General features: G+C 43.1%; 4 protein-coding genes across 5 annotated transcripts; 2 read left to right on the top strand and 2 right to left on the bottom strand.

Moving 5' to 3' along the window:
* Positions 1–26,296: 26,296 nt before the first annotated feature.
* TRANK1 (tetratricopeptide repeat and ankyrin repeat containing 1) lies at positions 26,297–177,583 on the bottom strand. The gene is made up of 20 exons (XM_063452044.1): positions 177,527–177,583; positions 168,029–168,109; positions 164,942–165,080; positions 152,942–153,079; positions 152,025–152,204; positions 149,176–149,340; positions 144,315–144,572; positions 142,878–143,054; positions 138,012–140,810; positions 120,559–120,758; positions 117,709–117,846; positions 112,380–112,523; positions 110,636–110,792; positions 106,980–107,068; positions 103,859–103,956; positions 103,638–103,767; positions 100,094–100,239; positions 94,319–97,269; positions 50,709–50,810; positions 26,297–26,482 (listed from the first exon to the last, which is right to left on the bottom strand). Exons 1-20 carry the CDS (start codon positions 177,533–177,535, stop codon positions 26,373–26,375), a joined length of 8,211 nt encoding a protein of 2,736 aa, XP_063308114.1. The 5' UTR covers positions 177,536–177,583; the 3' UTR covers positions 26,297–26,372.
* Positions 177,584–185,903: 8,320 nt separating this feature from the next.
* LOC134609424 (uncharacterized) lies at positions 185,904–281,075 on the bottom strand. Its single transcript, XM_063453101.1, has 6 exons — positions 280,867–281,075; positions 250,103–250,174; positions 238,145–238,276; positions 235,585–235,711; positions 188,704–188,854; positions 185,904–185,956 (listed from the first exon to the last, which is right to left on the bottom strand). The coding sequence occupies exons 2-6, from the start codon at positions 250,114–250,116 to the stop codon at positions 185,904–185,906; spliced, it is 477 nt and encodes a 158-aa protein (XP_063309171.1). The 5' UTR covers positions 250,117–250,174; positions 280,867–281,075.
* A 138,502-nt stretch (positions 281,076–419,577) lies between these two features.
* LOC134609425 (uncharacterized) lies at positions 419,578–423,306 on the top strand. Its single transcript, XM_063453102.1, has 10 exons — positions 419,578–419,596; positions 419,807–419,932; positions 420,857–420,966; positions 421,050–421,091; positions 421,174–421,245; positions 421,811–421,876; positions 422,070–422,158; positions 422,254–422,365; positions 422,444–422,552; positions 423,238–423,306. Exons 1-10 carry the CDS (start codon positions 419,578–419,580, stop codon positions 423,264–423,266), a joined length of 774 nt encoding a protein of 257 aa, XP_063309172.1. The 3' UTR covers positions 423,267–423,306.
* Positions 423,307–435,850: 12,544 nt separating this feature from the next.
* Positions 435,851–521,686, top strand: MLH1 (mutL homolog 1). Of its 2 annotated transcripts, none has more exons than XM_063450628.1 (19): positions 435,851–436,028; positions 440,285–440,375; positions 442,178–442,276; positions 446,467–446,540; positions 451,480–451,552; positions 452,109–452,200; positions 454,591–454,633; positions 463,157–463,245; positions 466,129–466,241; positions 466,491–466,584; positions 467,114–467,267; positions 486,720–487,063; positions 488,216–488,367; positions 497,848–497,956; positions 498,172–498,235; positions 511,593–511,757; positions 518,899–518,991; positions 520,460–520,564; positions 520,919–521,686. In XM_063450628.1, exons 1-19 carry the CDS (start codon positions 435,913–435,915, stop codon positions 521,078–521,080), a joined length of 2,232 nt encoding a protein of 743 aa, XP_063306698.1. In that variant the 5' UTR covers positions 435,851–435,912; the 3' UTR covers positions 521,081–521,686. The 2 variants fall into 2 exon arrangements, with proteins under 2 accessions (XP_063306698.1, XP_063306699.1); XM_063450629.1 differs by having other exon boundaries at positions 435,910–435,981.
* Positions 521,687–525,266: the final 3,580 nt, after the last annotated feature.

Consider the following 525,266-nt stretch of genomic DNA (forward strand, 5'->3'; position numbering starts at 1 on the left):
TAGGAAAATACATTTAGCTTTATGGTTTACATATCTGCACTTTAAATATTAATGATTGTTATTATAATCTTAAAGTCACAGCGAACTTTATAATTTGCTTTAGGAAAAGTCCCTAAACTCAAAGTCCAGATTGCGGCTGAGTTAGATATTTTTTTCTAAATCAGCTATTTTTGCTTAAACTGTGTGATTTAAAGTAGTTATGCTCAATATCTTGTGTTTTTAATCACATTTCCAGTAGGCACATAGATAAGCAGCAAATTTCAGTTCTTGCAGGGACAATCAGGATGCCAGTGCATACAATAAACAAACTTTAAATAGTGCAAGAGAACAGGAGAAGGCAGGATAATGTGAAAGTGAGGATAAGAAGTGAGGAAAATGATAATTGATGTACAGGGAAAGTGCAGCTTTGGTGTCATACTGCAAGGGGCAGGTAAACAGATAATGAAATTAATTCAAGAATTACCTACTTGTTATAGGGTTCATCTAGACCAAGTCTTACCTAATTAAGTATGTTTAACAATTATATTCACCACTAACATTGGGCAGCAAGTATATGTAATCAGTTATCCAATGCACAGAATTTACAGAGAAGTGTTTGCAGCACAGATATACAGCCATGGGAAAAAGAAAGTACACTTTTTTTTTTTTAATGACATGGTTTTACATATTAGTACATAATAACAATCATCTGTTTTTTAGCAGGTCTTAAAATTAGGAAAATACAACCTCAGATAAACAGCAACACATGGCATATTACACAGTGTCATGATTTAATAAACAAAAATAAAGCCAAAATAAAGAAGTACACCCTCATATTGCTGTTGCTCTAATCTTCGGGATATACGTGCCCAAGAATTGCTGCATATTTGGTTATAGGACATCAGTATCTCTGATAGCTGTGGACTGTGTTTCTGGTCGGTAATCTTTGCCTCTTGGGTCCCTCAACCGACTCCTGATGAAACAGCCTTCGCGTATAGACCGGGTTAAGCCCCACCGGTCCAAGGGCCATTGATACAAGTTTCGGAGGTCCGCTTAACTGCTGAGATAGTGAGCAACCGCCTTCCCTCCCAATTGCCAGCTAAGCCTCAACCTCCAAAAGCCACAATTATGCAGATATCAGGGCTATCTCAGGCTGCAAAACAGGTCACATGGCACCAGCTTTTGTGCTGTAGTCAGGGCTCACACTGCTGGTTAGTATTACTACGATTAATTGCTAAATGACAGATCGGTAGACTAAAACTCAGAGGAAGAATATCACTATGCGTCCATCCGAGATGGTGGTCAGGCACCCTCTACATTTTTTTTTATCAAGAAAACAAAACTAAGTATGATCATCTATAAAACTGGATATATACTACTCATCTAAACTGGGGTTTGTGGTTCTGTTTACTCAACCAATGAATGGAGAAAACAAACTGACCTACATAGAGCTCTATCATCAAACAATGCGGTACTCTCGTCTCAGGGCTGATTGTTAGCCTCATACACAACTTTAGAGGGTAAGGGTCGTGGAAAACTAAATTGTATCTGCAAACTGTTTACTGAACCAGACAGAGTCTTCTATATTTGAAGGATTTTCTTTTCTTTACTTTAGCAATGTTGTAACCATTGGTGTCCGAATAAAACACAAGTTGTCATGGCAACGTCACTGTCCACTGAGAAACTGCATAGGATAGGTCTTAGTACTGGGGTATACAACTGTGTTACAAGTCTCATATTTTCTAAATTACGAATCATCCATATGTTTTATTGGTTCGTTTTTTGTTTTGTTTTATAATTTTGAATATGCTGTATATCTCTATTAATCTATGCATTATTAGAATGCTAATATGTCAATAAATGCTGGTTACACTATCAAGAACATATTTTATTTCACAAAATTTAAAAAAAGCTTCTTTGCTAGGTGAATTTAATTTTTAAAATAAATTATTTATACTATTCATCTTAACTAATAAACACACACAAACCAACAACTGTGACAGCAACAGTAGAAAAAGTAAGGAACCCATCATACATTTTCACTCGCCAAAAGCTCCCGGAGTGTGGAAATTTTAAGCACTGTAAAAATAGATATCAAGCAAAGTAGCTGGTGATAATTGTTGGTTTCCTGGGCACTCGACTACCTGATCTGAGATTTACCTGTGGAGTCTTATTTAATAAATAATGAAAGTAAAAAGGAGGGTTGCACTCAATCACAAATATCAATACAGGGTGCACTGAGCATGGGTCAGCATACCCCATACAATCTACATAAAAGAAAAAGGCACTCACTGTGATATGTTCAAGGCAGTTTTATTGGATCCGCAACCTTTCCTCCTAACAGAATGAGTATAGTTTGTTCATTCGTGTTAGGAGTACATTTGGTACTTTCTGTTCGGATCGGAATTTCATGAGAATGAATGAAATTCTGATCCTATTCATGCATCTTGCAGCCACTTAGTAGATAGCTACCTAATTCCACGGTATTAGGGAGCTATCTACTAAAAGGTTGAAAGACCAATACTTTATATAAGTAAAGATTATTTCGTATTAGTGAATAAGGGTGTTTAAAATCTCCCTTCTGCCCCTACTTGCTGTATCAGGAGTAGGGGTATGTATACTAAACAGTGAGCAACCAGTGCCCCCCCCCCCACACTCCTATTCAAATAATTAATGGGGGGCATAGTGAACCCTGAACCTCCGTGAACAGTGGGGGCTATTAAACTAAATTGGGAACAATTGTCTCCTCTCCCGGCCCCCAACCCATGAGCAATAGATGGGGGCCCTCAGTGACAAAAGGGGAGGACCTATTGTCCCCCCTTACCCCCACCAATGAGCAGCGGGTGGGGGCCCTCTGATGAATGAATAGACAAAATTTTCTGTCCAAAGTCGGACAATAGTGCCCAAGTGGTCAACTGGCCATGTAAGGAAATTTCACAGCACTGTTTAGTGTGGGCATATGACGTGTCCCACATGGCATTCATCTGCTTACATAAAGATGGCGGTGCCCAGGACCTAGGTCAAGTTATTGGAACAATAAAATGTATTGCAGTCGGGAGGGGTATATAAAAAAATGGATGTGGCCATGACAGTGACGCTTAAAGGCCTGGCTAAAACATATGCCTTCACATTTGCAGCCCATAGTAATTTTACAAGAACATAATTCCAATTTGAAGTGGGTGCAACATAAACAAATGAAATTTTGCACTGAGCTAGTGGTCTCCCCCACAATGAAGCAGGCCAGCAATACTCCCTAAGGTATCAATCAGCCTTAGGGACAATTCACTAAATAGTGCATTGTTAAGGTGAGTGTTGGGGTTAGTGTTAGGACTAAAATTAGTTTTTTTTAGGTTAAGCATTTTTTGGGTTAGGAAAAAAAAGTTTAGAGTTAGACAGGATTATGGCTAGATAGGGTTAGATAAGGTTAAATAGTGTCAAAATGTGATATGGGGGGAGGGGGGTGGAGCTAAGCGGAGCTCCGAGGCAGACGCATCTCCAGGCAGCTCCGAGATAAAGCTCAGCAAAAATCGACTTTACTCCCCACCGATATTTTACTATGGCCATTGCGGCAAAAGTTTGTAAAAGCAATACATTTCGCACAGAAAATAAAGAATAAAAATTTTTTTTAAAAAAAACGGCTTTACTGCCGCAGAAACCGCTAAAACCGGGGTATAATCACCTACGATAAGAGAGGGAAGCACCCGCAAGCAAATGGATGCCCTTTACTTTCCCCCACACGCCAAAACCAGGCGCCAACGTTTTCTGGCCTACCGCGTGAAAGCCTGTGGCCGACCAACGACCCTTACTGGATCAGAACGAGCCCAGAGGGAAACACACACCCAGAATACTATAGACAAACCCCTCCAGACGGCGACATGGTGCGCAAAACGCAGAAACAGACCCAGCCTGCACCCCAGGGAGGGCCAAGATATCGGCCAACTGCTCACTCTGAAGCCCAGAGGGGCGATACAGCCCGGCCCTGCAAATACAACAGACTTACCTGCAGAGACTCCCTCCACGCCAGAGGCCACGGCGATACCAGATGGAAATGCACCGTCCACCAAACAGGACATACACAACCTGCTGGTGCACATACAGCAAATGTTTTCAGCAGAGCTCAAAACTGTGCGAGCAGAAGTACAGGCGGTCACAAACAGGGTCCAAACGACAGAAGAGGCCCTCACCGACCTGAAACAGGACATGGCCGCCATCAACGAAAGCGTGCAACACCTCCAAACAGCACAAGCTTACCAAGGTGTCAAAATGGCCTACCTGGAGGACAGAGAACGGAACAGGAACATCAAGATCCGCGGAGTGGCGGAGGCCCTTTCACCTGAGGAGCTTCCCCACTTCGTCAGGCACCTAGTCTCCACCGTTATGTCTGCAAAACATGCAAAGCAAATCAACTTTGACGGCATGTACCGCATTGCTAAGTCATCACAAGCCCCAGCTACGGCCACCCGGGACATTATTTTGCGCTGCCAAACTCAAGCCGACAAACAACAGCTCCTCAATGCAGTGAAGGGCAAGACCCCCCTACAATTCGAGTCACACACACTCACGTTCTTCCAGGATCTGAGCAGAGCCACATTACTGTGGCGCAAATCTATGCAGCTGATCACGAAGACACTGCAAGGCGCCGGCTTCTCCTATAGGTGGTCGTTCCCTAGAGCTCTGGTGGTCACCTAGATGGAAAGACTTTCAGGGCCCTAGACCCCACAGAAGGAACTGCTTTCCTCCAGGCGCTTGGATTACAGGGCCAAGCTACAACGACAGACACAAGCCGAACCTGGGACGTATACAGAGTCACCCCTTTTACGCCCAGTGGTTCCAGTGACTCAGTGACCTGACTTTGTACGGGACATTAGCCTATATTATGTTTTTTCTTTTTATGTTATGTTTTAATTTCTTGTTATTCGCCCACGACATTTCTATGCAACTCGTTTGCCGCCATTACCCCTAAAAGGAATACTAAGATTTGCCTAATAGCGCTAAAGTCTAACACAAATGTTGCTCCCCCGTGTAACGCAATCGCCACTTTTTAACAGCCTCGCAACATGTAAACTCCCCTAACCCCGCCCCACAGGTTAGGGGGCAATAGTACCAAGAACAGTAGCTATAATCCACAAATATAGTCACTCACAGGTTAGACCGCAACCTACACATAGACTTATCTGGTGATCAGCACCTTCTAAACCCTAAGATCCCCCACTCCTGGGAACCGCTAGCCAAATCCTAGATGTATATAAAAAAAAAGGGCCATCTCACAAAAGACGATACTACTCATATATAATTGCAATGTTTTTATCACGACTGTCTTTTATCTTGTTTAACTGCCTTGAATCACCCGAATAAAATAAAGAATTAAAAAAAAAAAAGTGATATTGGTTAGTATGGTGACACAGATAGTGTAAGTTATTCAAATAGCTTCTCTGGGAAGCCATCAAAGATACATTCAAAATATGGGAATGTTTCTAATTTGACCCTCTACATGTGGGCCAGGCCGCTCTCAGCTGCTGCACCTGGGCCTGCATGCTTCAGGGGTACTGCATAACATGAGCCTGGTCAGGCGCCGGGGCACTGTAAGAACGCCTGCTGTGACAACAGCAGAGCCGGGAGGAAGTGACAGCTGGTCACTACCTCCCAGAAAGAGAGTAGCATGTGTGAGGAGGAGGCAGAGCACAGGCAGCATGGGGAAGGCCCACACACATCAACTTAGCCAGCAGCACCCCAAGAAAGCCACCCTCCTGCAGAGATTTGCATGTATGTCAGTTTGTATGTATGCGTATCTGTATGTGTATCAGTGTGTGTTTATATGCATATCATTGTGTGTTGCACTGTATACAATACACACAAATGCACTAATACACAAAATAGGATAAGCACTAAGAAATCAACTATGATTATAAAAGAAGAAGCTACAAACACTGAGTGTAAGGTATACTTTCTAAGAGACTAAGAGACACACATGCACTACATTCAAACGCCAACAGTCATACACACATATACTCTACAAAAACACTCCTTAAATTCCAACTCACAAACACTGCCAGTGCTAAATGCAACCCTGCAAGGATAGGCAGATCCCCATCTGGCAAATCATTGTGGGACCTGTACAACAAATGCGGATCTGCATTGTGGCCACCTCCAGTGCAAGAGGGGGGGCTCTAAAAAAAAAACATGCATCAAGCTCTCTCTATGTTAGTTCCACCACTGCCCTGTGGGCCCTCAGCAGCCAGTATAGTAAAGAGCACATGCAATCTTCCGCTTTCTTTAGCACATGCAATCTTCAGCTTTCAAAGGCTCTCTCCAACTCTGCCGAGACCCCGGTCATCAGATTGTTGCCGCGGGTTACCATGTCAACATTCAGCACGACACACAGAGCAGACTCGCAAGAGTGGGAGAGAGAAGCTGCTTAAAGCTGAAGATTACAATGCCAATGAACAACCAAATAGTGTAATGTCCCCTCTCTGGCCATAGGTTAAAGGTATGGAGAAGGGAATAAAATTAATGAAATAATTATAAAAAAAGTGTAACATGAAAAAAATAAGATTGCCGCTCCTATCCTGCCCCGCATATATACTCACACTCTGCATCCACTACACACATCATCCACTACAAACACACACACCGCATCCACTACACGTACTGCATCCACATACTGCATCCTCTACACAAACACACACAGTGCATCCACTACACGTACTGCATCCACATACTGCATCCTCTACACAAACACACACAGTGCATCCACTAAACAAACACACTACACCAAGCATGTCAAACTCGCGGCCTGCGGGCCGTATGCGGCCCACAAGGACCATCTTTGAGGCCCCGCTAGCCGCGAGTGCATGCTCAGTGTTATAGCAGAGTAGGCACCTGCTTTCCCCATATTGCAGGTGCCTAATCTGCTATCATTTACCCGGCCGGGGAGGAAGCAGGACGCTGGCAGCCATCGAGGGAGCTCAGTGTTCCTTCTCCTCACTGCTCCCTTGCGCGCGCCGCCTGAAGTGAAGCCGGGCGCCGGAATATGACGTCATATTCCGGCACCCGGCTTCACTAAACCACGCAAGGGAGCAGTAAGGAGCAGATAGATCCCCAGGGAGTTTCCCCACATCGGCTCCAAAAGGTAGGGAGCAATAAAGTAAAGTGTGTGAGTGTGTGTGTCTGTCAGCAAGTATGTGTGTGTCTGTCTGTCAGTGTGTCTGACTGCCTGTCAGTGAGTGTGTCTGTGTCTGTCAGTATGTGTGTGTGCCTGTCTCTCAGTGAGTATGTGTGTGTCTGTCAGCGAGTGTGTGTGTCTGTCAGCAAGTATGTGTGAGTCTGTCAGTGAGTATGTGTGTGTCTGTCTGTCAGTGAGTGTGTGTCTGTCTGTCAGTGAGTATGTGTGTCTGTCAGCAAGTCTGTCAGTGAGTATGTGTGTGTGTCTGTCAGTGAGTGTGTGTGTCTGTATGTGTGTGTCTGTCAGTGAGTATGTGTGTGTGTCTGTCAGTGAGTGTGTGTGTCTGTATGTGTGTGTCTGTCTGTGAGTATGTGTGTGTATATCTGTCAGTGAGTATGTGTGTGTGTGTCTGTCAGTGAGTATGTGTGTGTCTGTCAGTGAGTATGTGTGTGTGTGTGTCAGTGAGTTTGTGTGTGTCAGTGAGTATGTGTGTGTGTGTGTTAGTGAGTATATGTGTGTGCGTGTCAGTGAGTATATGTGTGTGTGTGCGGCCCACATAAACATAAACCTTGTTTATGTGGCCCGTGCCACACTTTGAGTTTGACATGCTTGCACTACACCCATACTTCATCCTTGTGGGAGAACTCAGGGGTGGACACTGTGGGCAGACCAGGGGGTGGGCACTGTGAGTGGACTAGGTAGCGGGACCAGGGGCGGACTGAGCACTCGGGCACATCGGTCATGGACCACGGGCCCGAGCCTCTGGGGGGCCCGCCCCTGCTGCAGGAAATTAAGGCTCGGCTGGGGAGTTTAACAATCTTCCAAGCCAGCCTGCAGTCAGTCAGGGGTCCCTGTTAAAAAAATGTATTTTCCCCCCTTGTTCGGCCGGGCACAGTGAGGGATAGCTCCCAAAGACCCACTAGGCTGTCTATCACTGTGCCTGACTCATGGTCAGAGCAGGAGAGCGGTCTGTAGTCCTGATTAGGCAGCTCCGTGCAGCTTGTTGTAGAGGAAATTATATCATGCGTCAAAAGTTCAACAAGCTCTGCGGAGCTGCCTGATAGTTTTACATGCAGCATGAAGTATCTGATACAGCATGCCACAGGTAAGGCTCAGGAAGGAGATTTTTTTTTAATTAAAAAAGTCTATATAATCTGCCCCCTATAGTCCCTTTATCTCTCTACCCCCTAGAGCCCTTAAAATCCCTGCATACCCTACGGCCCTTAAAATCCCTACAGTCCCTTTACCTCTTACAGCCCTCTACCCCCTACAGCTCCACTGCCTCTTGCAGCCATTTAACCCCTACAGCCCCTATAACCCCTCTACCCCTACAGCTTCCCTGCCCCCTCTACTCTGTGCAGCCACTCTTCCCCCTACAGACCATACAATCCCTGCACCCCCTACAGTACCTTAATCTCCTACAGCCCTCTACCCCCAACAGCTCTTAAAATCCCTGCATCCCCTACAGACACTATACCCCCTGCAGCCATTCTAACCTCTCTACCCCTACAGCTCCACTGCCCCCTGCAGCCATTATAACCCCTGCAGCCCCTATGACCCCTCTACCTCCTATAGCCATTCTAACTCCTGCAGCCCCTCTACCCTCTGCAGCTCCTCTACACCCTGCAGCTACTCTGCCACTTGCAGCTCCTCTGCTACTTGCAGCCCCTTTACCCCCTGCAGACATTCTAACCCCTGCAGCCCCTCTACCCTCTGCAGCTCCTCTACACCCTGCAGCTACTCTGCCACTTGCAGCTCCTCTGCTACTTGCAGCCCCTTTACCCCCTGCAGACATTCTAACCCCTGCAGCCCCTATAACTCCTCCAACCCCTACAACTCCACTGCCCCCTTCAGCCCCACTATCCCCATGCAGTCCCTATAATCTCTCTACTCCCTACAGCCCTTCTAAGCACTATTTTGAAAGTTTGCAAACTCCATCTGACACTGATTGCAAGTTACACATATTCACTAAATATCCATTTTAGGCAAAAGAAAACACTTTAACGCACCTTTTATATATTTTATTTGTTGTATTAGGAGAATACGTCCAGGCATCTTGCAATACAGGCCCTGCCCCCCATTAACATTTTTTGCACTGTGGCAGGGTGTATTATCCTGATGAGGTCACTGCCATAAGGGAACACCATTGCCATCCACCTAATCTAAAAGAAAACATGATTCATCAGACCAGGCAACCTTCTTCCATCGCTCCATGCTCAAGTTCACATGCTCAAGTCCACCCACTTTTAGCGGTGGACTACTGTGTTCTGACACTTTTCTAATAAGACCTAGCCTTTGCTCCACACATGCATTAAAGGACCACTATAGGCACCCAGACCACTTCAGCTCAATGAAATGGTTTGGGTGCCAGGTCCCCCTAGTTTTAATCCTGCCGCTGTAAACATACGTCGAAGCTGATGTCGGCTGGGGAGGAGAGGTCACCAGCGCGAGGGAGTCCGGCGCTGGATTAAGGTAAGTGGCTGAAGGGGGGGGGGGACATAATAACCCTATAGTGCCAGGACAACTAGTTTGTTTTCCTGGCACTATAGTGCTCCTTTAATGAGTCTTGGTGCCCATAACACTGGTTGTTCTTCCTGGCACCACTTTTGGTAGGTGATTTGCTGTTTTGGATATACTCTGACCCAGTCATCTTGCCATCACTAGTTGGCCCTTGTCAAAGTCACTCAGATCTTTATGCTTGCTCATTTGTCCTGCTTCCAATACATAAAATTCAAGAACTGACTGTACACTTGCTGCTAATATATCCCACCCCTTGACAAGTGCCATTGTAACAAAATAATTAATGTTATTCACTTCACCTGTGAGCAGGGCCGCCACCAGAAATTTTGGGGCCCCTAACTCAGCTCAGGGTCGGGGCCCCCCCCGGGGCCCACCTCCAAATACCGCCCACTGGGTCCACACACAGACATAAATGCACACACTGATACAAAAGGACACAGATACATACTAACAGACACACATACTGAAACAGACATACACGCATACAGGCATACATACTGACACACACATACTGAGACATACACACAGGCATACATAGTGTGACCTATATGGGCAAAGCAACACAGTCCTCTAGAGTAACAGGCATAGAACAACAGTCTCTGGTGCAAAAATGATGTGGTTTATTTATAGCGTGCACAAAATCCATACAGCAATCAGTTTGTTCAAAAACTGCAGCACAACAGAAAGGAAAATCTACAAAATAAATCCTAGCTCAAATTTGAGCACTAACTAAACATAAATAAATGTCCCTTACTCTCCAGGGTAATAAACTACATAAATCAAAAATAAGCATTGGTTTCACCAACCTTTAGCACATTGTTTAGATGCTGCTCTGCACAGACCTGCTCTCTCTCTGCAGGTCAGATTGTATCTGACTCTTTCTGCTCTGAGACCTGCTAATTAAAGCCTCAGCAGTTGCTAATTGGGCAGGTGAATGAGCATAGACTATGGAGGATTCTGGGTCCTAGATACCTTCCATTACCCTCCCATAGACTCTGTCACAATAGTGACAGACAGACACATACATACATACATACAGACACACATGCAAGAGGACATAAAGACACATACATACATACAGACACCGACATACATACATACACACATTCATACATACAGACACTGACATCCATACACACATACATTCATAATGGCATACAGACATACACAGACATACATTCATAATGGCATACAGAAATACATACATACATACAGACTGACATACATGCATATATACAGACATACTGACAGACATACATGCATACAGACATCCATACGCACATACACACAGACCTACGTCCATAATGATATGCAGACATACATTTATACATATATAATGACATACAGACATACATATATACATACATACATACATGTATGCATACAGACATACACAAACATACATAGACAGACATACATACGTAGACATACATGAATGCAGTCAGGCACAGACATACACACAGACATGCATCCAGACATACATACACAGACACACATGCATGCATAGACAGACATAGACATACACAGACATACACGCATGCATAGACAGACATAGACATACACAGACATACATGCATACAGACAGACATAGACATACACAGACATACATGCATGCATACAGACAGACATAGGCATACAAAGACATACATGCATGCATACAGACAGACATAGGCATACACAGACATACATGCATGCATACAGACAGACATAGGCATACACAGACATACATGCATGCATACAGACAGACAGACATACACAGACATACATGCATGCAGACAGACATAGGCATACACAGACATACATGCATGCATACAGACAGACATAGACATACACAGACATACATGCATGCATACAGACAGACAGACATACACAGACATACATGCATGCATACAGACAGACATAGACATACATACAGACATACATACATACACATACATGCATCCAGACACACAGACATACATGCATACAGACAGACATACACGCATCCAGACAGACAGACAGCCATGCATGCATTCAGACAGACATACATACATAGACATACATACAGAAATACACATACAGACAGACAGACATACATGCATACATACATGCATACAGACACACACAGACAGACATACATACACATACATGCATACAGACACACATACATACATACATGCACACACACAGCTCATTTTCCAGCCACCCTCCTGTCTCTTACCTTTTCTTTGCAGGAGGGTGGCTGGGGATGATGGGAGTCGGCGCTGCTCCCTCTTCACTGCCTGGCTCTCCCTCTTCACGGCTGGGCGCGCGTGCTCCTCCCGCGCGGAGTGAGCTGGGAGGAAGTGGCCACTTCCTCCCAGCAGCACTTGCAGCTGCTTTTTTTTTTTTTTTAAAGGGGCCCGGTCGCGCTATACAACGGCCACAGCGCTGATCGGGCCCCTGAAGGAGGGGGCTCATCGGGTGGCCCTAAGTGTGTGGGCCACCCGATGGGCCCCACACGTGGGGCCCGGGCGGCCGGGCTCCCAAGGGCCGCCGGGCCCGTGACAACTGTTATGGTTGTCACCCCCTGATGGCGGCCCTGCCTGTGAGTGGAGTTAATGTAATGGCTGAACAGAGTACTTTTATGTAGTGATTTTGGATTATGTGGCTGCCATTAACATTACAATCTCAGCAAACCAAATATTGTACATTTTTACCTTTAAAACCATAATTCTCTCCTTGCAATATTTACTCTTTAACATCCACAAAATAATTAAAATTCTGGACATATGAGAACATTTAGGACTAATAGGTGGATAAAGTATGAGTTATATGTTTTTAGTTACACTAGTTGTGTATTTATTATTAAAACGTGTTTCACATATTTTAAAACTGTATTCATACATAATACATAGTGCTATGCATACATATAGAATATCAGAAGAAAGGTGTCTCTGTCCTTTAAAGAATAATATATAATATGTATGTGGGCACTTTTAATGGGACAAATACTTATCTATGGTGCTAAAAAGGCCTTAGCCTTTACTAAAGGAGTGACTTTCATGGTTGAATATATTTACTCAATGGAAGAGCTAATATAAATCTCGAAGTTAAACCAGCAACACATTGCATGCTGTGCCAAACAACAGCTCCTTTATCTCCTCTGGTAATATTGCTTAGACCCTCCTGGAGGCCAGTTGCCCCTTCTCCAAAATAGCATATAAACTCAAATCTAATGCACGCCTTAGATTAAATTCTATGGTGCATTAGATTTGAGTACTAATGGCACATTAGATTCGAGTACGATTTCAGTACTAACAAAAAAGGAAAGCACAGTGCATGTGTACGACTCTCTTGCTTACCTTGTTGCTCCTCACTTTACGACCTACGGTCGCAGATACTGGCATCTCATTGCAGGGTACTGGGGACACTCCTACTAACTTTCAGCTTGTCCCTAGCGATTCTCTCGCCAGCCGCAATAAACCCACCTCCTTTTATGATGGGGGCGTGGTTACCTACCTAAGTGAGAGGTTAAGGAAGTTTTTAGTGTTTTTGCCAATGATATACGTCAGGTTGCTTCCACACTGTCATTCTCTGAAGTTCTGCCTGTGCATAACACTCAGAATGACAGGCGGATGCGTATTAGGGACTTTAACTTGTGGCTTGGTGAATGGTGTCGGGAGCAAGGATTTGGCTTTATTGCTCATGGTAGCTCTGTTTGGAATGGAAATAAACTGTACAAAAAAGATGGTTTGCATCTTTCTCAAAAGGGAACAAATGTTCTCAGTGAGCAGTTCAGAGGTTTTGCTAAGATGTATTTAAACTAGGAGGGGGGGGGGCAAAATGGTGATAAAACATCAATCCAATTGTCCCTCAAAACAAGGACAGAAGGTGCCTGTAGCAAGTTTGTTAAAAATGATAAGCTTAGAGTCATGTCTACAAATGCTCGCAGTTTAGGGAATAAGATCCATGAACTTGTGGCAATAATGGCAACTGATAGTGTAGATTTAGTCGCTGTTACTGAGACATGGTATAATGAAAAAAATGACTGGGACATAGTAATACCAGGGTACTCTTTATATAGAAAAGACAGGGAAGGCAAGAAAGGGGGAGGGGTGGCCCTGTATGTGAAGGATAGCATAAAATCTAGCATAATAAAGGTTAGTGAGACGAACATAGAGTCCATTTGGGTTACGTTAGAATTTGGTAATCACACAGTAGTTCGTGTAGGTGTGATTTATAGGCCCCCAGGACAAATTGAAGAGTTAGATAATCTACTAGTTGAAGAAATAGCTAAAATGACAATGAAAGGGGAAGTTATCACCATGGGTGACTTTAATCTTCCTGATGTGAATTGGAAAACAAAAATAGCTACTTGTGCCAGAAGCACACATATTCTAAACTCCCTACTGGGATTGTCTCTAAAACAAGTCGTTGAGGAGCCAACTCGTAAAGAGGTCATACTAGATTTAGTGTTAACAAATGGAGATTTGGTATCAGATTTTACTGTAGGTGAAAGTTTAGGATCCAGTGATCATCAGTCAGTGTGGTTTAATATAACAGTGACTGAGTCACACCACACAAAAACAAAAGTTTTAGACTTTAGAAAAACAGACTTTTCTAAAATTAGAATATGTGTAAAGGAGTCATTATCAGACTGGAGCAACTTAAATGGAGTCCAAAATAAATGGGATTATTTAAAAGCTGCACTACTGAAGGCAACAGAAAATTGCATTAGGCTTGTCAGTAAAAGCAAAAAATTCAAGAAACCACTGTGGTACTCCGCAGATGTGGCCAAAATAGTAAAAAACAAAAAGTTAGCATTTAGTAATTATAAAAAAACCCAGAGTGAGGAAGACAGAATGACCTATAAGATTAGGCAGAAAGAGGCTAAGCAAGTTATAAGAGCTTCCAAATCACACACAGAAGAGAAAATAGCACAGTCAGTAAAAAAGGGGGACACAACTTTTTTTAGATACATAAATGAGAAAAGAAAAGTAAAACAAGGATTAGTTAGATTAAAAACAAAAGAAGGAAGGTATGTAGATGAGGATAAAGGTCTAGCTGACTGCCTCAATGAATATTTTTGTTCGGTATTTACAGCTGAAAATGAAGGAAAGGGACCTCTGTTAAAAAAAAAAGGATAAATGAGTCATTTATTACACGTGAGTTTACAGAGGAAGAGGTTCTATTTCAACTGTCAAAAGTAAAGACAAATAAGTCAATGGGACCTGATGGAATACACCCAAAGCTATTAAAAGAGCTTAGTGGTGTACTAGCAAAACCATTAACAGATTTATTTAACCAATCATTGTTAACAGGAGTAGTCCCAGAAGATTGGAAGTTAGCGAATGTTGTGCCCATTCACAAGAAAGGTAATAGGGAGGAGTCGGGCAACTATAGGCCAGTAAGCCTTACTTCAGTAGTGGGGAAAGTGATGGAAACCATGTTAAAGGATAGGATTGTTGAACATCTAAAAACACATGGATTTCAAGATCAGAGACAACATGGGTTTACTTCAGGGAGATCATGCCAAACTAATCTTATTGATTTTTTTGATTGGGTAACTAAAATTATAGATAAGGGTGGTGCAGTAGACATTGCTTACCTAGATTTCAGTAAGGCTTTTGACACTGTTGCACATAGAAGGCTTATCAATAAACTGCAATGTTTGAGTTTGGATTCCAATATTGTTGAATGGGTAAGGCAGTGGCTGAGTGACAGGCAACAGAGGGTTGTAGTCAATGGAGTATATTCGAAGCTTGGGCTTGTCACCAGTGGGGTACCTCAGGGATCTGTACTTGGACCCATTCTCTTTAATATTTTTATTAGTGATATTGCAGAAGGTCTTGATGGTAAGGTGTGTCTTTTTGCGGATGATACTAAGATATGTAACAGGGTTGATGTTCCAGGAGGGATAAGCCAAATGGCAAATGATTTAGGTAAACTAGAAAAATGGTCAGACTTGTGGCAACTGACATTTAATGTGGATAAGTGCAAGATAATGCATCTTGGACGTAAAAACCCAAGGGCAGAGTACAGAATATTTGATAGAGTCCTAACCTCAACATCTGAGGAAAGGGATTTAGGGGTGATTATTTCTGAGGACTTAAAGGTAGGCAGACAATGTAATAGAGCAGCAGGAAATGCTAGCAGAATGCTTGGTTGTATAGGGAGAGGTATTAGCAGTAGAAAGAGGGAAGTGCTCATGCCATTGTACAGAACACTGGTGAGACCTCACTTGGAGTACTGTACACAGTACTGGAGACCATATCTTCAGAAGGATATTGATACCTTAGAGAGAGTTCAAAGAAGGAACAAAAAAGAGAAATCTGTCCTATAAGATATAGATCGCAGCGTATGCAATAGGTAATGAACAGTTAAAATACCCTTTAATAAAATGGGGTAAATATGGTGAGAACCAATTTAACGAAAAAGGTAAAGAGGAGAGTGCAAAGACACACACGAAAAGGAAAGATTGGTGTGTCAAATAACAACTAAATAATACATGTAACTACTACTGGTGCCCTAATGTCATAAAGCTTGGCAAGTACTGTTAGTGCCGCAATTGATCTATATGCTGGTAATTAGTACCACAACGGTAACTTTGATCAGTGTAGTGACAAGTGATAGTAACCCAACAGTAGATGTGGCAGATGACAGTAAGGGATACCAAATATCTCGTGGTAACGGTAGTAGTATACGTATGGTTATTTAGATAAAACAGTACCGATATCCTACATAGAGTCAGTATGTCCCCAAAGAAATCTCAATTGGAGAGTAGGAAGGCCATGTATTGGCATAGAGAGTGCCACCGACCAATCTTTAACTCAAACCACTGGTCACTAAAATAGAACTTATTTACTAGGATATACAATCCTAATGGGCAGTGTGAGTGAGAAAAGAGTAGCCGGGTATCGGTTTAGTGGAGGGAGTGAGCCGTATACCGACTAGAGGAATGTCGGATCACAGTGTGCCTCCCTCCGGGTTAAGCATACATACCCATAAAAATTATGGTCAATAAAGGTAAAGGTCGAGGTTGTTACCTATGGTTGCCGATGTTAGGCAAACTGTACGGGTAATTAAATTATAGTATCACAGGTTAGTCCTGTTTCTTAGACTAACTTGTTGTGACCTATGGTTGCCGGTGTCGGACAAACCAAGGTGGTAACAAGATTGTAAAATCGAGACAAGAAGTATCCTTACTCGACTACCTTACTATAGTTGGCTATGGTTGCCGGTGTTTGATAATCAGTAGAAGATACCAAGTAGCCCCCTATTAAGTGTATATATATCTGTATGATAAGCAGAAAGTTTTAGTACAGGGAGGGTAGAATGGTGCCTTCGTGGGTACCAGGTATAGTAAAGTGGTAGGAGACAAGGAAGAAGGAAGGGTATGTAATAAATGTTTGCCCTAATAGTTCCTTTTCAAAGGTAAAATTAATATTGTTATTATTAAGTAGTACCCTGGTGGATACTTAAGGTTACTGTTCGTCCGGAGCCCAATTAGGCATCCCGTATGTGTGAGGTAGTAAGCCGGGATGCTGGATAATAATAAAAGTATCGCTAGAGTGCAAGGTTCGTGTGTGTCTTTCGTGTGTGTCCTCTTTACCTTTTTCGTTAAATTGGTTCTCACCATATTTACCCCATTTTATTAAAGGGTATTTTAACTGTTCATTACCTATTGCATACGCTGCGATCTATATCTTATAGGACAGATTTCTCTTTTTTGTTCCAATTCACTATTAGGGTTACCCCCTGCTCTGTCCTTATCATCGATTGGCCACTCCTATTTCTTTTGAGTTCAAAGAAGGGCTACTAAACTTGTTCATGGATTACAGGATAAAACTTACCAGGAAAGGTTAAAGGATCTTAACATGTATAGCTTGGAGGAAAGACGAGACAGTGGGGATATGATAGAAACATTTAAATACATAAAGGGAATCAACACAGTAAAGGAGGAGACTATATTTAAAAGAAGAAAAACTACCACAACCAGAGGACATAATCTAAAATTAGAAGGACAAAGGTTTAAAAATAATATCAGGAAGTATTACTTTACTGAGAGGGTAGTGGATGCATGGAATAGCCTTCCAGCTGAAGTGGTAGAGGTTAACACAGTAAAGGAGTTTAAGCATGCGTGGGATAGGCATAAGGCTATCCTAACTATAAGATAATGCCAGGGACTAATGAAAGTATTTAGAAAACTGGGCAGACTAGATGGGCCGAATGGTTCTTATCTGCCGTCACATTCTATGTTTCTATGTTTCTATGAACACGGTATTTAAAGAGAAACTAGGGAGAGACTCATTGCCCTGTTGTGGTTCTTGTTTGACCCTTGTTTGTCTGACTTTGGCTTTGTTTGACTATTCCTCCTTCTCTGTTCCTTTGACCCCGGCTATTGCATTATCGTTGATCCTGATTTCTGGTACCCCTGACCTTGGCTCGCTATTTGACTATTCTTTGTGTGTGTAGTGTTAGTCGGGCCATTCTAAGGTCCGGTATACATTACTAGTATTTGCATTCTGCGTGTAGGACCCCCAAATGTTCCTGATAGCAGTCTGCTAAATTATCCAAAAACAGAACACTGGCCCATCAAAACCATCTATGAAAATTGACACGTCTCTTTTACAGCACTGTAACTTCACAAAATAGTATCTATGTCATACATTGTGCATATTATTTTACTCAGAAGAGATAACTGACCATAATTTGGGGGAATTTATAACAGTGGCACATATCAAATGTACGAAATACCAAGCAAAAATGCAACATGAATGTAAAAAATCTATTTTTTTTTCCTCACCACAAAATTTGACATAAATTAGTGATAAAATGGCGGCAAGTTAAGGTACAATACACGCCATATAAGATACCCTGGAGTGTCTTCTTTTTCTTAAATGGAAGGCCTTTGTGGGGTTATTTGAACAGTGAAACTGGCCCAAAATGAGACGTAGGCCCATCACATCCATCTATAAAAATTCTTATAGAAACTGAAATCGCTTAGTCTCTTAGATGGCATTGTAGCTTCACAGAGTATTGGCAAAGGCATACAATGGGGGTGTCATTGTACTCAGCAGATATAGCTGAACACAATATAGGGTTTTGTACAGGAATAGCACACGCTTTACGAAATACACATTTAAAAAACCTTGTTAAACGTGTATGTGTCAAAAAAACACAATTTGACTACAATATTCAACAGAGATTGTCAAAATAACCTTAGGTAAAAAGCCTATCATGTCTATTTTATATAAATATATACTTTTGTTTTCTGTGATGGCTATTAAACTTACAAGACAAACATACCAACTTCTAGAAATGTTTTACATTAACTTTTTTAATTTAGTCCTTGAATTTTGTGACCTGTGACTTTCAAAATAAACCGAAATCCTATACATATTAGGTACTCTATAAATCAAGACACATAAATGAATTTATCTTCAATTACTTTTTCTAAGCATGTTATGCACACGTTATTAGTGCCAAAACTGTAAAAAAACATGGTGTTTTATGAGTTGATACAATAAATGAGAGAGATGCAAATTGCAGTTAACTGGCAAAAAATGCAAAAAAAAAAAAAAAAGCATTTAAAAATAAATTAATTAATAAACTGAGTGCATTAATTATGTATTCCACTTACTATGTCACATTTAAAGTCAACACGAAACAAAACAGCCATTACCACCATTGGGCTTTGTTTGTGCATGATACAACTATAAAACGTTGCATTCTTTATGGTTTGCTATTTTAGAACTATTTAGACTTGAGATGGCACTAATGCCATGATGTCATATTTTGCAACTGTACATATTCACATATTAGGAGGTATTGTGCAAACATTAGGCACACTGTAATTGTGCATCATACATGTTAACCATCTGAATATGCAGTGTGTGAGGTCTTTGGATTCCTCATACATATTCCCACAATGGACTCTGATGTGATTCAAGTTGGAGCACAAACGTGGTCACATGTTTACAAAAATTACCTGGTTGCAATGTTTGATGCTGAAATAATTTAGTTTCAGTCATACCGGTTTATTTTATGAATGTAGCAAAAAAAAAAAAAAAGACAGCAGTCTTAAAAAGTTTATGTACAATACCGTCATTAATCAAGATGTAAAGACTAATTTCCCAACACAGACATTACCCTAGAGATATGACTCACATTAATGATAACCAACTGTTCAGGGGAACATTAAATTAAAAAAAAAAAAAATACAGCAATACGGACATGCTTCACGATCTTGACAACTAAAATTACCAAGGACATTTGCTGCTCAGAAAGTTTGTATAATAAAAGTTTGAGTTCCCTTAATTTTCTTGGAAAAAAATTTCTACATTAAACTATTTGTCACCTCTTCACAGACCGTTTTCTATACATAATGAAAGTATATATCAAAAAATGTTAAAGGACCACTGTAGGCAACCAGACCACTTCAGCTCATTGAAGTGGTCTGGGTGTACTGTCCCTTTTGCACCTAGTGCTGCAATGTTAAACAGTGCAGTTCCAGAGAACTGCAATGTTTACATTGCAGCACTAAGTCTGCCCTCAGTGGCTGTCTACTAGACAGCCACTAGAGGGCTTCCAGAATGAGGACCTCCAGCATCAGAGTTTTACCCATAGGAAAGCATGGATTCAATTATTTCCTATGGCAAGGTCTAATGCGCGCGCAGCATTTGCCACCCATGCACATGCTCGTTGCGGGACGGAGGAGGGGGCAGAGCTTTGACCCAGCACTGAGGGACATCGGTGCTGGGATAAGGTTAAGTAAATCAAGGGTTCGGTAGTTCCAGGAATACAGCTTTGTATTCCTTGCACTACAGTATCCCTTTATAGGGAAATGAATGTTAGGAATTCAAATATGCAAGGTGGATTTGATTAAAATCAAAGCAATTTAAATCACTAGTCAGTAACACTTTAACAAAGGAGGAGTGTAGTTAGTCAGTAGACCTACTTGGTTTGTGATAAGCCTCCTCTTGAATTTAAAAAAAGTTAGAATTTTACAGACCTTTTTACCTCGGTTTTGTGGTTTCGAAGACGATGCCTCTTTTTATCACCAGAGTTCATCATTACTATTAATCCATTGCTTTCCCATATGGAATTATGAGGGCACTGTTTAACTTGTTATTTTGAGTTGCACTTATTGAAATGCTTGCTTGCACTAATATTTTTTGGTCGCTATTTTTATTACAATGATGACATGTTTAGTGTTCTATATTTCCTACGGCCCTTGGCTGTCGCAAGATATACATGCAATGTATTTAAATAACAGTTTTTGGGGACAAGTGTGGACATCGCTAATACATAATAAAGTTTAAAAATCTCCACTGTGTCATAAAATGCATGCCCTGCTACCCAATACATTAGATGTAATAAAAATTATATATGTTGTAAAACATGTACCGTATATACTCGAGTATAAGCCGACCCGAATATAAGCCGAGGCCCCTAATTTTACCCCAAAAATCTGGGAAAACTTATTGACTCGAGTATAAGACTAGGGTGGGAAATGCAGCAGCTGCTGGTAAATTTCTAAATAAAATTAGATCCTTAAAAAATTATATTAATTGAATATTTATTTACAGTGTGTGTATATAATGAATGCAGTGTGTGTATGAGAATACAGTATGTGTATGAGAATGCAGTGTGTATGAGAATGCAGTGTGTGTATGAGAATGCAGTGTGTGTATGAGAATGCAGTGTGTGTATGAGTGCAGTGTGTATGAGTGCAGTGTGTATATGAAATCAGTGTGTGTATATGAATGCCGTGTGTGTGTGTATGAGAATGCTGTGTATGAGTGCAGTGTGTGTATGAGTGCAGTGTGTGTATGAGTGCAGTGTGTGTATGAATGCAGTGTGTGTGTGTATGAGTGCAGTGTGTGTGTATGAATGCTGTGTGTATGAGTGCAGTGTGTGTGTATGAGAATGCTGTGTGTATATGAGTGCAGTGTGTGTGTATGAATGCAGTGTGTGTGTATGAGTGCAGTGTGTGTGTATGAATGCAGTGCGTGTGTGTATGAATGCAGTGCGTGTGTGTATGAATGCAGTGTGTGTGTGTATGAATGCAGTGTGTGTGTGTATGAGTGCTGTGTGTGTGTATGAATGCAGTGTGTGTATGAATGCAGTGTGTGTGTATGAATGCAGTGTGTGTGTATGAATGCAGTGTGTGTGTGTGCATGAATGCAGTGTGTGTGTGTGCATGAATGCAGTGTGTGTGTGTATGAATGCAGTGTGTGTATGAATGCAGTGTGTGTGTATGAATGCAGTGTGTGTGTGTATGAATGCAGTGTGTGTGTGCATGAATGCAGTGTGTGTGTGCATGAATGCAGTGTGTGTGTGTATGAGTGCAGTGTGTGTGTATGAATGCAGTGTGTGTATGTGCATGAATGCAGTGTGTGTGCGCATGAATGCAGTGTGTGTGTGTATGAATGCAGTGTGTGTGTGCATGAATGCAGTGTGTGTGTGTATGAGTGCAGTGTGTGTGTATATGTGTGTGTGTAATGCAGAGTGTGATGCAGAGCCTTGGTGGGGGGTGGGCATTTTTATTTTTTAATTATTATTTTAATATTTTTTTTGTTTCATTACATTTTTTTATTATTATTATTTTATTTTTTATTTTATTATTATTTTTATTTTATTATTTTTATTATTATTAATATATATAAATTTTTTCGGCCCCCCTCCCTGCTTGCTAGCTGGCCAGGGAGGGGGGCTCTCCTTCCCTGGTGGTCCAGTGGATGGGCACTGTGTAGGAGGGGGCTGTGGGGGCTGCAGAGAGATGTTACTTACCTTTCCTGCAGCTCCTGTCAGCTCTCTCCTCCTCTGCCGGTCCGTTCAGCACCTCGGTCAGCTCCCAGTGTAAATCTCTCGCGAGATTTACACTGTGAGCTGACAGAAGAGCTGAACGGACCGGCGGAGGAGGAGAGAGCTGACAGGAGCTGCAGGAAAGGTAAGTAACATCTCTCTGCAGCCCCCACAGCCCCCAGTCTGTATTATGGCAATGCAAATTGCCATAATACAGACAATTGACTCGAGTATAAGCCGAGTTGGGGTTTTTCAGCCCAAAAAATGTGCTGAAAAACTCGGCTTATACTCGAGTATATACGGTATTTAAATTTATACAAGCTGATAGTGTAGAATGTAAAAAGGCGAGTGAGGACACGGATTGGTATAAAAACTTTTACTAAACAAAAAACACAATAAAGCCTGACAAAGATTCAAAAAGGAAACAAATAAAAACAAATACAAATAATGCTAAACTATTGCTGAACACAATGCACAACAAACTGATACTCAACTTGGGTGATGAAAATGCATATGGAGAAGCGTGCCAAAGTCATAACACTTCTATGTAGGTACACCACATGTAGAGGGGTAGAGGGCAAGAGAGGCAGAACAAAAGAGACAGCCACTTAGGTTAAATCTTTAGAAGGTTGGACTACAGTCTTGTTTACACTCACCAGGGTGTGCCATAGTAACTCTTGAATGGAATGTGAACTTCCTGGGGGTTGCTGGCTTATTATATCACATTCTGACCAGTGTCAGATGTTGATATTTTGTCTCTTGCAAGACAAAGGGAAGATATTTTGCTCATTAGTGACACATTTTGGTTGACATAACCACAACATGGTTATATTTAATCTCAACTGCACATCACTTCACAGAAATATGAGCATACACCTTAGTTTCAATAGAGTTATTTTATAATATGGCTTAATGAAATTATTTAGAATATATTTTTTAGTTTCTTTTGGTGTGGAGGGCAATGTGGGTAGATGTGACGTTAGGGGGGAAACAAGAAAAATAAAACGAGTGGTGTGGTGGTGGAGAATCTGGCACAGGGTTCAATAAATAATAAAGACAGCCATGTAAATGATTATAAATGTATGATTTGTAAACATACAAATCGTGATACAAAAATCAGATGGTATCACAAATCATTGACTGAAAATGTAAGCAAAAAGAATATTGAAATGCTAAAAAAAAAAAAAATGATTACCAAATCATCAGAGAAACTAGAAAGATATTATATGGGTGTGCATGTAGTCAGTTAGTGATGAGCATCATCAGTATGGAAGTAATATATGTGAACTTGGGATTTTTTTCTTTTTTAATTTCTTTTTTAATGTTAATAACTTACTTTCCAAACACAAGTAGGAGCTACACTTGGGAGCAGTTTAAAAAAAGAGAATACTTTGTAAACTAGAAGAAAAAAAAAGTACTATTCCTGTCTAACCCCTTTGTGAATTTATACATCAGAGTCAATCTTGCCAATTTGTATGCTTATGAAAGTGTAGACTTAAAATCCAGCATCATATTATGGCCTCAATTTAATATTTTTGAATAAACCTTTAAAATATATATTTTTTAAATGTTACAAAATATCTAATATTTTAAAAATTATTAAATCATTTTAAAAGTTTATATAAAAATATGAAATCTATGACAAAAATCTTTATCACACATGGAAAATGTAATTATACAAGAGATGAGCATATGCATTCGAAAAGGTTTAAAATACTATGCAAAAATGTTTGCAATCAAGGCCTCCTTTTATAAAAATGTAGAAAAGCTGCTGTAGGAATCGAATCATCTAAGCTAGATCATATGGGGTTCTAATCAGACACTGGATAAATGCATTGTTTTCCCCTTAAATGTTTATCAATATAATCTTTAACACTCACAAACACTGGTTACACTGATAACAATATGCACATCACATATGTAAATGGTAAAAAAAAGGCTGAAGAATCAAATACATTAGTGATACAAAATAAATTACTGTAATTGAACTTAATTGCTAAAAAGAAGAAATAGAAATGATCAAATTTAACAAAGTGCAAAAAACATTTTTAACATAAACTAAGATAGTGCTAACAGGTCAAATAGACAGAGAAGCCTTTCATGGAACTATAGAATCATCATGTATGCAAAAAAAATATATGTGCAAAGTTTCCTTTACAGGAAACACAACCACAAATATTATAGGGTTAAATCATCTCAAGTGTTTCAGCATAGGTTGCCTGACTTTTTAATTTTCCTTATTGGGTTTCCTTGGTTCAGTAAAAAAAGTCTCAAACTTGAAATGGACGGCATGCACACTATATTTACCTATATACTCCTTCAAAAAACAAAAAGTACTGAGAATTGAACCCTTCCAATTATAAACTGACCCTAAAAGTGAAACTATCAGTGATGTTGAGCATGTGTTGGTGGTGCTTGTGGGATTGCATGCGTAGAGTCAGTTGATTGTGGTGTTTTAGTTTCCATTGCGTTTTGTTTGTGGTATTATATGTCTGGCTAGGAGCTGTAGAGTGCTTGTGTATACTGTTCTTTGTGTGTGAATAGGTGTTGCTGCGAGTGTGTGCACAGACGCTGTATGTAGATGGTGCAGTGGGTGTCTAAGGGCAATCTAGTGTGTGTAAGAGATCCAGAGTGTGTATGTAGTGCAGTGTGTGTATAATGGATGTAGTGTGCGAGGGTTTTGCGTTTGTTTGTGTGTGTGTATAAGGGGTGAACAGGGTCTATGTTTTGTGTGGGTGGGTTAAAATGTGAGAAAATGTATTTTAAAAAAATATATACAAATGATTCAAAAAAAGTTTGGTGGTCCAGTGATGGCAGGGAACTTTAGTCTGTAGCTCCTCTGGCTCTTTCTCGAGAGCTCAGCTCTGTCGGTGCATTGAAAAAGTAACACACGGCAACGCTCCAGACTGCCTCCCAGGTTCCTACCACTCCTCAAAAGTAAGTGCCAGTGGACCGGTAAGGAAGATCTTTGATCTCCCCACCGATTCCAGAGGGCCCACAGCAAGGCTGGCTCTGCATGGGAGATGAAAGGATCTTTCTTGTCGGCCTTGGCCTTTGGCCACTGAGGCCCACTGGGCATTTGCCTGATGGCTGTTCCAGGCCGGATTAGGACTCAAGTTCTAACTCTAAGGAACAAGAATGTGCAAAATGTTTAACTATGTACATTTACCCAGTACAGTGCTGTAGAGATCAGTTTTTGTTCCAAGGACCTGGGACCATCCTGAGCGGAAATTTTGAAGTTTCAATAAACACCTGTATAAGCAAATGCTGTTGTGCACCATAACAGAAAGATGACATCTATAGTTTATCCAAGTATAATAAAAATAAAAAAAAACTTGTGGTTTTGCAATACCAATATATAGAGGTAAATTAAAAAAAATATATAAGGAAATTAAATAATGGTCAAGCAACCAGCTTTACAATTATTGGTCCACTTGAGATAGAATGACCCCCCATTTTTTTTTTTTTTTTTAGGATAAGACCTTTTTTCTGGCATAATTCAACTAAAATAAAATTAATGCAGTTATTTCCACAGTACTTATGGCTTGGAGAAAGCGCAAAACTATTTGAAGTTGAAATGAGAAGTAAAGCTTTATACTCAGAAGTAAATATATACTGTATTCTGTTTTGGAAATGTACTGTATCCTGTTTAAGAAATATACTTATATTAAGGTTCAGTCTAATGAAGGGAACTGTGACATGTACAGTTTAGAAAAAAACTATGTAAACCAACTAGAAATATTTTATTTAACTAATGATTAAACGATCAGAATTTGTTTTAAAATAAATGTAAACTATTGTTTAAGACATAACAGCCTTTTAAAAGGTTTCTTTAAAAAAACTATAATTTTCAATATTCCGGCATGTACACAAATTGAAGAAAAGCTTTTCTGGTTCTTGTTAATAAATTTAGTATTTTCTAGATTAGAACACAATCACATTATTTATGTCTCTTATTTTTTCTTTTACTCCTCTTTGACTTTCTGTTTTCAAGTTCTTCAAATCCTTCGTAGTCAATCTCGCATTGAAAGACATCTTCCTTTTGTAAGTCTGAAATAATAATAATAATGAAAAGGAACAAATAAATTAAGTAATGAGTAATTTAGCATGTTATTAAATCATATTAGGTGTATGCACAATTACAAGAATTTATATAGTGGCAACATATTCCACAGTAAACAAGACAAGACAAACTCCCCATAGGTGTATCAGGCACACTTCACGAAGCGCAAAACGATTGTCTGGGGTTAAAAACACAAGTTATAGAGAGCGCAAATAAATATCGATCTTGCAGTGGAATTACTAAGCAAGTGCTCCAATTACAGTTATCCACAAGAAGAGTTAATATATAGAGCTGCTAGATACAATAAAAACCTTCCCAAGTTTTAAAATATCACATAAGACACAAAATAAAAATAAAATTAAAAACAGTATCAGCGCTTATTTAATACACCCCTATAAATCACATAGGGGTCAACAAAAAAGATATACAAAGTAAAGAGTTCCAATCTCAGTCTTGAATGTGGGTACTTTCAAGTGTCCGTAGGGATTGGTAACTGCAACAAAAATTGATACAGGAAATCTGTGTCTTTATACGTATCCCACCTTCAATAAAAAAGATACTGAACTAGCGTAATATTGTTACAGTATTTATTTCCCATACAAAAAAAAACCCCGTAAGAAGAACTCTTACAATAAAGCGTTGTGAAACTTATTTCTAAGGTTCACAAAAAAAGCGTGATAATACAGGGCACAAACTGGGAGGTAGGAGGCTACCGCTCTGTAGATGTAGATTCGGAGACCGGTCCTGTGCACTTAGATCGGTCCTCGTAGAAACGCCAGCCAGCCGGTACCACTGCAGTCACTTCGAATTCAAAAGTCCCGCCAAAAACACGATTTACGCGTTTCGCTCGTTCAAACTAGCTCTCTCAAGATACAGTGTTCTGGGGGATTATGGCTGTATATAAACACCTTCCAATTAACAAAATCGGATAAAATCAAATCTTCCATAAATCTCCATGCTATGCAGCTATAATTACATATTTTCATCCTTATAACAGCATATGAAGAAATAATAACTTTCATGTTTGTGGATATACATATTCAAAACACAAATCATAAATTAAAATAGCATGAATAAATTGTCCAACTTAATGAACAATTAACTCCAACAAATAATCCAGTTCAGACACTCTTCTGTATCTGACGGAACAGCTTAGTTCCGATTTTTTATACAATAAAAAAGTTATTTTTTATCTTTTCATCTATTTCCAATCAAATCATACATGAGAATATCCCATACTCCCAAATGATCTTTAAACGATAAAAGACAATAAAAATAATACATTTGTATTATAATAATCATAAAGAAACTCGTCTTATCCTCAGACATCTCCAATATTAGATATTTGCAGACCAACTAATGTTTGATACATTGCTGTACATCGTACTTAAAGACTTAAAGACCTCACTCATCCATGATATTAAATTGCATCAACTCATAAGCCTTAAAATTCCAACCAAGGGGGGCGGGGCCGGGCCGCCGGGCTGACAGGCAGCCACGAGATTCAGCTCAAGACCCGAGCACTTTAAAGTGGCCAAAAAAGCAGGTGCAGAGCGCCCCAAAGCCGACATATTCACAATCATGGTGGAGAGCATTACCCCAGTTTCTGTAGGATACCCGCGGGCCACCAAAGGCAATCCGGGAAGGGGGATGCCGACATCCCCAGCCTACATGCGGCTGGGAGCCTTGATGCAAGCAGCATGAGAGAGGGACCGATGAAGTGGGGTTACCCTATCGTGGATGCCCACAGCGAGAGACTGAGACTGCACGAACAGTGCTTACTGGCGGTGCGGCCCTGCTCTCCCCCCTTTGGCCAGCGGGGGGTTATCCCGGCTGCATGGCGACGGCCCTCCAGACGACGGGAGCCCCGTGCTGGAACATACCCGTTCGCCTATACTGGCACAGGCTGTCTGGAGAACAGCCCACCAGAAGACCTAAGCAGATGGAGATGGAGTCAGAAGCGGAGGAGCTTACTATGGAGCAGGGGGATATCCACCGCTTACAATACTGGCCCAGCATTCACCACGGGCCTACCTCCCCGCTGACACCAGCAAGCATGATCAAGGAGGCAGCAGATTTTCAGTCTTACCCTCGCCTCTTCTTTTAGGATCGGCTAAAATGCACCTTTGAACGGCTGGAGATGGAGTAACAATGAGAAATACTCACCATGAGGAGCGGATCAGGACGGCTCGTGCGGACTTCGGCAATGCTGAATGCCAGATGGATCCTCCGCGCTGATTACCCGCCCGCTGGAGAAGTGAGTGCCCCGGCTTCTGGGTCAGGGGTCCCCGGAAAGCCTTGTCCCTGATGCTGAGAGCCCTGTGGGGCGGGTCTGCGCAGTCCAAGTATGTGGCCGGCACCGGGAGAGACATTGGGGCACGCGTTTCACTGGGTCTTGAGTGGTGATGGGGAGGTGCAGGGAGTGGACGGCCCGCGGACTCAAGGTGTGGGGGTCAAGTGGACAGTTTCTGCTCCTGAGTGCCCACAGCGCCACGGGGGGCTCGGACAGTGGGCGGGAGTCGGTCTGGGGAAGACAGCTGGAGGCTTGGCGACCTAAGAGACGTACTGCAGCTGTGCCGGGAGAAGCCCTCATCAGACTTCTGCTTCTGCATTACTCCCTTATTGTCATCGATTTTATATTGGCATACCCACCCACACTGCCGGGCACCCGAGTGATCGTTCCCATCCTTCCGGGTTGACGCATATCAAGGCATTGTGTAATACCCATAGAGCGGCTGGAAGCGATTGCTTCCAGCGCTCAAATTTACAGAGGACGTATGAGTTTTGTCCGCGGTCCTTAAGGACTGTTTTTTGGCAGACGTACCTCATACCTCCGCGGTCCTTAAGGGGTTAAGGTAAATGGGACAGGATTTGGTGACTGATTTGAATGAAAAAAATATCAGTGTCAATGTGCCTGCAGGGTAAAGGTTATGAAGGCTCTTTGACCTAAAAAGGTACACTTAACTACCTAAATAAATCACTGTTTAGTAGATATACCACAAATGAAAACATGCATGCACTTAAAGGGACACTAGAGTCTCTAGAACAACTATAGCTTAACCCCTTAAGGATGGCAGGTGTACTATGCTGTCGTTTAGGAGGTGGCTTTAAATGCCACAGGGCTGCATAGTACGCCCAGCCAGCCACTGCACTTACCTAGACTGGCGATCTGCGATGATCTCAACTGGGACAGCCTGACAAACAAATTGAAATGGGTATGCCGAATATTGACACTAACTTTCCAAAACACCATAAAACCTGTACACAAGGTATTGCTGAACACAAATAGAAGTGTTTTAGAGCAATAAAATGTATAATGCTTATATCATCATTGGTGAAAATGAAGTTTTTTGTGTGAAAAAGGCAAAAAACAAACACGAACACTAACTCTGGCCAGAGTTTGTGACTAAGTGGCTGCTAAAAAGGACTGGACATATCCTATTTTGAATACCCTGGGTTGTCTACTTTTCCCAAGGATTTGCCAGCATGGGGTTCATTTTCATTCCTGAGCTGCTATACGGTCTCAAAAGCAACATAGGGGCAACAAACCAATCTGGCAAATTTCAAAGTGGAAAAAATGGAACAGGGGAAAGCCCTATATTTGACCCTGTAAGTTCCCAAAACCCCATAAAACCTGTAAATAAGGGGTACTGTTGTACTTGTGAGCCATTGGTGAATACAAATGTGTATTTTCCTGGCTAATCATGGCAGCATCACTTATGGGTTAGCTCCACCCTCAGCCGGATCAGGACAGAAAATAATTAAACAATTAACGAGGCTGTGGGCATAAAGGGTTCCTCCTCCCTCCATACCTCAGTCTTTTTTCTGTCCTCAGTCGGACAACAGGAAATATTCTGCAGTCAGATTTTATTTTTTGTCCACCTCCCACGTTTACCGTGGTCTTACCAGATGAAGTTCAGCCTCTCTTCATCTGAAGAACTCAGTAATCAGGCTGCACGGGCATAACTGCACTGGTGTGTGCAGTTTAGAGACTGTCATACATGAAGATTCTGGACTATGTATCTGGATTTCAGGAAGGCACAATTCAGGGGTTTGTATATCTATAATTCCCTAAACTGAATTTGGTGCTGTATATATACAAATGAGTATATCTGTTTTAAAGGGGTCGGTTACCTTAAAAATGTTAAGTTTCTGCGTTTTTACATATGGGGGAAGCATTACCAATTCAGGGGATTTCCCTTTGGGCTCAGGCTAGCTCCAAGGACGTTCTCGAAAGTTCTCATTACACTGATTGCCTTTCTAAGGTTGCAGAGGATAGAGAGATTCCATTATCTCAACGATATTCTTATCGTGGGTTCCTCGGCCCAGGAAGTGTTACTTCACACTCAAACTACTATTCACTGTCTACAGGCTCACAGATGGATGCTGAATTTAGGGAAGAGCTCTCTGATACCATCCCAAAAGATTATTTTCCTAGGGGCAAAAATAGATACTGCTGTAGCAACACTCTCTCTTTCGCCAGAAAGAATGACAAAGATTTGCGAGAAGATTACAGATATTCAAGACCGTCAGTTCCTTTCTGCCAGAAGCTATATGAGCCTCTTGGGGTCCCTGACATCCACGATAGGGCTGGTAAGATGGGCCCATTGGGAAATTCGACCTATCCAGATGGGGTTTCTACGGCAGTTCAACAAGCACAATCCGAACTGGGATCAAAAAATTGTTCTTATGAAGTATGCAAAGAATCAGCTGAAGTGGTGGAAGAACAAGAAGAATCTGAGTCAGGGGTTTCCATTGGAGGAACCGAACTGGTTAATAGTTACTACGGACGCAAGCTTACAAGGATTTGTTGGAAACAGGCAAGGTGGTCCAACACGGAGAGAAAAATGCATTAAAACTTAAAAGAGTTGAGAGCTATTCTCAAGGCCCTTCAAGGGTTCCTTCCCTTAATACAAGATGCTTGGATTATGATACAGATAGACAACAGGGCAGTGGCGTCATACGTAAACCATCAAGGTGGTACTCGGAGCAAGCTTCTGTTGAGGGAACTAACTCCTCTTATGTCTCTGGCACAGAATCATCTTCAGGGATTAAAGGCAGTATATCTACCAGGTCCTCAAAATATTTTTCCAGATTACCTGAGCAGATCAAGTATTCTGCCAGGAGAATGGAAGCTACATACAGAAGTATTCAAAGCAATTACTCTTCGGTCTGGCATATCACAGATCGACTTAATGGCTACGAACAGGAACACTCAGGTACCGAAGTACTTCTCTCTTCTTCCAGACCATCGGGCAATGGGTCAGGATGCCTTGTCTCAAATATGGGATTTCGATCTGGGATATGTGTTTCCTCCCTTACTGATAATTCATCGCTTACTAAAGAAAATTTGGATGGAGAATCAAGTGATAATAGCCATCATCCCGTTCTGGCCAAGGAGGCCCTGGTTCCCTCTCCTGTGCAAAATGTCCTTGGAGGAACACTGGCGGCTCCCAATCAGGAACGATCTGCTAAGCCAGGGTCCTCTCTACCATCCCAACTCCATATATATGAGATTGGGGGCCTGGCTTTTGAAAGGGAACGGCTCCTGCAAACAGGATTGTCTGAGGCAGTAATGAATACGCTTCTTCTGTCTAGGAAGAAATCTACATCCAAGTGTTATCACCGTATATGGGAGTCATTTAAGTCCTGGAATCTTGACAAAGGTCTAGACTACTTGAAACCTGATCAGAACCAGATTTTGGAGTTCTTACAAGCTGGATTGGATAAGGGTTTAAGCCTGAGTACCTTGAAGGTGCAGTGTTCAGCACTATCGGCCCTCTGTAACTACTCTTGGGCTTCAAATCCCCTGATTGCCAGGTTCTTTAAGGCTACTATTCGCATTACACCTCCTTTGCGCAACTATGCTCCTCCTTGGGATCTTCCTCTGGTCTTGGGTGCCTGGTCCGAAATTCCTTTTCTCCTCTCTTCTCTCACGTACAAAACTCTGTTTTTGTTGGCTGTTACGTCAGCCAGAAGAATCTTGGAGGTGAGAGCTCTCTCCTGTGCAGAGGACTATATTCAGGTTTTCCACAACAGAGTGGTTTTACGTCCGAAGTTGGAATTCCTTCCTAAAGTTGTCTCAAAATTTCACTTACACCAGGAGATAGTTCTACCTTCCTTTTTTCCTGAACCTTCCTCGGAGCTGGAGGTGAAGCTTCATAATCTGGATATTAGGGAATACTTGATCAGGTATTTGTCTGTTTCTGGTACATTTCGTAAGACGGATCATTTGTTCATTATTCCTGAAGGCTCCAGGAAAGGTGAAGCTGCTTCCACTTCTACACTACGTAGATGGATTTCCAACATCATCACTAAAGCTTACTCTCTGAAAGGTGTTTCTCCTCTGAAACGGATTAAGTCTCATTCGACTAGGTCTTTGGCTACTTCATGGGCTAATTGGGCAGAGGTGTCCCCTGATGACATATGCAAGGCAGCAACGTGGTCTTCTCCTATGACCTTCATAAAACATTATAGGCTGGATGTAGCCTCTTCTTCTACTAAGTTTGGCAGAAGCGTGTTGGCTTCTGTTAGCTCGGCAAATTAAAATTAAATGTTATTGCAGTTAAAATGTGTGGATTATTTTTCCCTACACTTCTTGCTAGTTTGCTTGGGTATTACCCATAAGTGATGCTGCCATGATTAGCCAGGAATACCGAAATTTTGTTTCATACTTACCAGTAAATTTCTTTTCCTGGCTATTTCTCATGGCAGCATCAGGTTCCCGCCCTGGGTTTTGTCTGAGCTTTTCAGTTGGACTGAGGTATGGAGGGAGGAGGAACCCTTTATGCCTACAGCCTCGTTAATTGTTTAATTGTTTTCTGTCCTGATCCGGCTGATGGTGGAGCTAACCCATAAGTGATGCTGCCATGAGAAATAGCCAGGAAAAGAAATTTACTGGTAAGTATGAAACAAAATTTCGGTATTATTGCAGTAAAAGTTAACAATGTTATGACATTCATAGTTACAATGTCATGCAGAACTTGAAAAATAGCAAAATTTCTTAATTTCTCACACTTTATTTTTTTATTTTATATTTCATATATAACTATTTGATGTAAAATGAAAGCCATGTTTCTCCTGAACAAAATGATATATAATAAGTGTGGGTGCACTTAATATGAAAAAGGTGGATTTTTTTCATAAAATTCAAGGTTTTATTTTGATCAGAACTTGTACAATTGCCTCAATCCTTAAAGCGATCCTTAAAGCGTTAATGCAGCTGTTCCCAAACTGTGTGCACACAGAGGCGCCATGAGATATTTCACCGGTGCTATGATCATTCGATCATAGCACCGGGAACCTTGCCTCCCTCTCCCCTGCCGGCTCAGAGATATCCCTCAACGGCCCACTAGCAGTGTAACGCTGCAGCCGGCAAGGGAGGGAGAGAGGATCTGTCTCCTCTCGTGAGCTTGGAGCGTTGCCGCGGTTACCACAGCAACACTCCGAATCTCGTGAGAGTGAACTCTAGCGTGAGCTGCTAGAGTTCACTCTCACCACATGGGGTTCTCCACCGGACCACCAGGGATTGCCCCTCTCCCAGGCAAAGGTAACCAGGGAGGGAGGATATGAAAATAATTTAGTTTTTTTAATTAAAAAAAAGTGTATATTTATTAATTCCCCCCCCCCCATACACACACACATCCCCATACATACAAACTGTACCCCTCACACACACACACTGATCCCACACTCACACACACTGTATCCATCACACACTGTATCCATCACACACTGAACCCTTCAAACACACACACACACACAATGCACCCCCTCCCACACACACACACTACATCCTTCACAAACACAATGCACCCCAGTGCACACACTACACCCCTCACACAAACACACACTGCACTCCACACACACATTACACCCCTCACACACACACACTACTGCACCTATCCGCTACTACAGCCCCTATCACGGCAGACCCAAGGTAAGTTTGTTTAAAAATTGTTCTGGGACCATAATTACTACCTAGTGCTGTAGTGGTTTTTGTGCCTGGATTGTTTCTTTAAATTATCTTCCCATAATGCAAGTCACCGGTATTGGGCTTTTTAAGGCACAAACTGCACATGCGCGGGCGCCTTTCGAGTGCATTTGCCGTTTAGAGACCGGGGAGAAAGCACAGTTTATACTATGATGCCTGTAAACTGTGATGTCTTTAAACTGTGGGGCATTATGTTGCTGGGCCTTAGGCTGTGATGCCTTTAAAGACATCACAGTTTAAAGGCATCAAAGTATAAAGGCATCACAGCCTAAGGCACAGCTGCATAATGCCCCACAGTTTAAAGACATCACAGTTTAAAGGCATCATAGTATAAACTGTGCTTTCTCCCCGGTCTCTAAACGGCAAATGCACTCGAAAGGCGCCCGCGCATGTGCAGTTTGTGCCTTAAAAAGCCCAATACCGGTGACTTGCATTATGGGAATACAAGTTGCGGTAGCCATCTTGGATTAGGGCAACTGCCAGAAAGTACCTAAAATGGAGGGGAAATTACAGTAAACATCCCAAACGTATTTGTAAAGTATTTGCTGGGTCTTGCTGGGTTAAGTGGTGTTTTCAGCCAGTTTTAAATCGGCTTGTTTTTTTTCGTAATAGAATTTGACAGTGCCCTTTTTACTTTATCTATAGCAGCCAGTGGCGTACATACCAGGGTCGCAGGGGTCAGGGCTGCGACCGGGCCCGGCCCACCAGGGGGCCCGGCCGCCCCTGCGACCCGGTATGTACGCTCTGGGCCAGCCTCTTCTCCTGGGGGGCCCAGGAGCCGGCCACCACCGGACCCCCCGAGGCTGGCCCTGCTTACACCCGGCGGGCAGTCAGGCTGGCCGGTGCGCGAGGGAGCACTCTCCCCTGAGTGCTTCCTCTTCTGCTCCCTCGCGCACCGCACTGATACCGGAGCCGGAAGATGACGTCATCTTCCGGCGCCGGCATCCCTACGCGGCGCGCGAGGGAGCTGAAGAGGAAGCACTCAGGGGAGAGTGCTCCCTCGCGCACCGGTCAGCCTGACTGCCCGCCGGGTGTAAGCAGCACCACTAGATCCCAGGGAATCCCCTCAGCACTCCAAAAGGTAGGGAGGCTGGGGGGATTAATTAAAAAAAAAAAAAAACATGTGTGTGAGTGAGTGTGTGTGTGTGTTAGTGTGAGTGAGTGTGTGAGTGTTAGTGTGTGTGTGAGTGTGTGTGTGAGTGTGAGTGTTAGTGTGTGAGTGTTAGTGTGTGAGTGAGTGTTAGTGTGTGTGTGTTAGTGTGTGTGAGTGAGTGTTAGTGTGAGTGTGTGTGTTAGTGTGTGTGTTAGTGTGTGTGAGTGTTAGTGTGTGTGTTAGTGTGTGTGAGTGTGTGTGTTAGTGTGAGTGTGTTAGTGTGAGTGTGTGTGTGTTAGTGTGAGTGTGTGTGTCTGCTAGTGAGTGTCAGTGAGTGTGTTACTGTGTGTGTCTGTTACCGAGTGTGTTTGTGTGTGTGTTAGTGAGTCTGTTTGATGTCTGTTAGTGAGTGTGTGTTTGTTAGTGAGAGTGTATGTTTTGTAAGTGAGTGTGTATGTATGTCTGCCGCTGAGTGTGTCTCTGTCAGTAAATGTGTGTGTCTGTTAGCTAGTGTGTATGCATTTGTTCGTGAGAGTGTGTGTGTGTGTCTTCAGCACTTACCTTTCCCCAGCGCCTGACTCCCATGGCGCTGGGGATCCCTCCGCCTCTCAGCTCCGAATGCGCATGCACGGCAAGAGCTGTGCACACATTCAAACCGCCCATAGGAAAGCATTACTCAATGCTTTCCTATGGACGTTCAGTGTCTTAAAATGGCGGAAGCGCCTTTAGCGGCTGTCAGTGAGACAGCCACTAGAGGCTGGATTAACTCTCAGTGAAACATAACAGTTTCTCTGAAACTGCTATGCTTTCAGCTGCAGGGTTAAAACTAGAGGGACCTGACACCCAGACCACTTCATTGAGCTGATGTGATCTGGGTGTCTGTAGTGGTCCTTTAAGTGTGTGTGCATCTGCATGCACTGGCGTACATACCGCGGTCGCAGCCCTGCAACCCCTGCGACCAGGTGCCCGCCGCCATGTGTTGCTGCCCCGGCCCGCGCACGGATCAATTTTCGCACCGGGGCCCCATGGGTCATGTGTACGCCACTGATAGCAGCTAGGAAAGCATTATGGTTATGTTTCTGGGATGATAACTCATCCTCCAAGTCTGCCATCTACACCATTCTATTTGAAGGGGAGTTGCTGTTTGGGAAAGCTTTGGATAAATCCATTAAAAAGGTGGTTATGGGCTGCAAGGTATAGCACTGGAGGAATATGTAAGAAGCCTTTGGGACGAAGAGGTGATTTCTTAGGTCCAATAACAAGAGCGGTTCAAGGGACAATATTTGCCTCTCTTCTGGTGCTAAAAGAAAAGGCACATGGAAGCCTATACTGCACCAAAAGGCTGAATGTCAGAGTCTTCGGGATGGAGTCAATCAGATCCATAACTCAAGCAATTTGGAAGGATAATTTCCTTATCTCTATATCTCAAAAAAGGCTTACTATCACATCCCAGTAGCCCTAGATCTTCAGCATTATCTCAGAAGAGAACTTCCAATTTAGTGCCCTACCAGTTGCCCCAAGAACCTTATATGTGCTCATAGTGATATTAAGAGTCCAGAAAACCACACGGTTCCATTATTTGGATGTTCTACTTCTGGTAGCCTCAGATCCACAGAAAGCAGGCCCACAGAGGCATATAGTTTTTTCAGATCTCCTGAAGTTTGTCTCCTTGATGAATATCAAGAAAAGCAATTTCACACAAGTTCAGAGGTTGATATTTCTGGGTGGAAAATTATATGCTCTGCGTTTCCCCTATATCAGGAAAAGTTCCACAGATTGTGGAGTTTTTGTCTTCCAGTTTCTTTATTTTTGCTTGGTAACAGCAAAAAGTATATGCAACTACTAGGAATCCTGGCTTCCAGCACCAAACTTGTCAGATGGGCCCAATGGCATCTCAGGATTCCACAAATGTCGTTCCTATCTTTGTTCAACAAGAAAAAGATGAATTGGAGCTAGCCACTGACGAGATCACCATCAGTGGGGTTGCACCTTACCTGGTAGCTGAAAAGAAAGAATATATCTCTGGGTTTGCAGTGCACAGAAACTCATTGGTCAATTATAAGCTTGGATTGCAGTTTTCAAAGATTGGTTGTACAGTGTTTGGACCATGTTACACAAGGTCTGTGGATAAGGGAAGGCACGATATTACCATTCAATTGTATGGAATTACAAGTCATTTTAAGAGCTCTTCTTCACTTCAGAGGGTTGCTGAAGAACAAGTGGGTCTAAATTTGCTCAAATATCAATGCAACTGTATCATATATCAATCGTCAAGGTGGGTCTCACAGCAACTTATTGATGAAGGAATTACAGCCCATGATGATCAAGGCACAGAAGAACAACCAGGGACTCCAAATACAATGGCTGATTACCTGAACCAAATAACTGTGAACAAGGTGGAATGGCAACTATGTCCCGACGTATCCTCAGGGTTGACTCAGATTTGACTGATACCCTACGTAGATCTGATGGCCATTTCTCTGAACTACCAGGTCTAGAAGTATTTTACTAGATTTTAGGACCAGAATGCTCAAGGTCAGGATACGCTGACTCAAATTTGGAATTTTAGTCTGATGTACATATTTTTCCTGTTTTAAATTCTCCTAACAGTAATTCAAAAGGAGACAGTGGAAGGCCATGTTGACAAAATTTCTATGATGAGTAAGATGAATCGGGAACCTCCAAGGGAAATTTCAGTACATCCAGACCTATTGCAAGGTCCCTTGACACACCAAGATCCTCAAGTTCTGGTGTTGATGTGGGAGTCTCTATAAGTATAAGTATCCCTGAGACGGTCATTGAGATCCTCTTACAGTCCTTTAAATACTTTACAAAACTTGGCATGTATTTGTCTGTTGGTCTCAAGAATAGAGGATGGAATTACTCCTCCATCAGGCCTAGAAAGGGCCTGAGTTATAACAATTCAGAGGAGAACATATAGAAACATAGAATGTGACAGCAGATAAGAACCATTCGGCCCATCTAGAATGCACTTTCCACATTGATGGGTGCCCATTGAACATTGGAATCCCTGGTGCTTTGCTTAATGTATGCAGCGATTAAACTAAGCCTCCACTGAGGGTGTTGAAGCAAATATGTGACGTACCACTGTTCTCACGGGCTCTGACTAAACCATCATTCGAGTTTCCATGGTGGTTCTTAATTACCTTGCCATTGCAACCATATGTGTTATCATTTGCACAACAAAAACAAAGACTAAAAAAAAAGTTTGAAAGAGGTGTTTGGGGTTATATCAGAAGATTGAGGTGAGGGAGATGAAGTATGATTATTTGGAGAGGGAAAGGGTAAAGCAGTTGGAACGCAACATACATTTCTTGTGCAATAAGTCAGCCATACTCTTGGCATTGCAGAAAAAAGGGGGTGTAGGTTAGCGCTAATAATATATTGGACAGGCAGCGACCTTATAGAGGGTAACCCTCTAACCCTCTATATAAGGAATACACAATACACAATTGAAAATAAATAAATCAATAGAAGATAAATGATAATAATAAAAAATAATAAAAATAATAATAGATAAGTTCCAATGAGTATCAGGAGATCAGATGATTCTAGTCCCCAATTCCACTGTGGGGGTGAATTCTCTTGTTGTAGTAGTTCACACCGTCTCGTGATATGGAAAACACAAGAAGAGAGGACCAATCGTGCGGAGTGTTTACAGTTAATATAGCAGTATTAAAACATAAGTATTACACTCACATTTAGATGAGCTATAGCCAGCTCAGGGTTTGTAGGCACATAGCGGAATAATCCCCGCTTACAGGATGTGTTGGTGCTTGTCCTCCAGGGGTTTTGTCCAACTCTCAGAAGAAGGAGATAAAAACAGCAGATAGTGCTCTCTGATGATATTATTGAGGTGGTGAATAAAATAAAATAAAATATACTCACAAGAAAAGTGCAGGTCACACTGCACTTTAAAGGTAGCGTTAGTGGTATAATCCCCACTTCAGGATATATAGAATAAAAATGCCAGGAAAATAGTTGAAATAATAAAAAGTATAATAGTGTGTAAAAAATGATAATGGTACAAATATCTAAACAAAAAATCATTTATTTTATAAATAACACAATATAAATAACCATAACGCGTTTCACCGCTGGGGCTTTATCAAAATGGTATAAATGATTTTTTGGTTAGATATTTGTACCATTATCATTTTTTACACACTATTATAATTTTTATTATTTCAACTATTTTCCTGGCATTTTTATTCTATATATCCTGAAGTGGGGATTATACCACTAACGCTACCTTTAAAGTGCAGTGTGACCTGCACTTTTCTTGTGAGTATATTTTATTTTATTTTATTCACCACCTCAATAATATCATCAGAGAGCACTATCTGCTGTTTTTATCTCCTTCTTCTGAGAGTTGGACAAAACCCCTGGAGGACAAGCCCCAACACATCCTGTAAGCGGGGATTATTCCGCTATGTGCCTACAAACCCTGAGCTGGCTATAGCTCATCTAAATGTGAGTGTAATACTTATGTTTTAATACTGCTATATTAACTGTAAACACTCCGCACGATTGGTCCTCTCTTCTTGTGTTTTCCATATCACAAGACGGTGTGAACTACTACAAAAGAGAATTCACCCCCACAGTGGAATTAGAGACTAGAATCATCTGATCTCCTGATACTCATTGGAACTTATCTATTATTATTTTTTATTATTATTATCGTTTATCTTCTATTGATTTATTTATTTTCAATTTTGGCGCAACCTTTCTTTGTTTTTACTGTATACTCTTGTCATTGCTTGCAAGGTCATCTAATATTGACATACCTGCATTAAAATCTAGTTAATTCCAAACCTCCAGACTCTTTTGTGTCAAAATATGAGAGCACTTACCAATATTGACGTACCAGAACATTTCATGTGAAAACTGGCTTCAAATTTGTACCAACCAAATCCATCTATGTGTCGTTGTTACCATATCTCACTTGTATCATTCTGGCGCGTCATCTATCGTCAAATGACACAAGCCTCAAATATAGTTAAAGGGACACTCAAGGCACCCAGACCACTTCTGCCCATTGGAGTGGTCTGGGTGCCAACTCCCACTACTCCTAACCCTGCAAGTGTAATTATTGCAGTTTTTTTATAAACTGCAATAATTACCTTGCAGGGTTAACTCCACCTCTAGTGGCTGTCTACTAGACAGCCACTAGAGGGCACTTCCTGGTTCCTAACACAGGAAACCTGTGCTAGAGCGTCGCTGGACGTCCTCACGCTGTGTGAGGACCTCCAGCGTCGCTCATTTCCCCATAGGAAAGCATTTAAATTATTTTTCAATGCTTTCCTATGGGGAACGCTAATGCGCATGCGCGGCGTTGCCGCGCATGCGCATTAGGTCTCCTCGGCCGGTGGGCGGGATCAGTCTCGCCCATCGGCCGACGCAATGGAGAGGAGGAGCGGCGCGGAGGAGGAGACAGCGGCGAGGGACATCGCCGCTGCCTCAGGTAAGTGACTGAAGGGGTTTTCACCCCTTCAGTACCCGGAGATTGGGGGGTGGGAGGGAGAGGGACCCTCCAGTGCCAGGAAAACGGATCGTTTTCCTGGCACTGGAGTTTCCCTTTAACATCCTGTTTGATGCATTGCGCACAGTGACAAATATTGCACATGCGCATTGTGTAAAATAGAATATTATGTAGCTTTAAATTGTCTTACATTGTATGGAAGAAAAAAAAAGTTTCATTCATTCATTCTCTAACGGATTATCGCTGTGCAGGCCCCTTCCCAATAAATTACAATTGCCTGGATTAGGCAACTGCACGTCTAAAAATTAGGAGGCCCGTGAAATCTTTTTCAGCAGATTTCTTTTATGCTCATTCATTATACACACACAGAAAAAAAACAGGAAAGTCCAAGAAAAATGGCAGACAGCCAGGAGCGGACTGACAACTCACAGGGCCATCTGGCAATGGGGGACCAAGGGTCTCTTTCATGGTGCAAGCTTGTTTTGGCCACTTCTACTCTGCCCAGCACTCAGAATGGCTGTGTGAGATCCACACAATCATAACTCCCACAACCACAGGGCTCCCCAAACAAGATCAGATTTCACTTTTAAGGTGTTAATCCAACCAAACACAGTATTTTATTAAAACTGTTGGCAGGTTCCCCCCCCTTCCCCTCCAATATAAATAAATAAAGCAAATGTAATTAATTACGCTTGCACTGTATTTGCTGATGACATCACAAGCAGTGCCCTCCACACGTGCAACCACACAGGTAGCCTTCAAACATGTGTTTGGAGGCTACTTGTGGGGTTGTATGTGTGAAATGCTGCTAATGATGTTGTGTTGCTGTATGTCAACATGTTGTGTTAGTATTAATGGTTTGTCTTGTTTTACCTATTCTACAGCATCGCAGCATATATTGGTGCTATATAAAAGTAATAATGGCCTGTATGTGTAAGGAGGTTTTATGCGGTATTGCAATGGTGAAGATGCTGCTTGTGATATGTATGTGTAGGGAGGCTGCATGTGATTTTGCATGTGTGGGGATGCTGCTTGTGGGATTCTGTTTATACAACATAGCAGTATGTGAGTGGAGAGAGCTGCTTGTGTTGTGTGTGGGGGATATAGAGGCTGTAGTATGTGTGTTATTAAGATAAGGGCTGTAATAGGTGCAGGGGGCATAGGGCTTTACTAGGTACAATGGGGCTGTAGTTGCAGTCGAGTGGATGTTGTAGTCAAACTGTTAATGCTCTTCTTCGACCTTTTACTCCTCCTCTTTCTACCCCCTTGTCCGCCACAAGCTTTGCATCTCACTTCACTGAGAAGATCTCTACAATCAGAGAAGAAATCTCTAATTTCTCTCCTTCCCCTACCAAGATATCAACCAACCCCACTCCATCCAGCATTCTACACTCATTCGCACCTGCTACAGCAGAAGAGGTTTCTGCTCTGCTACGGTCCTCCCGCCCCACCACCTGTTCCGTCGATCCTATTCCCTCATATCTCATCCACATTTTGTCTCCCTCTCTTGCTCTTCCTCTCACTAAAATTTGTAATCTCTCCCTTTCATATGACACATTTCCCTCACCCTTCAAACATGCAACTGTAACCCCAATTTTGAAACTTCCCATCACACTACCGCTCTATCTCGCTACTGTCATTTGCCTCCAAGATCTTCGAGAGGGTTGTGTACACCAGACTGACTTTCTCGAATCCAACTCTCTGCGTGACCCCCTTCAGTCTGGATTCCGCGATGGTCCTTCTGTCGAAATGGCTGTGACCAAAGTATCCAACTATTTAATTGCTGCTAAATCTCGTGGCCATTACTCTATCCTAATTCTCATAGTTAGATAGCTGAAAAGAGACTTGCGTCCATCAAGTTCAGCCTTCCTCACATATGTTTTTGCTGTTGATCCAAAAGAAGGCAAAAAACCTAGTCTGCAACAAACAAGGAAAAAATTCCTTCTTGACCCCATAATAGCAGTCAGATGTCTCCTTGGATCAAGCAGCTATTACCCCACTAATTAGAAATTATATCCCTGTATGTGATGTTTTTGCAAGTATTTATCAAATTGCAGTTTAAACATCTGTATAGACTGACAAAACCACCTCTTCAGGCAGAGAATTCCAGAACCTTATTGCTCTTACTGTAAACAAACCTTTTCTTTGCCTTAGATGAAATCTCCATTCTTCTAGTCTAAATGTGTGACCTCGTGTCCTATGTTTAGCCCTGTTTAGGAATAGATGTCCAGATAAAGGTTTGTACTGGCCCGAATACATTGGTATAATGTTATCATATCCCCTCACAGGCACAGTTTTCCAAACTAAACAGATTTAAATTTTTTAACCTTTCTTCGTAACTAAAGTGCTCCATTCCTTTTAGCAATTTTGTAGCTCGCCTGTGAACTTTTTCTAGTGCCATGATATATTTATTTAGAACAGGTGTCCAAAATTGCACAGCATATTCAAGGTGTGGTCTTACCAGCGATTTATAAAGAGGCAAAATTATATTTTCATCCCCTATTTATACATGACAAAACCTTGCTGGCCTTAGCAACTGCAGATTGACATTGCATATTGCTGCCTAATTTGTTGTCTATAACAATTCCCAAATCCTTCTCGTGTGTGGTTATCCCTAATTCACTACCATTTATGATGTAAATTGCGTGTGCATTCTTAACCCCGAAGTGCATAACTTTGCATTTCTCTACGTTAAAGTTCATCTGCCATTTTGGTGCCCAGTCCCCCAATCTATCCAAATCCCTCTGCAGCAAAGCAATATCCTGCTCACATTTTATTACTTTACAAAGTTTTGTGTCATCTGCAAACACTGATACATGGCTTTCAATGCCTATTTCAAGATCATTTATAAATATGTTAAATAAAAGCGGTCCCAAAACAGAAACCTGAGGGACACCACTTACCACTTTTGTCCAGCCTGAAAATTTACCATTAATGATAACTTGTTGTACTCTATCCTTAAGCCAATGTTCTACCCAACAACAAGAATATTCATCTAGACAAATTTCGTTTGAAGACTAACCTATTGTGAGGAACCGTCTCAAATGCATTGGAAAAATCCAAGTAGATCACATCCACTGCAACACCATGATCTATACTTCTACTTACTTGTTCGTAGAATGCAATTAGGTTAGTTTGACATGACCTATGTTTCATAAAACCATGCTGATTATTGCTAATAACAAAGTTCTTCCCAATGAATTCCTGAATATTATCCCTTAATAGCCCTTCAAATATTTTCCCAGTCACAGAAGTTAAGCTCACAGTCTATAATTTCCAGGCAAGGATTTTGAACCCTATTTAAATATAGGAACATTTGCCCTCCTCCAATCCTCCGGTACAATACCTGAAACAAAAGAATCTTGAAAAATTAAATACAGAGGTTCACTTATTTCCCCACTTAGCTCCTTAAGTACTCGTGGGTGAATACCATCAGGCCCCAGAGCTTCATTTACATTAATTTTATTTAATAGCTGTAGCACCTTGTCTCTAGCTATCCAATCACAAGATATCTGCAAGTTTTTTGCAGCAATCATTTGCATATCGCTTGTCATAGGATCCTCATTAATATTTACTGAAGAAAAATAGTTATTTAAAATGTCTGCTTTTTCCTGGTCTTCATTAGCTAACAAACCCATCTCTGTTTCCAGTGTACCCACACTTTCATTTTTTGTTTTTTTAGAATTGATGTACTTGAAAAATTTTGGGGGGTTGGTTTTGCTTTCAATTTCTCATTTTCTAGTTTAGCTACTTTAATTGCCTTTTTGCAAGCATTATTGGCTTCCTTATCTTATATAGGATGCCTCTGATTTTTCCGATTTAAATGCTTTAAATGCCCTTTTCTTATTTTTAATCTCTGTTTTACTTCTCTACTAAGCCACATTGGTTTTAATTTGTTTCTTTTATATTTATTACCCAATGGTACATACTGTGAAATGTACATTTCTAATATTTGTTTGAATAGTTTCCATTTATCCTCAGTGTTTTTATCACTAAGGAGTTTATGCCAGTCGATATGTTGTAGAGCTGCCCTAATCTTATTGAAATTGGCTTTTTAAAAATTATACTTTTAGTATACCCCACGTGCTTTTGATTTTTTGAGTTTATTTAAAAAAATTACAATATTGTGATCACTATTTCCTAAATGCTCCCCTACTTGAATGTTGGTTAAAAGATCAACATGGTTTGTTATAATGAGATCCACACAAGCATCCTTTCTAGTTGGTGCTTGTACCAGTTGTGACATAAAGCTTGGTTGCTTCATCTAAGTGCTGCTTCTAAGTGTGTGGTTGGAGATATTCTGGAAAGTGCTGCTTCTAAGTGTGTGGTTGGAGATATTCTGGAGAGTGCTGCTTCTAAGTGTGTGGTTGGAGATATTCTGGAGAGTGCTGCTTCTATGTGTGTGGTTGGAGATATTCTGGAGAGTGCTGCTTCTATGTGTGTGGTTGGAGATATTCTGGAGAGTGCTGCTTCTAAGTGTGTGGTTGGAGATATTCTGGAGAGTGCTGCTTCTATGTGTGTGGTTGGAGATATTCTGGAGAGTGCTGCTTCTAAGTGTGTGGTTGGAGATATTTTGGAGATAAACTGGAGGAAATCTGAGGTATTCAAGAGGACAAAAAATTTAAGATTTGTTTGATTTAAATTATTCACCTCATTGAAATGGCAGACTTAGTTCAGTGTAATAGTTGTTATGCATTTGTTTCATGTTCCACTTTTTGGAGATTTGGATGCCGTCTAATCTGTAGAGAGTTCTCTATTTTGCGGCAGGAGATTGTATTTTTGAAGTTTGAGATTTGTAAAGTATCTGGTAAAAAAAAACTCAGGCTGGAACTGCTGCTGTCACGATTCCGGGAACCAAACACGCTAACACACACACAGAACAGGTGCAGTACCGGACCTTAGAGTGGCCGGGCTAAGCACACAAAGAATAGTCAGGAGAACCAGAAGACAGAATAACGAGAAACAAGCCGAGGTCAAAGGGTAGGAGAGAGTCACAAAGTCATATAAACAAGCCAGAGAGTACGTAACCAGAAACACAAGTTCAGTAGCAATACTAGCAAGCAAAGACCACAACAGGGCAGAGAGGAACAGGAAAGGTAAGTATTTAAATCATTAGGTTAATTCTGATTGGATAATTTCCAATCAGAATTAACATTCACACGTGGGAGATATCTAGAGCTCCCACTGTGTTTGAGGCACTGTGCCTTTAACGCCGGGTCAGGTGGCTGACCCCGGCATTTATTAAATTGGGCGGTCTCCCAGCGTGCAGCGTCATGCATGCTGCTGCTGCTGGGGGACGTAGAGGAAGACGCGGGCGGCATCCGTGGCTGGGAGGATGTCGCCAGCCGAGCGCACGCCAGGAAGGGGACCGCGGACGGCTGGAGGGTGAGTGCCGCGAGCGGACTGCAGCCTCCCCTCGCAGCCGCCCGCGGGATCCTGACAGCTGCAAAGTCACTGCCGCTGAATTGTACTAGGAATGGCAGGTGGATTACTGTAGGATCTGGTAGACTTAAAGTTGTGGATAAAAGGCCTATTGCACAGTCTGTTTCTCTACATAATTAATTTTCTGCACTTTCAGAGTGTAATGGTGTTGTGGAGACATGCTCAGGCACTGAGGGTAGTGGTGTTGTGGAGACAGGCTCAGGCACTGAGGGTAATGGTGTTGTGGAGACAGGCTCAGGCACTGAGGGTAATGGTGTTGTGGAGACAGGCTCAGGCACTGAGGGTAATGGTGTTGTGGAGACAGGCTCAGGCACTGAGGGTTGTGGAGACAGGCTTGGAGACTAAGGTGAGGCCTAATAGAAAGCAGTTGTTGTTGGGGGATTCTATCATAAGAGGTGTGGAGATGGACAATGGTGGTCTTGTGAGATGTCGTCCCGGAGCTACTGCTCACAGAGACAAGAGACGTATTTGTAATATTGTTAAGCGAGCAAAGCAGGAAGGGGAATTGGATGTACTTGTCCATCTAGGGACAAATGACTTGGCTTGCAATGAGGTTTCAGAGGTTAAGGAGGTTTTTAGTGTTTTTGCCAATGATATACGGCAGGTTGCTTACACACAGTCATTCTCTGAAGTTCTGCCTGTGCATAAAACTCAGAACGACAGGCTGTTGCGTATTAGGGACTTTAACTTGTGGCTTGGTGTATGGTGTCGGGAGCAAGGATTTGGCTTTATTTCCCATGGTAGCTCTGTTTGGAATGAAACTAAACTGTACAAAAAAGATGGTTTGCATCTTTTTCAAAAGGGAACAAATGATCTCAGTGAGCAGTTCAGAGGTTTTGCTAGGATGTATTTAAACTAGGGGGTAAGGGGGGGGGGGCAAAAGGGTGAGAAAACATCAATCCAATTGTCCCCCAAAACAAGGGCTGAAGGTGCCTTTAGCAAGTGTGTTAAAAAATGACAAGCTTAGAGTCATGTCTACAAATGCTCGCAGTTTAGGGAATAAGATCCATAAAATTGTGGCAATAATGGCAACTGATAATGTAGATTTAGTTGCTGTTACTGAGACATGCTATAATGAGAAAATGACTGGGACATAGCAATACCAGGGTACTCTTTATATAGAAAAGACAGGGAAGGCAAGAAAGAGGGAGGGGTGGCCCTGTATGTGAAGGATAGCATAAAATCTAGCCTAATAAAAGTTAATGTGAGTCTGTTTGGGTTACGTTAGAATTTGGTAATCTTCCTGATGTGAATTGGAAAACAAAATTAGCTGCTTGTGCCAGGAGCACACATATTCTAAACTCCCTACTGGGATTGTCTCTAAAACAAGTCATTGAGGAGCCAACTCGTAAAGAGGCCATTCTAGATTTAGTGTTAACAAATGGAGATTTGGTATCAGATATTACTGTAGGTGAAAGTTTAGGATCCAGTGATCATCAGTCAGTGTGGTTTAATAAAATAACAGTCACACATAAAAGTCACACCACACAAAAACAAAAGTTTTAGACTTTCGAAAAACAGACTTTTCTAAAATTAGAATATGTGTAAAGGAGTCATTATATGATTGGAGCAATTTAAATGGAGTCCAAGAGAAATGGGATTATTTAAAAGTTGCGCTGCTGAAGGAAACAGAAAATTGCATTAGGCTTGTCAGTAAAAGCAAAAAGAAACCAAAAAGAAACCGCTGTGGTACTCCGCAGATGTGGCCAAAATAGTAAAAAACTAAAAGTTAGCATTTAGTAATTATAAAAAAAACCAGAGTGAGGAAGACAGAATGCTCTATAAGATTAGGCAGAAAGAGGCTAAGCAAGTTATAAGAGCGCCCAAATCTCACACAGAAGAGAAAATAGCACAGTCAGAAAAAAAAAAAGGAAAGGGACCTCAGTTAAGAAAAAGGACAAATAAGTCATTTATTACATGTGCGTTTACAAAGGAGGAGGTTCTATTTCAACTGTCAAAAGTAAAGACAAATAAGTCAATGGGACCTGATGGAATACACTCAAAGTTATTAAAAGAGCTTGGTGATGTACTAGCAAAACCATTAACATTTATTTAACCAATCATTGTTAACAGGAGTAGTCCCAGAACATTGGAAGTTAGCGAATGTTGTGCCCATTCAAAAGAAAGGTAGTAGGGAGGAGTCGGGAAACTATAGGCCAGTAAGCCTTACTTCAGTAGTGGGGAAAGTGATGGAAACCATGTTAAAGGATAGGATTGTTGAACATCTAAAACACATGGATTTCAAGATCAGAGACAGCATGGGTTTACTTCAGGGAGATCATGCCAAACTAATCTTATTGATTTTTTTGATTGGGTAACTAAAATAATAGATCACGGTGGTGCAGTAGACATTGCTTACCTAGATTTCAGTAAGGCTTTTGCCACTGTTGCACATAGAAGGCTTATCAATAAATTGCAATCTTTAAGTTTGGATTCCAATATTGTTGAATGGGTAAGGCAGTGGTTGAGTGACAGGCAACAGAGGGTTGTAGTCAATGGAGTATATTCGAAGTTTGGGCTTGTCACCAATGGAGTACCTCAGGAATCTGTACTTGGACCCATTCTCTTTAATATTTGTATTAGTTAAATTGCAGAAGGTCTTGATGGTGAGGTATGTCTTTTTGCTGATGATACTAAGATATGTAACAAGGTTGATGTTCCAGGAAGGATAAGCCAAATGGCAAATGATTTAGGTAAACTAGAAAAATGGTCAGAGTTGTGGCAACTGACATTTAATGTGGATAAGTGCAAGATAATGCATCTTGGACGTAAAAACCCAAGGGCAGAGTACAGAATATTTGACCTATATTTAACCTCAACATCTGAGGAAAGGGACTTAGGGGTGATTATTTCTGATTACTTTACAATGTAATAGAGCAGCAGGAAATGCTAGCAGAATGCTTGGTTGTATAGGGAGAGGTATGAGCAGTAGAAAGAGGGAAGAGCTCATACCATTGTACAGAACACTGGTGAGACCTCACTTGGAGTATTGTATGCAGTACTGGAGACCGTATCTTCAGAAGGATATTCTTTGGAAAGAGTTCTAAGAAGGGCTACTAAACCGGTTCATGGATTGCAGGATAAAACTTACCAGGAAAGGTTAAAGGATCTTAACATGTATAGCTTGGAGCAAACACGAGACGGTGGGGGGGGGGGGGGGGGGGGGGTATGATAAAAACATTTAAATACATAAAAGGAATCAACAAAGAAAAGAATGCGATATTTAAAAGAATAAAAACGACCACAAGAAGAGGACAGTCTTAAATTTAGGGGAAAAGGGGTAAAAATAATTTTAGGAAGTATTACTTTACAGGGTAGTGGACGCATGGAATGGCCTTCCAGCTGAAGTAGGAGAGGTTAACACAGTGAGGGAGTTTGAGCATGCGTGGAATAGACATAAGGCTATCCTAGGCTTAGGATAAGACCATGGATTAATTATAGTATTTAGAAAATTGGTCAGACTAGAAGGGCCAAATGGTTCTTATCTGCCATCACATTATGCTGTGGCTAATACAAACAATTGTGACGTCCCGCTGACTGGGGGTGTCATTGAGTGTACCAATTCTGCCTACACTGCAGCTATTAATGCAACACTATGCAACTCTATGGGTAAACCGATTCGGACAGTTTTAATCTCAGCTATTTCTTGACTCTATATTACAACCACATATTGACCATACTGAGAGCTGTTGTGGTAATCTACCAGTATCCTGCTGCTTTAACCTTGAGCACACTGTATTTAGTGTACTAATTACTGTCTCTTCATTGATATCTTATGATTTCAGTTACGTTCTAGTTCGGATTAATTTCACTAGAAAGTTAAAGCTAGAAAGTTAGTTAAATTATAAGATGTAAAGCCAGCTCACAGCACACAGTACTCACACAGTGTCAAAACAGCAAGATATTTAAAGACTCCTTATTGCATCTGAGGTAAAAGAATCAAGAGTAGCAAGCACGTGTTGTAGCAGAAGAAGCATTTATTATGGAGCTGAAGCCGTCAAACTCAACTTATGCATACATGAGATCAGAGAAAGAGAGACCCAGAGGACTCAAGAGCTAGAGTAAGAGAGCTGAATGATTATACAAGGAAAACAAAAGTTTAAATTATATTTTTTCCATTAACATAGGTATGCATCTAAATGTAATGAAATCACGCAGATAAAGAAAGAAAGGTGAAAATACCTTCAGGTTTTGTCATCTGTGTTTTACTTATTTCCATTAAGTTCTCGGTAGCCAAGATTCCAGTTTTTAAATCTTTCACAGGGCCTTCCAGTAATCCTTCAGCTGTAATAACATAAAAAAAAAAAAAAAATATATATATATATATATATATATATATTTTGGACAATGATTTAGAAAAGTTACATATTGATTAACCTCTTAAGGACTGAGCCAAATGTACAAGTTGTGATCCCAAAAACAATGCAAACAAACCACAGAATTTTACTATGTCTGTTCAACAATAATTTACCTCTTTCATACTACATGCAGCCACACTTATTATATATCCTTTTGTTCAGAGCTTTCATTTCATATCGAACATTCATATTTGGAACTCCATTTTATATGAATAAAATCTAAAAAAACTTTAAAAAACTTACGAAATGTTATTTTTCAATTTCTGAATGACAATTTAACTGTTAATATCAGAATACTGTTAGGTTTTCCTGCAATAAAACATACATATTTGTATTCAGAAATGTCTCATGAGTAAAACAGTACCCACCATGTATAGGTTTTATGTGGTTTTGGAAAGTTACAGGGTCAAATATACGGCTTTTCCATTATTTTTTTTCGACATTTGACAGATTGGTTTGCGTGGCCTAGGTTGCCTTTGAGACCGTATGGCGGCCCAGAAATCAAAATTACCCCCATCATGGCACACTATGTGAAATAGACATCCCAAGGTATTCAAAATGGGGTATGCCCAGTCTTTTGTAGTAGCCTCTTGGGCACAAACCCTAGCCAAAGTTAGCATTCGTTTTAGTTTTTTTTTTGCTTTTTTCCACACAGAATCAGGGCATCCTGGTGGGTTAAGATGGCTATCCTTCCCCTGGTAAATGCGAAACACCCATGTGTAACCAGTACAGGATTTGCATAATTTATAAAATTTAACGCCATATCGGGACCGCTTAGATGGAATATATTGCTTAAATAGCAGTCGACCTTTGAATTTCATAAGGGGGGGGGCGGGGCCTAACCATCATGGCGACAAGACGTGTCTCTCAGGAGCTCCCGCTCAACGAAGCCGAAACAAGCGACTTAAGGCAGCATCTCAGGGCAAAAACGACAACAAAAGATACCCACAGGCTCCCTACCACTGAGGGCATGCAGGGTGAGGGTGAAAGACCCACTCGAGACCCGCCGACACGACGACAGTCAGTGCGGCCTAGCACACAACGGGCGGGAGAGACGGCCGCTCTCCCGACCCGGAGACGCTCAGGCGACAGGATGAGCAAGCCTCGTTACCTCCCCCTCTGGACCGGCGGGGGAGATCCCGGTCCACCCAGCGGAGAAAAAGCAAACCAAATCTCGCAAACGACAGTCGAGCGCAGAGCTTTGCCCAAGATGGCGGACTCTGCAGGCGCTGAGAGCCCCACAGACGCGGTATCTGATGTCCTGGCAAGGATCAACGGGCACTTTGAGCGGTTCTGGAAGCAGCTAGAGCGCAGGCTGCACCAACCTGCCCAGCCACGCAGCACCAACCCGCTCACGCAGAAACCGCGGCCGACCGGACGGCCGGTGACCCGGCGCCAGGACTCCCGAGCAACACAGCGGAAGGCGAGTAAGCCTCACCGGCAGCAGAGTAACCCACACACGAGCTTCAGGCAAACCATCCACGCTAAACAGAGCAGAGAGGGCCCCTTGGTGCCAACGCCCAAACCCAGGAAGGCAATACACATGTCGCAGCACACTGACCCTCATCTGTGGGGAAAATGGCGGCAACATGGAGGAGGCCCTGAGTGGAACCTAGAAAACAACCCCCTGGACATCGGCGCACACCAGCAACAAGGCACGACCAACCCACCCCATCTACCCACTTACCGATCCCGAACGGGCAGAGACACTGCTTACATGACGCCTAGCCAGGGCATCGGCTGAACGCCCTATCGAAAAAGACTGGCAGCCCCACGGAAGCAGTACAGGCGACCCTCCTGCAGCGGATCCAAGCAGCATACACCACACGGAACCTGCTGGGATACCTACTGCGACTCCCTTAAGGCTCAATGTTTACCAGATAAGACTGTCAACCAGTTTGCTATAAGCGATGTCTATGTTTTTCTTGAGTTCATGTTATTCCTATGAAAATCTCTCAGAGCCAAGATTGTGTAGCGAAACTCGCACATAATTATCATTGAGTCCAGTTAGTATAAGCTAGACAGAATTTGCGCAGGGAGGCATATCTTCTTAGTAAATCTTATCATCAACTTGCCTAGCAAGCCCCGATAGCGCTCAAATATTCCAACCCACTCATGTATATAACTGTTACACGTATAAGTCACCTAGTTAATATGCTTTTTTGTCTCTCCACCTAGTCCAACAAGTTTTTTGATTTTATTTTTTGCAGCATTTATTGTGCATCCTCTTCTCCTGCCACATACTGTGGATGAGCTGTGCAGTTGCTCGATACGCTAAAGCATCTTAAGCGATGTTCTTAAAGATCCTTATTATACTGTAGTAACTAGGCAGCTTTAATCATAAACGGTACTTTAAATCGGGTAGTGTACTTAACGCTAAGTCACAGCATGATTACTTATCGCCCAGTTATGCCAGTCGTTACACCCCATTCATAGGCAGACCCAATGGTCCTACGCATGCTCATCTTAGCAGGTCCTATTAGTCTGAGATTTTTGGCAAGATGTCTACTTGCACTGCTAATGGGGTCTCACAGTGTCTAGCTTTAATCTGTCACAAACGTACGTTTGACTATATTGTTATTTTCCCTTTTGTTTCTTATTCTTTTTTTTTGTTCTTATTTTTTCCTCCTACGTACTACAAGAGGCCTGCAATTCTCAATATAAGCACCAGTGTGCTCATCTATGATTATCGAAGTTAAATGCATAATTATTTTGACATGTCATATTGCAAGAATGAGCAAGTTATTCTTAAGCCATGTTTATATCCAACCTGATGTCAAACCGTATGTATACAAAAAAAAAAAAAAAAAGTGCATTGTTTCTCTATTCCCCATTGTAACTAATGTCTTGAAACCTGCATATGGATTGCCGTTGGGGTACCATATGTATGCCTGTGATTAATATATGCACTGCAAAAATAAAGAATTTAAAAAAAAAAAAAAAAAAAAAAAAAAAAATTTCATAAGGGACTCGTCAATTGAAATATCTTTATCGGGGACATAATTTTCAGAAAATCTGTCTGACAGGAGTTGGATAAAGGGCCGAATTTTATATAGCCTGTCAAACAGTGGGTCGTTTCTAGGGGGACACAGTGAGTTATCATTAAAATGAAAGAATCGCAGCAGTTGCAGGTAGCAATCCCTCAGCATAACCTCAGGGAAAAGAGGATACAAATACAAAAAGAAAAGTTCTGCGCTCACTCCCATCACTCCTGGGCGGCAGCAATGACAGTACACATCAGCTCCAATACATATAGTAATAACCAAAGAAAAAAGTTACCTACGCTCTCTCCTTAATCCCTATGTATATTTAAACAAATGGAGGTCATTTAGTTACTCCAATAGCCACTGGAGGGAATGCCCGTCTGCCGACGTCAAGGCAGACCCCCCCAGACGGGTCCTACTCTGACCCTTCAACTTGCTTCCTTGAGCTTCTGGCAAAGATTTCTAATGAGACAGAAAGGGGTATTTTTTAAATATACCCCTTTGTACTTATTAACCCTTAATAGGGAACACATGGGATGGGCAGCAGCATTGTAACCTAGCTGTGTGATACAAAAAGTGAATACAAATGAGACACTTGAGGTCTCACTCAGAGGCTCAATGTCAGAGGCAGTGATAGTGTCACTGTCTTGCAGAGTGTCACTATCACTGCCTGCCAGAATGGCATACGCCCAGGGGCGGACTGACCGGTCGGGCACTTCGGACATGGTCCGAGGGCCCGGCCGGGAGGGGGGCCCGCCATCAGGGGGCCCGGCCGCCCCTTTAAATGCTGCAGCCGCCTGAGCGCTCTCTTCAGAGCCTCAGGCGGCTGCAGCTTCTCACCTCCCCTCCCCTGTAGCTGTGCGGTCCGCGGTGCCCGGCCGGAGTGATAGGAAGGTGCTCAGTGTGCACCTTCCGGTCAGTCCGGCCGGGTACAGGAAACAGAAACTTCTGTTCCACGCGGAACAGGAGTTTCTGTTTCCTGTACCCGGCCGGACTGACAGGAAGGTGCACACTCAGTGTGTGTGCACCTTCCTATCACTCCGGCCGGGCACCGCGGACCGCACAGCAGCTCGGCCACGCTACAGGGGAGGGGGTAAAAAGAGAGTGGGAGGGGGGGTTAAAAAGAGAGTGGGAGGGGGGTTTAAAAAGAGAGGGGGGGGTTAAAAGAGAGTGGGGGGGGTTAAAAAGAGAGTGGGAGGGGGGGTAAAAAGAGAGTGGGAGGGGGGGGTTAAAAAGAGAGTGGGAGGGGGGGTTAAAAAGAGAGTGGGGGGGTAAAAAGAGAGTGGGAGGGGGGGTTAAAAAGAGAGTGGGGGGGTTAAAAAGAGAGTGGGAGGGGGGGTTAAAAAGAGAGTGGGAGGGGGGGTGAAAAAGAGAGTGGGGGGGTTAAAAAGAGAGTGGGGGGGTTAAAAAGAGAGTGGGAGGGGGGGTTAAAAAGAGAGTGGGAGGGGGGGTTAAAAAGAGAGTGGGGTGGGGGGGTTAAAAAGAGTGGGGGTGTTAAAAAGAGAGTGGGGGTTAAAAAGAGAGTGGGAGGGGGGGTTAAAAAGAGTGGGAGGGGGGGGTTAAAAAGAGAGTGGGAGGGGGTTAAAAAGAGTGGGAGGGGGGTTAAAAAGAGAGTGGGGGTTAAAAAGAGAGTGGGAGGGGGGTAAAAAGAGAGTGAGAGGGGGGTAAAAAGAGTGGGAGGGGGTAAAAAGAGAGTGGGAGGGGGGTAGAAAGAGAGTGGGAGGGGGGTAGAAAGAGAGTGGGAGGGGGGTAGAAAGAGAGTGGGAGGGGGGTAAAAAGAGAGTGGGAGGGGGTAAAAAGAGAGTGGGAGGGGGGTAAAAAGAGAGTGGGAGGGGGGTAAAAAGAGAGGGGGTGTAAAAAGTGAGGGAAGGGGGTAAAGAGGGAGGGGGGTAAAGAGGGAGGGGGTAAAAAGAGAGAGGGAGAGGGGTAAAAAGAGAGAGGGAGGGGGGTAAAAAGAGAGAGGGAGGGGGGTAAAAAGAGAGAGAGAGGGTGGGTAAAAAGAGAGAGGGGGGTAAAAATAGAGAGGGGGGTAAGAAGAGAGAGGGAGGGGTAAGAAGAGAGGGAGGGGGGGTAAGAAGAGAGAGGGAGGGGGGTAAAAACAGAGGCAGGGGGAGTAGGAAGAGAGGGAGGGGGAGTAAGAAGAGAGGGAAGGGGAGTAAGAAGAGGGTGGGAGTAAGAAGGGGAGTAAGAAGAGGGGGAAGGGGGGTAAGAAGAGGGGGAGGGGGGGAGTAAGAGGAGGGCAATTGCCCCCTTCCCTGTCCACAGGCACCGTGCGGGCAGCCGGCAGGGGAGGGAGGAAGAGAGGACCCGGGAGCTCAGCCTGCAGCTCCTCTGGGTCCTTCTTGCGCGAGCACAGATCGTTGCCGCGGTTACCACGGCAACGTTACGGCTCTTGCGAGAGTAAACTCTAGCCCTGGAGCTACGGGCTAGAGTTCACTCTCAACACTGTGACCACCAGGGATTCCTGGTGGTCGCAGTGGTGAGAGTGAACTCTAGCCCCATAAACACACTGCCCCCACACACCATACACATTTACACACATTGCCTCACACACACATACACTGCCCACCCATACACACACAGCCCCCCATACACACACACACTGCCCCCACACACACCATACACATTTACACACATTGCCTCACACACACATACACTGCCCACCCATACACACACAGCCCCCCATACTAACATTGCCACACACATATGATGTGGAATTATTAAAAATCTTTATTGTACTTGTATTGAATTATTGTACTAACTCCATTTTAACTTTATACTGTGACTTCGTCCTCCATTTTGTCCTCCTAACCTGACTTCTTCAATCCTCCATTTTGTCCTCATGACTTAACTTGTTCATTTTAAAACTACATTACGTGACTGAACTTCTCAACCCAATTAATACAGTAGACAAAGACCGTGTTTCCTTCAAGGACAAGTACCAGGAGGTGCTGGCTACTCCTTAAGACTTGCTGGCTACTCCTTAAGAGCTTGTAAGATAGTACAGTTTGAAGGCCACAGAACACAGTAGTAATGAAATGTTCTATTCATAAGAGACCTTGCACCTGGACATAAAGCCTGATATCACTGACCGTGTAAAATGACGCTTAGGACCCCCTTGTCCCCCACCCGTGTCCAGAATAATCCCACCTCTGATGGGTGGGCACGGGACTAACCTCTTAATTTTACTAACCAATAGGTAAGACACTAACTCCGTCACTTAACAATTAATCCAATCGATGATGTTTATTTGCTGATATTCTAATAATCAATGATGACGCAAAATGCCTCTTAAAAGGGCCTGCGCGCCCGCTTTTACTTCACTTGCCAATAAACTTTCTCGAAGTTATTTTAACCTGAACCTCGTGTGTCAGACTTAATTACTTCAGCGTATATACGCAATTTAATTTTATTGATTTGGACAGGAACAGATAGACTTTGAACATTTTGGTTTACTTTCAAAAAGTACCATAACACATACACAGCCCCCTCATACACACATTGCCCCACACACCCTACACATTCACACACTACACCCACTCACACACACTGCACCCCTTACACATTGCACCACTGCTCCTATACCCTACTACAGCCTCATATCCCAGCAGACCCCAGGTAAGTTGTCAAACTGTTCTTAAACGGTTTGACTACTTACTCTGGGAGGGGGGCCCGGCCCTCCTGGCACCATAACGACTACACAGAGCAGTAGTGGTTATTGTGCATGGATTATTTCTTTAAATAATCTACAAGTGCCCCAGTAGCCAGCAAGCCAGCCAGCCCAGAGGCCGGCCAGCCAGCCAGCCCACAGGCTGGCCAGTAGCCAGCCAGCCAGCCCACAGGCCACCAGTTAGGCTTACAGCCAGCAAGCCCACAGCCTGCCAACCGCAGCCAGCAAGCCACAGCCTGCCAGCCAGCAAGCCACAGCCTGCCAGCCAGCAAGCCACAGCCAGCAAGCCACAGCCTGCCAGCCGCAGCCAGCAAGCCCACAGCCTGCCAGTCGCAGCCAGCAAGCCCACAGCCTGCCGGCAGTAGCCAGCAAGCCCACAGCCTGCCAGCCGCAGCCAGTAAGCCCACAGCCTTCCAGCAAGCCCACAGACTGCCAACCAGCAACAGTAATTAAGGTAAGAGGAGCCAACTTGGCCTAGGTATCAGCGAGCTATGTTGTGTTGCTATATTGTGAATAGGAACCAGAGTGTTGGAGACCCCCCTCCAGGCCCCATTAGACTCCATTGTAGTCTTTAATGGGACCTGGAGGAAATTCTTTCTAACACACTCTCTAAAGGACACTGAGATAGCCTCTGCTAGAATGCTCCCCCCCCCTCCATGGCCCATTAGCCCTCAATTGTAGTCTCTACTGGGGCCTTGAAGGGATTATTGCACTTTTGTTCCTTGTGTCTAAAGATTGTGTAGGGTGTGGCTGGAGGCGGTGCATGGAGGCGGGACATGGGTGGCGCTTGATGCGGAGTATAGGTGGGGCCTGTAAGGGGGCCCTTGATTTATTTTGCCCGGGGCCCTGAGGGTTCTCAGTCCGCCCCTGCATACGCCTCCTCGGCTGAGTAGCGACGTGCCATTCTAGGGGGACAATTAATATACTAAGGGGGTAATGAATTATTATCTACCTGCCTAACACCTACTACTAACACCTAATACCCATGAGGACATTTACCTTAGTATATACCTATAACACTTTCACTTTAAATGTATTAAGCACTTTATAAGCACTATAAGCACTTTATAATTGCACATTTGTTTGGATATGCAACTATTATTATTGTTGTATAACCTCTCTCTCTCTCCTTCCCCCCCCTTTTTTTTCTTTTCTTTTTTCTTCTCCTTTTTCCTTTCTCCTTTTATATTTTCTTTTTAATTGTATTTTTAATTTAAATTTTATTTTTATTTATTATTATTCTCTCTATTCCTTCTATTTATTTAATTCATTTCCCCCCCTTCCTATCTGCACTTGTATATTCTTATTTTTATTGATTTTCAATCTATTCTCCCTTTTTCACTATTTCACTCTATTCCTTTCCCCATCTACATATCCCTTCATCTTTATTCCTATCTCATCTCTATTTCGTTTGAACTTTTCTTTATTATTTTTTTTTTTCTCTGGCACATATCCCCACTTACAGGGAAGCTGTCAATCAGACCCCGCGGGGGAGGAGCCAACGGACATGCCGACACGCCTTATGGGCGGCACTCATCTGCATGCCCGCGGACCACCCCCTCCCTCCGACCTGCACGCATGTGTGGTGTGCGGCAGGGTCGGAGTGCTCGGGAGATTCCGGGCGGCGGCGGAGTGGCGTTCACGTGGGTCCGTGACGTCACTTCCGCCAACCGCTCGGTCAGCTCGAAATACACTTCCGCCAACCACCACTGTCCACCAATGAAAACATAAACAAATAACGGCGCAGAGCACCCCCACCAATTAAAGGTAAACACACATATCCCCCTATATAGGGAGAATGTAAACTCAATTGAGATTGGACAAAAAGCATTTAACTCATTAAAGGGGAAGACCTAAAAGACATTTAAAAATGAAGATTCAGAGGACCAACATTACAGCTGACTGAAGAAGCTCTACTTTGAGAGTGAAACGCGTATTGGCCATTTTAAAGGACTTTTATTGAGGACTTTTTAACAGATACATTTATTTTTATTTGTTGTATATCAATAAATGTGTTACTTTTTTCAAATTGTACTCAAGTCCTTTTTGGAGCCTCCAAGGAATCTTCATAGGGGTAGTACCATCCCCACTTGAATTGGTACAATACTTATATACCTAGAGCCGGGACCCACAGGCTCAGGACCAGAATTTCTTCAAGCCGAAGTAGAAGGGTGGTGCTACCATAATACGGAGCCAGTGTTTTCTATATACAGGCTCCTTAAAATGTGAGTGTACAAGTTCACTACGATATAACCACTATTGCTGCACTGCCACTTTATATACCATCTGCACTATATTGTATTCTTTTGTATTTCTTTAACATGTACTTGATACTGCACCATTGAACGGAATAACGTTTGGTAAGCTGTATATGTGTTTGAGCGCTCCACCACTTACACCACACTATAATTGTCATATTTGTTTGGTGGAATTGAGGATATTTCCACACAAGTGTATAGAGCTGCTTGTAAATTATTTTTCACCTCTTAAAGCATTTTTGTTACACACATTCCTCCGTAAAAAGAGGTAAACTGCGATTAGATTTAACACCTACTACCCGCCCTCAAAAAATAATATAAATGTACTGATCACAGTATAGGCAGCTGCAATCAGTACTGAAAGGGTTATTTTAAATTTTTGATCTATAAAAATAACCCTAAAAAAGGTCAGTCTGATCACAGTGATCACTGATACAGTACTGTACAGCAGATATACTGTACAGTGATCACGGCAGCAGGGAAAGGGTTAAGGGAGATTTGGGTTGCTGCGACTGACACAAAGGGTAAAAAAAAAAGTAATTTTTTTTGACCACCCCAATAAAAAAAAATTAAATATAGTACAAAAGTACTAAATGCCCTAATCAGGCTGATGACAGTAATATGCTGTGATCAGCACTGAAAGGGTTAAATAAAATATAAAGTTTTAAAACTTTCTTCTTCACAGGAGCTGCTAAACCAATGCTCTCTCTGCCCCTTTCTCTCAGATCGAAGTGAGGTGAGGGGAGGGGCAGAGAATGTGTCAGCCAGTGATTTCTGATCATTGGCTGACACATACTAACAGTGATCACAGTGACTGGCTGTCACTGTGATCACCTCCTACAGATCGCAGTAATTGGCCACAGGGGGAGTGCCTGGGTGGTACAGGCATGCCCCCCACCGCCATCTGTAGGGGGATCATGGCTGCAGTTACATGTGTCAGCCAATAGGCTGACGCATAGTAACACCGATCGCAGTGACAGGCTGTCACTGCGATCAGATCGCACTGACAACCTGTCAGTGCGATCAGACTGCAGCCTGACTGTGCAGACCGCGGTCACCGGGCACAGGGGGGCTGCCAGGGGGACCAGGCATGCACCCAGACCGCGATCTGCAGCGGGGTAATGGCGCCGGCCACGTGGGCGGCAGGAACAGCCAGGACGTTCTATGCCATCCTGCGGCGTTTAGAGCAAGCCTCTTAAGGACTGCATAGAACGTCCTGCGTTTATAAACAGTTCCAAAACTAACAGTGATCAATCATTTCCCAACTGGGGAGCCATATGGCCATAGCTGATATAGACCATTATACATCTAAAAAATACATCCCCCATGAGCTATCACTTCTGAATTGCCCCACGTGGCGCACAGCAGTGTAGCAGAGCATCTGAAACCATCGGGCAGGCTGAGTGCCTCGAGGGGTTCCCTCCCAGTCATGTGAGGGGTCCTTCTCCCAGTCATGTGGCTTCTAATATGGTGCTGCTTCATTATAGAGGCAGGCTAGGGTCATCCAATCAGAGCTTGACCCTATAACAATTTTATTATAACTATGATTCCCATTTGTCTAATCAGGTCAATATTCGTTGTGAAAAACTTCAGTTTCCAAGTGAGTTTGCCACGAGCTCCTGGAGAACCCTGTTTGCCAGCCTCCTGCCCACAGACTATGGACCCTTTAAAAATGTACTGTTAAAGTCTCCGTTCGTGTATTTGGACTATATGGTTCGGGAACTGAACAGCTGCACGAACTGGAGACCACCCTGGAATTTGTTAAGCCTAATTGATACTTTGTAGCAATTTCCACTGCAGTGTTCTAAGTGTTCGTCTGGGTGGCCGCAATTCCTATGGACAACCACGAGGTGGCAGCCAAGTTGTTCGCATGAACACAGGCAGTGGTATTTGGTCGCCGAGTTCATAGAACTATTTTCAGACACAAACTCCCAAACACCACTGGACTTCCATTATCGCCTGCAGTCGGTTCTACAACATTTAGAAAGACACTGTTCGGTGGAACTAGCTCCAGGGTAAGAATATGAACTACAACAAAACGGGGCGAGTATACTGAGAAAAGAGTATACTGAGAACGGGCAGCAGCTGAAAGAGCCTGCCCTTCGGTGGGTCCCCGCTCAGATCTCAAGCTGGTTTTAGCTCATCTTGTGCCATTACAGAGAGAACATCTCTGAAACATATCAGACTGGTCCCACCCATACGGGCAGTCCAGATCCGAAATAGAAACAGAATGTGACGGCAGATAACAACCATGCGGCCCTTTTAGTTTGCCCAATTTGTTTTAAATACTTTCATTAGTCCCTGGCCTTATCTTATAGTTAGGATAGCCTTATGCATATCCCATGCAGGCTTAAACTCCTTTAAAGTAATACCTCCGGATATTATATTTAAACCTTTGCCCCTCTAATGTATGTCCTCTTGTTGTGGTAGTGTTTCTTCTTTTAAATATAGTCTCCTCCTCTACTGTGTTGATTCCCTTTATGTATTTAAATGTTTCTATCATATCCCCCCCTGTCTCGTCTTTCCTCCAAGCTATAAATGTTGAGTTTCTTTAACCTTTCCTGGTAAGTTTTATCCTGCAATCCATGAACCAGTTTAGTAGCCCTTCTCTGAACTCTCTCTAAAGTATCAATATCCTTCTGGAGAAACGGTCTCCAGTACTGCGTACAATACTCCAAGTGAGGTCTCACCAGTGTTCTGTACGATGGCATGAGCACTTCCCTCTTTCTACTGCTAATACTTCTCCCTATACAACCAAGCATTCTACTGGCATTGTCTGCCTACCTTTAAGTCATCAGAAAGAATCACCCCTAAATCCCTTTCCTCAGATGTTGAGGTTCAAAAATTCTATACTCTGCCCTTGGGTTTTTACGTTCAAGATGCATTATCTTGCACTTATCCGCATTAAAAGTCAGTTGCCACAGCTCTGACCATTTTTCTAGTTACCTAAATCATTTGCCATTTGGCTTATCCCTCCTGTTACATATCTTAGTATCATCAGCAACATACTTTACCATCAAGACTGTCTGCAATATCACTAATAAAAAATATTAAAGAGAATTGGTCCAAGTACAGATCCCTGAGGTACCCCACTGGTGACAAGCCCATGCTTGGAATATACTCCATTGACTACAACCCTCTGTTGCCTGTCACTCAGCCACTGCCTTACCCATTCAAAAATATTGGAATCCAAACTTAAAGATTGCAGTTTATAATAAGCCTTACTGAAATCTAGGTAAGCAATGTCTACTGCACCACCCTGATCTATTATTTTAGTTTCCCAATCAAAAAAATCAATAAGATTAGTTTGGCATGATCTCCCTGAAGTAAACCCATGTTGTCTCTGATCTTGAAATCCATGTGTTTTTAGATGTTCAACAATCCTATCCTTTAACATGGTTTCCATCACTTTCCCCACTACTGAAGTAAGGCTTACTGGCCTATAGTTGCCCGACTCCTCCCTACTACCTTTCTTGTGAATAGGCACAACATTCGCTAATTTCCAATCTTCTATGACTACTCCTGTTAGCAATGATTGGTTAAATAAATCTGTTAATGGAAATGCCAGCAAGTTCCCTCTGCACGAGAGACACAGCAACCCCAGACGATCGTTTCAGCCTTGTTAGCTGTGAGGCATAGCTGATATCTCTCTAGTCACCGTGAGCAAGGGGTCCATGTCTGGATTACCCTTTGAACTTATGGAGAGCAAAAAAACGGGGCACAAGAAGCTCACGGTGCCTAGAGGGATATTGACTATACCTCACTGATGATACCTTACAAGGTTGAAACGATCGGGGATGCCGTATCGCTCGTGCAGAGGGAACTTGCTGGCATTTCGGATCTGGACTGTCCATATGGGTGGGACCAGTCTGATATGCTTTAGAGATGTTCTTTCTGTATTAGCACAAGTTGAGCTTAAACCAGCTTGAGATCTGAGCGGGAACCCACCGAAGGGAAGGTTGTTTGAGCGGTTTTCTGTCCTCACCTCCCTTGCTACCCTTTTTTTCACTTCTTAAGAATATGCACTATGTTCGTAGTTTGTTAGTTTTTAAACTACCAAACTAGACCGACCGCAAGCCCTTATTCTCTGGAACTGTTTTGGGCATGGGACCATATGTAATATTAACCCCTTAAGGACGCATGACGGAAATGCAGTATTTTTCCAGCAGGGTCTATTACCTTGCTGGCAACTATGAGCCCCAGGTATCATTTGATTCCTGGGGCTCCCCTCTCTCACCTGGGGCCAGAATTAGTGTCCCCAGACTGACTGATGCTCTGTTTGCAAACAAGCATTTAAATGGGGATTTAAATCCCCACTATTACAATTTGGTGTGATCATGGTTAAATCACTGCTAACACAAGGGAGTTCCAGGTATCAATGGAAACTTGGGGCTCCCCTCTATCAGCTGGGGACATTTTTAGTGACCCCAGCCTTTTTGATGAGTTACATGCAGTGCTGGAAGTCAGCGCGGCATGTATCTGCTTAAATAGGCATTTAAATGCCTATATCTAGATTGTGGTGTAAGCAGGGTTAAATCCCTGCTCACACCAGGAAACCCAGGTATCATTAGAAACCTGGGTCTCCGCTCTGTCAGCTGGGGTCATTTTTAATGTCCCCAGACTGACAGCTGAGCTGCATGCAGAGCTCAAAGTGAGATCGGCATGCATCTGTTTAAATGGGGATTTAAATCCCCATAGAGCACAATGCAGTGTGAGCAGGGTTAAATCCCTGCTCACACTAGGAAACCCAGGTATCATTAGAAACCTGGGTGTCCCCTCTGTCAGCTGGGGCCATTTTTAGTGGCCCCAGGTTTTTTGATGAGCTGCATGCAGAGCTCAAAGTGAGGTCGGCAAGCAGCTCTTTTAATGGGGATTTAAATCCCCATAGACAGCAATGTAGTGTGAGCAGGGTTAAATACCTGCTCACACTGGGAAACCCAGGTATCATTAGAAACCTGGGGGTCCCCTCTGTCAGTTGGGACCATTTTTAGTGGCCCCAGGTTTTTTGATGAGCTGCATGCAGAGCTCAAAGTGAGATCGGCATGCAGCTGTTTAAATGGGGATTTAAATCCCCATAGAGAACAATGCAGTGTGAGCAGTGTTAAATCCCTGCTCACACTAGGAAACCCAGGTATCATTAGAAACCTGGGTGTCCCCTCTGTCAGCTGGGGCCATTTTTAGTGGCCCCAGGTTTTTTGATGAGCTGCATGCAGAGCTCAAAGTGAAGTCGGCAAGCAGCTCTTTTAATGGGGATTTAAATCCCCATAGACAGCAATGTAGTGTGAGCAGGGCTAAATCCCTGCTCACACTAGGAAACCCAGGTATCATTAGAAACCTGGGGGTCCCCTCTGTCAGTTGGGGCCATTTTTAGTGGCCCCAGACATTTTGATGAGCTGCATGCAGTGCTGAAAGTTAGCACTGCATGTAGCCATTTAAATCCACAAAGAACACTGCAGCTGAGCGATCAAGCTCAGCTACAGTCATTCTCTCAAGTGATCTGGTGCTTGGGAGACCCCCAGGGTCTAAACAAACCCTGGAGGATCACCCTCTATGCCCAAATGCCATTCTGATCAGTGCTGGGCATTTTTAGTTGCTGTGCAATGTTGCAATGGAAGAGATGGGAGACTGCAATACTGAAAATAGCCAGTAGATGGCAGCAACATACCACTGTGTTTTAGTTTAAAATCCCTTTACTAATATCAGCACTGATATTAGTAGAGGGAAACCTTTGGGATTAAGATTAAATTAAGGATTATTATTCGGTTTAGCATAAGTACTAGATTTATTATCAGGTTTATTACTGGGTTTAATATTAAATTTATGTTTGAGATTAGGTTTATAATTAATTGTAGTATTGGGATTATGTTTCAGATTAGGATTCGGATTATGGTTCAGATTAGGATTAGGGTCAGCACGGGCATCCCTTGCTGAATATAGCAAGGGAATTCCTCGGCTGACACCAGCAGGGGGAATCATTTTAACACTATTGCTAAAGGTAGGATTGAGATTTGGATTAAGGTTATAATTAGGGTTACACATGGGATTACGTTATGGGTTAGGATTGTGGTAATGGTTTATTATTAGATTGAGGGTTAGATTTAGGATTAGGATTTGGTTTATAATTAGGGCTTGGTTTGGGATTAGAGATTTAGATTAATATTAAGATCGCTACTTTCCAAAGATATGCATATGGGGTATATTTGTACTGAGAAGATGTTGCTGAGTACAGCTAAGATAATTTTATGACAGTGGGAAACAGGATATTTAAAAAATAATCATCAGAAATACTATGTGTATGTAAAAATGTTAAAATAAAAATGAATACCACAAACTTTGAAACAAAATGGTAACAAAATGTCACTTCAATAAAGCTTATAATATTTTATATGAGGGTCCCCATGTTGTCCACTTTTGTAAATGGTATGCATTGGTGGCGTTATTTAAATATATGAGCAACGAAAATGCCCCAAAATGAAACAATGACCATTCGTCAATTTGCCATTTAAAAATAATTTTGTGATTTACTTTACAGTAACATATATCAAGTTTCCAAAATTAACTACTAAAATATAACATGTGTGCATAAAAATGCAAAAATAAATAAAATATGATAACATTTGAAAGTAATTGGTGCTAACATAACTGTATAATAAAGCTCAAAATATACCATATGACATAGCCCGTGGTGTCTACTTTCACAAATGGTATGCCTTTATGGAGTAATTTTAACTGTCAAACTGCTGCAATGCCCTAAAATGTGATATAGACACACCAAATCCATTTATCAAAATTCTAATTGTAAAAACTGTAATGGTCAGGACTCGTTTAAGGCACTGTAGCTTCACAGGATAGTGTCAAAGACATACATTGGGGGTATTGATTTACTCAGAAGAGTTTGCTGAGCATAATTATGGGGTTTTGATCACAGTGGCACATACCAGACTTGAAAAATGACCCCAAAAAATGTAATGTGTATGTAAAAAATGCAAAAAAAAATATTTTACCACAAAGTTTGACATAAACTGGTGAAAAAATGGCATCACGCTAAGGCACAATATATACCATATGAGATACACTGTAGTGTCTACTTTCACCAATGGTAGGTCATTAAGGGATAAATTCAACAGTTAAACTGCTACAATGCCCCAAAATGAGACTTGCTCCATCAAATTCATCTATCAAAATTATCACTGTGAAAACTGAAATGGTCAGGTCTCTTTTATGGCACTATAACTTCACAGGATAGTGGCAAGGACATAGATTGGGGGAATCATTTTACTCTGTTGATATGGCTGAAAACAATATGGGGTTTTCTACAGCAGTAGTATATATCAACTTTATGAAATACACATTAAAAATCCTTGTTTTATGTGTGTATGTTAGAAATCTGAAAAAAACACAATTTTACTACACGATTTAGCAGAGATTGGCAGCGAAATGGCTACGTAAAAAGTGTCAGAATACCCTTTGGTAAATAGTCTGTGATGTGTGCTTTATATAAATATATACTTTTGTGCGGCAATTTTGCTTTCTGTGATGGCTATTAATCTTACAAGACAAACATGCCAAATTCTAAAATTGCTCCACATTAAAAAAAGTTTTTACTCCTTGTATTTTGTGACCTGTAACTTTCAAAATAAGCTGAAATCCTAGACATATTATGTACTCTGAAAATCAGAACAACTAATTGAATATTTTTAAAATTACTTTCCTTAAGCTGCACTTATTATACACACGTTATTATTGCCTAAACTGTGAAAAAAACAATTTATTTCATTTTTTTTCTTCATTTTTTTGGATTTTTTTTAATAATAAATAAGAATTTATATATGTATATGCCACATAAGATTAAAGCCCTTTTTGTCCTTTAAAAAACAATATATAACGGGGGGCGGGGCCGGACCGCCGAGCTGGCTGGTCGCATGCGAGACCAGCTCCTACAGCCTAAAACTAGAAACAGCTCTATTTCCACAATTTTGGCACAAAACCTGCCGGCAACGGTGGCCCCCGCTGGGCAAAGAGCCCTGGGATCCAGGGTGAGGCTGGTCCAACAGGCTACAGTCCCCTGGAGGAGGAAGCCTACCCGACCTCCTCAAGGCCTACTCCGGAGGCGAGCGGGGTGGACGGCCGCTGCCCTGCCGCTTACTATTCGGGGCTTGGAGTCGGACCCGCGGGGATACCGGCCCCGTTCCCCCCCCTCTGGACTGGGGGGGTGATCCCGGTCTACACCCTCGAGACCCGATCGCCTATAGGTGTACCAGGCGAAGCAGAGGGACCGCTAAGACCTACGCTCCGGCAGGGTCACCAAAAGCAGCAGTATACAGTGCGGACTGCAAACAACGCGGCCTGTGGAACTGCTGGCACTGGCCAGAATTTACGGAGACCTGTTGCAAGCCTGAGCACCTTAATTCTCAACGGGTGAGTCGCACAAAGCCTACACAGGGGCTCACCCGGGGGCTCCCCTGCATCACTCCCCCCTTATGCACAAGCAGCAACATGAGGCACTACAACTAACGGATGACCACTCACCCAGACAGCCTCCGCTCTCCTCCCAACAACCTACAGCTCCGGCAATGAACAGAGATAGAAGAGGGAGGCAGAGAGCTCAGCACTCACCTCACCCATGCAAAGCAACAAAGTGGAGGGGACTGGAGAAGCCAAGGCCTCCTCGGGTGCACACCCCATCAGGAGGGAACCTGCTCCAGCCGCACAACCCAGTAACTAGCCAACAGGAGATCTCACTCAACGGGACCCATGGCCACAGGGAAGGGACTCCCGATCCAAACTGGGCACGGGGATCGGAGCGGACCCAGCACTACCTGAGAAAAATCACGCGACAGAAGACCAATTCTTGCTCCCAGCGGCACCCCGAGATGACAAGAGGCCACTTAGCTGCCAATACAGAGAACCTTCTATCGAGCCCACACACACTGAGAGGAAGCACCCAGCCCGGACAAGGCATCGGCTGACAATACAGAGACTGAGACTTAATGCAAGGCAAGGTGCCCACTGTCACCCGCTCCCCAATTGCACATCCACGATTATTTTACCAGTTGACTCTTAATTTTTCTTCATTATTTTATGTTGTTTTATGTTGTTATGCCTGCACAGGGGATCACAGGGGGGTCTCACTCATTGTTTAAAGCGTTTGAATGCTAACAGTAACTAGACACATATGCCAGCAAGTTAATGCTTTAATTAATAATTCCCATGTCTGTCGTACCTCACTTATAACAGGCTCAGTATAACCTTCAGGACACTTAACATGCCACCCTCGAGCCAACTTTAGACCAGCAAGCGGTATAGCATTACCCAGACTAGGCATACCACCAACACACAGTCACATACACAACGCCCACCACGTCAAGTACACTGAAGTCCATGTTTGTCACTCTGGGGGCTTATAATCAGCTGTATGAATCTAAATTGTTTCTCCTCATACCAATATAAAAATGTGCTTATAACTCAATGTCACCTATGTCAAAAACCTGCGTAATTGAGCTTGTACTATGCTGTTGTGGCATCGTCATTTTTTCATTTTTTCTGTGATTTCATGCACAATAAAAATAAAGAATTAAAAAAAAAAAAAACAATATATAACATGTGTTGGTGTAATAAATAAGAAAAATGTAAACAGAGGTTGAACACAAACAGCAAAAAATGCTTGTGTCCTTAACCCCTTAACACCGCAGCCAAATGTACAAGTTGTGAACGAAACAAAATGTAAACAAAACCTGGCATTTGCGCTATATGTCTGTCAAACCGTAATTCACCTCTTTCATATTAAATGCACCCAGGAAACAGGGCTTTAATTTAATATCAAATATTTAGCTATGAAACATAAATTAATATGAAAAAAAATGGGAGAAAATAAGACATTTTTTTATTTTTTTAGTTCTACATGACATTTTAACTGTCAATGTCATAATACTGTTTGCTTTTACTGCAATAAAATACACATATTTGTATTCAGCAAAGTCTCACGTGTAAAACAGTACCCCCTATGTACAGGTATTATGGTGTTTTGGGAAGTTACAGGGTCAAATATAGCGTGTTACATTTGAAATTGAAATTCGTCAGATTGGTTACGTTGCCTTTGAGACTGTATAGTAGCCCAGGAAATACATTTACACCCATAATGGCATACCATTTGCAATAGTAGACGACCCAAGGTATTGCAAATGGGGTATGTCCAGTCTTTTTTAGTAGCCATTTGGTCACAAACACTGGCCAAAGTTAGCGTTAGTATTTGTTTGTGTGTGAAAAATTCAAAAAAACGCCAATTTTGTCCAGTGTTTGTGACTAAGTGGCTACTAAAAAAGACTGGACATACCCCATTTGCAATACCTTGGGTTGTCTACTATTGCAAATAGTATGCCATCATAGGGGTAATTTTCATTCTTGGGCTACCATAGGGTCATAAAGGCAACGTAAGCAATCTGGCGAATTTTTATGTGAAAAAAATGAAACACAAGCCTTATATTTGACGCTGTAATTTTTGAAAACACCATAAAACCTGTACATGAGGGGTACTGTTGTACTCGGGAGACTTCGCTGAACACAAATATTTGTGTTTCAAAACAGTAAAAAGTATTGCAGCAGTAATATCGTCCACGTAACTGCTGTTTGTGCGTGAAAAATGCAAAAAACGTCACTTTTACTGGCGATATCATCGTTGTAATACATTTTACTGTTTTGAAACACTAATATTTGTGTTCAGCGAAGTCTCCCGAGTAAAACAGTACCCCCCATGTACAGGTTTTATGGTGTCTTGGAAAGTTATAGGGTTAAATATAGTTCTAGCAAATTAAATTCCTTATACTTTCGGCATGGGTTGTCAGGCAGGTCCCGCTAATTGTAATTAATTAGGATACCTAATTATGTAAAATTATTACATAAATATATGTGTAGAATTAATATATGTATATATATATAAACATATGTGTATATATACGTATATATATATATTTTTTTTTAAATATTTTTATTTATATATAGGTATATATATAGTGATATATACGTATATATTTATGTATATAGATATATATATTATTTTGTTCTACGTGTATTTTGATATAAATATATATATATTAATATCACAATACAGTTAGAACGAAATAAAACATCTATATATTTTTATTTTTTTATTTAATTTTTTTACGTATTTACATATTTATTTTTTTATATTATTTATAAATATATATATATAACAATAATTATATATATATATTTACCGTATATACTCGAGTATAAGCCGAGTTTTTCAGCCCATTTTTTGGGCTGAAAAACCCCAACTCGGCTTATACTCGAGTCACTGTCTGTATTATGGCAATTTGCATTGCCATAATACAGACCGGGGGAGAGGGGGGCTGGCAGAGCTGTAACTTACCTGTTCTGCAGCTCCTGTCAGCTCTCTCCTCCTCTGCGCCGTCCGTTCAGCACCTCGGTCAGCTCCTAGTGTAAGTCTCGCGAGAGCCGCGGCTCTCGCGAGACTTACAGTGTGAGCTGATAGAAGGAGCTGCACGGACGGCGCAGAGGAGGAGGGAGCTGACAGGAGCTGCAGAACAGGTAAGTTACAGCTCTGCCAGCCCCCCTCTCCCCCCCCACTGAACTGCCACTGGACCACCAGGGAAGGAGCCCCCCTCCCTGCCATATATCAAGCAGGGAGGGGGGACGAAAAAAAAAAAATATATAAATAAAATAAAAAATAATAATAAAAAAAAAAATTAATAACAAAAAAAAGGGGGATAAGGACCACTATGGGAGGGAGGGGGGGGGGGGATAAGGACCACTATTGGAGGGAGGGGGGTATAAGGACCACTATGGGAGGGAGGGGGGGTATAAGGACCACTATGGGAGGGGGTGGGATAAGGACCACTATGGGAGGGAGGGGGGTATAAGGACCACTATGGGAGGGAGGGGGGGGGGTATATGGACCACTATGGGAGGGATGGGGGGGGATAAGGAACACTATGGGAGGGAGAAGGGGGATAAGGACCACTATGAGAGGGAGGGGGTGGGATAAGGACCACTATGGGAGGGGAGGGGGAAGTAAGGACCACTAGGGGAGGGGAGGGTAAGGACCACTAGGGGAGGGGTGAGTCAGGACCACTGGGGGGGGGGTGAAGGAACACGGGGGTGGGGAGGTAAGGACCACTGAGGGAGGAGGAGGGGAAGTCAGGACATATGGGGGGGGGAGGGGGCGGCGGGGGCGGCAAAAAATGTTTTGCCTACGGCGGCAAATATCCTTGCACCGGCCCTGCACACACTGCATTCATACACACACACACTGCATTCATGCACACACACACTGCATTCATGCACACACACACTGCACTCATACACACACGCTGCACTCATACACACACGCTGCACTCATACACACACGCTGCACTCATACACACACGCTGCACTCATACACACACGCTGCACTCATACACACACACATACGCACACACTGCATTCATTATACACACACTGTAAATAAATATTCAATTAATATATTTTTTTTAGGATCTAATTTTATTTAGAAATTTACCAGTAGCTGCTGCATTTCCCACCCTAGTCTTATACTCGAGTCAATAAGTTTTCCCAGTTTTTTTGGATAAAATTAGGGGCCTCGGCTTATATTCGGGTCGGCTTATACTCGAGTATATACGGTAATCAGTATCAGTCTACGTGTAATTTGATATTAATATATATATATAATTATATATATATTAATATTAAAATACACCTAGACGGTGTATGTGTGTGTGTATATGTGTATATATATACTTAGATCATATATATATATATGATCTAAGTATATATTTTTTTTTTTTTACACTTATTTAATTAATTTTAATTTGATTTTCAGCCAGCAGGGGGACCAACTGTCATTACAGCTGGTCCCCCTGCTGGCAATGCCTGAGCCAGCTATCCCGGCCATGTGATTGTGAGGTCCTCGCAAGGACCTCACTCTCACATGACCGGGAGGGACCGGAGGAGGAAGATCTGCTGCGGGGGGGCTCCCTGGGAGTCCCCCCAACCGCGATCGCCGGCGTGGGACCACCGGCGACCGGGTAAGTAAAAAAAAAACGGCGGGCGTATATTTACTTTTTGCAGCGTTTAGAGCCGCTTTTAAAAGGACGTAAATATACGTCCGCCGGTCTTAAGGGATTAAGGGTAAGTCCAGTTTTTTAAGCTGCGTCCTTAAGGGGTTAAGGTACTTTTGGGGTGTTTGGGAAATGTGTTTTGTGTGCCTGTAGATAATGGAGTAGTACAGTTTCTGATTCAATTATGTCCCAGGCACAGAGGAGGGATTATCTTGTTTTGTATGGGAGTGTCCTGGGCCTGAGAGCCAATGTAATAGCGTGTAAAGTATGTTTTTACTGTAGTCTTGTCAGGGTTTCTTTGCTGTTTTAAACAGCAACCCTTTCTGTTTCAGTGACTGAGTTTTCAGCTGTAATTACTATCAGCTCCTTCAGTATGTTGCCACGGTTACTGAGAGTAGTAATCAACCCTGCTGCTAATCAAGTCAGCCTATTTAAGCAGCAAATCCCAGAACCTCCTTGCCCTTGTGTGGTTTCCTGTTCCCCAGAAGTCTCCTTGTTCCTGTGTTTCCTGTTTGTTCCTGGTTCCTGACTCCGGCCTTGTTCCTGACTCCGCTGCTCTCCGTGCTCCTGATCCTGGCTTTTCTGACTACCTGCTCTGGTGACTGACCCCTGCTTGATTCCTGGACTTTGCTTTTGGTTATTTATTTGTTATTTATTAATAAAGGTGTTTTTGCATCTAGTTCTGTCTCTGTCTGGTTCCTGGTCCCTGACATTACGCAAGGGCCATGAATACAGATGGTACAGGCAATACACCTATACCTAACCTATTTACCCGGTGAGACCAGCAGAACCACCATTTGGACCAGTATGCCCAGCTGGATCCAGCACCTGGGCAGCCTGTGATTGCGGCCGCCTCTGCCTCACTTCCTGTTCGAGCACCGGTTGTAGCCTCCAAACCTGTTGCGGCTAGAGGAATGACTGGGTCTGTCCCGCTCCCTCAGTAGAACCACCATTTGGACCAGTATGCCCAGCTGGATCCAGCACCTGGGCAGCCTGTGATTGCGGCCGCCTCTGCCTCACTTCCTGTTCGAGCACCGGTTGTAGCCTCCAAACCTGTTGCGGCTAGAGGAATGTCCCGCTCCCTCAGCAGAACCACCATTTGGACCAGTATGCCCAGCTGGATCCAGCACCTGGGCAGCCTGTGATTGCGGCCGCCTCTGCCTCACTTCCTGTTCGAGCACCGGTTGTAGCCTCCAAACCTGTTGCGGCTAGAGGAATGACTGGGTCTGTCCCGCTCCCTCAGTATTTTGGGGGCAACCCAGCTCAGTGCAAAGAATTTATAAATCAGGTTAAAGAATACCTTGAAATGCTGCCCCAGGCATTTCCTACAGAGAGCGACAAAGTCCACTTCATGATTTCTTTGCTGTCTGAAAAAGCCCTAGCTTGGGCAAAACCTCTCTGGGAGGCAGAGAGGCCTATCATTTACAATTACCCTGAATTTGTTGCGTCCTTTAACCCCTTAAGGACACATGACATGTCTGACACGTCATGATTCCCTTTTATTCCAGAAGTTTGGTCCTTAAGGGGTTAAAAGGGTTTTGATATTCCAGCTCGCTCCACCCCCACTGCCGAACTACTCATGTTTAATGCTCAGGGCACAAAAACTATTGTCGAGTATGCCAGTGAATTCCGTACCATGGCAGCAGAGGGTGGCTGGAACAACGAGACTCTCGTGGCTGCCTTTGCACAGGGGCTCTCCGATGTGATTAAAAATGAGATTGCAGCCAGAGAATTACCTAAAGAACTCGAGGAACTGATAACATTTGTCACCCTCATTGACATCAGACTCCGAGAGAGATCCTCATCCAGGGAGGGCCTGCGGAGGCCTCCTGTATATTTGGCACCAAGCTTTTCTTGCCCACCCAAACCTCCCTCACCTCCCATGCCTCCTGGTCCTGAGTCCTCTGTCGGTGTGGAGCCAAGGCGGTTAGGCTTCTCACGCCTCTCGGTCGAGGAGAGAGCCTTTAGGTCCTGTGCCTGTACTGCGGACACCACGGTCACATGTTAAAGTTTTGCCCGATTCGTCCGGCAAAGGGCCCGCACCCAAGATACTGTGGTCTTTCTGCAGACCCAGAGATATATGAGGACAAACCCTTGGTGCCTATTATCCTCTCCTGGCCTGATTCCTCCATTAAAACCCGGGCACTGCTTGATTCTGGGGCCCCAGTTTTGTTTATAGATTGTGCATTTGCATCGAAGCACTCTATACCCTTACAGCCTCGCAACTCTCCACTAGCTTTCGAAGCCATCAATGGCAGACCAATACAGCCAACCCACGTGACCCAGGAAACCGTGCCCATATCTCTGGCTGTAGGGGCTCTACATCATGAGACGATCCAATTCCAGGTAATTTCCTCTCCATATTACCAGGTTGTTTTGGGATACCCTTGGTTACAGAAGCATAACCCCACAATTGATTGGTGCAAAGCTGAGATATTATCTTGGTCCCAGCAATGCACATTTTCCTGTCTTCAGAAACTGGTCAAAGTTTTGGGCACATGTTCTGCCTCTCCCTTACCCGCTGAGTACCAAGAATTCCAAGATGTATTTGACAAAGGTCAAGCCAGCGTTCTGCCGCCACACCGTCCATATGACTGTGGTATCGAACTCCAACCTGGTGCCACTCCTCCCCGTGGCCGGATTTACCCGCTGTCTGTAGCAGAGAATCGAGCCATGGAGGAGTATGTTACCGATGCATTGTCTAAGGGATTCATTCGGAAGTCATCTTCTCCTGCCGGGGCCGGCTTTCTTTGTGAAAAAGAAAAATGGCGAGTTGAGACCCTGCATCGACTATAGGGGTCTCAATCGCATTACTATTAAGAATGCCTACCCCATTCCGTTGATCACTGAGCTATTTGACCGCCTCAAGGGAGCAACGGTCTTCACTAAACTTGATCTGAGAGGGGCATATAATCTCGTCCGGATAAAAGAGGACCACGAATGGAAAACCGCTTTTAACACCAGGAGCGGGCATTACGAATACCTAGTCATGCCCTTTGGTCTTTGCAATGCTCCGGCGGTTTTCCAGGAATTTATAAATGACGTCCTGCGAGATATGCTGCAGCAATGTGTGGTGGTTTATCTTGACAATATTCTTATCCATTCCACATCTCTCGAGAACCATCACGCAGACGTTTCTCGTGTTCTACAGAGACTTAGAAAAAATAATCTGTTCTGCAAATTGGAAACATGTGAGTTTAACTGCAAACAGGTCACATTCTTGGGATATGTTATCTCAGATGCTGGATTCTCTATGAATCCAGAGAAACTTTTGGCTGTACTAAAATGGCCTCGACCTACGGGTCTTCGCTCTATACAATGTTTTCTGGGCGTCGCCAATTATTATCGGAAGTTCATACGTAACTTTTCTTCCTTGGTTAAACCTCTCACGGATATGACCAGGAGAGATGCTGATCCACAGCATTGGTCACAGGAAGCCATTACTGCCTCTGAGTCTCTCAAAGTCGCCTTTGCTGCTGCTCCTATACTGGCACACCCTAACCCTGCCTTACCATTCATTCTTGAAGTTGATGCGTCTGAGACAGGAGTAGGCGCCCTCCTGTCTCAACGTCCTAACCCAGAGAGCTCCAGGCATCCGTGTGGGTATTTCTCGAAGAAATTGAACCCGGCGGAATGCAATTACCAGATTGGTGATAGAGAACTTCCAGCCATAATTTTAGCTCTCAAAGAATGGAGGCACCTTCTTGAGGGTACTTCAGTGCCAATCCTCATCCTCACAGACCCCAATAATCTTACATACCTTTCCGAAGCTAAGCGGCTTTCCCTGCGGCAAGCTAGATGGGCTCTCTTCCTATCAAGATTCAATTATGTGGTTTCTTACTTGCCCGGTACTAAAAACAAACATTCGGGCTGATGCCTTGTCTTGACAGTTCTCTCCTCCATCTAGAGAGGAGATAACCCCTACTCCTGTGATTCCTCCGGACCATATACTGGCCACCATCTGTACTAATCTCACCTCACCCCTAGGTGAGGAGATTCTGGCTGCACAAATTAATGCTCCTCCAGAGAAACCTAATGGCTGTTGTTTTGTACCTATTAATCTTTTGCCTGGATGTCCGCCCAAAGCGGCTGGACATCCAGGCAAAAACCAGTTAATCTGGTCCATCTCCCGGCAATTTTGGTGGCCTAGCCTCCGTTCGGATGTCACCGCTTTTGTAGCTGCCTGTCCTGTGTGCGCTCAAAATAAAACCCCACGACACCCTCCAGTGGGTCTCCTGCAAACCATACCTAATGGTGAACGACCCTGGACCCACTTGTCCATGGATTTTATCGTAGATCTTCCGGTCTCCCATGGCAATACAGTCGTTCTTATGGTTGTTGACTGATTCTGGAAGATGTCGCATTGCATTCCCTTGAAAAAACTACCAACTTCCCAGGAACTTGCAACAAGTTTTGCTCGGGAGGTCTTTCGTTTGCATGGGTTACCCAAAGTGATAATCTCAGATAGGGGTAGCCAGTTCGTGTCCATATTTTGGAGAGCTTTTTGTACACAAATGGGAATTCAGCTTTCCTGCTCCTCGGCCTACCACCCGTAATCCAATGGTGCAGCGGAACGAGCTAACCAAACACTGGAACAGTTTCTGCGTTGCTACACTTCTGACCACCAGCACAACTGGTCTGATCTGCTACCCTGGGCGGAGTTTGCCCACAATAGTGCGATTAATGCCTCTTCCCGGCTATCCCCGTTCTTGGCGAACTATGGGTTTCAACCGTCCATATTGCCTGATACGTTCTTGCCACAGGGGATACCGGCATTGGAGGAACATCTCAGGGAACTCCGTTCCACTTGGGTGTAGGTTCAGAACTCTTTGCAATGCGCAGTGCAGAACTACAAACTCCAGGCCGACCGCAGACTCCTTCCTGCACCTACCTATCAGGTCGGAGAGAGGGTATGGCTGTCTTCTCGCAACCTACGGCTCCGTGTTCCCTCACAAAAACTGGCACCCCGATACGTTGGACCGTTTCGTATACTTCGAAGGGTTAACTCTGTAGCTTACGCACTTGACCTTCCTGCTAACATGCGCATCTCAAATGTATTCCATGTTTCCCTCTTGAAACCGTTGGTTTGTAATATTTACACCACCTCAGTGCCACGTCCACGTCCTGTTCCGGTTGACAATCATGAGGAATATGAAATACACAGCACCATTGACTCACGAGTCTTCAGAGGACAGATCCAATACTTGGTGCACTGGAAAGGGTACGGTCCAGAGGAACGCTCCTGGGTTCCAGCCTCGGATGTCCATGCACCATCCCTCCTTCGTTCCTATCACGCCCGCTTCCCCATGAAGCCAGGACCCACCAGCAGAGATGGGGGGAGTCGTTGAGGGGGAGGTACTGTCAGGGTTTCTTTGCTGTTTTAAACAGCAACCCTGTTTCAGTGAGTTTTCAGCTGTAATTACTATCAGCTCCTTCAGCATGTTGCCACGGTTACTCACCTGAGAGTAGTAATCAACGCTGCTGCTAATCAAGTCAGCCTATTTAAGCAGCAAATCCCAGAACCTCCTTGCCCTTGCGTGGTTTCCTGTTCCCCAGAAGTCTCCTTGTTCCTGTGCTTCCTGTTTGTTCCTGGTTCCTGACTCCGGCCTTGTTCCTGACTCCGCTGCTCTCCGTGCTCCTGATCCTGGCTTGTCTGACTACCGCTCTGGTGACTGACCCCTGCTTGATTCCTGGACTTTGCTTTTGGTTATTTATTTGTTATTTATTAATAAAGGTGTTTTTGCATCTATCTCTGTCTGGTTCCTGGTCCCTGACAAGTCTACTCTCAGGTCCAGGGGGGAGGGGGGGACCTGCATGGAGACCTGCATATAAGGCCAGTTGTGGCTGCCAATAAATGTATTCCAGCTTGTACTCCGATAACTATGTTTCGTCCTGTTACTGGGAGGGGAAAAGGCTACTCTTTAATCACTGTTTCAGTGGGGAGGATTCAACTGAGAAAGTTCTTTAAAGACTAGAGCTCCCAGGACTGAGTGTCGTCCAGTGCCTCGGGGTGTCTAAAGCGAATTCCCCATTCGGCTCCAGGAGGGATCGGTTTTGGGACCCCAGTCAAGCCTCGGTGACTGTGGGCAGAAGTGCTAGTGCTGCGGTTTGTCCTCTGTTCCAGCTAGGAAGCAGACCTTGTTGGAGGTACCCAGCCAGGGGTACAGGGAGCTCCGTTACATTAGTAAATATTAACTCTGATCAGTGTGCATCTCGGTCCCTCTCTTCATGAGAGAGAGAGAGAGAGAGAGAAATCTGTGTTTTAATTAAAGAGATTTAGGTAGTTCTAGATAGGGATTTGTAAAATTGTAAGACCCAAAGGCTCTCTTCAGAGCTAGTAACCCCTATCCTGCCAGTGATCACTGTATAGATCACTGGCTCTTGCACAGCAGCACTTAATTTGCTGTCTGCATTTTTTATGGTTTTTTTGTGTGTGTGTGAGATATCACTAAATAAAGTGATTGTGATCATGTCACAGAGGTTGGCACGCTGAGGATGTATGACATCCTTGCGTTAGAGTCTTACGCGTCTATGTCTGACTCTGACCCTGATTTTGCTCAGATACATCAATAGATACAGGGTCTGCTGCTAGTGATGTCTCTAGTGTTGTATCTGTGGCTGCCAGTTTGCATGCCAGAATTAGACATGCTGCTCCAGCTTCAGGTATCCAGTACTCTTTTTATAATTCTTGTTTAATTTTTCTTGGTTTTTCTGGTTTTGTATTCTAGGTCTGGTTTTCTTTATGTTGGGTTTTCTGGATTCATTGCTTTATTCCGTTCCTGGAATTCCCAGTCTCCTGGATTCCTTTAAATGTTTGGTTTTATGTTGCCACACCCGTTCCTTTGCCATTAATCCTTATGTTTCAGTTGGTTCCTGCAGGCAGTTGCTTCATGTCCTTTGCCGCTTTCTTTGCAGGTAAGTACTGTGTGTGTGCTTTATTGTTTATTTAGTCATGCATATCTAGGCAGTTACAACCCACCGTACTTTAACGCAGTGGTGGGCTGCATACATCTTGGCTATTTATGTATGTCTAAATCTCCAATGTTTTACATATATAGTACTTAGTTATGTCTCCTTTTGTTTTGCTTTGTATATCTTGTCTTATTTTATTTTGTCTTGTATTCCTAGTTCATGTACAGTCCTGTCCTGTTCAGGTTTCCCTCATGTATTGTGTACATGTTCTGGGTTCTGCTTTCTGCCCTGCTCCGGTTCTGGGTTCTTCTAGTCTTGTCTTGTTTTCTTGTTAGGTGCCTGTTCTAGTCTTGCCTTGTTTCTGTACTGGATACATATCTGCTGCAGAGCCTCCCTATCCAGTTCCTGGGAGGTCTGCATATCATCAAGCTCTAGGGATCTGCAGTAGCTGCATCAGGGCCCTGGTATGTGGCCGCACAAACGCTGGTGCTCAACACCAGGGGGCGTGTGGTTACCCTGTACCAGGCCCTGAATGGCCATTTCCATGCTGAGACTCCCAACATCTCATCAGGCACTCAGGGGTCCCGGTCTCCGTACCGCCACCCGTTGCAGATATGCCTCTTAAATAGCAGCTTTCACCCGCTATTCCTTCACAGCACGTAGTCCATAGCACAATATTGAGGTGCAAAATGCAAAATAGTGCAGAAGTAATTAAAAAACTGCTAATACCAAATCACTGGGTTATTTGGATATGGCTCAACGCATTTCATCGATCTGACTTTCTCAGGAGCTTCTATCTTCTTCCTGGTCTTCTTCCTTTTAAATCCGCCGGTTCGTATGTCTTGTTTAGTCACCATGCATGTGCGGACCACGCCGGACACAACGTCATACGTCATGACGCGCAGGCGACTGATTTGCGCACACTTGAACGCAAACTAACTTTATTTGTAATTTACACAGCCGCATCTCCGAACATATAAGCTTGTAAAACGTTCAGAATCTTAGCGGTTTGTGTTTACATTCCTGTCTGTATGTGTCTATATTCTAACATAGAGAAAACTAACACAACCAATGAATATATAAATTGGATATAAAAAATAAAATATAAAAATAAAATAAAATAATAATTGGAGAAAATGTGATATGTATAAAAGAGGTCCATTTATATATGCACATTGAATATACATTCCACCCTTATTACTCAAACTCATACATTCATAAGAAAGGAATATCAGAAATATTCCATATTGAACAGGAACAGTTATATTTTGATAGATCATAATTCATAATTCACATATTATAAAACACCAAAGATTGGAAAAATCACATATAATCAGTTCTTCCATATTGTTAAAAATGTTGTCCAACAGGTCTGAGTAAGTTTCTGGGTAGACGGCCATCTTGGACCCGGTCGCTCCGCGAGCCTGTCTCCACATGGCTCCGATGTCGAGGCCAGGTCTTGGCTGGTCTGGCTTTTGTTTATTTTTCGGTTCCTTCACTGTGGCCTGGGGTTTATTGCCGTTTTGGTCGGTTTTTATCCAAGAAATCAGTGTGTTTTTGAGTGAAATCGCTGGAGCTGCAGTGCCATTTGACTCCTCTGCTCCGCAGCTTGGCTCCGCCCAGGTGCTAAAATATTTTTAAATGATTAGTTTTCCTATAGATCACTTTAGGATTTTGAGGTAAATAATTATCTTGCAATAAGATTGGCCAATTCTTTCTAATATATTTTTCTATTAAATCTGCCTTGATGTTGTGTTTTGTTAGAAATGCAAACTCTGAATTCTTGGCTGTGGTCTTTATTTCTTTTATTGAATAAAAGATCTTTTCTTTGGAGGTTTTCAACTTGTCTTTGTCCAATTTATATATATATATATATATTTATATATTCTTTGGTTGTGTTAGTTTTCTCTATGTTAGAATATAGAAACATATAGACAGGAATGTAAACATGAATCGCTAAGATTCCGTAAGTTTTTAAGCTTATATGTTTCGGAGATGCAGTTGTGTAAATTACCAATAAAGTCATGACGTTGCGTTCAGAGTGGTCCACTCATGCGCAGTGACCAAACAAGATGCACAAACCGGCGGATTTAAAAGAAAGAAGACCGGGAAGAAGATAGAAGCTCCTGTGCTATGGACTATGTGCTGTGAAGGACCTGTCAAGCACCTTATACTTTCCCTTATAATCTATTTGCACTTTAGCACCTGCACTTTATTTCTCTGTATAACGAGTTTTTGTGCAATGTTAGAAGCTGGCTGCTATCCATAAGGGTTGTTTTTTGTCTATTTGGGCTTATGATGGCGATTGTTGCACATTTACGCTTTGTGCCGTTGCTTAATATTTCTGTAGAAAATTTGAAATTTTATTTTTCAATAAATTGTACAATATTCTTACAAATTGTTTTTTATTCTCTCCATTATGAGAATACTCCATAGAAGCTGGTAACTATAGTGACTGTGACGCCCGGTTATCTGATGTTGATTTTATCTTTACAGTTTGGTTTCTAAGAACCTATAGTGATTTATACATTTGGAATGTGGTGGTAAGCCTCCTTTAAGTCCAACTTCTTTATAAACTGCCTCTCCTGAACAGATGGTAAGAGGGAGTCGTAACCCTGAAGGTTGAGCAGCTTGAGGTCCAGATTAGAGAGAAAAGTACACTACCTTCTTTAAAATGAACAGGTTTAAGGAGTAACCCCTACCTTGTTTAGTTACCGGCACCAGAAATACCACCCCCTTCCTATCAAGGTGACAAAGGCAGACCAATAAGGCACTTGCGTTGACAGGATCACGGGATGTCCAAGACACATGAAAACCATCTCCCGAAGAACGGTAATAATAGCTTAAGCAGTTGCTGTTGGAGACCACCTGATTTAAACAGATCATTCCTAATCCTCTCAAAAATCCTAAAAACGCCCCCAAGAGATGGTCCTGGCAGCATTGGAGAAAAACACTTCAAAAAGACTTTCCGGAAGAAAGACACTTAATGTTGTAATTGTGCTTCTTTCAGGTAGAAGAGCATAGCTTCCTAGAGGGCAGATAAGTGAATATTGACTGGGAACAGACAGGAAATTGGAGGAGATGGAGCATCTAGAAGGCCAAAAGAAACAAGAGTATCCTGAAGCATGCTCCTAGTAGCAAACATACCTATGTACCCGGCCGTCCCTAGAAACGCTAAGACCTGAGTTTTGGTTCTGGGGGTTGGCCACTGCGCTACGGCCTCTACCTTTGCGGGCTCTGGTTTCTGCATCCCGCAACCTACTCGGTGGCCAAGGTACTGAACCTCAGCCATTCCAATAATGCACTTAGCTGGTTTCAAAGTTAACCCTGCCTCCCTAATTCTATCTATAACGGCTCCTATATGGGTCAGGTGCTCCTGCCAGGTATTGCTGAAGATGGCAATATCATCCAGGTAAGCACAGGTGAAGTCCTGGAACCCATCTAGAAGTCGGTCTACCATCCGCTGGAATGTGGCCGTTCTTCATCCCAAACGTCATTACCTTAAATTGGTACAAGCCGAATGGGGTGACGAACGCCGACTTAGGGATAGCATCTGGGGCTAAGGGAATCTGCCAATACCCCTTACAAAGATCAATTGTAGTGAGGTATTGGCCTCTGGCCATCCGATCAAGCAATTCGTCTATCCTAGGCATGCGTCGGATACTGTTTTCTCATTTAATCTCCGGTAGTCCACGCAGAAGCGGGTGGTACCGTCTCTTTTAGGTACGAGGACTACCGGAGATGCCCAGGGGCTGTCAGAGGGTTCAATTACCCCTAGTTGGAGCATCTCCTAATCTCCTGGTGCATGTGTTCCCACACTGCCTCTGGTATGCGGTATGGGGTCTGTCGCATAGGTAGCTGACCTGGGGTTTCTATGCGGTGAGTCGCCAGGGGCGTGTAGCCTGGTACATTAGAGAAGGATGCTCGCTTTTCTCTCAACAACTGCTGTACCTCCCTACGCTCCTGTGGACTCAGCCGCTCCCCCAGTTTAACCTCAGCTAGGTCATTACCTGCTTTGTCGTCTAGCAAGTCTGGAAGGGGAAGGTTGTTAAACTCTTCAGAGGGGGGTGCACAAATGCCGGTCGGCTCGTCAGAGCGTTCCCGGTAGGGTTTTAGCATGTTCACGTGAATCATGCGTCGCCCCCCTGAACCAGTACAGGGGCCAATTGTATAGGTGGTGTCGCAGCGCTGCTCCACTACCTTATAAGGGCCCTGCCAGGCAGCCTGTAGCTTGTCATGCCAAACAGGATTTAAAATTAAAACTATCTGTCCTACCTGAAAGCTACGGTCCCTGGCGTTCCGATCATACCATGTGCGCTGACGTGTCTGCGCCGCCTGGAGGTTCTCCCGTACTGCTCGGGTTAGTTCCTCCAGACGGTTCCGAAACTCCAGTACATACGGTATGATGGGAGTACCTGTGTCCCATTGAACCGTTCGCAGAGTCCATTGGTCTGGGGGTGATAGGGGGCACTCATTATCGGCTTCATGTTACAGAATTTCCACAGCTGCTGCGTGACCTCTGCAGTGAACTGAGTGCCCTGATCAGAGAGGATCTCCCGGGGTAAAATCTTCTTGAGGGCCTCAGCCACTGTTTCTGCGTGAATATTGGTTAAAGCTACCGCCTCGGGATACCTGGTAGCATAATCTACTACTGTCAGGATATATTTCTTGCCGAGGGGCTAGCTTTCTTTAAGGGGCCCACTATGTCCACCGCTACGCGGCTAAACGGCTCCTCCACTATGGGTAGGGGATGCAACTTGGCCTTCCTGCGATCTCCCCTTTTTCCTACCCTCTGGCAGGTATCGCAGGTACCGCAATACCTCCGGGCCTCCTGGCTTATCCCTGGCCAGAAAAAACTTTGGGTTAATCTGTATCGGGTGCGACTAACGCCCAAATGTCCGGATAGCGGTATATCATGTGCTATCCGGAGTACCACAGCTCGATACATCTGGGGCACTACTAAGTGCCTTATAATAACTCGGTCTGCCCCCTCCACCCTTTTTTCGGTCTCCCTATATTATTATTTTTATTATTATTTTATTATTTATATAGCGCCAACAAATTCTGTAGCGCTGTACAATGGGTGCTCTATATAAGAGCTTACCCTCCCATAGGAATTTCTCTCCGTCTGACCTTGCCACCCCTGTATTTATCTTATCCCTGTATACTTGTAGGGTAGGATCTGGGGCTACCTCAGCTTCAAATTCACTAGGTGGGGCCCAGGGAATACATTCTACAGAGGGGGAAGGATCTCTTACCTGAACCTCCGGGTGTGAGTTGTTGTCCTGGGTGTGGGCCTGCTGGCGTGTGACTACAGGGTGAGCCTCTCCAACCGCTGGAGTTTGAGGCTCATTTGCGGAAGTCAGTTTCCCCAAATCATTCCCCAACAAAACTTCCGCTGGGAGTTGTGGCATTAAACCTACTTCCACGTTCCCATGCCCCGCTCCCCAATTCAAATGCACTCGAGCTGTGGGTAGCCGGTATAATGCTCCCCCTGCTACCCGTACAGCTACAGTCCTGCTGGTTCTCGCTCCTGTGGGTATTAGGTGGCTTTTTACCAAAGTGATGGTGGCTCTCGAATCTCTAAGTCCTTGTACAGCTTTTCCCTATAGGTAAACCGTCTGCCGATGGTGTTGGCGGTTGTCTGCGTTTGCCTGTAGGGGATCGGCCTCATGGAGTACTTCCCACTGTTCTACTGTGGTTGCAGGGACTCCGGCGTCGTAGGGCATTGCAGCCTCTGCTTGATAATAATGTACTGCTGCTCTGGGTGGTGGTGGTGGACCCGGCCGGATCCATGTGGAGCGATCTCTCGGTTGAGGGCAGTCCCTTTTATAGTGTCCCCAGCGCTGGCACTTAACGTTGTTAGGTGCTGGAAACTGTCTTGGTGGGACTGTTGTGCTGGTAGGGTAAGTGGTAGCGATATTTGGGCGTGTTATGATTTTACCTGGTGCCGGTTTCTGTTGTCTCCGGGCATCCAGGTAGTCATCTGCCCTTCGTGCTGCTTCGGTGAGGTTTGCGGTGCCAGTCCGTCAAAGAATTGCTCCAAAAGTACCATCTGTAATAAGTCCTCCATGGATTGTGCTTTACTTGCTTGTATCCAGCTTAGTGCCGCTCTTTGCAATCGACATGCCCACTCCGCATGCGAATCCTTCCCAGTATTTTTAAGGTCCCTGAACAGTCTCCAGTAAGCCTCTGGTGTCATGGCATACCTGGCCAGGATTACTTCTTTAACCCGGTGGTAATTTCTTAGCTCCTCATTTGGTACCGTGTGGTACGCTTCTGCTGCCCTTCCTGTTAGCCGTCCTGCTAAAATAGGAACCCAATCCTCGACATTTATTTTATGCAGGTGGCACAACCTTTCAAAATCTTCTAAGAAAGCATAAATTTCTTCTTCTGCTTCCACATAAGACTTAAATGCTTGGTACGGTACCTTTGGTTTACTCTCTTGTACCATGGGTACAGTCTGGTTTTTCTCTGGAGCTGGTTGGCCCCTTGATCGTAGTACAAACTCCTGTACCTCTGTTATGGTTCTGGACATAATCTCCGGTGGTATGTTCTCCCCATAAAAAGACTGCCGGAATTGTAATTCCCTTTGAAATTCCAGCCGCTGTGGATCTTCTGAGTCATTCTGTACCACAGCTGGACCCTCTTCTGCTCTGTATTCCACCATGACTTCTGCAACTAGGACTGCCTTGGTCTTGTTGCTGGCAGGAATACCCCTTGCTTCTAGGAGATCCTTTAAAGTGGAACGCTCCATCCGTGATCAATTAGTGTTGTTGCTTTCCCTGGTGTTTGCTCCTCTGTGGGTCTGAATCCCGACGCTGCCAACCAATGTAGCGGAGTGCTGATTTCCCACAGCTGAACTCCACCAATATATCCAGAGGATGCAGGAACAAACACAAATCCAATAGGGTAAATAGCACGATCAGCAATATAATCCACAGATATCCCATCACCTTTCCCAATAACTGGACGACACACAGTATCAGGAGTAGAACTGGCATTTATTGGCAACATTCCTGCTTTTATGAGATTCTCCCATGCAAGGGAGGGATTTACAGTAATTACACATTGCACCAATCATGGTGTTGTTACCTCCCACACATCTCCTCCCCTTGGCTTAACAGATGATATAATTATACTGTACATGTTTTTCCCCACTTTCTGGATGTACCCCAAATAGCTGGGTGATCTGGGTGAAAAACATATCCAAAAATCACCCAGATCAGACCAGGGGTTCGGGAGTTATAGGAAGGTAAAGTTTCAAACGACCGCATGGAAAAAGATGCCGAAAATAGTTCCATAAAATCTGGCCCTGCGGTCGGTCTCTGTTCAAGCCTCAAAACTCCCGAAATCCTATATCACACACATTGGGGTCGGTAACCGGATGAATCCCCTAATTCGTGGGATTCATGCTACCGAAGGACGGGCCGTTCGTGGGTTCCTTTCGGTACTTTCTGCCATCCTGGAGGTCTTAGCGGTGTTCGGTTAGTCGAGTGTCCGTTTTGAGTTCCAGACATGCTACGACCAAACACCGCTGTTCGGGAGTTTAACCCCTTAAGGACACATGACATGTGTGACATGTCATGATTCCCTTTTATTCCAGAAGTTTGGTCCTGAAGGGATTAAGATGGCCGCCACCACGTGTTCGGCTAACGAAATGGCGGCCACCCAGGAGACCTGTAGTACAATTGTATGAACCAAGGGAATAAAAGAACCGAACAGGGAGGTAAATACATGCATAATATACATCAGGGTGGTCCGTTTGTTTAGTACTTGTTCGTATACCGAACAAAGTATGTCTATAACTGGTGCAAAGTCACTCTGTATAATCCAGGCATGTAAAACCTCAGCAGTGGCAACAAATAAACGATAAATGGGACAGCCAAAACAGGGGTTCCGCTACAATAAGATTCACATAAAGGGTGCACTGACTACACAAGAGAGACTTATAAGGAAAAAATTCCACCAAGAGGCTCATTAACTTGGCACCAAACGCTGTCTATGCTATACAAGTGGAACAAATTAAGATTAAAGCAAAACAAGAGTCTGCAGCTATAAAATAGCTTATCAGGAGGTACTCTGCCATATAAAGCTTCTCCATGTGGGCTGCCAACTCAGCCAATGCCCACTGCAGAGTGTTTTGCAAGTCTCCTCCGTAAACATTTTGCACCGCTTTCTTCCAGCCCCAGGCGGAAGCAAAAACCTTCTACCAAAGTCCACAGGCCTCTCTTCCCACAGCTAGAGCAAAGCCCCGAGACCCTGGGCAGTGAGGAGTCCCCAGGGTGCGTGAATGGAATGAGGGTGCCCTGACCTTCTTCGATCTCTGCCTGGGAGGGGGCCTCCAGGGCAAAGCTCTGCCTTTTAGCTGCATCTGAGGAGCAGGCGGTATACTTTGTTTCCTCTGAGTCTGCAATATGCTGAAGAATCGCTGGCAAATTACATCAAACACCCTCCAAAAGGCTGCTTCCCATGTGCTTGTTGGCTTCTGTGAGTCCTGCTTCATGCTGCCGACAGCTATTTTCAAAAGGCCTCGAGGTAGCTAGTGTTACAGGATTCGTCCCGGAAACAGTGCTGAGGTAAGTGAAAAACTTGCTTCGTGGGGACCGGGATAACCACCACTGGCCCAGAGGGGGGAGTACGGGGCTTTGTTGTTTGCAGAATGGCCTGTGTACCCTCGGACGTGGAGATCGAACACTTTTCCCGCTGTAGGCCCACATAGGGCTTCGACCAGTCAGAGGGCACAGCTATGCAAATGCGAGTGCGGTTGGACCTGGGACAAGCGAGTACACTGCACGGAAGGTGCAAGGTTTGGGTGCCAGTCGTGAAAGGTCAATCAGTGGGGTTTGTGGGTCCCCCAAGCCTCCAAAGCGACAGGATTTACCTAGAGCTCAACCCAGCTTCATCCACTTAGCATGGCGGTCAAGCCCCGCCCCCGCATCCCATATATTATGACCTGTGGGTTCTCATCATCTTAGGAAGGAAAAACAATTCTATAATCTAAAATCTACAAAAATAAATAAAAAACAACTTCTTTCAACTGTAAACTAATATTCCCTCTATATTTTCCATGCATGGGAATTTTAGTTCTCTTAAGTGCTCATTGGGATACACTGCACAAAGTTTATTGGAAAAACTTTCAAATATATTTACTTTTAAACTTACATTGTTTTGTAAAAGAGCCATCACTATATGTGCCATCTGTGTTTCAAATAAGAATTGTATAAATTTGTCTTGGACTACCAATGTGGTGACAGCAGTTGAGATTCAGTCTACAAAGTTGTGAATTCAACTCATACCTAGTTAATATCTATCTGTAATACATTTCTTGCCCTTTCTGGTGGGTATTTGGTGTTCTCAGGATCGTCTCAATAATCTGTGATTACACCTTAAAGAGACACTACAAACCCATAGAGCACTTTTGCTTGCTGAAGTGTTTTACGTGTAAAGAATGTGCCCTATAAATTCATATTACAATCAGTGCAGGTTATTATAGAAATTGTCACCTATATAAATTAATCGTGTTACACCTCCAAGCTGCAAATCACACATCCATTCCGGTTACTTTCTGATTGTTTAGCTCAGTGGAGTTAAACTCAAAAGGCAGGCAATTGCTCAGGACACCTGCCTTGCATAGACTTCTCATTGAGCTGCATTGGGAAGTCTGTGATTGGACATCCACATAATGTCTGGGCTGTGGAATAAGTAAAGGGCTTGCAAAGGCTGCAGACAATAGATCTGTTTTTAGATATACCCTCACTGAAAAAATGCATAGTTTAGTGCATACATGGTTTCATTGGGGACATATCTACTAAAGAGTAAATTTTGTTTCATATATGGGCAGTATAGTGTCACTGGATCATACCTGGTGTAGGTATAAAAATAGGTTACCCATATTAAGAACAGGGTTTGTAACTCTATTCATAACAAAATCATACTATAATTACTTTTATACATGAACGAGTTGAAAAAAAGAATATATTTGACCTTTCAGAACAGGAAATAAAGTGAAACTGAAAACATAACTCAATAGATCATGTTGTTGCTAAAGTTTAGTTTCCACCTTGGTCATTCTTCAGAGATTGAAAGGTCTGGTAAGAATATTTTTACATAGGACAGTGGTTTTCAATTCAGTTCCAAGAGCACACCAATGGTCTAGGTTTTGTCTGTATTCACCAGGAACAGAGGCCTTGATTTCATTCTTTTGGATAAGCTTTTTCGAATGATCACAAGCTACTGGAAAAACGTTTCAATACGATCCCCACATTAGTACAAGGGTGGTTTAAAAACTCCCCGATGGCCCGTGTACCCTCGGACATGGAGATCGGACATAACTAACCAATTTTCTGTACATTTACCATTTCGAAAAAATAAACTATGTCTACACCAATCTACTGTTAACTGAACATGTTTATTGCAAATTTTTTTGCAAATTTTTTTGCAAATTTTTTTTTTTTTTTAATTAAGGTAAATGCACAAAATATACATGCCAGTCAGAATTTGTTATGTTTTCAAGAATATATGTGTGTGTGTAGTGGATGCAGTGAGAGTATTTGATTAGTGGATGCAGTGTGTTGTGCATATTATGAATGCAGAGTGTGTTTGTGTAGTGTGTATAGTAAATGCCCTGAGCGTTTGTGTAGTGTGTATATAATAAATGCAGAGTGTGTGCGTGTAGTGTGTGTAAAGTTAATGCAGTGTGTAGTGTGTATATAATGAATGCAGTGTGTGGGTTTGTATAGTGTGTGTATATTGAATGCAGTGTGTGTATATAATGAATGCAGAGTGTGTGTTTGTGTAGTGTGTGTATAGTGAATGCAGTGTGTGTGTGTGTTTGTGTATAAGGAATGCAGTGTGTGTGTTTGTGTATAATGAATGCAGAGTGTGTGTGTGTGTATAATGAATGCAGAGTGTGTGTGTGTGTGTGTGTGTGTTTGTGTATAATGAATGCAGAGTGTGTGTGTGTATAATGAATGCAGAGTGTGTGTGTGTATAATGAATGCAGAGTGTGTGTGTGTGGCGAAGCCAGCCTCGCCACTGGGCCCTGGAGGGGCCTGTTTGCTGGCCTCCTGCCTGCTGACTGTGGCCCCTGGGTTATTTGGGGCATGTTGTGCTGTGTGTTGCTGCTGCTGGCCCTTTTGGCGGCATCTGTGGACATGTTGGGACTTTTGGGACTACTGTCCCTTTGAGACTGTGATACATACTCTAGCGTACTGCCTGTGATATTGTATGTGTATTAAGTTTGACCTGGGATATGTATGCAGCATTCATCTGATTGTTCGGTAGAGTTACTCCATTTGTTGTGTTGAGTGAGGCTACCGGGCAGCCAGACCACCCAGGAATGGGTGTGCCTCCGATTGCAGTTTGCAACAGTGTTGCAAACGGGTGGTTGGCAATCGGTGTAATGTATTCTTTGTCCTCTGGGTGGCCGCCATTCGGGAAACAAACACGTGGCGGCGGCCATCTTAAACTACCGAACAGCGGTGTTTTGCCGTCGAGTGTCTGGAACTAAAATCGGATACTTGACTAGGCAGACACCGCTGAGACCTCCATACTTCCAGGGATTCGTGTGGAAACTGCCGAATGACCCGCCGTTCGGTAGAAAGAACCCCATAAACAGGGGAATTCATTCAAGCCCTCTCCAGGCTCTATAACACAGGCAATTCGCCTGTTTTCATTCCCTTGTTTGTGACCGACCGCAGGGCCAAAATGCATGGAACTGTTTTCGGATGCTTTGCCCATGCGGTCGGTCAAGTCTTTGGAGCCCCATGTCTCACGAGCCGTTCGTCCGAATTGCTTGAGTTTTGGATGTGTTGTCCCCCTGGGTGAGGGCTGTCCAGGGATGCTGGATTTGAAGGTGTGCCCCCTGTTTTTGGGGTGCATCCAGGGCTTGGCTGAGGGGGTGTGCCGGATGATTGGGTTTAATGTTGTCTGAGGGGAGGGGATGTGTGGGCTGAACCATGTATGTGATTGGTTATTTTATGCCTCCCCCTGGGTGTGGCCTGTGTGTGGATTGGTGTGGTGAAAGCCGGGCTGGATGAGCCAGTCGAGAGTTCCTGTTTTACCCTCAAAGTGATGTGTCGTCTCATTATTGGGGGAAGGATTTATTGCATGCTGTTCCAGTTGACTGCTAGGAGTACAAGCCTATTCGTATGGTTCCTATTCAATGGTCTACAGCATTCATATGCTTGGGAGAATTTAAAAGGTTTCTCGGATTCGGTGATTGTGGTGTCTGCCAGAGTGCTTGGAGTCCTCAGGAAGCACTAGGAGCATCCATTAACGGAGGTACCAAGTCGGGGTGCCAGGCGATCCGTTACAGTGTGTGTGTATAATGAATGCAGTGTGTGTGTGTTTGTGTAGAATGAATGCAGTGTGTATGTGTGTGTGTATAGTGAATGCAGTGTGTAGTGTAGATTTTTTAAATTCTTTTATTTTAATATTTAAAGGAGCACTATAGTCGCCTAAACAACTGTAGCTTAATTAAGCAGTTTTGGTGAGTAGATCATGCCTCTCAGGTTTCACTGCTCAATCCACTACCATTTATGAGTTAAATCAGTTTGTTTCTCTTTATAAAGCACTTGCCACACCTACCCTGGCTCTGATTGACACAGCCTGCATGAAAAAAAAAAATAAAAAAAAACTGGTTTCACTTTCAATCAGATGTGATTTACCTTAAACAATTTTATCTCTTGCTCTGTAAATTGAACTTTAATCACATACAGACTTGCAGGGTCTAGCAAGCTATTAACATAGCAGGGGATAAAAAAATCGAAATTAAACAGAACTTGCAATAAAGGAAGGATACACATTAGATGGCTCTTTACAAGAAGTGTTTATGGAAGGCTGTGCAAGTCACCCGCAGGGAGGTGTGACTAGGGTTCACAAACAAAGTGGTTTAACTCCTAAATGGCAGATAATTGAGCAGAGAGGCCACAGGGGCATTTTCTATACACCAAAACTGCTTCATTAAGCTAAAGTTTTTTTGGTGACTATAGTGTCCATTTAATTTTTTTTTGTCCCCCCTCCCTGCTTCTTACTTGGCCAGGGAGGTGGGATATGGCATTCCCTGGGGGGCGAGTGGCATGGACTCTGCAGAGTGGCCCCAGCAAGCTCTTACTTACCTTCCCAGCAGCTCCCCTGTCTAACTCTTGCGAGACTCGCGAGATTTAGACAGGGGAGCTGAAGGGAGCTGCTGGGAAGGTAAGTAAGAGCTTGCTGCGGGCCCTCTAGGACCGCCAGGCTTGTCATGGGTCCGGCGGTCCTTGTCTGTATTATCAGCAATATCAGTATCTCTATAGGCAGATACCGATATTGCTGAAAATACAGAATATCGGCCGATAATATCGTCCAGACCGATAATCAGTCGATCCCTAGTGGGTACATGAGGAGTTGTTAAACCTCCTTTGTACTAGTATGGGGTCATAATGACAATATAAGCTTTTATATTTCAAATCTTTTTTTATTGCCTAACAAGGTTAGTCAGACGTTATTTATCAGTTTATCAGGTTTGGCTGCTAGAATTTCGTCTGGAATTAAATCCAGTTGAAATTAAATTTTAAAAACGTAGCTGAAACCTTTCGATAATTTTTGACTGGGTTTTGCCGATTACTGATTAGAGATCAGTTTGTGATAATCTGAAAAGCTCATCCATAAGATTAACTCAAAGCCTAAATCCTAGACAAGGGGTAGGCAACCTTCGGCACTCCAGATGTTGTGGCCTACATCTCCATAATGCTCTAACAATCATAATGCTTGCAAAGCATCAGAGGGATTGTAGTCCACAACATCAGGAGTGTAGTTTGCCTACCCCTGTCCTAGACTGTTGGTGTACCTTAATGTTTGGATTGGGACCCAGTGCCCTACAACATATACATTAAAACATGCTTGTTCAAATCTGGTATGGTGTAAGATAATTATATACATTTTACAGAAACATGCCAATTGTTTTTTTTTCTTCATGTCAGCATAATTCAATTATTTTTTTCAGACTAGTGGCAAGTTTACTTTTCTTTAATTAAAGGACCACTTTTCAGAGAAACCCAGAACACGTCAGCTCAATGAAGTTGTCTGGGTGCCAGGTCCATCTAGTGTTAACCCTGCAGCTGTAAACATAGCAGTTTCAAAGAAACTGCCATGTGTACACTAGGGTTAATCCAGCCTCTAGTGGCTGTCTCACGGAAAATCACAGTGAGAAGACGCTGGACGTCCATAGGAAAGCATTGAGAAATGCTTTCCTATGGACTTTGTGAATCAGCGCGCACGGCGCTGATGTCGGAAGAGGGAGGAGAGTATCCCAGCTCCAAGGGAGCTCGGCACTGGAGAAAGTTAAGTGTTTAACCCCTTCAGCCCAGCGGGAGTTGGACCCTGAGGGTGGGGGGGGACCTAAAGACCCTATAGTGCCAGGAAAATTAGTTTGTTTTCCTGGCACTATAGTGGTCCTTTAAAAAAAATAAAATAATTTCTCACCAAGGTATTTTAATATTAAATGTTGTGCAATTGATATTTTATCCTACCTTCACTCCAAGATTTCTTCTCATAGATTTCACCCACCAAGTCCACAATCACTTTAATTTTTGTTTCTATTTTTGTTTGCTCCAGAAGGAATTCTTCCCTGGAAGTCAAATGATCTCCTAAAGTTTGCTCAATGGTGTGCATAAGAGATTTCCCTTCACAAATCACTGTATCCACTTGTACTCTGTAAAACTGAAGGTAGTTATTATATGCTGTGCTTTGGTGTTGATGTTCTTCTGAGGTAATGTGACTATCATACGTCTGCGTAACATTCTGTACTTCGCTTGAAAGGTATTCACTTTCTTCCAAATCAGTTGAAGCCGTGGTCAGTGCTTCTCTAAAGCCATCCTCAATTTCCTCAGACAGGACAGCAAATGAAGGAAAGTTTGAAAATTTGATTCCACAAAGGTCACACTGAGTTCTGTCAACATTTGCTCTTTTGAATGTGTCAGGAATAGTTCCATCTATTTCTTTTTTCTTTCTACATTGGTAAGCCCTCTTCCATTTAATGCAGAAACAAATAAGAAGCAGCAGCTCATCGAACTTCTGCATAACGGATTGTTTCTGCTGTACTTTTGAAGCAAGTTCTGCCACTATATCAACTCTGTCATCTTGAACGTTTTCCACATAAGAGTATTTAAAATCCTGCGCAGAATGCTGACCATGAACAAACTTTTTAAAATTGAACTTGTCATCAAAGAAGATTCCACGTACTTGTCCTTTACCAGGATTAGGATCCCACTTCCAAGAGCACTCAACTAAGCTTTCCTTATCACGCTCCTCCAATAAGAACCGGAGAACATCAACCATTTGCTCTGTAGTATCAGCTATGGCAACTCTATCCACTGCATCAACTAGCCGTTTGGAAACTTTTGATGGAAATTCTATTTTCATAGTTTTCAATTTTTCTTGGATCATTGAAACATACCTCAAGAGATTTGTATCAGCTGTTCGGGGAACTACATTGACATTTGCCACCATGGTTATGCACAGGACAAAAGCTCTCTCTGCCTCTCCTGAAGAAATGCAGTCTATGTCACTAAAAGCATCAAGCAAAACATTGAATTCTTGGTTTTCTTCACCGCACAAAACCGAGCCAAGGTAGTAAAGATGGTGCCTGAATTGTCTAGTAGTTAGTCTCACATCCCTTGGATGAAAATTCCACAAAATTGAGTATGTGTCTTTTTGCCAACCTCGGTTTCCTTTCCTTTTAAACATGAATTCCCAATGTTGGAGAATAGATAAATAGCTTTTGGGAAGAAGAACTTGAATGTTTGGTTCAAAGCGCATCAGTACAGCAAAGCAGAGAATACATTGGAATTCTAGGAGCATTACTGTATTTCCAATGTTAGGAATTAATGGTTCAACACATCTTTTGACAATAACATTCATAAATCTGTAAAAATACTTCTTACATGCATCAGGATTTTTGTTGACATAAAGCTCATGCACTGCACCATCTAGAAGACGAAAGAAATGTATGTGTGCGCCTCTTATAGATTCACTGGATGAGTCAGGAATCAACATACCATATCTGCCATCTAACCTTTTTCCATCTCCTCGGGCATATTCTCTATTGTATTGGCGTTCTTCCCGTCCAATTAAATTTTGAAGGTCATCATGGTAGTACGAAGACAAGGTAAAAATCTGAGTGGCCTTTAGCCAAAGGTCAGTTGACTCTCTTCTTGTCTTGTTATCCAAACCTTCAAAAAGTGACTCAACATACTTGTTCATCATTTTTTTAAAGTAAAATGGGGCTTTACATAGCAGTTCTTCCAAAAGTTTGCTCTGAACTGGGTTTCTTGAAATGAGTCTTAGATGAAAATGCTTAGGAAATAAGAGCTGTAACAAATTACTGCAAATCTGAAATGCATTAGCATTTAGAATTTCTTGTATTTCATGGCCAAGTTCACTTGCATATTTTTTTGATTCAAATAATAATCCACTGATTGTTACTAAATTTACCTTATCCCGTATAATTCCTTTTAGCTCAAAAAGTTGCAATGGTCGATGAAAGTCTGAGCAATTCTCAGTTGCACAATCCAGACCAACAATGAATTTGGGGCAGATGTCTTGATAAACTCTGGCAAACAAGTCTGAAGAAATTTCATACAGCCTTCGTAGAAGATGTTTTTCTAGAACAGATTTCAAGGCGTGCAGTTCCAAGACATACATTTTATCCTTATTTTTTATGTTTTTGCCTTCAAAGTTCTCATCTGTTAGGATCTTAAGAATTCTTGCCCCTTCATACTGCGGAATGGAGCACTGAAGTTTGTCCACTTGTGCAACACCGAAAAAATCAAGACAGGATTTAACCATTTCCTTCTCAGAATTATTTTTTGTTTCTTTTAGCGCCCTTACAAGAGTTACTAGAGCTTCTAACCCATCTGAAGCCATACAAAGTATTTTTTTATCATTGTTCCCACACTTCACAAAATAAAAGAGCGCTTCAACAACCCCTGCATAATGAGATAGAGATCTAAAGGTATTGTATGATGAACATAACATCTCAAAGTCACTTTCCACAATTCCTTGAAGCAACAAAGCTTCTGCAATGCCAAGTCTGTTCTCTGTTTTTTCAAAAATTTGCATGGCCTCCAAAAGGACACTTCCAAGATCTTCTTTTTTTTCTATCATGCATCGTGCTAAAGCAAGCAGACAAGAGGCACGAAATTCTCTCTTTGTTGTCAAGTCAGCAGCCTCTGATAATTTCCCATGGTGCCTCATTAGTGTTGCAGCTTCCTCACTCTGCCCATTACTTTTAAGTAAGTCAGCTGCTTCACTCCAGCATTTACGTGTCTTAAGGAACAATAGGTGGTCATCGATGTCAAGTTTTGACAAAACTTCATTCATTTTTTTAAGTTTATTGTTGTTAAAATGATCAGCAGCAGCTTCTAAATAGAGCTGTTTGGTTGTATGTGATAGGAGTCCATCTGGATTGAGCCCTTTGTGCCTACAAGTCAACAAAGAAGTAATGAAAAGATGAAAATTCATTACAGAACAAGACATATGTTTTTCAGAATTTATCCAAAATAAGGATAAATAAATTAGACGTTCACAAGTTCTACTTCTATATTATGCAGAATCTTACAGTGGCCCAGTCACCTTCTGGGGTCTTTGCAGATGTTATCTTTCTATGAAGTGCTCAATTTGTTTTTGCTATTATTTTGTTTTGCGGGAGGGTGAAGGCAGAGCAACTATAACAATGAATACAGTTTTATCTTCTCTTTAAAAAAACAAAAATTACTGTATTTTTAGAATGAAGGATACATTTTTTTTTTACCCCACCCAAAAAAATTCCCTGCACCCTATGTTCCAAGTGTTATCCAGTGCAATGTCTGGGTGTAAAGAAAAAAGGAAGATGGGGTTGCAAGAGACACTAAAGGGGGGGGGGGGGGGGGGGGGGGGGGAAATCAAAAGTGTCTGTTTTCATTTTTTTCATAACATTTCTAGTCAAAATATTTTCCAGTGCTTCTTATATTCCAAATGAATCTGATATTAGCTCCTAAGTCTTAAAAAAGTGCAAACAAAACACTACACTAACCAAATACAAGCATCAAGCGGTCATTTAGAAATATTTTAGTCCACTCATAGGAAAATTCTCACTTACACTAGAAAACATATTACTAATGCTATGCATTAAACGAACACAAGAACAGAAAAAGAGGATGCAACGCCTGGTATAAAAAGTGGAATACTAAAGAAAAAAAGTTAAACCTATGATAAGACTTTGCTCTTAATGGACAAAACCAAAAAGCCCCACAAGGACTGAAACAAGAACTGACCACAAAACATAACACATAGTACTATAGACAAAAAAACAACGAAAATACAAAACTATTAAAAACAGCTGGGGCTGTTCCACTAGTGGCAATGGTATGATAAGTGTCCAGATGAATATTTATTGAAATGTACCTCTAAATTATATACTTTGGTCAATAACCTGTAATGGTAGTCATAGGGAACCACATTACCAATAGTCTTTTAAATTATTGTTTAATAGACATGCACAGAGTTAGATTTAAAGTTGTTTAACCCCTTAAGGACCAAACTTCTGGAATAAAAGGGAATCATGACATGTCACACATGTCATGTGTCCTTAAGGGGTTAAGGTACACCATAGTCCTAAAAATACTTTTGCACAAGCCCTGTAAGTTTGATCAAGATCACATTACCACCAGCTCAGTTATCCTAAACAATCTCAATACACTGTAAACATCATTATTAGGTAAATTAATATAAGTTTTTGTATAGAATTACTGGTAGGTTCACTCTGCGGTAGTTAGTGAAATAATATATGTTGTACAGATGGCTACATGTGGATGAAACAATTAAATAGGTAACATTCACAGTAGGGAATTTAGCTAAATTTGTTACTGATTTTAAAGGAGACAGCTCTAATATCTTGTGCTGTATGAGGTATGAGAAATAAGAGGTGGAAAAATAGGAAATGTAAAGGTTGAATAGCTCAACTATCTGTGCTTAAGAAGCACCTAGGGACAAAGGGAAGGGAGATGGAGGGGAGAGAATATATTAAGACAGTATCTATCCCTATTGTGCCTTCGTGGGCACCCCATACCCCTAAAAAGGTCCCTTGCCAGAAAAACAATTTTAATCCCTTGTTAGGGGTTAGGAGCTTCACTGTTTCCACTAGAACCTTTAATAATACTGCTATCTGGCACTTGAGATTGAATATCCTAAACACTTCGGCATGGCATATTTTCCTGTTCCACTAACGATAATGCTATCAAGGATTTAGCCATTATTTTAACTGAGGGGAGGTTGAGGTGATTAACATTGTTTTTCTGGCAAGGGACTTATTTTAGGGGTAAGGGGTGCCCACGAAGTCACAATATTCTATACAAAACACATATTAATTTACCAAATAATGATGAATACAGTGTATTGAGGTTGTTTAGGATAACTGAGCTGGTGGTAATGTGATCTTGATTACACTTGCAGGGCATGTGCCAAAGTATTTTTAGGACTATGGTGTACCTTAAACAACTTTAAATCTAACTTTGTGCATGTCTAACAAACAATTTAAAAGCCTATTGGTAACGTGGTTCCATATGACTACCATTACAGGTTATTGACCGAAGTATATCATTTAGAGGTACATTTCAATAAATATTCATCTGGACACTTATCATACCATTGCCACTAGTGGAACAGCCCCAGCTGTTTTTAATAGTTGTTTTGTATTTTCGTTATTTTTTGTCTATAGTACTATGTGTTATGTTTTGTGGTCAGTTCTTGTTTCAGTCCTTGTGGGACTTTGTAATTGTATCCATTAAAAGCTAAGTCTTATCATAGGTTTAACTTTATTTCTTTAGGATTCCACTTTTTCCACCAGACGTTGCATCCTCATTTTCTGTTCTTCTGTTTGTTCATTGATTACCACAGGGGTTACCCCCCACCTAGCCAGTATGCACAGGCTTCATATATCCTCATTTAGTTTCCTTTCTTTTCTCTAAGTCTCATATAATGCTATGCATTGTTTAGGTTTCTCCTCTTCCACTTACTATGTTCAATAGAAGAAAAGGGGAATATTTACAAAGATGATTAACAGGTAGCCAAGATAGAGGTGCCCAGTTCCAGAAAGTAGTGGTAGTGGATACAGCAAAGAGGATTCCTAAATTTAATATGTTTCAGATATCTCAAATATATGCTAAATATAGAGGATAAGTAAACATAGTTCGTAAAATTCTGAAATTGACAGTGTCTTTGAAGAGAATTCCGATTTTTTTTTAATTTTTTTTTTCTTCCTTATTCACCTTTCTACAACTGCAGCAGCTTCTTCATACTTTTTTAATTCCAGATATAAATTCAAAGCCAGTTCAAATTCTCCGCACTGTTCAAAGCACTGAGCAGCAGCCTCGTGGTCCATTATTTTTTTAAAGAAAGACCCAGCTTCCTTGTTCTGTGCAAAAAAATCAAATCAAATAAAGAATACTTCATTAAAAAAAAAAAGTTCTGTGTACACATTCACATTGTTTATGATGCAGTCTTATGCTAAAATCGTTCAAAATTATTTTGTTTTTTTACATCAATCTACATTCAATACCCTACAAAGACAAAGCAAAAAGATTTTTAAAAATGTAGCAAATTCATACAAACTAAAAAAAAATCAAAAAAATTTAAGTATATTTACATAGGTACATATATTTATGACACTTGAACATATTTATGACACTTGAATATAAAGCATTTAGCTCAAATGCATCCCAATTTTCTGCATAATTTATTTATAAAATATTTTTACCAGGATGGGCAGACTAGATGGGTCAAATGGTTCTTATCTGCCGTCACATTCTATGTTTCTATCCATTGAGATGTTTCTACACTTTCACTAGAGTCCACCCGTGGAAAATTCAATTGATTGGACATTGATTAGAAAGTCACACATGTGACTATATAAGGTCTCACAGCTGTAAATCTATATCAGAGCAAAAATCAAGCCATGTCTGCATTGCTCAAAGACAGGATTGCGCTGAGGCACAGACCTGGGGAAATCAACAAAAAAAATGTTTGGAGGCGGACCTGGCTGCTGAAGAAGAGAGCCACATGGTAGCAGAGCTCCTCACAGAATTTGTGTAATTAAGCCTTAAAAGCAAATTCTTCAAAGACTTTCTCACAGTTTATAGTTCTGCATCAGCAGCTAACCAGGCTGACATATCAAGGTTTGATCATTTGTCCCTTAATCGGATACTGCCTGTGGCAGGTTTCTTTGAGGCCTACTGAGCGGCTAGGGACGGGAAAGCTTTAGAGACATCTGGGCTTTGTTCCTCCGCCTTTAGGCCGGTGAGGGTGATCCTGGCCTTACTGACTGAATCTGAATCTCCTTCTCACAGGGCCAGCTAACTAAAGGCTTACAAGCACTTATCTGTGGGTCCAAAAATAGCTGACGTGAGTGCACCAAACTGGACATCCTGAGGGCATTTGACCATCTATGTCTGTATTTTTGACATTCTTGCTCAACACAAATTAGTTTGTGGCTTTAAATAAATATGCGTAACACTAGCTACAGGACAACTCGAAACATTTGGCACATTTTGACAGGAGAACAAGATGACTGTGTCTTTAGTGACAAGGAGGCGGCAGGCTTCTACTAGAGCTAAATCCCAGGGGGTCATCAGCATCCTTTGACGGGGAATCAGATAGACTCTGGGGGTTCTGCCTGTGCACACAGTTTGTTTTTGACGCTTAGGTTTTTTCCTTTTCCCACTGTTTTAGTTTCCTTTTTTGCTAGCATTATGCCACCTTTACTGATGACTTACTAAGCCCGTGAACTACACTAATTCATCTGATCATAGTCAGTATCTTGCTCCATTAGCTAACGTCCAAACGTTTTGTATAGCATAAGTGAGCTCAAGGTAAAGTATTTTTCCCACTATAAGTTAAACATCCATGTAAGAAACAGGATTTCATGGTCTGATGAAACAAAGGTCTAAATTCAAAGTAAATGAAACCAGGCACTGCCAATCACCTGTGCAATACCATCCCAAAGATGAAGCATCGAGGTAGGGCCAAAGGTTCACCTTCCAACATGAAAATTACCCCCAAGCACAGAGCCACGACAATGCAAGAATTGTTTAGGGACAACTTTGTGAATGTCATTGAGTGGCCCAGATAGAGCCTGAACTTGAACCCGGTCAAACATCTATGGAGAGATCTGAAAATGGCAGATTGTGGCACGTGAGCAGAGATGAATGGTAGAAACTACCAAATCCCAGGTGTGCAAAGCTTGACCCATCATAGCCCCAAAGACTTGAGGGTGTAATCGCTGCCAAAGGTACTTAAACTAAGTACTGGGCTAGGGTTTAAATACTTATGGCAATGTTATTTTTCATCTTATTTCCATTTAATATATTTCCAATGGTGTCACAAATCTGTTTTTTGTTTTGCCATTATGGTATATTAAGTGTAGATTGATGTAAAAACAATTCTAACAATCCGTTTTCCTGGCACTGCAGGTTCCCTTTCCCTCCCACCCCCCAATCCCCAGTTGCTGAAGGGGTGAAAACCCCTTCAGTTACTTACCTGAGGCAGCAACGATGTCCCTCGTTGCTGCTTCCTCCTCCGCGCCGCTCCTCCTTCTGACTCCGTCGGCCGGTGGGCGAGACTGATCCCGCCCACCGGCCGAGGAGACCTTATGCGCGGCAATGCCACGCATGCGCATTAGCGCTCCCCATAGGAAAGCATTGAAAAAGATTTTCAATGCTTTCCTATGGGGAATTGAGCGACGCTGGAGGTCCTCACACAGCGTGAGGACGTCCAGCGACGCTATAGCAAAGAAAATCTTTGCTATGAGTCAGGAAGTGCCCTCTAGTGGCTGTCTACTAGACAGCCACTAGAGGTGGAGTTAACCCTGCAAGGTAATTATTGCAGTTTATAAAAAAAACTGCAATAATTACACTTGCAGGGTTAAGAGTAGTGGGAGTTGGCACCCAGACCACTCCAATGGGCAGAAGTGGTCTGGGTGCCTGGAGTGTCCCTTTAAGTGCTTCACAGGGTTCCAATGCTTGTCTATGAGAAGCTCTGCAAGTGTAGCAAGGTGATTGCTGCACATGTACACTATGTCTCAGAGGTTCTCTATGAGAATCAGTGGATTGCCCTAAAGAAATGTATCACCACTGGTAATGATCTCTAATGCCTCGTTTCCACTGAGCGGATCGGTTCAGTTCGGTTCGGTTCGGTTCGCTATTTTGGGTGTTTCCATTATGAAAGTGGTCCATACAAGCGAACCGTACCGATCCATTCAGGGTCCTGCTTCAGATGTAAGGCCATAGGAAATGGAACGGTTCGGTTAGGGTGGAGCTACTATACAATCCATTGATTGGTGGACAGGAAGAGCATTTTTTCTAAACCCTGCATGGCCCTGAAAGGTCTGACTTGCAGTGGAAACGCTCACCAGAATGGGCTGGTCCATTCTAAACTTTTCAAACTGTACCGACCCGAACCGATCCGCTCAGTGGAAACGAGGCATAAGAGACAGAGTGGAGCTGTGGTACCACCACTGTATTAAAGGTGAGTAACTTTAGGGGAGCGGAGGGTACCAGTAATCTAAATCATCAGTTCAACAGGACATTCATAAATATTGACCTACCAAAACGTTCTGTGCTATCAGCAACAGGCATTGCTAGTACAAAAATAACATCACCAAGGTGATCACCCCCACACAAATCAGTCCAAATTAGAAAGATGTTTTTACTTCCTGTAATGATTCATACATGCTTCACAACAAAACTCCAGCTGAAGAGTTCATTATTTTCACAAGTGTCAAGTATGGAAAAACAAAAAATGTGTTATTTTCTGTACCTTTCCCAATTTTTTGCAGAGGTCTGCACAGAGATGATATTCTTTGGCCCATGTAAGGCACTTGAGAGCCAGTTTATATTCTCCACATTCTAAATATGTTTTGGCAAGCCTTATGTATTCCATTTTGTCCCTGAAGATGGAAAAATAATATATGTGTCTATTCGAGTGAGAAAAAAAACAGTGTATTATAATGCGTTATCAAATCAGGAACATATCCTTACTTAGGTTTTTTTGACTGTAAATTTAAGACGGCATCATGCGTAAAGGCAAGTTTTTCTTTATCCTTGGCGCCTCCCTTTTGGAAACATTTAGCAGCAACCTGAAAGTAACAAAAGATTTCTAAATTACCTAAATATGCATGTTTAGGGATTCTTATGGTACTTTGTGCTAGCTCCATTCCAGAGGGCAGGCCCTTATTGTGTGTGAGGCATGGAAATGAATAAACATGGTTATTTAAACATACTAAGGCCTTAATTTAATACTTTTGGATAAACGTTTAAAATATTTTTTTTTCAAAACATAAAAAAAAGAAAAAAAAAGTCAAGAATCTATTGTATTAAAAAAATACAACAAGGGGGGGCGGGGCCTGACAGCCAAGATGGCTGGCCGCACATCCTAAGAGCTCCTGCACCGACAGGCATGATCGAGCTAAAACCGACGGCTATACCCGAATTAGCGGCCAGGGCCTAACCAAAATGGCGGCTCAGCCGCGGCCCAGGTCCACGCGACTGTCTACTCAGCCACCCAAACACATTTGGGAGTTTGTTGAACGGATAAGCACCTACCTCTGGGCGATGCATAAAGCCCGACGAGGGAGCTACAAGCTAGCGCTGAAGGAGGTGATGGCGTGGATCCGCCCGGCTACCCGACGCCAACTGCGGGGAACCCCACCCTGCACTTCTCGAGCGAGCCCGCGACGGAGACAAAGCCGACACTCATCAGGACGGGAACCGGCGTCGGGACCCTCGCATAGCGGCACTCATGACCTCAAGCTTCAGAAGAGGAACCGCCGGGGCTCCCGACCAACCTCCGACTCAGTGACTCTCTCAACCCTGCACCAACAAAGCGCCTGGCAGATACCCCAGATACCCAACCCAGGACAGGTAAACCCTGCCCGACGCACGGATTGGGAGGCACTCAACACCCCCCCACATGGCTCCGGAGCTCTACGCTTCCTAGTACCGAGGAGAATACTTGAGCAGCAACTGCCGACCTGGGGGGCATCCATCCGGCCGCAACAAGGCATCGGCTGACCCCAACGCGACCTGGACTCAACGTCGGGCAAACTGCCCTTGGTCGCCCAGCTACATATGCCCTAATCGAACTCCCATGAATGCCGGCTGGCATCTATATACTTTGCCTGACTCGGTTTTCTGGACTGCTCGCACCGGGGATCACAGGGGGGTAATATCCGTAGCCCGTAAATTGCATACTAAGTCCAATTAAGCATAGCCTAGCCCAGTGTTAAGCGAGAGCCATACTTTTATGTTACTTTTCTATTTTTATTCATCTTAATTTTCCTTACTTTGATGTACTCCTAATAACATGCTACTTAGCAGTTAGGCTCCACGAGCTATAATTATTCATTTAACCAATTGGATTCAACGTTGTGTCTCACTTTATATTAGTGCAGGAGATTGTTTGAATTAATAGACGTTACACGCAGCTCTCCTCCTCTTGTTTAGTTCTGGGTTGACATAAAACGTTAATTGATTGTAAAATGGAATGCTACTGTCATTAACCTTATACACTACTTACATCTAAATTGAGTAAAACTAGAGGGCTGGTGATTACATTGCCTACAACCCACTACACTATACTACTGAACTGTCTGTAGGTTTACGATGAGCTAAAATAATGTTAAAGTATTTAGTATTTTACATCTTATAGAGTTGCATTGTCTAATTACCCAGTTAATGTCTTGAATAGCGGCCAGACCTCATCAGATGGCAACCACCTTTCTCGTTAATGGGATCCTGATCGATCATAAGCATTGCCTAGTTTACTGTAAGAGAATGCAGCAATACAGGTCACGGGGTGCCTAGCCTACAGCTGTTGTCCATTGGGAGTTCCCACTTGTTTTGTTTGCTTTTACTCTTACAATATAGTGGCCTAGGCTAGTAAAATGTAAAAGAAATGTGTGAATTCCCATTCCCTTACTGCATAGGCGAACAAGCAAGATTTTTCAATAAAAAGTCAACTGTTTGAATACTATTGTATGTACGTTCTCTGCACGAGCCATGTTTCTCATCCTTTGTCCCTCCTCTACCTATTTCTACATGGCATGTGCATTATGTTAACACACTGAAAGCTAAACGTAAATCTAAACTATTGTAATCCTATAAAAATTATAAAACTGTGCCTGTATAACGTAAGCCATGACCTGTACTATCAATGTTTACCTACTTTACTGGATGTCGCTGTTGTGGCGCATACCGGCTACCTGTTTATTCTGTGCACACCCAAAATAAAGAATTTTAAAAAAAAAAAATACAACAAATATATTATCAGATACTCTACCTGAACTAATAGAATAGCTGCAACATTTACATGTTTTGGATCAAAGCCTCCATTGAACAGTGAGGATTTTTTAGAATACAACCAAAAAATCTTTTACTGAAGCTCGAAGCTTACTAGGAAAAGGGTAGGAAAGTATTTAAGCACCCTGATTACATCTGCAGCAATAAATAAGTGAATGTTGCATCAAAATGCCTAGATACTGCCAAGAATAGAGTGCTCAGATTAGGAAGAGAAATGTGCCAGAAAATAGGTCTACTACAAATACAATTATTTATATGGCACCAAAATATTCTGGAGCACTATACAATAGGTAAAACAAGACAATCAATTCTGACAAAACAGGTTTGACATACAGAAAAAGTGAGTGAAGAGGACATTGCAAAAGTTTGTTTTGGACAGTTAGTCCTCGCATGCCTTTCAATGAACATTCATATGAATCAATAATCCAGGATTTACCCGAGGAAAGGTAAATCCCAGACAATCGCATGTAGATTAAAAGGCATTTGATTCGGATGAACTGTCCGAAAAACTTTTGTACAATTTTAGAATAGTTAGAGGATCATGAAGTAAAAATTAACAGTTTATAATATCTGCAACTTGGAAAGGGGAAATAGGGAATTTGTTTACTGAAGAGATATTTGGAGCATCAATCCTTTAACTCTAGCGTTGATTTCAGCAGTGAACTCTAACATGGACCGATGACCAGAATAAGGATAAGTTAAGTCCAGCGGAAGGTGCTGTCAGTAATCAACCACTTTCAAATTAATCTTGAGTATGCTGTGACTACATTAGCAATTGTTCAACTGAATAAACATTGTTTACCTTCCAAAACTTGTGCTTAGCATAATAATCTCCTCTTGAAATCCATTCCTCTTTGCTAGAGGTTCTCACGAACATTTTGTCATCAAGGTCTAGTGAGAGTTTGAGAGACAAGTTCCTTGTTTAGTTATGCATTAAGCAAAGTGGAATTACCATTTTTAAGGAGACATCTTAAAAAATTCTAAATATATTATGCACACCCAATGCAAACAATCCATCACTGGTACAAAAAAAAAAAAATCAGCAAAGGACAGATTAACCCCTTAAGGACAGAGACAATTGTTCTGAACCAGAACAAAACCTAGAATTTTCAATGTGTTTGTTCCACCACACCCAGTGTAAAGTAAAAACTCAAAATAGATTAATGTATCAGTCCTGATTATCAAATTTCTCATATGTCTGGGATCTAAATAGTTTTTTTGCTAGTTAATGCTCACCCAATACCAACTCCCTATAACTCTATACCAACCCTAGCCCTATGCTTACACTATATATAATTGGATACCTACCCTAACTTTACCTCTAATGTAAACCCAACACTATCCCTAACCCTGAAAGAGCATTAACCCTGGTTAACCTTGCTCACACCAAAACGTTCAAAATGCCATAACGTAATTTAATGTCCATGCTTTGTAAGACACAGTTACATGTCCTAACAAGATTATTATTGATCATATAAGATTAATACATACACACACACACAAAATAACTTTGAAAGTATTTTTTTCCGGTGCTGAAAACATTGCACATACAGCTTTTGTAGATGAGATGTACCTACGCAATTAACACCTTGTAAGTCAAATGGCGTATTTGGTACTGCAGGGTGCAGAAGAACCGATTAAGCTGTTTTTAGGGGTTATAAAAAGATTAACTGAGGTATATAGAGTAAGCAGTTTTTATTTTCAAATTCAGCAGTAAATATCATTTTATATTCATTACATTTAAAAAAAATGTCCTAGAGAAGGCGGCCATTAACAGCAATACACTGTTGGAGAAGATCTCGTTAACACATATTGCGTGGTATAGCGTTAACTTCAATAATCTGCTCGCTTTGCTCTGGTAGGGTGTAAGGGTGATATGTGAACACTTTTTCCTTCAGATATCCCCAAAGAAAAAAAATTGCAAATGCTCAAATCTGGTGACCGCACCGGCCACCCCACATCACCCCTCAGAAAGACCAGACGTCCGTGAAACATTTATTTCAAAAGATTGAATACATTTAGGGCTGTGTTGGCTGTAGTTCCATCCTGTTGGAACCAGAACTTCCCCAATTCCTCTTCAACAATCTCTTCCATTCTGGGCTGCAGAAAATTTTCCAACATTGATACAGAACATTCAGAATTCACGGTCACGCCTTCATTCTCAAAAAAGTACGGGCATATAACTTCTAATTGTATTACAGCACACCACACTGTTAGTTTAGGGGAATGTAGCGGTCTTTCATTAATCATTCGGGGGTTAATTTGAGCCCAGTAGAGGAAATTTTGCTTATTCACAACTCCACTGAGATGAAAATGTGCCTCGTCGCTACTGAAGAAAGCTGCTCCTGGAGGGATCTGTACAAGCATTTGCTCACAGATTTCTGCGGTTGGCGTAATCTGCTACACTCAATTCTTGAGCCAACATTATCTTGTAGGGATGAAACTGGAAATCTAAATGAAGAATACTCCTTAGACTGCGGTCTGACATTCCCAAAGCAACATCATCCTAGCGACTGCTCAATTGCTGCTCTCACCAGCTGCAAATGTTACGGTGTTCTTATGGACCTGCATCGGCCATGTGTACCTTTTTTCTTTTTATATTTTTGCAGTGCATAAGGTGAATACCTATGTGCCTGAGGTACCCCGACGGCAATCCTCTGGCTTTTTAGCTCACTTAACATACAGGGTAATAGATTTAACATGCACTATTTTATATTATGAGTAACACATTTGAAATTGTATAGTCATAGCATGAGTTGGTCAAGTAATACATATATAACAGATGTAACCGATAAAACATGGATGAACTGCTTGAATTACTGAGTTACATACTAGATAGGTCACATTTATAGTTGCCTGTGTAGTTACTGCGTGTCTGCCTGAAGTATTTCCCATTTGACATAGTGTGGTTGCACCTTTGCATGTACCTTGTGGGGCATAATCTTTGCAGGCTGTATATGCGATAGTGTTTTGTTGGGCTGCAGGCTTGGGTTGCCACGGGCACTGAGCGGGGGCTCAAGCTTATTGCTCCCCTTGGCGGGTCTGTTAGCAGGTGTAGCAGGTGTGGGGGGGCCTAGTTATGTTAGTGCCAGGTGAGTGTTGTGGCTTGCTTTATGTCTGTTTATAGCTTAATGGGGGGTGGTCGTGTAGGTTTTTGCGTGTGTAGCCATATGTGCTAGCTGGTATCCCTGTGGGTGCGGGTGTTAGGCAGCACCACAGGTGTAGGTGTAGAGTCTCAAGCTAGCGGATACCCTGGTTAGGTGGTAGGCTTGGGGTAGCAAAAGATCTAGAGGCAGTACCAGTAAGTCCTCCCCATAGCCCCGAGCCGTCATGGAGACCTGCATCAGTGTTCCACGAACTCAGATTTTCCCGTAGGAGGCAGCATTCTTCCCTGGTCGGAAGCTGCCGTGGGATCCGTTGGAGTGTTGCCGGTTGTGGCGTTGAATCCTCAGCGCCGGTGGGCGATGCTTGGGGTTTAATACAGTGAGGCTGTGTGCGTGAGTCGTCTTGAGTGCCATGGGGGGGACTTAATTGTTTCCCGTCCGTCTTCTCTCTGCTTGTTATTTGCTGCTGGTAGTTTTTTCTGCCCTGGGGGGTCAGCTAGACCGTCGTGGGGGCCGTCACGATTAGCAAGATGGTGCTGTGTGGTAGACTGGCTTTTTTTGCGTGTCGGCTCTGTCTTTGCCCTCACACGTGGCCATGGATGCTCCACCATCTTGGGGTGAGGCTTTTGGTCCACACTTCACGGCTTGGTTGATGCCCGATGTTTGGGCCTGGCAGACTCTGATCGTGGTCGCCCATGTGGACCGGGATAACCCTCGCCGGTCCAAGGGGGGGAGGGCAGCTAAACGCCGTTTGGAGACCTGGGAGAGCAGTCGTCTCTTCCCAGCTCAAGCCCGGTAGGCCTCAAACCTCGATCTGGTTACTCCGCTACCATGCTGGGTCGATGCTGATACCTTCGTGTTCACCTGTAGCTTGTGGGTAGTTTGGGCACCTTTATGGGTTAGTGGGTGCTGGTGGTACAGAGTTGGCTCTGAAAATTTAGTCCAGGCGCTGGAGTTCAGACTAGACGCGTCTGATCCGTTCGGCGGTTGGCTCTGCCCCCCGCCATGTGTACCTTCTCTAAGCGTGGTACCAGTTTCCTCCAACCGCCTAACCGAATTGTGTACGCATTAGGAATGGCGTTGTTGCGCGGAATGTTGACCCGTCGCCGAAAAGCTCTTTGCGTCGCGATCACAGACTGGTTGTTTTTTAAATACGCCAGCACGGCAAAACCTCGATGTACTCTAGTCCAAACAATATTGGCTATTGAAATGGGTTGACAGACCGAACACAATGAGACCAGGTGCACCTGCCTCCCCCCACCACAGCCCGAGCATTGACCCCTCAAAACAGCTTAATTGGTTCTGCTGCACTCTGTACAAGTATGTCAAGCTGGTAAATGGTATCACTCTTTACCTGTATTTTCATCTGCCTTCACTACTTTGACAATTTTTTTTTCCATAAAATAGCCAAAAGCTGGGGCTCGTTTTTCCTGGTTCTCATCAAATATCCATAGGTTCACCCTGGCCCTAGTGATAGCAGTGTACAGTTGTTTTAGTTCTCCGTTTAGAATCTAAAATATAAAATATTTAAAATGGAAAACGTGCAGCATTAAAAGTAAATAAATAGTCTAATGTTGCGTTATATAGGAATATATGAAGTACATTTTGGCAAGATAGCTGGCTCAATATTAGTCAATGGAAAATAGATTTGAAGGTATTAAAATAGTGCTCAAAACACTAAGATACAAAATAGTAACATTTTTCAAAGTTGTAGTAATTTATTTCTATGCTTTTAGAATCATAGCCTGTCCATATCAAGTAAAGCTAATAAACATGTATTCTGCTCTGCATACAGCAAACACAACATGGGAGCAAAACAAAGATCGTAGGAGCCTTTTCGTCAATACAGTAACGAGGTACGTAAAAGAAGCCAAGCTTTAGCCATCTCTTTGGAATCGCTGGGGCACAGATAATATGTGAAGACAATGGTGGTGTGCGATTGTGCATGTGGTTCCATACCTTTTAATTTAAACGTAATTAGACAATCTAACTAAGGTCAAACATTATGGGAATTCAGGTCTGGTACAAACATTTGTATATAAAAGAAGTAGGAATAAAAGAAGGTGTGGAATTTAAAAATCAGGGCGGAAGAAGCTTCTTAGGAGAAGAAGTGAATGGGAGGAATTACAGCACTGTTTAGGCTTTATGTGAATTTTAGTTTAACAGCAGCTGAAGAGTTAACAATAGGATACCAATGTTGTTCTTCCTGTGCAAAAACCAATAATGCATTAATGCTCATTTACATATAATAGCAAGGTCATAACTATATGCATCATACATATATGTTTTTTTTAGTTGTTTTTTTTTTTTTAAGAGCGCTTATGCACATTACATGCATTCTAACCTATGTCAAATTCTCTTTAAAGCTGCATTTGTATAAAGAGATGCTCAGATTACAATGCTCATAAGTAATTTGAAATAAAATTCACAGCCATTTTCTTCTAACGCAACTAATTCACATATATATATATATATAAATTGCTTTATACAAGGTAATGTTATCACTGTATGTATCATACAATACATACATTATGTATCACACTGTATGTATTATATGCATCACGAGGAGAGAAATAAAAATGCACACCTATGCAGACATAAAAACATACACATAATCTCGTATCTAGCGTACTATATCCATTAATATCCCTTCTCTCCCAGTAGGATACCATCAGTGATTAAAGCAGCTCATTCAAATATCAGCTGAGACTTGACAAAGGGTAAAGACAAAGACACCAATTGGTTCAAATTTACTTATAGACAAACCCCTTGCATATTTATACACAGACCCCATTTACAGAATATCCATAAAAAACATTGGTATAAACATCAAAGAAAACCCACACGAGGTATCCCCAGATAGCACATCCACCAGTGCTTTAACTGGCCTAATAGCACTGTGGTCCGAGCTACCTCTGATTACAGTTTTAGCAGGTTGTGTCTAGTTCCTATCTGCTCAGCAGTTCCCCAGACTTTCCAGGTTTGTTTCCCAGATACCCTGTTACAACAGCAAACCCAGAACTCTGTGTCTACAGCCCAAGGCAAGTAATTAGTTAAATATAACAGCCAAAAGATATTTTTAAGGTTTAAAATAGTACCTTGTGCAGGTCAGGATTCATTGGCAGTGGTCTAGTTGTAGTTGCAGCCATGGTATCCAAGGGAACTTCAATAATAGTTCGCTTATCCTCAATCTCATGCAAGGCTGGTTTAAAAGAAGAAATTATTTTCCATTCCTTGGGAGCCTAATTAGAGAAAAAAGTTGTTTTAAAAGTATTTACTGACAGTTCCTAAAATTCACAAAAGCCACAATATGGACAAATGTGAATATATATTCAGGAGCCATACATGGCATTGAAGAGAGATTTCGTGTGGTGGAGCAGGCCATGTTGGACCTGCCTGAAGGGAGGAGAGGCCATGATACAAGAAAATGTAATTACATTCTCAGTTAATTTCCAATATATGTACATGTATTGCTATGGATAAATAAAAACCATATAAAAGAAATCATAAAATGCAAGATACATAACATTTTGTTTCTTTGAATACCCATATACTAAAGATAGTATTATAGGTTGTTTTATTGGAGAAAAAAACTTTATAATGAACCAGTAGTTAGCAATGGATTGCTTAATTACTGTCTACATCACCACTGGATGGCCATATGGTGGAACTGGAATTGTTTGCCAAAAGGCGATTTTTTCTAGCCTAAGATTTGAAAATGCATTTTTATGTGTGCGCTATTCTTTAATCTGTATGAATTTTGGTCACTACAGCAGTACCATTGCTGAAAAATGCATGTTTCGGTTGTAACCATAGATAAAAAAAACAACCTTTAACCTTCATCACTTATTCCAAAGTGAAGTATATTATGTACTTATCTGATAGCTTCCCACAAATCACTTCCCAGATAGTGATCCTCAATACAACCACATACAAAACAGCTGTGTTTTAAAATCAGAATTGTTTCCAATTTTAAATGCTTAACCCCTTAAGGACAGAGCTTCAGAAGCTTGACTTACGCTTAATGACACAAGCAATTTTTGCATTTTCTTGCTGTTTGCGTTCAACTGCAATTTGCATCTCTCTCATTTATTGCACCGACACATATTATATACTGTTTTTTAAAGGACATAAAGGGCTTTAATTTGATATAACATATAAATATATAAATGCTTACTTATTATAAAAAAAATACAGAAAAATGCAAAAAAAAATGAAAAATATTGTTTTCTTTTACAGTTTTTGCAATCATAATGTGTGCATAATTAGTGCAGGTTAAGGAAAGTAATTAAAAATAAATTCATTTATTTGTTCTGATTTACAGAATATATAATGTGTCTGGGATTTTAAGTTTTTTTTGGTATTTACAGGTCACAAAGCACAAGGAGTAAAATAAAATTTTAATATGGAGCGATTTTAGAATTTGGTATGTTTGTCTTGTAAGCCTAATAGCCATAAAATAAAACAAAATTGCCACACAAAAGTATATATTTATATAAAGTAGACATCACAGGCTATTTACCTAGGGTTGTTTTGACACTTTCTACGTAGCCATTTTACCGCCAACCTCTGCTAAATATTGGAGTAAAATTGTGTTTTTGGGGGGTTTTCGCACACAAACTTATAACAAAGAACTTCTCATGTGTATTTTGTAAAGTTGTTGTGTGCTATTCCTGTACAAAGTTTTATTATGTGTTCAGTTACTTCTGCTGAGTACAACGGTACCCCCATTGTATGTCTTTGGCACTATTTTGTGAAGTTACAGTGCCATATAGGAGACCTGTCCTTTTCAGTATTCACAGTAGAATTTTGAGAGACGGATATAATGAGCCTATGCTTCCATTTGGGGTATTATAACAGTTTGACTGTTCAAAAACCCCCACAAAGGCCTACCATTTGTAAAAGTAGACACTCCAGGGTATCTCATAAGGTGCATATTGTGCCTTAACATGCCCCCATTTTTTTACCATTACATGCCAAAGTATGTGGTAAAAAATAATTGTGTGCATTTTTTACATACGGATTGCATTTTTGCTGGGCATTTTGTATATTTCATATGTGCCACTAAGTTCAAACCCCCCAAATTATGCTCAGCTAAGTCTTCTGAGTAAAAGGACACCCCCATTGTATGTCTATGGCACTATTTCGTGAAGCTACAGTGCCATACAGGAGACCTGTCCTTTTCAGTATTCACAGTAGAATTTTGAGAGACGGATTTAATGAGCCTATGCTTCCATTTGGGGTATTATAACAGTTTGACTGTTCAAAAAAAAAAACCACAAAGGCCTACCATTTGTAAAAGTAGACACTCCAGGGTATATCATAAGGTGCATATTGTGCCTTAGCATGCCCCCATTTATTCACCAATATATGCCAAAGTATGTGGTAAAAAATAATTTTGTGCATTTTTTGACATACGGATTGCATTTTTGCTGGGCATTTTGTATATTTCATATGTGCCACTAAGTTCAAAACCTTCAAATTATGCTCAGCTAAGTCTTCTGAGTAAAAAGACATCCCCAATGAATGTCTTTGGCACTATTTTGTGAAGCTACAGTGGCATATTGGAGACCAAGCCATATCAGTTTTTACAGAACTTTGAATTTTGACGCTGGACCTATGTGCAATTTCCAAGCATCTTCGTAAGTTTTAAATTCAAACTACCCCACAAAGGCCTACCATTTCTTAAAGTAGACACCCCAGGGTATTTCAAAAGGCATATTTTGAACCTTAGCGTGGGATAATTTTTCCGCTAGCTTGTACCAGGTGTAGTGGTAATAAGCGTTTTTTCTGCCTTTTTGACACACAAAGTGAGTTTGCACAGTATATTTTGCAAACCTTATGTGTACCACCACTCTATAATACTTTATATGTTGCTCAGCTATGTCGGCTGAGTACAAAAATACCCCCGTATGTACCTTTGCCAGGTATATGTGGACATCGGAGGGGCACATTTGGGACACAGCCATTCCATTTTTTTTCAAACTTTACATTTTTACGCTGTGCCCATGTCCCATTTTAGAGTATTTTACCAGGCTATATAATCCAAATACTCCATAAAGCCATACCATTTCTTAAAGAAGACATCCCAGGGTATTTCAAAAGGCATATTTTGAAAATTAGTGTGGGATAATTTTTCCGCTAGCTTGTACCAGGTGTAGTGGTAATAAGCGTTTTTTTCTGCCTTTTTGACACACAAAGTGAGTTTGCACAGTATATTTTGCAAACATTTTGTGTACCACCACTCTATAATACTTTATATGTTGCTCAGCTATGTCGGCTGAGTACAAAAATACCCCCGTATGTACCTTTGCCAGGTATATGTGGACATCGGAGGGGCACATTTGGGACACAGCCATTCCATTTTTTTCAAACTTTAAAATGGGACATGGGCACAGCGTAAAAATTTAAAGTTTGAAAAAAATGGAATGGCTGTGTCCCAAATGTGCCCCTCCGATGTCCACATATACCTGGCAAAGGTACATACGGGGGTATTTTTGTACTCAGCCGACATAGCTGAGCAACATATAAAGTATTATAGAGTGGTGGTACACAAAATGTTTGCAAAATATACTGTGCAAACTCACTTTGTGTGTCAAAAAGGCAGAAAAAAACGCTTATTACCACTACACCTGGTACAAGCTAGCGGAAAAATTATCCCACACTAATTTTCAAAATATGCCTTTTGAAATACCCTGGGATGTCTTCTTTAAGAAATGGTATGGCTTTATGGAGTATTTGGATTATATAGCCTGGTAAAATACTCTAAAATGGGACATGGGCACAGCGTAAAAATTTAGAGTATTTTACCAGGCTATATAATCCAAATACCCCATAAAGCCATACCATTTCTTAAAGAAGACATCCCAGGGTATTTCAAAAGGCATATTTTGAACCTTAGCGTGGGATCATTTTTCCGCTAGCTTGTACCAGGTGTAGTGGTAATGAGCGTTATTAAATGTATTTTTTTACTTTTTAAAACTTTTTTTACTTTTTAAAACTATTTTTTAAACTTTTGTTTTGCTTATTCATTTTTTTAAAGTTTCCTAAACTTTCGTAAAACTTTTTTTTACAGATTTAACATTTTTCTAAGCTTTTTCTTTTACCGTTAACCCCTAACTAGCAGTAAGCAGCACTAACAGTAAATTCCCCATTTTCCCATAACTCCCACCCACCCCAGCTAGCAAAATATTTAATTATACAATATTTAAATTAGTTAATTAAATTAATTTAACCCCTGAGGGTTAAAAAATAAATAAAAGTTAATCGTCAGGGGTTAAAAAAAAATTAGATCACAGTATAATACTGTGATCTGTATTTTGATCACTGTAGGCAGTGATAGACTGGCAGGCAAGGGGTTAATTTTTATTTGGACTGGGTAAAGGGTTTATTTTTTTTTATTTTTTACTTAAACGTTATTAAAACTTTTTTTTTACTTAATTTTTTAACTTTTTAAAGCTTATTTTAAAACTTTTTTTAACGTTAACCCCTAGTTAGCCTAACACTAAATCCCCCAATTCCCCACTAACTTCCACCCTCCCCAGCTAGCTAAATTTATAATTTTAAAATATTTAAATTAATTAATAAAATAAATTTAACCCCTGAGGGTTAAAAAAAAAAAGAATTAACCCTCAGGGGTTAAAAAAAAAAAAATCAGATCATATTAAAATGTAATCCCTGCCAATTGATCACTGTAGTCAGTGATCAATTGGCAGGGAAGGGGTTAATTTTTTATTAATATGGGTAAAGGGGGGGTGGGATTTTAATTTAACTTTTTTTTTTAACACCAGGGGGCAGGATCACTGAAGATCCGTCTCCCTGCACTTCACACTGAACCCGGAAGTGCAGGGAGGCGGAGGTGAGTATAGAGAGCACATGTGCCCGCTCTGGCATGCTGTCAGAGCGGGCACATGTACTCTGACAGCCCTATCCGGTGCTCCCGGTCTGCCTCTAATGCAGAGGCAGACCGGAGCACCATTAACCCCACGATCGCCGCGATTGCGGCGATCTGGGGTTAATTTTACCGCGTGACGGACGAGGTCCGTCACCCGTCGTTAAGGGCATCCCCAGGATGACGGACCTTGTCCGTCACCCGTCGTGAAGGGGTTAAAACACAGCTGTATCCCATTGTTTTGTGTATATATCTATGTTCCATGTGGGCCCCCAATTCCTTTTTGTCTTTACATCACCACTGGTGGCAGGATAAGAACTATGTTGCCTCTAGACGAGGGGGACCAGGTAGCTGAATAGTGTTTTTAACACTCTAGGGTCAGGAATACACATTTGTATTGCAGACCTTATATTGCTCCTTTAATTTTTTTCACTTGTTTTTATTTAGGTTTAACCAACTTTTCATGATACAGTCAGACAAAACACAAAGTACCAACACAAACTCTCAGAAATAGTTGCAGAGAGATACTGACATACCTCTGAATCAGTGAAGAAGTTGTAAAGTAAAACATCATCGAACTCCAAGCCTTTGGCTTCATAAATGGTAAGAACGAGGGCCAAACTCAACTCCTCTGGGATCCTTTCCTTAGCAAGTTCATTTTTTACCAGAATAACCTAAAATAATATATATTGCTGATGAGCTACTTTGCGGATATCAAATAAAAAATAAAAAAAAGATATTTTAATACATTTTAATTCAGCTGCCATTCACGTTCCGTGTTGGCTAAGCACACTGAGAAAATATTGCATCATGATCAAGTGCACTGCAAATTGAAACTGTGCAGCCTACAAGAGAAGGGGATTTTTTTTGATAATGAGACATTTGCAAATACCTAAAACAGGTTTACTTTTTGGTTCTGTCCTAGTCTCAATGGAATGTATTTTTTATAACTTGGTGATAAAAAAAAATTCTTCTAGCTTTATCTCCAAAAGGATCCTGGTTGTATCTCCGGCCAAGTTCTCGTTATAAACTTAATGATATGGTTAAATAGTTGGTTAGGTTAACAACCTAAAATCATGTGAACAAGGTGTGTGAACATTTTTTGACTCTCCCATAGAAAAATAAACTGGATGAGACATCATAAAAATTATCACTCTGACTCTAGGTCAGTAGGCAACCGTCGTGCCAGACATATTATAATAGAAATTATATTATCAACAGTGTAGATCCCAATTAAGAAAATGGTATCAGAGCGATTTTTGTAGCTATTTAAACCAAATAGTGTTTTTTTCTGACATTGAAAAAGACTGAAATAAGTTGTTCATGACACCCAAATACTTTAATAGACAATGGTTTTATTCAATTTACGACTTAAACCACTTTTACTAAGACAGTAAACAAATAGATTCAAACAAAAGCAGTTGAAAAAACTCAACACAACTAATGCTTCAAGTGGTTTCCCCAAATTCAACTGAAAATGCAATTTATAATGACTTCCCCAGTCTCAAAATGATTCAACCCCCTAAAAAAAATTGGTCACAGCAGCACAAATGTTCTTAGAGACACCGTTGGAAGCATAGTTTGCGAGTTCAAAGTCGAAGGAACAGTGGTTACACTACCTAGACGGGACAGAAAAAGGAAGCTATCAATGGCAGGTTGTGAAATCTTTTGAGTACCTGCAAAAGACCTGCAGCAAGACTTGATGGTGACAGGAACTGCAGTTTTAGTGAGACTGCAAAACACTTAAGGTTTCGATGCCAGAACTCCAAGACGTACACCACGACTTAAAAGCACAAAAGTCATCTTCAATATGCACAAAATCATATAAATAAGCCACATAAGTTTTGGGATTCTGTTCTGTGGAGCGAGGAAACAAAACGAACTATTCGGTCCAATTGATCAGCTGTATGTCTGGAGGAAGAAGAATGAACGATATGCAGAAAAGAACACTGTCTACAGTTAAGCGTAGTGGTGGCTCGGTGATGCTCTAGGGCTACTTTGCATCCCCTGGCACTGGAAACCCACAGCATGTGGAAGGCAAGATGGATTCATTAAAGTATCAGGAAATCCTAGGAGAAAAAAAGTCGTGCAGTCTGAGATGGAGCTGAAGCTTGGGCATCATTTTGCCTTACAACAGGACAATGATCCTAAGCATGCCTCAAATTCCACCAAGGTTTGGTAGCAGAACTTCTGGAAAATTCTACAGTAGCCACCACAGTCACCTGACTTGAATCCCATAGAAAATATCTGGTGGGATTTGAGAAGGTGGTTGCAGTATGCAAACACAAGAATATTACTGAACTAGCTAGAACAACTGCTCATGAGCAAAGGGATTCCTCAGGAGCACTGCCAGAAGCTGGTGTCTGGCTATGCATCTTGTTTGCAGCAGGTCATAATAGCAAAAGGGTGCTTTACTAACTATTAAAGAGACTTGCCATGAAGGTAATGAATAATTTTGAGACTGGAGAAGTCATTATAAGTTGCATCTTCAGTTGCAATGGGGTAAACCACTTGAAGTGTTGATATATTTAAATTGCTTTTGTTTGATTTGCTCATTGCAAACAGTTGAAAGTTTTAATTTTTACAATAAACCAATATTTTAATAAAGTATCGAAGGTCTTGCATGGAATTTCTAAGAGAAAATCCAAACAGCCTTAGTTTCTGACCAGTCATGGATGTAAGCACTCTAGCACGTGGCACAGACATCCATGGCATGAAGTTCCGTCTTGAACGGAGCTATAACTGGGAACATTATTTTATTTTTCTCCTTGACGAGATAAATCCGTGAACAAGTGACCTAAGGAAAAAGCTGAGAGGTAAGGTATGTAGTGGTGTTTGAATGAATAAAGTTGAACAAAAATCCTAGGCAATTCAAAAGAAGGCTCTGGTAATGCTATGAAATAATTTAATCTTCTGAATCAAATCCATAATGCACACACAACCTCGCTAGGCTGGTTCACTAATGTGTCTATATTGCTTTTTTAATTTTTATTATTTAAAACATTTTCAAACCAACTCTCAAAAACAGTCAAAAATTGTTCAAGAATTAGTGAATCACCGAATTCTATTTGCAACAGGGAGATCAATAATACCTAGGCTATTACAGGCTCTGAAGGACTGCATTGGAAACACACCACTTCAGAAAGCAACAAGTGTATTCTAGTGTTCTGAAAATTAAATATGTGTAAATTACTGCATCTTAACTTGTATCAGTCAAGAAACCGCATTACTGTATATTCATTATCCAATTCACATTAGCAAATGGGTTGTTCTACAGTTAACCAGTAATTTTACATGTTATATTAAACTGCTAACAATAACAGGTATATTTGACAGCATTCATGTTCCTAGCACTAACTGTGATAAAGAAAAACAAAGTAAAATACCTGATGTGCTCCAAACTCTATTGCCTGAGTCTTCCTTTGGTTGCCTCGTAATAATATGGCCAGGTCACTAACACTGCACGACTCCAAGACTGTTGGCTTTGGGCCATCAAACAAGCCACAATCACGTGGTAATCTATCAAATGACTCTGGGAAATAATGCTGCAGCAAATCCACAACACCAGAAGCCAGAAGTAAAATTCCTGCAAAATACAAATGGCATAATTACTAGTATTGCTTTAATTTAATTAGTCTGGATGCATTTATCAAGTAATCACAATTTATAAGGAAATCTTAAAAACCCTAATGTTGACTTTGGTAGATAAATCATTTGAAAAAAGGTTTTGATATTTAAAAAATATATATTTTAAACATTTATCCAAAAATATAAAATTTGATAATTTGAATAGTTTACCCAAAAAAGACCAGTGGTCCTTTTTACATATCAGCAGATATGTTTTGGCCTCTATATAATTAGTTTGAACCAGAAATAATTTCATTCTGTTAGACAAAAAAAGAAATTGATAGGATTTATCTACAAAATATCCAAAAGATAGTGGTGGCTTCTAAAGATACATCATTTGTAAAAATAAAAATAAAAATTCTAACAATGTAATCAATACGGATTCTTTCCTCGATTTATTATTTTTGTATAAATATGTTTCCCCCCCTCCTCAAATTATTAAAATCTAAAAAATAAATAAAAAAGATACATAATTAAAACCTCTCAAAATAGTTTAATCATTTAATAAGCTTTTCAAATGATTCATTACAGTTAAAAAAAAACAAAAAACTTTCTGTAATATCTTGATTTACCGTATATACTCGAGTATAAGCCGACCCGAATATAAGCCGAGGCCCCTACTTTTACCCCAAAAAACTGGGAAAACATATTGACTCGAGTATAAGACTAGGGTGGAAAATGCAGCAGCTACTGGTACATTTCTAAATAAAATTAGATCCTAAAAAAATTATATTAATTGAATATTTATTTACAGTGTGTGTATATAATGAATGCAGTGTGTGTTTGAGTGCAGTGTGTGTGTGTATGAGTGCAGTGTGTGTGTGTATGAGTGCAGTGTGTGTGTATGTATGCAGTGTGTGTATGAATGCAGTGTGTGTATGAATGCAGTGTGTGTATGAATGCAGTGTGTGTATGAATGCAGTGTGTGTATGAATGCAGTGTGTGTGTGTGTGTTTATAAATGCAGTGTGTGTGTATTTATGAATGCAGTGTGTGTGTATTTATGAATGCAGTGTGTGTGTGTTTATGAATGCAGTGTGTGTGTGTTTATGAATGCAGTGTGTGTATGAATCCAATGTGTGTATGAGTGCAGTGTGTGTGTGTGATGCAGAGTGTGATGCAGAGCCTTGGTGGGGGGGTGGGCATTTTTATTATATTATTATTTTAATATTTTTTTTGTAATTTGTAATTTTTTTTATTATTTTTTTTATTATAATTTTATTAATACATTTTATTTATTACATTTTTAATTTATTTATTTTTCGTCCCCCCTCCCTGCTTGATACATGGCAGGGATGGGGGCTCTCACTCCCGGGTGGTCCAGTGGCATTGGCAGTACAGTGGAGGGGGGCTGGTAAGTCGCGAGACTTACACTGTGAGCTGACAGGGGGAATTGACCGGACCGGCGCGGAGGAGAAGGGAGCTGACAGGAGCTTCAGGAGAGGTAAGTAAGAGCTCCCTGCCAGCCCCCCTCCTACACAGCCCCATTGTCTGTATTATGGCAATGTAAATTGCCATAATACAGACATTGACTCGAGTATAAGTCGAGTTGGGGGTTTTCAGCACAAAAACTTTGCTGAAAAACTTGACTTATACTCGAGTATATACGGTAAGTTGTTTTTCAAGGGTGATTACAATAAGTCTCATGTATACATACACACACACACACTTCAAAATCAAACCGTAATATACTTAACAGATGGTATTTCTCAACGACGTTACAAAGAGTGATATATTCGTCTTCGTATCATAAATTCAGTACACACAAGGAGAGGAGAGCAAAGAGTAGGAGAAGACAAACGTGTTCCTTTGTCATATTTTGCATAATCTCTCTTTACTAACTCCACAGCATCAAAGAAACACAAAAAAAATAACCAATCACTAGAGAGTAGGGTGTACATGAGGTATAATGACCTAATCATTACCTCTTTCTTTGCTGCTCCATCAAGCAGACAGGTCAGAGTATTACTCCTCTCCATTAATTTATGTTTCTATTGCCTTTTTTAAGGTGGTTTCTATATTATATACTTTGCTGTTTGTTCTTGCTGCACTTCTGTGCTATGTGCATCTGTGTTTTGTCCATGTTATTTATTGTGTTTCAACCTTATTCTTGGTTTCTGCCCTCTTCCCTCCTTGCTCTCACTTCTCTGGGGCTTTTGGGTCTTACTGGGGTTGCATGTTAATGTTGAATTTATATAAGCTGATTAAAAGGGATTTCACCCATAACCTTCGATTAACTATTAGAGCATGGATTAGTGCTCTATGTCAAGACAGTGTCCTGCACTCAAGGGGTTATGCCCCTACTGTATTTATACTGCACTGTGTTACTGAATGGAGGCATGATGTTGCAACCTCTGTTAACAGATGGACAGGAATTTTACCACATGACAGGAGGCTTCATATTTGCATATCTTTCTTTACTGAAAACTCCAGCAGCATAGAAACAGTAACAACCAATCAGAGAAAAGATATGGTGCCCATAAAAGGCCCTGTCTATGACATCACTTCCTCTTTCTTTGCTGCTCCAGCCATCAACAGGTCAGAGTAATCATTACCTCTCTATACCTGTCTTATCAATTTTTCCATAATACTATTGTACTTTATTCTCACCCTGACTACCTATAACCTGTCCCTTTCCTTTCCTATATCCAGTCCCCTGTTTTTCATCGAATTTGTCAGATTTATTGTTTAAGTGTATTTATATTTTGTCTCCGTTCGGCGGTCCGCGGGCGTCACGGCTGTCCGTGCCGCACTCGCCGCGCGGACCTGCTCTCTACATACAGGGGCCCGGGTGGGGACGGGTGGGGGGTAGCCGGGGTTAATTTTGCTGTTTGCCGCGTTTTTTCTTCCAGCCCGCTCGCGGGCGCTCGCGGGCAGTTCTTACACACGCGGCCGGCGGCCATCTTGGATCTCGCGGCTCGCGAGATCCGCTACGGCCGCCCTACCTCACACACGGCAGTTCGGAAATCACCCGACCGCCGCAACACACATAAAGGATTGCTCTTAAGGCATTCTTTTCTGCCCTAATTTTCTCACTCACTTGCAGTTGTATACCACTATCTAATATATATATATATACCAATATATAAATATCCTTCCACAAGCCATCTAAGGACCCTTTTTTCTATACGGAATCTATGTGAAGGATGTAAAGCATGCACTATTTATGTTTTATGAAGGCTGTGAAGTGTATTGTTGTACACATACTATTTAAAGGATCCCTGCAGGGACATTTAACACATTACACCTCCCCTCAGGGGATCTGGTATTACTATACCCTTCTGCACTGCAATTTTTTTCCTCAATGAGTTCAACTGCCCTGTACAGCAAGAGTTCAATCTGCTGTGTAATTACACACTGGCTAGAGGATCGTGTGCTGATATTCCTTAACGTTTCCCTGTTGTGATTTTTTGCCACAGTGCCTGCCAACAGTGTCTGCCAAACAAATATTTACATGCAGGCGTTAAAGGAGACACAATGTTTTTCCTATACCCTTTGGTCTTTGTACCTCACTCAGGGTCATTCTATATTACTACACCCTGCACAGGGTTATACTATATTACTATACCCTACAGGAATCACCCGATCACCGCGCCCTGCATCTGGATTAACCCCTTCAGGTTCTCCCCTCTCTGGGCACTTTCATTTATGGATACAGTTATAATTATTTATTCTCATGGATATATCTCTCATGGTGCCTTACAATGGATGATTATATGTTGAGCACACAATCTATGTATTATTGTGAAGCCATACAATATCGCAGTTGTTATACAAAACCTATGTACCTATAACAAGATCAACTATATCACTGTACCCCACAAAGGGCAGTTTGTATTACTGTACCCTACAAAGGGCATATTATATTATATTATTGTACCCTACAAAGGGTCATATTATATTACTGTACCTGACGGTGCAAATCTATGTGGGTGTCCTCTGGGTATTTTTTCATGGCACACCACCTGGGGTGACCCCCCAGATATACATGCAAGGTCATTCATAGACCATTACGTTGATGTGGGTGCCCTCTGGGTATTTTTCATGGCACACCACCTGGGGTGACCCCCAGATATGCATGCAAGGTCATTCATAGACCATTACGTTGATGTGGGTGTCCTCTGGATATTTTCATGGCACACCACCTGGGGTGACCCCCCAGATATGCATGCAAGGTCATTCATAGACCATTACGTTGATGTGGGTGTCCTCTGGATATTTTCATGGCACACCACCTGGGGTGACCCCCCAGATATGCATGCAAGGTCATTCATAGACCTTTACGTTGATGTGGGTGTCCTCTGGATTACCACGGCACGCCACCCGGGGTGAACCCCGATAGAGTGCACGAAGTCCTACGCCTCAACTTTATCACTGATTACTGCATTCATATATGGATGCTCAAACACTGCCTGGCAGTTTTACATTAAAGCAACGGTACCACCTTGCTGGATACGATTTGCAGGCAGGATCATGAGTGTACTGAGTGTATTGCGGGGTACCCTTCACAGGGATACATATCTGTACATTTACTGTACCTGGCGTACATATTGAACGTGGGTATCCTCGGAGCAAATGTTCATGGCACACCACCTGGGGTGACTCCCAGACATGCATGCAGTACTTGTAAGGTGCCAACAACAACTATAATGTGGGTGTCCTCTGGGTTACCATGGCACACCACCTGGGATGACCCCAGTCGTATACACATGGGCCCTGCGACTGCAGACCTTATGGAGACAGGTCCCACGCGCTTCTATAATAAGCCTGTATAGTTACATCCGTGCTTACAGCTATGGCGTGCATTTATGGTGCACCCGGCTAACCGGACCAGCACTACCAGTCAATCGCGCCTACGCCACAGCTCCCAATAGCCGGATTAAACTAATGGAGGTGACCCCTCTACACTTGACACGAGTATTTCATACGTTCAGACAATCTGATGCAGGCAATTCAAGCCGCTTTACCTGGGTGACCCCCAGTGCTACCAGGAGTCTAGCACCCCTACGGGCTGACCCTCAAAATCTACTCCCACTGACTACTATCTCCCAACAGGATGAGAACGGGTCATGGAGAACACTCTCAACCCCCTAGGACTTCTAGGCATTGATAAACGACGCAGTAGCGGCCTCAATGGAGTAGGTTTTTCTTGTTAGGAGCTCTGCCCCAAACTGCTTGCTGGAGACCTCAGCAGCAATGTAGCGTGGCCTGGCGGTCTAAGGCGCTGGATTTAGACTCAAGTCTCTCTGGAGGCGTGGGTTCGAATCCCAGACCCACGAGCCTTCATGTCCAAGTAGACGGAACACCGGGAAACCCTGTCCACCACAATCTTCCGACAAAGAAGACTACTATCCACCACGCACGTTGGACATAATATATCACTCACACGAAGACAACTCGCCATCTGAGGAAGTGGAACGTAAGATCGACTAGTATTCGGCCCAGAAGCACAAGACCTACTATTTGACGGTGGGAACTCACCCACCACACTAACTTTAGCCCACACCTCCCTGAAGCAAATCCCCCACACCCCTTCGGGGAAAGGTGTCTTTTTTGGGAGGACTGGTCGGTAGCGGAACCGATCCACCAACCGCTTCATCTACTAGTGAGTCAACCTATCATCAAGGGAACTCCTACGTGGTATGCAAACGCTTCAGGATAGAGAAAATCAACCTTCTACTAGACCTCCTGAACGATAGTGACTGGTTTACACATCGGGACCCCGAGGACACATACTTGTCAATATCCGCTACCCTGAACTATATAGTTTTCCTCCGATCCCAGTGATGAGGACTAACACAGCAGTTTACGATGCTGTGGTACCCACAAAGCTACTGAAGCCGGTGAGGGCTCACATCCGCGAATTTGGACGTGCGATGTCTCGTGTACCTGGAAGACTTGCTGACCCCTTGCGAATCCAGACTACGTTTGCAGTCAAATTTGACGTTCACGTTCTGGACTCCACGGGTTTGTTTGGTAGTACGCAGACAAATCGCTCCCCCATCTGCGTCGGGTCAGTTCCTCGGTTCCGACATCGGCTTGGAGAACTACGTTCCGCGTCGGTCCCCGACAAGATCACCCCTATACGGTTGGATGTCGGACACGCTCTAAGGTTGGATACGATTCCTCTCAGAATATTCACCGGATTGTGTGATTCCTCTCCTCCTCTCCTCCTCCATACAATCGATATTCCCTGGCCCACTACACTACGGGGCCATGCAACGACTGCTGGCTAGTTGTACACACGCCGGTCACTCATGCGACCACTGGATCCCACTGTCGGCAGAAGGGAGGATGGAATTTCGATGGTGACTACTTCACTTGCAAACTTGGATTGGCAAATCGATCATTTACTCTTCCTCCGGATGCGTAGTGGTGGATGAACCCATTCAAACGGACCCAACCGCTCTCCACAATGGCAAGGGTTCTTTCGATACACACGCACACACAGGATTTCCCTCCTGACACTCCTCGGACAATGCCAACCGTGGTTCCCGGATCACCTGGGGACGTCTCGCGAGGACCCTCTACCACTCCCTACCTTCCCTCTATTTTTGACAGGACCTCAAGGGGAAGCCCACTTCTTTGTCATGGAAGGAAGACTGGCACTAGTGGACTGAACGATTTCAGGGCCTCCCGAAATGTCCACGACCTATTGCATCAACTAAAGACCTCTGATGGGACTCAGGCAACCGGCACCAGGAAATACTATATTTCTGCCTGTCCGGCCTGAAGTGTTTGTTGGGTGGCAAGGGATTCCGATCCCTTTACCGCACCTGCCCCACCGATCCTTAACTATCTGTCACACCTGGTCTCGTTGGGGTGGTCATATCGATCCCTCAACGTGATCGGATCCGCCATATTGGTGGCGCACGTTCTGGTACAAGGCGGACCAGTAGGTCAAGATCCACTGGTTTGTCGTCTGATACGGGGTGCCGAATTATCGAGACCCGGCACCCAAGTATTCACACCTCTGGCAGGTGGATGTGGTGTTGTTATTCCCTGGGGGAATAGCAGGACAATCCTTGTTTGTCACGGAAACAACTTTCAGCCAAACTAGCCCGCTTGTTATGCTTCGTCTTATTTAGACGGGTCACGGACGTTAGGGCTTTCGATATGGATGGTTTCCTCTATCACACCAGACGGGATTACCTTTACCACAGCGAGACGAACTAAGTCCAGTTCATCTTCGGTGTCATACCCATACTTTGTGTCAGACACCAAACTAGGTGTGGTCGGAACGCTAATGGGGTATACCGAAATCATTCCCCTTCGTATTCATGCGACGGGTCTACTCCTGACTTCTTACGTGGAACCTCATGGAGAGGTGCCTACCGCTGCACTGGCCAGATGGAGCCGCGGGCTATTGCATCTAGCGAGCGTCGAACCTTGTTTCGGAGCCCACTCGGTCAAGGGAGCGGTGGCCCCACAAGTCCTTTTCGGCCGACGCTTCCCTAACCAACATTATACGATGCGCGGTTTGAGCGCGGGAGGGTACGTTTAGAACGCTCTATTTCGGCAAACATCTCATACTTCCTTCACACTGGTCAATTCTAAGCTTTAAAAATGCAAATATGAAGCCTCCTGTCATGTGGTAAAATTGAAGATTATACTAGCTTTAGTGTACTAATAATCTTAATTTTAGTAATGACAGGAGGCGAATATTTCCCACCCTATAGGATCCCTCCCATGTTTTCTCGTGTTGAACTGAATTTACCCTTTATGTTCAGGAAGGTAAGTACGTTATGGTTATATGTTTGCTACTTAGATATGTGGCTTGAGAGACTTGTATAGGTTGAATAATTAGACATGTACTTTGAATTATGTTGTGTTTATAGATTCTTAAATGTCATTGCTTTAGAATTAATATATATTGATATGTTACTCTTTCTAGTATCCATTGGTATATCAAATTCTTCATGTTTATTGTATGCGGATAAGTTACCACGCCAGAGTCGTTTCACCTTTTTCTTTTTCTTACAGCGTGAACGTCTTCTCATCAAGACAAAGACTCACCTTCCATAACTCTACATCACGGAACTACTGGAGTTGATTATTCTAATATGTTGTGGAACTGTTGACGTAATATGATTATGTTTATTGTTGCTATTTATTGTTTCGCTTCAAAGAAAGAGGAAGTGATGTCATAGACAGGGCCTTTTATGGGCACCATATTTTTTGTCTGATTATTTGTTACTGTTTCTATGCTGCTGGAGTTTTCAGTAAAGAAAGATATGCAAATATTCGCCTCCTGTCATTACTAAAATTAAGATTATTAGTACACTAAAGCTAGTATAATCTTCAATTCCAGGAAATAAGGCTTAAATTAATATATCCCATAAACTTGAATTAACAGAGCACAGATTAGTGCTCTCTGTCAGAGCGGTGGCCAGCACCCAAGGATTCATACCCTGTGCACCTAGGGTGAACCCCCCCTTCTATATATTTTACTACACCGTGCTACTGAGTGGAGATATGCCTGTACAGCCTCTGTTAACTGCTGGACAGGATTTCCAGGACATACTGCTTAAAGGAATATCTTCTTGAACTAACTGTTTAAGCATGATTAGTGTTCTCTGTCAGAGCTGTGGCCAACACTTAAGGGTTCATACCCAGTGCACCCTTCTATATGTGTGCTGCTGAGTGGAGGCATGCTGTTGTGTTATATATATTTTATTAGGCCACTCTTAACCCTGCAGGGGTTTCTGTGAGCACTGTCTGCTACTATGGTAGTTTGTTCTGTTTGCCCTGCATCCTGAAATTGCCTACTAATTTGTGCCTTCTACAGGGGTATCCCCTATCGTGATAAATCTACCTGTACTTTTTTGTGTCAGTCCCAATTCTGTGTCACATAATTTGCCACTATGGAATATTTCATGGCTCACCCTGTGCAATTCCAGGTCATGAACGGTGGCTTCATTTGTGTAGAAAACACTATCAAATGTACTGACAGGATCCCCTCACCGCTATCGGCCACCACGGGGCCGACTCTTTTGCCTGGGATGTCTCAACTAAGGGGTCCCCCCCATCACAGAAAGCGCCACTGGAATGGAATGGTGAAGACATTAGACCTCTACGGTCTAAGGACAAAGCCCCAGCCAAACGCAGTACGCAGACTCCGGCACCTGCCCTGACCCCACGGTTAGATCCCTCCTTGGCTGAGGACTGCAACATTATCTGTCCATCATGGAACAAAGGCACGTAGAGGCATCGGGGTCTGACAACGACGACTGGGGTTCGGAATCCACATATGGCTCCACATTCTTGTACAGGTCTTTCTGGATGAGCCCCAGGTGTCAGGGTACCTGAAGTCTCTACCTCCGAGAGAGGTAGAGACTTAGACGTCCATCCGTCCGGACGGGCTGTTTCCTCTGTTCCTCGTGGTCCATCCGGTCACGTAAACGCCGGCCGCGAGGGACTCACTTCCTTTTCTAGCATGACGTCCGGAGACCGACGTCATGACGCCAACCCGGAACGACCTGTCACTTAATCCTTCAGAGACTAATCAGGACTCGTCGGAGGCGTGTCTACCCTTCCGAGCCAGGGTATTTAAACTTGCTTCTCCCATTTGCTCATTGCCCTGTCGTGGTTCTAGTCTGCCTAGTCACACAGTGCTCTTGTATTTCTGTTATCCCTTTGATTCTGACCCGGCTTGTTTGACTTACTCTGTTTATCTCTGTTACCCTTGACCCGGCTTGTTCCTTGCTTACCTGTCTTCTCGTTCCCTCGACCTCGGCTTGTCTTTGACTATTCTCTATATTCTCCGTACGTTAGTCCGGCCATTCTAAGGTCCGGTATACGTATCCTGTACCTGTTTGTACTCTGCGTGTTGGATCCCTGTCCCGATCCTGACACCAGGTAACTGAGGGTGACTGTGCCTTGCATGCTATTGACCAAGAAGACACGGAAGCTATCCTGGATCCTCGAACGTGGTCAATGACTGTGTAACATACAACATCCGTCACCCACATTCGAGAGACTGGTCCCCTCTTGAAAACCTGGCCAACTTTATGCAGCTATGGCTTTGCAAGCCTCTAGATAAAGATGTCCAAAACTTCTTCTGGCTGAACTGCCTATGCCCTTCCCTCCCAGACAGAGTGGGACAGACGCCTGTGTTTGATCATCGGATGATGAGCTTTATGGCTCTGGGTGGCCGCAACCCCACAAGGGAGTCAGTAGAGGTTTCAGAGACACCCAAGTCAAATTGCTGGACTCTATTGACCCCTTCACAAGGGTAAAATACCCGACTATGCCAGCACCATCCGGGAAGGGCTACAAATGGACGCGGCCTCACGGAGAAGGGGATGGACGCCCCAATGGTCTGGCTCCTGGCTTGCTGTTGCACAGGCAATTCCTTAGTGCGGTGGCACCGATCAGGTGCGACCACGTGCAGCTGTGAGCCGGGGGCGGTGACAGAGGTGTTCTACAGGACTGGTCGACAGCGGGGCAATGTCGCCAACCATGTTGGGCCATCTGACCCCTGTACCTCACTATTGCAAGCTCTTTACCCGAAGTGGGTGCAAGACAACCTTCTGGTGCTCCAGATGATCGGACAGAGAACACGGAATGCGCAGATGCGCTAGATCCAGATTTCCTCAGGTAAGTGTCCCTAGGGTAGCATCGACTGTACTTTCTACAACTCCCACATGAGATACCAGCGCTTCTAGGTGGAAGGAATTCAAACTTTATAAGGAACCTTCTTCACGTAGACGACTGGCATGCGAAAATGGATATGAAGACACGTGCTGTCGGTCCTTTTCCAACCCTCTTTATGACGTTCTCTAGGTTTCCAGTTACATGATCAACCTTGGCACTTCACCTGCCTCCTCAGCTCGGATCCTTGGGGGCTTCATGAAACTACTGAAACCAGTGACTAATTACATGTGGGGAATGCAATGCATTATTTACCTGGACGATATTCTTCTGTTCGGTTCAGAGAAATCAAGACTTTGTCGACCTTCGTGATTCTCCGCGGTCAGGCTGGAATCGTGTTTCGTAGTGGATGGTCCACTTCTTAGGATTCTTAATTTACTTTGCGTCTTGCACTTTGAAGCTTTCCCCTTCAAAGGTTTCCTCAATCCTCAAGTAGATTTGCACGATCCTCCACTGCAACACCGTGACCCTCCACACACTCGTTACGTTACCGGGACATGCAGCGCTTCCTGGTAAGGTTTCCTCAGTCGAACCACTATGACCAACCGGACTTCGTTCTGGAGTCGGATACCAGCTTCCACACCGTAATATGTAATTAAATAGGAACATCTTCCAAAATATTTATTTACAAAGTTCCAATATAAATGAATGAATGTAAAATTCAGAAAGTATTTTTATCCCCTTAAGGACTGGACTGTTTTTGCGATGTTGTACATTTGCGACCAGGCCTCTTTTTACACTTTTGTGGTGTTTGTGTTTAGCTGTAATTTTCCGCTCTCTCATTTACTGTTCCTATACAAATTATATATTGTTTTTTTAGGACAAAAAGGGCTTTCTTTACATAACATTTATATAACCTCATGTAATTTAATAAAAAAAAAATATGAAGAAAAATTGAAAAAAACACGTTTTTTTTACTTTTACTTCAAAAATCTTTTACTTGTCTACAAAAGCGAATCCTGAGTTTAAAAACACCCAGTGTTTACATGCTTTTTTTGTGTAAGTTATAGGGCTATAAGTACAAGTAGGATATTGCGGTTTCAAAACATACATTTTTTAAAATTTATCAATAGTGACATTCTAACACTATTATTTGTCACAAATCTCTGAATAACACCCCACATGTACATATTTTTTTTTTTTAAGTAGACAACCCAGGGTATTCAATATGGGGTATGTCCAGTCTTTTTTAGTCGCAACTTAGTCGAAAACACTGGCCAAAGTTAGCGTTCATATTTGTTTGTGTGTGAAAAAAGTAAACAACTAAATTGAACGCTAATTTTGGCCATTGTTTGTGACTAAGTGGCTACTAAAAAATACTGGACATACCCCATATGCAATACTTTGGGTTGTCTTCTTTTGCAAATGGTATGCCATCATGGGGGTAATTCTCATTCCTGGGCTACCATACGCTCTCAAAGGCAACGTAACCAACCTGGCCATTTTCAATGTAAAAATATTTGACCCATATATTTGACCCTGTAACTTTCAAAACCGCTATAAAACCTGTACATGGGGGGGTACTCTTATACTCGGGAGACTTTGCTGAGCACAAATATTAGTGTTTCAAAACAGGAAAACGTATCACAACAATTATATCATCAGTAAAAGTGCTGTTTGTGTGTAAAAAAAAGCAAAAAAAAAAAAGTTACTTTCACTGACAATATCATCGCTGTGATATATATTTTACTGTTTTGAATCACTAATATTTGTGTTCAGCGAAGTCTCCCGAGTAAAACAGTACCCCCCCATGTACAGGTTTTAAGGTGTCATAGAAAGTTACAGGGTAAAATATAGTGCTAGCAAATTAAATTCTCTGGATTTTTGGCCTGGGTTGGAAGACAGGTCCCTCAAATTTCAATCAATAAAATTACTTAATTACCGTATGTAAAAATATTACATAAATACGCACGTAGAATTTAACCCCTTAAGACCGCAGCCAAATGTACAAGTTGTGATCCAAAAAAACGTAAACAAAACCTGGCATTTGCGCTACATGTCTGTCCAACCATAATTCACCTCTTTCATATTAAATGCACCCCCCATTATTATATATCATTTTATTCAGGGGAAACGGGGCTTTCGTTTAACATCAAATATTTAGGTATGGAACATAATTTAATATGAAAAAAATATTTTAAAAATGGGAGAAAATAAGAATTTTTTAATTTTTTTTAGTTCTACGTGACATTCTAACTGTGAATGTCATAATACTGTTTGCTTTTACTGCAATACAATACACATATTTGTATTCAGCGATGTCTCGCGTGTAAAACAGTACCCCCTATGTACAGGTTTTATGGTGTTTTGGGAAGTTACAGGGTCAAATATAGCGTGTTACATATTTCAGTTTTTTTACATTGAAATTCGCCAGATTGGTTACGTTGCCTTTGAGACCATATGGTAGCCCAGAAATAAGAATTACCCCCATGATGGCATACCATTTGCAAAAGTAGACAACCTAAGGTATTGCAAATTGAGTATGTCCAGTCTTTTTTAGTAGCCACTTGGTCACAAACACTGGCCAAAGTTAGTGTTAATATTTGAAAATGCAAAAAACTAATTTGAACGCAAATTTTGGCCAGTGTTTGTGACTAAGTGGCTACTAAAAAAACTGAACATACCCTATTTGCAATACCCTGGGTTGTCTACTATTGCAAATGGTATGCCATCATGGGGATAATTTTCATTCCTGGGCTACCATACGGTCTCAAAGGCAACCTGGCGAATTTTAATGTGAAAAAACTGAAACGCAAACCTTATATTTGACTCTGTAACTTTTGAAAACACCATAAAACCTGTACATGAGGGGTACTGTTATACTCAGGAGACTTCGCTGAACACAAATATTAGTGTTTCAAAACAGTAAAACGTATCACAACAATTATATCGTCAGTGTAAGTGCCATTTGTGTGTGAAAAATGCAAAAAATGTCACTGTCACTGACGATATCGTCGTTGTAATATATTTTACTGTTTTTAAACACTAATATTTGTGTTCAGCGAAGTCTTCCGAGTAAAACAGTACCCCCATGTACAGGTTTCATGGTGTCTTGGAAAGTTACAGAGTTAAATATAGTGCTAGACAATGTAATTCCCTGAACTTTTGGCCTGGGTTGGCAGGCAGGTCCTGCAAATTGTAATTAATAAAATGACCTAATTATGTAAAATTATTACATAAATATATGCGTAGAATTATTATATATATATATATGTGTGTATATATATATATGTGTGTATATATATGTATATAATTTTTTTTAATTATTTTTATTTATATAGGTATATACATAGTGATATATACGTATATACTTATGTATATAGATATATATATTATTTCGTTCTACATGTATTTTGATATCAATATATATATTAATTTTAAAATACAGTTAGAACGAAATTACGCATGTTTATATATTTTTTTATATATTTTTTTTTATTATTTTTTTATTGTTTTTTTATTTATTTTTTTAACGTATTTATATATTTATTTATTTTTTATTATATATAAATATATATATAATGAAAATTATATATATATTTAATCAATATCATTGTACGTGTATTTTGATATTAATATATATATATAATTATGTATATATTAATATTAAAATACACGTAGACAGTGTATGCATATTTATGTGTATGTGTGTATATGTGTGTATATATATACTTAGATCATATATATAATAAATATATATATGATCTAAGTATATATAATTTATTTTTACACTGTTTTAAAATTTTTTATTTTTTTTTCAGACAGCAGGGGGAGTACCTGTCATTACAGGCACTCCCCCTGCTGGCAATGCCTTGGACGGCTATGCCGTCCATGTGACCGCGGGGTCCTCGCAAGGACCTCGCGATCACATGGCCCTGGGCGGCTGAAGAGGACGCAGGGGGACTCCCTGGGCTCCCAGGTAAGTCCCCCATACCGCGATCGCCGGCGTGGGATCGCCGGCGACCGGGTAAGTACATAAGATCGCAGGACGTACTATGCCGCCCTGCGGCTTTTAGAGCCACCAAAATAAGGACGGCATAGTACGTCCTGCGGTCTTAAGGGGTTAAATATATATGCATATTTATATATTTGAAGTCTATGTGTATATTTATATAATTATTTATGTAATTTTGTATATGGACATATGTATATTTCGTTTTTATTTATTTATATATACATAGGTATGTATACAATTTCATTCTAAGTGTATTTTGATATAAATATATATCACTATCAAAATACAGTTAGAATAAAATTTCAGATTGATATAATTTTTTTTAAATTTTTATCATCATGTTTACGTTTTTATTTAATTTAAATTACTTGTTATTTGTATTTTATAATAATATATAGTGAAAAAAGTGATAAGTGCTCTCTATCCAATAAAGCAGCTATTCACCAACAAGGAGTTCCTTTTACCTTGTGAACAATAGAACAAAACAAGCAAGTAAATTAGGTGGACAGCGCTAAGAATTATTATAATAAAATCATACATACACAGGTAGCAGTAGATTTCGCAATTGTGTGTCTTACTCTTAAAAAAAGGGAAATAAAAGTACAATGATAGTGCAGTATGTTATGAATAATATGGTTATAAAGATATATTCCAAAGGGGCACTCACGTTTTCCAGAGCTTATAAAGCTCTATTTTAGGAGCCTGGACGGAACAATCCCCGTCTAAGGATTTCTTTTTGCTGGTATCAGATTCCCAAGGTAGTGCGATTCATCATATGAAAAAAATAAGGATGTATACCAATGGTACAGTACGTATGTAAAAGTAGGATAAGTAAATAATATTTGGCCTACTTACATTTGCTAGAGCAATGACCTGCTCTAGTGTATGGAGCTTTAGGTGGAACAATCCCCACCTAGGGATATATGTAGATCAGGAACAGCAGAGTGATGGTGAGAGTATAAGGAGCTCAAGAATGACTGGGTATTAAAACAGAATCTTTATTAATAAACAGAATAAATAAAACTATTTAAAAGTGAACTATATAGTAAAAAGAAGTATAAATAAAACCAGTCCTTTGTAGGCAATCCTTAATCTCCACTTGACATGTTTCGCTTACAGCTTTCTCACTTTTGAGAAAGCTGTAAGCGAAACATGTCAAGTGGAGATTAAGGATTGCCTACAAAGGACTGGTTTTATTTATACTTCTTTTTACTATATAGTTCACTTTTAAATAGTTTTATTTATTCTGTTTATTAATAAAGATTCTGTTTTAATACCCAGTCATTCTTGAGCTCCTTATACTCTCACCATCACTCTGCTGTTCCTGATCTACATATATCCCTAGGTGGGGATTGTTCCACCTAAAGCTCCATACACTAGAGCAGGTCATTGCTCTAGCAAATGTAAGTAGGCCAAATATTATTTACTTATCCTACTTTTACATACGTACTGTACCATTGGTATACATCCTTATTTTTTTCATATGATGAATCGCACTACCTTGGGAATCTGATACCAGCAAAAAGAAATCCTTAGACGGGGATTGTTCCGTCCAGGCTCCTAAAATAGAGCTTTATAAGCTCTGGAAAACGTGAGTGCCCCTTTGGAATATATCTTTATAACCATATTATTCATAACATACTGCACTATCATTGTACTTTTATTTCCCTTTTTTTAAGAGTAAGACACACAATTGCGAAATCTGCTGCTACCTGTGTATGTATGATTTTATTATAATAATTCTTAGCGCTGTCCACCTAATTTACTTGCTTATAATAATATATACAATATAATTATATATTATATATATAATTTAATTATAAGTGTATTTTTATATTAATATATGTACATATTAATATAAAAATACACTTAGTATGACATATAGATGATATATAGACATTATATATATATATATATATATATATATATATATATATATATATACACACACACACACACACACACATATATAATTCTATTTTTTTATTAACATTAACATTTTTATTTTTTTATTTTACACTAGCAGGGAGACTGCCTGTCAGCACAGACAGTCCCCCTGCAGGCAGACACTAGGACACCTATTGTGACCATGTGAGCGATCACATGGCCCCCAGGGTCCTAATCCGCCGCGGGGAGACTGCATGGGCTGGAGGCAGTCTCCCCACACCAGGAGCACCGCCGCTCGCCGCCTGGGAAACGACGGCGATCGGGTAAGTACATCTGACAGTTCGAACGGTTCAGGACCGTCAGCGGTCGGCAGCGCAAAAATGCCGATGACGGTCCTGAACCGTCCTCGGTCCTGAAGAGGTTTACAGTACTGAATTATTTGGAAAGCTTGTTAAATCGGGGCCTTAAATCTCAATTAAATATTGGCCTCAATTTAATATTGTTGGATAAACTTTCCAAATGATTTACTATTTTTTTTTATATAAAACTTTAAAAATTATTTCTTATAAATTAATATTACAATATTTTAATATTGTTCATAAAATAATTTTAAATGTTTATCCAAAAATATCAAACCATCTGGAAAACGTATCCAACAATACTTAATTGAGGCCATTTGTCTAATTTGGATTCAAGCTTATAAAAAAAATATTCTTACCAGAATGTGATCTATAGTTTTGATGCAGTTGATATATACGTTTTGGTTTTCGAACAATGCAGTTTCTCTCCCGATTGGCACAATTCTTGCTTGCATAAAAGAATAAGGATCTCAAGTCACTAAATCGGAATGAAACTCCCTTCATTATGCTCTGGGCTGTGTCACCGGTGAGAAACATGGAATTTGGATCATTAATGCATCTCATGAGAAGAAAAAGTTCTGCTTGAGTAAAATCTTGAATCTCATCTCCATACAGCTCATGAAATGACCATGGGAGCTCTTCAAGGTTTGAAACTCTACAAGACAAATTGTACATCACATCCTCTTCATCAAAACAACCCCTTTTAGATTTTATTTGCTCATAAAGGCAAAAGAGACGATAGATTTCCTTCCTGTCTCCTTGAAAATTTGGAGCTCTTTTCTTCCCCAGTTTAATGTATTGCTCTTCTGTAAGTCTGCCCTGAGGACACTGCAGAGCTTCAAATGATCCTTTCAAAAATGACTTTATTTCTTTCCACACCAATGCTGCATTAAAGGGAAATTTTCCCTTTACCATCTTTGGCCAAAGATCATTGGTAAATACTTCAAATGTCACAAAAACACGTGGATCCTTTTCTTTCATTTCAAAAGGGGTTTCATCTTCATCATTTTCTAAGTCAGCATCAACCTCATCATCTTCTCTCAGCAAATCTGGAATATCCAATTCATCTGCTGTGGACCACCCAATGATGCTTCTTTTAAGACTTCCATCTTCATTCCTGGGAAAAAATGGATCCGGCATTGACGCATCTAGTAACAACAGAAACTGCTGAGAAGTAAGAAACAAAGGGAAATTTTCATCTTGGAGACTTTGCAACTTAAAAACATTAGGTTCAACTGGCTTGAAATGACTTGTTGCTTTTGTAGAATTGCTTAGTTCCATAAAACTCCTTTGTACCTCCTGACAAAGGACATGGTTTTTAGTGATAAATACTGGATGGTAGTGTTCCAAATGCTCAGATTCATTTTCACCATCACCTGAATCTAGAGAACAGACCTCTTCAGAAAGATCTTCTGCTTCTGGTGGGGCCTGCTCTTCGTCTGTGCTCTCAGATGTTTCGGTTTCAACAGTATCTTCATCATCTGTCTCATCTTGTTTAATATTTTCATTGTATTTTCTTCTCTGCCAGGTCTGCTTCACAAACCAAGGTTCACCAGTTAACTCAACCTTTTCCCAGTACGAGTGGAACTTCTTCCATAAACGATACATACAGCAAGTTGTTTTTCCTGTTCCACTTCTCCCAATTAAAATGATTGCTTCCATAGGCTTTGGATTAAGGTCAATCACAGCAAACTCCAATTCACCAACTCTGAAGGGATACTCAACTCTAGTATTCAAGTTATTCAATATATTAAGGGCCATGTCTGTGCTGAAGCTATGAAATTTCATAATATTAAATTCCATTTCAGCTGAACTTGCTGGGGGAAAATAATCTGGAATAAGATGATCATTGTTTGTTTCATCCTCAATGTCTTCCACAAAACATTTAGGAATGCGATTTTCTACATTTGAACATTGCCGAGTTTTGGTGATTCGTTTCAGTTTTTTCCTCAGTATACACATTAAGCCTCTGTTGTAAGCGCTACAAATGTTTTCAATTGCATGATTAAGTTTGCAGTGATCAAGAACAATGTCCCATATACGAATTATTTCAGTGTAAACTCTTCCAGTTTTTTCAGAGGCAAAATGAGATGACACTGATTCCATTATATTTTCTGGTTCCTCACTGCAACGTGGAGAAAAATCAATTGCAAGCTCCCACAGCATCCTGGCTCCTTTGTCCAATTTAACTTCATAGAGCTTTATATCACTTTTGGAGCATTTCAGCTGTTTATGCAGACTTCGTGTCCATTCTCCATTTCCAAGTTTCTGAATCGAAAGTATTATTTTATTTTTCATGTGCTGTGGTACAGATTTACTGCCTAGTTTTTTTAAGGCTTCAGGGGCACATTCAATTTCCCAAGTCATATTATTGAAGTCAATCTTTGTAAGATCTATTTCTGCTTCCTGTAATTCCATTTCTTCATTGTTATTGCAAAGTAAAGGTAAACCATTGCCAGAACACATTGCATCATCAGTCACTGTATTTTGATCTTCACTGTGGTTATTTGCCACTGCAACACTGTTGGGGTAGGACACAAGTAACCCACCACTCTTCTCTTTATTTGCAATCATCTCTGAACTTGAAGATTTCGGCTCAGTTGGCACCATGCTCAGCATCAGGCTTTTTATGACATCTCTGACCTCTTGAACAATTTTTTCTCTTAAAGTCATTGGCTGTTTGACAAGTATATTGTGTTCTATTTCAGAAGAAGGCTCGCCTGAAGCCTGTTCACACGAGTCCGTTTTGACTGAGGTTTTATCATGCTTTGTTTTAAATGATAATGGAATAAAACCAGGTGACTTTGTTTGCGGTCTAGCAGCTACTACTCCATTTGATGAGTTGAGAGTTTTTGAAGAAACAGAGGATTTACGTTTATATATCATTTTAGCTTCATTCCAAGCAGTCAAGCGTGGATCAGTATTTTTTATCCTGTACCTTGCATCCTTTCCTTGCTTATTTGGTATTGTTAATTTGATGTCAAATTTTGCGAGCAAGTCAATTACTTTACGGCATTGTTTTTGATTGTTACATCTAAAAAGCAAGTGCATCAAGGTGTCCCCATTGCTGTCCTGCTTGTTAGGATCTAAGTACATATACTTTGATGGTTGAGAAGAGTACAAGTCAAGAAGATATGCTAGCATTAAAACTCCATCATCTAAAAAAAATAATAAAAAAAATACTGCATTAAGTAAGTAAAATGTGTAAAAATACTATTAAGACAGAACATTTAGATTGCCTGACAATACACGTAATCCTAAGCAGAAGACTATGCTGCATACAGACTGTTTCACCTGATTCCAGTGTAGAAGAACAGGGAAGAGACTAGCTGTGTGAGACACTGTAAGTTACATGCAGGGAGGTCTGATTAAGAAGTGGACTTCTTTCAACTATATCATTTATAATTTATGCATATGCCATTGCAGTCCAGAGATTGCATGGGAGGAGAGGGAAAATAAATAAATGCCTCAGCCTCATGAGCACATAGATTCTCAAAAAAGCTTCAGTCACTAAGGGGTTAACACATGCGGTGTCTTCGCCTGTGTGACTTGCGTAAGCAATGGCATTATGAAGTGCTTGTGACACAAAGTACTTAAAGTGCCCAAAATTCCTAGCTTGGATATTTATTCTGCCATACCCAGTTAAGAGAACATTTTGGGCACCATAGCCACTTCATCTTAATGTGGTCTTAGTGTCTGAAGCTATCTGGGGCTGTCTTAGAGATAAATTGTTTTTGAATGGTTTAACACAGAAGTTGTGTCCTCACCTCATATACCGGGCTGCTGCTTCTCCTTTTGGGCCGGGCAGTGATAAGCTGAATGCGTTAGCTTACTCTCTAAGCCGATCACTGAACTTTCATTACACGTATGTAATTTTTGCTGCAACGGTCAGACACTCACAGGCTGACGCTCTCCCCTTTCACTGCTGCACCTTTACTATTCACTTATGAGCATAAGAGGAGAGGCAGAAGACCAGTGCTTGGAGAAACGTTTTTGTCTTAAAATTAATTGAAATCAGTTTAACACTAGAAGGTAAGACTATAAAATAAGGCACTAGGGGACTCCGAGCATCACACACACACTTTATTGACAAAGTAATTATGGTAGTCAGAGTGCTCCTATATAAAGCAGAATTCTACAATCCATGTGTGCAGTGACTTTCAGGCTCTACAAATTAACACAAAACAAGGACTGGGAACACATAAGATCCAGGGCAGATTTATTGGACAAAAACAGGCAACATTTCGACTGTGTATGAGCCTTTGTGAAGCTAATGACAAAGTGAACACAAACAGTATTTATAGCTTTAATACTTATCTGAAATTACATATGCAAAATCCAAAGTCACATAGTGATAACATCATTCTACAAAATAAACTATTACCATGAAAACAATAATAATATTATAAAAAAAAAAAAAAACCATACAATAACAAATTCCATAGGAATATTTATATTTATTAAATAATGGGAAAAGGGTGGGGTGGGGGGGAGAGAGGGAAGGGGGGCAGGGAGGAAAATAGTGGACACACATTGATGATGCCATCCCATTTCTATTAATCAAAGGGGAGCTGTGATTAAATAAAGAACACCAAAATAAGAAAAATAATAATAATAAAAATAATATCAAAAACAATAAAGGTGTGGTCAAAAAAATATTATTTGTTTACTAAATATGTCCCGGAACCTATACTTGCGCTAATTGCTTGTTTTAAGAGTAGTCCTTTAACCCCTTAAGGACACATGACGTGTGTGACACGTCATGATTCCCTTTTATTCCAGAAGTTTGGTCCTTAAGGGGTTAATCGTCTGCTATTATTTATTTTTATTTTTTTTAAGGCAGCTGAGTAAATCCCTCAAAAGTGTAGTGTGTAAACTGTTTTTATGAATCAGAACACCTGCAAAAGATAGGTGTGCTACTGCAGCATTCTGCATTCTGCCTGGATTGAATGTAGCATGCAAAGACTGTAAGTTAGCAAGAGAATAAAATGGGTGGATATGACATTCAGAAGCTCTGCTGCATTACCCCATTGGCTATTTTTTTATTTTTTTTAAGCTGTGTGTGTCAATGCTGTGTTAGGAGTTGAATTAAAAAATGTTTTTTAAAAAAAAACGTTTAAGGCCACAAATGCAGCTGTATAGTTGATATTGTGTATTAGGCAAGTATTGCAGCAACAAACTGGAATCAGAAGGAAAAAACAAAACACATATATTTTAATGGTTACCTTTATTTTTTAAGGCAATCGAAACTGCCACATGTAGCGGGGTGTCTCCAACTTCCATTGACAAGCTATGCGGATTCCCACCTTTACTCAGCAACAAAAATGCCAACGCATAATCGTTTTTCTTTAAACATACGTGAATTGGAGACTCACAGGCAGCCTTTATCCCATTTGAAGAAACTGAACAGAGAGAGTACAAATTCCAATGAATAAAGAAATAAATATTTTTTATATTTAAAATGTTGCTATGCTGTAAAAGCTTTTCTTTCACAATACATCAATATTTATTTTACCCCTTGATGGAAGTTGACACCCCTCACCCAATAATAACACCTTTACCTCAGAAATTAACTGAACTAGCTTAAAAGCTCAAAGATATTTTCCTTGGCTAAATATTTTTTATTATTATTGAAGAATGCATGTTCTTTGTATATTAATAGACATAATACATTTGGAACAGTGAACATGAAAGGCCCTGATGAGTCCACCAAATAAGCTGGATCTCCTGGACTGGGGCCCAAATGAAGGGATCACTATAGCAGTCAATGCAATTAACAAATAAGGTCCAGGGGATTGTGCGGACTATGCTGATGCCAGGTGACACTAAGGTGTGTGGCATGGTTAGATTGGTTAGATTGTAGAAAAATACTAGGACATTGCCGATGGAGAGAATGGACCATCTGCACAAACAGTGGAAGGCATTTATCAAATAAATGAGAATTCAAAGTGAGTTTAAAATTTAGGGTGTAAATACATGAACTGAAAGTGTAGTGGACTTACATAAATGTATACAGTCTGGCTATTTTAACCTTAAATTTTAGTGAATAAATCTGGGACTGTTTTGACAAGTGATGGTTACATTTAGTCATTGTTTTATATTTATTAAAGGATTCTAAAAGTGGTCTAAAAATTTATGTTTTCTTTATGGTAATTTCTGCCAGCTTTCGTGGGAATTTCTATTCCCGAAGACTGTCACATTTAGATTTGTGGAAAATTTAGAAGTGAAACAGAACATTTTTTCTGTCTCAAAATGTGGTGGAAAAATTGTGCCGCTGGAAAAAAAGGCATTTATTAAAAAATGACAAATGGGGCTCAAAAAAATAAAGATAGAAATCGATGAAAACGGAATCAATAGAATTTTTATGAAAAGTAACACTTTGATAAACCTCCCCAATGTGCATACTCAATTATCTTGATAGCTTTGATTAAAAAAAAAAAAAAATGATATCTGATGAAATCAAATTATAATTGATATGCTTTGCAAAAATCTATCCCTAGCTTTATTTATATATTTAATAAATGTGGCAAAACAATCTACTATTTACTGTGCCAGAAACAACAACTATACATTCTTTTTATTGAAGGTCTTAAACACATTGATTTACAGAGTGAATTGACTATCTAGACGATAAAAAAGGAAACAATTGATTTTTTGTATACCTCCTTGATCCAAAAGCAATGTCACTAAAGGCAGCCGAAATGTCATTGTGGGTTCCATGTTGTTTAGAACAGTGCCAATGTCAATATTCAGTTGAGGGTATCTTGTAAACAATCCTTGATTTCCAATTGTAGTATCTCCACTGACATTCCTAGTCATTAGAAGCAGTAAGTCCTGCCATTTTTTCTCCAGTACTAAGTGCTCTATAATTCTTTGAACAAAGGACGCTGGGATATCACAAGTAAATTCGGATGGGATTTCTAAAATAAATGGATGGAATATATGAATTTATGAAAAAATGGTGCCAGTCTATTTACAGTACACTATATACATTTCAATTGATTGAAGCAGTTATGATGCCTGGAGTCCTTGGGTGCCAGGAAATGCATGATTGTTAAATGGTTTACTCACGTACGGAGCAGTCCTTAGCAGCCTGCAGCCAGGATACCAATAATTAAATATCAGAGGACTTGGAAACATTTTTACAGTCTGGCTATTTTAACCTCAAATGTGAAGTTCACTTTGACCTTTCACTTTAGTGAATAAGCCTAAGAGTGTTCTGACAAGTGACGTTACATTTAGTCTTCGTCGTTGTTTCACATTTACCGGTACTCAAGTGTTCGAAAAATGATCTAAAAATCTGTGTTTCCTTTATAGGAAATTCTGCCAGCCTTTGTGGAAATTTCCATTCCCAAAGACTGCTAAATTTAGAGTTATGGAAACATTAGAACCTATGCTCTTCTCTATGCCATACCAACAGTATATGGCAGTGATATGCTGAGAATGTGAGCTGAACACTTTCAGTCAATCACTTCCCCAATTACTGGTATGAATTGGAATGGTATGAGGCAGAAATATAGTGGTTATGGTGCCTGCAGTGTTCCTTTAATATGAACCAAAATGTGAGAATGACAAAGTTAAGGAAATGATAGATTATCTACATATTATGCTCAATACACATAAATGTGTGTCAAAAGTCTAAAGATACTTTTCTGTTTTAAAAATATTTATATTTCAGAACCCAGCAAGCCCCTTAGACCACTGGTATAAAAATGCATCCAGTCATAAACCGTTTGCATTATCATTATTATTACCGCAGCCTTTTTGATGAGCTACATGCAGTGCTGGAAGTCAGCGCGGCATGTATCTGCTTAAATAGGCATTTAAATGCCTATATCTAGATTGTGGTGTAAGCAGGGTTAAATCCCTGCTCACACCAGGAAACCCAGGTATCATTAGAAACCTGGGTCTCCGCTCTGTCAGCTGGGGTCATTTTTAATGCAGAGCTCAAAGTGAGATTTGCATGCAGCTGTTTAAATCCCCATAGAGCACAATAAATCCCCATAGAGCACAATGCAGTATGAGCAAGGTTAAATCCCTGCTCACACTAGGAAACCCAGGTATCATTAGAAACCTGGGGGTCCCCTCTGTCAGCTGGGCCATGTTTTACTGGCCCCAGGCTTTTTAATTAGCTGCATGCAGAGCTCAAGGTGAGGTAGGCAAGCAGCTCTTTTAATGGGGATTTAAATCCCCATAGACAGCAATGTAGTGTGAGCAGGGTTAAATACCTGCTCACACTGGGAAACCCAGGTATCATTAGAAACCTGGGGGGATCCCTCTGTCAGATGGGGCCATTTTTAGTGGCCCCAGACTTTTTGATGAGCTGCATGCAGTGCTGAAAGTCAGCACTGCATGTAGCCATTTAAAGCCACAAAGAACACTGCAGCTGAGCGATCAAGCTTAGCTACAGTCATTCTCTCAAGTGATCTGGTGCTTGGGAGACCCTGGGGGGTCACCCTCTATGCCCCAATGCCATTCTGATCAGTGCTGGGCATTTTCAGTTGCCCAGCACAGATCGCATTGCATTGGGCTAATGTCTTCAATGTAAGAGATGTGAGACTGCAATACTGAAAATAGCCAGTAGATGGCAGCAACACACCACTGTCTATTTTAGATTAAAACCCCTTTACTAATATCAGTACTGATATTAGTAGAGGGAAACCTTTGGGATTAAGATTAAATTAAGGATTAGAATGAAGGATTATTATTTAGTTTAGACTAAGTACTAGATTTATTACCAGGTTTATTATTGGGTTTATTATTAAGTTTATGTTTAAGATTAGATTTATAATTAATTGTAGTATTGGGATTAGGATTCAGATTATGGTTCAGATTAGGATTAGGGTCAGCACGGGCATCCCTTGCTGAATATAGAGAGGGAATTGCTCTGTTGACACCAGCAGGGGGAATCATTTTAACACTATTGCTAAAGGTAGGATTGAGATTAGGATTAAGGTTATAAGTAAGGTTACACATGGGATTACGTTCTGGGTTAGGATTGTGGCTTATTATTAGACTGAGGGTTAGATTTGGGTTTAGGATTTGGTTTAGAATTAGGGCTTGGTTTAGGATTAGGGATTTAGATTGGGTTTAAGATTAAGATCGCTACTTTCCAAAGATATACATATGGGGTATATTTGTACTGAGAAGATGTTGCTGAGTACAGCTAAGATAATTTTATGACAGTGGGACACACGAGATTTAAAAAATAAGCATCAAAAATACTATGTGTATGTAAAAATGTTAAAATAAAAATTAATACCACAAACTTTGAAACAAAATGGTAACAAAATGTCACTTCAATAAAGCTTATAATATTTTATGTGAGAGTCCCAAAGGTGTCCACTTTTGTAAATGGTAGCGTAATTTAAATATATGAGCGACTAAAATGCCCCAAAATGAAACAAATACCCATTGTCAATTTGCCATTTTTAAAAAAAAACTGTACTGGGCCGGGTATGATTTTAGCTCTGTATATTTTCACAAAAACCTGGCTAAGGTATACAAAGGGGGTCATTTTGTACTCAGGAAATATAGCTGAGAATAATTCAGTGATTTAATTTACAGTAGCATATATCAAGTTTCCAAAATTAACCACTAAAATAAAAATGCAAAAATAAAACAATTTGATAACATTTGAAAGAAACTGATGCTGACATAACTGTGTAATTTTAACTGTCAAACTGCTATAATGCCCAAAAATGTGATATAGACACATCAAATCCATTTATCAAAATTCTCATTGTAAAAACTGTAATGGTCAGGATTCTTTTAAGGCACTGTAGCTTCACACGATAGTGTCAAAGACATACATTGGGGGTATTGTTTTATTCAGAAGAGTTTGCCGAGCATAATTATGGGGTTTTGATCACATTGGCACATACCAGACTTGAAAAATGACCCCAAAATATTTAACGTGTATGTAAAAAATGGAAAAAAAAATATTTTACCACAAAGTTTGACATAAACTGGTGAAAAAATGGCATCACGTTAAGGCACAGTATACACCATATGTGATACACTGTAGTGTCTACTTTCACCAATAGTAGGTCCTTGAGGGATAAATTCAACAGTTAACCTGCTACAATGCCCCAAAATGAGACTTGCCCCCATCAAATTCATCTATCAAAATTATCACTGTGAAAACTGAAATGGTCAGGTCTCTTTTATGATACTGTAACTTCACAGTATTGGGGGTATCATTTTACTCAGTTGATATGGCTGAAAACAATATGGGGTTTTCTACAGCAGTAGTATATATCAGCTTTATGAAATACACATTAAAAATCCTTGTTTTATGTGTGTATGTTAGAAATCTGAAAAAAACACAATTTTACTACACAATTTAGCAGAGATTGGCGGTGAAATGGCTATGTAAAAAGTGTCAGAATACCCTTTGGTAAATAGCCTGTGATGTGTGCTTTATATAAATATATACTTTTGTGTGGCAATTTTGCTTTCTGTGATGGCTATTAATCTTACAAGACAAACATGCCAAATTCTAAAATAGCTCCACATTAAAAAAAGTTTTTACTCCTTGTATTTTGTGAGCTGTAACTTTCAAAATAAGCTGAAATCCTAGATTTATGTACTCTGAAAATCAGAACAACTAATTGAATATTTTTTAAATTACTTTCCTTAAGCTGCACTTATTATACACACACGATAGTATTGCCTACACTGTGGGGAAAAAAATGAATATGTATATGTCACATCAGATTAAAGCCCTTTTTGTCCTTTAAAAAAAACCCGATATATAACATGTGTTGGTGCAATAAATAAGAAAAATGCAAACGGAGTTTGAACACAAACTGCAAAAAAATGCAAAAAAATGCTTGTGTCCTTAAGGGTAAGTCCAGTTTTTGAAGCTGCATCCTTAAGGGGTTAATCACAAATTAAAGGGACACTATAGGCACCCAGACCACTTCATACACCTGGTGGCCCTTAGTCATGCAATGTAAAACATTGTAGTTTTTGACGTTGCGTTGCAATGTTTACATTCCAGTACTAAAACTGCCTCTAGTGGCTGTCAACTAGTCAGCCCCTGGAGGCGCTACTGGGAGTTTAACGGTCCCATGAATTACGCTGGACGTCCACGAGCTGTGCACGAGGACATGCAGCGTAGGTGAAATCCCCATAGGAAAGCGATGATTGCAATGCTTACACCACACATGCGCATGAGGCCACCTGTCAGATGACATTGGGTGATTAAAGTTTTTTTTTGTTTTTTTTTTAACCCTTTACATGCAGGGGTGGACACTGGGGAGGGGCGACCACAAGGCACTAAACTGTTAGGAATACTGATTTGTATTACTAATACTATAGAATCCCTTTAATGAATAATAATGATAGTCAACAGAGGACTGGTGCACAGGATTACGGTTTCCTAAATCAATGGATTTAAAGTAATTTGCACTCCTAAAAGTGCAGGAATTAGGGAAATCTGTGACAATGGGAAGATCTATAAAGTCTGGAACACATTCAAAAAATTACCCAACTAAAAAAACTACTGCTTAACTTTACCTTTCATTTTTGAAAGAACATCCAGAAAAGATTTAACTTTCTTGTGTTTAAAGAATTTGTTAATTCGGTCCGACTGGGTTTTATTTTTACAGAAATCTGTGAACTGTTCCAAAGCACTAGCAAAATCTGCTGAATCATTTTCAATTAAGTGAGGTTTACAGGCTTCTACAAATAAAAAAATATATATTTAGAGATTCTAGATATATACAGAATATATAGCATTTAATTCAGGCCTCATAGTTTTAGATTGTTTTAAATTACATAATATACATTTTTTTTGTTGAATTATATGCCACAGCAGCTAGTATGCCAGTGCATGAATGAGAAAAGAAACTCCAACAAACACAACTTTGAATTTTTAACATTTCATTCATGAATCAGTGAGATACTGTAGTATGTGGCTAGAAAGTGCTGGTCTGTTTTTAAAGAAAGCACCTTGTTTTTCTGAAAAATACAAACCTCATACATCACTTTCATATTAAAGGAGCTCTTCAAACCCCTAAAGCACTTTAGCTTGATAAGTGCTTTATGTGTGAAGACCGTGTCCTCTTTTTTAATTTATAAAAGGTGCAGATTTCAATAGACATTGACACTTTTATGAATTAACGGTCAGACAACCAGTCCTGTTACGGACTGGTAGCTTAGCTCAGTGAGAAAATCAAGAGTTAAACAATTGCCCAGAGCACTTGCATTGCAAAGACTTCGCAATAGCTGGATAGGAAGCCTGTGATTGGACAGCCATAAAAAGCCTGGGCACAGTAAAAAGAGGAGCACTTGTAAAGGCTGCAGACAAGAGATCTGTAGCTTTTGTAAGCGGTTTCTAGATATACTCTCAATGAAAATAAAATGCATAATTACATTTTCTCTGAGGGTATATCTATTAAATAGTGATTTTTATTGGTATTTGGTCAGTGGAGTGTCCCTTTAACTGCACCCTGCATTCTCCCACTTACACAAATGTGGCGGTATACCCACGATTAGTTGGGTTACTATTGCCTAGGCTGTTCCGTCCTGTAGTGTTTAAGCTCTAGTGTGATTAGCTCTCTTGAGAAGTGTGTAGCAATCTCACCAAACACTAGTCAAGACAAGGGTCATTTATACTCAGACCCCCAGCATGGGGTCTCCATTTAGTACAATATACAAACCTGCCAATGCGCCTCTGTGTCTGTGAGATAATAGGTCAACTTGATGGTAAACTAATTATCTCCCAGACACAGAATACTGCAATACATAAAATATCAAAATACATATTATATAGCCGTGCTCCCCCACGTGTCATACATCCAGCAAAGGTCTCTCTGGAGTGCCCATTCTGTCCAATGAGCGCCCAGATCTAATATGGCTGGCCCGAATTGGGTGGAAGTCAAAGGTTCAGCGGGACACGGCTAGCCTCCAGAGTACTTGGTAGAGTTTCCTGGTCACCTAAAACCAATTCTTTTAGTGGGTACATGGAGCTACCCCAAGTTCTTGGTATAATTTGAGGCCTTTCCAGCCCCTCTGCTAACCCTACAAAAAGCTCAGATTAATGGTTCTGGGACAGAGAGCAATCTGGGAAAAGTTTTAGCGGATTGCAGTGACTCTGCGATCCACTTTAGAGTTTCATGATGTGTAGGGTTGCTCTCAGTCAGGAGCGCCGTGTCTCAGCGGCTGAGAGACACGGGTTGGAAGGCTAGTCCATAGTGTTTATAGTATTTTGAGAGAAGGTTGTGGTTTGGGGAGACATGTACCCGGCTTACATCTATAGTCTACATCTATAGTTTTTCATGTATCCCAGGAACCACTATTGCAATGTTTTCCATGAAAGGGATTTGTGACATCTTCTATTAACCAGCACAATTAGTTTCAATGCCATGCATTTATTTCATGAATATATGGTTTGTACTGCTGCATGCAATTCAGCATTTGAAAGAAAGTAGAGAGCCAGCCTATCTGTGCAGTGGTTTATGAGTGCTGCCAATAAGACAACAAAACTTGGCTGAGAAAGCTCATCTACACTAAATGGAGCAGATTTTAAGGAACAACATAGCCAACCAGACCACTTCATCTCATTGAAGTGGTCTGGGTGCAGTCCCAATCCCACTTAGTCCTGCATGAGAAAAAGCAATAATTACATTGTAGGACTAAGACTGCCTCTAGTGCCTGTCAGACAGCCAATAGAGGCGCTAACTGGTTGCCAGCGGACCTTTGGTGCCCTATATGATGCTGAACGTCCTCAGGCTCTGCATGAAGACATCCTGGACACTGAAATTCATGCGCTCTCGGCACATTAGTCCGCGGATGACGGAGGAGAAGACAGAGCACTGACCCAGCGCTGAGGGACACCGGAGCTGGAATCGGGTAAATGACAAAAGTTTTTTTTTTTTTTAACCCTTAACATGCCCAGGGGTGGGGGAATGGTGGCACGAGGAAGAAGATTTGTATTCCTAACACTATCGAATCCCTTTAAACAAGAAACATTTCAATGTATCCAATTAGGTACATTTCTAATTCAGGGTTGACCCAAGCCTGTTGTGTACATACATATAATTAAGTAAACTGATACACAAAAAAACTGTCCCATGACCTGCATTAAAAGAAAATTAACAAAAAAGACACAATCACGCACATAAGAAACCCCATAGTAATGCACCAGCAATGTTGTTCTTTCTCCATTTAGATTGGCATTGCTTACCTCATTCAACCAAGAAAAGATGGATTTAAGACATTTTAAGGACATAAATGTGGTTAGTCCTCAAACAAAACTGGTAAGTTTAAATGTCAATGACGTTGTTGGTAAATTTCTACTGGATATGAATATGTTGCCTTCTCAAAATTATAAAAATTTGAGCAATCTCTGTTATAATAGGTACCTGATTGTTCAGCAGACAGAGATCTTGAAAGGCTCTGATTTTCTAAATGTTTTTTTATTAATTCTTCTGCTTTAAAGTTTTTGTTTTTCTTCAAAATAGCAGATACTTTCTTCCCTTCATTATTGGCTATACGAGAATCACAGCCATAGTCCAAGAGCATCTTTATATCTTGTGCTTGACCTACATAAAATAGAAAGCATTTTTTTTTCCACTTGCAGCACAAATTTTTTTTATTCATCCAACACTCTACACTAGACTAGAAACACTTGACATACAATGTGTGTTATCACAGTGCTGGTTTTCACAATCCACTGCATTACCACATTGAGATTCTAAACTGCACGATCACTATGACAGGCATTAACAGAGAAGAGAATTTAAGGTTTTTAGAATTTTAGATTTTTGAAATGTTCACTATTAAGGCCGAGTGGATATTGGAACCATTTGACTAGCTATCTCCTGATCTATTAGTCTAGCCTCGACTAATTCAGGAGGGGTTTTTTTTCTCTCTACTCTGACCCATATCAGTATCGTTTGAGTTATTTGTGATCTTTCTGAAGCCCCCCAAAAAACATTGAAGTGCATGTAATACTTTACGGTTGCAGTAGAACTGGACCTTGTGTCAAACACTGCATAATTACTACATTGACAGGAGTTAATCTCACGTCTTCTAATTCCTCTTGGAAAATTGGAGGAATAACCACAGTTCGATTATAATTTTACAAACTGAGCAAACAGGGTCTTACACTGGTAATTACTCTAATTTGCAGACAACACCACTCATTAATAAATGTATCAAGATGCTAAAATAAAGCTAACAGATGTATGATAAAATGAATGATAAAATAAACGTCTTAAATCAAAGTTGCAAGAATAGAGCTGATTTCCAATATGTCTTGCATATTTTTGATACTTACGATTTAGCGTGTAGCTCAGAAACACACGAGAAGATGCTACTATGTGTAAAAGCGTGTGGCCATTTTCATCTTTTTGATTGATATTATCCTTGAATTCAGGCTTCTTTTCCAATATGAGCTTAAAAAGGTTGTTATGGTCTGCATAGAAAAGAAATAAAAAAAAAAAAGGATATATACTTTACAAACTTGTAGTTTAAAGGAAGTTTGGGGCATTAAAGCAAATGTTATCTTCTGGGGTCTTTAAATTTCCCGAACATAGATTTGAGGGATTCCCTGCTCTGGTACGTTCGTCTATGTTCGGGGAAGTTTTCTAAAACTTACGCACCAGAGCATGGAATCCCCATGACGGCTCGCACTAACGCTTGGTCGTAAGTGCGAGCCGTGATAAAACAGGTAGGTCGCTAAATGAGGACCACCTGTATATGTATAATATCTTTATTTTATTATTTTTTTTTAGCAGCCTGGGGGACTGCCTGACAGCTCAGACAGTCCCCCTGCTGGCAGCTCCTAGAGTTCTATTGCGGTGATGTGATCATGGTGATCACATGGCCATGGAGGACCGGAGCTGTTGTAGGGGGACTGCTGGGGTCTCTGGCAGTCCTCCTCGACCGTGATCGCCGCAGATCGTCTGTCCAGGGATCCTACTTGTCGCAGACGTCCTTAACGACCGTTTTGTTGTCGGACGTACCTGCTTTGTCCTCGGTCGTTAAGGGGAAATTTTATATATATATAACATTTATTCTAAGTATTTTTATATAAATAAAAATATATTTATATCAAAATGCAGTGAGAATAAATAAAATTACATTTAAATACATATTTATTTTATTATTTTAATTATTTGTCATAAATATATAAATATATATACATAATAAAGTTCTATATATATATACACACACGTGTGTAATTTTACTGTGTATTTTTATATTAATATAACTTTATATATACACACACACACACACACACACACACACGTGTGTGTATATATACATATATATCTCTTCTATATAGCGTTATGACATTATATATATATATATACACACACACGTATTTTATATGTATTAAGGCCGTTTGGCCTGTATTTGTGGGAGGGGCTTAAATTAATTCACTCCCCTATATAAGGGACACCCCTTACCTGACTCATATCACTTGAGGTCAGCATCAGAATGATTTCCACTTCCGGGTCATCCAGACGCCATTTTACCTGATTACTCCATGAGGTTTTCTAAGCAGAGCTGTGTCAGGAATCCAGCCACAGGCTTTTCCGGCCTACCACCTTCTTTCTTCAATCCATCACCGTGGATGGTGTCCAAGTGACTCACAAACCGTAAGTCGACCTACCCGTTACACCAGGCATCAGTCCCACGGCACCATGCACGGGTCAGGTCCTCACTTTACGGCTGCATTTTGTCTAAGTCTGTTCTAAAACCATTGCAAGTTCATGCATATCATTTGTTTAAACCCCCTACCGGCCATTCAGTGTACTACAGGCTTTTCAGACATTATTGCATTTCATGTACAAACCATCGAACCACTGCATTTTCGCCTACACACTGACCCCTACCGGTCATTCAGTGTACTACAGGCTTCTCAGACATTATTGCATTTCATGTAAAAACCAACCAACCACCGCATTTTTCACCTACACACTGACCCCTATCGGTAATTTGGTGTACTACAGGCATCTTAGATGTTTTTTGCATTTTCATGTACAAACCAATAAACCACTGCATTTTCACCTACACACTGACCCCTACCGTTTTTGGTATACTACAGGCTTCTTAGACATTATCACATTTCATGTACAAATCAACGAACCACTGCATTTGCGCCTACATACTGACCCCTACTGATCATTTGGTGTACTACATGCTTCTCAGACATTATCGCATTTCATGTACAAATCAACTAACCACTGCATTTGCGCCTACACACTGACCCCTACCGGTTATTCGGTGTACTACAGGCTTCTCAGACATTATTGCATTTCATGTACAAACCACTGCATTTTTCACTTACACACTGACCCCTATCAGCCATTTGGTGTACTACAGGCTTCTCAGACATTATTGCATTTCATGTACAAACTAACAAACCACTGCATTTTTCACCTACACACTGACCCCTATCAGTCATTCGGTGTACTACAGGCTTCTAGGACGTTTTTGCTTTTCATGTACAAAACAATAAACCACTGCATTTTCACCTACACACTGACCCCTACCAGTCATTCAGTGTACTACAGGCTTCTCAGACATTATTGCATTTCATGTACAAACCAACTAACCACGGCATTTTCGCCTACATGCTGACCCCTACCGGTCAATCGGTATACTACAGGCTTCTCAGACTTTCTTTCACTTCATAAGCAAACAAACTAACTACAGCATTTTCGCCTTTATACTGACTCCTATCTGTCAAACGGTAGGATTAACCCCTTTTATTCCAGAAGTTTGGTCCTTAAGGGGTTAAAGGGTATTTTAACATACAATCAGCATTTCTGACCCCTACTGGTCAACAGCAAAACTGTCTTCACACGTCATATACAATTTACCAGCCAATATAAATTACACATAAGATTGTTTTAAACATAACCATAAACCATAAATTAAACTCCAGCACGGGCTCAACTTCAGGTTTAATTCACAATAATTTACATTTCACATAAAGACCAACAGTGGTTCTATCAACACTGCCACCTACAGGTCTGTCAAGTACGTTGACAATTTTCATGGGGTTTTACAAACACCAAAACACTGACACCTATAGGTCAACAGACAAACAACATTTCACATACCAATCAGTATCCAACTACACTGCCACCTATAGGGCACTCGGCAGATCTCCAGTGCACTTGCATTTTGCAACACCATGTTCACTGACCCCTACCATTCAATAAGACATACAACAATTCACATAGCAAGCACTATATCAACATCTGGTATAAATACATATATTATTACACATTAGCAGACGCATCTGTATATACGTCACTGGTAATATAGTTCACATACATTTTTCACAGCACGCTGCTCACACAACAGACTTTCCCCTAGCAAGGGGACATACAACTTACAAGGTGGGGACAGACCACATTTTCACATGTACATACGGCACTTAATGGGTTAAGATTGATACATATTTAACCAGTATGGCTACGATGTTTAATATTTACACATCACGGCACTTTACTTTTCACATATACTGTACGTATTAAGATAAGCTTGGTCTATGCCACATTTCCTTATGCCATACGGTTTTATCCATTCAGGTTACAGTTACTACTAAAAACTTATATGGATTGTCAGGTTCAATACCATACTACAGGGTGCATACACCTGCTCATGTAGTTATTCATCTCTTACCTTCCTTGGAATAGTAATAGTGTACTGGCAATTAGGGTTCTAGGGCCCAATAGGTATTACCCCCTTTTTTCTCTGCATTATGCTTCGGTTAGTGGTTCCGCGAGGCCAACATCCCGCCTCACACTCGGAGGCATACACCCCTCGGGCCACTCATGAGCTAGCCGCCTCGCATTGTATCATAGAGAGGGCCTCACCTGTCACTCCCCTTCCTATTTTCTGGTTACTGTCACCGAGAGGCCAACATCCTGCCACAACATTCAATGGCCACAAAAAATCCCCTCGCGCCAAGCATAGATAGAGCCTCTCAAGCCACTTGGCAACTAGCAGGGCCTCACCAGTCACCAAAAAACACCAAGCCTAATCATTTCGCCTTACGGCTTAGCTAGAAAGCCAGTACAAGAACCCTGGGTACAAATAATAATTGCAATCTTTGTTATTTAAGTATTTCTCCAAAAGATGGTGAAGAATCACCTCTTCCTAGCACCTCGGCTAGAATTGATACACCTTCAAGCAGAGGAGATGTTGCTAGTCCAGCAGCAATCAGATCCTGGACGATCCCACACATTACCACCGACCTAAGGAGGTGACAAATCCCCTGCCCTGCTACAGCAAAAAAAGCAGAGTTATTCAAACTCCTCCATACATCAACGGACAACACGGAGGCAGGGGAAGGCCCAGCTACATCAACTCATGAGCCCCCCCCCAAAAAATAATAATAAATAAATTAAATAAATAAAACATTTATTATAGACTGGCAATCTCGAGTTGGTCACCACAGCCCTCACAAGGCTGGGCCTCATGCTACTCTACAACCAGCACCAACCGAAACTCGGTTACCTGGTACAATCAATTCTTATGACACACAAGTCGTTAACCCTGCACGTATGATCCCAGCACATTGGGGAAGCAAGGCATATATATGTATCGGTGATGGTCAGATCCAGGGATTCCAGGTAAATCGGGAACTGACCATCCCTTGGTTGGGTTGGCATTTGGAATATGTAGAGATGTTTATTTGTGCAGGTACCCATACAGAAGGGAGTTTGTCCCAAACAAATGGACGAGCACTCTCAGGCTCCAGGTACCAGCACCTCTGAACTACCAGAGACAATTGATATGAGTAGTTGTGTTGCATATAGACTGTTGCATATATGTTCAAATGGTTCAGGGCACATGACACACCATGTGTCCCAATACAACTTACAAATAACGTACTCACCATCTGTACACACTAATGCATTTTCAACACTACTGACTCATCACCCTTCCAGACTTGTAGTAGATTTACTAAAGCTCTGGAGCTTCAAAGGGCTCCCATACAGGTATCATAAACAAACCTTCAAGGAATATAGCATGCCCTCACTTACAGTCAGCACAACAAAACCATTGGCTGTATACACACTCATAGCCAAGATTTGCAGAGGGGTCTTCCAATCTCCACCATTTACAGCATGGCACCAAACACATTGGTATTGTCACAAGGAATCTTCCCTTAAACAAAGACTAACCATAGACTTATTGGCACCACACACCTCCGCTACCCCAAGTCTCAACTCCCTCATACCCTCCGAGGAGTTTTCTCAATATCTTCAATATCAATATCATCACATTACTGGGCATATGACTTGAGTCGGCATCCATACACGCAAGTTACCACAAGACAAATAGGGAACATTCTCAACTACATCAATCACTACCTCCTGCTTAGTACTTACAACTGCAAGGAACTACAATCCCTACCAGGTTCCTTAATTTTGCCATGCCAATCATACCACAAGACCACGCTTTCACATCCAGAGTACTTTCCCCTTTTTTCCACACTTCCAACATGACGATCAGTGGATGCTCCTAGACACCTCAGCAACAGCAGACCTGCACATAGGGGGGAATTTCTTAACCACTTGGCATGGTAAAAGCATGTTCCTTCCAGGATTGTCTGACACTTCTCCAACCAGATGGTCAGATGCGGCATCTACCACGGGTTTGGCAGCGATCTACCGGGAACAATTGCTTTGGAGCTGTTGGCCATGGCATCCAGGTTTGGAATTTTTTCCACCACCTCAGCCCCTTTAGGAGATCTACCCCATTGTAGCAGCTGCTGTGGCATGGGGTAAATCATGGTCAGGGTCATCAATCCGTTGTTACTCAGACAACTAGGCACATGTCATTTCATCAACAAACACTACTACTCATCCATAAGGTCATGATATTTCTGGGGAACTCACTTGGTTGGCCACTTATCACATTTCACTTTCATGTACCAGACGGGGGTATACATCCCTGCCGACAATTGTCTCATTTATATTCCAGGCATGTTCATCATAGGCTTCCTACAGCCGCCCATACAGTCACGGCCACTCTTTTGTTCCAGAGACAAAATCATGGATTAGACATACTCATGCAGCATAGCATGCACTATCCCATCTAGCACTTTCATCCAATACTTGTAGAACACATAACACAACGTTTTACCTGGCTTAAAGAATCTAATTGGAACACAACATAGCTCAACCTGTGTCATAACATTTCTCCTAGGTTTTGCTTCTTTTTGCCACCTTAAACTATCTCACACACCATTAATTATATATTTTGCAGGCATTCAACAACACATGATAACCTATGGCCAAAACTACCATAACTTCATGCTATCATACCAGACAAGAATATACTCAGAGGTTTTCAGGAATCCATTCCCCCACGATACTCTCAGAGATTACCAGTAGCCATTCAACTTTTCATCCTTATCGGACCTATTAGATCTACAACCATTCAATTATACTACCAAGTTGGGCATTACCAGCCATGCACATTGCCTTTTATGCCTTTCTCGGGCCAGAGAATCCACTACCATCACCACCACTCAGACAGATCATTGTCTTCAACGATCCCACGTACGTAAACACATATATCATTACCTATTGGCTCTACCACATTCCGAAACGAGTCAACACGGACCAACAGTAGAGAACATACTATCCTACCCACAACAAATGGTGTCCACTTTCGGTCCTAGATTCCTATCTTCAAAATTCTTCCAGGAATTAAATACTGTAATGCATTTAAGGAAATGTCTGGTTAATTTGTATATATTTGTTGACTGTATTAAATCTTTGATTAGTCATTTTGCCCTCTTTATTTGCAGGCCTACCGTATCGTCGGTCTCGGCACACCACAACCGACTTGCTCCCTTTATATTATCCTACGCTTATGCTGGATCCTTACTCCATATACGGCTATTTGCCCCTTACACAAGTATTAAGGCCGTTTGGCCTGTATTTGTGGGAGGGGCTTAAATTAATTCACTCCCCTATATAAGGGACACCCCTTACCTGACTCATATCACTTGAGGTCAGCATCAGAATGACCCTCCCACCCACTCCTCATTTCAACACTCTCTTTTCTTTCCATTTACTTTACTTTCTTACTCCTTGGTGGGCCCTCTTTATTTACAGGCCTACCGTATCGTCGGTCTCGGCACACCACAACCGACTTGCTCCCTTTATATTATCCTACGCTTATGCTGGATCCTTACTCCATATACGGCTATTTGCCCCTTACACAAATAGATATAATATATCTCATATATACATACATACATCTACATATATACATTTTTTTTAAATGTATTAACTATATCACTCGTGTCAGCGGCAGTGTAGGGGGGTATTCAACGATGCCTCGATATCGAGGCATCGTGTAATAACCTAAGAGGTACATCCGAGGTCCTTAAGGGCCGTTCTTTGTCGGACGTACCTGGTACGTCCGCGGTCCGGAAGGGGTTAAAGTTGTCAGACAAATGAACAGAGCCAGGATTTATTTACTGCACTTATGCTGCATTTACACAGAGGTGCCACATTTAAATACAAAATATTATTGCTTTGGAGCTTCTTGATACTCACCCATGCCACACAATACAGTGAGTTGTAATATTTTCAAGCTCTGTGTTTTCCACATTTACATTGAGATAGTTTTGTTGTGTATCCATCTAAGGAATAAGTCTTTAACTCCTCCGCATTAAAATTCACAGAAATGTGCAGTGTATATGATTGTATCACAGAGTTCTTCCATAATAAAATTCACAGTAATGTGCATAGTAGTATATCACAGTGCTCCACTGTAATAGACCTCACAGAAATGTGATATATGTAATATGTTTGTGTTGGCTGCAATGTTTGGGCTCCCATGCTTAGTAAACAAGATAAGTCATACATGTACGTTGCAGGCACAACTTGCTTCAGGCATCATTCATTTTGTCATGCCTTCTTTACTCATATACACTGTGTAGGATGAACCACCACCCTGGTTATATATAACATCTTATCCTGTTTACCTTCCAGTATGCCCTGCTTAAATATTGGGTCCTAGTAGCAATACCCGCTTTACCACTTGTATGATAGGATATTTTGGGATTCTGTAAGTGTACCTATAATAGAGGACAAAACATAGTGCAAATATTGCTTTAAAATTAAAATGAAGCTTCCAATGATTAGAGTGCACTCACATATTCCAGGAAAATAAAGCGTGTTATAGGTGCCTCCCCTTGGTGGAAGAAAGGGGGGTATGTTCCTTTAAAAGCTCCCTCCTCGAGTGATAGCCAATGGGGTATCCGGGTCAGCTAGGAGATTCACAGACAGCAGACCAAACGAAATACTTAAATGGCAATTTATTCACTTGTAGAAAGGTATATGATAAAAATCATAAAAGCAAATTAAGATAACGATGCTGGTCCTACGCGTTTCGTCCTTGTGAAAAAGGACTTCCTCAGGGACCTCTTTCAATGATCAATAATCAGACAGGTACATAAAATCACAGCAGCATCCTAAACATACTAACAATGAAACATCTTATATAGGGCTAGTCCCTTAAAGTCATTGGTGGAATAGTGGGTGTCTTCAAATCCTGCAGTTCTGATTCGTCAAGGTGTTCTCCTTCAGGTGTGTTTGCTTTGCCGAGATGAAAAAAAACAGGTTCGTTTCCCTTGTCGGCTACTTCCGCATTCGTCATCTGTGACGCGTGCGTCACGTGTGTCATCACGTGATCCTCATGCGTTCCATGCTCGGACCGAAAAAAATGGCTGTGCGTTCCACAGCATAGAAAACAGCCTAAGGGAGAGTTTTTCTTATACCAGATATTTATATATACGTAACTGCAAAATAGAAGACTGTTAGAAACCATCTTTTCATCTAAAACATATAAAAAGGGTAATGATGTGTCCTCTATATAAATAAAAACGAATAATGAAAAAGTCAGTTTTAAGACATAATGATAAATGAATGAAAGACACAACTTCCTATCTAAGTTGGTCATTCATAATGAGTATTTATAACTTTGCAGAAATAATAAAAAATAATAAAAAATAATAATGATGATAATAATAGATAATGATTAAGAGATACTCATAACCATATTTTAACAAACCATTCAAGTGACATAAAAAGCATATCCATTGCAAAATCGTTTTGTGTAAAGTGACATGAATATTTATTTATATATTCAATTACAAATCCATATTGTATTAAAGTGACATAGCTAATACCATATTTTATTAAGTAACATGACTGATTGAACATTTGATATTTGTTCAATCCTAAACGGTGAGAAAATTTTAGTTATAACCCTCTTTGACCAGTGTTTCTGTTAATGAGTATTTATTTAATATTTAAAATGTGATATATGGTGTGTTTTTCCCAAGGCATAACATCTTCTCAGTTCAAAAAACAGACAATATCCATATCCACGTTTAAACCCCTTGGTGTAAGGGAACGTAATCTATGGATACAATAAGATTCTCTCTGGGCCAACCTTTTCTCTCTATTGCCCCCTCTCCAATGTGGTTGTATCTGTTCAATCCCTATACAACGTAATCCCTTTAAACTAAATAAAGGACAACCATTGCAATGGAGGGGAACTGAATGTGTGTCCAGTTTCTTCTTTATATTATTTATATGTTCCAGAAATCTTATTTTCAAACATCTTTTTGTGCGGCCAATGTATTGGCTACCGCATGGGCACTGAAGGAGATACACCACACAGGTCGAGCGGCAGCCAATCTCTGATTTTATAGAAAACTGTTTCCCTGTCACAGAGCTACTAAATTTTGTAACTTTCTCCGTATTCACTTGTGAACAGGCTTTACAGCTATTGCAACCCCTAAAACCTTTTAACCCTTTTATGTTATTTTTAAAACCATTTTTTAGAGCATAGCTAGGGGCCAATGGGTTTTTAAGGTTCTGTTTCTTTCTATAAATGATTTTTGGCCTTTTAGATAAATGCTCCCCCAGGATGGGATCCTCCAACAAAATTGGCCAATATTTATGTAGACTCCTTTTGATTTTTGGATGGTCTACATTATATTGAGTAAAAAAAGCCTGTTTGAAATCTTCCTCTTTTTTCTTTCTACTGGGGCCGTCCACTAAGAGTTCATTTCTATTCCTTTTCGACATCATATGAATTTCTCTATTTATCTGTTTTTGGTTATAACCCTTCTTAACCAACTTGTCAGCAATATGTTGAGCCTGTATCTGAAAGTCTCCAGTATGTGAGCAATTCCTTCTTACTCGGGTAAGTTGTCCCTTTGTGATGCCCTTCAACCAAGGCTGATGGTGACAGCTGCGTCTATGGACGTAGCTGTTACCATCGGTGGGTTTGAAGAAGCATTTAGATTTTATCTCATTTCCCTCACAGAACAAAGTCAAATCCAGGAAATTGATTTCTTTACAATTCCACACTGGGGAAAGTTTCAAATTATATTCATTCTGGTTGAGGTGGTTAACAAAAGTCATGAATTCAGAATCCGTCCCCCTCCAAATGATAATGACGTCATCTATATATCGCCGCCATAGGACCAGGTTCGCTACCCAGCCATGCCCCCAACGTACGCAGAGGTCCTCCCATCTGCGCATGTATATGTTGGCATAACTGGGGGCGAACCTGGTACCCATGGCGGTTCCCACTAGTTGCAAATAAAAGGACTGATCAAAAAGAAAATAATTATGTTCCAAAATAAATTAAACAGAAACACTGGTCAAAGAGGGTTATAACTAAAATTTTCTCACCGTTTAGGATTGAACAAATATCAAATGTTCAATCAGTCATGTTACTTAATAAAATATGGTATTAGCTATGTCACTTTAATACAATATGGATTTGTAATTGAATATATAAATAAATATTCATGTCACTTTACACAAAACGATTTTGCAATGGATATGTTTTTTATGTCACTTGAATGGTTTGTTAAAATATGGTTATGAGTATCTCTTAATCATTATCTATTATTATCATCATTATTATTTTTTATTATTTTTTATTATTTCTGCAAAGTTATAAATACTCATTATGAATGACCAACTTAGATAGGAAGTTGTGTCTTTCATTCATTTATCATTATGTCTTAAAACTGACTTTTTCATTATTCGTTTTTATTTATATAGAGGACACATCATTACCCTTTTTATATGTTTTAGATGAAAAGATGGTTTCTAACAGTCTTCTATTTTGCAGTTACGTATATATAAATATCTGGTATAAGAAAAACTCTCCCTTAGGCTGTTTTCTATGCTGTGGAACGCACAGCCATTTTTTTCGGTCCGAGCATGGAACGCATGAGGATCACGTGACGCACGCGTCACAGATGACGAATGCGGAAGTAGCCGACAAGGGAAACGAACCCGGTTTTTTTCATCTCGGCAAAGCGAACACACCTGAAGGAGAACACCTTGACGAATCAGAACTGCAGGATTTGAAGACACCCACTATTCCACCAATGACTTTAAGGGACTAGCCCTATATAAGATGTTTCATTGTTAGTATGTTTAGGATGCTGCTGTGATTTTATGTACCTGTCTGATTATTGATCATTGAAAGAGGTCCCTGAGGAAGTCCTTTTTCACAAGGACGAAACGCGTAGGACCAGCATCGTTATCTTAATTTGCTTTTATGATTTTTATCATATACCTTTCTACAAGTGAATAAATTGCCATTTAAGTATTTCGTTTGGTCTGCTGTCTGTGAATCTCCTAGCTGACCCGGATACCCCATTGGCTATCACTCGAGGAGGGAGCTTTTAAAGGAACATACCCCCCTTTCTTCCACCAAGGGGAGGCACCTATAACACGCTTTATTTTCCTGGAATATGTGAGTGCACTCTAATCATTGGAAGCTTCATTTTAATTTTAAAGCAATATTTGCACTATGTTTTGTCCTCTATTATAGGTACACTTACAGAATCCCAAAATATCCTATCTATCATACATACCTTGTTATATGGTTATCAGCTGGGAGATAACCTTGGGAAATCGTGTGCCTATCAGTTAAGTTTTCTGTGTTTTTACATATTTTGACACTTTTTCACGGGTGTCCGTGTGTTTGTTAATTCTGCTTTACCACTTACCTGAGCGTATTCATTCTACAAAACATTTTTTACAACTGTTCAAATCTAGAAATCTACAACTTTGAAATCCAGAAATGTTACCTTTGGAGAGCTTGTTGCCATACTAACTGTGCATTGAGGTGTGTAGCTTTTATTTGGAGATAAGAATTAAACCCTTGCTTTCCTTCTACAACGTTAAAACAAGGTTTTGCAGCAAATACTTCTTTTCAATTCTCGATATTTCTAATAAAAGTTTTTAATCACCTGAATGTATGCACAGCTTTAGAGCGGCATGAAGAGGATAGTTTCCAATGGTTTCCACCTTAGCATTCATGGTTATGAGCCAGGATACAAGTTCAGCCATTGCGGTCATATCACTATTTTGCCGTACAGAAAAAAATCTCTGGGAGGAAATAAGACACAATGAAATGAGCCCAGTGTTTACATATTGGCAAATATGCCCAAATAACTGAAAGCACACCAACAATGGAATCTTCAGCGGCCAGGAGACTAAACCTGGTTCTATATTGAGTATAGGACAATATTTTGTTAATTGGCCTGAAGCCATGGACATTATGGGTGTTTGTTTAGTCCAGGGAATAGGCATCCTTTACAGACCAAAGTACTTGCGACTCCATTGCAAAGCAGTATTATTACCCTCTACCCCACAGGATGATGCCCCATGGGAGGACAGACTTTAAGACCGGATAGGTGGAAGCAATAAGAAGGTGGGATGGGTCAAGAGACCTTCAGTCTGAAGGTTGCTCCCCTGACGAAGGTGCTCTCAGCACACCAAAATGCGAGTAGGGAACACTTTGTTTTTATTCACTGGCATTACGTATATCACCTTCTAGGTTGAAGTATTGGTTAAAGTGAGCATGTTATAGGGGGCTATACAATGGGTTACTATAAAAGACAGTAAGAGGAGGCTTTTCTTTAGTCTAGCATCTAGGGATTTTATTATTTTAGCACCCACGAAGGTGCTGGAGGGACAATTAGAGTTAGGATCCTTGGCACCCACGAAGGTGCAGGAGGCCGCACTATTGCGAGTTTCTGTTGATCTGTGAAGAGGTAATCTCTCTAAGCTATCAAGAGTTTACACCCAGGAGAGGAGCTTTTTGGCATTTAAGCCATCTTCTCATTCATTTTACATTAGCTGATTGCCAAAGGAGATATTTATGTCCAACCTTTTACCAACTTGAGCTATATAGTTCCTTTATATGAGATCTGGTAAGGGTTTTTATTTAGTATTGGTTGATATTTATTATTGATTTGGTATATTCATATATTTACTCTGACATTGGCTAAGTCAGAAGGCTTATATATATTATATTATACATATGAAACTGGAGTAAAGGTCATTATGATTAGCTTTGGTTGGTATTAACCATTACCTTGGGTCACCTAAATACTTACTTTGATGTTTGCCGAGGTCCTTACCTTCCTTACCTATCAGTCTAGACTTTATAGACAGCACCTTAACCTATTTTTTCTGGTTTACCCAGTTTTGTACCCAATTACCCCGTATTGTACCCAATTACCCTGTCTAACATACTACAGTCCAATTGACTAGTTTAGTTGATCTTAATAGATATTAATTTTATTACTTTACAATAAAGAAAATACTTTGGCATAAAACATTTTATAGCCATTTTGATTTCTTTTTCACCGGACTATACATATACTATCTACCTGACGAGAAGCCTAAAGAATCCTTAGGTGGGGATGATACCACCCAAGCGCCTACATTGAGCAGTACAAGCCTGCTCTATATACTGTGAGTAGTATATTTATTCTCTTTTTATACCTTTTAATTACTATACAGAGAGCACTATATACTTTATTTTATCTCCCTGGGTCGAATAATACCAACTTGGACGTTGAATCTGAGCCAGATACTCGCCAATCAATATTACTCCGCATATCCTTGAGTGGGGATTATTCCACTTCACGTGCGTTATATCAGAGCTAGGTTCTAGCTCTGAAAAGTGTGAGTAAGACTACTTTTATTTTATTTACCATTTTATTCATCTATATACTGTGCCATTGGAGTTCCTCTTGTTTTTTTCTTCACATATTACTTCACTGGATTTCAAGGACACCTTTGTGAAGACACACCCCATTTTACGCCTCAGGATCCCTGTTCTTATACACGGCATCTACCATTATGGACTTATGATAAGTGTTTTGGACTATTGCCAATTATCCATTTATATTTCATTTAATATTTAATATTAAATTGTATTTTATATTATTTATTATATACACTCTTATATGTTTTACTGTATATTTTAGGCGCAACCTTTTTTTGTTCTTAGTTGATCTCTCCCTATTCCCACATTCACTCGTTAAAATCTCGACTCCTCCTTTAATCTCTAAATTGGTTTTAGTAATTGAATCTAAACAGCATAGTGATGGTTGTATTTTTGAGGGTTCTCTTTGGCTTTATAACGGGATTTTAGAGATACATTATAGCATCCACTGTCTTGACTTGTAGAATCACTACATTTTAATCAGCAATACAGACATAACTACATTTCCGTGTGCACTCTTGGCAATGGCAAATAAAGCCAAATAAGCCACTGAACAGATAGTCAAGTAGTTAATCTGTTGCTGAATTGTAACCATTTCTTCTTACATATTGTTTACTGGTGAAGAGAAATCAATTGGTTACTCTGTTTTGTTCATATACCAAGAAAGGGATTACTCTATTGAGGGTTCAATTATTCTTTTTCTTCTTATGCAATTTATAAGGCTTAAGCCCTAGGGGGAATTGGTACCACCCAGACTGTTTATTAGTTTATTTTTTAGACCCATATTAATTCACCAGCAATCTTGATTTTCCTCCATTTAGATCAATGTGATTAAATTAGATTTAAATTATCATTTAATGTGCAAAGTGTGGCTTGTTTTATTTATTTATTTCATTGTGTCTATCCAGTTCCAGAGCACAGCACATTGTACAGCTATACACTGTTGGAAGGGTTAAATTTAGTCTGTTGGACTTAGAGGGTTAAATGTATGTTGCACATGATCTATTACCAGCAAAATTCTGTCTTTTTAAACCCAGAAAACCAAAACACCACATACTAAGTTATGACATTGCAGTTTCTGTACTTTTTTTCCTGCTGAAGAAGCGCATAGAACACCTAGTTAGCTGAATTTTGCTGCAATTGCAGTTTGTAATTTTTAGTACATAAATTGGCTCTGAGTTTTCTGCCATTCTTACAGCTAGTTATTTACATTTCCATTCTTAGTGAATAGAATAGGAATGAAAGGTAAGACTACATGAAAACATGCATTGGAAAAAGACAAGAAAAGTCATGAAAATCAGTGCAAAAATAACTGTACCTCGAAGATGACCTTGAGTGACACATTCAAGTTAATACCCCTGGGCAGTCTGCTACTAGCCGACTTTAAAAAGAGACATGCCTAGAAAACACAATAGAAAATGCTGGAAGTATACCGTATTCCTTTATAAATAGCAAAGACATATTTTCCTTATATTTCTTTGATGCCAATAGTGAAATCAGACTTCACATTCCATTACTTCTATCCTTAGTAAGTGTTCTGTAGAACTCATAGTTGGAGAGGAGCCACGTTTTGTTAGAACAACATACTGGTAGGTGGCATACTTTTCTGCTTTCATCCAATCCCTCTCTATACACTCTCTTTCCAACCTATTTTACCATACCCGATTCATCTACCTCTTTGTCCCCACTGGAGTATTTCCACCTTGAAAATCTACATTTACAATTTTTTTTATGTTATCTTTCCATTTATCAACCTTTTTTCCCATTTTCCACACTTCCTAGGTGCTTTATTTACCGCTCTCAATTTTGTCTTTGAAGCTCTGTGTCCACCTTTTACTTCAGCCTCTGTCCTAATCCCAGTGTCTAGAAGTTAACATCCTTTTTAAATTAACCTTTCAGCTTCACTCACTCAACTACCATTCTAACTCTTACATCTGCACTATCTATGCAGACCTTTCAGATGACGCTAAGATATGACATCATTCCAGCACCCACTCTCAATTTGCCCCTCACATTGTCTTGGTACAAAGGATAAAAATAGGCAATATGTGAAAATGTATTTCAAATATAGAACACGTTCAAAGGGACACTATAGGAAAGTGCATAAACAAAGTGATTTAAATCCTAAATGGCGGGGGGCGTGTCCTGACTGGTGAACAGAGCGGTCGCATGTATTAACGGCTCCGTTCCAACCCGACCTCAAATGAGCAATTAATCCCGAAAAAAACAACGCAATTATCATCCGCAGTACAGAGATGTCACAGCTAAAGGGGAGGAGGACCACTGACAGGTCCGAAAAAGCAAATTTCTTTACCTCCAGAGCCGGGCAACACAGAGCTCAGCAGCCGCATGAGCAGGCCCAAGATGGCGACGATGATCCTGCAGACCATGTGGAGCAGACGGCGGATCACACTCCTGCCCTGACACAAGGAGTACTGAAAGCCCTCCTGGAAGAAATGTCAGGTAAAATCCTGAGAAAGCTGGATGATGCAATGAAAGACATCCGCAAAGACCTGCACGAGCTGGGTGCAAGAACGTCACAAATAGAAGACAAAATGGCGGATTATGAAACGGCCCATAACTCCATGGCGGACACCATAGACGGCCTCCTAGCCCGACTCGAAGAGCAAGACGTTAAAATGGCGGATATGGAGGACAGAGCCCGCAGAAACAACCTGCGCATAAGAGGTGTATCTGAATCCGTAAGTACACCAGACCTTATGGCTCACATCACAGGGCTCCTAAAATGCCTACTGCCGGACTGGCCACAGGAGATGCTCCTGATAGATAGGATCCACCGAACAGCAAAACCAAGTTTCCTACCACCTGAAACCCCAAGGGATATACTGCTCCGCATGCATTATTTTCACGCTAAAGAAGCAGCCTTAAATGCTAACAGAACGAAGAAAATAATGCCGGAGACATACAAAGATATTTCAATATACGCAGACATCTCCACTTATACACTAAAACGCCGGAGAGAGTTCAAAGACATCACGCAAGCGTTGCGAGACAACCATCTCCCATACCGCTGGGGGTACCCAACCAAACTCCTCATCACTAAAAAGGGGAAAACAACAACCGTGAGAACACCAGAGGAAGGCCGCGACCTCCTAAAGACATGGAATATAACTACCAGACGCCTCGCCTGGAAAGAACACTACAAGACTATCCACGGACTGGAAGAAAGCAAGAAAGCGTCAGAACTGATTACTGGCTCAGCATACTCAAGTTGCAAACACGATCAAAAGGAAAAGGTGCACGATAGGAGAAGGCCAAGACTGGGTAACGTAACAAGAAAAAAAAAAAAAAAGGGACATATACCCGTGAAACGGGGGACATTACTATCTCAAAACACATATCTTAACATTATGGACTAGCTGGGCGCAATTACTGTATGACCGTCTGACTAAATGTTAGGAAGCTGTCAGATTCATGTAACCCACCTGGAACACACAAGGCATCCCAGGCCCTCCTATACATCCAAACACATAGAGCCACTCGGCACCACAATATAAAAGTATGCAACTCTGTATGATACACCACTGTTGGGTCCACACAGACCGCAATACCCTATATGAGGTTTAAGGTTAGAGACGGTACAGGACGGGAAGCTTCGCTTCAACCCCTAGGCACGAAGATGCAGTGCCCTGCCACACTTTTGGCAATGTTGTTCAATGTATATACTTTTGTTATAGTTGTTAAGTTTTTCCTTTATATGTCTTCCTGGGTTCAACAATACACTGTTCCCTACCTTCACAACACAATCACACGAGAGAGATTAGGGGTTAAGATTTTGGAGGCACCAACACTCTGCTTGAAAGGCTGGGAAGGAGTGATGGTTGCCATTGTCATAGAACGGACAGATTATCACACAAAAAGGCGTTATAAAGAGCCACCGTGAAGATCTGTACTTACAATGTACGGGGGCTTAACAACCCCGCAAAAAGACATCTACTCAACAGAGACCTCAAATCCCTAGACGTAGACATATTATGTCTACAAGAGACGCATTATAGACGAAACGACCACCCACAGTTCCAGATAGCAAACTTTCCACACCAATTCCACTCAACTTCCCCACACAAGTCCAAAGGGACGTCTATTTTCATAGGCAAGCATGTTAATTTTAACCTACATAAACATGAAGCTGACGAAAATGGCAGATATGTCATAGTTATGGGAACAATAAACGATATACTGTATACACTGGTAAGCATATATGCCCCTAACACCAATCAAAGAAATTTTCTGCATAGTGTACTAACCAAATTAACCAAATTGCAACAGGGCATAACAGTGATATGCGGAGATTTTAACCACGTATTGGATGCAACACTTGACACCACACTGCAGCAACACCGTCATAGACACCGCCCACTACTAAGGCAATGCAAAAACATACAAAAGCTCCTCCACGACCACCACCTGTACGACACATGGAGAATTACACACCCAGAGACTAGAGCCTACACACATTTTTCCTCTGTCCATAACTCTTACTCAAGAATCGACAGGTTCTTCCTGTCAGGCCCTCACCTTGACCAGATACACACATGCGATATCCATCAGATTACATGGTCAGACCACGCTCCAGTGGTATTAGAACTGAAAAACACTTACGATTTTAAACATCGCAGCCCATGGAAACTGAATAACACCCTAATACAAGATAAGACCTTTAGCAAAGATCTCGAAAAAGACTTGGACACATATTTTAGTACAAACGACAATGGGGAAGTAACACCAACGACCCTATGGCAAGCACACAAATCTGTGATTAGGGGGCTGCTGATCAGGAGGGCAGCCTACATTAAAAAAACCACACATACCAAACTCCAACAATGGAAAAAGGAATTATATGACCTCAACTCTTTGAATCAATTACAACCCACAGCAGAAACCAAACAGAAAATAGTAAACATATCCAGACTGATACACCAACAAGCCCTTGAACAGACACGAGCACACATGACAAAATTGAAAATAGCTCATTACATGCAGGGAAATAAAGCAAGTAAACTACTAGCGTCGCACCTTAAACAGAAACAAACGAACCAAAAAATAGCTTATCTTATAGATAACAAAGGCAGGAAAATCACTAAACCCAAAGACATAAGTGATGAGTTTTCCACGTATTATCATAGCTTATACAACCTAAAAGAAGATAGCAACACGGCTACCCCTACGATTTCGAGCATTCAAAACTATCTACAGCAGATTACACTGCCAACTCTCACAGCACAACAAAAGGCAGACTTAATAAAACCTATAGACGGACACAAAGTTGCGACTGTCATTAAAACATTACCCACTGGCAAATCACCCGGACCGGACGGACTAACGAACCAATATTACAAAACATTCAGCTCGACTCTAGCGCCATACTTAGCCACCACTTTCAATTTCGCGACAACCGCGCGGTCACTCCCGACAGACATGTTGCTAGCCCATATAGTCACGCTACCAAAACCCAACAAACCTTCTACCACCCCACAAAATTTCAGGCCCATATCGTTGCTCAACACAGACGCGAAAATCCTAGCGAAAGTATACGCACTGAGACTGGGGCAGATCATCCCGCACATCATACACGACGATCAAGTGGGATTTGTGAAAGGGAGACAGGGGTCAGATAGTACCAGAAAGGTGGTGAACCTACTGCACAAACTCCAGACCCAAAAACGAGGGGGCCTCTTCGTATCTTTAGATGCGGAGAAAGCCTTTGACAGGCTGCACTGGGGATTTCTTAAAGAAACCTTGCTCAAATTTGGGATCCCACAAGAATTCATAGCAGTAGTGGACACGCTCTATAGTGCACCATCGGCACGGGTCCTAAATTCGGGCTTCTTATCGAAACCCTTCTGTCTAACGAACGGCACCCGCCAGGGATGCCCCCTATCACCATTGCTCTACATCCTGGCCCTAGAACCTCTAGCCAGTAAAATCAGGGCAAACACGAGCATACATGGCATCAAGATAGGGCACAAGGAATATAAAGCGGGGCTGTTCGCGGATGATGTGATCCTGACACTCACACAACCACTCATCTCGTTACCTAACCTCCTCACCGAAATTGTCACGTATGGGCAACAATCATACTACAAATTAAACCTCAATAAAACGCAGGCTATGGGCCTGGGAATACCCGCCACAACACTAACACAATTAAAGGAATGCTTCCAGTTTGACTGGAGAGATGATTATCTGACCTTCCTGGGTCTGAAAATCCCTAAACAGCCTACGCACTTATTAGAGCTAAACTACGGTAGACTAATGCGAGAACTAGGAGACACGCTGAAGAGATGGGAGGGTAAATTCTTATCCTGGATAGGAAGAATGGTGGCCATTAAAATGATGCTATTGCCCAAATATCAATATTTATTACGCACATTGCAGATATTTCTCCCAAAATCTTACCTCAATAATCTACAACGGCTAATCACTAGATTTGTATGGGCGAACAAAAAGGCCAGAGTAGCTACAACCTTGCTATGCAAACCAGTGACCAATGGGGGGCTGGGCCTCCCCAATGTACACATGTACTACAAAGCAGCTATTATGTCGACCGTAATACAGACGTTCAAAACACAAATAACAGGGGGCAGACCACAATGGGAGGAGATAGAATCTGCTGAGGGGTGCCACACTGGTTTACGCCACATATTTTGGGTACCACATAACCTAAGACCAAAAACCCCAACGCTACTCCCGACAACAGCACTGACACTGGATATCTGGGACTCTACGAAACGACAAATGGGACATCTTAAATGGGCAAAACAGACGCCGATGCAGAGTCTGACCATTGTGAACCCCACACTGAATGTTCGCCCGTGGATACAAAATGGTTGTTCAAATCTGGGCGGACGACAAAATAATACCATATACAGACCTAAGACAGACATATAACTTACCTAGTAACACTCTGTTCTCCTATTTTCAAATGAAATCGCTACTAGAGAATAATATAGACACGACTCCCTCTCACTCTCTTGAGATGCTATATACACTATGTGGACCGGGTACCATACCGCCAAAACTGCTATCTAAACTCTACACAACCCTAAACACCAGCCCGCACAATGACACATTGGACAAATTTAAAGAACACTGGCACAACGACATAAGCAAACAGTTCACAGATGCTCAATGGCGGCAGGCTTTTATAGCACATAAAGGGAGATCAAGGTGTTCTTCCCACATAGAGCTGATGAGGAAAATCCAATATAGATGGTACTTGGTACCGACTAGACTGGCGAACATATATCCAACCACATCCACACTATGTTGGAGATGTGGGGAAGACGAAGGTAGCATGTACCACATATGGTGGAAATGTCCGCGGATAGAGAAATATTGGGAGCAAGTGGGAGAGATTATTAACGGTTCCTTACACACGAGACTTACTCTGCAGCCAGAGACTGGGCTGCTTTTTATGCTTCCTGAAACGCTAAATAGAGCACAAAAGACACTTCTGTTCCACGTACTCATTGCCGCAAACACACTGATTGCAAGAGCATGGAAACAGCCCACTTGCCCTAACATCACGGAACTCCTATCCCAGATTTCCATAAATCTAATGTATGAAACGTTGCTTAGAATACAATATACTGCCCCAAACCATCTCTTAGAGGCCAGACAACAATGGGAAGAGTTCATGATCGAGACAGACGAAACCACACCCGCATTCACACAGAACACATAGGAAAGCAACACAGGTGAGCAAAGCCACACAACAGATCATACCACAGAACTAGATCGGTACCTTAATGTCATGAAGGCTCTGCGCAGCCTAAGCTATTTTAATGTATATCTACTGTATGTACAATGTGGCAAAGCAGCCATCTGTTGAAACGCTGACATTTGACCTTGCTTATGGTAAACTGTTGTAAATAACAAGCGCTGTACACTGTAGCGGAAACCGCATTATATTAACCATGACACTTATCAAGTTTTTTTCATGAACCTGGAAGATTTGTTCCCCCTCCCCCTCTTTTTCTTTCTGTACCCCTTTAAGTTTATGTTTAAGATGACTGAAAAAAAAAAAAAAAAAATCTCAATAAAGAATAATTGAAAAAAAAAAAAAATCCTAAATGGCAGAGAATTAAGATGTGAGACTGTAGGGGCAAGATCTATACAACAAAATTGCTTCATTAAGTTAAAGTGGTTATGGTGCCTGTAGTGTTCCTTTAACCCCTTAAGGACACATGACGTGTGACATGTCACGATTCCCTTTTATTCCAGAAGTTTGGCCCTTAAGGGGTTAATGCTTTAATGTAGGCCAGTGAAACATACACACTGTGCATTGGGGCATGAATATACATAACTGAGCTGGCAAATGCTTAAAGGCCAAAGTCTTACGGAATGGTTCTAGGCCTCTTAATTCCTTGCCTCACTGAACCCAATCAACTGCCACACGGTAACATAGAAACATAGAATGTGACGGCAGATAAAAACCATTTGGCTAATCTAGTCTGCACAATTTTCTAAATACTCACATTAGTCCCTGGCCTTATATTATAGCTAGCCTTATGCCTATCCCATGCATACTTAAAACTCCTTCACTGTGTTGACCTCTACCACTTCAGCTGGAAGGCTATTCCATGCATCCACTACCCTGTCAGTAAAGTAATACTTCCAGACATTATTTTTAAACCTTTGCCCCTCTAATTTAAGACTATGTCCTCTTGTTGTGGTCATTTTTCCTCTTTTAAATATAGTCTCCCCCTTTACTGTGTTGATTTCCTTTATGTATTTAAATGTTTCTATCATATTCCCTCCAGTCTCGTCTTTCTTCCAAGCTATACGTGTTAAGATCCTTTAACCTTTCCTGGTATGTTTTATTCTGTAATCCATGAACCAGTTTAGTAGCCCTTCTCTGAACTCTCTCTAAAGTATCAATATCCTTCCGGAGATATGATCTACAGTACTGCATACAATACTCCAAGTGAGGTCTTACCAGTGTTCTGTACAATGGCATGAGCACTTCCCTTTTTCTACTGTCAATCCCTCTCCCTATACATCCAAGCATTCTGATAGCATTTTCTGCTGCTCTATTACATGATCTGCCTATCTTTAAGTCATCTGAAATAACTACCCATAAATCACTTTCCTTGGATGTTGAGATTAGGATTCTATCAAATATTATATACTCTCCCTTGGATTTTTACGTCCAAGATGCATTATCTTATCCACATTAAATGTCAGTTGCCACGGCTCTGACCATTTTTCTAGTTTAACTAAATCATTTGCCATTTGGCTTCTCCCTCCTGGTACATCAACCATGTTACATATCTTTGTAACATCAGCAAAAACACATACCTTACCATGAAGGTGTTCTGCAATATCACTAATTGAAATATTAAAGAGAATGGGTCCAAGTACAGATGAACCCCACTGGTAACAAGACCTTGCTTTGAATATACTCCATTGTCTACAACCTTCTGTTGCCGGTCATTCAGCCAGTGCCTAACCCATTTAACAATACTGAAATCCAAACTTAAAGATTGCAGTTTATTGCAAAGCCTTACTGAAATCTAGATAAGCAATGTCTACTGCACCACCATGAACTATTATTTTAGTTACCCAATCAGAAAAATAATCAATAAGATTAGTTTGGAATGACCTCTCTGAAGTAAACCCATCTTGTCTCTGATCTTGAAATCCATGTGATTTTAGATGTTCAACTATCCTATCCTTCTGGTTTCCATTACTTTCCCCATTACTGAAGTAAGGCTTACTGGCCTACAATTGCCCGACTCCTCCCTACTACCCTTCTTGTGAATAGGCACAACATTCGCTAATTTCCAATCTTCTGGGACTACTCCCGTTAAGGATTGGTTGAATAAATCCGTTAATGGTTTTGCTAGTACACCACCAACCTCTTTTAATAACTTTGGGTGTATTCAATCTGTCCCCATCAACTTATTTGTCTTTACTTTTAACAGTTGAAATAGAACCTCTTCCTCTGAATGCACATGAAACAAATGACTCATTTGTCCTTTTTTTCTCACCGAGGTCACTTTCATTTATTTTTATCTGTAAATACTGTACAAAAATTTTAATTGAGGCAGTCAGCTAGACCTTTATTCTCTTCTACATACCATCTTTCTTTTGTTTTTAATTTAACTAATTCTTGTTTTTCTTTCCTTTTTTTCATTTATGTATCAAAAAAAAGTCTTGTCCAATCTTTTTACTGACTGGGCTATTTTCACTTCTGTGAGAGATTTGGAAGCTCTAATAACTTGCTTAGCCTCTTTCTGCCTAATCTTAATCTCCCTCACTCTTTTTTTTTTTTTTTTTTTTTTTTTATAATTACTAAATGCTAACTTCATTTACTCCACTTTGCGGAGTACCACAATGGTTTCTTTATTTTTTTGTGGCTACAAGACTCTCAGCGTGTCAGTTGGAAAGATCTTTTCTATATTTTTTTGATAAGGAAAGCTAAAACTAATATCCAAGTCTGAAAAAAGTTCAGTTAAAGAAATGGGTTAACTAAGAAAGGTTTCTTGTCCTCTTGTAATCACATGCTTAGACTTCACAAGCCATTAGGGCCTGAATAAAAACCCCAATAAACAACAACCTATCATGCATTATTTAAAAGCACACAATACATAATTGCACTCCCCATATCAGATAAGAGCTAAAACTTTATGATACATTTTTCAAAGAATATGTCTACAAACAAAGCTTTGTGACTTTAAAACATTCATTTTTTTATTTATTTTTTTACCTATTCTAGTGCAAGTAAAAAGCAATGTTAAGGAAATGTAGCAATCTTTTGAAAAGCTTGAGACGTCAAAGGTCACCTTACCTGGTACATCTCTTGTTTTACTAGCCTCTCAATCGTCAACTTCCAAATGTATTTGTCATATTGTTCTCCCAAAATATCTTCAAATACCATGAGGAAAGGAGAAATAAGTCCTCCAACTATAGTATAAACATAAAAAGAAAAGAAAGCTTCAGGTTTTTCCATGCATTTACTCATTAACCACAAGATAAAAACAATTTTTAAAGGAAAAATTAGAATTTTTTATACTTTTATTATTTACAAGTATTATTGTCTCTGTGTACTTTATTGTAACACATATATGGAATTTATTTAAAGATAGTAATACACAATCAGGGCCGGCCTTAGGGGTGTGCGAGCTGTGCGGCCGCACAGGGCGCCATGGAGCAGGGGGCGCCCTGTGGCCGACAGCTCGCACATGGCTGGGTGACAGGGAAGCAAAAAAATAAATGAAAAGAAAAATTGAGGCGGCGGGGCTTCAATGGAGTGGAGGGGGCGGGGCTTATCACGAGACGGGGCGGGGCTTATACCTACCCGAAGTCCCTGGTAACTGCTGCAGAGGAAGTGGGAAGCAGGAAGGAGTCCCTGCTTCCCCAACATCTAACTGCTTCCACTCTCCCTTCATCCATAATGTAAAGCGGTAAGTCTGTGTGTGTGTGTGTCTGCCTGTTTGTATGACTGTGTGTCTGCCTGACTGTGTGTGTGACTGTCTGACTGCATGCTTGTGTGTGTGACTGCCTGCCTGTGTGTGTGTGTGTGACTCTGACTGCCTAATTGTGTGTGACTGCCTGTGTGTGTGTGTGTGTGACTGCCTGCCTGTGTGTGTCTGCCTGCCTGTGTCCTCCAACCTATTGTTCCTGTAAGTTTTCTTGCAATTGTCCTATTTATCGTTTGTAACGGACCGTTTCAGCAGACAAGGGGTTAAAATCCGTTTAGGCGATATGCCCCTTTCTGAGAGACAAGCACAGCTACTGCAGAACACCAAATTCCCGAACTGGATACAAAATAGCACTCCAAACTGGAACCTCACGAATAGCTGTTAGCAGACGAACAGGAAAAGCAGACATCAGCTTACACTCCTAGCAATCAATCTCCAACAGCATACAGTGAATCCCCCCCAAGAACGAGACAAGGCTCCTTGTTGAGGGTCAAGCAGTGGTCTCAGGTCTGGAACACCCAGCCTGCTTTTTATTACAGTTGTGCACATACAGGACACACCCAGGGGGAGGCATAAAACAACCAATCAAGTAACAGTACAACCCACACATCCCCTCCTCTCAGATAAGCAATTAACATAATTATTACATACAGTAAAAATACAGTTTCCACACATACTTGGTAACTTTAAAACCATACATCACATTCACATAAAAATACATATCCACAATCAATCCATTCAGGGAAACAACATATTAAATGGCATGAATCAGACCAGGGGTTCAAAAGTTAGTAAAGTGTCTTTTAAAACCCCTGTCAGCATGGCTTCCAGTTTAGACCGGTTTTACAGAGTCTTCTCTCCTGGAGACACAATGGAGAAGTAATCCAATTACCTCCCAGTACAGAGACAGACTCCATTGAGCACATGGGGAAACAAAGACAGTAAAACACTTTAAAATACATAAAGTCCCCTTTTACACATAACACACAGACATTTCACATATCCCCAGATAGCTGGGATCTGGGCGCACAAAACTACCGAATAGCGCGCAGATCCTATTCACACAGTTCAATTGCCATGGAGCTAAAGTCTTTCCCATAGTCTTTCATTATATGAATATGCTCCATGGCATAGCTATCTGGGGTATCACCGCTCACACAGGGCAAGTACCGAATGGCCCCACTGTATTTAAAGGGCCAGAATGAGTGACATGCACTCTGTTAGGGCCGAATACTGTTTTTAAAGGGCCCAATCTCCCAGGGATCATAATCACATGGCAAGAGGCTGGCAAGCAGTCCTCTCCAGGCCCAAGTGGCGAAGGGCACTTCGTCACATCGTTAAATCCCCCCCTCTTATAACATTGTAAAGCGCTACGGTATCGGTTGACTAACTTCAAGACTGTCAGTGTCTATTTTGTAATTACTGCGATTGTAGTTCAGACCACATACAAAAAGGAGGGTCCTCTTGTTTCCGGAGCCAATGCTAAAACAAACAGATTAAAAACAGATAAAAAAAGGTTTATTGAGCCGACGAAGATGGCAGCCTAACAAGGGAGCTCCCGCGAATCCACACTAAATCCAGCACCGGCAAACAGCATCGCAACCGCTAAAAGGTACTCACATGCCCCACAAAGGTCCTAGAGCCACCCCACGCAAGAAAAAACAGGGGGGACCGCAAGAATCCTCTCCCACAGTGGCCGACATGTTCGCGGCCTCAAGATCCGCACAGGCCGCACAAGATGGCCGCCGGGCAGGCACACGAGGCTCCCACTCCCCATCCTCCAACACGGATAAGGGACAGCCTGAACAGAGTGAGGATACCGCCGCACAAATCTCGAAACAGCTTGCGGAGGTGAGAACCTATCTGGCGGGAGAGATCACCCGTAGCGCCCGAGATATCAAGGCCGAGATTCAGGCCCTAGGCGCCCGCACCGCTGTGCTGGAGCAACGCGTGGAAACCATAGTGCAAGGCCATAACACAGTGATACAGCACTCCACGTCCCTAAACCTTTACATCAGCGACCTGGAAATGCAAGTGGAGGATTTATCAAACCGCACGAGGCGGAATAACCTCCGAGTCAGAGGATGGCCAGAAGCAACACAAGAGGGCCCCCTGGCACCAATCATGGAGGCATATTTCAGCAACCTCCTACCAGAAATCCCTAAGACCCAATGGACTATGGACCGGGCGCACAGAGCCCTGCGGGCCCGACGCTCGAACACAGATGTGCCACGAGACATCATTATATGCTTCCATCACTTCTCAACCAAAGAGGCCCTACTGCGGTATAATCGGCAACATGAACTCACATACAAAGGCAAATCCATCGCATTATACCAAGATCTGGCCCCAAGCACTTTGCAAAGAAGAAGAGAATGGAGGCCACTGACAGATATATTGCGGCAACATGAAATCCGCTTCACCTGGGGACACCCATTCAAGATAGTGGCCTTCACAGCTGGAAGAACAATAGCCCACACACCGGGAGGAGACCCACACAAGTTCCTCAGGGACTTAGGAATCACGCCACCGCAAGACTTCGCACTACCTGGGCCTACCCGACCGGCCCTTACACCCCTCCCGAGAGAGTGGTACACGATCGCAGCACAAGCGGACCGAGAGGACTGAGACCCGCAAACAGCCAGGCGCAAACTCAAAAGAGCGCCCACAAGACTTATTGCAGCAACTTTGACACTCTGGACAGTTAAGTTCGTCTGAGAGCAGACACCTGGACTCACACACCCCTTAAACCCCCGACAACCCTCTCCTCAATTTGATCAAGACTTTTGGATGGAACTGTCTCCAGTAAACCAAGGGGGAGAGAGAAGAAGGAGAGAGCAGACGACCTCACTACAAGCTGCACAGCGGCACTGACACCAACAGCACCACAGACCACGAACACAGACTGAATGGACTTAACGCAAGGGTGCTGTTTGCACTGGGAGTGATGCACTAAGACAGTTCAAATCCCATGTCATCACGACTCAATATATTACACCTTTAATGCATTTCCCTACTACGGAGCCGGGATGGTCACCCGAGCACAAGAGGGAGGGGGGAAGGGGGGGTGACTCTCAGGCAAATATTGCACACAGGAAGGGAGACACTCCTAGACACGCTGAAACACTCCCAACTACACCTCACTCCACCATTCCACTAATACGCCTAACACACAGGGCTGAAATGTTTACCTCATGCACTAATGAGAAACAAAGCTGGAGGGAAAACGGGAGGTCATACAGCAAGACACGCAACAATCCAGTAACCCTTAACTACACCCTCTATAGACTAACCCAGGAGGGTATGAAAGTTAGAGCAAACACTCACAGGGGAGGTCCCACAGGCCCCAGGGGCGACAACACGAAGATAGTTGTAACTCACACCACAGTGGATTAACGCGGGGCAATCACCGAATCCGAGAGGTGATTTTTTTTTACGCCACTCGGAGGGGGTGAACACCCCCAATCTCATCTGGCACAGGTTAAGACCAGATGGTTAACAAATGTTTATGTTAATTGTTTAAGTGAATATGTAATGCAAATGTTCTTTATTACTCAAGTTATCTTTCTTTTTCCTACTCTACTCTTTAAGACAAGTACCGATTCCTCAGCCGCTCTCGCTGCCTGGATGCTCCCTGCGACCCCGAGGAGGAGCCCCGTAAGCAACTCAGCGCACACCTCAGCCCATGGTTCCCGGAGGAAGGGGGACCCCGCCACACTCAATGCTCTGAATACATCTCCAAATGGCCCTTAAGGTACTATCATTAAATGTCAAAGGCCTTAACTCCCCCAACAAGCGTAGATTGCTGGTGAGGGACTTAAAAGCCAAAAAAATCGACATAGCACTAATACAGGAGACACACCTCCCCAGGTCGGCGACCACTAGGTTGACTGACAGAAACTACACGACAGTCCACGAAGCACGAGCACTACGGAAACGGGCAGGAGTAGCAATACTCTTACATAAAAACTGTCCCCTAAACATTACCACCATTCAAACTGACCCAGAGGGGAGATTTATATACATAGGGGGCACACTCTACACCACTAAAATACACATTATTAATGTTTATGCTCCCAACGAGCCAGACCAGCAGTTCTGGGCGAGCCTGGAAATGCTGGTGGCGGGAACAGGGGGAGGGGTCCTCCTGGTAGGGGGTGACTTCAATGCTGTACCCAGCCCAGCAGCTGACAGAAGCGCGAAACCAGGCACCGTCAGATCACAGGGCAGAGGGAGCCAAGACAAGCAATTACACACATTCCTGACACACACAGGCCTCCTTGACGCCTGGCGGCTGCAACACCCAACCACAACAGACTACACGTTCTATTCGACACCACACAACACCTACTCCAGAATAGACAACATATTTCTCAACGGAACAGGGATGGCCAAAACAATCCACACGGAAATTAATAACATCACATGGTCAGATCACGCAGACATCACACTCACACTCAGCAATTTGTGCTACAAATCCAACTGGTCGTGGAGGCTCAACAATAGCCTATTAAAGGATGACACAACACGAACAACCATCCAACATGCCATCACAGAATACTTTGACATAAACACTACCCCCGAGGTTAGCCCTACCACGGTGTGGGCAGCACATAAAACAGTAATACGTGGACACTTCATAAAACTGGCCACACAGAAAAAGAGGGCCAAAACGAAACAGCTACTTGACTTACAATCTGCCCTACGCAAAAAGGAGCAACAACACAAAACAAACCCAACAGACACACTCCTCAGGGAACTCAATGACATCAGACACTCAATCAGGGACACCACTCTGGAGACGGTCTCACGGTCTATTCTATGGTCAAAACGACTTTTCTATGAAAAGGCCAATAAGACAGATACACTCCTAGCAAGAGTCCTCCGCCCGAGACCGCAAGGCAAAATTATAACAAAAATACGCACAACAACAAACACACTAGCCAAAACTCCTGAAACTATAAACGAAGTGTTTACGTCCTACTTCTCCGACCTTTACAACCACTCCCCCCAACTCCAGACCACCAACACAACATATATGGCAAACGTGCGCCGCTTCCTCTCCGAACTCACTATTCCAAGGGTGAGCGGAGCCGAAGCCGATGATCTGCAGGCACCAATCACACAGATGGAGGTAGAGGCAGCAATAGCATCCCTAAAAGGCAACAAAGCACCAGGACCAGACGGCTATGACATTAGCTACTACAAACAATTCAAAGACGTATTAGCCCCACCCCTCACAACCCTCAGCAACCACTTTCTGCAGGGAGGGACACCCGATGGTGACATGGCAATGGCAAACGTTGTCCTTCTGCCAAAACCAGGGAAAGACGAGACACTGGCCCCGAGCTACAGGCCCATCTCATTAATCAACACCGACCTTAAAATATTCGCTAAAATCTTGGCATCCAGACTGACCCCCCTGCTCCCGCGCCTGATCCACCCAGACCAGGTGGGCTTTATGCCAGGCCGCCAACTATATGAAAACACACGCAGGGGAGTTAGCACGATCTGGCACATGGGGGCTTCCAAGGCGCCTTCTCTGGCACTCTCTTTAGATGCGGAGAAGGCGTTTGACAGAGTGCTATGGCCTTACTTGTTTGAACTACTCCAATTTCAAGGATTCCCAGAGGCCTTTATCACAGCAATACGAGCACTATATACAGACTTAAAAGCGCAAATACTCATCTCAGGGGCCCGCAAGAGACCCTTCACGCTAGGGAACGGCACCAGACAGGGTTGCCCGTTGTCCCCATTACTCTTTGCTCTGACCCTAGAACCACTACTACAAGCCATTAGACAACACCCAAACATACAGGGCATCGTAATACGAGACACACCATTCACAGTATCAGCCTATGCTGACGATGTCATGATAACGCTTCAGAAACCCATACAGTCTCTCCGACACCTCACACAAGTACTGGAACGCTTTGGGACGATTGCGGGGTACAAAATAAACCACTCCAAATCCGTGGCCATGCCCTTCCACTTAGAACCCACAGACGTAGCCCGCATACATGACATGTATCACTTCAAGATAGCCACTGATGAATTCATGTATTTAGGGATACGACTGACAGCAAACACCTCCTCATTGTTTACCCGCAATTATACACCTCTGTTCCGAACTCTCCTTAAGGAACTAGAACAGTGGACAGACAGACCCATCTCATGGATGGGAAGAGTAAACTCTATAAAAATGAACGTATTACCGAGGATCTTGTTCCTCTTTCAGGCCCTCCCGATACAGGTAACCAGAGGGGACCTGATCGGCATCCAAAGAGCGATAGATGCCTTCATCTGGCATAATAAACGACCAAGGATAGCGCGCGCCCTCATGTATAGACCGAAACCTAGGGGGGGACTGGGACTGCCCAACATCTACGCCTACTACCTAGCTGCACAACTGACACAGATAATACAGTGGCACACACCACCAGGAAAACGAAGATGGGTGGACTTGGAGTCACTGATGACAGGTCAGGACCTCCCACAATTTTTCATATGGGCACCCAAATCCCAAAGAGCCATGCTAAGAACCGCAAACCCAGCCATACTCAACTCCATTCAGATATGGGACCAAACTAAAACAAAACACACCCTCAGTACCCAATTATCCCCCATGACACCGATCCTTAGAAACAGGGCCTTCCCCCCGGGAATGAGGGCAGGTGACTACAAGGGGATAGAAGCCACAGGGCTCCAAAGATATACCCACCTATATATAAACCAACAAGTGGTCACATATGAACACCTAGCCACCAAAGCCACCTTGCATACCAGGGACTACTTTAGGTACATGCAAATCAGAGACTTTGCACACAAACCCGACGTAAGGAAAGCAGCCCTAACACCATTAACTTTCTACGAAAAACTATGCTACAACGAGACAACACAAACCAAACTCATCACGCTAATGTACAACCATCTCATAGGGGCCCCAGACAGAGAAGACGCACTGCGTTATACCAAACAGTGGGAAACCGACCTGGGGGAGACACTAGAGGGCACGGAATGGCAGGAGATATGGGAAGCATGCACCAAAAACACAATCTGCATAACACTCCAAGAGCAATCCTATAAAACACTATTTAGGTGGTACATGACACCGGTAAAACAGAAACACATGGGATTGAACCCCACAGATGACTGCTGGCATGGATGTGGGGAGAAAGGAACGTATATTCATATGTGGTGGGAATGCCCAGAGGTAGCAAACTACTGGCGCAATATAGTAGAACTTAGCTCCCAAATCCTACAACGACGAATGGGAATAGACCCTTGGGCATGCCTACTCTCGAGACCCACTGAAGGCCTCCCCAGGCATGAACAAAGGCTACTCAATATGCTCTACCTAGCGGCCCGCAGAGCCTTGGCACAAAAATGGTCTTGTCCGGACCTCCCGTGTATATCCCTGGTCAAAACTAAAATGCGAGATAACTATATAATGGACAAATTAACCGCCCAGGTACGAAATTCAATGCCTAAATTCCAAAAAGTATGGGACCTATGGGAACAATACGACACCTAGGGGAGCAACCCGGGGAGCAGGGCAGCATCCACGCGGCTCAAAAAGCGGAAACCTAAAAACACGATTATTACCTACTATCACCCCATCACCCGGACGGGTGGCAGCGGCACCACCACCGGACGTGTGAGGGATCAAACTCGAAAAACACTAAGAAAACGCAACCTCAGCAACAACGGACATCTAGGTACTTGTCTCTTACTACTTTACTTTTACTTTCCTCTTAACTTTCTTTTATTGAATGCAAGCTCTAGTAACTCATAAACTGCAAATGAGGGAATAAAGCACAACATCTACCAGCAGTAACAACTAAAGGGAAGCGGGTAAACGGTCATACACCCTCCGGGGCCAGAGACCGATATACTATTTCCCAATTCTACCCTCTAACTACAAGCTATTGTACATAGTTGATTTTGCTTGCTAACAAAATAGAAAAAAACAGACGACGAAAATGTATACAGGAAAAGAAACGTATATAAAATGTATAATGTAACTCCTACCGCTGACACTCTGTAAAATTATACCAGCAAATGTGATATCATATGCATGAATGTAAAAGCTTATACGGTAAATCTCAAAATCGTCTGCTCAAAAATAAAGAATTTAAAAAAAAAAAAAAAAAAGGTTTATTAGCAGCAGTGTTTTATTGATCATTCTATTTGAAATTTGAAAGTGCATTTTGGGGATAAAATAATAATCCTATAATCCGCTGTTGAAAAAACAATAGAATGAGATGCTACTGATTAGAGCGTCTCATCCTTGTGTGTCTTAACTATTAAATTTTTGCTAATTTCGAAATGCAATATTTCTATAATGCATTGAAAAATAACGAACACAATTTTACAAGACGAACCCTTTAACCAAATCATTAAATATACAAAATGTTTAAAAGTCTGTACATGTGGAAATCATACTACTTCTTTGCTAAATATAACTCATAATACTAGTGAAAATTTCAAAACCATCATGTTACAAACTGCCATTTGTAACTGGCCCTTTAAATGACAAATGGCCCTGCTTCTCTGGGTTGTGGAGAAGCCTATTTGCCAGCCTCCTTCCTCATGACTATGGCCCCTGGGAGATTGTGCCCCGAAAACTTAGGGACTTTTATTGGGTGTGTATGGCCCTTTAAGAACCGTCTGGGGACATATTGTGACTTTGGTGAACAATGCCCCTTTAAGACTTTGTCCCCAGACCTGTAATATAACTTGTTCCTGGCTTTCTCCCACTTGCTTCAGTAAATGGGGCTTACTGAACAAAGTACCACACAGGCGGACCACCCAGAAGTGGAAGTGTGCAGGCAATTTACCTCCCAGGCTGTGAGATTACTGCAGGTTAATTGCCAAGCGCTGGGTTGCCGCTGTTCGTGCAAACGAACATGTGGCGGCGGCCATCTTTGTTCATTCGAACGAGGTCAGCGGTATGTGTAGCCAAATCCATGGAACTGAAATCGGCTACACATTTCACCGAACACCACTGACCCTTACCTTCTCCTACACTGAACTTTCAGCTGCAGAGACTAAGCCCAAATCTATGGAACTGTTTTGGGCAGGAAAATGTGCTTGTGGTCGGTCATAAAGGACTTCCGTCCAACTTTTGATCCACTGGAGGGATTTGTGAGACTTTTGGTTATGTTTATATTTAAAGTATGCTGATTCTAAATATGTAATTTTATGAAGATTGGATGTATGGTTTTAAAGTTACAGTGTATGTATAAAAACTTTATTTTTCCTGCCTGTGATAATTATGTTAAGTATTGTGTACCATAATTATATCACAGGCAGAGGGGGAGGATTTTGTATGTAATTGCTGGGAGTGTTTCCTGTAATGTACGTGTAAGATTGGTTGTTTTGTAAAACCCTGTGGGTGGTCCTATCTAAGGGAAACCTGCATAAAAGAAAGCCCTTTGGGTACCAATAAACAGAATGACTTGACCCTCTAACTTGCAGCCTTGACTCATGTTTGTAGGGGACAGCTATAATCACTACAGGGATTGCTATGCTCTTCATACTCCCTTAGCTACTGAGCTCTTGTAAGAGCTTTTGTTCCTGATCCTGCTTCGCTCTACAGAAGGAAGAGGTTCACCTACTGAAACCTGGTCGTAGGTCTAGGGTGGATAGCAGACGGCGAGATCCTAGCCTAGCAGCGGCGGTTCGTGGAGTCTGCAGTACTTATGGTGTCTATGCAGTAGTTATGGTGTCTACGGTGCTGATGGTCCTTTGGTGAGCGCTTGGAGCATCCTTTCTACGGTCCAACTTCCAGCCAGCCTGGAGGCAACCGTAACACATCATATGTAAAAAATATGTATATCAGGGATGTGGAATTCCTCTTGCCCAGGCATTTAGTTCTGAGAGCCAGGAAGGCAGTGGACCTGGGGTGATAAGGGCCTCTGGCAGGTGCAAACCACATTTAATGCCAACTTGAGATTCTAGAGCTCACTCAGAGTTCCCCAGCCTGCACTTTGACTCACTAAGCAATGTGATCAGAAGAAGCAATTACTGTGGTATGCATACACCATAGGTGCAGACCACACACTCCCCCACTGCATCACCTGGGATTCAAGACCTCCTCTAGATGACCTGGGATATAAAACCCCCGTTGGACTACCAGAGATCAAAGGCCTCCCCTCACAGCAACAAGGTGAGCAGAAGGGGGAAAACCACAGAATGAGAAACACACATCAGATACAGCCAGCGCACACCACACACTAATTAGAACATGCACACACCATACAAATATTAAACACACCACACACACATTATACATATACAGCACGCACACAGACTTAGGGGGGCGGAGTGGGAGGGGATAGCAGAGAGTGAAATACTATGCTTAGTGTTCTAGGCAGGGGCCCTAATCTTACTAATTGGAAATATTTTTTGTGTCAGGACAAGTAAATATTTTTTTATATTTCCACATTCCTGAAATAAGCTCTTCTACATCAATTATAAAAGTACAAGAAAAATGTAATTTAAAATTTAAAGGGAGGAATTTTCAAACAGAATCACTTACCTTCGAGTACAGTCAATATTTCAGTAAGAAATTCTGCAACATCCTCTTTTTTACACATCTCAGACATATTCTGAAGTCCATTCTTGAACATCTCTAATGCGTTGCTTAAGTTGTTCAACTTAACAAAGCAACAACCTGCACGGTAAAATGCCTGTAACAAGAATGAGAGGTCCTTACTTTGTTTGTGCAGTTCTAGAACTTGGAAAATTTGCTATATTCTAACAAGAAAAATTAATGGTCTACTGAGAAATAGCTGCAAGATCAAGTGCAAGAGTTTTGCTCCAACTATGTATGGTTTTACTGCCTCATTGGTACATTGGTAAATATATATTTTATATAATCTTATGGAATTATTGGAGATAGTTAGTTGTGTAAAGTAAACTAATACTTTAGAACCAAATTTTTATACTATATATTTTGTTTGTTCTGCAGTCAAATAAAATATGTTAGATCAGGCAAACTTCATTTATAACTCAGATCTTTCCATAACTAAATTTCATAATTATCTGTAGTTTAACTTACAGACAGACAAGGATTAGTTACTTAATAGGCAATTTACTTAAGGTATAGCTGAGGCAAGAGAAATAGGGTGTTATATTACCATTAATCATAACATTGCCAGGTTTCTCAGTTAAAGGATCAATATAGGGTCAGGAACACAAACATGTATTCCTGACCCTATAGTTTTAAAACCCCCATCTAGCCCCCCTAGGCAAAGGAGGCAAATCAGGGGCAGAGCCAGCACAATTCACAGCTCTGACGGCCGCGGGTCTCGCGAGATTTACACTGGGGAGCTGGAGGAGCTGCTGGGAGGTGAGTAAACGCTTGCTGCCCGCCCCCCCAGGACCGCCGGGCTTGTAATGAGCCCGGCGGTCCTGGGAGGTATTATCGGAGCACCCACTCCCTCCCTCTTCTGCTGGGCTAATATTTATTCGAGTATAATGAGCACCCCTAATTTTCGATTAATAATCGGTTCAAAATTTTATACCGATTTTTAATCGAAAATTAGGGGTGCGCGTTATACACGTGTGCGCGTTATACTCGAATAAATACGGTAGTTATTATAGAAACTGCATATTTATTAAACTGGATTAATTACTGCATATTTCATTAAGTGATTAATGTAGAAATTATATTGGTTGGTTTAACCAATTGATTAGTTTGCTGTATTGCCATTTCCCATTATATTTCTATTTCATTGATTTCACGTATGATAATTTTTCATATCACAAAAAATATATAATTATTGGTAACCTGTTGTGATATTTATTGGTAAATCATAAATTACCTTTGAACAACGAATTTCAGATTGGAGTGAAAACCATTTCAGCAAATGCAGAATATCAGAATTCAACATTCTATGTGATGTGCCTAATTCCATATGAAATCCTGCGAGTGTAACCTTGAAAATTAGGAATTAACTGTTCCTACAATAATATTCTAGAAGTTGTTTCTCTACATTTTTATGTTTTATGTATATTATTGTTTATACTGATTGAGGACAAGAGTAAACAATTTGTTCTACCTAAATGCGGAAGGGTAATACCTCTCCATTTTTTATTGATATTACACTGCACCTTGGGTGGTTTTAACTATTTTAGCATTCTGGAGTGAAATGGTAGTTTAAATATATCTATAATAGGAAAAGGCAGGAATTTTAAATAACTATTTCTCCTCCGTATATATTTAGGAAGAACCCATGGCAATAGATGTGCAAATGATTGCTACTAAAAACTTGCAGAATAATTGTAATTGGTTAACTCAAGACAAGGTGCTGCAGCAAGAAAGTTAATATAAACAAAGCTCCAGGGCCTGACGGTATCCATCCACGTGTACTTAAGGAACTAAGTGTAGAAATAAGTGAACCTCTGTTTTTAATCTTTCAAGATTCTTTTCTTTCAGGAAGTGTTCCGGAGGATTGGAGGAAGGCAGATGTGGTTCCTATATTCAAAAAGGGTTCAAAATCCTTGCCTGGAAATTATAGACCTGTGAGCTTAACTTCTGTGGCTGGTAAAATATTTGAAAGGTTATTAAGGGATAATATTCACGAATTCCTTGAGAAGAACATGGTTATCAGCAAAAATCAGCACGGTTTTATGAAGCACAGGTCGTGTCAAACTAACTTGATTGCGTTCTACGAAGAAGTAGGTAGAAATATAGATCAGGGTGTTGCAGTGGATGTGATCTATTTGGATTTTGCCAAGGCATTTCATACAGTTCCTCTCAATAGGTTAGTGTTCAAACTCAAGGAAATCGGTCTAGATGAAAATGCTTGTTCTTGGGTAGAACATTGGCTTAAAAACAGAGTACAAAGAGTTGTCGTTAATGGTATATTTTCAAGCTGGACAGAGATGGCAAGTGGTGTCCTTCAGGGGTCTGTTCTGGGACCCCTTCTATTTAACATGTTTATAAATGATCTTGAAGACAGCATTGAAAAGTCATGTTTCAGTGTTTGCAGATGACACAAAAAAAGATATTACTTTGCTGAAGAGGGATTTAGATAGACTGGAGGTCTGGGCACTCAAATGGCAGATGAAATTTAATGTTGAAAAATGCAAAGTTATGCACTTCGGCGTAAAGAATACACAAGCAACGTATACCCTTAATGGAAGCAAATTAGGGGTAACAACACACGAAAAGGACTTGGGAATTGTTATAGACAACAAACTATGCAACAATGTGCAATGTCAATCAGCAGTGGCCAAGACCAGTACGGTATTGTCATGCATGAAAAAGGGCATTCTCGGGACAAGAATATCATTTTGCCTCTTTATAAATCACTGGTAAGACCACATATTGAATATGCTGTGCAATTTTAGGCACCTGTTCTAAAGAAGGATATTATGGCACTAGAAAAAGTGCAGAGGCGGGCTACAAAATTAATAAAAGGAATGGAACATATCAGCTATGAAGAAAGGTTAACAAATTTAAACCTATTTAGTTTAGAAATACGTCGCCTGAGAGAGGATATGATAACATTATACAAATATATTCGGGGTCAATACAAACCATTGTGTGGAAATCTATTCACAAACCGGACTTTACATAGGACACGAGGCCATGTGTTTAGACTGGAAGAAAGAAGATTTTGTCTAAGTCAAAGGAAGGGTTTTTTTTACTGTAAGAACAATCAGGATGTGGAATTCTCTGCCTGAAGAAGTGGTTTTATCAGAGTCCATACAGATGTTCAAACAGCTACTAGATGCATACTTACAAAAACAGAATATTGAAGGATATAATCTTTCAATGTAGGGTAATAACTGCTTGATCCAAGGATAAATCTGACTGCCATTCTGGGGTCAAGAAGGAATTTCTTTCCTAGCTTGTTGCCAAATTGTGCTTCAAACTGTTTTTTTTTTGCCTTCTTTTGGATCAACACCAAAAAACAAATGTGAGGAAGGCTGAACTTGATGGACGCAAGTCTCTTTTCAGCTATGTAACTATGTAATAATCATTGTTGTTTGTTGCTCCTGAAGAAAGCCCAGGACGTGGGCTGAAACGTCGAGTTTTTATGGAATAACTGAATAAAGATGATTTTTTACTACAAGACCATGAGTGCTAGCCTGTATATAAGGCACACACTGGGCTTTTTGAAGAAAAAGTTATTTGTCTTTATTCATAACACACGGGTTACAGCAAATTGACATTTCAGTCCATCATAGGACTTTCATACATACACACAGTATCTCACAAAAGTGAGTACTCCCCTCACATTTTTTTAAATATATAATTATATCTTTTCATGTGACAACACTGAAGAAAGGACACTCTCTTACAATGTAAAGTAGTAAGTGTACAGCCTGTAAAACAGTGTAAATTTGCTGTCCCCTCAAAATAACTCACAGTCTTTAAAGTCTAAACCGTTGGCAACAAAAGTGAGTACACCGCTAAGTGGAAATATCCAAATTGGGCCCAAAGTGTCAATATTTTGTGTGGCCACCATTATTTTCCAGCACTGCCTTAACCCTCATGGGCATGGAGTTCACCAGAGCTTCACAGGTTGCCACTGGAGTCCTCTTCCACTCCTCCATGACGACGGACGGAACTGGTGGATGTTAGAGACCTTACGCTCACCCACATTCTGTTTGAGGATGCCCCACAGATGCTCAATAGGGTTTAGATCTGGAGACATGCTTGGCCAGTCCATCACCTTTACCTTCAGCTTCTTTAGCAAGGCAGTGGTCGTCTTGGAGGTATGTTTGGAGTCGTTATGTTGGAATACTGCCCTGCGGCCCAGTCTCCGAAGGGAGGGTATCATGCTCTGCTTCAGTATGTCACAGTACATGCTGGCATTCATGGTTCCCTCAATGAACTGTAGCTCCCCAGTGCAGACAGCACTCATGCAGGCCCAGACCATGACACTCCCACCACGATGCTTGACTGTAGGCAAGTGTTTGTACTCCTCACCTGGTTGCCACCACACAGGCTTGACACCATGTGAACCAAATAAGTTTATCTTGGTCTCATTAGACCACAGGACATGGTTCCAGTAATCCATGTCCTTAGTCTGCTTGTCTTCAACAAACTGTTTACAGACTTTCTTGTACATCATCTTTAGAAGAGGCTTCCTTCTGGGACAACAGCCATGCAGACCAATTTGATGCAGTGTGTGGCGTATGGTCTAAGCACTGACAGGCTGACCCCTCACCCCTTCAACCTCTGCAGCAATGCTGGCACCACGTTTATTTCCCAAAGACAATCTCTGAATAGGACGCTGAGCACGTGCACTCAACTTCTTTGGTCAACCATCGCGAGGGCTGTTCTGAGTGGAACCTGTCCTGTGAAACCACTGTATGGTCTTGCCCACCATGTTGCAGCTCAGTTTCAGGGTCCCGGCAATCTTCTTATAGCATAGGCCATCTTTAAGTAGAGCAACAATTCTTTTTTTCAGATCCTCAGAGAGTTCTTTGCCATGAGGTGCCATGTTAAACTTCCAGTGAACAGTATGAGAGAGTGTGAGAGTGATAACACCAATTATTTTTTATAATGCTTTATTTTTGATGTGCAACATCAGTACACAGGATAACAATGACACATTATTGAATGGGTCAGAGTATAGGAACATACGAGTGAAACATGATGTCAGGATAATTTGCACATTTTTAAGTTATTAGGTAAGAAATATAGAAGTCAAGCTAAAGATGCCTAGATTGACAGTTATAAAGTGGACAAGCTTAGTATGCATGCATAAACAAATCAGGTAAGGAGAACATGAGTAGTAAGATATGCATTCAGGAGATATTCAAAGATGTAAAGATTTAAATCACTGGTTGCAGATCATTCACAATGCTATCGCACTGCATAGGATATCGGTGAGTAATGGCAATAAGACTTTTAAACATTTGTAAGGCAGGTGGGGTTTGGGCAACCAGGCTATGGGTGATCTCAACTGAGAAAGGATATCAGGCACCAGTCCTGGGGTTACGATCAGCTTACCCCCATGAGAGGTATGATGGAGGAGTTGTCTTGACAGTCCCTAGCGAGATTTGCCCACTGGTTCCAAAGATGTGCACTCTCCCGGTCCCTTGCTCGCAGGCTTGGTGTTTTCACCTCTCCGTGGGCTCCGAAGCTGTTGCTCCCCAGGTTTTTTCCCTTTGTGTGGTAGCCAGGGGTTCGGGGCGTGAGCAACCGCGGTCAGTGTTTTTTCCTCTGTGCCTGTAAACGGTACGGTGGATAGAGGCTGGTCTGGGTTGAGCAGGAGGGCAGCTAGCCAGATCAGGGTTACTGCTTTCCTTACGGTTCTCTCTTTCCTTGACATCTGCATGAACCGTGCTCTGATGGAGATCTGGATGCCCCTTTATCTTACCCCAGAACTCACGCTGGACGTTCATAGGAAAGCATTAAGAATTCTTTCCTATGGGTGGTTTGGTTTGGATGCGTGCACGTCTCTCTGGCCGCGCATGCGCATTTGGAGCCGACGTCAGCAGGGGGAAGAGAGGTCACCAGCACCGAGGGAGCCCAGTGTTGGATTAAGGCACCCTCTTATGTGGACGATGGGTGTTGGCCTTGCGGGACCTCTATCTCTACGGCAGAGAGTGCCTGGGCACAATACCTAGATGGCCATTACGTAACCATCTATGGTTGGTTTTATATATCTTTTAACCCTGAGTCATGAAGCGGGAGCAACGTACCTGTTGGACAAGTGTATGCTTGGATCTGCCCCGCAGTAGTCTGAGTTTTCAGCAAGGGAGGGAGGCCTAACCAAGATGGTGAATGATAGAATAGAAGGAAGGTGGTAAATTTATATGGTTGTATGACAAGCCTGCTGAAAGCCCCCACCATCCGTATTATTTAAATCAACTACGGCCTACCCACCTATGACCTTTAGGTGAAGTGTCAAATTTATCTTAGCTTGGAACCGTGCAATCTATGACTTTGATGAGCCATAATTGTCTAAGCTTGGAGCCGTGAATCTGTAACATGTCAAATAGTGTTAGAGTCATGTCTACAAATGCTCGCAGTTTAGGGAATAAGATCCATGAACTTGTGGCAATAATGGCAACTGATAGTGTAGATTTAGTCGCTGTTACTGAGACATGGTATAATAAGAAAAATGACTGGGACATAGCAATACCAGGGTACTCTTTATATAGAAAAGACAGGGAAGGCAAGAAAGGGGGAGGGGTGGCCCTGTATGTAAAGGATAGCATAAAATCTAGCCTAATAAAGGTTAGTGAGGCGAACATAGAGTCCGTTTGGGTTACGTTAGAATTTGGTAATCACACAGTAACTCGTGTAGGTGTGATTTATAGGCCCCCAGGACAAATTGAAGAGTTAGATAATCTACTAGTTGAAGAAATAGCTAAAATGACAATGAAGGGGGAAGTTATCATCATGGGTGACTTTAATCTTCCTGATGTGAATTGGAAAACAAAAATAGCTACTTGTGCCAGGAGCACACATATTCTAAACTCCCTACTGGGATTGTCTCTAAAACAAGTCGTTGAGGAGCCAACTCGTAAAGAGGCCATACTAGATTTAGTGTTAACAAATGGAGATTTGGTATCAGATATTACTGTAGGTGAAAGTTTAGGATCCAGTGATCATCAGTCAGTGTGGTTTAATATAAGAACAGTGACTGAGTCACACCACACAAAAACAAAAGTTTTAGACTTTAGAAAAACAGACTTTTCTAAAATTAGAATATGTGTAAAGGAGTCATTATCAGACTGGAGCAATTTATATGGAGTCCAAAAGAAATGGGATTATTTAAAAGTTGCACTACTGAAGGCAACAGAAAATTGCATTAGGCTTGTCAGCAAATGCAAAAAATTCAAGAAACCACTGTGGTACTCCGCAGATGTGGCCAAAATAGTAAAAAACAAAAAGTTAGCATTTAGTAATTATAAAAAAACCCAGAGTGAGGAAGACAGAATGACCTATAAGATTAGGCAGAAAGAGGCTAAGCAAGTTATAAGAGCTTCCAAATCACACACAGAAGAGAAAATAGCACAGTCGGTAAAAAAGGGGGACAAAACTTTTTTTAGATACATAAATGAGAAAAGAAAAGTAAAACAAGGATTAGTTAGATTAAAAACAAAAGAAGGAAGGTATGTAGATGAGGATAAAGGTCTAGCTGACTGCCTCAATGAATATTTTTGTTCGGTATTTACAGATGAAAATGAAGGAAAGGGACCTCAGTTAAGTAAAAGGATAAATGAGTCATTTATTACACGTGAGTTTACAGAGGAAGAGGTTCTATTTCAACTGTCAAAAGTAAAGACAAATAAGTCAATGGGACCTGATGGAATACACCCAAAGCTATTAAAAGAGCTTAGTGGTGTACTAGCAAAACCATTAACAGATTTATTTAACCAATCATTGATAACAGGAGTAGTCCCAGAAGATTGGAAGTTAGCGAATGTTGTGCCCATTCACAAGAAAGGTAATAGGGAGGAGTCGGGCAACTATAGGCCAGTAAGCCTTACTTCAGTAGTGGGGAAAGTGATCTTTGAGTTTGGATTCCAATATTGTTGAATGGGTAAGGCAGTGGCTGAGTGACAGGCAACAGAGGGTTGTAGTCCATGGAGTATATTCGAAGCTTGGGCTTGTCACCAGTGGGGTACCTCAGGGATCTGTACTTGGACCCATTCTCTTTAATATTTTTATTAGTGATATTGCAGAAGGTCTTGATGGTAAGGTGTGTCTTTTTGCGGATGATACTAAGATATGTAACAGGGTTGATGTTCCAGGAGGGATAAGCCAAATGGAAAATGATTTAGGTAAACTAGAAAAATGGTCAGAGTTGTGGCAACTGACATTTAATGTGGATAAGTGCAAGATAATGCATCTTGGACGTAAAAACCCAAGGGTAGAGTACAAAATATTTGATAGAGTCCTAACCTCAACATCTGAGGAAAGGGATTTAGGGGTGATTATTTCTGATGACTTAAAGGTAGGCAGACAATGTAATAGAGCAGCAGGAAATGCTAGCAGAATGCTTGGTTGTATAGGGAGAGGTATTAGCAGTAGAAAGAGGGAAGTGCTCATGCCATTGTACAGAACACTGGTGAGACCTCACTTGGAGTACTGTACACAGTACTGGAGACCCTATCTTCAGAAGGATATTGATACCTTAGAGAGAGTTCAAAGAAGGGCTACTAAACTGGTTCATGGATTGCAGGATAAAACTTACCAGGAAAGGTTAAAGGATCTTAACATGTATAGCTTGGAGGAAAGACGAGACAGGGGGGATATGATAGAAACATTTAAATACATAAAGGGAATCAACACAGTAAAGGAGGAGACTATATTTAAAAGAAGAAAAACTACCACAACAAGAGGACATAGTCTTAAATTAGAGGGACAAAGGTTTAAAAATAATATCAGGAAGTATTACTTTACTGAGAGGGTAGTGGATGCATGGAATAGCTTTCCAGCTGAAGTGGTAGAGGTTAACACAGTAAAGGAGTTTAAGCATGCGTGGGATAGGCATAAGGCTATCCTAACTATAAGATAAGGCCAGGGACTAATGAAAGTATTTAGAAAACTGGGCAGACTAGATGGGCCGAATGGTTCTTATCTGCCGTCACATTCTATGTTTCTAATTGTTGGATCCGTAACTGTCTGCTCAGTAAAGTTTTGAACCTCGCGCACATTTATGCTACCGATAACGGAGGTTGCAGTAACACACATGAATTAAGAAATGCGTAACTGTTACATAATGCTGGTACCGATGGGTAGGAACAAGACACTCGTGGCCTCTGGTTAGGTCTATGAAACACGAAAAGCAGACCCAGAGATCAAAATGATATATACGGAGTTAAAATAGACAACTGAATGCAACCAGGGAAAAGCTAGCCCCTCATGCTGAAAGAAGGCACTAACATCCTTCCGGGAAACTTTAAGAGTTTAAGATACAGCAATATCCTCTAGAATGTAAGCTCATTGAGCAGGGCCCTCCACCTCTCTGTTCCTGTACGTCCAATTGTCTGGTTAAAATTACATCTCTGTTAGTCCACCCAATGTACAGCACTACGGAATGTGATGGCGCTATATAAATAATAATATATATAAATGTAACCTACAAAGGATGCAGTAATTGCTATTTGAAGATATATGTAACAAGGCCACCTGGTGGTGATATGCTGTTCTGTAACCTGATCACCAGGTGCACGGTTTTGAAACTTTGCGTACACTTATGCGCTCGGTAACCGAGGTTGTAGCCATACACATGAATTAAAAAACGTGTAACTGTTACAAAATGCATGTACCAATTAGTAGGAACAAAACACTCGTTAGCTTTGATTAGGTCTATGAATCACTAAAGCAGACCTAGAGATTACAATGACAAATACTGAGTTAAATAGAATATACATCACTCTGTGGCCTCGTGGTGGCTAAGAGTGATGGGATTGGCAATACCTGTGCGCATTATAGCCTCTGCCGGCCTGATGAGCAAGGCAGGCAGAGCGTGTGTGAGACAGCATATATTGCCAGATATATTCATTTTGGAACATAATGTTTTCTTTTTTTATGGTCAATATTATTTACAGATCACTGGGAACGCCATGGGCACCAGGTTCGCCCCCAGCTATGCCAACACCTACATGAGGAGGTGGGAGGAATTATTCGTGTGGTCGGGGCATGGCTGGAGGGAGAACCTGGTGCTCTGGCGGCGTTACATCGATGATGTGATCATCATCTGGAAAGGGCCTTCATCTAGTTTTTTTGATTTTGTTCAGTATCTCAATTTTATTAAGAAAGATTTTATTAAGAAAGATTCAAAAACCTTCACCGACATTACAAAAAAAACAACATTTTGATACACGCTCTCTCTTTAATTGTAACTCAAAAGGCCTATTTGATCACTTGTCAATGCCCAATGACATATGTGGGAAAAACCTTCCGTCCCTTTAAAAGAAGAATCCTTGAACATATCAATTCTGTTAAAACTATAAGAAAAAAAGAGACTCCAATCTCTAGACATGTAAAAACCGTACACAGTGGAGACCCTACAGTCTTGAAATTTCAAGGCATTGAACTTATCAGACAGGACCAGAGGAAGGGGAATTGGGACCAACACATTAGGAAAAGGGAGTTTTACTGGATTTACCGATTGAAAACCTTATCTCCCAATGGATTGAATGAAGGGTTTACCTATACCCCTTTCATAACTTGATCTCTATACACAAATGAATGACAACTTGTAAATTTCTACAGCACTGTAAATATCACACTGTAAATAATTCATTTAACCACTCACCTGTACAGCACTTTAAACCCTGTCCCAATCTCCTTAAAATCATTAATACAATAGTAACTTTGAAGATCATCTACAAAGCAACACTGCTCAACATTGCTATCATTTTAAAAGAAGACAAAATACAGTGTTTCATAGCTAATAAGAAGCTTTATTTACATACACACCCTTTTTGTCACTTCTACTCAGATTAACCATCTCAGTATACAGAGGATGGTATAAACATCTGCAAGATTACCAGTGTTGCCAGACAACTATTAGAGTTGTCTATTTAGCCTTTGATCGGCAAGTACTAAGATCCAACTCATCAATCAAATGACGTTTACTGATGAATCCCGCCCACCTCTTCCTCCCACGGATAGTCACGTGGTAGGAAACGTCAGGACTGACGCCAGGATCTTATCCGTCGATCAAATGACGGTTTGTAACTAGCTCCGCCCCTGTTTACTCCGCCCACTAATAGTCACATGGGGCAAAACGTCACGGATGACGGTAGGAGATTCCGGACACGTCATTTGATGACGAGGGTTGGATCCTTCGTTTGATTGGTGACAGGGGGTTTTAAAAGTCCCGGCTTTTTTCACGAGACTTTCTGCAGCCCCTGACGAAGGTGTTCTCATACACCGAAACGCGCGTCGGGCATTAGCATGTCCTGACTTTTTTCACTGATTTTCTTTCACTTAAGGGACACTTTTTTGCACCATGGGTATTTAGACCCTTAGCTGGTTATTTCTTTACTTTACACAGTGCCGTTCCCCTAGTTAAGATGATGGCATATTAGGCATATTTCTGTTCTATTCAGAGTTAGTCATAGATTAGAACACCCTTGAAGGTGTTTGGAGGATATTAGGGACTAGTGCAGAGCTTTTTCTTTGTATTACAAGTCAGAGAAGTCTCTACTTTTCACAGTCCTACTACTAATATCTACTCCTGGCTATGACTTACAGCAAGGGGCAACTTTATTTGCGTTTTTGTGACCAATAAGAAGGGGTAACGCTTTCTGTGGAATTTTGGTGTTACTCAGTAGCCATACCCCTCCCCTTCTCTCATTGATCGCAATATTGTATTCAATTATACCCTTGCTCCTCTATTCTTTCCTTTCTTGCTGCCTATGTATATACATGGGAATTTTCTCCCACCTCTGGCCAATTTACTATAGTAATCAGCACCATCATTGGCCAGATTTAGGGGAGATTTTCTACTGGTGATATTATGCTACCAATAAGGATTTAATAAAGGGAGTTGCTAGTTGACTATTTTGCATAGCACCAGTACAAGATTTTGGGGAGCCTTTCTCTCTCCCATTTCCTTTCCCATGTACACATCACATAACTGAAGGGTTTTGGAGCTACAGACCTCCACAGTTGTCCTACGTATCACCTTGCCAGTATAATATATTTCTTTATTCATACATTTATCCGGGTACAGGCCCTTAGGTGGACTGGCACCACCCTCTGACCATTTTTTTGTCTACTTTTCTTCAAATACCTCCTCTTTTTCCATCTGTGTAGGTAGTTGAGATCATTAGACAACTTGTTTATCTTTAGCTCAACTCAAATCTTTATAATTTAATCTTTTCACCTGAGTGGAACCATAATGGTATTCATTTCTTAGATCTGGCTATCTTTTGTGATCAGGGGCAGATCCATACCAAATGTTTTTTTAAACCAACAGATGGTAATGGATATGTCCACCAACGAAGCTGTCATCATAAGCCCTGGCTGAGGGGCATAGCGAGAAGCCAATTTACTCGACTCAAACACAATTGTTCCCAGCCTCAGGACTTTTATACCCAATCCTCTCATATAAAGAATAAACTTCTTGCCAGGGGCTATGAAAAAAATAGTTTGGAAAAAGAAATCTGATCTATTGGTCTCCTTGAGCGCAATACACTATTGGAGGAAAAAGTTCCTACAACTGGGGTTAACACCAATTTTAGATCAGCCTTTGTTACTCAGTACAATGTGGATCATTTTAAGATTAAGCGAAGCCTCAATGAATTTTGGCCTATTTTACAACAGGACCCAGTCTTAGGTAGCTCTTTATCTGACCATCCAGCGGTAATCTTTAAAAAGAATAAAAACTTAAAAAATATGCTGGCCCCTAACTACGCCCTCAAATCTAGGAGGGATCATTCAAATGTAGTCTCAGGATCATTTAGGGGCTGTGGTGTATGTAAGGTCTGCACTACGATTTATACTGGAAGATCAAAGGAATTTGTACGTTTTGTTACAGGGGAGGCGTTTGGGGTCAAGATGGAGATTGGTTGCCACACGGACTTTGTGGTCTATTTACTACAGTGTCCGTGTGGTAAACAGTACGTAGGTCGCACTAAGCGTATTTTGAAGGTTAGAATTTTGGAACATCTGAACAATATTCGGAAGAGACTTAATACCCATTAATTCTCTGACCTATGTAGTAACTGTTCACTCTTTTCCTTTAGGGGACTCATATGTATGGGTATTGAACATGTTCTCCCTTTCTGGCGTGGGGGTGATAGGGTTAAGAGGTTATCCCAGAGGGAGACCTTTTGGATACATAGACTTAAGACCCTTATTCCTAGGGGTCTCAATGTAGGGATCGATTTGGTGTGTTTTTTGGACTGACCCTTTGGGAACTCTGGTTTTCTTATTTCACTCCTGATTCTATTTACCTGTTATAGATTTGAAGATTGAGGTATTGGGGAGTTAGTAGGGTATATTATCATCATTTCATTTGTGATGTGGACAACCCTGTTCCCTAGTATGAAGCATTCTTAGAGGTGGATGATATCTACCTTTTTTTTCTTTGGAAGATGTGTGTACTAATCAAAATATAAATATAAAATTGGATGTGTTTATTATCAATGAGGGAATATTTTTAATGTGTTGAAAAGAAAGTTAAGTGTTGTTCAAGACATTCATGTCATATGAGCCACTTTATATAGATTGTGTAAATAATATAGCTTTTTGGGCCACTTAGACACAGTATTTGAATCAGCAATTCATTTTCATATATATATATATATATATATATATATATATATATATATATATATATATATACACACACCGTATATACTCACACCGTATATACTCGAGTATAAGCCGACCCGAATATAAGCCGAGGCCCCTAAATTTACCCCAAAAAACTGGGAAAACTTATTGACTCGAGTATAAGACTAGGGTGGGAAATGCAGCAGCTAAATTTCTAAATAAAATTAGTTCCTAAAAAAAATATATTAATTGAATATTTATTTACAGCGTGTGTATAATGAATGCAGCGTGTGTATAATGAATGCAGCGTGTGTGTATGAGTGCAGCGTGTGTGTATGAGTGCAGCGTGTGTGTATGAGTGCAGCGTGTGTGTATGAGTGCAGCGTGTGTGTATGAGTGCAGCGTGTGTATATGAGTGCAGTGTGTGTGTGTGTGTGTATATATGAGTGCAGTGTGTGTGTGTGTGTGTATATATGAGTGCAGTGTGTGTGTGTGTATATATGAGTGCAGTGTGTGTGTGTGTATATATGAGTGCAATGTGTGTGTGTGTATATATGAGTGCAGTGTGTGTGTGTGTATATATGAGTGCAGTGTGTGTGTGTGTGTATATGAGTGCAGTGTGTGTGTGTGTGTGTATATATGAGTGCAGTGTGTGTGTGTGTGTATATGAGTGCAGTGTGTGTGTGTGTGTGTATATGAGTGCAGTGTGTGTATATGAGTGCAGTGTGTGTGTGTGTGTGTGTGTATATGAGTGCAGTGTGTGTATATGAGTGCAGTGTGTGTATATGTGTGTGTATATGAGTGCAGTGTGTGTGTATATGAGTGCAGTGTGTGTGTGTGTATGTGTGCGTGTGTGTGTGTTGCAGTGGTGGGGGGGTGGGCAATTCTATTATTTTATTTATTATTTTAATATATTTTTTTCTTATTATTTTTTATTTAATTATTATTTTTATTTTCGTCCCCCCTCCCTGCTTGATACATGGCAGGGAGGGGGGCTCCTTCCCTGGTGGTCCAGCATTGGCAGTTAAGTGGGGGGGGGAGAGGGGGCTGGCAGAGCTGTAACTTACCTGTCCTGCAGCTCCTGTCAGCTCTCTCCTCCTCCGCGCCGTCCGGTCAGCTCTTCTGTCAGCTCACACTGTAAGTCTCGCGAGAACTTACAGTGGGAGCTGACCGAGGTGCTGAACGGACGGCGCAGAGGAGAAGGGAGCTGACAGGAGCTGCAGGACGGGTAAGTAAGATCTCTGCCAGCCCCCTCTCCCTCAGTCTGTATTATGGCAATGCAAATTGCCATAATACAGACTATTGACTCGAGTATAAGCCGAGTTCCGTTTTTTCAGCACAAAAAATGTGCTGAAAAACTCGGCTTATACTCGAGTATATACGGTATACACTAATATATTGTCAAAGTGTTGAAAAATTATATAAAAAATTTAAAAAAAAAAATTGATAAGGGTGATTTAATCCACTGATATTATGTGTCACTTTACACAGATTATGTAAACAATATAAGACTGTGGGTCACATGAACACAGTATTAGAAAAGACAAAATCAATGTTTTGTATATACTAACACATTTTTTCTTTACATAGATAAGCACTTTATGTTTCTTTTCTTATAAATTGCGTTTATGTGCACAAGCACTTTGTTTCTTGCTACTACGAAAGTGTTATGGAGATGGAACGCATGTGGAACGCATTTGGAACGCGGAAGTATGAGATCGCACTCACTTCAGGTTTTCGTTTTGATTTGGGCGCGCTCGTTTTTATTGATCTGAATACCGAAAACACCATCAGCTGAGAGGATTTGCCCTAGGACCAATGGAGAATGAGAAGATTGGAAACACCCACAGTATTGATTAATTGAACATTAGGACTAGCCCTATTTAAAGGGATTGTATTAAGGGGGAGTAGGATGTATGATTTTACTGCCTGTAAGATTGTATGTTGTCATTTTTTACTGCGGTCCCTGATGAAGTTCATGTTTTGAACGAAACGCGTAGGACCTAATACCGCATTTCTAATATTGATTTTATTGGTGTTGTTTTCACCTTTTATAAAATAAAAAGATTTGGAGTTTGATCCTATTTGGAGTCCCGTGTACCTTTCAGCCAGTTTCATATTGGAAGGAAGATTACCAGCCCCCCATACCATCAGGGGAGGCACCTTATGAGCATGTTTACCTACATCATCTCGTGAGTGCATCTATTATCAGCGCAAGATAAATTGCATTTACTGTATTACACTATTGTGTTTTTTCTATATGTTCCCTTTATAGAATTTTCAGCCGTATCCCGTTTGGTTGTGTTTTTTTATGCTTGTAAAGATCGTTTGTTGTGGATAACGATCCTGGGAGGCTGCACACTAATCAAAGTTAAGTAATTTCACACTATTTTGTGGTGTTTCTTTTAGTCCATCTCAAGCATGTGGAATAGTGGAGTTCTGGACTGGAGTCTTTCTGATGTGGAGATTGAAAGCCTGATGGCGAGAAAGAGGTGAAAAATAATCAGAGAAATAGCATTCTAATAAACATGAAAATGTAGCCACATTCGTAAGTCGGCTAAGGCAGGGGGTTGAGGAGAACATTTGCATTATCAGACAAGCCGGGAGGTAGACAAAGAAGCCTAGAAATGAATGCCCCTCCCCGCGGGATGATTTGCATGGCAAAATTGTGACCCCAGTAAGAACTGAAGCTCCCTACGAGTACATGAACCAGCCCGCAAGAAATGGTCCATTTCCTCACTGTGTACCAGCTTCTCCTCTGAAAGGCTTGCCTGAAAAACGACAGTGATCAAGGTGATGCTGAGGAACACCAACCTAATGGAGTGGATAGTCTTATCAGGTAAAATAGGGATACCTAAGTGTGGTGAAACAGGCAGTAGTGCTGCAAATACTTGAGGTGTATGTGAACCAGTTTCTACCAGGAGAAATTCGTTGAGGTACTGAATCACCATGGGACATCAAACAACATTGAGAAGCAGCCAGTGTTTTTGTGAAGATATCGAACAGTTTTGGACTGCCACTAGAACCAAAAGTAAGTCTAGTGTAAAAGTAATAATTATCCCTCCACTTAACACCGTGCATATGCCATAAGGACGGGTGAGTTGGTAGCTTGAAAGCTTTAGAGATGTAAGTTTTGCTAAGCCAAGCGTGTAAAATGGCCTGGATAGCGTAGTCGGTGGAGGCATAAGGGAGGGAAAATTCTTCAGCAGGAATGAGAGAGATAATGCTTGGTGTGTGTGAAGAATGAGGAGCCGAAAGATCAATGATAAGCCTTTATATTTGACATTTAGTGAGTCTAAACACAGATGGGATTTGTGCATCAAGTCTGAAAAGGTGAATGAGAAATTTGCCTAGACAAAACCTAGATGGACTTATTTGTTCAGTAGAGCATCTACAGTTAAGGGATTGGAATAGGCTGATAATAATTGGGGCATGGCAGTGTGCGTGAGGGGAGTGCCACGAGAAATGTGTGAAAACCAACAGAAAATACAGAAACCAAGAATTCCACCAGGTGTGGTGAGGGGTGGAAGCGTAAGTGATGGCTTAGATTGGCCCAATTAACCTCCGTAATTCATTTCTTGAGAAAGAGCTTGGAGGGGCACATGGAGTTTGCATGTGACCTGAAACATATAGAGCAGATGTGCAACAATCTACAGGCACTGCAATTGCAGGTACCAGCGTTAAAATTGTTGCACACATGTGCAACAAGAAAGTAGGGGTCTGCCCAACTTGTCCTTCTAACCCCAATCTTGACCTATGGAGGAAACTAGAGTAGTACGTGCAGGGGTGGTGGATATGGATGGGTCAGATTCGCAGGGGCAAAAGTTGGGGGAATGGGAGGAGGGTGAACAAATTGCACAAGCTGGGGGCTTCAAGCCGGCGAAATGCCTACAGAACAGCTTAGTATCCAAACGATTCAAGACGATTTGAATGTTAAACTGGGCCAGAGCTGCCGCGGCTGTAGTTGACACCGCCTTGTGATAGTCATAACAAGAAAAGCCCCCGTACTTGTACCCTAAATCCAACAACTTGTGTAAGTAGCTTTTAATTGCAGACTCAAAAGAACTTTATCAAGACCTCAGTATAGCTTTAGAATCCCTAAGAAGTCATGGTTGGTTGATAGATTTCACAAAGTTAGAATTGGTACCAATCCAAAGAATACAGTTTCTGGGTCTGATTATAGACAGTTAGTATGAAGGTCTTTCTTTCAGAAGAAAAAAAGAACGAAAACTGCTCAAGCTATTCAGAACTTTAGAAGAAAAAGTGTTTGCTCCATCAGAGAAGCAATGAGTTTTCTGGGTCTTTTCACAGCCTCCATTCCAGCAGTCAATAGGGCAAAGGCCAGAATGATACCTCTTGAAAGAAATATTTGAAACAAACCGCTTGGACATGCCTATGAAACTTAAGTCGCGCCCTCTCTTTCTCTGGTGGACCTAGTCACATTTCCTGCAGTCAGGCCTTTCTTTCCAAATTAAGTCATTCAGAATTTTAACAGACGCATCAGGTCTTGGCTGGGGTGCTCACATGGGAGAAAAGAAGAAATAGGGAATTTGGCTAGTGAAAGATTTAATAAGTTCATCAAATTACAAAGAACTGAAGGCTGTCTGGCTGGCTTTCGATGCTTTTCAGAACCAGAATGTCCAGATCAGGTCGGACAATTCTACAACAGTAGAATATATCAACGAACAAGGTCAATTTGTTTGGAAAATCTATGTTCCAGAAAAGAAACATAGAAACATAGAATGTGACGGCAGATAGGAACCATTCGGCCCATCTAGTCTTCCCAATTTTCTAAATACCTTATCTTATAGTTAGGATAGCCTTATGCCTATCCCACGCATGCTTAAACTCCTTTACTGTGTTAACCTCTACCACTTCAGCTGGAAGGCCATTCCATGCATCCACTACCCTCTCAGTAAAGTAATACTTCTTGATATTATGTTTAAACCTTTACCCCTCTAATTTAAGACTGTCCTCTTGTTGAGGTAGTTTTTCTTCTTTTAAATATAGTCTCCTCCTTTACTGTGTTAATTCCCTTCATATATTTAAATGTTAATATCATACCCCCCCTCCTGCAATCCATGAACCAGTTTAGTAGCCCTTCTCTGAACTCTCTCTAAAGTATCAAAATCCTTCTAAAGATACGGTCTCCAGTACTGCGTACAATACTCAGAGTGAGGTCTCAGGATCATGCTATGGTCAGAGTATCACCTTCTGTCTATTTCAGCAGTACACATAAAAGGAGAATTCAACATTCTGACAGACACCCTAAGTCGTTAATATTTAAAACAAGCATATTGGTTTCTTTCTTCCCAGATCTTCAGTCAAATAAAGAAATTCTTTTATCCAGAAATAGACCCGATGGCTGATGGAATTTCAGCCAGCCTATATTTTTTCTCCTATTTCTCTAACTCTACAGAAGATCAGGATGGAAGGACTAAGAATAATCATAATTCTGCCATGGTGGCCGAGAAGGAGTTGGTTCTCCGTTCTCCTAAAATATACCCATATCAACCTATTGGAAACTTCCCCTGTCAGTAGAAATGCTGGAACATTATACCTCTTCCAACTCTGAAGAAATTCAACCTGACGGCATGGTTTCTGAATACCAGATCTTAAAGGAAAAGGGTTTGTCTCCTGAAGTTGCGATTTTAAGGTCTGCTAAGAAAGAATCAACTTCCAAGATTTATTCCAGAATATGGAAGAAATCTTGTTTCTGGTGTAAGATTAAAGAAAATCTCATAACCGCTTCCATTCCGAACATCCTTAAATTCCTTCAAATGGGCTTTGCAATAGGATTGAAACCCGCCACGCTCAAGGTCTAAATCTTAGCTCTCTATTTCTTCTCATTCAGATTTTCGGCTTCAAACATTCTAATCAGCATTTTTTTTTTAAAGCTTTGACTCGATTGGTTCCTACCATCAGGGAAACCTTTCCACCACAAGATCTGAATTTGGTTTTATCAGCACTCTGCGAACCTCATTAAAGCTCATTCTACCAGAGGTATGTCCACATCTTGGGGCAAGTGGCATCGCTAGGGTGGGCCAGAGGGGGCCATGGCCCCCCCTACATCATGTAGTGCCCCCCCTTGCAGCCCCCCAAATGCCAGCAACTTGCTGCCCATGTTCTTATATTCTATTACCTCGGGCTGTAACAGTGTGTTACAGCCCAAGGGAGGGAATGCAGGACAGATGAGCTAGAACGCTGCTGGGGGCGGTCTGTGGCCGGATGGAGCACCGACAGGCTCCCCGGCAAGGCCCCGCCCCCAAACGAAGCCCCGCCTCCCGCACATAAGCTCCACCCCCCGTCGTTAAGCAGCAGACCTTGCTGTTGCTGGAAAGGCAAGAAGATGGCTGACCCCCAGCAGGTTTCATATGCTCAGGTGTGTCTGTCTGTCTGTCTGTCTGCTAGTGAGGAAGCTTGTGTGTGTGTGTGTGTGGACTCAGCAGTGTCTGTCCGGGTACGTGTGGACTCAGCAGTGTCTGTCCGGGTGCGTGTGGACTCAGCAGTGTCTGTCCGGGTGCGTGTGGACTCAGCAGTGTCTGTCCGGGTGCGTGTGGACTCAGCAGTGTCTGTCCGGGTGCGTGTGGACTCAGCAGTCTGTGTGTGTGTATGGACTCAGCAGTCTGTGTGTGTGTATGGACTCAGCAGTCTGTGTGTGTGTATGGACTCAGCAGTCTGTGTGTGTGTATGGACTCAGCAGTCTGTGTGTGTGTATGGACTCAGCAGTCTGTGTGTGTATGGACTCAGCAGTCTGTGTGTGTGTATGGACTCAGCAGTCTGTGTGTGTGTATGGACTCAGCAGTCTGTGTGTGTGTATGGACTCAGCAGTCTGTGTGTGTGTATGGACTCAGCAGTCTGTGTGTGTGTATGGACTCAGCAGTCTGTGTGTGTGTATGGACTCAGCAGTCTGTGTGTGTGTATGGACTCAGCAGTCTGTGTGTGTGTATGGACTCAGGAGTCTGTGTGTGTGTGTGTATGGACTCAGGAGTCTGTGTGTGTGTATGGACTCCGCAGTCTGTGTGTGTGTATGGACTCCGCAGTCTGTGTGTGTGTGTGTGTGTGTGTTTGGACTCAGACTGCTGAGTCCATACACATACACACTGCTGTGTGTGTGTGTGTGTGTGTGTGTATGAACTCAGCAGTGTGTGTCTGTATGAACTCAGCAGTCTGTGTGCTCTGTGTATGAACTCAGCAGTGTGTGTGTGTATGAACTCAGCAGTCTGTGTGTGTGTATGAACTCAGCAGTCTGTGTGTGTGTATGAACTCAGCAGTCTGTGTGTGTGTATGAACTCAGCAGTCTGTGTGTGTGTATGAACTCAGCAGTCTGTGTGTGTGTGTATGGACTGTATCAAGGGAAATGTGTTTGATTTTTTTTTTTTTTTTTTTAATTCTTTATTTTTGCTGTGCACGCAAACTGTACAGAGTGGCGAGAGGTGCCCCAAAAGCAATCCTCTGTCTTTTCCCACGCTTGACATGCGGGGCACAAGAATGACAGGCACAATTTTTATTTTTTTTTAAACAGACTTAAACACTTAGCTTTAGACATATATAAGTAGTTATAAGTAAGTTAGACCGATGCTATAACCATGCTATAATTTAAAAAAAAAAATCAGTAGTAAAAAATGTAGTTGCGTATCATTGGCAGTAACATGCTAGAAACAGTTGTAGGATAAATGTCGCTTTACAGTGCTAGATTGGCTATGCTCATATATATCTATATATGTAATCCATACACATTAGTGGTGCATATCAAAATATAATCTTTAACCAGTTAAGAATTAAGGCAGCAACAGGAGCAGCAGGGACATCAGTACAGAGCTCTGTCCTGTCGAATTAATAACGGATTGATGTACCATGTAGACAGGACGGAGGGCACAGTGTGCTTCTTGCTCCGTGGGGTCAGCAGTGCAGCAGGTAAAGTTCGGATGTCGCTCAGCCAATGCCCATAGATGGATAGTCCCGTTTGTCGCCGACTGCTCTGATGGGGGCTGTTGAGGTTCAGTAGGCCCAGGCTTCTCGAGGCTCGCCTCCCAGCTCTCTGTCCGAGCCCCAAGTTGCGTCTCCTCAGATGTGCACCGCGGCCGGTATGTAGCTCCAGCACTAGGCAGATGTTGTAGCTGCGACCGTAGAAGGTAAAAGTAGGCGATGCTGGTCCCATGTTCTTGGGCCAGGGCTTTTATGCGGGAGCCGCTGCATATAGTGCGCAGGAGGTATACTGGTCGGCCATCTTGGGAGTCCATGTACGGACCTAGTTGTTCAGTGTGGTCGGAGTGAAGGCGGTACAGTTTGCGGTGGCTGCTGCCCATGGATACCGGGATGACCCCCCCCAGTCCAGGGGGGGGGGGGGAGTGGCAGACCGCCGGCCAGAGAACCAGGAGAGCGGCTGTCCCTCTCGGCTCAAGCTCGTGGGCCTCAGGCCTCGGCCGGGTTACTTCGGCGCCGTGGATGGTCCTGTTGGATATCCCCTGGGTCACGGCTGTCTCATTGGCACAGTGAGCCCAGTTTCAGGTAGGTTCCTAGTTTGTGGCCCGCAGTTGGCTCCGGTATTTCAGCTCAGAGGCCGGAGCTCAGACAAACCGTGTCTGATCCGACCGGCTGCCAGGCCCCGCCCCCGGATATGTGTTTGATTTTTCATAATCCTTGGTGGAAAATAATGAATTCTCCACCAGGGATTATAAAAAAAAACAAAAAAAAACCAAAACACATTGTGTCGGGGGCGGGGCTTAACATGCAGCAGGGGTGGGGTCAAACGTGCCCCACTACTTTAGTCCCTGGCCCACCATGTGCCCCCCCTAAAAATGAATCCTAGAGACGCCACTGTTTGGGCCCTAATGGATTCAGCTACTCCTTCTCAAGTTTGTTCTGCAGCCACGTGGTCATCTCTTTAAACGTTTGCTAAACATTACAAATTAGACATACTGGTCTCAGAAGACGCAACTTTTGGGCGCAAGATGTTGCAAGCAGTTGTGAAATGAGTACCGCCCTTAGGGGATTGCTTTGGTTATCCCTGTTGTAAAGCACTGCCTTTAATCTAAAGGGAAAAGCCTACATTTTTACTTACCGTAAATTTATTTTTCCTGAAGATTAGAAGCAGTGCTCACTTTCCCTCCCTGATTTTCTAATAAATTAAATTCTTCCTCTTAGAGGTAAGAGGCATTCCGGAAAAATAAATTTACAGTAAGTAAAAATTAATGCTTTTATGTTTTTTCACATTGAAATTTGCCAAATTGGTAATGTTGCCTTTGTGTCAGGATCGGGACAGGGATCCAACACGCAGAGTACAGACAGTAGAAAGGTACGTATACCGGACCTTAGAATGGCCGGACTAACGTACGGAGATATAGAGAATGGTCAAAGACAAGCCGAGGTCGAGGGAACGAGAAGACAGGTAAGCGAGGAACAAGCCGGGTCAAAGGGTAATAGAGATAAGCAGAGTAATACAAACAAGCCGGGTCGGAACCAAAAGGAATACCGGAATACAAGAGCGCTGGGTGACTAGACAGGCTAGAACCACGACAGGGCAATGAGCAAATGGAAGAAGCACTGTTAAATACCCTGGCTCAGGAGAGTAGACACGCCTCCGACGAGTCCTGATTAGTCTCCAGACAATTGAGTGACAGGTCGGTCCGGGTTGGCGTCATGACGTCGACTGCTGGGCGTCGTGTTACAAAAGGAAGTGGATCCCTCGCGGCCGGCGTGTAAATGACCGGGAGGACCGCGAGGAACGGATGAAACAGCCCTTCTGGACGGATAAACTTCTAAGTCTCTACCTCTCTCAGAGGTAGAGACCTCAGGTACAAATACAAATTTAGACCACCCAGGTGCAGTGTAAAACAAGAATAAAAAAGAATAGTTACTTCCTTTTATGGTCAGATATAACAAAAGGATTCCTCTCAATCCTCACAGTGCATATAGAATAAAACAGAATATATCTAGACCTATAGAGAAATAAAAGAAAGCGCTCATAGGGGATTAACGTTAAACCATAGGTGTCCCCTTGAGTTTATATCGCACTTACAGAATATCTGTAGTTTTCAAGCTCATCAAATTGATGGATATCCCCAGATTCCTCGAAATTAGGATGGTAGATTAAGCATGCAAAAGATAAAAAATATCATAGTGCAACACTGTTTGAAAAGTAAAAATCACAGCTTTTAATGGTTACACTTACAATATAGTAGTGGTAAAAAGGCTCATCGAAATTATTCTGTTTTCTTCCATCAGTGTGGGGCCAAAACGTCCTTATAAAGAGGTCAGGCAGGCAAAACAGATACACATTTATAAAATAATAAAATGCCAATCAAATAAAAGTCTCAAGTCTCTACGCGTTTCGTCTGGGTCACCAGACTTCCTCAGGAGTAGTGCTTCAATCCCTCTGGGGGCTTCAACTTCCTTTTATAGGTCTCACCACCGGTATTTCAATCCAATTTTCAAAAAAACGATCAGCTGTGTGTCGGTTTAATCATTCACTCCATATATGGAGTTCCACAAGCAGGATCCGGAACTCCATATATGGAGTGAATGATTAAACCGACACACAGCTGATCGTTTTTTTGAAAATTGGATTGAAATACCGGTGGTGAGACCTATAAAAGGAAGTTGAAGCCCCCAGAGGGATTGAAGCACTACTCCTGAGGAAGTCTGGTGACCCAGACGAAACGCGTAGAGACTTGAGACTTTTATTTGATTGGCATTTTATTATTTTATAAATGTGTATCTGTTTTGCCTGCCTGACCTCTTTATAAGGACGTTTTGGCCCCACACTGATGGAAGAAAACAGAATAATTTTGATGAGCCTTTTTACCACTACTATATTGTAAGTGTAACCATTAAAAGCTGTGATTTTTACTTTTCAAACAGTGTTGCACTATGATATTTTTTATCTTTTGCATGCTTAATCTACCATCCTAATTTCGAGGAATCTGGGGATATCCATCAATTTGATGAGCTTGAAAACTACAGATATTCTGTAAGTGCGATATAAACTCAAGGGGACACCTATGGTTTAACGTTAATCCCCTATGAGCGCTTTCTTTTATTTCTCTATAGGTCTAGATATATTCTGTTTTATTCTATAGAGACCTCAGGTACTCTGACAGTACCCCCCCTCTCAGATACGCCCACCGGGCGGAAGGAACCGGGACGAGATGGGAAGCGGAAGTGAAACGCCCTGCGGAGGAGAGGAGCATGAACATCCTCTTGAGGTACCCAACTCCTCTCCTCAGGACCATATCCTTTCCAGTCGACCAGATATTGTACTCTCCCCCGGGATATTCGAGAATCGATGATAGAGTTGACCTCATACTCCTCCTGACCCTCCACCTGAACAGAGCGAGGGGAGGATACCGTGGAGGAAAATCTGTTGCAGACTAGCGGTTTCAGCAATGAAACATGAAAGGAGTTAGGGATGCGTAAGGCAGATGGGAGAGCTAGACGATACGCAACTGGGTTAATTTTAGTCAGAACCCTGTAAGGTCCAATATAACGAGGAGCGAACTTCATGGAAGGTACTTTTAAACGAATGTTTCTAGTACTTAGCCATACTCTATCGCCTGGAACAAAAACCGGAGCCGACCTTCTACGTTTATCAGCGTGTTTCTTAACCAGCATAGAATTGTGCAGAAGAATTTGTCGAGTCTGATCCCACAACTTCCTCAAATTGGCAACCATGAACATCAACCAACGGTACCCCTTGGGAAGGAGAAACCGAGGGAAGAATGGATGGATGAAAGCCATAATTCATGAAGAAGGGGCTTGAATGAGTAGAATCGCAAACGAGATTGTTGTGCGCGAACTCCGCCCAAGTATTCCAACCGACCCAATCGTCCTGGTGTTCGGAAACAAAACAACGCAAATATTGTTCAATCTTTTGGTTGGTGCGTTCAGCAGCTCCGTTAGACTGAGGATGATAGGCGGAAGAGAAATTCAATTTGATACCCAGTTGAGAGCAGAAGGATCTCCAAAAACGAGAAACAAATTGGGAACCTCTGTCAGATACAATCTGGGAGGGTATCCCATGTAAACGAAAAATCTCCCTTGCGAATATCTCTGCCAACTCGGGAGAAGATGGAAGTTTAGGCAGAGGAACGAAGTGAGCCATCTTTGTGAATCTGTCAACCACGGTGAGGATAACAGTCTGTTTTTTAGAATTAGGTAAATCGACAATAAAGTCCATAGCCAAGCAGGACCAGGGCTTTTCTGGAACCTCTAAGGGATGCAGAAATCCACATGGAAGCGTATGAGGTTGCTTGGGCTTAGTACAAACCTCACACGCACCGATGAAATCTTTGATATCCCTACGTAAAGCAGGCCACCAGAAGTCTTTGGAGATCAAAGCGCACGTCTTGCGAATGCCAGGGTGTCCAGCCACCTTGCTGTTGTGGAAACATTGTAACAGTTCCAGTTGAAGAGCAGGAGGAACGAAATGTCGATCCCCGGGAGTCTGTTTAGGGGCTAGATGTTGCAATTTCAAGATCTCGGCAAGTAACGGAGAGTGAATCCTGAGATTCGTGTTAGCGATAATATTGCATTTCGGAACTATAGAGGAAAGAACAGGTTCAGATATAGTAGAAGGTTCATATTGGCGAGACAAAGCATCAGCTTTAGAGTTCTTAGAACCAGGTCTATAAGTAAGCACATAATTGAAGTGAGTCAGGAATAAGGACCAACGAGCTTGTCTGGCGGACAGTCGCTTGGCCTCCCCAATATAGGACAAGTTCTTGTGATCCGTTAAAATGGTAACAGGATGTAAGGTCCCCTCCAATAAATGTCTCCACTCCTTTAAAGCCATAATGACCGCTAATAATTCCCTATCACCAATGTCATACCTGCTCTCAGGACCAGACAGTTTCTTGGAAAAAAAACCACAAGGGTGTAGTGGTTTGTCCACACCCAACCTTTGTGACAGAACAGCACCTACGCCTGTCTCAGAGGCATCGACCTCGAGTAGGAACGGCAGAGTCGTATCAGGGTGGACTAAAATTGGAGCAGAGGCAAAAAGTTCCTTGAGAGTCTTGAAAGCAACGAGAGCTTCAGTAGACCAAGTCTTAGTGTCAGCCCCCTGTCTGGTCATATTGGTAATAGGCGCTGTAGCGAAAGCCACTTCGCCACTGTGGTTTGGAGGGGGCTGCTTGCCCGCCTCTTACCCTGTGACTACGGTCCCTGGGCGATTTGGCCCTTTATGCACGGTATTTGGGCATACTGTGGGTTATTGGGCTGCCCCAGGATTATGGGCCCTCTCATCAGCCCATACGAAACTTAAACCCCATGGCGTTTGAACTGTGTTTGTGGCATCTAAACGCTGTTTGGATATGTTGAGCGCTCAGATCCAAGCCATCTGGGGATGGGTTGAATGTGGGGGTTCTGTTTAGTATAACAGGAGTTATGTATTTTTATGTCTTTTGGTGGTTGCTGGTAACGTGCTTAATGGAGGCTGTGTTTGTCCCTGGATATAATTAAATCAGCTTCTCCATTGTCTCCAGGATAGAGGATTCTGGGGAACTAGTTTGAGCTTCTAAAAACCATGCTTCCAGAAGGTCAAATGCACATTTGTACTAACTTTTGAACCCCTGGTCCAATTCGTATGATTTTTGAGTATGTTGTTCCCCCGAATGCGAATGTGATGTATATTTTGGGAGTTATGAATGTTGTGTAAAAACTGTATTTTCCCTACCTAGGATAATTGTATTTCCTGTGTGTACAGATAATTAGTTTACAGGTAGAGGGGAGGGCTATGTGTGGGATGTAACTATTGTGTGATTGGTTAATGTACGTTACTGTGTGTGTCCCTCCCCTTCATGGGAGCACCTAATAAAAAGGTCTGCAAGCTAGCAGCCAGAGAGTTCTATTTTTACCCTCAACTTGAGTCCTGTCTCTTATTGGGGGAATCTGCTACAAGGGATTGCTATGCTAGGCATATTCCCTTGCTATAATCACTGAGCTCTTGTAAGAGCTTGTTCCTGCTTCGTTCTGAAGGGAGATAGCTGCAGCCTGCGGTGCTTATGGTGTCTGGTGGAGTGCTTGGAGTCCTCTGGAAGCGCTAGGAGCATCTTTCAACGGAGGTACCCAGTCGGGGTGCCAGGCGATCCGTTACATTGGTGGCAAGCGGTGGGATGGCGTCCTAGTGCGAGGAGAAGCAGCTCAGAGACACCGGTAACGTGTGGAGTTGTGCAGCGTCCCTATCTTCAGCAACATAATGGAACCAGCAGTGGCTACAGCAAGCATGGCGTATAGCTACTCCGTACTAGAGTTTGGCACGATGGTAGGGTTGCGCCTGAAGTTTTACGGACCCAATCCAGAGGAGAAATACGTGCGGTTCGTGTGGGACATGGTGACCCGGAACCTACAACACAGGGCGTTGAGGGAAGGCCAGTGGGCACGTTGGGAGAAACTCCAGCCACAGGTAGAGTGGGACGAGGAAGAAACCGAGGTGGCCGGTGGAGATGGGACCGAGGTCTCTCTACCGGCCCTACAGGGATGCTGGGCACCCGGCCCAGATCCCCAGCGGCAGTATGTTTTACAGGGAGGGGAGACAGTCGGTCTCACTCCCCAGCGGCAGAATGTGTTATTGGAGGAAGAGACAACCGGTCTCTCTCCCCAACAGCAACCAGAGGTACCCGAGGTAGAGGACCTCATAGACTGGTCCTGGGAGGACCCCCTGCAGGCAGGTGGAGATGGGACCGAGATCTCTCCACCGGCCCTACAGGGATGCTGGGCAACCGGCCCAGATCCCCAACTAGAGCTGGAGTTACAGAAAGTGGAGAGCATCGACCTCCCCCCCCAGCAGCAGCCGGAGTACCAGGGGGAGGTAAGTGATATTTCTCCTCCCCAGTCAACTCCTTTGTTCCCTGACCCCCCTGCAGAAGAGCTGGCAACTGGGCAGAGCGCCGCTGGCCTCTGTCCTCCCTTGTTTCCTTCCCCTGAGCCTGACTTTCTACAGGCTGCCTCAGCGGAAGAGCTGGCAACTGGGCAGAGCGCCGCTGGCCTCTGTCCTTCCTTTTTTCCTTATCCTGAGACTACCCCAGCTCTGACCCCGGAGCAGAGCACATCGGGCATCTGGCCCCCAAGTACTCACAGCCATTTGCCCAGCAAGGCCGAGGGTGCCACAGTTTCACCCCACAACTTGGGACCTACAGGCCAGTATGACTTATTGTTGGGGGGCTATTCTGTGAATTCTTTATTGTGGGGGGGCTACACTGCTAAATTTGTTTTGTGGGTGGGCTACTCTGCTAATTTTGTTTTATGGGTGGGCTGCCCGACTAATCTAGGTACTGACCGGCAGAAGGTCAGGTACCTGGTTAGTCTACCCCCGAATGGGAAGATATGTAGCGAAAGCCACTTCGCCACTGTGGTTTGGAGGGGGCTGCTTGCCCGCCTCTTACCCTGTGACTACGGTCCCTGGGCGATTTGGCCCTTTATGCACGGTATTTGGGCATACTGTGGGTTATTGGGCTGCCCCAGGATTATGGGCCCTCTCATCAGCCCATACGAAACTTAAACCCCATGGCGTTTGAACTGTGTTTGTGGCATCTAAACGCTGTTTGGATATGTTGAGCGCTCAGATCCAAGCCATCTGGGGATGGGTTGAATGTGGGGGTTCTGTTTAGTATAACAGGAGTTATGTATTTTTTATGTCTTTTGGTGGTTGCTGGTAACATGTGCTTAATGGAGGCTGTGTTTGTCCCTGGATATAATTAAATCAGCTTCTCCATTGTCTCCAGGATAGAGGATTCTGGGGAACTAGTTTGAGCTTCTAAAAACCATGCTTCCAGAAGGTCAAATGCACATTTGTACTAACTTTTGAACCCCTGGTCCAATTCGATTTTTGAGTATGTTGTTCCCCCGAATGGATTGATTGTGTATATGTATTTTTATGCGAATGTGATGTATATTTTGGGAGTTATGAATGTTGTGTAAAAACTGTATTTTCCCTACCTAGTATAATTGTATTTCCTGTGTGTACAGATAATTAGTTTACAGGTAGAGGGGAGGGCTATGTGTGGGATGTAACTATTGTGTGATTGGTTAATGTACGTTACTGTGTGTGTCCCTCCCCTTCATGGGAGCACCTAATAAAAAGGTCTGCAAGCTAGCAGCCAGAGAGTTCTATTTTTACCCTCAACTTGAGTCCTGTCTCTTATTGGGGGAATCTGCTACAAGGGATTGCTATGCTAGGCATATTCCCTTGCTATAATCACTGAGCTCTTGTAAGAGCTTGTTCCTGCTTCGTTCTGAAGGGAGATAGCTGCAGCCTGCGGTGCTTATGGTGTCTGGTGGAGTGCTTGGAGTCCTCTGGAAGCGCTAGGAGCATCTTTCAACGGAAGTACCCAGTCGGGGTGCCAGGCGATCCGTTACAGACGCAATAATAGAAGAGTATCCCTTAATGAAGCGCCTATAATAATTGGAGAAACCAATAAACCTCTGAATAGCCTTGAGTCCCTTAGGCAATGGCCAATCTAAAATAGACTGGAGTTTGTCGGGATCCATCTTAAAGCCTTCCCCAGAAATCACGTAACCAAGAAAGTCTATCTGAGACTGGTCAAAACTACATTTCTCCAATTTGCAGTATAACCCATGTTGAAGAAGTTTGTGTAATACCTTTCTGACTTGTCTGTGGTGAGTCTCAATCTCTCTAGAGTGTATGAGTATGTCGTCCAGGTACACAATAACACAATCATGTTGAAATTCCCTGAGAACTTCATTAATCAAATCCTGAAATACTGCTGGTGCGTTACAAAGACCAAAAGGCATGACCGTGTATTCATAATGCCCATAACGGGTATTGAACGCTGTCATCCACTCGTGTCCTTGCTGGATTCTCACAAGTTATATGCCCCTCTGAGATCCAACTTGGTGAAAATTTTAGAGCCCTTTAGGCGATCAAACAGCTCGGTAATCAAGGGGATCGGATAGGCATTTCTGATGGTTATTTTATTCAAACCTCGGTAATCAATGCAAGGTCTTAGGGAACCATCCTTCTTTTTAACAAAAAAAAACCAGCCCCGGCAGGAGAAGAAGATCTCCTAATGAATCCTTTGTCTAGATTCTCCCGAATATACTCCTCTAGAACAGAATTCTCTTTGGTGGATAGAGGGTATACATTACCCCTCGGAGGCATGGTACCAGGTAGCAGATTAATTTTACAGTCAAAAGTCCTGTGTGGGGGTAGAGTATCAGCATTCCTTTTGTCGAATACTGCTTTTAAATCCAGATACAGAGGCGGTATCTGTAAATCTGTAGACTGGGTAGAACTACCTGGTGTATTAATTACCCCCAATGGAGAAACCCTCCGTAAACACTTCTCCTGGCAGCCCTGGCCCCATGAGAGTATCTCCCCTAACTCCCAATCAATAATAGGGTTATGTCTCTTTAGCCATGGGTAACCCAGGACTATGGGAACAGAAGGGGACGAAATAAGCATAAGCGATAAGTTTTCCTCGTGTAAGATACCAACAGTTAAGCTAACTGGGATGGTCTCACGAGAGATAACAGGCTCAAGTAAAGGTCTACCATCTATGGCCTCAACGGCCAAGGGTGTATCCCTTAACTGGGATGGGATAGTGTGTTTAGTAGCAAAGGCCTGGTCGATAAAATTCTCGGCAGCTCCGGAATCTATCAAAGCCATGGTCTTTAGTACTCCCTTCTCCCAAGTTAAAGAAACTGGTAGCAGAAGCCTGTGATCTTTATAGTTATGAGTAGAGGACAAAATAGAAACACCCAAGGCCTGTCCTCTAGAGAAACTTAGGTGCGGGCGTTTCCCGAGCGATTAGGACAATTCAGGCGTAAGTGGCCTCTGACTCCACAATACATACACAATCCCTCCCTTCTCCTGAACTGTCTCTCCTCTTCAGAGAGGCGAGTATTGCCTATCTGCATAGGTTCAGGAAACAGTGAGGTAGTGGAATCAGGGCTTTGAAATGCGGGAGCTAATTTAAAGGAAGGTCTAAAGTTCCTCTCTCGAGTGTTCTGTCTCTCTCTTAAACGCTCATCAATACGAGATATGAACGAAATTAAATCCTCCAAATTTTCAGGAAGCTCTCTAGTAGCAACCTCGTTAAGGATTACATCTGATAGCCCGTTCAAAAATACATCTCTATAAGCCTGCTCATTCCACTTAACCTCTGCCGCCAAAGACCTGAACTCTAGTGCATAATCCACAAGTGTTCGGTTCTCCTGTCTCAGGCGCAAAAGTAATCTAGCTTCTACCAGGGGGGTCAAAAGTTCTTCTAAAGGCAGCTACAAAGGCATTATAATTATATACTAACGGGTTATCATTCTCCCATAATGGGTTGGCCCATCTCAGAGCTCTCTCAATGAGTAAGGTGATAATAAATCCAACCTTCGCCCTATCTGTAGGATAGGAGCGAGGTTGTAATTCAAAGTGGATACTGATCTGGTTTAAAAAACCACGACACTTCTCAGGTGAACCACCATAACGTACTGGTGGGGTAATACGGGAAGGGGCACCTACAGTGGCTACCTCTAGGCCTGAACTCACAGGAGAAATAGAAGTAGTACGCGTCTCCTCTGGTGGGTTATTAGCACGGGATAATAACGCCTGTAGTGCTAGGGCCATCTGATCCATTCTGTGTTCCATGGCCTCAAACCTAGGATCGGAAGGACCAAGCTGACTGTTTGTACTTGCAGGATCCATTGGCCCTGTCGTAATGTCAGGATCGGGACAGGGATCCAACACGCAGAGTACAGACAGTAGAAAGGTACGTATACCGGACCTTAGAATGGCCGGACTAACGTACGGAGATATAGAGAATGGTCAAAGACAAGCCGAGGTCGAGGGAACGAGAAGACAGGTAAGCGAGGAACAAGCCGGGTCAAAGGGTAATAGAGATAAGCAGAGTAATACAAACAAGCCGGGTCGGAACCAAAAGGAATACCGGAATACAAGAGCGCTGGGTGACTAGACAGGCTAGAACCACGACAGGGCAATGAGCAAATGGAAGAAGCACTGTTAAATACCCTGGCTCAGGAGAGTAGACACGCCTCCGACGAGTCCTGATTAGTCTCCAGACAATTGAGTGACAGGTCGGTCCGGGTTGGCGTCATGACGTCGACTGCTGGGCGTAGTGTTACAAAAGGAAGTGGATCCCTCGCGGCCGGCGTGTAAATGACCGGGAGGACCGCGAGGAACGGATGAAACAGCCCTTCTGGACGGATAAACTTCTAAGTCTCTACCTCTCTCAGAGGTAGAGACCTCAGGTACCCTGACACTTTGAGACCGTATGATAGCACAGGAATGAGAATTACCCCCCATGATGGCATACCATTTGCAAAAGCAGACAACCCAAGGTATTGTAAGTGGAGAATGTTCAGTCTTTTTTAGTAGCCATTTAGTCACAAACACTGACCAAAATTGGCATTCAAATTAGTTTTTTGCATTTTTAACACACAAATATTATTGCTAATTTTGGCCAGTGTTTGTGATTAAGTGGCTACTAAAAAAAACTGGACATACCCTGGGTTGTCTACTATAAAAAAAAATTATGTACATGTGAGGTGTGATTGAGATATTTATGACATAAGTGTTACACTGTCACTATTAATACATTTCAAAAATCTACATTTTGAAACAGCAATGTCCTACTTGGACTTATAGCCCTATAACTTGCAAGAAAAAAACAAAAAAACTAAGCTAAGAACAGGTTTACATGGGGTATTTCTAAACTCAGGACAATTTAAAAACTATTTAGCACGCGTGTTTTTGGGCGGTTTTAGATGCATACAGATTTTGGGGGTCAAAGTTAGAAAAAGTGTGTAATTTTTTTATCATATTTTATAAACAAAAAATGTATAGTAAATTATGATATGATGAAAATAATGGTATCTTTAGAAAGACCATTTAAGTGCGAGAAAAACTGTATACAATATGTGTACAGTAAATGAGTAAGAGAAAAATTACAGCTAAACACAAACACGGCCGAGATTTAAAAAGAGCCCTGGTCCTTAACAGTAAGAAAACTGAAAAACGGTCTGGTCACTAAGGGGTTAAAGATTAGTAGGGTAGTGCTTGCCGGAGTAGTAAATTCCATGTCTATCCATAGGTTACCAAGTTGCATTGGGTAAATTTATATATAATTGATTAAAGTGGAATGCTTTGAGTTTGAATTTCCAAAAACCTAGTCCACAGTTCTCGTGGTTTTTGAGTAACATGTCTTTGTCCAAATTGGGTTGAAAATATGGTTTCGTAGATCCAATTTGGATTGACATGGTTGAGTAAATGTCTGCGCTGTGCAATAGCCCCAAATAAGGGTTAGTGGGGAAGCTGGGTATTGAGATAAATGTGTATGATTTTCACCTCCACAGCAGTGGTTTAGGAAATTAGGCGTATTCTGTGTAAACTTTGTAACCAACAGCAGTGATCACAGTAACGTATCTTCAAAGATACAAACCAAGCAAAGAAAGTGCAACACAGTTTATTAATATCATGTAAAAATAAAACTCCAAATACTTTAAAAAAAACTCATACACAGTTAAAAAAAAAAAAAAAAAAAAAAAAAGTGTTTAAATCCTACATTCCATCAAAGGTTCCAAACAGAGTCCAGAATATGTAGCCGATAAGCAGTGTGCTGAAAGTATTACCACTCCGTTGGTGCAGTAGAAATCCAGAAAATGTCCAAGGATCTAGCCGAAATGCATCAAGTTCAAATGGAGGGATGACAAAGCACTTAACTGCCAAAGGTGTCTGCCTGGAAAGATCAGATGAAAGGCTTCTAACTCATCCAACCGTTCCGCCCGTACTCAGCAGGCTTTTTCCAAGATCTAGAGTAGTCGTTAAACTGCGTGAAACGTGCACACCTGTACGTGGTGAAATTGTGTGCTTAGACAGAGATTAGCTCATGGAATGGTGGTATCTTGGATGGCATGTAGTGGATCGTAGGGGGTGCCTGAAAGAAAACCTTAAATTGAGAGCATGCAAAGTGTCAGCAGTTGTGTAGTGGACACCAGGAATAAAAATGTAGACTAGAAAGAACTGAGGGGTTGCTACCTGCCAAATCAGCCACAGTGGCGGCGAGTATGACCGCCCTTGCTAATGAAATCGCAGGCTGCAGAGTTGTCAGAGCAGCATTTAACTGCCTTGCCACCCCATGTGAGGGTGGCCGCCACGTTGGAGTAGATCTCTGACAAAGTAGAAGTTTCTCTAAAGGCCGGCAAGGCATCCGTCACAGTGGGCCAGGCATCCCTAACTCGAGGTTGCCTGGTGACAGAGGGACCCCGAGTGTTGTGAAAAGGAGGCTGTGGTGGTGTGAACACTGTTAGGTGTTTGTGAACCTGCTAAATTAAAAAAAAAAAAAATGATCCAGATAGTGGATGACCTGAATATTTTTAGTAGCAGCCAGCAGAGGGTTTGTGCGAAGATGTTGAATACTTAGGGCTGCTCCTAGAGCCAAACATAGACAAGGTGCCATTGTGGAGGGTGAATAGGTAGTAGATTAACCCCTTATGGACCAAACTTCCAGAATAAAAGGGGATCATGACATGTCACACATGACATGTGACCTTAAGGGGTTAAAGGCGTTGGATAAGTCTGACTTGCTCAACCAAGCCTTACTACTTGCTGAAGTGATAGCTTGTATGGCATGGTCGATTTGCATAGTGCAGTGAGAAATCCTTAACAGGAATGAGGAGTTTTTGCTGGGAATGGAAGTAGAGTGCAATGCGGAAGGGGACTATGATCAGACATATAAAAGGGTATTGCGAATGGCTACCTCGATGGGAATGGTACACCAAGATGAGAAGTGGCGATCGTGAAACCAGTGTATGATTGCTGTGGACAGAAGATGGTCCACCGTAAGAGGGTGAATGGATGTAGAAAATAGGTTGGGGCATATGAGTGTACCTGTGGGAATGGCGATAAGGCCCATGTGATTGGAACAGAGTGGGCCGGTGAGACGTATGGAGTTGTGATAGTGGATGGTGGGGGACGGGGAGGGAAATGAGGGGTAAGTCAGACTGTATGACCGAGATCGCCAGGTGAGGGCCTGCCGGGCCTAATGAGACACCTGGTGTGGCTATAGCCGATTCCACTTATCAACCTGTTGATCGTTTGGAGGCTGGCCGGGATAGCGACCGGGGTCTCCTGATTGGAATCGGAGCAGTAAGCTGATGGCCCTTGGGACGTTGGCCTGAGCCGTCGTGAGCCTGGTACTGGTAGTGGCTGGAGATGGGATACCCCCGTGACGGAGCTCTGCTGACATTTTTGGAATGTACCAGTATCCCAGGTAACTGAGGGTAGAAGGGGTGAGGGATTCCTTTGGAGACCCAGGCCTGACTGGCGTGCTGGGTATTTCGTCCAACAGCAGACCAATTATTTGGATGGATTCTCGTGACATTCTGAAAAAGAAATAATGATTTGGATAAGTAATGTGTCTTAGAGGTGTGGATGAGACCTTCAGAGAACTGGCCTGCTAGCTAGTGCCGAAGCGAAAAAAAAATCCTAGAACCAAGTGACAGGTGAGGCCCTGCTAGTGCCAAGTGGCAGAGAGAGGCTGTACCTATGATTTGGGCCGAGGGAATTTTGTGGCCACTTGAACGTGGTGGCAGGGTGTCGCCCTATTGGTGACCTAAGAGATTCAAAACATGTGGCCGTGACATGGGAAGCCCTAACTGTAGCCCTAAAGAAGGGCAAGCGAGGTAGCTAACTATGATTTGGTCGTGGGGCTGAACCCCTGTGTATGAGGTGGGGGTGTACACCTTGTGGGACCGTAGTGTTACTTAGGATAGCCAAGGCCAGCGCCTAACCCTCAATGCCAGTTCTCTAGCCTGATGGGGCTTGTCTCTTAGAATGGTGTGATATAACGTATGTAGATACTTAACCTTGAGTGTTTGTCCTCTTTCTTTGGGCAATGCGCAGGAAGATTACAATATAGTCTTGCTTCTGCAGGGAACGGGCCCGGTCCGGGGAAATCTTAGGGGGAAAAGATGCTAGTGGGCCTGAGGCGAGCCACTAGTAATGAGTGTAAAAATGTTGAACGTATGGGTAGGTGTGTATCAGAGATACTGTAACCTGAGAACTTGGGTAAACTGAGGGACCTGAACGTCGGTCCGTAAATTAGAGACAAGCCCCTGGGTTCCCACAAATGTGAATTCTTTTTTGATTTAAACGAAGGCGAAGTGAGGCCTTAAGAAGAAACGTAAACGTATTGAGTAAGATTACCAATACCTGATACTGTAATGCAGGGAACCAGGTAGCCTGTATGTTGTCGATGGCGTAGGACTTGGCGAGCTGCGGTAATGACGCAGGTCTAAATAATGATATGTAGAACTGAATGACAAAAACATGTACCATTAAATATGGTAGTAATACGATGGATTATGAGAATGAGATTGTTGTTGACATTTGTGAGGAATCTTAGACCAGGTACGTTTTGAAGTTTAGAACCCACTTTGGGAGGTAGGGGGCTGTATGAGACCGTGGAGGCTGAATGAGCCCTCAAGGGAAAAGGTAAAATGGTAAAACCTTCTTACCGGTTACAGAAATGCGGGATACTAGGAACCTCTTCTTGGAGCTTTGCTTGAAGAAAAGAAGAAGTAGAAGCAAGGTGGTGTAGGTTTGTGTGATTGATGAAATAATCGCAGTGAGGAAACACAGATCTGGCCCGTTTAGAACCCACTTGGAAGGTGGGGAGACTGAATGAGGCCGTGGAGGCTGAATGAGGCCTTAAGTGAAAAGAGAACTGGTAAACCTTCTTAACTGATACAGTAAAAAAACATATGCAGACCAAGTGCAAGGAACCAGTATATAAGGACTTTTAAGGAACAGAGGTTTTTTAAAATTGTGCTAATGGTCTGTAATGCGCCTGGTGAAAAAGGACCGTAAGGCTTAACCTATGAGCGGAGACCTTAGTTGCGTAGAAGACTAATACATAAGGGAAAGTACAATAGACTAAGTCTCAGCAGGGTATGATAATGCCTGGAGGTGTACTTTATAACTTAACTTATAAGAGAAAGTGGACAGACTGTGCCTTTAAGAAGATTTACCCTGTAAAAGATAGGTGTCCCATAATTATGTGACCATAGCGGGAAATAGAAACACATTATTTAACCAGTGGTGACTTTAAGAGCCATATAATAAAAACACATAAATACATATAAGATAAATAATGCGAGTGCTTAGATACGTGAAGGCATAATTATACTATTACAGTAGATCAGTGAATTTAAACACTGTAGCCTCTTGTGTTGGGTAAAGAAATGAACAGGAGAACCGTAACGAGAAAGAACTCCTGCGTTCGGCTAAATGGAGCATACAAAACAGATTTTTAAATGAAAGCCAATTGTACCGGTGGTCGGATGAACGAACAAACGAACGAACGGATGAAATAGTTGAACGTAAGTTTGTTTAATGCGGTCGGTAGTAAGTTTACACAAAAATAAACTAGAGGAGTGTGTACTCTGCGGTCGGCTGTTATCCGCACGAACGCAGAAGTACACGAATGGTGTAAAAGCACGAATGGGTAAGTAATAAAGGGAGCCTATCCCCAAGTTTTTAGGCCCGAACGTGGGAAATAACCGAACGCCATTTCCCATGTTTATGCTTACGTGGACGTGCCGGTCTCGTGACCGGAAGCCAGGTAGCAAGTGGCGGAGTCGGGTAGAAGCCGATGGACGGGCATGGAAGACTGAGGCAGGAGCTGCTGGCGACGGACTGATTGCTGGAGACAGCTTGAGAAAGGACTTGGCGGGAACAACGAACCGGAAGTGCAGGTAACTATGGAGACGACAAACAGCTTGCACGACAAAGGTGAGTACATCACAAATTCAGGCCAAATGGCCTTCCAACATACATACACACATATATTTATATTACAATGTTAAAGAAAAATCTGGACACCAGTCAAGCAATAGGACTTGCTTTTCCCACAGATAACATCACTGCAAATTTGTGATGTTACTACAGCAAAGGATTCTAGGAGGGCATATGCAAATTAGTTTAACAAAGAATCACATTTTTGCCTCATTTTAAACATGGATTCCTTTGAGTCTGTGTTTGCTGTAGACAACAGCTTTGAAACCAAACTTAGGAAAAGATGCAAAGCCAGTGAACCACTCATGGACAGCGGTTTCATTGTTAATGCAAATCATTAGCATGGGGTTGGTTACTGGTTTGCTATGGGGGGGAGGGTGGGTGGTGTGTGTGTGTATATATTACATAGTTACATAGCTGAAAAGAGACTTGCGTCCATCAAGTTCAGCCTTCCTCACATATGCTTTTGCTGTTGATCCAAAAGAAGGCAAAAAACCCAGTCTGAAGTGCTTCCAATTTTGCAAAATAGCAAAATAGCAGTCAGATGTCTCCTTGGATCAAGCAGCTATTACCCCACTAATTAGAAATGATATCCCTGTATGTTATGTTTTTGCAAGTATTTATCCAATTGCAGTTTAAACATCTGTATGGACTCTGACAAAACCACCTCTTCAGGCAGAGAATTCCATATCGTTATTGCTCTTACTGTAAAAAAAAACAAAAACTTTTCTTTGCCTTAGATGAAATCTCCTTTCTTCCAGCCTAAATGCGTGCCCTTGTGTCCTATGTATAGCTCTGTTTATGAATAGATTTCCAGATAATGGTTTGTACTGGCCCCGAATATATTTGTATAATGTTATCATATCCCCTCTCAGGCGCCGTTTTTCCAAACTAAAGAGATTTACATTTTGTAACCTTTCTTCATAACTAAAATGCTCCATTCCTTTTATCAATTTTGTAGCTCGTCTCTGCACTTTTTCTAGTGCCATGATATCTTTATTTAGAACAGGTGCCCAAAATTGCACAGCATATTCAAGGTGTGGTCTTACCAGCGATTTATAAAGAGGCAAAATTATATTTTCATCTCGAGAATTTATGCCCCTATTTATACATGACAAAACCTTACTGGCCTTAGCAACGGCAGATTGACATTGCATATTGCTACCTAATTTGTTGTCTATAACAATTCCCAAATCCGTCTCGTGTGTGGTTATCCCTAGTTCACTACCATTCAGGGTGTAAAGTGCTTGTGCATTCTTAACGAAGTGGATAACTTTGCATTTTTCTACGTTAAATTTCATCTGCCGGGGGGCGGAGCCTGGGTACCGAGCCGTGCAGACGCACCTGCCACGAGCTCCTGCTGGACAGGCTGAAAACCGGGGTAAAAGCGGCAGCTACATGGTCCAGGGACCCTCAAAGGTGCACTACCCATGTCAGGGGTGCACCGCAAATCCGACAGATACCACCCCGGGGCCCGCCGGAGCCGGGAACACAAACAAACGATTGCAGCCTACTGGGGCTGGAGCTGGTGGGAGACGGACGCTCTCCCCGGCATCAGGGCCCTCAAGCGACAATACGGCAACCTACCCCCCCCCTATGGACCGGTGGGGGACATCCCGGGCCACGCTGGACGACTCGGCAAGAGCGAAAAGCGGACAAGCAGGCTCCACGGCATGCAGGGGCAACAGGCCACCAGGGCCCTGTCAAAATGGCCGCCCAGCACAGGCCCCAAGAGCGGAGCGCCCACTCTAAGACGTTCAAACCTCAACAAGAAAATCTTGACTGGCGTTGCAAGAGGCTCTGGGACATGCTGCATAGCAGGGGAATAACCTACCACAAGGCAGAAACAATGGTAGCCTCTTGGATCAGACCGGCTGCACGACGCAGCCACTATAGGCGCATACCTCGGGCCTCCAAAGCGTCTGTCCGGCTACGCAGGTTCCAGCAATCCTTAAGGCGGGATACGGTGCCATGTCTCTCATATGCACGCTCCCATTTGCTGTCACACAAACCCGGGACTACTACACAAGCCACCCGTACGGAACACTCACTGGACAGGACCATTGCTGGCCAGCGCAGCATGAACCAGCTCCCCACCGCTAACGCTGCAACACAAGGGGTTGTGCGGCTGCACATCCCCCGAAATACCACCGGAGCTGACTCCAGGCACAGCGATACCATGTATAGGGGCTCCGAAGGAGGAACTTACTATGGCACTGACCGGGACTTACCAATGAGGGGCATAGGCTGACACACCTATAGCATAACCTCACTAGAGCCATGCCTTGCAACTCCGGGTGAAGCTCTATACGACCGACCTACGCAGCGGCCACGCTCACATGGGTATGAAGGGGTTAATGCAGACTCTCTCCTTTGCTTTAGCTTAGCCTGACAAACACCTAGCAACTATAGTCCCCAAACACCCAGATGATAACCCCAATAGCATGTCATGCATGTTTGAATCATACCACAGTGGTTACCTACTCACAACTTGCTTAACCCTCAACACAGTTAAACAATCTCCTGACTAGAAAGTTAAGCGGTGATAATCTATGTTATGTTCTGCAAATATCTAAACAAAGTACAGCTATACTGTTGATATCCTCAAAAATTTGTGCTTGACCAGCCATGTATCTCTATGTTTCATTGTTTGTAATATGCTTGAGGATTGCCTTTGGGGTACCTCACAAGCGATTGTTATACGCTTACGCACTACAAAAATAAAGAATTTTTTTTTAAAAAATGTCATCTGCCATTTTAGTGCCCAGTCCCCCAATCTATCCAAATCCCTCTGCAGCAAGGCAATATCCTGCTCACATTTTATTACTTTACAAAGTTTTGTGTCATCTGCAAACACTGATACGTGGCTTTCAATGCCCATTTCAAGATCATTTATAAATATGTTAAATAGAAGCGGTCCCAAAACAGAACCCTGAGGGACACCACTTACCACTTTTGTCCAGCTTGAAAATGTACCATTTATGACAACTCGCTGTACTCTATCCTTAAGAAATGTTCTACCCAAGAACAAGAATATTCATCTAGACCAATTTATTTTAGTTTGAAAACTAACCTATTGAGAGGAACTGTATGAAATGCCTTGGCAAAATCCAAGTAGATCACATCCACTGCAACACCCCGATCTATATTTCTACTTACTTCTTCGTAGAATGCAATTAGGTTAGTTTGACATGACCTATGTTTCATAAAACCATGCTGATTATTGCTAATAACAGTTCTTCCCAATGAATTCCTGAATATTATCCCTTAATAGCCGTTCAAATAATTTCCCAGTCACAGAAGTTAAGCTCACAGGTCTATAATTTCCAGGCAAGGATTTTGAACCCTTTTTAAATATAGGAACAACATCTGCCTTCCTCCAATCCTCCGGTACAATACCTGAAACAAAAGAATCTTGAAAAATTAAATACAGATCACATATTTCCCCACTTAGCTCCATAAGTACTCGTAGGTGGATACCGTCAGGCCCCGGAGCTTTATTTACATAAATTTTCTTTAATAGCTGTAGAACCTTGTCTCGAGTTATCCAATCACGAGTTATCTGCAAGTTTGTTGCAGCAATCATTTGCATATCTCTTGCCATAGGATCCTCATTAATATATACTGAAGAAAAATAGTTATTTAAAATTTCTGCCTTTTCCTGTTCTTCATTGACTAACAGACCCATCTCTGTTTTCAGTGTACCTACACTTTCATTTTTTTAGAATTAATGTACTTGAAAAATGTTTTGAAGTTGGTTTTGCATTCTTTGGCTATCAATTTCTAATTTTCTAGTTTAGCCACTTTAATTGCCTTTTTGCAAGTATTATTGGCTTCCTTATATCTTATATAGGATGCCTCTGATTTGTTCGATTTAAATGCTTTAAAAGCCCTTTTCTTATTTTTAATCTCTTGTTTTACTTCTCTACTAAGCCACGTTGGTTTTAATTTGTTTCTTTTATATTTATTACCCAATGGTACATACTGTGAAATGTACCTTTCTAATATTTGTTTGAATAGTTTCCATTTTTCCTCAGTGTTTTTATCACTAAGGAGTTTATGCCAATCGATATGTTGTCGAGCTGCCCTAATCTTATTAATATTGGCTTTTTTTTTAATTATACGTTTTAATATACCCCACGTGCTTTTTTGAGTTTATTTCAAAAGTTACCATATTGTGATCACTATTTCCCAAATGCTCCCCTACTTGAATGTTGGTTAAAAGATTAACATTGTTTGTTATAACGGGATCCAGACAAGCATCCTTTCTAGTTGGTGCTTGTACCAGTTGTGACATAAAGGTGTAATTTAACACATTCAAAAACTGGATTCCCCTAGCTGAAGTACTAGTCACTCTATCCCAATTTATGTCCGGGTAATTAAAATCTCCAATAATTAATGTGTTCCCCCGATTTGCAGCTTTACCAATTTGCTCTAACAGCAGTTCTTCCTCATTAATATTTACATTTGGTGGTTTATAACATCCCAACCAATAATGTATTACCCTTTGTTTGCCCCAAGCAGATATCTACCCATATATATTATATATATTTTCGACTGATATTGATTTTTTTTATTTAGAGCCGATACCGATAATCTGTGATAATCATGCCAGTCAGATTTTTTTTTTTTTTTATGTATCAAGAATATGTGTGTGTGTGTGTAGTGGATGCAGTGAAAGTATTTGATCAGTGGATGTGGAATGTGTGTGTGTTTGTGTGCAAATATGTGCAGTACCTGTCTTAGTGCCCCCCCCCTTTTCTTTTAGTGGTCCCCTCCCCCACTTTACCCAGTGTGACTTTTCCCTTCCCTCCCCTGTACCTTAGTGTCCTTCCTTAATGTTCCTCTCTCCCCCCTAGTAGTCTTCACACCTTCCCCTGTCCCATAGTGTTCTTCACCCTTCTTGCCTGTCCCATATAGTGTTCTACCACCCCTGTCCCATAGTGTCCCTTTCTCCTCCTTGGTCCCCGCTTCCTGCTCCCCCCCCCAAAAAAAAAAAAAAAATTAGAGGGGCAAAGGTTTAAAAATAAAATCTGGTATTACTTTACTGAGAGGGTAGTGGATGCATGGAATAGGCTTCCAGCTGAAGTGGTAGAGGTTAACACAGTAAAGGAGTTTAAGCATGCGTGGGATAGGCATAAGGCTATCCTAACTATAAGATAAGGCCAAGGACTCATTAAAGTATTTCTAAAAATTGGGCAGACTAGATGGGCCGAATGTTTCTTATTTGCCATCACATTCTATGTGTCTATGTACCCGGCCTTATGTATCAATAATATTTATGTGTGTGTGTAGTGGATGCAGTGAGAGTATTTGATCAGTGGATGTGGAGTGTGTGTGTGTTTGTGCAGTGGTTTCAGTGTGTTTGTGTGCAAATATGTGCAGTAGGAACTCCCCTTACCTGAGTGAGTTTAAGCATGCGTGGGATAGGCATAAGGCTATCCTAACTATAAGATAAGCCCAAGGACTAATGAAAGTATTTCTAAAAATTGGGCAGACTAGATGGGCCGAATGGTTCTTATTTGCCATCACATTCTATGTGTCTACAGGGAGTGCAGAATTATTAGGCAAGTTGTATTTTTGAGGATTAATTTTATTATTGAACAACAACCATGTTCTCAATGAACCCAAAAAACCCAAAAATATCAAAGCTGAATATTTTTGGAAGTAGTTTTTAGTTTGTTTTTAGTTATAGCTATTTTAGGGGGATATCTGTGTGTGCAGGTGACTATTACTGTGCATAATTATTAGGCAACTTAACAAAAAACAAATATATACCCATTTCAATTATTTATTTTTACCAGTGAAACCAATACAACATCTCAACATTCACAAATATACATTTCTGACATTCAAAAACATAACAAAAAGAAATCAGTGACCAATATAGCCACCTTTCTTTGCAAGGACACTCAAAAGCCTGCCATCCATGGATTCTGTCAGTGTTTTGATCTGTTCACCATCAACATTGGGTGCAGCAGCAACCACAGCCTCCCAGACACTGTTCAGAGAGGTGTACTGTTTTCCCTCCTTGTAAATCTCACATTTGATGATGGACCACAGGTTCTCAATGGGGTTCAGATCAGGTGAACAAGGAGGCCATGTCATTAGATTTTCTTCTTTTATACCCTTTCTTGCCAGCCACGCTGTGGAGTACTTGGATGCGTGTGATGGAGCATTGTCCTGCATGAAAATCATGTTTTTCTTGAAGGATGCAGACTTCTTCCTGTACCACTGCTTGAAGAAGGTGTCTTCCAGAAACTGGGAGTTGAGCTTGACTCCATCCTCAACCCGAAAAGGCCCCACAAGCTCATCTTTGATGATACCAGCCCAAACCAGTACTCCACATCCACCTTGCTGGCGTCTGAGTCGGACTGGAGCTCTCTGCCCTTTACCAATCCATCCATCTGGCCCATCAAGACTCTCTCATTTCATCAGTCCATAAAACCTTAGAAAAATCAGTCTTGAGATATTTCTTGGCCCAGTCTTGACGTTTCAGCTTGTGTGTTGTTCAGTGGTGGTCGTCTTTCAGCCTTTCTTACCTTGGCCATGTCTCTGAGTATTGCACACCTTGTGCTTTCGGGCACTCCAGTGATGTTGCAGCTCTGAAATATGGCCAAACTGGTGGCAAGTGGCATCTTGGCAGCTGCACGCTTGACTTTTCTCAGTTCATGGGCAGTTATTTTGCGCCTTGGTGTTTCCACACGCTTCTTGCGACCCTGTTGACTATTTTGAATGAAACGCTTGATTGTTCGATGATCACTTCAGAAGCTTTGCAATTTTAAGAGTGCTGCATCCCTCTGCAAGATATCTCACTATTTTTTACTTTTCTGAGCCTGTCAAGTCCTTCTTTTGACCCATTTTGCCAAAGGAAAGGAAGTTGCCTAATAATTATGCACACCTGATATAGGGTGTTGATGTCATTAGACCACACCCCTTCTCATTACAGAGATGCACATCACCTAATATGCTTAATTGGTAGTAGGCTTTCGAGCCTATACAGCTTGGAGTAAGACAACATGCATAAAGAGGATATTGTGGTCAAAATACTCATTTGCCTAATAATTCTGCACACAGTGTATGTACCCGGCCTCAGTGAGCCCTTCCTTTAAGTCCGGCCAGGTACATGAAACATAAGTTCCTTTACCGTGGTGCGCACTGCTCCGCCACACAGAGTGCCTGGCAGGAGGGATAGCTGTGCGCCCACCTCCTGCCGGTCACTCCGATCTAGCGCCCTCCAATGGAACGGTGCGCCTTAGGGCAGCCACTTGTCGAGCCTTATGGATGCGCCGGCCCACTCATTCATTATCGGTATTGCCTGTGATATTGGCCGATACTTACAAAAAAAAAACGGAATATCGACAAAACCAATAATCGGTCGAGTGTGTGTGTGTGTGTATTTAAATTATGGTTAAACAGACATATCGTCAAATTCCAGGTTTTATTTTAAATTTTGTAGTCATTATTAATAAATATATATCTAATTTTGTTCAGGAGAAGCAGGGCTTTCATTTCACAACACATTTATATAAGAATCTATTTTATATGAAATCTAAAAAAGTGAGAAATTAAGACATTGTTATTTTCTTTGTTCCGCATGGCATTTTAGCTGTGAATGTCATAATACTGTTGGTTTTAACTGCAATAAAATACACATATTTGTGTTCAGCGATGTCACACTAGTACAAACCATGTACAGGTTTTATAGGGTTTTGGAAACTTACAGGATCAAATATAGAGCTTTCCCCTACACATTTGCCAGATTGGGCATGTTGCCTTTGAGACTATATGGCAGCCCAAGAAAGAAAATTAATGCCAAAATGGAATACCATTTGCAAAAGTAGACAACCCAGGGTATGGGTTTTTTAGTAGACACTTAGTAACTAACCCTGGCCAAAGTTAGTGTTCATATTAGTTTTTTTGCATTTTTCACACACAAAATGCAGTTTCACAGATGAGATCTTCGTAATACGTTTTTCTGTTTTGAAACACTCATATTTGTGTTCAAAGTGCGAAGTCTCCCGAGTACATCAGTATCCATCATGTAAAGGTTTTATGGGGTATTAAAAATTTACAGGGTTAAATATAGGGCTTGAAAATAAAATTCTCTGGACTTTCTGCCTGAGTTGTCAGGCAGGTCCCTCAAATTGTAATTAATAAAAAATTAACTTAAAGATTATGTAAATATACACACAGAATTTAAAAATATGTATATTTATTAGGTACAACTTTATATTACACTTTGATACCCCTGCAGGCACTGCTGAGGCTTTCATCGCGATCACATTGCTGGAAGGGCCAGACTTGCAGTAGGGGTGTGGGGAACACTCCGTTGAGTACATCACAGAAGGCCCAAACTCTGTCTCACTTGATTGTATAGAGTAAAGCATCACAATAAATTAACAAGTGAACAAACAGGTTAAAATAATCATGTGGCATACCTTTACATGATGCTGATCTTGCTGAAAACTATGTAATGCAGAAAATAATGACTCTTCCCAACGGTAAAGTTTAAACAGACAGTTTGCCCGATTGCAAAATAGCACTGCCAACTCCTTTCTAAAGTCCCTGTAAGAATTTGTAGAAAGAGGGGGAAAAAAAATTTCAATGTTTCTACCTTTTATAATATCATACAATATCGTATCTTTAGAACAGTGGTTCCCAAACTGCGTGCTGGGGCGCCTCGACGGGCACACAGGGGAGCCGCAAGATATTTTCCCGGTGCTATGATCAAAGCACCGGGAAATCTGCCTCCCTCTCCCCTGCCGGCTATGCAGGACCGGAGGGGAGATCCAAAATCTCCCTCTCCGGCCCGCTAGCACTGAAATGCTGGCAGCCGGCAGGGGAGGGATAGAGGACCCGGGGGAGCGCTAACCTGCAGCTTCGCCGGGTTCTCCTCTCCAGGAAATTTCCCCCTCCCAGGCAAAGGTAAGCAGGTGGGAGGTGGGGGGGGGGGGGAGGAAATACAAATAATTTATTTTTTATTAAAATTAAACGGATTAATTAAATAAAAAAAAAAAAAAAAAAAAAAAATATATATATATATATATATATACACACACTTTACTGATATCTGCCCTCCTACCCCCACAGACCCACAATAACCCCCGATCAAGTAGAGTATAGTGACATTATATCATAATATTGGCAGTATTATATCATTATATGGGCAGTGTGTGTATAGTGATTTTATGGGCAGTGTGTGTATAGTGATATTATATCATTATGGGCAGTGTGTATAGTGACAAAAATGTTTCCTTTTTTAATGTGGTGTATATTATAATTTATGAAAAATTTAATATGAAAAGATCCCTTATTTATTTTATTGGCTTGTAGTTTTTCATATTAGATTCATTAAACTCATTAAAAAGTCTAATAATAAAATTATAGAAAAAACTATTTCAAAATCATTTGGAGAAATAAAAGGTCATTTTCAGTTTCCGGCCAAGGACATCCTGAAGTTTTGGTTTCGGACCAGAATTTTCATTTCGGTGCATCCCAACTAAAGAGTGCTGTAGTGGTTATTGTGCCTGGGTTGTTTCTTTAATCTACCAGTGCCCCTCCCTAGATTAGGTTCTGGATCTGCACTTGAACGACAAGCATTTCTGCCGAACAGCGGCCCAGTATATGGTGCTAGGCTGTACATATACAACCTAAGAAATTATTTTAGCTTGGGGTGACTTGGAAAAATATTGAAATATTAAGGACGCCTTGAACCTAAAAAGTTTGGGAACCACTGCTTTAGAATTTGCACACACACATTAAATGCACGCATATCTTGTTTTAATTTTTTTTTATAAATGTATAACTTACTTACTATTAACATTTGACAGAAATTACTTCTACAATTACAGGTGAATGTCTCACAGCATTGCAAAGTATTTTGAAACATCTTCACTCCCTACATTAGAATTATTATCAGCATATAGCGCCAACATATTTTGCAGCATTTTACAATTTTAAAAGGATGACAAGAAAATATAGGAAAATGAACTTACATATGATCAAGATATGAGGCAGGCAGATATACATAGTTAGGGGTCTTGTCCAATGACACTTACTGATGAGTAGACAGAAGCTCTACTATTAGCGCCATTGATATAACCCCAGCTGTGCAGGATCAAGTCACTGGCTGAGGGCCTCAGCTGATTGCTACCAGCCACTGAATGCTTCCCTGCACAGCCTTAGTATAGCACAGGAACATCCGGAAGTAGAGGACACATTGGCAGGAGACCAGTGGACTTACATAAGTTGGCTAACTGTTCAACAAAAGGTTTGACTACCTACACTGGAAGTGCCAAATTACTCCTGACACCATAACAACAAAACTGGTCTGTTCTGGTTACAGAGCTTGGAGAGTTCCCCTATATTACTATTTAAAGGCAATAAGAGCATAAACCTCATTCCAATCTCTTCCATGAATTGTTGAGCAGGTATATATATCAGTTTAAAGGAAACTATAGTGTCAGGAATACAAATGTGTTCCTGACACTATAGTGTTAAAAGCTCGTTCTAGTATTTCCCCCCTTCCACCCCACCCCAATTAAATAAAAAAAATAAAAAATAAAAACTTTTCCAGGGCTGCGCAGGTCTGTTTCACCTAGCTCCATACCCACTCTGCCTCAATGGCTGTGCCAATCAGCATCTATTCATAGAGATGCATTGAATAAATGCACCTCTATGAGGAATGTTCAGTCTCCATGCAAAAGAGTATTTTCTCTGAAAAGGCAGTGTTTACATTTAAATGCCTGCAGGGACCTGAACTACAATAACCTGTAGTTCTTCTGGTGACTAGTGTTCCTTCAAGGTGTTAGTCAAAATAGTCTCTGGATCACTAGTTAGAGTCAATAAACTTGCATCTTGTAATAATATTCAAACTACCAAAGTTTAAGATCAAAACAAAAATGACAAACAGAACTGCTATATAGAAGAAACATTTGTTTGAGGAATTCTACAATTTAAACATTATATAATTATTGTTCATTTATATTATACAATTACCCTGTAAAAACAATCTGAGAAATGATAGTTATGGCTTCATCATATTTTACAAGAGCTTGTGGATAGTGGCCTTTTTTATAGAGATCATTCCCAGCTTGTTTTAGCATGTCTGCAATCACCACTGGATCAAATCTGCAAGAGAAAACCGATCAAATTAATTTGTCAATTAATGGTATGCACACCATGATGCTAAAATAAATAAAGAGAAATAAAATATATAGGGACATAGTAGTTTTTTTTGTTTTGTTTTTTAAACTATTCATGAATCTTAAAAAAAACTTCCCAACAGATACCACCTGTGGTTTCTCTCCAGGACCCCTCTGCCAAGATTTGCTCCTTCCTGCTTTATGTAGTGGTAAGCACAATGGTCTAACCTGCTATCATCATATTTAAGGGATCCTCTAAATACTGCCATGGCTTAAATTCGCTCAAATACTTCTAGTTTCAAGATTACTGGCAAGAGTCCATGACAGCCGCATCCCATATGTGGTGGTTGGCCTAATGACGAAAGCTGAGCAGAAGTGTGTGGGTGTTGTTGGTGGAGATTGTCAGCTGACCAATTTCAACCAGAGTGTCCATAGTACTCAGAGTGGTATAAAAGGAAATGTGTAAACTCTGCCTTAGCCATACCTCCAATTGTCCAGGCAGCTGTGGTTGACCAGTGACCTTTATTTATTGTTAAATTGCTTAAAAAACAAACAAAACAAAAAAAACACAAAAGGTGTAAGACTAAATTGAGTGGCATTGCCAGGGCACTCTAACCTACCCAACAAAATGAAATGGTTATAGTGTCCTCCATCTCTCAGTGGTAAGCACAGTAGAGCTCTAAAATGGATGTTTCATCATTTGATTTCCATGTGTTATAAGTCACTTTCTATAGAAAGCCGCCTTTGCAGTCTGGTCTCCTGAAGTTCTATTTCAGTTCTGTTCTTGGCTGTGACCGGTCAACGGATTCAAGCTGACCATGCAATCTTGACTACAAGTTCTTTCCAGTCTTGTATGGTGCTTCAATTTCATGTATTCCCAATATTTTGAACAATGAATATACATCATTTTTGGCAACATCGGATTCAAATATTTGCTACAAGAGAGTAGAGTGTGAATTTAGATGGATATTTAGATGTAGCAGGTATTGTGGCACTGATAATATTTAAAGGAGTCATATTTCCCCTATTCACAATGTACTTAAAGGGACATTCCTGGGCACCAATGCAGCTTTAATGCATTTGATAGAATTTGGCCTCGTTACTATGCTGTATTTTTTGCATGCTCAAATATTTATAGTTTTTGCACAAAATAAAGGTTTTGCATAATGCTGTACCATAAGCCTGCCCCTTGAATTGTACTTCTGATCATTCAATACTGTGTGTCTGGGCTGTTTGCCTTTTTGATAGGGAAGTCCTTTTCTAGAACGAGGGGGTATTGCTTGAAACATTCTTCAAAACATTTATTTGATGCAACAACTATAAATAATTTGCAATTTTTATAGCGCTTCTCTCCCAGTGAGGCACAAATCACTTTACATATATACAAACATAAAGAAATAATAGTTAGATGTTTCTGATGGTCAGAGGAGTGTACTGAATGCCTGATGGAAGAGGAGAGTCTTTAGTTTTTTGGGTTTTTTTTTATTTTGTTTTTTAAAGTCTCTAAGGACGGTGCCTCTCTAATGGAGCACGGTAAAGAGTTCCAGAAGATAGGGGCAGAATGCCCTGGAGTTTGTCTTTATTCTGGGCACTGTAAGTGATGAGAACCGCACTCCGTTCCAACGGCCAAGGGTGCTCCAGAGCAGGACCAGCAATCCCAGTACAATAATCCAAGAAGAAAAAAACTCACAGGCACTCCAACTTCAAGCCGCAGGCAGATTTATTATGACAGAATGCAACGCAACGTTTCGACCGGAAAGGTCTTTTTCAAGCTTGAAAAAGACCTTTCCGGTCAAAACGTTGCATTGCATTCTGTCATAATAAATCTGCCTGCGGCTTGAAGTTGGAGTGCCTGTGAGTTTTTTCTTCTTTATTCTGGGCACTGACAGGAGGGATCTGCTGGCTGACCGATTTGAACGAGATGGAATATAGGGTGTCAGGTGTGCTTTTAGGTACTGTGGGCTTTGACTGTTTAAGGCTTTGAAAGTCAGCAGGCCAATTTTAAAATAGAGAACAGGTGTGAGTTTGGTCAGTAGTCTGGCTTCTGCATTTCGTACTGTCTGAAGGCGATGGAGTTCATTTTCTGGGAGGCCTAAGTAAAGTATATTGCAGTAACCTAGCCGAGAAGATACAAATGCATGGATTAATGTTGGCATATCATCCGGTGGAATTAAGTGTTGTATGCTGGCTATGTTTTCAGATGAAAGTAGGCAGATATTATGGAGGAAATCTGCCTTTTTAAATAGTCAAGTCAATCAGCACTCTGAGGTTTTGTACCTCTGATGAACTAATCAGTTCAGAGCCTCCAAGCCAGTTGGGTGATCATGGGATATTTTTGTTGCCCTGGGTCTCCTCACCTTAAGTAACTAACTCTGTTTTGTCCCGGTTCACTTTCAGCCAACTAGCATTCATCCATTCTATAAGGTCTGCTAAGCAACTGTTGATGCGCGTGTTGGGTCTGTAGTATCTGAAGCAAAGTAGAAGTAGATTAGTGTGTCACCAGCTTAACAATGATACTTTAGGCCATGTAGCCTGACGAAGTCTCCCAGTTGTAGCAAGTAAATTGTGAATAGCATTGGAGACATGAGGGATCCTTGTGGAACTCCGCAGGTCAATTTTGTTGGTGCTGATGAGCTTGACCCTGATGTTACTCTCTGATCTACCAGTGAGGAAAGATTTAAACCAGTTAAGGACTGTGCCTCTGTAACGGAGCTCCGTGTACTCCGACCGAGTACCCTCCGTTGATGGATGCTCCTAGCGCTTACAGAGGACTCCAAGCACTGCAGACGACACCACAACCACCGCAGGCTCCACAACCGCCGTAGCTTAACTGGAGCCTCGCCGTCTTCCTTCCACCCTGGATCGGATTCTGTCCTCCAGGACCGTGTGGGGGAAGACCTCTCCTCCAGGAGAGCGTATCCGGAACAGGCTCTTAAAAGAGCCAAGTGATTAAGCTCAGGGGAATATGCAGAGCATAGCAATCCCCAGTGTGATATAGCAGTTCCCTCCAATAACGAGACGAGGCTACGTATTGAGGGTCAGAAGAGGTCTGAGGTGCTGGAACACCCAGCCTGGTTTTTATTACAATTGTACACATAAAGGCCACACCCAGGGGGAGGCATAAAATAACCAATAGTATCATGGGTGCAACCCACACATCCCCTCCCCTTAGTGTGACACATAATCCCATTATACATACAGTTAAAATATACTTTTTACACAACTTTCATAACTCTAAAACCATACATCACATTCACATAAATACATATCCACAATCAATCCATTCAGGGGAACAACATATTAAAAAAAATGCCATGAATCCGACCAGGGGTTCAAAAGTTACTAAAAGTATCTTTTGTCCCTTACTAGCCGCATGGCAAACCGGTTTAGACAGGTTTTACATAGGCCTCTATCCTGGAGACAAAGAGGAAAGTAATCCAATTATCCAGGGCTAGAAGCAGACTCCATTAACCACATGGTTACAGAAAGACATAAAACACTTTAAAATACAGAAAGTTACCGTATTTATCGGCGTATAACACGCACTTTTTTCCCCTGAAAATAGGGGAAAAATCGTGGGTGCGTGTTATACGCCGATATCCCATAATTACTTACCTGTCCTGAAGCGTGGGCCGGCTTCACAGCGCGCACCGCGGTACAGGAACTTTAATTTAAGGTTCCGGTTTCCGGCGGGACTGAAAGGAAGTGTGCACAATAGTGTGCACACTTCCTTTCAGTCCCGCCGGAAACCGAAACATGAAATTAAAGTTCCTGTTCCGCGGTGCACGCTGTGAAGCCGGCCCACGCTTCAGGACAGGTAAGTAATTATGGGAGGGGAGGAAAGTACACTATGGGAGGGGAGGGGAGGGGGAGGAAAGTACACTATGGGAGGGGAGGGGGAGGAAAGTACACTATGGGAGGGGAGGGGGAGGAAAGTACACTATGGGAGGGGAGGAGGGGAAGTACACTATGGGAGGGGAGGAGGAGGAAAGTACACTATGGGAGGGGAGGGGGAGGAAAGTACACTATGGGAGGGGAGGGGGGAGAATACTATGGGAGGGGAGAGGGGAGAATACTATGGGAGGGGAGGGGGGGAGAATACTATGGGAGGGGAGGGGGGGAGAATACTATGGGAGGGGAGGGGGGGAGAATACTATGGGAGGGGAGGGGGGGAGAATACTATGGGAGGGGAGGGGGGGGGAGAATACGAGGGGAGGGGGGGGGGAGAATACTATGGGAGGGGAGGGGGGAGAATACTATATACTATGGGAGGGGAGGGGGGGAGAATACTATGGGAGGGGAGGGGGGGAGAATACTATGGGAGGGGAGGGGGGAGAATACTATGGGAGGAGGGGGGGGAATACTATGGGAGGAGGGGGGGAATACTATGGGAGGAGGGGGGGAATACTATGGGAGGAGGGGGGAATACTATGGGAGGGGGGAGAATACTATGGAAAGGGGGGAGAATACTATGGAAAGGGGGGACACTATGGGATGAGGGGGGGGAATACTATGGGATGAGGGGGGGGAATACTATGGGATGAGGGGGGAAATTTCCTGGAATTTCTTTCTAAAAATGAGGTGCGTGTTATACGCCTGTGCGTGTTATACGCCGATAAATACGGTACTTTTTATCCATAACACACAGACATTTCACATATCCCCAGATAGCTGGGATCTGAGCGCACAAAACTACCGAATAGCGCACAGATCCTATTCACACAGTACAATTGCCATGGAGCTAAAGTCTTTCCCATAGTCTTTCATTATATGACTAGGCTCCATGGTATAGCTATCTGGGGTATCACATTCCCATAAAGTCTGGTCCATAGTCCAAAGGCAAGAAGCGGGCAATCAGCCCCCTCCAAGGACACGTGGCGAGGTCGGTTTCGCCACCCCCAAATGTAAGTTTTACAGGGCAATATAATCCAGGGCCATAGTCGCAGGGGAGGAGGCAGGCAAGCAGGCCTCTCCAGGACAAAGTGGCAAAGGGCACTTTGTCACAGCCTCCTAGACCACAGATGTGCTACAAGTGCTCTATTAAAGTTCTGTGGTCAATGGTGCCAAATGCAGCAGAGAGATCCAGGAGGATTAGGATGAGAAATCACCTTTGTTTCGCCATAAGGAGATCATTTAGCACTCGGACTAGCGCTGTTTCAGTGCTGTGGCGGCATCTGAAACCTGACTGGAAAGGATTAAAGATGTTCAAGCCTTTTAGGAGTGCAACTATTTTTTCAATTATTTTCCAATGGAAGGTTGGATACTGGTCTGTAATTAGCTATGCAGTCTGGGTCTAGTAAAGGTTTCTTTAGGATTTACCACAGATTCTTTCAGAGGATTTGGGAAGTCTCCAGTGGTTAGTGAACACTGCGCTATGTTTGTGAAGTTGGATATAAGCAGAGTTGGAGCAGGGTCTAAGTCACATAGTCATTTTAACTCCCTCTATATCCACCTTTGTAAAAGTGGACCATAAACTGGGGTAATTTGGCATTCCATTGTAGTGGTTCTGGTGTGTAACTGGTTTGCCTCCTGTGATAGAGGCTCGGATAGAGGAAATCGTGTCTGTGAAGAAGATCGCAAATTCTTCACACTTATCCAGAGTAAAAGTTGGTGGGGATATGCATGCATGCTGGTTTGCAAAGCTTTTTTTTTTTTTTTTAAATGTATTATTTTTATTAGGGGTTTAACATCATAGAATCACACAGTAACATACAATACGTTGTAGCCATAAGAAAGCAAGTACAGTAACACATTTTGAAGAGTAACTAATAACCATTCACATAGGCATTCAAATGGTACTTCAGGATGTGGTGTACAGGTTGCTACCATAGACTATTAATTTTGTAACTGCTGTGGGAGGTGGTAGAGATGTTAGAGCCCAGCGCCCGGTAGGCGTAGGGAGTAATGCGTGTGTGTAGGGATATTGTGGAAGAGGGCTCCCGGGTGTGCATGGCAAGTGCCGGGATTGAGCTCTGAGCCTTTATTCTCTAGGACCTCGGAGCAGTCAGGTGTTTGTCTGCCAGTGAGCCTCTACATTGATACACACGTTGTGAGGTTATGTCCACTACCAATCTTCTCAGGGTTTTTTTAAGGCTTGCCAACGTGGCTATGGCCCTTAGTTTTTTGAGAGGGGGGGGTAGCAGGAGGTGGAAGAGGACAGTGAACTAGGAAGGGGAAGGAAGGCGGAAGGATTTGAGAAGCTCTACATTGCACATACATCAGAGGTTGGCTTTCGTCACCTCGATGTCACGATCGTCCTACCATTTGGACCAAGGGCGGTTATATTTCAGTAGGGTACCGCTGATCTTGTGTGACATTTTCTCATACTGTTGAGTGAGGCTCACTTTGGCAATCACCGACTGTATATCTGGTGCTAGGGTGGATTTCCATAGGGCAGCTATGCATTGCTTTGCAGCTAGTGTGATGTGGGTGATTAGTGATGCTTCGTGAGCCGTAATACCGTGCGGTAGCATATGGAGCAGGTAATGTTCAGGGGTAGGTGGCAGGGTTTTCCCTACTTTGGGTTTTATCAGGTCTTTGATTTGTTGCCAGTATTGGCAGGGCAGTACCAGAATATGTGGCTTAGAGTGCCTTCCTGTTGGTTGCATCGCCAGCACGTTGCCTGGGTGCCCGGGAATATTTGGGCCAACCTTTGGGGCGTATAGTACCACCTTAGCCACATCTTGTAGGCTGCTTCTACATGGTCTATACAGTGTGTAACCCTTTTCACTAGTGTCATGGCCCCCACCCACCTGTGCGTCTCAAACGTACCATTCAGCTCTCTTTCCCATTGTAACATAGGATTGTTTTGTCGGTCTGTCTAAGTCTAGCAGGCGGTGTTTACATAGGGATAGTGGTTTTTGGTTTTTTTTGGTCCAGGCATAGCATGTCAAATTGGTTTTGGGGCTGTGTGAGTGTGGTTATTTTTTTGCTGTCTCCTACTATATGCTTTATACGGAGGTATGTAAAGATTTTGTTGTTAGGAAGAAGGTATTTCCTCTGGAGGTCGGGGAACGGTAAGAGCACCTCAATTCCCAGGAGATGTGATATTCTGGTCACCTCTTTCTATCCATCCCTGCAGGGGGAGGTCGTGAGTGCGGCGCTGGAGACTGGTCAGCGGGGCGAGGGACTCTATGTTCCTGCTTGTCAGTTTTGGGGCCCATCTTAGCCACAACTGAAGTGACCCTCTTGTTGTCGTGAGGGTTTTGGAATGGCGGGGTTGGGCCTTGGCTGGGATCCACAGTAGGTCACCAAGGGAAAGAGGTGCGCTGAACGAGCTCTCCAGGTGATACCACATTGGGTAGTCTGAGGAAGTCAGGAGGCGTGCCATCTGGGAAAGGTTAGTCACTAGGTAATATTTAGTTATGTGGGGTACTCCTACTCCACCCCCTGATCATGCTGATGTTCGCTAGAGATACCCTTGGTGGTTTTCTTTTACATATGTGCGCATTAAGGAGGCTTTGGAATGCCCGGAGGGTGTACTTAGGAAGGCTTATCGGTAGGGCTCTGAAAAGGAATCAAATCTGTGGGAGGATGACCATTTTGATGGCAATAATACGTCCTAGCCAAGATGTGTTTTTGTTGCCCCAGCTCTCCAACCGTTGCTCTATGTCCACCATTAATTTCCCATGATTATGCTTTATGAGCTTGCATTTTGAGGGCGTTAATTGTGTGCCTAAATAGGAGAGGGTGTCTTTCCTCCATTCGAAGGGGTAAAGTGTTTTTAGAGACTCGAGGTGGGATCTAGGCAGGTTCATGGACAACACCTGGGTCTTTGCCACATTGTTCTTATAGTAAGAGACCCGGCCGTAGTCTTGTAATAGGTGCAATAGAGTTGGGAGGGAGTCTGAGGGGTTGGTGAGAAAGAGGAGAATGTCATCTGCAAGCACTGCTAGTTTTTGTTGGCCAATTGGGGAGGGGATACCCGTAATGTTAGGGTCTGCCTTGATTTTGCGGATTAGGCAGTGCAAGGATAAAAATGAGGGAAGATACTCCACCTCCTGTATTCCTGGATTGCTAACATTCTCATGTATTACTATAGATCTGTAACCATTTTACCTGTAGTTTGTAATATTCTGTGCATGCAGTATGTACTATAGTCATTTAATGTTTCTGATCAATATTTCATGTAGACAGTTATTAATATTTTGGGTGATAGAATTTGGTTGCTAAACTTTTCAATAGTATAGAACACATGGATACTTTAACCCTCTCCCCTCCCCTTCCCCCCTCTTTTCTCCTCCCCAGTTGTAAATACCTCCATATAACTGTTCAATCCCATTCTCTGTTCTTCAGGCCTCACTCAACTCAGTGAAAGACTGCATTTTTTTTCTCCCCACTTCCCACCCACGCTCCCCCTAAATATATAGCATGCTCCTTCAGCTGTTTGAGATTCTCACCCAATTACCTCTTCATTCCCCTAACATCTTACCAATAGCTGCTTCTCTGTTAACTCGTTCAGCCATCACCTCCAAACTTCCCCTGCTACCTCTTGTCTCAAATCCCCATGGTATCCTTTAGATTGTAAGCTCACAGGCCATCTAGCCAAGCACTTTGTATAAAAGAGCTCCAATGGCTAGATATCAGCTTACTGGCAGGGCTCTCTTACCTCTTGTATTTGTCTGTGTATTTTGTACGTTTCTCCACTAATTGTACAGCGCTGCGGAATCTGTTGGCGCTTTATAAATAGCAATAATAAATAAATAAAATAAATAGGGGCCAGAGTGGGCAGCCCTGCCGTGTGCCGTTCGTCAGAGCAAAGCGTCTAGAGATGAATCCGGAACTCATGACTGTAGCTTCAGGGGAAAAGTACAGGGATAGTAGTCCAGTCAATAATTTGGGTGGGAAGTTAAGCCTGCGGAGGACCTCTGACATATAGCCCCAGTGGAGCCTGTCGAAGGCCTTCTCCGCGTCTAGTGCTATCATAAGACCCTGTGAGCTGTCCGAGTTCTTGAGTTCCATTATGTCCAGGGTTCGTCTGGTGTGGTCCTCTACCTGGCGTCCAGGAACAAAGCCCGACTGCTCAGGTGAGACAATTTGACATAGTAGGGGGCGGATTCTATTCGCCAGGACCTTGGCGAATAGTTTGGTGTCGGCATTAAGAAGCAAAATCGGGCGGTAGTTCGCGCATAAGTCTGTGGATTTGCCCTGTTTGGGAAGTGTGACAATTGTGGCTTCTAACATTTCCGGGGGTATTTTGCCAGTGTCTAAAATGTGGTTGAATAGTGCCGTGAGATGTGGGAGTAGTAGGTCCTCAAAAACCTTATAGTAGTGAGTGGAGTAGCCGTCCGGGCCTGGGGCCTTGTGTCTCAGGGTGTCACTTAATGCCCTAGATATCTCGGTGGGTAGGATTGGATTTGCCAGTGCTGTGGCCTGTTCAGTGGAGAGCTGGGGAAGGTGTATCCCCTCCAGGAAGGTGGTGATGTTCTGAGGGGTGGGCTCCCCGGAGAGGTTGTATAGTTTTGCGTAAAAGGCAGCGAATTCGTCTACAATCGCTTTAGGGTTCATAACTTTGGTTCCATGACCATCCTTGACATAGGGGATTTTTACCTGGGAGATTCTTTCCTTGAGCTGAGAGGCCAGTAGTTTACCCGCCCTGTTCCCCTGCCTGTAGTAGGTTGTTTTCAGCTTTCTGATGGCCCACTCGACTTGTTGCATTTGTAGCGCTTCTAATTTTGTGGACCTCTAGTCTACGGGGTTCAGTGAGTGAGGCTTTGTGTCGTGTTTCGGTAATTTTTAGATCCTTCAGTAAGGAGTCACTTTTCTCAGAGAGTTGGCGCTTCAGTTTCCCCCCCATTTGTATGAGGGAGCGATAACCCGGTTATCTCTGGTGGCCCCCGGCAGTGAGGGGGGTATTGCAGCGATGCCTCAACATCGAGGCATTGCTGCAATACCATTAGAGCTCCTGGAAGCGATCATGATTACACCTGGATTTGCTATTCTCATATTTACAGCCAAATCTGACAAATTTATCAAGCACTGTTTTTTGTATCCAGTAGGATGCACATTTGCACGTTTATTATTCACTTGCTGCTTGAAAGTAAATTGGGGGAAAGAAAATTCTAACTACGTAATTGCTCACTGGCAGCAAGAGGGGAAATAGGCAAATATACCAATAGTCAAATATCGTAAGGGTTAACCATGCAGTAGCTGGCTGGCACTTCATAATCTGCCAGCAGAAAAAAAAAATGAAAAATTCATCTGTGTCTTATTGGCCCCAATGTTATATTACCATGAGAAGGAATGACTCTTCCCTTATGCCCTCACCCATAATTGTGGAGGTGTAGACATAATTACTAAATGGTGAGCAGCCATCAGCTGCTCCAACATTAAAACTTTATTTCCAAGGCAAAGGGATGTAGAATATTAGAATAAGGTGGGCCCTGTATGTGCTAAATTGGTCTCTTAACCCCTCATCTTAAAGTATTCCTTTAAGCCATCTGAAAAATTGTTTAACACCTGGAGGTAAGCCCCTATAACCACTTCATAGAGATCAAGTTGTTAGGGGGTGGGGCTGTAGTCAGGTGGGATTGTTCCTTTAAAGTGAACCTGTCACACATGGATTTTCAACATAACTTAAAGGGACACTATAGTCACCTGAACAACTACAGCTTAATGTAGTTGTTCAGGTGAGATCTATAGCTCCCGGCAGGCAATCTAATGTAAATACTGTATTTCCAGAGAAAAAGAGTTTACATTGATTGATAGGATTACCTCCAGAGGGACTTCCCATCAAGTATGGCCCTAAAAAGGCCATGTACACGTCATTAAAATACGTCTGACGTGTGCAGGAGAGAGAAGGCACTGTGTGCGCGCCTTCTCTCTCCTGCCTGTCAGCAGAGGAGAGGGGGCGGGCAAAGACCGCAAGCTGAGCTGTCAGTCAGCTCAGCTCGCGGCCGCGCACACCACACGCATGCGCGGTAGTGCGCTCAGGACTTTATAGGGCGGCATGAATGAGGCCCTATAAAGTATGTGCGCATGTGCGGCGAAGCCGCGCATGCGCACAAGGGAGCAATGACGCTTCCGAATGGAAGCGTCTGATTGCTCCCTGCTCGCACCCGCCTATTTCGTCATTTTGATGAAATGAGGAGCGGCTTCATGAGGCTCCCGGCGCTGGAACGAGGCGAGTAAAAAGGGCTGCCTGGAGTGTCCCTTTAAAGGAAGACCTTAAAGTGTTATTTAGTTTGAGGGGGGCTTGCAATAGTATTTATTTTTTCATACACATGCCATTTCAATTATATAACTACCTGAGTGCTCTATGTGTGGATGTATAAGCACAAACCAAAATTAAGAAGCAATACTAAATCATGCACTGTGCCATACACCAATTCTCTCTATACATGTCCAAAAAGTATTTTGGACAATCATAGTATCCTTCACATCCAAGTATAGAGTTAAGAAGATGTGAAACTATCGCTGTTTTGGAGTCACAACACCAGCAACTGAACCAAAGAAGTAATTTATTCCAGCAACACGTGGACTCCGCAAAACCATCAAGTGTGGTCTTTGTCAAGACACTTTCCTGTCTAGAGGTAGGAAAGTGAACATTTCTCTTTAAAAATACAGACTTATTCAGAGGCCTTTAACCCCTTAAGGACCAAACTTCTGGAATAAAATGGAATCATGACATGTCACACACGTCATGTGTCCTTAAGGGGTTAAAAAGGTCTATATTCCACAGCCCTTCTAAAATCTACCTTTTTGCCCTTATTACTTTAAAATAAAATGCTTTATAAAAAAAAAAAAAAATTACAAAAAATGCAATTTTACAATCAACTAATTTTAAGTAAAATGGAAGTGCACGTTTTCTTACCCTAGTCGTTGCATTGTTGCCCCTAATGATCAGGAAACACCAGGTACTTTCACGCCTGTTAGTCTAAAACACCTGTATGAGACAAAAACAAATACTAAGAAAATTGAATTGTATACAGCACACCATGCAACCACAACCACAAACAAAAGAGAAGGAAAGCAATTACTAATTTTGCTATTGCATTTCCTTTATGCTGGATATTTATACAGGTTTGCCACTGTAATTTTCTGCGCATGCAGTTTTTTTTTTTTTTTGTCATTTAATGTTTTTGACCAATATTTCATGTACACAATTATTAATATTTTGGGTGCTCGAATTCGGTTGGTAACCTTTTCAATTGCATACAACACGTTTACTCTACCCTCCCGGCTGCAAATAACTTCACATAAAATTGTTCCATCTCGATCTCTGTTCTTCTGGCCTTACCTCACACTCCTAGAATCAACAATACTGAAGGCTCTGCATTTTTTCTCAGCACTACCCACCCACCCAGGTTCCCCCTAAATATATAGCATGCTCCTCCAGCTGTTTGAGAGTCTCACTCAATTACCTTTTCATTCCCTTTATATTTTACCAATAGCTTCAACTCTCTGTTAACTTCTTTTAGCAATCACTTCCAAATTTCCCCAGCTACCAGCTGGCAGGCTGAAGACCGGAGACCAAGCAGGAGGATCCAAACCGTAAGTAAACTTACAAAATTAAAGAGTGTGATAGAAAACAAAAAACTCACTCAAAAGTGAATGGGATTCAAGCTCACTCTAGAAGAATATTATATCACTATTGGATTTCCCCTATAGTTTATATTGCCAAACAAGACATATAGCCTCCCAGAGAGTCTGTACAGCAGGGTCGGCTACATGCTCTACACCAGTTTGTGCTTCTTCGTGAATTTATTTTTCACCAATGAGCTATCTTGATATACTCTATTGAGACACTATAATGATCACAGTTTAACTCCAGTACCATAATCGGCATTTCTACTATTGCTAGGTACCACGATGCCAGCTATATATATTAAAGACGGATTTTACAGTTTTAGCGCGACTTGGTTTATTTAATTTTCATCTTGTGTACGGAGCAGTCTGTACTTATGTTTCGTTTCTCTTATATATTGGTCCACATATCGGATGACCCTATAGTCTTACTTGGTCCTCTTTAGAGGCCTTACTACTATTTATTTTAGCGGACTTTATACATATGTGCACACACACATATATATATATATATATATATATATATCATTTTCTATGAGATTAAGGAACATATCCCCAGGTTTTTAATTCCTCACCTTTATGTGATTTTCACTAACACTACTTTCTATGGTGTTTCTATCTAGGGTAAGCTTTATACCGATTATATATATTTTCTTCTAGAGTGAGATTGAATCCCATTCACTTTTGAGTGAGTGTTTTTTTCTATCCCACTCTTTCAGTTGGTAGTTATTTACTTGTTGTGGGGTTTAGCCCCGGTGTTCCCTCTAGTAACCTACTTTGGGGTTCTGACGTTGGCTAGTCAAACATCCCCACTCCTATCTCATATTTCCGTAAGAAAACTTATTTTGGGAGTGTGGGTGGGTGAGTGACAGAGTGAGTGAGTGAGGATGGGTGACAGTGTGGGTCAGAGAGAAATAGAAATGGAAATAGATAAAGATAGTGTGTGTGTGTGTGTGTGTGTGTATGTTTAACAATATTTATTTAAAATGTGTGTGTTTGTATACAATCACTATAGATATATCTATATATAGGGTTTGCATACAAACCTTTGGCTTAAGAAGGTTGCCATAGGAGGGGGGCAGGCATAGACAGCGAGCTGAGCAGTCAGCTAAGCTCGCGAATGCGCATACTGCGCACATGCGTGGTAGAGCGCTCAGTTCTTTCATAGAGCACCATTCAATGCCGCTTAATGAAGAACCTGATTGGTGCAGCGCGAAGCCACGCATGCGCACCAGAGCGTGATGACTCTTTTCAAAGAGAAGTATCCTATTGGGCCTTGCGATTTCGTCATTTTGACTAAAATTGGGGCGTGGCCTGACAAGGAGCTCGGCGCTAGAATGGAGGTAAGTTTTAATGATAAAGGCTGAAAATTTATTTTTTATTAGGGGGAAGTTCATATAAAAGCAAGAAAAAAGGCTAGGGGACTGGTCTTTCTTGCTTTTATATGTTGACTATAGTGATCCTTTAATAGTAAAGTAAACCAAGAGATTAAATCAGAGGCATTCTATATAAAATATAGGGAAGTCAATAATGCTTTCAAAAAGGCAATTCAAGTTAACAGCTATATAGGGGAGAAGAGTTGCCACTTCTCCCCTTGGCTGCTGAACGCTCCCAAGGCGCAATTACTAAGAATTAAACTTAATTGTACGGACGATATCAAATTTCAGGAACAATCTGTTAAAATCCTTGGGGATTTTAGGGGAAAGGGTTACATAGTTACATAGTTACATAGTTAGATAGCTGAAAAGAGACTTGCGTCCATCAAGTTCAGCCTTCCTCACACCTGTTTTTTGCTGTTGATCCAAAAGGCAAAAAAAAAAAACCCCAGTTTGAAGCACAATTTTGCAACAAGCTAGGACAAAAAAATCCTTCTTGACCCCAGAATGGCAGTCAGATTTATCCTTGAATCAAGCAGTTATTACCCTACATTGAAAGATTATATCCTTGAATATTCTGTCTTTGCAAGTATGCATCTAGTAGCTGTTTGAACATCTGTATGGACTCTGATAAAACCACTTCTTCAGGCAGAGAATTCCACATCCTGATTGTTCTTACAGTAAAAAAACCTTTCCTTTGCCTTAGACGAAATCTTCTTTCTTCCAGTCTAAACGCATGGCCTCGTGTCCTATGTAAAGTCCGGTTTGTGAATAGATTTCCACACAATGGTTTGTATTGGTTATAGTGAGGTACTGCTATCACGGGCCTATGGGGAGGTAGAGGTGATCTACTCACATACAAAGACAAGAAGGTTGACATACAACATCAGAATTTCAACTTTATTTGTGATTATAATTGCAAGAGTGTACAACTCAAGAAAATAATCAACAAATATTGGCCGATATTGAGGAATGATCCTGTCCTTCATTCCCTGCTCCCTGATAGACCTATGATCACCTATAGGGGGGCTAATAACTTAAGTAGTAGTTTAATACGCAACCATTTATCAACAAAAAATATAGTTACAAAATCATCCTTCTTCAATGAAACTAATTGATTTTATGGATGTGGCTCCTGTGGAGCGTGCAAAAAAACTCAGAGTTCGAAACGAACGATTAAAGAGTTTGTCCACCCTATGAATGATAATAAGAAATTCAAAATCAGAGAACTAATCACCGGTCATTCTACAAAAGTAATATATAAAATCACATGCCCATGTAAATTGACATACATAGGAAGAACTATAAGGACACTCAATACACGCATCCAGGAGCACATAAGAAATATAAAAAACGGTTTTGATAAACACAGTGTCTCCATGCATTTTAAAGATAAGCATAACTGCGATCCCCGTTTAACCCCTTAAGGACCAAACTTCTGGAATAAAAGGGAATCATGACATGTCACACATGTCGTGTGTCCTTAAGGGGTTAATGGAATTTATGGGAATCCAAAGAATTTCTGTCAACTGGAGGGGGGGAGATTTAATGAAAAAGATAGGTCAATCCGAGATGAAATGGATTTTTAATTTAAATACAATGCAGCCGCATGGATTAAACGATGACTTTGAGATATGCCATTTTTTATAGTTCTTATAATATTTATATTGTATATATGTACATTATATATACACTTTTTATATGCATACATGCACTATAGAGATTTTTTGATATTTATTTTTATTATGTTTTTTATCTCATGTTCTTATCTTACAGTCATTATGTTATCCATGTGGTTTGCAGTTACCATCTGCATTGTTTATTTTATACTGTATAATAGCAGTCATTTAGTTTATATCCACATGTCCAGTATCCTTCTTGATACCCCTTTTTATTTGTTTCCTTTCACCACCATTATGGTCTTTTGGATAAACGAACATTTTGAGATATTGGACAAATATTGGACCTATTCTGAACATTTTGCACATTGCCATTAAGAAACATGGCCGAAATTGAGAATCTCCGGCACTACTGGGTGCTGAAAGGGACATTCCGGACGAGCAGAACATCCCTGCGTTTGATTCAATGCCGGACGCACACATGCCTCTAATCTACTTCCGCGTATGACATCACGCGCACGGGACGTCGTGCTATCGGAAGAGATCACCAACAGCTGAGGCTGTAAATTCCCAGCAGTATGAGCGCCGTGATTGGTGGTATCACGGACGCCATCCTCCAATGGACTCCCAGTGAAGGATATTTAAACTTGTATGTAGCAGCATTATGGACACCAATTGAGAAAGCCGGATTATATCGGCGAAACGCGTCTTGGATCCAGCACTGGCACTTGAGTATATTATATTTATTTTATTGTTTTTATGTATAAGTTACAATAAATGTTAATCTTCTTCATCAAGTGGACCAGTGATTTACCTATGCTGCTTTAAAGAAGGGAACTGTCACCCTGTAATTGACAGTATACCTGTATATACTTGGAGCCCAGTTATAGGCTCCTAATAAGGTGAGAAGCAAATTGTTGTTTATACCTTATTTCTCAACATATTAAGGATTTCTGCACCAGGGTTAGCATTGCTTCCCTGTTTCTTTTATTCTCTGTCTCCATTTTGAGGTTTCCTCACAGCCTACAAGTACCTTATGTGTGTGTGATACATCTATACCACTACCAAGAAGGGAACTGCCACCCTATAATTTACAGTATACCTTCATACTTGGAGCCCAGTTATAGGCTCATAATAAGGTGAGAAGTAAATTGTGATTTTTACCTTATTTTCCAACATATTAAGGATTTCTACACTAGGGTTAGCATTGCTTCCCTGTCTCTTATTTTATGTCTCCATTTTGAAGTTTCTTCACATTCCATGAAGACCTAAGAGGACCCTAACAACATTTGTATTATCTCCTAAAGTCCACAGGAGTAAGTGTTCTATTCTATTTGTAAGCGCTCCACCTTTTGCACCATCTTTGCATGTAATTGCACAGCAGTGTTTCTTGTATATCATGTATTTCTAGTAGGTGGGAGAGTTCCTACTTTTGGTGTGTTAGTCGCTACCATTTGATTGTATATTAGAACATCTTTCCTAAGCGCCCTTGACCACAGAGTCCACACTTTTTTCAATTCAAGTTATTAAACCAGAAAATGAAGAAGTGATAGCCAAAGACAAATTAAAGTGTAGGTTCACTGAAAACAGGGGTAGGAATGTTGGTTTATAAAGACCAGAAAAGGGCAGACCTCTTAAATAACTTTTTCTTCAGTATAAATAAATGAGAATCCTATGGCTAGAGATATGCAAATGATTGTTGCAAAAAAAGTGCATAATTATTGTAATTGGATGACAAGACAAGGTGCTGCAGCAACTACAGAAAGTGAATATAAACAAAGCTCCAGGGCCTGACGGTATTCATCCACAAGTACTTAAGAAACCACGTGTGGAAATAAGTGAACCTGTTTTAATGTTTCAAGATTCTTTTCTTTCAGCAATTGTACCGAAGGATTGGAAGAAGGTAGATTTGGTTCCTATATTCAAAAACCTTGCCTGGAAATTATAGACATGTGAGCTTAACTTCTGCGGTATGTAATGTATTTGAAAGGTTACTAAGGGATAAAATTCTAAAATTTCTTGAGAAGAACGTGGTTATCAGCACAAATCAGCATGGTTTTATGAAGCACAGATCATATCAAACTAACTTGATTGTATTGTACAAAGAAGTAAGTAGAAGTATAGATAAGGGTGTTGCAGCGGATGTGATCTATTTGGATTTTGCCAAAGTGTTTGATACAGTTCCACAAACATAGACTAGTGTTCAAACTCAAAGAAATTGGTCTAGAGGAAAATTCTTGTTCTTGTGTAGAACATGGCTTAAAGAGTGGTCATTAAAGGAGTACTATAAAGCCAGGAAAACAAAATAATTTTCCTGGCACCATAATGTTTTCATCATGTCCCCCCGTCCCCCCCCCCCACCCTCAGGGCCCCTCTCCCGCTGGGCTGAATGGATTAAAACCCCTTCAGCCACTTACCTTTCTCCAGCGCCAGGCTCACTCGGTGCTGGGCAACTCTCCACCCATGTCGACGTCAGATTCGAAAGCGCATGTGCGCATTCAAAACAGCCCATTTGAAAGCATTACTCAATGCTTTCCTAAGGACGTGTGAACGCGGAAGCGCCTCTAGCGGCTGTCAGTGAGACAGCCACTAGAGGCTGGATTAACCCTCTCTGAAACTGCTATGTTTTCAGCTGCAGGGTTAAAACTAGAGGGACCTGGCACCCATACCACTTCATTGAGCTGAAGTGGTCTCGGTGCCTATAGTGGTCCTTTAATGTTACATTTTCAAGCTGGGTTCTGTTCTGGGACCTCTTCTATTTAACATTTATAAGTAATCTTGAAAAAAAAAAAGCATTGAAAGTCATGTTTCAGTGTTTGGAGATGACACAATACTCTAAAGAATGCACAAGCAACTTATACGTCGACCAATCAGGTCGCCACGGTGACTAGGAATTTTGTCCTAGGATAGGTTGGCCTGAAGCTGGAAGGGAGAATGCAGGCGGACGGGTGTGGGAGAGCAGAGGCGGGGAGGGAGAATGCAAGCGGCCGGCCATGGGAGAGGAGAGGAGGCCGGCTGGCGGGTTAGAGAGCAGAGACCCACCCGCGGCCACTGTGTTAAATTGAGCCGGGCAGCAAGGGAGCTAAAATCTCTCTGCGCCCTCGTTCGTCCTGCAGTCATGCCAGGAGTCAAAATATGATGTCATTCCGCATTGAGCGACAGGGAGAGAGCAGCAGCCTCACTGGACCCCAGTGAGAAATTAAGAAATTTGTTTTTTTTTAGTTCTGCATGACATTTTAACTGTAAATGTCATAATACAGTTTGCTTTTACTACAATAAAGTACACATTTGTATTCAGCGATGTCTCACATGTAAAACAGTTCACCCTATGCACAGGTTTTATGGTGTTTTTGAAAGTTACAGAGAGAAATATAGCAAGTTAAATTTTTCAGTTTTTTCACATTGAAATTTGCCAGATTGGTTACATTGCATTTGAGACCGTATGGAAGCCCAGGAATGAGAATTACCCCCATGATGGCACATCATTTGTAATAGTGTGTGAAAAATACAAAAAACTAATTTGAACGCCAATTTTGGCCAGTGTTTGTGACTAAGTGGCTTCTAAAAAAGACTGGACATACCCCATTTGCAATACCTTGGATTGTCTACTTTTGCAAATGGTATGCCATCATGGGGGCAATTCTCATTCCTGGGCTACCATACAGTCTCAAAGGCAAGATTAACCAATCTGGCGAATTTCAATGTGAAAAAACTGAAACACAAGCCTTATATTTGACTCTAACTTTTGAAAACACTATAAACCTGAACATGAGGGGTACTGTTCTACTCAGGAGACTTCCCTGCACACAAATATTAGTGTTTCAAAACCGTAAAATGTATCACAACCATGATATATCGTCAGTGTAAGTGCTGATGATAGCTAGCTCCTAGATTCCAAGCAAATTTGTCCTGCCCTGTGGCATTGAATTAGGGATAACACCACATGAGAAGGATTTTGCAATGGTTATAGACAACTAACAAGGCAACAATGTGCAACATCAGTTAGCAGTGGCTAAGGCCAATAAGGTATTGTCATGCATAAAAACAGGCATTCATTTTCAGGATGAGAAGATATTTTTTCCTCTATATAAATCACTGGTAAAACCACATATTGAATATGCTGTGGAATTTTGAGCACCTATTCTCAAGAAGGATATTATGGCACTGGAAAAGGTGTAAAGGTGGGCTACAAAATTAATAAAAGGAGTGGAACATCTTAGCGATGAAGAAAGGTTAACAAATTTAAACCTCTGTAGCTTAAAAAAAAACACGTTGCCTCAGAGGGGATATGATTTAGAAACAGGATATGAGGTCATGCATTTAGACTGGAAGAAAGAAGATTTTGTGTAAGGCAAAGGAATGGATTTTGTTTTACCGTAAGAACAATAAGTATGTGGAATTATCTGCCTGAAGAAGTGGTTTTATCAGAGTCTGTACAGATGTTTAAACAGCAACTAGATGAATACTTGCGAAAACATAATTCAATTATATAATTTTTCAACTGTAGGGTAATAGCTTCTTGATTCCAGGATACATCTGACTGCCATTCTGGGGCCAAGAAGAATAGGTTTTTCCTTGTTTGTTGCATAATTGGAAGTGATTCAAATGGGTTTTGCTGGGGGTTGTCTAGGAGACAACCACTAGAGGAGGAGTTAACCCTGCAATGTAATTATTGCAGTTTATGAAAACTGCAATATTTACAGCTGCAGAGTTAAGGGTAGTGGAAGTTGGCACCTAGACCACTCCAATGGGCAGAAGTGGTCTGGGTGCCTGGGGTGTCCTTTCAATAAGGGTAATAGGATTGGTATTGGGCTTGTTTCTTACTATTCTGTACTAATATTCTTATTTATGGTCATGTATAAATAGGGGCATACATTCTCTGAATGAACATATAATTTTGCCTCTTTATAAAATCGCTGGTAAGACTACACCTTGAATATGCTGTGCAATTTTTGGCACTTTTTCTAGTGCCATAATATCCCTTAGAGCAAGTGCAGAGGTGGGCTACATAATTGATAAAAGGAATGGAGCATTTTAGTTATAAAAGAAAGGTTAAAAAAAAAATTTCTTGGGGCATGGCTTGGACACGGAGCGAGCTGGACGTGTTTGCCTAGAGCTCCGCTCCGCCGCACCGCTAACCAGCAAACATTAGCTATTAAATTCGACCAAACTCGATTATAAGTCAATCTATCTGCTCCCAGGGATGGACAGGAGGCAACAACAGAAGAAGAACCAAAAAAAGGGCCAGGAATCCGGTGCATCCGTGGCAGAATTCTTCGCCACGCGAGCTGCGACCCCAGATCGCCAAGATGGCGGCGGCGGCGGGAAGGAGGGAGGTGAGGAGCCAGCGCTCGGGACCAATGCTGCGGGTCCTCAGAGCACTCCGGACACAGCCCAAATTCTCACCTCGCTTGCCGAAGTGAAATCGTTCTTGGCCGGTGAGATAGACCGAGCCGTCAAGCTGCTACGGGATGAAATCCAGACCCTGGGAGACCGCACCTCGAGGCTGGAAACAAGGCTGGAAACTACGACGAAGGCCCATAATACGGCCATCACGCAGATTAACCAATTGACAGCCAGGATGGAGGCAGCAGAATTGACTATCGAGGACATGGCGAACAGATCACGCCGCAATAATTTACGACTGAGGGGCCTCCCAGAAAACGCGGGAGAGGGCCCTGTGGCGGCCATAGTCTCTGCAATCCTGAAACCCTTACTGCCTGACATCCCTGAACACCAATGGCATATTGAAAGAGCCCACAGAGCTCTGCGAGCTAGGAGGCCGGACGCCAACTACCCTAGGGACATTATTATAAGGTTCCTGCATTACCAAACAAAAGAAGCCATCCTTAAGAAGAGCAGGGAGGCCCGAATCACCTTCCAAGGGGCTGATTTATCTGTATTTCAGGACTTAGCGCCCACTACCCTACAGAGGAGAAGAGACTGGAGGCCCATTACGGAGGCGCTACGAGAGGCGGGTATCCGGTACGCCTGGGGATACCCCTTCAAGCTGCTGGCGTTCAAGGAGGGGAGAACACATGTCCTTCACCCAGGATCGGATGCACGGTCCTTCTTCCAAGCAATGGAATTGCCGGCCCCTGAGGGAATCCCCAAGATGGTAGCGGAGTCTGGAGCCCTACAGCCCCTACCGAGAGAATGGTATACCGTCGGAGAGTGAGGTACAGGGGCACAATACATGTCAAAGGAATGTGACTGTCCATGAACAGTTCAACGGGGGTTTGGATGGGGGGATTAAGCCGGCTGACTTGGGAGGGGTACGGGGAGCGGGACAATACATTCCAGCAAGGGGTGTGGGAGAACACTTCCAGACAACCGGGGCCAGACTCTGAGCACTGGACGTCCCGTATAATAATAATAATAACACTGTTTGGGCGGGGGATGGGGAAGGGGGGGTCTGAGATTTGCCGAGATTGGGTGTTGGGGAACTAGTCTTTGATCATGACCCAGAATTCTGAGTTGTATTATATCCCGTATACCTTGTGTTTATATGTTGATCCAGTCCATAGCCAGGATACCAAACCCCAGGCCCGGTCTCCCTCTTAGACTATATGATCTCACCAAAAAAAAAAAAAAAAAAAAAAGGGGGGTACACTACGAGGTAGACTTGAGTACCTTCGACCCAGTTAACCACAGAACCCCCATTATTACATATTGCATATTATAAGTGAGAGGCCGCGACCTGCGACTACCTCCCTAGGAGGCCCGGACGGGACCCGGCCCAGGTGTATGGGAGGGGGTGGCCGGGAAGAACGGGCATAGGGGTGACAATGTAAGCACAGTATTTTTGATATATGTATGTACTCGCTGGCTAGGATTTGCATGCTTGAAAGCCACATGGCATACGGACCTACACTAGGTGCCCCAGTAGGGGCCAAACGCCCCACCCAAGAGTATAAGGAGGGTTGGCCTACTGGCCAGCGTAGACGACCCTGGGGGAGGGTTAAGGGTATCTCCCATCTTTTATTGCCTAAATTGGTTTCTCAATGTTCAAATGATTGTGCTGCAAGTACAGCGCTTCCCGACTGGGTGACCCCAAATGCTTTTGGGAAGGCGCCCCACTTCCCGCGACAGCCTCCCCCCCCCTGAGTCTTTGATCACGTGCAGGGAGTCCGCCCTCCCCCTCCGCTCCACATTGTGCCCGTGCGCCCCACGAAAAGGGCATCCCCCAGATGAGCTTGGAACAACTATAGGGGTACTGCAGTGAACGGACCTGGGGATTAGCCCTATGGCCCGGAGGAGAGGGAGGGGGTGCTCGGATAGTGTTGGGATGGGGGTAGTACTGTGTATACCATACTTACGTTGAAGTGCATGTACACGATATTTTTGACCCGCTTGCACGTGAACCCAATGGTATGGCCTCCTAATACGCGCGGCATAGCCCCGCAGCAGACATTTACCCCACCCGGAGGTGTTAGCAGAGATGACCCACTAAGCCCCATACCCAACTAAATAACTAGTTAAGATACAAATGCATACATCGATAGTACAGCATTCCCCCACTGGATAAACGTAATTGTCACCACTAGATCACTGTTCCGCTCCCCACGCGTGCGGATCCCCCCCCCCCCCGAGATGCGGCTCCTTGCCTTTCAGCCCTACGGAACCACATATCCTGGTCCCTCCCTGGGACGCAGTCACATGTAAAAGAGTTACAATCATCGAACTGACATATAGCATTGGAAGCGGTGCGGTCCCGCCACGGCTTTGTAACCCGAAGTCCGTATGGTACCCGGCTGGGTACTATCTGTGGACGCGAGGACGACACCCCACATAGAGCTGGCGATTAGTAAGTCCAGTTTTTTTTTATTTTTATTTTTCTTCTTTTCTCTCCTTTTTTCTTCTCTTCTCTATTTACCCTTGTCTCTCTTTCCCCCCTCTACGTACCCTCATGCCTGCCCCCCCCCTCCGGTATGCGATAGTCTCAGAGGCGGAGGCTCTCCTTATAACACCTATGATCGATATCTCCTATAGCGTTAGGGACGATCGGATAGGGAACCCACTAACAGGCTCCGAGCGGCAAACACCGCAACAGCTATGGCTCTAAAACTACTTTCCATAAATGTTAAAGGCTTGAACGCCCCTAGAAAGAGACGCCTTATGCTTAGAGAGATCAAACGGCACAATCCTGACGTAGCTCTCATTCAAGAGACACATATTTCGCAAAACACGACGCTTCGCATTAGAGACAATACTTACCCCATATCCTACGAGGCTAGATCACACCGCAAACACAACGGGGTGGCTATCTTAATACACAACAGGTGCCCGATCCAAATACGTTCCACAGACATAGACACGGACGGCAGGTTCATCATACTGTCGGGGACACTGTACTCCCATTCAATACACTTAATCAATGTGTATGCCCCTAACATACCGGACGCAAAATTCTGGGAGACATTGACAGATAAAATTAAGGCCCTACCGTACGGCATGTTAATCATGGGGGGCGACTTTAATGCCGCACCGTGCCCAGCAACTGACAGAAGCACCAAGACAGGCACCCAGAGGTCACAGGGCAGGGGGGGTCAGGACAGAATGCTGCATGGCTTTCTCCAAAACACCAACCTGATTGACGTGTGGCGGGCCCAGCATCCCGGAGAACTCGACTACACCTTTTATTCCGCACCACACGGTACCTACTCGAGGATAGATTATTTCCTCGTTAACGATACAAGCATGGCAAAGGTAAAAGAGACCACAATAGGTTCTATTACTTGGTCAGACCATGCCGAAGTCACCCTGACGCTGGACCACCTGTGCGCAGCAGCACCTTGGAACTGGAGGATGAGCCCACATCTGTTACGCGACGAGGACTCCAAAGCTGAAATATGCGCCGACATACACAACTACTTTCACGAAAACGAAACGGAGGATGTTGCCTCCACCACGGTGTGGGCGGCCCATAAAGCTGTGATCAGGGGCACGTGCATTAAACTTGCAACGAGGAAGAAAGCTCACAAGGCCAAAGAGGTGCACAGACTACTGGGGGAACTGAGGAAAGCAGAGCAGAGACATAAAACCGTTCCAACCCCCCAACTCACAGAACAAGTGCAAAAGATCAGGCGATCCTTGACCACTGTACTAATGGACGACACCATAAAGGCCCTTAATTGGACCAAGAGAACATATTACGAACACTCGAACAAAATGGACACCTTATTAGCCAGGACCCTGAGACCAAGGCAAAACCGGGCCCCAATCACTGCGATTAAACACAGAGACGGAACGGTAAAAAATACCCCAGCAGAGGTGGCACAGGTATTCACCGACTATTATAAGAAGCTGTACAACCACACGCCACGGTCTCAAACGTCTCAGGCTGAAGCTGATAGGCAAATGCACAACTTTGTGCAGGACCTTGACCTACCAAAACTCTCGACGGCATCAGCACAGCTCCTCGGAGAAGCTATAACAAGGGAGGAAGTAGAAAGGGCTATAGCAGGCCTGAAAGGTAACAAGGCACCGGGACCAGATGGCTTCGATGGGACGTACTACAAGTAATTTAAAGAGGAATTGTCCCCACATCTAGCGCGAGTGTTCAACGACCTCATGGAGGGCGGCAACACGGAAAGCAGTATGTCACTTGCTAACATAATTCTCCTCCAGAAACCGGGCAAGGATCCACTACTCCCAGATAACTATAGGCCCATTTCGCTGATTAATCAAGATATTAAAATTCTGGCGAAGATACTAGCGGACCGGATGAACCCAGTGTTGAAAACTCTGATCCACCCTGACCAGGTGGGGTTCGTGCCAGACAGACAGCTGTTTGAAAACACCCGGAGAAACATAAATTTAATATGGCGACAGAGGGCCTCTACCACCCCCACGCTACTGGTCTCGCTGGACGCGGAGAAGGCCTTTGATAGGGTCGAGTGGCCGTACCTCTTCGACCTGCTGAACCACCTGAACTTTCCCGAACGATATGTGACATCAATCAGGGCCATGTACAATCAGGCCTCTGCGCAGATTAGGATGACGGGAGCTGGACCTCAACCCTTTTTTCTGAAGAACGGAACCAGACAAGGCTGCCCCCTCTCCCCCCTCCTATTTGTGCTGTCGCTCGAGCCGCTCATGCAAGCCATGCGACGACACCCCCTGATTACAGGGATCAACGTAGGGGGCCAAGAGTTTCTCGCCTCCGCCTACGCAGATGATGTTTTGCTGACCCTCACGAACCCCATAGCGTCCATGGCGGCACTCAGAGGCCTACTGACACAGTTCGGGGCCTTCTCCGGCTACAAGGCGAACCTGGATAAATCAAGTGCCCTCCCGCTCGGCATGACACCAGAGGACATAAAGACCATACGGGAAACTCACAACATTCCGATAGTACGTGACCATCTTAAGTACCTGGGAGTACGCCTACCTACAGACCCAAAAGATATACATCACCTGAACTATACCCATTTGATCAAGACACTCATACATGACATGGACAATTGGCAAGACAAACCCATTTCCTGGATAGGGCGCATCCACACAGTAAAAATGAACATCCTACCGAGAATACTGTTTCTCTTCCAGGCGTTACCTGTCAGACTACTCAAATCAGACCTGGCACACCTCCAGAAGGCAATAGGCGATTTCATCTGGCACAACCGCAGACACAGGATATCCAAAAATGTACTATATAGACAGAAACAGAGAGGAGGGCTGGGCCTGCCACACCTTTACTCCTACTACCTGGCGGCGCAATTGGCACAGATCGCTATGTGGCATTCTCCCCTAGGGGCCAGACGGTGGGTTGACCTGGAGTCGCTTATGAAAGGGCCGACCTCCCGCAGTATCACATGTGGGTGCGCAAAGAAGCCAGGCCTATCCTGAGGACGACCTGCCCAGCAATACTGAATTCCCTAACCATATGGGACTCGTATGCCCATAAATATAACTTGACATCTAGGCACTCACCCATGACCCCCGTACTGAGGAACAGGGACTTCCCCCCAGGCATAGCGGCTAGGGATTTCGCTAACATAGAGACGGCAGGTATACAGAGAATTTGCCATATGTATGAACATAAGAAACTAGTCCCCTTTGACACACTTCAACAGCGAACACACCTCACCCCAGCAGACTTCTTCCGATATTTACAGATCAGAGACTACGTCCAACGGACTGACATTCGACAGGCGGCGACCACCCCTCTAACATTCTATGAAAGAATGTGTCTGAATGAGCATACACGAAAAGGCTTAATTACCACCATGTATGCACACATATGCTCGGAATCAAAAGAGTGGGGACCACTGACATATACGGAGGCATGGGAAAGAGACCTGGGAGAGGTACTAGAGGGGGAGGAATGGAGGGACATATGGGAAGCCAACCATAAAGTATCTATAAGTGTCACACTGCAGGAGCAATCCTACAAAACAATGTTCAGGTGGTACACCACCCCAGTCACACTACATCGCATGGGACAGACACCCACTGACGACTGTTGGAGGGATTGCGGACACAAGGGTACATACCTCCACATGTGGTGGGATTGCCCCAAAGCTCAGACGTTCTGGACTAAAATCCATCATTTAGTCAATGGTATATTCCATAAGGCACCAGACCTCAATCCTTGGACATACCTCCTGAACAGACCAGTAGACAATTGGACAAGAGTTGAACAAACATTACTGCATAAAATTACACTGGCAGCCAGGAGATCGATGGCACAAACATGGCTCCAAACAGACTTACCAACCACCCAGAGAGTAATAGGCAACATAAAAGAGGTACACCTAATGGATAGTCTGACGGCCAGATTGAAAGGCACCACACCGAAATTTGACAGGGTATGGGAACCATGGCACGGCTATGTACTCCCGGTCACCGCCTAAAACACCACATAACGATAAAACGTACGATCATGGCCAAGTAGCTCTGAGACGTTGCATACCACCTTCCCCATCTACCCTGTGCCCCCTTCCCTCCCTTTCCTTCTTGCTCCCCCCTTTCTTTTCTTCTCTTTCCCTTTTTTCTTCTCTCTTCACTCTTAATCTCATTTAGTTTTTTATACTTCCAAAACATAGCAACGATGTATTACCACGCAACATGACCCTAATCGCACTTTAAACATAAATCGCACTACAAGATAGGCGCAAGGCAAGGTGCACTAGGGTAAACCCCCTCTACTAAGGGATGAGGCAACCCTATTTGGTTACAATGCACGAAGTTATGTATAATATGTTGTGTTACACGGTTGTTTCTTTCTTCAAACGGTATCATCACCACGATAGCTTGCGGATTTATAAAAAAGAAAAAAACCCCTGGTGGACTGAGACAGTGATGACATCAAGCCGCAAGAGACATTTTCTTATTTGAAGTTTATGTACAGTAATTCATGGCTGTTATTTCTACAAGTCTATATATATTTTATGGCTTCTGCGTAAGCCTGTGCACTGTTTTCATTTCTCTTTGTCCGACAGGATGCAAAAATAAAGTATTTAAAAAAAAAAAAAAAAAAAAAATGTCTTTAGTTTGCAAAAACAGCACCTCAGAGAGGATATCATTGCATTATACAAATATATTTGGGGACAGTACAAACCAATGTCTGGAAATCTATTCATAAACAGGACTATATATAGGACACAAGGTCACACATTTAGCCTGGAAGAAATGAGATTTAAACCAAGGCTTTTTTTTTTACAGTAAGAACAATAAGGATGTGGAATTCTCTGCCTGAAGAAGTGGTTTTATCAGAGTCCATACAGATGTTTAAACAGCAATTGGATAAATACTTCCAAAAACATAATATACACGGTTATAATTTAAACATTAGTGGGGTATTAGCTTCTTGATCCAAGGAGATATCGGACTGCCATTTTAGGGTGAAGGCCTTTTTTCCTATTTTGTTGCAAAATTGGTAGCACATCAGACTGGGTTTTTTTGCCTTCTTTTGGATCAACAGCGAAAACATATGTGAGAAAGGTTGAACTTGATGGACGCAAGTCACTTTTCAGCGCTATCTTAACTATATATATATATATATATATATATACACACACACACACACACACATACAGGGAGTGCAGAATTATTAGGCAAGTTGTATTTTTGAGGATTAATTTTATTATTGAACAACAACCATGTTCTCAATGAACCCAAAAAAACTCATTAATATCAAAGCTGAATATTTTTGGAAGTAGTTTTTAGTTTGTTTTTAGTTATAGCTATTTTAGGGGGATATCTGTGTGTGCAGGTGACTATTACTGTGCATAATTATTAGGCAACTTAACATAAAACAAATATATACCCATTTCAATTATTTATTTTTACCAGTGAAACCAATATAACATCTCAACATTCACAAATATACATTTCTGACATTCAAAAACAAAACAAAAACAAATCAGTGACCAATATAGCCACCTTTCTTTGCAAGGACACTCAAAAGCCTGCCATCCATGGATTCTGTCAGTGTTTTGATCTGTTCACCATCAACATTGCGTGCAGAAGCAACCACAGCCTCCCAGACACTGTTCAGAGAGGTGTACTGTTTTCCCTCCTTGTAAATCTCACATTTGATGATGGACCACAGGTTCTCAATGGGGTTCAGATCAGGTGAACAAGGAGGCCATGTCATTAGATTTTCTTCTTTTATACCCTTTCTTGCCAGCCACGCTGTGGAGTACTTGGACGCGTGTGATGGAGCATTGTCCTGCATGAAAATCATGTTTTTCTTGAAGGATGCAGACTTCTTCCTGTACCACTGCTTGAAGAAGGTGTCTTCCAGAAACTGGCAGTAGGACTGGGAGTTGAGCTTGACTCCATCCTCAACCCGAAAAGGCCCCACAAGCTCATCTTTATGATACCAGCCCAAACCAGTACTCCACCTCCACCTTGCTGGCGTCTGAGTCGGACTGGAGCTCTCTGCCCTTTACCAATCCAGCCACGGGCCCATCCATCTGGCCCATCAAGACTCTCTCATTTCATCAGTCCATAAAACCTTAGAAAAATCAGTCTTGAGATATTTCTTGGCCCAGTCTTGACGTTTCAGCTTGTGTGTCTTGTTCAGTGGTGGTCGTCTTTCAGCCTCTCTTACCTTGGCCATGTCTCTGAGTATTGCACACCTTGTGCTTTTGGGCACTCCAGTGATGAAATATGGCCAAACTGGTGGCAAGTGGCATCTTGGCAGCTGCACGCTTGACTTTTCTCAGTTTATGGGCAGTTATTTTGCGCCTTGGTGCTTCCACACGCTTCTTGCGACCCTGTTGACTATTTTGAATGAAACGCTTGATTGTTCGATGATCACGCTTCAGAAGCTTTGCAATTTTAAGAGTGCTGCATCCCTCTGCAAGATATCTCACTATTTTTGACTTTTCTGAGCCTGTCAAGTCCTTCTTTTGACCCATTTTGCCAAAGGAAAGGAAGTTGCCTAATAATTATGCACACCTGATATAGGGTGTTGATGTCATTAGACCACACCCCTTCTCATTACAGAGATGCACATCACCTAATATGCTTAATTGGTAGTAGGCTTTCGAGCCTATACAGCTTGGAGTAAGACAACATGCATAAAGAGGATGATGTGGTCAAAATACTCATTTGCCTAATAATTCTGCACTCCCTGTATATATCTCAGTAAGTGTGTTTTAAATCAGTGTGTGTATGTGTATATTTAGGTAACCTGAACCCCAGCAATTAAATGGGAGAGGTGTTATTACTCACCTTTTTTCCCCCACGGCGTGCTGGTGATGCCGCGGCTGGCCCCACCTCCATCATCAATCTTGACAATCTCAGCCAGTCTGATGCTTCCTTATAGGAAAGCACTGGAAGACTATTGCACATGTGCGGAAAAAAGCCACGCTGCGCCAATCAACTTCACCTCATAGAGATGCACCTCTATTGGGAATGTTTAGCACCTCAATGTGTAGCACTGATCTAGGAAGCACCTCTAGAGGCAGCCAGAGTGACTGCCACTAGAGGTGTTACCAGGCAGCAATATAAACAATTTCTTTTGTCTGAAAAGTCTGTGTTTACATTGAAAAACGTGCAGGGACCGGATATAGACTTTAGAACAACTACATTAAAATGTCTCTTCGATTCCATGTTTTTTCTTGCCCAATGTACCTTCCCCAACAGTTTATATCCCCCCTTTGAATTTGACTTTGTCTGTTCAACCATATTTTTACCTCTTTCATATTAAGTGCACCCACATATATATTGCTTTGTTCATGAGATACAGGACTTTCATTCCACATCAAATATTTATATATCAAATAATTTAGTATGAAAAAAAAAAAAATGTTCGGGATGTCCTAAAAGGAACCATAGCAGACCGACCGTATACCCTGGTCAATGTGTACTGCCCCAACCGCGGCCAACACGCTTTCCTGGCCCGAACGCTCTCATCTGGAGAAGTTCAGGGAGGGACTCCTGATACTGTCAGGGGACCTGAACATGCCCCTAGACCCACGAGCAGATCCGTCGCGAGGTACTAGCACCATACCGGACCATTGTATACACAAGACCAAACAAACATTGAACAGACTCGGCCTAGTTGACTGCAGGCGGGCGGCGCACCCAGATGAGAGAGACTACACCTGCTATTCCACCCCACATAACCAATATAGTAGGATAGACTACGTCTTTGTTGCACAGGAATACCTCCCCTTGCTCATGTCCGCAGACATAGGGATTCTCGGTGACTCCGACCATGCACCCGTGTCGGCTCAGATCAAGTCACCCCTCTTTAAGCCGAAGTTACGTCAATGGAGACTAAATGAAACCGTTCTGTCGGATGCTGAATGCACGGGACTGACCGCCCAAGTGCTCTCCCAATACTTTGAAACCAATGCCTCCCCCGAGGTGTCTCCGCTGGCTATATGGGAAGCACATAAATGCGTTGTCCGAGGGCATTACATCAGCTACTGCACGCAGCGCAAACGAGAACACGCCAGACACATCCTGGAACTGACCAAACAGCCGACCTGGAAACCACGCACAAACAGGAACTCACAGTAGACACATACCTACAGCTGACGGGCGCGAGGAGGCAACTCAGAGACATACTCTCCCAGAGACTACTCAATGTGTTCCGCAGATCCAAACGCTACTTCTACGAGTATACCGACAAATGTGGTAGGTTACTAGCCCGGACCCTGCAAAAGAGACGGAGGCAAAACCATATCCACAAAATTAACACTCAAGGACAAAGAGACGAGACTAGCTGCGGAGATCATGCAGGCTTTCAGGGATTACTACACCGGCCTATACAACCTGGCCGAAACACCCAGTGCGCGCACCCCGACACAACACAGGCGCGAACTAACAGACTATCTTTCCAAGCATGTCACCTGGAAACTCACCCCCGAGAAGGCTGCAGACATGGAACAACCTCTATCCCAAGAGGAACTATCGTCAGCGCTAAAGCTGTCAAATTCCAACAAGGCACCAGGACCGGATGGCCTCCCTGCGAGCTACCTGCGCACCTTTAGAGACACCCTGCTACCGCACCTTCTGACTGGCCTGAACTTGCTTTTAGACAGCAGGCAGCTTCACGTAGACTCACTACGGGCCGTGGTGACGGTCCTGCCGAAGGAGGGGAAGGACCCATCTCCCTCCTAAATGCAGACCTGAAGCTCTTTGCGAAAGTCATGGCCCTCCACCTCGCCAGGGTGCTGCCTGAATTGATCCACCCGGACCAGGTGGGTTTCGTCCCAGACAGAGAGGCTCGAGACAACACCATTCGGGCCCTCAACATCATCCACTCGGCCAGTAAGCAAGGTGAGGGATTGGTCATCCTCTCAACGGACGCGGAAAAGGCTTTCGACCGGGTGGACTGGACCTACCTCGCGGCCACACTGCAGCACATGGGATTCGGCCCCAACGTCCGGACTTGGATAGCCGCTCTCTACACGTCCCCGACGGCGCAGATCCGAACAAACAGCACCCTCTCCGACCCGTTCCCTATACGGAATGGAACGCGGCAGGGGTGCCCCTTATCCCCCCTCCTATTTGCCCTCTTCCTGGAACCGTTCCTGGGGGAGGTCCGGTTGGATGGGGGAAATAGTGGGCACACCATAGGAAACACGGAGCACAGGGTTGCGGCATATGCCGATGACATGCTCTTCTTCCTGGAAAGACCGCTGATATCCATCCCGAACTTATTGGGTCTCTTCCATACATTCGGGAAAATCTCAAACCTGAAACTCAACACAAAAAAGTCTGAGGCCATCAACATCTCTATCCCTTCTGAACCTAGTTCACACTTGCGCTCCCAATTCAGATTCAGATGGTGTGGCTCGAAACTAAAATACCTCGGCATCTGGTTGACCAAAGAACTCTCGCATCTCTACCAGAATTTTGCCCCCATCCTGACCTCGCTTCAAGCCGATATGCAAAAATGGACGGACCTATATATTTCCTGGTTTGGACGTATAAACGCGATTAAGATTAATGTTCTCCCACGCCTGTTGTACCTATTCCAGACGCTCCCCATCTCCATACCACGAGCATTCTTTCACTCTGGATCCACGGCAATTCGAAGGTTTGTGTGGAAGAGAAGGGCACCAAGGGTCATCAAACAACTACTGGAGCAACCCAAACATCAAGGGGGAGCTGGGCTCCCTTCGATCCTAGGCTACTACCGAGCAACCCATTTGTGGAGGGCTGCCGACTGGCATGCCCGCCCAACGGAAAAACTGTGGGTGCAAGCTGAGATCATACAGGCAGGTGGAAAAATACCCTTGCTACTGTGGAGGACAGGAACACCAATCACTGCCCTCCGCACGGGCAACCCCCTCATAGACGCGACACTGAAGGTATGGTGCGCCCTCCGCTACCCGCAACAGCTGACCACCCACACCAGCCCGCTCACACCCCTCACCTGTAACCCGGACATCGGAGGTGGATTGACACCAGCAGACCTAAAAAATGTTGCACAAACGGACTGGACATACATGCGACAATGGTGCAACAGTGGCACCCTCAAAAACCTGACGGACCTGCTCCCTGACACCACTCCAACCGCACTCGACAGACTCAGATACCTGCAGGTCAAGTCCTACTAAACCACCTCACTGACCAAACAATTCCACCGAGACCTCACACATTTCGAGAAACTCTGCTCGAACAGGCAACACTTGGAACGGGGAATCTCCACACTGTACGCGATTCATTGCAAGATGGGAAAGAGAAACCGGGGAAATCCTGACTGCCCAGGAATGGGACAAAATATTCCTGCTCACACACAAAAGCTCTATTAGCTCAAAGTACAAGGAGATGAGCTACAAATTGCTGACGACCTGGTACAGAACACCAGACGTGCTACATCGCATGTCCCCGAACAACGACGAGACTTGCTGGAGGTGCAGGCGAGAAAGAGGCACTATGCTCCACATCTGGTGGGCGTGTCCAGGAATCACCCCCTTCTGGGAGATGGTGCATTCCAAAATCAGAGAAATATCTGACCCGGACCTCCCGCTCCAGCCCCTTCCTATGCTGCTACATCACACGACCATGACGCTCAAAACATAAGAAATCCCTGACGAGACACCTGCTGACAGCTGCGATGTCCCTGATACCCACTTTATGGAAGAAGGCGACGGCCCCTACGTTCCAACAATGGGTGGATAGAGTGGGAGAAATCCACGCCATGGAGACTGACCGCAGACCTCCAGGGCCGGTCAGAAAAATGCAACCAGACATGGACTCCCTGGCTCATGTACACCACGGTGGCTAGAACAATCACCTAAGTCCCATACCCAGGCCTTCGCGCCCACCCCCATTGCTCTCCCTTCCGCCTTGACCACCCTTGCCCAGTCTTCTTCTCCCTCTTTCTCTCTCGCTCTCCGCCCACTACTCTTTTCTTTCCCCTCCCCTCTGACTCGAACCAGACCGGACAGACCCACACCCAGCCACCGACCGTACCATACGATCTACGCATAGACACACATAGACGCCACAGCTAGGACTGACCCGGTGACGACCAGCAGAAGGGACCCCTCGCAGATGGGGTGACATACTGCCCACACCCGGGATGCCCTAGACACTGAGGTCCACAACCTCTCACGTCGCAGCCCGGGCCATGGTTCGCATAACCAATGCAGAGACCCACACCCGACCCATCGACCCCTAATCACTGACAGAGCCACAAAAGCAAGAGAGGGATACACTACAAAAGATACTTGACACCAGCGATGTGCGGATTGTTGCACAATATATCTAGGATTGTATTTGCCCTCCCCAACCTGAACTCCCACGAGATGCCAAACCACTATTGTAAAACGTGACCAGGGCTTATGAAAGTATGCTGTAGACAATGCATATCCTTAACATAGAACTGACTGCCCTCCCTTTCTTCCCTTCGGTACCCTTGTTTAAAAAACTACTGAAAATAAAGATTGTCAAAACAAAAAAAGAAAATAATTACTCAATGCCTTCCTATGGACGTCCAGCGGGATTTCAATGCGCTTTTCGCTTTGAGGATCGCAGAAGCGGCCTCTAGTGGCTATCAGGGAGACAGCCACTAGAGGCTGGATTAACCCTCCCTGTAAACATAGCAGTTTCTCTGAAATGTCAGTTTTCAGCAGCAGGGTTAAAACTAGGTGGACTTGGTACCTAGACCAAAAACATAGCAATTTGCTATGTTTACATTGAGCGTTAATCCAACCTCTAGTGGCTGTCTCCCTTACAGCCACTTCCGCGATCCTCAATGCGAAAAGTGCATTTAACTCACGCTGGACGTCCATAGGAAAGCACTGAGTAATGCTTTCCTATGGGCAGTTTGAATGCACGCATGGCTCTGGTCGCACATGCGCATTTAAACAGCCCATAGGAAAGCATTACTCAATGCTTTCCTATAGACATTCTGCGTGTTCAATGCGATTTTCGCATTGAGCGTTGCGGAAGCGCCTCTAGCGGCTGTCAGGAAGACAGCCACTAAAGGCTTGATTAACCCTTCAATGTAAACACAGCAGTTTCTCTGAACTGCTATGTTTACAGCTGCAGGTTAAAACCTGGGGGACCTGGCACCCAGACCACTTCATTGAGTCTGGATGACTATAGTGGTCCTTTAATGAGATGAAGCAGTGCCTACAGTGTCCCTTTAACAGCCCACACGGGCTGTGGCAAGGGGGTTGACAGGGATCGGTCCACTCGCTAATATTTGAAGTCGACCACCTGATGCCCAGTGTCTGGGGCAGGCCAGTAGCTAGTTTCAAACATTTAATAAATAAAACCCCAACTGGCAGGTGTAGGCATAAGAGGTCTTTAAAAGGGACACTATAGTCACCTAAACAACTTTAGCTTAATGAAGCAGTTTTGGTGTATAGAACATGCCCCTGCAGCCTCACTGCTCAATCCTCTGCCATTTAGGAGTTAAATCCCTTTGTTTATGAACCCTAGTCACACCTCCCTGCATGTGACTTGCACAGCCTTCCATAAACACTTCCTGTATAGAGAGTCCTATTTAGGCTTTCTTTATTGCAAGTTCTGTTTAATTAAGATTTTCGTATCCCCTGCTATGTTAATAGATTGCAAGACCCTGCAAGAGCCTCCTGTATGTGATTAAAGTTCAATTTAGAGATTGAGATACAATTATTTAAGGTAAATTACATCTGTTTGAAAGTGAAACCAGTTTTTTTTTCATGCAGGTTCTGTCAATCATAGCCAGGGGAGGTGTGGCTAGGGCTGCATAAACAGAAACAAAGTGATTTAACTCCTAAATGACAGTGAAGTAAGCAGTGAAATTGCAGGGGAATGATCTATACACTAAAACTGCTTTATTTAGCTAAAGTAATTTAGGAGACTATAGTGTTCCTTTAAACTCCATTTTACTAATATGGCCGTCACATTGACACTAGAGATGTCCCGAACAGTTCGCGGGCGAATAGGTCCTGGCGAACATAGCTTGTTCGCGTTCGCCACGGTGGGCAAACATATGCGATGTTCGGTCCGCCCCCTATTCGTCATCATTGAGTAAACTTTGACCCTGTACCTCACAGTCAGCAGACACATTCCAGGCAATCAGCAGCAGACCCTCCCTCCCAGACCCTCCCACCTCCTGGACAGCATCCATTTTAGATTCATTCGGAAGCTGCATACATTTTTTTTAATTCTTTATTTTTGTAGTGCATGGAGGTATAACAAATGAGCATTTGGTACCCCAACAGCATTCCTCATGCTTTTCAAGTAACAATAGGGTATATGTTAATACGTGCACATTTTATATGTTAAATTATGATGAGGTTTGTCAGTCAGATTCAACAACTTGGTAGTGTTTAGACAATTTGAGAACATCTTTGAATGTAAACAGGCTTAAGCTTACGTCATAGTGAATACGTTATATTAAGCAGTGCGTGAGTATATAAATCTACATACTGAGAACCAGGGTGAGGCGATCTATGTCTGAGGTGGTTAACTATGATTGGCCCTGGCATGTTTGTTAGTCTGGCCTTCAAGGTTGTCTGGCATGAATAAAATTAGCATGTTTCAACTATATTAGTAGTTAGACTAGTTTGCACTAAAACATGGAAGACATCCTAGTATGAATCGTGATCAACCGCTCTCAGAGACTATGCATTGCGACATGTATATGATGTGGAAAGGTTAACTGTTATGACTGTCTATAGACAAAGTGGTTTTAGCTGCACCTTAAAGGACCACTCTAGGCACCCAGACCACTTCAGCTTAATGAAGTGGTCTGGGTGCCAGGTCCTTCTAGGGTTAACTAATTTTTTTATAAACATAGCAGAGAAACTGCTATGTTTATCAATTAGTTAAGCCTTCCCCTATTTCCTCTAGTGGCTGTCTCACTGACAGCCGCTAGAGGCGCTTGCGTGATTCTCACTGTGAAAATCACAGTGAGAGCACGCAAGCGTCCATAGGAAAGCATTATGAATGCTTTCCTATGTGACCGGCTGAATGCGCGCGCAGCTCTTGCCGCGCGTGCGCATTCAGCCGACGGGGAGGAACGGAGGCGGAGAGGAGGAGGAGAGCTCCCCGCCCAGCGCTGGAAAAAGGTAAGTTTTTACCCCTTTCCCCTTTCCAGAGCCGGGCAGGAGGGGGTCCCTGAGGGTGGGGGCACCCTCAGGGCACTCTAGTGCCAGGAAAACGAGTATGTTTTCCTGGCACTAGAGTGGTCCTTTAAGGATCACCAGTCCGTGGGTGCTGTATCTCTGCGACTGCTATTCAGGAGCCATAGATTGCAGGGTATTGTTGCCAATGCTATTCAGGAGCCATAGATTGCCGGGTATTGTTGCCAATGCTATTCAGGAGCCATAGATTGCCGGGTATTGTTGCCAATGCTATTCAGGAGCCATAGATTGCAGGGTATTGTTGCCAATGCTATTCAGGAGCCATAGATTGCAGGGTATTGTTGCCAATGCTATTCAGGAGCCATAGATTGCAGGGTATTGTTGCCAATGCTATTCAGGAGCCATAGATTGCAGGGTATTGTTGCCAATGCTATTCAGGAGCCATAGATTGCCGGGTATTGTTGCCAATGCTATTCAGGAGCCATAGATTGCCGGGTATTGTTGCCAATGCTATTCAGGAGCCATAGATTGCCGGGTATTGTTGCCAATGCTATTCAGGAGCCATAGATTGCAGGGTATTGTTGCCAATGCTATTCAGGAGCCATAGATTGCAGGGTATTGTTGCCAATGCTATTCAGGAGCCATAGATTGCAGGGTATTGTTGCCAATGCTATTCAGGAGCCATAGATTGCCGGGTATTGTTGCCAATGCTATTCAGGAGCCATAGATTGCCGGGTATTGTTGCCAATGCTATTCAGGAGCCATAGATTGCCGGGTATTGTTGCCAATGCTACTCGGTGGGTGAGTCCTGTAGCCTCCTGGTGGGCTAGAGTCCATAAAGCCCGGTGCTGGCCCTCCAAAGTCATGGTACTGCCCAGTCATCCTATGCCCGTTCGGGCCTGGGTCTGAGGCTGGCGCAGGGAGCAGCACTGCAGTGCTTGGTAAGAATGCCGGTCCGGTCTCGTACCTGCAGAAGGGGCTGTAGCATCCTGTTAGGGGTTTGTAGTCCGACAGGGCTCTGGGTCGGCCCCAGTGTTTTCGGCTGCTGGGCCCGGTCAGTCCGTCTCGCGCACCCAGTCCGGTGCCTCTCGTCTCTCCGCGTGTGCCTCAGAGGCCTTTTTATCATGGGCTTGGGAGCTCGTCTCCTCTGGTGGTGAGTGGTTCGCTTGCGGCACATCAGGGTGGGCCCTCTGCCACCCTTACGACTGGGTGAGCTGTCTGTTTGTACAGCAGGAGCTTGGGGATGAAGTGTGCTCATGGTTTGTCGCCCTCCCGTTCCCTGCTCCTTTACCTCCTGGGTTGTTGGGGGTGGCGGTTGTTCCAATCGCTTGTATAGTTTGACCCAGAAGTCATTGAATATCTTGTCAAGACATTTGAGCGCATCTTCCACGTAGTTGCCGTCAAGAGGCTGAGGAGTTGGCCTAACCGACCAGGACGCGGCCGCCATTTTATTTGTCTCGGTGCCATTCCCATCAGCTGCCCGGGGGATGGCAGGATGCGGTATAGTCGTGTGCTCTTGGTCGGTGGGGACCGGGATGACCCCCGCCGGTCCATTGGGGGGGGGGGGGTGGGGGTTCCACACTGGCATGTTCAGCTTGGTGTGCTGGTCGGGGAGCGGCCGTCTCCCTCACACCATTCCTGCTGGTAGGCCGCGGCTTCCAAGTTCATGGGTCCGGTGAGTAACACCACATGTTTGGTATCTATATATAGCACTCCTGGTCATCTGTCGTTTGGGCTGCAATTTGAGTCTGGTTTTGGACTTTGTCAGTGCGGATTACACAAGATTGGGCCTAGCAGTGCTGGAGCCCCAGACAAGCACTTCTGTTCAGCTCTGCAGTTAGGCCCCGCCCCCCAGAAGCTGCATTCTTAGTGAGAGGAGGGACAGTGTAGCTGCTGCTGATTTAATAGGGAAATCGATAGCTAGGCTAGTGTATTCAGTGTCCACTACAGTCCTGAAGGACTCATCTGATCTCTGCTATAAGGACAGCACCCCAAAAAGCCCTTTTTAGGGCTAGAACATCAGTCTGCTTTTTTTTTTCTGTGTAATGTAATTGCAGTTGCCTGCCTGCGTGTGTCAGGCTCACAGCATACACTGTGCCCACGTGCCCAGTGCCACCACTCATGGTGGCCACCACTCCTGGTGTCACAATAGCTTGCATTTAACAAAAACAAAACTTTTTTGACTGTAATATAATAGCAGTCAGTTTCCTTCACACGTGTGCGTTTCAGGGCCTGCCAGGACACAGTGTCACACCAGTGCAACTCATATCTGGTGTAACAGTAGTGTACATTTAAAAAAAAAAAAAATACAATTTTGACTGTAATAGATTGAATAGCAGTTAGTTGTCTGCAAGCGTGTGTCAGGCCTACAGCATCTACTCTGCCAACTTCTGCCAGTGCCACTCATATCTGTTGTCACAGTAGCTTGCACGCATAGTACCACTAATCGAAAAAAAATGACAGGCAGAGGCAGGCCACCCCGCAGGGGCCGTCGTGGTCGTGGTGCTGTGATTCCCTTTGGCCCTAGAATAATGCCCAGTGTTCAGAGGCCACGTACCCTGAACTCGAAAAGTTCTGAGGACATAGTTGACTGGCTAACACAGGACACCCAATCTTCTATAGCTTCCGCTCGGAACCTTGACGCACCATCCTCCTCCAGCTTAGCTTCGGGCACCTCTCAAGTTACCACTCTCCCGCCTGCCTCCACCACCAACACTATCACCACAGCCGCTTCACTTGATCTGTCAGAGGAGCTATTTACAAATCAGCTGGAAGAAATGAGTGATGCGCAACCATTATTGCCAGAGGATGCAGATAACAGGGATATGTCTCAGTCAGGCAGCATTACACACATGGACGTACGGTGTGATGATGATGATGTTGTACCTGCTGCTGCTTCCTTTGCTGAGTTGTCAGATACAAGTGAAGCGGCTGATGATGACGATGCGTCCGTGGATGTCACGTGGATGCCCGCTAGAAGAGAAGAAGAACGGGGGAAAGTTCAGATGGGGAGACAGAGAGTAGGAGGAGACGAGTTGGTAGCAGGGGGAGGTCGTCGCAAGGAGCTAGTGGCACAGTCAGACAGCATGCATAGGCACCCGGGGTCAGCCAGACAGCATGCCAATCAACGCATGCTGTTGCCACCACCAGAATGCCGTCATTGTGTGTCTGCCTCTGACAACAGTGATGCCATTTGCAACCTGCGCCAAAAGAAACTGAGTTGTGGGAAGTCCAACACCCACCTAGGTACAACTGCTTTGCGAAGGCACATCACAAACGCCTATGGGATCAACACGAGTACAAGCAGCACATCCTCCTCCTGGTCCAGCATCTTCAGCCACGTCAACCACTGCTGTCCTCCTTGCCCCCTCTCAACCATCCGCCCCTTCGACTCTCGCCTTGAGCAGTTCCTGCTCATCTGCCCACAGTCAGGTGTCTGTCAAGGACATGTTTGAGCGTAAGAAGCCAATGTCACAAAGTCACCCCCTTGCCCGGCATCTGGCTTGTCTGAACTCTTAGCCCGCCAGCTTTTACCATACAAGCTGGTGGAGTCTGAGGCGTTCCAAAAATTTGTGAGAGGCAACGCAGAGAGAGGAGTCTGAAGAAGAGGAGGAAGAGGAGGAAGGTGCCTTTGAGGAGGTGGAAGACCAAACACAGCAGGCGTCCCAGGGGGCTTGTTGTCACCTTTCGGGGACCCTTGGTGTTGTACGTGGCTGGGTGGAGGAAGAGACCTTCAATGACATCAGTGAGGACAAGGAACGGGACATGGCTAGCTTGGTATCCAACCTTGTGCAAATGGGGAGTTTGTGGTTGTGCAAATGGACTGTTTGCGGTGCGTTAAACGGGGAGTTTGGTCTGTCACTGTGAAGCGGGCGTAACCCTTACACTACCTGATCGATACAACATCATACCTGATGTTTTAAAGCAGGTTATTCCAAACAATTTAGGAATGTTAGGTGATTTATGCCCTTTATGGATTAAAACCAGACTCTGCATCAACTATGTAATTTTCCATGGGAGTTTTGCCATGGATCCCCCTCCAGCATGCCACAGTCCAGGTGTTAGTCCCCTTGAAACAACTTTTCCATCACTATTGTGGCCAGAAAGAGTCCCTGTGGGTTTTAAAATTTGCCTGCCTATTGAAGTCTATGGCGGTTTGCGAACATTTGCGGTAGTTCGCGTTCGCCATTCGCGAACGGAAAATGTTATGTTCGCGACATCTCTAATTGACACCCATCCCAGGATTTTATTTATAATTATTATTTGTTAAATTCATGTAGCAACTGATAATGGCGACAGAACGGCATTTCTAAAAGAGAAATAAAAAAAAGCAAAGGAGAAGCTACAGATTTGCCATATGTTCTAGTGCTAGCCCTGCAGACTTGCCAGCTTTGCAATTTACCAAGTTTGGGGCACACTGAGGGGCAAAGAAAATATATGGGGGGGGGGGGGGCCCAATTGCTTCCCCTGGTGCACTTTAGCAACGCCTCTGTCCTGCACTGGGTTCCAGGTAAGTTTATGCTTTGTTTTCTATCTTTACGAGGGGGTCATACTTAGTAAATAGGATAATTTAGACTTTTTTTTTTCTTTTTTTAAAGTTACACAAAGAAGGGTTGGAGTAATCCTTTAAATCCTAAAATCAAATAACACTTAAAACACACTACATTACAGCAAGCATAAAAAGCGGGTACATCTTTTAATCTGAAAATTATAGAGAAAAATCCCCCATTTGTATCTACGAGTATATACTGCTTTAAATACAAGCATTTGCAATCTCAGTACAAAATGGAAAGTTACATTTAAAAAAAAAAAAAAAAAAAAAAACACACTAGTTAATATGTGTTAGAACTCCTTATTGAAAAATATACATGAGCAATTACCATATCTTACATAGGGTCTATTCCAATCTTCCTGCAACCTCTTGCTTATCCAAATAGCGTTGCTACTTTACCTTATAACTACGTAAATGGTAGATAAACACAGACATTCATTTGTTTAATCTAATAATTAGCACAAGAATTACAAAAATAACAAACTGGACTAATAGATCTATTGTACCTTTCTCCTCCAGTAATAAAAATGATAATGACGATGAATGAGACTGGAAAATTAATTACCCCACCAACCAGTTGCAAAGAAGAAAAACAATTGGAGTTTCCTTGTTTGTGATCTTCCTTTTAAAGCCTTCTCTCTCGTTTTTTTCTCTGTGCTGCCTTTGATGCAAAAGCTGAGAGCTTGATTAAAGTTTCGTTTTCCATTTCCCCGTTTATCGCTTACGTAGAAGGCGGGGTCGTCGAATACACGTTAATACATTTTTTTATGCACCCTGCGTGTCCACAGTGTCTGCGTGTTATGACATTCTATACTGAAAACTCCACCAGTTTTTGAGCTGTTATCATCAGTGAACAATATAAATGTGATGTAAAATCAGCGTTTGCAAAGAAAAGCTTTAGCTAATTTGACACAATTCCTATTTTAAAAAAAATATATATAAATATTTCCTTAAATTCCATAATTAATAGTCAAGATTATACTGTTTTGAATAAATAATCTGTTATATTACATCCATACATTTAGTTGTTGACAGATGTTTAATAACAATAACATGCATATTTTAAAATATAAATCGCGAAATTATGAGAATATTGTGCACTTTTTTATTGGTTTATGAAAGCATATCACTATCTTTATGCAAAACTAATATAAAATTGATAGAGTACGAACTAAGTGTATTGATGTATTATAAAATATTATTTGTTCAAAACAGTGTAATTGACTATTAATTATGGAATGTATTATGATTACATGTTGGATGAGAATGTCTCCAACAATTATATATTGTTATCTTTAACCCAGTAACCCCTTAAGGACTGAGCCAAATGTACAAGTTGTGAACAAAACAAAATGTAAACAAAACCTGGCATTTGCGCTATACCCCTAGTTAGCCTAACACTAAATCCCCCAATTCCCCACTAACTTCCACCCTCCCCAGCTAGCTAAATTTATAATTTTAAAATATTTAAATGAATCAATAAAATACATTTAAAGGGACACTCCAGGCACCCAGACCACTTCTGCTCATTGGAGTGGTCTGGGTGCCAACTCCCACTACCCTTAACCCTGCAACTGTAAATATTGCAGTTTTTCATAAACTGCAATATTTACATTGCAGGGTTAACTCCACCTCTAGTGGCTGTCTATTAGACAGCCACTAGAGGTCACTTCCTGGGTTCTAGCACAGGTTTCCTGTGCTAGAGCGTCGCTGGACGTCCTCACGCTGTGTGAGGACCTCCAGCGTCGCTCAAAACCCCATTGGAAAGCATTGAAATGATTTTTCAATGCTTTCCTATGGGGAGAAGTAATGCGCATGCGCGGCATTTCCGCGCATGCGCATTAGGTCTCCTCGGCCGGTGAGCGAGATTAGTCTCGCCCACCGGCCGACGTAATCACTAGGAGGAGCGTCGCGGAGGCGGAGACAGCGGCGAGGGACATCGCCGCTGTCCCAGGTAAGTGACTGAAGGGGTTTTCACCCCTTCAGTAACCGGGGATTGGTGGGTGGGAGGGAGAGGGACCATCCAGTGCCAGAAAAACGGATCGTTTTTCTGGCACTGGAGTTTCCCTTTAACCCCTGAGGGTTAAAAAAAAAAAAAAGAATTAACCCTCAGGGGTTAAAAAAAAAAAATCAGATCATAGTAAAATGTAATCCCTGCCAATTGATCACTGTAGTCAGTGATCAATTGGCAGGGAAGGGGTTAATTTTTTATTAAAATGGGTAAAGGGGGGTGGGATTTTAATTAAACTTTATTTTTTTTTTTTTGACAGGGGGCAGGATCACTGATGATCCGTCTCCCTGCACTTCACAGTGAACCCGGAAGTGCAGGGAGGCGGAAGGTAAGTATACACAGCACATGTGCTTGCTCTGACATGCTGTCAGAGCGGGCACATGTGCTGGGACAGCGCGAGTCGGTGCTCCCGGTCTGCCTCTAATACAGAGGCAGATCGGAGCACCATTAACCCCGCGTTAATTTTAACGGGTGACTGACAAGGTCCGTCACTCGTCGTTAAGGCAATCCCCTTCACGTTGTGAACAAAACAAAATGTAAACGAAACCTGGCATTTGCGCTACATGTCTGTCCAACCGTAATTCACCTCTTTCATATTAAATGCACGCACCCTTATCATATATCATTATATTCAGGGGAAACAGGGCTTTCATTTAATATCAAATATTTAGCTATGAAACATAAATTAATATGAAAAAAAAAATGGGAGAAAATAAGACATTTTGTTATTTTTTTAGTTCTACATGACATTTTAACTGTCAATGTCATAATACTGTTTGCTTTTACTGCAATAAAATACACATATTTGTATTCAGCAAAGTCTCACGTGTAAAACAGTACCCCCTATGTACAGGTTTTATGGTGTTTTGGGAAGTTACAGGTTCAAATATAGCACGTTACATTTGAAATTGAAATTCGCCAGATTGGTTACGTTGCCTTTAAGACTGTATAGTAGTCCAGGAAAAAAATTTACACCAATAATGGCATACCTTTTGCAATAGTAGACAACCCAAGATATTGCAAATGGGGTATGTCCAGTTGATACCGGAGAAACTGACGGAAGCCAAGCACAGAGAGATGGACACAGGTTTCTTCAGGAAGGAAGAGATTCTTTATTGGATCACCGATCGGGACTCAGAGGGACTAATGTCACCAAAATACAGCAAGTTCTGAGCCCCGAACAATAGTGCAGGCTCCTTATATAGGCACATAACTCCTCCCATATTAAGCTCCACCCGCACATTCTCTTGACCAATCAACACAAATAAGAATTAACTTCCTGCTTGACCGCATGGCTTGTCCAGCACAATGGAGGAGGGGGAATACTACATCCTGTATTCTTGCACATGCTCCGTACACTACTGATCGTATCTTGCCTCGTGCAACCAACTGATCGATACGTCAGCATATGCACGTACACATGCCACGTGATAATCTCGGCCTACTAAATTTATTTTTACCGAGATTCCACCACATTCCCCCCTTTGATGCCTCTTGATATTTCACAATTACTTGAGGCATCACTTAACCTTGGTTTGCATACACCGCAAGTTACCTTGAACCAGACCAGACTTATCTTATGATGTGAATCTTCAACACTCATCTTCCTGCATTGGTTCTCCCTGATCTAAAGCCTTATACTTATAAACCGCCATTATCTGTGCAGCAGCCTTCCTCTCTGCTATATTTTCTATCAGGCTTTGCACAGACCTAACTACTAAGGGTATAAGACACGGCAGGAGTAGGCACAACATTAAAATCAGTAGGACTCCACCTACCACTGCCTTAAGCCCTCCAAACCACTCATACCAGCTACCAAACCAACTACTTGGATTGTACCCTTTCCATACCTGAGTAGGCACATGCGCTAGTTTAACCATATGGCTAGTAAGCTCAGCTATTGCTTGCCCTTCGTCATCTATTTGAAGACAGCAATTGCTCAGGTTAAACTTCCCACATACACCTCCCTCTACTGCCAAAAGGTAATCCAAGGCTAATCTATTTTGGTAGACTGCTGTCCTCATCCTGGTGTTATGCTTCGCTAGAAGATTGAGCGCTTGTGATGTCTCGTTAGTAATAATCTCAACCACCGCCTGTAATCTTATAATACGGTTGAGCATATAAATAGGGGTTCTGTAACCAAAGGTACCATCCTCAGCCCACGTGGCTGGCCCATAATAATCTATGATACGCTGGGGAGGCCATTCATTATCTTCCCAGGCGCCTATCTCTATGGGTCCCCTTTTCTTCCTATGATTCACATCATACACTTTAACACCTAAAGTCTCACCTGTTTCAATCGGTAACAAGAAGAAGGATGGTTTGAGCATACCCAACACACATGCCCCTTCCCAGTCCTGTGGCAACTCCGAATAGGCTTTCTTACCACAGATCCAGTACAAATTTGCTGGGGCTCTCCAGGTAGATGTGATGGATAAATCAAACCACACATCCTTTAAATTGGCGTATCTAGCAAACGGGTTAGATGGTTCTGAGACATTTGAAGCCGACCACCAAGTTGTATTTTTTGTATCATCATCATAAGCTTTTTGCCCTAGACAAGTTAATTCTCCTACAGAAGTGTTATACATTATTCCTTTCCTTGCTATGCAAACATACCCTATGATGGAGGTCTTTAATCTCCACTCAGATTTACCTCTAACACTCATATGATAATCGGCTTGTGTAGATATTAGTTGGTCAACTGCCTCAGAACCGGACATTACCTCCTTTGCTTCCCAAGGCCATTGGTCTCCCATGTTAGTACCTCCACACACATAGCAGTTGGTAACATTAAGACTACCGGCAATACTTTCAGCTAAGTCAATGAACAGGTTTTTAGCATTATGGGGGATCTTATTATCTATACTCATCTCTTCATAAAAGGAATGGTATACTTGATGAGTTTGGGAGGATACCGTATCAGTCTCTATCCCTATAAACAATACTGTCCCAGGATCTAAACCCGTCCCGTATATTTGAAACCCAAATAAATTGCCATATTTGTCTAAGAACTTATCGGGGTTATTTATAAGTATATGGATGGGATTACATTCCATAGACTTACAATATGGGCTAGTCGGCAACTTAGTCACTATCATGTCTTTGTCTACTGTCTGTCCCCAAGTCGCCCACCCCACACAAGACCAATATGGGCAGAAGTTATAGTCTTTATTTGGGCATCTAGGACTCACATATTTATTTTTACTACTGGGACAAATATATTTATCATTAGACCCATACGTCCTCTCCCATCTAAGATCCCCACATACATTCCACGGCTTTCTACCACTCGATATCGCTTTACACGCATCAAATAGCAGAACACCCGAAGAATGTACGGATTCTAACACCGTCTTATTAATTAGGGTCCCCTGAGGATCTCCATTCCTGAGAGTCAACCAAATTGTACGAGGTTGATACTCCGGACTGAAGCACTTAGGTTCTCCTACTCCTAAATGGCACACACTATAGTCTATATTTAGGTATCTACATCTCGATACATCTCCTTTACACTCGTATTGTGAATGCCAAATTAGGGTTTGGGAAATATGGTTACCTGTTCTCGTAGTCTTAATGCATACCTCACAGCTAGGAGTGTCGGTACCTCTACCTTCCTGAATATAAAAACACATATAAATAAACACTATCAAAAACACATCTTTCGCCGTCATCCTCAGTCTTCGTCCGTGCGAAGGCACCTCAGCTTCCAGGATGTAAGGGCTGCAGGGAATGGAGTTCTGCTCGTCTTCACAGGAGTCCCTTCGAGACTTTCCCTGGCTTATAAACTATACGTCGGTGGGCGGACAGGCTTTATTATGGCCTTCTCACTCACGCACCAAATCCCAAAAATAATAAAATTTGTAATCCACAATAGTTCCTCGTTACTCCGACTGAGTAGTGCGTTTTAACCGGATCTTGCAGGGATTCTCTGGATCTGCTGTAACTTGCCAAGAATCGACTGCTGCTGGTTTAACCCTGGAGTGATGTATCCACGGAGTCACTTCGGCTACTTTTATCGCTGTAGGGGTAGACAAAAGAACAACATAAGGACCTCTCCACTTGGGCCCTAACGGTACATTATTCCACTCTTTAATCCACACTTGATCTCCTGGATGATAACTATGAACAGGGGGATAAATATTCACAGGTAATCTATCTTGTACCCATTTCTGTACCTCCTCCATAGTCTTACCCAACTCTACAACCTGCTGCCGGGTAATTCCTTCTCCCAACTGACTCAAATCCCCCCTTAAGTTACCAAGTACGGGAGGTGGTCGCCCATACATGATTTCAAAAGGAGAGAGGCCCATCCTTCTGGTAGGGGTACTGCGGATTCGCAATAGAGCTATGGGTAAAAGAACGTTCCACTTAAGTTGGGTTTCCTGACACATTTTAGCCAACTGGTTCTTAATAGTGCTATTCATTCTCTCTACCTTACCAGAACTCTGGGGTCTATATGCAGTATGAAGCCTCCACTTTATACCAAGCATATGAGTCAGTTGTTGTAGGCACTGATGAACAAAAGCTGGACCATTGTCCGATCCTATAGAACAGGGTAGTCCATATCGGGGTATTATTTCTCGTAGCAGGAATCTCACAACTTCTCCTGCTTTCTCTGTACGAGTAGGACATGCTTCTACCCAGCCTGAATAGGTGCACACAATTACCAGCAGGTAACGATATCCACCCGATTTAGGCATCACTGTAAAGTCTATTTGTAGATCGGACATGGGGAGTCCCCCCATAAACTGGACTCCTGGTGGCTTTACTGGTCCTTGTCTTGCATTATTTTTAGCACACGTTACACATCTTCGTACAATGGCCTGAGTCAAGTTGGACAATCTTGGTATGTAGAAATGTTTTCTGAGAGATTCTTCAGTACTGTCTCTCCCAGAATGTGTCCCGTTATGATAATTTTGGACAATTTCTACCGCTAGTGATGCTGGTATGACTATTCTTCCATCTTCTAGCTGATACCACTTGTTCTCCAAATACTTTCCTGGTTCAGTCTTTAACCACTCCTCTTCTTGAGCTGTATAAACTGGAGTCCATTGGGACAGTGGAGTTGGTATAAGAGCAGCTATATGCCCCACATACTCCTGTCTTCCTGATTCAGCAGCACGCTTAGCTGCACTATCTGCCATCCGATTTCCCTTAGTTACATCACCATCTCCTCTCAGATGCGCTCGACAATGTATGATACCGACTTCTTTCGGCTCCCACACTGCTTCCAATAGTTGTAGGATTTCAGCTGCGTATTTGATTTCTTTTCCTTCTGAATTCAGTAGTCCTCTTTCTTTATACAAAGCTCCGTGGGCATGAGTGGTTAAAAACGCATATTTGGAGTCCGTGTAGATGTTCACTCTTAAACCTTCAGCCAATTGTAACGCTCGTGTCAGTGCTATCAATTCTGCCTTTTGTGCTGATGTTCCTTTCGCCAGTGGCCGAGCTTCTATCACCTTGTCTATTGTTGTCACTGCATATCCTGCATAGCGGATCCCTTCTTTCACATAACTACTGCCGTCGGTATAATATTGAACATCGGGGTTCTGGATGGGAAAATCACGAAGATCTGGTCTACTTGAGAATACTTCATCCATTACTTCCAAACAATCATGTTGACTTTCAGTAGGTTGTGGAAAAAGGGTAGCTGGATTTAAGGTGTTTACAGTCTCTAAATGCACCCTGGGATTTTCACACAACATTGCTTGATACTTGGTCATACGGCTGTTACTAAACCAATGATTTCCTTTGTAATCCAACAACGTCTGTACTGCATGTGGGACTCGTACATAAAGTTCTTGACCCAGAGTGAGTTTATCGGCTTCAGCTACTAGCAGGGCGGCTGCAGCTACGGCTCTTAGACAAGGTGGAAGTCCGCTGGCCACTGCATCCAATTGCTTAGACATGTAGGCAACAGGTCTTTGCCATGATCCCAAGTACTGTGTCAATACTCCCACAGCCATTCTTCTTTGCTCGTGTACATATAAGTAGAATGGTCGTGTGTGATCAGGTAGACCTAATGCTGGGGCACTCATCAAAGCCTTCTTCACATCTTCAAATGCCGTTTGCTGTTCTTGGGTCCATAAGAAGGGGTCGTGCTCTGTACCTTTGATAGCTGCGTACAGAGGTTTTGCCAGTATCGCATAGCTGGGAATCCATATCCTACAGAAGCCTGCTGCCCCCAAGAATTCTCGCACTTGTCTTCTATTCTTGGGTATTGGTATTTGGCAGACAGCTTCCTTTCTCTCTGGCCCCATAATTCTTTGACCTTCAGAGATATGGAATCCCAGATATTTGACAGTTGGCAAACACAACTGAGCCTTCTTTCTAGACACCTTGTATCCTGCCTTCCATAGAATGTGTAGTAGATCGTGCGTTGCTTGCTGACAGATTTCTTTTGTAACTGCTGCTATCAACAAGTCATCTACATATTGTAACAATACACACTCTCCTGGGATGGACTCGAAATCCAGTAGATCTTGACTTAGGGCTGAACCAAATAAGGTAGGTGAATTTTTAAACCCTTGGGGCAGTCTTGTCCAAGTCATTTGGCGTTTTGAGCCCGTTACAGCGTTCTCCCATTGGAAAGCGAAAATACATTGACTTTCTGCGGCAATTCGGAGGCAAAAGAAGGCATCTTTGAGGTCTAAGACTGTAAAGTAGGTAGCCCCGCCCGGAATTAAAGCAAGCAGGTTATATGGATTGGGTACAACTGGATGTATACTAACAACCGCATCATTGACTGCTCTCAAGTCCTGCACAGGTCGATACTCATCTGTACCGGGCTTTTGAACAGGCAGCAATGGGGTGTTCCAGGGGGAAGTACAGAATTTTAGGATACCATACCGTATGAACTTATCCAGATAGGATTGGATGTTCTTCTTAGCCTTCTGCGGGATGTGGTATTGTCTTAGGCTCACTGGATAAACCCCAAGTTTTAGTTCAATTTTTATAGGTGGAATATTGCGGGCCAGTCCTGGTGGGTTGTTCTCTGCCCAAACTCCTGGTATGTTAAATAATGTCTCATCACTCCTAGGGTTTTGGCTAGTCAACGCTGTATAAAGTCGCCACTCTTCTTCCTTTGGTACGGATAATGTCATGATACCTGAAGGTCCATTAAACTTTAAGGATGTTGTTCCATTTGGTAGGAACGTAATCTGCGCTTGTAATTTAGATAGCATATCACGTCCCAGCAATTGGACTGGACATTCAGGCATATAAAGGAATTGATGTTTTACTACGTGGCCTCCCAATGTACAGAGTCGACTTTTAAGAACCGGTTTTTCAGCACTTCTTCCAGTTGCTCCTATCACAGTAATAGTCCTTCCAGATGGAGGAGCAACTAGATTAGTCACCACTGAATGTTCAGCACCAGTGTCGATCATGAACGCACTCCTTTTTCCCCCTATTGATACCTCGACCATAGGCTCCGCTCGACCAAGGGGGATGGAGCCCGGTCGGTATCAATAGTCCTCCATGACTGTGTCAGCCAATCCTACAAAGTCCCTACCTTCTCTATCGCGGGACCTTTGCGCTACTGGAATATACCTGTCTTCCCTAACACTTCCTCTGTTCCCATTACTCCCTCTATTACCATTACTCCCTCCGGGGCCTCCTCTACCTCTCGCTCTGCCTCTAAAGTTTCCATAACCTATCCTAGGTCTGTCTTTCTCACACTGTTCTCTTCGAGGACACTCATTTCTCCAATGCCCTTCTTCCCTACAGTATGCGCACTGATTTCTACTTAGAGGTTCCTCATTCCATCTACTATCGCCTCTATCTGGGCCCCGTCTATCTACGCCTGCGATCGCTACCGCTAGCATGTCTGCCTTTCTACGCATCTTGCGCTCTTCCTCTTTCTTACTTTCTGTTTCCCTATTCATATAAACCTTATTCGCTACCTCCATTAGTTGGGTGATTGACATACCTGCAAACCCTTCTAACTTTTGTAGCTTGCGCTTAATATCTCCGTAAGCTTGGCTGACAAAGGCGGAGTTCACCATTCGGGAATTATCTGCGTCTTCCGGATTAAAGGGGGTATACAAGCGGTATGCCTCCAATAATCGGTCATAAAAGGCACTGGGCGCTTCATCACTTTTCTGAATCACCTCAACTGTCTTCGACATGTTAATGGCTTTCTTTCCTCCGGCTTTCATGCCAGCAATTATAGCGTCTCTATAGGCTCTGAGTTGAACCATATCAGCACCATTTACATTCCAATCGGGATCGGTGTTGGGATAATGTGTTGCGGCCCATGCTGATGGATTGGCTTGGTTTAAAGTACGGGCTTTATCCTCTAGTGCTTTAATGGCCGCTTGATTAATCCTTGTCCTTTCCTCATTGTTGAATAAAGTCATTAATAACTGCTGGCAATCAGCCCATGTCGGGTTATGTGTCTGTACTATTGAGGTGAACAGATCAGTCATAGCTTGTGGTTTCTCAGTATACGAGGAATTGTGGGTCTTCCAATTTAAAAGATCGGTTGTCGTGAATGGGACATATACAAAGACTGGGTCAGCATGTGCCATTTGGCCTGCGGCATCGATATAGGCTGACCCAGGATTCAGACGAAGAGGCATCTGATAGTGTTTTAATTGTTGGGCACCGGTCAACTGTCAGGTCTGTATGGGGCTACGTGGAGGGGCGTCAGTCATAGGTTCCAGTCGGGGAGAAATAGGGTATGGGGATGTGGGAGCTTGGTTTTGGGAAAAGGTTGTAAATAAAACACTTCGAGCCGAGCTAGATGAAGTCTGAAGTGGCGCCAAATCAGGATATTCGTTTTTAATGGGGGTTGGTTCTGATTCCGGAAGGGGAGATTTAGTACGAGGGGGGGTGGATCCTGTACTGGAGGAGGAAGCGGAAGTGGATGGGGGTAATGAGGGGAGGGTTGCAGGACTTCCTGCATTTGCGTCACTTCTTCTTAACGGAAAGTAAGGGGGCGGCAAAGGGATCTCGGACTCAGGGGGCGTGTCCAAAATGGGCCTAACACCAGTCCTAGTGGACGAACAAGTCCTAGCTACCATGAGGCGACATTGCTCCTCGTGGCATGTCTGGAGCCATTTTGGCGAGTCATTTACGGCCTGTCTCCAACAATCAATATAAGGAAACTGGCCGTAAAGTTCAGGCCTACCCGATACAGCCACGTGTAAGCGCTGTACCAGAGTTGGATCCAAACTGCCACGTGGCGGCCATGCCGCAACCAAAGTAGGCCACTCCCTAGTACACAAAGTGACCAAACGTACAGGAGACATTTTAACCCCAAAATCACGTCTTGAATCCCTTTTTAAAATTCTTCACCATACAACCTAAGGGATCCGGAATCGTTGACTGCGACGCACCCATACTTAACAATGGAACGTCGTCGACAACGATTACTATACACGCGTACTATTCAACAGTCACACCCGTTTCCTCTGGCAACAGCACCACGTGGTACGGTTACCAAGTGAAACGTACACAATAACACAATAAACACTCAGGGAATTCCCGTACACACACAGCTGTTACACCAGTCACTAGATAATCAATATTATGCCCTTTGGCGTAACTATACAGTCACCCACGCTATAATTCTCTATATACGAATTACCCGTCTATAACACACCCCAGTAACATCGTCTTTTACAAATAGCGGTTACAGTACGGTTAGCATAGGTCAAAGCACAAGTTAAGGTCACAATACAATTATTAGTGGTTATGGTGTTAAACATGCAATGGACGACAATGATTAGTACTTATATACAGTGTTAGTAAATATACAGGGTTATGGTACCGTGCACTATAATACAGCAACACACTATTAACACTCTCGCTAGACGGCTGAGCTCGCGCTATCTAACAAGATATACACTTTACTAAACAATCGTTAACACATTTACAATTCCCAACTAAACTATTGGCCAGTACCTTGAATGGACTACCTAAAAACAATCTACATACATTTTGGTTAGCCACACTGCCCAATCACCACATATATAGCGAGCTAGAGGACCGAATTTACACAGACGCCTCTTAGTCGCACTATCAAAAGTCTAGTGGGTTCCAAATTTACACGCCTTCCCACTTAGCCCAGATAGGATGAGAGCTAGCGAACCGAATTTACACAGACGCCGCTTAGTCTCCCGGTCCCTCCGACCTAGCGAACAAAATATACACCCTAGAACGCTAGTCTAGACAAGACACCGGTGTCCGGCTAGGGCTATTTACACTAGAGCCCCGCCTGACTAACAAAATCAAACGGTCTGACTAAAGAGCGTTCGATCGAGCGGTGCGCCTTCGCTCCTTCCCTCCGACAGAGGGGGCAGATACACAGATTCAAACCCCTTTGGGCCTACCGCACAATCGGTATACCCCTAGTGGGTCCTGCTGTCTAAAACAGCAGTTGTCTTACCTCCTCGTTCCTGAACCTGAGTTCACACTCATCGACGGGGACACCCCAGCACTTCTCACGTAGAGGCCGATGATCTCCTGGACAACAGACCAGTGGCGCCGAGACGAAGGGAGGTCCACGCAGAAGTTCAGGGGTGCAGCCATAGAGAACGTGGGCAAAGATAGACCGTCTCACGCCTCTGCCTCTCAGCTACCGTTGAACGATGAGCTTCCCGGCCAATGCACCAAATGATACCGGAGAAACTGACGGAAGCCAAGCACAGAGAGATGGACACAGGTTTCTTCAGGAAGGAAGAGATTCTTTATTGGATCACCGATCGGGACTCAGAGGGACTAATGTCACCAAAATACAGCAAGTTCTGAGCCCCGAACAATAGTGCAGGCTCCTTATATAGGCACATAACTCCTCCCATATTAAGCTCCACCCGCACATTCTCTTGACCAATCAACACAAATAAGAATTAACTTCCTGCTTGACCGCATGGCTTGTCCAGCACAATGGAGGAGGGGGAATACTACATCCTGTATTCTTGCACATGCTCCGTACACTACTGATCGTATCTTGCCTCGTGCAACCAACTGATCGATACGTCAGCATATGCACGTACACATGCCACGTGATAATCTCGGCCTACTAAATTTATTTTTACCGAGATTCCACCACACAGTCTTTTTAGTAGCCATTTGGTCACAAACACTCGCCAAAGTTAGCGTTAGTATTTGTTTGTGTGTGAAAAATGCAAAAAACTAAAATTTTGGCCAGTGTTTGTGACTAAGTGGCTACTAAAAAAGACTGGACATACCCCATTTGCAATACCTTGGGTTGTCTACTATTGCAAATGGTATGCCATCATAGGGGTAATTTTCATTCTTGGGCTACCATAGGGTCTCAAAGGCAACGTAACCAATCTGGCGAATGTTAATGTAAAAACAATGAAACACAAGCCTTATATTTGACGCTGTAACTTTTGAAAACACTATACAACCTGTACATGAGGGGTACTGTTGTACTCGGGAGACTTCGCTGAACACAAATATTTGTGTTTCAAAACAGTAAAAAGTATCACAGCAATAATATTGTCCGTGTAAGTGCTGTTTGTGCGTGAAAATGCAAAAAACGTCACTTTTACTGGCGATATCATCGTTGTAATACATTTTACTGTTTTGAAACACTAATATTTGTGTTAAATATAGTGCTAGCAAATTAAATTCCCTATACTTTCCCTTTATTCCCTATATTTCGAAAATATAGTCAAAGGTTTCGAAAATCACAGTGTCTCTGCCCATTACAAAGCGTATCACAATTGTGAAATGAAAGATACAAAATTCTTAGGAATAAAAAAACTAGAAAAAGCAAAATGGAATGGATTTTTAAATTAAATACACTCATTCCCTATGGTCTCAACACAGATTTTGAGATGTGCCATTTTTTAAAATAGAATTTTAAAGTTAGATTTTCATTTATTTTTTAATATTTTTTTATATCTGAATGGCACTATTTTTGATGTATTTGGTCCCTTTAATTATATTTGAATATATTTTCTAAGCAGGTTAAAGTTTATGTATTTTATGACTCGCTCTCTTTTTGCAAGAAATATATTTTTGCACTATCTCTTTAATATCTGACTGCATGCATATATGATTACACCCTTACCTCTATATATTATATTTCTATCTATAGTTATGTGCCGAAATAATGAAATAACTGGAAGTTCAATTACTTTTAATTGTTCAAGTTAAACAAAATGATTGTATATATCTATGAGTAATTGATAGTGCGCTTTTTTATTGTTTTACTTATACATTATGTTTTACCGGAAATCCGGTCCCAATGAACCGCACAATTGGAACGCATGACGTATCGGCATACCCCCACGTGACCGGAAATGACGGCAAAACCAAGAAAAAGGACTGAAAGTGAGGCTTGAAATGCAGGGCGTCACCGTTTCCATGGTGATCGCCCGCGAATTTACAAGCCGGACTGACATTATTGATTTGTGACGATGTATAAAAGCAGGAACAAGTCCAAGAAGGGAAATGAAAACTTTTCCATTTTTACATATCCAGTTGAGGAAGCTGACAGAGCGAAACGCGTCCTGGGAACTTGGAGATTACTTGTCTTCATGGAATTGGACTTTTTTAATGCCTAGTAAAGTGTTTTTATAATGTTATATATTTTTATGTAAATAAAGTATTTATATATATTTTTTAACACTACTGGCATTGTTCCTGCTACTTTTATTTGCACAAAGAAGGATTGTGGTCCTTAACCACATATACTCCTGATCAGAGCCGATTTGGATGGCTCTGGGTTTGTAAGTACCCCTTTTGCTTTACCCTTTTATAGATTTTATATCTAAGGTACTGCACCATATACCTCTCCTGATTTTAGAGACCAAGGAAGAGGAAGAACTCCCACCAAAAGAAGGGATTAGGATCGCCTTTACGGATCCTACAAACGATTTTCTTGAGCTATATCCATTAGCTCTTAAAGGAACACTATAGTCACCTAAATTACTTTAGCTAAATAAAGCAGTTTTAGTGTATAGATCATTCCCCTGCAATTTCACTGCTCAATTCACTGTCATTTAGGAGTTAAATCACTTTGTTTCTGTTTATGCAGCCCTAGCCACACCTCCCCTGGCTATGATTGACAGAGCCTGCATGAAAAAAAAAACTGGTTTCACTTTCAAACAGATGTAATTTACCTTAAATAATTGTATCTCAATCTCTAAATTGAACTTTAATCACATACAGGAGGCTCTTGTAGGGTCTAGCAAGCTATTAACATAGCAGGGGATAAGAAAATCTTAATTAAACAGAACTTGCAATAAAGAAAGCCTAAATAGGACTCTCTATACAGGAAGTGTTTATGGAAGGCTGTGCAAGTCACATGCAGGGAGGTGTGACTAGGTTTCATAAACAAAGGGATTTAACTCCTAAATGGCAGAGGATTGAGCAGGGGCATGTTCTATACACCAAAACTGCTTCATTAAGCTGAAGTTGTTCAGGTGACTATAGTGTCCCTTTAAAAGTGTGAGTGGGAAATTTATTTCATTCTATACTAATTTATTTATATCACAGGATACACTATTTGTGTCTTTATTTGTGTTTTATTTCAAGGTACTATATGTCACATATGGACTTTTGTGTATGAAATTAAGGTATTATCCTATTTTTTATACTTCACATTGTTTAAAATATACAGCGCTTCACCTTGTATCCACTATTGTTTAAAGATAAGAATTTGGTGTTGAAGCAGCTTGTTCACCTATATCACATCCACTAAATTAGCGCTAGTACTACCCCCTTTTTCTAATAGTAAAATACACCTAGACAGTGTATGTGTGTGTATGTATATGTGTATATATATATATACTTAGATCATATATATATATTATATATATATATATATATATATGATCTAAGTATATAAAAAGATTTTAACACTTATTTTCATTTTATTTTATTTCCAGCCAGCGGGGGTACTAACTGTCATTACAGGCAGTCCCCCTGTTGGCAATGCAACCCGCAAGGACCTTACTTTTACATGGCAGGGGGGGCTGCAGGAGGAAGGATCTGCTGCGGGGGACTCCCTGGAAGTCCCCCCAACCGCGATCGCCGGTGTGGGATCGCCGGCGACCGGGTAAGTAAAAAAAAAAAAAACGGGTAAGTAAAAAAAAAAAAAACGGATGGCGTTTAGAGCCGCTTAGAATAGGGCGTAATAGTACGCCCTTCGGTTTTAAGGGGTTAATGTATAAACTAATTTTCTTTTCTTCTATTGATATATATATACACTGCTCAAAAAAATTAAGGGAACACTTAAACAACACAATGTAACTCCAAGTCAATCACACTTCTGTGAAATCTAACTGCCCACTTATGAAGCAACACTGAGTGACAATCAATTTCACATGCTGTTGTGCAAATGGGATAGACAACAGGTGGAAATTATAGGCAATTAGCAAGACACCCCCAATAAAGGAGTGGTTCTGCAGGTGGTGACCACAGACCACTTCTCAGGTCCTATGCTTCCTGGCTGATGTTTTGGTCACTTTTGAATGCTGGCGGTGCTTTCACTCTAGTGGTAGCATGAGACAGAGTCTACAACCCACACAAGTGGCTCAGGTAATCCAGCTCATCCAGGATGGCACATCAATGCGAGCTGTGGCAAGGTTTGCTGTGTCTGTCAACTTAGTGTCCAGAGCATGGAGGCGCTACCAGGAGACAGGGCAGTACATCAGGAGACGTGGAGGAGGCCATAGGAGGGCAACAACCCAGCAGCAGGACCGCTACCTCCACCTTTGTGCAAGGAGGAACAGGAGGAGCACTGCCAGATCCCTGCAAAATGACCTCCATCAGGCCACAAATGTGCATGTGTCTGCTCAAACGGTCAGAAACAGGGGGGCGTGGCCAGCTGAGCAACCGACTAGACGTGCCTGTGCAGAGCTCCTGCTACACAGACCGTCAAAGCGACAAAAAAGCCACGAAAACTAGTGAAATCAACGACAAATTGCCGCCTCTACCTCCAACATAAGGATGGGGCGCAAACACCGTAAGCTGTCCCACACAGAGGGCTTTGGGCAGACAGATATTCGACGGTCCTTTGATGGGCCGCGGCCCCAGGCCCAGACCAAAATGGCCCCCGCTACAGCACGAGGCTCCAGCGACTCAGAAGACTCCATGGAGGAAGTTGATATTGAGGCTCCGAAAACAGTGAGTGGAGTGCATCAAAGGGCAGACTCTGATACGGATGCCTCCCCGTCCACTAAGGGGGACATCAAGCAACTTTTGTTAGACCTACGGGCGGTGTGGAAAGCGTACCTCGCGGGGGTTCAGACTGAAATCACTACCCTGACCCGCCGCGTAGATGAAGTGGAATCCAGAGGGAAGGAAAGAGACGGCTTAATAGCAGAGTCCCAAACCCAAATACAGGCCATGTCCCTGCAGATCCAGAGACTTACTAACACGGTCACGTCTCTGGAGGCCAGGCACCGCAAGAGAAACATCAGGCTTCGAGGCATTCCAGAATCTGTGAACCAGGATGCCTTGATGAACTTTGCAACCAAAGTAGCCGGAGCATTGGGGGTGCAGGCGGTGAGCGGAGCACAGCCCCTGATATCGGCGTTTCGAATCCGGAAAGCCCCTACTGCCCCTGCAGACGCCCCAAGAGATACCATCATGATCACACGAGACATCTCGGTCAAGGCAGCCCTCCTTTCCCGCTCCAGAAACCAGGACACGGTGGCTGTGGACAACAGTCATATAAAACTTTTTGATGACTTACCGTTCGCGGTGTTAGCGGAGCGCCGCAGATTTCAGCCGATCACAAGGGCTCTCAGAGATCACGGAATCCGGTACAGATGGGGAGCGTCCGGAACACTGGTAATACCCCACGGCGATTCTTTATTGGCCTTGTCAGCAGGGGAAGACCCAACCAAGGTTTTTAACGCGCTGGGATTGCCAGTTATAATGCTGCAACCAAAAGGACTGACGGCGGAGGAGACCAACCTGGCACCCGGCCAGAACGGACCAAACCAGAGCAGAGACCAAAACTCGCCTTAACTTACCGGCAGACCGCGGTGACCGCACCGGCTACCCATCAGGCGGTACCATAACACCATTGAAAGACTGATTGAACCATACTGGATAACTAGAGACTGCTCCCCACTAACCTGGAGCAAGACCTCCCAGCTAGTGTAGTAGTTCAATATTAGATTCCGCAGCTCAGTTCATCAGGTATCCTCTAAAGAGAATGACCTTTAAATTGCATATACGTTCCTTGATTTTACATTTTAATTTTTAATGTCTGTAATGTTTTCTACCGTTTTATCAAAGTGTCAGATCAGGTTACATGACTTGCCAACGAGCAGGTGATTAACATGACAATTTTTATTTATGCTGGGTCCTATAGCCTAATTCTGATCTTTATCACACGTGATACCATACCTGTTGTTTCACTCAGGGTACATATTGCCATCCTATGTCCATAACTGCTGATATCCTGCACAAACATTGTTTTATAATGTAATCCTGATGTCTTTCATTGCTGATATCCCGCACATGCATTGTTCGATAATCTAATTCTGACCTTTAATACACGTGATACCATACCTGTTGTTCCAATTAGGGTACATATTACCAACCTATGTCTTTAAATGCTGATATCCTGCACATACTTGTTTTATATTTTTAATTCTGATGTCTTTCATTGCCGATATTCTGCGCGCGCATTGTTCGATAATTTAATTTTGATCTATATTACACGAGATACTATACCTGTTGTGTCACTCAGGGTACATATTACCATTTTCTATCAGGGTACATGTTGCCATCTTATGCCTTTAATTGCCGATTTACTGCACATGCAATGTTTTATTAAGCCTGCTGCATAACAACAACAAGGCTACCTTCTGCAGGAGTTTATCTTCTTGATTACATGAGGAGCTCATGTGAACTCCCACGGTCGCACTCTGTTACACGCTGTTTAAATACCAGTATACCTAAGAAAGTGAGTACAGCAGATTAAGGAAGTCTTCACGCGACTGTCCGGCTAGTACTAATTAGTGTAGCTATCTTGGTGATGGTATATTGGCCAATAAGTATTGGTTAACGTTGTCACTTACAAACAGTCTTGTCTCCCCCATTAGGCACCCGCTAGACCGAACACCAATAGGATATTTTCATAAAGCTACATAAAGCTTCATAGCATCCTATCCGTAGCGGGTTACCATAAAGATAGCCGACACAATAGCAATAGAAGAGGGAGACGGTATTCCCCAAGCATTAGGGTTGCTGCTTAACTGAATTAGTGCAGACTCTTCCTCCTTTTTTGATTTATTACTATACCTCTACCCAGGGGAGCTACAATTATGCAACCCCTATACTTAAGCACCCTGATAAGTTCAAATACTAGGCGGCCACTCACCACAGCAGGCCATAGAGGTCTTGGCCTTAGCGTACCACTAGTGGTCTCAACAAGCCACAAGAGCCCTTGTACTTCAGGCCCATGCTAGATTCACCCTAATCGGCCTATGACACACACCCTTAGGGCTAAACTGGATAACCGACATGTTTACTCACAGCCAACCCGTATTTTGACAATGGTATTTATACTAGAAGCGTAGACTTCAAACCATCAACTTCTTAAGCTTGACCGGCACCCCGAACAGATGTGACGTCCCCCCTCCTGCCCAGATAGGGGAGGCCTAGCGCTGTCCTTATGGGATGTTAAGCCACGCAAACTGTGATGTGTAATTACTCTGTTCATGAAAGTTATATGTTACTTTACTTATAAAATAACAGTGCAGTATGCTTTGACTTTTTGTACGTACCAACGCTGACTAATGTATATTCATGATGCATTTTATTTCTGTCAATGACAAATGTTATAAGTAATGCTGCACTGCCAAAAATAAAGAATAAAAAAAAAAAAAAAAAAAAGGGTCAGAAACAGACTACATTGTCCGGCCTGGGTCTTGGTTTTTCCCTGTCCCCCCCTCCCCCCTGATCTATCCGATGGCCCTTTCCTTTGGGCGTCTGAGGGGGGCCTGCCATTGAGCACTGGGCCGATACCCCCCCTATCCCGGGGAGTGAGGCAGGTGGAGGGTCTCTGCCTCGTGCTACCGCTGTAGGTGGCTTACCTCGGACCGCATGGGCGTCACTTGGGCCACCCTCTTGTTGGATTGGGTGGGTTAGGGTTTCTTGTTGCATACCTGCCCCCTCTTTGTGGGTCACTCGGATGGAGCAGCCCGTCCTGGAGGTCGGACCCCGAGCTCGAGTTGGACGTGATGTCCTTATCCGGGACGCTTTGACAGGTTTAAATGTATAAAATGTTTGGTTTGTTCTCATTTTTATGCCCCCCGTATCACGGGTTTTTGGCTTCCCATGGGGGGGTTGTTTTTCTCCTTAGGCTGTGGTAACGGGGTCCTTGCTTGCACCCCAGCAGAGGGGTAGGCGATGGGGCAGGCAATGCCACTGTGCATACTTGCAGTCTTTTTTCTCACATTTAAAAAAAATATATATATATATAAAAAAAGCATTATTTTTTAAAAAAGAAAACACACAAAAAAGAAAAAGCATTTAAAAAAAAAAGAAAAACACACAAAAAGAAAAAGCATGACTTTTAAAAAAAGAAAAAACACAAACACTGTTGCTTTAACAAACAAATAAACTGTTTAAAATAAGGATATTAGATAAAGAGCAAAATAGATTATATTAGTGACTGCATTATCACAATGATTCACTAACGCTAGGGGGGATATTACCGCACTGACAATATTACTGCTTCTGACACGATTGGTATCTGCTCCAGGGAAGGTTAGTTGTACACCACCAACAGGGGTTTTGTGTATAGCAAGGTTATTCCGTTGGAGTGGGGGAAGGAGTTTGCGGACGTATTTCTTTCGGGGGGGGGAGGAATTTACATCAAAACAGTGACAAAGGGGGTGTAACAGGATAGGAAGGGACCCAAAACGAGTCAGACAGACATGTCCTTCACGATCGGAAAGTGGTGATACTAAGCTAAGGGGAGAATGCCAGATTTTTACTTCTACGCTACTAGCGCTGAGTAGGGGCTTTTTCCCCTTTACAGCCGATAGTTGGCTGCCTGGCCCGGCCCAGGAAGCTATCTTTAACCGGAGGGTGGGTCCGGGGAGGTTGCAGTTTGCAGGTGCCAATGATGCATGGGCTGTTTCACATTACGTACTTGGTTGCCATGGTTGATATTCCTGTCTTGTTCCCCCCACCTGGGAGTATCGGAGGATGGCCACTACACAACTGACGCAAACTGCCCGTGCCGTAGGGTCATTGCTGCTAGGAGAGGGGCCGGGGAATGGCTCAGTTTAGTTTGGGGGCCGGATAACAAACCTTGCTTAGCCTAGGACTGCACATATAGTTAGGATATACGCACACTTCACTCTACGCTTTAGGAAGACATAGATTTGCAATAGTCATCGGACAATACATTGAGGAATAACTACTGATGTATTAGCGCAGCTTGGAACACGGACTCTGCACGCGGTTGTGTTTTTTTTTTTTTTTTAATAAAGGTACTCGGGCTGTTGATGTTCATGTTACATTAATTTTAATTTCGCCTGTAGCTTCTGCAGTGCTCATAGCATCCTTGCCTGGAGATTTGGCACCTCCTGTACTCCCGGGTCCCTACGCTCCATATTATGTACCTTTGCTGTTGTCATCATTGTGTTACGCTTTTAAACCTGTGGGAGATAGGAGCTGTCCTTCACTGGGAGGGTCACATGGGGCGGGTGGTTAGTTTCAATTCTAGACACTTATTGTAGCGTGTGTGATTTATCGCCGGTGCGTTATAGGGCCCTGATGGGGTATGCTTCTGGCGTATACAGTGGTGATACACTTGTCCCGAGGCACTCCCTGGGACTCGGTGGTACCGGCGAGACACATCTTTGATACATCCTCATGGGGGGGGAGGGTTACATATGCCAGCTGGGGTCTCTCTTTCTTACTTGTTTGTTAATAGGAGGGTGTGGGGCACATGTTATCGTATCCTATGTTGATATGTTGTATGGATGGACTTTTGCCCTGCCTCTGGGCTTCTATTTGTCTATGGGTATTTTGAGATGTCAGGGGCTGCGCAGCACAGGGTTCAAGGGTTTACACCTTGGGACTATGAGTGAGTGAGAAGCTTAAATGGGCCTGGGCGGTTTCTACCTGCTCTTACAGGATCCCTGAGTTTCAGTTCTCGGGCCATTTTGCAGTGAACACCACAGTTCTATGTATCGTAGTTAGGGTCTGGGAGGGCCGTGGGGATGATAGTTACTTATTTCAAGGTCACCTTAAATTGTAGAGGGCGTGTGGGAGGTGTGGCTTTGGGACTCCTCAGTTCCCTCCGCACGTTGATCGTGTTCGGGAAGTGGGCACACGTTACCCACCACCTTCTGGCGATTTGTAAGACCAGAATTTTCACTTTATCGGGCGGTGTCTTCATGCCGTCTCTGTCCTTCTTTTCTTGCTTTTCTTTCCTTTTCTCCCCACTTTACCCTTTTGTTTTCTTTCCCTTGGGGGCGGCGGAGGAGGCGGCCGAGTGGTTAACGACAGGGGGCGGTCGCTTCACCCAAATGTGGCAATGCATTACACCCCGGGACGGGTTAGTCTTAGCAGTATCCGATATAGTTAGATATGGAGATTAAGCTCACCACTTTGAATGTTAAGGGCCTTAATGCTCCTAAGAAGAGACGTCTTATGTTTCGGGCCTTGAAAAGGATGAAATCGGAAATAGCTTACCTACAAGAAACTCACCTTCCCAAGCAGGCTAAGTTCCTGCTACGGGACCATGCTTATCCGACCTCATTTGAAGCTAGAACATACCGTAAACGGAATGGGGTGGCTATTGTTATTGGCCGTGCTTGCCCTTTTCAGATGTATGCCCAAGATGCAGACCCGGAGGGTCGTTACGTCATTGTATCGGGAACGCTGCATTCGCATACCATCCACTTAATAAATGTCTACGTCCCGAATAAACCGGACGCTGGATTCTGGAATGCGTTGCGAGGCAAGATCGCGGCATTACCGCATGGCATGATCCTCATGCGGGGAGACTTTAACGCAGCCCCGTGCCCGGCAGTAGACAGGAGCTCGAGAGACGGAGGCCCGAGATCGCAGGGAGGGGGGGGACAGGACCGTTTACTAAAAACTTTTATAGCAGATACGGGTTTGGTCGATATCTGGAGGGCGCACCATCCGGTGGAACGTGACTATACGTTTTACTCTGCCGCTCATGGAACTTACTCCAGGATAGACTTCTTCCTGGTCAATGCAACGGGCGTGTCCAGGATTGTTAGTTCGGAGGTTGGTAGTATATCCTGGTCAGACCACGCAGACGTCTCTATCGTTTTGGGTAACTTATGTTTGGCGAGTCCATGGTCCTGGAGACTGAACGCGTCACTGCTAAGGGATACGAAGATAACTGATACCATTAGGGAGGCTATATCTGCTTACTTAATCGAAAACGTCACTCCGGACGTGACCATTAGCACGGTTTGGGCGGCGCATAAAGCTGTGATACGTGGGGACCTGATCAAATCGGCTTCACGGAAGAAGAAACTAAAGCATCACCAATTGGAAATGTTAATGAAACTACGGAATCTTGAGCAGAAACACCAAGCAGCCCCGGACGATGATTTACTCAACCGCCTACAGGCGGTTCGGAGGGAGGTTCGCACCCTTTTGTTAGATGACACGGCCCGATGACACGGCCCGGGCCATGACGTGGTCCAAACGTATGTATTTTGATAAGGCCAACAAAATGGATACACTGTTGGCCAGGGCGTTGCGACCCAGGCGGAACAGGCCTCACATCACAGCAATCAGACACCCCGATGGCTCGATAAAAACGAAGCCGACGGATATCGCACAGGTCTTTGAGTATTTCTATAAAAACCTGTACAATCACACACCGGAAGGACAGGCCCGGGAGGGGCAAGAGGAAAGCAATGTTTTGCGTTACTTAGATGGTTTGGGCTTGAACAAACTGACGGGGGAAGCAGCAGAAAGCCTTGCCGCGGAAATCAGTGAAGAAGAGGTCGGTAGAGCAATCTCTAATCTAAAAGGTAACAAGGCACCAGGCCCGGACGGATTCGACGGGATGTACTACAAGACTTTCAGAGAGGAGCTCACGCCCCACCTGGTGGCACTCTTCAACTACTTGAGGCATGGGGGACGCCTGGGCCCAGAGATGGCATTGGCTACAATCGTACTGTTGCCAAAACCGGATAAGGATCTGCTCAGCCCTGAGAACTACAGGCCCATATCGTTAATTAACCATGACTTAAAGATCCTGGCTAAGATACAGGCGGCTAGGCTAAACCCAATTTTGCCTTCGCTCATTCACGCTGACCAAGTCGGGTTCATACAGGGGCGACAATTATTCGAGAATACCAGACGGAATGTGGACCTCATTTGGAAACAAGCTACGACTGGAATTCCATCCTTAGTGATCTCCATCGACGCGGAGAAGGCCTTCGATAGGGTTCGGAGGCAATTTTTGTTCTCGGTTTTAAAACACCTCGGCATTCCGGAAAGCTTCATCCAGGTTACGAGGGCGATGTATCATGATGTGAAGGCGCAGATACGGATTGCAGGGGCCCCGATGACTCCTTTTGGTCTACACAATGGAACCAGGCAGGGATGCCCTCTCTCCCCACTCCTCTTTGTAATGGCCATAGAACCTTTCCTACAGGCGATCCGCAAGCATCCGGGCATACGGGGGGTGAAGGTTGGTGGGGAGGAATTCACTGTCTCGGCATATGCGGATGATGTCCTCCTCACTGTCACGAGCCCGATGGAATCGATGGCCGCGTTGCAAGAAGTTATTCGAGAATACGGGGGCTTGTCCGGTTATAAGGCGAATATCCAGAAATCTAGCGCGATGCCTGTGGGCCTACGGGCGGCTGAGGTATCCCTGATAAAAGACACGTACCGTATACGTCTGGAATCAGACTCCTTAAAATATTTTGGGGTCCATCTGACGGCAGACCCAGGTCGTTTGTTCTCGAGCAATTACGAGCCTATGATAAGGACCCTGACCGGTGATATGGAAAAATGGTTGGACAAACCTATCTCTTGGCTTGGACGCATTAACTCGGTGAAAATGAATATCCGCCCGCGCATATTATTTCTTTTCCAGGCTCTCCCGGCCAGGGTCACGAAATCCCAATTGATGCCTCTTCAGAGAGCGATATGTGACTTTGTGTGGCACAACAGGAGACGTAGAATAGCCAGACAAATCCTATATAGACGCAAGGATAGAGGGGGGCTGGGCCTTCTGCACCTGTATTATTATTATTTAGCGGCCCAACTGTCACAGGTGGCTATGTGGCATTCCCCTGTCGGGGAAAGGAGATGGGTGGAACTCGAATCTTTGCTGGCGGGCCTCGACGTCCCTCAATTCGCATTATGGGTGCCGAAAGCGCACAGGCCCATTATAAGGGCGACTTGCCCGGCTATCCTTAACTCCCTATGAATATGGGATGCGAACTGTGTCAAATTTGGTCTTGCTTCCTCTCCTTCCCCTATGGCTCCGATTCTTAGAAACAGAGAGTTTCCACCGGGTATGGCACCTAGAGACTTCCATAACATTGAACGGGCTGGGCTGCAACGTATCTACCAACTGTATAGAAATGGGGAGATCTTACCGTTTGAAGACCTTCAGCAACATAACCACATGACTCCTGCTGATTTTTTCAGATACGTTCAGATCAGGGACTTCGCCAGGAAACCCTGTATTAAAGCAGCGGCGCAGGGACAGTTCACTTTCTTTGACAGATTATGTAGGGATGTTTCTGCCCTTAAAGGTATGATAACGCTCCTATATGCCCATATCAGCACCGAAACTAAGGAATGGGGTAAACTGAAGTAAACTGATAGATGGGAATCGGATTTTGGAGAGGAACTGGAAGGTATTGAGTGGCAGGAGATCTGCGAGGCAACCAGGAGCGCTTCCATATGCGTCACACAACAGGAACAGGCGTGGAAGACCTTACTCAGGTGGTATACTACTCCAGTAACCTTATGTCACATGCGTAAGATAGATTCGGACGATTGCTGGAGGGGCTGTGGATCGCGAGGCACTTACCTCCATATGTGGTGGGACTGCCCGAAAATCCGAGGATTTTGGAAATCTGTTGAAGGCCTCCTGACGCAGACGTTCGGGAGGTCCCTGGCATTAGACCCATGGATCTACCTGTTAAATAGAACTATTGAAGGATGGACGAGGAGAGAGCAGAAACTAGTGCGGGTGATTACCTTAAGCGCGCGCAGGACGGTAGCAGCGGCGTGGCTCTCTCCTGAGGGCCCTGAGTTCGGGGGAGTGCTCTCTAGAGTGAGGGAGGGTAGAATCATGGAAGACCTGACAGCAAGAATAAGGGGAACAATAGCTAATTTCCAGAAGGTTTGGGAACCATGGGATTTGAGTGTAGGGGGCTCCGGTAGCGGCTGAGGAGCCGGGTCTCTGGTCTGGTCGGTGTAATGGTTCTGTGCGGTGTGGTTTCCGAGTGGAATCCGTTCGCTTTGCCCGCCCCTGCCCCCCCCACCCTACCCCCTTCCCTACCCCCTTCACCTGTTTGTCTCGCCGTATCTTCTTGCATCCCGTCTCTTTTTTCTCTCCTCTCTCTTTTCCCTGCTTTGTCTATCTTCTTTTACGTCCTACTTACTATGCCCTCAGTATCCAGGGGTCTTATATACTGACATTCAGGTACCTTGGATGTCTCCGGTTCTATCTCTTATTCTTGTTTTGGTTTTCTTTATTCTCTCTCTCATTCTTTCCTTACTCTCTCAGGCCTGATCATATTGGAGGAGAATTGGGGGAGCCTAAAATACAAGCTTATATGGGCGTGGTCTGACCGTCGATGAGACTGGACGTGTCTCACTGAGGCTCCCGACTAAAGCACCCTAGAAGCCTACAAAAGCAACCTTTTTGATATTAATTGCCCCACGAAGCTCCCTAGAATGGAGAAGAGGCTCTCCAAAAAGCTACCTAAGCGGGGTGCTGACTCTGGCAGCACCGTCCTGGACCTGATGTCGGCGCAAAGGCCGACCCGTCAAGGGACCCAAGATGGCGCTGGGGCATCCCCGCAAGCTTCCCCCCGCGCGGAAAGGGAGACTTCGCCCGATGACCGGGAATCTGTCCTGGCGAAGTTGGCGGAGGTGCAGTCTTTCCTGGCTGGTGAAATCGCCAGAGCCACAGCGGTGCTCCAGGCTGAAATCGGGGCCTTGGGGGAGCGTACCGCGAAACTAGAAGACCGTGTGGAGGCCTCCACACAGGCCCATAATGCTGTGGTCGACCGGGTGAACCGTGTGTCTGCCCACATGGTTGAAATGGACCTAGCCCTCGAGGATATGGCCAATCGGTCCAGGAGGAACAATCTCCGTGTGAGGGGCCTGCCTGAGGGTACAGATGAGGACCTGCAGGGGACTCTACTCACCGTTCTGAAGCCTCTGCTCCCACATATTCCGGAGGAACACTGGCACATGGAGAGAGCTCACAGGGCCCTGAGGGGTCCGAGGTCCGACGCCAACTCCCCACGGGACGTCATCCTCCGATTTCTCCATTATCGCACTAAAGAGGCACTCATGAAAAAGAGCCGGGAGGGCCCCATAAGGTATGCCGGAAAGATTATTTCCCTCTATCATGACCTGGCTCCGTCCACGCTGCAGAGGAGGAGGGACTGGCGTCCCATCACGGAGGCCCTGCGGGGTGCCGGCATCAAATACGCATGGGGTTTCCCCTTTAAATTGATGGTGTTTCGGGGAGACCGGGCGCATATCCTGACGCCAGGAGGGGATCCTCATCGCTTGCTGAGTGGTCTTGGCGTGCAACCTCCTCCTGATCTTCCCAGCGTGGCGATGTTCCCGGATGACCTTCCCTTGCTGCAATCGGAGTGGAGAGGAGCGGGATCGAGAGCGCACTGATGGCTGTCGCAGACGGGTATGGTGTTCCCACCTGGGGTCTTTCGCTGCCCCTCATCTCTTCCCCTGATGGTCCTGGTGGGGGTTCTGTTCCTCTTATTGGGAGGGGGGATCTGGCTTGGGGCCCCTTTGCCCGGCCTAGATTGTAAATTTTCCCTACCCACACCTCCCTGATCTATCCGACGGCCCTTTCTTTTGGGCGTCCGAGGTGGGCCTGCCATTGAGTGTTGGGCCGCTACCTCCCCCCCCCTATCCCGGGGTGTGAGGCCGGTGGAGGGTCTATTAATTGGGATGGGGTATGGGACGGAGCCCAAAGTTGTGGGCATGGGGCCTGTTTTTTCACCTGGTCCCCTCCCCCCCTGAATTTGCTGCCCGGCCATTTTATTGGGGCCTGCGGGGTCACCTACCTCGAGTTATAGGAGGTAAGCGGAGTGCCCTGCTCCTCCTATGTCACAGCGAGGTTTTTCTTGCCCGGAGGGGTTTGGGAGGTCTTGCTGTTGGTTTTGGGAGGGGGTTTGGGTTGTGCTCCTGCCCATGGTACTTTGTCGCGCTAGGGGGAGTGAAGCACCTAGAGGCGAACTTTCAGCGTGAGTGGAGCGGTCAGGACTCCTCCGGCTTTGTTCCATGTACGTCCTTTCCCTCTGTTTTTTCTTTTTTCCCTTTCTTGTTCCCTGTTAATGCTCGCTTGGTGTCTCTGCTCCCCCCCTGGGGGGCGCCATTTACCTGGTCGGGGCTGCTGGGGCCTATCCCTGTCCGGCGGGGCCTTGTCTCCGACCTTGTTTTTCCATGGCTGGAGGTTCTGCGCCCCCGGGAGGGAATAGAGAATAGAGAGGGGTGGGTGTTAGGGGTGGCGATAGCTACACCCTTGCGGTGTATGGAATGCAGCAGTTATTCTCTCTAAATTATAATTCAATAATGTATGCATGTTTCTAGTGGAGTTATGTGATGGAACCGGAGCGGAGGGGACAAAGAGCGGTGCAGGTTGATAGCCTGATGTGAGCCGTGTGCTAAGTTACATTTTACTTGCCATCAGAAACTGTAAATATGTTTGTTATAGAGTTGTACGATGGGACCGGAGCAAGGGGGACAAAGAGTAAAGCAGTCTTATTGCCAGATGTGTGATGTTTGCCAAGTTGCATTTTGCTTATTATCACAAAAAAAAATAATGTATACATGTTAATGTTAAATCTGTAAGATAGGCCTGGAGCAAGGGGAAAAGGGGCAAAACAGATAGGCGGCCTGCTTTGTCCAGCTCGCCCGGTTGCATATTACATATCATCTTATGGTTATACGTATGTTTATGATAAAATTGTGTGATGACACCGGAGCAAAGGGGACAAAGAGCAAAGTAGTTGAATAGCTAGATGTGTGCTCTTTGCCAATTTGCATCCTGCTTATCATAAAAAAAAAAAAAAAAAAAATTAAGTAAAAACAACAAAAACAAAAAAACAAAGACGAAATGTATATATGTTTATGATAAAAATTGTATAATAAAACAGGAGCTAAGGGGACAAAGTACGAAGCAGTTGGATAGCATGCTGTGCGCTAATGGCCAAGTTACATTTTACTTGTTAAAAACAACAACAAAGGGGGGAAAAACCTGTTCAACTAAGGAGAAACGTTATGTGGATATTGATGATATGGTATAATCTGTATCCGTTTTGAGATTTAAAAATCCGCATGTGGAACACTTCATGGGTGGAGCCATTTGCGGATATTTTGATCGGCTCCGGCAGGCCTAGGGCTTGTTCTTGGGCGAGGCCCACAGCTTTACTGCCTACGTGCACCCACGTATCGCGGGATTAGCATTATTTAGTTGAGGCGGGTGCCAGGGGAAGGTGTACGTATTTTTCGCTTTCACTTTTACACATCATTCTTTAGCATTTGAACCTTACAAATCTAAGAATCCCCCCCCAAAAAAAAAAAAAAAAACAAATAAAAAAATAAAAAATAGTTAACCAATTACATAAAATTTATTCTTGAATCAAACTTTGTTGATGGCAACACGCACTTATACACGGGATAACCCAGCAGTAAGGGGTACAACCTATTCCATATTGTAACATTGTCTATTGCGGGCGGCCGCGGTTACATCCTGGGTGAGTCATGCATGGCGATTTATTGCGCTGAGACTGCGCGTCATAAGCAGCATGCCCACCCATTCGGCATTACTTGGAGGCCTCTTAGGGGGCCCTCTGAGCACTACTGGCCCGTTCAGGTAGCATGGGAGGGGGGTATGTATCCTAGATTACGGATAAGGTTATTTTTGAAGCCTGAACCCTTCTATATTTTAGGATAATTAGAGTTTTCTCCTGCTTAAGATCTACGGATTATTTGCGCAGGGTAGGGATCCGAGATAGGTTTGGGGTGGGATAACACTATATTGGTAAGGTCCCTATAGAATATGCAGGGCGCGAGTGGGCGGGGCTTTAGGGATCCTCGGTATCCTTCAAGCGTTGATCGCGAAGGAGACGAGGGCTCTCGCTACCCACTATGTTCTGGCAAGTGGTAAGACCAGAATTTTCACTGCATCGGATTATATCCGGATGCCTTGCTTTCTGTTATTCCCTTTCTTCTTTCTTTCTCTTTTCTTTTCCCATCCTGACCCTTCCCATCCTTTTAGGCTCCTGGGGGGGGGGCGGACGAGTGGACCATTCAGACACAGATCCCTGTCGCTCGAGGGGTTCTCCCTAACTCATACAGCGGCAGCAGAGCTTTAGCGGTGAGTAACGTATTACACAATGGCGATTAAGATTACCACTTTAAACGTCAAGGGTCTAAACGCCCCTAAAAAGAGACGTCTAATGTTTAGGGCCCTGAAAAGGATGAACTCGGACGTTGTTTACCTTCAGGAAACCCACCTCCCTAAACAGGCTACTTTCCGATTATGTGACCATGTCTACACGGGCTCCTTTGAGGCCAGGTCGCATCGTAAACGGAACGGAGTCGCTATAGTTATCAAACCCTCTTGCCCCTTCCAACTGTCAGCCCAAGATGCGGACCCGGGGGGACGATACATTATAGTTACCGGAACTCTCCATTCCCACGTTGTACACCTGATCAACATCTATGCCCCGAACCAGCCAGATACTGGGTTTTGGTCTACACTGCGTGATAAGGTCGCCGCGCTACCGCATGGCATGGTCCTTATGGGAGGCGATTTTAATGCCACACCATGTCCGGCGATAGATAGGAGCTCCAGGGCTGGAGGCCCGAGATCGCAGGGACGCGGGGGACAGGACCGCCTTCTTAAGAATTTTATAGCGGAAACGGGACTGGTGGATGCTTGGAGGGCACAACATCCTGTGGACAGAGATTATACGTTTTACTCTGCTCCCCATGGGACCTATTCTAGAATAGACCTATTTCTGATAAATGCAGCAAGCCTCCCCAGACTCTCGAGATCAGAGGTTGGGAATATTTCCTGGTCTGATCATGCTGACGTATCTATAGTCTTAGGGAATCTTTGCACGGCGAGCCCATGGTCCTGGAGACTGAATTTGTCGCTGCTGAGAGATGAGTCGGTTCTGGACAGCATTCGGAAGGCTATTACGGATTACTTTCAGGTCAACACCACACCGGACGTAAGCATCGCCACAATCTGGGCTGCTCATAAGGCGGTCATAAGGGGGGAATTGATTAAACTGGCCACAAGAAAGAAACGATTGAAACACCTTCACCTGGAAACCCTGCTCAAACGACTGAGGAACCTTGAGCAGCAACACCAAGCTACCCCGGACGCTGAGATCCTCGGTAGACTGGAAGCAGTCAGGCGGGAAATACGCACACTTCTGCTAGATGACACAGCTAGGGCCATGACATGGTCCAAACGGACCTATTTTGATAAAGCTAATAAAATGGATACGCTATTGGCCAGGACTCTATGGCCCAGGCTACAACGGCCTCACATTACGGCCATCAGACACCCGGATGGTACGACAAAAACGAAACCGACAGACATCGCAAAGGTATTTGAAGAATACTACAAACAATTGTATAATCACTCACCGTATGAACACTCGTTGGGAGGCCAGGAGGACCAAGGCATATCACGATATCTAGACGAATTAGGCTTGACCAAATTGTCAAGGGACGCTGCCGGGAACCTAGTGGCGGAAATCAGTATTGAGGAGGTAGACAAGGCCATATCGAATCTTAAGGGGAACAAGGCACCTGGCCCTGATGGATATGATGGATCGTATTACAAAGCCTTTCGGGAGGAGCTAGCGCCTCACCTGGCGACGCTGTTCAACTCCTTAAGACAGGGAGGACGATTAGGCCCTGACATGTCATTAGCTACGATCGTATTACTACCCAAACCAGATAAGGATGCACATCTACCTGAAAACTACAGGCCTATATCATTGATCAATCACGATGTAAAGATCTTGGCCAAGATACAGGCAGACAGACTGAACCCACTTCTGACTACCCTTATCCATCCCGATCAAGTTGGGTTCATACAAGGCCGACAACTGTTCGAAAACACCAGGCGAACGGTTGATTTGATCTGGAAACAAGTAGCGACGAGTACACCCTCCCTGATAATATCTATTGACGCCGAGAAGGCTTTCGACAGGGTCAAATGGAATTTCCTATTTGCGGTGCTGTCGCACCTGGGATTTCCGGACGAGTTCCTGCAAGTCATGAGGGCAATGTACCATAACGTGAGGGCTCAGATACAGATCTCGGGGGCCCCGCTTACTCCGTTTCGTCTACACAACGGAACCAGGCAGGGGTGCCCTCTCTCCCCCCTCCTCTTCGTGCTGGCCTTAGAGCCTCTTCTGCAGGCGATCCGCAGGCATCCGAACATTCATGGAGTAGAAGTCGGGGGGGAGGAATTCACCGTATACGCCTACGCGGACGATGTCCTCCTCACAGTTACGAACCCGCTCGAGTCAATGACAGCATTACAGAGAGTTATAAGAGAATACGGGGATTTATCCGGATACAAAGCAAACATTCGGAAATCCAGCGCGATGCCGGTAGGTATGGCGGCAGAAGACGTTGCTCTGATACAGAATACTCACCACTTAAGAATGGAACCGCACTCCCTCAAATACCTGGGAGTTTACTTAACGGCAGATCCGAACCGACTGTACTCTAGCAATTACGAACCCATACTACGGACTTTGATGAGTGATATGGACAAATGGACCGATAAATCTATCTCTTGGCTGGGTCGTATTCACTCCGCCAAGATGAACGTCCTCCCGCGTTTACTTTTCCTGTTTCAAGCCCTTCCCATCCGCGTCACGAAATCTCAATTACAGCCGCTGCAAAGGGCGATCTGTAACTTTGTGTGGCACAATAAGCGGCATAGAATAGCCAGACAAATCTTGTATAGGCGCAAAGATAGAGGGGGATTGGGGCTACCAAATTTGTATTATTACTATTTGGCGGCCCAATTGGCCCAGGTGATTATGTGGCATTCCCCTGTGGGATAAAGGAGATGGGTAGAAATAGAATCTTTGATGGTCGGTCTCGATGTCCCCCAGTTCACAATGTGGGTCCCGAAAGAACAGAGGCCCATGATCAGAGCGACCTGCCCGGCCATCCTTAATTTTCTAAGATTATGGGATGTGAACTGCACCAAGTTCAGACTCACCTCATCCCCTTCCCCTTTGACTCCGATACTTAGGAATCGAGCATTTCCACCTGGTATGGCCCCAAGGAATTTTCGCAATATAGAAAAAAACGGGGTTCAACGATATTACCAACTTTACCGAGAGGGGGATGTGATCCCCTTTCAAGACCTCCAACAAAACACCCACCTGACTCCGGCAGATTATTTTCGATACCTCCAAATAAGGGACTTTGCTAGGAGACCAGATGTTCTAGCGGCGGCCAGGGGACAGGTTACCTTCTACGAGAGACTATGTAGAGATGCGTCTGCCCCCAAGGGGACGATCACCCTCCTATACGCTCATCTTAGTACGGAAACTAAAGAATGGGGTAGACTGACGTACATTGACAGATGGGAACAGGAATTAGGGGAAGAACTAGAAGGTGTCGAATGGCGGGAAATCTGGAAAGCAACCAAGAGCGCCTCCATATGCGTCACACAACAAGAGCAGGCATGGAAAACCATGCTTAGATGGTATACTACCCCGGCCATTTTGCACAAAATGCACAAACTAGATTCCGACGATTGCTGGAGGAGCTGCGGTCTCCGAGGTACGTATCTTCATATGTGGTGGGAATGCCCGACGCTCCGAGGTTTTTGAAGGGCAGTTGAAAATCTACTGAGGCAGACATTCGGCAGGCCCCTCCCCTTAGACCCATGGATTTACTTGTTAAATAGAACTATAGAGGGATGGTCGAGGAGGGAACAGAAATTAGTGCGGACAATCACCTTGAGTGCGCGTAGAACTATAGCGGCGGCTTGGTTAACACCTGGAGGACCTGAGTTCGGGGGGGTGATCTCTAGGATAAAGGAAAGCAGGATTATGGAAGATCTTACTGCTAGGATGAGAGGATCCATAGCGACCTTCCGAAAAGTTTGGGAACCATGGGACAATAGTGCCCTGGGCAATGGGGATACTTGAGGTGATGATATCACGATCACTGATTGGGGGGTCCCTATCTCGTTCGCCCTCCCTTACCCCCCCCCTCTTTATTCCTAGTACCTTCTTACTACTCTTTCTTCTTTCCTTTTCTCTTCTCTTTATATTTCTCAGTAACCCTTGAGATATAAGGGTGTTCCCTTGTATCCTGTCTTTTTACTTGTACTGTCTCAGTTTGTATGGATATAGTTCCTGTCTAACACAGACATGTGTTCTGATGGAGAGTTGGGGATCCCTAGGGCTCATCCTACTTTGGATAGTCTTTGGGCTATTGCTCGGGGTACAGAACCTGTCTAGTAGTAAAAGTGGAGAGGCGGTTGGTCTGAAACTCCTGAGATGGATAATCTGTAGAACCGATATATATATTTTGAGCTCTGGAAGAGGTTATCTTACATTGTATACCACTGCACACGATTTATTATAAAGCTCTTCCTTGATATGCCTCTCCTATTTCACTATAAGGAACCCAATTGCTGTTACTTAAAAAATGAAAACCCTCGATGGGGGGCAAGTGATACAGAATGCATAAAGTGAATTGTGATATGTGCTAAAGGAGTTATATTTGTATTTAAACGTATGTTCCTGTATATTTTGGCTTCTGCGCAAGCCCATAATTTGTGTTAACTCTTGCCTTCCCTATCGTGTCCAAAAATAAAGAATTAAAAAAATAAATAAAATACAAGCTTATAGAGTCAGCGTCTGGGCCCCCTCTAAAGTCACACGGCCTGGTCATAAAAAACAAAATCCTCGATAGGAGGCAAGCGATACAGGATCTAGTAATTGGCTTGTCATGGGGGCTGATGTCAATTATTATGTATACACAATTGTTTTTTGGTACTTTGGCTTCTGCGCAAGCCTCACAGCTGTACTTTTCTTGCCCTACCTATGGTGCGCAAAAATACAGAATTTAAAAATCCTCGGTGGGAGGCAAGTGATGTAGAATTTATGGCGAGGCTTGGCAAGTGGGCCGCTGCCACATTTTGTGTTTATGAAATGGGTCCTCTGCATTTTGGCTTCTGCGCAAGCCTCACAGTTACATTGCTCTTGCTATGCCTATCGTGTGTTCAGCATAGAATTTTAAAAAACACTAAATTCTCGATGGGGGGAGAGTAGTATAGTATTCATTAAGAGGCTTGTGATGTCTGCTACTGTCAATTATTGTGTTTACTAGACTGATTTTTTGTAAGTTGGCTTCTGCACAAGCCCTCAAGTTGTGCTATTCTTGCCTTACCTATCGTGTGCAAAAATAAAGAATAAAAAAAAAAAAAAAAGAAACAGACTCCATGACGGTGGTCAGGGCCGAATTAACATAGGGGCTGATGGAGCTGCAGCTCCAGGCCCAAGCCCATGGAATAGGCCCATTGATTTAAAAAAAAAATAAAAATTTTTTTTTTACACACTACTCTTAGGGTTTCCAGGTATTTCTCTGGTATTTCCTAGGGTTGCCAGGTATTTCTCAGAAGTATTTATAAGGTATTTGAGGCTGCCTAGCTGGTGCCGGTATTGCAGTAATACCGGCAATACAAATGTCAGTCTCAGTATAAACAGAGATTATTCTGCAATACCAGCATCAGCCAGTAGGGGTCGCTGTGTGTGTGGAGAGAGGCAGGAATAAGAAGTTACAGCATCTCCCTCCCTGCTCTACCACTGATCCGCGGGGAGCAGCTCTGCACAGAGAGTCCAGACAGCAGCCCTGAGCCTGCAGAGACAGTCAACAGCTCAGGTAAGTGTGGGATGGGGGAAAGGCTGCAGGGAGACACTTGGAGACACTAGGGGACACTGTGAGACATGAGGACACAGACACTAGGGGGCACTGAGACACTAGGGTACACTGGGAGACATAGGGACACTTGGGAACACATAGACACTAGGCAGCACTGGGAGACCTGGGGACACAGACACTAGGGGAAACTGTGAGAGACATAGGGACACTTGGTGACACTGAGATACTAGGGGGCACTTGGAGACCTGAGGACACTGAGATACTAGGGGAAACATTGAGACATGGGGACGGTGAGAGACTTGGGGCACTAAGACATTAGGACACTAAGAGACATGGGGACACTGAGACACTAAGGGACCATGGGGACCCTGAGACACTAGGGACCCAGTGGCCCCTAGTCTCTCAGTGTCCACATGTCTCTCAGCCAGTGTCCCCATGTCTCTCAGTGTCCCCTAGTGTCTCAGTGTTCCCATGTCTCACAGTGTCCCAATGTCTCTACATTTGTCCTAGTGGTATGGGGACACTGGGAGACATCTGGACACAGACTCTAAGGGACACTGGGAGACATGGGGATACAAACACTAGGGGACAATGGGCGACATGGGCACATAGACACTAGGGGACACTGAGAGACATGGGGACACTGTGCAACTTTGAGACCTAGGAGACATGAGGCACTCCCAGTGTCCCTATGTCTTCTAGCCAGTGTCCCTAGTATCTCAGTGTCCCCATGTGTCCCTGGTGTCTCTCAGTTTCCATAGTGTGCCAGTGTCCCTAGTCTCCCAAAGTCCCCTAGTCTCCCAGTGTCTCAATGTCTCATGCTTTAGTGTTTTTGGTCGATAAGATTTTGTAATTAGTCCCATCATAATTGTCAGCACCTGGCCCACTGAGGGTGGTATGAGGGCCCGACGTCCACAGGTGGTGGTTGTGCTTACAGCCCAACACCGTGCAGGACGTTTGGCAAATTCGCCACTGGTGCCCTGTGCTCTTCACAGATGAAAGCAGGTTCACACTGAGCACATGTGACCGACATGACAGAGTCTGGAGACACCATGGAGAATGTTCTGCTGCCTGCAACATCCTCCAGCATGACCGGTTTGGCAGTGGGTCAGTAATGGTGTCGGGTGGCATTTCTTTGGGGGGCCGCACAGCCCTCCATGTGCTCGCCAGAGGTAGCCTGACTGCGATTAGGTACCGAGATGAGATCCTCAGACCCCTTGTGAGATCATATGCTGGTGCGCTTTGCCCTGGGTTCCTCCTAATGCAAGACAATGCTAGACCTCATGTGGCTGGAGTGTGTCAGCAGTTCCTGCAAGATGAAGGCATTGATGCTATGGACTGGCCCGCCCGTTCCCTAGACCTGAATCCAATTGAGCACATCTGGGACATCATGTCTCGCTCCATCCACCAACGTCACATTGCACCACAGACTGTCCAGGAGTTGGCAGATGTTTTAGTCCAAGTCTGGGAGGAGATCCCTCAGGAGACCATCCGCCACCTCATCAGGAGCATGCACAGGCATTGTAGGGAGGTCAAACAGGCACGTGGAGGCCACACACTACTGAGCCTCATTTTGACTTGTTTTAAGGACATTACATCAAAGTTGGATCAGCCTGTAGTGTGTTTTTCCACTTTAATTTTGAGTGTTAATCCAAATCCAGATCTCCATGGGTTGAAAAAATTGATTTCCATTTTTACATTTTTGTGTGATTTTGTTGTCCGCACATTCAACTATGTAAAGAACAAAGTATTTCAGTATTTAATTAATTCAGTATTTAATTCATTCAGATCTAGGATGTGTTATTTTTGTGTTCCCTTTATTTTTTTTGCGCAGTGTATATATATATATGTTCCCTCTCTCTTTAATGTTTGCCCATAAATAAAATGGCAGACGGAGTGCTTACTATATTGCTATTAGCACACTCTGCCTTTCGATCTACAAACCCATTACGTCACGCACCGTAATGTTCACATTAATAATAAAAACAATAATCTTCAGAGGGAGGTACCAATACATGTGAAAGTGACGCGACCACAGGATCAACTACATTAACCAACATACCACGGAAGTCCACGTCGCATCACTTACGCAACCTCGAACAGAAGCAAGAAATAAGAACAGCACACCGGACCGGAATGATTGAATTAACTGCCTATTTAAATATGAACATTCACATGAGCATCCACACTTCTGAAGAAGCCCAAATCTGGGCGAAACGCGTTACGTGAGGACTGGAGCACTTTGCCATTTTACTATATTTGTTTTTATTACTTTATATTTAAAAATACAATAAAGTTAACTGTTACAATATAACCCTATTTTTTATTATTTTACCTAATCCTGCTGCTGTTCTACTACATCTGTTTCCTGCACAACCCAGGTGGGGATTGTACCAACATAAGCGTATACTACCAGAGCAAGTCATTGCTCTGGAAATTGTAAGTAGGATACCTACCTGTTTTTATATATCATATTACTTACAATATACTGTGCCATTGATTATTTTTCCTTTGTTTTTTTTAACTATATGACTGCTGAGAATTGGATGTCCAATACAAGGAATACCTATATATCCTAAGACAGGGATTGAACCGTCCACGTGCTAAGCAGCAGAGTTCTTAGCAGCTCTAAAAAGTGTGAGTTCGTTTTTTATTGGGTTTTAAAAGAAGTTTTAAAACTTGCTTGACATGTTGCACTATTATCTTTTCCTATCTCATTTTTGTCTTGAGGTCATCATATACCCATACATCATTGGACCGCATATAGTGTATGTATATGTACTAATTTATCTTATAAACCTTTCTTCTTTGGCGTGGTTTACCAAACCTTTTTCTTTCACATTTTTGTATTTTAGCAAAGGTTTGGGATACTTGCTGGTTCACTGCTGCCTTCCACCCTGTTATTTTAGTGAGCGCCTAGTCATTGTTGTTTTGAAGAAATTCATGCTCAATCAAATACCTCTAATTGCACTTATCTCCAATTTGGAGGCTCTACTATATGTGAGGAAAAAGCTTTTGGGACTATAAATATTGTCTGTATTGATTTGCAAATTGATTTATTTTCTGGTTTGGCGCAGTTCTTTCATTTTCTCTACTGTTTTTTTGTTTTTTTTTACTTTGAAAGGGCTAAGAGTGATTCCCATTTTTAGGGCTGCTGTCTGTCTAATATTATCTGGTTTATTAGAGCTTACCCATTTGTGTGTTCCAAATGGTAATATAAGCTAGAATCAAGTAATATAGAGGGTAAGAATAATACACGCCAGGTCAAAATACAATAAAATCAATAAATATGATGCGCTCTTGGATAACCACAAGGAAACAACGACAGGGCACTGTGAAAAGATTCAAAGGAGCGTAAATATTTTTTAAGAAGACAGGAATAGGTTTTCGGCTGTCATGTGATGTTGGAACGTGCATGTCACGTCCTGTTCCTGCTGCGGATCATTTCTAGTGATGGCTTCTGGTATCCAGTACTCTTTTTACAATTCTTGTTTAGTTTTCTTGCTTTTTCTAGTTTTCTATTCTATGTCTGGTTTTCTTTATGCTGGGTTTTCTGGGTTCATTCCTTTATTCCGTTCCTGGAATTCCCAGTCCCTTGGATTCTTTTAAATGTTTGTTTTTTCTTGCCACACCCGTTCCTTTGCCATTAATCCTTTGTTTCAATCTGATCCTGCAGGCAGTGGTTTCATTTCTTTTTTTTTTTTTTTATTTTGTCTTAAACATGCATAAGAAGTTACAAGTATATGAAATATATAAGAAACAGTGTAAAGGCGTAAATTTGTTACAGGTATACAATATGGATAAAGGACATTGTAAAATTACAAGTTGTTGCATAGCATCATTGGTTTATACAGAACTCAGTTAATGTATAAGCTGTGTACAGTTTGTTGTAACAAATAGAGGAGCTATCAAGGTTAGCAAAAAGACAAAGAAAGTGGGATAGAAGATCCACCTATACAAAACAGGTGGAAACTCCAACCCACTATAAAATACCTCCTCAAGTAGAGTGTCACAAAAATGGGTAATAAAACCTTTATTTAGAAAAATATTGTATACATAAATACACCAAAACAGGGTGTATAGAAAGTGAAAAAAGATTTATAATAAGTAAATACCAACACCAATAAAAACGTGAGCAAGCTAAACCACAGAGTTGCTGAACTGTAACGGTAATCAATAGTATCTATCTTACAGTAATAGGAGTAGAATCGCCTCAATAATTACAGTAAAAAGAGCAACAAAGTGGTCTAGTCAAAAGAAAAAGCTAAATGGGGGTATAAAGTATATAGCAGTGGATAAAGTGCCGACATAAAAGGCGGCCAGGCTGAAAATTGAAAGAGTCTCTAAAGGGTTAAACCACAATAGGAGAGACAGGTCCAGTAGTTTAGTTAGTAATAGGGATAATAAGGATAGTAAGAGTTCTACCCATATGATAAAGAGGTCAAAGCCTAGTATAGCCTAGTATACCCTAAACTAGCTGTCTTAGCCCACACTGCTTACTGCTGCTTCAAGGCAGCCTCACATAAGTCCCTCAATGCTATAATACAAGGCGCATAAATATCGCCATGAAAGCCCAGGTGGATAAAGGAAAAGAAGAAATAAAAAGAGTAAGCTAATTAGAGACCATAGCATCGGCTTTTAGTAGCACCAGGAGAGAGTAAGCTTTAGAATAAAGATAATAGCGTCGCCTGTTTTGTATAGGTGGATCCTCTATCCCACTTTCTTTGTCTTTTTGCTACATTATTCTGGGTTAAGCCCTCTATACCTCCTGTAACCTACTCTAAGGTTAGTGAGGGTGGTTTTTCCACCACCTAACTCCCCTTTCTTTTGCAGCTATCAAGGTTAGTTAACAAGCGATAAACTGTAAAGGCATATTATCATTGCGTTTTTTACCTTGTGAACCAAGTTGTCTAGTTGACACTAAAGTGACTTTATGTCCCTTTGGATCTCATTTGAGATGGGTCTGGATTAGTGTACCTGTTTCATTTCCTTTGCTCATTCCTTTGCAGGTAACTGCTGTGTGTGTTTTATTATTGTTTATTTAGTCATGCATATCTAGGCAGTTAGGACCCATCGTAATTGGAGTACTTTGGTGCAGTGGTTGTATGCATACATCTTGGCAATTTATTTATGTCTAAATCTCCAATGTTTATTACACAAATTAGTACTTGGTTATGTCTCCTCTGGTTTTGCCTTGTATCTCTTCTTATTTTATTTTGTCTTCCCAGTTAATCTACAGTCCTGTCCGTCCATGCCTTGTTCTAATTCCCCTCATGTCTTGTGTACATGTTCTGGACTCTGCTTTCTGTCCTGCTCTGGTTCTGGGTTCGTCTAGTCTTGTCTTATCTTGTTTGGTGCCTATTCTAGTCCTTGTTTCTAGTACTAGATACATATCTGCTGCAGGGCCTCCTTATCCAGATCCTGGGAGGTCTGCATAGTTTCTCCTAGCTCCTGGGATTCACAGAAACTGCATCATTGCCCTGGTATGTGGCAGCACAAACACTGGTGCTCAGCACCAGGGGGCATGTAGTTACCCTGCACCTGGCCCAGATTGTTCATTTCCACAAGGTTGACTCCTATCATCATCAGGCACACAAGGGTCCCGGTCTCTGCACCGCCACCCGTGACAGTGCATGCGTAACATCCACATGAAAACACATGCACATTTGCGTCAAGAATTGGGATGGAGTCTTTGGAGCCATAAGAGGGCTCCGTTTGACAGTGACCAGGATCAGGCAGAACACAGCAAGCCAGAGGAAATAGGACAGAGCATGGCAACTCTGGCATGCACACAAGCCTCACCGGAAGGTCCACACTGGAGAGTACCCGGCAGTGCCGTGAAAGTACCTTCTCCCTGAAAACTGCCCACTGTGCAGGAATAAACAGGTTTAAATGGAAGGTTTAAATGATAGAAGCGAAGTAGACAAGCAGCATGTACGTCAGAGGTAGGAACCCACAAACGTCCGAGTCAGAAAACCACAAACGTAACCCCTCCAGTGGAACAAATACTGCCAATATTTGAGTGGACTTCATACTAGTACTTTCCATTAATCCCAATGGGCCAATAGGTCATTTCATTGTTGGTTCCTTCAACCTGATGTTACGTGAGGGAAAGCCAAACCCAACCAGATAACTAGGAGTTGCAGAACAGCGCTTGTCTGCATGAACTTTGTATTGAGAATGGCCAATTCCAGGGCTTACTGAACCTGTTTCCAGTTTCCCTTTACATTATTCAAATGGTGGTCAAGAGCAGGGATCCCAGTACAATGGAACGTAGCAAGAATGATAGAGGGACATCTACCAGAGGTAACATAAAAAGAGCTGTGCCAAGAAGATTCATGCTTAGAGTTACATTCAAATTCTGCCCAAGGGAGCAGGTCAGACCAATTATCATGATTGTGGGATAAAAGTATGTTTCTTATGACTTGTTTACTCTTTCTGCTGCTCCATTAGTTTGTGGATGGTGTCATGGTATTTCCACTGGCAGACATTTTGTGGTAAGATAGAAATTAAAAAGGTATACTGTAAGTCACCACTTAGCAGATGTGACTGCATTTTGTAACAAAAATGCAAAGACAGACACATTTCTCTGTAACTCTATTGATTCAAACCCTGAGCAAAGGAATGTGGCTAATGTAAACATTGACCAGAGGTAAGGCTCTTACAATACCTTATGTCTGCAGCAAGGGGGTAGAAAGAGCCCAGCCATACAGACTAACTATAATTATGTTTAATCATATATAAATAATACCTATGTTAATAATATTGAATATTCATGGATAGAGTCCCAATGAAGAAATTCACTATTATTAAACTAATATTAGCTGAATGTGTTAAATACATGTATATATCACATGCAGTCATATTACTAACTACACATCGTTTCACACAAAACAGACACAGAATTACAAGAAATAGATAATACTAAAAGTTATTAATTTTACTTTTTAAATTTAATGGATTGCTTCAAAGTTCCATTGTATTAGAGAAGTTAAAGAAAGGGCAGATGCGTCAAAATCTATTTTATGGCCCACAAAAACAGTCAGTCTAAGAAAATTATTTCAAGAATGAGTTATTTAAATTAATTAATTTTACTAAAAGCAGCAATATACCTGGATAAACGCTGATCAGATTTCTAATTTTGAAATCATAAATTCGATGAGGAAATATATAGTTACAAATTCCTTTCCGGCAGGTGGAATTAATTAACAGTATATTTACTGGTAATTTGCCAAGTTTAGCATATCAAGCTATTATCCATTAGGGACAATACATCTTTAATCAGGAAAGTTAATAATCTGAAATGTAAAATCTGGTAGCATTATTCTTTGGTTATTGGATGAGAAGGAATTGTTAAATTGATCTGGTATGAGAAATATTGTATTTGTTAATTGCAATATTAAAGGTATTTTTCCTGTTAGAATTTTAACCAGCAGTGAGTGAATTAACTTAGTGATTCAAACTGTCAGCAAAAGTTTGTATTGCCGTAAGCTGTGCTGTGAGACATTGTGAGAAGTTTTGTGTTGAGAAATGTCTAGCTAATTGCAAAGCTGAAAGTGCTCTGTAATAAATCTTGCTGAAATTTGTATCTATGTGGATATGTTGCTATTGAACTCTGTAATTGTGTCATAACTGCTGCCATATTGTATACTTACATTATACTTAAATACTTCCTGATTATTGTCACGCATGTTACATATTATTATTATTATTATTAATTATTTGTCACAATAAATTATATTTTTACAATTAGTTTGTGTCACAGAAGCTACCGTGCCACAGCCTGCTGGGGAGGCATAACAGCTAGCCTCCTGTCCACAGACTCTGGGCCTGGTCACAGACTTTAAAATGATATATAGAATATGGGGGTACATTGTGTAAATGTTGAGTTATTATGTAAAATGTTGAGCTGGATGAAAGCTATTGTTTAAAGCTATTTTGATATGTGTCTTTGTGTCCGGCAGGAAATATTCCTACTTTCGTTAAGGTCTGTGTTATGATTCTTTTTTGAATCACTCGTTTGTTCATGTTCTCTTTTTTTATTTATTTTTTGCCTCTATTTTTTTTAATCGATTTTTGTTTTTGTTTATTAAACTGAACTACCATGTTCATGAATCAGAAAAATAAATAAATGAGGCCATTTATGTGTAACCTCTCACACCTCACAGAGTAGCTCTGCTGGGGTCCCAGCTTCAAAGAGAAATTTAGGTTGTAAGCTCTGATGTCCAATACAATCAAATTAACCCCTTTTGAAATTGACAATACCACCTCTACTAGGCAGCCAGTTCATATATGCACGAACATAACTTTCGTTTTACCAAACCGATCTGAGCGCTTTTTGGATATGTTGTGTGCTCAGATTGGGTGGGGTTCTGATACGGTTGTCATGTATTTTTGTGATATGTAAAAATTTTAAGTTTTTCTATTTGAGAGATAATTGTTTTAGCTTAATTGGGGCTCAATTATATCTCAAAGACAATGGCTTGTGGGATGGAAACCCCTGTGATTTTGTATTAGAAACCCCATGCTTGGGGCACTGCATAAGAAGCCTAGTGTGGCCTAATAAAGTTCAGATTGCTGCTTTTGCCCAATACCACGGGTTGCGTCCATTATATTGGGGAAACTCTACACAAAGTGAATACTTTCACTATATTCAACACATCTGGAATTAGGACTATTGGAGGATTGAAGGAATAACAGCAATAGACTCACAAACTCGTTGTGATTAATGTAATGTGAAATACAAATTCTCTAATAAAATGTGCTCCAGGGTCTATAAGAGTTAAAATAGTGGGTAACATTTTGTTTTAAATCAATCAAGGGGAACAGTGCCAATATATCCATTTTTTTAATATTAAAATTATTAAATTAATTTGATAATTTTTATGGAATATTATTTTAATATTTATCACCCCATGAATATCCTCACAATGGTATGAAGATGAGAATGATAATGTTATACCAAGTCCAGATTAGAAATGTCTCCTAAATCTGGAACTGAACTGCATGCCCCAGTCAGACACTATTTCATGTTTGAAGCCGTGGAATCTATAGATGTCTCTGATCTTTGCCAGCCCAGCTCAAATGAAATTGGTAGCTTGGAGAGAGGAACCACATGGACCTCTCATCTTAGACAAATGGTCTACTGCCATTATGATGTGGGTGTGATGTTTTGACAGAGGTAAAACAACAATGAAAACCACGGCAAGTGGGACAATGGAATTCACCAGAAGTGGGTGTAAGAGGTCACAAGACAATCGATGATAGGTTTTGGTCACGGCACAAGGAGTACAGGCCTTTACATACGCATGTATATCAGGATTCAAGGAAGGCCACCAAAATTGTCTAGAAATAGAGGACATCGTTTTAAGATGACTGGATGACCAGTTGATTTGCTATCTGTCACGTCCTGCTCTGTTCTGTGGAGATGTCTGGCCTTGGCTTCTGGTATCCAGTACTCTTTTTGCTATTCTTGCTTAGTTTTTCTTGGTTTTTGGTTTTCTATTCTATGTCTGGTTTTCTTTATGCTGGGATTTCTGGGTTCATTCCTGTAATCCACCCTTGGATTTCCCAGTCTCTTGGATTCATTTAAATGTTTGTTTTATTTGCCACACCCGTTTGTTTCCATCTTTCATTATGTTTCAGTGTTCCTGCAGGCAGCTGCTCACTGCTTCTGTCCTTTCTTGCAGGTAAGTGCTATATATGTGTTCTGAATCTGTGGTTATTTTAGCATACATTAGGCAGTGTAGGACCTGCCAGATATGGGGTACATTGGTGTTGTTGGCAGGCTTATGCAATGTATGATCATATAGTGTGACTAAATCCCCATGATTTCCATATGTAGTACTTAGTTATATCTCCTCTTGTTTTGCCTATGTTATCCTGTCTTGTTTTAGTTTGTATACCCAGTCCTGTCCAGTCATGCCCATGTTATGTTCATGTTTTCCTCATGTCTTGTGTATATGTTCTGGGTTTAGCTTACTATCCTTCTCTGGTTCTGGGTTCTATTAGTTTTGTCTTGTTTCCATGTTTGGTGCCTATCTCTAGTCTTGCCTTGTTTCTAGTACTGGATACAATCTTGCTGCAGAGCCTCCCTATTCAGCTCATGGGAGGTCTGCTTAATTCCCTAGTTCCTGGTATCTGCATAAGCTGAATCAGGGTCTTGGTATGTGGCTGCACAAACGCTGGTGCTCAACACCAGGAGGTGTGCAGTTACCCTGCACCAGACCCTGCTAATCCACCTCCACGCTGTGGCTCCTACTCTGATCATCAGGCATACTGGGTCCCGGTCCTGCTCCCCTGCCTGGACATTGTGTCTGGGTCGCAGGCACCGGACCGCCGTCCTGACACTATCATGAAACAAAGTGAGAATGTTGCTTCTTCTTCAGCTTGTGGTACTTTAACCAGCGGGAGCCTGTGCTTGAGTTGCCTGTATCCTTTCTATTAATGAAGACAAAGAAAGTATAGTACTATTCACTATGCATTCTGGTGATATCATGGGAGTGATAGTTGACTTCTGCCACAGACTTCATTGCGATAAAAGGCCTCCGTTGACGTCTGAAAGGACATGCGACTGAACGTGGATGCTCCGGCAGGGCAATGAGCCTGGCGGGCACCATGACCAGCATAAAAAAAGTATCAATATGTTTATGAATACAGGGTTATGTCACTGGTCCCCTCTCTCCACTTTGAAAGTTAAAATCTAAAGGTATAAGGCAAATGACATATAACATGTTACAGCCTTATAGTCCCCCTTCCCCCTTCCTTGGAGACTCTATTGCAAGAAAGGCCATGTTTGCTGCCCTCTTTCTGAGTGGAAATGTAGAACCCATGTTTATTACATAAACTGAACAAAATTATAAATGCAACCTTTTGTTTTTATCCCCATTTTTCATGAGCTGAAATTAAAGATCTAAGACTTTTCCTATGTATACAAAAGGCCTATTTCTCTCAAATATTGTTCACAAATCTGTCTAAATCTGTTTTAGAGAGCACTTCTCCTTTGCCATAATAATCCATCCACCTCACAAGTGTGGCATATCAAGATGCTGATTACACAGCATGATTATTGCACAGGTGTGCCTTAGGCTGGCCACAATCAAAGGCCACTCTAAAATGTGAAGTTTTACTGTATTGGGAGGGTTCGGGTGGGGGGTCCGAAAACCAGTCAGTATCTGGTGTGACCACCATTTGCCTCACGCAGTGCAACACGTCTCCTTCGCACAGAGTTGATCAGGTTGTTGATTGTGGCCTGTGGAATGTTGGTCCACTCCTCTTCAATGGCTGTGCGAAGTTGCTGGATATTGGCAGGACCTGGAACACACTGTTGCATACGCCGATCCAGAGCATCCCAAACATGGTTAATGGGTGACATGTTCGGTGAGTATGCTGGCCATGCAAGAACTGGGATGTTTCCAGCTTCCAGGAATTGTGTACAGATCCTTGCAACATGAGGTCGTGCATTATCGTGCTGAAACGTGAGGTGATGGTCATGGATAAATGGCACAACAATGGGCCTCAAGATCTCGTCACGGTATCTCTGTGCATTCAAAATCCCATCAATAAAATGCACCTGTGTTCGTTGGCCATAACATATGCCTGCCCATACCATAACCCACCGCCACCATTGGCCACAACATTGACATCAGCAAACTGCTCACCCACACAACGCCATACACGCTGTCTGCCATCTGCCCTGTACATTGAAAACCGGGATTCATCCATGAAGAGAACACCTTTCCAAAGTGCTAGACACCATTGAATGTTACATAGTTACAAAGCTGAAAAGAGACTTGAGTCCATCAAGTTCAGCCTTCCTCACATATAGTTTTTCTGTTGATCCAAAAAAGGCAAAAAACCCAGTCTGAAGCGCTTCCAAATTTGCAACAAACTAGGAAAAAATTCCTTCTTGACCCCAAAATGGCAGTCAGATATCTCCATGGATCAATCAGCTATTACCCCACTAATTAGAAACGATATCCCTGTATTTTATGTTTTTGGAAGTATTTATCCAATTGCTGTTTAAACATCTGTATGGACTCTGATAAAACCACCTCTTCAGGCAGAGAATTCCATATCCTTATAGTTCTTACTATAAAAACCTTTTTTTGCCTTAGATTAAATCTCATTTCTTCCAGCCTAAATGCGTGACCTTGTGTCCTATATATAGCCCTGTTTATGAATAGATTTACCGATAATGGTTTGTACTGGTCCCAAATATATTTGTATAATGTTATCATATCCCCTCTGAAGCGCAGTTTTTCCAAACTAAAGAGATTTAAACTTTTTAACCGTTCTTCGTAACTAAAGTGCTCCATTCCTTTTATCAATTTTGTAGTTCGTCTCCACACTTTCTAGTGCCATGATATCCTTCTTTAGAACAGGTTCCCAAAATTGCACAGCATATTCAAGGTGTGGTCTTACCAGCAATTTATAAAAAGGCACAATTATATTTTCATCCTGAGAATTTATGCCCCTATTTATACATGACAAAACCTTATTGGCCTTAGCAACTGCAGATTAACATTGCATATTGATGTCTAATTTGTTGTCTATAACAATTCCCAAATCCTTTTCGTGTGTGGTTATCTCTAATTCACTACCATTTAGGGTGTAAGTTGCTTGTGCATTCTTGACCCTGAAGTGCATAACTTTGCATTTCTCTACATTACATTTAATTTGCCATTTTAGTGCCCTGTCCCCCGATATATCTAAATGCCTCTGAAGCAAAGAAATATCCTGCTCACATTTTATTACTTTACAAAGTTTTGTGTCATCTGCAAACACTAAAACATGGCTTCCAATGCCTATTGCAAGATCATTTATAAATGTGTTAAATAGAAGCGGTCCCAAAACAGAACCCTCAGGGACACCACTTTTGTCCAGCTTGAAAATTTACCATTAATGACAACTCGTTGTACTCTATCCTTAAGCCAATGTTCTACCCAAGAACAAAAATATTCATCGAGACCAATTTCTTTTAGTTTGAAGACTAACCTATTGTGAGGAACAGTATCAAATGCCTTGGCAAAATACACGTCTACAGCAACACCCTGATCTATACTTCTACTTACTTCTTTGTAGAATGCAATTAGGTTAGTTTGGCATGACCTATGTTTAATAAAACCATGCTGATTATTGCTAATAACAAAGTTATTCCCAATGAATTCCTGAATATTATCCCTTAATAGCCCTTCAAATATTTTCCCAGTCACAGAAGTTTAGCTCACAGTTCTATAATTTCCAGGCAAGGATTTTAAACCCTTTTTAAATATAAGAACAACATCTGCCTCCCTCAAATCCTCTGGTACAATACCTGAAACAAAAGAATCTTGGAAGATTAAATACAGAGGTTCACATATTTCCACACTTAGCTCCTTAAGTACTCATGGGTGAATACCGTCAGGCCCTGGAGCTTTATTTACATTAATTTTCTTTAATTGCTGTAGCACCTTGTCTTGAGTCACCCAATCACAAGTTATCTGCAAGTTTTTTGCAGTAATTATTTACATATATCTTGCCATAGGACCCTCATTAATATATACTGAAGAAAAATAGTTATTTACAATATCTGCCTTTTCCTGGTCTTCATTAACTAACAGACCCATATCTGTTTCCAATGTACCTACGCTTTAATTTTTAGTTTTTTTAGAATTGATGTATTTGGAAAAAAAATATTGTGTTGGTTTTGCATTCTTTGGCTATCAATTTCTCTTTTTCTATTTTAGCTACTTTAATTGCCTTTTTCCAAGCATTATTGGCTTCCTTATATCTTGAATAGGATGCCTCTGATTTGTCTGATTTAAATGCTTTAAATACCCCTTTTTTATTTTTAATCTCTTGTTTTACTTCTCTACTAAGCCACATTGGTTTCAACTTGTTTCTTTTATATTTATTACCCAATGGTACACACTGAGAAATGTACGTTTCTAATATTTGTTTGAAGAGTTTCCATTTGTTTATGCCAGTTGATATGTTGTAGAGCTGCCCTAATCATACGTTTTAGTATATCCCACGTGCTTTTGCTTTTTTGAATTTATTAAAAAAATTACCATATTGTGATCACTATTTTCCAAATGCTCCCCTACTTGAATGTTGGTCAAACGATCAACATTGTTTGTTATAACGAGATCCAAATAAATAACCTTTCTAGTTGGTGCTTGTACCAGTTGTGAGCATTTGCCCACTCAAGTCGGTTACAATGACAACGAACTTCAGTGAGGTCAAGGCCCCGATGAGGACGGCAGGCATGCAGATTAGCTTCCTGAGACGGTTTCTGACAGTTTGTGCAGAAATTCTTTGGTTATACAAACTGATTGTTGTAGCGGTTGTCTGGGTGGTTGGTCTCAGACGATCTTGGAGGTGAAGATGCTGTATGTAGAGGTTCTGGGCTGGTGTGGTGACACGTGGTTTGCGCTTGTGAAGCTGGTTGGATGTACTGCCAAATTCTCTGAAATGTTTTTGGAGACGGCTTATGGTAGAGAAATTAACATTCAATTCACGGGCAACAGCTCTGGTGGACATTCCTGCAGTCAGAATGGCAATTACTGGCCCCCTCAAAACTTACGACATCTGTGGCATTGTGCTGTGTGATAAAACTGCACATTTTAGAGTGGCCGTTTATTGTGGTCAGCCTAAGGCACACCTGTGTAATAATCATGCTGTCTAATCAGCATCTTGATATGCCACACCTGTGAGATGGATGGATTATCTCAGCAAAGGAGAAGTGCTCACTAACACAGATTTAGACAGATTTTTTTGAACAATATATGAGAAAAACATAAATTTTACTTACCGAAAATTTCTTTTTCCTTAAGATTAGAGGCAGTGCTTATACCACAGGGATATCCAATCTGGAGGGAAAAAACAGGCAGGCAAATCTCCAAACATTTTAATCCCTCCCCTAATTACCTCCTTTCCCATAAGTAGCAGCTCCTCCTGATCATCCCCAGACAATACATAAGCCAAATAGCTGCAAAATTACTTAGTTTATTAGAAAAAAGGGGCGGGAATTGTAGCACTGCCTCTAATCTTAAGGAAAAAGAAATTTTCGGTAAGTAAAATTTATGTTTTTCCTTTCAGATTAGAGGCAGTGCTTATACCACAGGGATATAATAAAGCAGATCCAGAGGGCGGGTTCATTTCACCACTGCTTGAAGCACCTTGCGCCCAAAAGCTGCATCCTCCGAGGCCAGTATGTCCAACTTGTAGTGTTTTGCGAAAGTATGGAGCGAGGACCACGTAGCCGCTGAACAAATCTGAGAAGGAGAAGCAGCTGCTCGCAGAGCCCAGGACGTCGAAACAGATCTAGTAGAATGGGCCTTTAACGGGCCTGCATGATCCATGCCATTCCTGGAATACGCCAACTGAATACAATCCTTCAGCCATCTAGCCAGAGAAGTTTTCGAAACCTTCATGCCTTTTCTTGGGCCCTTGAATAATACAAAAAGACTGTTATCCTTCCTGAAGGATTCTGTTGCTTTTAGATATTGCAAAAGACATCTCTTTACATCTAGGCAGTGAAATTTGCGTTCCAAGGCATTAGATGGATTCTGACAAAAAGTTGGTAAGACCACTTCCTGGTTAACATTTGAAACAGAACAAACTTTCGGGCTGAACGAAGGATCGAGCTTTAGAACCACCTTGTCCTGATGAAAAACTAAAAAAGGAAAATTTGCCCGAAGAGCTTGGATCTCACATACTCTTTTAGCAGATGTAATAGCCACCAAAAAAACAGTTTTCAATGAAATGAGCTTTAGGGAAGCTTCCTCCAATGGTTCAAAGGGCGGCTCACAAAGCGCGGAAAGGACGAAGTTTAGATCCCAGGGAGGACAGGTTTCCCTAACATAGGGCACCAAACGAGTCAGAGCTCTGAAGAACCTAGAAATCAGAACATTTGAGGCCAGGCATCTGAGGGAGAAGAAACTGATAGCAGAAACTTGTAATTTCAACGATGCAGGTTTAAGGCCTTTTGTAAATCCCATCTGAAGGAAGCTTAGGATCTTCTGAATGGACGCGGAAACCGGGTTGACTTTAAACCTACAACACCACTGACAAAATATCTTCCAAATTCTAGTGTAGATCTTAGACGTCGATTCCTTGTTAGTTGCCAACAGGATCTTAATCACTTCAGGATCCAGACCTTTGCTCTCTAAAATCTGGAATTCAGAAACCAAGCCGTCAACTGGAATTTCTGAAGGGTCGGAAGAGGCACCATGGCGTCCTCTAGAATTTCTCCTGAAAGCGGCAACTTCCAAAAGGTGGCCCCCGGAAAGTTCAGGAGAACTGAGAACCAACTTCTCCTCGGCCACCATGGAAGGATTAGGATAATTCTTACATTTTCCAGCCTTACTTTTTGAAGTATTCTGGGAATAAGCACTACTGGCGGAAAGATATAAGCCAGGTTGAACTTCCATGGAACTGACAGGGCATCTATGAAATCCGGCCTGTCCGCTGGATTTAGGGACGCAAACCGTCTTGTCTTCCTGTTCATTCTGGATGCCATCAGGTCTATCTCTGGAACACCGAAGCGGTCTGTGATGAAATTGAAAGTTCTGCATGACAGGGACCAATCTGCTTGTTTCAAATGATGCCTGCTCAGGGCATCTGCCACCACATTGAATTTTCCTAAAATGTGAACTGCAGAGATGGACATAAGGTGCACTTCCGCCCACAGCATGATCATTGAACACAGGCTTTCTAATCTTGTTGATCTCGTACCTCCCTGTTTGTTCAAATATGCCACTGTCGTACGATTGTCTGAACGAATTTGAATATGTCGCTTTATGATGAGAAACTGAAACGCCAAGAGTGCCATCCATACGGCCTTTAATTCCCTGAAGTTCGAGGAACTTCTCATATCCTTCACTTGCCAGGACCCCTGCTTCTTTATGTCTCCCAGATGGGCCCCCCAGCCCAGCGCAGAGGCATCTGTCGTTATGATAGTGAAGGACTTCATCCGGAATGACAGACCCTCGTGGAGGAAACGAGAAGATGTCCACCACTGCAGACTTTTTAAAGTTAGATTGTTGAACCTCATCAGCCCATCCAGGCCGAGTTCCTGTCGATTCCAGACTAGCAGAATATTTCTTTGTAGAGGTCTCATTCTGGCTTTTGCCCAACCGACGGCCGGAATTGAGGCTGTAAACAGACCCAGCAAGCACATGGCTTCTCTGATTGAAAACACTCTTTTTACTCTGAGATTCCGGATTAACCGCTTGATCTTTAGTTTCTTTTCTTCCGGCAGAAATAACTTCATTGCGATAGAATCCAAAATTAGACCCAAGAACTGGATCCTTTGAACTGGCACTAGTTCCGATTTGTTGAAATTTATTAGCCAGCCATGCTTTTCCAGCGATTTGATGGCTGTCCTCAGATCTAACTGTAGTTGAACCTGGGACTCTGCAATCAACAGCCAGTCGTCCAAATATGGAATGACAGCGATGCCCAAACCTCTTAGAAAGGCTGAAACGACTACTAGAAGCTTTGTGAAAACTCTGGGCGCTGATGATAGGCCGAAAGGCAGTGCTCTGAATTGGTAATGTTTGGTTACCGATTGGCAGCACACCGCAAACCGTAGAAAACTTTTGCTGGATTCCGCTATGGGTACATGAAGATAGGCATCTTTCAAATCCAGGGACGCAAACCAACTCTTTGGGTGAATAAGCAGAGCCGCTGATTTTACTGATTCCATGAGGAATTTCTTTTTTATAATCCGCTTGTTTACGGCTTTTAGATCTAGAATAGGTCTGAACGAACCATCTGGTTTTGGCACCAAGAAAAGTCTTGAATAGGTGCCTTGATGTCTTTCCTTCATAGGAACTTCTTCCACCACTCTTTTTAGTAACAGAGTTGACACTTCTCGCATCAGAGAGAGTTCCATATCTAGAGACTGAACCCTGGAACATAGAAACATGTTTATAGGGGCTTGTGATAATTCTAGAGCGTATCCGTGCTCTATCACTGTAAGGACCCAGCGATCTGACGTTGTCTCTTTCCAGTGCTCTAGGAAGTGACTCAACCTTCCACCCACCGGCCTGGCGTCATAATTTTTTATTTCTCTTGGCAGTAAACCTTTCCTTCTTCCTATAATCAAAGGCTCTTTGCTGTTGACCCCTGAAATAGTTTCTACGAAAGGAACTTCTGAATGAAGGACGAGTCTCTGTGTGACGGCTTCTAGACTGTTTCCTATATGATACTGGTAAAGCTTTCCTTCCTTCCTTCATCTGTTTCAACAGCTCATCCAGCTTAGAACCGAAAAGTCTTCCTGGTTCAAAAGGTAGTTCACACAGAGAATTTTTAGATGCCGCATCTGCAGACCAATTTCTAAGCCAAAGCGCTCTCCTGGCGACTGTTGAGATACCAATATTCTTGGCCGACAATTTCAGGCTTTCTGAAGAAGCATCCACTAAAAAAATCAGACGCCATCTTGATATTTTTTAATAGCTTTAACGGGTCTTCCTTAGCTTCTCCCGTATATACTTTTTCTAGTTCTTCCAACCAAAGTTTCTGGGCCTTGGCAACGGATGACCCCGTAATCAAGGCTTTAGCTTGGGCTGCAGAAGAGATGAACAACTTCTTTAAAGAGGAGTCCATGCGTTTATCCATGACATCCTTGAGCCCGCTTGAATCTCCAATTGGTAAAGTAGTCTTTTTACCTATTTGAGCAATAGGGACGTCCACTACAGGGACCGTATCCAGCTTGCAGTCTTGCTCTGATTCTATGGAAAAAAGAGTTTTAAAATGCTTAGACATAAACGGCTTGTGACTAGGGAACTTCCATTCTTTCAAAATCAATTCCTTAGTCTGTGGGTGAAAAGGAAACACTTTGGACTTTTTCCCCGTTACCCCAAAATCAAAGATGCACTGCACTTCTTCAATCAATTTCCCATTGGCTTCATCTGGGAAAGCAAATTCCTCATCTGAGGAATCACTGCCTGAATTATCTTCATACTCAGAACCACTAGTTCCCGAACTAGTATCAGATGTTTCCCAAGATCTCAGTCTTTTCTTAGCATGCTTTACCATCTGAGAATCCTGGGCAACAGAAGCCTGGACTGACTGTAACGCAGCTGACTGCACATCCACAAATGTTTGCTGCATACTTTGCTGCAACCAGCTGAGAAAAGTGGACATTTCTGTTCTCTTTGCTTCCTCTGAAGCTTCTTTTGAACACACTGAGCAAAGTTTCTTTTTACAACCATCAGGCATAGGTTGGCCACACACAGAACACATTAAATGCTTGGTTTTAGATGCACATTTCCCCTTCTCAGCAACTTTATCCATACTTTCCGGATTAGACATACTGGAAAACAAGAAAACAAGAAAGGGGAAAATAATCAAAATTTTCTCCTTACGGATTCAGGCTAAGAACCATTTAAAATGAAAACTTAACAGTCTTACCTTAAATGGCCTGAGAGTGTGTTGGAGGGCAGGTGAGAAACACACTTCACAACCGATCTGAGAGCTCCTGGCAAACAGAGGTTGCTGCTGGTACATGCTCATATAAGTCCTGTAACCAAACGGAAACGTCCAGTTCGAATTTGGCGCCTGAATCCAGGTTCGCATTGCGCATGTGCATAGCGCTCTGCGACTCCCTGGTGGAACGCAACGCAACCTGTGTGTGCGTTCCACCGACAGGACCTCCCAGCCGACGCACGCCTGCGTCCTTCGTCATACCGGCACCTGGCACGGCAAAAGACGGCAACATAAATTTCGAGTGACCACGCCGGCCGGCGTGTTGCACGCTACTTACCGGACATCAAGGAAGCAGAGCCTCCAGAGCCTCAGCCCTTCTCACCTACTTCCTGGAGAACCTTCCTGTCTAACCTCCCCTGCCGAAGGCAGGCAAAGAACTGGGGATGATCAGGAGGAGCTGCTACTTATGGGAAAGGAGGTAATTAGGGGAGGGATTAAAATGTTTGGAGATTTGCCTGCCTGTTTTTTCCCTCCAGATTGGATATCCCTGTGGTATAAGCACTGCCTCTAATCTGAAAGGAAAAATAGGCCTTTTGTGTACATAGAAAAAGTCTTAGGTTTTTGCGTTCAGCTCATTAAAAATGGGGCTAAAAAAGTGTTGCGTTTATAATTTGTTCAGTGTATAATAGAAAAGCATGAATTAAGTCAGAAAAAAAATGTCTGTTAGCTGCTAGAGAAAAGAAACTGTGTCTGACTTACCTCATCACTACTTCGCCTAGCATAAGAATTGATAATGACAGAGTAATATAATGATTACAGTAGCTGCTAGAGAGCTGCAGCCTAGGAGCACTACACCCATCAATCTTAGGCAGTCATGCATAATGCTATACATACATTACCTGAAGTCACAGACAGAAAGACCTCCTGGATAATACCCAATCTTTTAATCTTTCTCAAGGAATGATTTCTTGATTATTTTACAAATGAGGCATTGATTAGGACTATTTACAACTATGACTTTATAATTAGCCAGTAGAAACACGGTCCTACACATTCCATATTTACTAAAAGTAAACTTTTTTGAATTCTCAAAGATGTTATTATTGTTTTGACAACACACAGTACATGAATCACTTTGGTTTCAGTTCTTAGAAACAGAAACTCTCTTTTTTTTCTCATTTCTGTTTTCAGTTGATCTTATTGAGACTTAGTCATCGTAGCCCTTGAACTGTTACTTGCTGCCAAAACTAATAAAGTAAGATAACAGAAGGGAGGAAACAAAACTATAAAAACTATAAAGCATAGGGCTCATTAACATTTTGATAAGCGAAACATATGCAAAATGAATGCTGCAAGGCTGGATGTAGTAACACAAAGTGTGTGTGCACAAGTGTTCATCAGTACCTAATAAGGTCTGTAACAATACTGACTGGCACACTGCCCAATTCGTGATGAGGAGGTTGAGTAATAGGCAAATTAAATCACACAAAGACCAAGTAGTATGTAAGAATTAACATCATACTTTATTGTATACACCGGAATCCAAATCACTCTAATCTTAAGATCTATCTATTGGTTATAAATTGTGCACGCATTCAGTTTAAATGATCAATCAGCTTAATAAAGCAATATCAGCTTAAGTATCTGTTCAAATAAATCACAGGGGGGCGGAGCTTGACCGCCATGCGGAGAAGTCGCATGGAACCGGCGCTCCTGCAAAAAGGCAAACCTTAAGCCATCCGGACCGCAATTTAAACATACTTACAGGGCTACATACTTACCCGCATCACGGAACCCACAGCAGGACCAGTTTGGGAAAACATGGAGTCTCCGGACTCACTACCAGAGGCAGGTCCGACTTGCGGCCTAGCAGTTGATGCGGGGCGGAGGACGCAGCCTGTCATCCAGCCCCAAAGTCGTGCAGACGCAGACCTCTCCCCTTCCCCCCCTTGGATCGCTGGGGGTTACCACGGTCCACCACGACACCCCCATAAGCCTATTATTACACAAGCGGGCACCGCAGGGGAGACGCGGGTGAGAGACTATCACAACACCCCAAACATCCAAGATGGCGACAATCCTCACCACACTACCTCATACCAACAAGCTGTTCCGCACACCAAGTCAGCAGGCAGCTAACAAGTTATGTACAGCGGCAAGCAGTGGAGAATGCCCCACAACAAGTGGCAGAGAGAAACCATACCCACTCCCTCCAGCACTACACACCGACACACTGAGTGCACCGGCGGCCGCACGACAGGGGGGCACAGGCTTCGACCCAGGACTGCAAAATTCAACCACAAGAGAGGGAGAGGACTTGAGTGGCATGGACTGATCCAGGGTCTAAACTCTCCAGAAGAGCGTTGAAAGCTCGGCAGAGGACTGTTCAGCTGCTTCCCGCCGAGGCGTTGGGGTGCCCACATGTTCCAAGCGACTGCTCTCAGGACTTTCAATACCTGTTATACTAAGCTCCCAGTATCAGCAACAGCAAAGGCAAAAATGCATACACTAGCTAAGTTAACACTTGAGTAATCGATGTCTTTTACAATAGATGATAATCTTGACAAGTGCCCTGTGTTTAGTCAGCCTACTGTCATGTCTCTCAATCGCCTAATATGTCACAGGGGTGAAGCACTAGTTTACCTAGATATACTTTTCACTCAGGTAGTCAGCCAGCGCAATGTATGTTTCATTAACTGCAATGTTAACTAAGTGAATGTACCCTATTGTTGTTAATAATTAGACATGCCTGTGCAATACCCCGCTCACCCTCAAGCAGGTCTCACAGATTAGCCCTCCGAGTGACTTAACTTGTATACCTTCTCATGAACCATATATGTTTAACAAGTTGACTACTCATTATTCAGAACACTCAATGGTTATACTCAAACTACGTATTAATCTTGATCCATAAAACAAAAATGTGCAGATATCTCAAATGTCACATATCTTTCACTCTGTGTTATTAAGCTTGTTGATGCTGTTGTGGCATTACATGCACGGATGTTCACCCCTTCCCGCCGTTACGACGTACCATGCCGTCACGCATTAAATGGGCTTTAAAGCCGTTGCGACGGCATGGTACGCCGTAACGGCTTGTAGCCCCAGGAGGTGAGTTGTACTTACCTCCGCCGCGATCCTCTTCTGGAGGGCTGCCTGACAGCCCAGGCGGCCCCCCTCCGGCAAATGAGGCCCCCGGGGGCCATGTGATCGCTCTCAAAGAGCGATCACATGGCCCCCTATAGCTGGCTGTGGATCTGCCAGCAGGGGGACTGTTTGAAATATCAGACAGTCCCCCTGCTGGTAGGAAGTGTAAAAAAAAAAAAAAATTAACATGTTTAAAAATAAATTAAATGCATTTTTATATATATATATAATATGTATATATATTATATATATAATATATATACATATTATATATATGTAACGTCATACAAAGTGTATTTTAATACTAATATAAGTATATATATTAATATTAAAATACACTTAGAATGACGTTATATATATATTATATATATAATAGATGTACATATATATATTATATATAAATACGTATAATTAAAATAATAAATAAATAAAATAATAAAATAAATAAATAAAATATTGAAACAAAATTTAATATAAATTATATATGCATACCGTATATACTCGAGTATAAGCCGACCCGAATATAAGCCGAGGCCCCTAATTTTACCCCAAAAAACTGGGAAAACTTATTGACTCGAGTATAAGACTAGGGTGGGAAATGCAGCAGCTGCTGGTAAATTTCTAAATAAAATTAGACCCTTAAAAAATTAATTAATTGAATATTTATTTACAGTGTGTGTATATAATGAATGCAGTGTGTGTATGAGAATGCAGTGTGTGTGTATGAGAATGCAGTGTGTGTGTATGAGAATGCAGTGTGTGTATGAGTGCAGTGTGTATATGAATGCAGTGTGTATATGAATGCAGTGTGTGTATATGAATGCAGTGTGTGTATATGAATGCAGTGTGTGTGTATGAGAATGCTGTGTGTATGAGTGCAGTGTGTGTATGAGAATGCTGTGTATGAGTGTAGTGTGTGTGTATGAGTGCAGTGTGTGTGTATGAATGCTGTGTGTATGAGTGTAGTGTGTGTGTATGAGTGCAGTGTGTGTGTATGAGTGCAGTGTGTGTGTATGAGAATGCTGTGTGTATGAGTGCAGTGTGTGTGTATGAATGCAGTGTGTGTGTGTATGAGTGCAGTGTGTGTGTGTGAGTGCAGTGTGTGTGTATGAGTGCAGTGTGTGTGTATGAATGCAGTGTGTCTGTATGAATGCTGTGTGTATGAGTGCAGTGTGTGTGTATGAGAATGCTGTGTGAGTGTATGAGTGCTGTGTGTGTGTGTATGAATGCAGTGTGTGTGTATGAATGCAGTGTGTGTGCATGAATGCAGTGTGTGTGTGTATGAATGCAGTGTGTGTGTATGAATGCAGTGTGTGTGTATGAATGCAGTGTGTGTATGTGTGTGTGTAATGCAGAGTGTGATGCAGAGCCTTGGTGGGGGGTGGGCATTTTTATTTTTTAATTATTATTTTAATATTTTTTTTTGTTTCATTACATTTTTTTATTATTATTTTTTTTATTTTATTATTATTTTTTATTTTATTATTTTTTTATTTTTATTTTTTTTATTATTATTAATATATATGCATTTATTCGTCCCCCCTCCCTGCTTGCTAGCTGGCCAGGGAGGGGGGCTCTCCTTCCCTGGTGGTCCAGTGGATGGGCACTGTGTAGGAGGGGGCTGTGGGGGCTGCAGAGAGATGTTACTTACCTTTCCTGCAGCTCCTGTCAGCTCTCTCCTCCTCCGCCGGTCCGTTCAGCACCTCGGTCAGCTCCCAGTGTAAATCTCGCGAGAGCCGCGGCTCTCGCGAGATTTACACTGTGAGCTGACAGAAGAGCTGAACGGACCGGCGGAGGAGGAGAGAGCTGACAGGAGCTGCAGGAAAGGTAAGTAACATCTCTCTGCAGCCCCCACAGCCCCCAGTCTGTATTATGGCAATGCAAATTGCCATAATACAGACAATTGACTCGAGTATAAGCCGAGTTGGGGTTTTTCAGCACAAAAAATGTGCTGAAAAACTCGGCTTATACTCGAGTATATACGGTATATAATTTCATTCTAACTGTATTTTGTTATTAATATATATATCGGTAACAAAATACACTTAGAATGACATTCTATATATATCTATCTATATATAAAATACAAATAACCGCAAATATATATATATAGATAAATACATATAATTACATAAAAGATTACATTAGTATACACGTAGAATTTAAATACCTATAAATGCATATATATATTACAATTCTACGTGTATATTTAAATAATCTTTTAACGTAATTATGTGATTTGATTAATTAAAATTTGATTGACATGCCTGACAACACAGGGAGAAAGTGCAGAGAATTTAATTCGCAAGCACTATATTTGACCCTGTAACTCTCCAAGACACCATAAAAACTGTACATAGGGGTTACTGTTTTACTCGGGAGACTTCGCTGAACTCAAATATTAGTGTTTCAAACTGGTAAATTGTATTACAACGATGATATTTTAAGTAAAAGTGACGTTTTTCGCATTTTTTACAAGCGAACGGCACTTTTATGGTCTATATTATTGTTGTAATATGTTTTACTGTTTTAAAACACTAATATTTGTGTTTAGTGAAGTCTCCCGAGAATAACCGTACCCCCCATGTACAGGTTTTATGGTGTTTTGGAAAGTTAGAGAGTCACAAGGCTTGCATTTCATTTTTTTCACATTGAAATTTGCCAGATTGTTTATGTTGCCTTTGAGAGCGTATGGTAGCCCAGGAATGAGAATTACCCCCATGATGGCATACCATTTGCAAAAGTAGACAACCCGAGGTATTGCAAGTGGGGTATGTCCAGTCTTTCTTAGTAGCCACTTAGTCACAAACACTGGCCAAATATTAGTTTTTTGCTTTTTTCACACAAAAACAAATATGAACGCTAACTTTGGCCAGTGTTTGTGACTAAGTGGCTACTAAAAAAGACTAAACATACCCCACTTTCAATACCTTGGCTTGTCTACTTTTTCAAATGCTATGCCATTATGGGGGTAATTCTCATTCCTGGGCTACCACACCGTCTCAAAGGTAACATTACTAGTCTGGAAAATTTCAATTTGAAAATGGAATGTTCTATATTTGACCCTGTAACTTTCCAAAACAACATAAAACCTGTTAATGGGGGGTACTGTTGTACTCGTGAGACATCGCTGATTACAAATATGTGCATTTTTTTGCAGTAAAACCGTTATGACATACACAGTTAAAATGTCAGACGGAAATGCTAATTTAAAAAAAAAAATCTTATTTTCTCACATTTTTTTTTCATTTTATTCATAATAAATTATGTTCCATATATGAATAGTTAATGATAGATTAAAGCCCTGTTTCTCCTGAACAAAATTATATATAATAAGTGTGGGTGCATATAATTTGAAAGAGGGGAACTACGGGTGAACAGACATATAGCGCAAATTCCAGTTTTTGTTTACGTTTTGTTTTGATCAGAACGTGCACTATTGACTCCGTCCTGAAGGGGTTAATTCTTGCACAATAAAATAAAGAATTAAAAAAGAAATAAATAGGGGGGCGGGGCCTGACCGCCAAGCTGGATGGACGTGGGGCACCTCGGCTCCCTGAAGAACCCTTCTCACCTGCAAAAAATTACCCCTTCTCACCTGCAAAAAATCCTTAGCTACTGTGAGAGGGACAAGGTGACCTGACCAACAACCCTCGGTGCCACAGTCAGCCCTCGTCCTACCGGCGACACGGACTGAAGGGCATTGCGGCCTGCTGTGAGGCTCTGGCGGGAGAAGCGGCCGATCTCCCGTGCTTAGTCCGCTCGCAAGCCAACTGAGGGCCCCGTTACCCCCCCCCCCCCCGTGGGCCGGGGGGGGGTTATCCCGGACCCCACTGGGGACGCAGTGGTCACTTGGGACATCTAGGCGGCAGAAAGACCATCAGGGGACAGCATGGCAAAAGTTAAAATGGCCGCCGCGCTACTTGAGAGACGGAGAAGAGAGGAGGAAGCACCAGAACACCGTAAGCTGACAGCAGCCAGGAGACAAACGGCGAGCTCCTTCCGCACATCGGATAATTTAACAAGGGCATACTCTACACGCAAGCTCAGCTTACCACCATGAGAACACTCACACCTCGGGTAGGTGGGGACTCTATCAGGACTCTGACCTTGCCAACATATAGGGGAACAGTGAACATACAAGCTCCATTCCACTCCTGGATGACAAGCCTCAAACACTGACATCATCTGCAAAAACCACAAGGAACTTTCATACTGCAAGGACTCCAGGCTTAGCACAGCTGCAGGAATGATCAAACAGCTGCTAAACATGTATACCTAAAGTTATAATAGATGAGAGTGTACCCCTTAACTCATAATACCACTGTGTGCTTCCTACAGCAGATTCTCCACTTGCAGCTCCCCACAGAAAGCATTTAAAACTCCTGAGCCTGCATGTGTACCCGGCGTTCTACTGTCCCCTGGTGGCTAAACTCTGCTAAGCGTATAGAAATCTGTACTTGCTGTTAATATGCATAGCCTGTAACTCAATAACTTCATAACCGTAGAACCACACATGTATAGCCTAGTTACAACATTTTTACTCACTCGTACTAAGCCTGTAATATCTGTTTACTCTGCCATGACATTGTGAGACACTGAAATAGCTTGTACACGCTGTTGTGGCGCCGCAGGCATATTGTAATCTTCTGCACTAGAAAAATAAAGAATTAAAAATAAATAAATAAATAAATCACAATATGAGAAGTTCGTTGTCACTCTGCCACACACGACTGGGGGAACTTCAGTTTATTTTCTTTTCTTTCACAAGCTTTGCTAGGAATAACTTGAACACGTGTATGCATTTATCTGTTAGATGCCAAAGTTGCAGGCAACTTGCTTATATTATTAACCCCTAATGAACACTGAAAGGGTATTAGGAGTGTTCAGCATTAGGGCAACCTATGTTTTAAAGAGACTTGGAGTTTAGAGTGTCTGCCTTTAAGGTGCTGTGGACTAGAGGTGTACCTAGGATACATGTCACCCAATGTATTCTGGTAACCCCCTAATCTGTAGAATTTTCTTTTGTATCTCCCTATGCATCCCCTAACCCCTTTTGCTAGGGAAATCACACATACATACTCATATACTGTACATATACACATTCCGGTACATAGACTTTCATATTCACACACACATATATACACACACAGACTCTCACGCAAACACACAGACACATATATACACACAGGCTCATACACAAACACAAATCCATACATGCACACAAACCACGTATTCATATACACACACAAACTCACACACAGACTCATATAAATATGCTAACATTCATCTAAACACAGACTCACACAGTAAATGTATTTATTTAGTTATTTTGGGGGAGGGGTTGATAGTGAGGACCAATCAATCCCATTTTCTTACTTTGAAAGGGAGAGCTCGAGTGGAGCCTCATTCATGGGGTTAAGTGGGGAGCTGCTAGGATCAGCCTCTGTATTGTATGATTGCCCAGCTCCCTGCAGCTCTGCACTGATACCGGTGCTGTGGAGACATTACATTCCGGTGCTAGCATCAGAACAGGATGTGTGAAAGAACTAGGAAATCAGTACAAAAGCTCATCACTGCGCAGCAGGTGTCTACTCTGGCAGGAGGGTGTGTGCGCTGTGCACCCCATCCCATCATTCACCCTGGGCGGTCATCCTACCCTATACCAACCTAATAACTGTTTTTATGAGATGACATATGACATTTACATTTCATGGGTGCATTCACCTAAGCATACTTTATGAAAATTAGACATGTGCAATTTGTTTTGTTCTGAATTGATGTTTGGGCGAATTTTGTGCAATTCAGACATTCGGATGCTTACAAATGTCTGAAGTTCCGAACCGTTCCAAATTGCCGAAGTTCTGAAGTGCTTTGAAATTTCACCAGGGGTGTGTTACCCCTCTGACTTCAGCCATCCTAGGCCTCACTAAGTGTAACACATGTAAGTGGGTGCGGGCGGAATACTCTCCAATGTCCTAGGTGATCGGTTTTATGTTTTTCGGTCTAGGCTGCTGTCTTAGTCACTCACTGTGCTATTAGTGTTGTGGACAAAATAAATAGCTTAATAAAATGCCTATTTACTCCATTTAGTCATAATTAGTGATGTCACGAACATAAAATTTTCGGTTCACAAACGCGAACTTCCGCAAATGTTCGCGAACGGGCGAACCGGGCGAACCGCCATAGACTTCAATGGGCAGGCGATTTTTAAAACCCACAGGGACTCTTTCTGGCCACAATAGTGATGGAAAAGTTGTTTCAAGGGGATTAACACCTGGACTGTGGCATGCTGGAGGGGGATCCATGGCAAAACTCCCATGGAAAATTACATAGTTGATGCAGAGTCTGGTTTTAATCCCTAAAGGGCATAAATCACCTAACATTCCTAAATTGTTTGGAATAACCTGCTTTAAAACATCAGGTATGATGTTGTATCGATCAGGTAGTGTAAGGGTTACGCCCGCTTCACAGTGACAGACCAAACTCCCCGTTTAACGCACCGCAAACAACCGCAAACAGTCCATTTGCACAACCGCAAACTCCTCATTTGCACAAGGTTGGATACCAAGCTAGCCATGTCCCGTTCCTTGTCCTCACTGATGTCATTGAAGGTCTCTTCCTCCACCCAGCCACGTACAACACCAAGGGTCCCTGAAAGGTGACAACAAGCCCCCTGTATTTTTTTTCTTAAATGTACACTACTGTTACACCAGATGTGAGTTGCACTGGTGTGACACTGTGCCCTGGCAGGTCCTATATATATATATTTGGGAGTCTAGCCAACTCCTTGGTTTTGCACCCCTCCCTGTTACAGGTGCCTCATCTCAGGTCCCTATTTAGCCTTGTACTGCAGAGAGCCTCAGATGGAATTTTTTCCCAAGTAAGTGGGTTAATCTCATAAGAGCAGACATTAGACTGTGAGAGTAGGACCTGCCAAAGATGGGGTACATTGACGTTGTGGCAGGCTTATGCAATGTATGATCATATAATGTAACTAAATCCCCATTATTATTTTTTGCCTAGATTAGGTGTTTTTAAAAAAACTTGTAAAAACTAATAAAATCTGTCAACATTGAAGTTGCTGTTTAGTAGATAGGAGAGTGCGCTGGATCTTGTGTATTGTTTAGTGTAAGGGTTACGCCCGCTTCACAGTGTGAGACCAAACTCCCCGTTTAACGCACCGCAAACAACCGCAAACAGTCCATTTGCACAACCGCAAACTCCCCATTTGCACAAGGTTGGATACCAATCTAGCCATGTCCCGTTCCTTGTCCTCACTGATGTCATTGAAGGTCTCTTCCTCCACCCAGCCACGTACAACACCAAGGGTCCCCGAAAGGTGACAACTACTGTTACACCAGATATGAGTTGCACTGGTGTGACTCTGTGCCCTGGCAGGTCCTGAAACGCACACGTGTGAAGGAAACTGACTGCTATTATTTCACAGTCAAATTTCTAGTTTTTTTTTTTAATGTACATTACTGTTACACCAGATATGAGTTGCACTGGTGTGACACTGTGCCCTGGCAGGTCCTGAAATGCACACGTGTGAAGGAAACTGACTGCTATTATTTAACAGTCAAATTTCTAGTTTTTTTTTTTTAATGTACATTACTGTTACACCAGATATGAGTTGCACTGGTGTGACACTGTGCCCCGGCAGGCCCTGAAACGCACACGTGTGAAGGAAACTGACTGCTATTATATTACAGTCAAAAAAGTTGTTTTTTTTTTTTAAATGCAAGCTATTGTGCCCCCCAAACGTTCGTGTGTGGGGGTGCTGGAATGCCGTGGGCCAATGGGAGCCTGAATCAACTTTTGGCTCCCACTGCCCCTTTAAGAGCGAGCTTGTGACTCGAGCCGTGCTCCTAGTGCCAGGCGGGCCACGTGACCGATCACCGCGGCTAAGTCAGAAGAGGAGATCAAGCCGCATGCGGCTCGTGTGGAGGCAGGAGTGATCCAGCCACGCGCGGCTCAAGCTTAGGAGCCAGGTCGGTCCCAGGATAAGGTAAATACAGCCACAACCACTTATCCCAATCACACACCTTTCTTAACGTCCTATCCCATTAAAAGCATATTAACGCGTATTTAATAAAACAGACCCCCTACTTCATCGCGGTTACCGATCGATGGTTCAATATTCTGGAGAGTAAGGAGAACTGAGGGAGGGGGGAAGGAGTAAGGAGAACTGAGGGAGGGGGAGGAGTAAGGAGAAATAAGGGAGGGGGGAAGTAAGGAGAACTGAGGGAGGAGTAAGGAGAACTGAGGGAGGGGGGGAAGAAGGAGAACTGAGGGAGGGGGGAGGAGTAAGGAGAACTGAGGGAGGGGAGGAGGGAGGGGTGGGGGTGTAAGGACAACTGAGTGGGGGGGAGTAAGGACAACTGAGTGGGGGGGAGTAAGGACACCTGAGTGGGGGGGAGTAAGGACACCTGAGTGGGGGGGAGTAAGGACCACATGGGGGGGAGTAAGGACCACATGGGGGGAGTAAGGACCACATAGGGAGGGGGGGTAAGGACCACATGGGGAGGGGGGGAGTAAGGACCACATAGGGAGGGGGGGAGTAAGGACCACATAGGGAGGGGGGGGAGTAAGGACCACATAGGGAGGGGGGGGAGTAAGGACCACATAGGGAGGGGGGGAGTAAGGACCACATAGGGAGGGGGGGAGTAAGGACCACATAGGGAGGGGGGGAGTAAGGACCACATAGGGAGGGGGGGGGAGTAAGGACCACATAGGGAGGGGGGGAGTAAGGACCACATAGGGGAGGAGTAAGGACCACATAGGGAGGGGGGGAGTAAGGACCACATAGGGAAGGGGGGGAGTAAGGACCACTGAAGGAGGGGGGTAAGGACCACTAAGGGGGTTGGCAGAGGGAGGATCACTAAGGGGGGGGGGAAAGGACCACCAAAGGGAGGTAAGGAGGGAGGACTACTAAGGAGAGGGGAGAAGGGTAAGGACCACTAAGGGGAGGGGAAGAGGATAATGACCACTGAGGGGAGGGAGATTACAACTAAGGGGGTGAGAAGGGGGAGAATACTGAGGGACAGGAGGGAAGGGGAAATCACTAATTGACTTCAGGGGCACTATGACATTTTTTTTTTTTAAATAAAGAGCTGCTTCCCTCTCAGTCCCTATCCTACCCCAAAAACCCTCTCGTTTACACTACACACATACACAATGCATCCCACACACACACACACACACACAGAAACATACAATGTATCCCTACTCACACACAGACACACCCGAAACAAACAAAGCATCCCTTACGCTCACACAAACACTCATTCTCTTACACACAGAAACAAAATGCATCTCTTACACACTCAATGCACCCCTTACACTGCATTCAATTACATACACAGAAACACACCTTGCATCCCTTACACACACACACACACACACACTGAAACATACAATGCATTCCTTACATACATACAAACACACACTGCATCCCCTATACACACACTACATCCCTTACACAAATTGGTATCCCTATACACTACATTCCATAAGAACACACACACATTGCATCCTCTGCAATAAAACATAAAACATCCCCTACACACATACACTCCACTCCCTGTGAGAGAACTCATGGGTGGGCCATATAGGTGGATTTATGGGTGGGCATTGTAGGCATACTCACGGTCAAGCCCTGGGGGCCCAGACCTTGAGCTGTGTAAGGGGCCCCAAAAATGGAGCTGCTTCCTGTTCGTTAATTGTTGTGAGCACTGTTACAAACAAACAGTCTCCAGAGAGCCTCTTCTACACCAGACCTGTGGAGCCAGACTGAGCCCATCATCAGCCTCTTGTCCTCATCTGGTGGTAAGTAGGCAATCCAATATATGATTAGTGTCACTAATCTCTAATTTACCTCACATTAAATGGATACTATAGTCACCAGAAGTACTACAGCTTAATGTAGTGGTTCTGGTGGCTATAGCCTGTGCCTGTAGGCTTTTTAATGTAAACACACTGTCTTTTCAGATAAAAGACACTTTGTGCAGACTGGCGTTGGCCCATATGGCAGAGCATATGGGCGGGGCATTGTGATGTCACATGGTGGGCAGGACATATGGGGGGGCGGCAATTTTTTTTTTTGCCTAGGGCGGCAAAAATCCTTGCACTGGCCCTGTCTACATCAGAACACTACTCCTAAGATTGGGTTGTATCCATGTCTCGGGTCTTTCATTTAGAATAGGGGCAGCTTTGGTCTCCTTCAACACTGACACTCCAGTGCATATTATTAAAAGATTGGGCAGATGGAAATCCTCAGTCTACAACCGATATATTCCTCATCCCGAGTAAGAAATGAGGAAAGCTTTTAAAAGTTTGGCTTTGTAAATTTGATGCAATAAGTGTGTTTTTCTTTAATACCTTTTCACCCTCTTTGCATGAACCCGATTTACATATATTACTAATATGTTTCTGAACATATATATTATATTATTCACTCACTCACTCACTCTCTGGGCCGGCCTAAGACATCATGCTGCCTAGGTCCAACGATAAATGACTATGGGGGATAATGTATAATAAACACAGGTTACTGGCTATGGGGGGGATAATGTATAATAAACACAGGTTACTGGCTATGGGAGGATAATGTATAATAAGCACAGGTTACTGGCTATGGGGGGATAATGTATAATAAACACAGGTTACTGGCTATGGGAGGATAATGTATAATAAACACAGGTTACTGGCTATGGGGGATAAGGTATAATAAACACAGGTTACTGGCTATGGGAGAATAATGTATAATAAACACAGGTTACTGGCTATGGGGGGGTAATGTAAAATAAACACAGGTTACTGGCTATGGGAGGGATAATGTATAATAAACACAGGTTACTGGCTATGATGGGGATAATGTATAATAAACACAGGTTACTGGCTATGGGGGATAAGGTATAATAAACACAGGTTACTGGCTATGGGAGAATAATGTATAATAAACACAGGTTACTGGCTATGGGGGGGTAATGTTTAATAAACACAGGTTACTGGCTATGGGAGGGATAATGTATAATAAGCACAGGTTACTGGCTATGGGAGGATAATGCATAATAAACACAGGTTACTGGCTATGGAGGATAATGTATAATAAAGACAAACACACAAAAAAAAAACAATACAAAAGAAATAAAAAATGAATGCAGCTTCAGAATTAATCTAAATTGTATGCTGTCTAGGAGGTGGGAGGGTCTGGGAGGGAGGGTCTGCTGCTGATTGGCTGGAATGTGTCTGCTGACTGTGAGGTACAGTGCCAAAGTTTATTCAATGATGACGAATAGGGGCGGACCGAACATCGCATATGTTCGCCGTCCGTGGTGAACGCGAACATGCTATGTTCGCCGGGAACTATTTGCCGGCGAACCGTTCGGGACATCACTATACTTTATACATCTATTTGTCAGGTAACCATCTGGGAGGACTACCTTGGGAAGCTGTTGGTTCACAAAGTTAAGTTACATTTGCTTTTCTTTTTACTTTGTTTTATATTCTCAATTGAGTATATCCGAAATGGTCTTTTGTGGTTAGTGGTGTGTGTTTGAGTTCATCAAAAGTCCTGAGGGAGGTGAGGGAGTGCTAGTTAACGAGCACTTCTTAGCGGTAGCGTCCCATATCTTAACAGTTTAATATTGCTTGGCAGTCTGTGTGGAGTAGGGGCCGGTCTGGTTTTGGTACCCATGTCCAGTACTGTGGGAGGTCCGATCCCCATTATTAAGGATTTTAGGTCCCCCCACCGAAGTGTGTCGGGTGGTGAGTGCCATTCAATAATTTGTGCTAATTGTACAGAGAGGTAATATCAGTATAGGTTGGGTAGTCCCAGGCCTCCCAGCCCTTTTGGCCGATAGAGAGTGTGTTAGGATACCCTGTGTCGTTTGTGTGCCCATATGAAATTATCTATTGTGGTTTGTAGTGGTTGCAGGTCCCCTTTCGTCACCTTTTTTGGCAGTGCCTGAAAGAGGAACAGCAGTCTCGACAATAAGTTGATTTTGATTGCGTGGAGTCGCCCTATCCAGGAGATGGGTTTGTCGTGCCATTTGTTTAATGTTTTTATAATTTGGGTATAGTTCTCTGTGTAGTGTCTGGATGTGTTAGCCGTTAGTTTAACCCCTTCAGGACCGGCCTGTTTTTGCGATGTTTGTACGTTAAGGACCAGAGCAGTTTTAACACTTTTGTGGTGTTTGTGTTTAGCTGTCATTTTCCGCTCTCTCATTTACGGTTCCCATACAAGTTATATATTGTTTTTTTCACGACAAGAAGGGCTTTCTTTACATACCAGTATTTATATTATGTCATATATTGTATTTAAAAAAAATAATAAAATATGGTGAAAAATAAAAAAAAAACATGTTTTTGGACTTTTACTTGAAAAATCTTTTACTTATCTACAAAAGCTAATGAAAAAAACTGCTAAATAGATTCAAAATGTTGTCCCGAGTTTAAAAACACCCAGTGTTTACATGCTTTATTGCTTTTTTTTGCAAGTTATAGGCCTATAAATACAAGTAGGAAATTGCTGTTTCAATATATATATATTTTAAATGTATCAATAGTGACATTGTTACACCGTTATCTGTCATAAATCCCCGAAACACACCTAACATGTACATATTTTTTAAAGTAGACAACCCAGGGTATTTAAAATGGGGTATGTCCAGTCTTTTTTAGTAGCCACCTAGTCACAAACACTGGCCAAAGTTAGCATTTATATTTGTTTGTGTGTTAAAAATGCAAAAAACGCTAACTTTGGCCGGTGTTTGTGACTAAGTGGCTACTAAAAAAGGCTGAACATACCCCATTTGCAATACCTTGGGTTGTCTTCTTTTGCAAATGGTATGCCATCATGGGGCTAATTCTCATTCCTTGGCTACCATACGCTCTCAAAGGCAACCTAACCAATCTGACAAATATCAATAAAAAAAAAAAAAGTAAAATCAAGCCTTATATTTGACCCTGTAACTTTCACAAACACTATAAAACCTCTACATGTGGGGTACTGTTATACTCAGGAGACTTTGCTGAACACAAATATTAGTGTATCAGAACAGTAAAATATATCACAGCAATAATATCCTCAGTGAAAGAGCTGTTTGTGTGTGAAAAATGCAAAAAACTTCACTTTCACTGACAATATCATCGCTGTGATATGTTTTACTGTTTTGAAACACTAATATTTGTGTTCAGCGAAGTCTCCCGAGTAAAACAGTACCCCCATGTACAGGATTTAGGGTGTCATAGAAAGTTACAGGGTTAAGCACAGTGCTAGCAAATTAAATTATCTGGACTTTTGGCCTGGGTTGGCAGGCAGGTCCCTCAAATTGCAATCATTAAAATTACTTAATTAGGTAAAAATATTACATAAATATGCACGTAGAATTTTAATATATATACATATTTATATATTTGACGTCTACGTGTATATTTATGAAATTATTAATGTAATTTTGTATGTGGACATATGTATATTTCGTATTATTTTTATTTATTTATTTATACATAGATATATATATCATTACATTCTAAGTGTATTTTGATATAAATATATATATATCAATATCAAAATACTGTTAGAATAACATTGAATATATATATAATTTTTTTTTAATTATTAAAAATTATTTTTATTTTTTGTTATTTATTTTTATTAACATATTATTTGTATTTTATAATATATATATATATATACCATATATATAGTTATTATATATATTGTATATATTCGTGTGTAATTTAAATATAAGTGTATTTTTATATTAATATACGTATATATAAATATAAAAATACACTTAGTGTGACATTATATATATTATATATATACATATATTATATATAGGTATATATAGATATAATACAGCACAGACAGTCCCCCTGCAGGCAGATACAAAGACCCCTATTGCGGTCATGTGATCGAGTGATCACATGGCCGTGGGGTCCTGATCTGCCGAGGGGGGACTGCCCGGGCAGACAGGCAGTCCCCCTGGACCGGGAGGAGAGCTGATCGCCGCCGTGGGACCGACGGCGATCAGGTAAGTTGCCCAAAACCGTTATGACGGTTCAGGACCGTCAGCGGTCCAAACGCACGTTTTACCGCTGACTGTCCTGAACCGTCAGCGGTCCTTAAGGGGTTAACTCCCAGGTATTTAATATATTGATGGGTCACTTTTATGTTTGCTGTCTCCCACAGCAGTGCTGTGTCCCCAGCCTCCAACCCCAGCGGCATGGCCACTGACTTGTCCAAGTTAATTTTGTAGCCAGAAACCAGCCTAAACTACTCCAAGAGTTCAATCAGCCTCTGGAGTGATGTTTTCGGGTTGGTAATTGTGAGCAGTATATCATCTGCGTAGGCCGACACTTTAACTTCTTCGGTTGCTATTTTCATACCCGTGATATTTGGGTGTAGTCTGGGTGAAGAAGAGGCTCCAGGGCCAGTATGAAGAGAGCAGACATTCCTGTCTAGTGCCAAGTTTGAATGGAGTTGGCATGGAGTTTATCTGTAAAATGGACTCCTGGTAATGCCTGCGGGGTGGTATATAGGGCCCTAATGGCTGTGACATCGTTTGTGGATAGTCCCATGTGTTGCAGAAGGGCAAATATATAGTGCCATTGGACCCTGTCGAAAGCCTTCTGTCGTGTGATCCCGGTACCCTCAGAGTTAAAGCAATATCCGCATGGTCTGACCACGAAATGAGGTTGATTGTGTCCATTGCATGCCCAGCGGGTTTGTGAGGAATAGGTAAATTCGGGAGTAAGTGGAATGTACTGCTGAGCAGTATGTGTAATCAATAGTGCCTGGGTGTTGGATTCTCCAGGGGTCTAGAAGGCCAGTGTTTTGGATAAATCTTTTAAGGAGCCGAACCTGGGTAGTCTCGCCCTGCCGCTGCGGTCAACCGCCGGACACGACGCTGCATTCAGATTCCCCCAATAGTATTATTCCCCCTGCCAGAGAGATTATAAGGGTTTCTAGTGCGGTCCAGAATTGGGCGTCTGGGTCGTAAACGTTATAAGATGATATGTGGTTGTATTGATTGTGCCTGTGAGTGTTATGCACCTGCCGTCAGCGTCTCTATGTATGGACTGCACATTAAAAGGACATCTTTTGTGTATGACTATTTCTACTCCATGTGTTTTGCAGAGTGTGTGCGAGGCGTATGCCTTCGTGAATACATGATCCGTGATTTGTATCTTTGACGTGGTTGGGATATGGGTCTCTTAAATGAAGGCTGTGTCATTGTTTTGTCTCCACAGTTCTCTGTGTAATAGTCTGCGTTTATTTGGTATGTTTAGGTCATTGATGTTAAGGGAGGTTAGTTTAACCCCTTAAGGACACATGACATGTCTGACACGTCATGATTCCCTTTTATTCCAGAAGTTTGGTCCTTAAGGGGTTAAGCTTCATGTGGTGGTTCTCAGAGTGTGCTTTTGTACCTTGACAGACAGATTGGGGTAAGAAAAAAATTAAATACTTGCATTGTTGTATAACAGAATGAACTGATATCTTGATACAGTCATTTCTTTATATCAATGAACATAGACAGAAATAACTTGTAAATCCTGGTATTATCTTGCGCCAGGTTGTTCAGGGGTGGCCATCCCCCTTGCCGAGGGAGTTGGAGTAATTTTTAAACTGTGGATTCTCTATTTTCTGGATGGTGAGCCAGCATTGAAGTAGTTAAAGCTGTATTCCTGGCATTATCACTCCCTCTGCCACCCCCCTCCCTCGCGCAGAATTTGTTTTTGTGTATTTGTATTCACTTTTGTATGTTACAATGCTGCCACCCATCCCATATGTTCCCTTTTAAGGGTTAATGAGCACGTAGGAATTTAGAAAAATACCCCCTACAGAAAAATGTATTTGCCTGAAGCTAAAGGAAGCAAGGTGCATTGTTAGTATAGGACCCACCTAAAATGATTGCCATGGCGTGGCAGGAGGGCTTGCATCTAATGGCTGTTGGACTTACTAAATAACCTCCATTTATTTAAATACGCTTAGGGATTTGGGCTAGTGCGAAAGTAACATTTTATTCTTTGTGTTTTTTTAACAAATTGATATCCCTCTATGGTCTCTATGACAGTTGGAGAATGTTTCATCTCACGGAAAGGAACTATATGTTTCATTCCCAAGTTCACAGTTAATATACACGGATTGATAAATTTTTCCTAGATAATGTCGCATTGGCTCAGGTTTCTGACTATCCTATAGGCTTTTTTACCTGGTCCGACCACAGCTCCGTGTATTTAACTTTACTTGACAAATTTCAGTTCCGAGGTAAGGGTAACTGGTGACTCAGCGAGTCCTACTCAAAGATGAACAAGTCACACGAACGATTGAAACTAATCTAGATGAGTACTTTCGCCTCAATAGTGATGGGGAAACTTCTGTTAGTTTGGTTTGGTTGGTGTCACGCCGCCCACCAGCACTGCTCCTGTCAGAGGGCAGCATGAGTCCAGGTGGGCACGTATCGCTATGGCGCCGCCCGCTGCAGCTGTGAATAATAAAGGGTTTCCTGTTTAACCCTTAAAGGACCAGATCAATTAATTTAATATGGGTGTTGTCAGGGCCGGCCTTAGGCCTTTAGACGCCCTGCGCGAAAAATCTTCACAGCGCCCCCCCGTCATCCATGTATGATGTAATGTTTGTGTTTTCTGTGTATGTGATAGTAGGTGTGATGACTGTGTGTGATATGTATGCTATGTGTTGGCTGTGCGTGATATTTGTAATTGGTGTATTAACAGTGTGTGATATGCGTGTATTGGTTGTATGTGATACACACACACACACACACACACACACAGAGTCAGATGGCCATACACACACAGGAAGACATCCACACACACACAGGCACACAGTCACGCACACACACAAGCAGTTACACACACACACACACACAGGCAGACAGTCACAGGCAGTCATGCACACACACACAGGCAGACAGTCATAAACACACACACACAGAGGCAGACAGTCATACACCCAGACACACACACAGTCATACACACACACACACACCCACCCAGACACACACACAGTCATACACACACACACACACACACACACACACAGTCATACACACAGTCATACACACACACACACACACAGTCATACACACAGTCATACACACACACACACACACAGTCATACACACACACACACACACAGTCATACACACACACACACACACACACAGTCATATACACACACACACACACACACACACACAGGCAGACAGTCACACACAGGCAGACAGTCACACACAGGCAGACAGTTATACACACACACACACAGAGGCAGACAGTCATACAAACAGACACACACAGTCATACACACAGGCAGACAGTCACACACACACACATACACACACACAGGCAGACAGTCACACTCACACTGACAATCACACAGTTACCTGTGGAGTTCATTGTGGAGGCAGTGCAGCTCCTGGAGACTGTTTGGTGGGGAAGCGGGGACTCATTCCTGCTTCCCCACAGCAGTTTTCCAGTGTTCTATCAAATTCCCCTACCTCGTGAAAATCCCCTACCCTCGCCACTTCCGGTGAGGGGAATCAGCTGCATCCTGTGCTGCACATGCGTGCTAGCACTCCTGCTACTCCTCCACAGCCAGATCCTGGAAGGTAAGTAACGCAGCCAGGTCCTGGAAGTTAAGTAAAACTAGTTTTACACTTTCATTATAGTTAGTGCATTCACTAAGCTTAGGCACACGGGACATTTAGGGTTAAGTGAGGGTTCAAATTAGGGTTAGGTAAGTGCTTCTAACCTCTCTCACACTCTATTCTTATCCTAACTCTTGGGGGTTACCTCCGCCAATCGATGCTCTTAGCGCTTGCCGAGGACTCCAAGCACTCCAACCGACACCATCAGCACTGCAGACCCCACTTCCAGCGATGCAGCTGCGCTGGGGTCTCGTCGTCTTTCACCCACCCTGGATCCAAGGCCAGGACCCAGCTTCTAGTGGGCAGGCCTCTCTTCTCCCAGAGAGTGTAGCACGAACAAGAACAGCTCTTACAAGAACTTATCCTGGGGAGTATAGTGTGAATATAGCAATCCCCAGAGTGTAGTTAACCCATCCCCCAAGCATGAGCCAAGGCTTCAAGAAAGGGTCAAGTAGTTCTGTTTAATGGAAGCAAGCACTCACTACTTATACAATTCCCCAGGCCAGAGGCACACCCCCTGGACCTGATGGTACGCAGGCATACAAAGGACACAAACCAATCAAAACAATACAACAATGTCTGACACTCCCATTCATTACAGCAAAATCCTCCCCTCTGCCTGTGATATAATTACTGAACACAATGGGCTAAAGTAATTATCACAGGCAAGAAAATATACAATTCTTATAACTTCAAATTTACACATCACATTCAAATAAATTTGAATTACTTACATTTTCAGAATCAGCATACTCCAAATACAAACATATGTCAAAATCATACAAATCCCTTCAGTGGTTAAAAAGTTAACTGTAAGTCCTTTTTAACTGACTGCAAGCATGGCTTGGGAGTGGTAAGCCAATTATCTCCAAGTACAGAACATCTCTCTATTCACAACAACAGTAAAAATACATAAAAATACATAACTCCTATCATACTGAACAGAACCCCCACATTCAACCTATCCTTGGATGTGAGCGCTCAATATATCCGAACAGCGCTCAGATTTCACAAACACAGTCAAATCGTCATGGGGTTTAAGGTCCAATAAGCCCAAACAGAGCTTTTTTTGAAGGGCAATACAGTCCAGAGGCCATAGTCACAGGGCAGGAGGCTGGCAATCAGTCTTCTCCAATGCCCAGTGGCGAGGTCGGTTTCGCCACATTTCTCCCCTTTCCCAAAAAGACTAACCAGGTATCTGACCTCCTGTCAGTCAGTGCCTCGGTTAGTCCAGCAACCCACAAAACACAATCAGCAGTGCAACCCACCCGCAAGGAATAGTTACTGTTAGTCTGGATCTGTGGGTTGCTGAGTGGGCAGAGACTAGCGGTACTGAGCCCAGCTGTGAAGAGGGGGTAGTAGGCTCCTCTCCCTGGACCCGGTGCTGCTGCTGGAGGGGGAGACCGACTGTCTCCCCTTTTGATAAACAGTCCTGCTGCTGGGGATCTGGACCGGCTATCCCGCACCCCTGTAGACCGGGTGCAGAGACCGCGGTATCATATGCCCCATCTGGGAGAATAAGGTCTCCCCTTTGGGAAATAAGCTGCCGCTGGGGAGAGAGACCGACTGTCTCTTCTCCCAATAACTCGTGCTGCTGTTGGGAAGTGAGACCGACCGTCTCCCCTTCCAATAACATACTCAGCCACTGGGGAGAGAAACGGTCTCTTCTCCCAGTAACACAGGCTGCTGCTGAGGAGAGAGACCAACTGTCTCTTCTCCCAATAACTCACTTGGCCGCTGGGGAGAGAGACCGACTGTCTCCTCTCCCAAGGATGCACACTGCCACTGGGGATAGAGACCAACTGTCTCTTCTCCCAGTAACCCATACTGCTGCTGGGAAGTGAGACCGACTGTCTCTCCTTCCAATAATGCGCTCTGCCACTGGGGAGTGAGACCGGTTGTCTCCCCTCCTTGTAATGTACTCTGCCGCTGGGGAGAGAGATCGGTTGTTTCACCTCCCTGTAATGTACTCTGCCGCTAGGGAGAGAGACCGACTGTCTCTTCTCCCAATAACACAGGCTTCTGCTGGGGAGAGAGACCAACTGTCTCCCCTCCCAATAACTCACTTGGCCGCTGGGAAGAGAGACCGACTGTCTCCTCTCCCAATGATACACACTGCCGCTGGGGATCTGGGCCGACTGCCCAGCATCCCTGTAGGGCCGGTAGAGAGATCTCGGTCCCATCTCCACCTGCCATCTGTGGGTCTCTCCAGGACCAGTCTACGAGCGTTCGAGTCTCCAGCCGCAGTGTCGAAGTGCAGGAGAAGGTAGGGGTCAGCGGTGTTTGTCTGAATGTGTAGCCGATTTCAGTTCCATGGATTTGGCTACACATACCGCTGACCTGGTTCGAATGAACAAAGATGGACGCCGCCACGTGTTCGTTTGTACAAATGGCGCCCCCCCAAGTGGTCGGCAATTTACCTACAGCAGGCTCTCAGCCTGGGAGGTAAATTGCCTGCATGCTTCCACTTCTGGGTGGTCCACCTGTGTGGTACTTGGTTCAGTAAGCCCCATTTACTGAACCAAGTGGGAGAAAGCCACAAACAAAGGATTTTAAAGGTCTTAAAGGGCCAGAACAGCATTATAAAAAATCCATTATGCCCAAATCAGTTCCTTAAAGGGCAATACATCCCAGGGGCCATAGTCACAGGGCAGGGGGCTGGCAATCAGTCTTCTCCAATGCCCAGTGGCGAGGTCGGTTTCGCCACAGGTGTGTTACACATATAAGCTTGATCACATGTTTCCCTACAGCCTATCAGGAAATGCCTTTAGCTATTTAAACCTAGATTGTCCATTATGCAGTGCCCTGTCGTGGTTTCAAGTTGGTTATCAGAGAGCGCGTTCCTTGTATTGATTTCTTGTGTATCTGACCTTGGCTTCCCTTATTGACTAAACAAACTTTGTATTCGTTGACTTTTGGCTTGGCTCCTGACTATTCTGATATCTCCATTCCTTGACCTTTGGCTTGTTTATAGTTTGCGTTATACCTTTGTCTTGGCTTTTCCCTATCTTTTTGCCTTTTTACGTTCAATCCGGCCATTCTAAGGCCCGGTAATACGTCTTATGTATTTTCTTGTTTTCTACTTAAGTTCTATGTGTTGGGCATCTACAGTAATCCTGACAGTTGGCCCATAAGCCAGTATCTTAGACACTCCTCCTTTGTTAAAAAGAAACATCAAGCTGAACTGCTGACTTTTTACCAACAAATAGACTCGCTCTCTACACAGAAAAAAGCGAACCCTACCCCAGCTTTGGCTGCAGAACTGGCATATTCATAATACCACCAAAACTGCATATTTCCTTCATAGGTTGTGAGACACTTCCTACCACACTAGTGGGAAAGCTAACAAATTTCTGGCCAATAGACTTGGAGCGGAGTTATCTTCCAATCTGATAGCATATATCTTTGGAGAAGATGGTAACAAATTGTTGGGCCCTCAAGAAATTAGTGCAACATTTGCTCAGTTTTATGCTAAACTATATAATCTGAAGGAAGATCCATCCATTCATGTCCAATTTGTCCTAGAGATAGTCTTACCTTAGCAGAGTTAGATTACCTAGACTTACACCTGTTTAAATTGATAGCTTACTCCAACAAAACTCTCCGAATGACATATTGGAACTATTCAAAGGTTGCCATCAGGTAAATCTCCCTTGTGCTGATGGATTAACCAACCAGTACTATAAAAGGTTCTCGAGTATTTGGGCCCCACACCTCCTGAAGGTGTACCAGCTTGCGAGTGATTCGAGCTCCTTGCCCCCTGAGATGCTACTGGCCACCAAACCAGATAAATCCACTGAGACTTGCAAAAAACGTCCGCCCCATATCACTCCTAAACACAGGCGCAAAAGTATATGCCAAAAATTTGGCAAAATGGTTGACATCAATTCTCCCAACTCTGATTGGGGCTGACTAGACTGGCTTGTCTCGAGAAAGCAGGGGCTTGATAACACGCGCAAGCTATCAATGCCACTTCAACAGTTCCGGGGGGCTAATCAAAGCGGTCTCATTTAGGCCTTAGACACAGAAAAGCGTTTGGCCGTTTTGGCTGGCCCTTTCTGAAACAGGTCCTGGATGCTTATGAGTTGTGGCCCATACTAGTTCAACATATCTTTGCCCTATACTCCAGACTCACGGAGCAGGTACTTGAAGCTGGATTTCTTTCTACCCCCTTCCAAATTTTAAATGGAACATGGCAAGTATGCTCCCTCTCCTCACTGCTAAGATTAGCACATTTGCAGATGATATCCTTCTATATGTAACAAATCCCCAAGACTCTCTATCCAATATAATGAAATGAAACTATGACTATGTGTGATGATAATATTCCATATTAATTGAGAATGATTGATCACTATTGAGCAAATTAAACTATTATAGATAGTTAAGATGGCGCCGGTACACAACACTGAAAATGTTAATAACCACAAAACACAGCACCAGAATGACTCATGCATGAGAATATTATGAGAACGTAGCTAGCTTTTAGATAAGAGATTATTAATCGCACAGATCGGGCATGGTATTGTTGGTGGGGCTGGACAGCCTGGCCAGCTGCAGATCCCCTCCAACGCTTTTGCAAGGTCTTTGCTGGGCTCCACTGGTAAGATTTGATGGAAAAGTACAAGCTATTCATCCCATTGATTATTAATAAATTATAAAAGACGAAAAACCTTGGCGCTCATTGGAGTACTACCCACCTGTAATATGGACGCGTATTGCTGGTTTTGCTGATTCCTAGTAAGAGAGGGTCCCCTTCAAGCCTGACTGACAGATGTTCTCTCAGTGGAGTGCAGAAAGCTTCTTATGGTGATGTATTCTTAAGCTGTTTCTTTAAGCTGAATATTAAGCTGTTTCCTTAAGATTAATTAAGTCTCTGTTAACCCCTTAAGGACCGCTGACGGTTCAGGACCGCCAGCGGTAAAATGTGCGTTTGGACCGCTGACGGTCCTGAACCGTCATAACGGTCAGGGGCTACTTACCTGATCGCCGTCGGTCCCACGGCGGCGATCAGCTCTCCTCCCGGTCCAGGGGGACTGCCTGTCTGCCCGGGCAGTCCCCCCTCGGCAGATCAGGACCCCACGGCCATGTGATCACTAGATCACATGACCGCAATAGGGGTCCATGTGTCTGCCTGCAGGGGGACTGTCTGTGATGACAGGCAGTCTCCCTGCATCTGTAAAATCAAAAATAAAGTGTAAAAAAAATAATAATATGTGTATATATATATGAAATATATACATGTATTATATCTATATATAATATATGTATATGTATCATATATATAATGTCATACTAAGTATATTTTTATATTTATATATACGTATATTAATATAAAAATACACTTATATTTAAATTACACGAATATATACAATATATATAATAACTATATATATGGTATATATATATTATTATAAAATACAAATAATATGTTAATAAAAATAAATAACAAAAAATAAAAATAAATTTTAATAATTAAAAAAAATTATATATTTATATGCGATTTTATTCTAACAGTATTTTGATATTCATATATATATATATATATATATATTTATATCAAAATACACTTAGAATGTAATGATATATATATATATATGTATAAATAAATAAATAAAAATAATACGAAATATACATATGTCCACATACATAATTACATAAATAATTTCATAAATATACACGTAGACGTCAAATATATAAATATGTATATATATTAAAATTCTACGTGCATATTTATGTAATATTTTTACCTAATTAAGTAATTTTAATGATTGCAATTTGAGGGACCTGCCTGCCAACCCAGGCCAAAAGTCCAGATACGGTAATTTAATTTGCTAGCACTGTGTTTAACCCTGTAACTTTCTATGACACCCTAAATCCTGTACATGGGGGTACTGTTTTACTCGGGAGACTTCGCTGAACACAAATATTAGTGTTTCAAAACAGTAAAACATATCACAGCGATGATATTGTCAGTGAAAGTGAAGTTTTTTGCATTTTTCACACACAAACAGCTCTTTCACTGAGGATATTATTGCTGTGATATATTTTACTGTTCTGATACACTAATATTTGTGTTCAGTGAAGTCTCCTGAGTATAACAGTACCCCACATGTAGAGGTTTTATAGTGTTTGTGAAAGTTACAGGGTCAAATATAAGGCTTGATTTTACTTTTTTTTTTATTGAAATTTATCAGATTGGTTAGGTTGCCTTTGAGAGCGTATGGTAGCCAAGGAATGAGAATTAGCCCCATGATGGCATACCATTTGCAAAAGAAGACAACCCAAGGTATTGCAAATGGGGTATGTTCAGCCTTTTTTAGTAGCCACTTAGTCACAAACACCGGCCAAAGTTAGCGTTTTTTGCATTTTTAACACACAAACAAATATAAATGCTAACTTTGGCCAGTGTTTGTGACTAGGTGGCTACTAAAAAAGACTAGACATACCCGATTTTGAATACCCTGGGTTGTCTACTTTAAAAAATATGTACATGTTAGGTGTGTTTCGGGGATTTATGACAGATAACGGTGTAACAATGTCACTATTGATACATTTAAAATATATATATATTGAAACAGCAATTTCCTACTTGTATTTATAGGCCTATAACTTTTAAAAAAAAGCAATAAAGCATGTAAACACTGGGTGTTTTTAAACTCGGGACAAAATTTTGAATCTATTTAGCAGTTCTTTTCATTAGCTTTTGTAGATAAGTAAAAGATTTTTCAAGTCCAAAAACATGTTTTTTTTTTTTTTTTTCACCATATTTTATTATTTTTTTTAAATACAATATATGACATAATATAAATACTGGTATGTAAAGAAAGCCCTTCTTGTCGTGAAAAAAACAATATATAACTTGTATGGGAACCGTAATGAGAGAGCGGAAAATTACAGCTAAACACAAACACCACAAAAGTGTTAAAACTGCTCTGGTCCTTAACGTACAAACATCGCAAAAACAGGCCGGTCCTTAAGGGGTTAATCAATAAAGTTCGTATTGATTATTTACAAGTACTTGATGTCATTGTCTTTCCCTTTCTCAAATACTCAATTCATTCATCCCAAATAGGGTTTTGGTGCCCACCAATATCTTTAAAAACCTTAGGGTAATTGATTATTGCTTTTTGATATTGGCGCTTCATGAATTTAATGATTAGGCACAACACTATTGCAGAGGGGTCTCGTTTATAGGCCTTAGACGCACAAAAGCGTTTGATCGTTTTGACTGGCCCTTTCTGAAACAGTTCCTGGATGCTTATGAGTTTCCGCCCATGCTTGTTCAACATATCTTTTCCCTATACTCCAGACTCACGGAGCAGGTACTTGAAGCAGGATTTCTTTCAACCTCCTTCTCCCCCAAGTATGCTCCCTCTCCTCAATGCTAAGATTAGCGCATTTGCAGAGCATATCCTTCTATATGTAACGAATCCCCAAGACTCTCTTTCCGACATAATGAAATTAATCTATAACTATGGCAGAGTGTCATATTATTCACTTAATGCCTCTAAAATGCAAGCGATGAATGTAGGACTTCCTGGCCCACTTCTTGTCTCTCTCCAACACGACTATCAGTTTGAATGGAGAAATGAAACTATCAAGTACTTGGGACTTACAGTTACCAAAAACCCAGCAGACCTTTATCCGACTAATTATATCAAGGTTTGAGCTGAATGCCAATAGATATTGCGTAAATGGAGACCCCTTTTTTATTTCATGGACGGAATGGATAGTGCCGTTCAAAATGTCCATTCTGCCGAAACCCCTTTATTTATTTTGTACCCTAGCGACTACATCCCCTCGCTTTATTTTAAAAGGATTCAGAGAGACATTAAAGCCTTTTTCTAGGTGGGAGATCTAGATTAGCTCAAAAACTGTTGAATTCGCCACGAACATTCGCCACATACTACCACGTGACCACTATCTACTGCTATTCCGCACTTTCTGACTACACCTTCCCTCCAGTGGGTGCATTTGAAGAGGTCGCTTATAATGCCACAGTAACTTTCTAACATTCTGTGGCTGCCCAAACAATTTCGTCTCTCTCTCCCATCTGCTCCCACATCCATCCAACTACTCTTCAACGTTTGGGACAGATGTTATCATAAACTGAGCAGATGTTTATCCCTAGCGACTCCCATCGTGTCACTTTCCTACTGTATACCTACCTATAATGCTAAACCCTGGCATGCTCAGGGAGCCACACATCTGTTCCACTTGTTCAACCTCAATACCCTTAGAGTCCAAGTACGCTAGGGGAAAATAGAACACCGGTATCCACAGCCACTTTGACAATCTGGGAACAGTTGTGCGTAAATCGGTCCTTGCCTCCTACCTGTAAACTGATCTCTATGTGATACAGAATCCTCTCCCAACATATTTCATTCCATACTACTACAATAGCAAACCAATGGGAAACTGGTTTAGGCTGTAAGATCCCCAAACTATATAATCGATTTACCTAAAAGATGGATTAAATCCTACGCACACATCGAGTAGCATTATAAAACATTGTGCAGGTGGTACCTGGTGCCTACTAGGCTCCACAAATTGTACCCTACCGCCTCTGTGTAATTTTGGCGTTGTGGACAGGTTGAGATGCCCAATCTCCATATTTGGTGGACGTACCCAAGGCTTTGTAACTTCTGGGCTAGTATGCATAGGCAAACTGGAAATTTGATAGAATTTAAGCTGCCATTCTCACCCCAATCTTATCTCCTGTTGGATTTACTAGCGATTATACTATTGTGGATCAAATCAAGTGTTTGATAATTTTGTATATCTTCCCCTGTCCAAATTGTTAAATTAAATGCGTGCACAATCCCAAAAGTAATTCACACCTGACACAAGTTTCAGGTTAATGGAAAAACTTGAGGAAAGTTTAATCCAGTGGGCCGGTATGCCCCTTATAAAGCAAGAATACATCATATGCATAATTATAGATAACAGAGAAAATACATCAATAATTGGTTAGGTGTTAAGTGGTTCATCTAATGCACATCCTACCGGGTGTGATGTCAATGTCATCATGGGATTCTCCTCCACATTACAGCGCCATCTTGTTAATTGAGGTGGTTAGTCGATGGGAGGGGTAACACCCTAGCAGCCATTTTAAATAACTTATGAATAATATATGAATAATACTGATTATAGTTGTGCGGAGTAAATAGGCATTTTACTAAAGTTAATATTCTGTCCACAACAGTCCCCCCTTAAAATGACTATTTACGATTAAAACAACTACTTAGTATCCCTAATAGGCTGCCGCACATCTGTCCCACAGACCTCTCGAACACTTCTGCTGCACATAGGACCAGTAGTGGCTTGTCCACTACCTCTCCCGCAACAGACTTTGCCCGTGTGGACAGACGCTGTCCCTAAATGTCCCTAGAGGGAAGTAGTTGCATCTTTAGTGTAGTGAGACTGTAGAGGTGTGTGAGGTGTATCATAGTGTTCGTCATCAATTTCTTGGTGAAGGAAGGTTGGGGTGGTCCGGTCAATCGTCTGATCAACTGTCTTCTGTAGGTATTTCTGAACACATGGCAACACGCAACAGAAAATTAGAACAAAGCGAAATATCACAGTTAAAACTGCCATAGTCACTTGAACAAGCACTTTCTGCCAGCCGTTCAACCATCCAAACCATCTATCCCATGAATTAGTGACTCCTGAATTCCTCTTTAACTCTTCTGAGAGACTTTCAAGCTTCTCTATTGCCATGGTTACCCTCCCATTGGGGCCTGTGTTGTCTGGGATAAAAGTGCAGCATGTGGGGGCGTGGCTTGCCGGTGCATGGAGTGAGACGTGCTTTTCGGAGCTCCGCGATCTCGACCCACATAGCCCCTATTATTAGCGAAACCACGCAGGTGAAATGGGGAAAACTAGGCGCCAGGGCACCCCAGGACCATCGGGCACTAGCCCATCGAGAAAACAGGCCGGCCCGATGGATGATTTTCTCTCCACGCCTGACGCTTACCGTGCCACGAGGCAGGCAGACAAAATGGCGGCGGCATCCCCTGGTGCTGAGAGCGGAGCAGGCTCGGAGCCTAGCCCAGCCAGAGGGGAAACATTAACACAAATCACGGCGGAACTGACAGCCATATCGGCTAATATGCTCACCAAGCAAGATAAAACTGCCATGGTAGCGGAACTGAGAGCGGCGATCCGTGAGGAGATTCTGGAGGTGCGCAGGGACCTCACGCCCTTGGAGGAGCGTGTCACTGAGCTGGAGCATGAAAACTTGCAGGCGATTCAACACTCCCAGGCAGCTGACCATGCCACTGCCAGACAGGGCTCAGTGCTCCTAGACCTCCGCAGACAACAGGGATCTGGACAACAGGGGCAGGCGGAATAATATCAGGATCAGAGGTATGCCCGAAGCTGAAACTGAAGACCTGGGTACTGCCCTCGGACAGCTCTTCACTCGTATACTGGGCGACAGAGCTCAGGATGACTACCACATCGAACGTGCACACAGGGCCCTGCGGCCCCCGAGAAGGGATGGCCTGCCCCGAGATGTGATCTGCTGCCTCCTCTCCTTTCAGCTCAAAGAAGCTATTATGAGGGCAGCTCGCACGCAGACAGTCACCTATCTGGACGCCCCGATTTCCTTATACCAAGACCTCTCTGCCCTCACTTTAGATGCGCGGAGAGCCCTACGACCCTTGACAGGCATCCTTCAGGAAAAGCGCATCCCATACAAGTGGGGCTTCCCTTTTAGCCTTCAGGCTAAGAAGGGCAACACGTGGTGCTCCCTGCGTACCCAGCTTTCTGAGAGCCCTCGATCTACCGCCAGTCACTGTCCGCAATTGGATCCTGGACCAGCCTCCACCGCGACCATCCCACCCCGAGGTCCCTGAGGCTCTCCGTAATCAACCTAGGAGAGATGCGCAACCCACCCGCTGGGGGGGCCCAGCAGGCCCAGAAGAATAACAACTGGTCCCTAGATAAGCATCACGTCGTCTTGGTCCCGCAGCAGCAGGAGCCGACCTGAGGAGGCCTCCCCAGACGACTTCGCTAACAGATAAGTTGCCACGATTATATTTACACTTGAACACTTAGCTTATAACATGGGTGGGAACCGGGACAGTCCGCCGGCAGGGTCTCCCTACATACTTATTGCCTTGTGAACAGTTGCGGTTTTTCCAAAGCTACATCTAGGCCCTTGCCGATTTTGGGTGGGGTACGGGTAAATGCCAACACCTTCTTTCTCGGGACATTTGAGACTCCATACCCCCTACCACACCAGGCGGGCAGGCTCAGTCCGATCGATAGTACTCCTCCGCCTGGGGAGCGGCCAACTTAACTTACGGCAGCAGTTTAAGGACCAGTTTAGGAACCACCCTCACACGCTGCCTACGAAGGCCGGCCAGCCTGAACCTTTGGCACACACTTTGCAAGGGGGCATCCACGGGGCAGAAGAGACGTTCTGTAACTGTATTTGGGCAGTTTATGAATATTGCTGGAGGGCGGGGGCTAGTACTATACCATGGTGTGTCACCCTATCCGACTTAGAAGCACATGCCGCCCCTGCGGTCTGGCGGCACTGAATGACGACCTGGTATGGCTGTCTGTCTATTACGGCTGGTGCGGCCCGGGGGCCGCGCTGAATCGCTCGCACCACGTGCTGTCCCCCCAACTATACTTTGTGCGGTGTCCCTACAATGCCGTGGCGGGCAGTTTGGACTGCGGCCCCGGGGTCGCTCCTCCCCAACTCACGAGGCCCTTAAAGGTTAATGTATGTCAACAGTTATGATGTATTACAACAGTTATGTCCCTTGTTGTTTTATTACGTTATGGATAACTTTGATGACTGAATTATGGATCTGCATTGGTGGGGCGGGAATGGCGGGGTTCAACCTGACCTCTTACGACGGCCTCGGGGTCTCCTCGCGGCCTACGCTGTTAAGTGCCTCTTCCACATTGGCCCCCCCCACGTCAAATTATCTACTCCCCCGACCCTCGGGTGCGAGTTGGGCACCAGTAGATCCTCACACTAGGAGGAGATATCGCCCCTTCTCGGGCCTCTCGGGGCATGGCACCAACAGTATGGAGCCACTATATGGCCCTCCCCCCATCGATCAAACTAGCGGATTTTTAGGCCTTGACGCTGCACGGGGCTCCAGGCCTCAAACGCCACCCTTGCAGGGAATTTTATGGTGGGTGGGGTATGGCTCAGTGGAGGGACCCCGGGGCCGTGCACCTTAATAAGTACTGTTGGGATGTAAGCAAACTGTCTAAGGTTAACGGGGTATGCTGATGACGCGAGGTGGCAACACTTTCACAGCCAGTACCCAGACGCCCCAACCCGGACGGTACCCCCTCCCCCTGCCCTGTTTACATGTTGGCTCTGGCGCTTCGCCACGTGATTCCCATTCCCCGGACGACTAATAGTCGAGACGTACGCCCCACAACGCGGGTCGAGGGAGAGCGGGCACCGCTCTCTTTGGACGAACCTCTCCTACCGGACTTTCTCATCCCCCGGCAACCGACCCACCTGTAGATCAGGTCACCCTCTCACGACCTAGGGTCTTAGTTGCCTAACCCCCCGAAGCCCCTGACGGGCCTGGACCCACATACAGGGATAGTACCCCTACCTCTCCCTCCCCAGCTTCCCTCCTTCACCCCCCCTCCGCCCCGAACAGCCATGGCGACCACTTTCACCCCCGCTTCCCTGACCCTATTCTCGCATAATATTCGAGGTCTTAATGCCCCCGAAAAACGGCGACAATTATTGAGAACCTTGTGGTCACATAGAGCCTCGATAGCGTTTCTGCAGGAAACGCACCTTAAAGGCGACGAGGCCCCCCAGATACGGGATAGACGGTACCCGCTGGGATTTTACGCCAACAACCCGGATTCCAAACGCTCAGGCGTGGCCATTATTTTCGCTAATACGGTCCCAATCGAGAACACTACCTCGCAAGCAGACCCACAGGGGAGGTTTTTATTTGTAAAGGGCGTAATTGCAGCACATAAATACACATTTGCCACGATCTATTGCCCCAATAAGGGACAGCATCGATTCCTGACGAAAACCTTGGCACAACTGGAGAGGTTCCGAGAGGGAACTTTGATACTAGCCGGCGATCTTAATATCCCGCTGGATCCCCGGATGGACACATCCGTGGGCACCAGTACCATCCCCGCACACTGCTTAAGGCAAGCCAAACAAGCTTTGGGAAAATCAGGTCTAGTCGACTGTTAGAGGGTGGCGCATCCCGACGCTAAAGACTACACATGCTACTCCACAGTACACAATAGATACAGCCGGATAGACTATGTCTTCCTTGCCCAAGAATGCCTCCCCTTCCTCCTCACATCCAACATTGTAATACAACATGACTCGGACCATGCCCCAGTACTCATCACACTTAAGTCCCCACTCTTCAAACCCCGGGAACGTTGTTGGAAACTCAATGAAAGTGTATTGGGAGACACTACCTTCACCACCCAAATAGCACAGACCTTGACGCATTATTTTGCTGACAACGACGGCACCGACGTGGCCCCCCTCTCGGTGTGGGAGGCACATAAATGTGTGATCAGGGGACATTTTATCAAACTTTGCACCCAACGCAAGAAAGACCACTCCACACAGATCCAGACACTGACACGAACTATAGCGGACTTGGAGACGCAACATAAACAAGACCACACAGACGATACCTACCGCCTTCTCACCGACCAACGTAGACAACTCAGGGATTTGCTTTCACAGAATCTGTTACACACTATCCGGAAGTCTAATAGACATTTTTACGAATTCTCCAACAAATGCGGGAAAATGTTGGCCCGCTCCCTGACACAGAGGCATAGACAGCAACATGTACATCAGATAAGGGGCAGGGATGGAACGGTGAAACGGGCACCTCCGGACATCTTACAAGCTTTTAGGCATTTTTACGCAGATCTGTACAATATTGACGCTACCTCACACTGTACGGACACCTCCCTACATCAGCATAAGATAGAGGCGTTCCTCTCTGAGTACGTGGGGCGCAAGGTCCCAGTGGACGTAGCCGAGGACTTGGACCGCCCGATTACTGAGGAGGAACTTGCCGCAGCCCTTAAACAATCTAAGTCCAACAAAGCCCCAGGCCCCGATGGCCTGCCGACCACGTACCTGCGCAAATTCAAAAATATACTACTGCCTCATTTGCTGCAGGGTCTCAACTCCCTGTTGGAAGGTGGCAGGTTCCCTGTTGACACTTTACACGCGACGGTGACGGTAATACCCAAGGATGGTAAGGACCCCTCTGACTGCGGGAGTTATAGACCAATATCACTACTCAATGCAGATTTAAAATTATTTGCCAAGACCATGGCCCTGAGACTCTCCTGCATACTCCCCGCGCTGATCCACCCGGACCAGGTGGGCTTTGTCCCTGGTAGAGAGGCACGGGACAATACTATCCGAGCCCTCAATCTGATCCACTCCGCCCGGTCGACCAACAAAAATTTGGTACTGGTCTCCACGGACGCAGAAAAGGCCTTTGACCGGGTGGATTGGAAGTACCTAGAAGCTACCCTGCGTCATATGCAGTTCGGGCCCAACATCCGCTCATGGATCTTAGCTTTGTATACTAACCCCACGGCACGTATCCGGATCAACGGAGCGCTCTCGGCCCCGTTCAACATACGCAACGGCACCAGGCAAGGCTGTCCCCTGTCCCCCCTCCTGTTCGCCCTCACCCTGGAGCCCTTCCTGGAGGCGGTCAGACGGGACGGGGGTATTACGGGGTACAGCATGCACCGAGTGGAGCATAAGGTGGCGGCATACGCCGACGACATGCTGTTTTTCATAGACAACCCCATAGTGTCATTCCCCAACCTGCTTCGGGCCTTCAGGGAGTTTGGAGACATCTCCAATCTCAAGCTGAACATGACTAAATCGGAGGCCCTACCGATTTCACTCACAGCGGCGGGGATCGCACACCTACACTCACAATTCCGCTTTTCATGGTGCACTGATAAGCTCAAATACCTCGGGATCTGGCTACCTACTAATTTGACCCTACTGTACCAGTTAAACTTCCTCCCCATCCTTTCGGCCTTACAGAATGACCTCCGGCGCTGGAGGGGCCTTTATGTCTCCTGGTTCGGCCGGATAAACGTTGTTAAAATGAATGTGCTACCCCGCCTGCTATTTTTGTTCCAAGCGGTCCCCGTTACGCTGCCAAGAACCTTTTTCCAAACGATCTCCGCGGCGGTGAGAGACTTTGTTTGGAACGGGAGAAAGAGTAGGGTAAGCAAGGCGATACTAGAACGCCCAAAAACGAGAGGGGGCGCAGGGCTCCCGTCATTCCTGACATACTATCAAGCAGCCCACCTACTCAGGCTGGTGGACTGGCACGCCCGCCCAACCAACAAGCTGTGGGTCCCCATGGAACTCGTGCAGGCGGGTGGCGTTCTTCCCTCACGCCTCTGGTTAAGCACTCTAACGCTGGGAGCCCTGCGAACTGGCAACCCCCTGATTGACGCCACACTGCAAATCTGGTGCACACTGCGATACTCACACCAACTTACGACCACGGACAGTCCTCTCACGCCCATAACGCACAACCCGGGGGTGGGTGGGGGACTAACACCTGCAGACCTCAGCACATACACCGACACCGACTGGCTCAGCTTTCATCATCTCACACTAGGGAACCGACTTAAACCCCTGGCGGACATCTTAGGGGACAAGGTACCCACGGGACTAGACACCTTCCATTACATGCAAATTCAAGCATACTACTTTCCCATAAGACTTTCCCAGCCAAACAATGCCTACACAGAGCCATCACACAGTTTGAAACTCTCTGCACAGCCAGGTCACACCCGGATAAGGGGGTCTCTAGGCTATACGCACATCTTCTAGCTAGCGAACACCTGTCACACCCGAGATATGTTTCCAGGTGGGAAAGGGACACGGGGACCACACTCACAGACCGGGAGTGGGAAAAGATTTTCATTCTGTCACATAAGTGCTCCATCAGCTCCAAATTCCAAGAGACGAACTTTAAGATCCTTACGCACTGGTACAGGACACTGGACACTCTGCACCGCATGGACGCGGAGATACCTGGAGACTGTTGGAGGTGTGGAGCCTCAGACGGCTCCTACCTGCACATTTGGTGGAGCTGCCCCGAGATTATCCCCTTTTGGACAGCGGTCTGAGACTCCATTCAACAGATCACGGATGTTACACTACCGCTCCAACCCCTCTCCATGCTCCTTCACCACACAGACATGTCGCTTGCTGCCTATAAAAAATCCCTGATAAAACACTTGCTGACGGCAGCCACTTCACTGATCCCCACGATGTGGAAGCAGCGGGATGCGCCTACACTCCGGCAGTGGATGGACAGGGTGGGGGATATATATACTATGGAATCCCTTACGGCGGCCCTACAGGATAGACAAGAAAAATGTACCTATGTCTGGACGCCATGGCTGTGGCACATATCGGCCGCCGGGGCGGGGGGTGGGAGACAGGCAACCCGACCCTCTCCACCCTCACCCTCCCTCTTTCCCTCCTCCCCTCCCCTTAGCCCCGACAGTCAGACTCCTTAACTCCTCCGTAGAGACACCCCCCCTGATTTCCACACTGTATTGTACCGTATTGGGTACGGCCTATAAGCGCTCTCGACCGTCCCGAGTGACGAACTCACAGACCCGTCAAAGGGTAGACACTCTCCCCTCCACCGACTTGACTTTCTAACACCTAGTGTCCTATTCTAGATCACATGGACCAGCCATGGAGACCCCACTGACGATCAACTTAGCGGTGGCCCCGTATCCCTGCGAAGATGGCACGTAGTTTGACTACAGACACACGGATAGTCCCACATGTTACAGGGGGGATCTAAAGGAGTGAGATGAGAAATCGACTCAGAGTGAAATAGGTTGAGAGCTCCATGTAGCTTCATAACAGTATAACTTTGTATCACTAAACATTGCACAGAAATCCAGATAGCCTGATATGTCTTACAGTGATCTCCGACGAGAGTTCTACAAAAGTCCTACCACCTCGACTGTACTAGGGGTTAACAAAATATGTATAGCAGTTGTGAATATATTGCGCACTCAATATCTTATGCAGTATCCTATTAACTAAAACTCTCTACCCTGGAATATCTGATGTACACCTGTTATAAGCTTGGTGAATTGTACTCATGGCATGTTTTTGCTTGTTATTGTTATAATACCTCTTGCTATGCTATCCAAAATAAAGATTGTCAAAAAAAAAAAAAAAAAAAAGTGCAGCATGTCATAGTGTCTGGGAGTATTTTACATACTCCTCCTTTTTCTGCTAGAATCATATCTAGGGCCATTCTATTCTGAAAGGTAATTTGAGAGGTGGCCTGTAATTGCTCTGCCAGGCCCTGGAGGGCATCTCTGGTATAATTGACAAAGCGTTGCTGATTGTAATAGATATAATTAATCCAATTTACATTCTTATTGGCAGTGATGAGCGGGATCAAGGATTCGAATCCTTCTGCAACTTCATCTCTTGCTTTAAATTCTTTTGGCACCCCCTTGGCACTCCTATGGCATCTATGTATATGTGAGGGTCAAAACTGCCTTTTACAGAAGTGTCTCTTTTTACTCTAAAGTATGTGTGTGGTGAATTAAGAGGGCCTTGGTAATTGTCTGATATTATGTGTAAGGGCATAATAACTTTAGCTAAGGCACACTCTCCCCACCACAGGCCTGTCAATCTGGATCTAAGTTGCATGTCTCCACGTAGCCAATAAATGTCTCCCAAGGATCTAACTTGATTTATTAACAGAGCAACTGGAGGCTCTCGTTATGTAGCACAATACCCAGAAGGGAATTTTCCCACAAATGTACCCGTGTCACTGTGTATGGCGTAGCAAGTGTAATTACCTGGATACACTGTGACTCCATCAGGTGGCTTTATATCCTTTTGGGTGCACATGCTGATGAATGGCTATTTGACTGCACATAGAGACTTAAACATGTTTCTATGTCAGGAGGTAGGTTTAGGGGTACTGTACCCAGATGGGGTCTTGTTCCACCACAAACATAACAGTTGGTTTTATTATGAGAGTTAGCATTATATCTCATCCATTCAAGCCATTAAGTTAGTGTCTGAAAAAACAGTCTCTACTGCCATAGTGTCTTCAAATGTAGGGTTAGCTATAGCTACCATGTCCTTAACCCCTTCAGGACCGCTGACGGTTCAGGACAGTCAGCGGTAAAACGTGCGTTTGGACCGCTGACGGTCCTGAACCGTCATAACGGTCTGGGGCTACTTACCTGATCGCCGTCGGTCCCACGGCGGCGATCAGTGCTCCACCCGGTCCAGGGGGACTGCCTGTCTGCCCGGGCAGTCCCCCCTCGGCAGATCAGGACCCCACGGCCATGTGATCACTCGATCACATGACCGCAATAGGTGTCTGTGTATCTGCCTGCAGGGGGACTGTCTGTGCTGACAGGCAGTCTCCCTGCAAGTGAAAAATCCAAAAAATAAAGTAAAAAAAAAAACAGTGTAAAATCAGTGTAAAAATAAATAAATAATGTGTATATATATATATATATGATATATATACACATGTATTATATCTATATATAATATATGTATATGTATCATATATATAATGTCATATTAAGTGTATTTTTATATTTATATATACGTATATTAATATAAAAATACACTTATATTTAAATTACACACGAATATATACAATATATATATAATTGCTATATATATGGTATATATATATATTATTATAAAATACAAATAATATGTTAATAAAAATAAATAACAAAAAATAAAAATAATTTTTAATAATTATAAAAAAATATTTATATATGCAATTTTATTCTAACAGTATTTTGATATATATATATATTTATATCAAAATATACTTAGAATGTAATGATATATATATCTATGTATAAATAAATAAATAAAAACAATACGAAATATACATATGTCCATATACATAATTACATAAATAATTTCATAAATATACACGTAGACGTCAAATATATAAATATGTATATATATTAAAATTCTACATGTGTATTTATGTAATATTTTTACCTAATTAAGTAATTTTAATGATTGCAATTTGAGGGACCTGCCTGCCAACCCAGGCCGAAAGTCCAGATAATTTAATTTGCTAGCACTGTGTTTAACCCTGTAACTTTCTATGACACCCTAAAACCTGTACATGGGGGTACTGTTTTACTCGGGAGACTTCGCTGAACACAAATATTAGTGTTTCAAAACAGTAAAACATATCACAGCGATGATATTGTCAGTGAAAGTGAATTTTTTTGCATTTTTCACACACAAACAGCACTTTCACTGAGGATATTATTGCTGTGATACATTTTACTGTTCTGATACACTAATATTTGTGTTCAGCGAAGTCTCCTGAGTATAACAGTACCCCACATGTAGAGGTTTTATAGTGTTTGTGAAAGTTACAGGGTCAAATATAAGGCTTGATTTTACTTTTTTTTTTTTTATTGAAATTTGTTGGATTGGTTAGGTTGCCTTTGAGAGCGTATGGTAGCCAAGGAATGAGAATTAGCCCCATGATGGCATACCATTTGCAAAAGAAGACAACCCAAGGTATTGCAAATGGGGTATGTTCAGCCTTTTTTAGTAGCCACTTAGTCACAAACACCGGCCAAAGTTAGCGTTTCTTGCATTTTTAACACACAAACAAATATAAATGCTAACTTTGGCCAGTGTTTGTGACTAAGTGGCTACTAAAAAAAACTGGACATACCCAATTTTGAATACCCTGGGTTGTCTACTTTAAAAAAAATATGTACATGTTAGGTGTGTTTCGGGGATTTATGACAGATAACGGTGTTACAAGGTCACTATTGATACATTTAAAATATATATATATTGAAACAGCAATTTCCTACTTGTATTTATAGGCCTATAACTTGCAAAAAAAAGCAATAAAGCATGTAAACACTGGGTGTTTTTAAACTCGGGACAAAATTTTGAATCTATTTAGCAGTTTTTTTCATTAGCTTTTGTAGATAAGTAAAAGATTTTTCAAGTAAAAGTCCAAAAACATGTTTTTTTTTTTAATTTTTCACCATATTTTATTATTTTTTTTAAATACAATATTGGACATAATACAAATAATGGTATGTAAAGAAAGCCCCTTTTGTCCTGAAAAAAACAATATATAACTTGCATGGGAACCGTAAATGAGAGAGCGGAAAATTACAGCTAAACACAAACACCACAAAAGTGTTAAAACTGCTCTGGTCCTTAACGTACAAACATCGCAAAAACAGGCCGGTCCTGAAGGGGTTAAGAGTCTTGATGTGTGGTTTGAGAGGGTTAATAGTCGTGTGTGTAGAATCTACCCACTCATGTGATTGGTACATGTCTTGTAGATAGAGAGTCCCCAATTTATTACATGAACCACCCCTTTCCAAGTACATTCCCATCACGTACTCACCAGCATCTCCAGGACTAGGGTGTTCTATGTTTAAGGTAAGCTTCATTGGAGTTGACCCTGTTGGTTTGCCTATAGTCATTCTGTGTAAGATTTCCCATTTCTGTCCACCCTATTTAAAGCACTCTGTTTTCTGTAGCCCCATGGTCGGCCCGTGTTCCAACCTGCTGCCTTCCATCAGGGCCGGACTGACCCACCGGGATACCGAGAAATTTCCCGGTGGGCCGTGGCACCTGGGGGCTGCGCATATAGGTGCCACTGGGTGGCCGGTCCGGTGGCACACTCAGAGGGGGCCGGCCGGCCCGGAGGCACTTCTCCCACTGATGATGCTGAGGGGGGAGGAGCATGTCTACCATGCTCCCTCGCGGTTCCCACAATCCCCAGCACAGCATACTGATACAGCATAATGTGCTGGGGATTGTGGGAACTGCGAGGGAGCATGGTAGACATGCTCCTCCCCCCTCAGCATCATCAGTGACAGAAGTGCCGCCGGACCGGCGAGGCTCCAGCCTGGAACGCGGCCGGCCCCCCTGACTTCTCTAGGTAAATGATGATGGGGAATGAAACAGAGAGGGGAATAGAGAGATGGTGGAGGGAGGAGGGAGAGACACAAGGATAGGGGGGAGGAAGAGAGGTGTGGAGGAGGGAGAGACACAAGGAAAGGGCGGAGGAAGAGAGATGTGGAGGAGGGAGAGACACAAGGAAAGGGGGGAGGAAGAGAGGTGTGGAGGAGGGAGAGACACAAGGAAAGGGGGGAGGAAGAGAGATGTGGAGGAGGGAGAGACACAAGGAAAGGGGGGAGGAAGAGAGGTGTGGAGGAGGGAGAGACACAAGGAAAGGGCGCAGGAAGAGAGATGTGGAGGAGGGAGAGACACAAGGAAAGGGGGGAGGAAGAGCGGTGTGGAGGAGGGAGAGACACAAGGAAAGGGGAGAGGAAGAGAGGTGTGGAGGAGGGAGAGACACAAGGAAAGGGGGAGGAAGAGAGGTGTGGAGGAGGGAGAGACACAAGGAAAGGGGGGAGGAAGAGAGGTGTGGAGGAGGGAGAGACACAGGGAAAGTGGGGAGGAAGAGAGGTGTGGAGGAGGGAGAGACAAAGAGGGAGAAATGAGAGATACAGACAAGGGAGGGGGAGAAAGAGGCAGAGGGGGGGAGAGAGACTGGGAAGGAGAGGGGAGACAGAGGAGCAGTGAGGGGGAGAAAGAAACATACAGAGTGACTTGGGGGGAGACAAAAAGGCACACAGAGGGGCTGGAAATAAAGAGACACACATAGGGGCTCTATATATCACTGGTGATGGGGGCAACAAGGCAATCCCCCCCCCATGAGACTTTCCTCTGCCGGCCGATCTCCCTCCCCGTTCCTCAGGCACCATGCAGGCAGCCGGCAGGGGAGGGAGGAAGAGAGGACCCGGGGAGCTCTAGCAGCTCCCCTGGGTCCTTCTCGCGCAAGCACAGAGCGTTGCCGCAGTTACCACGGCAACGCTCCGGCTCTCACAAGGGTGAACTCTAGCCCTGGAGCTATGGGCTAGAGTTCACTCTCACCACTGCGACCACCAGGGATTAACATCTGCACAAAATAAATCTGCACGTTTGTTTATTTTAAAGCCTATGAGTGCGCTTTTTACGTTAGAGTAATTTTTAATTTTAAGTTATCTGTTCTAACACTGTATCTGCACACTATTCTGGCGCGACGCATTATGGGGCTGGTAAATATTTTTTTCCAGGGCTGCTTTTACTTCCCAGTCCGGCCCTGCCTTCCAAGAACTACAGTGATGTCCCCAATGGTCACAGTCACACAAATGTACGGGTCCTTTTTATTAGGTATGTCTTTGTATACTGTCAAGAGTAGTGATTGTGGAAAAGTACAAGATACAATATCACAGTAATCAAATGTAAACTTGGCTACATGTGTGTTTGAAGAATTATACCAAAATGTGTAAACGTGATTCTCTTTGGTAATTGCAACTTGTTGGGCCTCTAATAGGCCTAGCAGCAGAAAAAGGTACAGGAAGCTCATGGCTCAATGAAGTTTGCTTCCTCTGGAGCTGGCACTTTCTTGCAGTGAGAGGCGTGTATACAAGTGTTCTTCCCTGGCCTGTTTTACTGCGGTAGATGTGGTTAGGAGGACTTGGAATGGACCATCAAATCTTGGCTTGAGAGTGTGTTTCCTCAGGAATTTCTTAACCAGAACCCAATCACCAAGAAGTAACTTGTGAGTGCCTGTGTCAGACTCTGGATCTGGAATTGAAGAAAACACTTGGATTTTGGTCAAGGCTTGAGAGAGAGAGTAGTTACATAATCTACCATTGCATCTGACTGGTGTTGGAGCTGCTGAGGCCTGGGAGCTGAACCAAACAAAATCTTATATGGGGACAGGTTAAACCTCCCTCTTGGTGCATACCTCACGCTAAACAGAGCTATGGGGAGACTTTCTGTCCAGGACAGGTTAGTTTCTTGGGCTATCTTATGCATTCTGGCTTTCAGAGTTCAGAGTGCCATTCATGTGTTCTACCTTACCACTACTATGTGGGTGATAGGGTGTGTGCAGTGCAAGGGTCACCCCCAGTGCTGCCTAGATCTCTTTGGTCAGTAGTGTAGTGAAGGATGTACCTTGGTCACTTTCTATCACTTCAGGAACTCCATATCTGCAGACAATTTCAGTGAGTAGACGCTTTGCTGTGGTCTTGGCAGTTATAATAGTGACTGGGAAAGCTTCTGGCCATCCTGAGAATATGTCCACTATGACTAGTGCATATTCATACTGGCCACTTTTTGGCATTTGGATATGATTAATTTGAATCCTTTGGAAAGGATAGTGTGGCTTCGCCAGGTGTTTCGGAGGAGCTTTTATTATTTTACCTGGATTGCATTTGGCACAGATGGTGCAAGATCTGCAGTAATTCCTGGTCAGAGAAGTAATACCGGGTGCTTCAAAATATTTGTCAAACAGAGAGTTCATGAGGTGTTTGGATAAATGTGCTGGTCCATGGGCCCATTGGACCACGGCTGGGTACATGTTCTTGGGTAGACAGAATTTGAGATTGATAGTGTACAATCCATTCTGAAGGGTTGCCCTTCTTTCTTTCCAGCTTTGTCTCTCTTGCGGGGTGGCAGCTGCTTGTTGCTTCCTCAGGAACTTGAGATCCGTGGGTAGAGTTTGCATAGTGTAGATAGCATCCTTGGCGGCCTGGTCAGCTAAATAGTTGCCATGTGCTTCTTCTGAATTCAATCTTCCGTGGGCCTTTACTTTTAGTATGGCCGCTTCTTCAGGAAGCAGTAAGGCATCCATTAATTCTTTGATTGCAGTGCCATGCTTAACTGGTGTGCCAGTTGCTGTAAGGAAACCTCTTGTTTTCCAGATTAATCCAAAATCAAGTGCCATACCCAGGGCATATCTTGAGTCAGTGTAAATATTAGCACGCTTTCCTTCAGACATTTTGCATGCTACTGTGAGGGCTGTTAAATCCGCTTCTTGAGCAGACATGGATGAGGGAAGTAAAGATGCTTGAAGTAATTGATTTTCTGTTGTGACAGCAAATCCAGTATGGTTTCTTCCCTGTGCGTCCGCAAATCTGGAGCCATCCACAAACAGGGTGAAATCAGGATCTGGCAAAGCAACTTCATGCACTGTTGGGAGATGTGTTGTCTCAATTTTCACCTGTTCAAAACAATCATGAGGGGCATCTGGGTCTTGTTCTGTAGGAGGGGTATCTTCACTTATTTCTCTATGGCAGGGCTTCCCAAACTTTTATGGCCCGAGACCCACTTTTCAAAATGGTAATTTTTCGAGACCCACTTGCTTTTTTTAATGCATATTTTAAAAAGTGAACACCATGACAATCCGCTTTAGAGGCATACAATTGGCACACCATAGCAATCCGCTTTAGATGTACACCATGGCAATTGCTTTTAGAGGCATAAATCTGGCACACCATAGCAAACAACTTAAGAGGCATACAATTGGCACACTATAGCAATCCGCTTTAGAGGCATACAATTGGCACACCATGGCAATCAGCTTTAGAGGCTTACAATTGGTACACCATGGCAATCAGCTTTACAGGCATACAATTGGAACATTATGGCAGCTTTAGATGCATAACATTGGTACATTATGGCAATCAGTTTTACATGTATAAACTTGGCACACCATGGCAACTTTAGGTGCATAAAATTGGCACACCAGTGCAATCAGTTTTAGAGGCTTACAAATGGCACACTATGGCATCCAGGTTTAGAGGCATACAATTGGAACATCAGGGCAGCTTTAAATACATAAACTTGGCACACCATGGCAATCAGCTTTAGATGCATAAACTTGGCATATCATGGCAATCACTTTAAGATGCATAAACTTGGCACACCATGGCAATCAGCTTTAGATGCATAAAATTGGCATATCATGGCAGTTTTAGAGGCATAATTTGGCATATCATGGCAGTTTTAGATGCATAATGTTGATATATCATGGAGTTTTAGAGGCAGAAACTTTGCATATCATGGCAATCAGTTTTAGAGGCATACAACTGCTTACTCAGTCAGAATCAGACGTTGTGTCCTGCTCATCCAGGCCCCTCACATTGATTATCCCAGTGGTGGAACTAATGTAGAGAGAGCCCTGGTGCAAGTATGCTTTCTGGGGCCCCCTCTAGTGCAAGTGTGGCCAAAAGGTAGATCTCCATCTGTCGGAGAACTTCAACAATGCTATGCCTGCTGGGAATCTACCATTTGCCCATCGTTGCAGGGTTATATTTGTGAGCAGTGTTTGAGCGTTTAAATGTAAGCATGTTTGTGTATTAAAGGACCACTATAGTGCCAGGAAAACAAACTCGTTTTCCTGGCACTAAAGTGCCCCGAGGGTGCCAGGGAGTGAAGGGGTTACAGGGTGGGGAGGGGGCAGGGAGTGAAGGGGTTACAGGATGGGGGGGGCAGGGAGTGAAGGGGTTACAGGGTGGGGAGGGGGGCAGGGAGTGAAGGGGTTACAGGGTGGGGAGAGGGGCAGGGAGTGAAGGGGTTACAGGGTGGGGAGAGGGGCAGGGAGTGAAGGGGTTACAGGGTGGGGAGGGGGCAGGGAGTGAAGGGGTTACAGTTTGGGGGGGGGGGGTAGGGAGAAAAGTATTTACATTAGGGGGCAGGATCTGGGGGCTGTGTCCTACCTTCATTTAATTCCCTGGTGGTCCCCATTTAATTCCCTGAGCTCCGCCGGGTGCAGAGCTGCAGACAGTGTAATAAAAGTCTCGCGAGCTCCCTGAGTGTTGCCATGGTAACGCTCTGGGAGCTTGCGAGACTTCTATCACAAGGTCTGCAGCTCTGCACTCGGCGGAGCTGCAGACCGGAGCTGCTGGGCAGACTGATTGATTGGAGGGAGCCCGGCGGCATACAGGGCAAGCCGCCGGGCTCCCTCCTGGTGTCAGTCTGCCTGACTGCCCGGCGGCCCTGGATGTGTGGGTCAGCGCGACCCACTGGGAATCGCCCTGCGACCCACCAGTGGGTCGCGACCCACACTTTGGGAACCGCTGCTCTATGGTATCGAGGGTAACCAACTGTCTTGCAGTTCACATTTCTCTTGGTGACTCCTTCCATTGAGAGTTGTTCTTGACTTGCAGTGCTTCATGTCTTTGCTAAAGGGCCAAGTTCCTTCCATGAGATATCTGGAGACTTGGGCAGATTCCAAGCCTTTAGCAACTAAAAGGAGAGTTTCCAAAGGAATAATCCTGTACTCTGGACGGGACAAAACTAGACCTTTCTTTATGGGTTCTTTTAGACCTGTAACAAAGCAGCTGACCGCATATGAGTGTGTGCCTTATTATATGTACTGAAACCCAAATCAGAGAAAGTCTGTGTTAACCTGGAATAATACTTATCCACTGATTCTGTTTTGTCTTGCACAATATCATTAATACAAGTAGCTTGATCAGCTAATTTATCCTGTGCCCATGCACGCAGTTGCTCACAAAATACACTGCTCAAAAAAATAAAGGGAACACAAAAATAGCACATCCTAGATCTGAATGAATTAAATATTCTTCTGAAATACTTTGTTCTTTACATAGTTGAATGTGCTGACAACAAAATCACACAAAAATAAAAAAATGGAAATCAATTTTTTCAACTCATGAAGGTCTGGAGTCACTCAAAATTAAAGTGGAAAAACACACTACAGGCTGATCCAACTTTGATGTAATGTCCTTAAAACAAGTCAAAATGAGGCTCAGTAGTGTGTGTGTGGCCTCCACGTGCCTATATGACCTCCCTACAACGCCTGTGTATGCACCTGATGAGGTGGTGGATGGTCTCCTGATGGATCTCCTCCCAGACCTGGACTAAAGCATCTGCCAATTCCTGGACAGTCTGTGGTGCAACGTTGGTGGATGGAGCGAGACATGATGTCCCAGATGTGCTCAATTGCATTCAGGTTGAGGGAAAGGGCGGGCCAGTCCATAGCATCAATGCCTTCATCTTGCAGGAACTGCTGACACACTCCAGCCACATGAGGTCTAGCATTGTCTTGCATTAGGAGGAACCCAGGGCCAACCGCACCAGCATATGGTCTCACAAGGGGTCTGAGGATCTCATCTGATACCTAATGGCAGTCAGGCTACCTCTGGCGAGCACATGGAGGGCTGTGCGGCCCCCCAAAGAAATGCCACCCCACACCATTACTGACCCACTGCCAAACCGGTCATGCTAGAGGATGTTGCAGGCAGCATAACGTTCCCCACGGCGTCTCCAGACTCTGTCACGTCTGTCACATGTGCTCAGTGTGAACCTGCTTTCATCTGTGAAGAGCACAGGGCGCCAGTGGCGAATTTGGCAATCTTGGTGTTCTCTGGCAAATGCCAAACATCTTGCATGGTGTTGGGTTGTAAGCACAACCCCCACCTGTGGACGTCGGGCCCTCATACCACCCTCATGGAGTCTGTTTCTGACCATTTGAGCAGACACATGCACATTTGTGGCCTGCTGGAGGTCATTTTGCAGGGCTCTGGCAGTGCTCCTCCTGTTCCTCCTTCCACAAAGGCGGAGGTAGCGGTCCTGCTGCTGGGTTGTTGCCCTCCTACAGCCTCCTCCACGTCTCCTGATGTACTGGCCTGTCTCCTGGTAGCGCCTCCATGCTCTGGACACTACGCTGACAGACACAGCAAACCTGCTTGCCACAGCTCGCATTGATGTGCCATCCTGGATGAGCTACACTACTTGAGCCACTTGTGTGGGTTGTAGACTCTGTCTCATGCTAGAGTGAAAGCACCGCCAGCATTCAAAAGTGACCAAAACATCAGCCAGGAAGCATAGGAACTGAGAAGTGGTCTGTAGTCACCACCTGCAGAACCACTCCTTTATTGGAGGTGTCTTGCTAATTGCCTATAAATCCCACCTGTTGTCTATCCCATTTGCACAACAGCATCTGAAATTGATTGTTACTCAGTGTTGCTTCCTAAGTGGACAGTTTGATTTCACAGAAGTGTGATTGACTTGGAGTTACATTGTGTTGTTTAAGTGTTCCCTTTTATGAGCAGTGTATTATGCCTGATTGGAAATCAGTGTCAGTGGTGAGACAGGCATCATAGAAACATAGAAACATAGAATGTGACGGCAGATCAGAACCATTCGGCCCATCTAGTCTGCCCAGTTTTTTAAATACTTTCATTAGTCCCTGGCCTTATCTTATAGTTAGGATAGCCTTATGCCTATCCCACGCATGCTTAAACTCCTTTACTGTGTTAACCTCTACCACTTCAGCTGGAAGGCTATTCCATGCATCCACTACCCTCTCAGTAAAGTAATACATCAAAGCTCCTTTCCATTATGGGCCAATATGCATCCCCTGCTTTAATTTCATATAGACTAAACAAATCATGCTACGCAGCAGAATATGTTTTGCGGATCTGAGCAATCCTTGGAAAAAGGGCATGGGTTGCTTTTCTGGGTCTGGGAGAGACATTACTAGGGTTGCAGCTTGGGATGGATTAAAGGTAACATACATTAAAGAGGCTCCATCCAGAGCAGGTAAGGCACTGTGGTGGTTGACTGTGAGTTGTGGTAGAGCACTGCCATTATCAGGGGGTTGTCTGTGTAAGCTAACCATATCAGATAAGGAAGGGGCTTGTGCTGCTACAGCGCCGGCATCAGGAGGAGTGTTTGCATTACCCACTTGAAACATCGAGAGTAGAATCAACAGTGCAAACATTTTCATGATACACATAAACTTTTTGTCCTTCAAATTCTAGTTCTTCCTCTGACCATCCTTCACGTTCAATTAGTTTTGCAACACGATACCAAGCTTCTGCTGCCTTAGTCAATCCATTATCAAGCACCAATCCCTCTTTATCTATCAACAATTTCCTCCAGCTCTCTGGGTGTAACCGGCCACTGGGAGACATAGAAATACCACAGATCTTCCTCACCTTAAGCACAGTCTCCTCACCTGCCCTTTCTCTCACAATATCACAAGCCAACTGGCCCTTAGATGGCCTAGCATGCTCCTGTCCCATTCTCAATACACAAGTCGTCACTTGAGAGAAATAGAGAGATGGAAACAGGAAAAAGAACGTCTACCGTGCTAGACTGCCACGAGAAATAAATGTACGTGCGTCTTCCCAAAACGTAGACTAGTCACGGGATCCGCCCACCCGGAGTGGCGGTCACAGATTGGAGCGAGGCGAGTAGTGTGTGACTAATACTGCTCTGGATTAAAGGTACAGTAGAGGAAGAAGAAGAGTGAGAAAGTGAAAGTAGAAATGCTAATAAGAAGACACTTGCAAGAGTCACAAAATGGAAAATTTACTCATACTTACCGTAATTTTCTTTTCCTGGCTATTATTCATGGCAGCATATACACATGGGTTAGCTCCTCCCCTTACAGCCGATAGGACAGGAAAACCACCAAGGTTTTAAAAGGAGGCTCCATCCCTAAAGTCCTCAGTCAGTTTACAAGCTCTACAGTACATAAATAGAGACATTAATGGGTGGGAAGTATATGCTGCCATGAATAATAGCCAGGAAAAGAAAATTACGGTAAGTATGAGTAAATTTTCCATTTTCCAGGCTAATCATGGCAGCATATACACATGGGGAATACCCACGCTTACAAAGGGAGGGACAGAATAGCCAATCAAATAATCAGAATAATTCAACATAGATAGAAGAATTAACTGAGTTAAGTACTTGAGTACCAAATTGTGCATCACAGACTGTTTTAACGAACAGTATGAAATGCCAGACAAACGTGTCTAAAGAGGTTCAAATGCTAGCTAACAAAAAGTGTCAGCGGAAACCATTACCATGGCAACCCATGATGCTGCAACAGCATGAGAGGAGAGTGCCCTGATACCCTCCAGCACAGGTAGAGAACGGACGTGACGTCCAAATTGTGCCTCACGAATTACTTCAATGTCCAATATGTAATGCAGGACAAACTATTTCAAAGAGGTCCAAATGCCAACTTTACAAAGTTTCAGCAGAGACCATTGCCATGGAAGCCCACGAGATGCTGTAACAGTACTAGTGGAGAATGCCCCAAATCCTTTGGTACAGGTAGAGAATGGCATTGAAAGGCTCTCACTTTAGGCAGGATCTCTGGTGCTACCAGCAAGACAACCATATCCTGTTGAAATTCAGTGAATGGGGGTACACAGGGTCAAGCCTGGAGTTCACCCATTTTCCTTGCTGGGGTACTAGCCACGAGCACTTTCTGTGCTACCACCATGAAAGCACCTTCTAGAGGTTTGAATAATGGTTCCGTCAGGGCCCATGAGAGCAGTGGTACGTCACACATTGGCTTCACCACACTCCGTGGAGGCATGATTTCATTCAATGCCTATATGAAGCAAAGTGCAGCTAAGTGCACACATTCACCTTGCTGAGGTACAAGTCACCAGCAACAGCAACGTCTGGGCTAAAATCATGGAAGCTCCTGCTAGAAGTTCAGTCAGAGTCTGTGAGACCAGTGGTACGTCACATATTGGTTTCAACACCCTCAGCGGAGGCTTTAGTTCAATTGTTGCTTATATGAAGCAAAGCACAAGGGATATCAACGCTCAATCGGTACCCTTCAGTACAGGTAGAGAATGACCTAGATAAGCATTCACCATAGGCAGGATCTTCAGATGCCAAATGCAAGATGACCATATCTGTTGAAAAGTAGTGAAAGGGGGTTCACAGGATCAAGCCTGGAGTTCACCCATTTTCCTTGCTGGGGTACCAGCCACCAGCACTTTCTGTGCTACCACCATGGAAGCTCATTCTAGAGGTTCGAATAATGGTTCAGTCAGGGCCCGTGAGACCAGTGGTACGTCACATATTGGCTTCACCACACTCAGTGGAGGCATGATTTCAATCAATGCCTATATGAAGCAAAGTGCAGCTAAGTGCTCCTCTAGAGTGTTATAACACAGAACCTTTCAAGGCCTGAACGAGGAGTAATTCCAACAGACAAAAGCATGTCAAGCTTAGTAAAGCCTGTATAGGATTGTAAGAGGATCTCAATGACCGTCTCAGGGATGCCTATACTAATATGGACCCCTGCATCAACACCAGAACTTGAGGATCCTGGTGTGTCATGGGGCCTTGTAATAGGTCTGGACATACAGGAATTTCCCTTGGAGGTTCCAGAATCATCTTATTCATCATAGGAATTTGAGTCGACACGGTCTTCCACTGTCACCTTCTGCATTGCCTTCTTAGGAAAGTCGAAAACAGGAAAATATGTACATCAGACTAAAATTCTAAATTTGAGTCAGTGTATCCTGAACCTGAGCATTCTGGTCCTAGCATGTAAAAAATACTTCTGGACCTGGTAGGTCCAAGAAATGGCCATCAGATCTATGTAGGGTATCAGACAATCTGCGTCAACCCTGAGGATACGTCAGGACCTGGTTGCCAATCCACCTTGTCCACAGTTATTCAGCTCTAGCAAACAGCCATTGTATTCTGAGCCACTGGTTGTTCTTCTGTGCCCTGATTATGGGCTGGAATTCCATCAATACGTATCTGTGAGACCCATCTTGGTAAATATAGGATACAGTTGCATTGATTTTTGAGCAAATTTGGACCCACTCATTCTTCAGTAAGCATCTGAAGTGAAGAAGAACCTTGAAAATGACTCTTAGTTCCATACAAATGAATGGAAATATTGTGCAACATGTTCCAAACACTGTGCAACCAATCTTATAAAAACTGGAATTCGAGCTAATAATCGACCAATGAGGTTCTGTTCACAGGAAACTCAGAGATCTAATCCCTCTTTCAGCTGCCAGGGAAGGTGTAACTCCACTGATGGGGGACATAGTAAGTGGCTGACTCCAATAATCTTTCTCTTGTTGGATCAAGATAGGAAGGATCTGTAAGGAATCCAGAGATGCCATTGGGCCCATCTGACAAGTCTGCTGGTGGAAGCCAGGATTCCTAGTAGTTGTATCTATTTTCTTGCTGTTACCAAGCAGAAATGAAGAAACTGGGAGAGAAAACCTTTACAATCTGTGGAACTGTTCCCGAGATAGGGAAAAGCAGAGCATAGAATTTTCCACTCGGGAATGTCAACCACTGAGCTGGTCTGAAACTGCTTTTCTTGATATTCATCAAGCAGCCAAACTTTAGGAGTTATGAAAGAACTATATACCTCTGTGTGCCTGCCTTCTGAGGGTCTAAGGCTATCAGAAGTAGATCCTCCAGCTAATGGAACCAGGTGGAGTTCTGGACTCTCAATAACACTATAAGCACATATAAAGATTCTTGGGGCCACATTGAGGCCAAATGGTAGGTTCTCTTCTGAGCTAATGCCGAAGATCTCTGCAGATTGGACTGAAAATAAGCATCCTTGAGATATATAGAGGTAAGGAAATTATCCTTCCAGATTGCTTGAGATATGGATCTGCTTGACTCCATCCCGAAGACTCTGACATTCAGCCTCTTGTTGGCCCCTCTTATGTCCAATGTAGGCTTTCCTGTGCTTTTCCTCTAAGCACCAGAAGAGAGGCGAAACTTGTCCCTGGAACTGCTCTTGTTCTGGGACCTAAAAAAAAAATATCACCTCTTCGTCCAGAAGACTTCTTCCTTCAGTGCTTTACCTTTTGATTCATTGGTCTTAATACTCCTGTTGGTATGGGGACTCCTGTGCCCGTTAAGAAAAAAACTCCAGTCTATATCAATCTGGACCATGGATACCACACACAAGCCTCCAGAGTATGATGAGCCCAGGTATGTGTGATCAGAAAAAATGAGTCTCCTAGTACCGGAGGAGATATGTTCATTGCTGAAGAGCAAAACGACTGCGTTATAGCTCCATTAGAACCTTGAAAGGCAGGTTTACCAACTGCCATGAGTCACCTCTGGAGTATTCCCTGCAGGGCCAGCAGCTCCATGTATCTCAGAAATACTGGTCACTGGAGGTTCTCCGGTCTGACTATGACTATGAGGAGCTGAGATCCTTGGAACTTCCATCCTAAGGTACCAATATCTTGCAGCCCTCATTCACCTTTTCAATGGAATTATCCAAAGTTTCCCCAAACAGCACCACCCCTTCAAATAGAATGGTGTAGAGGGCAGACTTGGAGGATGAGTCATCATCCCAGAAATAGAACCATAATGCTTTCCTAGCTGCTATAGACAAAGCCATTTGATCCAGAGAATATCCTAGTTACATCTAGGGAAGTTTCTGTGAATAAGTCAGTTGTAACCTGAAGACTTCAGACTGCCTCTTCAATCTTGGCTTTTAATATCTCTCTCCATAGTAGCCTTGAGATCTTAAATCACATATTTCATGTTTGTAGAAACAGCAGCGGAAGTCACAGCTGGCTGGCCTCCTGCAATGGTAGGCGTAAAATAGGATAGGTCTGCGTCCACCTATGATCCATAAGTGTGCAACTTAGGTGGTGTAGTTCTGGGGTTGGAAATAACTTCCTCCACAGGGTAAAGCCTGGCCTCTTTTCTTACCCCTAAGGCCTCTGGAACTTACTTTGTAAGCCCTGCCTGCATGTCATGTGGCTGCACAGTGATAGGTCATGCTGAAGCGACAACCTTCTGGAGGAAGTCAGTGCATAACCGATTCCTTCCACTGTTTTCACCTCATAACCAGATTGAAGAATCAGACACCTGATAAATAATAATAACTAAATATTACCTGTGGTAAGTATTAATAAAAAATGTGCACTGTTAAATTCTATAAGAAAACCAGCGAAACAGCTTTAAAACAGGCTGAAGACAGCACTTATCCATGTCTGGAGACACTGCAAATACTTACCAAATAAGTGTGGTAGGTTTACTGTACTTTTCCCTTTATTTTAGGCACTTTCTGGCAATTGCCCTTATCCAAGATGGCTGCCACAACTTGTATTCCCACAATGCAAGTCATCTGTATTAGGCCCAATAAGGCACAAACTGCACACATGTGGGCCTATTCCGAGTGTGTTTGCTGTTTAGAGACCAGGGAGAGGACTCTGTCTGAAGCCTACATGGCCCCTAAACACCCAGGGTACCGGGAATAAATCACTGGGACCGAGGGGAAGCAAAATAGATAACAAAAGTGCCTGCAAGGGAGTTGAAAAGGCAACCACGTGCAAAAAGTCAAAGTTTAAAGGCACCACAGTCTAAAGGCCTCAAGATATAAAAGGTAACACAGTTTTCAAAATGTATCACAGTTTTAAATATTTCAGTCTTCAAATGCACTGCAGTTTTCCAAATGTACTGCAGTTTCAATACATGCAAAAGTATTAAATGCAAATTTAAATGAAACAGTTTTAAATGCCACACAGCTTAAATGCAACACAGCTTAACCCCTTAAGGACATATGACATGTGGGACATGTCATGATTCCCTTTTATTCCAGAAGTTTGGTCCTTAAGGGGTTAAATGCTTCCTAGCAAAAGCACAACCGCATAATGTACCACAATCTTAAAAATAAGGTACAGCAGTATAATGCACTAGTTTAAAGATATCAAAGCTTAAATGCATCACAGCATAAAAGCACAACTGCATAATGTACTACAGTAAAACAGGCAAATAAAGTAATAAAGATAAAAAACATACATGTCCGTAAGTTAAGGGAGCAAATTGCTCACGTCCTAAGGGCTGTAGGACAGGAAAAAGACTGAGGACCTTAGGGATGGAGCCTCCTTTTAAAACCTTGGTGGTTTTCCTGTCCTATCGGCTGTAAGGGGAGGAGCTAACCCATGTGTATATGCTGCCATGATTAGCCTGGAAATAAAAATATGTGCACATAGTCTTGAATCAAGGATAAACCACACAACACACACAGATGCAAACAAGTCACACACAATGCAACCCCAACTAAGCAACCACCACAATGCAATAAAGAATAACAACGTATCAATCATAACAATAATAATAAAACCAGCAATCCCTGTTCCTCTCTGAACAGTATAGCAAATCCCAGCCTCTCTTAGGCGGTAGCGGTCCCTGTTTCTCTCTGAACAGTAAAGCAAATCCCAGCCTCTCCTAGGCGGTAGCGGACCCTGTTTCTCTCTGAACAGTAAAGCAAATCCCAGCCTCTCATAGGCAGTAGCGGTCCCTGTTTCTCTCTGAACAGTAAAGCAAATCCCAGCCTCTTCTAGGCGGTAGCGGTCCCTGCCAGCTAGGCAGTCAAGCTAATAATATATAACAATACTACATAATTAACCAATCTTAAATCCCCAAACAAACACATTCACACTCAGGATTCACACGCAGGAGGCAGATATACAATCAACAGGTTCTTATAAAGAGACACCAGGCTAACTCATGACGCAACTACGCAGAAGTTGGGAGGAAGATGTTCCTCTACTTAACACGCACTGATACCCCATATTTACGCATATGACCTTTGGTTAGGAGGACTATGATACAGTGGGAACGATACATCAACGAGCTTACAATACAAAATGATCGCTTCCACAACCCACGGATCACTACACCCAAGCACTGCCAGTCCCATGACAGAAACACACCCGAAACAGACACAACCCTGAGGACCAATTTTGGTTACTGACTTTAGACAGAAGAGATACCCCTGCTTCCTACCGACAGACAAGTGGTAATGGTAACCACTGCTCTCCAGTAGGGTGACTTTAAATGGGATCTGCGAGTCCGCAGACATAGCCAACCTCAGAGCCCAATTGCTATGGCTCAGCACTAGCGGGTAATAGCTGGATAAATGTCATGAATATATGCTATATGCTGCTTATTTACTATAGGATACCAAATGGATCCTCCTACACTTTATCCTACACTTGAATAATGGAACCATACCTAATTGATTTAGCAGGTATAGTTAAACTATAACGTGTTACTGACCATGTGCCACACCCATATTCCTAAACTTCTAACTATGCAATTCACTGTGTATATAACTACCCACAAACTCTTATTACATGTATAGAAAAAACAGAAAAAAAGTAAAGGTGTAGCAGTTATTGTTCGCCTATTCAATGTTCCAAAACACTGTTGATTTGTTCCTGCAAAATCTAAGCCTATCACTGCTGTTGTAGCAGCATAGGTAATGTTGTACTAACCTCTTTACTTCAATAAAGATTTACAAAAATAAAAAATACACGGAGGCAGGCCAACACAAAGACAGGAAATATAGGCAAAGTGCTAATATGCAATCATTACCGTATACATTATAATTTGATCAGTCTCTGGCCCCATCTTGAGGGGTCCACTCCGGTCCCGGATGTCTGTGCAGGCAGATTTGATCCAATTGGTGTGGATCAAATTGTGATGGGAATCCAGCATGGTCAAAATTGAGTAGGCTGAAATCTCCACATGGCATATGCTAATTAGTATCTGGTTACAAACCGTTGGATGAGTCATCAGTATACTGAGCATGTGTGGAAGTGGATAGTAAAATCCTTTGTCTTCAACAAGCCATGTGGTCTGCCATATAAGGAGATCCTGAATATCCTGTGTGCTGATTGGTCTGAGGAATATAGGAGGGGTTATACTGTATGGGAGGGGATATGCTGTTAACAAAAGTCCTGTACACAATGCTTTCTGCCTCTCAGATATTTTTGGAACAGGAGTTCATCTGAGACCCGATCGGTATGTGAATAAAGGCCTTTTACTTTCTGAAGACCTGTGTCCATATTTCTACGTGTGGCTTCTGCGGTTTGTTCCGGTTACTTCCCCTGTAAAATTACTTGGTGCATTGAGTCCGGGAACCTCATTGCATGGAAGCCTGTGTAGAGATTTGAGAGGGTAATCTTTTACTAAATCCTCTATGCTGCACCCCTGGACTTCTACTGCGTGGACCTCTTTTCGTCTCTGCGCCACTGGCCTTTTGTCCAGGAGATCATCGGCTTCTGCGCAGTGAGTACCGGGGTGCCCCATCAATGAGTGTGAAGCCCACGTCCAGAAACTAGAAGGTAAGATTAATACCGTTAGAGCGGTAGGCCCACAAGGGGTTTGTATTTGGAATTGGTTGTATGCAATCTGCCCCTTCCGTCTGGAAGGAAGAAGTGAAGGCGCAACACTTATCTGGACATTAGACGCTCTGTAGTCAGCCCGTCTAATACTGTGGTATTGGGTCAGACTGAAATTTGGTGTACATACTTCATGTCGGACACCGGTGTCCTGTCTTGACTAGCATGCTAGGTTGCTAGGTCGGGGAGGCCGGCGAGACTAGCGGATATTGGTGTATATTCCGTCCGCTTGATCTCACCCTATCTTAGCTAAGTGGTAGGCGTGTAAATTTACACCACTAGACTATTGATAGCGTATTTAGACTAAATGGGTCCTGTTGTATATTCCGCTCATTAGTTCGCTATATTGGTGTCTGGGTAGCGAAGACTATCGAATCTTTGGTGTAAATTGATCGAAAGCTCTCGAGGTGCTGGCCAGGATTATTGTAAATGTTGTTAAATATACTGTAGTTGGTGAGTTGGTCAATTGGTTAAATTGTATGTCCTGCTAGAAAGCTTGAGCTCTGCCGTCTAGTGGGAGTGTAAATTGTGTGTATAACTGTAAAATAGAGCACGGTACCATAACCACTAACATGTATTATAATTACTGACATTGTGTATTGTATAGAACTACTAGAAAACTGTTTGTTTTGTGTTATATGTGTAACACCATAACTGTTACTAATTTACCTGTGATTTAAAAACTGTACCATAACCACTTTAAAATACCATAACCACTTTGTAATACCATAACTACTTTATAATACCATAACCACTTTATAATATCATAACCACTTTAAAATACCATAACCACTTTATAATATCATAAACACTTTGTAATACCATAACTACTTTATAATACCATAACCACTTTAAAATACCATAACCACTTTATAATACCATAACCACTTTAAAATACCATAACCACTTTATAATACCATAACCACTTTAAAATACCATAACCACTTTAAAATACCATAACCACTTTATAATATCATAAACACTTTGTAATACCATAACTACTTTAAAATACCATAACCACTTTGTAATACCATAACCACTTTAAAATACCATAACCACTTTGTAATACCATAACAACTTTATAATACCATAACCATTTTTGTAATACCATAACTACTTCAAAGTACCATAACCACTGATATTACATTAACGACACTAAAATTACTGTTTAACATTGTATGTGTAACCCCTTAACTATTACTATTTGATTCCAACAAAATTGTTGGAATGTTATGTGATCAGTTAGTTTATGTGGATTAATAGTGTGGATAATTGTATGGTTTGAATAATAGTTACTTTGATAAGTGTATAGTCTTTGGTGGGTTTTTGATTTAATTTTGTGTGTGCGACGTTGTGATATTGTTGAGTGTGTGAGGATCCTGTGCGTGTATGTTTGGCCTAGTAACTGTGTTACGTGGTGCTGTTGCCAGGGAAAAGGGTGTGACTGCTGGAAGTGTGTTTGTTATGTTTCTCTGAATTCGACGCTCCGTTGCTAAGTATGGGTGTGTCTGATTCAAAGATCATTGATCCCTTATCATGTATGTTAAACAATTTTGCAAAGGGATATAATGTTTGTGATTTGGGGGTAAAATTATCCCCAAAGCGTCTGACTACATTGTGTAGCAGAGAATGGCCTATTTTGGTGACTGCATGGCCTCCACGTGGTAGTCTTGATCCAAATCTAGTGCAACGTGTACATGTGGCTGTATCTAGTAGGCCTGAATTTTACAATCAGTTTCCGTACATTGATTGTTGGAAACAGGTTGTGGAAGGATTGCCCAAATGGATTAAAGTATGCCACGAGGAGCAATGTCGCCTCATGGTGGCCAGGACTCGCCTGTCCATCAGGGCCACAACTCCGCCCATTTTAGATACGCCCACCGAGTCTGAGCTTCCTCTACCACCCCCTTACTCCTCCTCCAAGGCTAGAGGAGGTGTTGCTGGTGTTGCCAGTGTTGCCACTCCCCCTACCCTAGTGTTTCCTCCTACTCATTCATCCAGCTCAGAGCCTAGCCCACTTGCCTTAAGCCCTCCTCTTCCGGTACCTGCCTCCATTAGTCCTGCATATCCGGATTTGACGTCATTTCTGGTTCCTGGTCAGGCTCCTCCCAGCCCGACGCGGAATATTCTGTTAACTGACCTTTCATTTAGTAAAAATCAGTTGTCCCCACCTCCTTGTCTCACTACCCCTAGACCGGAATTTAATACTAAACAACCTCACCGAAGCCCTGTATTAACCCGACAGATGACTGGTACCCTCCAACCCCGACATTACCAAATGCCTCTCCGACTTACACCGGGCCCAACACACATTGACGATAATGGTCAATTGCAACATGCAGACCCTGTATTTGTTTATGTTCCCTTCACTACAACTGATTTATTTAATTGGAAGACACATAACTCTTCATATACCGATAAGCCTCAAGCAATGACAGATTTGGTTGCCTCAATCATACAAACCCACAATCCTACTTGGGCTGATTGCCAGCAATTACTATTGACTTTATTTAACAATGAGGAAAGGACTCGGATTAATCAAGCGGCTATTAAAGCGCTTGAGGAAACGGCCCGTGTTCAGAACCAGGCCAATCCGTTTGCATGGGCTGCAGCCCATTACCCGAATGTGGATCCAAACTGGAATGTTAATGGCGCTGATATGCCCCATTTAAGAGCTTATAGGGAAGCCATTATTGCTTGAAGGCAGGAGGGAAAAAGTCAATCAATATGTCAAAGACGGCTGAGGTGTTGCAGAAGATTGAGTCACCTAGTGCCTTTTATGAAAGATTACTGGAGGCATACAGATTGTATACTCCTTTTAATCCAGAGGCTCCTGAGAATTCCCGAATGGTTAAAGGAACACTCTAGGCACCCAGACCACTTCAGCTTAATGAAGTGGTCTGGGTGCCAGGTCCAGCTAGGGTTAACCCATTTTTTTATAAACATAGCAGTTTCAGAGAAACTGCTATGTTTATAAATGGGTTAAGCCTTCCCCCAAATCCTCTAGTGGCTGTCTCACTGACAGCCGCTAGAGGCGCTTGCGTGATTCTCACTGTGAAAATCACAGTGAGAGCACGCAAGCGTCCATAGGAAAGCATTGTAAATGCTTTCCTATGCGACCGGCTGAATGCGCGCGCAGCTCTTGCCGCGTGTGCGCATTCAGCCGACGGGGCGGAACGGAGGAGGATCGGAGGCAGAGAGCTCCCCGCCCAGCGCTGGAAAAAGGTACGTTTTAACCCTTTTCCCCTTTCCAGAGCCGGGCGGGAGGGGGACCCTGAGGGTGGGAGCACCCTCAGGGCACTATAGTGCCAGGAAAACGAGTATGTTTTCCTGGCACTATAGTGGTCCTTTAACTCAGCCTTTGTCAGCCAGGCCCAAGGTGATATTAAGAGGAAATTACAGAAGTTAGAGGGATTTGTAGGGATGTCTATATCACAGTTGATGGAGATTGCGAATAAAGTTTACATGAATAGAGAAACAGAGACAAAGAGGGAAGAAGAACGTAAAATGAGGAAGAAGGCAGATATGCTAGCGGTAGCTATTGCAAGTGTAGAGAGACAGGGAAGAGAGGTGAATAGAGGAGACTAGAATAGGCTGAGTAAGGGACCTTTAAGTAGGAATCAGTGTGCATACTGTAGAGAGGAAGGACATTGGAGGAATGAATGCCCACAGAGAGAGCATTATGAAAATGATCGACAAGAAGAGAGAAGAGTGCGGGGAGGTTATGGTGGTAACTAAAGAGGAAGAGGAAGTTTTGGAGGAAATAGTGGGAATAATAGAGGAAGTGTTCAAGGGGACAGATATTATCCACCCACGCAGAGACCTAAAGAAAGAGAAGATAGAGATTTTGTGGGTCTGGCTGACACTGTTATGGAGGACTATTGATACCGACCGGGCTCCATCCCCCTTGGTCGAGCGGAGCCTATGGTCGATGTAGCAATAGGGGGAAAGAGGAGTTCTTTTATGATAGACACTGGTGCTGAACATTCCGTGGTGACTAAATTAGTTGCTCCTCCTTCAGGAAGAACTATAACGGTAATAGGAGCAACTGGGAAGAGCGCTGCTAGACCGGTTCTTAAGAGTCGCACTTGCATTCTGGGAGGCCATTTGGTGAAGCACCAATTCCTATATATGCAGGAGTGTCCAGTTCAACTTCTGGGACGAGATCTATTATCAAAGCTTCAAGCTCAGATAACTTTTCTACCTAATGGATCAACGGTTTTATAAATCACCTGGCATAATAGCGGTATTGGTGCCAAAAGAAGAAAAATTGTGTTTCTATTCTGTAATGACAAATGCAAACCCAAAGAGTGATGGATCTGTATTTGACATTCCAGGAGTGTGGGCAGAAAATAATCCTCCAGGACTTGCTCATAACATCCCACTGATACATACGGAGTTAAAGCTCGGGGTGTATCCTGTTAGCCTTTGTATGTTGTTCTTTTATCTACCCCAACAGCTGTAAAGGTGGCAGAGGTGACTCAGTGGATTCATCACTCCAGGGTTAAACCAGTGGCAGATTCCTGGCAAGCTAGTCCAGATCGTGAAAATCCTTGTAAGATCCGGTTGAAGCGGGTGACTCAGTTGGAGTGAGTGCAAAGTATTGGGACATCGTGGTTGAAAGTAACATCCGAGATCAGCAAGTAGGTGTTTTGACAGCCATAATAAAGCCTGACCACCTACCTACGTTTCATAGCCAGAGTGTCTCGAAGGGACCTCTGTGAAGGAAAGTGAGGATCAGAAGAATGCCAATCCTTGTAGCCCTCACAATCGGGAGGCTGAGGTGCCATTGCACGGTCGAAGAAAAATGAGGATTTCAAGAATAAGTGTTTTATTATGTGCCTTAGTATTTTTATGATTTTTCAGGAGGGTAAAGGTAAGGATATTCCAGGCTCTGTTAGTTGTATTAAGACTACGAAAATAAGTAATCAAGATATCCCAGACCCTAATTTGGCACTCACACTATGAATATAAAGAATCTGTGTCTAGGTGTAGATACTTAGATACTGATTATAGTGTGTGTGTCAACCGATATCAGGTGAGCCCAAGTGTTTTGATCCCCAATTCCAACCCTGTACAATTTGGTTGGTAATTCGGAATAGTAACTCTCAGGGGACCTTGATAAATAGGACGGTGATAAATTCCATACATTCCACGGGAATTCTATTATTTGATGCATGTAAGGCGATTTCGGCTAGTGGAAAACCTTGGAATGTATGTGGTAATCTAAAGTGTGAACGAACTTATGGGTTCAATGACAAATATTTATGTCCCGGGGGGCGGAGCTTGACCGCTGAGCCGTGCAGACGCATCTGCCACGAGCTCCGATCCGACGGGCAGAAACCGGGGTACCAGCGACGAATATTGAGCCCAAAAGCGTCGGAGGGAGCACTACCCGTGTTGGGGGTGCCCCACTGCGCATTCTGACACCACCCCGGTGCCTGTCAATGCCGGGGAAGCGGAGTTACACGTGCGGCCTAATGGGGCTGAAGCAGGGAGGAGGCGGCCGCTCCTCTCAGCGAAAGACCTCACAAGCTGTTACACCTCTACCTACCCCCCCCCAGGGACCGGTGGGGGACATCCCGGTCCACAAGGCACAGACGGACCAGCACGGAACAAGACCACACCAACCGCCAGAAATGGCAGGGCAACAGACCCCAGAGGTACAGCCAAAATGGCCGACCAACCCGAGCTGCGCAGGCGGAATACCCGCACAGAGGCATACACATCTCCTATGACAATACTAGACCGGACCTGCGCTGGTCTCAGGGCAGCTCTGCGAAATCAAGGAGTAACTTACCGGCAAGCTGAGCAGCTGGTAGCCTCATGGCTGCGACCGACAACGCGACGCAGGCACTACACACAGGTGCCCCACGCATCCAAGATGGCCGTCCGACAAAACAGATACCGAAAGGCATCAAAGGCCCGACTTGGCCCACAAGCTCACCTTAAATCCTGCATGCGGCGGTCACTTAACCCGCAACCAGCATCAAGCAAGCTACAACCCCAGCCTCGATCCTGCTCAGAGCTATGGAGAGCCCCAGAGCACCAAGCGAAGAACACACTAATCCGCATTATCCACACCGGTTCCCGCGGTGACAAGCAGATGCGACAGCGACTAGAACCCACGACGCAGCACACTGCAGAGCCTCAGCAGGACCTCCAAACGCTCCCAACACCCTTCAAGGCGCTGGGTATCGGCTGACCGAGCACTACCAGACTGGGACGCACAGCGGTATAAGTCCAAGGCCTTTCCTACCATGGACGCTATCTATACCACAGTGACACTTCCTAAGCAGAGTTTTTGTACTCCTTAAAATGTATCCTAGCTACATCACTCATTTGCCTCTCAAACCTAACGATTATTTACAATAGCCTTAATAGACAGCACAGGGATTACTCAGCTTGTCTCTCATGTTTTAATGTATATACTTTTCTTAATTGTTTAGCTCATATCCTAGGCTAGCCAACGTTATATGCTCATTCACTCTAGACATGATTACACAGCATGGTATATTTAACATTTCCTTAATAAGCAAGCTAATGTACCTACAGCTTAAACTCTTAGATTGTGAATCAAGCCTCAGTCCAAAAACTGTGTGCAAAGCTTGTCATCCTTACTTATCACTATTAAGTTTAACACAAGCTCGGCAAATCACAATATAAGCATTAATGTACTTTTTTGCGTAGTGTTGGGTTAAACACTATAAGTTCCCTGTCTTACTACGTATTCTAATTACGATATCTGAGCCTGTCGCTCTGCTGCCCCCTGGTGGATAAATTTATGCATACAGAAATCTATAATTAACTGAGACCTTAAATCGCGTCTTCACGACAAAACGCAGTTCTCTATTATATTACTCACAACAAATGCACAGTGAGACCGCCAACCCGGTTAAGCGACAGTTACCCTGACGCAAATCTAATAGTCTACTCGACGAATTATACATCTGCCCAGCTTAGCATGTTCATTCTATTACTGATATATAGCTTGATATCTCTATGTTTTCCATAAAATATATATTGATGTTATAACGTTACATTAACTAAGCTGGATAACCAAGACATATATTATAAGTCACCTGTTTGAATAATTCCATGTTCTAAGCTTGTTTTAAAAAATATAAAATGAGGCGGATATCTTTAGGAGATTTTGTAAACTGTTATGACGATGTTAGCCTGTATAACCCCTGCAAGTCTCCCTCTCTTTATTCTGTACCACCATAACCATATGCCTCAATAAAGAAAGATTGACAAAAAAATATATATATTTATGTCCCTAGTAAAAGATCTACTGATCCTGATTGCCCGAATAGAGATTTTAATTTCTGTCCATATTGGTCTTGTGTGGGATGGGCAACCTGGGGTAAAACAGTAGACCAAGATATGATTATCCAAAGGTTGACTACCACACCATATTGTAAATCTATGGAGTGTAATCCGGTCCATATGACCATTTCTAATCCGCAACACTTCATTGATAAGTTTGGGAATCTCTTTGGGTTTCAAAATACATGGTACAGGAGTAGATCCAGGGACCATAATATATGTAGGTCTTGAAATTGAGACAGTAGCAACCCAGACTCATCAGGTTTTTCATTCCTTCTATGAGGAGATGAGTATTGAGGATAAAATTCCCCATAATGTTAAGAATCTATTTATTAATTTGGCTGAGAGTATTGCAGGTAGTCTTAATATAACTAACTGCTTTGTTTGTGGCGGTACTAATATGGGAGACCAGTGGCCATGGGAGGCAAAGGAAATATGGTACCCTGGTTCTGAGACAGATGAACAACAGATACTTTCTCAGTCTGATCATCAAGTAAGTACTAGAGGTAAATCAGAATGGCGGTTAAAAACCTCTATTATAGGTCATGTTTGTGTAGCTAGGAAAGGGACAATGTATAACACGTCTGTAGGTGAGTTAACATGTTTGGGACAAAAGGCTTATAATGATGATACAAAAGATACTACTTGGTGGTCAGCTTCAAATGTATCGGAACCTACTAATCCGTTTGCCAATTACACCAATTTGAAAGAGTTGTGGTTTGACTTATCTGCTACATCTAATTGGAGAGCCCCATCGAATTTGTACTGGATTTGTGGTAAGAAGGCATATTCAGAGTTACCACAAGACTGGGAAGGGGCATGTGTACTAGGTATGCTCAAACCATCCTTCTTCTTGTTGCCAATCGAAACAGGAGAGACCTTGGGAGTTAAGGTTTATGATGTGAATCATAAAAAGAAGCGAGCATCTTTGAATATAGGTAGCTGGGAAGATGATGAGTGGCCTCCCCAATGTATCATTAATTATTATGGACCGGCTACTTGGGCGGAAGATGGTACTTATGGTTATAGAACCCCAATATATATGCTCAACCGTATTATAAGATTACAGACGGTGGTTGGGATTATCACCAATGAGACAGCACAAGCACTCAATCTCCTAGCTAAACATAATATTCAAATGAGATCAGCCATCTATCAAAATAGATTAGCTTTGGACTACCTATTAGCAGTAGAAGGAGGTGTATGTGGGAAGTTTAATTTAAGTAGCTGTTGTCTGCACATAGATGATGAAGGGCAGGCAGTGGCTGAACTTACAAGCCACATGGTTAAATTTGCACATGTACCAACTCAGATCTGGAATGGGTATAACCCAGTTGGTCTGGAAGTTGGTATGAGCAGTTTGGAGGGATTAAGGCACTAGTAGGAGGAGTAGTATTTATTATATTCCTATGTCTCTTTCTGCCCTGCCTAATTCCATTGGTGGTCAGGTCTATACGTAGTATCATTGAGAGTACTATAGAAAGAAAGACAGCTACCCATGTAATGGCTGTCTGGAAGTATGAATCCCTAGCCCAAAGAGAACATATTCATGATGAGGAATGCTGAAGGAGTTTGTGATGACTTGAGTGGTGTTTGCAAATTATGATTAGTGATGCATCTGGAATAATGTTATATCAGAAGCATCAAAAAGGGGGAATGTGATGGGAATCCAGCATGGTCAAAATTTAGTAGGCCGAAATCTCCACATGGCATATGCTAATTAGTATCTGGTTATGTGTGGAAGTGGATAGTAAAATCCTTTGTCTTCAACAAGCCATGTGGTCTGCCATATAAGGAGATCCTGAATATCCTGTGTGCTGATTGGTCTGAGGAATATAGGAGGGGTTATACTGTATGTGAGGGGATATGCTGTTAACAAAAGTCCTGTACACAATGCTTTCTGCCTCTCAGAAATTTTTGGAACAGGAGTTCATCTGAGACCCGATCGGTATGTGAATAAAGGCCTTTTACTTTCTGAAGACCTGTGTCCATATTTCTACGTGTGGCTTCTGCGGTTTGTTCCTGTTACTTCCCCTGTAACAAAATCAAGTGTTTGATTATTTTGTATATCTGCCCCTGTCCAAATTGTTAAATTAAATGCGTGCACGCTCCCAAAAGTAATTCACACCGGACACAAGTTTCAGGTTAATGAAAACTTGAGGAAAGTTTAATCCAGGGGGCCTGTATCCCCCTTATAATAGAAGAATACATCATATGCATAATTATAGATAACAGAGAAAATACATCAATAATTGGTTAGGTGTTAAGTGGTTCATCTAATGTACATCCTACCGGGTGTGATGTCACTGTCATCATGGGATTCTCCTCCACATTCCAGCGCCATCTTGTTAATTGAGGTGGTTAGTCGATGGGAGGGGTAATACCCTAGCAGCCATTTTAAGTCACTTATGAATAATACTGATTATAGTTATGCAGAGTAAATAGGCATTTTACTAAGGTTAATATTCTGTCCACAACAATACCTAAATTTAAACTAAAAATTATCAATGCATATAGCTTTCACTGCACAGAAATTGATAGAAATCAACCAAAGCACCAATATTGACTGAACAACTCCAGTAAATTATTACAGAGCTCTTATGAAAGGTGCCTCAAATCATTATTTTCCCTCTCTCAAGTGTATTTAGTGGCATGGGATTTGTGGGACACATGGAGATTGGGACTGTTTTTGAATCTCTGTATATTATTTAATGTTGCTTCCATGATTGCACTGTCCGTGATATGTTACACCAAGTCTGGAGTACTATGAATGATTCCATGTCTTGAATACAATTACCTGATTAATATGGTGGTATCTGCGTACAGTATCTGAACCTGATCTGTTCTCACACACTTGATGCCAGGAGCTTGCAGTGAGAGACTTTTTGGAATTGACTGTGCCCAGGGCCGGCCTTAGGGGTGTGCGAGCTGTGCGGTCGCACAGGGCGCCATGGAGCAGGGGGCGCCCTGCGGCCGCACAGCTCACACATGGCCGGCCGGAATAAAAAAAATAAAAATAAAATTTGCAGTGGGGGCGGGGCTTACCATGCGGCGGGGGCGGAGCTAAACTGACGTCTAACCGCTGCAGGGGAAGCAGGAAGGAGTCCTTGCTTCCCCCAACAACCAGAATCCAGGAGCTGCACTGCCTGTCTGCCTCCACAAGGAACAGAGGTAACTATGTGATTATCTGCTTGTGTGTGTGTGTGTGTGTGTGTGTCTGTCTGTCTGCCTGTGTGGCTGTCTGTCTGTCTGCCTGTGTGTGTGGCTGTCTGTGTGTGGCTGTCTGCCTGTGTGTGTGACTGTCTGTGTATTTGACTGCCTGTGTGTGTGTGACTGCCTATGTGTGTGTGTCTGTGTGTGGCTGTCTGCCTGTGTGTTTGACTCTCTGTGTGTGTGACTGTCTGCCTGTGTGTGTGACTGTCTGCCTGTGTGTGTGTGTGACTGTCTGCCCGTGTGTGTGTTACTGTCTGTCTGTGTGACTGTCTGCCTGTGTGTGTGTGTCTGTCTGCCTGTGTGTGTGACTGTCTGTTTGTGTGTGACTGTCTGCCTATGTGTGTGACTGTCTGTGTGTGTGATTGTCTGTCTGTGTGTGGCTGTCTGCCTGTGTGTGTGTGTGTGTGTGTCACTGTCTGTGTGTGTGATTGTGTATGTGTGTGTGTTTGGCTGTCTGCCTGTGTGTGGCTGTCTGTGTGTGACTGCCTGCCTGTGTGTGTGGCTGTCTGCCTGTGTGTGTGTGTGTGTGACTGCCTATGTGTGACTGTCTGGGCAGACTAGATGGGCCGAGTGGTTCTTATCTGCCATCACATTCTATGTCTGTGTGTGTTTGTGTGTGGCTGTCTGTGTGTGACTGCCTGCGTGTGTTTGTGTGTGTGTATGGCTGTCTGCCTGTGTGTGTGACAGGGTGTGTGGGGAGGGAGAAGGAGGGGGGAAGGAGGGAGGGCGGAACGGGAAGGGGGGGGGGGGCGCTGTGAAGATTTTCGCACAGGGCGCCCAAAGGCCTAAGGCCGGCCCTGACTGTGCCTCCTGTAGCAATTACAGCTACTACTGTCCTGCAAGCTGAGCATTGGAAGCAAGAAAACCAGCATCATGGCAGCTGCTCATAGCATTCCACTACCTGAGGCAATGAGGGTGAGTGAGGATTGCAGCAGTAACTGGGATAACTTCAGAGCTGAGTTTGAGGATTACTCCCTAGCTACAGGGCTGAATGAGAAGCCTGCAGCAGTGCAAGCAGCCACACGAGGAGGGTGATGGACAGTGAGTGCTTCCGGGTTTACAAGCATAATTTGAACCTCACAGAGGAGCAAAAGCATGACACTAAAGCCATCCTTGATGCATTGGAAGCTTTCTTCAGACCTGCAAAAAATGTAATATATGAAAGATATATATTTGGCAGCTGCAAGCAAGAAGAATGTGAATCAATAGACAAGTTTGTCACAAGGCTGAGAGAAAAAGGTGCAAGCTGTGAGTATGGCTCCTTGAGAGATGAATGTATTCGTGACAAAATAGTTCTAGGTATTAATACTGAGAGTACCCGCCGCCGTCTATTGAGGGAGCATGATTTAAACATACATGCAGCAATTGAGATATATCGCATTGCAGAACTTACTGACAAACATATGAGAGTTATGGAGCAGGATAAACAGACCAACAGCATCCATGCAGCCTTTAAGCAACAGCTAGGCTTGAAGAACCACGAGCACAAGCATCAACACCAAAGCACCTCACCTGTGAGCAAGTCTACATCAAGTACTGTGGCAGTATACATGTGAGAGAGAAAGAACAGTGTCCTGCATATGGGAAAACCTGTAGATCATGTGGGAGGCTAAATCATTTTGCTGGAGTATGTCTGTCAAGAAGAAAGGAAGCTAAACACAATTGAACACATGTCTGATTCTGAGGATGCACTCCTGCTTAGCAATGATGTGATTTACTCCAAGGAATGCATTGGTGCTGTAAAGCCTAAGGGCAAAAAATGGTTTGTAAATCTCAGACTGACTAATGTATGCCAACCCTGCCAGCTGGATTCTGGTGCAACATTTGATGTCATGAGTTTGAAAGACAAGATGCACAGCAGCACCAAGCTGAAGCTATATTCAGGGGAACTAATGGAATCATTGGGACTTTTGCAAACAGAGCATACGTGAAAATATACACAAACTTGAATTTGAATTGTTGAAGCCAATCAGAAAACGCTATTGTCTGGTTCAACATGTGAGCGCCTGGGACTGGTGCAATTCACAATTCCTGCGGAGCTGCATAATGTTGATAATCAGCTTGCAAAGCCCTTGACTAGGCCACTGACAAAACTGCAAATCCTCAATGTCTATAATGATGTGTTTACTGGCCCAGTAGTATCTGTTCCAGGAGTGGTTCAATTTGAACTGGATCCTACAATTCCACCAGTACAATGTGCCCCACGCAATGTGCCTATAGCCATTAAGCCACAAGTAAAAGCGCAACTGGATAAGTATGAAGCTGACAGAAATATTACATCAGTATCAGAGCCAACTGACTGGATAAGCAACATGGTAGTTATTAGAAAGCCTGAAAAGATTAGAATTTGCATCGATCCAAAGTTTCTTAACATGGACCTGAGAAGGTCACACTACATAATGCCAACACTTGAGGATGTTTTGCACAAACTGCCTAAAGCACAGGTTTTTACACTTGTTGATGCAAGAGATGCCTTTCTACAGTGCAAACTGGATGAAAAGAGTAGCTACATGACCACTTTCTGGACTCCCCAGGGCCGAAAGAGATGGCTCAAGCTGCCGTTTGGAGTCTCCGTAGCCCCAGAAGTATATCAGTGAAAGCAACATGAACTGTTAAGTGGGCTCCATGGTATTGAACCAATAGCAGATCACATTCTTATAATTGGCTTTGGTAATACAGATGAGGAAGCTGAGCATGACCAAGATGAGAAGCTAGTAGCATTATTGGATCGCTGCAGGCAGGTAATGTTGAGACTCAGCGTAAAGAAATTACAATTCAAGGTACAAGAAGTTCGCTTCCATGGACATATCCTGTCGCAACAAGGCTTGAAAGCTGACCCAGATAAGATTAGAGCCATTGTGAACATGCCACGGCCTGGTGACACCAAAGCAGTGCAGCGTTTTATTGGCTTTGTCACATACCTAGCAAAATTCATGCCACATTTGTCTGAGGTGTGTGAGCCATTGAGAAGGCTTCTAGATAAAGATGCAGTTTGGCATTGGCTTCCCAAGCATGACCAGGCAGTGGAGGAAATAAAATGCTTGATCACAGCTGCCTCAGTGCTAAAATATTATAAAGTAAAAAAGCCTGTTACAATACAAAGCGACTCAAGCAAAAATGGCCTAGGATGTTGTCTATTGCAAGAAGGTCAGCCAGTTGCATTTGCATCCAGAGCACTCTCTTCAGCTGAGCAAAATTATGCTCAAATTGAAAAGGAATGTTTAAGCATTGTTTTTGCCTGTCAGCGTTTCCATCATTATCTCTATGTCCGAAATGCAATCATTGCTGAAACTGATCACAAACCGCTAATAGTTATATTCAAGAAGCCGCTTTTATGTGCTCCAAAGCGTTTGCAAAGCATGATGCTTACATTGCAGAATTACAATCTCAATGTTGTGTACAAGCCAGGATTTGAAATGTACATCAGTGACACCCTAAGCAGAGCTACAACAGAATACGTGGCACCTGGAGGTGAGCATGAGCATCTTGCAGTTTGTTTGTTGCAGCAGGAACAGAATTTCTTTGCCGAAGTCAATCAAGCAGACTATCTTAATGTCACAAATCAGCGGCTACATCAGCTCATACAAAACACAGAAAGTGATGCAACTTTGCAAGCACTGAAGTCTATAGTTCTGATGGGGTGGCCAGATGAAAAGGATGCAGCACCTGCAATTGTGAAGGAATATTGGTCCTTCAGAGATGAGATCAACATACAAAATGGTATCTTGTACAAAGGTCCAAGGGTCATGGTGCCGAAGTCACTAAGAGCAGAGATGTTATCACGCATACACTCAAGCCACATCAGAGGTGAGGCTTGCTACAGACAAGCTCGTGATACTCTTTACTGGCCCAACATGCAAGGTGAAATCAAAGACTTTGTCAGCAATTGTCCCACTTGCAATGAATATGCACACTCGCAACAAAAAGAAACCATGATGTCACATGAGATACCTACACGTCCTTGGCAGATTGTAAGCATGGACTTATTCAACCATGCTGGAAAAAGAGTACCTGCTCTTAGTCAATCATTACTCAGACTTCTGGGAAATTGAACTGCTTCCTGACCTGTCCACTGAAGCTACAATTAATTGATGCAAGGCACAATTTGCACTTCATGGCCAACCAACTAAAGTGATTTCTGACAATGGTCCTCAATTTGCAAGCTTACAGTTCAGGAAATTTGCTACTGAATGGGAGTTTGAGCATGTGACTTCTTCACCACGTCATCCACAAGCTAATGGCAAAGCTGAATCTGTTGTGAAAATAGTGAAGGATTTATGCAAAAAAGCTAAAAGTGACGGTAAAGACCCATGGAAAGCCATCTTGGAGAAACACTCCAACAGAGGGTATGGATAGTAGTCCGGCACAGAGACTGATGTCAAGGAGATTAAAGAGCTCCTTACCAGAAGCCAACAAGCTACTTGAACCCCCTGTAATACAAGGTGTACCAGAAAAGTTACGACTCATCTAGTAGGGATTTACCTGAACTCAATATTGGGGAACAAATGCGTATGAAACCGCTTCCTGGAGATTAAACAGGTCGCTGGAGAATGGGAACCTGTCTGCAAAAGGTTGCACCACGCTCTTATCATGTGGATATCGAAGGAACTCTCTACCGACGCAATCGTGTGGATCTGCGAGTGGCTGAGAAGCCCAATTCTCAATATCCAGTTGACAAGCCAGACACACCTAGTATTCCAAGGACACACTCACATGTCGGCAGTGAAGAAGAAGTGATACCACAGACTAGTACTAATGACAGTCCTGAGCAAGCAGGACCTGACAGCAGTCAAGTTCAAAGCAAGTGGTGGGAAGAGTCCAGTAACATCAGAGAGGGCTAAAAGACTATTTGCACAACCTGGATCAGTCGTCACTCGTAGTGGCAGACATTCACAACCACCTGAGAGACTTAACCTCTAGAATGTTATTACAAGGACAGTGTTTCACAATGTTGATTTATTAAAGGGAAACTCCAGTGCCAGGAAAACAATCCGTTTTCCTGGCACTGCAGGTCACCTCTCCCTCCCACCTCCCAATCCCCGGTTGCTAAAGGGGTGAAAACGCCTTCAATAACTTACCTGAGGCAGCGACAATGTCCCTCGTCGCTGCTTCCTCCTCCGCCACCACTCCTCCTCTGCATTGCGTCGGCCGGTGGGCTAGACTGATCCCGCCCACCGTCCGGGGAGACCTAATGCGCATGCAACTAACATGCAACTAACTAACTCTATGGTTTATTCTCTGAATTGAGTTTCCTGTTGGGGTGTGTACTTCCTTCCTGTAACTCCTAAAACATGGCTGCTATACACCAATAGTGTATTTAGTGTCTTTATTTATATCTCCTGAAACAGTTGACTGATAACAGTCATGTACTGACTAATATACATACTATTATCGATATTTTGCCAAACCTTTTACTCCCCCTCCCTTTTTTTCCCTTTCTGTACCCAAATTCTTTTATAAAACTAATAAAAACTTTAATGGAAAGCAAATTACATAAACAGCTCCTTTGATCTAACAGGCATAATTTTACACAGAAAAAATAAAAATATAGGATTTTTTATTGCAATAAAAAAAACAATAGAGGGCACTGCTCTAGCTGCCATATGGACCCGTGTATTCTGATGTTTCTTGATTTAAACCAACCTAAGTGAAGATCAGTTTTACTGAACGTTCCATTCTCCCGCGTTACAGCTACCCGTACCACGTGACCACCGCCGTCACGTGACCGGTGTTCTGTCAGAATACTATACCTCGTCAGATTTCTATACCGGAAGTGACGCGGCCGCACCGGATGTGACGGAGCCGCACCGGACCTGACGTTTCGGAGCAGGAGAAGGAGGAGCAGAGCGCCGCGCAGGCGCAGAAGAACAGGTAGGATTATTTTTTTATCACAGTAAAGAGATGAGGATGCGTACTGCGCATGCGCGAAGAACACACTGCGCCTGCGCTTGGAGCCACAAGGGGGGGGAGGTAGGGCATCTAATGGGACAGCGCGCGTGCGCACCAGCGGGCAGGGAGATCGATTCTGCCGAATATTCATTCGATCTCCCTGCCCCACACTGCGCACGCGCCACCCAGCCAGGACAGCCTCGGACACCGCGCATGCGCACTGAGGGGGTATAGAAATCTGATGGCCATATCTTCTGCTAAGAAATCTCCTACCCCCGAGTGCGCATGCGCGGTGTCTGCATTCTGACATCTCTCAGGTAAGCCTCGCTCCCAACACTCTCAGCCATCAGGGGGGACTGTGCTGTATTGGGGGGACTGGACAGTATTGGGGGGGCTGTGCTGTATTGGGGGGGGGGCTGTGCTGTATTGGGGGGGGGGGCTGTGCTGTATTGGGGGGACTGGACAGTATTGGGGGGGGGGTCTGGACAGTATGGGGGGGCTGTGCAGTATTGGGGGGGTCTGGACAGTATTGGGGGGGGGACTGTGCAGTATTGGGGGGGTCTGGACAGTATTGGGGGGGTCTGGACAGTATTGGGGGGAACTTTGCTGTATTGGGGGGGACTGTACAGTATTGGGGGGGCTGTGCTGTATTGGGGGGGACTGGACAGTATTGGGGGGGTCTGGACAGTATTGGGGGGGCTGTGCTGTATTGGGGGGGACTGGACAGTATTGGGGGGGTCTGGACAGTATTGGGGGGGACTGTGCAGTATTGGGGGGGGACTGTGCAGTATTGGGGGGGGACTGTGCAGTATTGGGGGGTCTGGACAGTATTGGGGGGAACTTTGCTGTATTGGGGGGGCTGTGCTGTATTGGGGGGACTGGACAGTATTGGGGGGGTCTGGACAGTATTGGGGGGGGACTGTGCAGTATTGGGGGGGTCTGGACAGTATTGGGGGGGTCTGGACAGTATGGGGGGGGGACTGTGCAGTATTGGGGGGTCTGGACAGTATTGGGGGGGCTGTGCTGTATTGGGGGGGACTGGACAGTATTGGGGGGGTCTGGACAGTATTGGGGGGGCTGTGCTGTATTGGGGGGGACTGGACAGTATTGGGGGGGTCTGGACAGTATTGGGGGGGTCTGGACAGTATTGGGGGGGTCTGGACAGTATGGGGGGGGACTGTGCAGTATTGGGGGGGCTGTGCTGTATTGGGGGGGACTGGACAGTATTGGGGGGGTCTGGACAGTATTGGGGGGGCTGTGCTGTATTGGGGGGGACTGGACAGTATTGGGGGGGTCTGGACAGTATTGGGGGGCTGTGCTGTATTGGGGGGGACTGGACAGTATTGGGGGGGTCTGGACAGTATTGGGGGGGACTGTGCAGTATTGGGGGGGGTCTGGACAGTATTGGGGGGGGACTGTGCAGTATTGGGGGGGGACTGTGCAGTATTGGGGGGGGGACTGTGCAGTATTGGGGGGGGGACTGTGCAGTATTGGGGGGTCTGGACAGTATTGGGTGGAACTTTGCTGTATTGGGGGGGCTGTGCTGTATTGGGGGGGACTGGACAGTATTGGGGGGGCTGTGCTGTATTGGGGGTCTGGACAGTATTGGGGGGAACTTTGCTGTATTGGGGGGGACTGTACAGTATTGGGGGGGTCTGGACAGTATTGGGGGGGGCTGTGCTGTATTGGGGGGTCTGGACAGTATTGGGGGGTCTGGACAGTATTGGGGGGGGCTGTGCTGTATTGGGGGGTCTGGACAGTATTGGGGGGTCTGGACAGTATTGGGGGGACTGGACAGTATGGGGGGGTATGTGCAGTATGGGGCGGTCTGTGCTGTATATTGGGGCTGTCTGTGCTGTGTATTAGGGGGCTGTGCGTTAGATGTGGGGGGGTTGTGCGTTAGATGTGGGGGGGGGGAGGGGGGGCTGTGCAGTGCAGTTTGTGGGGCCTGTGTGTTATATGTGTACAGCCCTGGTTTGACTACAAATCATTTTGTTTCAGAAATCTCAGACGCCATGGCCTGCTTTTTGCTAAGAAAGCCCAGCTATCTAGTCACTCACCAGGGGTGGATGAGAAACTGCACCCCAGCCAGAGGGACTGCCCCACATCTGCAACCAAAACTGTCTGTCACTGAATTCTGTAATCTCCGTGACATTGTGCATTGTGTATGTATGGTACTCCCAATTCTTATATTTAATACGGTGTGTCTCTCACAATCTTTGTGTCTGTCTGCTGTAAATATGTGGCACGCAAGTCTGCATGCACGGTGTCTGTTATGCCATTTTACTCTAACCATTATATTTTTGTGTGTGTCACAACTCTGCCAAGCATGTTCTCCTATGGGGCACGAAGTACATAAAGAGGAATGAAGAAGTCCACGTTTGAGGCTCGCGTCCAGGGTGGATTATTGAAGTGCCATCTGACAAGTGACAAGTTTCTTCTGTTTGCACGGCGACTTCAACATTGTGTACTGTGATCAGAGGTAGGTAACCGTAGGCAGTCCACATGCTGTGAATTACATCTTTGCCAGCATTATGGGAGGTGTAGTCCAAAACATCTGGAATACCGAATGTGTATGAATGAAAAGTATGGTGTGTGTGAATGGTCAGTAACAAGGGTTGAAGCCTTGACGTGGCGTTACTGCTCACATGTGTATTCATGTGCCAATTCAACCTATGTGAGTCACTGTAATACTTATAAGGTAACCAAAAGTACTGTGATTGTGGAGAATGAAACGCCTGTATCACCTACACACTGCTTACACTGTGACCTTATCTCCTAAACACGGCTTACACTGTGACCGTATCTGCTATAGACTGCTTACACTGTGACCGTATCCCATAAACACTGCTCATACTGTGAATGTTATTTTTTTCAAGTTAGTTTTAGTGTTTGCAGTTTCATTAATTTGTTAACCACTATCCTCAATCTTCTGTTCTGAGTTTTTTTTTTTGATTTGTGGGAAAAACAAGGTGATCACTCTCAATTTTACACTCCTTTACTGATGGTTCCGGTGCCAGAGACAAACCCACTGTGCAGCACTTGAGGGAGGGGGCCTTTGCAGTATATTGTTTGTGCAGTACGTGAGGGGGTCTGTGTGTTAGATGTAGGGGGCTGTGCGTTAGATGTAGGGGACTGTGTGTTAGATGTGGGGGGTAGTGTATTAGATGGGGGGCAGTGTACACTCCCCAGTGTATTAGTCACCATTAACCTCCCCATCCCTGTGTGTCACACCATAAACCCCCTATCCCTGTGTGTCCCACCATTAAACTCCGTATTGTATAACCCCCATCAATCCCACATGCCCAGTGTAACCTCCTATTCTATTTGAAAAGTATAACTATCAGATTTCTGCACTTACGTCACTGGAAGTGACAAGAGATCAGCTGCGCGAATTTGCGCCATCAGGCTTCGGGGTATAGCATTATGATAGATTTCGGGTGGATGCGCCGCGTTACATCTATTAGATTTCTGCACCACAGCTTTCACTGTGTAGTAACATACACAGTGTAAGTTAATGTGGTGTTAAATAAGGGAGATGTGCAGTGTTTTCTAATGCCAAACAACTGTAAATCTGTTTGAAGTTATGCTTGCTTACTCTAGCTGGTGTGGCATTGTGAACTTGTGTGTAATATCTTTGCACAAATAAAATAAAGAATTTTAAAAAATAATAATAATGGAGATGCTGGGTTAATGGGGGTGATACACCATAGATGGGGTTAATGAAGGTCACACACAGGAGATGGGCTTGGGCTATGGGGGTAACAGGAGATGTGGGTAAATGAAGGTGACACACTGGAGATGGGGGGAGGGTTATGGTGTGATACACAGGATGTGGGGGGTAGTTAATGTTATACAGAGAGCTTAATGGCAGGGATAGGGGTTGTAAAGACACTGATATACACTGTGTTTATTCTACAGAGATAAGAACCCTTCCTGTAAGATTAGAAGAGTGCAGTCAAAGGACTCTGATGCAACAGGAAGCACTTCAACAGTTCAGAAGAACCTTCTGGAGCTGGTTGAGCTGAGCTCAGTTGCTGTTTTTTGCCTTGTATCTGGCTGGTTCTTGGCTGAATTTGGCTAATACTTTGGAGCAGCGGCTGAAGTTGGAGTACCAGGCCCTCATTAAGGTGAGGTAGTGACCCTGTAATGAATAATTTGCTGTCTTATCTGTACGTTGCACAGCTGAACTCATGTCCAAAATGTCAGCACTGAGCAAATGGAGAACAAGCTTTTTATAAGCTACACATCCCCTACTATACCCTTACACCAATCGTCAAACAGGATACACAGTATTACCTTATATTATTAGGCTTTATGGGCAGTATGGTACTTGTAAATGCCACATGGAGATTTTGGACCTAGCTGAAATCCCATCACAGCGTGTACACCATGTATTCTGTACAGTAGTGTGATTCACAAATTTTAGTAACTAGTTCCGACTATGTTTCCAACTTTAAAGAATCTGCCAAAGGCAATGTGCTGCCTGGGACCAAGACTCCATCCCTCACAGATAGATATAAATATATATGTATGTATGTATGTATGTATACAATATACAATATATCATGCCAATGAAGCTATAAATATATAAACTTGGTATCTCATGCTAATGAGCAGTAAATGCATAACTCCTGCATGTCATGCCAATGAGCCACATGTGCCTCAAAAAAGTCTACTAGTGCCATGTCCCCTTAAACAACCTGCAATTGCCATCTCTCTTACACCAGCCTCTCAGTGCCATCTCTCTGCCCTAGCCTCTCTGTGCAATCTTTCTGCCCTCAGCCTCTCTGTGCCATCTTTCTGCCCTCAGCCTCTCTGTGCCTTGTCTATGCCTCCATTAAAGGACCACTCTAGGCACCCAGACCACTTCAGCTTAATGAGGTGGTCTGGGTGCCAGGTCCTTCTAGGGTTAACCCATTTTTTTATGAATGGGTTAAGCCTTCCCCCTATGTCCTCTAGTGGCTGTCTCATTGACAGCCGCTAGAGGCGCTTGCGTGCTTCTCACTGTGATTTTCACAGTGAGAGCACGCCAGCGTCCATAGGAAAGCATTATGAATGCTTTCCTATGTGACCGGCTGAATGCGCGCGCAGCTCTTGCCGCGCGTGCGCATTCAGCCGACAGGGAGGAGAAGAGGCGGATCGGAGGAGAGCTCTCCGCCCAGCGCTGGAAAAAGGTAAGATTTAACCCCTTTCCAGAGCTGGGCGGGAGGGGGTCCCTGAGGGTGGGGGCACCCTCAGGGCACTCTAGTGCCAGGAAAACAAGTATGTTTTCCTGGCACTAGAGTGGTCCTTTAAGGGAGACAGTGTGTGTGTGTGTATGGGGTGGTGATGGTGACAGTGTGGGAGGTTGTGACAGTGTTGGTGTAAGGTGACCATGTGGAAGGTGATGACAGTTTGTGGTGGGGAGGCTGTTGTTCACTTACCAACCACCAGCCCCTGGTGGTACACTGGTCTCCTCTTGCTCCCTGATGATCCAGTGGTCTGCTACAGCTCCCTGGTGGTCTGCTCCAGGTCCCTGGTGATCCAGAATGCTGGGTATGTAGTCTCTCAGAGCCTCCTTGTACAAAGTAGAGAGCTTAAGAGCTTAGGTAACAGTGTTGCCGTGGTAACCCATGTCAATGCTGTGATTTGCCGGAGATCGCGAGATCTCTACTCCAAAGTCGGCAGCTATGCGCCCGGCGGAGCTGCAGACAGGGAGGCCATGGGACACTACATACCCAGCCTTCTGGAACACCAAGGAGCTGGAGCAGACCACCAGGGAGCTGGAGCAGACCACTAGATCATCAGGGAGCAAGAGGTGCTGTATGCCGCCGGGTGCGAGGCCCCTTCTGGTGTCGGCCCTTGAGCCGACACTTCAGTCAGCCGTAGTAGCAACCGGTTCGGCGAACTTGTTAAATTTTAAATGGACACTCCAGCGCAAGGAAAACAAACAGTTTTCCTGGCACTGCAGGTCCCCTTTCCCTCCCATCCCCCATCCCAGGTTGCTGAAGGTGTTCCGGGTCCGCCCATGCTCCTCCCCCACCGACGTCATCCGGCGGTGGAGACCAATTGCGCATGCACGGGCGCCGGCGGGTGAGACCTAATGCGCATGCGCGGCAATGCCGTGCACGCGCATTAGACCTCAACTTAGGAAAGCATTGAAAAATGCTTTACGTGCTTTCCTATGGGTATTTCAGCGACGCTGGAGGTCCTCACATAGCGTCATGACCTCCAGCGATGCTATAGCACCCGTAAGTGCCCTCTAGTGGCTGTCTAGTAGACAGCCACTAGAGGAGGAGTTAACCCTGTAAGGTAAATATTGCAGTTTATGAAAAATTCAATATTTACAGTTGCAGGGTTAAATCATCAATAGGGATGAAAATCAGGTTAAAACCCCTTCCGTGACTTACCTGAATCCAGCGCCAAAGTCCCTCAGCGCTGGGTCAGGCTCCGCCCATGCTCCTACCCAGCCGGCGGGGGAGACCTAATGCGCATGTGCGGCATTAGACCTGCTCATAGAAAAACAGTATTCAATACTTTCCTATATGGGTTCTGGCGACGCTGGAGGTCCTCATCCACAGTCGTAGGACGTCCAGCGTCATTTAAAACACTCTTTGGGTTTTAGGAACCTGGAAGTCCCTCTAGTGGCTGTATGATAGACTGCCACTAGAGGAGGTCTTAACCCTGCAAGGTAATTATTGCAGATTATAAACACTGCAATAATTACACTTGCCGGGTTAAGGGTGATGGTAGTTGGCACCCAGACCACTCCAATGGGCAGAAGTGGTCTGGGTGCCTGGAGTGTCCCTTTTAATGACAGGTTCACACAAACCGGTACAAACCGGCTGAATCCACAACTGATTCTGTCTATGAACAGGAATAAAGTGTGTGCGTGATTTACCAAGAAGGAGCTTGTGTTTCTCTTGAAGCATCCAGCTATATTGCTGTTTTTCTCTACTATAGAGTACTTACTTATAGAGAATTGCCAGTGTGCTAGATACATCTAATATCCTTTACGAACCTGAGCTATCAGTGCAGTATGTAAATCCCTCATTGCCAGTGGATATACAAATCAAAGTTGGTAGTTTGAATAGTATCTACCAGCATTGCAGGATATACATATTGCACTGATAGACCCGGTGCTTAGATATTGGGTAGCTGTGCAGTTTAGCCAAAGAAACCCATGGAAAATAAAGTCCATGAACATCTACACCTTCTGTAGCAGAGACGATAAGGCTGTATTGTCCTATATTTATAGAACAGTGGGTTCTATACTATATCACATTGTGCTATATATAACACACTGTACTGTTTACAGTAAGTGTTAAGAGGATCTTAGTTGCGTAGCAGTCTTTGCTTTGTATAGACTTCCTGATCATGAGTAATACCCATATCGTGATGAGACACTTATCAGAGCTCACAATATTGACCTTATATTGTCCCCTCAACGACTTTGTATTTGAATCCATCCCTTGCCTGTCAGTGTCAGATCTTATCAGACTGTGTAGCCGTGAATAATTCCTATATCGTCATGAGAAATATCATATTTTACAACACTATCCTTATTGTCCCCTCACAGGCTAATTTGTCCCCTCACAGGCTAATCTCTTGCCTAACAGTGTCCGGTCTGATTAGCTTCTCCGCCGGTGAGTAATACTCATATTGTGTTGTGACATTTATCACACTTTACAGTTTTCTCCTCATATGCTTTGCAGTTAATTTATATCTGTTGCAATGTAGTGTGTAGTGTAAGCAGACGTTACACAGCGTGGTGGGGAATCTTTCCTTTTACAATGTGAAAGGGATAGTTTTAGATATGGTTTACTTATGGTAATTAGGGTAGTTTTTATATTGTCTACATTTGTCGATTGTTTATTAATCTGAGCAGATGGCTAATGACGGCTGTGAAAGATTGTAATAGTTTACCCGAGAATGGTGTTCTACATTTATAGGTATGGAGAAGAAGTATGACGAAATCTTTCAATTCCTCTCAGCAGGAGAATACCCATCCGGGTATAATAAGTCGCAGAGACAATGCTTTAGAAAGGCCGCTGCCAAATATACATTGAAGGGTGAGTATCTTCAATATAAGCAAGGTTAGTTGCTTTTGAAGAATGTTGCTCTTGAAGTTTTTCCTTTTATTACAGAAGGAAAGGTCTTAGTCGGCAGCAAAAGAGTCGTAAAATTCGAAGAAGAAGCGAGAAGGATATTTGAAGAATTTCATTCTGCACCAATTGGAGGACATTCAGGAATTGTCAAGACGCGGTTGGCAATCTCCTCACGATTCTTTTGGCATGGAATGACAAAAGATATTGAGAACTGGGTACATACTAATAGTTTTTTTGTTTTGCAATTTTTATGAATGCTTTACACAGGTTAACAACTGATTTCTTACAGATCCAGGAATGCGCAAAGTGTCAGACGGTTGGAAAGCCTCTGTTAGCTCCCCAGCCGTTACAGTGTATTAAGGTAAATGTCTAGTATATAATAACATGAGTTATTATTACATTGGTCTATTACAAATAAATAGATATTTATTTTTTCATCGCATTAGGTGTCTGCTGTCTGGGAGCTGGTTGGGATTGACCTGACAGGCCCTTTCCCAAAGACAGTGGATGGTTTCCTGTACATTTTAACGGCCACGGATTATTTCTCCAAGTGGGTAGAGGCTTTTCCTTTGAAGTCAAAAACTGCTGCCGAGGTGGGACGTCATCTATGTTCCCTGATCTACCGACATGGTTGCCCAAAAAGGATCCTTTCTGACCAGGGGAGAGAATTTGTCAATCAAGTATGTTTACTTTCCATGTGCCATACATGTACAAATGATTAAGTTAACTTTTTTTAAATGAGACATACCTGTATGTATTTTTTTTTTTAATTATTTTTTTTTTAAGCTTAATGACCGGATGTGCAGCGTTCTAGGAATAGAAAGAAGCGTGACAGCGGCGTATCATCCGCAGACAAATGGGCTGGATGAGAAAACAAATGACACTATTAAGAGGTAAGTTTCATTCAACTTTACTTTCCATTCAGGGTTTTATTTGAACTAATTGTTTCGATTAGTGATTAGAGCTATAAATTTCACATAACTTTGTAGAGTTTTGTAAATGGTATTAATGTTTTTCTTTTTTTCATTCTAGAGCTCTCTCTAAATTGGTAAATGAAAAGCAGAACAACTGGGACGTGTATTTGGAAGCTACACTATTCGCCATCAGATAAAAGGTCCAAACAACGACCAAATTTTCTCCGTTTGTTCTGATGTATGGGAGGGAGGCAGTTTTCCCAGCTGAAGTTCCTGTTGATCTTCCGGTAGCTGTTTTTTTATTTATTTATGTCTGTCTGTCATGTCCACCGTCAAATATTTGCCTATATTTCATGGACTAATTGTTTTGTATATACAGATCTCACCTAATTCGAACTACTTGCTTTTTTTCAACTTATGTGGCACATTACATTTGAATGTTATTTGTTGATAAACTATAATATGGTAAAGTTTTGCTTTACTGTCTTTAACCCCTTAAGGACACATGACATGCACTTGCACATGCACATGTCACATGACTTTTTATTGCAGAGGTTTGGTCCTTAAGGGGTTAAAGGTAGTGTGCATATACAAATAAACATGTTCTTCTTGTTTCCGTAAGCATTTTAATCTTCATAACTATCAATTACTTTTTTCCTTGAAAACTGTACTACGAAAGATGATTTTTAAATAAAAAATTATTTCTATTTAAAAAAAATCATTCATGCTGAATTGTGTTACCATTTAAACAATTTGTTTTCCAGCTTTCAAATATCGTTCTGCCGGGGGAGATGAATTATGTGACATATATGGAGGAGAGGAAGTCATCGAGGGAGTCGAGAGAAAAAGAAACGCTGGAGAACATTGCCAAGTCGCAAGAAAAGCAGAAGGTAGCGTATGCCAATAGAGTACAGAAAAAATACAGGCATTTAAACTACAGTGTTGGCGACGAGGTTCTCCTCTACAACATGAGGAAGCGTGGTCGAAAAGGTGGAAGAATTGAACCTGACTTCCTTGGCCCATATGTCATCAAGGAGCTTTATGGCAATTTGGTTAAATTGGCAAATTATGCCGGTGTTATTCTGAAAAACAAGATTAATATTAACCACATAAAGCCATATAGAAGGAGTAAACAAGCAACATGCCCCGGGCAGCAAAGTGAAAGGACCTCGGTGATTCAATTTGCCCAGAAGAGACAGGATAGCACTACGGAGGTACAACCAAACTCCCTACCTGAATAGCTTGCATACACATATATTGCATGTAGTGTGCTTGTTCTGTATCCCCAGCATATTCTTTCTGTTTGTACAATATTTTTTTTAAATGTAGTTGCTTAAATTTAATATTGTTTTTTTTTAAAGCCTTCTGCATCTTTGAATTTACAGCAGAGCATGGAAGACAGAGGTAGCATTTGCAAAGGTCTTCATTTTCTATTTAGACCCTGTTGGTCATTCAATTGGCCGTGCCCTGTTGGTCTGGCCTTTCATTCAGTTGGCCATTCTGGCCCTTGTTTATAGTTGCCGCTGTTTGGCATTATGTTCTTGTTTTATTAGCCCTACAAGTTAATACTATACCAAAGAACCTATACAGGTTGAGTGACACCCTTATCACAAATGCTTTTGAACATAGGTTATTTTGATGTAGGAATATTTGCATATATGAGGAGAGCTCATGCAGAATGGCTGCTGTATTTGGAACCAATACTTTAGAATTTTAAGATAAGGCATACTCGACCTGTATTAGCTTTGGGTCCCAATAGTACAATAACTTAAGTGCGGTTTAAGTTTCTTGTTTTTTCCCCCCTCCATTTAAAGGGCCGTGGAGTGCTGAAGATGACGACCTGGTGGAAGCTATTGTCGGACAAGTCAAACTATATAAGTCGTCTTTCAAAACACTGCATGGGACAGAGTGGCTGGTTGATGAGGTAAGAGTCTGCACTGGAGAAAATGTATAAAAAGCAAAATTCTCTAATAAAAAATTGTTTATTTTTATTTCTCTATATTGCAGGTGATTGATGCATACCTTCATCACCTGATTGGAAAGCATCAGGCAAGTGTGACTTAGTGTATGCTTGTGTTGTATGTTTGTTGCATTGTTATTCTACATTATTACTCTGAATCTTTTTAAACAGGAACCTATTCACCAGTTCGATGCAGTAGTTTCATCGGCATTATTTTCTGGAAAATTGGATAGACTTGGAAAGGTTAGTTTTTTGTCTCAATAACTGCTATTCATACATACACACGCACACACATTAACAAAAATAAAATAGATTTTCTCACCCTCTCCTGGTTGTTATGTTTATTCCTCATTCTCGGGTCCTCTACCAACGGCCTGGGAGTTGAAGGGTTCTGCGCAATATCTTCTCTTCTGGACAGCGATCTCAGATGTCCCACCTGGAATCTGTTGAAGTCACTCCCCTAACTTGAGAGTCACAGCCCAAGTGCTCCTATCACAACTCTGACTACTACTGCCTTCTACTACTACTGTATATATACACACACACACACACACATATTATACATAGAGAGAGAGAGATGTGTATTTATAATGTGTCAGTGCTTTGTTAAACACAGATCTACACACACCTGTCAAGCCATAAGACTTGCTTTTCCCACAGAAATCTTAAATTCGCAGTGATATTACTACTGCAGGGGAATCTGGGTAAGCATATGGTAATGAGTTCAGCAAATAATCACATTGTTGCCTCGTTATGCAATTTTATGTTATAAAAAATACAAACAAAATGATTTCTCTGTATTCTTCAGATGAGGATTCCTGTGGAAGATCTCTGGCTGTGCCCTGTGAACTTCGGGGCTCACTGGATTCTAGTGGTATTTACTATATGACTACGTTAATTAACCTTTCTTTACTTGTGTTATCATGTGCTTTTATAATTCATGTAATTATGTTACATATACAGATATTTACCTACATCCCTCTGACACCGCAGAACACACCTGCTGTATACACCAATAATATGAATGTCATAAAGAAAATTTTGTGTTTTCCCGAATTATCTTTTAGATTGTCATCATGTCAAAGAAGGTTATTGTGCTAATGGACCCACTAGGAAATGAACATAATTATGTATGCAAAGTACAGCACAACTGGAGGTGAGTGTGTATTGGGAAAAAGTTTTTTTCACTTAAACTGATGTGCACAACGTTCAATTAAAACTTATGTGTAATTTCTTGTTATTTTTTCATAGTATGTTCTTGGAGAAGTATATTCCTGAAGAAGAAGTAGCCCAATGGAATATCCATGTTTTGCATCACAGCAACCAGGAGGATTCCAGCAGCTGTGGAGTTTTGATCTTGATGGTAAACATTCATGTACCATTGTAAAAGCTATTCATCATACATGTGAATTGCCGTTACAAATGTAATAATGTATTACAGTTTGCCAAGGAGTTTCTTCAGACCAGAACCATACAGGCAGTGAAGACCTCTGCAGAAGATGTAGCTAATGCTCGACTGGAAATATCGTCTGCCCTACTCCAGTATAAAGGTCAGTTATATCACACACTGCATGAAATATTTATCAGGCAAATAAATATGTATTCATACTCTAAATCCTCATGGATCCAATCTTGCTAGAAATGTGTTTATTATTAAATCACTCCCAAAAAACGTTTTAAGTGACAATACACATTCAATGTCATTTTAACATGATCTACCATAATGTAAAACCTGTTCAATTATTTGGTTAGGTGCAGCGTTGCAGCTACACGCGGTTTGTTCTCCCCCCACATAGCAGGTTATACAGAATACTCCTAAATGTCAGGAAATGATTAAGTTAGAGCCAAAGCTGAGCTTCAAAAAATGGTGGGAAAAAAACTTTTTTTAACCAATATTGAATTTTACAAAAAAGTTCCCTGCCAAATTTCTGACCATTTTAATTTTACTGAGAGCCCTCTAAAATGTCTATGTATTAACAATGGCAGCCGATGGTGGATACTTGAACCATTTACTATCAGATTGCGCTATGTTTAAACTGTTGGGTATTTCTAACAAACTAAAAGGGGTCACAGAGATGCTTGTATTCAAAATTGAAAAAGCTCTACCATTCTTTCTATTCTACGCCTCCAATCCTCAACATTGAAATTGTAGTTTGTTATAATATAAAATTAGTACATTGTAATATGCTTTCTGGTTACGATTTGGTGAGTTGTAACTATTTTTTATTTTTACAGTTCCAGAGGGAAGGAGCAAACCCATTTGAGGAGTCCCTGCATAAGAGACTATTGGATATTGAAGGGCTGTACTACAGTGGCGGCTCTAGACTTGGCGAGGCTTTAGTCGGAACTCATACATGAGGCCACCACGAACACCATTATTGAAAAGGAAAAAAAAAATAGCAGTTGACTTTGTGTATAAGAAGCTGTAAATATATTGATGGGGGAGCTTCCAGCACTGGATACAGAGAGCTAGTCTCTGTTTACATCGTTGCAATGTCTACCTGAGTGTGTGTCTGGCAGTGAGTATCCTTGTATCTGTATGTATGTTTCTCTGAGCAAGTGTATGTTTGTGTACTGCCTGTGGCCTTTGGCACTGAGTTTATGGCAAAGCTCTGTCTTATGACAGTGTGTATAATGATTGCCTTCAGGGGGTGGCAGGGTGAGTGTAAAAGAGCAGGAGGGTGCCAGAGTGTTGACAGTGTGTATGGAGGGAGGTGCCAAAGTGCGGAGAGTGGTGCCCGTGTGAGAATAGATGTGACAGTGAGGGGGGGTGAGAGTGAAAGAGTAAGAGGGGGGTGACAGTGTGATGGGGGTGATGAGGAGAGGTGACAGGGTGAGAGGGGATGACAGAATGAGAGGGGGATGACAGGGTGAGTGACTTAGTGTGGTGGGTGAGAGGGGTTGGTGAGGTGACAGGGTGGAAGGAGGGATGACAGAGTGAGCGGGGGATGAGGAGAGGTGACAGGGTGAGAGGGGATGACAGAATGAGAGGGGGATGACAGGGTGAGTGACAGTAAGGGGGGGGCATAGTGTGAGGGGGATGACTTAGTGTGGTCTGTGAGAGGGGTGGTGAGGTGACAGGGTAGAAGGAGGGATGACGGAGTGAGAGGGGGTGCCAGAATGAGAGGGGGATGACAGGGTTAATTACAGTAAGGGGGGGGATGGGGTGACAGTGTGAGGGGGATGACTTAGTGTTGTGGGTGAGAGGGGTTGGTGAGGTGACAGGGTGGAAGGAGGGATGACAGAGTGAGAGGGGGATGAGGAGAGGTGACAGGGTGAGAGGGGATGACAGAATGAGAGGGGGATGACAGGGTGAGTGACTTAGTGTGGTGGGTGAGAGGGGTTGGTGAGGTGACAGGGTGGAAGGAGGGATGACAGAGTGAGCGGGGGATGAGGAGAGGTGACAGGGTGAGAGGGGATGACAGAATGAGAGGGGGATGACAGGGTGAGTGACAGTAAGGGGGGGGGCATAGTGTGAGGGGGATGACTTAGTGTGGTCTGTGAGAGGGGTGGTGAGGTGACAGGGTAGAAGGAGGGATGACGGAGTGAGAGGGGGTGCCAGAATGAGAGGGGGATGACAGGGTTAATTACAGTAAGGGGGGGGATGGGGTGACAGTGTGAGGGGGATGACTTAGTGTTGTGGGTGAGAGGGGTTGGTGAGGTGACAGGGTGGAAGGAGGGATGACAGAGTGAGAGGGGGATGAGGAGAGGTGACAGGGTGAGAGGGGATGACAGAATGAGAGGGGGATGACAGGGTGAGTGACAGTAGGGGGGGATATAGTGTGAGGGGGATGACTTAGTGTGGTGGGTGAGAGGGGGTGGTGAGGTGACAGTAAGATATGGGGTGGACAGGATGAAAGTAGGGATGACAGAGTGAGAGTGGGTGACGTAGTGTGGTGGGTGACAGGGTGAGAGGGGGTGATGAGGTGAGGTGACAAAGTGAGAGGGGGGGGGGGGGGTGACAGAGTAAGAGGGGGTTGACAATAACAATATCTGATATTCGGCCACATGTGCAATTATTATGTAATTAATTAATGGATAACATACTTTTTCACTTTTTTGTTAAATTGGAAATAAAATATTGTTTGACTTTTGTATATTGCAACTTTTAAAAAGATTAAAACTCTTAACAATTTTTACATTTACAGTAATTTGTCTTGAATTAACGATAACCTGTTAATTAAGTGTAAGCAGTGTTTAGGAGATACGGTCACAGTATGAGCAGTGTTTAGGAGATACGGTCACAGTATGAGTAGTGTTTAGGAGATACGGTCACAGTATGGGCAGTGTTTAGGCGATAGGGTCACAGTATGAGCAGTGTTTATGGGATACGGTCACAGTGTAAGCAGTCTATAGCAGATACGGTCACAGTGTAAGCCGTGTTTAGGAGATAAGGTCACAGTGTAAGCAGTGTGTAGGTGATACAGGCGTTTCATTCTCCACAATCACAGTACTTTTGGTTACCTTATAAGTATTACAGTGACTCACATAGGTTGAATTGGCACATGAATACACATGTGAGCAGTAACGCCACGTCAAGGCTTCAACCCTTGTTACTGACCATTCACACACACCATACTTTTCATTCATACACATTCGGTATTCCAGATGTTTTGGACTACACCTCCCATAATGCTGGCAAAGATGTAATTCACAGCATGTGGACTGCCTACGGTTACCTACCTCTGATCACAGTACACAATGTTGAAGTCGCCGTGCAAACAGAAGAAACTTGTCACTTGTCAGATGGCACTTCAATAATCCACCCTGGACGCGAGCCTCAAACGTGGACTTCTTCATTCCTCTTTATGTACTTCGTGCCCCATAGGAGAACATGCTTGGCAGAGTTGTGACACACACAAAAATATAATGGTTAGAGTAAAATGGCATAACAGACACCGTGCATGCAGACTTGCGTGCCACATATTTACAGCAGACAGACACAAAGATTGTGAGAGACACACCGTATTAAATATAAGAATTGGGAGTACCATACATACACAATGCACAATGTCACGGAGATTACAGAATTCAGTGACAGACAGTTTTGGTTGCAGATGTGGGGCAGTCCCTCTGGCTGGGGTGCAGTTTCTCATCCACCCCTGGTGAGTGACTAGATAGCTGGGCTTTCTTAGCAAAAAGCAGGCCATGGCGTCTGAGATTTCTGAAACAAAATGATTTGTAGTCAAACCAGGGCTGTACACATATAACACACAGGCCCCACAAACTGCACTGCACAGCCCCCCCTCCCCCCCCCCACATCTAACGCACAACCCCCCCACATCTAACGCACAGCCCCCTAATACACAGCACAGACAGCCCCAATATACAGCACAGACCGCCCCATACTGCACATACCCCCCCATACTGTCCAGTCCCCCCAATACTGTCCAGACCCCCCAATACTGTCCAGACCCCCCAATACAGCACAGCCCCCCCCAATACTGTCCAGACCCCCCAATACTGTCCAGACCCCCCAATACAGCACAGCCCCCCCCAATACTGTCCAGACCCCCCCAATACTGTACAGTCCCCCCCAATACAGCAAAGTTCCCCCCAATACTGTCCAGACCCCCAATACAGCACAGCCCCCCCAATACTGTCCAGTCCCCCCCAATACAGCACAGCCCCCCCAATACAGCAAAGTTCCACCCAATACTGTCCAGACCCCCCAATACTGCACAGTCCCCCCCCCAATACTGCACAGTCCCCCCCCCAATACTGCACAGTCCCCCCCAATACTGCACAGTCCCCCCCCAATACTGTCCAGACCCCCCCCAATACTGCACAGTCCCCCCCAATACTGTCCAGACCCCCCCAATACTGTCCAGTCCCCCCCAATACAGCACAGCCCCCCAATACTGTCCAGACCCCCCCAATACTGTCCAGTCCCCCCCAATACAGCACAGCCCCCCCAATACTGTCCAGACCCCCCCAATACTGTCCAGTCCCCCCCAATACAGCACAGCCCCCCCAATACTGCACAGTCCCCCCCCATACTGTCCAGACCCCCCCAATACTGTCCAGACCCCCCCAATACTGTCCAGACCCCCCCAATACTGTCCAGTCCCCCCCAATACAGCACAGCCCCCCCAATACTGTCCAGACCCCCCCAATACTGTCCAGTCCCCCCCAATACAGCACAGCCCCCCCAATACTGTCCAGACCCCCCAATACTGCACAGTCCCCCCCCCATACTGTCCAGACCCCCCCAATACTGTCCAGACCCCCCCAATACTGCACAGTCCCCCCCCAATACTGTCCAGACCCCCCCAATACTGTCCAGTCCCCCCCAATACAGCACAGCCCCCCCAATACAGCAAAGTTCCCCCCAATACTGTCCAGACCCCCCAATACTGCACAGTCCCCCCCCCAATACTGCACAGTCCCCCCCCAATACTGCACAGTCCCCCCCAATACTGTCCAGACCCCCCCAATACTGTCCAGTCCCCCCCAATACAGCACAGCACCCCCAATACTGTCCAGACCCCCCCAATACTGTCCAGTCCCCCCCAATACAGCACAGCCCCCCCAATACTGTACAGTCCCCCCCAATACAGCAAAGTTCCCCCCAATACTGTCCAGACCCCCCCAATACTGCACAGTCCCCCCCCAATACTGTCCAGACCCCCCCAATACTGCACAGCCCCCCCATACTGTCCAGACCCCCCCCCAATACTGTCCAGTCCCCCCAATACAGCACAGCCCCCCCCCCCAATACAGCACAGCCCCCCCAATACTGTCCAGTCCCCCCAATACAGCACAGTCCCCCCTGATGGCTGAGAGTGTTGGGAGCGAGGCTTACCTGAGAGATGTCAGAATGCAGACACCGCGCATGCGCACTCGGGGGTAGGAGATTTCTTAGCAGAAGATATGGCCATCAGATTTCTATACCCCCTCAGTGCGCATGCGCGGTGTCCGAGGCTGTCCTGGCTGGGTGGCGCGTGCGCAGTGTGGGGCAGGGAGATCGAATGAATATTCGGCAGAATCGATCTCCCTGCCCGCTGGTGCGCACGCGCGCTGTCCCATTAGATGCCCTACCTCCCCCCCCTTGTGGCTCCAAGCGCAGGCGCAGTGTGTTCTTCGCGCATGCGCAGTACGCATCCTCATCTCTTTACTGTGATAAAAAAATAATCCTACCTGTTCTTCTGCGCCTGCGCGGCGCTCTGCTCCTCCTTCTCCTGCTCCGAAACGTCAGGTCCGGTGCGGCTCCGTCACATCCGGTGCGGCCGCGTCACTTCCGGTATAGAAATCTGACGAGGTATAGTATTCTGACAGAACACCGGTGTTCTATCAGATCTCTATACCTTGTCAGAATGGTATACCGGAAGTGACGCAGCCGCACCGGAAGTGACGAGGCCGCACCGGAATTGACGTTTCGGAGCTGGAGGAGGAGGAGCGCCTGCGCAGAAAAACAGGTAGGTGAAAATTTCACACAGATCGGGAGCGAAGGACACCTAATGCGCATGCGCGAAACCCACACTGCGCCTGCGCAAGTAGCTACAAGGGAGGGGGGATGGAGGGGATTTAACGTGCCAGTGCGCACGCGCGCCGAAGTACTCCCGCCGGGCACAGACAGCGCACCAGCGGGCAGGGAGATCGATTCAGCCGAACATTCATCCGATCTCCCTGCCCCACACTGCGCACGCGCCCACCAAGCCAGGACAGCCTCGGACACCGCGCATGCGCACTAAGGGGGGTATAGAAATCTGATGGCCATATCTTCTAAGAAATCTCCTACCCCCTGAGTGCGCATGCGCGGTGTCTGCACTGTATCCTGACATCTCTCAGGTAAGCCTCGCTCACAACACTCTCAGCCATCAGGGGGGACTGTGCTGTATGGAGGGGGTGTATGTACAGTATTGGGGGGGGTGTCTGTACAGTGGTGGGGGGGGTCTGTACAGTGTGGGGGGGTCTGGACAGTATGGGGGGGTCTGGACAGTATGGGGGGGGGTCTGGACAGTATTGGGGGGGTCTGGACAGTATTTGGGGGGGTTCTGTACTGTATGGGGGGTCTGGACAGTATGAGGGGGGTCTGGACAGTATGGGGGGGGGGTTCTGTACTGTATGGGGGGGTCTGGACAGTATTGGGGGGGTCTGGACAGTATGGGGGGACTGTACAGTATGGGGGGGGGTCTGGACAGTATGGGGGGGGGTCTGGACAGTATGGGGGGGTCTGGACAGTATTGGCGGGGTCTGTACAGTATGGGGGGGACTGTACAGTATGGGGGGGGTCTGGACAGTATGGGGGGGTTCTGTACTGTATGGGGGGGTCTGGACAGTATGAGGGGGGTCTGGACAGTATGGGGGGGGTCTGGACAGTATTGGGGGGTCTGGACAGTATTGGCGGGGTCTGGACAGTATTGGCGGGGTCTGTACAGTATGGGGGGGACTGTACAGTATGGGGGGGTCTGGACAGTATGGGGGGGGGTCTGGACAGTATGGGGGGGTCTGTACAGTATGGGGGGGACTGTACAGTATGGGGGGGTCTGGACAGTATGGGGGGGGGTCTGGACAGTATGGGGGGGTCTGGACAGTATTGGCGGGGTCTGTACAGTATGGGGGGGACTGTACAGTATGAGGGGGGTCTGGACAGTATGGGGGGGGGTCTGGACAGTATGGGGGGGTTCTGTACTGTATGGGGGGGTCTGGACAGTATTGGGGGGGTCTGGACAGTATTGGGGGGGTCTGGACAGTATTGGGGGGGTCTGGACAGTATTGGGGGGGTCTGGACAGTATTGGGGGGGTCTGGACAGTATTGGCGGGGTCTGTACAGTATGGGGGGGGGTCTGGACAGTATGGGGGGGGTCTGGACAGTATGGGGGGGACTGTACAGTATGGGGGGGGTCTGGACAGTATGTGCAGTATTGGGCGGTCTGTGATGTATATTGGGGCGGTCTGTGCTGTGTATTAGGGGGCTGTGCGTTAGATGTGGGAGGCAGTGTATTAGGGTGCTGTGTGTTAGATGTGGGGATTGTGCGTTAGATGTGGGGGGTGGGCAGTATGTGGGGCCTGTGTGTTAGATGTGTACAGCCCTGGTTTGACTACCAAATATTTTGTTTCAGAGATCTCAGACGCCATGGCCTGCTTTTTGCTACGAAAGCCCAGCCATCTAGTCACTCACCAGGGGTGGATGAGAAACTGCACCCCAGCCAGAGGGACTGCCCCACATCTGCAACCAAATCCGTCTGTCACTGAATTCTGTAATCTCCGTGTCTTTGTGCATTGTGTATGTATAGTACTCCCAATTCTTATATTTAATACGGTGTGTCTCTCACAATCTTTGTGTCTGTCTGCTGTAAATATGTGGCACGCAAGTCTGCATGCACTGTGTCTGTTTTGCCATTTTACTCTAACCATTATATTTTTGTGTGTGTCACAACTCTGACAAGCATGTTCTCCTATGGGGCACGAAGTACATAAAGAGGAATGAAGAAGTCCCCGTTTGAGGCTCGCGTCCAGGGTGGATTATTGAAGTGCCATCTGACACGTGACAAGTTTCTCCTGTTTGCACGGCGACTTCAACACTGTGTACTGTGATCAGAGGTAGGTAACCTTAGACAGTTCAGATGCTGTGAATTACATCTTTGCCAGCAGGTGTAGTCCAAAACATCTGGAATACCGAATGCGTATGAATGAAAAGTATGGTGTGTGTGTGAATGGTCAGTAACAAGGGTTGAAGCCTTGACGTGGCGTTACTGCTCACATGTGTATTCATGTGCCAATTCAACCAATGTGAGTCACTGTAATACTGATAAGGTAACCAAAAGTACTGTGATTGTGGAGAATTAAACGCCTGTATCACCTACACACCGCTTACACTGTGACCTTATCTCCTATACACTGCTTACACTGTGACCGTATCTCCTATACACTGCTTACACTGTGACCGTATCTCCTAAACACTGCTTACACTGTGACCGTATCTCCTATACACTGCTTACACTGTGACTGTATCTCCTATACACTGCTTACACTGTGACCGTATCCCATAAACACTGCTTACACTGTGAATGTTATTTTTTCAAGTTAGTTTTAGTGTTTGCGGTTTCATATATTTGTTAACCTCTGTCCTCAATCTTCTGTTCTGTGTTTTCTTACATTTGTGGGAAGAACAAGGTGATCCTCTCCATTTTACACTCCTTTACTGATGGTTCCAGTTCCAGAGACAAACCCACCACCATTAACCTCCACCTGCTCAAACAGAAGAGATTACCTTCTTCTATAGAAAACTTCCATATGGCTGCTTCGGAACGCATGCTGCAGACATGATGTAACCTTCATTTTCCAGTGGACCGTCCAGGGAAAGAGACCATTATATTATTAAGATACTGCCTTCCTAATGCCATACAGCCTTTCTTTACATGTGATTGAACTTTCTCCTTCTTGGATACCACAGTGTGACTTTTCTTAACCAGTTTCCAAATTTGACTTTTTATGTTTTCCACTATACATATAAAGTGTAAACTGCATATTAACTTTGAATAAATAAAGTATTTTGCTGACACCTTAACATGTAATTTGTGTTACTTAGCTACAAATAATACCAGCACTTGCTGCGTTCCATTGTAGGTTTCTCAGAAACTGCAATATTTAACATTGCAGGGTTAAGGGGACATTGGCACTGCACCCAAACCATTTAACCCCTTAAGGACACCTGACATATGTGACATGTCATGATTCCCTTTTATTCCAGAAGTTTGGTCCTTAAGGGGTTAAACGAGATGACGTGGGCTTTTAAAGAGCAACTTCTTACTATGCTTATTGCTATCTTTTGAAAGTCATCACATTTATAAGCAAACCTATGCATTGGCACAGTGACAAGAGGACCTATATGCACCATAAATTATCAAATGTTGTTACAAAGCCATATTTCCTAACAGTCCTGGATTGTTTGGTAGAGTCCCAGTTTCGGTTTTCTCTCCACTGTCCCACAATAATTAACAGGTTAACGTTATTACAGACAAATTACTGTAGATTTAAAAAATAAGAGTTTTAATCTTTTTAAAAGTGGCAATATAAAAAAAGTCAAACAATATTTAATTTCTAATTGAACAAAATTGAAAAAGTATGTTGTCCATTATTTACATAATAATTGCACATGTGGCCTAATATCAGATATTGTTATTGTCACCCCCCTGTCACCCCCCTCTCACCCTGTCAGACCCCCACACCCTGTCATCTCACCTCATCACCCCTTGTCACCCCCCTCTTACGGTCACCTCACCATAACCCCCTCACTCTGTCACCCTCCTCACACTATGTCACCCATCCTTACTCTGTCACCCATACTCTCACATTACATCACCCCCCCTCTTACTCTGTCATTTCCCCCCTCATCTCATCACCCTCACACTATGTCACCCTCCCCACACGGCCACCACTCCCCGTACACACGAGCACCACTCTCCACACTCTGGCACCTCCCTCCATACACACTGTCAACCATCAACACGCTGGCACCCTCCTGCTCTTTACTCACCCTGTCACCCCCCCAAAGGCAATCATTATACACACACCGTCATAAAACTTAGCTTCGCCATAAACTCAGTGCCAAAGGCCAGTCAGTACACAAACATACACATGCTCAGAGAAACATACATACAGATACAAGGATACTCACTGTCAGACACACACTCAGGTAGACAATGAAACGATGTTTACAGAGACTAGCTCTGTGTATCCAGTGCTGAAAGCTCCCCCATCAATATATCTACAGCTCCTTATACACAAAGTCAACTGCTATTTATTCTTCAATAATGGTGTTCTTCGTGGGGTCTCATGTATGAGTTTTGCCCAAGGCCTCGCCAAGTCTAGAGCCGACACTGCAGTACAGCCCTTCAGTATCCAATAGTCTCTTGTGCAGGGACTCCTCAAAGCGGTTTGCTCCTTCCCTCTGGAACTGTAAAAATAAAAAATATAGTTACAACTCACCAAATCGTAACCAGAAAGCATAATACTTATTTTATATTATTACAAACGACAATTTCAATGTTGGAGATTGGAGGCGTAGAATAGAAAGAATGGTCGAGCGCTTTCAATTTTGAATAAAAGCATGTCTGTGCTTAAAGTATGAGCAGTGTTTAGGAGATACGGTCACAGTGTAAGCAGTGTTTAGGTGATACGGTCACAGTGTAAGCAGTGTATAGGAGATAGGGTCACAGTGTAAGCAGTGTTTAGGTGATACGGTCACAGTGTAAGCAGTGTTTCGGTGATACGGTCACAGTGTAAGCAGTGTTTAGGTGATACGGTCATAGTGTAAGCAGTGTATAGGACATACGGTCACAGTGTAAGCAGTGTGTAGGTGATACAGGCGTTTAATTCTCCACAATCACAGTACTTTTGGTTACCTTATCAGTATTACAGTGACTCACATTGGTTGAATTGGCACATGAATACACATGTGAGCAGTAACGCCACGTCAAGGCTTCAACCCTTGTTACTGACCATTCACACACACACCATACTTTTCATTCATACGCATTCGGTATTCCAGATGTTTTGGACTACACCTGCTGGCAAAGATGTAATTCACAGCATCTGAACTGTCTAAGGTTACCTACCTCTGATCACAGTACACAGTGTTGAAGTCGCCGTGCAAACAGGAGAAACTTGTCACGTGTCAGATGGCACTTCAATAATCCACCCTGGACGCGAGCCTCAAACGGGGACTTCTTCATTCCTCTTTATGTACTTCGTGCCCCATAGGAGAACATGCTTGTCAGAGTTGTGACACACACAAAAATATAATGGTTAGAGTAAAATGGCAAAACAGACACAGTGCATGCAGACTTGCGTGCCACATATTTACAGCAGACAGACACAAAGATTGTGAGAGACACACCGTATTAAATATAAGAATTGGGAGTACTATACATACACAATGCACAAAGACACGGAGATTACAGAATTCAGTGACAGACGGATTTGGTTGCAGATGTGGGGCAGTCCCTCTGGCTGGGGTGCAGTTTCTCATCCACCCCTGGTGAGTGACTAGATGGCTGGGCTTTCGTAGCAAAAAGCAGGCCATGGCGTCTGAGATCTCTGAAACAAAATATTTGGTAGTCAAACCAGGGCTGTACACATCTAACACACAGGCCCCACATACTGCCCACCCCCCACATCTAACGCACAATCCCCACATCTAACACACAGCACCCTAATACACTGCCTCCCACATCTAACGCACAGCCCCCTAATACACAGCACAGACCGCCCCAATATACATCACAGACCGCCCAATACTGCACATACTGTCCAGACCCCCCCCATACTGTACAGTCCCCCCCATACTGTCCAGACCCCCCCCATACTGTCCAGACCCCCCCCCATACTGTACAGACCCCGCCAATACTGTCCAGACCCCCCCAATACTGTCCAGACCCCCCCAATACTGTCCAGACCCCCCCAATACTGTCCAGACCCCCCCAATACTGTCCAGACCCCCCCAATACTGTCCAGACCCCCCCATACAGTACAGAACCCCCCCATACTGTCCAGACCCCCCCCCATACTGTCCAGACCCCCCTCATACTGTACAGTCCCCCCCATACTGTACAGACCCCGCCAATACTGTCCAGACCCCCCCATACTGTCCAGACCCCCCCCCATACTGTCCAGACCCCCCCATACTGTACAGTCCCCCCCATACTGTACAGACCCCCCCATACTGTCCAGACCCCCCCCCATACTGTCCAGACCCCCCCATACTGTACAGTCCCCCCCATACTGTACAGACCCCGCCAATACTGTCCAGACCCCGCCAATACTGTCCAGACCCCCCAATACTGTCCAGACCCCCCCCATACTGTCCAGACCCCCCTCATACTGTCCAGACCCCCCCATACAGTACAGAACCCCCCCATACTGTCCAGACCCCCCCCATACTGTACAGTCCCCCCCATACTGTACAGACCCCGCCAATACTGTCCAGACCCCCCCATACTGTCCAGACCCCCCCCCATACTGTCCAGACCCCCCCCCATACTGTACAGTCCCCCCATACTGTCCAGACCCCCCCAATACTGTCCAGACCCCCCCATACAGTACAGAACCCCCCCCCCATACTGTCCAGACCCCCCTCATACTGTCCAGACCCCCCATACAGTACAGAACCCCCCCAAATACTGTCCAGACCCCCCCAATACTGTCCAGACCCCCCCCCATACTGTCCAGACCCCCCCATACTGTCCAGACCCCCCCACACTGTACAGACCCCCCCCACCACTGTACAGACACCCCCCCCAATACTGTACATACACCCCCTCCATACAGCACAGTCCCCCCTGATGGCTGAGAGTGTTGTGAGCGAGGCTTACCTGAGAGATGTCAGGATACAGTGCAGACACCGCGCATGCGCACTCAGGGGGTAGGAGATTTCTTAGAAGATATGGCCATCAGATTTCTATACCCCCCTTAGTGCGCATGCGCGGTGTCCGAGGCTGTCCTGGCTTGGTGGGCGCGTGCGCAGTGTGGGGCAGGGAGATCGGATGAATGTTCGGCTGAATCGATCTCCCTGCCCGCTGGTGCGCTGTCTGTGCCCGGCGGGAGTACTTCGGCGCGCGTGCGCACTGGCACGTTAAATCCCCTCCATCCCCCCTCCCTTGTAGCTACTTGCGCAGGCGCAGTGTGGGTTTCGCGCATGCGCATTAGGTGTCCTTCGCTCCCGATCTGTGTGAAATTTTCACCTACCTGTTTTTCTGCGCAGGCGCTCCTCCTCCTCCAGCTCCGAAACGTCAATTCCGGTGCGGCCTCGTCACTTCCGGTGCGGCTGCGTCACTTCCGGTATACCATTCTGACAAGGTATAGAGATCTGATAGAACACCGGCTCCATGTGCAGAGAGGAAGAGTGTTTTTACTCACTATAGTTGTATATTAGGGCCCGGGGCCCCTGTTAGTCCAGTAGCCAACATGCCGCTGACTGCAGGTGTGATCCGCCGGCTAGATGAGACCGTGGTGAACCGAATTGCTGCAGGAGAGGTGATCCAGAGACCCGCCAACGCCATTAAGGAGATGATAGAGAACTGGTAATGTGCCTGGCATCAGGACAGGGGCAGCACTGATATGGCAGCTCCACCTGCTCTCATAGAATGTTACATTAAAAAGTACCGTGCCCCCTTTTTGTGCATTCTGTTTATTATGGGATGAGGCTGTGTGATGGCTGTCCTCTGACATGCTGGCTGAGCTTCATGGGAAGTGACATCTGCCGCCCACAAAATGCCAGATGATTAACCATGGTCGTAGGTAACTTGTAAATCTCACCTACCACAATTTCTGCTAATGCACGAGGAGAGTGGTTTTGGCAAAAAGTATATAGGAGGTTTATGTATATAGAGTAATTCTGGGGTAAAATTAAAATTGTGGAGCAATCCACAGAAACATTCCATCGGTTTCCATTGTGTCTACTCAACATTAGCAAATTTCTCTCTAGGTTTTTTTAATTTGATGCTTTGGTGTATAGTTTTTTTTTTTTTTTTGTTTGTTTTGTCTTTTTATTAATAAAAAAAATAAATTAGTATTTTGAGTATTGATTTTTTTTTTTATTTATGTCTTAAAAAGGAACCGTTACTTCTCTGGAAATGACACAATTGATAAAACATTGGATTTCACTAATGATAAAGATCACTGTTACCTCTAAAATGTGCTGTAGTGGTTTTGGGGGCAGGAATGTCCTGGCACCATCTCATGGTAACCAGTCAAAGCACTTGGGAACAGTTTAATAACTAACCTGGAAATCTTTCGAGGAAAGCAGCGTTCTTACTTTTATTATTATTATTATTATTATTATTTAAAGGGAAACTCCAGTGCCAGAAAAACGATCCGTTTTTCTGGCACTGGAGGGTCCCTCTCCCTCCCACCCACCAATCCCCGGTTACTGAAGGGGTGAAAACCCCTTCAGTGACTTACCTGGGACAGCGGCGATGTCCCTCGCCGCTGTCTCCGCCTCCGCGACGCTCCTCCTAGTGATTACGTCGGCCGGTGGGCGAGACTAATCTCGCTCAGCGGCCGAGGATACCTAATGCGCATGCGCGGAAATTCCGCGCATGCGCATTACGTCTCCCCATAGGAAAGCATTGAAAAATCATTTCAATGCTTTCCTATGGGGTTTTGAGCGACGCTGGAGGTCCTCACACAGCGTGAGGACGTCCAGCGACGCTCTAGCACAGGAAACCTGTGCTAGAAACAAGGAAGTGACCTCTAGTGGCTGTCTAATAGACAGCCACTAGAGGTGGAGTTAACCCTGCAATGTAAATATTGCAGTTTATGAAAAACTGCAATAATTACACTTGCAGGGTTAAGGGTAGTGGGAGTTGGCACCCAGATCACTCCAATGAGCAGAAGTGGTCTGGGTGCCTGGAGTGTCCCTTTAAATGCATGTGCCATATTTTGTCAGTTACCACCATTGTTTAATTAGCGAATGGTTTGACGGCTCATACTGGGGTGCGTACCAGGGCACCCTGGTACCATAACAACTACAGCACAATATAGTGCTTAGGATGCTTGGGGTGTTCCTTTAGTGTTGTGCTCTGTATATAAATAGGGTATTGACATGAACACCTTTTAAAGGACCACTCTAGGCACCCAGACCACTTCAGATCCTAAAAAAAAATATATTAATTGAATATTTATTTACAGTGTGTGTATAATGAATGCAGTGTGTGTATAATGAATGCAGTGTGTGTGTATGAGTGCAGCGTGTGTGTATGAGTGCAGTGTGTGTGTGCATGAATGCAGTGTGTGTGCATGAATGCAGTGTGTGCAGGGCCGGTGCAAGGATATTTGCCGCCGCTGTAGGCAAAACATTTTTTGCCGCCCCCTCCCCCCCCCCCATATGTCCTGACTTCCCCTCCTCCTCCCTCAGTGGTCCTTACCTCCCCACCCCCGTGTTCCTTCACTCCCCCCCCCAGTGGTCCTGACTCACCCCTCCCCTAGTGGTCCTTACCCTCCCCTCCCCTAGTGGTCCTTACTTCCCCCTCCCCTCCCATAGTGGTCCTTATCCCACCCCCTCCCTCTCATAGTGGTCCTTATCCCCCTTCTCCCTCCCATAGTGTTCATTATCCCCCTTCTCCCTCCCATAGTGTTCATTATCCCCCCCATCCCTCCCATAGTGGTCCATATACCCCCCCTCCCTCCCATAGTGGTCCTTATACCCCCCCTCCCTCCCATAGTGGTCCTTATACCCCCCCTCCCTCCCATAGTGGTCCTTATACCCCCCCTCCCTCCCATAGTGGTCCTTATCCCCCCCTCCCATAGTGGTCCTTATACCCCCCTCCCTCCCATAGTGGTCCTTATACCCCCCTCCCTCCCATAGTGGTCCTTATCCCCCCCTCCCTCCCATAGTGGTCCTTATCCCCCCCCCTCCCTCCCATAGCGGTCCTTATACCCCCCTCCCTCCCATAGTGGTCCTTAACCCACCCCCTCCCTCCCATAGTGGTCCTTATACCCCCCCTCCCATAGTGGTCCTTATACCCCCCCTCCCATAGTGGTCCTTAACCCACCCCCTCCCTCCCATAGTGGTCCTTATACCCCCCCCCTCCCATAGTGGTCCTTATACCCCCCCCTCCCATAGTGGTCCTTATACCCCTTTTTTTTGTTATTATTAATTTTTTATTATTATTTATTTATTATATTATTTATAAAAAAAAAATTTCGTCCCCCCTCCCTGCTTGATACATGGCAGGGAGGGGGGCTCTCCTTCCCTGGTGGTCCAGTGGCAGTTCAGTGGGGGGGAGAGGGGGGCTGGCAGAGCTGTACTTACCTGTCCTGCAGCTCCTGTCAGCTCTCTCCTCCTCTGCGCCGTCCGTTCTGCTCTTCTGTCAGCTCCCAGTGTAAATCTCGCGAGAGCCGCGGCTCTCGCGAGATTTACACTGGGAGCTGACCGAGGTGCTGAACGGACACGCAGAGGAGGAGAGAGCTGACAGGAGCTGCAGGACAGGTAAGTACAGCTCTGCCAGCCCCCCTCTCCCCCCAGTCTGTATTATGGCAATGCAAATTGCCATAATACAGACCTTGACTCGAGTATAAGCCGAGTTGGGGTTTTTCAGCCCAAAAAATGGGCTGAAAAACTCGGCTTATACTCGAGTATATACGGTATACCGTATTTATCGGCATATAACACGCACCTCATTTTAAGAAGGAAATTTCCCCCCCTCCCATAGTATTCTCCCCCACCCTCCTCCCATAGTGTTCCCCCCCTTTCCATAGTATTTTCCACCCCTTCCCATAGTATTCTCCCCCACCCTCCTCCCATAGTGTTCCCCCCCCTTTCCATAGTATTTTCCACCCCCTCCCATAGTGTCCCCCCCCTCATCCCATAGTGTCCCCCCCTCCCCTTGTCCCATAGTGCACTTTCCCTCCCCAAGTCCATTAATTACTTACCTGTCTTGAAGCGTGGGCCGGCTTCACAGCGCGCACCGCGGTACAGGAACTTAAATTTCAGGTTCCGGTTTACGGCGGGAGTGAAAGGAAGTGTGCACACTGAGTGCGCACTTCCTTTCAGTCCCGCCGGAAACCGGAATCTGAAATTGAAGTTCCAGTACCCCGGTGCGCGCTGAACACCGGCCCGCGCTTCAAGACAGGTTAGTAAACCTTCACATTCGCTCCATAAGACGCACAGACATTTCCCCTCACTTCTGAGGGGAAAAAAACGGCGTCTTATGGCGCGAAAAAGATGTATATCGGCGTATAACACGCACACATCATTTGCCCCCAATTTTCAGGGAGAAAAAGTACGTGTTATACGCCAATAAATACAGTACTTGTTACAACCTTATTAATGTGGAGTAGATTATATCAAATAAATACTCCAAGCTCCATAACCTCTACCACTCACTGTAGTGGTTATGGTGCGAGGAGTGCCCATGCGCACTCATTGTATGTAGTCAAACCGATTTTGAACAGTTTGACCTTTTACCAGGGGTCTGCTGGGTGCTGCTTCCCGTCTCCATTGCTAATGCTGGAGAGCCGGAAGTTGTAAGCAAGAGCTGCTGTTAAATTTTGTAAGTAAGCCCTGCACTGCAAGGAGAGCAACGGAAGTTCCTGCTTAGAACTTATTGGATCTCCTTGTGGTAGTTTTGAAGAAAGGGAGCGGCATCATTCAAAATTTTGCTTACAATGAGGAGTGTGGGTGTCGGGTTAGTCCAGGCACCATAACAGCTACAGTGAGCTGTAGTTGTTATAATGCTTGGCTTGCTCCTTTCAAACAATTCATAAAAACTGCCACAGCTTGCTCCACAGCATTGAATAACATTTGTAATGGTTTAATTTGTATTACCTTTTACAGTTTGGATGCTAAATCAACCAACATTCAGGTGACTGTGAAAGATGGGGGCATGAAATTAATCCAGATTCAAGATAACGGTTGTGGAATCAGGGTAAGATTCTTCAATTGCTAACTGTATTTCTGTAAATCATTAATAATGGGACTTTAATTTGTGGCATGTGTTCAACTCTATTATATTTGTCTGATGTTTATATTAAGCAGGGGTAGGCAACTGTTGGCACTTCAGATGATGTGGACTACATCTCCCTTAATTATCTTGTAGCCATTATGCTTGCAATGCATCAGGGGGATGTAGTTCCCAAAATTTGAAATACAGAAGGTTGCTTACCCCTGATATAGAACATTTGTTTTCAACCAGTGTACTGTGGCATGCTGTTGTGTCTTAAAGGGTTACTCAGTGATTTGAAGTGGTCATGGTGCTAATATGTCTGTATGTGCAGCGTTTCACTGTTAAATGCTACACATACCAAGTTTAACTCCTTTGCTGCTGGATGCGTAACCTCCCAACTCTGGCAGGATTATGGGGTGTCATCAGCCAGCCCAGAACAAGAGTTCCTTGCTGACTAATGTCAATTCTGTGCAAGTTTAGATGCATATACACCCATACATTGTTTGAGAGCAGACAGCTGACACTCAGTCAATGAACGAGCGACAGGATCGACATCCAGCTTCTGCAGACCTATCTTAAACCTTCCTACAGAGGAGACGCAGTGCGCAGCAGGAGCAGTTATTGGGGAATGGAGCCAGGGTACTCCTACCATATTAACCACTACATTGGGCTTTAGATGTTATAAGGGTTAGAGTAACCCTTTAATCCACCTCACACCATGCCACGATCATATGAACATCTAGGCTTTAATAAGCTGAATGCAGTCCAAAAAAATAACAAAAACCCTAAACATTTAAAAATATCAACATTAACATTAAGATTTTCACCTGGCAGTTCTTTAAAACTAGTTGCCTTAGAAGTATGCATCTTTCTCTAGTAAAGCTAAAAGTGACATTTATACGCTGGCAATATATGTAAAAAGAAAGAAAAGTTACAAAAAGAATCCAGTCCATCAAGTTCAAGACACATCTTGTCAAGTTGTTGATTCAAAAAAGGCAAAACACCGTTTTAAATGATTATCAAACTTAACTCCATAATGTCAATCAGATTTCTCCATGGATGAGCAACTTGTTCATATACATATTAACTATATCCTTGCATATTATGTGTTTCCAAAAATAAAAATCACCCAGGTCTTTTTTCTTTTTAATATCTACAGAATCTGATAAGACAACATCTTTGAGGAGAGCAATCCACATCTTATTTTTTTTACTGTATAATAGTATATTTGTGTCTTGGAATTTTTAGTGGTCCACAAAATGTGCCTTGGTCCACAAAAAAATAATCTACTAATCTTACCTTAATCCAGCGCCGGACTCACTCAGCGCTGGTGACCTCTCCTCCCCTTGCCGACGTCGACTCCGAATGCGCCGCCCATAGGAAGGCATTACTCAATGCTTTCCTATGGACGTCCAGCGTGTCCTCAGTGCGATTTTCGCATAAGCGATTGTAGTGGCTGTCAGGGAGCTAGGTGGTCTGGGTGCCTATAGTGGTCCTTTAAGTGAATTAGTACTGTATTATTTGAAGTTGTACATTCTGTTAATATGTTCAGTGGTATAACTTTGCCTTAGTTCTTGTAGTGTAGTGTAGTGTAGTGTATGATTCATTTTACTTGTAAATTCCATAAAATGTCTTTCTGATTTTAAGACTTTTACATATTTACAACTTTATTGCACTGATAAGCCTCACAATTTTTAAATCTGTATATAAAAAAAAAAACACTTTACAAAAACAGTGTCATTTTAGCAGTATTTTGAGCAATAATTTATATGCTGCCTTCCTAGAAAGAAGACATGGATATAGTATGTGAGAGGTTTACCACAAGCAAACTGCAATCTTTTGAAGATTTGTCTAGCATTTCTACTTATGGATTTCGAGGAGAAGTAAGTCCTGCAACCTACTGTTTTAATAACATAACCTGTAAATTCGATAGGCATGTCAAAAGTTTCACAAACTACCACTGCGTTTAAAAAATAAATACATTTATAAATAAATTGTTGTTATAGCTGCAAGTTTATAATAATTTAAGTTTGAATCAACGGTTCTGATTATTACATGTAATTTAAAAAATACTTTTTTTGGGGGGGGGGGGGCATCTGTAGTCTGTATTCATGCTTAACAAATTAATCTTGCAAATTAAACACTGTATAATTCTTTATGTTGGCTTGCTTTATGAAACCTTTTTAAAGCGATGTCTAATGGCACGACAGTCATTTAAACATGTAAAATATAATTCATCATATTGATAAATTATATATTTTTCTTCTGAAAGGTGTTATAGCAGTACTCCCTGCTTAGGCAGAGGTACATGGGTTGGAACACCCAAACTCCTCTGCTGCTTCCTCTCCTCTGTGGTTGACCTTGCTTAGGGTTACATGCCCAAGTTGGGTAATTCTAACGTATGATGCTGATCTGCTAGTTTCACTGCAACAAATTGGCATCTATGCATCCTGTACTCCCACTGTACATACAAGAGCGATAAGTAAAAAAAGAACTGCATTTGGGAGGCTTATTTTACTCTCCCTGTCACCTAATCCTCTGATTAAACCTGTATGCTACTTAGATACAGACTAATGCCAAGGATTGATTGATGCATTTAAGGTCACAGCCAAAGATTGACGCATCAGGGAACTTTCCTCAGGCAACATCACACTAGCGCTTTATTTGACGTACTTGCGCTGTGCAGTGGGCATTCAGAGAGTGCTTCAGCAGAACCCTGTGCGTGGTGCTACATGTAGAAGGCCAGCCGGGAGACTTTGTCAATGTGGCATGCTCATTTTCTGGCTGGGCCTCCCATTATAGGCATTGTTGTGATGCAAGTTCGTGACGTCCCCAAAGGCTTGCCGAGCTATCCCGATTCCATACTTCCATGTGTTGGGAGTTATGCATTACTGCTTAAGAATGCACAATTTAATGTGTCTATGAGTGGTTTAGGGCAGTTGCTCAACAGGTGGTCAGTTAAAATAACCAGTGCAAATAAACTTCACTTTGTTTCTGTATACCTGGTGTGTACAGCTATAGTATGAAATAATCCTTGTTTTTGGCCTCTCTTCAGAGAGGAATTGATGGGGATACATCCTTTTTAAACCTTTCTTCTAGAAGTACTTCTTATAAAGAGTTGACAAAGAGTTATGAATGGTCAGAAAGGTTGCCAAGTTTTTAGTGTTAAAGGGACAATGTAGACACTGTAACTTCTTCATCTCCGTGTGTCTGGAGTCTCCTGGCATTGTTCTTCCATTCAGCGTTAAACAGTATTTAATGCCAGAAGCATTAGCAGCAATGGGTGGCAGTGGTTGGCACAGAGTGTTAGCTGTCTATTTCATCCAATAACCGTACCCTTTGCTTGTATTTATTGGTATGACTAGAAGGAAGTGTATACACTCTGCCTTAGCCACACCTCCAGTAGGAGCTGTGCTGTGGAAAATGGGGACACTTACCGTATATACTCGAGTATAAGCAGAGTTTTTCAGCCCATTTTTTGGGCTGAAAAACCCCAACTCGGCTTATACTCGAGTCAGAGTCTGTATTATGGCAATTTGCATTGCCATAATACAGACTGGGGGGAGAGGGGGGCTGGCAGAGCTGTACTTACCTTTCCTGCAGCTCCTGTCAGCTCTCTCCTCCTCAGCGCCGTCCGTTCAGCACCTCGGTCAGCTCCCAGTGTAAATCTCGCGAGAGCCGCGGCTCTCGCGAGACTTACACTGTGAGCTGACAGAGGGAGCTGCATGGACGGCGCGGAGGAGGAGAGAGCTGACAGGAGCTGCAGGACAGGTAAGTAACAGCTCTGCCAGCCCCCCTCTCCCCCCCACTGAACTGCCACTGGACCACCAGGGAAGGAGAGCCCCCCTCCCTGCCATATATCAAGCAGGGAGGGGGGACGAAAAAAAAAATATAAATAAAATAAGAAATAAAATAATAAAAAAAAAATTAATAATAAAAAAAAGGGGTATAAGGACCACTATGGGAGGGGGGGGTGGGGTATAAGGACCACTATGGGAGGGAGGGGGTGGGTTAAGGACCACTATGGGAGGGAGGGGGGTATAAGGACCGCTATGGGAGGGAGGGGGGGTATAAGGACCGCTATGGGAGGGAGGGGGGGTATAAGGACCGCTATGGGAGGGAGGGGGGTATAAGGACCACTATGGGAGGGAGGGGGGGGGGGTAAGGACCACTATGGGAGGGAGGGGGGGTATAAGGACCACTATGGGAGGGAGGGGGTGTATAAGGACCACTATGGGAGGAAGGGGGTGTATAAGGACCACTATGGGAGGGAGGGGGGGTATAAGGACCACTATGGGAGGGAGGGGGGGATAAGGACCACTATGGGAGGGAGGGGGGGGGATAAGGACCACTATGGGAGGGAGGGGGGGTATAAGGACCACTATGGGAGGGGGTGGGATAAGGACCACTATGGGAGGGAGGGGGGTATAAGGACCATTATGGGAGGGAGGGGGGGGGTATATGGACCACTATGGGAGGGATGGGGGGGGATAAGGAACACTATGGGAGGGAGAAGGGGGATAAGGACCACTATGAGAGGGAGGGGGTGGGATAAGGACCACTATGAGAGGGAGGGGGTGGGATAAGGACCACTATGGGAGGGGAGGGGAGGGGGAAGTAAGGACCACTAGGGGAGGGGAGGGTAAGGACCACTAGGGGAGGGGAGGGTAAGGACCACTAGGGGAGGGGAGGGTAAGGACCACTAGGGGAGGGGTGAGTCAGGACCACTGGGGGGGGGAGTGAAGGAACACGGGGGTGGGGAGGTAAGGACCACTGAGGGAGGAGGAGGGGAAGTCAGGACATATGGGGGGGGAGGGGGTGGCAAAAAATTTTTTGCCTACGGCGGCAAATATCCTTGCACCGGCCCTGCACACACTGCATTCACACACTGCATTCATGCACACACACACTGCATTCATGCACACACACACTGCACTCATACACACACGCTGCACTCATACACACACACATACGCACACACTGCATTCATTATACACACACTGTAAATAAATATTCAATTAATATATTTTTTTTAGGATCTAATTTTATTTAGAAATTTACCAGTAGCTGCTGCATTTCCCACCCTAGTCTTATACTCGAGTCAATAAGTTTTCCCAGTTTTTTGGGATAAAATTAGGGGCCTCGGCTTATATTCGGGTCGGCTTATTCTCGAGTATATACGGTACTTGTTGAACTTCTCAATTTCAAACTGCTAAGAAATTGTTTAACCCCTTAAGGACACATGACGTGTGACATGTCATGATTCCCTTTTATTCCAAAAGTTTGGTCCTTAAGAGGTTAAAGGGACACTCCTGGCACCCAGACCACTTCTGCCCATTGGAGTGGTCTGGGTGCCAACTCCCACTACCCTTAACCCTTTTTATAAACTGCAATAATTACCTTGCAGGGTTAATTCCTCCTCTAGTGACTGTCTACTAGACAGCCACTAGAGGGCACTTCCTGGTTTCTAGCACAAGCTATGTGAGGACTTCCAGCATCGCTAAAATCCCCATTGGAAAGCATTGAAAGCATTTTCAGTGCTTTCCTATGGGGAGGTTTAATGCATGTGGCGGCATTGGCGCGCATGCGCATTAGGTACCATCCTGCTGCCGGCCGCGCATGCGCAATCGGTCTCCCCCGACGTCTGATGTCTGCGGGGGAGGAGCGTGGGCGGACCCTAAACCACCGCCGAGGGACATCGGCAGTGGTCTCGGGTAAGTCACTGAAGGGGTTTTCACCCCTTCAACAACATGCGAGGGGGAGGGGACCTGCAGTGCCAGAAAAACTATTTGTTTTCCTGGCACTGGAGTGTCCCTTTAACACTGAAAGGAGGGACAGTGCCAGAAGACAGAAGGTGGTTATAGCATCTACAAGTGTCCATTTATTGTTGGTAAAATAGATTTAATAACACTTGTGGTGGAATCAATTTCTGTGTATTGTCTGTTCTCAATACTACAATCTAAATGCATGTTCACATTGCATGTATAAAAGTCTGTTTTTCTATATGCAAAATATGTAATGAACACACAATATTATCTCTACTTTGTGAACTTATACTTATTTTGTTGAATAGGCGTTGGCAAGCATCAGTCACGTGGCTCATGTAACTATAACCACAAAAACAGCAGATGGAAAATGTGCATACAGGTAATATTTTGACATTAGCTTTAGGTGTGCCATATGTGATATGATTTCATTACTTATTCTGACACTTTTTTGTGTGTTGCATTTCATGGTTGGTCAACCTTTTATAGGTTCTATTTTTCTTTTCTATAAAAAGAGAGTGTAAAGAGGGGGAGGAAAACAGTGCCTTAGGGATGTCTTCCAGTTCAGATTCGGATGGGCAATTATGCAAAAGAAAGGATTAAAGTGTAGAATATATTATAGTATATCTACGGTTCAGGTGAGATAAATAAAAGAAGTGCACTTACAGTTTTCTGTAGGTTATAGTTAGTTCCAAACATATACGCCTAGACAGTACAATCCCCGCCAATGGATTTAGTTGGTGTCTTGATCCAGTGGTATAGAACAAATAAAAGAAACCAAATATAGTGTAGTATATTCAGTATACCAGATAAAAAGTAAATGTATCTCTGTGGAAGTACACTCACAATTTTATGAATCTATCAATGAAGCAAATGTAGTGAGGTGATCTACACCACTAAGGTATACTGGGGTTCCCACTCTTTGATGTGAATAGCAGCAGACTCTCACATGAGGTATATAAATAAAAGAGAAATTAAAATATAGTGCTCACTGTTAAAATCAGTTTAAAAGAATAAAAAGAGATGCACTCACAGGATTAGAGTAAAAAATTGTTTTGCTCAATCCGTATTGGCCCAGGTGGTATATTCCCCACCAAGGAAATCTGATGAGACAATTTCAGATTGAAATTAACCAGGTCCAATCTAGGTGTAAAAACACCAATTTTGTTAGAAATAAATTATAAAAGAGTAACACACTAATGTTTCATACACAGGCTTTTTGAAAGTGTTACTGGCATAGGGACCTTCACTGCTTAAATGTAAATACAAAATTAAAACATAACTGTCACATGACATAATAACATGTGACCAATAAAGTAATTAACTTAAAAACTGTAAATAAAGACAAGCATAACTTGGTGTGTTGTAAAGAGGCTTTTTAATAGCAAAATTAGTGGTAAAAATGGGGAGAATGAAATAAAAAGGTGCTAGGCACTTTAAAGGTGAACCAAAATGACAGCTGCTAACTGTCAACAAATTATTATAAAATCAATTTATCAATGTTTCGGTCAAGGGGCTATCTCTATATCTATATGGTTCCTACACTTTATGAACATGTTCAAACTTTCCTCTGTGTTAATACAGTTTACTATTTATATTATATTACTTACTTTTATATTATCTTTCTTATTGAGGCTCAGAAATACTTTTTGATTCTTTAGTGTTATTGTGTAAGCTGGGAATTTTGGATAACTGCAAATCTAAATACTATACTGGAAACATAGGTGAACTGGCACACTTTTTCTATTTCGGTAGTTTTGTTCTACAATTATCAATCCTTTTATATACATTCTACAGTTGCAGTTTAGTAAATAGATTGCAAGTTTGAGTACATAAAAAAATACAAAATGGTATTAGTCTTTAACCCCTTAAGGACCAAACTTTTGGAATAAAAGGGAATTATGACATGTCACACATGTCATGTGTCCTTAAGGGGTTAAGGAACACTATATAGCATTGGGAATTCAAATTTGTATTTCTAACACTAGAGTTCGCTGGTGGCCGTTTAATAGAAACAGCAGAATTTTACTTTATTTCCTCTGAAGTGCCTCTAGTGGCTGTCTGAGTGACAGCCAGTAGAGGCACTTAAATCCTGCAATGAAAACTTTGCTGTTCAAGAGAGACACTGCACCCAGACCACTTCAGTGAGATGAAGTGGTCTTGGTGCCTATAGTGTCCCTTTAACCCCTTAAGGACACATGACATGTGTGACATGTCATGATCCCCTTTTATTCCAGAAGTTTGGTCCTTAAGGGGTTAAATATAATCAGAGCTGGAAAATAGCACCATACTAGAAACACTTTACATTGGGAAAACATTACATTGGCATTATTGTGGGGCTAGCAATAGAATGAGAGAGCCTATAACTTGCGGAAATACTTCTTTAACTTAAGACACTTAAAATGAAGAAATCTTCAATATATATCTAAAAAAAAAAAAAAAAAACCTTCCGTAAGTCCCTAGGACACCCACATTACGAGTTGTGTGCCTTAGTCGCTTTTTGGCCACTTTTTTACTTCCCCCATTTAAATATACACCACTTTTCGTTAAAGAAATGTGTAGTATGCCCCTGTGCTAATTATTATTATTATTATTATTATTATTATTATTGGTATTTATATAGCGCCAGCTTATTCCGCAGCGCTTTACAATAAAAGGGGAATTTACCAAATGAGACCATAACAAAAAGTAACAGGAATAATAGGTAGTTGAGGACCCTGCTCAAACGAGCTTACAGTCTAGAGCATGGGACGTCAACCTGGTCCCTACCGCCCACTAGTGGGCGTTTTAGGATTCCAGGTGGGCGGTAGGGATTTCCAGGTTTTGACGACCGGGCGGGTGCCAGCCGGCGGAACCCCTGCGACTGGGTACCGCCGTGACCATTTGCGGCCCCGGCCCGCACGGCAAACCGCCGGGGCCGCAAATGGAGGGGTCCATCGGGTGGCCCATGCTGTCAGGGCCACCCGATGGATGTGGATTGTGAGGGGGCCCGGTCAGCGCTGGGCGCTTTAACAGCGCGACCGGGCCCCCTGTGATGACATCACAGAGCTGGGAGGAAGTGATTCCCCGGTCACTCCTCCCAGCTAAAACTGAGAGCCGCGCGGGAGGAAGACCAGGGAGTCAGAGTGGGAACTCTGACTCCCATCCACCTGAGCCACCACTGGACCCCAGGGAAAGTCACCCTCCTGCATCTAAAAGGTAGGAAACAGGAGGGTGACTTAAATATAGTGTGTGTGTGTCTGTATATATGTGTGTCTGTATATATGTGTGTCTGTATATATGTGTGTCTGCGTGTGTGTGTGTGTGTCTGTATATATGTGTGTCTGTATATATGTGTGTCTGTATATATGTGTGTCTGTATATATGTGTGCCTGTATATGCGTGTGTGTGTCTGCGTGTGTGTGTCTGCGTGTGTGTGTCTGCGTGTGTGTGTCTGCGTGTGTGTGTCTGCGTGTGTGTGTCTGCGTGTGTGTGTCTGCGTGTGTGTGTCTGCGTGTGTGTGTCTGCGTGTGTGTGTCTGCGTGTGTGTGTCTGCGTGTGTGTGTCTGTGTGTCTGTGTGTCTGTGTGTCTGTGTGTCTGTGTGTGTCTGTGTCTGTGTCTGTGTCTGTGTCTGTGTCTGTGTGTCTGTGTGTGTGTCTGTGTCTGTGTCTGTGTCTGTGTGTGTGTCTGTGTCTGTGTGTGTCTGTGTGTGTCTGTGTGTGTCTGTGTGTGTCTGTGTGTGTCTGTGTGTCTGTGTGTCTGTGTGTGTCTGTGTCTGTGTCTGTGTGTCTGTGTGTGTGTGTGTCTGTGTCTGTGTGTGTGTGTGTCTGTGTCTGTGTCTGTGTGTGTGTGTGTCTGTGTCTGTGTGTGTCTGTGTGTCTGTGTCTCTGTGTCTGTGTGTCTGTGTGTGTCTGTGTGTGTCTGTGTCTCTGTGTCTGTGTGTCTGTGTGTCTGTGTCTCTGTGTCTGTGTGTCTGTGTCTGTGTGTCTGTCTGTGTGTGTGTGTCTGTCTGTGTGTGTGTCTGCGTGTGTGTGTGTGTCTGTGTGTGTGTCTGCGTGTGTGTGTGTGTCTGCGTGTGTGTGTGTGTCTGCGTGTCTGTGTCTGTCTGTATGTGCCGTGTGTGTGTGTCGTTCTGTCTGTCTGTCTGTATGTGTCGTGTGTGTGTGTGTGTGTGTGTCTGTCTGTATGTGTCGTGTGTGTGTCTGTCTGTCTGTCTGTCTGTCTGTATGTGTCGTGTGTGTGTGTGTGTGTGTGTGTCTGTCTGTATGTGTCGTGTGTGTGTGTCTGTCTGTCTGTCTGTCTGTATGTGTCGTGTTTGTATGTGTGTGTCGTGTTTGTATGTGTGTGTCTTTGTATGTGTGTGTCTTGTATGTGTGCCTGTCTGTTATAGTGGGCTACCTAGCTCAGCCTTCCTACTGGGCATTGCTACAAGGAAGGTTAAAAAATAGAAAAAAGGGGAAAAAAGGTTGGGAGGGGAATTGAGGAGGGAGAGGAGATGAGCTGACGCACAAATGAGAAATCATATTATGCGCAAACAGAGAAGTCGTCTGAATATCACTGAAAGAGACCTTCGTTTGTCCCTTACGAAAATCGAACCAGATATCAAATATTTAGTCTTGCAGCATCAACCTCAAGGATCTCATTAATCACTAGTAAAGGTAATTTCAATTTACTTTATTGTTTTCTCATTAAACTTTATAAAGTTAAAACCTTATAAACCTGCATTAAGTAGATATAAAAAGATAAATTAACGTACATTTTTTTTTTTTTAAAAACACCCTCCTTTCTAAAAAATATTCCGCATTTGCACGAAAACTGGTGGGCGGTAAGGAAATTTTTTCAACCAAAAAGATACATTAGTGGGCGGTAGGTAAAAAAAGGTTAGGTCTGGTCCTGGTCTAGAGGATACTACCACTTCTTGTTCCCTGGTAACGTGGCAGTGTGTGCTTGCCGTAAACTACAAGAACCAGTATTGTCCAAAAAATACCCATCTTACAGGGTAATTCATTAAAGTGAGCATTCAAAGTGAATTTGAAGTGAATTTCAAATTTGAGGCCAAAGTGAACACTGTGAATGTCTTCAGTTCGGCTATTTTTACCTTGAATTTTAAATTTACAAAAAATTATCTTTTGAATTCTTATTTTAGTGAGTCTTATTAGTCTTATCTGCCTACAGAAAGAGGCTTTTAGAACAAAAAATAACACATAAAAAAGCAACTGTATTACATATGCACAGAACCTTTAACATACATATTGGATTTATGCTGTGCTGAACTGTCTCATGATATACTGCCTCGATTTACTGTTCTCCTCCCCTCTAAAAATTATTTTTTGCACACTAGAGCAAATTATTCAGATGGAAAACTAAAAGGTCCTCCAAAACCATGTGCTGGTAATCAAGGAACACAGATTACGGTATGTGAAACACTCTAAGTTATAAGTTACATAATGTTGTATAGTTGTTATTTAGGAAATTGGCATTAAATATAATGTATTAAAAATGATGCGGGGTGGGGATCTGGGCCAAGGCGTCGAGCAGACTAGTCGCACTAAACGAGAGCTCAGAGAGAAAACCTGCCGATACCCTAAAATATTGAGAACTACTACAAAGAAACACGCATTTTGCAGCAGGAGAGTGTCGGTGGTACCCTGAGACTCACCCTGACCCCCCCTTTAACTTTTTCTCACCTTACATTTTTGTGTTACAAAGGGAGCACGTGCCTAATTTTTGTACATGAGTTGGAACCGGAAGTAGTGCCTCCTACTATGTTCTGAAATTTGTGTTTTTGTGTAAAGACCTTGTAGTTCACTTCAAGCTGTGCATGCTTGTGTGTCTGTGTCCTTATATTGTACACACAAAAGTAAAAATATTTATAATTTACTTACCTTCAGTATTTCATATATAAATCATGTTGAAATTGATACTGTCATGAATGCAATCTGTCAATCTTAACATTTACCTGCATTTCAGGTTGAAGATCTCTTTTATAATGTGTCCACACGGCGAAAAGCTCTGAAAAGTCCAAGTGAAGAGCATGCAAGAATAGTTGAGGTTGTGAGCAGGTATCGTAAAGGCCGCATGTAACATATTGTACTCAAATTATGAATAGTACTCTTGATTATTATTGGCATTTATATTGCTGCAACTTATTCCGCAGTGCTTTATAATATTATAAAGGGGGAAATGTAACAGTAAATGAGACAATAGCAAAATGTTACAGGAACAATAGATTGATGAGTACCCTGTTCAAACAAGTTTACAATCTAGAGATCATCTTTTAGACAACTAACAGTTAATGATTTTCAATACTGGTAGAAACATTTCTTTTTTTAAATTGCAAAATGTGGCTGAAGATCTTTAGTTAATGTGTGAATACTCCACATCTTAACTACTACAGACCGCTGGGTGCCCACAGCCACAGGCTTTTTCTTCAGGATATTGTGGTTTGCTTTATGGAGCTAAGCTGGGTCCACCAAATCTGGGCACATTGGCTGAGATTATTCATTAAATTATCTATTGCTTTGTCTTTTCACTCAACTGTTTGGTAACATAACCTATTTACTGTTTAACATCAGACTGAAGGTGACTTATAGCTATGTCATGCAATTTGGCACCCTGTGTTAGAGCTGCATAAGAATACAACATATGTGGCAACAAAAATATGACCTTAGCATTATGATTTGCCTATTCTACTGTAAATTGCCATGGTGGATGTTAGAGATCTTGTGCTCTCCCAACTTCCGTTTGAGGATGCCCCACAAATGCTCAATAGGGTTTAGGTCTGAAAATATGCTTGGCCAGTCCATCACCTTTACCTTCAGCTTCTTTAGCAAGGCAGTGGCTGTCTTGGAGGTGTGTTTAGGGTCATTATGTTGGAATACTGCCCTGCGGCCCAGTCTCTGAAGGCAGGGGATCATGCTCTTCTTCAGTATGTCACACTACATGTTTGCATTCATGGTCCCCTCGAAGAACTGTAGCTCCCCAGTGCCGGAAGTGCTCATACAGACCTAGACCACGACACTCCCACCACCATGCTTGACTGTAGGCAAGACACACTTGTCTTTGTACTCCTCACCTGGTTGCCGCCACACATGCTTGACACCATCTGAACCAAATAAGTTTATGTTGGTCTCATCGGACCACAGGACATGGTTCCAGTAATCCATGTCATTACTCTGCTTGTCTTCAGCAAACTATTTGTGGGTTTTCTTGTGCATCATCTTTAGAAAAGGCTACCTTCTGGGACGACAGCCATGCAGACCAATTTGATGCAGTGTGCGGCGTATGGTCTGAGCACTGACAGGCTGACACCCCACCCCTTCAAATACTGCAGCAATGCTGGTAGCACTCATACGTCTATTTCCTGAGGACAACCTCTGGATATGATGCCGATTATGTGCACTCAACCTCTTTGGTCGACCATGACGAGGCCTGTTCTGAGTGGAATCTGTCCTGTGAAACCGCTGTATGGTCTTGCCCACCATGCTGCAGATCAGTTTCGGGATCTTGGCAATCTTCTTATAGCCTAGGCCATCTTTATGTAGAGCAAGAATTCTTTTTTTCAGATCCTCAGAGAGTTCTTTGCCATGAGGTGCCATGTTGAACTTCAAGTGACCAGTATGTGAGAGTGTGAGAGCGATAACACAAAATATACACACCTGAGACCTTGTAACACTAACGAGTCACATGACACAGAGGAGGGAAAATGGCTAATTGGGCCCAATTTGGACATTTCCACTTAGGGCTGTACTCACTTTTGTTTCCAACAGTTTAGACATTAATGGCTGTGTGAGTTATTTTGAGGGGACAGCAAATTTACACTGTTATACAGGCTGTACACTTACTACTTTACATTGTAGCGGAGTGTAATTTCTTCAGTGTTGTCACATGAAAAGATATAATAAAATATTTACATAAATGTGGGGTATGTACTCACTTTTGTGTGTGTATATATAAGTGTGTGTGTGTGTATATATATATATATATATATATATGTATGTATATGTATGTATATATATATGTGTATATATATATGTATATATATATATATGTATATGTATGTATATATATATGTGTATATATATATGTATATATATATGTATGTATGTATGTGCAATGCATTAACAACTAAACAGCTGTCTATGAGTGGTTCACTGGCTTTGCACCTCTTCCTGAGTTGTTTGAAAGCTGTTGCATACAGCAGACATAATCTCCAAGGAATCCATGTATAACGTGGAATAATAAGACAAAAAGGTGGTTTGTTGTTTAACTCATTTGCATATGTTCACCCAGAATCTCTTGTAGCAGTAACAACGCTGCAAATGTGAAATTCCTGTGGGAAAAGCACGTATTTTGGTTTGACTGGTGTGTGCAGATCTGTTTTAACTATGTATTGAGTATTTAATGTAATTTTATGTATATAATTTTTTTTTTTATCCATTATTGTTTATAGATATGCCATTCACAACTCTGGAATTGCATTCTCTGTCAAAAAAGTAAGTGGCCAAATCCTAGATAGTGACTAGGATCTCTTTACTTTTTTATTTTTTTTTATAATTGCATTATAGATTAATCTAAAGCAAATACAGTGCAATGTTTAAGAAAGACTACACTCCCTATAGAATATCTATGGGATATATGTATTTAAATCTTCTGATGTGTTTTATATGCTATTGGTGACCTAGTGGTGGTACTCTCTGTGATATAGGTAGCTATAGGCATTGCTGAGCTTTCATCGGGTCAAAACACACAGAGGTTTGTTTAGTAATTATAAAAGTATAGTAAATTGAAAACAGAATAGCATAATTTGTGCAAAATGTGCCACCTGAAAATTGTCTTCTGCTCTGTTAGTCATTTTAGTTTCTTAAACTTACATTTTGCAATTTTGTATGCTACAGTTCAATATTTATTCATTCTTTGAAACTATTTACAGTGGTTTCATTTAATCTGTCATGGAGTTCTAAATAGAATAAAAACTGAGTTTTTCTTGTTGTCCAGTAGAAAGACTGTGAGAATACCACTGTAATGTCTTTATTCAAAAGCATACTAATAGCTAACTTATACATGGCAGGGCATGGCTGCCAACGGAGATAGCTGCATGGTGGTCTAACTTTCTGTGAAATTAAGCTTTAAAAGCAAACTCTGGGGGCGGAGCCGAGCAACTGAGCCGAGCAGACATGTTTTATGAGAGCGCCAGGCAATCCGTGAATTTTCGCCCCATTCGGACCCCAAAACCCCACCTTACCTGCTCTAAGGGTGTCCCTTGATACTATGGCAGTGAGATGGGCCATACAAATAAACAATTAAAGCCTGTCAAGCCACGGCCGGGCCTGCACATGGGAGACCTCCTATGCCAAGCAAGAGGCATGGTTAGGCCGAAGTTGGCGGACTACGCCGAGACTTACTCTGAATTATCTGATGACTTCTCCCTCGAGGATGAGATGGACGAAATGCCCCCAAAGCCGGCTTCCACGGGCTCAGACACCACTCCGATAACCGCAAATATCCGCAAGGATATTAGAGGCCTATCCAACAGGACGGGAATCTCGGAAAACACTCCTGGAGAGCAAGCCCAGCAAATTACCTCCCTACACTGGGAGATCGAGAATCTGCACAAGCAGAATAAAACAAAGACCAATGCTTTGCTGCACTGGAAGACACAAGGCGCAGAACAAATGTGAAAATACGAGGGATCAGGGAGGATGTACCCGCAGCTGAAATATCTCCCCTCCTTAGGCGTCTATTTGCCGAATTGCTGGCCCCGAGACAGGGTAAGGCAATGGGTCTGGAGGGATTCTTCCGCATCCCCAAGTCGTCCAAGGAGACCCTCCCCAGGACCAGGTGGTCCGCCTTCTGAGCGGCAGGGATATAAATGCAATAATGGTAATGGTAAAAGACCGCACACCCTACGACTTCGAAGCCATGCACCTAACTTTTTATGCCAACGTGAGGACCAGTGACCACACCGGGTTTAAATATCATTGACTGTTCTTCTGTTTAGTTCTAAGTTCTCCATTTTCTATTATTTTATTGTATAATTTCTCATTATTTGTTATTTTTAGTAACATAATACCTATGCATTGACCACCCTCAGCTTGAGGGGTTACCCAACCAAAGATATATATCCTCCCCTCCCCCACACCTCTAACAGCATAATAGGATAATAAAGCTATACAGCCTCATTTAAGGCGTTAAACCTTATAATTTAACAATCATCCTGTATTAATGACCAGACCTCCCAATCCGAGATCCCTGTATTGACCACACATAGGGAAATGACCTGGGATGACCCCACGCAGTTCAAACTTCTGGTATTAATACTCGGTTTACTCTAAGTTTAGCTTCTACATTACAACACAAAAATGTTAGTTCATAGAGTGTATGTTTATCACACAGATTGTCTCAATGCATTGTTGTGAAAGAACCTGTCTCAACGACCACTTCTGTTCATCGCACTATTAAGAGATTTGTGCCTGATTCAGAGCACAGACGGGTTCGTGCAGATAAAGGCACATTGAGGAAGATTTCTGTCAGATCCATGCATCGGATCAAGAGAGCAGCTGCTAAAATACCATTACATAGCAGCAAACATATATTTGAAGCTTCTGGTTCCTCTGGAGTCCCACAGACATCAAGGTGTAGAGTCCTCCAGAGTCTTGCAACTGTGCATAAACCTTCTATTCGGCCACCACTAACCAATGCTCACAAGCAGAAACGACTGCATTGGGCAGAAAAATACATGAAGACTCATTTTCAAACAGTCCTGTTAACTGATGAGTGCCGTGCAACCCTGGATGGTCCAGATGGATGGAGTAGTGGATGGTTGGTGGACGGCCACCCTGTTCCAACAAGGCTGCGACGTCAGCAAGGCGGTGGTGGAGTCATGTTTTGGGCCAGAATCATGGGAAGAGAGCTGGTCGGCCCCTTTAGGGTCCCCGAAGGTGTAAAGATGACCTCTGCAAAGTATGTGGAGTTTGTGACTGACCACTTTCTCCCCTGGTACAGATGGAAGAACTATGCTTTCCGTAATAAAATCATCTTCATGCATGACAATGCACCATCTCATGCTGCAAAGAATATCTCTGCATCAATGGCTGCTATGGGGATAAAAGGAGAAAAAAGTCATGGTGCGGCCTCCATCCTCCCCTGACCTCAATCCTATTGAGAACCTTTGGTGCATCCTCAAGCAAAAGATCTATGAGGGTGGGAGGCAGTTTACATCCAAACAACAGCTCTGGGAGGCTATTCTGACATCTTGCAAACAAATTCGAGAAGAAACTGTCCAATAACTCACAAATTCAATGGATGCAAGACTTGTGAAGCTGCTATCAAATAAGTGTCAAAAAATGTTATAAGTTTAATTGAAATAGCTTTTGATTTCAGTAAATATGCTGCAAACACAACAAATGACAATTTTCCGTTCTTTACAACCTATAAAGTGTTTTGAAACTTACTGTGCGTAATAATTTGGAACAGTAAGTTTTTTATGTTTAAAAAAAAATACTGTTATCATTAGGAGGTTTGTTCAATAAAATTTGAATTGTACTCTTAAAGGACAACTATAGGCACCCAGACCACTTCAGCTTAATGAAGTGGTCTGGGTGCCAGGTCCAGCTAGGATTAACCCTTTCTTCTATAAACATGGCAGTTTCAGAGAAACTGCTATGTTTATAATAGGGTTAATCCAGCCTCTAGTGGGTGTCTCATTTACAGCCGCTAGAGGCTCTTCCGCGCTTCTCACTGTGATTTTCACAGTGAGGAAGACGCCAGCGTCCATAGGAAAGCATTGAGCCGTGTGCGCATTCAGCCGGTGATGAGGAGGAGAAGGAGAGTCCCCCGCCCGGCGCTGGAAAAAGAGGTAAATTTATCCCCTTCCACCCCCTAGAGCCCGGCGGGTCACCCTCAGGGCACTATAGTGCCAGGAAAATGAGTGTTTTCCTGGCACTATAGTGGTCCTTTAATAGTTGATAACATGAGAATTATGCTGACTGTTATTTACATCAATTATTTAGGTAAATGAGAAAAATATAATTTGCATAATAATTTAAAAACAGGGTGTATGTATTATGAAATGTTTTCTGCTATCTTTTGAAAGGGAGTCAGATAGTCTTCCAGGACACTTCCTCTGCACACAGTTTATTTTTGGTCTTGAGGTTTTTCTTTAGCCTGATTTTATCTTTTACCTTTTAAAAATGTTTTATTACCTCTGCCATCTCAACCGATAACTTAAACGCGTGAGAAAAGATTGGAATGCCTGAGCACCAGCCAGTGTCATGCTCTATTAGCTAATGCACAAGAGTTCTGTATAGCCCAATTACACTAATTCTAGTTATGTTTCTAGTTAATCAACCAACTTAGTGATATATAAAAATATTTCTCTATCAACAAGAATTATGTGACCTGTAAAGTGCATCACAAGTTTTTTTTTTTGTCTGTATCTTGCTATCATCTAAATAAAACAAAGATTTTAAATCTGTAAGAGATATATATATATATATATATATATATATATATATATATATATATATATATATATATACATATATACATGCAGTGGCAAGGTTAGCATAATGGATAGATGAAGCAACTACAGTTATAGATAGAGGTCACCAAAATGGACCTAATCACATCTCTTTAACCCCTTAAGGACCAAACTTCTGGAATAAAATGGAATCATGACATGTCACACATGTCATGTGTCCTTAAGGGGTTAAAGGACCACTATAGTGCCAGGAAAACAAACTTGATTGAGCTGAAGTGGTCTGGATGCCTATAGTGGTCTTTTTAAATATAGAATTGTTTAGTAGAGTATACAGGGAGTGCAGAATTATTAGGCAAATTAGTATTTTGACCACATCATCCTCTTTATGCATGTTGTCTTACTCCAAGCTGTATAGGCTCGAAAGCCTACTACCAATTAAGCATATTAGGTGATGTGCATCTCTGTAATGAGAAGGGGTGTGGTCTAATGACATCAACACCCTATATCAGGTGTGCATAATTATTAGGCAACTTCCTTTCCTTTGGCAAAATGGGTCAAAAGAAGGACTTGACAGGCTCAGAAAAGTCAAAAATAGTGAGATATCTTGCAGAGGGATGCAGCACTCTTAAAATTGCAAAGCTTCTGAAGCGTGATCATCGAACAATCAAGCGTTTCATTCAAAATAGTCAACAGGGTCGCAAGAAGCGTGTGGAAAAACCAAGGCGCAAAATAACTGCCCATGAACTGAGAAAAGTCAAGCGTGCAGCTGCCAAGATGCCACTTGCCACCAGTTTGGCCATATTTCAGAGCTGCAACATCACTGGAGTGCCCAAAAGCACAAGGTGTGCAATACTCAGAGACATGGCCAAGGTAAGAAAGGCTGAAAGACGACCACCACTGAACAAGACACACAAGCTGAAACGTCAAGACTGGGCCAAGAAATATCTCAAGACTGATTTTTCTAAGGTTTTATGGACTGATGAAATGAGAGAGTCTTGATGGGCCAGATGGATGGGGCCGTGGCTGGATTGGTAAAGGGCAGAGAGCTCCAGTCCGACCAGACGCCAGCAAGGTGGAGTTGGAGTACTGGTTTGGGATGGTATCATCAAAGATGAGCTTGTGGGGCCTTTTCGGGTTGAGGATGGAGTCAAGCTCAACTCCCAGTCCTACTGCCAGTTTCTGGAAGACACCTTCTTCAAGCAGTGGTACAGGAAGAAGTCTGCATCCTTCAAGAAAAACATGATTTTCATGCAGGACAATGCTCCATCACACGCGTCCAAGTACTCCACAGCGTGGCTGGCAAGAAAGGGTATAAAAGAAGAAAATCTAATGACATGGCCTCCTTGTTCACCTGATCTGAACCCCATTGAGAACCTGTGGTCCATCATCAAATGTGAGATTTACAAGGAGGGAAAACAGTACACCTCTCTGAACAGTGTCTGGGAGGCTGTGGTTGCTGCTGCACGCAATGTTGATGGTGAACAGATCAAAACACTGACAGAATCCATGGATGGCAGGCTTTTGAGTGTCCTTGCAAAGAAAGGTGGCTATATTGGTCACTGATTTGTTTTTGTTATGTTTTTGAATGTCAGAAATGTATATTTATGAATGTTGAGATGTTATATTGGTTTCACTGGTAAAAATAAATAATTGAAATGGGTATATATTTGTTTTTTGTTAAGTTGCCTAATAATTATGCACAGTAATAGTCACCTGCACACACAGATATCCCCTTAAAATAGCTAAAACTAAAAACTACTTCCAAAAATATTCAGCTTTGATATTAATGAGGTTTTTGGGTTCATTGAGAACATGGTTGTTGTTCAATAATAAAATTAATCCTCAAAAATACAACTTGCCTAATAATTCTGCACTCCCTGTAGTCTAAGCATCCTATTCCATATTTATGTAAAACATATCTATTTAAACTGGTTGAGGAATTTAATTTTTCCTATTTTATAGGTTTTTTTTGTGTGGTTTTTTTTGGTGCATGATTTTGGTTTTGCATCTTTATATAGTTTTTTTTTTTTTTTGAGAAATATAAAAACTAGTTATGTCATCATAACATATACTGTAAATGACCAAGACAATTTTAAACATCGTGTTTGCTAGTGTGCTAATTGTAAAAATATTTACTTATTTTCTGTGACTTTGTTACATTCTAATTTTCAGTTGTTTATTTTTACTGAGGTTGTATGGATGATATGATCATACATCTGTAAGGCCAGATTTTCCACTTTAAAGTTAATAAGAACTGTTAGTGCATGCAGTGTAACCACAGTTAGTTTCTATGTAGTTCGGGGGAAGTATTTCTTCTTTAAAGGGAAACTATAGGCACCAAGACCACTTCAGTTCATTGAAGTGGTCTGGGTGCAGTGTCCCAGGTCACTTAACCTTGCAAAGGTAAACTTCACCTCTAGTGACTGTCTACCAAACTGCCACTAGAGGGTCGTTAGTTGACTTTTAATCGCCTAACTGATGCTGAAAGTCCTCATGCTATTCATGGGGACGTCCTGCGTCACCCAAAACCCCATAGGAAAGCATTATCCACGCTTTCCTCTGGGGGAATCCCTAATGCAAGCTCAGCCATCGCCATGCATGTGCCTTAGGTCTCCCCCCCCCCCCCCCCCCCCCCCGGCGGAGCTAGACTGGTAAGTGACAGAAGGGTTTTTTACTTCTTCTGCACCACAGATGGGGGCCACCAGACAGGGGGGTACTTTAGGGAGCTATCGTGCTAGGAAAACAACGTTGTTTTCAGGACACTTTAGTTTCCCTTTAAGGGCTGGGTTCTAACTTATTTACAATGAAGTACCATTGTTTTTAAATGTAGATAGGGGATCTAGGATTGTCTAGGAGTATCCTGTAACTTAGTGAATTAAATGGGAACTACTGATGATGAACCTGTATACAATTTGTTTATTATATGCATTGTCTTCATAATGCAATTAAATCATTGTGTCTCTTAACTAGATTTAAACCTGCCTGATTTGAAGGCACATAATATTTTGGTTACTGTGCACCATATTATTGTCTTCTGGCCAAAATGTTTGCAGTTTGCCCTTCTGTGGAATTATTTTGACTGATGATTTTTGACTAATTAGCTTTGCAGTGTAAAAGGGACACTATAGTCACCAGAATAACTACAGCTTATTGAATTTGTTCTGGTGAGTAGAATCATTACCTTCAGGCTTTTTGCTGTAAACACTGTCTTTTCAGAGAAAATGCAGTGTTTACATTAGTCTAGTGATAACTTCACTGGCCACTCCCCAGATGTCTGTTGGATATCCTTCCTGGGCCATGGCTTCCTTAAATGCATCCAAACATTCAGTATCTCCTCCCTCTGCATGCAGATACAGCACTTTCCTCATAGAGATTCATTGATTAAATTCATCTCTATGAGGAGATGCTGATTTGCCAGGGCTATGTTTGAATCATGCGGGCTCCGCCCCTGATCTGCCTCTTTGTCAGTCTCAGGCAATCCTATGGGGAAGCATTGTGATTGGATCAGGCTACCACTTCTGATGATGTCAGCAGACAGCTTGTTTTTCTGAGGCAGACAGGGCAGAGCCAGCAGCTTCAGGCTTGAATACAGTAAGGGGAGAAAAGGCTGCGCCAAGAGATACAATAAAATAAGTCCCAATAAAAATATAAAAAGGATATATATAAAAAGGAGGATAAATGTCTATGTTGCGCTGGTGTTCTCTCTTCTTATGATGCTTTGGATCCTCCCGTGATATGTAAAATATAAAAGGGAAAAGGACCAATCGTGCAGAGAAGGGAGAATTGGACAGCACCAGTGGATCAGAATTTCCTGATATCCTACTAGCAGGGATTATACTGCAGAACGCCCATTCCACCTGAGCTGGTTATAGCTCATACAAATGTGAGTTTATTACATCTTTATTCTTCATTTTCCACGTACCCCACAATCTGCACCATTGGTCCTTTTCCCTTTTATATTTTACATATCACGGGAGGATCCAAAGCATCATAAGAAAAGAGAACACCAGCGCAACATAGACATTTATCCTCCTTTTTATATTGACTTTTATATATATTTATATATATCCTTTTTATATTTTTATTGGGACTTATTTTATTGTATCTCTTGGCGCAGCCTTTTCTCCCCTTTTTTCCTGTACATCCTTATCCCAGAGGGTTAGAGGGTGACCCTCTGTAAGGTTGCTGCCTCCTTTGTATATTATTAGCGCTAACCTACTCTACACTTTTTCTTGAATACAGTAAGACTTATACTATATTTATGGAGGCATGAGGGGCCCAGGAGGGCTAGATGGTGGATTTAACACTATTGGGTCAGGAATACATGTTTGTGTTCCTGACCCTATAGTGATCCTTTAACTGCCAATTGCCAAATCATAATGTACGTAAGAAAAGTAGACTCTACATTTTCTTACGCATAACTAAAAACTAAGGTACATTTTAGAAAAATAAAAATGAATAGGAATAGAATAAAAAAATATATATATATATATACATCTTAAATGCATTTAATTAACTACCCTTGTGATTTATCCAGCAAGGAGAGACCATGGCAGATGTGAGAACATTATCAAATGCAACTACAGTAGATAATATCCGGTCTACATTTGGAAACGCTGTCAGCAGGTACTCTGCAATATGCTATTAGTGTGAATATTAATTTTATGAAATTATACATTTTGTTGTATTAGTCATATAAAATTGAAGGAAGGTGCTCAAAATTGCCTAATAAATGTAAAAGAGCAAATGTTACGTTGTCATCGCTATTTTACTACATTTAGAATGTAGTCATGCAGCACATATTCCTTTTGCAATTAAAGTTTTGAGTTTTTGATTGATTTTTGTTTTCAATCATGTTCTAAATGTTTTTACACATATTCTAAATATTTTTTTACATTAATACATTTAGTTATATAAATAATAGCTCAATCGTGATAATCCCACCTATGGTTGTGAGGTTGATGCTCTGTTATATCACTATCCAATGAAGCACATCTCTTCCATGTCAATTCACCCAGTAGACTCAGTGACTGTAGCAGGTGGTCTGTTCATTTACAGTTTACACACCACTGTCTGCTGTAGTATGACCCAGGCAAAGTGTGCGCACTGGAAAAATGTATACACCTCTCCCTGCAGTTGCTAGACATGTGGTTATGGACAGATTACCCAGAAAAACTGATTAGTAGCACCAGTCATTGAAAATAATCTGCTGCTGGAGAGAGTTCAGACTAAATCAAACATTTGTTCCTGAGGAAAATATTAAAACCAGCTTTAAATTAACAAATGGATGCTTTGATGGGTCTGTGTCACATACTGTATATCAGTAAGCCATGTTTTATAAATTTCAAGTGTGTTTATTGCTTTTGCTATTACTACTACAGTACCAGGAACGTATCTATCCTTCTACAATTAGGAAAGAGCCTATTTCAGTAACGCAATTAATTTTTAATGATGCATATTATGGACATTTTTAGAATTACTTCATGATCCAATCTTTCATTTGTATTTGGATCCACAATACTGATATATGTGCAGTATGTGGTAAAGCAACTGAAGCACTTTAATTGAAGATGAATTATCATCTAATGGGAAAAAGAGCATGATCTACATCTAAGGTACTTATCGTATATACTTGAGTATAAGCCGACCCGAATATAAGCCGAGGCCCCTAATTTTACCCCAAAAAACTTGGAAAACGTATTGACTCGAGTATAAGACTAGGGTGGGAAATGCAGCATCTACTGGTAAATTTCTAAATAAAATTAGATCCTAAAAAAATTATATTAATTTAATATTTATTTACAGTGTGCGTATAGAATGAATGCAGTGTGTGTGTATGAATGCAGTGTGTGTGTATGAGTGCAGTGTGTGTGTATGAGTGCAGTGTGTGTGTATGAGTGCAGTGTGTGTGTATGAGTGCAGTGTGTGTGTATGAGTGCAGTGTGTGTGTATGAGTGCAGTGTGTGTGTATGAGTGCAGTGTGTGTATGAGTGCAGTGTGTGTGTATGAGTGCAGTGTGTGTGTATGAGTGTGTGTGTGTGTATGAGTGCAGTGTGTGTGTGTGTGTATGAGTGCAGTGTGTGTGTGTGTGTATGAGTGCAGTGTGTGTGTGTGTGTATGAGTGCAGTGTGTGTGTGTGTGTATGAGTGCAGTGTGTGTGTGTATGAATGCAGTGTGTGTGTGTGTGTATGAGTGCAGTGTGTGTGTGTATGAGTGCAGTGTGTGTGTGTGTATGAGTGCAGTGTGTGTGTGTATGAGTGCAGTGTGTGTGTGTATGAGTGCAGTGTGTGTGTGTATGAGTGCAGTGTGTGTGTGAGTGCATGAGTGCAGTGTGTGTGAGTGCATGAGTGCAGTGTGTGTGAGTGCATGAGTGCAGTGTGTGTGAGTGCATGAGTGCAGTGTGTGTGTGTGTATGAGTGCAGTGTGTGTGAGTGCAGTGTGTGTGAGTGCAGTGTGTGTGAGTGCAGTGTGTGTGAGTGCAGTGTGTGTGAGTGCAGTGTGTGTGAGTGCAGTGTGTGTGAGTGCAGTGTGTGTGAGTGCAGTGTGTGTGAGTGCAGTGTGTGTGAGTGCAGTGTGTGTGAGTGCAGTGTGCGTGAGTGCAGTGTGCGTGAGTGCAGTGTGCGTGAGTGCAGTGTGCGTGAGTGCAGTGTGCGTGAGTGCAGTGTGCGTGTGTGCAGTGTGCGTGTGTGCAGTGTGCGTGTGTGCAGTGTGCGTGTGTGCAGTGTGCGTGTGTGCAGTGTGCGTGTGTGCAGTGTGCGTGTGTGCAGTGTGTATGAGTGCAGTGTGTGTGTGTGAGTGCAGTGTGTGTGTGTGTGTGTGTGGATGCAGTGTGTGTATCTGGATGCAGTGTGTGTTTGTGTATGTGTTGCAGAGCCTTGGTGGGGGGGTGGGCATTTTTATTATAATTTTTTTAAATTTTTTTTTTTTGTTAAATTATTTTTAATTTTATTATTATTACTGTTTATATTTTAGATATTTTTTTCATCCCCCCCCTCCCTGCTTGATACATGGCAGGGAGGGGGACTCTCACTCCCTGGTGGTCCAGTGGCATTGGCAGTTCAGTGGAGTGGGGCTGGCAGGAAGCTGTAACTTACCTCTCCTGCAGCTCCTGTCAGCTCCCTTATCCTCCGGTCCGGTCAGCTCCCTCTACAAGTCCCAGTGTAAGTCTCGCGGCCGCGCTATGACCCCGCGGCTCTCGCAAGACTTACACTGGGAGCTGACAGGGGAGCTGACCGGACCGGCGCGGAGGAGAAGGGAGCTGACAAGAGCTGCAGGAGAGGTAAGTAAACGCTCTCTGCCAGGCCCCCTCCTACACAGCCCTAATTGTCTCTATTATGGCAATGTAAATTCACCCCTGATGAGTATGTTTTTAATTGCAGTGGCGAACAACTTTTTAGCCTGGCTACTGGCAAAGGACTTTTTTTTTCTTTCTTTTTTTTAACCAAATCTGCGTTCCACAGTTTAGTAACACATTTATGTTTTTTTTTTTTGTTCGTTTTTTTATCTCAGGGAATTAATAGAAGTGGGCTGTGAAGATCCAAAGCTAGCATTTAAAATTAAAGGTTATGTGACTAATGCCAACTATTCAATGAAGAAGTGCATTTTCTTGCTATTCATAAATGGTAAGTATGAGTAAACCAGCACTATAGCTTTGCTATAAAATGAGATGAAGATAGCAATACATTGGCCCCCAGTGTTAAGTAGCACATACTTTATTTAGCACAGTTCAGTGTCTCATCCAAAAGTAAATGAGACAGCCTTTAAGTGTTGTACAAAGGAAATAGCTATGAGCCTTACCATAGCTCTATAACTATATATTTAAAATGTGTTTTTGTCTTCAAATCGCTACTATACTTTAATTGTATTCACAGCACGACTAGTTGAATCAAGCTCCTTAAAGAAAGCCATAGAGACTGTGTATGCTGCCTATTTACCAAAGAACACCCACCCATTTCTGTATCTGAGGTAAGGAGCGAAATTAAACTATCATTTCAGTTGTTTTCACAAAGTATGCCAATGCTTAAATCAAGCATAGGAATCTGGATTGAGGTGTTGGCCCAGTCGTAGTAATTAAAGACTTACTCTAAGCATCATAACAACTACTACCTGTTAAAGTGTAAAAGTACATGGGAATATTGCATCACAGACTGAGGACACAGTTGAAAACACACAAACCTGTCATTATTTGGAAGGACGAGCGGGACTAGGTAAAATGTTACATTAACAGCAGCATTAAAGAAGTAAAGTTATGTCAGTCAGCCTAGAAAAGGTTGCCATGACATTCCTATTTAGGGGTTGCTCAGCATACTGAAATAGATACAAAAAGGAAAAGCAGCAATGGAAATTGAAATGTAGGTTGAAATGGAAAGTAAAGTTAAACATAATTTTCTAGTACATTAGTAAGGCATCCTAGTCTTCTCTAAGAATGCCATTCTGTGGTTCACAAACAAGGCTTGTTTTTTTATGTTTTTTGGCTTGTTTGTATTTCTTTTAGCCTTGATATTGTCCCTCAGAATGTTGATGTGAATGTGCACCCAACAAAGCATGAGGTACATTTCCTGCATGAAGACAGCATTATTGAGAAAGTGCAGCAGCATATAGAGAGCAAATTGCTGGGATCCAATTCCTCTAGATTGTACTTCACACAGGTAAGGCACACACAAAAATATGTTCTTCAATGGGTTTTGATCACTTTATTTCCTTATGTAACATTTGAAAATGCTATTTCTATTTTTCCCTTTATTTAAAAAAAAAAAAAAAAAGTGGTGAAAGTAAGAAATATCAAAGTAAACTTTTGCCACTGACCAGGAGGAATTATATACCTATATACTCGAGTATAAGTCGAGTTTTTCAGCACAATTTTTGTGCTGAAAAAGCCCCACTTGACTTGTACTCGAGTCAAGGTCTGTATTTTGGCAACTTACATTGCCATAATACAGACCAGGACCGCCGAGCTCATTACAAGCCCGGCGGTCCTGTTGGGGGCTGGCAGCAAGCTGTTACATACATTTGTAGCAGCTCCGGTCAGCTCCCTTAACCTCCGTGCAGCTCCCCTGTCAGCTCCCAGTGTAAATCTTGTGGTCTGCGTGCCGCGCGGAGCGTTGCCACGGCCGCGGGTCTCGCGAGACTTACACTGGACCACCAGGGATTAAGATAGCCCCCTCCCTGACAACTTAACAAGCAGGGAGGGGGGACTAAAAAAAAATATTAAATAATAAAATAATTATAATTAAAAAAAAAATAAAAAATGCCCTCCCCCCACCCAGTTCTCTCTCACACACACACACACACACACACACACACACACACACACACACACACACACACACTGCATTATATACACAGTCATACAAACACACACTCAGAGTGTGTGTATATAATGCAGTGTGTGTTTGTATGAGTGTGTGTATATAATGCAGTGTGTGTTTGTATGAGTGTGTGTATATAATGCAGAGTGTGTGTTTGTATGAGTCTGTGTGTATATAATGCAGAGTGTGTGTTTGTATGAGTGTGTGTGTGTATATAATTATAAAAATCACAGAATTTCATAGCCTCAAGTTTTACCCTCGACTTATCCACGAGGCATAGCATATTTCACAATTGTTGGTCACAAAACTGCACTCGACTTATACACGACATCGACTTATACACGAGTATATACGATAGATGTGTTAGGTTTCTGACAGGATTAGAGTAAAGAAGTAGAGGCTGCGCAACCTGTTGCTTTGTTCACCAAACTCTAGTGCTACCACAGTTTATTTGAAGGACATATTAAACAAAGGTTTTGGGGTAATCCCTTCCTCAATGCAGCATGCTCCTCCTCAACAGTGGGGGGAGAGGGAGGGTGCTTTATGCTGCACAGGGATTACTGTTTATTTAGTCCTTGGCATTTTTTCTGGCATTATTACTAGTTCCTCATATATTTCTTCTTTTGTGTGGCCACAGGATTACTCACTAATGTGCATATTCAAAGTAAATTTCAAATGTAAAGCTAAAGTGAAAAAAAGTTAGCTGTGCTTCTAGTTCACTAATTTGGCCCTAAACATGAAATTCACCTTGAATTTTTTAGTAAAGTATGAATTGTCAGTGGGGGTTATCCTGGCAACCGCTGAACTGACTCACCTCAATCCTCTGTACCTCGAAAGCGTATCACTATAGTTTCCTAGACGTAGTGGATGAAGCTAAAATGGCAGATTGGCCTCCTCAGACAGAACAGACACCTATGCCGACAGCGGGACCTGTGGTGACTTCACTACACGCATCCTACTGAAACTAGAGTTCTGGGCCAAGATAGAGAGGCGCGTCACAGCTTCTCCTTAACCGCCTACAGAGAAAAAACAGCGTGGCGACAGCCGAGGGTCAGGTGCACGCTCCCAGGACACAACTAGCCGACAAGCCTCAGCTATTCTTCTCTCGGTCCCACCTAGGCCGATGTCTACAGAGGGCATGACTCCACGAATCCACCACACCACGAATCCACCACAATCAAGACCGGGTCCATCTGCTGTTTCCCACACTGGGAGAACTGGGCTTCTCTGACACCCCTTGTCCGTGGGCAGAGGATGCTGGCTCATGAGCAGGCCTAGGGCAGGAGGGATGCGCTACCACGACCCCTCCATACGGGCCTCTATGCTGCACACCCTGACCATGTGTTATGCCTATCAAGTGCTGGAGTCAGTTGAAGCTCCTACTTGTGAAACCAGAGTATTTATTTAAAGGACATAAATGACAGACAACTGCCTGTCTTTTATGTCCTTTAACCCCTTAAGGACACATGACATGTGTGACATGTCATGATTCCTTTTTATTCCAGAAGTTTGGTCCTTAACCCCTTAAGGACACATGACATGTGTGACATGTCATGATTCCCTTTTATTCCAGAAGTTTGGTCCTTAAGGGGTTAAATAAATACATGTTAGAACAGTGGTGCACACTACAATTGGAAGCGCAGCCCTCATTTTTTTCTATGCTTACTCTCTTACATCTCAGGATTGTTTGTACTATGTGAAGTGAATGGACAAATCCAGATAGAAAGCATTTAATTACAAGAAAATATTTTTAAAATGTGCTCTACAAAAAAAAAAAGAAAAGACATCAAAGACATCGCCATTGCCCAATTAACACATAATGTGATTCTTCCTATAGGCAACCCTACTAGTCTTAAGTATGCAATGGATTACAGTCTATTGGACTAGTCATGTAGCCAGAAGGGCTATATGACTTGGGCCCTGGAAAGCTGACTCAGCCTTTTAGAATGCACTGGGTGTGAAATACCGTTTGGATAGGATAAACTGTAAAGGCTAGGCTTTTTAAACAAATTGTCGAAAGCAAAAACTTTTCTACAGGAAAAAAAAACATATATATTTATTTATATATTTATATAGTTTTTTGTTTTCTATAGCCCAGAATGAAGGATTTCTTTCTACAACAAAGTTTCAGGAACAACAGATGCCAGTCCTTTACACCTGATGAAACAAGTGATAGATTTCAAAAGACCAAGGAAAGATGGACACAATTTTCATGCTAGACTTTCCAGTAAGCTAAGAGTCAGGCATTTACTTCTTGGACAGATGAAAAATTACCACTTAATATGCCTGGGTAATCCACGCTATAGAAAGAGGCTACAAACTATTTTATTTTCCCTTTTACAAACTTCTATTTTCCCATTTAAGTTATTTCAGCTCACTGGTTCATTCAGTGGTAAAAAAGACAAAGAAACAGCCACACTCCTACAAAAAGTTACAAAACCAGTTCTTTGGCAATCGGCATGGAAACATATTCCATACTCTCATTGGTGGGAATAAATATGCACATTGTTGCATAGTTTGTTGTCTATAACAATTCCCAAGTCCTTCTCGTGTTTGGTTATCCCTAATTCGCTTCCATTAAGGGTACAAGTTGCTTGTGCATTCTTTTCACCGAAATGCATAACTTTGCATTTTTCTACATTAAATTTAATCTGCCATTTGAGTGCCCAGTCTATCAGTCTAACTAAATCCTTCTGCAGCAAATAAATATCTTGTTCACATTGTATTACTTTACAGCGTTTTGTGTCATCAACAAACACTGAAACATGACTTTCAATGCTTTTTTTTCAAGATCATTTATAAACATGTTAAATAGAAGGGGTCCCAGAACAGAACCCTGAGGGACACCATTTGCCACCTTTGTGAAGCTGGAAAATTTACCTTTAATGACAACTCGTTGTATTCTGTCCTTAAGCCAATGTTCTACCCAAGAACAAGAATTTTCATCTAGACCGATTTCTTTGAGTTTGAATACGAATCTATTGTGAGAAACTGTATCAAACGCCTTGGCAAAATCCAAGTAGATCACATCCACTGCAACACCCTGATCTATACTTCTACTTACTTCTTCGTAGAACGCAATCAAGTTAGTTTGACATGACCTGTGCTTCATAAAACCATGCTGATTTTTGCTGATAACCACGTTCTTCTCAAGGAATTCTTCTATATTATCCCTTAATAACCTTTAAATACTTTCCAAGCCACAGAAGTTAAGCTCACAGGTCTATAAATTCCAGGAAATGATTTTGAACCCTTTTTGAATACTGGAACCACATCTGCCTTCCTCCAATCCTCCGGAACTCTTCCTGAAAGAAAAGAATCTTGAAAGATTAAAAACAGAGGTTACAATTTTATAATTACTGAAAGGGTTAATATATCATGCTATAAGGGCAATTAAGAATTAATCTTCAGATAAAATAATATTCTGTACTATTTTGCTTTTCTCAAGGCTGTTGTTATTTAACTATAAACCACAGCACATATTTTAACTACCGTATATACTCGAGTATAAGCCGACCGGAATATAAGCCGAGGCCCCTAATTTTACCCCAAAAAACTGGGAAAACTTATTGACTCGAGTATAAGACTAGGGTGAGAAATGCAGCAGCTACTGGTAAATTTCTAAATAAAATTCGATCCTAAAAAAAATATATTAATTGAATATTTATTTACAGTGTGTGTATAATGAATGCAGTGTGTGTATAATGAATGCAGTGTGTGTATAATGAATGCAGTGTGTGTGTATGAATGCAGTGTGTGTGTATGAATGCAGTGTGTGTGTATGAATGCAGTGTGTGTGTATGAGTGCAGTGTGTGTGTATGAGTGCAGTGTGTGTGTATGAGTGCAGTGTGTGTGTGTATGAGTGCAGTGTGTGTGTGTATGAGTGCAGTGTGTGTGTGTATGAGTGCAGTGTGTGTGTGTATGAGTGCAGTGTGTGTGTGTATGAGTGCAGTGTGTGTGTGTATGAGTGCAGTGTGTGTGTGTATGAGTGCAGTGTGTGTGTGTATGAGTGCAGCGTGAGTGTATGAGTGCAGCGTGAGTGTATGAGTGCAGCGTGAGTGTGTGTGTGTGAGAGTGTGAGAGTTGCAGAGCCTTGGTGGGGAGTGGGTGGTTTTTTTTTTATTATTTAAATTTTTATTATTTAACATTTTTTGTTATTATTAATTATTATTTGTATTTAATTATTATTATTATTATTATTGTATTATTTTTTTTATTATTTAATTTTTTTTATTTTTTATTATTCATTATTTTTTTTCGTCCCCCCTCCCTGCTTGATATATGGCAGGGAGGGGGGCTCCTTCCCTGGTGGTCCAGCATTGGTAGTTCAGTGGGGGGAGAGGGGGGCTGGCAGAGCTGTACTTACCTCTCCTGCAGCTCCTGTCAGCTCTCTCCTCCTCCGCGCCGTCCGTGCAGCTCCCTCTGTCAGCTCACAGTGTAAGTCTTGCGAGAGCCGCGAGATTTACACTGGGAGCTGACCGAGTTGCTGAACGGACGGCGCGGAGGAGGAGAGAGCTGACAGGAGCTGCAGGAGAGGTAAGTTACAGCTTTGCCAGCCCCCCTATCCCCCAGTCTGTATTATGGCAATGCAAATTGCCATAATACAGACAATTGACTCGAGTATAAGCCGAGTTGGGTTTTTTTAGCACAAAAAATGTGCTAAAAAAACTCTGCTTATACTCGAGTATATACGGTACTTTATTTCTGAGGGTCTCTGACCAGGAATAGTCCTGTTTTATACTCCTCTGAAGGCATTTGTCTATCCTGATGGGACACTTGCCTACACCTTGCTTCACTGGACACAATTAAACTTCCAGGCTTACCCAACTGAACAGTCTTTATAACAGCACTTTTTGTATCTAACAGTTTTGAGCACATGACAAAATATTCTAAATCCTTTGTGTGTGTGTATCCTTTTAATCTTCCTATGAACTAATATTTGTACTACTTTGCTTTTTTTCAAGGCCGTTGTTACTTAAAGCAGCACTGTCATGGCTGCATCCGTTTTTTTTTTTTTTGTTTTCTAACCCCTCCTCCCGACTCTAATAGCATCTAATATTCCCCCTGGTAAGCCGTAAGCCTCCCATATTACATGTTTATTTTTTGCCCGGACCAAGGTCCTGGGCACCGCCATCTTTATGTGGGTAGATGAAGTCCCTGTGGGACACTAAATCTGCCCACACTAGATAGCGCTGTGAAATTCCCGCGCATGCCCAATTTGGCATTCAGACTGGAATTTCGACCATTCATTTGTTCGTTTGTTCAAACGATGGGGGCCCTAAAATGAAAAGGGGGACCTATTGTCGTCCCCTGGCCCCCACCCATGAGTGGTGGGTGGGGGCTCCAAATGTAAAAAAAACTAAACCCTGGGGTGGTTGGTGACTACATAAGAGTGCTCTCCTAGGTAAATAGTGAGTCAATCACCTTTCCCTGCTATGAGGAGTTTAGTCTGTGTGGTGCCCTCGCTGGGTGAACATGGATTTTTTTTTTTTTGTTGTTGTCGGGTTTATTATTTTTTATATATATATATATATATATATATATATATATATATATATTTTTTTTTTTTTTGCGCTCTGGTCTTTTTCTATTTGATAAATTTGACTGTCTTTGTCACCCCAACCCCCCACGCCAGAGAGTTTTTTGTTTTTTTTTACATTTAAAGACAATAGGTCCCCCACCCCCCCGTATTTTCATGTAGGGTCCCACTCGCCGCTCATGGATGGGGGCCGGGGGAGGACTATAGGTCCCCCCCCCATTGTCATTTAGGGGCCCCCACCCACTGATCATAGGTGGGGTGCCATTGGGAGGATAATAGGTCGGACAATAGGTCCCCCAGCAGCCACTGGCTGCTCACTGTTTTGTAGACATGCCCCTACTCGCGGCATATCGAGTATGGGCAGATTAATTTCTAATACTAAGTAATTTTTACTTAGTATTAGTAAAGTTAGCTGAAAGATCAGTTTTGGCATACTAATAGCTTCCTAATACCGTGGGAATGAAATTCCGATATGAACAGAAACTACCGAATGCCATTCTAACAAGAATGAACAAACTGTTCATTCTGTTAGGACGGAATTCGGTAGTTTCGCCGGCGTCCTATCTATATGACACGATGCTGAGGAATAGTGAATGGAAGCATTGCGAGATCAGGTGATAATTGTGGGGAAATTACTTTGACCACGAGAATTGGGTCGTAGCTGGTCAAGCGTAGGAAACCTCCATAAGACAAAGTAGTAGTTTCAAAAAAGCATTTGTTGCAGTAATCGATACAATAAATTAATGAATAGCATGTCGGACGCGCAGGTCCTCGAATTTTCAAAACTGACATGGAACACAAATATGTATTATAGAAGTTAGCGGACAGTAATGCACCGGCCTGAGGGAGACCAGCCGAGTCGCACACACTTATATGGGTCGACCAATAACCTATAATATAACGCTTCATTGCCCATCACCTCCTAGTGTCAGTATGCATAACCCTGGGCGGGCTCAGAGTGTGTTACATGTCGCTGGTGCATCCTGCAATTCCGAGTATCTGGGATATGGCAGCCGTGGGGATGTCACATTTAGTCTGGTTCCCAGTCATAATCGATAAGGTTGGCTATGCAGGGTTGTTGTGTGGAGACCAGACCCTCCATCAGGTAAGTATATGGGCTTGCGCTGTTTGATACTGACATATCTACGTGTCTGCCGTGGAGGTAGGCGTGTGTGTGAGAGAGGTGGATGTCGTGCCCCCTGTCCGTGTGCCGCCTGACCGTGAGCGTGTTCGTGCGAAAGGTATGTAAGTGAATGTCACAGATAGTATAGAAGAGATGTGAATAGAGGTTAAGAAGAATGTGGGGAATATGAGAAGGGGGGGGGGGGGGTAGAAGGTTGAGGAGGGGTAGGAGGTCTATGAGCAGTCCCGGTCAAGATCCGCTGGGTCGGTCCCCCCTCTGTCCATCGCCATCCCGCTTGCTCTGTTGTGGCCTATCCGCCACTTGACACGAACATAAACCATGGCCGCCACAGCTCCGCATGCCTGTCCTCCCTGCCAGTTAACGTGGCTTGAATTGCCTCTGCGCCCTGAATGCCCTCAACCCTACGGATCCATTCCCACTGGGGTCTTATACCATGATGAGATTAATTTGTAGTTTGTTTCCTGGAATTGGGTGCTGATGGAGCTCTTATGTTGCCAGAACAGGGCACTTTCCCATTGCTGATCTGTGAAGGCGTTGTCCAGGAGTGATTCCCATTGTCTGCGGAACGTATTGTTCTCCGATAGATGTCCTACTAACAGGTGTTGGTAGAGAGTGGATATTGGTCTACTAAGTGTGGAGTCTCTGTCGCATCTCGTTTCAAACCATGTGAGGTCCCTGTGCAGCCGTACCTTGTCTCGCATTGTATTGTAGAAGTGTTGCACTTGCATGTATCTCAGTATGGTCAGGGGTGTCCGGGGCGCCAGCCCCAGCAAAGAGTCCAGAGATCGTAGAGCTCCACCTCCGTAGGATCGTGGAGAAGGGTACATATTCCCGACCCTCTGCGAAAGGCCACAGTCGCGGTGGGAATCCCCCGCCTATCGCCGGGTTGTGGGCGACTCGGAGTAATGGGCTTGGAACAGGCGAGACATGGGGTTGGTCTCTCACGCGGTTCCAGTTGGTAAGCGTTTGAGCAATGATGCCTCCTTGTTCCCACTTGCAACCGGCTTTGATGCTACCCGTCCAAATGGCAGATTTCAGGAGAGCTTCTTGTCCATCTCTGGTTAGTGCCACCCATTGTTTGCGATGTGTGGTGGCATGCCATTCCAAAACGCACTGTAAGACAGTAGCTTGGTGGTAACGTCGAAAGTCCGGTAGTGCCAGTCCCCCGCGGTGCCTTGGTAGGCAGAGCAGGTCATGTCGGAGCCGCGGTCTCTTCCCCATCCACACGTATCGAATGACTGCTGTCCTCAGTGTGGAGAAGAAGTGAGGGGGTAGGCATAACGGGAGTGTCTGAAATGAGTACAAGAGCCTGGGTAGGATTTTCATTTTAAGAACAGCGATTCTCCCGAACCATGTAATGTGTGGATATGACCATCTCTCCATGTCCGCTAGGACCTTCTTTAGCAACGGGTCAAAGTTGTGAGAATAGAGTACCCCCGGGTCTGTCGTGAGCCAGATTCCAAGATATCTCATTTTGCAGAAGCACCATCGGAACGGAAACAGGGAGTCCAAAGCTCGATATTCCGTGTCCGGGATAGTGATGTTAAGTACTTCGCATTTGGATAAGTTGAGCTTAAAGCCTGATAACTTGCCGAATTGTGTTATCGCCTCCATCAGGCATGGTATTGTGGTTCTGGGCGAGGTGATGAAGAATAGAAGATCGTCCGCGGCGACCTTATGTTCCGCTCCATGCCCAGGGTATCCTCTAACGTCAGGATGTTGTCTGACGGTCTGGAGTAGGGGCTCCAGGGACAAGGCGAATAGCAAGGGCGACAATGGGCATCCCTGTCTCGTACCGTTGGAGATGGCGAAATCAGCGGTGAGTGCCCCATTTACACGTACCGCGGCCCGTGGTTTGTGGTACTGCGCTCGGATCCATGTGAGGAGCTTCTGTCCGACCCCCATAGTACTGAGGGTGGCAAGCAGATATCGCCATCTCACCCAGTCGAACGCCTTTTCTGTGTCTGTGGAGAGGAGTAGTAGTGGCATTCGCGTCGTTCTGGCTCCATGTTGTATCGCAAAGGCCCTCAGGGTGCTGTCCCGCGCCTCGCAGCCGGGTATGAAACCCGTTTGGTCCATGTGCACAATCGCAGGTAGGACCGACTGAAGCCTCGTTGCCAAGGCTTTAGTGAACAATTTGGCATCCACATTCAACAGGGAGATCGGGCGATAGTTGCCGCAGATCATCGGGTCTTTCCCAGGTTTCGGGATAACCGTTATTATAGCCGCTTGGGATTCCGCCCCGAAAGTCTCCAGCAGCAACCGCGTTAAGCGCTTTCGTGAGCCAAGGTAGCAATATGGACGAGAACGATTTAGAATAGCCTACTGAGAGGCCGTCAGGGCCCGAGGATTTACCCTTTTTAGCTGATTTCAAGGCGGCCGATAGTTCCTCTTCAGAGATTAGGGCATCCAGGTTCTCTGCCGTGTCTTGGTTGATCACTCGTGTGACTGAGTCCTGTAGGTAGTCCCGCATCCTGATCTCCTCTGCGTTCGAGTCGGCCGGTCCTGCAGGCGAATGTATATTATAGAGCGTTTCGTAGTAGCTTCTAAATTCTCCCGCGATCTTATTCGGGAAGATCTTCGTGGCGCCTGATGAGGTGCGGAGTGCGCGGACCTGGGAGGTGTGTTTCCCTTCAGGAGGTGTGCCAGGTATTTCCCACCCTTGTTGGCATGGGTATAGAAGAACCCCTTAGAGCGGTGTAGGGATCTGAGGTAGCGTTTCGTGAGGAGGTCTCGTAGTTGGCGTCTAGCCTGCATGAGGTCCCCGTATGTCTCAAGCAACTGGGACCGCTTGTGTCGTTGCTCCAGTTCCGAGATGGACTTGTAGAGAACCGCCATTTCTCGGGCGGCATCTTTTTTCCTCTTGGAGGCTATTTGGATAAGCACGCCTCTGATAACGCTCTTGTGGGCCTCCCATATTGATACCGGGGACGTGTCCGGCGTGTCATTATCCTGAAAGTAGTGTTCCAGTGCGTGGGTAATTTGTGTGCGTGTACCAGGCTCAAGAAGGAGTGCTTCATTCAGCCTCCAGGACCACGTGGAGGGTCGAAAAAGGGGCAAGTCCAGTTCCACCACGACCGCGCCGTGGTCGGACCATGTGGCGGGAGCCATAGTGGCTGAAATCAGACGTTGAAGCCCAACTTGGCGAATGAAAATATAATCGATACGGGAGTATCGATCATGTACTGCCGAGTAATATGAGAAGTCCTTAGTGGAGGGGTGTAGTGTCCTCCAGCAGTCCACCAATTCCAGGTCCCCCAATGATCTCTTCATAGAGCGTATGGTAAGTTGCGGGACGCTACTGTGCCCTGTCGAGGAGTCTAGAAGAGGGTCCAGGGGAGCATTGAGGTCCCCTCCAAAGACTAGTGTTCCCTCGGAAAAGCTGCTCAGTTTGTTTAAAGTTTCCTTAAGAAACGGAGCCTGTCGTCTGTTAGGCACGTAAGCAGTGGCAAACGTGTACAGCATGCCTGCGATCGTACCTTTAAGAAAAAGAAAGCGGCCTTGCGGGTCCAGTATGCTGTCCAATTTTTGGAACTCCAGTTCTGCCGCTATCAGGATAGCGACTCCCGCCTTCCGTGCCGTAGGGTGATCACAGAAGTGATTGGATGGGTAGGACTTGTTGTGTAGTCTGGGAGCGGCTCCCCGTCGGAAATGTGTTTCCTGCAGCATCGCAACTGATATACGGTTTCTTTTCAGCTCTCGTAGTAAATGGGTCCGCCGTTCCGGTATATTCAGACCTCTACAGTTTAGGGTGAGGACAGACAGGGGAGCGGGGCGATATACATCAGGGGGGTCAGGCGCTCTGTCGGCGTCCATAGTGATGCCACCTAGTCTCACCTCTCCCACCAGCTGCGGTAGTACGATCCTCTAGAGGGGGGGTTGCCACCCCCACGGACCCGACCAGGGAGAGCCACAGACGGGTGGGGCAGTTCAGGACCAGAGGTGGGGGGAAAGGGGTTAGGTAAGACAGTACAGAGAGAGGGAACCCGAGAGTGGGTAGAAAGGAAAGAAGCAAAAGTCAGGTGCCTATAGTTACAGGCTCCACAGCTGAGACCAGAAGTGTCTCAGAAGAACCACCTCCACTAGGGAGGAGACTCGTGCTACAGCTAGAAACCAGAGGTCCTGCTCCGGCTTCCAGTCCAGGTAGCAGGAAACCTCCGGCGTCCGCTATGCAGGATAAGCACGAGTGTGTGTTGGGGTGTGCAGTTTTGCACCAGCCAAGAATGGGGTAGTATGTAGTTATACAGGTTAGCCTCCGTAGCCAGCCCCCTATGTTGCGTAATATTAGAAACGATAAAGAGTGATCCATTTCAATTAGTAATATGCGTAAGTAACAGAACAATAGTAAGGGTACAATTATATCTTATTAACAGTGCTCGTACAACAGTACAACAACATTGGCACAGTGAGGCCATGTGAGCAACCATATTGAGAGATATCAGTCCCTTCCCGCCCCCACTCATTTTCCCGCCCCCATATATCCCAGGAAATCCTCCTGTCGCCCGCTTGCAATACCTCACCTCTGATTCTCCCCCCCCCCCCCCCCCCTCCAACCAGTCCCCCCGCCCACGTAGTCACAGCCTGTCGTGTGTTCTGGCTCCCCCGTGGCGCGTGTGTTAAGTAGGATCGGTGAGGTGACTGGGGTTGGGGGGCCACGCTCATAAAATGTTACCTCGGGGGGTTGTCCATTATGTGGAGGAGTGGTAGCAGGCCCACCGGTCGTCAGGTAGCTTAGTGCCTCAGTGCATAATGTAAGTGGTGGCTATCACCATAGATACACGTGTTAAGGGAATCTGGAGGGTATACATCACGTAGCCTATGTGTTTCATTATAGCATTGCACACCCTGGGTGGGTTGGTACCGGGACCCTCTGTGCCGTCATAGGGATTAGGGCGTCTGCCTATATCTGGGGGAAACCTCAGGTGTCGGTTTGCTAAAGTCCTCATACCTCCCCCCAGTTCCGCCAAGCGGGCGAATAACCGCTGTCTGCCCACCCTCACCCCGTGTAGTTAGTGGGGGTAGTGTGAGGTCCGTATATAGGTGTGCAATACCGTCAAACTGCATATAATTGTAGACAGAAATAAGGGTGTAAAGACTTTCGATATAACGTGCCACCCCAGGATCACATCCCTCTAATGATGACTCTGTGTCGGTGAGTCCAGCGGCAGTGCCACACAGCTTACGGGCCATATTTCAGGGGTCCAGGGAGCCTCGGTAGGTCGGGCCCAGGTTGGGGAGGAAGGGGGGGGGGCAGAGTCAGTAGGGTGCATGTCCCATGAGGGCCAGTCCCCAGTGTACCTTGGAGCCAGAACCCAACCAAAAGGGAAAAGAGAGTTCTCGCCCTCCCCAAATTGTATAGATGCGACCGGAGGTCAGCAGGGTAATTTGCCTCCTGGAGGGGGCACCCCCCAGCCCGGTGGCGTGGGAGGGAAGGTTAGGCCCCAGTCGGACCAGCGGGGGGGGGGGGGATCTGTCTTATAGGGTGCTTCGATGGGTAGCTCGCCTTCCAGACATGTGGTAGTCCCCAATATCCATGACCACCCTACCCCCCTCCCAATAAATAAAAGCGTGGTCCGCGGTCATGTCCCCCCTTAGGCAGTGAGCGGGTGTCTGGCTAGCGGTATGGGCATCAGTGGTCGGTAGGGAAAGCGTCTCGACCCGGGAGCGTGAGGGGCGAAGTTTAAGCGGGAGAGGAATGTACTCACGCGTACCGACCTCCAGGTCCCTGGCGGCGGCGCTGAGGGGGTAGACCCACCGGGGATCTTCGTCTGCGCGGGGCTCGCCGCTGTCGAGGCGCCTGGTCCACTGGGCCCAGGACCCAGTTAGTCACCGGTGTGGGTGGTAAGTTGAGCTCCTCGAGGGACCGCCGTCACTGGCCTAAGTGCTCGCCTGGCTTCCAGCGTGAGTGGGGATAAGTCGTTGTACAGCGATACTTGGGAGCCTCTGAAGGGCCATGTGGGCTGCTCCCTGGCCTTCCGCATGATAGTGTTTTTAATGGGGAAGGAGTGGAGGCAGCAAATCATGTCTCTAGGACCTTCTTCCTGCACTCGTGGCTTCAAGGCTCTATGTGCCCTTTCAAAGTTGTAGGATTGCGGGGCGTCCGCGTGTAGTATGGAGTTGAAGAGCTCTGTGAGGACCTCCTCCCTCTCGGACTCCGGTATCCCCCTAATCCGAATGTTACATCTTCGGCCTCTATTATCGAGGTCTTCCATGTGTCTGCGCATGTGGAGAATCAAGTCCCCTTGCCTGGCAATTGCGGTGTCTGTAGCCGCGTGTCTTCCCACCTGGGCCTCAGCCGAGTGCTCCAAGGCCCGTATACGGCCTGCTTGCGTGCTCACCTCCGCCCGGAGCCCCGCCATCTCCGCTCTTAGTGCGTCCTGGATTGTCGTTGTGAGGGTGAGTAAGTCAGACTTAGTGGCCATGGCAGCCGCCATGGTCCTCAGCTCATCGCTGATCTGATCCAGTGCCTGGGAGTCGCCGCCCGTCGTCGAGGCGGGGGATCGCGGGGCCGGGCCAGGGCTCTCGTTCTCGCCGGCGGCAGCACGAGGGGGTTGCAGGTAACCGTCCATCGGTCCCTGTTGGGAGCTCGGGTGTGGGGTCTTAGGTGTCTGTGGGTGCTCTGAACGTCGGTTGCGACCCATTTGTGTTCTGCTGCTTACGGTGGATCACAGTATCGGGGTATGGCTCGGCGGAGCTCAGAGATCAAGCGGCCATCTTGGTCGGTGTCCAGGCCACGCCCCCCTGTCTCTACTTTGTCTTATGTTTTAAAGAAAACTAGAGCAGACAGGAAGAAAAGAAGAATAGTACCTGAGAGAGGGAGAGAAGAGGAAGCGATTGGGGAAAGGTAAGTTCGGCATGACAGTGGCGCTTTAATTATAAACCAGAGCACATTCCTATCTTGCTTTCACTAGTCTATTTCTGAAGGTCTTTGACCAAGAATAGTCTTGTTTTCTACTCCTCTGAAGGACTTATTTTGACCTATTTTTAGTAAGGATTAATATAAAGAATAGCAGTATTAGGGTTAACATGTAGAATTATTTTTTTATTTTTTATTATTTATATCCTAAAGGAACACTTGCCTATTCCTTGTTTCACTGGACACAATTAAACACCAAGGCTAACTCAACTGAGCGTTCTTTCTAACAGCACTTTTTGTATCCAACAGTTCTGAGCACATGACTAAAATTTTTTAATTTTTTGTTTTGTGTGTTTAATTTCAACGTTAAGAAGCTTGTTTTCACATTCTGTTGCAAGCCTATAAAAACATTATCCTTACACTTAATAAACTGAAGTTGTTATTCAGCGCACGTGTGTGTCCAAATTATGGATTCCCGAGCTCGAGGGTGTGACAATCGAATCTGCGTGTCAGGTTTTCACTGCAGCAAAAAAGTCTCACTGGATCAAAAAAAAAAAAAAACATTGATTTAAAATATGCTTGCCTCCCTATACAGAAAGTTTGTTCTGCCAGATGTCCAGGGTGAGCATTACACACTTCGAAACTCCGCTCATTACCCTGTAGACTTTCATCTGCATCCTGAGTCTTTTCAAAGATTCTTATAGTCCTGGCAGCATTTCTCAGAATAAAATTATTTAGATGATTGCCTTCTCATAAGCCATTCAAAATCCAACCTAGTTTATTTTCTAAAATAACCCAGCTTTCCTGTCTTATCATAGATTCATAACAAGTGTTCTAGCAGAAACAGAAAAGCGATACATAGAGGAGTCAGTTGTCAGATTAAAATCCCTTCAATCCTGTTCCCAGCGCAATGCAGATACCAATTTACTGCATGCATCTACGTAGCTCCTTGGGATAAGGATGACCTCTTCAGTCAGATATTCTTTACAACTGGAATCTGGACACAGGAAGAATAAGAATCTTGTCTTTTATCTAGGACTGCTTCAGAAATTAGTAGGCTAAAGTTAATTTGTTCAGTTTATGGCAATTTTTTGCATGAGAGGAATAAACCTTGATGGCCGAATCCTTAAGCAGAATAAATGTACGTCGGGCATATGATTTCTTCAAAGACATTTTATAAAAAGTTTGTCACTCTAAAATTAGACTTGATGTCCATAAGGTACAACACCAAGCTGCCTCAATTTAAACAGAGAACTCAAAAGTTAGCAATACTTTTTTCAATACTCGTGTATAGGGGAAAAGTTTATATATTCTCTTCCATATCTCTTATTCCCAGAAAAAGAAAACTTCAGATAGAGAAATCTGCAGTCATGATCACTCCCTTTGACTGGAGAGCATTCATTTGAAAGTGTGGCATCTGAATTAGAAGTTCCACGAATATAGGGCCTAGATAAATCGTTAAAGCTATAGTCATACAAAGGCTAGAAAGTCTTAAAACTAGGAAAATGTTATCTTCAAATTTGGCAAAGATTCTCATTGCAGTCATTTTCCTCTCCTCTGCCAATATACCTTGCATTCTAAAATTCCTACTCGATGTATATCTTCCCCACTGGAATAATCTGCAGAAATTACTCTAGATAATGTCTGCAAAGCTGCAAAATGGTCTTTTCTACATACATTTAGTAAACTTTACCAGCTAGACATCCTAGCCTCTGATTATGCTGCTATTGAATGGAATATTCTTCAAACCATTTAAAAAAGTTAATCCGTTCCCTCCCAGTATTTTCAGATTACATGCTTGGGGAATTTGTTGTCTAGTTATACTATATAGGGACAAAGAGGAAAAAGGGGAAAAAATAATACAATGTTTTCTAGTATACCTGTTCTCCGCATGGGAACCCTCTCCACTACCCACATTTTGTGGTAAGTGGAAAAATGTGTGGAGTGTTTTATATACTTATTCAATATAATTTATTATGTGGTAGATTCAAAAACAGATTTCAAAATTCAAGTGTAAAGTAACCAAACTGAGACTAAAAAATAGATTTATGTTCAGCCAACCCAGTGTTGAGCTTAAAGGACCACTATAGGCACCCAGACCACTTCAGCTTAATGAAGTGGTCTGGGTGCCAGGTCCAGCTTTTTTTCTAAAAACATAGCATTTTCAGAGAAACTGCTATGTTTATATTAGGGTTAATCCAGCCTCTAGTGGCTGTCTCACTGCCTGCAGTGATCAAAATACAAATCACAGTATTTCACTGTGATCTGATTTTTTTTTTTTTTTTTTTTTATAACCGATTTATTTTTTTTTATAACCGATTTTTTTTTTTTTTTTTTTAACTCCTCAGGGGTTAAATGTATTTAATTCATTTAAATATTTTAAAATATTTATTAATTTAGCTAGGGTGTGTAGAAGTTAGTGGGGAAATTGGGGGATTTACGGTTAGGCTAGTTAGGGGTTAAAAGTAAAAAAAACAATTAAAAGTGAAAAAAAACTTTTGAAAAGTTTACACAAAGTTTTAACCCCTTAAGGACACATGACATGTCATTATTCCCTTTTATTCCAGAAGTTTGGTCCTTAAGGGGTTAAAATAGTAAAATAAGTTGTTAAAAGCTAAATAAAACTTTTTAAAAGTTAAAAAAAAAAACTTTAAAAAAGGGGGAAAATGCGTATGACCTCTACACTTGGTACAGGCTAGCGAAAAAATGATACCACGCTAAGGTTTCAAATATGCCTTTTGAAACACCCTGGGGTGTCTTCTTTAGGAAATAGTATGCCTGTGTGAAGTAATTGGAATACACAACCTATTAAAAAAATTCCAAAGTGGGGCATGGACCCAGCGTAAAAATTCGAACTTAAATGGCTGTGTCTCAAATGTGCCCCTTCAACGTTGTCATATACCTGGTAAAATTACATACGGGGGTATTGCTGTACTCAGATGACATAGCGGAGCAACATATGATGTATTATACTGCTGTAGCACATATAAGGTTTGCAAAATATATATTACAAACTCATTGAGTATGTCAAAAAGGCATAAAAAATGCTTATTACCACTACACTTGGTATAAGCTAGCGGAAAAAATATTTCACGCTAAGGTTCAAAACACGTCTTTTGAAATACCCTAGGGTGTCTTCTTTAAGAAATGGTATGCCTTTATGGGGTAGCTGGAATAAGTAACCTACAAAAAAACCTCCAAAGTGGGGTATGGACACAGCGTAAAAATGTAAAGTTTGAAAAACTTAAATAGCTGTGTCTCAAATGTGCCCCTTCAATGTCCGCATATACCTGGCAAAGGTAATTTTGGGGGTATTGCTGTGCTCAGACAACATAGCTGAGCAAGATAGGAAGTATTATATAGCCGTAGCACACATAAGGTTTGCAAAATATACAGTACAAACTCACTATGTGTGTCAAAAAAGCAGAAAAAATTCTTATTACCACTACACTTGGTACAAGCTAGCGGAAAAATTATTTCACGTTAAGGTTCAAAATACGTCTTTTGAAATACACTAGGGTGTCGTCTTATAGAAATGGCATGCCTTTATAGGGTAGATGGAATATATAGCCTGCTAAAAAACTAAAGTGGGGTAACAACACAGCGTAAAAATTCAAAGTTTGAAAAAAAACTGCAATGTCTGTGTCTGAAATGTGCCCCTTCAACGTCCACATATACCTGGCAAAGGTAAATACGGGGGTATTGCTGTACTCAGACAACATCGCTGAGCAACATATAAAGTATTCTAAAGCCGTAGCACACATAAGGTTTGCAAAATATACAGTACAAACTCACTGTGTGTCAAAAAGGCAGAAAAAATGCTTATTACCACTACATTTGATACAAGCTAATGGAAAAATGATCCCACGCTAAGGTTCAAAATTTCCCTTTTGAAATACCCTCGGGCGTCTTCTTTAAGAAATAGTATGCCTTTTTGGGGTAGTTGGGAAAAAGCAGCTTGCTTACATATTTAAAAAAAGAATACGGACCCATTAAAACTCTCCATGTAAATTCACACTTAAAAACCTGAACTTGTCACGTCTCTTTCACAGCACTGTAACTTCACAAAATAGTGTCTTGGTCATACATTGGGCTTATTGTTTTACTCAGAAGAGGTAACTGAGCATACTTAGGGGGAATTTATGACAGTGGCACTTATCAAATGTAAGAAATACCCAGCGAAAATGCAACATGTATGCAAAAAAATTAAATAAAAAATTCTCACCACAAAATTTGAAATAAATTGGTGAAAAAATGGTGGCAAGTTAAGGTATAATATATGCCTAATAACATACCCTGGAGTGTCTGCTTTCTCAAATGGAAGGCCTTTGTGGGGTTATTTGAACAGTCAAATGGCTATAATGCCACAAAATCAGACATATGACCATCTATGAAAATTCCAACTATAGAAACTGAAATAGCATGGTCTCCTATATGGCATTGTAGCTTCACAGAATAGGGGCAAAGGTACACAATGGGGGTATTGCTTTACTCAGCAGATGTAGCTGAACACAATATGGGGTTCTGTACAGGGATAGCACACACTAGGTTTGCGAAATACACATTACAAAAACCTTGTAATGTGTGTACATGCCAAAAATAGAGAGAAAAAAAAGAATTTTACTCCAATATTTAGCAGAGATTGGTGGTGAAATGGCTACGCAAAAAGTGTCAAACTAACCTTAGGTAAATAGCCTGTGATGTCTACTTTATATAAATATACACTTTTGTGTGGCAATTTTGCTTCCTGTAATGGGTATTAAACTTCCAAGACAAACATACCAACTTCTAAAATTGTTTCACATTGAAATTTTATTTTAGACCTTGTAGTTTGTGACTTGTAACTTTCAAAATAAACTGAAATCCTACACATATTATGCATTTTGTAAATCAAGACACATAAATGAATTTATTTTGAATTACTTTTCCTAAGCTGGACATATTATACACACATTATTATTGCCAAAACTTGTTTTTTCCACATTATTTTGCATTTTTTTTTGGTAATAAATGAGAATGTGTATATATGTATATGTCACATCAAATTAAAGCCCTTTTTGTTGTCTAAAAAACGGTATATAATATGTATTGGTACAGTAAATGAGAGAGATGCAAATTGCATTTGAACACAAACAGCAAAAAATGCAAAAATTGCTTGAGTCCTTAAGGGTATGTCCAGTTTTCTGAAGCTGTGTCCTTAAGGGGTTAATTTTTCTTTTTGTTTTGTCGTCTTCTTCTTTATTGTGTACTAGACATTGTTACCTGGAGCCTCTATATCTGCAAGTGAAGTTACCAAGCCAGCATCAGGTTCTTCATCTGCATCTCAGAAGTCAGGAGACAAAGTGTATGCTCACCAGATGATCCGCACTGATTCTAGGGAGCAAAAATTGGATGCTTTCCTCCAGCTAGTAAGCAGGTCTCAGCCACCAACTTCCCTACAGTGTCAACCCTCGAAGGCTGAAGAGCAAAATTGTCCAAAAGGTAGCACTCTGGAAAGAGTAAGTGATGTGGAGTTGCTTGAAGTCTTAGAGACAACATCCAGTAGAGAGGATAACGGAACGGAACGAAAAGAAACGGTTTCTAGCACATCAATCAGGTAACTAAGATAGGTTCCACTGAAATCCATTTTGTTTGCTTAACAGAGGCATCAATATAAACCGTTACAAAATATAAAAGCAACAGGAAATAGTACCATCAATATCAGTGTAGCGAGAGTCCGACATATTACGGACATTTTCATTTCGTTATTTCATGTTCCTGTACACTCATATAATTTATTAACTTGTTCTACTCTGCCAAACAAAAAAAAAAAAAAGTCTGTCTTCCCTTGGAGTATATTTCTATCAACTGCAATGTTTGTATTTGTGTCATAACTCCTACGTATATTGTATGTCATGTCTTAATCTAATGCCTCAATAAAAGAGAGAATTTTTGTTTAAAAATGGTAAAATGCTTTGCTTATAGGTATTTCTAAGGACCGTGAAGGCATTACTAGCAGTATAGTTTACTAGAAATGGAAAAAGAGTGTAAAAGTAATGTCTGCATTTGAGCATAATGCCCATGTACAGTAAATACAGTTAAATCCTATATTTCTAAAATAAAGGTATTTAAAACTAGTATAGCAATACTCAGTCTCTGGGCTGCTAATGTAATGCTGACAATAAAATTGTTACGTCTATTCCCTCCTCCCTGACTGCATTGGATTTTTCTGTACTCTTTGAATGCAGGGGGTTAGCTTACATTTTAAACAACTTTACAGGCATTATATTGGTGACTACTAGCTTCTATCAGATCATTTTTTACTGTACATGTTGGGGATTATAGCTAGAGTATAAGTGAGTGAGGTGTTATGGACTAGATTTCATTCTGCAAACTACATACAAATGAAAACATTTACACTTGATTTGGGCATTGAAAGGGTTGAAGACTTTCTGCCTGGGCTTTGTGTTTTTCAAATTGTCAAGCATTTATTTTGCTGTTTACAAGCAACATCTGCAATAATATGTTTACTTCGCCCAAAGGAATTATAGAAATTATGGCCATTCCTGTATTTGTGCTGAGGTTGTTCCAGTTGAAAGTATTGAAGTAACTTTGGATATTTTAAAACAAAGTAGAAATGTGAATTGTTGGCTTGCATTAAAAAAAATTAGTTTTGTAATGGCACAAAAGCACTGTGTAGTTTAGAAAGTCTTCATCTATTTCCTGCATTTGTTTCTCCACTCTGTCTCTATTCCTCTGACATTTCAAGAAGGAAGAGGCCACATGCAGACTCTGATGTGGAAATGATAGAAGATGAATCTGACAATAATATGACTGCTGCCAGCACACCAAGGAGAAGGATTATTAATTTAACTAGCATTCAAATCTTGAGGAAAGAGACTGAAGAAAGGGCTCACAAAAGTATGTATCATTCATTTGCATCTTGAAAAATACCAAATTATCCAATTTAAGCGCTTTTTTCCCCCCGTTCATCCATTATTAGTACCGTGCAAATTGCAACCTTCATTCAATTATAATTTTCATATCAAATTAAGCAACTCTCATTTTTCATCGCCCTGCACCTTTCAGGCCTCCCTTCACACTCATAACCAAGCAATACAGAATCTCTTTATTTTCTCTGAGCACTTCCCACCCACCCAGGCTCTTACTAAATGTATAGCATGCTCCTCGAGCTGCTTGATATCATACTCTATTACCTTCTAGTTCCTTTTACCAATAGCTTCTACTCTCCGTTAACTTCTTTTAGCCATCACTGCTACCGCTTTTCTCAAATTCCCATTAAATCCCTTTAGATCGTAAGCTTTTGGACTTTCTAACTAAGCACTTAGTATAAGAAAAACTTCAATGGTTGGATCTCAGCTTAAAGGCAAGGCCCTCTCTAACTTTTATATTTTGTTTGTGTATATTGTACATTCTCCCCTTATAGTACAGCACTGCAGAATAAGTTGGCACTTTATTTTGCTCAACAGATGAGGTTCAAAACTGCAGCTTACGAGACAGTGAAAATATTTTATCTCTTGCATTAAAAATAGAAATAGAAGTAGTTTTTCCTTGGAGTGATAAACATGCATCATTTAATTTTGTGAATGTCTGCAAGATGTGCTACTTTGTATAACCACAGAGTGTTTGTTAATCAATCAGATAATCCAAATTTATGATCCTGGAAATATTCAAACATCTCTTAACGCAATTCAAACATTCTAACAAGGACTTTACCTCATGATAGCCAACGGACTTCTGAATGCAAAAGCAGAGTGGTGACTACCCATATTGTAACAGATCGACGGGCACCCCGACTGGGTACCTCCGTTGAAGGATGCTCCTAGCGTTTCCTGAGGACTCCAAGCACTGCAGCAGACACCACAACCACCAAACCGGAGAAGCATACGAATGCATACGAATGCTCTCAAGCATATGCTCTCAAGAAAAGCATACAATCAGCTTACACTCCTGGCAATCAGCATACAATCCAATTCCCCCAATAACGAGACGACACTTCATTTTGAGGGTTAAGCAGAACTGACTGTACTGGCACATACAGCCTCTTTTATTCCCAATCCACAAACTTAGTACTGTCCACAGGGTTTTACAGAACAACCAATCAATCCGTACAATACACACAGACACTCCCACACAAAATCCTCCCCTCTGCCTGTGATATGATTACTGAACACAATGGTTAGTATAATTATCAGGCAGAGAAATACAGTTTTTACCAAATATTAATAACTTCCAAAATATACGTGCCACAAACATAACAATCACATATTCGAACTCAGCACACTTAAATGATAAACATAGTCAAAATTCAGCCAATTCCATCCAGGGGATAAAAAGTTAAGGGAAAGTCCTATTTGACCAAATGAAGCATGGCTTTTCTGCCCAAAACCAGTTCCACATAGTCTTCTATCCTGGAGATAATTGGGAAGTAATCCAATTATCTCCAAGGACAGAGGCAAAACTCCATTAGCCACATGGTAGCAAAATACAATAAAATACATAAAAATATATAACTGTGCAGCTATTGCATAAAACATATACATTCAACATATCCCCAGATAGCTTAGATCTGAGTGCACATTATGACTGAATGGCGCTCAGATCACATACATACAGTTCAATTGCCATGGAGCCAAATTCTTTAACATAGTCTTTCGTTATACGAATGGGCTCCATGGCATAGCTATCTGGGGTAACACTGCTCACATAGGGAAAGTACAGAATGACCCGGCTTTCGGGTCTTTGCAGGGGAATATCAAGCATTTTAACATGGGGCCATAGTCACAGGGCAGGAGGCTGGCAATCAGTCTTCTCCAATGCCCAGTGGCGAGGCTGGTTTCGCCACACATATCAATATAATTTTAAATAGTCATGACTGTAATGGATGACTTTTTATAAAATGAATCATCTGGACTGATTCGCCTAGCACAGTTTTAAGTGAGATCAAAATATAAAAAAAATATATATATTTTTAATTCTTTATTTTTGAAGCGCATGAGAGTAACAAGCATTCTCGCTATGCCACAACAGCAAAAGCAAGATAGTGAACAATGAGGTTAACATAATAGGCATATTCACATAACTGTGCACGTTTGTTGTTGGCAAATAAAGAGTGGTGCACTTTTAGAGCATAAACTAACATTCAGCATGGTCATGTAGTTAGTATTAAATAGCTTGACAGTAGTAAGCTGCTAATTTTCTATTAGTAAACAGGAGGATGCTAGTAACTACAAGAAGCAACATGATCGTTATCCTTACTTATACATCATGAATTTTGCTCACATGGGTGCCTAATACCAGAGAACAGAGTATGTTGGGTACATTATTACAAGTTAGAGTAAGTATACGGTAGGTTAGCATGCTGGTTAGATCGCCATTAGTGTATCACTGAGCGTAGCGTCAGTGATAAGCCGCACTGCAGTAGCAGTAGGCAGTGTGAGGGGAGGTATCAGAAATGAGAAGTAATTTATAACAAAAAGCATAATACACAAGGCTTGGTGCATGGCAACTGGGCTTGGTATAAAAGAACATCCTTATAGTGGTAGCCTATGATTGCATACTGCGTTGCACATTTTAGGATTACATTCAGGAGGTTTACATTCCTACCAAGGTGGGCGATAGTATTACAGGCTGTATGCTTGTCAAGGATAGATCTTATAGGTTATAACACTTTTGCAAATGTTAACTAGCTATCGTAAAGATTATAGAACACTGGTGTCCTGGTCCTAAGGCAGAAAGAGAAATATACTGGATCCCAAGTTCATCAGTCATGGCAATATGCGGCATCTTGATCGGGTGTCCTGCACAGGAAAATGGTGGAGAGAGTTTTCAGGACATGAGAGCGTTGGTGAGTGGTTGTCTCTCTCACCCGATTCCCTCTGTCGGTAGGCGGAGATTGAAATATTTTTAGCTACCAGTGCATGTCTGTGAAGAACACACTGAGAACTGGTGCTGTTTTTTGCTACATTTCTTATTCGTGTCACAGCGCCTGCCACTTTCCCAACCATTGCTTTGTCACTATCGCTGCACATATCTACACATTTCTCTCAATTTATACTGTGTGTGTTCATGAACTTCTGGATACAGTTAAAGATGTTCTTACCAGTGGTATGAGTTTTCAAAGTTTCACACCGAAGCAAGGCTTCTGTCAAAATTATATCTAACAAAAAACAACATCTGCAACATCTGTGGATTGGTCTAATTGCAGTGAGAGCCCATCACATTGATGCAGTCAAGAAATTAGTTCAGTATGGATGTCATCAGCAAGATCATGAATACGGCGCAAAAACTGTGCTGTTGGAAAGTGGCACAGCTTAAATTTTTTTACTCAACTTCTCACTTAAAATACATCACACTATTTATTTTGCACATGGTTTTATTAGTGATTTCCCAATAGTGTGTGCTTCTCATGCAAGTGCTATGTGGTAACTCACTCTGTAAGAAGTCTCTGGCTTTTTCATTAGCATCTTGACATTTTTTGCCCATAAATTGTTTACTCTTCTGATATTCCTTTTGCTTAAAATAGTCAATGTCTTTATCTCTGTACTCTGTGTGATTTTGCTCAAAATGACGTCGTAATTTAGCAGGTGCAAATGAACTATTTGGCAATATTTTATGCAAAGTATGCATTGTGCTTCAGTACAATCTTCATTTCTGGCACTTGTGAATCCAAATGACAAGTAGCTATCATCATCTTTTCTTTGTTTGAGAAGAAGATTGGCTAGCATTGTGTGCATTTCTTTTCTTTTTCTTTTTTTTTTGACTTGTCACTCTATTTGAGGAGCAGTAGCTAAAACCGTTTTCAGGCATGTTTTCTGGATTTTTTTTTTGTTGTATCTTTTTAGTTTCTGTAAGTGCCGAACAGGTAAAAGTAGTAATATTTTTTTTTCCTCAGAAGAGTTCCCTGCTTTAACCAGCTTTCCAAATTCATGGTTGTTTATTGGTAAAAAAAAACAAAAAAAAAAAAAACTAACAAACACTTTGAAAAATACAGATCTCACAACCTGACTGAAAAGGATGCTGATTTTGATAAAGCTCTTAGAAAGAACTGAACTTAAAGGACCACTATAGTGTCAGGAAAACAAACCCGTTTTCCTGACACTATATAACCCTCAGGGCCCCCCTCCCGCTGGGCTGAAGGGGTTAAAACCCCTTCAGCCACTTACCTTTATACATCGCCGGGCTCCCTCGTCGCTGGTGACCTCTCCTGCCCCTCCGACGTCAGCTCCCGAGTGAAGCCGAATGCGCATGCGCAGCAAAAACGCCCATAGGAAAGCATTTCTCAATATTTTCCTATGGATGCTCTGTGTGCTCAATGCGATTTTTGCATTGAGCGTCGAGGGAAGTGCCTCTAGCAGCTGTCAGGAAGACAACCTCTGAAACTGCTATGTTTACATCTGAAGGGTTAAAACCGTGGGGACCTGACACCCGGACCACTTAATTGAGCTGACGTGGTCTGGGTGACTATAGTGGTACTTTAAGTAGGATTTTGGAGTTAGACTTGGAGCAAAAAGATTTGAACACTTTGAAAAATACAGTTAACAGTTTTTTGCCTCTCACAGAGTATTTCAATGCCCCTGACCGAGCCTTTAAATGTACCTTACATAGCCTTTTAATGTCCCTAACAGTGAATTTAAATGCCCCTGACAGAGTCTTTCAATGCCGTGACAGAGTCCTTCAATGCCCCTGACAGAGTCTTTCAATGCCTTCTAACCGACCTTTCTATGACAATAACAGAACTTTAACTATCCGGTCCACTCTCTACAACGAGTGATAGAAAATGGCTAAAAAGCAGGGCTGGCTGGCTTACTGCTGCGCGGGCTCTCTCATGGCTGAGCAAAGTGGCTGGCTGGCGGTAGGGCGGGCTTAAGATCACGATTTCTGCTGTTTCCGACCTTGCGGGAACAGCAGGTAGCGGTGGCCATCTTGGATGTGGTGAAATGCCGCGGAACCAGAGTTTTTTTTCTTGCGGAATACCAATTGGGAAATGCTGGATTACTGCATTCTAAAAGAAGCATACAAATGTTGTTTCATGAATTTTGATGTCACAGATAGCAATACTTCTCTGCATTTGAGGACAAGGATGTAGTGATCGACCAATATAGATTTTTTTAGAGCCGATACCGATAATCTGTGAACTTTGTAGGCCGATAGCCAATAACATACCGATTTTCTGTACATTTACCGTTTTGAAAAAATAAACCATTTCTACACAAATCAACTGTTAACTGAACATGTTTATTTAATTTGGGTTTTTTTTTTGCTAATTTTTTGAATACATTTTTTACTAAGTGGTAAATGCACAAAATATACATGAGTCAGATTTTATGTTTTTTTATTTTTTTTATTTATAAATTCTTTATTTTTGTGTGCAAAGTGGTAACAACATTGTGAACGATGCCACAACAGCTATTTGTTCACGAGTAACACAAGCAGTTAAAACAAACGTGGCTATATTATTCTTGCACTTTTTATATTGATTTGAATATTGCAAAAAAGGAAAAAACATATCAGTGTTGTGATGCTTTAAGGCCCTGTGAGGGATCAATATTCGTGTAGCTTAGTGGTTAAATATTTGGCTCCAAAGGGCTTCCCCCCAGGGGGGGGGGGGGGGAGAAATGTCAGGGTATCACGCTACAATTTGGCTGTATTGTGCCTTTATGTGTAGTGTGCTCGTGCCAGCGTCAGTGTGCGGGTGTTCAGGGAACCTGCTGTTTAGTTGGTCGTGTATTCTTTTATGTGAATGGCTATGTCATAAACGGTGGCCATCCTCGTGAGGGCGAAGCCCCTTTGTATTGCCCACTAAAGACATAAAAAATAGGCTGTAACCCCTATAACTGAGGTGTATGAGAAACAAAAAACACAAGTATATCTAAACAGTAAGATCATGACAGCGTTACATGTTAGTGTCCAGAGAGAGTTAGTAAGTCTGAGTGTTGAAGTCTCTGACTTTGCGGACCATTGCTTCTGCGTGGTTGGTGGAACGGGGTGGTGAGGGTAATCCTTCTAGTGGTGCCTGGTCTTCATCTTTTCAGGTGGGCGATCCGCCAGAAGAGAATCTAGGGGAGTCCCGTGGGACGAATTCTCGGATGCCGGCCGGGTTCAACTGGGACAGGCTTCTGTTGTTTTCTGGCGCCTTTGGCAGTATGCCGATGGTTTGCAGGTGGGTTTCCAACTCCTGCCGGTTCTGTGCCTTGAAGTGTGTCTCGTTATGGGTAAACTGTATGGCCCGAGGAGTGCCCCATCTGTATTGGATGTCTCTGGTACGGAGGTGGTGTAGAAGGGGCTGCAGTGTTTTCCGCCAGTTGATCGTATTTCTGGTCAGGTCAGGAAACACCGTGAGCGACGACCCTTCAAACTTTAGGGGAGTTTTGCCCTGCAGTGCCGTGAGGAGAGCGGTCTTGTCTGCCAGCGTTTGAAACCGCAAAATGAGATCCGCGGTCGCCGCCCTCGGGGCTCGAGGTGACTTCGGCAGCCGGAACATGCCATCCAGTTTAACCGTTTTCACCTGTTTCGGTGGGAACAGGCTTTCCAGGAGGCGCCTGACATAGTGGGGTAAGTCCGCAGGAGCTACCGAATCCGGTATCCCCCTTACTTTGAGGTTGTAACGTCTCCTCTGATCTTCCATGGCATCTAGGCGGTCAGCAGTCGCAGTTTGCCCGTTGATCAGGTCAGTTAATTTATGTTCGACATTGTGAAGCCTCTCCCCCTGGGTGCTAGTGCAGGCCTCCAACTGGGTGATTTTTATTGTGGCTCCTTCTATGGCCTTACGGTAGCCAGCCATGTCTTCTGCCAAATCTTTGCGGAGTTCCGCCAACATAGCCTTGAGCTGGTCAGCCGTGACCGGGTCCCCGGTTGGTAGGCTTTTGGTCTTGCCCTCCGAAGGGCGTCCGTATGCGGCCCCCTCTGGGACTTCTGTAGTGAAATCCTCCGATGAGTACGAGGACAGATCGTCAGGCAGCGCCATTTTGGACCATGCGGCCTGTTGCGTGGCCCGGAGCATTTCTCCGATATCCCTCCCGTGCGGGCTTTTGTCGGCTTTCGCCTTTTTAGATTTTCTGCCCATGGCCTTCCTGCCTACACCGGGGTTGATTGTGGGTGATATCTGGCCCGTTTTCCACCATATAATACAGCTTTGTGGTAGTCAGAGACGGAGCTCCGAAAAATGCGACCTCTCTGCTGCACGGTTAGCTCCGCCCCCAGATTTTATGTTTTAATGAATATTTAGTGTTCCCCTCTCTTCCCTGTCCCTTAGTGTACCCCTCCCCTCCCTTCCCTGTCCTTTAGGGTCCATCTCCACCACCCTGGTGGTCCTCTCCCCTCCCTGGTGTGCCTCCTACCTCTCTTGTAGCTTGTGTGAGCGCAGCGGACCGTGGTACAGGAGCTTCAGTTTCCTGTACCCGGCTGGACTGACAGGAAGTGCTCTCTCAGTGAGCACTTCCTGTCAGTCTGGCCGGGTACAGGAAACTGAAGCTTCTGTACCGTGGTCCGCTCTGCTCCGATCAACCACGCTACACTGAGTGACTGGTAGGGGAGAGCGATGTGCGCTTTCTCCCTGCCGGTCACTCGATTCTTGCGCCCCCAGAGCCAGTGAGCCCTAAGACTACCGCCTGTGCCGCGTTATGGATGCTCCGGCCCTGCGTGTGTTAGGCCACGACCGCCTCTCACATTATCGGCAATATCGGTATAAATAGTGACCGATATTTGCCAAAATCTAGAATATTGCCCAATAAAATTGTCCGAACCACTAGTCAGTCGATCCCTACAAGGATGTACTAAAACTGAATGCACTACTGACTTCCTTCATTAGGCGAAAAGCAACATGGGAAAGAGAGGGACTGCAGAATACAGAATTAAAGGGATACTATAGGCACCCAGACCATTTAATCTCATTTAAGTGGCCAGGGTACACTGTCCATATACCCTTTAGCCTGCAGCTGTAAGCATTGCCGTTTTAGCTTTGCATGAGGGTGTCCACTATCTTCAAAATACCTATAGAAAGCATTGATTGAATGCTTTCCTATGGGGAAGGACTAATGCGTGCGGCATGTGCATGCGTATTAGGTTCCCACTGGCAGTGAAGACGGAGAGCAAGTCAGCGCCGAAGGACCATGGAGCTTAAATAAGGTGAGTGTTTAAAGGGTCATTTAACCCTTTGAGACTGTGGAAGGGGGATGCGGGGGATGGAAGGGGCATGGGGACATTATAGTGTTAGGAATACAGCTTTGTATTCCTAGCAGTGTAGTGTTCCTTTAAATAGTAATGTAGGATGAAAAGACTCAAGTACATCAAATTCAGCTTTTCATACATCTACTGTTCAACCAAAAGAAGATAAAAACACAGTTTGAAGCAAATTTCACTTCTGCTAAAAGATTTGAAGAAAAAAATCCTTCTTGACTCCAATATGGAACTTGGGCTCCTCCTGGATAAACCCTTCATATTAACTATTTAGTTTCTAAAATATTCTGCTTCTCCTAAAAAAAATGTCTATGCACGAGTTTCTTTTTTTTTTTTTTTTTATTCAACTGCATAATGCATTCAAAATGGCAGGTCATCTCCTGCATGGATTACTTGTTTAAAATCAAATATGCATGTTAAATATTTCTGTTTTACAGTGGAAACCATTCAAATACCATATGCAAGTCTGTTCAGGGCTTTGTCCTGAATCCTGTATAATTACACATACAGTGTTTCTTAAAGTGAACCTGTTATGAAAAACATAGCTTACCTTAAATTGCACAAAAATACATTTACCTTTCCAAAATACACACAGACAAATGATGTATTAAATATAAAATGTTGAAATATTCTCACCTCAGTTGCAGCTCTGCTATGTACTCTTCTTGTAACACCTAACTCTGGTCCGTCATCTGGTCTTCTTTCCTTTGCCTTACTTGGGAATGCTTCCCCAAGCGAGACAAACCTCTTCAGTGATGCCGGCATTTATCGGTTTGTTGCCTGTGTGCTTGTGTCTGAACCACTCCGTTCCTATACTCCCTTGTGCTAGCAGCGTCGGATGGGGCGTTTACATAGCAGCACATTGCATGTGCTGTGGTTGCTATGCTTGGGAGTGTAAAAGTACCTCCTGTGTCAGTCAAATCTTTGGCAGAGTCTATGCCAAAGATTTGACTTAGAAGTGGGATAAATACATATTTATGAATAGGTTTTCCCCCAAATCTATACATCTGCTATCACAATGTATTGATAGATTGGTATGCTTTTTCCAAAGAGCATAAGACGTTTGGGGCTTTACAGGTCCCCTTTAAATATATATCAATGAATGTATGTATTTTGCTTTCTGCATGACACATCTTGCATCAATGTTAAATGTATGATTGATGATTGTGTGATAAATGCTGGTGGTGTTCTTTCTTTTTATAGACCTCCAGGACATGTTGCGTAATCACTCTTTTGTGGGCTGTGTAAGTCCACAGTGGGCTTTAGTTCAATATCAGACAAAGCTATATCTTCTGAATACTACAAAGTTGAGGTAAGAAAGATCATATCACAAACTGTGTACATTCTACATATAACATTTTCATTATTTGTCCTGAGCTATATTAAATTGTATTGATTGTTAATGGTAATATATTAAAAAAATAAAAAAATCACATAAAAAAAAATAAATATATATATATATATATATATATATATATGTTTTTAGTTTTGTTTTGGTTTTTTATATATTTTTTTATTTCTTTGCAGCCAGGAATTGTTTTATCAGATACTTATTTTTGACTTTGGAAACTTTGGCATAATGAGACTTTCCGTAAGTATCCATACAGAATATCTGTTTAAACTTTTGAATAGAAAATTCAGTAGATGTCTGTTTACATGTTTGTTTGGTTTTTTGACCAATCATAAAATGGATTTCTTGGTGTGAAAGCTTGTACATCTTTATCTAGGACTGTGGACTGATCTCTCAGCTGTATTTATTAATATAAGAATTGAGGCAAAGCGTTAAATGTAGAGCAATCATTTGCTTCAGATGCCTGTTTCCACAATAGGCATCTTAAGGACCCCTTTCTATTGCTCTTGTATATTACAGTTAATTTGCTTGTATATGCAGCCCCTCTGGCTGTTATCCAGCACCGTTTCATATTCGCCTTAAGTTTCTTAAAAGGTAAAACAAAGAAAATTGATTCTCTTAATAGAAACATAGAGTTCTTCATTTGAAGCTAGCTGCTAAAAGAACAAGTAAAAAAACAGTAAAACCTGATTTGTCAGTTTTTGACAATAATATTTAACTGGATAATTTGCAAAGTGCTTATACTAACAAAGCATGTGACAATTCTAAAACAGGGTATGCATGTTATATCTAAAATGGAGTAATGCAAATACAAAAACTTGTCACATTATCTCATACATACATATTGAACACTTCCACATTACATAGTTACATAGTTAGATAGCTGAAAAGAGACTTGCGTCCATCAAGTTCAGCCTTCCTCACACCTGTTTTTTGCTGTTGATCCAAAAGGCAAAAGGCAAAAAAAAACACCCCAGTTTTGTCCAACCTTAAAGGGAAACTCCAGTTTTCCTGGCACTGGAGGTACCCTCTCCCTCCCACCCTCCAATCCCCAGTTGCTGAAGGGGTGAAAACCCCTTCAGTCACTTACCTGAGGCAGCAACGATGTCGTCGCTGTCTCCTCCTCCGCCCCGCTCCTCCCTCTGATTCCGTCAGCCGGTGGGCGAGACTGATCCCGCCCAGACAGCCACTAGAGGTGGAGTTAACCCTGCAAGGTAATTATTGCAGTTTATAAAAAACTTGCAGGGTTAGGAGTAGTGGGAGTTGGCACCCAGACCATTCCAGTGAGCAGAAGTAGTCTGGGTGCCTGGAGTGTCCCTTTAATTGTCTTAATTGGCTGAAAGTGTTGAATTAACTCTTCTCCCATCAATCTCTAGACAGTCACTGCTGTTCAGATTAAATTAAATAACACCCAAACAACTTTATCTTAGTGCAGTTGTTTTGGTTTATAGATCATACCCCTGCCGTCTCACTATTCAATTTTCCGCTAGGAGTTCAATTTTGTTGATACAGCTCTAGTCACACTTCCTTGGAATTGCATGGCCTTCCTAAACACTTCCTGAAAAAGAACCTCAATATTCTAGGTTACCTTACTGCACAGTCTATTTAATCTAGAATTTCTTATCTCCGGCTCTGTTAATATCCTTATAGAGCCTGCAGGAGCCTCCTGTGTGTGATTAAAATTCAATTCACAGAGCAGGAGATAAAAACTTTTTTTAATGCAAGTGAACATCTGATTGAAAATGAAACCATTGTGCAGTCTGTGTGAGTCACAGCCAGGGGAGGTTTGGCTAGAATGGCATAAATAGAAGCAAAAGTGATGTAACTCCTAAATGGCATATATTTGAGCAGTGAGACTGCAGGGGCATGATCTGCACACCCAAACTGCTTAATTCAGCTAAAGTTGTTTTGATGCTTATAGTATCCCTTTAAGTGCAAGTGTTCATTCCAAGGGCATAGTCTCTGGTTACCAAGAAGAGTGCTAATTTATGTCAAACTTCATCTAAATAGTTTGACAATATACTTGGTGATAGTTGCCAGAGACTAGACAACATAGTCACAACAGCGAGCTGCAGCTGCTTAGTGTGACGAAACCAACCTCGCCACTGGGCATTGGAGAAGCCTGTTTGCCCGCCTCCTACCTGCTGACTATGGCCCCTTGAAAATTGGTACGTTTAGAGAACTATATTTGGGCATATTATATTTTATTGTGCGACTGCTGGCCCTTTAAGTATAGTGAATGGTATTTTATTGTACTGCTGCTGGCCCTTTAAGAACTGTCTGGGGACATATTGAGACTTTGGGTAACAATACCCTTTAAGACTATGGCCCCTGAAAACGTATGGACTTTTATTGGGTGTGTATGGCCCTTTAAGAACCGTCTGGGGACATCTTGTAACTTTGGTGAACAATGTCCCTTTAAGACTATGTCCCCAGACCTGTAAAATAACTTGCCCCTGGCTTTCTCCCACTTGGTTCAGTATATAGGGCTTACTGAACCAAGTACCACACAGACGGACCACCCAGAAGTTAAAGTGTGCAGGCAATTTACCTCCCAGGCTGTGAGGTTACTGCTGGTTAATTGCACGTGGCGGCGGCCATCTTTGTTCATTCGAATGCGGTCAGCGGTGTATGCTAAAGATTCTATGGAACTGAAATCGGCTACACATTTTGCCGAACACCGCTGACCCTTACCTTCTTCCATACTGAACTTGTAGCTCCAGAGACTAAGTCGTTTTTTCGGCATGAAATTGACCGGCCGCACAGCCCAAATCTATGGAACTGTTTTGGGCAGGAAAATGTGCTTGCGGTCGGTCATAAAGGGACCTCCAGCTAACGTTTGATCCACTGGGGGGATTTGGCTGATTTTTGGAAGGGTGTATGTTTAAAGTGTGCTGATTCCAAATATGTGGTTTTTGGGAAGATTGGATGTACTGTTTTAAAGTTATAGCACATGTATAAAAACTGTTTTTTCCCTGGCTGTAATAATTATGTTAACTGGTTATCTGAGGGGAGGGAACTTGTGGGTTGTAACCGTTATGCTATTGGCTGTTTTACCCCGCCCCTGTGGGCGGTCTTTTGTGTGTAAGATGGAAATAAAAGCAGACTGGGTGTGCTAGCACCTCAGATCATCTTGTACCTTCATGAAGTTTCGGCTCATGTTTGGGGGATTGGAGAACTACACTCTGGGGATTGCTATAATCACTATACTCCCCAGGGTATAATCGCTGAGCTCTGCTAAGAGCTTGTTCCTGTTCCTGCTCTCTGGAATTCGGAGAGGTCCACCTACTGGAAGCTGGACCCTGGTCTTGGGTCCAGAGTGGGTGGAGTCGGCGAGACCCCAACCAAACTGCGGCGGTTCGTGGGGTCTGCAGTGGTTATGGTGTCAGGCAGAGTGCTTGGAGACCTCGGAAAGCACTAGGAGCATCCGTCAGCGGAGGGTACCCGGTCGGGGTGCCAGCGGTTCCGTTACAGTGGTGGCAGCGGTGGGATGGCGTCCTAGTGCGAGGTAAAGCAGCTCAGAGACACAGTTCGTTTGGAGTTATAATTGAGGGCAACGTTCGTATTTGTACAGCGGCCCTGTTCACAACAGAATGGAGAGAGTTAGCACCTGGGCAGCGCTCACCTACGAGCAGGCGTTCCTTCGGGAAATGCGATGGCGACTGGCGTATTTTAGCAAGGATGTCCCGGACAGCGTTGTCCGGATACTTGAGGCTCACGTGGCCGAGGATCTGCAATACCAAGCAGAACGAGCGGGGTGGGGGACACCCAAGCCACAGCGGCAGTGTGAGTCCCAGAGAGCAGAAGGTGTCGTCCTTCCTCCCCAGCGGCAGTGTGTACCCCAGGGAGCAGAAGGTGCCGTCCTTCCTCCCCAGCGGCAGTGTGTAACCCAGGGAGCAGAAGGTGCCGTCCTTCCTCCCCAGCGGCAGTGTGTGTCCCAGGGAGCTGAAGGTGCCCTCCTTCCTTCCCAGCGGCAGTGTGTACCCCAGGGAGCAGAAGGTGCCGTCCTTCCTCCCCAGCGGCAGTGTGTAACCCAGGGAGCAGTAGGTGCCGTCCTTCCTCCCCAGCGGCAGTGTGTGTCCCAGGGAGCAGAAGGTGTCGTCCTTCCTCCCCAGCGGCAGTGTGTACCCCAGGGAGCAGAAGGTGCCGTCCTTCCTCCCCAGCGGCAGTGTGTAACCCAGGGAGCAGAAGGTGCCGTCCTTCCTCCCCAGCGGCAGTGTGTGTCCCAGGGAGCTGAAGGTGCCCTCCTTCCTCCCCAGCGGCAGTGTGTACCCCAGGGAGCAGAAGGTGCCGTCCTTCCTTCCCAGTGGCAGTGTGTACCCCAGGGAGATGAAGGGGTCGTCCTTCCTCCCCAGCGGCAGTGTTTAACCCAGGGAGCAGAAGGTGCCGTCCTTCCTCCCCAGCGACAGTGTGTATCCCAGGGAGCAGAAGGTGTCGTCCTTCCTTCCCAGCGGCAGTGTGTACCCCAGGGAGATGAAGGGGTTGTCCTTCCTCCCCAGCGGCAGTGTTTAACCCAGGGAGCAGAAGGTGCCGTCCTTCCTCCACAGCAGCAGTGTGTACCCCAGGGAGCAGAAGGTGCCGTCCTTCCTCCCCAGCGGCAGTGTGTAACCCAGGGAGCAGAAGGTGCCGTCCTTCCTCCCCAGCGGCAGTGTGTGTCCCAGGGAGCTGAAGGTGCCCTCCTTCCTTCCCAGCGGCAGTGTGTACCCCAGGGAGCAGAAGGTGCCGTCCTTCCTCCCCAGCGGCAGTGTGTAACCCAGGGAGCAGTAGGTGCCGTCCTTCCTCCCCAGCGGCAGTGTGTGTCCCAGGGAGCAGAAGGTGTCGTCCTTCCTCCCCAGCGGCAGTGTGTACCCCAGGGAGCAGAAGGTGCCGTCCTTCCTCCCCAGCGGCAGTGTGTAACCCAGGGAGCAGAAGGTGCCGTCCTTCCTCCCCAGCGGCAGTGTGTGTCCCAGGGAGCTGAAGGTGCCCTCCTTCCTCCCCAGCGGCAGTGTGTACCCCAGGGAGCAGAAGGTGTCGTCCTTCCTTCCCAGCGGCAGTGTGTACCCCAGGGAGATGAAGGGGTTGTCCTTCCTCCCCAGCGGCAGTGTTTAACCCAGGGAGCAGAAGGTGCCGTCCTTCCTCCACAGCAGCAGTGTGTACCCCAGGGAGCAGAAGGTGCCGTCCTTCCTCCCCAGCGGCAGATCATTAATGTGCAGGGAATTGGGAGCCCAGTCTCCATTCCCCAGCGGCAGAGTGTTCTATCGGGAGAGGAGCCTGTTACCCCCTCTCCCCAGCGACAGCTTAGTGTACCAGGGGGAGACTGTAAGCCCCACAACTGTACAGATGGGACCGTGGTCTCTGCACCTACAGCACAGGGTGTTCTAATGGGAGAGGAGCTGGTTACCACCTCTCCCCAGCGGCAGCTTAATGTACCAGGGGGAGACTGTAAGCCCCACAACTGTGCAGATGGGACTACGGTCTCTGCACCTACAGCACAGGGTGTAAGGACAGTCAGTCCTGTCCTCCAGCAACAAGGCTGCTTAGCCAAAGGGGAGACAGTCGGTCTCCCCCTCCAACAGCGGAACTATGTATCCAAAGGGGAGACAATCGGCCTCCAACGGCAGAGCTGCGCAGCTAAAGGGGAGACAGTCGGTCTCCAGCAACCAGGCTCCAACCAGACTACTCCCGTGGTAGTGCTGGCACCAGGGCAGAGTACCGCTGGCCTCTGCCCACTCAGCAACCCACCAAAACAGCCTACCAGTCCCCCACACAGCCGTGGTGAGGCATCTGGACCTGGACAAGTTTTTTCCTTACTCAGGTGTAATCACCATTTATTGTGGGTGGGCTGTACTGCTGTTCCTGTTTTGTGGGTGGGCTGCTGGACTAACAAGGGCACTGACCGGCAAGAGGTCAGGTACCCTGTTAGTCTGTTTGGAAAAGGGGAGAAATGTGACGAAACCAACCTCGCCACTGGGCATTGGAGAAGCCTGTTTGCCCGCCTCCTACCTGCTGACTATGGTCCCTTGAAAATTGGTACGTTTAGAGAACTATATTTGGGCATATTGTATTTTATTGTGCGACTGCTGGCCCTTTAAGTATAGTGAATGGTATTTTATTGTACTGCTGCTGGCCCTTTAAGAACTGTCTGGGGACATATTGAGACTTTGGGTAACAATACCCTTTAAGACTATGTCCCCAGACCTGTAAAATAACTTGCCCCTGGCTTTCTCCCACTTGGTTCAGTGTATAGGGCTTACTGAACCAAGTACCACACAGGCGGACCACCCAGAAGTTAAAGTGTGCAGGCAATTTACCTCCCAGGCTGTGAGGTTACTGCTGGTTAATTGCACGTGGCAGGGGCCATCTTTGTTCATTCGAATGCGGTCAGCGGTGTATGCTAAAGATTCTATGGAACTGAAATCGGCTACACATTTTGCCGAACACCGCTGACCCTTACCTTCTTCCATACTGAACTTGTAGCTCCAGAGACTAAGTCCCGTTCGAAATGGGACTTAGTCGTTTTTTCGGCATGAAATTGACCGGCCGCACAGCCCAAATCTATGGAACTGTTTTGGGCAGGAAAATGTGCTTGCGGTCGGTCATAAAGGGACCTCCAGCTAACTTTTGATCCACTGGGGGGATTTGGCTGATTTTTGGAAGGGTGTATGTTTAAAGTGTGCTGATTCCAAATATGTGTTTTTGGGAAGATTGGATGTACGGTTTTAAAGTTATAGCACATGTATAAAAACTGTTTTTTCCCTGGCTGTAATAATTATGTTAACTGGTTATCTGAGGGGAGGGAACTTGTGGGTTGTAACCGTTATGCTATTGGCTGTTTTACCCCGCCCCTGTGGGCGGTCTTTTGTGTGTAAGATGGAAATAAAAGCAGACTGGGTGTGCTAGCACCTCAGATCATCTTGTACCTTCATGAAGTTTCGGCCATGTTTGGGGGATTGGAGAACTACACTCTGGGGATTGCTATAATCACTATACTCCCCAGGGTATAATCGCTGAGCTCTGCTAAGAGCTTGTTCCTGTTCCTGCTCTCTGGAATTCGGAGAGGTCCACCTACTGGAAGCTGGACCCTGGTCTTGGGTCCAGAGTGGGTGGAGTCGGCGAGACCCCAACCAAGCTGCGGCGGTTCGTGGGGTCTGCAGTGGTTATGGTGTCAGGCAGAGTGCTTGGAGACCTCGGAAAGCACTAGGAGCATCCGTCAGCGGAGGGTGCCCGGTCGGGGTGCCAGCGGTTCCGTTACACTTAGAATGTGCCTTTAAGAATGACAAGCAATCAAGAGAGAAATTACTGTCAAATATGATCAACATAATTCTTTAATGTATTAAAGAATTTTACACAACTACATTTTACTTCTTGAAAATAGAATATTGGCAAATTGATATAATACTGCCATCTAATGCCCAAAGTATACATGGCATCGTGAGATATCTAATTTGTAGTATAGGGATGTCTACTTAAAGGCAACCCATAGACCAAAAATAACAATACAGGTAGTTCCCGACTTTACAAACTAATTAGTTCCGAAGCCTAGTTCATAAAGTGAGAGTTCATAAAGTGAGAACTATTTACCCATAGACACAATGTAATAAACATGGGTTCCGTTCCTGACCAACAAATTTTACTATTGACAACCTAAATTATTAAGTACAAATACAAAATAAAAGCATAGCAAATACCTATATGTTGTAGGACCGTTAAAGGAATACATATCATATTTAAATCTTCATCATATTATTATCTATCATCCTCAATGAAGAGACATGCTGCACTTGTTGAATGGGGCACCTCTCTTAATGCCCTCCTACTTCTTTACTTTCTTCTTTATCAATTTCTCGCTCTCCTTTATCAATTTTCTTTTCCTTCTTTTAATTTTTACACCTCTCTCAAACTCTCCTACTTCTCCTCTGTTACTTTCAAACTTGCATCTCTTGTTTAGCACTTTTCTTTTGCTCCTTTTATTTTTACAGCTCTCAAACTCTCTTCCTTCTCTTCTTTCTTAAAGGTCTAGAGCCCTCCTCGTGCTCCTCACTGTTGTTGCCTGCCACAACATGGCACAATGGCAAACACACAGACGGCAATGTCAGACACACACAGACAAATCAAATCCCTACTTAATAAGACACAGTGCAATAATATTACTGGTATGCCCATGAAAGGCAGAACGCCTACAGTACAGTCTAAACCTGTTTTTTTAGACTTGCCTTTATCTTCAGGAACTGTGTTCCTAATCCTCTTCTCTCTTCTTTTCTACTCCTGGCCACAAATTCTTCTCTTCTTGTTTGTGCTCCAAAGCATGCTCCTCGGTCCTAATTCGCGAACCACTGACAGAAAATGGGCGTCAAACAAAATGGCGGGGCATCAAGGAAAAAGTCATAAAGTCAGGAGTTTATTAAGCGGGAAATGCCTGTAGTTATTTTGGGCCGAGACTTATCCACTGCAGCCTCCAGCTCATGCTGACATCATCTGCGATCTCATCCAGTCCTTAGAGAGTGCATGTACAGCAAAACGCTGATCTCCTCCAAACGCTGTTATCAGGAATGAGTTTTGCTTGGTTATGGAGATTGAAGACAGCCAATGGAAAGTGATTGCGGAGAGACTGAAGATGGCCATTAGAGGCTTACTTAACCTTTAATCTAAAGATTGCATTTTTTTTTATTTTATTTTTACAAAAAGGCAGTGTTTTACATTAAAGGGTTAAACGTACATGACCACTGTACCCAAACCATTTTAGTGTTCCTTGAGGCCATGACTATTGTCATGTCATAGTGTCATATCTGAGAATCTCTGTTCTGGTTCTTAGAAATACACCGGCCTTCCATGTATATCCCAGTCAGAACCCACATCTCATTCACCTGGGGTTCCCTTACATGTCTAGTCCTGCAGCCAACGCTGAGGAAGGCGGGCCGGCATATTTTTCCTGCACAGAAGCGGTGTTGCGACTCTAACTATGTCCCAAGTCTCGGATAGCATCATTCTCAATGCGGGTGGAGCCTCCATACAATCGTATTGTAATAGATGAACATGCACCCAAAGGACAGCCTCTTAAAAGGGCAGGGGGCAATATAATTAGGAATGGTGGAGACAGATTTACCAATAGAGTGGGAGGGGTGAGGCCCTCTCCCCTATATAACCACATTTCACCATGTCCTCTCTGGTCAGTTATACTTCTATTGTCTCCCTAATATTTGACCCACTTTTGCCTGTTTCCTTGTTTATGATCCTGTGCTGCCTGCCTCTGACCTTACCTTAACTAAGTTTACGCTTATTCCTTTTTGATACCTCACTTCGGCTTATAGCTTCTATTTGGGCTTCTCATGTTAGAACCAAAACAATACCTCAGACATAGTTATATAGTTATCTAGGTAAAAAAAAACCTAAAATCCATCAAGTTCAACCGTGAAGCCCATTCTTTTATGCCATTAATGTAAAAGAAGCAAACCCCTCACCCCAATTGTAGCCATTTCCAATAATGTCACACAAAGAAAAAAAATCCTTCTTGTCTCCATAATGATGTTGAAGAATATTGTGTTTATGCAAAAAAGCATCCAAGCCTTTTAAAAATGTATCTATAGAATCTGATAACACAACCTAGTTAGGCAGATAATTTCACAACGTTATTGTTTTTACTGTTTTTTTTCTTCTGCTCTAAGCACATATGCCTTCCAGTCTCAGTGAGTGGCCTCTTATCTGTTGTATACTCCTGATAATGAACAGGTTAGCACACAGAGGTTTTTACTGACACTGTATATATTTGAATAGTGCTTTCGTATCACCTCTGAGGTGCCTTTTTTTTCTGTAGAAAACTATTACAGTTTTCCTCATAACTAATGCTTTCCATCCCCCTTACTAGTTTTGTAGCTTGCCTCTGCACTTTCTCTAGTTCTGCAATATACTTCTTTAAAACAGGTGCCAAAATTGCACCACATATTGTTTACTATGATTTTTAAAGAGGCAAAATGTATATGTATTGAATCTCCTCTGTCTCTTGCCTGCCCAGTCCCCCAATATATATTGTTCAGACTGTATTTTCACACCTTGTTATGTGCCATCTGCAAACACCAACAAATAGAAACATAGAATGTGACGGCAGATAAGAACCATTTGGCCCATCTAGTCTGCCCAATTTTCTAAATACTTTAATTAGTCCCTGGCCTTATCTTATAGTTAGGATAGCCTTATGCCTATCCCACGCATGCTTAAACTCCTTTACTGTGTTAACCTCTACCACTTCAACTGGAAGGTTATTCCATGCATCCACTACCCTCTCAGTAAAGTAATACTTCTTGATATTATTTTTAAACCTTTACCCCTCTAATTTAAGACTGTCCTCTTGTTGAGGTAGTTTTTCTTCTTTTAAATATAGTCTCCTCCTTTACTGTGTTAATTCCCTTCATATATTTAAATGTTAATATCATATCCCCCCTCCTGCAATCCATGAACCAGTTTAGTAGCCCTTCTCTGAACTCTCTCTAAAGTATCAATATCTTTCTGGAAATACGGTCTTCAGTACTGCGTATAAAACTCCAAGTGAGGTCTTACCAGTATTCTGTACAATGGCATGAGCACTTCCCTCTTTCTACTGCTAATGCTTCTCCCTATACAACCAAGCATTCTGCTAGCATTTCCTGCTGCTCTATTACATTGTCTGCCTACCTTTAAATCATCTGAAATAATTACCTCTAAATCCCTTTCCTCAGATGTTGAGGTTAGGACTCTATCAAATATTCTGTACTCTGCCCTTGGGTTTTTACATCCAAGATGCATTATCTTGCACATATCCACATAAAATGTCAGTTGTCACAACTTTTTTCTTGTTTACCTAAATCATTTGCCATTTGGCTTATCCCTCCCGGAACATCAACCCTGTTACATATCTTAGTATCATCAGCAAAAATACATACCTTACCATCAAGACCTTCTGCAATATCACTAATAAAAATATTAAAGTTAATGGGTCCAAGTACAGATCCCTGTGGTACTCCACTGGTGACAAGCCCATGCTTTGAATATACTCCATTGACTACAACCCTCTGTTGCCTGTCACTCTGCCACTGCCTTACCCATTCATCAATATTGGAATCCAAACTTAAAGGACCACTCTAGTGCCAGGAAAACATACTCGTTTTCCTGGCACTAGAGTGCCCTGAGGGTGCCCCCACCCTTAGGAACCCACTCCCGCCGGGCTCTGGGGGGAGGAAGGAGTTAAACTTACCTCTTTCTCCAGTGCTGGGCTGGGAGCTTTCCTCCTCCTCTCCTTCTTCCTTGCGACGTCATCGGCTGAATGCGCATGCGCTGCAGGAGCCGCGCTCGCATTCAGCCGGTCGCATAGGAAAGCATTTACAATGCTTTCCTATGGACGCTTGCGTGCTCTCACTGTGATTTTCACAGTGAGAAGCACGCAAGCGCCTCTAGCGGCTGTCAATGAGACAGCCACTAGAGGTTTTGGAGGCTGGATTAACCCTCAGTATAAACATAGCAGTTTCTCTGAAACTGCTATGTTTATAAAAAAAAGGGGTTAATCATAGAAGGACCTGGCACCCAGACCACTTCATTAAGCTGAAGTGGTCTGGGTGCCTAGAGTAGTCCTTTAAAGATTGCAGTTTATTGATAAGCCTTCTATGTGCAACAGTGTCAAAAGCCTTACTGAAATCTAGGTAAGCAATGTCTACTGCACCACCCTGATCTATTATTATAGTTACCCAATCAAAAAAATAAGATTAGTTTGGCATGATCTTCCTGAAGTAAACCCATGTTGTCTCTGATCTTGGAATTCATGTAATTTTAGATGTTCAACAATCCTATCCTTTAACATTGTTTCCATTACTTTCCCCACTACTGAAGTAAGGCTTACTGGCCTATAGATGCCCGACTCCTTCCTATTGCTTTTCTTGTGAATGAGCACAACATTTGCTGCGCTCACCCACGCTACAAGAGAGGTACGCTACATAAGTTCCTGTACCTCGGTTCGTACTGATCCGCTCGGCCACGCTACACAGAGTGCCTGGCAGGAGGGAGCGCTGTGCGCCCACCTCCTGCCGGTCACTCCGATCTAGCGCCCTAAGGCGGCCGCTTGTTCCCCCTTATGGACGCGCCGGCCCACCCATTCATTATCGGTATTGCCGGTGATTATCGGACGGTACCGATGCTTACAAAAAATCTGAATATTGGCAAAACCGATAATCGGTCAATCCCTAGCTCTGAGTGGTACAAACACCGCTCAAGGATAAATCTGAAGCTGGCCTCTTTTGATGTTCACAATGTAAACGGCATATGAAAGGAATAAAACGAGATATAGTGCGCACTTTTTCAAACAATAGTACTTTTTAAAAAAAAACATATAAAATCTACTCACAATTTCAACAGCACCTTTTGCTCAATAATATCAGCTTGTGTGGTATGATCCCCACCAAGGATATATGTAGGTTGATGTGGGGATTCTTTTTAGATTAAAAATATCAAATGCAGGATAAAAAATACACAACATTTTGAGTGTAAAAACAGTGTTTACTGTAAAATACCACACACAAAAAAAACAGATAAAGTCCTATATAGTCATGACACGTTTCTCCCATAGGCTTTCTCAAGTGATCTCTTGAGAAAGCCTATGGGTTAAATGCATTGTGGTTATATAAAAGGACTTAAACATTGTTTTTATCCTCTAAATGTATCTTTACTTTTTATGTATTTTTTAGCCTATAGTGTGAATGGATAAGTGATTTTGCAATCTTGAAATAAAGGAGTGTGAGTGAGGGGGTTAAAATGTAGTTAGCTGAATGAACATTTAGAATTTTACTTTCTTGAAGAACTGGTTCAAGTTAAAGAGTTTTAAAAACTGTTAAAGGGATAAAGTCTATATAAAGTGGGATCAAGAGCGGATGAAATGTTTATAGTGGCTGGAGAGTTCCTGTAAGTTTTTAAAAAACTGCCCAAAGTAAAGGATGGATATTGTCATTATAAAGATGATTGATGCATTTCTGCAAAAATACTCGTAAAGAATTTTATGTTGAAGAGCAACTGATTTGGTGAGGGTCAATGAAAATCATTCAAGACTTCCATTTTATATCTGGAATGCAAAAGTTGAGAGTTGCAACTTTGTGGCTTATTGAGAAATAGGAGATCTGCAAATGGGCGTTAATTTGAAAAGAACATTTCACTATCCACATACAAAAAACACTGTCTAGTGGATATACACCCAATTGAAACGTGCATGTATTTGATTATGTATTTTTTCATTGGTGTTATATCTAAAAATGGCTTGCAAAAGCTGCACATTTCTTGTTTGAACCCCACCCATACATTCTGTGGCTGTCCAATTGTATATTTCTCAATCCAGCTCTGTGACAAGTCTTTGCAAGGAGGTTGCACTCTGAGCAATTGCAGCCTCTTGTGTTTAGCTCCACTGAGCTAAACAAACCAGGAAGTAAGACTGGTTGTTTGATTAACAGCTATGTGTAACAAGGTTAATTTGTGAAAGTGACAATTTCTATTGAAGCACAACAAGATGAAATGTTTTATGGGTCTGGAGTGTCTCTTATTGCCATTATGTCCCCTACTGCCATTATGTTGATGTGAACATATTATAATAGACCCTTGTGAATTTCATTAGGAATATGCTCCACTTTATGATTTGGCAATGCTAGCCTTGGATACACCGGACAGTGGATGGACGGAAGAAGATGGACCTAAAGAAGGACTGGCAGAGTACATAGTTCAGTTTCTGCAAAAAAAGGCTGAGATGCTGAGAGACTACTTCTCACTTGAAATTGATGAGGTGATATTAACTTATTTTAAAAAGGTCTTCTGCATACAGTTGTACTAAATTGATCACCTAAGTTAGTATATGTGCAGAATTCATGCTTGGAAATGGTTGGTTTCAGAGTTAGATGCCATATATCCGTTTTGGTTGTTACATGTGATATTTTACGTTTGCTATATAACTACCTCTATATCAACATATTCAATAAACTGATGTCTACACATGCTGGCAAAATATGCATAAGGTAGCCATCTGGTGCATACCAGCTGTTTTGCGTTTCATTTTATTAACCATTTGAGATGCAATGCATGTGTAACCAAAGCCTATTCTGGCAACTTCTCCCTTTCCCTGCATGCACACATATTATATATAGTTTGATGGATAAACAGGGCTTTCTTTTGATAACCTATGGTATACATAACACAACATGAAATATGAATAAAATATAAAAAGATTGGGAAAAATCATTTATTTTTCCCAGTTTGCATTTAAAAATTTCTACACTTTAAGTTAACTCACAAAATATTCACGGATTAGTCTTGATTGTTAAAATGCCCAATAGGATTTCATTACCATTTTAGAAGTTATAAAACAAGGAGTGAATTGTGGTTTTAAAGTCTTTGCAAAATTTGGCAGATTTAAACTTTAATAGTAATCACTGAATCTAAAACTACTATACAAAAGTATGTATTTGTAGAAAGTACATCTCCCAGACTATTTCATGTAGAGCATTTGGACACTTTTCATTTAACCATTTTATCACCAACCTCAAATATTTAATATATTTTGTATAATTTTTGTGTGGTTTTAACACCTGTTTTATTCTCATGGGGAAATTCACAGACCATGTGTCTCAGTACTGTAATGTTTTAATATTTGTATTCTGCTACTATTCTCCAGTACATTGATGTTCCACATGTATACCTTTGCCACTAATCTAACCACTTATCCCAGCTCTAACCCCACTTCCCTTTGCTGGCATCAGTACTGACAACAGCAGAGGGATTTGCCACCTCTCACAGGATAGAGCACTATGTGCTCTGTGATTGCAGCATGAGAGGAAGATATCCCTCTGAAGCTGCAGCTTCATGCTGGGTAACTGGCATCATTGTCAGCTGGGGGGCATGCATTGAGACTTGCTTGGGGTCTTTTCATAACTTGGAGATCTTCCTCTGTCTGGAGGCAGGCTCTGAATCGCCACTGCTGATTTATAAGTCTATGGACAGTGCTCATTTTGAGCTCTGCACACATTGCATCTGTCAGTCTGGAGCCAATAATTGTGGACCCTCTTGTATTGAATGATAACCTGGTAGCAGCAGGAAAATGAGTTTGTTTTCCTGGCACTATAGTGCTCCTTTAAGTGGTCAGTTATATGGAATTATCACATTGTAAGATTTGGGCAGGTTACAATTCTGCAGTTTATTACATGTTGCAGGTCATACAAAATACAAAAGACTAAGTAGCAATGCCCACACAAAAATACAGTTTGTTAAATTTTACAACCACAAAAAAAACACTCCAAACAAGGTAAGGAAACTCCCACAGTAAATGCCAGTATTGTACTAAAGGACTAAATGTATAAATAACTAAAAGTAATTTGTTTACAGTAGCAAAGGGAATCAATATAACATAACCAATATAACTGGTCACTTTAAATTCTTAAATAAAATAATTACTTGAGTTTGAAACAATTCCACTAATAAAGTTATAATTGAGGGTGACACAAATTTCGTGTTGGATAGCAAACTGGACATCATTAGAGAAAATTTATACCAAAATAATGATTACAAAATTTAAAAATTGGCAAGTTTATTTTTTCATGGCCTGTTCGGTTGTTGGCGAATCCAACACAAAAATGAAAGATATTACACTTATCATTCAACTCCTTGTAGCATGTATTCTCGTATTGATAGGTCCTTAGCTAATGAACAAACCATTAATATAACAAAAACTAAAATTCTAGACATCCGTCAGATCATGCCCTATTACTAATTACATTTAGATGAATCTCTTCAGGCAAACCCAAATAGATCTTGGAGAGTTAGGGATTACTTAAAGCTTTTATTTTCCAAATCAGTAATTAACAGAAAAAAAGTTTAAAGAATTACCTTGAAGAAAATTTGAACCCAAATTTGTCTGATTCTTCCATTTGGAATGCCCATAAAGCAGTATTAAGAGGACATTTCATTCGAATGGTTTCTTATTTGAAGAAGAACAGATCTAAAAACCTGAACGATTCAGAAAAAGAGCGTTATAATTTAAATTCAAAAAACAAATTTGATCCTTCTTCGTCTCTCAGCACAAGTATTAACCCCTTAAGGACTGAGCTAAATGTACACGTGATCAAAACAAAACGTAAACAAAAACTTGAATTTGCGCTATATGTCTGTTCAGGCGTAATTCCCCTCGTTCATATTATGTGCACCCACATTATTATGTATCATTTATTCAGGGGAAACAGGGCTTTCATTTAACATCAAATATTTAGGTATGAAACATCATTTAATATAAATAAAATATCAATAAATGGGAGAAAATAAGAATTCAAAATATATATTTTTTAGTTCTATGTGACATTTTAACTGTGAATGTCATAATACTGTTTGCTTTTTTTGCAATTGTGAAGAAGTGGCTACTAAAAAAGACTGGACATACCCCCTTTGCAATACCTTGGGTTGTCTACTATTGCAAATGGTATGTCGTCATGGGGGTAATTTTCATTCCTGGGCTACCATACGGTCTCAAAGGCAACATAACCTGGTGAATTTCAGTGTGAAAAAACTAAAAACGCTCTGTAACTTTTGAAAACACCAAAAAAACTGTACATTAGGGGTGCTGTTATACTCGGGAGACTTCTCTGAACACAAATATTAGTGTTTCAAAACAGTAAAACGTATCACAACAATTATATTGTCTGTGTTAGTGCCATTTGTGTGTGAAAAATGCAAAAAAATTAGCTTTCAATGACGATATCATTGTTGTGATACATTTTACTGTTTTGAAACACTAATATTTGTGTTCAACGAAGTCTTCTGAGTAAAACAGTATCCCCCCATGTACAGGTTTTATGGTGTTTTGGAAAGTTACAGGGTTAAATATGGTGCTAGCAAATTAAATTTCCTGGACTTTTTCCCTGGGTTGTGAGGCAGGCCCCGCAAATTGTAATTAATAAAATGACCTAATTATGTAAAATGATTACATAAATATATACGTAGAATTATTATATGTATATAATATAATTTGTATTTCTATATAGGTGTGTATATGTTTGTGTATGTGTGTGTGTGTATATATATTGATATATATAGTGATATATACTTATATACTTAGGTAAATAGATATATACATTATTTCTTTCTACATGTATTTTGATATCAATATATATTAATTTTAAAATACAGTTAGAACGAATTTACACATATATGTATGTATGTATATATATATATTTTTTACGTATTTACATATTTATTTTATATTATAAATAAATCTATATAATGAACTATATATATAATCAATATCATTGTACGTGTATTTTGATATTAATATATATTTATAATTATATATAAATATTAAAATACACTTAGTGTATGTATATGTGTGTGTGTATATATATATATAAAACGTAGATCGTGTATATATAATAAATATATATATATGATCCAAGTATATATATATTTTTTTTTTACTATTTTCAGGCAACGGCTATGCCGTTCATGTGATCGTGAGGTCCTCACAAGGACCTCACGATCACATGGCACAAGGGGGCCGGAAATGACGGAGGGGGACTCACTGTGCTGCGAGGTGAGTCCCCACACCACGATCACCAGCGTGGGATCGCCGGCGACCGGGTAAGCACATAGGATGGCTTGGGCGTTCCATGCTGCCCGCCGGCGTTTAGAGCCGGGTCCCCAAGGACGGAATAGAACGCCCTCAGTCCTTAAGGGGTTAAAGAAATTAAAAACAAAATTAACTCAATTCATTTAGAACATACGGACCTGATGTTGAGGAGACAAAAGCTAATATTTTATCCAAAGGGTAATAAGGCTTCATCACTTCTTGTCTCTAAGCTAAGACATACAATTTCCCAAACAAGAATTGAACATTTAATAAATGAAGAAGGTTCTAAAACAACTAATCCTCACAAAATTTGTAATTCCTTTGCTAAATTTTACAAAAAGTTATACAATTTGGCTTCAGACCCGACCATTAAACAACTAACTTGCAAATCAATATGGTCATTCTTGGATAAAATTCCAGTGAAACAAATTTCAAAAGATAATTTGGCCTCCCTGAACTCACCAATCTCCCATGCTGAAATTTTAAATACGATCAATAGTATTCCTGATGGTATGGCTCCTAGACCTGATGGTTTTACAATGTTATATTACAAAAAATTCTCCTGTATGTTAACCCCCGTATTTAAGTAAATTATTTAACCAATATTGGAATAATGGTACAATGCCTGGAGGAAAATCTGTGTGCTCAAATCATAACATTGCCTAAGCCTGGTAAACCACCAAATGCTTGTTCAAATTATCGCCAAATATCATTAATAAATAATGATGCAAACATTTTGGCAATTAGACTATCAAAATTTCTTCCTTCACTGAATGATAATGACCAGGTTGGCTTTGTGTTAGATCGTCAGGCCCCGGATAGCACCAGAAGATACATTAATTTAATTCATCAAATAAAGCTAGGACGCACACCTTCTCTGCTTCTTTCTTTAGATGGAGAGAAGGTGTTTAATAGAATTCACTGGGAATACCTTAGAGAAGTTATGTCTAGATTTGGCTTGCCGGATACTTTTATTGGTGCCGTATTCACTTTATACTCTAATCCAGGGATAGGCAACCTTCGGCACTCCAGATGTTTTGGACTACATGCCCCATAATGCTTTTACACCCATAATGCTGACAAAGCATCATGGGAAGTGTAGTCCAAAACATCTGGGGTACCGAAGGTTGCCTATGCCTGCTCTAATCCAACCATCAATCCAAAGTCTCTGCATCTGGTTTCATATCAGAAAGTTTTTCATTATCTAATGGTACAAGACAGGGTTGCCCATTGTCACCACTTTTATTTGTGATGGCAATGGAGCCTTTGGCGGAAATCATTAGACGCTGTCCAGAGATTGAAGGCATTGTGGTGGGAGACAAAGAACACAAAATTGGCCTATTTGTGGATGACATCATGCTTTCATTAAAAAATCCATTGTCTTCACTTGCACAGCTTATGTCAATCCTGCAAGAATTCTACAATATATCCCAATTCACAAGCTCTTTCCTTTTTTGTCCCAAGACTTGAATTGGATAATTAAAAAAAATAAATTTGATTTGGCATAAATTTATGTAAGAACCTATCAAGGATGCATGATTGCAATTTGCTAAAAATTTGGTCAAAAGAAGACATAGCAAATTGGTGTGATCTCGAAATCTCTTGGTTAGGCAAAATTAATTTGATTAAAATGAATGTCCTCCCAAAAATACTGTATTTCATTAGAGCCATCCCTCTCAAAATCCCCATCTCATTTTTCAAAGTAATACATTCAACACTTTTTTTTAAAACTTATCTGGAATTATTAACGGAATAGAATCAAATTGGCAGTTTTACAAAAGACCAGAGTTTAGGGAGGATTGGGCCTACTGTTTTTTTCCATATCTACCATGCTACAAATGCAGCAGCAGCCCTTAAATTAAATTTGGATTCACATAAACCCCAATGGATTCCCACAAATTTGAGACAAAAACTATATTCACTATTTCCAACCTCAAAAATAACTATTAAAGCATGGAATTTTTAAATTAATTAGACCAAAAACAAATTTATCAAGAGCAACTCCCTTATCAATTTTGATCAAATAATTACCTGATTTTGACTCTCCATATTGGTCCTCTCACTCAATCATATTGATAACCTTATAAAAAAAATAATAAACTCATATCCTTTAACCAATTAAAAGATACACACGCACGCACGCACGCGCATGCGTGCGCGCGCGTCAGATTTCATGTTACATTGGGAAGGGAACTTAGGCGTGGCATTTGGTCTGGATGATTGGAATGGTTTTATTTTATCGTTCAAAAGTACTACACAGTGCATCTGGGGTTGCTGTATCTCTTGTGCAGAGGGAACTTGCTGCCATTTCAGTTCTGGACTGCCCGTATGGTTGGGACCAGGCTGATATGCTTCCGATATGTTCTCTTTGTAATGACACAGTTGAGCAAAAATTTAGAGACCTGAGCGGGGACTTACTGAAGGGCAAGCTACTGAGTTTCTCTAAGCTTTTGTCAGTTCTCAAGAGTTTTCATATTCTTTGTTTTTGCTATAATCACACTACCACCAACATCTGATCGGCTCCTGATGGAGGTGCGGAAATGTGCATCTTGACATCTGATATTTTATTTTACACTTTCACAAATTGAGCACTTTAATTGCACTAAATAGATGCCGATCAGAGCTTAGTGGTAGTGTGATTATAGGTAGCATAGTATAGGACTGTATTAGGTTGTTGCATTACTTGTTACAACTGATGTTTCACTTGCTACTGTAAACACACTACTTTTAGTTATTTATACATTTAGGAAATTGTACATCTAGTACTTTAGGACCATACTGATAGTTACTGTGGGAGTTTCCTTACCAGATAGGGGATCTTGTTTATTGGTCACCCCTTCATAGGTTTTGTGATTTCCAACTTTAAGGGTTCAGGCCCAGGATAGCCTGGTACTATCCCCAGTAACAAATCTCCTTTTGGATTTTTTTTTTCTAGGATTAGTGTTTACATTTTACAAAGCTACTTAAAATCCCACATTTTAGCAAATAGTGGTGGCATTAACACAATATGGCCGTATGGTGGAACTTAATCCCCCTATATTGGTGGGCCTACACTAATTTTAACATGGGAGACAAACATGCTAACTACAATATTTTCAACTTTTTTTTTGTGTGTGTGTTTTTGCTAAAATGTATTTAGAATTATATATGTTTACAATGCATTTAGATTAATTGAATGCAGTTTAAGTTATATTGACTTAGCACTGGCACTTAAGGGCTTATCCAGTACATTTTCAGAGGTTGTTCATCACCTCAGTCACCACTGGCTGCTATTAACAAAGTGATATGCTCAATTACTTAATTATGCTTCTGTTTACAGAAAGGAAACCTTACAGGACTTCCACTATTGATTGACAACTATATTCCACCTTTGGAAGGATTACCAATGTTTATCCTACGTTTAGCCACAGAGGTAAATAGCTTTTCTGGACAGGTCTTAAAAGTACATCTTTTTGTAAACATCTCATTCAGTTTAATCAAAATATATAGAGCAAACTCTATTATTGTAAATTTAGATGTCATTCGTTGAGGCTACATGAACTCTCACAACATCATGGACCAGTGCTCAACATTATTGCTGGATTGCATGTTAGAGAAATTGTAATCCTGTGGATAGATTTTGGCCAGCAAAAAAAAAGTTAAATAAATCACAATCACACTTACCCTGTCACAAAGTATAGAACAATTCTGGATAAAGAAACTATGGATAGAGTCTTCTGTAAAGGGATTCCACTAAGATTTTATAACAATACTGTACTCCTGAAATATGGCATGAGCTATCAAGTAATGCTACAAATAATCCATGTATATTTGTTTTCTGGACAGTGTGCTCCTTAATCCTGTAGTGACCAATTCTCACTTAGTTAATTAATTTATGGAATTCAACCTCATCATTCTTTTGAACAGGCCAGGTCACATAGTGTATGGTTTACATTTTAAATGTTTTTTTTTTCTTTTCCTAATTATGCTAAAACTATCTACCAAAGCAAATGTGTGGTCAACCTGTTTTTTCCAAGTAAAAAACAAACCAACACAAAACCTTGTATATTAAGTTGCCGTATAGCCAACTCTTAAAGACAGAGGTATCAGCAAATATTAAAGGACCACTATAGTGCCAGGAAAACATACTCGTTTTCTTGGCACTATAGTGCCCTGAAGGTGCCCCCACCCTCAGGGACCCCCTCCCGCCGGGCTCTGGGATGAGGAAAGGGTTAAAACTTACCTTTATTCCAGCGCCGGGCGGGGAGCTCTCCTCCTCCGATCCTCCCTTTTGGCTGAATGTGCATTCGCGGCAAGAGCTGCTCGCGCATTCAGCCGGTCGCATAGGCATTTACAATGCTTTCCTATGGACGCTTGCAAGCTCTCACTGTGATTTTCACAGTGAGAATCACGCAATCGCCTCTAGCGGCTGTCAGTGAGACAGCCACTAGAGGATTTGGAGGCTGGATTAACCCTATTATAAACATAGCAGTTTCACTGAAACTGCTATGTTTATAAAAAAAAAAAGGGTTAATCCTAGAGGGACCAGGCACCCAGACCACTTCATTAAGCTGAAGTGGTCTGGGTGCCTAGAGTGGTCCTTTAAGTAGTGCTTTGCAATGGCTGGCAAGAAATAGGCTGAAATTGACATCTGCTGCTAAAAGACCTTAATCAGTTAATTCTTCCTGATCAATGCGGCTGGGGACACAACCTAGGAGTTAAACGATTGTTCAATGTCCCCAGGGACACTTGCTCTCTTAATGACTTCATCTGAAGTTATGGGGATGGAGTGCCTCATTAATATTTGTATGTGGTTTTGCACATTGCTATTATCTATGAAGTTAGATATTTTTATTTAATTTGTTTCTTCAGCTTTGTAACTTTATTTTTTTTGCCTCTAGGTGAACTGGGATGATGAAAAGGAATGCTTTGAAAGCTTTAGTAAAGAATGCTCTATGTTTTATTCCATAAGAAAGCAGTACATACTGCAGGAACATGCAACTGAGGTGAGCATCAATGGTGTTCATTTGCAGCCCTGAACAGGGTAAACCTTTTATTTATTTTGTATTTATATTGTGTATAATATGCAGACATTAACATGTGTTAAAATGAAGATGACATTTCAAAAAAAATTTTTTTTTTTTTTGCAATTGCTTGCAATGTTTTTATCTTCCATTTGCAGTATTTGTAGCAGACCTGCCTTTTGGGCATTATAATAGACTTGCTTTAGGCATTGCTTTAGGCATTATAATAGACTTGCTTTTAGGTACACATACTTATGAGTACAATAGGAAGATTTTTGACAAAAGTTAAGTTTTTAATCTTCATAAACAATTTCACCCTTCTATGTTTAGAACAAGGATTCTGAATTAGGTTCAGCATCCTGGCGATGGACAACAGAACACATCCTGTACAAAGCTTTCCGGACTCACTTGCTACCTCCAAATCCATTTGCAGAAGATGGAAGCATCTTACAGCTTGCAAACCTTCCAGATCTTTACAAAGTATTTGAAAGATGCTAGTGTACCCCCTGCCAATAGATATATAACATCCATATTGGGAATATATATACGTCATCCTTCACTGTAAGGAACCACTAACTTTATTATCTATCACAGATTGGAGCATATGAGGTATATATTGTTAATTCAATTCCTGCTGGTTGGATGGGACATCACTATGCACTCAGTTCCAATTACATTTCCTGGTGGTTTTGGTTTCCATGGACATAATTTGTGTATGTGTTTCTTCTAGGCACAATGCATAAATAACTCTATAAAATATATATTTAATACTCAACATTAAGCACAGGTACAAGTTATTAATTGAAAGGTAAATGGTTGTGAAAGTGAATTTCAAATTTAAGTCAGACTACTCTAACTGAAAATGTATTTGATTTGGATAATTTTTCTAGTGTGGCTATTTTATCTCTAAATTAAGTCTTCAGCTCCATGTGTAAAAAGTAGAATTCATGATTTAATACAGTGTCACAAATATGTACCTTTAAATGCAATCACAAAGTGTACCGTTAGAGAGCAAGTGTGCATCTGTTTTAGGTGTTATTTTCTGATATGTGAATATTATATAAGGTAATGATTGAATGCTAAATAAAGAGGAGTATTTTTGCATTGTTTTGTATTTTGTTTAACTTTATTTTAAATTACTATATTGAAAAGATTATCCAGATATAACCTGACTACATCCAAATTAGCAACCTTAAAACCAGGAATGAAATGAGAGGTAAACGGTTTGGAATATAGGTTCACACAACTACTCTATCTCAAAAGTAATATTAAAGAATTATTGTACATTAGATCTGCAAATGCAGCAAAGGAAGTAAGCAAGACATTTTAAAAAAATTACTCCCCGTAAATTCAATTTTCCATAGGATAAGTGGTAGTACAACAACATCAAGACAGGCAGAATTGACCCTATAAAATTCTCAGTTAGTATCACCGCCCCCCACAATCTACAAGTACTTGCCTACCCCCCAAAAAACCCACAGGAATAATAACCTGAAAATACTTATATACTACTATTATAATACAGATTTCTCTTGCTATTTCCAATAGATATTACCGCTAATTCTATGGAAAATTGAATTTATGATGAATACAAATTCTGTTATTTCATACAGATAGCGGCAGTACAACTGCAGGGACATAAGCTGCACTGAATGCTTACTTGATGTTTGTTTGTAGAACCTTTTGCCCAAACAAATCATCATCACAGGCAAGAATGTCTAACTTGTATATGCTTTGCAAATTAATTCGGCTGAGGATTCTACTTTTGATGCTCAGGGTGTTGAGGTTGCTCTTGTGGAATGCGGTTTAATTCGGGGAGACTTCCCTATGCTTTAATAAGCAAGGAGTATGGTATTCTTAATCCATCATGCTATATTAGCTTCCGAGGCTGCTTTGCATTTACTTTTTCGTTCATTTCTGCTGAAAAGAAGCGGTCCTATCAGAATGAATCTTTAACACCTTTTTGCTGTTCAAAATATGAAGAGCTGGATTTTTGTCAAACTTCAAATTTAAATCTCTGAATCTAGAATATATATTCATTGTTTGTAATCTACCCTTGGCTCTTGAGAAAGAGACAAACTGTTTTCAAGTTCTTTTTTGGAGTGCCTGCCCTTTTTCTCTTAGGGACCCTGTCAAGGTGACAATGACCTTGGTGAAAATTCTTTGTTAAAAATAAGGACCAAAATTAAGTGCCTTGAACTGAAAATGTTTTTTTTTTTTTTTTTCACTTGTCCTGCTGTTCTTTTTACAGGAATATATAAATAGGCTAAAGAAACCAAACATTTTCCTTCTCTTAATAAGATTACTGGATGTCCATACAGTTTGCATTCTGCACTTTATTTTAATTTTTTTTCTTTATTTTTTAGTCTTGAACTGCATGAAAAGATCCTCATTTTTAAAACTAGAAGTAGTGAAATATTTTCTTGGGGTAAAGCTTTTTTTTCCCTTTTGCAATAGACTTTGATAACTAGTCAGGAGAAGGACCAAACAGCCTCCCTTGGTGAAAGGGTACATCACAAAGATTTTATTTAGAATACCATTCTTCTTCCCACAACTGAGAGACCCATGACTTTTGCTGCTAAATAATCTTCCTGTAGACAAGTTGCAAAAGAATTCAGATGCTAGTTTGATATTTGATTTTACTGGGTCTTCCTCACTTTCTTTGGCTAAGGCTTCATTAAGTTTATACAACCAAAGCCCCTGGGCTCTGGATACCGAAGAACCAGTAATGAGTTTGTTAGCGGCTGTTGCCTTAAACAAACATTTTCACAAAGAAGTCTCAATTTTTTTAATTTTATCCATGGTAACCTTTAAACTGAAAGTTTCTGCAGTTGATATAGTGGCCTTTTTACCCATGCACATCGTCTTAATGACTTTTAGTGCAAATATTTTTAAAATATTATGCAATGTAAGCTCTCTTTTCTGGATCTTGCCATTCTTTAGACAATGTTTTTAAAATGAGGATGTAATGGGAAAACTGTTTTTTTTGCTTTTTTGTAAATAAGCTATAAGTAAAATGTCATCATTCAACTCCATAACAGTGGATATGTCCTTAATAAATGTAATAAACTGATCCTCATCGAATACTGACGAAGATTTTTTTTTCTTTGTCTGATAAATTAGCCATACAAAAAGTGTTCAGACAAAATAATGCAATTAATTGAATATCCAGAAACATTTGTTGCAAATGTTGCTGAAATCACTCAATGAATGACATTTGCTTCGTCTTTTTTTTTTGTAACCGTCTCAGAAACATCTTTAATGAATTACTTTCTTTTTTTTTTTTTTTTTTTTTGCAACCAGGGAAATATTGCAAGTGAACAGCAAAACTGTTGGACTTAAGAGAGGCAAAAACTTGACTTCTGTCTTTCAAGAGGATTAGACATGACAAAAAATAAATATATAGATAACATACCATTACTAACTATTGCCAAAAGGTTTAAATTGAAATGAAGTAGTCAGTGTTGGAGTGCAACACCTCCTGGATGTGCATTCCACACTTCTGCAGGAGGAGAACCATTGAGAGCTAAAATAATGGAATGCATGCTCCTAATGTGCGTTCCACTGGTGCTTTGAGCTTCTGAAGCAACCGAGACCATTACAGCATGCTGCTGGTCAAAAGGATAACCCTGAGTGTCTGCAGGATGTGCAGGCTCACCCTTGCTTCCCCTACCTACTGCAGTTTTTCCAGGTCTGTAGCCTCCTACAAACTCATATGCTACCCGTACAAAAAAATATTATAGAAACTAATGGAGATACAGCTTAATCCCTTAAGGACCAAGACCTTTTTGGCACTTTTTCCATGTGTCCATGGTACCACAATTTTCCCATTTCTGTTTAAGTGCACCCATAGGTATAATTTTTTTAAATGAAAGACATGGCTTTCTTTTGATAACCTATATGTATGCATAACACAAAATATTTAACCCTTCTCTCTCTCTCTCCTCCTCCCCCCCCACCCTGTTTAAGTGGCAGGGTGGGGGCACACACACATAGCACAGCTTTACAGGATTGCTCAGTGGCGATACCCGTTTTATTTTTTTGTATCATCAGGGATTTAATCATATCATGTGGCTAAAAACAAAAGAAAAAATATATACATAATACTGTCATATTGTTAAAATACAAAAAGTATACACTCACTGACAGCATATACGGAAATAAGAGCTCATGGATGCCTCCTTTATGTATTGGAAGCTGGACGGCTTTAACCACCTCTGTATTCTCAGATACAAAGTTTCACCAAATGATAGAATGCCACAGGATCCAGCAGATGAATCCATTTTAAAAAAAAATAAATACATTTTCAAACAAGGTGAAAACTTAAAGGGATCCTATGTCCCTCTGCGCTGGGTCAGGCTCCGGCCATGCTCATTCCCCGCCGACGGGGGAGACCTAATGCACATGTGCGGCAATGAAAATATGAAGCTGGAGGTCCTCATGCAGAGCGTGAGGATGTCCAGCGTCAGATAACAGACCAAAAGTCAGTTTGGATTCCGGAAGCGCCCCCAATGACTGTCTGGTAGGCAGCCACTGAGGGCAGACTTAGAACTGTAGTGTAAACATTGCAGCACTAGGTGCAAAAGGGACACAGCACCCAGAACACTTAAACGAGCTGAAGTGGTCTGGGTGCCTAGAGTGTCTCTTTAAAGGTCAAAAGCGTTTGTTCCCTAAAAAGGAAAAT

This window comes from Pelobates fuscus, chromosome 4 (genome assembly GCF_036172605.1).
Source record: "Pelobates fuscus isolate aPelFus1 chromosome 4, aPelFus1.pri, whole genome shotgun sequence".
Lineage (NCBI taxonomy): Eukaryota > Metazoa > Chordata > Amphibia > Anura > Pelobatidae > Pelobates > Pelobates fuscus.

Bases quoted from the DNA above. Each gene is read 5' to 3' on its own strand.
- TRANK1 (XM_063452044.1), bottom strand. The intron at 110,793-112,379 runs GTACTATTTTAA...TTTATATTTTAG, and splicing joins TGAATCCTGACCTGCACAAG to ATTCTAAACGGAGAACTAAA. The intron at 50,811-94,318 runs GTAGGATAAAAT...ATGTTATTACAG, and splicing joins GAAGAAATCTTGGAGTGAAG to CTGAAGGATTACTGGAAGGC.
- MLH1 (XM_063450628.1), top strand. From the start codon at position 435,913: ATGCCGCTGACTGCAGGTGTGATCCGCCGGCTAGATGAGACCGTGGTG. The intron at 442,277-446,466 runs GTAAGTCCTGCA...TTTGTTGAATAG, and splicing joins CTTATGGATTTCGAGGAGAA to GCGTTGGCAAGCATCAGTCA. The intron at 497,957-498,171 runs GTAAGAAAGATC...ATTTCTTTGCAG, and splicing joins CTGAATACTACAAAGTTGAG to CCAGGAATTGTTTTATCAGA.
- LOC134609425 (XM_063453102.1), top strand. The intron at 421,877-422,069 runs GTATTTACTATA...ATTATCTTTTAG, and splicing joins GGGCTCACTGGATTCTAGTG to ATTGTCATCATGTCAAAGAA. The intron at 422,553-423,237 runs GTCAGTTATATC...TTATTTTTACAG, and splicing joins TGCCCTACTCCAGTATAAAG to TTCCAGAGGGAAGGAGCAAA.
- LOC134609424 (XM_063453101.1), bottom strand. The intron at 235,712-238,144 runs GTAATTGTATAA...AAATTCTTACAG, and splicing joins TCTCAGATTGTTTTTACAGG to GGACTTTAGAAAGGAGTTGG. The intron at 188,855-235,584 runs GTATGCCACATG...TTCTTGTTACAG, and splicing joins AAGATCAGCATCATGTAAAG to GCATTTTACCGTGCAGGTTG.